The sequence below is a fragment of the Bufo gargarizans genome, unplaced genomic scaffold (genome assembly GCF_014858855.1).
Source record: "Bufo gargarizans isolate SCDJY-AF-19 unplaced genomic scaffold, ASM1485885v1 fragScaff_scaffold_459_pilon:::fragment_2:::debris, whole genome shotgun sequence".
NCBI classification, from domain to species: domain Eukaryota; kingdom Metazoa; phylum Chordata; class Amphibia; order Anura; family Bufonidae; genus Bufo; species Bufo gargarizans.
The window spans coordinates 32,641-609,356 of NW_025334120.1; the positions used below are offsets into that span (position 1 = coordinate 32,641).

At 43.4% G+C, this 576,716-nt stretch overlaps 1 protein-coding gene across 2 annotated transcripts; it reads left to right on the plus strand.

The window, feature by feature from the left end:
* The first annotated feature begins 25,728 nt into the window (after window positions 1-25,728).
* Window positions 25,729-313,274, plus strand: LOC122922544 (aromatic-L-amino-acid decarboxylase-like). Of its 2 annotated transcripts, none has more exons than XM_044273181.1 (15): window positions 25,729-25,759; window positions 86,570-86,807; window positions 92,473-92,586; window positions 92,820-92,939; window positions 107,495-107,629; window positions 111,113-111,256; window positions 127,062-127,128; window positions 149,825-149,919; window positions 155,429-155,496; window positions 170,209-170,285; window positions 236,610-236,629; window positions 250,164-250,262; window positions 267,848-267,949; window positions 305,924-306,134; window positions 313,106-313,274. In XM_044273181.1, the coding sequence occupies exons 2-14, from the start codon at window positions 86,607-86,609 to the stop codon at window positions 306,125-306,127; spliced, it is 1,446 nt and encodes a 481-aa protein (XP_044129116.1). In that variant the 5' UTR covers window positions 25,729-25,759; window positions 86,570-86,606; the 3' UTR covers window positions 306,128-306,134; window positions 313,106-313,274. The 2 variants fall into 2 exon arrangements, with proteins under 2 accessions (XP_044129116.1, XP_044129115.1); XM_044273180.1 differs by lacking the exon at window positions 25,729-25,759 and adding an exon at window positions 57,714-57,802.
* Window positions 313,275-576,716: the final 263,442 nt, after the last annotated feature.

Below are 576,716 nucleotides of genomic sequence, written 5' to 3' on the forward strand. Positions count from 1 at the left end.
GAGCCTCAAGCCTGGTCTGGTGGTGTGTAATAATGGGCGAAATCTCGTAGCAGCTCTGGGGCTAGCCGGTTTGACGCACATCCTTGCCTGGCAGATGTGCTGAATTTTGTGGTGCAGAGGTTCCTGAAAAATTACCCCAATATGTAAGAGCTGCTGCAGAAAGTGCACGCTTTTGGTGTTCTCACCCTTCTGCTGTTTGCTTGTCTGCGCTGCAGCGTAACTTTGGGCTTCCCGCTCACCGCCTCATATGCGACGTACCCACAAGGTGGAACTCCACCTTGCACATGCTGGAGAGACTGTGCAAGCAACAGCAGGCGATAGTCGAGTATCAGCTGCAGCACACATGGGTGAGTCGCTCTGCAGAACAGCACCACTTAACCACCAACGAGTGGGCCTCCATGTGGGACGTGTGTGCCATGTTGCGCTGTTTCGAGTACTTCACCAACATGGCCAGTGCCGATGACGCAGTCCTCAGCGTTACTATCCCACTTCTACGTCTTCTTGAAAAAACACTTCAGGTGATGATGGAAGAGGATGTGGCACAGGAAGAAGAGAAGGAGGAGGAAGTGGCATCATTTCCACAGTTATCAGACCCTTCATTCACAAGTGGCTCGGAAGGTGGGTTCCTGCACCAGTAGAGGCCAGGTACACAACTGTCCAGCCAGTGCACAGTTCTGCAGGAGGAAGATGATGATGATGAGGAGTACCCGTGTTCACAGCAGGGTGGCACCCAAAGCAGCTAATGGGCATCAATGGAGCATGGCTGGGGGGATACAGAGGACACAGATGATACACCTCCCACAAAGGACAGCTTGTCGTTGCTTCTGGTCAGCCTGGCACACATGAGCGACTACATGCTTCAGTGCCTGCGCAACGACCACTGAGTTGCCCACATTCTAACCAGTGCTGATTACTGGGTGGCCACCCTGCTGAATCCCCACTACAAGGACAACGTGCTGTCCTTAATTCACTGGAGCGTGATCGGAAGATGGGCGAGTACAAGCGCACACTGGTAAATGCACTGCTGATGGCATTCACACCTGACAGCGGGGGCTCAGTAGAAGCACAAGGCGAAGGCAGAGGAGGAGGAAGAAGGTGCCAACGCAGCCGAAATGTGGAAAAGCTTTGTCAGACCGCCACAACAACATAGCTAGGGGGTGTTATATGCTAGATTGATGATTTGATCACCAGTATGTTTAGAAATTTAAGTAGACTGAGTAGTAATGGTGATTTGAGTTAAAACTTAACTTTTAATTATTAGAGGTAGAATAAGTCCCTAAATGTGATATTAGATACAGAGAAGGTGTATAATAACACAGGGGATACAAAAAATACTTGGTGCACGACGGCACCTTTAAATTCACAATCGATTAGTGCACGGCGGCACCTTAGATAACCGGTGGTCTTACCGTTTCAGCCACGGTCCTCTGGTTTTTGGTGATGTCCAACGCAAGCGGATGTGCTGTGAAAGAAAGTGTGATTGGGGCCCAGCAGGGGTATTATGGGTTACAAGGTACCTAGACAGCCCTAATTAGTGGGTGCTATCTCGGCCCTAGCGTCCTATTTACGGAGCACCCGTTGTAATAAGAACAACCCCGTCCGGAACCTGACCCTTTCGCTACTTGGCCCTATTGTGCCCTAGTGTAGCTAGTCCCTACACGCATGTTTCGTTTTTGGAACTCATCAGGGGAATTTAGGCACACAAAAGGGGGCAATATGATGTGGCGACATATAGTATTAGTATCTTCTATCGATTAGCAACACATATGTCAATACAGTTTTGATAATGTAATATATGACACAATTTGATACTTTGAAATGGCAGCCTTTAGGTTCGGGCTCCATTCAGGTATCAGGGCTGGGTACTTGCCTGGTGATTTGCAGACAGAGTGGAGGGGGTTGCCTAATGATGGCCCGGTCCCTCATATGGAGCTCAGCGGCGTGTCCAGAGGCTGTGATGAAGCATGAATTTTTGTATCCCCTGTGTTATTATACACCTTCTCTGTATCTAATATCACATTTAGGGACTTATTCTACCTCTAATAATTAAAAGTTAAGTTTTAACTCAAATCACCATTACTACTCAGTCTACTTAAACAGCCCGCCATAACAACCAGCACCAACAGCTGATACGGAATGTCTTACAGGGGGCAGCATTTCAGCAACATGGTTGAACAGTACGTGTGCACATGCCTACATGTACTTACTGATGGGTCTCCCCCATTGAACTTCTGCGTCTCCAAATTGGGTACATGGCCTGAGATTGCCCTTTACGCCTTGGAGGTCCTGGCCTGCCCTGCAGCAAGTGTATTGTCCGAACGTTTAGCAGAGGGGGGAGGGGGGGGAGGTATTCACAGAGAAGCGCAGCCGCCTGTCCACAGCAAACATGGACAAGCTTATGTTCATTAAAATGAACCAGGCATGGTTCCCACAGGACTTGTCCGTTTCTTGTGCTGAGTAGACAAGTATACCGGCCACACCCAGCCATTGTTATACTCCAGCGCACTTTCTCTTTGCATTCTCTTCTCTACTTCCCAATGTTTTGGGGTCTTCCAAAATTTTTAAAATAAATAAATAAACAAAAACAGTGTTGGCTACCTCCTCCTCCTCCACCGCTGCTTCCACCTACACCACCACATCCACCGCCCCGTCAACCCCCTTTTCCACTTTAACCTCCGCCTCCTAGTGTAAGATTTATATATATAATTTTTTCTATTCTATGTTATTTCTCTGTCCTGCTCTCACCCTCATTTTGGTTCCTTTTGCAGCCCTCTAGCCCTTACTAAGACTATTTTACAGCCATTTTAGTGCCCCAAAGATCAGGTCCCTATTGACTTCAACGGGGTTCGGATTCGAGTTCCCAAACCCGAACTTTCCATTTACATATAGTCGTAACAGACTCGATTTTTTTCATTCGCTACTAAGTATAAAACTTAACCTTTAGGCCTCTTGCACGCGAACGTTGTGTTCCCGTGGCTGTATTGCAGCCCGCATACGTGCGGTCCGCAATACATGGGCACCGGCCCATGTGCGGATGCGGACATATTGTAGGGATTTGCTCTGGTAGGCAGGGTTAAGCGGTTGCAGTACAGAGGCAAGAATACGGTAGGTAGTAAAGCAAAATGTTCAGTGTTTATTCACACCAAAAGAAAAAAGTAACACAAGCAATTTGCAGAGTCCTGGTGTAAATTCACACTGCACAAAGTCCACAGAACAAAGATGTCAGGCTGATTTGTCCACGGCAGTCCACAGCAGGCTTTAGGGCGCCTGAGTTCCACTGTCAGATGAAGGATACATTCCAGGAATTTATCTTCTGCTCCCTCATATACCTGGAGCTTGCAGGAAAGGACGTCTGCTTTTAGCTCTATACTGTGGCAGGAATTTGGCTTCTGCACTTTCTATCTTCTGCTGTCTGGGGACTGACTAGCTGAAGAGGAATATGGCTCCTCCTGGGTCTCTGGACTTTACTCACAGTTATCTTCACAGTGTATGATTTCTTCCTGGAACTGGAGTTGTCTGGATGCTTCATCCAGCCAAGGCTGCAGGGCTCAGGCGGGGATGGGGATCAATGTCTCAGCCGAGACAAGATCCTGGCTTGGTTCCCTATGCAGGGGGACTCCTGAAGACTAACACACAGCCTTCCCCAACAGGGGTGGCTGGCACACTGACTGTAACTTCCCCATTCTTCAGGATATGGGCACAGCCCACTCTGCTCACAGAGGGGGGAGCTAAGCTGGAATGAAATATTCCAGCCTAGATGTACTGAACTGAACTTAGGTCCTTGCTAACACATTGCTGACACCTGCTGGCACCTCCGTGATTCACACAATCACAGAGATGCAGAACGGAAGCACAGATCGTAACCCCTCCGTAGTGCTTCCGTGGTGTTTCTGTCCGTGCCTCCACACCGCAAAAAAATAGAACTTGTTCTATTTGTTTGCGGTGCGGACAGATCACGGACCCATTCAAGTTGAATGCGTCTTGATCCATCCCGGCCGCAGCAAATTGCATTCCCCAATGCACGGAACGGATACACAACATTCGTGTGCAAAAGGCCTTATTCTGTTTTATTTCTTAGAATCATCCATTAATTTTTGAGGTAATACTTTTTTTTAATACTTTATTATTTTTCTTAATAAAATACAAAACATTATTTTTTCCCATACAGGTGACAATCAACATTATTATTACTTTACCTCCCCCTTAGGCTACATGCACACGACCGTATGTGTTTTGCGGTCCGCAAATTGCGTATCTGCAAAAAAAAGATGACGTTCCGTATGGCATCCGTTTCTTTTTTGTGGATCCGTAATAATGCCTATCCTTGTCCGCAAACTAGAAAAAAATAGGACATGCACTATTTATTTTTGCGGAGCGACGGAACGGACATACTGATGCGGACAGCACACGGTGTGCTGTCCGTGTTTTTTGCGGACCCATTGAAATGAATGGGTCCGCATCCTATCCGCAAAAAAACGGATCGGACACGGAAACAAAATACGGTCGTGTGCATAAGGCCTAAACAAACTAAATCCCATCCTACCCTCCCTTCCATTGCGATGCGTCTCCATTCCCTCTATCAATCCAATAAAGAAGAAAGAAGGGAAAAAAAGAGAAAAGCAGAAATAAGCAGAAATAGAAAAAAGATTAAACAAAGGACTGGAGGCGAGGAATTTTAAAACCTCCAGGCTTCCCATATCCTGATCCATTTTTCCCTCAATATTTCTTTGCTTATATAAAATATTTCATATTTTTTAACCTTGTTAACCAGATTTACCAATTAATTCACATTTGGAATGTTATGAGAAAATCAGACTCGTGTAATCAGAAGTCTCGCCAGGAACATTATTCTAATCAAGAGAATTTTTTTATATTTATGACAGTTTACCTTGGAAAGGTCACTCAATATTCAACATTCTAATGTGAATGGGACCAACAGTTTGAGTTCATACGTAATAAAGTTATTATCTCACTCCAGTATTCTTTTAGTTCTGTACTTACATATGTACTGTAAGTGATCCCATCTAGGTGACTCACACCATGGGCAATTAGAGCTATCTCTTATTCCACATTTATTAAGCCATATCGGGGTAACATAAACTCTGTGTAAAATATTATATTGTACCAATACAAGATTAAAATTGTGAGATATTAACCCCTTCCCGTCTGCCATACGACTATATGTCCTATCTGCAGCTAGCACGTGTATAGACTTCATGGCAGCTCTTTAATCCAAGCACTGAAAAACGTTTGGATTAAAGCGTCTGCCCCTGGACTGCTGCTTTCACCGACAGCATACAGTTTAGTAATGCCGGCAAGAGACCAATCAGAGTGGTCCCTTGCCGGCAATCGATCCAATTGGTTAGTCTGTGCAGACTAACCAATCGGATCGCGGCAGTGTAAAAATGCCTGTTCCAGGCTCTGATCTGCGCCCTGCAGATCAAAGCCTGAAATCAGGTAATGTGTCCTCGTGTCCCCCGATGTGTGGGCCCCATCTGTGCCCCCTTTGCGTCCCCAAAGCATAAGATGCTTTATATGTGTCATCCACAGATCCCCCCATAACTGTCATACACAGATCCTCATAACAGTGCCATCCAGAGAGGATCCCCCATAAGTGTTACCCACAGATCCCCCATAACAGTGCGTCACTCACAGATCCCCCATAACAGTGCGTCACCCACAGATCCCCCATAACAGTGCGTCACCCACAGATCCCCCAGAACAGTGCGTCACCCACAGATCCCCCATAACAACAGATCCCCCATAACAGTGTGTCATCCACAGATCCTCCATAACAGTGCATCACCCACAGACCACAATTAGTTCAAAAGCGCACCTTTTGGTTCAAAATATTTTTTTTCTTATTTTCCTCCCCAAAAACCTAGGTGCGTCTTATACGCCGGTGCGTCTTATACGGCAAAAAATACGGTAACTTTCTAGCCTTTCTATAGTCCTGTTCCACATTAATTAGATTCCAATAATGAAAATATGTTATTATACTGAGATCGCCTGACCAAACTCGTAGAAAGTACACTTTCCTCCCATTTATAGTATAGCCACAACTGGCCAGCTATGAAGTAGCCCTTGAAATAGGGAAGGTTCAGCCCTCCCTGTTCCACCAGCTTATATAGATATTCTAATTTAAGCCTTACCCGCTTTCTTCCCCACAGCAAATCATTAATTATTCTCTAAATTAGTTTGAAGAACTTATCTTCAATCCATATGGGGGAATTCCTAAGGATAGAAAGGAGCTGGGGTAGAATTAACATCTTCACCAAAGATATTCTGTCAGCTTTAGATAAGGGAAGTTGGAGCCATACCGCGATTTTGGACCTTTAGCTTACATTGAGTTGCAGAAAGTCTTCAATCTTAGGTGATATCATAATGCCCAAATATTCAAAAGAATTAGAGACCTTCAGCATACTCAAAGATCCCTCATTAGAAAGTTCATAACTATTCACTGGCGTGAGAGTCGTTTTTTAGACCAATTTATATCAAGGCCTGACACCACACCAAAAGAATTAACTATTTGAATAACTCTTGGAAGCATTATATTAGTATGGTCAATAAAAAATAAAACATCATCCGCATATAAGGAGATGCGATCCTTGACCCCCAATGTTCCAAACCCTTCTATCTTAGATACTTGCCTAACCACCAGAGCTAAGGGATCAATATATATATATATATCAAATAGTAATGGAGAAAGTGGACAACCTTGAGGGGTACCTCTATTCAAAGTAAAACCCGTTGTCAAGCTCCCACTGATATTTAATATTGCCATGGGAGATCTCATTTTTCCCAAAACTTTCCAGAGGAATCTCCACTCCACCCTTAGAGGCATCAAAGGACAGGATGGAGTGAGAGACCCCCCTGGAAGACTGGATATTCGTAAATAAGCGATGGACATGAGTACCTTTACCTGGAATAAAACCATTCTGATCAGGGTGTATGATTGATGAAATAACCCTAGAGAGCCTTGTAGCCAGAATCCTGGAAAGAAGCTTCACATCCGTGTTCAAACGATATTGGTCTATATGATCCCAGATCTAAGGGGTCTTTGCCCTTTTTCAATATTAAAATTAATATCGTTTCTGTCATTGACTCCGGCAGGCTACCATCTTGCAATGAATCAGCAAATACCCTCAGAAGTCGAGGGAGGATAACCTCCCTATATTTAAGATAGAATTCGTATGGAAAACCATCTGACCCGGGGGAAGAATTTCCAGAACATAATTTAATTGCATCCTCTATCTCCTGTATGGAAAAGTCTACTTCTACTTGGTTATCTGTGAGGACTGGAAAAGAGATGGAATCCAAATAGGAGTCCATCATTTAATTCGTGATAGTATTATCTGTTTTATACAATTCTGAAAAATGCTTCAGAAAAGTTCCCTTTATAAGGTCTTGGTCCTCAATGATTATACCCTCTGTAGAACAGATGTCAAGTATCAGGTTTTTTTTTTTAATCCTGGTTAGAAATCACTCTAAACAACAGTTTCCCTGGGTGACTCGATTCAGTGTATTGTACTATTGCCCCATCAAAGTGAAGCACCGATAGCCAGGAGCGCCATTAGGAATCTGAATAAGCGCTGCCTGAGTATTGTACTTAGCCGACATTGAACATTTAAAGGGCCATACACCTAAAAAAATAGTGGTTGCCCATAGCAACGTTAAGTAAAAAGCATTGAAAACTACAAATAACCTATCTGATTGCAACTAAACTGTCATCAGTATGTCTGTGCAAGAGGATAATGTGCAGGCTGACCTCTGCGGACCTACTGCGGCAGCACCAAGTCTAATGCCTTTAACAATGCCTTATTATTTTGGGGCCCTCTGGTTCCCATGTTATTCTGATGAAATGCATACTTTAAGGGATTTAAAGAAAAAATGCTTGCTGTGTTCAGGTTGTACCCTGTATCCCCAGAACAGCAGATGGAGATTCTTCTTGCACAATTAGAAGGAGCTGCTCTCAGAGAAGTGAAATCCTGGCCAAGCTCAGAAAGAAGGACACTGGAGCAGATATTTGAACGTCTCTACACCACCTTTGAACCTAGGACCATGTCAGAGGTCAAGATGAGGTTCTTCAGTAAGAAATAACAAACGGGTGAGTCACTCAGAGACTTTGCATTATCTTTACAAGAAGCCCTTAGAGCTGTTGTACAAGTAGACAAAACCCTGAAAGAACAGTTTATTGAAGGTGTTAATACAGACAATTTAAAGAGCCAACTAAGAATGTTAGCCGCCCAGCATCCAAGTGCTGCCTTCCTAGATTTTAAAGAACTAGCTATTAGTATACTGGGAAAAAGTTCACCAACAGAATCAGTTGGATCCGCTGTAGTGCCAGTAACACAGCCGGTCACCCCTGTCAAAGCTTTACCTGTCGTCAGTCAGGCAACTCAAGCCCCAATTTCTGACGCAGTTGCTGCCCTTACTGAGCAAGTTCAATTCCTAACTAAAAGTCTAGAGAAAGTTCACAAAAAATTGGAACAATGGGAAAAGCTACTATTGCTTGAGGATGAGAAACCAGTATCCAGAAGGCTCTTCTCCCCTGATTACAAAGGGACTTACTCTAGATATTCAGGCGGACGCCCACCTGACCGCTCTAGTACCCCTAAGCGGCCTATATGTACATACTGTCACAAACCAGGTCATATTGCAGCCACCTGCTGGCAGTTAAACGGGCGACCCTCGAGGTCAGGGACCACCCCTCGGGAGGTAGATCAATAGGTCCAGAAGATCCTTATTGGATGCCAAGATATGTAGGATCCTGTCCAGAAGTGACCCTTCAGATAAATGGAGTTCCTTTTGTTGCCCTAGTTGACACAGGATCCAAAGTTACTACCATACAGCAAACAGCCTTTGAAAAATACTGGGACCAAAATCAACTTACCCAGCCACCAGAATCCTGGCTGAGTCTTATAGCTAGTAACGGCAAACCAGTACCAATACTGGGTTACTGGGAACCCACCATTCAAATAGGAAGAACTATCCTATCCCAACAAGGCATCATTGTAGTGCAAGTAAAAGAAAACAATAACAATCCTCCTATAGTCCTAGGCATGAATGTCCTTAGGAATTGCTATGTTGAAATGTTGGAAGCTTTACACCAATCAGTGCCTACTGCTTCTTTTGCACTCCATCCCTACAGGTTCACACCCACCGATCAAAGAAAGGTATCGGCCTATACCACCTACTATGTACCAATCCGTCAAGCAAATGATTCAAGAGATGAAAGACTCAAACAACATCAAAGACAGCCATAGCCCATGGGCTGCACCACTAGTCCTAGTCTGGAAAAAAGACTGCAACATCAGTTTCTGTGTGTACTACAGAAAAATCAACCAAATTACCCACAAAGATGCTTATCCTTTACTACACATAGAGTAATCCTTGACAGCCTTAGGATCTTCAGCCTACTTCTCTACTCTTGATCTAACCAGTGGATACTGGCAAGTACCAATGGCACCAGAAGATCGTGAGAAGACTGCATTCACCACCCCTATGGGCAGTTGAGTTCAACTGCATGCCTTTTGGACTTTGCAATGCGCCTGGAACTTTTCAGACACTCATGGAGCGTTGTCTGGGCCACATAAATTTTGAAACCGTCCTGCTATACTTAGATGACGTCATCATCTATTCCAAGTCCTATGAAGACCATTTGAAACATCTGGCTGAAGTTTTTTAAGTTCTTATTAAACATGGACTAAAAGTTAAACCATCCAACTGTCATCTATTAAAGCCAGAAGTTAAATACTTAGGACATATCATCAGCTCTGAAGGTGTTAAACTGGATCCAGAGAAGATAGCTGCAGTCCATAATTGGCCTACTCCCACTACGGTGAAGGAGGTAAGAAGTTTCCTTAGCTTCGCAGGATATTACAGACGTTTCATTCCTCATTTCGCCCAAATGGCAGAACCAATCTTGGAACTTTTGAGAGGGCATCCTAAAAGATACCAGAAGACTCCCATACTAGTGGAATGGAACACTGAAAGAGAAATTGCCTTCCAGCTCCTGAAGAAGAAATTAACGGAGCCACCCATCTTAGGTTATAGAAACATACATAGAAACATAGAATGTGTCGGCAGATAAGAACCATTTGCCCTATCTAGTCTGCCCAATATACTAAATACTATGGATAGCCCCTGGCCCTATCTTATATGAAGGATGGCCTTATGCCTATCCCATGCATGCTTAAACTCCTCCACTGTATCTGCAGCTACCACTTCTGCAGGAAGGCTATTCCATGCATCCACTACTCTCTCAGTAAAGTAATACTTCCTGATATTACTTTTAAACCTTTGCCCCTCTAATTTAAAACTATGTCCTCTTGTAGCAGTTTTTCTTCTTTTAAATATTCTCTCTTCTTTTACCTTGTTGATTCCCTTTATGTATTTAAAAGTTTCTATCATATCCCCTCTGTCTCGTCTTTCTTCCAAGCTATACATGTTAAGGTCCTTTAATCTTTCCTGGTAAGTTTTATCCTGCAATCCATGTACCAGTTTAGTAGCTCTTCTCTGAACTCTCTCCAAAGTATCAATATCCTTCTGGAGATATGGTCTCCAGTACTGAGCACAATACTCCAAATGAGGTCTCACTAGTGCTCTGTAGAGTGGCATGAGCACCTCCCTCTTTCTACTGGTAATTCCTCTCCCTATACACCCAAGCATTCTGCTAGCATTTCCTGCTGCTCTATGACATTATCTGCCTACCTTTAAGTCTTCTGAAATAATGACCCCTAAATCCCTTTCCTCAGATACAGAGGTTAGCACTGTATCACTGATTTTATATTCTGCTCTTGGGTTTTTATGTCCCAGGTGCATTATCTTGAACTTATCAACATAAAATTTTAGTTGCCAGATTTTTGACCATTCCTCTAGTTTTCCTAAGTCCTTTTCCATTTGGTGTATCCCTCCAGGAACATCAACCCTGTTACCATTGAGGCCTTCTGCAATTTCGCTGATAAAGATATTAAACAATATGGGTTCCAGAACAGATCCCTGAGGTACCCCACTGGTAACAAGACCTTGGTCTGAATATACTCCATTGACTACAACCCTCTGTTGCCTGTCCCTCAGCCACTGCCTAATCCATTCAACAATATGGGAGTCCAAGCCCAAAGACTGCACTTTATTGATACGTCTTCTATGTGGACAGTATCAAAAGCCTTACTAAAGTCTAGATAAGCGATGTCTACTGCACCTCCTCCATCTATTATTTTAGTCACCCAATCAAAAAAATCAATAAGATTAGTTTGACATGATCTCCCTGAAGTAAACCCATGCTGTTTTTCATCTTTCAATCCATGGATTATCAACAGCCATTTCATTTTTACACAGATGCAAGTAAGAAAGGTCTGCTAGCTGTTTTGTCACAAGTACAAGAAGGTAAAGAGAGAGTCATTTCCTACACTAGTAGATCTCTTAGAGGTAGTGAAAAGAACAACCAAAATTACAGTTTCTTCAAGTTGGAATTGCTCGCACTCGTGTGGGCTGTTACAGAAAAATTTAAAGACTACCTTGCTGCAACACCCTTCGTGGCCTTCACTGATAACAATCCACTAGCACATCTTAACACCGCCAAGTTAGGAGCGTTGGAACAAAGATGGGCCTCACGCCTTGCTAACTACAATTTTACTGTAAAGTACAGAACAGGAAAAGCAAACGAAAATGCAGATGCTTTATCTCGTCTGCCAACCAAGGAAGACCCTACTTCACAAGAAGATATCTGGGAAGAAGTAGAAATGCCATCCTTCTATAACAACTTTGCCCATTAAGACATCATCACTGTTAAAGGAAAAAAAGTCTTCGACTCTCAACTGCAAGTGGATCCAAAATCTCATGTAGACCAAGAAAGATGGATCAAGTTACAAAACGAAAGCAGAGTGTTAGGAGAATTACAAGATTTCTTCACCAGTGGAAGAACCCCAGAAAGAATTCGCAGAAAGAAGACAGATTTAGAATTGTCCAAATTATGGAGACATAGAAAACTCCTCTTTCTACAAAAAGGCCTACTACTAAGAAAAACTCTAGACCCAGTTACATGGGACCGTCTATACCAAAGTCTAATACCATGCCGTGATGCAAGAATCATCCTGGAAATGTATCATGACCAATCAGTACACTTTGGCGCTCAGAAAACAGAAGCCACCATCCGTAGAAGATTTTATTGGATCGGAATGAGAGGAGATATTGAGAAATTGTGTTGAGAATGTTACACCTGTGCTGTTGGAAAAAGTGAGAAGCATGACCAAAGAGCTCCCTTACATTCCATTGTGAACAAAACACCATTAGAAATAGTCGCAATCGACCATGTGAAATTAGAACCAAGTAGCTCAGGTTATACCTATGCTATGACCATCATTGACCACTACACAAAATTTGTTGTAGCTGTGCCTGTAAAAGACTTGACCACAAAAACAACTGCAGATGCTTTGTGGAAACATTTCCTGTTATTGTATGGCTGTCCAGAGAGAATCCTCACAGATCAAGGATCTGCCTTTGAATCTCAACTCTTTAAAGAACTATGCACTTTTCACAACTGTCAAAAAATCAGGACCACAGCGTATCATCCCCAAGGGAATGGACTTTGTGAGAAAATGAACCAAACCCTTATAGAAATGTTGCGAGTAGTCCCACCTGCTACAAGAAATGATTGGCCTACTTTATTGCCTCAGCTGATGTATACCTACAACAACACTGTCCATTGTTCTACTGGGTATACACCCTACTACCTTATGTTTGGCCAACAAAGGTACATTACCTGCTGACCACACTTTGGGCGCACAAGTGCCTGATGTAATCAACCCCCTACCAAAGACTGATTGGGTGGCTGAACACCAAAGGCGTTTGATTAACGCACAAGAGATTGTTCAACAACGTATGGAACATGCCCAAGAAAAACAACAAAAAGATTACAACCAATCTGCCAAGGCAGAACCACTAAAAATTGGTGATCGTGTCTGGTTAAAAAATAACCACAGAACCAGAAAACTTGATAGCAAATGGGAGAGAGAACTTTATACCAGTTCTATTATTTTGAATCCAGAAACGGACACATATGAGATTACCCAAGAGGATAAATCCCGTGTAGTACACAGGAATCGCCTAAAGTTGTGCCTTAAAGAGGTCATCCCAGAAGAAACTTCTCAAGAAGAAGCTGTTCCAGAGGAAATTCTACCTATTGAGCCTGAACCGGAAGAACCAACTGAGCCAGAGGGAAAAATACAGTCCTTGGGAAAAACATTGCTAGCTTCTGATCCGTTACAATGTTTCTTAACCCCATGGCTTAACATTCTAGTGCCTGCTAAAACTAATACCCCAACACTTCAACTTGAAACTGAAGTTACTGCTACTGAGGAAGCCCCAAGTTCCCCGGAAACAAGATCTGAAGAATCACAGCCACTCCGGAGATCTGAAAGGAGTACAAGAGGACAACCACCAGTCCGTTATGGAGATTTCCTGCTCCAGCTGCCGAGAAGTTAATATCCAGTCATGTTAGTTCCGAAAAAGGACTAAGAGACTGTTTATCTCGTTCTATTTGCCTTAAAGGACTTTTTGAGGGACTGTTTGTCTGTTTTGCAACGTTCAAGTCCGCACCCGGAGATAGACTTTCACGAGCCTCCGTGCTATTCTACTTTGATATTTGTTGTGCCCAGGGAATAGACTCATACCCTGTGAGCCTCCTGAGACATTTATTTGTGTTTTCCTCATCATTATGGACTATTTTAGTTGCCGGTATTATAGCAATGTTCAGAGACAATAATGTGTTACCCCATTTGATGCATTTCGTTGTTGCCTGAGATATGCTTGCCTAACCCGTTGTCAGTATGGGATCTGCATCTCCACTGCAGGGTGGCAGATCGCTGTCTACACTTTGCAGCACTATGGGTCCCAGTACTGGCTTACCTTGTAGGAGACGCAGGTGCCCGCCAGCATACCGTCGCATCCGTCCTCTTTGTCAGGTGTCATCTGATGAGCTATAGCACGCGCGCGCGCACCTCTCCCTTTCTTATAGGAGTAGGCAGCTGGTTCCTGATTACCATCCCCACCCGGAGGCGGGACTATTTGTATTTAAGGCAGCTTCACTCATCATGAAGTGCCCAAGCGTGGTTGTTGTACCTCTTGACTCCCACTGAAGCACTCCACTGTGTCTGTTTATTGGATTTCCTGGATTCTGACCTCCGCTTCATTTGACTATACGCATCTCCCTGCTGTCTGTTTATTGGACCTCCTGGATTATAGACCTCTGCACTGCCTGACAACGCATCAGTCCATCTCTTCCTGTAAGTCTGCCTGGATCCAGACCCTGCGCTGCCTCTGAGACTGCTTATATCTGCATGCTATATTGCTCAGAACTTTGTGTTGCCTGTATCTGTCAAGTGACTTTTTGAATACTGTCTGCCAGTAAAGACCATCTGTTACTTTATTCTGCCTTTGTTGGACTCTGTTCACACTACTGCAGGTAGCTGCATTCAAGGTAACAGGTGCAGACACCAGGGTCCTGTCTCTGAGAGTCAGCAGTCTGCGATATTGGACTAATTCCAGTCCTCTATCAGCTGACACAGAGGATCCACATCCTCTGGTCGTAACACCCGTTTTATTCATAGGTACAAGAAGTACAAGAATGTGAGTTATGGCATTATTTCCCTATGCATGCATGCTTCTCCTTTTTATATCTTTCAGGATGATACAACATCGAGTCAAGAATGTGTCGAGGTCGACTACCATTTTACAATGGGGGTATGCAGCGTCCCACTACGTGTGTGTGGGCACTGCTTAAAAGTATTTTTGATCATAACAATTGCATTGTACTATAATGTATAACTTTGCATTTTTGTGGCTGCAAAATCCTTGTTGGCAGGCTTATTAGGTGCAATTTAGACATCCCGCCACTAGATGGGGATAAAGTTCAGGTCCTATATATACTCAGGTCAGGCCTAGTGAGACAGGTGAACAGAGGAGTTTTTAGTTCGGTTCAGGTCAGTGGTTAGAGCAGATCAGTTCAATTGAGACCACAGGTCAGTGTGAAGATCAGAGAATGAAAAGGTGCAGATCCAGCACTTCAGCTCTAAAGTAAAGTTCTAGTCCAGAGAGGGACAAGAGAAAAGAACCAATTTAACTTCATCCAAAGGATGAAAGTCATAACCCAGGCATAAAGGACCTTTGGGATATTGCAGGTAAAGGATACCCTAGCCTTCGGCAACCTCCCCAAGATTCCACTGATAGTGAAGTAACCCACTGCTCCAAAACCAACCAAGCACCTGACAAGCCTTAAACAGTGGATTTGCAGTATCGTCTTTGTACCATCTAAAGACTGCATAATTGTACTACTGCAACTGAAAAACCACTAAAGTAAAAGTTGTGAGTTGCATCTTACCACTGTCCATCTCATTGTTACTACCTATGGTTGTACCACCATTAACGGTGATGGTGTCACGACAAAATACATCAAAGGACTCAGCCGCAACAAGCACCCTAAGCACTCTTAACATCAAGGGCACCTCAACCACCATCTTGGCTGATGCTTCCTACCACAGAGCGTGCCCCGGAGGATTTCGTGCTGTCCACCTCAACACTGTGCTGCCAGCCCAGGGAGGCTATCTGCTAACCGTGAGTAAGCTGATGAACTGTGTGTTATATCATTTGACCCCTCATCAATCTACTGTGAACCTCACGTGTATCCTCTGAGACTGGCTAGCTGAAAATAATATACCTATATAGAAGTTTTATTGTCCTGATGAAGGGGGCCGTTCGCCCCTGAAACGCATTGACAGCACTGAAAGCACTTTGAATAAAAATTACCTTCACTGATACCATCCTGGTCCTGAGTCTTTCTGCATCAGCGCCATTCGGAAAGGTCTGAACTCACTCTCATCCGCATCCTTCTTCATCCCACAAACCATTATCAACGGAAAAAGGGCATAGACCTTGGCAGCAGACGCAGACTTCCCCGCACGCTGGACGGGATTAATCCAGCAAGGCGATTCATAGGCATTGTGACTCATCACAACCCCAACTGGTAAACACAATCAGTGTATTTTTACTATAAGTACCCCTAAGGTTCTACACACGAGGCACTGCCTCCTATCTTTTTTCTTTTTCTTATATAGAAAATTGGAGTATGCCACACTTGCATTCTGCATAAGCTTTCTACTTTCTTCTGTCTTATTGCTAGATAACTCGTTCAAACCTGCTAACGCTGCTTCCTTTAGAGCCCTCTCCTTAACAGCATACTCATTAAATAATACTAACAAAAAATAACTCATAAAGGCTTTAAATGTGTCCCACACCAGTTAGGTTTTTTCTGAGTTGTAGTTAATATCCCAAAAATACTCAATTTCGTGTTTAATCAATTCATGATTGTCTAATATTGACATCCAATAGGGATTTAGTCTAAATGGAGGTCTTGCCCTACATTTATCGTGCACCATACAAAGCTCAAGGGTAATGGGTACATGGTCCGAGAGAGATCTGGCCTCATATTTCATCCATTAAATATAACTCAAGTATTTTTCATTTACTAAGGCCAGGTCTATCCTAGACATAGAGTTTACAGATTTACTTACACAGGAATAATCTCTTTTTCCCCGCCCTAAACAACCCCAGACATTCACAAAACCCACTTACTGACAGAAACAGGCTAAGGGTGACCCTTGGGCAGAGGTATAAATATCTTCCCCCATGGAAATCCTATCCATGGAAGGGTTAATAACACAATTAAAGTCCCCATTTTGACAACTTTGTATAAAAAAATGGAAAAAGATGTCATTTACAGAGATATTTCTCACACACAGGATGGGTATGTGTGAAAAGACACCCCAAAACACACTGCCCTACTTCTCCTGAGTACTGCGATACCACATGTGTGACACTTTTTTGCAGCCTAGGTGCGCAAAGGGGCCCAAATTCCAATGAGTACTTTTAGGAGGGCATTTTTAGACATTTGGATTCCAGACTTCTTCTCAAGCTTTAGGGCCCCTAAAATGCCAGGGCAGTATAAATACCCCACAAGTGACCCCATTTTGGAAAGACGACACCCCAAGGTATTCCGTGAGGGGCATGGCGAGTTCATGTAAAATTTTATTTTTTGTTACAAGTTACTGGAATATGAGACTTTGTAAAAAACAAAACAAAAAAAAAACATTTTCCGCTAACTTGTGCCCAAAAAAATAAACTCCTATGAACTCGCCATGCCCCTCACTGAATACCTTGGGGTGTCTTCTTTCCAAAATGGGGTCACTTGTGGGGTTTTTATACTGCCCTGGCATTTTAGAGGCCCTAAAGCGTGAGAAGTAGTTTGGAATCCAAATGCGTAAAAATGCCCTGTGAAATCCTGAAAGTGCTCATTGGAATTTGGGCCCCTTTGCGCATCTTGGCTGCAAAAAAGTGTCACACATGTTGTATCGCCGTACTCAGGAGAAGTAGGGCAATGTGTTTTGGGGTGTATTTTTACATATACCCATACAGTGTGTGAGAAATATCTCTGTAAATGACAACTTAAAAAAAAAATGTATACAAAGTTGTCAATTTACAGAGATATTTCTCTCACCCAGCATGGGTATATGTAAAAATACCCCCAAAACACATTGCCCTACTTCTTCTGAGTACGGCGATACCACATATGTGACACTTTTTTGCAGCCTAGGTGTGTAAAGGGGCTGAAAGTCCAACAAGTACCTTTAGGCTTTACAGGGTTGCTCACAATTTAGCCCCGCCCAACATGCCAGAACAGTAAACACACCCCACAAATGACCCCATTTCGGAAAGTAAACACCCCAAGGTATTCACTGAGGTGCATAGTGAGTCCGTGAGAGATTTTTATTTTTTTGCCAGAAGTTAGCAGAAATGGAAACTTTAGTTTTAATTTTTTTCTCAGAAAGTGTCATTTTCCGCTAACTTGTGAAAAAAATTAAATCATACATGAACTCACCATGCCCCTCCGCGAATACTTTGGGGTGTCTTCTTTCTAAAATGGGGTCATTTGGGGGGTATTTATACTATCTTGGCATTCTAGCACCTCAAGAAACATGACAGGTGCTCAGAAAGTCAGACCTGCTTCAAAATGCGGAAATTCACATTTTTGTACCATAGTTTGTAAACGCTATAACTTTTGCGCAAACCAATAAATATACACTTATTGGATTTTTATATCAAAGACATGTAGCACAATAAATTAAAGCTGTGAAGTGCCGATTTGCAAAAAAAGGGCCTGGTCACTAGGGGGTATAAACCTGTGGTCCTTAGGTGGTTAAACATGGAGTGATAAGTCTGGGCAGCCCATCCTCTGTCAAGCCACAAGCCAGTCTGCTTGGTGAAATGTCTCCACCCAGCATACAATCACTGGTAAATATCTCCGCACCAGATCAAGAACGGCCTGTCTTTTTACTTTGTCGCCCAGCCACCGAACATTCCAGGTTAGGATTCTGACTGACATCAAATCGGCCAGCAAGCTTCCAGAGTATGGGACTTCTAACAAGTCCCACACCCCATCCCACAAAAAAGATAGAAATCAGAGTCCTAGGAGATGCATCGCAACCCACCCCGTCAACCCCCCAATCCTCTTGAGATATCATGTATTAGTTCTCAATTTTTTTTTACTGCAGCCAATATTTCTTTTAGAGGGGAGGATTCAACATTGGACAAATCACTTTTAGGCACTATCTCCATCCCCTCTCCCTTTGAATAGTCGTCCAATGTTTCTTCCACTGTAAAACCATCATCGTTATTTTTCTTAGAGTTAGTACCAGGGATCCCCTTTTGCCCTGCTCTTGTAATGACCTTTCGCGATTTCAAACACTGTTCAATTTTTGTCAGTTCTGGGACAGAGTAGTCCGCTGATCGCCTGTTTTGTTTAGGACCCATTTCCCCTCTTTTTTTTTTTTTATTTGTTATGACTTATTCCTTTATAGGGAATACAGCAAACAAAGCAGAAAAAACAAACAAACAAAAAAGTCCAAAATAAACAGATCTCACCAGTCTTCTTACAGCAAACCAAAAGACCACAGCAGTGCATCCAGAGCAGCGCAATTAGGGAGCCAACAGTGGAACCAACGACACAGATGGATGGAGGGGGCCACCGAGAAGACCAGAGCAGACGGCACTAGGAGATTAGCAGCTTAATGAACAGGCTTCAAAAAACAGATACAAGAGGAGGGCAGCAACCAGAGGGCTCAACGCAGGAGGCAAGAGGAAGGGGAGCTCACGGGACTCCAAAGCTCCATTCAGACCAAGGGAATCATCAAAAGAGGCCTCACAGACACGAGGAACAACCTCGGAGAGCCGGACGAACGCCCAGGGTTCTCCACGTGGCAGCAGTTCACTAACCCCTCCAAACAATCAGCAAAGTCGGTCGCCACACAGTCAGTCCAGCAGACGGGCAGCGAGAGACGCGGTGATACATGGCAGGAGGGGAGGAACAGGGCGTGATGCAACTAGCTTACGTCATCACGTCCATCCCTGTACCGGCAAAATAAAATATGACGATACATTGATGATATTTAAATTTTTGGGGACAGCACTGGTACACTCTTCTTTTAATTTATTGATAATCTAAATGATAACACGGTAGGTGTCGCGGAAGGTGTACAGAAAACTAGAAGACACAAAATGAAGATCCGACTGACTGGATCCAAAACTAAGGAACCAAAGGGAGAGCCCTGCAACTGACCTAGCTCTCTCCCTAACTGCTCAGCCTATGCAAAAATCTCAATGGTAGATGATCGCATTTAAAGGAATTTAAAGGGATGCAATCAGTGCAACTACATGACAGCTGAGAGAGGCTAACGAGATGAGAAAACGAAAGCAAAACAAAAGGAACCTCAAGCAGGAGGTTCTGAAGAACGTCTGACAGAGCTTCTCAGATGTCTGGTGGTGACAGTAGGTTTATCATTCACAGCTGAGATACAGCAGAAAAGTATATGTTTTTGGGATCTAAAGATAACTATAGAGCCTGATGGCAGTGTCCAAACCTCTATCTATCGAAAGCCTACCTCTACTAATAATTTTCTCCATTGGAAAAGTTTCCATCCATCCATCCCCTCTCAAGAGGAGTATACTGGTGGGACAGTATTTGCAAGCATAGAGCAACTTGTTATACAAAATATTTATAGATAGGGGTTACCCTAAAAAGAGACTGCATCAAGCCTATAATAAGGCCAAAAATATGGACAGAAATCAATCACTGATCAATAAACAAGTTGGTCCGGAAGAGAAAATTGTACGATGTATAGGTACCTATGACGTACAACATGAAAGAATCCGAAAGATATTACGACGCCATTGGCATATCTTAAAGGCAGACAATGATTTAAATGAGGTACTACCAAAAAAGGAGGGAAATCAATTATCTGGTACAAGGATGTGTATAAAGCCCCCCTCCCCAACCTTCAGCCATACAATCTACAGAGAACAAGACACAAGATTATATCTTATATACAACAAGCATCTAGATAGACTAATACTGATATGACACACTATGCAGTGTAATCATCACAGATTATATTCTTACTAAATTAAATATTGTATACACTCTGGCAAATAGAAACATTTATATTAAGCTGATTGCGAGTAATATCGCATCATTAACGCAATGAAAACGCAACTGACTGTATCATATCCTAATATTTTTATCTTTTTTTTGATGATGTATTTTTATATTCTTTATATTTTTTACATGTTTTTATATGTATTTATTAATCTGACCGTGACATAGAAGGGGTTTGTGTCGGGTGAGTGATCCCATCGAGTCCCTGCGCTGCTGTGGCAGGGACACGATGCGACACAAGGCAGCCTGATGCCATGCAGAGGCTGCCTAATGCCTTGCACGGCATCGGGAACTGCCTTCTACGGGTGCCGAGGAGAGCCAGCCTCAGGCTGGGTCTCCTAGGCAACCTGTCAGTGTACACTAACAGGAAATGCATTACAATACAGATGTATTGTAATGCATTGCAGAGGGGATCAGACCCCAAAAAGTAAATGTTATAAAGTAAAGAAAAAAAAGTTAAAAAAGTATTTTTAATAAAATTAATAAAATAATAAAATTAATAAAGTAAAAATGAATAAAAACACCCCTTTCCCCTTATTTTATAATAAAAAACAGAAGAAAAAAATACACATATTAGGTATCGCCGCGTCTGTAATGACCAGCTCTATAAATATATCACATGATCCACCCTGTCCGATAAACACCATAAAAAAAAAAAAGGGTGTAAAGAAAAAAGCAATTTTTGTCACCTTACATCACAAAAAGTGCAACACCAAACGATCAAAAAGGCGTATGTCCCACAAAATGGTATCAATAACACAGTAACCTCAAAAAATTAGCCCCTACCTAAGACAATCGCCAAAAAAAAAAAAAAAAAAATACAGCTTTCAGAGCATGGAGACACTAAAACATCATTTTTTTGTTTCAAAACTGCTATTATCGTGCTAAAGTAAAATACATAAAAAAAAAATATACATATTAGGTATCACCACGTCCATAACAACCAGCTCTATAAAAATATCACACCTAACCCCTCAGATGAACAAAAAAAAAAAAGCAATTTTTGTCACATTACATCACAAACATTGCAACATCAAGTGATCAAAAAGGCGTATGCCCCCCAAAATAGTACCAATCAGACCGTCACATCATTCCTCAAAAAATGAGACCCTACCTAAGAGAATCTGTCAATAAAAATAAAAGCTATGGCTCTCAGACTATGGAGACACTAAAATATCATTTTGGTTTAAAAAATGCTATTATTGTGTAAAAATATAAATAAATAAGACAAAGTAGACATATTAGGCATTGCCACGTGCGTAACGATCTTCTCTATAAAAAAGTCACATGACCCAATCCCTCAGGTAAATGCTGTAAAAATAAAAAATGAAAACAGTGCCAAAACATCCATTTTTTGGTTACCTTGCCTCACAAAAAAACGCAATATAGAGCAATTAAAAATCATATGTACCCCACAATTGTACCAATAAAACTGGCACCTTATCCCGTAATTTCCAAAATGTGGTCGCTTTTTTGAGTTTCTACTGTAGGGGTTCATCAGGGGGGCTTCAAATGGGACATGGCATATAAAAACCAGTTCAGCTAAATTTGCCTTCCAAAAACCATATGGCATTCTTTTCCTACTGCGCCCTTCTGTGTACCCGTACAGCAGTTTACGATCACATGTGGGGTGTTTCTGTAAACCACAGAATCAGGGTAATAAATATTGAGTTTTATTTGGCTGTTAACCCTTACTTTGCTACTGGAAAAAATGGATTAAAATGTAAAATTTGCCCAAAAAGTTTAATTCTGAAATTTAATCTCTATTTTCCATTAATTCTCGTGGAACACCTTGTAAAATCAGTTTTCTATACCTCGAGGGGTGTAGTTTCTTAAATAGGGTCATTTTTGGGTGAACTGGTCTTTAAAAAGTGGGTTTTGGAAAGTTTCCAAAAAATGTCAAGATTTGCTTCTAACTTCTAAGCCTTCTAACGTCCCCAAAAAATAAAATGTCATTTTCAAAATGATCCAAACATGAAGTAGACATATGGGGAATGTAAAGTAATTACTATTTTTGATGTATTACTATCAATTATAAAAGTAGAGAAATAGAAATTTGCAAATTTGCTAATTTTTCCAAATTTGGGGTATTTTATGAATAAAAAATATTTTTTTAACTCATTTTTACCACTGTCATGAAGTACGATATGTGACGAGAAAACAGTCTCAGAATGGCCTGTATAAGTAAAAGTGTTTTAAAGTTATCACCACATAAAGTGACACGTTAGATTTGCAAAAAATGGCCTGGACAGGAAGGTGAAAAGAGGCCTGGGGTTGAAGGAGTTAAGAGACCAAAATGGACAGATACACTCCATATATTACTTATCTCTGAAGCAACCGCAATTAAAGTTCACCTATAAAGAGGACCTAGATCACTTGTACTGTCTACCACTAATGAAGGAGCAAATGTGCCCCAAAACGCATATGATTTAGGTGACAGTATGGAACATTGAATATTATTCATTAATCCCCACTGAATAGGAGCGCTCCGGAGCCGGCAACAAACAGCTGACTCAATCAGCTGATCCAAGGAGCAAATACAGGCGATCCCGAAACACGTGGGACGCCGAACAAGCGTGAGACCCAGACACTGCTAGAGGCTGCTAGATCAACCCAAATAGAGTGCAACAACCTCCGACTGGTAACGTAATATACTAAAGCTATTTGCTTCCACTGCCAGCATTTAACATTAGATATATGGAGAACTTAATGTGGTCAGCCACACAGTGACCCATACACAAGCGTCTATACCTTCTAATCCTGTGGGGAAAACGGACTCCATATACAATTGTTTAATGTGGTTATACACACAGTGACCTATATATAATTGTCTATACCCTCTAATCCTGTGGGGAAATGGACTCCACATCGTATACAGAGGGTTTGTGAGCTGAACAGGCCCCGCACAGAACTATTGATATTTATGGGCTTTGTGGAGTTAAATGGGCCCCAAATGGGTACTTTTACACTAGCGTTTTTCTTCCGTCATAGGGGCTCAATACCGGAAAAGAACTGATCAGTTTTATCGCCATGTATTCTGAGTAGAGAGAAATACATTCAGGATGCATCAGGATATTTTCAGTTCAGTCACTGAACGGTGTTTTGGACGGAGGAAATACTGCAGCATGCTGCGGTATTCTCTCTGTCCAAAATTCCGGATCAATTGCCAGAATGCCGGATCCAGCATTAATTTACATTGAAATGCATTAGTGCCGGATCTGGCATTAAAAATAACGGAATGCCGGATCCGTCCTTCTGGTCTGCGCATGTGCAAACCGGTAAAAATGTGAAAAAATAGAAACAAATCCGTTTGTCTGTATGACAAACGGAGAGAGGGATCCATTCTTGCAATGCATTTGTGAGACGGATCTGCATACGCATCCGTTCACAAATGCTGTCCGTTTGCATGCAGATTGCCTGATCCGGCAGGCAGTTCCAGCGACGGAGCTACTTGCCGGATCACTCTGCCACAAGTGTGAAAGTAGCTTAGGTTGGAGACATATGAAATCTGTGGGTATTTCCATATGCAGAGTGTAATATACATGTACACAGAGACATTGCGAAACTTGCTGGAATAAAAAACTTACCAATACACACTGTGGAAAAAACATTGAGAAAAAAACATCTGTCTACTAACTCCCTTTCTCTAGGACAATTTATAGATACAGCAATTGATCGCGAATATACTCTCTGCTCGACCAGCAGAGCCGACAGGCTGTATGAACTATATTGTACTGCTTAGATTTGCACAATATTTACAGTACAAACAAAAAGCAATAGTACTCTATGTATATTCATATTAATCATTATCATTTTAATATATTTCAGGTTGGTTTATTTTATTTCATTTTTAATTTTCCTTTTTTAAATCTATTTATAGCCGGCTATTACTGTATATGCAGTTGCTTTTTTTTTTTTTTTTTACAAATAAACATTATTAAAAACTCAACAATGGGGCTTGCTTCAGAATGGCACTTTACAAAAACAAGCTGCTTTAAGCGTTTGTCTCACTTCAGAAAATGGCATTTATCATGTAGACAAAGTCAATACAAGGCACTTACTAATGTATTGTGATTGTCCATATTGCCTTCATTTTTCCATCACTTTATACACTTCTCTTTTCCTGGTTATGGTCGCCAGATACGAGGTGGCCAGAACGGGAGCTACTGTGCATGTGTGCCTATGCTCACTCCCATGGTCCCAGAGAGACCAGCACTTTTTCTTATTGTGTGAAAACACGACCACCACTGCTGGGTGGCTGTAACCCCTGGATATGAGCAGTGTATAACGTGATGGAAAAATGAATCAAGCCAGTAAAGGAGGCAATATGGATAATAACAATACATTAGTAAGTGCCTTGTATAAACTTTGGGGGTCATTTACTAACAGATATACGCAATCTGCGACTTTTCCCTGATCATGCCAGGTCTAAAAAAGGAGGCGTGATGTGGGCGTCAAAGGGACCTGTCTCATTTATTATTTTCTACACATGTAGAAAATGGTCTAAATCTGCACCAGCAAGGAAGCTGGCATAGATTTAGATAGGTGGTGGATACGCTGAATTTATGTAGAGGCTGGCACCTCTACATAACTTTGGCGCCTCCACCCCCAGCTAAAGGGGTATAAATGACCCGTTTTGTCTACATGATAAATGCTGTTTGCTGAAGAAAGACAACCCTTTTAATTTGGAACTATTTGTGTGCATCTTAAAACATGCTAAATACAAACCACCTCATGGCTGTTATATATAACACATTTTGTAGGTTGTTAGGCTCCTTTGATGCAACTTGATTGATGAACAAGATTAAAAATGTATTCTATAAATATTGCACTCGTCTGTTTTGCTCTATTCATCCAGAACATTTCATTTGATAGATGTTCAGTCTCAAACGACTCAATCTTTGGTGGTAGGGAACTATAGACTCTTAAGGCATACAGTGAGTGACTGAATCCCAAAGTTTACTTTTCATCCCCATTTCATTTCCTTGGAGTGCTCTCAGCTAATCATCTCTTTGGGATTCTACAGTACAATACGGTATGGTAATACACTGCCCTTAGTTTACAGAGACGCAGCTGATAGTTGAATGACATGCATGTGTCTGTGATTGGCCAGTGGGAGGTGGATATGCTGACTATATAGAGTGAACAGCTTGCCCAGTGTATCATATGTGAGAGTGCAGCTACTGGAGAGCCTGGGGATTTACTCTGCAAACTGTAAGTAACATTCTCCTCTAGCAGCTTTATGTCTATCTAATCCCAAGAAGATAAATAACTGGATTACTGTAGCTCTGAGCCTTATTGCTCATTTGAACCACTACTGTAATTTATATGTGATTCTACAGGTAGAACTCAGTATTTTCTGTATTGCAGCTTATTTACATGGAAATAACATAATAAAACATAGTACATAAATAAATGTATGTATGCTAGTTTGTATATGATTCCTATTGTATATGTGCATAATATTATTTGATAAATATATCTTAATAATAAAAAAGAATTAAGAAAACTTGATTACGTTACATGTTTAACATATATTTAGGTTGACATTTGAACACTGCAAATCTCAAAGTATATGATACATATAACCAAAATGAATAGATTGAGGCACATTGATTGGTTTATTTACAGTTGGATGGAAGAGCAGGTGGGGTGTCAGAATCACAACAAGTCCATGAAGACTTATGAACTGAAATTGTATTCATCCTAGTCTAGAGTCAACAGGATATGCATTCTGATCATGAATCTGCCACACACGGCTAAGGCAGAGGTATTAAGAGTATTAAAACAGTTTTTTCTTTTGGACAAAAGGGAATTGATTACATTTGGTATTAAAATGTGATATCTCAACAGTTATTACACACTAAATCACCATCACATTTTACTAAATCATCATCACATTTTACTAAATCACCATCACATTTAAAAAAAAACTAAATATGATTTTAAAATTATTGGGGGACATATATCATTTGTGGTTGTTTGTGTGTCAGTTTTAAGTTTGTCTTTACGTTGTGTGCCAAATTTATGAAATGGTGCACCTTAACCCCTTCCCGAGCAGTGCCATAATAGTACGGCACAGCGGGACGTGGCTTGCCGCCCAGTGCCATACTATTACGGCCCGCTGATTGGGCAGGTGCAGGAGCTGCGCCTGCCCGATCAGCTGCAGGGGACCGGCTGTTCCTGTTAGCTGGACCCCTGCTATATGTGCCGTCGCATTAACCCCTTCTATGTCGCGGTCAGCTCTGACCGCGACATAGAAGGTGTTTGCTGCGGGTGAGGGAGCCCATTGAGTCCCCGCGCTGCTGTGGCAGGGACCCGATGGGTGAGAAGGCAGCCCGATGCCGTGCAGAGGCTGCCCAATGCCTTTCACTGCATCGGGACCTGCCTTCTATGGATGCCAAGGAGATCTTCAGGCTGCATCTCCTAGGCAACCTGTTAGTGTATTAGGCCTAGTTCACACAATCGTTTTTTGCGAGTGTTCCGTTTCCGTATTTACGTTTTTCTGTTCTTTTGAAAGATAGAACATGTACTAATATTGCCTGCAAATAATGTTCCATGGCTTCGCAAAAAAAAATGAACACATACAGAAATGCATTCGTATGTCTTCCGTTTTTGGAGAACCATCTATTGAAAATGTTATGCCCAGCCCAATTTTTTCTATGTAATTACTGTATACTGTATAAGTCATACTGAAAAATGGAACTCAAAAACGGAACAACGGATCCGTGAAAAACGGACCGCAAAAAACTATAAAAGCCATACGTTCGTGTGAACTAGGCCTTACTCTGTGTAACACACTAACAGGCAATGCATTACAATACAGATGTATTGTAATGCATTGCAGAGGGGATCAGACCCCCAAAAGCTTAAGTCAGAAATAAAGTAAAAAATAAAAAAAGTAAAAAACTTCTTTTAATAAAAAGTTTCAAGTGAGAAAAGAAAAATGCCCCTTTTCCCTGATTTTATAAAAAAAAAAAAAAACACACATATTAGGTATCGCTGCATCCGTAACGACCGGTTCTATAAATATATCACATGATCCACCACGTCCGATAAACACCATAAAAAACATAAAGTAAAAACTATCAATAAACACCTTACATCACAAAAAGTGCAACACCAAGCAATCAAAAAGGCATATGTGCCACAAAATGATACCAATAAAACCTTCACCTCATCCTGCAAAAAATTTAGCCCCTACATAACAAAATTGCTCAAAAAATAATATAGCTCTCAGAACATGAGACACTAAAACATCATTTTTTTAGTTTCAAATATGCTATTATTGTGTTAAAGTGAAATAAATAAATAAAAGTATACATATTAGGTATCGCCGCGTCCGTAACAAACAGCTCTATAAAAATACCAAATGACCTAACCCCTCAGGTGAACACCATAAGAGAATAAAAAATAAAAACAGTACAAAAAACACAATTTTTTGTCACCTTACATCATAAAAATTGCAACACCAAGCAATCAAACAGGCATATGCCCTCCAAAAAAGTACAAATCAAACCGTCACCTCATCCTGCAAAAAATGAGACCCTACCTAAGAAAAATAAGCTGTGGCTCTCAGACTATTGTTACACTAAACACAATTTTATGGGGTTTCAAAAATGCTATTATTGTGTAAAACTTAAATAAATAAGAAAAAGTATACATATTAGGTATTGCCACGTTCGTAATGATCTGCTCTATAAAAATATCACATGACCTAACCCCTAAGGTAAATGCTAAAAAAACTGTGCCAAAATTAACAATTTTTGTCACCTTGCCCCACAAAGTGTAATAATGAATTATCAAAAAATCATATGTACCCAAAAATTTTACTTATAAAAACATCAACTCTTCCTGTAAAAAATGAGCCCCTGCACAAGACAATCGACAGAAAAATAATAAAAATATGTCTTTCAGAAAATGGAGACACAAAAACATACCTTTTTTTTCAAAAATGCTTTATTATATAAAACTGAAACAAACAAAGACAGTAGAAATATTTGATATCATTGCATCCATAACAACCTGCTCTATAAAAATAGCACATGATCTAACCTGTCAGATGAAATACGTAATATAAAGCAATCAAAAATCATATGTACCCCAAAATAGTACCAATAAAACTGGCACTTTAACCCCTAGTTTACAAAATGGGGTCCATTTTTGGGAGTTTCTACTGTAAGGTTGCATCAGTGGGGCTTAAATTGGAACATGGCATCTAAAAACCAGTCCAGCAAAATCTGCCTTCCAAAAACCATATGGCGTTCCTTTTCTTCTGCCCCCTGCAGTGCGCCCTTCAGTTTACGAGCTCATATAGGGTGTTTCTGTAAACCTGCATAATCAGGGTAATAAATATTGAGTTTTGTTTGGCTGTTAATCCTCGATGTGCTAAAGAAAAAAATTGATTAAAATGGAAAATCTGCCCAAAAAGTGTAAATTTTAAAATTTAATCTCCATTTTCCTTTAATTCTTGTGGAACACCTAAAGGGTTAACAATGTTTGTAGTAGCTTGAGGGGGTGCAGTTTCTACAATAGGGGTCATTTATGGGTGGTTTATACTATGTAAGCCCCACAAAGTGACTTCAGACCTGAACTGGTCTTTAAAAAGTAGGTTTTGGAAATTTTCTTAAAAATTTTAAGAATTGCTTCTAAAATTCTAAGCCTTTTAACGTCCTAAAAAAATAAAACGACATTTACAAAATGATGCCAACATAAAGTAGACATATGGGAATTGTTAAGTAATACATATTTTATAAGGTATCATTTTCTGTTTTAAAAGCAGAGAAATCGAAATTTAGAAAATTGCCCATTTTTCCAAATTTTTGGTACATTTTGGATTTTTTCATAAATAAAGGTGAAATATACTGACTCAAATTTATGACTATCATGAAGTACAATGTGTCATGAGAAAACATTCTCAGAGTGGCCTGGATAAATAAAAGTGTTCCAAAGATATTACCACATGAAGTGACGCATGTCAGATTTGCAAAAAATGGCCTGGACAAGTAGGTGAAAACTGGCCCGGGATAGAAAGGGTTAATAATATATTTGGCATGATTGCAATGTGGTTTACATGATCTATATGTGTTAACGTACACCAGGGGGTTGCCTGGCATTCAGATGCTACTTTTGCATAAGGCCTCATGCACACGGCTGTTTTTTTGGTCCGCATCGGAGCTGGGTCCGCATCGGAGCTGGGTCCTATTCTTGTCCGTGATGAGGACAAGAATAGGCAAATTGCAGAAGGCATGCGGGCAGCTTCTGTTTTTTGCGGATCCGCGGTTTGCGGACTGCAAAAAACAGCACGGGCGTGTGCATGAGCCCTAAGTCACATATAGTAAATGTTCCATAATCCAGGTCTACTCTCACTTTTGTCTCTTAAATATAGACCACTTTGAAAAGCGCAGAGGCTCACAAATGTTGCAGAAAATGCCATAATCGACATGATTTGCAAAATTTTTAAGCCAAAAACAAATATCTGATTTGATAAATGTCCCCATTATAGTAAACATGTCTAATTTGCTCCTGAGATCATATTGGAGACACAGTTGTGTGTAGCTGATGAGTGGAGGTTCTGACACTGCACACCTCTTCCGATCAGCTGTAAGGGTGCACTCCGACACTATGGATTTTGCTGCAGAAACTTCAGCGACTGAAAATCTGTTCCATTCATGTGAATGCAACAGCAAGCACATGGATTACTTCAAGTCCCATTCAGATGAATGGAATAGATTTCCAGTCACAGGAATTTGCAGAGTGTGAGTGCACCCTACATGGGAGCAGAGCTGTTGTAACCATCCGTCCACTGCACAACAGATGGAGCTGTGTAGTCCAAATGACGACTTTTGGCACTGGAGTCACTAGTAACTACTAGTAACGCTCGTTAGGTATGATCTGGCGATATAGGCGTGCGTAGTCTATTGCCATAAGCCCCCATTATCAGCCCTTATGCCTCATTATCCCCCATTATGCCTCTCATTAGCCCCCATTATGCCTCTCATTAACCCCCTTTATGCCTATGATTAGCCGCTATTATGCCTCATTAGCCCCATTATGCCTCATTAGCCCCATCATCAGCCCTTATGCCTCATTAGCCCCCATTATCAGCCCTTATGCCTAGTTAGTCCCCATTATGCCTCTCATTAGCCCCATTATGCCTCTTATTAGCACCTATTATGCATAATTAGCCCCCATTATGCCTCATTAGCCCCCATTATGCCTCTCATTAGCCCCATATGCCTCATTAGCCCCCATATGCCTAATTAGCCCCCATTATACCTCTCATTAGCCTCCATTATGCCCCCAGCAGCCTCATTTTTAAAAAAAATAGAAAAACACTTACCTCTCTGATCCTGGACGCCGCCCACGATCCTCATCCTCCTGCTGTCGGCTGTGCTCTGAACCGGCGCGCACAACGTGACATCACAAAGCGCCTCACGCTGTGCACAGCCCTACACAGCTGACAGCCGAGGACCAGGAAGCGGTAAGTACATAGCGTTCACCGCTTCCTGCTCCTCCGGTACTAATGAGCGCTTCCAAAATGGAAGCACTTCATTAGTATTCGCCGGCCAGCAGGCTTGATTAGGGAGTGCCCAGGCACACCGGAACACCTCGTGCACACACCTATGGCAATCAGCAGATGGTCGTCCCATGCAAAGGAACCATTATCGGCAAACTTCGATCACCCCATCCATGAACTGCTACAAGTTTACTACCTACCTCCTTTCACCCACCATCATGAACTACTACAGTTTCATCATGTTCTCCCATGAACTGTATCTGCAATCCTATGAGCCTACATATGAACTGCGCTGCCACTGAAGTCTTATGAGCCAGCCATAGCACCCCTTAGTCTACATGCACATTTGCTGCAGAGATTCCAGAAGGAGCCTTCATTACAGACTCTGGCAAAAATAAAGGGAAAAGAATGCAGCATGCAGCAGTATTTCAGAAGGCAAAATGTCTGCACTCACGCCAGATCCTAAAGGACCCTAATATTGTGAATAGAATCTGGTGGGCGCAGTTGGTGTTCAACATATGACAGATTCAGCGATTCTGCTATTCTGTTCCTATGCTGGAACAGAATACCAGAATCTGGTTGCTGCTAGTGTGCTATACCCCCCATGAACAGTGTGTGCTGCTGTTTCACCCGCTTCCCCTTTCCCGCCGACCAGAGCTGACTTACTGTGTGTGCTGCTATTGCCGACTCTCACTGTGGCAGAGTGCAACCAGGGCCTTGGGCAGATCTGGAATGCAGTCTGGACTGGTGAAGCTGCTGATTCAGGTCAGATCCGGACTGGTAAGTCAGGTCACAATGTGACATGTGCTGTCAGAGCAGGGCCAGGACAATGTACTTTGGTGCCCTAGGAAGATTAGGTAAATGGAGCACCCTTTTTAAAGAATTAAAGGGTTTATCCCACAAAAAATGTTCTACAGTTTTCAAACCAGCACCTGCAGCTGAATACTTTTGTAATTGCGTGTGATTACAAATTTAGCATAGCCAGAGTTATTCAATAAAATGTATCTGTACAGCGCCACCTGCTGTTTGTTTTTTTTCTTATTTCTTTGACCTGCTCACTGAGATGGCCGCACATACTCAGTTTCATCCTTCAACTGGCTCCTGAGCTGGGATAGGGAGACCGTAGACACGCCCCCTGAGCTGCAGCAGAAAAGACACTTCCTTTGAGCTGCCTTCTTGATATCAATCTAGCAGAGCATTGAATGGGGAGATCTCTGGATCCATGTGAGGTACAGGGCTGGTTCTAGCTTTGTTATAGACGGTCATGTGCTATATAATGTCTGATTTTCATTTTTTACATTAGTCATTGGAGAACCCTTTTAATAAAAAGCTACCCTACATTTTTAATAAAATACATTTTAAAACATTTTACAAGGTGCAGACACAGAATAAATTATATAATCCAGTCACTGACAAATTATATTTCTCTAATTGGAGTTGTTCACGTTTTTTCTTCCACATTTGCCGCAGAAAAGTTCTCCCAAAGACTACAGAGTCTCTTTTGCTAATGGCATACATACAGAGGGTAAAGAGGTAGCAGACACATCTGGGCCTGGGGCCTAAAGACCTCTTTGTCATGTAAGACAACACCAGTATGATAAATGACCATAGTATTGCCTGTTACAGATTTTAAATTGGGGCAAAATCAGCAGCTGCAAAACCTCATAATATACACTTCAATACAACCTTACAATACACACAGCTGCTGCAGGACCTCATAATACACACTTCAGCTGCTTCAGAATATAAAAATACACATCTCAGCTGCTGCAGAACCTCATAAGACACACTTCAGCTGCTGCAAAACCTTACAATACACACAGCTGCTGCAGAACCTCATAATACACTCTTCAGCTGCTGCAGAACATGATAATCTGATGCTACAGAACACATAAGGTTTGATCACATCTGTGCTATGGGCCTCCATTACAGATCAGGTCATAAATTCTGCACAAAATTTTGCAGCATGTCAGGGTCCATGATGAAACCCCACCAGATCCCCTTGTCTTTTGAGGGCATTTTTCTTGGAACAGTTTTTCTCCATATTTTTGCATGGCCCATTTATATATTTGTATAATCATTTGTGTAATCATGTCCCCCCTTAGACGTCTCGTCTCAATACTAAATACATTCAATTCTTTTAATCTTTCTTCATATCTAAGACCCTCCATGCCCCTTATTAGTCGCTCTCCTCTGTACTTTTTCCAGCTGCAGTGCATCCTTTCTATGTACTGGTGCCCAGAACTGAACTGCATGTTCCAGATGAGGCCACACCAACACTCTGTAAAGTGGTGATATTACATCCCTGCCCTGCGAGTCCATGTCTCGTTTAATGCATGACAATATCCTGGTGGCCTTAGAAGCAGATGATTGACATTGTATGCTGTTTAATCTATGATCTACAAGGACACCCAAATCCTTCTGTACAAGTGACTCCCCCAGTGTTACATCTCCTAGTACAGCGATGACGAACCTATGGCACGGGTGCCAGAGGTGGCACTCAGAGACCTCTCTGTGGGCACCCGGGCCCTGGAAAAAATCTAAGGTGCCCCAATATACCGTGTTGGCACTTTGCGATAAATAAGTGGGTTTTGAGTTGCAGTTTGGGCACTCAGTCTCTTAAAGGTTCACCATCACTGCCCTAGGACATATGAAGCACAGAGATTATTACTACCAAGATGCATAACTTTACATTTATCCACATTGAACCTCATTTGCCAAGTTGATGCCCAATCACTCAGAGTGTTCAAGTCGGCTTGTATTTTATGGACGTCTTCCATAGACTGCACAGTTCTACATAGCTTAGTATCATCTGCAAAAATACAAATGGTTCTATTAACCCCTTCAAGACACAGCCTTATTTCACCTTAAGGACCAGGTCATTTTTTGCAAATCTGACCAGTGTCACTTTAAGTGCTGATAACTTTAAAACGCTTTGACTTATCCAGGCCGTTCTGAGATTGTTTTTTCGTCACATATTGTACTTCATGACACTGGAAAAATTAAGTCCCAAAATTAATTTTTTTTGCATAAAAAAATACCAAATTTACCCCAAATTTGGAAAAATTAGCAAATTTCAAAGTTTCAGTTTCTCTACTTCTGTAATACATAGTAATACCCCCAAAAATTGTGATGACTTTACATTCCCCATATGTGTACTTCATGTTTGAATTATTTTCGGAATGATATTTTATTTTTTGGGGATGTTACAAGGCTTAGAAGTTTAGAAGCAAATCTAGAAATTTTTCAGAAATCCAATTTTTAGGGACCACTACAGGTCTGAAGTCACTTTGCGAGGCTTACATAATAGAAACCACCCAAAAATGACCCTATTCTATAAACTACACCCCTCAAGGTATTCAAAACTGATTTTACAAACTTTGTTAACCCTTTAGGTGTTGCACAAGAGTTATTGGCAAATGGGGATGAAATTTGAGAATTTCATTTTTTTGCCTAATTTTCCATTTTAACCAATTTTTTCCACTAACAAAGCAAGGGTTAACATCCAAACAAGACTGTATCTTTATTGCCCTGACTCTGCCGTTTACAGAAACACCCCATATGTGGCCGTAAACTACTGTACGGCCACACAGCGGGGCGTAGAGTGAAAGGTACGCCGTATGGTTTTTGGAGGGCTGATTTTTATGGACTGGTTTATTTACACCATGTCCCATTTGAAGCCCCCTGATGCACCCCTAGAGTAGAAACTCCCTAAAAGTGACCCCATCTAAGAAAGTACACCCCTCAAGGTATTCAAAACTGATTTTACAAACTTCATTAACCCTTTAGGTGTTGCACAAGAGTTATTGGCAAATGGGGATGAAATTTGAGAATTTAATTTTTTTGCCTAATTTTCCATTTTAACCCATTTTTTCCACTAACAAAGCAAGGGTTAACAGCCAAACAAGACTGTATCTTTATTGCCCTGACTCTGCCGTTTACAGAAACACCCCATATGTGGCCGTAAACTACTGTACGGCCACACAGCGGGGCGTAGAGTGAAAGGTGCGCCGTATGGTTTTTGGAAGCCAGATTTTGCTGGACAGTTTTTTTGACACCATGTCCCATTTGAAGCCCCCTGATGCACCCCTAGAGTAGAAACTCCCTAAAAGTGACCCCATCTAAGAAACTACACCCCTCAAGGTATTCAAAACTGATTTTACAAACTTCGTTAACCCTTTAGGTGTTGCACAAGAGTTATTGGCAAATGGGGATGAAATTTGAGAATTTCATTTTTTTGCCTAATTTTCAATTTTAACCCATTTTTTCCACTAACAAAGCAAGGGTTAACAGCCAAACAAGACTGTATCTTTATTGCCCTGACTCTGCTGTTTACAGAAACGCCCCATATGTGGCCGTAAACTACTGTACGGCCACACAGCGGGGCGTAGAGTGAAAGGTGCGCCGTTTGGTTTTTGGAAGCCAGATTTTGCTGGACAGTTTTTTGGACACCATGTCCCATTTGAAGCCCCCTGATGCACTCCTAGAGTAGAAACTCCAAAAAAGTGACCCCATTTTAGAAACTACGGGATAGGGTGGCAGTTTTGTTGGTACTAGTTTAGGGTACATATGATTTTTGGTTGCTCTATATTACACTTTTTGTGCGGCAAGGTAACAAGAAATAGCTTTTTTGGCATTGTTTTTTTTTATTGTTATTTACAACATTCATCTGACAGGTAAGATCATGTGGTAATTTTATAGAGCAGGTTGTCACGGACGCGGCGATACCTAATATGTATATATTTTTTTTTATTTATGTAAGTTTTACACAATGATTTCATTTTTAAAAAAACATTTTTTTTAGTTTCTCCATAGTCTAAGAGCCATAGTTTTTACAGTTTTGGGGCGATTATCTTAAGTAGGGTCTCATTTTTTGCGAGATGAGATGACGGTTTGATTGGCACTATGTTGGGGTGCATATGAATTTTTGATCGCTTGCTATTACACTTTTTGTGACGTAAGATGACAAAAAATTGCTTTTTCTACACCGTTTTTATTTTTATTTTTTTACGGTGGTCACCTGAGGGGTTAGGTCATATGATATTTTTATAGAGCCGGTCGATACGGACGCGGCAATACCTAATATGTATACTTTTTTTATTTATATAAGTTTTACACAATGATTTCATTTTTGAAACAAAAAAAATGATGTTTTAGTGTTTCCATAGTCTAAGAGCCATAGTTTTTTTCAGTTTTTGGGCGATTATCTTAAGTAGGGTCTCATTTTTTGCGGGATGAGATTACGGTTTGATTGTTACAATTTTGGAGTACATGCAACTTTTTTTATCACTTTTATTATCTTTTTTGGGGAAGTAAGGTGGGCAAAATTTCAATTTCATCATAGTTTTTTATTTTTTATTTTTATGGCGTTCACCGTTCGGGAAAAGTAACATGACCATTTTATAGATCAGGTCGTTACGGACGCGGCGATACCAAACATGTGTAGGGAATTTTATTTTTCTCATGTTTAATCAGTGATAAATGTGTTTTTTGATTTTTACTTTTTTTTTTACTTTTTTCACTTTTTTTTTTGACCCAGACCCACTAGGTTCTTGAAGATCCAGTGGGTCTGATGTCTGTATAATACAGTACAGAACAATATATATTGCACTGTACTATATTTTACTTACACTGAACAGATCTATGCTTTCAGCACAGATCTGTTCAGCACCATGGACAGCAGGACGCCTGAGAGGCGTCCTGTTGCCATGGGAACCTTCCCCGTCTGCTCAGTTATGGTCAGAACTGCGCAGACGGGGAAGGGTAAGGACGGGGCTCTGGGGGGGCTGTCTGGGGGCTCTCTCCCTCTCCATCGGGGGGCTGCAAAGGTACAGCAGCCCTCCGATGGGACAGGGAGGGAGCTCCCTGAGCTGTTAACCTTTTCCATACCGCGGTCCGTACGGACCGCAGTATGGAAAGGGTTAAACGGCTGACATCGCATCACCGATGTCAGCCGTTTATACCAGGGTGCCAGCAATGTGCTGGCACCCTGGTATAACCCACTAGAAGCCAACGATGATTATAATGGGAGGCGGGCGGGGGATCGCGATCCCGCCTGCCGCACCGCCCGCCTCCCGCAACTGCCGCACCGCCCCCCTGCACCCCGCCACATAAATGAATTCAGGGGTGCAGGGGGGTTAAAAAAATCGATTTGGGGCAATTTTTAGGTTTCTGATCCTTGCGGTCAGGGACCGCAGGGATCAGAAACTACATTGAGCGATCGCCCATAGGGGGGGGTGCCGAAACTGCCCGATCGCCGATACGGGGGGTCACAGGACCCCCCTCGGCATTGAGCCTGAGTGCCTGGCTGTGTGTAACAGCCGGCACTCAGTGCTGTCACCATGTCTGCAGACATGGTGACAGTTAAATGCGATGAGGAGTATACTAGTCATGGAGCGCTAAGTAGCAGTGCTCCATGACTAGTATACATGTCATAGGTACAGTAGATTGTCACACTCTCCTTCTCTGATCGCTTCCCTGACAGGAATGGGGACGATCAGAGAAGGAGAGGCACACAGTCCCTCCCTAACCCCCCTTACCTGCCCCGATGCGCTGCGATTGGTCCCTCTGCAGTATTGGACCAATCACAGTGATCGTGGGCGGGTCAGGGGTCTAATACAACTCCTTCCGGCTTCTCTGGTTGCCTAGCAACCCCAGCACGCCAGCTTCACTGAATCTTCAGCGCTTCAGTCCCTGCGCTGACAATGAAAGCCGATCACGTACATGCACGTGGGGATGCGGTGAGGCACCACATTCCCCCACGTACATGTACGTGATGTTGCGTGAAGGGGTTAATCCCGTCCTCGATATCATTAATAAATAAATAAAATAATAGAGGACCCAGACCCAGCACTGAAACTTGGGGTACATGACTTGTAATCCGGGACCATTCTGAATAGGAATCATTGACCACAACTTTCTGGACACGATCCTTCAGCCAGTTTTCAATCCAATTACAAACTACACTTTCCAAGCCAATAGACCTTAGTTTACCTATTAAACGTCTATGAGGGACAGTATCAAAAGCCTTTGCAAAATCCAGAAACACTACATCCACAGCTGCCCCTCTGTCCAGGCTTCTACTCACCTCCTCATAAACACAAATCAGGTTAGTCTGACTTCTGTCCTTAGTAAACCCATGTTGGTTATCACCGGAGCCTTGTTCACATTTACCTTATTTAACTTATCTTGGACCATATCTACAGTTAGCCAATTGAGTATATTACTGGATGCACTAACAGCCCCAGCACCACATATATCAGCTCCTTTCTCTTCTTTTGTATATACAGAGCTAAAAAAAACATTTAGTAACTCTGCCTTTTCCTTATCTGCAGTGACTAACCCCCCTGTACTATTATTTAGGGGTACCTACCTGCTCAGAGCTTTTTTTTTTTTTTTTAGCATTTATATATTTAAATAATTTTTGGGGATTTGTTTTGCTCTCTTTTGCTACCTGCTGTTCGTTTTATATTTTTGCTATTTTTATCTCCTTTTTACAGATTTTATTAAGCCCTTTGTAAACTTCAAATGCTACAGCTGACCCCTCAGATTTGTATTCTTTAAATGCCCTTTTTTTTGTCATTTATTGCCCTTTTTTCAGTAGCTGTAAGCCATAGGGGGTTTAATTTTAGCCGTTTCTACTTGTTACCTAAAGGAATAATTTTATTAGTGCAATTACTCAATGTGGATTTAAAGCTGTCCCATTTATCCTCAGTATTATTATGTGACAGTAGCTGTTCCCAGTCTATGCCCTGAAAATTGGCTTTTTAAAATTCAGTGTTTTTGCTCTGTCTAACAGAGTTTGCTTCTTACAGTTTAGGGGAAATATAATAATATTGTGGTCACTATTACCTAGTGTTTCTTGAACAGTAACATTTCCAACAAGCTCTGCATCATTAGAAATTACCAGATCCAACAGTGCATTGCCCCTAGTGAGAACTTCTATGAACTGGCCCATAAAATTGGCCTGCAGAAAGTTGAGGAATCTTCTCCCCTTTGCGGTTGAGGCAGAACCATGACCCCAGTCAATGTCTGGAGCTGGTAAAAAAGAGAAAACTACAACTCCTAACATGTCCAGACTATTATTTTGGGACATCTGTGGACATTACAGGGTTGGGGTATAAGAGGAGAGACCTAAAGCTCCCAGCCTGTCTGGACTGTTATTAAAGGAAATCAGTGTACATTATAGGGGGAGAGGTATGAGGAGAAAACTACAACTCTCAGTATGACCAGACTGTTATTAAAGGGAATCAGTGGACATTATAGAGAGAAGGATATAATATGAGAGAACTACAACTCTCAGCATTTCTAGGATGTTATAATGGGTTACCGCAGGACATTACAATAAGAGCTCCACCTCCTCACATTGTGACATCAAAAAGGTAATTCACCACTTCTCCTCTGTACCGCTGAGCTCTTCCGCTTCCTGGTCACTGGTCACATAAGGATGACATCACACAGGTGGTGTATTCTCTGCACAGCAAGCTAGCCAGGTGCAATCAGGTGGCCTTTCGTCCACAGCCAGGCACGTTTCACCCATGGGCCCTATAACAACTGCGTGGTCTGCCTCCATTGGAGGTACACCACTGGCCATCACTTGAGGGGTGGGTTCATTCATAGGTTTTTAGTGGCGTTTTTGTGCACTTTTATTGGCAACACAGGTGTTTTTCTGGTGTTTTGACATTTATTTCTCTATAGGATAAAAATTGCCATAAAAACCAGGGTTAACACAGTTGTTCAGGAAGAAAGGCAGAAAAAAAAAAATTATGAAAACTGCTTGCAGTATGGGGGGGGGGGGGGGGGAACTGATTGCCATCTGTGGCATTTTTAGTGACTTACATTAATTTGCATCTGAAGAAGAGATTGTCTACTCTCAAGACTGTCACGCCCTGCCCTGTGAGTGATCTGAGAAGATCTGTCAGACTTGCTGCACATGCATCTATCTGACAGATTACTTTGATGTGGCTTTGGGGCAGGATCCCACACCTCACAGGTTCTGCTCATTAGGTTGTTAGTAATGCTAGCTATACCTGCCCCTCACTATAGCCCTTGTGGTTTATAGTTTCTCCTGGAGATCTCTGCTGGTGTTTGGTGATTCTCCTGCTCCCAGTCCGTCTTTAGTTAAGTCCTCCTTCCTTCCCTTCTAATGTTTGTACTGGCTAGGCCTTAGGTAGACTTGGGTTCCTTCATCTTGTGCAAGGAACCGGCTGTCTTTTCTAGCTGTGGGTTTGTATCAGTTGCAGCATGGCTTAGGTTCGAGTGCATGAACACTTCTACCATCGAGATTTGTTCATGTTGGTAGAAGTCAGGGAAAGGCTCAGGGATTGTCAGGAATTTTGTTGTGTTTGGTTTGCTTCCCTTCCCTAACCTTCTGTGACATTATAAACTGCCCATACCGTAATTTTTTTCCCCTTGCTCCGTGCAAAATGGAAGCTGTTGATACTCTGGTTGATCGCATACAGGAATTATCTTGGGAGGTAGCAGACCTCCGTAATTCAGTTGCACTGTGTAAGAGAGCTCTGGTGTCTGGCACTGCTGGTGGGAACCAGCCAGCCTTGAACCAAAGGTCGCTCTCCCAGATAGGTTTTCTGGGGGAAGTGATAACTTTGGTTCAGGGAGTCTTGTAAATTATATTTTTGTTTGCGTCCGATTTCATCTGGGGACGAAAAAGTGGGGATTGTCATTTCTCTGCTATAAGGTGATGCTCAGTCCTGGGATTTTTCTCTGCCGATCGGTTCGCAGTCCCTCTGATCGGTGGACAAGTTTTTCAGAGCCCTGGGCCTGATTTATGATGACCCGGACCGGGTCTCTCTAGCCGAATCTAAGCTGCTGCATAGCTTGTGTCAGGGGGAACATAAAGCTGAATCTTATTGTGCTGAATTTAGAAGATGGGTGACTGACTTGGAGTGGAATGACCCTGCACTCTGTGGTCAGTTCTGTCAGGGGCTATCTGAGAAACTAAAAGACGCCCTTGCGTTTCATGAAAATCCTGATTCTTTGGAGGCGGCCATGGCTCTAGCTGTAAGGATTGATAGACGTCTGAGGGAGAGGTGCAAGGTTCCCCTCAGGCAGGAGGCACACTGTCATTTGGGGAATCTGTCCCTCCTTTCCCTCGGGGTACAGTGACACTTGAACCTGGGACTGCAGAGGAACCTATGCAGTTAGGTTTGGTCTCTTCTTGCCTTGGTAATAGGAACTCTAGAGTGCAGAGAAGACTGTGTTATTTCTGTAAAGAAGGACATTTCGTTAATGTGTGTCCTTTTATTAAGCCTTAAAGTGGTAACAAAAAACAAAAGGAGGGTTCTTTCAAAAAGAAAACAAGTTCCCTTACCCTTTGTAACGTAAATGAAGAGTCAGAACAGGTATATTTGTTTTCTACCTGCAGTACCTGATTCCTCCTGCCTGCCATGATGGCGCTAGACTCTGAAAATATTGAATTAGAAGTATTTGTTGACAGTGGCGCAGGGGTTAATCTTGTTGATTATCAATTTGTTTAGAGTCATGGTTTTAGAACTAGCGTATTAAGCAAACAGATATCAGTGGTTGCATATCAGTGTTTGCTATAGATTCCGCTCCTCTCGCGCAAAAAAGTCTAACTCATATTGTGTAGGATATTCATTTGAGGGTGGGTGATTCTCATGTTGAATTTATTTCTTGTTTTGTCCTTAAAGGTTTGCCTGCTCCGCTGGTTCTGGGTTTACCATGGTTGACAAAACATAATCCGACCATTGACTGGCAAACTAGATAAAACAGTAATTGGAGTGATTTTTGTATGGACAACTGTCTCGGCGCATCTATTTCTGGGGTATTCACTAAGGTGTTACCTCCGTTTCTTTCAGATTTTTCGGACGTATTCTCGGAGGGTGGAGATCAGGAGTTGCCCCCCACGAGAGTATGATTGTCCAATCAATCTTATTCCAGGAGCAAAATTGCCAAAATCTCGGTTATATAATCTTTCCCAACTCGAAAGAGTAGCTATGCGGGAGTATATTGCCAACAGTTTGACAAAAGGACATATTAGACCATCTAAATCACCTATGGCAGCGGGCTTCTTTTTTGTAAAAAAAAATAATATGGGTCCCTTAGACCATGCCTAGATTTCCAGGAAATTAATCTCATTACTGTCCGTGACCCTTATCTCCTTCCCTTGATTCTGGATCTATTTGATCATATTGTCGGTGTTTTCTAAATTGGATTTAAGAGGAGCTTATAATCTGATAAGAATCAGGGAAGGGGATGAATGGAAGACGGCCATAGTTGGTTTAACTAATGCCTCGGCAGTCTTCCAGCACTTTATCAATTACATTTTTCATCATTTGGTGTGTAAGTTTATCATTGTTTTCCTCGATGACATACTGATTTACTCACCCTCATATGGAGACTCATCAGGATCATTTAAGACAAGTATGATTGATCCTTCGGGAGATTAAATTGTATGCTAAATTGGAAAAATGTGTGTTTGCTGTTCAAGAACTGCAGTTTCTGGGTTACTTACTTTCTGCCTCAGGTTTTTGCGTGGATCCCGAAAAGGTACATGCAGTACTAGAATGGGACCGGCTGGAGAATCAGAAAGCTCTGATGCAGTTTTTAGGATTTACTAATTACTACAGGGTGGTGGTACTCCGATTTTGGCTGATGGGGTGGTGGTATCCGCTCTTTATCCCGAGCTGGAGGCGTAAGTGCTGGGGGCTCAAGGTGAGGCACCTTATTCCTGTCTTCCAGGGAAGTTGTTTGTTCCTTTAGAACTGCGACACAAGGTGTTCAAGGGACATCATGACACTGTCCTTGCGGGACACCCTGGGAGTATATCCACGGTGGATCTTATTTCCCAGAGATTCTGGTGGCCAGGTTTGTGTAAATGTGTTGAGGGCTATGTAGCAGCTTGTGAGACCTGTGCACGAGCTAAGGTAGCTCACATTTGGCCATCAGGATCTCTTCTTCCGTTGTCCATTTCATCTGGTCCTTGGACGCATTTGTCCATGGAGTTCATCACTGACTTACCAAGTTCCTCTGGGAAAACTATGATTTTGGTGGTGGTGGACCGGTTCAGTAAGATGGCTCACTTTGTATTATCAGGTTTGCCCAATGCTAAAACTCTCACTCAGGTGTTTATTGATAACATTGTGAAATTACAAGGCATCCCCTCTGATGTGGTGTCTGATAGGGGGATGCAATTTGTTTCCAGGTTTTGGAAGGCATTTTGTACTCGTCTGGGTATTCAGTTGTCTTTCTCTTCGGCTTTCCATCCTGAGTCGAATGGACAAACTGAGCGCACTAACCAGAACCTGGATACTTATTTGAGGTGTTTTGGCGCTGATAATCAGAAGGAATGGTCCTCGTTTCTGTCCTTGGCTGAGTTTGCCTTGAATAACCATGGACAGGAGTCAACTGATAAGTCACAATTTTTTGGCTGGGTTCAGACCTGAGCGTTTTACAGCGCGTTCCTACGCCATATGAGGCCATATAGCCATATGAGGGCTTGTTTTTTGCCGGACAAGTTGCAATTTCTAATAGCACCATTTAATATTGCATATGATATAATATAGTAGAAAGCTGGAAAAAAAATTGTGGGAAAAAAAAACACAGTTCCACAGTTTTAGGCCTCATGCACACGACCGTATGTATTTTGAGGTCCACAAAAAATACGGATGACTTCCGTGTGCATTCCGTATTTTGCGGAATGGAACAGCTGGCCCCTAATAGAACAGTACTATCCTTGCCCGTAATGCGGACAATAATAGGTCATGTTCTCTTTTTTTGTGGAACAGAAATACACACATAGGGAAACGGAATGCAAATGAAGCAAAAAAAAAAACGGAACGGACACACAAAGAAAATACGTTCGTGTGTATGAGGCCTCATGGATTTTAATTTTTTTTCCCACCATATTCTGACCCCCATAAGTTTTTTGTAGTGTGGGGACTCGCTCTGGTAGACAGGATTAGCGGACGCAGTATAGAGGCAACAACAAGTTCTTTGGATCGAACAGTTCAGTGCTTTATTCACACTTTAGGCAAGTGACAAAACAAGCAGTCATATTTAAAATCCGGTCTGGTATTTGACCTCATCTGGCTGTAAATCCATGCTGGGAGGAAAATACCTGTTTTCCCAGACACAACCTCTGACTGTGTCACAGTAGCTACGTTGAAAGATCTGTGTGAGGGCTCATTTTTTTAAGACAGTCTGTAGATTTCATTGATACTATTTAGTGGTGTACATGACTTTTTGATCACTTTTTATAAAAAAAATTGGGAGAGGTGAAACAATGAAAAAATTGCGAATTGGCCATTTTAAGTTTTTTTCCGTTACATCATTTGCCATGGTATAAATATTTTTTATATTTTAATATAGTATGGGCCTTCTTGGACTTGGTGATGCCTATGATATTTATTTATTTTGATTATTTTTATTTTTATTCTGGGGAAAGAGGATGCTGATTTGAATTTTTTTATTTTTAAAACTTTTTTATGGCACCTGCTCCACTCTGAAAAGGGTGCAATCATTATAATCCTTATTGCCAGTGAATAAAGTGATGCAATAGTAGGCAAGTGGTTAAAAATTGTGAACATCTTTCCAAAATATTGTCTAATCATTAGATCATATTTTTTTCAAAAACTTTTTTCAAACTTTTTTAAAATGGAATTTTAGGCAAAGGCTCCAAACGAAGCATCCATCACAAATGTGAACCTAGTATGAGGTGTTCAATTTCCCTGCAGTACCACTACAGGATAACTTCTGTGGGGGATATGTGTATAACTTCTGTGTGGAAGATGTGTATAGGCAGATAAGATCACTTCCTTTACTTTCCATCTCTCTGTGACAGGTGCATTGGGATATGGCAGTCTCCCAAAAGTTATTCTAACCTGCATGAACTGAGATATCTGCTATATGCAAGTTCCATCTCAGCTTAGGTGTCTAAAAATGACCCTTGTGGTTATTGATCTGTGCTACACACATAATTGTTTTTCAGTTTCATATTGTACAAAATGGGTCTGTTATACAAGTTTACTATTTTTGGCCTCAGCTACATGGCAGAGACATACACTGTAATAGAAGCCTTATTCCAGTTTTGTACCAAATGGAGTTGTACCATGGCCATGTTCATGTGCCCTTAAAGGGGTTGTCTCACTTTAGCAAATGGCATTTATCATGTACATAAAGTTAATACAAGCCACTTAATAATGTATTGTGATTATCCATATTGCCTGCTTTGCTGGCTTGATTCATTTTTCCATCACAATATACACTGCTCCTATCCATGGTTACGACCACCGCTGCAGTGCAGATACAAGGTGGTCATGATGGGAGCTGCTGTGAATGTGTGCTTATCCGCACTCTCACGGTCTTGGCCACTACAGTGTGCAAGCACGGCCAACGCTACTGGATTTCAGGGTGGTTGTAACCCCTGGATATGAGCAGTGTATAATGTGATAGAAAAATGAATCAAGCCAGTAAAGGAGGCAATATTTGGATCATCACAATAAATTAGTAAGTGCCTTGTATTAACTTTTTCTGCATGATAAATGCCATATGCTGAAGTGACACAACCTCTTTAATCTATTTTCAGCATTTTATGATATTAGCTGATGGATGGAAATTCATTTAAAATCTCATTAACTTAAATATCATCAACTCTCAATAAATCTCCCCTGCCAAAAAACTCCACTGTTTTATTCTTTCTTTTTTTGTTGTGAAATTGAATGGGACACTGGATGGAAAGGATATACAAAATACAAATTATACAAAATACAAATTTTTTTCCCCATCTGTCTTCCCGTTGATTTCAATATAAAACAATGTATGTGAAGATGTACATGTTTTCTTTTAAATCAGTTTGGATTTCCATCCGTTAAACTGAATAGGACAATTGGTGGAAAACCGGCGTAGATAATGACAGCTGTTATCATCAGGCAGATAATTTTTTGTCATCATTAGTCATATGTTCTAGAACAGCACCGATGACAAATAGGTGTGAGCACAGCCTAAATCCACGTTCACTAACATTAGATCTAGCATGTTTCCTTCTAAATCCATAGATGTCATCTAATTCAGTTTTCCTGTGTTTGCTGCTCATTTGTCTTGTCTTTCACCCTTTGTATGTCTCCTGTTTGTTTCGTCCCCTCCTTACAGACAGTGTGTGAAATGCCTCTTTGTTCATTAAACAAGTTGTTGCTCTGGTTACAGTTTAACCCTTTTAATGTTGGAAATGTCAGTGTTAAGGAGGCTGGACATTTGTTTTCGGGGTGTTCAGTTTAGGGATCATTTTTGAAAACTGTTTACGCAAAACCCTTTATATGTAACTGCAGTATGGTCAGTTAGAAAAGTATGTACAATTTACATGTAAAGGATGAAAGCCTCAATGAATACAGCTCAAAAAAATGCTGGTATAAGATGTTATAGTACTTTCACATCGCCTCCTTAGTTCTGTGCTATGTGTGGCACTGGTATGTAGAAACAGTGTAAGAATAGTATTATGTGTTGGAAACAAGTGACAGATTATCAAATTCGGGATTTAACACATTTTAGTGGGAAGTGTTTCATATATCCCTCTCTGAACAGAATTAGAAAGGTACATTAAGACACAAGCCATAACAATAAAAATATACAACTTTTCATCATACTGCTGGCAATTACTTTTTTTCTGAAAAGTAGAAAGTATTGTATGATTTAATCCGCCATCAATAATATTGTGAAAAGAGATGAGCAAATTTCTTGAAATTTGTTTTAAGTCAGGTTTATTCGAGTAGGAATAAGTGTGACCTACTGTAAATCAAGAGTGTTCCAATTCGCCTGAAAATGTGTGTATGACACACTGAGGTCTCTGAGTTTTCTCTCTCTCCTCTTTTCTCATTTCAATCTCCTGCGCCATTCTACTGCCTCATAGGCTTTTGGCCAAGTGGCCTGAGGCCTATCAGGCTGAATGGCGGGAAAGAGAGCAATAGGCTCCTGTACCCCGCCATATACTCTCACCGTCCTCAGAGGCAACCAGGCAGTTCACCTGGCTCTCCAAAGCTCACGGGCCCCATAGCGACTCCCTAGTCTGCCTCTATTGGCCGTAGACCACTGGCTATGGGTAAAAGCATGGTTGACGGTGTTAACAAATAGCCTATTTAAAAAACACACTGTACTGTCAGATTTGTTATTAATAAAAATCCATCAAAAAATTGTTCCTTTATGGGGGGGAAGATGCCTGCCATTGTTTACATGGCTGTATGTAAAGAAGCAATTTCTTGTTCTGAACAAGTGGTCTAAAAATGATGGCAGATTCCTGGCTATGTTTATGCATATATGGTAATATCAGAAATAGCAGTGGCTTGTTCTGAATAAGGGGTCCAAAATTATGCCTTAAAAAGGGCATTTATACACATGGTAATATCAGAAAAAACTTACTGTACACTTCTTAACCCCTTCCTGACACTGTAATTTTCTTATTTTTTTGTTTTCATTTTTTGTTCCTTGCTTTTCCAGAGTCATAACTTTTTTATTTTTCTGTTCACATAGCTATATGAATTTGCAGGACAAGATGTTCTTTCTAATGGCACAATTTAATATTGCTTATAATGTAGTGGGAAGCTGGGAAAAAAACGCAGTTCAGGGTTTTATGGGCTTGTTTTTTTACGGCATTTCCTATGTGGTAAAACTAACCTGTTAACTTCATTCTCTGGGTCAGTACAAATAAAGCAATAATATATTACTACATTTTATAGTTTTCCTTGTCTTTTAATATTACAAAAAATAAAAAATATTAGGAAAAAAGTTTTTTTTTTTGTCTGACCACCATAACTTTTGGGGTGTGTACAACTTTTGATCACTTTTTATTCAATTTTTGGGGAGAGGTAAAACAGAATATTGACCATTTAGATTTTTTTTCCATTGAGTTGTTCACCACACAAGATAAATATTTTTCAATAGCATTTTATTATGGATAAAGGGGAGTTATTTGAATGTTTATGTTTTTAATTACTCTGTGACTCTAGCATTGCTGTTAGACATCCCAATAACTCCAGATACCTACTTTTACAAAGTTTTAGTTCTTCAAAATGGCACTGTTAAGACTTTTACTGGAAACGTAATTAATTTCAGTGTTGACAGGCTCATACATGGCAAAAAAAAAACAATACACACTGCAATCCGCAGTGATTATCCATTAAAATCTCTGGAGAAATTGGGCTTCACAAAATATGTAACACATAGGGGGTCATTTATTAAGTCTGGCATTTTAGACGCCGGTTTTAATAACCACTATAGCTGGTGGTGGATCCGCTGAAGTTATGAAGATGCAATTTTTGTTCTAGTGGGGCTTATTCCAAAATGTGCTAATTTGACTCCAGAAAACTGTTATAGGAGGCTTGGTAAATGTGGGCCTATGTGTGAAGGAAGTGCAGCCAGAAAAAACAAAGAAGTATGTGCAGTACTATAACATCACAATATATTAGATTTTATAAGAATCTGCAAATAGAAGAGAGAAAAAAGGGCGTAGGTGGAAAAAAACAAGCCTTGGCCTATCATAGGAACAGTTACTGTAAAGCACAATGAGGCAAGAAAGTCCCCCTAGTGTAATAATAAACAGAATGTTGGTAAACGAGTATTACAAGGGTTGTCTTACCCCGAAGCTAAACTTAACTAAGGCCTGGAATGCGTTTACAAAAACCTGAAGGTTTACAAACAACATCTCTTAGCAACTATCAGTGAAAAACACAATGCGTTTTTCACTGAAGACCCATTAACTTTTATGGGGCCAGGGCTGCGTGAAAAAACGCAGAATATAGAACGTTTTTCACGCAACGCAGAACTGATGCGTGAAAAAAAAAAACGCTCATGTACACAGACCCATTAAAATGATTGGGTCAGGATTCAGTGCGGGTGCTATGCGTTCACGTCACGCATTGCACCCACGCGGAAAACTCACTCATGTAAAAGGGTCTTTAACTTTACCCTTAAAGTGAATGCCCGCCTTTTAATGCCATTTTGATTTTTAGGTCAAACATTGTGTTATTTATTTGTATATATATTTGTTTAACCCCTTAGTGACCACCCATACGTGTTTTTACGGCGGTCACTAAGGGGCCTTAGGCTGGGTTTTTACGGCGGCCCGGTCTAAGCGCTGCACGGATCCCCCGTGCAGCGGGGAGCACGGACCCGGCTCTCACATGAGAGCCGGGGCCCTGCTCTAACAGCCCGGACCGGCAGAAGTGCCGATCTGGGCTGTTTAACCCTTTACATGCCGGGTGCAATGGCGCCCGCTGCATGTAAAGTGGTGACAGAGGGAGCGGCCTCCCTCTGTCTCCCATCAGCACCTCGAAAATAAGATCGCGGGGTGCTGATGTGTACGGAAGCTTACCTTGCTTCCGATCAGGGCCCCGAGCCTGTCTTCAGTTCTCTCCAGCAGGCTGTGACTCTCTGGCGCAGCCTGCTGGTCAAGGTTTGAATAGCATTGCTATTGAAATGTAATGCCTTATAGCGATAATGCATTACATTTTAAAAGCAATCAAAATACTGTATATTATAGTCCCCTTGTGGGACTTTTAAGTAGTAAAAAAAAATTAAAAATACACATTTATTTAAAAAAATTCCATTAAATAAAAAAATATGCTTTTTTTTCCATAGAAAATACGCTTTTGAATGAAAAAAATTGCAAAAAGAAAATATCCCCCATATGTTTGGTATTGCCGCGTCCGTAACGACCCGGACTACATAAATATTACATAAATTATCCCCTATGGTGAATGCCGTAAAAAATAAAAAAAATAAAAAGACAGAATTTCTAATTTATTCTTAGTTTCCACCAAAAAAAACGTAATAACAAGCGATCAAAAAGTGCCATTTACTCCAAAATGATACCAATGAAAAATACAAGTTGTCCCTCAAAAATCAAGCACTCACACAACTCCATAGAAAAAGAAAAAAAAAAGTTATGGGTCTTGTGAAGTGGCAATGCAAAATCATTTTTTTGGTTAATAAAAGGGGTTTTATTGGAAAAAAAAGTAGTAAAACGTAAAAAAAAAATTATAAGTATTTGGTATCACTATAATCGTACTGACCCAGAGAATAAAGATATTATGTTATTTGTACCGAAAAATGAACGCCAGTAAAATTTATAATGTAAAAACGCAGTGGCAGTATTGCTATTTTCCCCCATCTCCCTCCCAGAAAGAGTTAATAAAAGTTAATCAGAAAGTTATGTGTACCCCAAAATGGTGCCAATAAAAACTACAACTTGTCCCGTAAAAAACAAGCCCTCATAAAGCTATATAGACGAAAAAATAAAAAAGTTATAGCTCTTGGAACGAGACCATGAAAAAAGGAAGAAAAACGCTTGGTCATAAAGGCCCAAACAGGCTTGGTCACTAAGGGGTTAAATATGGCGCACAGTGGGTTAAAAAAAAAAAACATACTAACCCTGACTAATCCTTCCGACGCTGCCATTCTGATGCTGATCCAGTCACCACTGCTCTCCACTTCCAGGTCCCAGATTGACATGGAAGAAATTCCTGCAGATACATGCTCAGCCAATCATTGGTCATCACAGTAACCCAAATCAGCCAGTTTTTGTCTGAGTGGGCCCTTCCTGGCATTTCTTACATGTCCAGCTAGGAATAGTAATGTAAACAGCAGGGACCAGAGAAGTGTCAGAACAGCTGTCGTTGGGGATTGATGAGGACGACTATGGCATTTTTTTAATTTTTATTTAAACCTTAGGTGAGCCTGAAAAAAAAATGTAATACTGCTGGACCACCCCTTTAAATAAATAAGAATCTGCTGGAAGCTCCCAAGCTCCCACTGATGTCATAAGTCTGAATCTTATAATTTAGAAATAAATAGCTCTGGCTGATAATGTACACTGCCTGTCCAAAAAAAAAAAGTCGCCACCAGAAAAAAGCCTTTAGCTTTGATTACGGCACACATTCGCTGTGGCATTGTTTCAATCAGCTTCTGCAATGTCACAACATTTATTCCCATCCAGTGTTGCATTAATTTTTCACTAAGATCTGGCATTGATGATGGTAGAGTCTGACTGCTGCGCAAAGCCTTCTCCAGCACATCCCAAAGACTCTCAATGGGGTTAGGGTCTGGACTCTGTGGTGGCCAATCCATATGTGAAAATGATGTCTCATGCTCCTGAACCATCCTCCACAGTTTGAGCCCGATGAATCCTGGCATTGTCATCTTGGAATATGCCCGTGCTATCAGGGAAGAAAAAATCCATTGATGGAATAACCTGGTAATTCAGTATTTTCAGGTAGTCAGCTGACCTCATTCTTGGAGCACATACTGTTGCTGAACCTAGGCCTGACCAACTGCAGCAACCCCAGATCATAGCACTGCCCCCACAGGCTTGTACAGTAGGAACTAGGCATGATGGGTGCATCACTTCATCTGCCTCTCTTCTTTTTTTTTTTTTATTAAATAATTTTTTATTTGAATTTCACATAAAGAACAAATCCATAAAAATGGAGAAAGCACATTATTCTAACACTAAACATAATAGTTACAATTCTTTTTCCTTTTCTTTTCCCTTCCCCTCCCTCCTCCCCCCCCACCCTCCACGTGGGGACGCGGAAAATAAAAAAAATAAAAAAAATAAATAAAAATTAAACACCTCCAACACTAAAGCAGCCAATTTTTCCATACCTGGTCGAGATTTAATGACCTTTTTTTGTGATTCTTCATCACTCGTTCTTCTTTAATTAAGTTATCTATCATTTTTCTCCACTGTCCCACCGTCGGTAAATCTACTTTTATCCATTTCCTTAGTATAAGTAATCTGGCCTGGAATAATACTTTATTCAGAACCAGTCGTATTTTTTTATTTAGCTTCAAATGTTCAGTTGCCCCTAGGATACAAATTATTGGATCCCTGGGCAGCCGAACCTTCAAAAGCAAAAAAACGGTTTCAATTATTTCTGTCCAATATCTATGGAGCTTGGGACATCTCCAAAAGCAATGTATTAAGTCAGCTCTCTCCTCCCAGCATTTTGGACACTTATCTGTTGCTTTCACTCCCATTCTTTTCAACATCCATGGAGATCGGTGTAGTCTGTGCACTATAAAGAATTGTGAGATTTTATGTGAGCCCCTATCCGAGATTGTCGCATAATTTTTGAGAGCATCTCTCCAATTATCTTCTGTAAGGGAGTCTAGATCCTTCTCCCATTTTCCTACAGCAAGCATTGTGATCGTTTTTCTCTTACCTTCCATCAAAAGCCTATATCTCCTTGCGGTTGTTCCTCCTCCTTCCCCTACTGTAGTAAACTTATCCAACCTGTCTGATTTTTCCCTCCTGTACCTGTCCTCCTGTACCACTATCCGCAATGCATTCCTGAGTTGAAGATATTTATAAGTATCAGTATGGGGGATCCCAAATTCCAGCACCATTGTATTAAAGTCCTTCAGCTTATCTTCCTCGAAGATCTGGTCTAAATATATCATTCCTTTTTTTCCCCAGTCTATATAGTCCCTTATTGTTTCTAATTCTTTTAAATAAAGATTTTTCCATATCGGTGTGTATTTCAAAAACCCTTTAATCTCCAATATCTTTTTAATTTCCCCCCATACGTGTTCTATTAGATTTAGTATCCTATTATCAGAATTTTTTTTGCCCAAAAAACCGGACTCCAACACCTCTAAGTGATTTCCTCCCTCTTTCCAACCCCATCTATTTAATTCTTGCCTACCCACTTGACTATCTAAACTACCCTTTATATTCCCATATTGAGTTATTAAATAGTACAGAAACAAATTGGGGACCGCTAATCCTCCCTCCTGCACTGGAAGCTGAAGGACTTCCTTCTTTATTCGAGGGATCGCACCCTTCCAAATAAAGTCCCCCATTAGTCTATCAAATAGTTTGAAGGTAGTCTGCGGTATTCCCACTGGAGCGTTTTGAAGCACATAAAGTATCTTTGGGAGAAGGACCATTTTTATTAGATTTACCCTACCTTGGATTGACATTGGCAGTCTTTTCCATATGTGTATTTTCGTTCTTAGTTCTTTTACTAAGGGAAGGACATTTAGTTTTTCATATTCTTCTATGTTTCCGGAGATTTGTATGCCGAGATATTTAAAATTTTCATGTTTTTTGAGAACATGCACCCGTGTATCTCCCTGTAATTGTCTATCTCCTAATAATAACATATGTGATTTCCCCCAATTTATCTTTAGACCAGAAAAGAACCCAAACTTATCTATTATCTCTATCACTCTATTAAACTGGTCCCCAGTGTTTTGCAAAAAAAGTAATATATCGTCCGCATACATTAACAATTTTTCTTCTCCACCCGCGTATTGAAAACTTTTAATCTCCTTGTCATTTCTTATTATGGTTGCCAAGGGTTCAATTGCAATGGCAAATAGCAGTGGGGAGAGAGGGCATCCCTGCCTAGTGCCCCGAAATAGGGCAAAAGGCAGGGACAAGCTCCCATCCACCACCACTCTAGCCCTGGGATTTAGATATATTAACTGAATCCACCCTATAAATCCTTCCCCTATACCAATTCTCCTCAATACTACCCATAAATACTCCCATTCAATACAATCAAATGCCTTTTGGGCATCCAGTGAGAGTATCGCTTTCTCCCCTGCATCCAATCTGTTGGCTTCAATATTGAGGAATAGCCTTCTTATATTGGAGTATATTGTTCTACCCGGTATATTGTCTGATCTTTATTTATTATTACTTTAATGACCCTTGAAAGCCTGTCAGCTAGGACTTTTGCGAGAATTTTAACATCCGTGTTCAACAGGGATATTGGCCTGTATGAACCGGGATCTGTTGGTTCTTTTCCTTTTTTTGGGATTAGTGTGATAATTGCTTCCTTCATAGAATTCGGTAGGTCACCCAATTTTTGAGCTTCATCCAATGTTGTCTTTAATTCTTGTACCAAAACCTGGGAAAAGGTTTTATATATTTCAAAGGGGAGCCCGTCCCCGCCCGGTGCTTTCTCGGATTTAACCTTCCCCAGAGCTAGATTTATTTCTGCCACCGTTATTTCTTTTTCCAAATATTCTTTTTGGGATTTAGATATCCTACTAAAGGCAATCTCATCCAAGTAAAAATCTAGCTCTTGTTTTGAGTATTGTACCCTGGACTTATACAGCTCTAAGAAGTGCTCCCAAAACACTTTTTTAATACCTTCGGGTGTGGTGATTAGTTTACCCGTTTTATCTTTGATTGCACCTATCCATGATTTCCCTTTTTGATTTCTCACTATATTTGCTAATATTTTACCAACCTTTTCACCCTCCGAGGCTAGTTGGATGCCTTGAAAGAGCAATTCTTTCCTGCTTTTCTCTAATTGATATATCTTCATCTTTTCCTGTTCTTCCTCCCAGACTCTCTTATTTAATGCAGTAGGATTTCTCATACTTGCCATTCCTGCCTCTTGCAGTTTTTTCTCCAATACCTTCCCATTCTCTCTAGTTCTTTTTTTCCAGTAATTTACCCTTTTAAACAAAACTCCCCTCAAAAAAGCCTTGAAAGTGTCCCAAACCACAAGTCTACCGGCAGAACCGTTATTTTCCATAAAAAAAGTTTTTAATTCCTCAGTTATACTCTCTGTATCTGAAATCAATGGCAGCCAATGAGAGTTGAACTTAAACACCGACAGAGTATTATCCTTGTTCAAATCTAGCTCAACTACCATTGCATTATGGTCTGACAGAGCCATAGGTATATATTTTGTCGTGATCCTATTTTGGGACATTAAATTTTTATTTCCAAAGGTCATATCTATTCTCGACCAAGTTTGGTGTGTTTTTGAATAACAAGAATATCTAATTTCATCCGGGTGTTGAACCCTCCAAACATCTACCCAATTGAATTCATGGGCTACCTTACATATGTCTACATTTTGTACTCCTCCCCCCCTGTTAGATGTCCTATCCCTGAGTGGATCCATAACCGCATTATAATCACCTACCGCAATCAATATACATTCCTGTTTATTTAACATAAATCTATACAATTGATACAGAACATCTGGTTTATATGGTGGTGGAATATATATATTTGCAATTACAGTTTTAATCCCTTCTAAATAACAATATAAAAAGAGATATCTGCCATAGTCGTCGGCCTCACGTGCCAAAAATTCTAACTTAATCTTATTATGTACCAAAATTGAGACCCCTCTGGAGTAGGTGGTATATACAGAATGATATGCCGCCACTACCCATCCCCTCTCTAACCATCTTACTGATTCCTTATCCAAATGTGTCTCCTGGAGGCAGATGATGGCTGGCAGAAACCTCTTCATCCACTCAAGGATAGCATATCTTTTAACCTTCTCACGGAGCCCCCTCACATTCAGCGAAAGGATCCTAACCATCTAACAGAAGGGGAGGGGAAAGAAAAAAAAAAAAAAAAAAAAAAATAAAAATCTCCACGTCCCCACCCCCCCATATGTGCCCTCCCCTCAATATAGTCCCCCCTTCTGCTGGCCAGCAGTCCGGGCGACTCCATAACTTAGCGTGACTCCTATCACCCCCCCCCCCCCACCAGCCTCAAAGACCCTCTCCATCCGCCCATTCACTAACTTCCTCCGGAGTCTGAAAAAAAGAGGTCTTGCCTTTATATTCCACCCTTAATTTCGCCGGAAACAGTAAGCTATACTTTATGCCTGCCTCCCTTAATCTTTTTTTGACCGACATGTATTCTCTTCTTTGCGCATTAGTACTAAATGAGTAATCTGGAAAAGTTTGATCTTTGCCCCCTGTATATAATATTTTTCCGAGGTTCTTGCATCAAATAATATTTCATCTCGATCCTTAGATAATAAAAATTTCACCAGTATGGGTCTGGGATAATCTGCCTCTCTTCTTACCCCGATGCGCCCATCACTCTGGAACAGGGTAAATCTTGACTCAGACCACATGACCTTCTTCCATTGCTCCAGAGTCCAATCTTTATGCTCCCTAGAAAATTGAAGCCCTTTTTTATGGTTTGCCTCACTGATTAGTGGTTTTCTTATGGCTACACAGCTGTTGAGTCCCAATCCCTTGAGTTCCCTTCGCATTGTGCGTGTGGAAATGTTCTTACTTTCACTATTAAACATAGCCCTGGGTTCTACTGTTGTTTTTCTTCGATTTGATTTCACCAAACGTTTAAGTGATCGCCGATCACGATCATTCAGGATTTTTTTCCTGCCACATTTCTTCCTCGAATACGATGGGTCCCCACTATCCTTCCAGTTTTTAATAATGCGTTGGACAGTTCTTAACCTAATTTTTGTAGTTTCTGTAATCTCCTTAGGCCCCTTTCACACAGGCAAGTTTTCCGCACGGATGCAATGCGTGAGTTAAACGCATTGCACCCGCACTGAATCCGAACCCATTCATTTCTATGGGGCTGTGCACATGAGCGTTGATTTTCACGCATCACTTGTGCGCTGCGTGAAAATCACAGCAAGCTCTATTTTGTGCGTTTTTCACGCAACGCAAGCAAGTGCGGATGCAGTGCGATTTTCACACACGGTTGCTAGGAGATGATCGGGATAGAGACACGATCTTTATTATTTTCCCTTATAACATGGTTATAAGGGAAAATAATTGCATTCTGAATACAGAATGCATAGTACAATAGGGCTGGAGGGGTTAAAAAAAATAAAAAATATTTTAACTCACCTTAATCCACTTGTTTGCGCAGTCAGCATCTCTTCTGTCTTGTTCTGTGAGGGATAGGACCTTTGATGACGTCACTACGCTCATCACATGGTCCGTCACATGATCTGTTACCATGGTGATGGATCATGTGACGGACCATGTGGTGAACGTAGTGACGTCATCAAAGGTCCTATTCCTCACAGAACAAGACAGAAGAGATGACGGGCTGCGCGAACAAGTGGATTAAGGTGAGTTAAATTATTATTTATTAATTATTACCCCTCCAGCCCTATTGTACTAAGCATTCTGCATTCAGAATGCTATTATTTTCCCTTATAACCATGTTATAAGGGAAAATAATACAATCTACACAACCTTGAACCCAAATCTGAACTTCTGTGAAGAAGTTCAGGTCTGGGTACCACATTCAGTTTTTTTATCACGTGCGTGCAAAACGCAATGCACCCGCGCGATAAAAACTGAACAACGGAACGCAATCGCTGTCAAAACTGACTGCAATTGGGTACCTACTCACGCGGGTTTGCCGCAACGCATCCAGACCTTATCCGGACACGCTCGTGTGAAAGAGGCCTTAGATGTTTTCTCTGCCTGATGCATGCCAATTATTTGACCCTTCTCAAACAGACTAACATCTTTTTCACGACCACAAGATGTGTCTTCTCGACATAGTTGTTTAAGAAATGAGAAGCACCTCATTGCACCAGTTGGGCTTAAATAACTTATTGCCAGCTGAAAGATAATCGCCCATGCAGTAATTATTGAATAGGAGGCTCAAAACTATTTGCTTAGTTAAATCCAGGTGGCGACTTATTTTTTGAACAGGTAGTGTATATTTAAAAAATAATAAATGTACATAGAATTTTGTTCCCATTACTTGGAGTCACTTTCCATGTCCCTGTTTGTTGTAGTATGCAGTAAACAGAGGGATGAATGTGAACTAAGGAAAATGCCTTCTGGAAATGTGATTCAGTAAATTATGCCAGCCGGAGAGAGAGCAAATTCCATCTAAGAAAACAAAGTTCACTTTAGTTAGAGGTAACACACGCTGGCAAGAAAGCTGAAAGGCGTGAATTTTCATTTTGGTTGCACAGACAGAGCTGCATGTGTTGAAAACCAAGGTATGTGGTCTCCACTTTATAACATGTAGGGAACATGTAAGGAAAATGTGTTGCATCTTTAAGAAATACGACCTCTGGACGCTAACACAATTTTCTAGTGGCACACATTGCAGCATGTGTTGTAAGCAGCAACAATTTGAATCCTGAATGCTGTCTTTTTTGCAACTTTATAGATAGATTGGTTACTATCTTTCCTTATAATGACAAGTAAAGATCCTTAAGGCCCCTTTCACATGGGCGTTGCGGATTGGGGCCGGATGCGTTCAGGGTGCATTCAGTGAAACTCGCACCACTTTGCAAGTAAGTTCAGTTAGTTTTGTCTGCGATTACATTCAGTTGTTCAGTTTTTTCTGCGGGGGTGTAATGCGTTTTGAGGCTTTTTTCACGCGCGTGATAAAAAACTGAACGCATTGCACCTGTATTGAATCCGGACCCATTCATTTCTATGGGGCTGTGCACATGAGCGGTGATTTTCACGCATGACTTGTGCGTTGTGTAAGAATCGCAGCATGTTCTATATTCAGCGTTTTTTAAGGCAATGCAGGCCCCATAGAATTGAATGGGGCTGCCTGAAAATCGCGTGCGGATGCGGTGCGATTTTCACGCATGGTTGCTAGGAGACGATCGGGATGGGGACCCGATCATTATTATTTTCCCTTATAACATGGTGGATTAAGGTGGAGTTAAACAAGTGGATTAAGGTGAGTTAAATTATTATTTATTTATTTTTAACCCCTCCAGCCCTATTGTACTATGCATTCTGTATTAAGAATGCTATTATTTTCGGGAAAATAATACAATCTACACAACACCTAACCCAAACTTCTGTGAAGAAGTCCGGGTTCGGGTTTGGGTACCAAACATGCCGATTTTTCTCACGTGCGTGCAAAACGCAAACATGGAACGCAATCGCAGTGAAAACTGACTTGTTTTAGTGTCAAAATCGCACCATTTTCCCTGAACGCAATGCCTGTGTGAAAGGGGCCTTAGGGAAGATAGTAAACAATCTACCTACAAAGTTGAAAAAAAGACAGCATTCAGGATTCAAATTGTTGCTGCTTAGTGCCACCACTAGAAAATTGTGTTAGCGCTCAGAGGTCCAGCGATGAGTGGGGGGAGCAGCCCTGGCCCCATAGGCCTCTTTCACACGGGTGTCATGTTTTTTGCTCGGATAAGATGCAGGTGCGTTGCGGGAAAAATTTTCAGCGCGAGTGCAAAATATTGTAATGCGTTTTGCACGCGCGTAAGAAAAAATCGGCATGTTTGGAACCCAAACCCAAACTTCTTCACAGAAGTTCGGGTTTGGGTTAGGTGTTCTGTAGATTGTATTATTTTCCCTTATAACATGGTTATAAGGGAAAATAATAGCGTTCTTAATACAGAATGCATAGTACAATAATGCTGGAGAGGTTAAAAAGAATAATTTAACTCACCTTAATCCACTTGATCGCGCAGCCCGGCTTCTCTTCTGTCTTCTTCTTTGCTGTGCACAGGAATAGGACCTTTGATGACGTCACTGTGCTCATCACATGGTCCAACCACATGGTTCATCACCATGGTGAGGGACCATGTGATTGGATCATGTGATGTGACATCACCACAGGTCCTTAGCCGGCAGCTCAAGATTACAGAAGAAGACAGAGATCCGCAACTAGGCGATCAAGTGGACTCGGTGAGTTAATTTATTATTATTTTTAACCCCTCCATCACTATTGTACTATGCATTCTGTATTCAGAATGCTATTAATACATATTGGGTCCCCAGTCCGATCGTCACCTAGCAACCATGCGTAAAAATCGCACCGCATCCGCACTTGCTTGCGATTTTCACGCGGCCCTGATCACTTCTTTGGGGCCTGCGTTGCGTGAAAAACGCTGAATATAGAGAATTCTGCGATTTTCACGCAACGCACAAGTGATGCGTGAAAATCACTGCTTGTGTGCACAGCCCCATAAAAATGAATTGGTCCGGATTCAGTGCGGGTGCAATGCCTTCAACTCATGCATTGCACCTGTGCGGAATACTCGCCCGTGTGAAAAGGGCCATAGAAGTGAATGGCTCTTCAGTGAAAAACGCATTGCATCTGCAAGCAAGTGCGGATGCAATGCGCTTTTCACTGATGGTTGCTAAGAGATGTTGTTTGTAAACCTTCAGTTTTTTATCACGCGCATGAAAACGCATGAAAACGCATTGCACCCGCGCAGAAAAAACTGAACAACTGAACGCAATCACAGCCAAAACTGACTGAACTTGCTTGCAAAATGGTGTGGGTTTCACTGAACGCACCCTGAACGCATCCGGACCTAATCTGTCACACTCGTGTGAAAGCGGCCCAAGGCCTCTTTCACATGGGCGAGTATTCCACGCGGGTGCGATGCGCGAGTTGAGCGCATTCCACCCGCACTGAATCCGGACCCATTAATTTCTATGGGGCTGTTCACATGAGCGGTGATTTTCACGCATCACTTATGCATTGCGTCAAAATCGCAGCATGTTCTATATTCTGCGTTTTTCACGTAACGCAGGCCCCATAGAAATGAATGGGGTTGTGTGAAAATCGCAAACATCCGCAAGCAAGTGTGGATGCGGTGCGATTTTCACGCATGGTTGCTAGGTGACAGTCTATTCACTGTATTATTTCCCCTTATAACATGGTTATAAGGGAAAATAATAGCATTCTGAATACAGAATGCTTAGTAGGTGATCAATTGAAGGTTAAAAAAAATTAAAAAATTAACTCACCTTCTCCTCTTGATCGCGTAGTTCCCGGTCTCTTCTTTACTTCTTTAATGATGAGCTGTGGGCTAAAGGACCTGTGTTGATGTTAGATCACATGCTCCAATCACATGGTCCATCACCACGTCCTAGCCGGTAGTTCATCATTAAAGAAGTAAAGAAGAGACCGGGAACTACGTGATCAAGAGGAGACCCATGTTATAAGGGAAAATAATACAATCTTCAGAACATCAATCCAAAGCCCGAACTTCTGTGAGGAAGTTCGGGTTTGGGTACCAAACATGCGTGATTTTTCTCACAGGCGTACAAAACACATTACAATGTTTTGCACTCGCGCGGAAAAATCGCGCGTGTTCCGCAACGCACCCACCTCTTACCCGGGCCAAAAATATGACGCCCATGTGAAAGAGGCCTAAGGCCCCTATCACACGAGCGAATTTCACTGAATGCATCCTGAACACATCCGGACCTAATCTGTCATGGATTAGGTCCGGATGCGTTCAGGGTGCGTTCAGTGAAACTAGCACTATTTTGCAAGCAAGTTCAGTCAGTTTTGTCTGCGATTCCGTTCACTTCCGCGCAGGTGCAATGCGTTTTGATGTGTTTTTCATGCGCGTGATAAAAAAACTGAAGGTTTACAAATAACATCTCTTAGCACCAATCAGTGAAAAAAGCATCGCACCCGCACTTGCTTGTGTATGTAATGCATTTTTCACACAGCCCTATTCACTTCTATGGGGCCAAGGCTGCGTGAAAAACACAGACTATAGAACATGCTGCGATTTTCACGCATGCGTGAAAAACAACGCTCATGTACACAAACCTGTTGAAATGAATGGGTCAGGATTCAGTGCAGAAAACGCATTGCACCCGCGCGGAAAACTCGCTCGTGTGGAAGGGGCCTGAGTATCTTCCATAGGAAGGGCCCGGGCATTGTGGGGCTGTTTATATGTTGGATAACCCCTTTAAGGACCATCATACTGGGTGTTACGGACCTAGCTATTTTTATTTATTTATTCCAAAAGCCATAACTTTTTATTTCCACATTAATGTAGATGTGTGAGGGTTTACCGCAGCTGCTCTGTAGGATGGTACAAAAATTGCAATTGCAAATAAGTATATGGGCTCATTTAGCAAAAAGTGATGAGCGGCAGGGGCAATATTCAAATTCGCGATATTTCGCGAATATTTTGGACGAATATTCGCCATATATTCGTGAATTCGCGAATTCATGATCTCCAGGCATTATTTTCTTGATTGCAAATTCGCATAAAAATTCGCATGACCTGGTATTTTCACAAAAATCGAATATTCGCAATTACGAATATATTTTGCGATATTCAAAATATTCGCGAATTCTCGAAGTGCCGATATTTGCGATTAAAATTCGCAATTCGAATATTCGTGATCAACACTATTAGCAAACTGGTGTAAGGTAAAACTGGCTTAGTTGCCCATAACAACCAATCAGATTCCACCTTTCCATTTTTGCCAGCTCCTTTGGAAAATGAAAAGTTGGAATTTGATTGGTTGCTATAGGCAACTAAGCCAGTTCTACTTTTCACCAGTTTTATTAAATGACCCCCATAGTTTTCATATTTTAGAACTTTTGCAAAATAAAAACATGATTTACACATAACGGTATGTATGAGGGTTTTTGTGAGCCGGTTTGCATTCTTTAGCGGCACTGTTTTTGGGGTACAGAATACAAATAATTTATTAATATTGAATTTTTTGGTTTGGGAGATGAAAAAAAAAACACCAGCAATTTCTTCTATTGCTTTTTGCATTTTTTCACTGTTTTCTTTATTCTAGGAGTCATTATACTTGCATCAGTCCCCAATTTTTTTCACTGTTTTCTTTATTCTAGGAGTCATTATACTTGCATCAGTCCCAAATATGTATTTTTATAGCTATTAAAAATAATCTTTCCTGTAGAAGGGAATTTAGTTGTTAAAACAGGGAGGAGGGAGGAGTTCATTCTCCCTGGCTAAGAGCGGTGCGCTCTGATTGGATGCACTCACAGCCAGGGAGAAGAGAACCGCCCCCAGCGAAACTGCGAGTCTCTGCCTAGTATAACCGAGTCGGCTCATTATAATATAAGGCGACAAAATCAACGGAGCCAACAGTGCACGAACGGGGGAGTCTTTGGGGGAAAAAAAGTGCCATGGCATCAGTGGGGGCTGCCCTAAAACGTAAGACCATAATTAGACTAGGGCTAAACTGATTAAAGGTCTTCTTTAAAGGGATTTGACAGTTTCCTATATGGATGACCTAACGTCAGGATATGTCATCTATCAGATTGGCGGCACGACTCCTGTCACCTCCACTCATCAGCTGTTTGTTGAGAACAGAGCTCTCCTGCGACTCCGGCTTTCTCTTCAATGTTTACCTGCTAGCTGTCAACATGGCAGCGGCAATAGGTTCTGGAATGTATTGGATAACACTAAACATAATGCTGTCAGTGTTATACAATACATTCCAGAACTGTAAGGGTTACATAGCATCATAAATCAATATAAGTCTATGTGACCTATAGTCAAGCTGCGAGTCTGAAAGGGGCCCTAAGGTATGTAGACAGCATCAATATTGTGCTTGTTTGATCAGCAGTCCAGCTTCATAAAACATTCAAAGCTGAACCCGGACATACCCTTATTTTCACCCAGACAGCCCCCCTGAGGCTAGCATCGGAGCATCTCATGCTCTGATGTGCTCCCTTGCCCTGTGCTAGATCGCGCAGGGCACAGGCTTTTTTGTTTATCATAACACACTGCAGTGTGTTCGGTGACTCACTGGCTATGATGGCCGGGATTTACCGCTGCCCTAGCTGTTTTACTGTCTAGGGCAGCGCTAAAGCCCTCTGATCAGTGCCGCTGACGTCACAGGGCTTCCTGGCAGCCCCATGGAGGGCCCGGTTTGTCATCGGAACTCTTAAAAATGCCTTTGCCCTGCGCGATTTAGCACAGGGCAAAGGAGAGCATCAGGCCATGAACATGATGCTCAAGTCATTGGGGCTGCCTGAGTGAAAATGGGGATATGTCCAGGTTCAGCTCTGAACCCGGACAACCCCTTTAACTTAGTGTGCAGTATAACTATCTTACCTCCTGCCAAGAGAAAACAAAACTGTTTATGGCCACTTTCAAGTATTTTTCTGCAGTAAAAACCAGGAGTGATAATAATAATATTATAACAAATATTCCCATTACATGTTTTGTCTTGGCTCCATTCCTGGTTTTAGATGACAAATACTGATGCAAAATGTTAACGATGTGAAAGTGGCTGACTGCATACTATTACCAAGAATGTAATGGCTTATATTGGTGGTGCTGCACCAATTTAGAGTAGGTACCCACTCATGGAAGCAATCTTGGCATGGTGAGTGGGTATGCATTTTGATCAAAATGTATGCTAATGCATCATGTACAGTATGTAGATTAGGGCTTGGTATTCAATTATTTATGCTGAGAAATTATATGAATTGTGCCAAGAAGCAATAATAGATCGATGCATAGCATGGTGATGTGTGATTAGGGTTGCCACCTGGTATTTTCCTATATGGGCTGTTACTAATGAGCGCTTCCATTGTGGAAGCTCCCACTTGTGTTAGGCCTCTTGCAGGCGAGCATGTCCGGATAAGGTCCGGATGCATTGCGGCAAACCCGCGTGAGTAGGTACCCAATTGCAGTCAGTTTTGACTGCGATTGCGTTCCGTTGTTCAGTTTTTATCGCGTGGGTGCAATGTGTTTTGCACGCGCGTGATAAAAAAAACTGAATGTGGTACCCAGACCCGAACTTCTTCACAGAAGTTCAGGTTTGGGTTCGGTGTAGATTGTATTATTTCCCCTTATAACATGGTTATAAGGGAAAATAATACAATAGGGCTGGAGGGGTTAAAAAAATTAATAAATAATTCAACTCTTCTGTCTTCTTATTTGAGGAATAGGACCTTTGATGACATCACTGCGCTCATCACATGGTCCGTCACATGATCTTTTACCATGGTGATGGATTATGTGACGGACCATGTGATGAACGCAGTGACGTCATCAAAGGTCCTATTCCTCAAAGAAGAAGACAGAAGAGATGCCGGCTGCGCGAACAAGTGGATTAAGGTGAGTAAATTTTTTATTTTTTTTTCTTAACCCTTCCAGCCCTATAGTACTATGAATTCTGCATTAAGAGCGCTATTATTATCTCTTATAACCATGTTATAAGGGAAAATAATAATGATCAGGTCCCCATCTCGATCGTCTCCTAGCAACCGCGCGTGAAAATCGCACCGTATCCGCACTTGATTGCGGATGCTTGAGATTTTCACGCAGCCCCATTCACTTCTATGGGGCATGCGTTGCATGAAAAACACAGAATATAGAACATGCTGCGATTTTCACGCAACGCACAAGTGATGCGTGAAAATCACCGCTCGTGTGCACAGCCCCATATAAATGAATGGGTCCGGATTCAGTGCGGGTGCAATGCGTTCACGTCACGCATTGCACCTGCGCGGAAAATTCACTTGTGTGAAAGGGGCCTTAAGAAGTAAAATTTTTTTAAAAAAAGCACTCTCTTCATCCATTTGATCGCACCGCAGTGAACACTCGCTGCTCACTGGATGTGCAGGACAGGACCTGCGAGACGTAATCACGCTGGGGCGCAGACCCTGTCCTGAGCTTCCAGTGAGCAGCGAGTGTTCACCATGGCCTAATCAAATGGACGAGGTACGTTTGTTTGTTTTTTGCACAGAGGGGGCATTAGTAGATCAGGGGGGCATTACTATTACTGGGGGGCACTTATATTACTGGGTGGCTCTAACGGGGGCACTATTAATTTTGGGGGGCACTATTAGGGGCATTATTAATTCTGGGGGGCACTAATGGGGGCATTACTATTACAGGGGGCACTAATGGGGGCACTATTAATTCTTGAGGGTTCAAATGGGGGCATTATTAATTCTGGTGGCGCTAATGGTAGCATTATTAACTGTGGGGGTACTAATTGGGGCATTATTTTGGGGGGCAATAATGAGGGCATTATTAATTATTGGGGGTAATAATTGGGACATTATTAATTCTGGGGGGAGCAATAATGGGGGCATTATTATTCTGGTGGGCACTAATAGAGGCATTACTATTACCGGGGGCACTAATGCGGGGCATTATCCATTCTGGGGGGCACTAATTATTCTAAGAGCCACATTATGACATAGCGACCCTGTGTTAAACCACACACTCTTTGGGGGGTGGATTAACTTGACTGGTATATTTTTTCTTGGGATAGGTGGCAACCCTATATGCGATCCATGCTTTTTTTCTCTTTTTGTTTTTTAAGTTTTACCAGTGTTTGTCTCTTTCCCATGGTACCAGCACGCCTTCCATTTGCCCCAGGTGATTTTAATTAGTAAGAGACTGCAGAAAGATTTATTAATTCCTATTAGGCCTGAGTTTTAGTTTCTGAGACCACATGAAAAAGTTGTCTCTTGACATCTGTTCACATGGTGCTGTGCAGGGCCTGCTGTAGCTGGCCAGATAAGACCTGTCATAGGTTGCTAGTATAGGCTTATATGTGTATACAGCTAATCCTGCTAGTAACCTTAATACAGTTCCTATGTTTATGTGTTAAAGACAAAAGCAGAGTTATTTACTGTGACATCATGTTTTGGATGTCATATAACTGTTATATTTTGTGTTCAAAAAGATAATATGCCTTTAAGATTCATTTTGTAATGTAAGGTAGGCTCAGTGACACAGCAGAAACAACAGAAAGCATAGTGTTAATCTGTTGTTGCTGGACAGAAGTCTAGACCAATCAGCCAGCCAGCTTCTCATACAGCTCCAAGAGTTTTCACCAATCACAGCCAGCCTCACAGACAGCTCCTGCTGCTAGAATAATTATTTATCAGAGACAGGAGCTGAAGAGACATTCACTCCACAGAGAGATGAGTTTTATGGGAACAAGAGGCCAACATAGGTATTTAAAACAGTTATATAATGTTTCTGTTGTTAGTATATTGATTAGAACTGTATACTGAACCAGTTATATGTGTGTTTACTTACAGTTCCAGCAATTACAAACTACAAATTGCTAGCTACAGTTGCAAACTGTGAACTACTTAACAAACCATACAATTACAACCATACCAGATCATACTCAACCAATCTGCAAATAGTCACTAATAGCTGCATACTAATAACTTAAAGTGAGAGTATAGATACTGAAGAGAGAAATATAGCCAATATAGCCATTTTTGTGATATCTTTCTAACATGTGTTTTGTACATGGACTATCTGCTGCGGAGGCGGCAGTGTTATATATGAAGAAAAGTTGAAGTTAATAAAGAAGTTATTTGAAGCATTTGGTGTGCTCTTTAAACCTACTGTTTCCATAGAACTGCGCTAGAGGAATTACAGAGTAATAGTCAGTTTGGTTAGACTAAAAGTCAGAGATACCAAAATTCTTCTAATGCCACAGCACAAAAGGCACTTCATAGTGCTGCACCTGCCACACCTGCTCCAGGGTCATGTGGGCCCTTGGGCGATAACGTCTCAGTGGGACCCATTGTGGCATTTTGCACGGCGCTTACAGCAATGAAACTGCATGTATTATAGATTAAATACTTTACACAGAGCATGCTACAGAGTGGATATATGTGAGTCAGTCCTTATGTGCCTACTTTTATTTTCTACACAGTGTTTCAGTCCCTCAGGTCTACTCACAGATATTTGCCTCCTCACAGTAGATATGCCAAGATATGTGCCCCCTCACGGTAGATCTGCCAAGATATGTGCCCCTTCACGGTAGATATACCAAGATATGTGCCCCCTCACAGTAGATATGCCAAGATATGTGCCCCCCTCACAGTAGATATGCCAAGATATGAGCCCCCTCACAGTAGATATGCCAAGATATGTGCCCCCTCACAGTAGATATGCCAATATATGAGCCCCCTCACAGTGGATATGCCAATATATGTGCCCCTCTCACAGTAGATATGCCAAGATATGTGCCCCTTCACAGTAGATATCCCAAAATACGTGCCCCCTCAAAGTACATATGCCAAGATATGTGCCCCCTTCACAGTAGATATGCCAAAATATGTGCCCCCTTCACAGTAGATATGCCAAGATATGTGCCCCCTCACAGTACATATGCCAAGATATGTTCCCCCTTCACAGTAGATATCCCAACATATGTGCCTCCTCACAGTTGATATGCCAAGATGTGTGCCCCCTTCACAGAAAATATGCCAAGATATTGTCACGATCATTGTGGGGGGAAAACTCCACACTGAACACAGAAGGAAAGGGGAACCGTAACTGTGCCTGGAAACTAGGGAAGAAACAGGTCACCTCCTAGAGAACCCTAATCCGGGCCCTGACTAACTATCAATATGAATAGAACTTGAAGGTAGGAATATTCATAAGCAGGATACCTAGGCCCTGAAATATGTATAGGACCAGAGACAACCCATTCCTCGCCAGATGGACGAATGGAAGTCTCTGTCTCAGGCTCAGATACAACAACAGGGAATATAACAAATACAAACAAACACAACACTTAACTTCTGTAGAGACGAAAGAACAGGAACACCAGAGAGGATCTCACATCAGCTCAGCCAAACCCAAATTAAGCTATCAACTGTATAGTCAGAAGGGTAGAGTGTGTGGCAGGCGCAACACTATGAAGTGCCTTTTGTTCTGTGGCATTAGAAGAATTCTGATATTGCTGACTTTTTTGTCTAACCAGACTGTCTATTACTCTGTACTTCCTCTAGCGCCGTTCTGTGGAAACAGTAGGTTTAAAGAGCACACCAAATGCTTGAAATGACTTCTTTATTAACGTCAACTTTTCTTCATATATAACATTGCCACCTCCGCAGCAGATAGTCCATGTACATAACACGTGTTGAAAATATATCACAAAATGGCAGTATGCATAAGATGGTGGTTCAACTGTTCAATCTTGTCATTCAACATAAAATGGTGGATATATTTCTCTCTGGAGTATCTGTACTCTCACTTCTGCAACATCTTTTTACCATATAGAGTTGCGGACATGCACGGCTAGATCGCCGCTAGCATGTCCGCAATATACCTGTCCCATATCTCTGGGTGGTTTTATTGAGTGTAAAAATGATTTTATATACAGTGCTGCCCATAATTATTCATACCCCTGGCAAATTTTGACTTAAAGTTACTTTTATTCAACCAGCAAAATTTTTGGACAGGAAATGCCATAGGTGTCTCCCAAAAGATAATAAGACAATGTACAAGAGGCATTATGGTGGAAAAAAAAAAACATTTCTCAGCTTTTATTTACATTTGAGAAAAAAATACAAGATGTTCCGCACTGTGGAAAATGTCAGAGGACGTGGTCGGAAGCCAAAACTGACATCTGTGCTGGCCAGGAGGATCGTTAGAGAGGCTCAAAAGAATCCAAGGATCACCACCAAGACCATCCTGGTGAATCTGGGTGTCACGAGTAGAGTCACGGGAATCAAGATAGAGAGGAGATGCACCCCTTGAGCTGCCACCCGGTCCCCTGTCCCTGCCTACTTGCACCACCCTACTTTCTTGTTTTAACTTTCCACGAATGCCTTTAATGTATAATTTCCACTTCTCATACATTCTGGTGAACTTTTTTCCTTTTAATGCTGCTTCTTGCTCCAAATTTTCCAGCATCTTTGGGGTCAGTTTTCTGGCACGTGATGAATGTTTTAGTTAATCTGTTTGGGCTATATTTGTTTCAGGTAAGACTAATGCTGCATCAGACTCTTCTAACACAGAATAGGTTATTTTTCTCTTCTTCCTCTACTCTATCTATCTTTGCATCCTCTAACAGTGGCATAGTAATATCAGGTTTAGACATTTTACTTTAAATGCTATAACAATCAATACGAATATTAACGAACCTTTCACTTTAAATACAATACTGACAAATGCAGAAATAAATGACTTTCAGTTTAAATGCAATAGCAATAGATGCAAGGAATACATGACTTTCACTTTAAATACTTTAGAGTCCGTGTAATACAAACTGTCCTTTGTTTTACTTTTTTCCTAAACACGAAAATGTCTCTTTATACCAAAGCCTATATGCAATGATAAGTAATAAAGGAAAGTTCTGACCTTATTCTGAAGAGCAGGATACTGTGATCTGTAGGTTGCTGGAACAAATGTCAGTCTTAAAGGAGGCTTGTCTTTTCTTGATGTGATGCGATAATCTGTGCTGACTTGCGATAATCTGTGCTTAGATACGCTGTCTTGCGATGCGCTGGCTTGGATACGCTGACTTGTGATGTGCTGGCTTGGATACGCTGCTGCAAGCTTTGGGTCTAGTGATGGGAACTAGCTGGCTGCAGAACGTGGCCTCTTCGTGGATAGCGGTGCGGACACTGAAGCTCTGGACTTTGGCCTCCCACCATGCGTCTCTTTCTCTCTCTAGGGATCGCAGGAGGGTTGGCGCTCTTTCTCTGACTATTTTGCCTTTGCTATTCTGCCACTTTAAGAGTTGGCTGCAGTTTGACTAATGCACACGTTCTATGGCCTCTATGGTAGCTCCGCTGAGGTGTCTTTCTTTGCTCGCTCAGGGAACAGTTGCTGCGCAGTGGTATATGCTGGTGCTCTGCTGCTCTAAAGCGCTCTCTACTGTGCAAGTTGAGGAGCACTATCCATTCTCCCTCTGAGGGCAGTAGTTTCACTGTGGCAGGTGCAGCACTATGAAGTGCCTTTTGCGCTCTGGCATTAGAAGAATTCTGATATCTCTGACTTTTTAGTCTAACCAAACAGTCTATGAGGCAAAAACGGACACGGATCACGGACACGGATCACGGACGCGGATGACAATCTTGTGTGCATCCGTGTTTTTTCACGGACCCATTGACTTGAATGGGTCCGTGAACCGTTGGCCATGAAAAAAATAGGACAGGTCATATTTTTTTCACGGCCAGGAAAAACGGATCACGGATGCGGCTGCCAAACGATGCATTTTCCGATTTTTCCACGGACCCATTGAAAGTCAATGGGTCAGCGAAAAAAAAAAGGAAAACGGCACAACGGCCACGGATGCACACAACGGTCGTGTGCATGAGGCCTTACTCTGTAATTCCTGTAGCGCCGTTCTGTGGAAACAGTATGTTTAAAGAGCACACCAAATGCTTGAAATAACTTCTTTATTAACTTCAACTTTTCTTCATATATAACACTGCCGCCTACGCAGCAGATAGTCCATTTTCATAACACGTGTTTAAAAGATATCACAAAATGGCAGTATGCATAAGATGGTGGTTCAACTGTTCAATCTCGTCATTCAACAAAAAATGGTGGACATATTTCTTTCTTGAGTATCTGTACTCTCACTTTAAGTTATTTAAGCACTTTATGATGATCTCTCTGAGAGGTATATCTGAGGTCTAACTAATAGTTCACTTGCTGAATTTGGTCGCAATTTGCAATATGTAGTTAGCAGTAACTATTTACAGATTGGTTATGATCTGATATGGTTGTATGCAATTTGGATTGCAATATGGAATTTTAATTTGGATTGTGAACTTTGTAGTTTGCAATTGCTGAGACTGTAAGTAAACACACATATAACTGATTCAGTATACAGTTCTAATCACTATATAAACAGTAGGAATATTATATAACTGTTTAAAATACCTATTTTGGCCTATCTGCTTGCATAAAACACAGCTCTTAGTGGAGTAAATGTATGTTCAGCTTCTCTCTCTGGTGAATAATAATTTCTAGCAGCTCCTGCTAGGGAATTTCCCACACAGGCTGTGTGTGAGGCTGGCTGTGATAGGCAAATACTCCTGCTGTGTGTGAGGGTGGCTGTAATTGGTCTAGACTCCTTTCCAGCAACAACAGTTTAACGCTATACTTTCTGTTGTTTCTGCTGTGTCATTGAACTTACCTCACATCATATAATGAATCTTATCTGCTTCTGTGAACACAATATATCTAACAGTTATATGACATTCAAACAGGTCTCCAATATCTTAGCCTTAAGATCAGGATATAGGGCAGATATGACTACCCCTTCAGACAAAATAGGACTAGGATCTTTAGAATCACCCCCCTCCCAGGAAAGCTGCACGACAAAGTATCCGCCTTGACATTCTTAACTCCAGGGCGGTAGGTGACAATGAAGTTAAATCTGGTGAAAAACAGCGACCATCTAGCCTGCCTTGGATTCAGTCGTTTAGCCGACTCAAGGTAAGCCAGACCTGGTACCCACATTCGGAATCAGCCGCCTGTGGTCTCTGAATCCATAAGACTGTCACGTGGAGGTAAGGCTACCTCCAAATACAGTCCCTACAGCTTTTCGACCAGTACAGGCATATGATCCATAACTGCACTGACCTGAACAAAATGGCGGTTTTTGTGGCAGTTGATAATGTCACGATCAGTGTGGGGGAAAACTCCACACTGAACATAGGAGGGAAGCGGAACAGTAACTGAGCCTGGAAACTAGGGAAGAAACAGATCACCTCCTAGACAACCCTAATCAGGGCCCTGACTACCTATCAATATGAATAGACCTTGAAGGTAGGAATATTCATAAGAAGAATACCTATGCCATCATTTCCCTATAAGGCCCTGGAATAAGTATAGGACCAGAGACAACCCATTCCTCCCCAGATGGATGAATGGAAGTCTCTGTCTCAGGCCCAGATACAACAACAGGGAATATAACAAATATAAACAAACGTGACACTTAACTTCTGTAGAGATGGAAGAACAGGAACACTAGAGAGGATCTCACACCAGCTCAGACAAACCCAAATAAAGCTATCAACCGCATAGTCAGAAGGGTGGGGTTAGACTATAAAGGGTAGAAGTGATGACCACTGAGCAACAGCTGAGAAAAGGGAAGTGGTCATTAACCCTATTACTGAATCAAGAGAAATCAAAGAGGCTGTTAGATTTCTCCACGCTCAGCCAATCTCCTTGATTTCCTGACATCGGTCACCTGAGGGACTGTGACAGATATGTGCCCCCTTCACAGTAGATATGCCAAGATATGTGCCCTCTTACGATGGATATGCCAAGATATGTGCCCAGTGCCCCCTTCACAGTGGTTATGCCCAGATGTGCCCCCATCACAGGAAGTGAAAAAAACAAACAATAACCTAGCTCCTCCCATGATGCGCTCTCCATCAGCAGAATACTTTGACACATTGCGCTGCTGTGTAGGAGGAGCTGGGCTGATTCCCAGCATGCCCCGCTTCTCCTCCTACATAGATCAGCAGGACGATGTGTGAGGACATCATGCTGCTGCTGCTGTGGAACTCTGGGGGCTCAATGGTGGAGCGGGGAGCAAATAGTTCCCTGCTTCATTGGCGTGCCTACCGTGTTTGGCACCCGGGGTGGGTCCTTTCTCTGGCACCCCCCCTTACAGTCGTTTTGCTCTCATTGTACAACCTTCACTGTAGTTTGGTACAACAGTGTGCCCCCTCACAGTAGATATGCCAAGATATGTGCCCCCTCACATAGATATGCAAGGATATGTGTCCCCCTCACAGTAGATATGTCAAGATATGTGCCCCCTCACAGTACATATGCCAAGATATGTGCCCCCTTCACAGTAGATATTCAAAAATATTTGCTCCCTCACAGTTGATATGCCACGATATGTGCCCCCTCACAGTAGATATACCAAGATATGTGCACCCTTACAGTACATATGCCAAGATATGTGCCCCTTCACAGTAGATATCCCAAAATTATGTGCTCCCTCACAGTTGATATGCCAAGATATGTGCCCCCTTCACAGTAGATATTCAAAAATATTTGCTCCCTCACAGTTGATATGCCACGATATGTGCCCCCTCACAGTAAATATGCAAACACAGATAGAAAAATAGGCCAGCACTACTCACTATTATTATAGCGGATCCAGTACGCGGTGGTGCCTGTAGCATTAAATCCTGGTCCTGGGATTTCCGTAATAGACAATGTTGAATAAGCCACGGCACTCCAGAGGGATTCCAATCAATTTCTTTATTACACCTTGTGTAGCAACGTTTCAACCTGATGGTCTTTGTCAAGCTCCCATCAGGTTGAAACGTTGCTACACAAGGTGTAATAAAGAAATTGATTGGAATCCCTCTGGAGTGCCGTGGCTTATTCAACATTGTCGAGTAAATATGCAAAGATATGAGCCCCCTCACAGTAGATATGCCAAGATATGTGCACCCTTACAGTACATATGCCAAGATATGTGCCCCTTCACAGTAGATATCCCAAAATTATGTGCTCCCTCACAGTTGATATGCCAAGATATGTGCCCCCTTCACAGTAGATATGCCAAGTTATGTGCCCTCTTACAGTGGATATGCTAAGATATGTGCCCAGTGCCCCCTTCACAGTGGTTATGCCCAGATGTGCCCCTTCATAGAAAGTGAAAAAAAATAATAAAAAAAATAATAAAAAAAATAACCTGGCTCCCTCCATGACCTGCGCTCCCCATCAGCAGGATACTGTGATACATTGCGCTGCTGTGTAGGAGCAGCAGGGCTGATTTCTAGCCTGCCCCGCTCTTCCTCCTATATAGATCAGCAGGACGATGTGTGAAGACATCATGCTGCTGCTGCTTTGAAGAGCTGGCGGCTCAATGAAATAGAATATAGTGCTATATATATTCGTATTCGCAAATATTCTAGATTTTTTCTTCATCTGAACCCATGATCCCTCACTGCTTCTTGCTTGTGGGACAATGAGAAGGCTGCACTATCTTTGACTTTATAAGAGTAGTGTTGATCGCCAATTTTTATCACAAATTTTTTGATTGCTAATTTTCACAATCAAGAAAATAATGACTATATATCACGAATTCTCAAATTTGCAAATATATAACGAATATTCGCCCAAATATTCATGAAATATTGCGAATTTGCCGCTCATTATTGGCAATGAGCACTTCCATCTGTATTGATGGAAGCGCTCATTGCTTCTGGCCTATGGCAGCTGTGTTGTGGGCCCCCGCAGGAGCTGTGGGCCCCGGCACTTGCCCTGGTATGGCGGTTGCTGACACCGGCCTTTTTGCCGTGCCTGTGGGTTGGTACTACCCAGTGCCAAGAGGGCTGTTGAATGACTGGGTTGCTCCGCCTGCTGATGTGGCATTGAGGGGGTGGGGGCTGCCATGTGGTGCTGCATCAATTTAGATTAAATACCCACTCAGAGGAGCAACCTTGGCGTGGTGAGTGATCAAAACGTGTACTAATGCCTCGTGTACAGTATGTAGATTAGGGCTTGGTATACTATTATTTAGGGTGCATTCACACGAACGTAAGTGTTTTGCGGTCCACAAATTGCAGATCCGCAAAACATGGATACCGGCTGTGTGCATTCCGCAATTTGCGGACCGCACATGGCCAGCGCTATATAGAGAATGCCTAAACTTGTCCTCTCTATCTCTTTTGTGGGGCCACGGAATGGAACAACGGATGCCGACAGCACACGTGTTCTATCCGCATATTTTGCGGCCCCATTGAAATTAATGGGTCTGCATCTGTTCCGCAAAATTGCGGAATGGATGCAGATCCATTTATACTGTCGTGTGAATGCACCTAGAACGTGTGATGCCTGTTGCCGTATTGCTGACCGCATTTGCGGATCCGCAATATACGGGCACTGTTCCGTGGTCATTCCTCATCACAGAGGTGGACCCATTCATTTCAATGGGTCCGCAAATCCAGAGATGCGGAGCGGAAGAACAGAACGGAACACTACGGAGTGCTTTCTGGGTTCCATTCCGTGCTTCCGCACCGCAAAAAGATAGAACTTGCTCTATATTTTTGCGGAACAGAAGGATCGCGGACCCATTCAAGTGAATGGGTCTGCGATCCCCGTGTGCCTACCCCACGGACGGTGCCCGTGCTGTCCGCATCTTTTCCGGCCCCATTGAAGTAAATGGGTCTGCACCCGAGCCACAAAAAATGCGGCTCGGATGCAGACCACAACAGCGGCCGTGTGCATGAGGCAATTACACTGAGAAACAATAATAGATCATTGCATAGCATGGAGATGTGCGATCCATGCTCTTTTTTTTATTTTTATTTTTTATGTAAAACTAGAGTTCTATGGGCCCTGGGGCAAACTTTGGATCAGGGCCCCCCCCTAACTCCCCCCCCCCCCCACTGTGCCTGGTAGCAACCTCTGTGACTGTGATTGTTACACCTCCTGTTCTCTGGTTATAATATCCCTCCCCCACACATACTAATATGCCTATCCTGGGCCCTAGTTGTGTCCTTCCACTGGCCACAGTCTCCATTCACCTGTAATGTGGCTAGGCACTGTCACTGTACATCATGCTGGGCACCGAACAATCATTTCACATTCACTCCAACATCTATCAGGCCCTGGAGCAGCCCTCCTAGAATTTCTTTTCACAAATTAAATGGGTGAAGCCTGACTAACTGGGCTGGAACGCACGTGATGCAGATGAGAAGAGTGCTCTGATGGGACGCAGTCTTACAGTCTGCAACTGTGATCGTTATGCCCCTGGCGATATTAGTAACTCATATGACTCATTGTGGTGTATTAACCCCTTAAGAACTCACTCAGCCCTATTTCACCTTAAGGACTTGGCCATTTTTTTGCAAATCTGACCAGTGTCACTTTAAGTGCTGATAACTTTAAAACGCTTTGACTTACCCAGGCCGTTCTGAGATTGTTTTTTCGTCACATATTGTACTTCATGACACTGCTAAAATTGGGTAAAAAAAGTTTATTTTTTTTCCATAAAAAAATACCATATTTACCAAAATTTTTTAAAAATTTGCAAATTTCAAAGTTTCAGTTTCTCTACTTCTGTAATACATAGTAATACCCCCAAAAATGGTGATGACTTTACATTCCCCATATGTCTACTTCATGTTTGTAGCATTTTGGGAATGATATTTTATTTTTGGGGGATGTTACAAGGCTTAGAAGTTTAGAAGCAAATTTTGAAATTTTTCAGAAATCTTCAAAATCCCACTTTTTATGGACCAGTTCAGGTTTGAAGTCATATTGTGAGGCTTAGATAATAGAAACCTCCCATTCTAGAAACTACACCCCTCAAGGTATTCAAAACAGTTTTTTCAAACTTTATTAACCCTTTAGGTCTTCCACAAGAGTTAATGGCAGATGGAGAAACAATTTCGAAATTTCTATTTTTTTTTTAATTTTCCAATATAATCAATTTTTTCCAGGAATAAACCAAGGGTTAACTGCCAAACAAAACTCAATATGGGTTGCCCTCATTCTGTAGTTTGCAGAAACACCCCATATGTGGTTGTAAACTACTGTTTGGCTGAACGGGAGGACATAGATGGAGGGGAACACCATATGGGTTTTGCAAGGCAGATTTTGCAGGACTGGTTTTGTTTATACCATGTGCCATTTGAAGCCCCCTGTTGCACCCCTAGAATACAAATTTCAAAAAAGTGACTCCATCTAAGAAAGTACACCCCTCAAGGTATTCAAAACTGGGTTTGCAAACGTTTTTTAACCCTTTAGGTGTTCCACAAGAGTTAATAGCAGATGGAGAAACAATTTCAAAATTTCTATTTTTTGGAAAATTTTCCAATATAATACATTTTGTCCAGGAATAAAACAAGGGTTAACTGCCAAACAAAACTCAATATGGGTTGCCCTGATTCTGTAGTTTGCAGAAACACCCCATATGTGGTCGTAAACTACTGTTTGGCCGAACGGGAGGACATAGAAGAAGGGGAACACCATATGGGTTTTGCAAGGCACATTTTGCAGGACTGTTTTGTTTATACCATGTTCCATTTGAAGCCCCCTGTTGCACCCCTAGAATAGAAATTTCAAAAAAGTGACTCCATCTAAGAAAGTACAACCCTCAAGGTATTCAAAACTGGGTTTACAAACTTTGTTAACCCTTTAGGTATTCCACAAGAGTTAATGGCAGATGGAGAAACAATTTAGACATTTCTATTTTTTGGAAAATTTTCCATTTTAACCCTTTATTACTGGAAAAAATGGGTTAACAGCCAAACAAAACTCAAAATGGGTTGCCCTGATTCTGTAGTTTGCAGAAACACCCCATATGTGGTCGTAAACTACTATTTGGCTAAACGGCAGGACATAGAAGAAGGGGAACGCCATATGGTTTTTGGAAGGCAGATTTTGCTGGACTAGTTTATTTACACCATGTACCCTTTCAAGCCCCCTGATGCACCCCTAGAGTAGAAACTCCATAAAAGTGACCCCATCTAGGAAACTACTGGATAAGGTGGTTGTTGTTTTGGGACTATTTTAGGGGTAAATATGATTTTTGGTTGCTCTACATTACTCTTTTTTGAGGCAATGTAACAAAAAATGTAAATTCTAAAATTGTTTCTATATTCGCAATTTAGTTTTGTGGAACACCTAAAGGGTCAACATAGTTTGTAAAGTAACTTTTGAATACCTTGAGGGGTGTAGTTTCTTAGATGGGGTCACTTTTTTGGAGTTTCTAGTCTAGGCTACATCAGGGGGGCTTCTAATGGGACATAGTTTTAAAAAAAACAGTCCATCAAAATCTGCCTTTTAGAAACCATATGAAGTTCCCTTCGTTCTATGCTCTGCCGTGCGGCTATATAGCCATTTACGACCACATATGGGGTGTTTCTGCAAACTACAGAAACAGGGCAATAAATATTTAGCTTTGTTTGGCTGTTAACCCTTGCTTTATTACCGGAAAAAAGGATTCAAATGGAAATTTTGCCCAAAAATGGGTGTTTTGGCACCGTTTTTATTTAATATTTTTAACGCTGTTCATCCGAGGGGTTTGGTCAATTGTTATTTTTATAGCGATGACTTTTACGCACGCGACGATGCCCAATATGTATGGCTCTCAGACTTTGGAGACACTAAGCAGGCATCCTAAAAACTGCGGCCCTCCAGATGTTGTAAAACTACAATTCCCACCATGCCCTGCTGATGGCTGTAGGTTGTCTGGGCATGCTGGGAGTTATAGTTTTACAACATCTGGAGGGTCGCAGTTTGAGGATGCCTGCTCTAAAACTAATATTTTTTTGGGGGGAAAAAAATGTTTATGTGTCTCCAAAGTCTGAGAGCCATAGTTTTTTATGTTCTCTAGTGGACTGTTGGGGATTATAAAAATGTAGTACTCCATGGAAGTGTGATACTCCCTGAAGCAATCGATAACGCAGAGGCCCGGATGATCTGGGCACGTGTCACATTGAGTGGTGGTGTCCTTCCATATGCCCCTCTTGTGACACACTCTGCATCTTTTTTGGGTCCGTCCCTTCTTTCCAGTATGGGGGACCACACCTGGAAAGTGTTGGCCAGGGACGTTCCGGGCGCCTCCAGTTCCCGAGGTACTCCGGCCTGCTCTTTCCCGGTCCGTATCTGGTGGGGGGCTGGTGGTGGGGGGCAAGTGGCAGGGGGGGGGGTCTGGGGTCTGAAAGATGGAACAAAGAAAGTTTAGGGTAAAAGTTTTTTTCCCCCCTAACTTTTCCCTTCTTTCCCTGCCTAACGGTGCCTCTCCCTCACTGACCCTAACCTACCTGGATGGCGATAGGTGCAGGAGGGTGATGGATGGCGATTAGGGGGGACTCAGCCCCTCAGCTGGTGCTGGATGGTGCTGCCGGGTGCTCGTGCAGAACAGGAAGAGGAGGGGAGAGAGGAGCGCAGGAAGTTTGAATCTCACGCCTCTCTCCCCTGCACCAATCAGCACCCTGGACAGCGGCGTTCAGCACCAGGGCCAGCACCGTCTCTCCAAATGCACGGACTGTGATTGGTGGTGTGTAATCACAGTCTTTTTCCGGTCACCGGAGACCCGAATGGATCGGAAACGCAGAAAACCGCAGGTCTGAATTGACCTGCGGTTTTCTGCGATCTATTACAGGATGCCGGCTGAATGATTTCAGCCGGCGTCCCATTCCGATTAACCCCCGCGGCGCCGTAATCGCGAATTAAAGCCATGACGTACCGGTACGTCATGGGTCCTTAAGGACTCGGGAAACATGCCGTACCGGTACGTCATGCGTCCCTGAGAGGTTAAAGTCACAGATATTGTTGCACACCATTTTTTAGGTCAAATCTGTGACTTTTCCCTACTTATGACACTTTTCCAGAGTGATGAGAAAAAGGGGCATGTGTTAGTGGGGAAACAGATGGATCATTAGGCCTGGGTCATCACTTTCTATGCCAGCATGGGAGCGAATGTAGAGTTAAGACTGTTACATGGCCTGCTGGACAAAGTGCCAAACTTGTGTAGAGGCTTGCACCTATGCATAACTTTAGAGCTTCCTCCGGCAGAACAGTGTGAAAAATGATGGTCTAAAAGGGTTTCTGCAGTTTGTTTAAAGATCATTGTTTGGAAAGATCATCAGCATCTGATCGGCGGGGATCTGACACCCGGGACCTCCACTGATCAGCTGTTTGAGAAGGCAGCGGCGCTCCAGGAGCTCCACGGCCTTCTCACTGTTTACCACAGGCCCAGTGACGTCACGACTAGTATCAACTGGCCTGGGCGGGGCTAAGCTCCATTCAAGTGAACAGAGCTTAGCCCCCTCTAGTTGATGCTAGTAATGACGTCACTGGGCCTGCGGTAAACAGTGAGAAGGCTGCGGCGCTCCTGGAGCGCAGCTGCCTTCTCAAACAGCTGATCAGCAGGAGTCCCGGGTGTCGGACCCCTGCTGATCAGATGCTGATGATCTTTCCAGAGGATAGATCATCAGTTTAAACAAACTGCAGAAACCCTTTAATAAATGTCCCCCTTTGTTTATATGAATGAGTTTGATGCTGAGTTGCTGCTTTGAGAGGCAGGTAGTGTATTTAGTACATTTTGTGGGGACATTGATCAAAACCGGCATTTTTATCGCCAGTCTTGTTTCCCCCTGAGCAACTAGAGGTTGCGCCAAATTTATGCTGAGGCACAGGGCTGTCATAAATTTGGCGCATCCTCCCATTGGCTGTGTAACAGACTTGGAGGCTGCCATAGATTTCTGTCTAAATTCATGTCTGAAATATGGTGTGAATGGAGATTAATGTGCCACCTCCTTTTTTCGCCACTTCTGAAAAGTTGCAAATATGGCATGAGCCAAAATTAGCTTTTTTTGTTTGTTTTTATGCCACAATAAGGCCTCGTGCACACGGCACGGACCCCGCATCATGGATGCAGACCCAGTAACTTCTATTTTTTTTACGGTGCGGACGGATCACAGACCTATTCAAGCTGACTGGGTCTCGATCCGTCCCGGCCAGCACGGATGTTGCCCGTCCATGCATGAGGCCTAATGGTGTAAATACTATGAGTGTTGATATCAAGGCTCCCAAGCCACTGGGAGACGGTATTATGTCCACTACCTTATTGTTCCTCATTCATTAACCCCTTAAGGACCTCCACTGTACATGTACGGCGCAGCCAGAAGTGACTTAAGGACCAGCGCCGTACATGTACGACGCAAGGTCCACGGGGCTCTGGGGGAGGATTGGGGGGGGGGGGAATTGCGCCACCATGCCGGCTCTTACCAGCAGGCAGCCATGATGGGTAATGGCAGCATGGTGCTGCACCGCCCCCCTACAGCTCCAAGCGATGCGATTGGCCGATCAATGTGTCGGTCACATCGCAGCGCAGGTAGCTGTCATCAGGGTGGGCTAGGAGGTGGCAGGTGCTGAACTGGTCAGCGCCGGTCTCCTCCTAGGTCAGGCAGGGGACACCAGTGTTTTGGGTCCCCTGGCAAGACTGCGATTAGCTGGAACAATGTTCCAGCCAATGGCAGCGCTATAGCTACACAGGAAGAGGCAGAACTTCTCTGCATGCAGCCATTCTAGCTGGTGACTGCATGCAGAGAGGTTCTGTGCCTTTATGTGCTGCTTGTGGCTAGCTGGGACTTGTACTGCTTGCTGGGACTTGTGCTGCTTGTGGCTTGCTCTGCACCACTTTGAGAGAGAGAGAGAGAAAAACATGCTGCAGAGCACTGATCAGTAGTGTCCTCAGTAGCATCATTTTTGAGTTTTTTATTTATTTTTTGGGTGTGAAAAAAGAACTGTAGTTAGATATATATATAAGTTTCAGTTAGAGTCAGTTTAGGTTTTTGCACGAACGCACCATCTGCGTACAAGCATTTTGCAACCACTGAGCACTGATCAGTAGTGTCTGTTACTGATCTTGTCTGCTCAGTTTGCACTGCAAGGTTTTTTGTGCCGCAAATACTTTTTTTTTTTACAACTTTTCTTCTATATTAAATTTTCTTAACTTCAAATTTATTACAAGCCCCTTCACGTGTGAAAACACTACATACACACCCCTGATAATAAATAAAGGTTTACACATTTCACACGTCACACCCCGATAAAATAAAAATGTCCCATTCATCCCAACGAGTATACTCAGCTGAAGATCCTTGCCTCCAATACTGAGTCTGCCAATGAGGGAGAAGAGGATGACACTTTCCTCTACCCCATAATCATCCTCATCCGCTGATGAGGGACCCTCTAGAAGGAGCCCCAGGGTAGCAGAGGAGGCAGCCCCCCAGAGTTAGCCCACATGGATCCCTCCCCCTGACAATTATCAGCCCAAAATTCCTGAGTATTTTTCAAAATCTTCTCTGAAGATTTAGTAAATTTGATGGTGGCCCAAACCAACTTGTACACCCAACAATTTATTTCCAAGAACCCCACAACGTCATATGCTAGACCTCAAGGTTGGACCCCAGTAAGTGCAGCAGAGATGACGACATTTTGGGGACTTGTGCTGCATATGGGCGTAGTAAAGAAGCCAAACGTTAGACAATATTGGAGTTCGGACATTTTCTACCAGACTCCAATTTACAGTAAGACCATGACCCAGAAACGATTTGAGTCAATTCGGAAATTCCTACACTACAATGACAATGCACAGTGTCCACCCCAAAACGACCCAACATTTGACCGTCTGTTCAAAGTTAAGCCTGTCATTGGCCACTTCAGCACAAAGTATGGTGAAGTGTACAACCCCGATAAAAATGTATGTGTAGATGAGTCTGTATTACTGTTCAAAGGGAGGCAAAGAGAGGATTAGATTCTACCAGTACCTGCCTAGCAAACGGGCAAAGTATGGCATAAAGTTATACAAACTTTGTGAGAGTAACTCCGGGTACACCCACAAGTTCCGCGTTTATGAAGGGAAAGATTCCTTTGTAGAACCCCCAGAATACCACCCCATCCTAGGAGTTAGTGGGAAGATTGTGTGGGACTTACTGTACCCACTGCTGGATAAAGGTTGCCACCTCTATGTGGTATTCAGGTCCCTACAGGGGCGTAACTATAGGGGAAGCAGGGGAAGCGGCTGCTTTGGGGCCCTGACCCAGAAGGGGGCCCATCCAGGAGGAGGAGGACTAAAATATTTTTTCAGGGCCCCCTCAACAGTATTACACAATGAAATGATATACAGTGACAGTATAGACAGTGTAGAACACGGATGGAACAGCTGCCGGGCCTGGTCTGAAAGAGCGATCTTTACTAGCCACAGGAATGGGGGTGGCATGAAAGGAAGGGGTTGTGAAAAAATTACTGGGGGAGCGGGGCCCCATTAAAAAATTTGCTGTGGGTCCCAGTTATTTCTACCTACGCCACTGGGTCCCTAACTGCCAGAGGTACTGTGGCTTGCGGCACAGTACGCAAAAATCCCTAAATCCCTGGTAGGGCAACCACTGAGAATGGGTGAAAGTAGGGCTCTCCTCCCGAATAACATGCTGGTGGTTAAGTACAAGGACAAAAGGGACGTCGTTGTACTGACCAAAATTCACACTAATGCCAGTTTCCCTGCTCCTGTACGAGGTACCACTGCCACTGTCCCTAAACCAGTCTGTTCTTGGACTATAACAGGCACATGGGAGGGATGGATCTTTCAGATCAACTTCTGAATCTCTACAGTGCCACACAAAAAACTAAAGTGTGGTACAAAAAGCTGGCCGTACAGATGGCCATGTGCAATGTGTATATGCGATTTCATTCTGCAGGCCACAGAGGAACTTTCCTTCAGTTCTAAAAGGTGGCTATCAAGACCTAATATTTCAAACCCAAGCCTGGGAGGGTCCCAGTACTTCAGGAAGTTATGGTGCCCGTGTTGTACCAGGGCAACATTTTCCAGGTCAAGTCCCCCAGACAGCAAGGACCCAAAAAAGATGCAGGGTGTGTTCCAAAAGGGGGATAAGGAAAGACTCCATTTACCACTGCGAAACCTGCCCTGAAAAACCTGGCCTGTGCATGCAAGAGTGTTTCAGAATATACCACTCATCCATGAAGTATTGATTTAATTCCATCCTTATGCTCCCTGTAATATTTCAACTTTATCTCTGATTTAGTCTACCTCGCTTGCATATCCACTTTCCAACAACCACTACATATTCTTTTCTGTGAGAAAACTGTTATGTCAAAAGTGCCCTTTCCACCCCTTAAAAGGTTCGTACGGGGGTGCTGTTTCTGAAATAGGGTCAATTCTTGGGGTTTTTAATTTCTGGGGACCTCGGGAATTTATTTAATGCACCATGGCAGCTAAAATCCATGTCTGTTTATTCAGGCCTGCAAAAACCATATTTAGCTGTTTGACTCTAGAGCCCTGCCATGCGTCCATACATAATTTTTTGAGCACATATGGGGTCTTCGCGTATTATGGGGGAAATGGGGAACAAAATGTGGTGGTGCATTTTATCCTGTTTCCCCTTGTGAAAGTGAAAAATGTGAGTGTAAAGCAACTTTTTCTGGAAAATTGTTTTATTTTTCATTTTCACAGCCAAGCTTTTCTTAATTCTGTGAATCACCTGGTGGGTCAAAGTGCTCACTACACACCTTGAAATATTCCTTGAGGGGTTTAGTTTCTGGAATGGGGTCACTTTTTGGGGGTTTCCACTCTATGTGTACCTCAGGGTGTGTTCAATTGCAAGATGGCGCCTGTCAATTATTCCGGTGAAATCTGCCTTCAAGAAGCCATTTGGTGACCTTTCCTTCTGACCCCTGTGGTACGCCCATATAGCAGTATACAAGCACATATGGGGTATTGCTGTAATCAGGAGAAAATAGGCAATAAATTAGGGGGTGCATTTTCTCCAGTTCCCCCTCGTGAAAGTGAAAAATATGGACCTAAAGTAAATTTTTCTGGAAAAAATAAAACATTTTTCATTTTCATATACAATTCCATGAATTACCTTTGAGGTCAAGGTTCTCACTACACATCTTGAAGTATTCCTTGAGGGGTGTACGTTTTGGAATGGGGTCACTTTTTGGGGGTTTCCACTGTAGGACCACCTCAGGGTGTCTTCATATGCGGCAAAGATCCCAATTGCCATTCCAGCTAAATCTGTTCTCCAAAAGCCATATGGTGCTCCTTCCACTCTGAAGCCTGCTGTGCACCCATACATCAGTTTTTGTTTGGCTGTTAACCCTTAATGTGTTGCAGAAAAAATAGATAATTTAAAATCTGCAAAAAAAATGTGAAATGTTGAAATTTCATTCCCATTTTTATTTAATTCTCGTTGGGCACCTAAAGGGTTAACAAAGTTTGTAAAATCAGTTTTTAATAGCTTGAGGCGTGTAGTTTCTAAAATAGGGTGATTTATGGGTGGTTTCTAATATGTAAGCCTCAGAAAGTGACTTCATAACTAAACTGGTCCTGAAAAAATTGGGGTTTGCTTCTAAACTTCTAAGCCTTCTAAATTCCCCAAAAAATAAAATGTAATTTTCAAAATGATCCAAACATGAAGTAGACATATGGGGAATGTAAAGTAATAACAATTTTTTGAGGTATTACTATCCATTATAAGAATTTGCTAATTTTTCAAATGTTTTGGTATATTTGGAATTTTTTTTATAAATAAAAATTTTATTTTGACTCCATTTTACCACTGTCATGAAGTACAATATGTGACGAGAAAACAATCTCAGAATGGCCTGGATAAGTAAGAGCGTTTTAAAGTTATTACCACATAAAGTGACACATTAGATTTTCTAAAAATGGCCTTAAGGTGAAAAATGGCTGGGTCCTTAAAGGGTTAATAACCACTGATCACAAAGGACTTATGCTTTTTACATTCCATGTTTTATGTGATATGTTTTTCTTGTGTGACAAAGCGATGTGCAAATTTTTGTTCTCATATTTAACAATGATGTACAGTATTTTTTCATTAGAATTTTTTTTTGAAATATTATAACATTTTATATCATTATAATAGAGTAACACCATTAGCATTGTTTTAAATGCTGATAGCTTTTAATTTCTCAAAAGGGCCATCAAATAACACATTTTAAGGGGTTGTCTATTGGCAAAACTTGTTTATTGCTTATAAAATGTAAAATCATTAAATTTACTAATATACTTTATGGTTTAAATCTGTGTGGCTTGTCCTATTTCAGACTCCACCTACTCGTAGTTCCAGCAGCTGCACATTTGCATTTGTTCTGACAGCCTGTTGCCTTCTCCTCATGACTGATGTAAATACAAAGAAGTGGCCTGGCTTCGGGCTCATGCTCACAAACTTATATTTTTGTCTGTGTTCATTAAGTTTTTAGTTTTTATTGCCGCCCCTATGTGAAACCATTAATTTCAATGGTGCTGCAAAAAAACATAAATGACTGTGTGCATTCCATATGTCCGCTTCCCAAAAAAATAGATGTCCTATTCTCGTCCAGTTTGCGAACAAGGACAGGCATCGTTACAATGGATCTGCAAAGAAAACAGATGTCATTAGTTTTCTTTTTTTTTTTTGTGCATAATACATATGGTCATATGTCTGAAATAAGCCAGGCAGCCAGCCCCTTCAAGCATAACACCGCCTGTGTCGGAACGAACACAGATATTCAGCTGTCGGGACCATGAGGGGAAGTCTGAAATAGGATGATCCACACAAATTAAAATACTATTAGTAAATTCAATGATTTAACATTAAAAACATAAAAAGTAAAATATGTCTTTCTGCTGCTGGACAACCCCTTTCATTTTAATAGCTTAATTTGTGATTTTTGTAAAAATAATTTCTAAACTGCAATAACTATAGCTACAAATAATATATCGAATGATTAACTTTTCAGGTCCTATACCTACCTCCAAAAAAATATATACGCTAACATGAATTCTGAAGAATTCAGAAACAGAGGAAAGGAGATGGTGGACTACATTACAAATTACCTTGAACAGATAGAATTAAGGCAAGTTTATCCTTCTGTGGAACCTGGATACTTGCGACCCATGATTCCAGATTCAGCCCCGGAAGAAGGAGAGACATATGAAGATATCATGAAAGATGTTGAGAGAGTTATCATGCCTGGGGTAAGAGTTACATGTATAAAGATCACTAATAACAGATATTAAACTTGTAGGGGTCCTCTGGGAATTAATAAAATAAAATTTTACTTTATTAAATTTTATTAATTTTTACTTTATTATTTACATTTATTTTTACAAACATTGTTACACAGTATCAAAAAGGATTAATAACAATGTTTTCAGTGCTGTATAAAATAATTACCAATGGGGTGGGCCATTTATATGGATACACCTAAATAAAATGGGAATGGTTGGTGATATTAACTTCCTGTTTCTGGCACATTAGTATATGTGAGGGGGGAAACTTTTCAAGATGGGTGGTGACCATGGCGGCCATTTTGAAATCGGCCATTTTGAATCCAACTTTTGTTTTTTCAATAGGAAGAGGGTCATGTGACACATCAAATTTATTGGGAATTTCACAAGAAAAACAACGGTGTGCTTGGTTTTAACGTAACTTTATTCTTTCATGAGTTATTTACAAGTTTCTGACCACTTATAAAATGTGTTCAATGTGCTGCCCATTGTGTTGGATTGTCAATGCAACCCTCTTCTCCCACTCTTCACACACTGATAGCAACACCTCAGGAGAAATTCTAGCACAGGCTTATCCATAGTTTCAGGTGCTGCACATCTCGTATCTTCACAGCATAGATAATTGCCTTCAGATGACCCCAAAGATAAAAGTCTAAGGGGGTCAGATCGGGAGACCTTGGGGGCCATTCAACTGGCCCACGACAACCAATCCACTTTCCAGGAAACTGTGCATCTAGGAATGCTCGGACCTGACACCCATAATGTGGTGGTGCACAATCTTGCTGGAAAAACTCAGGGAACGTGCCAGCTTCAGTGCATAAAGAGGGAAACACATCATCAGTGTGTGAAGAGTGGGAGAAGAGGGTTGCATTGACAATCCAACACAATGGGCAGCACATTGAACACATTTTATAAGTGGTCAGAAACTTGTAAATAACTCATGAAAGAATAAAACCAAGCACACCATTGCTTTTCTTGTGAAATTCCCAATAAGTTTGATGTGTCACATTACCCTCTTCCTATTGAAAAAACTAAAGTTGGATTCAAAATGGCCGACTTCAAAATGGCCGCCATGGTCACCACCTATCTTGAAAAGTTTCCCCCCTCACATATACTAATGTGCCACAAACAGGAAGTTAATATCACCAACCATTCCCATTTTATTAAGGTGTATCCATATAAATGGCCCACCCTGTATAATCCCTCTCCCTGTGACACATGAACTGAAGGATAACCCTCTAAGGAAGCTGTAGATTCACCAAAGTATCTCTCAAAGCCTTTTGCAAATACCATCTAGTCAGAGTGAATGGGTGGATCACTTGATCCCACTCTATCATCACAGTAATGTGACATAAACAGTCTCCATTTACCAAAGAATCTCCTAGCCCAGGCATGTCCAAACTGCGGCCCTCCAGCTGTTGTAAAACTACAACTCCCAGCATGCCCTAATAGCTGTAAGCTATCCAATCATGCTGGGAGTTGTAGTTTTGCAACAGCTGGAGGGCCGCAGTTTGGACATGCCTGTCCTAGCCTGTTTCTCCTTGTGTTTGACTTTTTTTTCCCGTGTGAATGCGTGGTGATTACCACTCTGCAATTAGGCATTTTTTGCCTGTCATAATTATGTTATGTATTATTGAAGATAAATGGTTTGTTAAAAAAAATTACTGAAATAAAGTGGCCTAAATGGGAGGAAATGCTCAAAAACCCCAAACACTGTGGCGTGTTTAGAACCGGGGGAGCAATTCCTCTGCATGTGATCCGTTGCTAACAGCAATCCACAGCAAAAATGCATACAATTGAGGATGTTGGCAGCAGACCACATGCACCACAATGGCATCCTACACAAGATGGGATAATATGTGGATGAAAATATAAAAATACATAAATCACTGCGAAAGGTGCACCATAATGATATGCAACTGACAACACTGGCTAATCCCTCAGGCTGATAAGAACTGAGACTTCAGCCAATGTATTCCTGTCAGGAACACATCGGAGCCTAAGGCACCCCGTCAAGGTATCTCAGCATGGCATGGGTTCCTACCACTAGACTACCTACAGTGTGTGAACAGGGTCTGAGAGGTTCTAAGATACAAATTACAGCCAAGCTCCCACATACCTCCATAGTGAGATCACTCAGGTAGTGAGAGAGATAAGGCTGTAAGCACTACCTATAACAGGCCATGTGACACAGGCTACCAGGTCCATTAGGCCACTTTATTTCAGTTATTTTTCTTGATATGTTTAGAATGTGCCATTGCGTACTGCTGGTAGCATTCTGTTGCACCTGGTAGCCTGTGTCACGTGGCCTGTTATAGGTGGGGCTCACAGCCTTATCATCTCTCCCACTGCCTGAGTGATCTCACTATGGAGGTATGTGGCAGCTTGGCTGTAAGTTAGATCTTAGCACCTCTCAGACGGTGTTCTCACATCATAGGTAGTCTACTGTTAGGAACCCATGCCACACTGAGATACCTTGACAGTGGTGCAAAAGGGCTCCGATGTGTTCCTGACAGGAATACATTGGCTAAAGTCTCAGTTCTTAACATCAGCTTGAGGGATTAGCCAGTGTTGTCAGTTGCATATCATTGTGGTGCACCTTTCGCAGTGATTTATAAATGGTTTGTTACCTTTTTTGTTTCCCCATCTGCACTGTATAAAATAGAACCTTCTGCATCCCAGTTTACCATGGAATAAACTGGATCTATTTACAATATTGTTTACTTCAGTCCAATAAGATGACAAACTAGGACACTTCCACAGTCCATGCTAAATGTCAGAAAGGCGTTGCCCACATTTGGTGGAACACCGCATTTTGCGGATTGCCTATTAGATTTATTGGTCATAGGTGCAAGATTACAAGCAAGATTTTTAAAGTAAAAAAGGCAAGATTTGTCTTGGTGTCTCACTCTACCCTATGTCTCCAAAAGTCTGCCAGACCCTTGACTAATGTTAGACCACATTCAGATCATATAATTGATTAGAAATATTACTTTAGTATAAATATATTCCCAAATACCTTTCATTAGTTATAATGGCTCATTTTGTCTAGGGAGCAATCATTAGGAGAAATAAAATGGCCACTGTCCTATTAGTACACAAAAATCCTGTCCCAATCACACAGGAGGCCAAGTTACTTCACAACACTGAGATAAAAAGCTGCCTCGTCCTCCTCTCTGCTCTACCTGTCAGGGATTATGAGCCTGAATACAGTTTAATATGAACTTCAGCTGAATATCTGTAGGAATGGAGTTCATGAGGAGACATAAAGTACAGAGAGGATGGACAGGACAGACTGCAGTAATGGAAAGTGCATTCAAGTGCTGCTGCTCATTAGCCACAAAACAACCACCTGTAACATGAAAAAGAAATGCTTTTTTTTACCAGCAAAGAAACATTAGAACTAATTTGTGTGAAGGACGCCTAAGGCCTCTGTCAGATGAACGACCCGGATTGTGTCAGGATCTGTTCAGGGAAAAACTGATGGATTTGCACACAAGTTCAATCAGTTTGTGTTTTTTTTTTCTGCAATTGTGTTGCATGTGTTTTTTTCCCCCCACACGTGTGAAGAATAACTACTAGTGTTGATCGAGCACCAAAGTGCTCGGGTGCTCTGGCCGAACACATCGGTATGCTCGGGTGCTCTACCGAGCACCCGAGCACAATGGAAGTCAATGGGAGAACCCCAGGCACCCCCTGATCGGAATAACTACTAGTGTTGATAGAGCACCAAAGTGCTCTGGCCAAACACATCGGTATCGTCATGTTCTCTACCGAGCACCCGAGCACAATGGAAGTCAATAGGAGAACCCCAGGCACCTCCTACTCGGAAGAGAAGATGGTGTCTGGTTCACAAAAAAAGTTAGAAATTGATGGAAACCCCATCAAAATGGTTTGGAAAAAGCATTAGGAGGATAGCTGGACACGTTTTGGACTCCTATTATCTATGACATACCATAGACAACCACACAAAGACTATATGCCAAAAGCCAGGTATGTGCAAGCCATCAATCTATCCATGAGCCAGATAACAGGCTTAGTCAGCATACCTTACAACGGCAGCCTTGTGCACTATGAGAAATTCGAAACCAGCTCTCATCTCACTGGGAGCCAGTAAGCCTAAGTTACTTCAGATCTGTTGGATAGCTTGGGTGGACCTGCACACCTAGATCAATATCATTAGGGTGACAAAAAGTTTTCTAATATTCAATAACCTTTCTATACTGTTTTGTCATGTAACGAATTTGCATAAATATGGGAATATGGGAAAGACTATGAAACCAATAGATGGCACTGTTCATGAGTAGTGTAGATCGCAAATTTTCCATGCAAATGGTTTTTCAGCTGAAAAACGAGGCAGATTCTGCTCATTTGCATGTCTTTCCCATATGCCCATGTTTATGCAAATGAGTTTTTACATGACAAAACTGTATAGAAAGGTTATCGAATATTAGGTTAGAACAATTAGAAAACTTTTTGTCACCCTAATGATATTAATATAGGTGCGCAGGTCCACCCAAGCCTTCCAACTTTGAGACTTACTGGCTCTCAGTCAGATGAGAGCTGGTTTGGAATGTCTCATAGTGCACAAGGCTGCCATTGTAAGGTATGCTGACTCACCCTGTCATCTGTCTCATGGATAGATTGGCTGCATATACCTGGCTTTTGGCATATATAGCCTTTGTGTCGTTGTCTATTGTATGTCGTAGATAATACAAGTCCAAGATGCATCCAGTCATCCTCTTAATGCTGTTTCTAAAACATTTTGATGGAGTTTCCATCAATTTCTAACCTTTTTTTTGTGACCCAGACACCCTCTATTCTTCAGAGCAGGGGGTGCCTGGTGTGATGCTTGGGTCTCCCATTGACTTTCATTGTATTAAATTGTACTTGAGCACCCGCAGTATTCGGCTGAGCACTGCGAAGTGCCGAGCATAGCGATGCTCGATCCAAAAAGCAGTTTGGCCGAGCATGCTCACTCAAAATAAATTACTACACATCTCCAAGCAACACTACAACTCCTAGCAACTATCAGTGAGAAATGCATGTTATCTGGTTGCCTTCTGTTTTTCCAGCAAGCCCTATTAACTTGTATGGAGGCAGAGCTGTGCAAAACACATAATATACAACATGCATTATTTTTTTCCCCCTGAACACGGAGATGTGTAAAAAACAATGCCCTTGTATACAGAACTATTGAAACAAATGGGTCAGGATTCAGTCTGGATGCAATGCATTTGCTACATGCATCGCATTCGGACAGAAAACATGCTTGTGTGAAAGGACCCTAAACATCAGATTATTCTGGCATTTTTCAAGTTCTAAAGAAAAGTCTACTAGAAAAGCGGTATTCCTAGAGCATGCTACATTTTGAAAAAACTCCTAAACCACTAACTGCTGCATTAAACACGAAAAACATAAAAAATGCATGAAATCGCCCTTTATAAAGTTAGTTAAAAATTAATAAACTTTAACTTATTTCTAATTAGTAAGTAATAAAATATAGATTATATATAGATGTTCTATTTGTGTGTGTGTGGGGAGTTTAGTTTTTTTCCAGCATGTAATTACATTAGTGTTTTGGGTTTTCTTTGTGCATATTCACCTCGTTTCTCTCAACATTTTATTTCAGGTTACTCACTGGCACAGCCCATATTTTTTTGCGTACTTTCCAACTGCATCATCATACCCAGCAATGCTGGCTGACATGTTGTGCGGGGCATTAGGATGCATTGGCTTTTCTTGGGTGAGTTTGCCGACTGCTATAATTAACAGAAATAAGCTTTGTGTCCATAGCTATTAAAACAAGATGCAGAGGGTATGTGATGTGAGATAAGCATCTAAGCAGATCTCGGTAGAAATTTGGAAGAGTGGGTGTTCCTGGACAAATGATGCTATATTCTTTTTACCCTATTTAAAATTTAAGAGATCTATTCTACTATTTTTCTAATTATTTTGTTTATTTCTAATCATGTCAAGGCTGCAAGTCCAGCATGCACAGAGCTTGAAACGGTAATGTTAGACTGGTTGGGAAAGGCAATTGGTTTGCCGGAACAGTTTCTAGCTGGCACGAATGGTGAAGGAGGAGGAGTAATTCAGGTAAGACCCTACCTTTGTAACAATTGGGACCTTTAGGCCCCCTTCACATCTGGTCTGTGGGTTTCTTATAATGTTGGTTTTATTTTTTTATAGCATTTTTAGTGTTTTTTCCCCCTCTTTATATCTGTATAAATTGTGTTTTAAGGCATTATAGGGGAGTGTATGAAAAATCACCTGTGAAAAAAATGGCACTGCTACATCGGGAATAAAAATAATAATAATCTTCACCTTCAAGGTGTATAAGCTGTAACTGGCCAGTCTGCAATAAATGGGCACTGGCCTTGTGCACTGTATCATGGATGCAGACCCATTGATTTGAATGGGTCCACATCCACCAGATTCGACCGAAGATAGAACTTCACCAATGTTTTTTGTGGTACAGTCGCACAGATCAAGGAGCTTCTGTAGGCTTTCGAGTCTGTGCCTCCACACAACAAAGATAGAACATGTCCTATCTTTGGCCGTATGTTGTGGATTGTGGACCCATTTAAGTTAATGGGCCCACATCCAGAAGCGGAGTGCACACGGCCAGTGCCCATGCATTACGGACTGCAATTTGTAGTCTGCTGCAAGGGCACTGAGCAAGTACGCTTGTGCGGCACACTAACCTACCTAAACCTGATATTTTTGTTTCAGTCTGTGGTACTAGCTTAACTCCTGGGCAGCACATCCACTGCTGGTCTAAATCTACGCCAACTCCCTTGTTGGCAGAGATTTAGATCATTTTCTAGGCCTAAAATAGGCGTAGAAAATGATAAATGAGACGGGCCGTCTTCTTCCCTGCCACCCTTGTTTTTTATTTATTTTTTTGTGTGTGAGCCGGGAAAAATCAGATTTGGCCGCAAATCTAATTTGAGACCGAATCTTCAACAGATATGCAAAAAATTGTGAATATCAGTACTAATAGTCAGATTTTAATGTAATTGAATTTCCAATAAAAACAAACCTTTTATTTGCTAGACCGATTATCAGTAAATGTCTGACACCGGAATAACTGACCTTTAGGAAAACAAGCGTGTCTTCAGCGTGATGTTATGTGTTGTAAACCATTTTATATTATTGATTTTCTATCTCCTCTGAAGTTACAAGAGGGAGAAAATCCCAACCGCTGTGACTGGAAAAGGCTAGAAGCAGATTACTGAGCCGAGCTGTAATTGCTCTGTTGGTAAACTATTGCCTGTGAAAATTGCCATGTAATTGCATTTGAAAACCTGCATCTTTCTGAGGCATCATTATCAGTGCGGTGTCTGAGGCAGCACTTGAAATGAGAGATGAAAGGAAGCACTCTATGGAAGCCAACATTTTACAGCTGCTGTCTTTACCATAGCAACTGCAATTAACTCTTTCATTCCTTTGAAATACTGAAATTTATTGGCAATGCAAAATCTTTTTGAAGTGTCATCAAACGGAGCAGTTCATTTATCCGTAGTTCCATGAGAACAACACCTTAGAAAAGGAAAGAAAACTATACTGGACAATCACAGTATGTCTCCTCATAGCCAACCATGTATTACAAAAAACATGGTGCATATCAATGTCAGTGATTCAGGAATGTCTTGTATTATCTGGAGCCCAAAACGAAATTCATTTTAGCTGCAACCACTGCCCAACACCAGAGATCTGTGTAGCAGTGCAGACATTGAACTGGATGGGGTCCCAGTGTGACTCGCAAGTTGATGAATCCAACACTGCTGGATGTTTGCGATTCCGGGGTTGTAGTCGCTGCAACATGCGAGTTTGGTTATTTCTCCATACTCCTTCTATACATGGGAAAATGGCTGAAAAACACGCTTCACCGGTGTTAAAAGCGCTGTCCCTTTATTATATTGATGACTTAGGGCTCATTCAGGTGGCTGTATGCTGTCCGCAAAAATGCGGATCCGTTTTTTAGCTGACAGTTCAGCATGTCACAAAAAACAGATTGGATTTCGCATTTTCTTCAATGGGGCCACTTCCTGATTTTCACTGACAACGTATAGGAGGTGTTTTATTTTTTCCGCAGCTGTATAAAAGAAGAAAAGGGCCCCGTAGAAAATTAACAGGTCTGAATCTAATCTGCAACATAACGTATCAGCATTTTTACGGACAGCAGACGGCCATCTAAATGAGCTCTTATCCTCAGGACAGGTCATCAATATCATATTGGCAGGAGTGCTGGGAGCTGGGGCACAGATCTGATATTGATTAGCGATCTCGAGGATAGGTCATTAATATAAAAAAGACAACCCCTTTAAGAAAGAAATGCCACAGAAAAAAATAAAACAAATTTGTGGGTAGAAACCTATTTAGTTGTCTCCCTTTCTTTAAGGGCTCATGCACATGAACTTATTTTCTTTCTGCATCCGTTCCGTGTTTTTGTTTTTGCGACCATATGCGGAACCATTCACTTAACCGCCTCCGGACCGCCTAACACAGGATCGCGGTCCGGAGGCGGCAGCTCTGCGCAGAGTCACGCATATATACGCGTAATCTCGCGAGACGCGAGATGACGCGATTAGCCGGCCCGCGATGCGCATGTTAGAGGGGGGTCACGTCACCAGCCTGCCAGCCAATAATCGTGGCTGGCAGGCTGGCGATTTTTAAAATCACAAATCAGAAGCCATTTAACACATTATATTAGTAAATATAAGGTGTTAAATGGCTTCCCTGCAGGCATCACAGTGAGTAGCACCAAACACGACACATAGCCCCAGATCACCCCCCTGCACCCCAATTAACCCCTTGATCACCCCTTCTTGCCCCTGTCAATCACTAGTGAAAGTGAAAAAAGTGATCAGTGTAAACTGTCACTTTTTTTTTTCACTGGTATTGACTGTTATTTTTTAGGGATAGTTTAGGCCCCTTGGTTAGGTAGTTTAGCGATCGTTTAGCACCCAGCCCACCGCACCGCAGTCACTTATTCGCTGATTAGCGTATCGCTTATCAGCTTTTGTACTTTAATAGTATCTATAAGTGATCAAAACTGATCACAGTCAGATCTATAATAGTATTAGTGTCACCTTAGTTCGCCCTCCACCCAAAACGCAGTGTTTGCCTGATCAGGCCTGATCGGTCGCCCACACGTGCGTTAACCCACGCCCACACGTGCGTTAACCCACGCCCGCCCCGCCGCAGAGAGAAAAAAAATATATATTTTTTGATCACTGCACAATCACATTACACGCGCTGCGGCGATAAAAAAAATCTGTTTTGATATTTTTTATCAACCGCAGCGGCCTCTGGTACTTCGCTAGCCTCCCATTTGTAAGACAGGCTTGCTTTTTTTCTTGGGTAGTCTCAGGGAATACCACCTCCCGTCCCAGAGGCCACCCAGCTTTTGACCGGCTACACAAAATTCGGCCCCTCATAGAGTACTTCAACCAGAAATTTGCAGATTTGTATACCCCTGAGAAAAACATCTGCGTAGATGAGTCCCTAATACATTTTACTGGGCGCCTTGGCTTCAAACAATACATCCCAAGCAAGCGCGCCCGGTATGGGCTCAAATTGTATAAGCTCTGTGAAAGGGCCACAGGCTATACCCACAAATTTCGGATCTATGAGGGAAAAGATCAGACCCTGGAGCCGGTCGGTTGCCCTGACTACCTGGGGAGCAGTGGGAAGATAGTCTGGGACATGGTGTCACCCTTATTTGGCAAGGGGTACCATCTTTATGTGGACAATTTCTACACAAGTGTGGCCCTCTTCAGGCATTTGTTTCTAGAACAGATTGGCTGCTGTGGCACCGCGCGAACTAATCGCGCGGGCTTCCCCCAACAGCTCGTTACCACCCGTCTTGCAAGGGAGGAGAGGGCTGCCTTGTGTAACCAAGAACTGCTCGCGGTGAAATGGAGAGACAAGCGTGACGTTTACATGCTCTCCTCCAGTCACGCAGACATGACAATCCAAATTGAGCGAGCAACCCGTGTCATTGAAAAGCCCCTCTCAGTCCACGACTATAACCTTCACATGGGAGGGGTGGACTTCAATGACCAGATGTTGTCTCCGTATTTAGTTTCCCGACGCACCAGACGCTGGTATAAGAAGGTGTCTGTATATTTAATTCAATTGGCTCTATATAATAGTTTTGTTCTCTACAGTAAGGCTGGGAGAACAGGATCCTTCCTCAAATTTCAGGAAGAGATCATCGAGAACCTCCTGTATCCAGGAGGTTGCATGGCCCCATCCACCAGTGTAGTTAGCCGTCTACATGAGCGACATTTCCCCAGTGTCGTTCCTGGTACCTCAACCCAACCGTCACCCCGAAAAAGATGTTGTGTCTGTAGCAGGAGCGGAATAAGGCGTGACACCCGCTATTTCTGTCCTGACTGCCCTGACCACCCTGCCCTATGCTTTGGAGAGTGTTTCCAGAAGTACCACACACAGGTACACCTTGCATAGGGATTGCATCTCACAGGACAGGCACACAGGGCTATTAGGGCCCATTCACACACAGCTGCTGCAAACCTCTCCTTTCACCTGGGACAAAGTGCATAACGCACTTCGCCACATCTTTGGGTGATTTGCGCTTTGCACATTGTCCCATGGGGAAGGAGAGGTTTGTCCTATAAAGGTAAAAAAAAAAAAAAAACACCAGTAAGCAAAAAAGTTAACGTTCAGTTCCAAAAGTTAAATAAAGTTTATATGTTCTGTTCAAAGGTTATTATAAAGTTAATAAAATTATTGCGTTGCGGCCTGTTTTTTTTTTTTTTTTTTTTTACCTTCCAGGTGGACCAACTGATCGACTAGCTGCAGCACTGATGTGCATTCTGACAGAAGCATTGCGCTGCTGTCAGATTGCACACAAGTCGGTGTATGCGGCGCTGCAAGACGAGATTTCTCCTCTGCAGTAAAAGATCCGTTTGCCGAGGCATATGAGCTGAGGAGGTGGCGGTGTTCATATGCTTTGGCAAACACTTTGTATATAAAAAATAAAATAAAAAATCCCTGCAATGATTTATTCATCCACATCGATTGATGTGAATGGAGAAATCGGGTTTGCCAGGGCATACGAGCTAAGTGGGTAAGGATGTTGGGCGGAGCTCCTATGTCCTGGCAGACGCCTAACCCTCCTTTTTTTTTTGGGCAGAGATTTTTTCATCCACATTGATCGATGCGAATGAAGAAATTTATGCCGTTCATTTTTTTCTTTCGGCCCAGAGGCTGAACGGAAAAAAAAAATCTCATTACCTGTATGCTCCATATAAGGAGAATAGCAGAAACTCCTAATGCTGGCCATACATGTAATGATTGCGGAGACCCTCAAATGCCAGGGCAGTACAAACACCCCACAAATGACCCCATTTTGGAAAGAAGACACCCCAAGGTATTCGCTGAGGGGCATATTGAGTCCATGAAAGATTGAAATTTTTGTCCCAAGTTAGCGGAAATTGAGACTTTGTGAGAAAAAAATAAAATAATCAATTTCCAGTAACTTATGCCCAAAAAAAAAAATTCTATGAACTCGCCAGGCCCCTCATTAAATACCTTGGGGTGTCTTCTTTCTAAAATGGGGTCACATGTGGGGTATTTATACTGCCCTGGCTTTTTAGGGGCCCTAAAGCGTGAGAAGAAGTCTGGGATCCAATTGTCTAAAAATGCCCTCCTAAAAGGAATTTGGGCACCTTTGCCCACCTAGGCTGCAAAAAAGTGTCACACATGTGGTATCGCCGTACTCAGGAGAAGTTGGGGAATGTGTTTTGGGGTGTCTTTTTACATATACCCATGCTGGGTGAGAGAAATATTTCAGCAAAAGACAACTTTTCCCATTTTTTTATACAAAGTTGGCATTTGACCAAGATATTTATCTCACCCAGCATGGGTATATGTAAAAAGACACCCCAAAACACATTCCCTAACTTCTCCTGCGTACGGCGATACCAGATGTGTGACACTTTTTTGCAGCCTAGGTGGGCAAAGGGGCCCACATTCCAAAGAGCACCTTTTGGATTTCACAGGCCATTTTTTACAGATTTTGATTTCAAACGACTTCCCACACATTTGGGCCCCTAAAATACCAGGGCAGTATAACTACCCCACAAGTGACCCCATTTTGGAAAGAAGACACCCCAAGGTATTTAATGATGGGCATAGTGAGTTCATGGAAGTTTTTATTTTTTGTCACAAGTTAGTGGAATATGAGACTTTGTAAGGAAAAAAATAAATAAAAAAAATCATCATTTTCATGTTACTTGTGACAAAAAATAAAAAGTTTTATGAACTCACTATGCCCATCAGAGAATACCTTAGGGTGTCTACTTTCCAAAATGGGGTCATTTGTGGGGTTTTTCTACTGTCTGGGCATTGTAGAACCTCAGGAAACATGACAGGTGCTCAGAAAGTCAGAGCTGCTTCAAAAAGCGGAAATTCACATTTTTATACCATAGTTTGTAAATGCTATAACCTTTATCCAAACCATTATTTTTTTACCCAAACATTTTTTTTTATCAAGACATGTAGAACAATAAATTTAGCGAAAAATTTATATATGAATGTCGTTTTTTTTTTTTTGTTTACAACTGAAAGTGAAAAACAGCATTTTTTTGCAAAAATTTCATTAAATTTCGATTAATAACAAAAAAAGTTAAAATGTCAGCAGCAATGAAATACCACCAAGTGAGAAGAAAAGGAGGTAAAATTCACCATTTGGGTGGTAAGTTGCATGACCGAGCAATAAACGGTGAAAGTAGTGTAGTGCAGAAGTGTAAAAAGTGGCCTGGTCATTAAGGGTGTTTCAGCTAGGGGGTATGAAGTGGTTAAATGGGTCCTCTAAAACAACGGAAGGTACTCCGTGTGCATTCTGTTTCCGTATTTCCGTTCAGGCCCCATTCAAGTCAATAGGTCCGCAAAAAATACAGAACGCACACGGAACACATCCGTATGTCATCCGTATTTTGCGGATCCATACTGTAGAAATGCTATGCCCAGCCCATATTGCTCATGTGTTTGGTGATTATTAAGTTACTGTTTCCGATCCGCAAAAAACGGATCGCATACAGAAACCATACGGTTATGTTTTGTGGAATAACTGAACAGAAATGGACTTAAAAAACCTCAGATACGGCACAACGGATCCTTCAAAAACGGACCGCAAAACAGCAACAGTTGTGTGCAAGAGCCCTAAAGAGGCTTTTCAGCGGCTACAGTGCACATTATGCAATTCTGTGTCCAAACAGGCAGAAAATGGTCTAAAGCCACCTTTTCAGCCATCTAAAATCTAAAAGTTGCCAGTTTGGCGTTTTTTTGGATTGTTATACGTTGGCACTCTATATCATTGTACAAAGTTTAGTAGATAATGCATTTCTACACATGGGAAAATAAAGCATGTTTCTTTGTTTGAAATAGGAGCCTACTAACTACATATGCCACCATATGCTTAATCTTCCATGGGGGGCTTACACTGAACCGAGCCTTATCTATCTATATAATAGGCACACAAGATGGCACCTTTCAAATAATTCTCATTCAATTTGTAATGTTGCTATTAACAGGTTATCTTTTAAAGCAGCATAGGCAAAGCAAACATAAACACATGAACATGCAAAGACTATTTAGGCTGTTTCAGGGGTTTATCAATGGTTTGCTTGCAGTAACATTAACAGCTGTTTTGTCCTAGATGTTGTGAGGAGTCATGATAATAGTCTTTCATTAAATATGTCAAATCCTCTCATGCTGTCGTCAGTAGACATTAGATTATCACGGAGATGATGTCAGTGCTTGATAAAGCTAATACTAATATCCGCAGAGACAATGCTCTCCGTTTTCTATTCCCACTGCAGCACAGAATTTATTAGAAAGGTAAATATGTAAAAAGCGGTTTTGTTTCCGTTTTCAGTCTGTGGTTATCGTGCTTAATTTGAAGGATAGCTTTGCTTTTGGGCAATATTTTACACAAATTCCTTCATAACTAGGGATGGAGCCTACAGAGAAGTATAATGGAAAGATTTTCATCTGTTCTATGGACCCACTCTTGGTTTTGGCTTACTTAGGGCACATGCACCAAAAAGTTTTATTTATTTTTTCCAGATCTAACCCGCATTTATTTTATTTTTTTGCATGTCAGCCGCTGACTAGTGTTGGGCAAGCACCAAAGTGCTCGAGTAGAACACTTTGTGATGCTCGGGTGTTCTACTGAGCACAATGAAAGTCAATGGGAGAACCCCAGGCACTCCCAGCTCTGAAGATGGGAGGGTGTCGGGACTCTAGTTCGGCTTAGGAGTACCTGCTTAGGAGTAAATCTAATCTCTGGAAAGTTTCTGCCAGGATTTGAACTCCCAACCTTGTACATTAGAGGCAAGGACCTTATCCACTCAGCTATAAAGCTGAATGCTAAACTGTGTCAGAAAAATCTCATAGTAGTTTCTGATATAGTAAGTATTCCTATTCAGCAGAAGACTTATTTCAGAAATAGAGATTAAAATTTATATATATTTTAGTAATTGTAAAAAAATGTATGGCACAAAATAAATGTACAAAATATATATATATATATATATATATATATATATATAATCATACTTCTGATATATATGAATGAGTAATATGTGGGAAACTACTACTGATGTTGTTAGCCATAATTTATTTACATATTTTATAATATATTATATATTCTGACCTCCACAGTGCCCACCATTTTAATAGTGACCTCCACAGTGCCCGCCATTTTAATAGTGACCTTCACAGTGCCCCCCTTTTAATAGTGACCTCCACAGTGCTTGCCCCTTTAATAGTGCCTGCCCCTTTAACAGTGACCTCCACAGTTCCCGCCCCTTTAACAGTGACCTTCATAGTGGCTGCCTCTTTAACAGTGACCTCCACAGTGCCCGCTCCTTTAACATTGACCACCCCTTTAACTGTGACCTTCATAGTGGCTGCCTCTTTAACAGTGACCTCCACAGTGCCCCCCTTTTAATAGTGACCTCCAGTGCCTGCCCCTTTAACATTGACCTCCACATTGCCTGTCCCTTTAATAGTGCCTGCCCCTTTAACAGTGACTTCCACAGTGCCCGTCCCTTTAACAGTGACCTCCACAGTGCCCCCCTGTCACGGCTGAGGATGGGGAAAACCCTCAGCCGTGCGATGCCAGAAGATGTTAGGCTGCTCGGCCAGGAGGACAAGATTAGGGAGCAGGTCACCTCCTAAAGCGTCCCTAACCTGACCCTAACTCCTAGCTGCATGGGCCAACCTTGAAGGTAGGAGGGCCCTTGCTCAGGAACCTCGGATCCCTAACTCACCCTCCGACCGGTCCCTGAACTAGGAGTCAGGGTAAGACGGCCTGTTCCTTCTGGACACGGAGGAACAGGGGTCTCACTGGCCAAGCTGCAAGGAATGGGGGAACACATACAACATACAGATATGACAGGTGAACTACTAGTTCCACATGTACCTGTCACAGCCACGCTGACTGGAACCCATGCATGCACTACTAATGTCCACAGAACAACTAGAGGACACAGCACACATATCACACAGGTAACCAGGACATCCGTAGTTGCAATAAACAGAGACAAAGGAAAACATCAAGACAAAGGAAAACATCAACTGAACATCAAGACATAAACTTCACAGATAAACCTATATACACAGGAGGCTGCTCCAGCTAACCATGGCTGAAGTACCCCTCAGACACGTGCTGAACACTGAGGCTTTATAGGCCCAAGTAGCCACACCCAACAAACACACCCAGTGTTCACACAGACAGAAGGGAATTAACCCTTCAAACACAGGGCAAGGGAAGACGGCCACTTAAAGGGGAATACACACATAAACCAACACACTTCACCTGTTGCCGCGGGCAACGGCATGTGTGGCAATCATGTCCAACCCAAGAACACACTGTGGCTGTTGCCTCAGGCAATGACATGGGTGGCAACCATGTCCTGGGAGTAAGCCCGAAGGCCGGGACACTGCCACCACATGTACACATCCAACCAAACGTTGCCACGGGCAACCACAGTGAAGGGAAGAGTCCTAGTGCACACGCAACACAAAACGCAGTGCACACCAGACAAACAAACACAACACCCAACATGAAGGTTGTTAGGTGCAACCGCATGCTATACAGCAAGCTGCCCAGCACCACTCAGGCTGCTCTGCTGAAACCAACACATACAACTAGTTGCCCGCGGCAACCACAAGTGAGGCCACAAACCAGCGGCCCTCACCTGTGATTGAACACCAAAACCTGCCCGCAGGCAACCGCATGCGATTGAGGAGTCACGACCATAACCGTGGCCGTGACACCCCCTTTTAATAATGACCTCCACAGTGCCCAACACTTTTAACAGTGAACTCCACAGCGCCCGTCCATTTAATAGTGGCCCCTTCCCCCCATGCATGTAGCAGTGTAGTTGTGCTGTTATATGACTGAATATTTAAGGACCTGTGAACTGCTAAAACCTGTGATCAGTTGTTATGGAAACCGGGAGTAGGACCTGCGAGTTTCTATTGGCTAATAAGGGATAAGGGACCGTGTAAATGGAAGTTCGGATTTAAGTGAAAGGCTTGCTGGCTTCTATTGGCTAATGCAGGTCATTTTTTGGGAATATCTCAGGAATGGTAAGTCCTAGAGAGCTGAGACCCAGTCTAAAACCTTCCCGGACACCTGATGTACCTGTGTGCCAAATTTGGTGAAGATCAGTCCAGTCGTTTGGTCGGGCATAAAGAACGTCCAGACAGATGTCTAGACAGAAAAACTCATTTTTACGTGCAGCAATCGCCTCCACTGTTCGGGGGCTAGAGATCACTGCAGCAGTTGCCTTTCCCTACAGAAAATCATTGTTCCTGGGCAGAAAATCGCTATTTATACAGGCCAATTGGATGCACAGAAACAAAGGTTTTTGGTGCCTGCAGAAAGACACTATCACCTGATGAATGGCCATTTGCTTGTTTTATTGGATGTTTGGAAGCACCTTTCTGGGTATGGACAAATGTTCATTTTTTAATGCAGTTTTTGAAGCCAAAACAAGGAGTAAATTCAAAAAAGAAGTTGTATCTCTTTTATACTTTCTCTCCTCTTATGATCCACTTCAGATTTTTTGCTTCAAAATCAGCATAAAAAAAGAAACCCTGAATGTGTGTCAGCACCCTTATACCTGCCAATTAATGGGAAGAAGTGCTTCTACAGACGCCTATCCCTGATTGGCCAGATTATCGGACAGTGTAAAATAAACATTAGCGTGGATCTAAAGCATTGGATAAAAAAATGAAACATTTTCACCTTTCCAGTGAAAGCACTTGTGAATACTGCCCAGCTGGCTACAATCTTTGTCCACTTTGTAATTGACTTGAACAGTCAGGTAAATCCAATTCATCAGGTTAATTAACATCAAAGTGCACACACAGTATTCATTGTAAACCAAGCAAGATGTTGCTCAGTTCCAGAAAATACATTAAATTGTTAATGCAGACCCAGAATATGACATCTATATACCATTCCAAAAATACAAGAAATGAAACTCATTTCACAGCCCATGAGTTACCTTTAAAGGGAACCTGTCCAGTGGCATCTCTAGCTTTCAAATTTTGGGGGGGGGGGGGGGGGGGGGGGGCACACTGGGGGCCAGGACAAAAATAGGGGGGGCAGCTATAACAATGATACATTTACACAAGTACGCTTAGAAATGCTGCGATACTTTACCCAATACCTAAAACCGCAACAGGGAAGAAAAGTCCAGCTGTCTGTGGATGACACTTTTATAGAGAGGGGGATCTGTGGATGACACTGCTATGGGGGGGGAATCTGTGGATGCCACATACCGTATATAGCATCTTATGCTATATGTGTCATCCACAGATCCACCCCATGACAGTGTCATCCCCATTTCCCCCTCCATAACAGTGTCATCCACAGATCTCCCTCCCTATAACAGTGTCATCCACAGATCTCCCTCCCCGCCTCTCACAGGAGTGTACATATATAACATAAACATATTTCACATGAACACTTACAGTTACTTGGCTTGGCCCTTGGGGATCTCGGACACCACTTCAACACTTGGCCGGGGGCTCGGCGGAGCTGATGTTGTGTTTTATCCTAAAGAGAAAGATTTCATAAGAAGGATTTGCAGAAGGGGCAGAGGGATAGCAGATCAGGGAGAGGCTGGTGCTGCTACTAAGGGGTCATACCATGGGGGAGTAATAGAGCCCACCATAATGACCCCCAGTAGAAATAATTCTCCTTAAAATGTGACAGTGCAAAAAATACCCCCTTATGCCCCCAGTTGAGCTAATGTCCCCCATAATGTGCCAGTATAAAATACCCCTATATAGTGCCCCCAGTGGATACCTCCATAGTGCTCCTTCCTGCTAGTGCCCCCCATAATGTACCAGTATAAAATGCCCCATATATCGTGCCCCAGTAGATGCCCTCAGTGTCCCCCATAATTTGAAATTATAAAATACCCCTTTTTAGTGCCCCCCGTAGATGACTCCATAGTACTCCTCTCCCCCTTCCCCATAGTACCCACCATAATGTGTCCCAGTATAAAATGCTACTGTACAGGGCCCCCATATAAAACACCCCTTCTTTGTGGCCTCAGTAGATGCCCCTATAGTGCCCACCAATAATGTGCCAGTAATAAGTGCCATCAATAACGTGCCACTGCCAGTAACAAGAGCCCCCATCACGTGCCAGTAAAAAGAGCCCCCAATGCGCCAGTAATAAGCCCCCCATCATGTGCCAGTAATAAGCCCCCCATCACGTGCCAGTAATAAGCCCCCCATTACGTGCCAGTAATAAGCCCCCCCATTACATGCCAGTATTAAGTCCCCCCATCATGTGCCAGTATTAAGTCCCCCACCATCATGTGCCAGTATTAAGTCCCCCATCATGTGCCAGTATTAAGTCCCCCCCATCATGTGCCAGTATTAAGTCACCCCATCATGTTCCAGTATTAAGTCCCCCACCATCATGTGCCAGTATTAAGTCCCCCCATCATGTGCCAGTATTAAGTCCCCCCATCATGTGCCAGTATTAAGTCCCAGCCATCATCATGTGCCAGTATTAAGTCCCCCCATCATGTGCCAGTATTAAGTCCCCCCCATCATCATGTGCCAGTATTAAGTCCCCCCATCATGTGCCAGTATTAAGTCCCCCCATCATCATGTGCCAGTATTAAGTCCCCCCATCATCATGTGCCAGTATTAAGTCCCCATCATCATGTGCCAGTATTAAGTCCCCCCCATCATCATGTGCCAGTATTATGTCCCCCCATCATGTGCCAGTATTAAGTCCCCCATCATCATGTGCCAGTATTAACTCCCCCCATGATGTGCCAATATTAAGCCCCCCATGTTCCAGTATTAAGCCCCCACATCATGTGCCAGTATTAAGCCCCCATCATGTGCCAGTATTAAGTCCCCCCATCATCATGTGCCAGTATTAAGTACCCCCATCATCATGTGCCAGTATTAAGTCCCCCCATCATCATGTGCCAGTATTAAGTCCCCCCATCATCATGTGCCAGTATTAAGTCCCCCCATCATCATGTGCCAGTATTAAGTTCCCCCATCATCATGTGCCAGTATTAAGTCCCCCCATCATCATGTGCCAGTATTAAGTCCCCCCATCATCATGTGCCAGTATTAAGTCCCCCCCATCATCATGTGCCAGTATTAACTCCCCCCATCATGTGCCAATATTAAGCCCCCCATGTTCCAGTATTAAGCCCCCACATCATGTGCCAGTATTAAGCCCCCCATCATGTGCCAGTATTAAGTCCCCCCCATCATGTGCCAGTATTAAGTCGTCCCTCATCATCATGTGCCAGTATTAAGTCCCCCCATCATCATGTGCCAGTATTAAGTCCCCCCATCATCATGTGCCAGTATTAAGTCCCCCCCCATCATCATGTGCCAGTATTAAGTCCCCCCATCATCATGTGCCAGTATTAAGTCCCCCCCATCATCATGTGCCAGTATTAAGTCCCCCCCATCATCATGTGCCAGTATTAAGGGCCTGCAGCCTATCAGAGGAAGGGGAAGGGACACACCTCCCCCTCCCCTGCACCACCACAGCACAGGCAGATTACAATGGAGATGAGCGCAATGAAAGCGCTCAGCTCCCTGTGCCCGGCGGCGGCGGCTCACTTGGGGGGGGGGCATTTTAGTTGGGGGGGCACATGGGGGGGCACAGCATGATGTAGGGGGGGCCGTGGCCCCCTCTGACCCCCCCTCCGGCGACGCCACTGAACCTGTCCCCATGAAAATGCAGTGCAATCGGCAAGCAGCATGTTACAGAGCAGGAGGAGCTGAGCAGACTGATATAGTTTTATGGGAAAAGATTCAGGAAAAGCTGTAATTTTTAATCTCTGCTCATTCTGTGCTTAGGAGTAATGTGGGCGGTCCTACGCGGTGATTGATCGCTATCTCTGTATGCCTAGTCATTCATTTCATTAATCTGATAGTTGCTGCACTAGCATCCAAGTAAAAAATTGGTTATTTTCCTCTGGCCTTTTTGCCAATAATGTTGTCGTTTAAGTGATATTTATTTTATAATTTTGTTTTCTTTATTGCGTTATTCTCCACCAAGAGGGGGCACTTTAGGAAAAAAATTATAACTTACGTTTCTTTCTTAGGGCACTGCAAGCGAAGCAACATTAATGGCTCTTCTAGCAGCCAGGACCAAGGTTACAAGGAGACTCCAGGCTGAAAACCCTGACTTAACTGAAGCTGAAATTATTAGTCGTATGGTAGCTTATTCTTCAGACCAGGTATACATTATGGAAGAGAATGCTGTGAGATCATAAGTACATAATATGGTAAAGGACATGAATGTTGCCATGAATCTAAATTGGAGAATCCTGCATTTCTCTTCATACAGAACTGGGTTATTCTTTGCTGTTTTCATCCAGACATGTTTGAGGCATCTATTAGAAGCCACTTTCACCATATCAGTTAATTAGCACTCCCAACACTATGAATGCAATCATTGTAAATTTCATTAAGTGATTGCTGGATAATTGTATCATTAGAAAACCCATTTTCATTGGACGTAATGTCTAGAGGCATATTGTTTAACAGGAGCAAGTGTAGCCAATAGGATTTTTTTTTAAATGTCTTACGGTGACATTCCACATGTGGCTGCGGCGCAGTTACTGCACTTTGCTGGGCCACCTCTGTACTGTTCAGTTGAAAAAGGGAAGGACAAGCAATTGCTCAGATGCACGTGTGTAATGGCACCCTAACCCTGGGTTCACACCTGAGCGTTCTGTATGCGCGATTGTACGGGCGTTTGCAATCGCGCATACAGAGACAAGCGAACGCCCATTGTCGCGCGTTGCAGAAAGTCTATGTACGGGAACGCGCGACAAAACGCCCCAAAGAAGCTCAAGAACTTGTTTATGCGTCCGAACGCGCTGTAAAACGCGAAAATGTGAACCAGTCCCATAGGGAAGCATTGGTTTGCATCGGTTATGCGTTTTACAGCGCGTTCGAACACGCTGTAAAACGCGCAAGTGTGAACTTAGGGTAAGGGTCCATTCACACATCCATTGCTCTGAGTCTGCATTGTTCCGCAATTTTGACCCATTCATTTCAACGTGGCCGCAAAGGATGGGGAGCGCACACCATGTGCTATCCGCAGCCGTAGTTCCGTTCTGCTGCGCCACAAAAAATATGGGCCAGCCATGTGTGATCTGCAAAATACGGAATGCACATGGCCGGTATCCGTGTTTTGCGGATGCGCAATTTTCAGACCCCAAAACACTTAAGTCTATGCAAGACACTGCTCTGTGTAGATTTTTTTTACAAAATGTAAATATTTGCTACCACACCATTTCTAAGGCTTGATTTAAGGTTTAATAGAATTCATAAGTGATCTACAAATATGCACAGCATATTCCAAAGTAACTTAACGTTTCTTGAGAATGCACTTTCTTCTCATATAGATTTCAGTTTCTTTTCTGTAATTATTCAAATTAAAAGAAATGTGCTTCTAAAATGTCAGCAGCTTATTAAAGTCTTATTTCACTGACCCTGGACAAATATAAGAGCTATGATGTTGGGATGAAGGAGAGTACATTAGGTCCTGCAGACTTCCTGTGTAATAACGAGTAGGATTAAGCTGGGTATATTTACACTGCTTTAGGCCATAAAAGGCATGAGTTTTATCTCCTGAAAGGGCAGCTGCCTTGTGCATCCTCCTTCTAGCCGAAGGGCACTTGTTGAGGGAATTGGTCTTTGTACAAATCTGATAAGAGATGGGATATGACAGCTCTTACTGACTGCAGCATGTCAAGGGATACTGACTCATATTAGAAATGAGTTACTCTTTGGGGGTCGAGCACCATTACCTATTCCAGTGAATGAAGATCAAGCAAATATTTTTCAGTGCTTCCAAATATAGGGAAATAAAAGTGCATTAATGTGAAGCTATCTCTAGATTCTAGGGCAGTAAACCACCAGCAAGTAAATGTGCCCCTCTAAATCTCCCTGTTCTAGCATTCTCTCAAATATAAGTTGTAATATAGCATGCTTTGTATGTAAATTACCAAAGAGTCCTGAATCATCTGGAGTATGTGTATTGTGCAGATGAAGCCAAAGGCCAGTCCCCTTCATTTGACTTCACTGCACAACCACGGGCTGCCACCAGACTCATGACTGTTCTCTGGTAATTTACATAAAGAGCAGACTGCATTTGAACTTTTACATACAGCTGTATGATAGAAGGGAGTCGTCTGGTGTCAATGCATTGAGAAATAGGGTGGTCAAAATGAGTGCCATATTTATGAAGTCAGCTAAAGTGGTTGAGGTGGAGGAAGACTTTTTTTTATTACAATAAAAAAAAATACAAAATTCTTCCATGTAATAGAATAGGTAAATCCATCAGAAATCAGGAGCATTGCACTTTGCGTTGTCATGCGTATAGGAAAATGGGTGGGGCAGGAGGGCCCATACTTAGTTTTGCTATGGGGCCCTATGAGATCTGTGTACTCCCCTGATTACGAAGCAATTTTTAGCACCGCATTTATCACTGCACCTGTTAGGCCTCTTTCACATGAGTGATACGGAATATGTCAGTCTGTAAAGTACGTTTTCCATCACAGGATCACTAAACCGCAGCAAAAAGCTTCAGTTTTCTCCCCATTCATTTCCAATGGAGACAAAACTGAACAAACTTGAACGGAATGCATCAGAATGTTTTGTTGTGTCCCTATGACGCACAAAAAAAACCCTAGAAGCAGCGTTTTTGTATGCATAATGGGATAATAAGCAAGACTGATATGGGATGAAACACAATGTTGGGGTCCATTCACACATCCGCAAAATGGCTCCCCATCAGTTCTTCAATTTTGCGGAATAGGTGCGGACCCTTTCATTTTCAATGGGGCCGCAAAAGATGCGGACAGCACACCGTTCCGCGGCCCCGCAATAAAATAGAACATGTGCGGTCTGAAAAATGCGAAACACACATGGCCAGTGTCCATGTTTTTTGCGGACTGCAAAACTGTTGCTGACGTGTGAATGGACCCTAAGTCAATGGTGCCGGATCCATTTTTTAGGCACGAAAAATTAACGTATCCGCACCCATTGACTTGCAATAGTTTTTGTGCTGGATCCGTCTTGTTCATTTTGGAGATAATACAACCAGATCCATTCTGAACGGATGCAGACGGTTGTATTATTGACCAGATGCGTTTTTGCTGATCCCCCTGACGGATCCAGCAGAAAACGCACATGTGAAAGTTTTGTCTGAGATTGAGTTCAGTGCTTTAGCCTTTTCCATTAGGATTGCATCCATTTTACATCAGTTTTTCATGTGCATGAAAAAAAACCTGAAGAATAACAATTCAGTATCTCCTGGCAGCCATTAGTGAAAAATGAATTGCATCTGGATGCCTTCCATCTTCCACGCAGCCCAATTGATTTCTAAAGGGCAAGGGCTGCATGAAAAACTGACAATATAGAAAATCTTGAGATTTTTCTTGAACACAAAGCTGATCGGTGAAACACAGCGCTCATGTACACATGCCTGTAGAAATGAATGGGTCAGGATTCAGTCTGGATGCTGTCCGTTCACAAAATGAAATGCATCCAGATGGAAAACACGCATGTATGATGACTTAAAGGTTCACTTGATACAAGTTCTAGTGATTATGGAGGTCCCGATAAGCAAGGATCAAATCATGTTTTAGTATTGACAGAACCTGTTTCTTTAAACATTTGAAATTTTAAATCCGTCTGTTTCACTGCAGGCTCATTCATCTGTGGAAAGGGCTGGACTAATTAGTGGGGTGAGAATGAAGAAGATTCCATCAGATGAGAACTTCACAGCTCGTGGAGAGGCTCTCAAGAAAGCTTTAGAGGAAGACAAGGCAGAAGGTCGTGTACCAGTGTTTGTAAGTAAATTTCTTATTCCCATCATAAAGTTACATAATAAATTAATAGAACTATGCACAGGTTTATAAAACATTTAGTTCACATATGGATTTGAATTCTGGCTGTCCACATACTTATGGCCAGGTACATAAGCTTTTACTTATTTTTATTTGTATTGGACATGCCATATTTATACAGCTGGCTATATACCGTACTAACTACTAATAAATGTTCACTAAAATAACATTAAACATAGTATACACTAATTTTGATTATATCATTATTATTTCATGCTCACATTTAAAGGGGTTGTCCGGGTTCACAGCCAAACCCAGACGTATCCCCATTTTCACCCCCATTTCGCGCTCTGATGTTCTCCTTTGCCCTGTGCTGAATCGCATATGGAAAGGGATTTTAGGATAACGGAGCACCCCAAGCCCTTTGAATAGCTTTATGTGAACTACTTTCATATATGTATGTCAGAAGATCAATTTCTTCCTTAAATTTAATGTGGCTAATTAAAGAACTTGAAATATCTAAATTCTAAAGATTTTTTATTTTTTATTTTATCTCGAAGGGCCACTCATTGCATAACTAGTCAAATTACGATTGGAAATAAAGCCACACACAGACTAGTAAAAATAGTCACTTAAACAAGGAGATGATTCATAAATTAATGTTAAGACAAAGCAAGGATCTTCAAGACCGTTGTGTTCCCCAAAGTCACATGCATACTGTATGTTATAACTTTCCCATTGTTAAAGATGCCCTCAATCAGGGACAATTACGTTTGCTCTACTGCTCCAAATTAGTAGTAATTAGTGTTGCCTGACCATCGCGATGCGCAGCACATCGCTGTGTTCGGCTGAATGCGCTCGAGCACGATGCTCGAGTCTCCTCCCTGCACGTTAGCTGCTACGCAGCCAATAAATGTGCGGGTAAGTACTGCCACTCACTGTAATGTCGTAGCCATGTTGGTTACTGGCATTACAGTGATTGGCTGGCCAGAACGCGTCATTGGGTGCTATAAGGCACCCGATGACACATGGTTCAGCTCAGTCTTAGTCAAGGAGAGCTGTGCTGTAGAAGGGACAGATAATGTAGGGAATTAATATATATATTTTTTTGTTAGGCAGGTTTGGTGTTAGAGACCCAAAAGTCCTTTTAAAGACTTTTGTTGTATCTGGCAGCGGTATATATATTTTTAGCGCAAAAGCGCAACCTGCACTAAATAGCTTGCAATTGTTTGGCCGCTGCAGACTTCATTATCTGCACTACATCTCCTGTTTAACGCGTGCGCATACTAAAAATAGCTGTGATATCCAGTGTACTTTTTACATAGACTGTCCTCTGCGGACAGTGACATTACCTGCACTACATCTCCTGTATAATGTTTCTGCATCCCAAATATGTGTGACATTCACTGTAATTTTTTTCTTAGCCACTGGTGACAGCAGCGCCATTACCTGTAGTAGCTCTCCTGTATAACGTTAGCTGTTGGTGACAGCAGTGACATTACCTGCGCTACATCTCCTGTATAACATTTGCACATCCTAAATATCGGTGACATTCAGTTTAATTTATTTGCGCATACACTTACAAAACCTGCTATACTGTACGTGTGGCATACTTGCAAGCATATATACCATTTAATATGCAGAAGGCGAGCAGTAAGGGACGGGAAGTGGCTGTGATGCTGATGGTGCACACAAAGGCCATGGCCCTGGGCATGGTGAAACTGTGCCTGCTGCCACAGCCAAAGAAACACACTCATCCATGATACCTAGCTTCATGTCCCACAGTTTGCAGGGGAGCGCAGGACACCACTCTCGAAGTCAGACCAATGCGACCAGTTGGTCGGTTGGATTGCAGCAGATAATGCTTTCAGTCAGTTAAGCACCACCCTGTCTTTCACAAAGTCCAGTCTCAGTAGCCAAGAGTCTGGTCAACAGAATCTTCACCCTGATCCTCCTCCCTCCCTCCATGGAGAGTCTTGCCAAACAAGTGATCCAACACTTGGATATTCCGAGGACCTTTTTTTATCGCCATTCCTTGATTTGGGCCTCTCGCTAAGCCCGCTTGAAGAGGGACATGAGGAGATTGTGTGCACTGATGCCCAAACTTTTGAGCATCCACAGTTACAAGAAAATGACAGTGGGGAACGGAAATTAGTGTTTCACGAGGTTGATGAGGATGAGACACTGTTGTCAATAAGTGAGGTTGTTGTTACGTCAACAAGTCAGGAGGATGACCAGAGTGAGGAAGTGGAAGAGGAGGTGGTGGACGATATCACTGACCCAACCTGGGAAGGTGGCAAGCCGAGCGAGGACAGCAGTACAGAGGGGGAGGGATCTGCAGCATCGGAAGAGGCAGTGGGGTGACAAAAGGGAGAAGGCGGACCACACCAAATGGGCCCGCAACTGTTCCCCGGAGCACCCCCTTGCGGCGATCTCCCTTGCCAAGTGGTAGGTGTTCCGCAGTCTGGCGCTTTTTTGAGGAAAGTGCAGACGATAAAAGAATTGTCATTTGCAACCTGTGGCGTACCAAAATGAGCAGGGGCATGAACACTGGCAACCTCACCAGCATGATCCACCACATGGCATCAAAGCACCCTAATAGGTGGGCCGAACACCTGGGTCCACAATCGGTGTCTGCGGGTCACACCACTGCCTCATCTTCCACTGTGTTGCATGCTGGCCTATCCCCTGTCCAAGATGCAGGCCTGGATGCCTCCCGCCCTGCACCTGGACCTTCACAAGCACCATCAGCTAGAACATCCACTTCTGTGTCCCAGCGCAGCATACATATGTCCATACCCCAGGCCTTTGAAAGAAAACGCAAATACCCAGCCATCTACCCACAGGTCATAGCACAAAATGCGCACCTTTCCAAATTGATGTCCCTGGAAATGTTGCCATTTGTGGACACTGAGGCTTTCCGCTGCTTGATGGCGGCAGCCGTCCCTCGTTACTTAGTCCCCAGCCGTCTTACACCAGCATGTGTCCTGTAACATCACCCATGCCCTGACCAACGCAGTTATTGGGAATGTCCACTTAACGACTGACACATGGCCAAGTGTTTTTGGCAAGGGACGCTACATTTCCTTAACGGTGCACTGGGTGAACGTTGTGGAGGCTGGGAGCGAGTCGTACCCTGGGATGGCACAGGTGCTACCGACACCAAGGATTGCGGGCCCTACTTCCATCAGGATTTCCACCACCACCTACCTTGTGGCTGCAACACCCCCTTCTCCTCCTCCACTTCCACCTATGAATTCTCATCTTGCAGCACCAGTCAGCCATCAGTCAGTAGCCGGAAGCAGTGTAGCACTGCAGTGGGGAAGCGGCAAGCCGGCAACAGGCCGTACTTAAACTAATTTGCTTAGGTGACAAATGGCACACTGCTGCAGAGCTGTGGCAGGGGATAAGAGACAAGACTGAGCTGTGGCTCTCTCCACTCAACCTACAACCAGGCATGGTTATGTCTGATAATGGCCGTAACTTGGTGGCGGCTTCGGAGCTCGGCAAGCTCACACACGTACCATGCCTAGCCCACATGTTCAACTTAGTGGTTCAGCGGTTTCTCGAAACATACCCCAATTTGCCTGAGCTACTTGTGAAGGTGTGTCACGTGTGTGCCCATTTCCGCAAGTCATCGACAACTGCCGCCGGTCTATCAACGCTGCAGCAGCACTTGCAATTGCCAGCTCACCGACTGTTGTGCGATGTGAGCACGCGCTGGAACTCCACTTTCCACATGTTGGCCAGGCTTTGTGAGCAGCAGAGGGCAGTAGTGGAATACCAGCTGCAACATGGTCGTCGCCTTTTCAGTCAGCTTCTGCTCTTCACAAGCGACGAGTGGGCAAGGATGTCTGACCTCTGTGAGGTTTTACGCAACTTTGAGGAATCAACACAGATGGTGAGCGGCGATGCCGCTATTATCAGCGTAACCATTCCACTTCTGTGTCTGCTGAAACGCTCGCTGCTCACAATGAAGGTGGACGTTTGAATGTGCAAGAGGTGGAAATGGGGAAAGACATTACACAGGCTGATAGCCAGACCACCCTCAGTTCGTCTTCTCAGTGCGAATTGGATGAGGAGGAGGAGCAGGAGACGGTTGCCTCTGCTACAGAGGGTAGTACCCACAGCAAGTTTATTCCATCTGTTCAGCGTGGATGGGCCAAAGAGGATGAGAAGATTGAGAGTCATCCTCCTGATGAGGACAGCAAAGTCTTGTCTGTTGGGACTCTGGCACACATGGCTGACTTTGTTATGCTTCCTTTCCCGTGACCCTCGCGTTATACGCATTTTGGCTAACACTGATTTATTGGTTGTTCACCCTTCTCGACCCCCGCTTCAAAGAGAACTTCTCTATCATTCCTGTGGTGGAGAGGACTGGCAAAATGGTACAATACCAGAAGGGCCTTGTGGAAAAATTGCTTCAAAAATTTCCAGGTGACAACGCTGGCAGCAGAGTATGTAGTTCCTTGGGCAACCGAGGAGGGGAGACTAGGGGAACAAACAGCAGTTCCAACAGAGGCAATGCAACACTCTCCAAGGCCTGGGACAGTTTAATGACACCCCGCCAGAAACCTCACCCTGATGTGTGGCCTAGTGTCCATCTAAGAATGTATGGTTGAACTCTATGGATAGGTGACGCTTCACAGATTTACCTAAAGGGTTGATTTTCCTCATGCCCACCCTGATGTTATAAAGGGCATGAACTGCCACCATGGCCGGGAGGCTCTGACCCGGAGATGGTTTGGAGCACACCCAGCAGTTGGATCTATTTGCCGTCTTTGCTAACTGCAAATGTATTCTGAATAACAAATTCGGATGTGACTCCTCATAACATTTTCCAAAGTACATTAGACAGAAAGAATAAAGGAATACGAGGTACCTGATTATTGAGCTTTGTGGTCCAGTAGCTTCTTGCAATGGCTGGCGTGGATCCACCCGTCACGTTCCTTGACTTTGAGGGAGGTTGGTGTTGTAAGTAGAACCTGGTACGGCCCGGTATATGTCGCCTCTAGTCTTGTCCTTGGATGTTTCTTTAGCACGACCCAATCACCTGGCTGACTAGCACTGGTTATTGAGTCTGGGTCCTGGAGAGACTCCCTAACCCGGTGGTGGACATCGGGTGATTACCCATGGGGCTGCCTGGGGGCATCCCTGATGGAATAAATGGTTACAGCGGAATATTGAGGCCATGGATCGGCTGTGATTTTTACCTTCTTTGCAAAAATCTGACCCAAGTACCGTCAAAGAAAAGGCAGTCGTGATGGTTCTCAACGTAATTCCCTACTAGGTTGGAAAATATATATACATTGAGATTCAGTAAAAAGTAAATTTTAACCACTTACCGCTACTCTAACGCCGAAAGGCGTCATCTCTGCGGCGCTCCCAGGCTACGCTAACGCCGATTGGCGTCATCTCGCGTGAGCCGAGATTTCCTGTGAACGCGCGCACACAGGAGCGCGCGTTCACAGGAACGCATAGTGCACAAGTTCATCTGCAGCCTGCCGGCCGCGATCATTGGCTGGCAGGCTGTAGATTTTTGAATCGTCCAATGAAATGGTTATGTCAGACGCTATTTTGAAAATAGCGTCTGATATAACTGCTGCCTGGTCCTCTGGTGGTCCCTTTAGCTTGGATCGACCACCAGAGGACACAGGCAGCTCAGTAAGTAGCACCAAACACCACACTACACATTAGATATTACCCTGTCATTTATTAACCCCTTATTTAGCACCTGATCACCCATATTAGACTCCCTGATCACCCTGATCACCCCCTTGTCCACCCCCCTGTCATTGATCACCCCCCCTGTAAGGGTCCCTCACCCCTGCCAGGTAGTTAGCTACTTGCTAGGTAGTTTAGCGCCCACCGCACCGCACCGCAGTCACCGATTAGTCGCTGATTAGCGTCATCGCTGTCGCTAATCAGCACTAGTACTATATAGTATCTGTAAGTGATCAATACTGATCGCAATCAGATCTATATAAGTACATTAGGGTCACCTTAGGTTCTACAAAAAACGCAGTGTTCGCCCAATCAGGCCTGATCTTGTGCGCACACTTGCGTTCAGTCCGCCCCACCGCAGTGACAGAATTTTTTTTTTCTGATCACTGCAAAAACACCGTAAAATCGCTGCGGCGCTATAAAAGATCACTTTTGAGCTTTTTGGATCTTTATTAGCGATCGCAGCTTTACTTCGCAAGCACTCCCTTTTACTAGGCAGGTTTGCTCTTTTTCCTGGGTAGTCTCAGAGGAATACCCCCTAAATTTAGTGAACCCAAAATGTCAAACAAGGGGTATTCCGCTGAAGAGGCCTACAGGATTCTGGCCGTGATGGATGAAAGCGATGGGGACGCCTCATCCACTGAATCCAGTGGTTCAGAATATGAACCTGTAGACAGCAGTGGCACTCTAACGGCTAGTGAGGATGACGAGGTAGAGGTCCCTGCTACGGCCAGACGTACCCGATCCCATGTAAGAGTTCTGCCTACCCTGCATGATGATCCTCATTTGCAGCAGAGTGGTGCTAGCGCTGATCTTGTTTATGGTGCGGCATACACCAGCAGCGCAGCACAGCCTGGACCTTCTACCAGCACTGCCGTATTCCCTGGTGAAGTGGCGAGCACCAGAAGGGCAGTTCCAGCTGGTACGGTGGCACGTGCAATAACTCCCCCGTCGCAGCCACCGCGTTCACAGGCCCGTAGAACCCTTAGTCTCCCAGAGGTGCTGGCATATCCTAATTGGCAATCCCCTGATTCCGCCGCACCCGTATTGCCCCCTTTCACCGCCCAGTCTGGAGTTCGCGTGGAGACGGCTCATTTAGGATCGGCCCTTCAGTTTTTTGAGCTGTTCTTCACCGCGGATCTCTATGACCTAGTTGTGGCAGAAACCAACCGCTACGCCACACAGTTTATTACCGCCAATCCGGAAAGCTTCTATGCCCAGCCTTTCCGGTGGAAACCAGTCACTGTTTCCGAGTTTAAATTTTTTTTGGGCCTTCTCCTCAGCATGGGTCTAACTAAAAAAAATGTATTGCGGTCATATTGGTCTAAAGACCCAATACATTTCATGCCCATGTTCTCTGCTGCAATGTCTAGGGCACGTTTTGAGGCCATCATGTGCTTTATGCATTTTACGGACAATAGCACCTGTCATCCAAGAGGCCACCCTGCTTATGACCGGCTCCATAAAATTCGGCCCCTCATAGACCATTTGTCATCCAGATTTGCAGATGCGTATACCCCTAATCAAAACATCTGCATAGACGAGTCCCTAGTACATTTTACCGGGCGCCTTGGCATAAAACAGTACATCCCCAGCAAGCGCGCCCGGTATGGGGTCAAACTGTATAAGCTCTGTGAAAGGGCCACAGGCTATACATATCGTTTTAGGGTCTATGAGGGAAAAGACTCAAAACTGGAGCCGGTCGGATGTCCTGACTACCTGGGGAGCAGTGGCAAGATTGTCTGGGACTTGGTGTCACCCTTACTCCACAAGGGGTACCACTTATACGTGGACAATTTTTACTCAAGCGTGGCCCTCTTTCGGCACTTACATCTAGTCGGAATTCAATGCTGTGGCACCGCGCGACCTAGTCGCCGGGGCTTCCCCCAACGGCTCGTTAGTACCCGACTTGCACGGGGGGAGAGGGCTGCCTTGTGTGACCAAGAACTGCTCGCGGTGAAGTGGAGGGACAAGAGGGACGTTTACCTTCTGTCCACCATTCACGCAGACACGACTGTCCAAATTGAACGGGCAACTGGAGTCATTGTGAAACCCCTCTCTGTCCACGACTATAACCTTCACATGGGAGGGGTGGACTTCAATGACCAGATGTTGGCTCCCTATTTAGTTTCCCGCAGAACCAGACGCTGGTATAAGAAGGTGTCTGTTTATTTGATCCAATTGGCGATGTACAATAGTTTTGTTCTCTACAGTAAGGCTGGGAGAACAGGATCCTTCCTAAAATTCCAGGAAGAGATCATTTCGGAAATCCTGTATCCAGGAGGGTCCGTGCCCCAAGGCCCTGATGTAGTGAGCCGGCTACATGGCAGACATTTCCCGTCTGTCTATCCTGGTACCCCAACTCAACGTTCCACAAGAAAAAGATGTCGTGTCTGTAGCAGGGGTGGAATAAGGCGTGACACCACCTTTTTTTGTCCTGACTGTCCTGACCAGCCTGCCCTATGCATAGGGGAGTGTTTCCGCAAGTTCCACACTCAGGTACACTATTAGCATAGGGATTGCGTACACAGGACAGGCACACAGGGGTCTTAGGGCCCTTTCACACAGAGCTGCCACAAACCTCTCCTTTCACCTGGGACAAAGTGCATAATGTACTTCGCCGCATCTCTGGGCGATTTGCGCTTTGCACATTGTCCCATGGGGAAGGAGAGGTTTGTTCAATAAAGGTAAAAAAAAAAAAAAAAAAAAAAAAATCACCGGTAAGCAAAAAAGTTATTGTTCTGTTTCAAAAGTTTATAAAAGTTAATGTTAATAAATTTATTGCGTTGCGGCCTGGTTTTTTTTTTTTTTTTTGTTTTTTTTACCTTCTAGGTGGACCAAGCGATCAAGCAGCTGCAGCACTGATGTGCATTCTGACAGAAGCATTGCGCTGCTGTCAGATTACACAAAAGTCGGTGTATGCGGCGCTGCAAGACGAGATTTCTCCTCTGCAGTAACAGATATGTTTGCCGAGGCATACGAGCTGAGGAGGAGGCGGCATTCCTATGCTTTGGCAAACACTTTGTATATATAAAAAAAATATAAAAAATCCCGGCAATGATTTATTCATCCACATCGATTGATGTGAATGGAGAAATCGGGTTTGCCAGGGCATACGAGCTAAGTGGGTATGGATGTTGGGCGGAGCTCCTATGTCCTGGCAGACGCCTTTCCCCTCCTTTTTTTTTTGGGCAGAGATTTTTTCATCCACATTGATCGATGCGAATGAAGAAATCTGTGCCGTTCATTTTTTTCTTTCAGCCCAGAGGCTGAACGGGAAAAAAAAATCTCATTACCTGTATGCTCAATATAAGGAGAATAGCAGAAACTCCTAATGCTGGCCATACATGTAATGATTGCGGAGACCCTCAAATGCCAGGGCAGTACAAACACCCCACAACTGACCCCATTTTGGAAAGAAGACACCCCAAGGTATTCCGTGAGGGGCATGAAAGTTTTAAATTTTTGACCCAAGTTAGCGGAAATTGAGACTTTGTGAGAAAAAAATAAATAAAATCAATTTCCGCTAACTTATGCCAAAAATGTTTTTTTCTATGAACTCACCATGCCCCTCATTGAATACCTTGGGGTGTCTTCTTTCCAAAATGGGGTCACATGTGGGGTATTTATACTGCCCTGGCTTTTTAGGGGCCCTAAAGCGTGAGAAGAAGTCTGGGACCGAAATGTCTAAAAATGCCCTCCTAAAAGGAATTTGGGCACCTTTGCGCATCTAGGCTGCAAAAAAGTGTCACACAAGTGGTATCGCCGTACTCAGGAGAAGTTGGGCAATGTGTTTTGGGGTGTCATTTTACATATACCCATGCTGGGTGGGATAAATATCTTGGTCAAATGCCAACTTTGTATAAAAAAATGGGAAATGTTGTCTTTTGCCAAGATATTTCTCTCACCCAGCATGGGTATATGTAAAATGACACCCCAAAACACATTCCCCAACTTCTCCTGAGTACGGCGATACCAGATGTGTGACACTTTTTTGCAGCCAAGGTGGGCAAAGGGGCACACATTCCAAAGAGCACCTTTAGGATTTCACCAGCCATTTTTTACACATTTTGATTGCAAGGTACTTCTCACGCATATGGTCCCCTAAATTGCCAGGGCAGTATAACTACCCCACAAGTGACCCCATTTTGGAAAGAAGACACCCCAAGGTATTCCGTGAGGGGCACGGCGAGTTCCTAGAATTTTTTATTTTTTGTCACAAGTTAGCGGAAAATGATGATTTTTTTATTTTTATTTTTTTCCTTACAAAGTCTCATATTCCACTAACTTGCGACAAAAAATAAAAAATTCTAGGAACTCGCCGTGCCCCTCACGGAATACCTTGGGGTGTCTTCTTTCCAAAATGGGGTCACTTGTGGGGTAGTTATACTGCCCTGGCAATTTAGGGGCCCAAATGTGTGAGAAGTAGTTTGCAATCAAAATCTGTAAAAAATGGCTGGTGAAATCCTAAAGGTGCTCTTTGGAATGTGTGCCCCTTTGCCCACCTAGGCTGCCAAAAAGTGTGACACATCTGGTATCGCCGTACTCAGGAGAAGTTGGGGAATGTGTTTTGGGGTGTCATTTTACATATACCCATGCTGGGTGAGAGAAATATCTTGGCAAAAGACAACATTTCCCATTTTTTTATACAAAGTTGGCATTTGACCAAGATATTTATCTCACCCAGCATGGGTATATGTAAAATTACACCCCAAAACACATTCCCCAACTTCTCCCGAGTACGGCGATACCAGATGTGTGACACTTTTTTGCAGCCTAGGTGGGCAAAGGGGCACATATTCCAAAGTGCACCTTTCGGATTTCGCAGGCCATTTTTTACAGATTTTGATTTCACACTACTTCTCACGCATTTGGGCCCCTAAATTGCCAGGGCAGTATAACTACGCCACAAATGACCCCATTTTGGAAAGAAGACATCCCAAGGTATTCCATGAGGGGCACTGCGAGTTCCTAGAATTTTTTATTTTTTGTCACAAGTTAGCGGAAAATGATGATTTTTTTTATTTTTATTTTTTTCCTTACAAATTCTCATATTCCACTAACTTGCGACAAAAAATAAAAAATTCGAGGAACTCGCCATGCCCCTCATGGAATACCTTGGGGTGTCTTCTTTCCAAAATGGGGTCACTTGTGGGGTAGTTATACTGCCCTGGCAATTTAGGGGCCCAAATGTGTGAGAAGTAGTTTGAAATCAAAATCTGTAAAAAATGGCTGGTGAAATCCGAAAGGTGCACTTTGGAATGTGTGCCCCTTTGCCCACCTTGGCAGCAAAAAAGTGTCACACATGTGGTATCGCCGTACTCAGGAGAAGTTGGGGAATGTGTTTTGGGGTGTCATTTTACATATACCCATGCTGGGTGAGAGAAATATCTTGGCAAAAGACAACATTTCCCATTTTTTTATACAAAGTTGGCATTTGACCAAGATATTTTTCTCACCCAGCATGGGTATATGTAAAATGACACCCCAAAACACATTCCTCAACTTCTCCTGAGTACGGCGATACCAGATGTGTGACACTTTTTTTCAGCCAAGGTGGGCAAAAGGGCACATATTCCAAAGTGCACCTTTCGGATTTCGCAGGCCATTTTTTACAGATTTTGATTTCACACTACTTCTCACGCATTTGGGCCCCTAAATTGCCAGGGCAGTATAACTACCCCACAAGTGACCCCATTTTGGAAAGAAGACACCCCAAGGTATTCCATGAGGGGCATGGCGAGTTCCTAGAATTTTTTATTTTTTGTCGCAAGTTAGTGGAATATGAGACTTTGTAAGAAAAAAATAAAATAAAAAATAAATCATCATTTTCCGCTAACTTGTGACAAAAAATAAAAACTTCTATGAGCTCACTATGCCCATCAGCGAATACCTTAGGGTGTCTACTTTCCGAAATGGGGTCATTTGTGGGGTTTTTCTACTGTTTGGGCATTGTAGAACCTCAGGAAACATGACAGGTGCTCAGAAAATCAGAGCTGTTTCAAAAAGCGGAAATTCACATTTTTGTACCATAGTTTGTAAACGCTATAACTTTTACCCAAACCATTTTTTTTTTACCCAAACATTTTTTTTTATCAAAGACATGTAGAACAATAAATTTAGCGAAAAATTTATATATGGATGTGGTTTTTTTTGCAAAATTTTACAACTGAAAGTGAAAAATGTCATTTTTTTGCAAAAAAATCGTTAAATTTCAATTAATAACAAAAAAAGTAAAAATGTCAGCAGCAATGAAATACCACCAAATGAAAGCTCTATTAGTGAGAAGAAAAGGAGGTAAAATTCATTTGGGTGGTAAGTTGCATGACCGAGCGATAAACTGCTAAAGTTGTGGAGTGCCGATTTGTAAAAAAAGGGCCTGGTCACTAGGGGGGTATAAACCTGTGGTCCTTAAGTGGTTAAAACCGAAACTCAAATACAAAAAAAACAAAAACCTTTGGAACACATACAATTGTATAGGACTGAATTAACACATCAATGTCTTGGAGGGTTCACCTGAAACTGTAAAAACTGGAAGGAGAATTTGTACCCACCCAGTCATTGAAATGCTAATTTGCCCACCCCCAAACCAACTCCAGATTAATTTTACCAAAGATGCAGAATTTAACATTACAAGGTCCCAAATTAAATTAGGTCTTTCTCAATTTTCTTTAAATACAAACAGTAAAATGGTTTACAAAGACCTTAATTTACCCTTCTCTGGCACACAAAATTAGAAACTCTACTGAATTACAGGAACCGATCTCTTTCCTCTCTGAGCTTCACATTTTCATATTTTAACCGTTCATATTGGGATTTAAAATCTGCTTCCTTGATCCATAACCTCGGCTGTCCCTGGTTTTATTGGACTCCATAGTTTTAGTTGGACGGGAGTACCTGACAGTGTTAGTTCGCACTGTCTGGGACTTTTTAATGCCCTGTTGCTGGATGGATTCATGCAGCCACAGTTCTGCCTTCTGGAGGGAACTGTGGCTTTGGAGTCCAGTGGGGCATTCACAGACAAACTTTTCCCAAATCCAGACCTCAAAGGTCCCTTCTTTGGGGATGGTCCACTCTGAACCTACAGTCCATTGGTGCCAATCTTTGAGGGACTTAGCAACTCCTCCTCCATAGATGGATTTCATGTGCTGCTTGGCTGTCCTATACTCAGAAGTGGTACCCTTCTGTTCCCTAGATTTCCCTACACCCATGCTTGAGCCTTCTAAAAGTAGGTGCGTCCACCTACAGTGTCCTGCGACACACGCCTGGACAGCTGCTACTCCTTCTTCGTTCGCCTCTGAGTTGCCCTAGGATTTCTGGCACTGACACACGGACTCTTTTCACCCTAGTTAGACCTCAGGAAAAGGAGTTGCAGCGTGAGGAAAAGGGCTCTCGCCGACACACAGGGGCCCTCAGAGTCTCCTAATGAGATATACCAGCCTCGGTTTTGGCTCTGAATAGTGACCTGACCACAGGATAGGGCTTCCAATTGACATGGAGTGGAATGTGCACACAGGAAACACACAGTGCTTCTGTGGAAAAAGGGGCACACAGAGAACACACAGTACCTTCTGTGGGGATGGGGTACACACAGAGAACACACAGTACCTTTTGTGGGGACGAGAGGCACACAGGAAGCACACAGTACTGCCGTGGGGGAAGGATCAACAGAGAACACACAGTACTAGCTGTTGAAAAAGGGGGTCATCACAGAGAACACACAGTACCTCTGTGGGGACGAGGGGTGCACAGGAAACACACAGTACTCCTGTGGGGAAAGGGGTTACTCACACAACTATTGTATGCCCGGATTATATATACCACCATGTCTCAAAAAAAAATCATCAACTCACTTTCCTTCGCCAATATGATTCTATATAGTCAAGCTGAACAGCACACAAAGCCCTTTTTGCAGTGACTGATCCAAAACCTCTCGCTCAGCAGCAACCCTTGAATTCAGACAGTAGTTCCCACACAATATCACCAGACCCCCAGTAACTAAAGAAAGGTCTCCCAACCAAATCTACAGAGAAGAGAAAGAGAGGGAAAAAGAGCGGGAAAGAGAAAGAGAGAGAGAGAGTGAGAGAGAAAAATATGTTCCGGAACAGTTTTAACAATACAACAGTTAGGGCACAACCAAACTAATCACAGACATAAAAAAAAAATTGTTTAGATACTGATGGCAATATCTGCCTGCTGTGGTGTTAAACTATAACCACCTGACCTTACACACAATGCCCTGTGTTGGATCTCTCACCATAGATCCTGTGTCCCAGCAGGGCACTGAACAGCCCTTTACGGTTGAGAAACCCCGACAGCAGTTATGCAAATATGCAAAAACAAGTATCTGGGCAGCTATTATTGGAAAAACATAAACCACATACACCAAAAGGTTCTTTCAGTAGATTTTTTTTCCTGATATCAGCAGATTGAAGTACACAGATTTCAATTCACAAAGAGCAAAACTTTCGCAAAAATGAGAGTAAGGAAAAGCATTTTCTTACCTTATTCTGGCCTTTTTAGCTTTTTGATAAGGAAGCTGTGTCTACTTTATGTTCTGCTGATAGCGGGGGAAAAATTTGCTCCCTAACTGTGCTCGCCAACTGATATCGCCGTTTGCTCCTTTGTCTCGTTCTCACAACCGAAAACGACCGCCAGAAGTACAATCGGGAAATCCTTGGTGTAGTGTGCGTCGATGTGTGCGCAATTCCTCCAAAATAACGTCACAGAGACGTTCTCAAGTAGGATCCAATAATGTGCCTGCTTCCAACAGCTAGGCAAGGTTTATTTATACCAGAAGATGGAAGGCGGTCTTACAATCATGACCAATGGGAAGACAGGTGATTGGCTGGAAGGCGGTCTTACAATCATGACCAATGGGGAGACAGGTGATTGGCTGGAAGGCGGTCTTACAATTATGACCAATGGGGAGACAGGCTATGGTATGAAGTGATTGGCTGGCGAAGATGTGAATGATCGCGCGAACATTGCGCGATTATTGCACAAATCAGCTACAGGTCGGATTGACCAGACCATCGTGCGAAAGTTTCTGCGCGATGCAAACACGAAAGAATCTGCGCATCTCCATAGGATAGATGGCGACCATACGGCGAACATAAAATTTTCAACAACAAGTACATAGCAGACCGTGTCAGCGTCCTCAGTGATCCTTCTGTGCCTTACAACTATTGGGTGTCCAAGCTGGACACGTGGCACGAACTGGCGCTCTATGCCTTGGAGGTGCTGGCCTGCCCTGCCACTAGCGTTTTGTCAGAGCGGGTATTTAGTGCTGCTGGGGGCAATAATAACTGATAAGCGCATCCGCCTATCAAGTGAAAATGCTGACCGGACAATTTCTGACCTTTTTCCTGTGAACCAGACACCCTCCCCTCTTCAGAGCAGGGGGTGACTGGTTTAATGCTCGGGTTCTCCCATTGACTTCCATTGTGCTTGGTATAGCACCCGAGCATCCCGAGGTGTTCTACCCGAGCACTTTGGTGCTCAATCAATACTAGTAGTAATACTAGGATTTTACATGCATGGAAGAAATAACACTGACACCAGGCAAGGGTCAAAGCATTTCTCATTTCAGGAAGTTAAGCAGTTTTTATATCGGGGAGGGTGTTCCTCTACTGAGGCTCATGTCATTGTTTCATTGGCTAGAATACAAAAATAAGAAAAGAGATAACACTTGGCATCTGTGCATTGTACATTATTTTACTAACTTTGGTATACAAACTATGTAAACATCTAAGTGCAAGTGCCATCTTGTAACGGCTTCAGCCTAACAGCAGCACAGCATACCTCATATGACACATCAGGGAGGAGGGTCCTCTTGGATTAGGTGAAGTCTTTGTGCTTTCAGTCCCAACTTGAGAGAATAAGGCATTGTCTGAGAGCTGGTCGGTATAGGGCCATCTTAGTTAATCAAGAATGATATCCACATCTCAATCACCGTGCATCTTAAACATTCAAATAAAAACCTCAAAACAGACTGGATAAAAATCAATGTACTCTATTATGTTCCGTGCATCTTATACCCAATAGATGTTACATTATTAAAATCTCACTTGGTGTTTTGCAGTTATGTGCCACCTTGGGAACAACAACATCATGTGCTTTTGACAACCTAATGGAACTAGGGCCTATTTGTAAGTATCAACACAAATGTATTACTACATTTTGGTGGGAACTTATCAAGCACTGCAGAATTCTGTCTCTAAAACATTGTAAAATTTTGCTAAACGTTGTGCTTTTGTAATCTGTTATGCTTATTTGTGGAAAAATATGCAACTTTTTTTATTTTACATTAATCTTGCCACTTTTAAAAAACAGGCCTGGTTAGCTATGTTAATTGGGTGTATGCCAGATTTAGGCAATTAAAAAGTTGTACAAATGTTGCAGTCTTATTCCAGTAAAGGGTGGCATAAAATCTGGAGTAATATCTCTAGACCTATGTAAAGAGGTGCCAAATGTATGAAACAGTGAGGGACACTTATCCAAACTGATGTACCCATTTTCTTTTTTTTTTTTTTAACCACCATTTCAAGGAAAAATGAATTTGTTACCACGAGGAAATTCAGCTTCATGGCAAATTTAATTTTCCCTGAAATTCAGATTGAACTGCGCTTCGGATACTTTGATTCGCTCATTCCTACACTGACCAATAATATAAACGCAACACTTTAGTTTTTTCTCCCATTTTGTATGAGCTGAACTCATAGATCTGAAACATTTTCTACATACACAAAAGACCCATTACTCTCAAGTATTGTTCACAAATCTGTCTAAGGCCGAATGCACACGGCCGTGTTTCACGGCCGTGAGCGGTCCGTGAAACCACGGGCTGGATTCCTGCTGAGAGCAGGAGCGCACGGCGTCATTGGTTGCTATGATGCCGTGCGCTCCCTGCTGCCGCCACAGTACAGTAATACACTGGTATAGATCATACCAGTGTATTACTGTATTGCGGTGGCAGCAGGGAGTGCACGGCGTCATAGCAACCAATGACGCCGTGCGCTCCTGCTCTCAGCAGGAATCCAGCCCGTGGTTTCACGGACCGCTCAGGGCCGTGAAACACGGCCGTGTGCATTCGGCCTTAGACAGATTTGTGAACAATATTTGAGAGTAATGGGTCTTGTGTATGTAGAAAATGTTTCAGATCTTTGAGTTCAGCTCATGCATAATGGGAGAAAAACCGAAAGTGTTGTTTTATAGTTTTGGTCAGTGTAGTTATAATAAATCCAGGGGGTGTTGGAAAGCCTTGTCCCATTTTCTTGACACTTTGGAAAAGCACAGAGAAGCATATAAAGGTAACAAATTATGATGCACATATGGCGTACACCATTTCTTTTTTTTTTTTTTTACGAGGGTAGAAATAGGTGGTAGATTTATCATCCACCATTAGTCACGTTGATAAATCTGGTGGAGTCTAACCGTTTCCTGACATCAGCCATATATGTAAAATGTTGTGTCCTTAAAGATGGTGTCCTCTCAGGAGTAGTGATGGACGAACATCTGCCAGGACTGTTCGTGAACACAATCAAATGTTCGCGAACCACAAGTTCGCTGCAGGTCCCATTCATTTTAATGGCAGGCAAACCTGAAAAACCTTCAGCTCATATTTGCAGCCAAGAAATAATTACTAGACGGGCACAAATAGTCCCACAACATGGACAGTGACATGCCAGATGTATTATTTGAATTTGAGATCTCCATTCATTATTTTTTTCAATGCGAAATATCGGCAATATAACTTTCGCGTATGCGCATGCGCACACCTTTTATAATTATTTTTTCCAATACCGTTTGTCACTGTGTAGCAGAGGGACCGCAGCAAAACAGCAAACAAATGCTAGAGTACCCAAATGCACTATGTAAAAAGTATATTATTGGTATACCCCCCACTTCTATCAGTTTTTTGGGGGGGCAACTGGTATACAGGGAGTGCAGAATTATTAGGCAAATGAGTATTTTGACCACATCATCCTCTTTATGCATGTTGTCTTACTCCAAGCTGTATAGGCTCGAAAGCCTACTACCAATTAAGCATTTTAGGTGATGTGCATCTCTGTAATGAGAAGGGGTGTGGTCTAATGACATCAACACCCTATATCAGGTGTGCATAATTATTAGGCAACTTCCTTTCCTTTGGCAAAATGGGTCAAAAGAAGGACTTGACAGGCTCAGAAAAGTCAAAAATAGTGAGATATCTTGCAGAGGGATGCAGCACTCTTAAAATTGCAAAGCTTCTGAAGCGTGATCATCGAACAATCAAGCGTTTCATTCAAAATAGTCAACAGGGTCGCAAGAAGCGTGTGGAAAAACCAAGGCACAAAATAACTGCCCATGAACTGAGAAAAGTCAAGCGTGCAGCTGCCAAGATGCCACTTGCCACCAGTTTGGCCATATTTCAGAGCTGCAACATCACTGGAGTGCCCAAAAGCACAAGGTGTGCAATACTCAGAGACATGGCCAAGGTAAGAAAGGCTGAAAGACGACCACCACTGAACAAGACACACAAGCTGAAACGTCAAGACTGGGCCAAGAAATATCTCAAGACTGATTTTTCTAAGGTTTTATGGACTGATGAAATGAGAGTGAGTCTTGATGGGCCAGATGGATGGGCCCGTGGCTGGATTGGTAAAGGGCAGAGAGCTCCAGTCCGACTCAGACGCCAGCAAGGTGGAGGTGGAGTACTGGTTTGGGCTGGTATTATCAAAGATGAGCTTGTGGGGCCTTTTCGGGTTGAGGATGGAGTCAAGCTCAACTCCCAGTCCTACTGCCAGTTTCTGGAAGACACCTTCTTCAAGCAGTGGTACAGGAAGAAGTCTGCATCCTTCAAGAAAAACATGATTTTCATGCAGGACAATGCTCCATCACACGCATCCAAGTACTCCACAGTGTGGCTGGCAAGAAAGGGCATAAAAGAAGAAAATCTAATGACATGGCCTCCTTGTTCACCTGATCTGAACCCCATTGAGAACCTGTGGTTCATCATCAAATGTGAGATTTACAAGGAGGGAAAACAGTACACCTCTCTGAACAGTGTTTGGGGGGCTGTGGTTGCTGCTGCACGCAATGTTAATGGTGAACAGATCAAAACACTGACAGAATCCATGGATGGCAGGCTTTTGAGTGTCCTTGCAAAGAAAGGTGGCTATATTGGTCACTGATTTGTTTTTGTTTTGTTTTTGAATGTCAGAAATGTATATTTGTGAATGTTGAGGTGTTATATTGGTTTCACTGGTAAAAATAAATAATTGAAATGGGTATATATTTGTTTTTTGTTAAGTTGCCTAATAATTATGCACAGTAATAGTCACCTGCACACACAGATATCCCCAGGGGTGGGATTCAAATTTTTAACAACAGGTTCCCTACTCAGCGGTGGATACGCAGCGCGTCACGAGTCACGACACATATTTACATACACCATATATATGCAACACAGTCACGACATATTTACATACATCTCACATTGCTTCTCCCCACATGGCCCCCTCCATGTTCTCACATTGCTTCTCCCCACAGATTCATGGCCCCCTCCATGTTCTCACATTGCTTCTCCCCACATGGCCCCCTCCATATTCTCACATAGCTTCTCCCCACAGATTCATGGCTCCCTCCATGTTCTCAAACTTCTCATATAGCTTCTCCCCACAGATTCATGGCCCCCTCCATTTTTGTTATGTTGTCACATTTCAATTTCAGCCCCTGGTCGGTGGTCCCCTCCTTAATGCCAACTTGTCAGTGTCACACAAATCACACTCAACCAACCAGGCTGTCCCGAGTCCTGACCTGTCCAGACTCCTTTCTGTTAGGCTAGGGGCCGGCTCTTCAATCTTTCATGGCTGTGTGTGGGGTGTGGACTGTCAGCAACTAGGGCACTCTGCAGACAGTGAGAGGACTCCTCTCTCCTTCTCTGTTCTGGGCTGGCAGCTTCGCGGCGCTGCTCACTCTCAAGACACTCCCCTTTGTTGCCATGACTGCGAGGCTGGGGGCAGGGCGGCAGCACTGTGGAAGACTGGCTGACACACACACAGCCACGCTCACGCTGACTGACTGTAAGTAACAGCCGCAGGCTGAAAAATACAGGGGTGCAGGCCAGGGGCGTAGCTAAAGGCTCATGGGCCCCGGTGCAAGAGTTCAGCTTGGGCCCCCCTTCCCTCAGTGCTTTGTGGCCAGGGGCCGGGAAGCACATAGCCTTTATGCTGCTTGAGGCAAAAATTTAAACGGCACCTTCCTCCCCACCATGCCAAATTCCTGACCTAACCCCTTTTATCCGGCCGGCAACTTGACCAGTATCAGTGGCGTAGCGTGGGTTGCCTGCACCCGGGGCAAGCCAAAAATGGTGCCCCCCCCTACCCCGGGCACGCCTCTTTTAACAAATACTGTAGTAGATCAGTAGCAGTCCTATGTAACACAGTGATAACTCTCTGAGTACAGATAATGTTGTAGATGGGTGTGAGGCCCCAGAATTCAGAACACGGACAGTGTGACCTGAAGTCTGGGGCCGGGCTGAGGCAGTATGGGCCAAATTCTATATACCCCTTACCCTACCAAGAAACAGATATGTGCATGGATAATATTATTACAGGAGAATGCCGCACCATACCTGTTACATCCAGTGACGTCTCCTGTGATGTAGACTTTTCTCAACATCTTCATCCAGAGATAAGACCGCCATGATACCTTCTTTCAACCGCTTCTCGTCTCTGCAGAGTTTCACAGAAAAAAATTTTGGTTCCTCATTTTACTCTCATCCTCTCCTTCCTGGTGTCTCAACAACTCATCCTGCTGCCCCCCAATACTGGGCTAGAGCCAGACAGATAGTCCCCCATAATATTATTCCCCCTGTATATTATAATGGCCCCCATTTTATTATTAATATAATGGCCCCCTCTTTGTTATTAATTTAATGGCCCCCACTTTATTATTAGTATAATGGTCCCCTCTTTATTATTAATATAATGGCCCCTCTTTATTATTAATATAATGGCCCCCTCTTTATTATTAATATAATGGCCCCCTCTTTATTATTATTATAATGGCCCACTCTTTATTTTTAATGTAATGGCCCCCACTTTATTATTAATATAATGACCCCCCTCTTTTTTATTAATATAATGGCCCCCTCTTTGTTATTACTGTAACGGCCCCCTCTTTATTATTATTATAATGGCCCACTCTTTATTTTTAATGTAATGGCCCCCACTTTATTATTAATATAATGGCCCCCACTTTATTATTAATATAATGGCCCCCTCTTTATTATTAATATAATGGCCCCCTCTTTATTATTAATATAATGGCCCCCACTTTAATAACAAAGAGGGGGCCATTACATTAATAACAAAGAGGGAGCCATTAAATTAATAATAAAGAGGGGGCCATTATATTAATAATAAAGAGGGGGCCATTACATAGTGGAGTACCGCTTAAAAAAGCTGCTCTTACTCTGTGGGCAAAATAGATGTGTTTCCCTGTGTGTGGCCACCTTAAATATTGTCATCAACCCCATCCATAACTCTTGTTTGGCTAAAAGAATCTAAACATTGGGTCAGGATGAGGGGAAGGTGGAGTAGGCACCTGCTTAGGAGAAATAATTAATACTTACCTCTCTCTCCTTCACAGCTTGTGGCATCCTGGTACAGGCGGTCACCAATGCCTCGCTCACTGTGCCTTCCCGCGCCGCGTCATCGCGTCATCTCGCGAGATCCGCCGCAGGAGGTCACAGTGAGGTACGTGACTAAGTCCTGCGTCGCACCTCAACTGAAGCCGCTCCCCCGGCCCCTCCTCACTTCGCCTGCCCAGCTGCCCTGCACAGTGCGCGTCACACAGGGCCTCTCCTCTCGGCTTCCGCTCCGCCCCCACCCCTATAGCTACGCCACTGGTGCAGGCGCAGCTGCAGGACCGGGTCGGGATCCCTGCTTCTCACCGGTACTGCGAACCGCCTGTAATTTTAACAAACGGTTCGGCAGAACCGGAGAGAACCGGCTGGATCCCATGCCTGGATATCCCCCTAAAATAGCTAAAACTAAAAACAAACTAAAAACTACTTCCAAAAATATTCAGCTTTGATATTAATGAGTTTTTTGGGTTCATTGAGAACATGGTTGTTGTTCAATAATAAAATTAATCCTCAAAAATACAACTTGCCTAATAATTCTGCACTCCCTGTAGCACACCAGTTCTAATTATTTTTTCCAATACCGTTTGTCACTCTGTGTAGCTGCAGTATTGCTGCAGAACAGCTCACCACTGCTGCACAATACAAATCCACTATAATATGCTTTCTATGTTATTTACCCCTCTGTACTGCACACCTATCAATAGTACACCTATACCAGCCCTTAAAAGGACTTTTGTGGATCTATTTGATAGCGTTTTGGTCCCTAAGAGCCTGTCCCTGCTCCACACAGCAACCTTTCGTTACACTGACAAAAGATTAAATGTAAAATGGTGGCCAGATCGGGTCTATTTATAAGGTAGGGGGTATGTCCATGTGCTGAAACTTTTCAATTGGCTGTCCTGTACCACCTGATGGATGTGTCATGGGTCAAAGTTCTTCACAATGTAAAAGAATATAGCAGGCGCGAATATCGCCATATGATTGCATGTTCGGCGAATCACGAACGAGCAAAGTTCGCCGCGAACCGCAAGGCCATCACTACTCAGGAGCTGATTGAATGTCCTATATGGAGGCTGCCTTAGGTTTTTATAGCAGACACCTACAGGGAGAATCTATAATTGTAGATAGTTTTTACCCTACAGATGCTGTGTTCAATTGCGACCATGGCATCTGAGTGCTCATTTACAGATCACAGGGGCCCTTTGGTTGCCATGGTTCCTAGGCCTGTCACCGTTAAGTACCTAATATGCCCTGTCTGAGGCAGTGCTTAATAGAAACACAGCAATTTTTTATTTTTATTTTTTTCATATACTTCAATAGGAACTCAGCTATTTTCTAAAACTGCAATGATAAGCTATTGCAGTCTATGGTATAGTATTATCCAGTTATCGACAACCCCCAGCACTCCCAGAAATAAATAAAAAAATTAAATCGCCCACTTTCTCTATTTTACAGATAAAAATAAATTAAAATATTTATCCCATATGGTGAACAGAGTAAGGCTTCATTCACACATAAGTGGATTTTCAAGGACCACGGTCTGCAGTCCTTCTGAATGCACGAAGTCATTGGTTTCTATGACGCTGTGAGCGGGTGCCACCAGCGCTGTACACCAATACTCGTATAGATCATACAAGTGTATTACTGTACGATGGTGGCATGAATCACACGGCGTCATAGCAACCAATGACGCCATGTGCTCGTGCGCTCAGCAGGACGGCGGGCTGAGTTTTCACGGACCATGGTCCATGAAAATCCACGTGTGTGAATAAGGCCTAACATAAAAAAAATTAAATGTCTGAATCACCATTTTTACCTTCCCCCACAACAGCACCACAGAGAGAGAGGCTCCGCCCCCAGGACAGGAAACCTACAGAATAAAAAGGTGGAGCCTCTCTACCCCTTCAGTGGTTTCCTGTCCCTGGAGTAGGAGACCTACAGTTTTTCTTCCAGGTATTTACTGGTCTGCGTTATCCTAGGGGGTCCCTAGAGGGCTGATGATATCCTGCTGGGGTCCATCGCACTGCGATTGCAGGCTGACTGGACTCTAGGATCCAGGGGGGCTCCAGGGGCTCCTCCGGGTCTTGCGGTAGGCACGTGGGTATCCTTCTGTGAAAGCTTTGCCACGCTGCCTCAGGATGGACGAAGAGCTACGGAATAGCACGGCTACTTCCGGTAGCGAGCGCAGTGGGTGACGCACTTCCGGAAGAGCCTGGGATGCGATATTTAAAAAGGGATATCCCTTACCGCCGAGGTCTGACAGGCGGCTTATGGAGATCAAGGAACAGCTCCAGCGTCCCTCAGCTAGTGTGGCTGACTCAAGTAATCTGGCTTAAGAATTTCTGTATAAAGCAGCTCATACAGGCTTCCAGGTCATGGAGGCAGTATGTTTGTGTGTGTGTCTCTCTCTCCATTCTCTCCCTTTCTTCCTGGCCAGTGACAGTGGAAGCAGGGAGTGACTTGAAGGATATTTGTCTGAGTAATATTCTTGTTTTTGACCTTAAAGCAGACTTCCTTTGTTGTTACCAGCTAAGATGGAAAAAGAAAAGACTTAAGAATCTGCAGAGAGAGAGAGATGGTAGCACCTGTACCGGTACTTGGACAGAGTTCTTTCTTTTTTTTTTTTTTTTTGGGGTGAGTGAGATGGCGACGGTCTTTTCTTTCTAATTATGGTTTGTATTTTATTTTTGTCAAAACCTAAGAAAATGCTGGCTAAAAGGAAAAACAAAGAATGTGCTATATGTAAAACAGCTCTTTCATCATCTTATGACAAAAAGCTGTGTCAACGCTATATTGACAAGACTGTTTCGGATGAATCCCCATCCCTCTTAGAGAATATTTAAACACTAATTAAGATGGAAGTGAAAAATATGCTAAAACCCAGTAAGAAGCTTAATGTGACAGAAAGGGTTAACCTATCCCAAGACAATTCTTCTGGCGACAGTGACTTCCCCCTGGATACCCTTTCCTCAGATTCTTCCTCAGAGGATGAAATTATAGGGAGATCCTTTCTTCCTTCTGAAGATACTGACAGACTGTTAAGTTATAAGATCAACTATGAATATTGAAGATGTTAAGGAGGATAAGTCGGTAGCGGACTTTGTTTGAAGGATTGTAGGAAAAAAGGGTAGATGCCCCCCCATGCATAATAGCATTATTTCTCTGATTCAAAGGGAATGAAAAAAAACATGTAGAAGGGTTTTTAGTTCAAAAACCTTTAAATGTAAATACCCTTTTGAGGATAAGCCTTCTTCTTGTGGCAAGGTTCCCAAAATAGACGTTGCCATTTCCAAGGTTTCTAGAAGGTGTTCTCTTCCCTTTTGATGATACGAGTGTTCTTAGGGACCCTTTGGATAAGAAGGCCGAGTCCTTCCTGAAGGGTGCTTGGGAGGAATCCACTTCCATTTTTTGCCCTAACATAGCGGCCACAGTAACAGCTAGAACCTTAGCCTTTTGGCTACAGCAATTAGAAATCCAGTAAAGAGGTGTCTTATGGAGCAGATGTTATCCTCCCTGCCCACATTACAGAAGGCAGCTGACTTTTTGGCAGTAGCCTCTGTAGATGCGTTAGACTTGGCGCTCAGACTGCATCTCTTGCTAACTCTGCTCGTAGAGCACTTTGGCTTAAGAACTGGAGTGGGGGAGATGTAGCTTCCAAACATAAGTTATTTGGTATCCCCTGTCAGGGTGAATTTCTCTTTGGCCCTGATTTAGATGATTTGTTAGAAAAGGCGGCGGATAAGAAGAAAAGATTTCCCCCTCCCAATCCTTCAGGATTTTCTTCTATCAGGCCCAGTAGTTCCTTTTGGTCCTCAGGGGGGTAATTCAGGGAGACAGTTTAGGGTTAAAGACTAGAAAATTAGGTCCTGAAATCTGGCAGGGAAAGGGTTCCTCTTTGGAAACTCTTCCTCGTCAAATAAAAAACTGTCGCAAGAATGACACTAATCCAAAGGTGGGAGGAAGACTAAGATTTTTTTCCTCTCCGCATGGGAAAAGGTAGCTGGCCATTGGGTTTTGCAGAACCATCATCAATCTGAGGGACTTAAACAAGTTTCTAGTATTCAAAAAATTCAAGATGAAAACAATGAAAACTGCAGTGCAGCTCCTGTTTCCACATTGTTTCATGGCAGTAATGGATTTGAAAGATGCCTATTTCCACATCCAAATGCACCCGGAGTTACAGAAGTTTCTCAGAGTTGCAGTCTTTATGGAAGGTCAGCTACAGCAGTTCCAATTTAAGGCTTTGCCCTTTGGCCTGTCTATGGCACCAAGGATCTTTAGAAAAGTGGTAGTGGAGAAGGTATTCTTCATAAAACTAAAGGATGTGATGTTAGTACTAGTGATGAGCGAGCATGCTCTGCCGAATATCTGTTCGGCTCAAGCATCGCTATGCTCGGTACATGGCGGCACTCAACCAAGTACCGCATGTGCTCGAGCCTCCTCCCTGCACGTTTTACGGGTTTTAAGCAGCCAATAAAGGTGCAGGTATATACTGCCCTTGCTGTAATGCCAGTAGCCATGTTGGCTGCTGGCATTACAGTGATTGGCTGGCTGGAAGGCGTCATCGAGTGCTATATAATGCCAGTTGCCATGTTGGCTGCTGGCATTACAGTGATTAGCTGGCCGGAAGGCGTCATCAGGTCCTATATAGCACCCGATGACGCATGTTCGGCTCAGACGTAGATATGGAAAGCAGAGCATAGGAAGGGAAAGACAGAGTAGGGAGCGAATTTCAGTTTTTATTCTGAGAAAGCTTTTCCAAGACCCAAAAGTCCTTTTAAGAACTACTGTGTGTGTGTGTTTTAGAGCAGCAATCTATTTTCCTGGACATTTTCTCAGGGACAGTGCTGAGGAAGGGACAGATGCAGGGAGAGAAATTTGCTGTTTTTACTACCAAAAGCTTTTTAAAATACCTCAAAGTCCTTTGTGTATTTGACAGCAGCAAGATATTATTATTTTATACCTATTAGTGACCTATACTGTACATCATCCGCAGACTGTGTCTTTAATAAACGGGGCCACATCTAGTGTCCATAGTGTGTGGCTTTCTGTAAAAAATACTGAACTACATTTGCAAACAGTGTCTGTATTACAAATTCCAATTATCTGGGCCTAATATAGTGTCTATAATCTGTGGTGTTCTGTGACATATACTGTCCTGCATCCAAAAACTGTCTTTAGCGGATAGTAAAACAATCTGTGCCACATCTAGTGACAAAACCATTAATATGAAGAAGGCGAGCACAAAGGGACGGGGAAGTGGGGGTGATGCTGATGGTGCACACAGAGGCCGCGGCCCTGGGCGCAATGAATCTGTGCCTGCTGCCAGTGCACCAGAAAAAAAAAAACATCCACCGTACCCAGCTTCATGTCCAACTTAGCTGGGCGGCGCAGGACAACACTGTCCAAGTTGGACCAGTGCGAACAGTTGGTCAGTTAGATTGCTGAAGATAATGCTTCCAGTCGGTTAAGCACCATCCTCTTTTCCACCAAGTCCAGTCTCTGTAGCCAAGAGTCTGGTCAACCGAATCCTCTCTGATCATCCTTCCTCCCACCATGGAGAGGCTTACCAAATGAGTAATCGCACACTCGGATATTCCGAGGAGCTCTTTCCATCACCACTTTTACATTTGTCCCTTGCACCCAGCACACTTAAAGAGGGACCTGAGATATTATGCCCTGGTTCCCAAACTCTTGAGCCTTCACAGTCTCAAAAAGATGACGGTGGTGAATGGCAATCGTTCGTTCATGAGGTGGATGATGATGACACAGTTGTCAATCACTGAGGTTGTGGTTAGGTCAAGTCAGGAGGAAGAGCAGAGTGAGGAAGTGGAAGAGGAGGTGGTGGACGATGAGGTCACTGACCCAACATGGGAAGGTGAAAAGCCTAGTGAGGACAGCAGTAGAAAAGGGGAGGGATCCGCAGCACCGCAACAGGCTGTAAGAGGCAGTGGGGTTGCAAAAGGGAGAAGTCGGCCCACACCAAACAGGCCCACAACCGTTACACCGAGCACCCCCATGCGTAAATCTACCTTGTCAAGGGGTAGGTGTTCTGCAGTATGGCCCTTTTTTGAGGAAAGTGCAGACGACAAAAGAGTGGTAGTTTGCAACCTGTGCCTTCCCAAAATGATCCGGGGCGCTCAGAAGCAACCTCACCACCACCAGCATGATCCGCCACATGGCATCCAAGCACCCTACTAAGTGGGCTGAATGTCTGGGTCTGCGGGTCACACCACTGCCTCCTCTTCCCCTGTGTTACGCACTGCTGGCCAATCCCATGTCAAAGGTGCAGGCCCGGTTGCGTCTCGCCCTGCACCGGGACCTTCGCATGAACCATCAGCAACAACATCCACTTCCCTGTCCCAGCGCAGCGTCCAAATGTCCATAACACAGTAATTTGAATACAAGCGCAAATACCCACCCACCCACAGGCCATAGCACTAAATGCGCAACTTTTGAAATGACTGGCCCTTGAAATTTGCCATTTAGGCTTGTGGACACTGCAGCCTTCCGCAGCATGAAGTCGGCGGCTGTCCCTCAGTACGAAGTCCCCAGCTGCCACTATTTTTCACGGTGTGCCGTGCCCGCCTTACACCAGCATGTGTTCCAGACCATCACCTGTGCCCTGACCAACGCACTTACTGAGAAGGTCCACTTCACCACAGACACATGGCCAAGTGATGGTGGCCAGGGATGCTACATTTCCCTGACCGCACACTGGATGAATGTTGTGGAGGCCGGGAGTGAGTCATACCCTGGGATGGCACAGGTGCTACCAACGCCCAGGAATTCGGACCCTACGTCCATCAGGGTCTCCGCCAGCAGCTATGTTACTGGCTCAAACCCCCACTTCTCCTCTTCCCGCCGCCTCCTTCTCCTCCACTTCCATCTCCAGCAGCAGTCATCCACCAGTCGCTAGCTGGAGGCAGTGTAGCACTGTTGTGGGTAAGCGTCATCAGGCCGTGCTAAAGCTGATCTGCTTAGGGGACAAACAGCACACTGCCGCAGAGCTGTAGCAGGGTATAAGGGACCATACCGAGCTGTGGCTCTCGCCACTCAACCTACAACCAGGCATGGTTGTGTCTGACAATGGCCTGAACTTCGTGGTGGCTTTGGAGCTTGGCAACCTGACACACATTCCATGCCTAGCCCATGTCTTAAACTCAGTGGTTCAGTGGTTTATCAAAACCTACCCCAATTTGCCATAACTACTAGTGAAGGCGCACACATGTGTGCCCATTTCTGCAAGTCATCCACAGCTTCAGCTGGTCTGTCAACGCTGCAGCAGCGCTTGCGGCTTCCAGCTCACTGACTGTTGTGCAACGTGAGCATGCGCTGGAACTCTATGTTCTACATGTTGGCCAGGCTTTGTGAGCAGCAGAGGGCAGTTGTGGAATTCCAGCTGCAACACGGTCGTCGCCTTTCGAGTCAACTGCCACTATTCACAAGCGAGGAGTGGGCATTGATGTCAGACCTCTGTGAGGTTCTAAAAAACTTTGAATCCACACAGATGGTTAGTGGCAATAACTCTATTATCAGCATAACCATCAGACTGCTGTGTCTACTCAAAGGATCGCTGCTCACAATTAAGGACGACACTCTGAATGTGGCAGATGAGGAAATGGGGGAGGCCATTACACAGGGTGACAGCCAGACCACCCACAGTTTGTCTTCTCAGCGTGAACTATAAAAGGAGGAGGAGGGTCTGGAGACAGTTGCCCCTGCTACACAGGGTAGTACCCATGGAACTTTAATTCCATCTGTTCAGTGTGGATGGGCAGAGGAGGATGAGGAGATGGAGAGTCATCCTGATGTAGACATCAACGTCTTGCCTGTTGGTACTCTGGCACACATGGCTGATTTCATGTTACACTTCCTTTCCCGTGACCCTCGCGTTATACGCATTTTAGATAAAACGGATTACTGGGTGTTCACCCTTCTCGACCCCCGCTACAAAGAGAACTTCTCATCTTTCATTCCTGTGGTGGAGAGGATGAGTAAAATGGTGCAATACCAGAAGGTATTTGTTGAGAGATTGCTGCAAAATTTTCCATCTGACAATACGGCCGGCAGAGTCCGTACTTCCTTAGGCAACCGAGGAAGGGAGACAAGGGGGACACACAGCATTTCCAACAAAGGCAGGGCAACACTCTCCAAGGCATGGGATACTTTCATGACACCCCGCCAGAAACCTCACCCTGAAGCGAGGCCTAGTGGTACAAGGAGGGAAAAGTTTTGGAAGATGGTGAAGGAATATATAGCAGACTGTGTCAGCGTCATGAATGATCCCTCAGTGCCTTACAACTACTGGGTGTCCAAGCTGGACATGTGGCATGAACTTGCGCTCTACGCCTTGGAGGTGCTGGCCTGCCCTGCCTCCAGCGTTTTGTCTAAACATGTATTTAGTGCTGCTGGTGGCATTATAACAGATAAGCGTATCCGCTTGTCCACTGGCAATGCTGACAGGTTGACTCAGATAATATTTAACAAGGCCTGGATTGCCCCTGACTTCTCAACTCCACTAGAGGAGAGCTGAGCTGATGATGATTAACATAAAGGCAATTTCAATCTATCATTTATAATGTACTCAATCTACTGTAGTGTATTCCCATGCACCTATTCCACCACAATAAAAAGTATATGGTTGAATCTTGTTTCTTCCTCTTCCTATTCCTCTTTTGAGGGTCACCAGCAGGCCACCAATCAGAATTTTTCAAGGGTGTGTATGATGCCCTCCTTTATGTGTAATAAAGGGTGTATTGTAGTGCCGGTTCTTTGTAATTTTTGGCAGCCCTTTCACTTAGTGCATAGGCTTTATGAGTCCCACTACCTGAACAATTGTACCACAATGTGAAGGAGGCACTCCTTTATGTGATATACAGGCTGTTTCGGAGTGCCTCTTGTTTGTAATTTTTGTTAGCACATGCACTTTATATAAAATTGAGTATACAGGAAAGAATGTTTCCTAACAATTTTTCCTGGGGGGGGGGGGGGGTTGTGTGTATTATTGTCTGTCTGTAAAAGTGGCGTACAACTCGGACAACATGGTTCCCAGCAGCGACCTGGGAGTCCAAGATGCATCCCACCATCGTCCTCATGCTGTTCCCGATCCATTTCGGTGGTGTTTCTGTCACTTTCTGACCTTTTCCAATGCACCAGGCACCCTCCCCTCTTCAGATCAGGGGGTGCCTGGTTGTCTCCCATTGACTTCCATTATACTCAGGTGCTCAGCCGAGCACACGAATATAGCAATGTATTCGGGCCAATTACTTGGTTGCTCGATCATTATTAGTTAGTGCCATATCTGGATGATTTTTTAATACATGCAAAATCTTATCACCATTGCAGGGAAGCAGTTCAGATGGTGGTAAAGACCTTTCAGAATTGGGCTGGATAATCAACGACAAAAAATCCAAACCAAAGCCAGAACAAGTGTCAGATTTCTAGGCCTAATTTTAGACTCGGTATCCCTGAAGGTATATCTACCGGAGGAAAAGATAACCAGGATTTTCAGTCAAGTAAAATCCCTCACATCTCCCACCCTGACAATTTGGAAGCAATGTCAGTTTTGGGGTCCCTGGTGTCCTGTATTCTAGCGATCGAATGGGCTCAGTTACACTCTCGGCAATTGCAAATGGAAATATTGGCGGCATTCAAAAAGAGCAAAGGTGTTCTAGATGTCAGGATGAAAATCTCAAAACCAACAATGAAAAGTCTAGCCTGGTGGGGGGACAGGCAAAATCTGATACAGGGGATCCCATGGTCCTATCCGCATCCGATAATCATAACTACGGTTGCAAGCCCCTGGGGGTGGGGAGCTCATGTCCAGGGTTTCAGTTTTCAGGGTCAGTGGTCTGAGTCAAAGGCGTTTTTCCTCCAACAGGAAGGAGCTTGTAGCGGTGAGATTGGCAATAGAAGCGTCTCAGTTCCTAATAGGTTCTGGTCATGTCAGAGTCCTATCCGACAATCAGACTACAGTAGCCTATATAAATCACCAAGGGAGGACAAGGTCGGTCACCCTTAGATGGGAGGTGAGTCGGATGTTGAAGAAATTAGAGGGGTAGGTCAGTCATGTTTCAGCCCTTCACATAAAAGGAAAAAAAAAATATTCAAGCGGACTTCCTGAGCAGGCATCCCTTAACCTCTTAAGGACACATGACGTACCGATACGTCATGATGTCCTGGTACTTAAGGACACATGACACAGTACGTCATGTATGGTTCCGATCACCGCCGCCCGGCGGGCGGTGATCGGAACCTGGTGCCTGCTCAAATCAAATGCGCCGGGGGGTCCTGTGATCCCCCCATGTCGGCGATCGCAGAAAACCGCAGGTCAATTCAGACCTGCGGTTTTCTGCGTTTCCGGGTTATTCGGGTCTCTGAAGACCCGGAACAGGATGGTGATGGTGGTGTGATTTTACCCCACCAATCACCATCTTGCGATCCTGAGAGGTGATGGTGACATCACCTCTCAGGATCGCCTCTGATTGGTTGGTGGGCGGGACGGCGGGAGATTCAAAAGTTGCAAGCGCTCCTCTCCTCCTCCTTTTGTGTTCCGGAGCCGGAGGAGAGAGGAGCTGCCTGCACGTCGTGTCCATCGGTGCCATCATCACCCCATATGTGCCCCCCAGGACCCGATCTGTGCCCCAGCACCCCCCATCTGAACTTCAGGTACATAGGGAAAGCATAGGGAAAGTTTGGGTTAGGCAGGGAAAATAAAGGGAAAGTTAGTTGGAAAAACTTTCATTGCGTCACCCTAAATTAGGGTGTCTGGGGTCCACAGCACAACTTTTTTGGGGTGCAGGATTTTATTATTATATATTATTTATTTATTTATTTTGTGTACGCTGACTGTGGCCGGCACTCTTAGCGTCCGGCCACTGTTAGCGAATCGCACACCCCACCGCTGATCAACTTCGGACGGTTGATCAGTGGTTTAGATTTTTTCTTCACATTTTTTGCCCTTTTTTTTTTTTCTTTCTGTTAGTTTTACGGTGAGTTCGCGAACACCCATGCCCCCACACACATGCACACCAAATAAAGATTTACATGCATGCACATACACACACAGACACATACTCCCCTATGGCCCGCCGGATGTTCTCGGGAGAGGAGGCATACGCCCAGATTGCCTCTGACTCTGAGAGTCCCAGTGAGGACGAGGATGACCCCACATTCCTGTTGTCATCCGCGTCCTCCTCATCATCTAGCGATGATGATGACCCCCAATTTTTTTTGTCACCTTACATAACAAAAAGTTGAATAGCAAGTGATCAAAAAGTCATATAGCCCCCAAAATAGTGCCAATAAAACCGTCCAGTCATCCCACAAAAAATGAGCCCCCCCTAAGATAATAGGATAAAAAGAAGAAAAAAATGACACAAACTTTAGAGATACAAAATATGTTTTTGTATCAAAAAGGATAATATAGTCAAAAACCTAAATAATTGTAAAAAAAAGTAGACTTATTAGGTATTTCCGCCTCCGTAAGAATCTCCTCTATAAAAATATACCATGACCTAACCCCCCCAGATTAATACGGTCAAAAAATAAATAAATAAATAAACGGTGCCAAAACCGCTATTTTTGGCACTTTTCCATTTCAATCCGTTTTTTCCGGTAACAAAACAAGGGTTAACAACCAAACAAAAGTTAATATTTATTACCCCGATACTGCAGTTTACAGAAATGCCACATTTGTGGTCGTAAACTGCTGTATCAGTAAAAGGGAGGCCGCAAAAGGAAAGGACCGACATGGTTTCTGGAAGGCTGATTTTGATGGCCATTTTTATTGACACCATGTCCCTTTTGAAGCCCCCCTGATGCCCGCCTAGAGTAAAAACTCCCTAAAAGTGACCCCATCTAAGAAACTACACCCCTCAAGGTATTCAAAACTTATTATACAAACTTTATTAACCCTTTAGGGGTTCCTCAACAGTTAATGGCAAATGGAGATGCAGTTTCAGAATTTCAATTTTTGGTAACCTTGCCTCACAAGAATGTAATATAGAGCAACCAAAAATAATATGTACCCTCAAAATAGTCCCCAAAAAATGCCACCTTATCCCGTAGTTTTCAAAATGGGGTCACTTTTAGGGAGTTTCTACTCCAGGGGTGCATCAGGGGGGTTGAAACAGGACACGGTGTAAATAAACCGGTCCATAAAAATCAGCCCTCCAAAAACCAAACGGCGCACCTTTCCCTTTACACCCCGCTGTGTGGCCATACAGTAGTGTATGGCCACATATTGGGTGTTTCTGTAAACGGAAGAGTCAGGGCAATAAAGATACAGTCCTTGCTTTGTTAGTGGAAAAAATGGGTTAAAATGGAAAATGAGGCAAAAAAAGAAATTTTCACATTTCATCCCTGTTTGCCAATAACTCTTGTGCAACACCTAAAGGGTTAACGACGAATGTAAAATCAGTTTTGAATACCTTGAAGGGTGTAGTTTCTTAGATGGGGTCACTTTTAGGGGGTTTCTATTCCAGGAGTGCATCAGGACGGTTGAAACAGGACACGGTGTAAATAAACCGGTCCATAAAAATCAGCCCTCCAAAAACCAAACGGCGCACCTTTCCCTCTACGCCCCGCTGTGTGGCCCTACAGTAGTGTACGGCTACATATTGGGTGTTTCTGTAAACGGCAGAGTCAGGTCAATAAAGATACAGTCTTGTTTGGCTGTTAACCCTTGCTTTGTTAGTGGAAAAAATGGGTTAAAATGGAAAATGAGGCAAAAAAATGAAATGTTCAAATTTCATCCCCAATTGCCAATAACTCTTGTGCAACACCTAAAGGGTTAACAAAGTATGTAAAATCAGTTTTGAATACCTTGAGGGGTATAGTTTCTTAGATGGGGTCATTTTTGGGTGGTTTCTTTATTATGTAAGCCTCGCAAAGTGACTTCAGACCTGTAGTGGTCCCTAAAAATTGGGTTTTTGTAAATTTCGGAAACATTTCAAGATTTGCTTCTAAACTTCTAAGCCTTGTAACATCCCCAAAAAAATAAAATATCATTCCCAAAATAATTCAAACATGAATTAGACATATGGGGAATGTAAAGTCATCACAATTTTTGGGGGTATTACTATGTATTACAGAAGTAGAGAAACTGAAACTTTGAATTTTGATAATTTTTCAAAATTTTTGGTAAATTAGGTATTTTTTATGCAAAAAAAATATATTTTTTACTTTACTTTACCAGTGTCATGAAGTACAATATGTGACGAAAAAACTATCTCAGAATGGCCTGGATAAGTCAAAGCGTTTTAAAGGGACACTGACAGGCCCGATAAACATATTTAGTTTTCCTATGCAGTCATAGGTCTATTAAAGTGTATTCCAATCACATAAGAGTACCCCCTGTCTGCATTTTAAACCATGTAAAAACAACTTTATAATCATCTGTCAATCACCTTCCTTTATGCCCAAGGGGCGTTTTTTCACATTTCTTTATGCACAAGGGGCGTTTTTACTCCTACCTTCCTGCCCAGCCGCGCCCTAACTGTCGCTTCCTAGCGCCGCCCAGCTCATTATTATTCACTGCCCAGGGACGGCTTTTACAGTCCCCGATCCTCCAGAGCCGCCGCAGGAGGAGACGCTGGCATTGAATAAGGGACGCAGGCGCACTGCGAGTGAGGGTGCCGGGCAAGTTATCCAGCACACGCACAGAAGGTACAAGTGAGTTCAATGCAGCAGGAGACCCATGCATTGAACTCACATGATAACTTGCCCGGCACCCTCACTCGCAGTGCGTCTGCGTCCCTTATTCAATGCCAGCATCTCCTGCTGCGCCTGCGCCGGCTCAGGAGGATCGGGGACTGTAAAAGCCGCCCAGCGCAGTGAATAATAATGAGCTGGGCGGCGCTAGGAAGCGACAGTTGGAGCGCGGCTGGGCACAAAGGTAGGAGTAAAAACGCCCCTTGGGCATAAAGAAATGTGAAAAAACGCCCCTTGGGCATAAAGGAAGGTGATTGACAGATGATTATAAAGTTGTTTTTACATGGTTTAAAATGCGGACAGGGGGTACTCTTATGTGATTGGAATATACTTTAATAGACCTATGACTGCATAGGAATAACTAAATATGTTTATCGGGCCTGTCAGTGTCCCTTTAAAGTTATCAGCACTTAAAGTGACACTGGTCAGATTTGCAAAAAATGGCCTGGTCCTTAAAGTGAAATAAGGCTGTGTCCCTATGGGGTTAAAACAGGGGGAATGGTCCTTGAACAGTTCAGTCTTGTCTAGAATCACAAAATTATGGGGCATGCCCGTGATAGACCTGTTTGCCTCCAGTCAGAACAAGAAAGTAGATCTGTTTTGTTCCCTAAATCCGAGGAAATCCCCTTATGGGGTGGATGCCCTTCTCCTAAAATGGGACCTCACACTAGCATATGACTTTCCACCTTTCCAGTTACTCCCATTAGTCCTGAAAAAGATCAGAAATGACAGGGCGAGATTAATTCTGATTGCTCCATTCTGGCTGAAGTGGGCATTGTTTACTCTTCTCAGAATGTCAGTGTCAGACCCTTGGATACTTTCGGAGATTCCAGATCTACTATCCCAGGGTCCGGTTTTCCATCCAGCAGTAAATGGTCTGCTTTTAACTGCATGGAATTTGAAAGGGGCCTATTCATTTAAAAAGGTTTTTCACAGGAACTGATTGCTACACTTCTTAAGAGTAGAAAGCCGGTGACAATTTCGATTTATTCCAGAACATGGAAAAAGTTTATAGATTTCTATAAAATTTAATCCTGATAATCTGCCTGTCTCTGTTCCTATTTCATACATTCTGGAATTTATTCATAGAGGGCTAGGCTTTGGGGTTAGCTAAAAATACTTTAAAGGTACAGGTTTCTGCCCTTTCGGTGCTTTTTGAATTTTTTTTTGCCTCCAATCCTTGGGTAGTTAGGTTTTTTAGAGCAATGGATAGGATGGCTCCTGTTTCTAAACCAAAAACTCCCTCGTGGGATCTCAATCTGGTCCTAAGATCTCTGACGCAGCCACCTTTTGAGTCCATTAAATAATCCAATATCAAGTATCTTACCTACAAAATTGTTTTACTGGTAGCACTCACCACGGCCAGGAGGGTAAGCGAGTTGCATACCGTTTCCAAAAATCCTCCTTTTACTTCTATTCTTACCTAAAGTTCCTTCCCAGTTTCATAGATCCCAGGCCAATCCCAAAAACCCGAAAGAAAAGGTTTTTCATACATTAAATGTAAGACGGTGCTTATTACATTATCTCAAATCTACGGAGGAGTGGCGAAAGTCTTCAGCCTTATTTGTCTTCTCGGGGCCAAATAGGGGTATGAAGGCTACCAAAAGTACCTTGTCTAGATGGATCAGACTTGGTATATCTCAAGCTTACTTGGAGGCTGGTCTTTCTCCTCCAATCTCGGTGAAGGCTCAGTCCACTCGTTTTGTCTACACTTCTTGGGCTGAAAGATCTGGTGCAACTATTGATCAAATCTGTAGAGCGGCCACGTGGTCTTCTCCGTTTACTTTTTTCGGACACTAATAGTTTGAACCTAAACTCTTCCTCTGATTTATCTTTTGGTAGAAAGGTCTTACAAGCGGTGGTCCCTCCCTAAGGAAAGATGATTTCTCTGTAATGCTTTGTGTTGCTGTCGTGGGGGAAGGGAAAAAATTATGATTACACTTACCGGTAATTGGATTTTCTAGAGCCCACGACAGCACCCTTCCTTATTCCCTCCCTGTTTTCTTACCTCTTTTCTATCATAGATACTGTGAAAAAAAAAAATATCGAAATATAATTGGTTTATTATAAATGTGATTAACTAAGGTAGGAGTCCCTCTCTTGCTCTAAAATCCACTAAAGGGGTAGAGAGGCTCCACCTTTTTATTCTGTAAGTTTCCTGTCCCTGGGGGCGGAACCTCTCTCTCTCTCTCTCTGTGGTGCTGTTGTGGGGTCTGGAAAATCTGATTACCGATAAGTGTAATCATCATTATTTGGTTGTCTCACTTTCCAAAAAATGGGTTGAATACATACAGTATACATACATATCAAAATGGTATCAATAAATACTACAGAGTGCCCCACAAAAGAATAAGCCCTTTAACAGATCTGTAGACACAAATACAACAAAAGGTAAGGTTGTCAGAATATGATTATGCACAAAAAGTGTTTTTCAAAGTATTCATTTTTCTTTTTATGGTAAATGTATTAAAATATAATTAAATTAAAGTTTGTTATCCCTGCAATCCTGCTGACCCACCAACAAATTTAAAGAGGTACCCATGATTAATGTAAAAATGAAAATCAGACATCATATAGTACATGACAGTATATTTTTAACAAAGTTAGAACTAGCCCTGTCTCCCCATTTATTGCTCCTTTTGCCCTCCTATATTTAGCATATATCAAGCTGACAGCTTTCTTCTGCAGCTGAGAAGGTGTATCCTTTCTGCTGTAGTTCTCACCCTGTAACTGCCACAACTTCAACAGCTTGTGACAGTTGAAGGATGGAACTGAGTATATGCGTCCACCTCAGCAAGGTGGAAAGAGAAAGGAAAAGAACATACAGGTGTTCAGGTGGTGCTATGCAGATACATTTTATTAAATAGGCTATATATTGTTGGCTATACTAGATTTTAAAAATTACATGTAATTACAAAATTCAGATCCAGAGGTTGGTTTGAAAACTGTTTTTTTTTTATTTCCCCATGGAACAACCCCGTTAACATCTAATCTTTACCACATAATGAATGCAAACTAAAGCCATTTACAAAAATGTTTTCCAGTTTCTCACTACACGGTATGCAATATTAAATGGTGCGATTAGAAAGTAAAACTATGTTTAAAATATATTTTAAAGTTCTGGCCTTGGAAAGCAGGGAGTAAAAAGAAGGAAAATGGCTGCGTCTGGAAGGGATTAAGACTGTCTAGTCTAAAACAGCATTAGTCAATCTGTCCCATTGTGTATCCATCATTATAATTTTACCAGTTGGTTATTTTAGGACCATACATAATAATTACATAGTACAGTTGAAAAATGACATATGTCCATCGAGTTTAACCAAGGGATGAGGGAAGTGGATCAAGGAAAGAGGTAGTGGGGAATATTAGAACTTTGTTTTCCCTCTGCTGATCCAAAGTAAGGTAATAGGCTCATGCCTTATGAGGTTTATCTGCTATAATGTTACCCAACTGGATTGATCAATACCTATTATGCATCAACAATTTTTCCCCTACAGGTAATGCAGAAGACATGTGGCTCCATATTGATGCTGCATATGCAGGAAGTGCCTTTATTTGTCCAGAAAATAGATATCTTATGAAAGGTGTAGAGGTAAGTACAGCAACAACCAAACATTTGCTTATTTTGTACAATTATGCCTCAGTCTATGGTATAGTATAATCCAGTTATCAACAACCCCCAGCACTCCCAGAAATAAAAATAAATTAAAAAAAACAGGTGCAGATCTTTCCATTATACCTTATCTCTTTGGAGATCCAATCCTGTTTTTTGTTCACAATCGCTGATGGAAATCACTGACCAAAATACTGACATGTGAATGAGGCTATAGGCTGGAATTGCACAGACAGATTTTGATGCAGATTTTGAGCCAAATGTAGAAGTAGATGCAAATAGATGTATAAAATATGGGTTCTTGATGTATTCGGTGCAAAAATTCCAGCTCCAGGTAAGTCTCTGGGAAATATGAAATAAAAGATACACAAGCATTTTTTGCCCATTGTTGTTTTTACCCATTCTTTTTGCATCTCTAGGGTTCTTCGACCCAGGTTATTTGTCTGCAGAGCTGTATGAGAGCTTTAAGTGTAAATTTTTGTTTTTACAGGTGGTACATATGACTTTTTGATCACTTTTAATTAAATTTTCTGGGGAACAAGGTAATTGGGAATTATCGTCCCCCAGTCCCCCCCCCCCCTCCCTTATTATGGTGTTCATTATGCAGAAAAAATATTTTTGGACACATCGTGTTGAGCGAACTTTGTGTTTCAAGTTTGGTGTACAAGGTTCGGGTTATCTAAGAATTCTGTTATGGATTCCGCTACCATGGACCATAACTTATATGGTCTGTGGTAGTGGAAGCCATAACTAAATTCTTAGATAACCTGAACCTTGTATGCCAAACTTGAACACTAAGTTCACACATCGATACCTATTTTTTTTTTTTTTGTGTGTGTGTGTTTATTTTTAGATGTAAAATTGGGAAAGGGGAGAATTTTAGCTCTCTAATGGAACTTGAACATTCAATCTTCTGATCACTTGTCCCATAGACTTCAATAGAATACTAAGCAGACTATAGGATTCTGAAAGCTGCTCTTAGGCAGCCTTGTATATGGCTTTTCAGGCAGTTAGCCATGAAAGTTCTAGGAGGCTTCTCAAGGCCCTAGGCTTTCATGGGAACTGATCTGAGCTTGTGGGGGCTCAGATCAAAGGACAGAAGGAGCACCCTCCACCAATCAGCTGTTTGGAGTGTATGAGCACTGCCTTCTCTTCACTGTTGCTCACCATTGCAATTGATAAATACAATTTACTGAAGTGAGACAACCCCTTAATGCAGGTATTAACAGTTTTGATATGATAATACCTTTTCTGGAGCCATCTTTTAAGGCGATGTGCACCTTTGGAGGCAATTTGTTTGATTGCACTTTACAAATTTTTGTCTAAAAATCATATTTTCAATTAACCATTATTTAAAATATTGAGCCTTTCTGTCACAAAAGGTTAATGGTCTTTCGAATTGTGTGACTGGTACTTTCACTTTCACTTTGTGCTGGTCATCTAATAAACCTTATCTCTAAACTACTAAGAGGTCATAAACACTTATTTAAGCCACATTCTATCAGTACATAAGAACTGAGCTATAGTGAGTGTTTATAATGTCATAGAGCAGAGATAAGGTCCCGTCAGCCCCTCAAATGATGGAAAAGACAAAAAATCCAGAGGCTGCTACTAGAGCATGTCACCTGCGTACACAAAAAAAGATTCCATAGTTTTAATAAAGAACAGTTGAAAAAACTATTTTACCTCAAAAGTATAATGCAATAATAAAACTAAAAAAATTGCCACACAGACTTTAACATTTGTACAACCATATCAAACCCTTGGTACTTTAGACACCATGACACAGTATTACATTAAGGTAATAGTGCAGATCCTTTCATTTAACCATAAAAAAAGTCTTATTGCTGCATTGTACAAAGAGGGGGATAGGAAACTAAAGGCTGCATATTTATACAGTGCCTTGCAAAAGTATTTACCCTCCTTGACTTTTTACTTATTGTTACATTACAGCCTTAAGTTCAGTGTTTTGTTAATCTGAATTGTATGTGATAGATTAGAACACAATAGTTCAATTTAGTGAAGTAAACTGAGAAAAATATATAAATAAATCTATTGTTTAGAAATAGAAAACAGAAAATTGGCATGTGCGTACGTATTCACCCCCATTGTTAGGAAGCCCATAAAAAGCTCTGGTGCAACCAATTACCTTCAGAAGTCACATAATTAGTGAAATGAAGTCCACCTGTATGCAATCTAAGTGTCACATGATCTGTCATTACATATACACACCTTTTTTGAAAGGCCCCAGAGGCTGCAACACCTAAGCAAGAGGCATCACTAACCAAACACTGCCATACAGACCAAGGAACTCTCCAAACAAGTAAGGGACAATGTTGTTGAGAAGTACAAGTCAGGGTTAGTTTATAAAAAAAATATACAAATCTTTGATGATCCCCATCAAATCTATCATAACCAAATGCAAAGAACATGGCACAACAGAAAACCTGCCAAGAGACGGCTGCCCACCAAAACTCACGGACCGGGCAAGGAGGGCATTAATCAGAGAGGCAGCACAGAGACCTAAGGTAACCCTGGAGGAGCTGCAGAGTTCCACAGCAGAGACTGGAGTATCTGTACATAGGATGACAATAAGCCGTAAGCTCCATAGAGTTGGGCTTTATGGCAGAGTGGCCAGGAGAAAGCCATTACTTTCAGACAAAAAAAAAGGAGCATTGTGAGTTTGCGAAAAAGGCATGTAGGAGACTCCCAAAATGTATGGAGGAAGGTGCTCTGGTCTGATAAGAATAAAATTGAACTTTTCGGCCATAAAAAAAAAACGCTATGTCTGGCACAAACCCAACACATCACCAAAGAATACCATCGTTACAGTGAAACATGGTTGGGGCAGCATCATGCTGTGGGGATGTTTTTTTAGCAGCCGGAAGTGGGAAACTGGTCAGAGTTGAGGGAAAGATGGATGGTGCTAAATACTGGGATATTCTTGAGCAAAACCTGTACCACTCTGTGCGTGATTTGAGGCTAGGACGGAGGTTCACATTCCAGCAGGACAATAACCCCAAATACACTGCTATAGCAACACATGAATGGTTTAAGGGGAGACATGTAAATGTGTTGGAATGGCCTAGTCAAAACCCAGATCTCAATCCAATAGAAAATCTGTGGTCAGACTTAAAGATTGCTGTTCACAAGTGCAAACAATCCAACTTGAAGGAGCTGGAGCAGTTTTGCAAGGAGGAATGAGCAAAAATCCCAGTGGTAAGATGTGGCAAGCTCATAGAGACTTATCCAAAGCGACTTGGAGCTGTGATTGCCGCAAAAGGTGGCTCTCCAAAGTATTGACTTTAGGGGGGTGAATAGTTATGCACATTGACTTTTTTTGTTTTTATTTGCGTCACAATAAATAAAAAACATCTTCAAAGTTGTGGGCATGTTCTGTAAATTAAATGATGCCAATCCTCAAACAATCCATGTTAATTCCAGCTTGTGAGGCACTAAAATACGAAAAAAGAAGTCAAGGGGGTGAATACTTTTGCAAGGCACTGGATACACAGGCAGAATAAACTGGCATTCATAACATTTTAATAAAAAAAGTATTGAGTGTAACATTAAAGTACCTTTACAGGACCCAAAAATACTAAAAAAGAAAATGACAACTAAGGGGTAACTGGTGTAAAGTAGAACTGGCTTAGTTGCCTATAGAAACCAATCAGATTCCAACTTTCATTTTTGACAACTCCTTTGTAAAATGAAAGGTGGAATCTGATTGGTTGCTATGGGCAACTAAACCAGTTCTACTTTACACCTTTAGTTTTTTTTATTCATATGTTTTTTTATAAAACATGTACAGTAACATGACCCTGTAATTAGGATACCAATATCTGTCACAACAAGTCTTTAAATATGCAGTATATGACCATGCATTACAGACATCTGATGGTACACCTGGAAGTGGAGGTGGCACTGAAGAAGCTGCTTGCCCTTCTGGGTATACCAAGTCATCAGCGAGACACGCATAGTGGGTATCTATCTGCTCTGCTCAGATGGCAGCAGTAAATCTTCTGCACTAGAATTGACACTCAAATTAATGGTGCTGTCATGAGATTAACAGGGTGAGATGACAAGTATGGCCCTGTCAAATAAGGTGGAGGGGGGTAGCTTTGAGCACCGGGGCCAACCCCTCGGTGCTCCAGGATGCTGATTTTTAATTCATTTGATTAGTTAGAATCCATTCTCTCATCTCTAATTAGAACCTTTACAACCATTTTAAACTGGCCATACACAATAGATGTTTATCAGCCAAACCCTCCTATTTGAGACCCACTGACCACCTGATGGCAAATGTCAGGGACATAAAGATCGGTCAGTTGGATTTCAACTGTTCAAGTTTTTTTTCCTCAGCGAATTTCTATCTCATCCCTCTCAAGCCGAGCATGCAGTGTATTGGATGGTCAGGCATTCAGCCAACAGCAATCTAATGTCCATGGCTAGCCTTATGGTGGTCATGGAAGTTGAAATTGACGACTTCAGTCAAAAATATTGTACATCTGGTTTAATTTAACGATAGTTTTAGCCAACTAATGCAGTAGGCAATCTCCTGAAAAGAAGATGGCTGTTTGAAATTTCTGGCCAATAGTTGAACAAAAGATGTTTCATTCATGGACTAAAATGTGTATGACTTTGTTTATGAAATGATCGTTCAACCAGATCATAGTTTTTTCAAATGCTGTTCAACTATAAACCTATTCCTTTATAATGTGAATGGCAAAGCCCCCAACCTTTGGCTCTCCAGCTGTTGCAAAACCCCAACTCACATCATGTTCTGACAGAATGCAGCTATCAGGGGTTGATGGGAGTTGTAGTTTTGCAATAGTTGGAGAACCGCAGGTTGGACATCACTGGTGTATGGCCACCTTTACAGAGCCCAGACCCTCATGCTTGCCCCTTCATCTCCTTTTGACAATGTTGGTTTTGTCCATGCTGCAGTAGTTGGCACTGATGACTCAAACTTCAAAGCCATCCATATGAATCCTTCCCTCTTAATTTATGCTGCATGACCACAGTATACAGTATGAGTTTGGCGATATGAAACTTTAATATCCTGAGTAAGCTTTAGTTTGTCTGATAAGCATAGACGTGTCCCTAGGTTATGAAACCCCTGTGGTGACAACATATAAAAAAAACAATATAATCTGATGGCCCATGTGATTTTCACCAGCTTCAATTTCCTGGTCATTCTTCCATTTAATTAAGTGTATTGGATACTGAAGGAAATGAATGCACCTAGAAATCCAGAGTAGCATGTGTCAACAGTGTAAAATTTCAATAGCTTCCCAATCATCTCCAACCTTTATAGTGCTTCTTGGTAAGTCTCCTCCTTTGTAAAGATCTCTAGTAACAAAACGGGTATGTAGTCAATGGTCTATTCCCATCTAGTTTTTGTTATAAATATAATGTATATATAATGTTAATGTTGCGCGATTCTTTTCAATATAGTTAACAAATGTTCTCCTTTTTGTCGATTCAGTTTGCAGATTCTTTTAACTTTAATGCTCACAAGTGGCTTCTGGTCAACTTTGACTGCTCTGCATTTTGGTAAGTTACAATAAGGATTCATCATGCACACGACCATTGTGTGCATCCACGTCCGTTCCGTCATTTTTCACAGTTTAGCGGAGGTCCCATTCATTTCTATGGAGCTGTGAAAAAAAACTGATAGTCCTCCATTTTTATTTCGCATCCGTGATCTGTGATTCCAGTCCATCAAAAAAATATAACCTGTCCTATTCTTGTCAGTGGAAACGGGAGGACGGACCCCTTCAAGTCAATGGGTCCGTCAAAAAAAACTGATGCACAACTGGTATGTAATCCGTGTCCACGTCCGTTTTTTTTCTACAAGACCATGGTGCAATAAAATTACACTTTTCATTAACCTTCCTTTTTTTTCCCCTGTCAGACAAAAAGGAAACACAACTGAAGCAAAATCACTAACAGTGTCGTGTGCATGAGGCCTTAGGATAAGGCTACTTTCACACCAGTGTTTTTGCCGGATTCGTCATGGATCAGCAAAAACTCTTCCATCACGATAATACAACCGTCTGCATCTGTTATGAACGGATCCGGTTGTATGATCTTTAACATGGCAAAGACTGATCTGTCATGAACTCCACTTGAAAGTCAATGGGGGGGGGACGGATCCGTTTTCTATTGTGTCAGAGAAAACGGATTTGTCCCCATTGACTTAGGGCTCGTTCACACAAACGTATTTTGTGTTCCTTATAAGGGCCGTTTTCTGCGTTCCGCATACGGTTTGTATACGGAGCCATTCTCTGTCCCATGCCATGCTCTGTCCCGTGACCTGCAAAAATTTAAAAATTATGAGTCCTGTCCTATTCTTGTTCATTTTGCAGACAAGAATAGGCATTTCTATAATGGGCCTCCTGTTCCGTTCTGCAAATTGCAGAAGGCAAAAAACAGTACGGTTGTGTGAACAAGCCCTTACATTGTGTGTCATGATGGATCCATCTTACCCCATTCCACATCGTGGACAGAATAACTCTGCTTCCAGTGTTATTCTGTCCACAATGGGGACGCAACCAAACGGAACGGAATGCATTCTGGTAAATTCCGTTTCGTTCAGTTCAGTCCCCATTAACAATGAATAGGGACAAAACTGAAGCGTTTTCCCCGCTATTAAGATTCTATGACGGATCTCAATAGCGGAAAGGGAAAACGCAGATGTGAAAGTAGCCTAATATGTATAAATGTAATATTTCGCTCACAAATATAGTTAAAGGATAGTCAAGGATGGTCCGTACACTTACCTTTATAAAACATACCGTGGAGGAAGTTTGCCAAAACTGGTGTAAAGTAGAACTGGCTTAGTTGCCCATAGCAACCAATCAGATTCCACCTTTCATTTTTGACAGCTCTTTTGGAAGATAAAAGGTGGAATTTGATTGGTTGCTATGGGCAACTAAGCCAGTTCTACTTTACACCTGTATGATAAATGACCCCATAAGTAGTGTACTTTGATTTTATTTATTTTTTATAACATTTACTGCTGACAGTTTTGTCTAGCAGCGCTTTAAGTAGTTCAAGACCTGGCTATAGGTGTGGCTTATCAGGTGCGTCTTATAAAGCGAAAAATACAGTATGTACAGCCAGTATAAGTTATACATCTTGTATATAGTGATATAGAGCAGGCAGGTATAACTCAGTACATAATTATATATGTATAGCTGGTATAAGTTATACAGTATAACTAATACCAGGTGTGTGTGTGTGTATATACAGGTGAAACTCAAAAAATATGAATATCGTGCAAAAGTCCATTTGTTTCAGCAATGCAAATTAAAGGAATTGCATTAATGCACCTAAACATTAGAATTTAGTGAAAAAGTTCAATATTCTAGCCTCAAAATGTCACACTCTAGTCAGCTAATTAATCAATATCCCCTGAGCAAAGGGTACCTCAAAATTGAGACTTTGGAGTTTCATAAGCTGTAAGCCATAATCATCCAAATTATAACAAATAAAGGCTTGAAATATCTTGCTTTGCATGTAATGAGTCTCTCATACTATATATTAGTTTCACATTTTAAGTTCTATTAATGAAATTTTTCGAGTTTCATGTGTGTGCATGTGTGTGTGTGTATATACAGTACAGACCAAAAGTTTGGACACACCTTCTCATTCAAAGAGTTTTCTTTATTTTCGTGACTATGAAAATTGTAGATTCACACTTAAGGCATCAAAACTATGAATTAACACATGTGGAATTATATACATAACAAGAAAGTGTGAAACAACTGAAAATATGTCATATTCTAGGTTCTTCAAAGTAGCCACCTTTCGTTTTGATTACTGCTTTGCACACTCTTGGCATTTTCTTGATGAGCTTCAAGAGGTAGTGACCTGAAATGGAATTGACTTCACAGGTGTGCCCTGTCAGGTTTAATAAGTGGGATTTCTTGCCTTATAAATTGGGTTGGGACCATCAGTTGCGTTGTGGAGAAGTCAGGTGGATATACAGCTGATAGTCCTACTGAATAGACTGTTAGAATTTGTATTATCACAAGAAAAAAGCAGCTAAGTAAAGTGGCCATCATTACTTTAAGAAATGAAGGTCAGTCAGTCTGAAAAATTGGGAAAACTTTGAAAGTGTCCCCAAGTGCAGTCACAAAAACCATCAAGCGCTACAAAGAAACTGGCTCACATGCGGACTGCCCCAGGAAAGGAAGACCAAGAGTCACCTCTGCTGCGGAGGATAAGTTCATCCGAGTCACCAGCCTCAGAAATCGCAGGTTAATGGCAGCTCAGATTAGAAACCAGGTCAATGCCACACAGAGTTCTAGCAGCAGACACATCTCTAGAACAACTGTTAAGAGGAGACTGTGTGAATCAGGCCTTCATGGTAGAATATCTGCTAGGAAACCACTGCTAAGGACAGGCAACAAGCAGAAGAGACTTGTTTGGGCTAAAGAACACAAGGAATGGACATTAGACCAGTGGAAATCTGTGCTTTGGTCTGATGAGTCCAAATTTGAAATGTTTGGTTCCAACCACTGTGTCTTTGTGCGACACAGAAAAGGTGAATGGATGGACTCTACATGCCTGGTTCCCACCGTGAAGCATGGAGGAGGAGGTGTGATGGTGTGGGGTTGCTTTGCTGGTGACACTGTTGGGGATTTATTCAAAATTGAAGGCATACTGAACCAGCATGGCTACCGGTTTGCGTTTAGTTGGACCATCATTTATTTTTCAACGACCCCAAACACACCTCCAGGCTGTGTAAGGGCTATTTGACAATGAAGGAGAGTGATGGGGTGCTGCACCAGATAACCTGGCCTCCACAGTCACCGGACCTGAACCCAATCGAGATGGTTTGGGGTGAGCTGGACTGCAGAGTGAAGGCAAAAGGGCCAACAAGTGCTAAGCATCTCTGGGAACTCATTCAAGACTGTAGGGAAACCATTTCAGGTGACTACCTCTTGAAGCTCATCAAGAGAATGCCAAGAGTGTGCAAAGCAGTAATCAAAGCAAAAGGTGGCTACTTTGAAGAACCTAGAATATTACATATTTTCAGTTGTTTCACACTTTTTTGTTATGTATATAATTCCACATGTGTTAATTAATAGTTTTGATGCCTTCAGTGTGAATCTACAATTTTCATAGTCATGAAAATAAAGAAAACTCTTTGAATGAGAAGGTATGTCCAAACTTTTGGTCTGTACTGTATGTATATATATATATATATATATATATATAGTACATATATTATGTACATGTATAACTGTATAATCAGCTATACATATAATTATGACATATGTCCCAAACTGCCAACTGTGCTAGCATTCTGCAGGCCACCTACTGTAAGCAGCCTGCAGCAGACTAGTGTCGGCGTTCTTTATGAATGGTTCATATTGATAAATTAGGGCAGTGTAGCTGGCAGCTAAGACCTGTCCTAGGTTGCTAGTATAGCCTATGTGTATACAGCTAAACCTGCCAATAGCCTTAATACGGTTCCTATGTTTATGTGTTAAAGACAAAAGCAGAGTTATTTAAAGTGAAATCATGTTTTGGATGTCATATTACTGTTATATTTTGTGTTCACAGAAGCAGAAAAAGATAATATATGCCTTTTAAGATTCATTTTGTAATGTAAGATAAGCTCAGTGACACAGCAGAAACAGAAAGCATAGTGTTAATCTGTTGTTGCTGGGCAGAAGTCTAGACCAATCACAGCCAGCTTCTCACACAGCAAGAGTTTTCACCAATCACACCTAGCCTCACACACAGCCTGTCTGGAAATTCCCCCCCAGCAGGAGATGCTAAAATCATTATTCACCAGAGACAGGAGCTGAAGAGACATTCACTCCACTGAGAGATGAGTTTTATGGGAACAAGAGGCCAATATAGGTATTTAAAACAAGTTATATAATGTTCATATTGTTAGTATTGTGTTTTGAACTGTATACTGAACTATATATATATATATATATATATATATATATATATTTACTTACAGTTCCACCAATTGCAACCATACAGATTAAATTGCAAAGTACAAATACAAATTGCAAGATACAGTTGCAAACTGTGAACTACTACAAATACAGTACCATACAAACATATTGCAATCCAAATTGCATACAACCCTACCAGATCATACTCAATCTGCAAATAGTCACTGCTAACTGCATACTGCAAGTGAACTAGTAGTCAGACCTCAGATATACCTTTCAGAGAGATCATAAAGTGCTTAAATAACTTAGTGAGAGTACAGATACTCAAGAGATTAATATATCCACCATTTTATGTTGAATGACAAGATTGAACAGTTGAACCACCATCTTATGCATACTGCCATTTTGTGATATATTTTCAACACGTGTTTTGTACATGTAATATCTGCTATGGAGGCGGCAGTGTTATATATGAAGAAAAGTTGAATTTAATAAATACGTTATTTGAAGCATTTGGTGTGCTCTTTAAACCTACTGTTTCCATAGAACGGCGCTAGAGGAATTACAGAGTAATAGACAGTCTGGTTAGACTAAAAAGTTAGAGATATCAAAATTCTTCTTATGCCACAGTGCAAAAGGCACTTCATAGCCTTAGAGCCTCTACTGCAGAGGCCCTGAACCGTGGACGCCGGCACCCACACTCCGCTCCCCCCTGCTGCAGGTAACAGTTTTGTTGGCCGAATCGCTGGATCATGACATTGTGATGTCACGTCCTGCAGAGGACAGCACACTGTGCGGATGTGCTGCATGGCCCCTGCCATGGGGATACTTAAAGGGACCTTGTAGCCACTTAAAAAGAGGATTTCTGGCCGTCCATCCTGGCCTTGCGCCGGACGGAGGACCAGATTTTGAAAACCGGACTGTCTGGCCTAAAACCGGATGTCTGGCCACCCGCCATCCCTTCTAATTGTTGGAGTTATGTAACTCTCGCCCGGCTCTAGAAACGCCTGTGAAAATGGATACCATAGTGCTATTCAATAGTGGAAACACTGTGGCGGTGTGTGAGTGACTATTTTCTAAGCACGGAGGAAGAACAGCAGTGTCTAGGCCACTTGGTCAGATGGGGGAGCAGGCTAGCAAGAACTGACAGCAGTACATTTCTGGGAGATTCATGCTTTATGGACAGGGACCAGTGGCGTAGCTATAGGGGTCGCAGTTGCGACTGGGCCCCCCTTGCCAGTGGTACTGTACTTTTCCCTTTATAAGATGCAGTGCATAATGGAAGCGCTTACTAGTATGCAGGAGGAGGAGGCGGGGTGAAGCACTGTACTTACCCCTCCTCCTGCTAACTCTTCTCAGGTCCCGCGCTGCTGTGTCCTGGCTGCCTGCAGCGTTGGGATGTACAGAGCGCACTGTGATCTGACGCTGCAGGAGGTCAGGTGACTGCAGCGTGGGACCTGAGAAGAGAACCATAACAGGGAGAGTGGCGACAGAAGAGGTAAGTTATTTTATTTTACAATCTGATCTAAAGTCTGATATGGAGGTCTTACAGGGGGTTTGGAGAGGTCTAATGGGTGTCTGGAGTAGTCTGACTGGGGGTCTGGAGGTCTGACTGGGGGTCTGGAGAGGTATAATGGGGGTATACACATCTGATTGGGGGTCTGGAGAGGTCTAATGGGGTCTAGAGGTCTAATGGGGGTCTTATCTGAGGTCTGATATTGGGTTGGGGTCTTACATTGAGGTCTAATGGGGGGGGGGTCTGATCTGAGGTCTAAAACTGTGGTCTGACATAGGTCTAAAGGGGGTTTGGTCTGATATGGGGGGTCTCATTTAGGGTTTTATATGGGGTCTGATCTGAAAGGGGTATTTTTTTGTACTGGCGCACAATATAAAGGGATATTTTTGTACTGACGCTCTGTATGGTACCAGTATTTTCAGGGGGACTGTTTCTGCAGGATAACATTGGGGGCACAGTGGACACAGTATTGGAGGTGGCAGGATGGGGTGTTGAGAAGGTGAGCAGGATGATGGAAAAGTAGGAAAGTAAGATGTCTGTTTGTTAAGTTCTGCAGAGATGAGGCGAGGCTGAAAGTCACTATGGCAGTCTGAGAGGAGAAGAAGAGAAAAGAGAATGTCTGTCTACAGAGAAAATAAGTGACTGGATGGAAGAGGTACATGTGGGTCTGTATTATCCTGTATGTTCTGTAGCGCTGTATGTAATGTTTTCCAAGTAGGTCTTTAAAGGGGTTGTCCGATTTTTTTTGTAAGAGCGCTGCCTTCTCTCCTCTGTTTACCTGCTCATCACTGCAAATGCTATGGCGATCAGGTGAACAGAGCAGAGAAAGCAGCTGAGGTGCTAGGTGCACCTGCGCTGAGTGAAGGGACCGAAGCGGAACTCTTGCACCAGCGGCTCATGAGTCTTTAGCTACGCCCCTGACAGGGACACCATTGGGGGGGAAAGGGGGAGGCAAACTGGGAATATGCCCAGAGTCTCCATCCATAAAGGGGTCCTGCCACAGAGCTACCTCCATTGTCAACTGCCATTCAGCTGCCTAAACCTGGCCAACAGTTTTGGAAGAGTACAGAACAAGCAGGCCAGGCCTACAGCTGTGAAGCAGAAAGGCAGCTGAACAGAGCATTGGAGCAGAAAGGAGAATGCGGCATCAACTTGTCATATGCTGTCAGGAGCCAGAGGAGCAGAAGCAGAACTCGAGAGCTGCATGCCCATATCACTGGCTCCATCTTGTATTTTCTACTAATGTGACATTAGTACAATAGGTGGAACCAGCCAGCGATGTGTGCAATACACTACTCACAAGAAGATAAGGATATTTGGCTTGTGGGTGAAATTTCAGGATGAACCTTTACAGGTGAATTTGCTGTTCTCTAATAAGGAGCTTAATGGAAAAATTCACAACAGTTGTTTGATTCATGAATCTCCCAATAAATTTCCTGGTTTAATTAGAATTAGTATTTAAACAGTCCTCCTCATCACGTTGTTCACATTTTGCCATCATGAGAACAAGATAACGCCCAACAATCAATCAACAGTACCTCACCTTTGCAAGGCTTCAAGCAGGATGTTCTCACATGGAAGTGGCCACTGAGTTTAGTGTCAGTCATCAGCAGGTTGCAACAGAGATACAGAAATACTGGAAGAGTCACAGAAAGGCATAGAAGTGGATGTCTTTTGGTCACATCCCACACTGATGAGCGCTTCATCGTGAACAATGCCTTGCGGAACTGGTTGCTGAATGCCACACAACTCCAGGCAGACGTGAGAGGCACCGAAGTGTCACATCAGACCGTTTGAAACGGTTTACATCAGCGTATTCTGTGTGCTAGAGCATCTATGCTGGACAAAGGACCAGTGGGCCTTAATGCTGTTCACTGATGAAAGTTGATTCACGCTGAGCAGAAATGATAGCCACCAACGATGTTGGAGACCAAGGAAAGTACTATACTTCAGCCACTGTTGTCACCAGACGAGCCTTTGATTGTGGTGGTGTTACTGTGGGCAGGTGAGTCTAGTCAATGCAGAACTGCCCTGTGAATGGCACAGTGACAAGTACTACTAACCCATACTAATAACATCACTAATACAGTCATTGTGCCTCTGCATGAACAACACGGGCCTAATTTAATCTTCATGGATGACAATGTGCCAGCTCATTGAGGTTGCATCATTAGGGAATATCTGCTAGAGACTGGGGTACCTCAAATGGAGAGGCCTGTACCTTCTCCAGACCTGAATCCCATTGAAAACCTATGGGATCAGCTGAGTCGCCGGGCAGAGGCTCGAAACCCAGAACCTCAATGACCTGAGGGCTGCCATTCAAGAAGAGTGAGATGTCCTGCCTTAGCAGACAATAAGTTGACTGTGAACAGCATGAGCCGTTGTTGTTGAGCTGTAATTGATGCTCAAGGCCACATGACAAGTTTTGAGACATTGACACTGTTGGCTTTTGTTTCAATAAATTGAGATGAGGAAATCACCATTGCATGCCTCTATTTAAATGCCCTACTTTCTTTATATTATCACTGTAGCGTAACTTTTTACACTTTCCATAAAGAGCATCTCGATGTTTGGAGCATGGCGGTATTTTAGCCGAATATCGCATGTGCTCGAGCACAATGCTTGAGTCTCCGCCCCGCATGTTTGTTGGCTGCTATACAGCCAATAAACGTGCAGGTAAGTACTGCCCTTACTGTAATGCCGTAGCCATGTTGGCTGCTGGCATTAGTGATTGGCTGGCTGGAAAGCGTCATCGGGTGCTATATAGCATCCGATGACGCATGTTCGGCTCATTCTTAGTCAGGGAGAACTGTGCTGAGGAAGGGACAGATAGTGTAGGAAGTGATTTAAGAATATTTTTACCACCAAAACTTTTCAGAGACCCAAAAGTCATTTTAAGGACTATTGTGTGTGGCAGCAGCAATCTATATTTTTAGCACAACCTGCGCTAAATTGCTAAAACTTTACAGACCCAAAAGTCCTAAGGACTATTGTGTGTGTGGCAGCAATACCTATTTTTAGCGCATCCTGCGCTCAATAGCGTGCAATATTTAGGTCGCTGCAGACAGCGATATTAGTAATTAGGCAGGCATTCTATATCTGGTTTCAATAGAATATTTATTGGTAATTGATAAATAAATTTGATAAAAGTTAGGTTGTATATTTGCTGGTATTTTAAATATTAAATTAAAATATCAATTAAAATAGGGGTTAAAAGGTTGTCAGAATTAGGGAGTTAGGGATGGGTTATGGTGGTTCCTCTATCATTTGTTCTTATGTCTTCTATCTATTTGATGTTTTGGGTATAAGTTCGTATTACGATCTAATTAATTGCAGGTAGATGTCCCAGGAAGTGAGAAAAAAAAGTGGGTGGTGATGAATATACAGCGAAAAATTGGACCACAGGGTGAGTACTAGCTAATTGCCGTGTGGGATGCCACTGACAATAGCGGACATTGAGCCAAACATCAGATACAATACAGTTTTTTCGGAATAAACAATACTCACTCTGCTGGCATACACCATCTGTATTTGCAAATAGCGGCGTATATTACCTAACATCAACAAGTGACATTGGATTAACCCAACTACAAACTATTCTCACTATTTTTCGTATCACTATTTTCTGTATCTTTATATTTATTTTTAAAATTTTTACCTATTTTTTACCTTTATCGTTACTTATTACCTTTTAATTTTTCACTTTATTTTTGAATTACCATCCCAAGTGTATTTTTCATCACCACTCACTTCCACTTTTTTTCTCACTTCCTTGGACATCTACCTGCAATTAATTAGATCGTAATACGAACTTATACCCAAAACATCAATTAGATAGAAGACATAAGAACAAATGATAGATGAACCACCATAACCCATACCTAACTCCTTAATTCTGACAACCTTTTAACCCCTATTTTAATCGATATTTTAATAAAATACCAGCAAATATACAACCTACCTTTTATCAAATTTATTTATCAATTACCAATAAATATTCAAATTCTAATTTTTTACTTACTCCATTTCTTCACTTACAAGTGGTTGGGTGAGCCGCTATAGACAGAGCACCATTCCAGGGTGGGAAATGGGAGAGACACTATTATTCTCTTGTTTCAGACAGCGATATTAGTTGCGCCACATCTCCAGTGTGCGCATCCAAAAAACTGTGATATCCAGTGTACCTTTTCCGTAGACCGTGTCCGCTGCGGACAGTGACATTAGTTGCGCCATATCACCAGTGTAAAGTGTGCGCATCCCAAAAATATCTGATGTTTAGTGTACTTTGTCAATAGACTGTGTCCGCTTCTGACAGTGACATAACCAGTGCCACACCTGCAGTGTAACATGTGCACTTCAAAAATTTATCTGTGACATACATTGTACTTTTTTGTGTAGACGCCGTGGACAGTGACATTACCGGTGGTACCTCTCCTGTATAACGTTTCCTCATCCCAAAATACTTGTGACATTCCCTGTAATTTTTCATTAGCCACTGGTGATAGCATTGACATTTTCTGCGGTATATCTTCTGTGTGATGTTTCCACATCCCAAATAGCTTTTTAAATTTGTTCGTGCATACACTTCTAAATCCTACGCTACTGTACGTGTGACAGAGTTTCAATCATGTATAACATTTAATATGAAGAAAGCAAGCAGTAAGGGACGGGGAAGTGGCCGTGATGCTGATGGTGCATGCAGAGGCCGTTGCCCTGGGCGCGGTGAAACCGCGCCTACTGCCAGAGCACAAGAAAGACAGTCATCCACGATACCTAGCTTCATGTCCCAGTTTGCAGGGTGGTGCAGGACACCACTCTTGAAGTCAGACCAGTGCAACCAGGTGGTCGGTTGGATTGCAGCAGATAATGCTTCCAGTCGGTTAAGCACCACCCTGTCTTCTACCAAGTCCAGTCTCAGTATTCAAAAGTCTTCTCAACCCAATCCTCACCCTGATCCTCCTCCCTCTCACCATGGAAAGTCTGGGCAAACAAGTAATCCCACACTCGCATATTCCGAGGAGCTCTTTTCTGCGCCATTCCTTTATTTGGCCCTCTCACTAAGCACACTTGAAGAGGGACAGATCTTGTGCCCTGATTCCCAAACTCTTGAGCATCCACAATCACAAGAAGATGACTGTGGGGAATGGCAATTACTGTTTAATGAGGTGGATGATGATGAGACACAGTTGCCAATAACACAATGGCAATTACTATCTCAAGAGGTTGCTGAAGAGGATGAGACACTGAGGTAGTGGTTAGGTCAACAAGTCAGGAGGATGATCAGAGTGAGAAGTGGAAGAGGAGATTGTGGGCGATGAAGTCACTGACCTAACCTGGGAAGGTGGAAAGCCGAGTGAGGACAGCAGTACAAAGGGGAGGGATCCGCAGCACTGCAACAGGCTGGAAGAGTCAGTGGGCTGGCAAAAGGGAGAAGGCGGGCCACACCAAACAGGCCTGCAACTGTTCTACTGAGAACTTTCTTGCGGAAATCTCCCTTGCTAAGGGGTAGGTGTTCCGCAGTATGGTGCTTTTTTGAGGAAAGTGCTGACGACAAAAGAATAGTAAAAAACAATTTTATACAGGATATGAAACATAACAGTTTTTCAATAAATTAAATGGAAAACCAACAACAAAACTGCAAGAGAAATGCATGGGTCCAGATTTACTAATGTCTCTGTGTCAAGCTGTCTAAAAATTGCTGAAAATTGCTGCAATTTGGCATATCTATGGTTTCTACACTTTTTCAGAACTACTTGACTAGATGGTGGAGCTTAACAGGAAAGGGGTGGAACCTATGATGTACCAAAATTGTGCTACAATTCTGGTGCAAAAATTTGTCCCAAAGTAAGCCAACCAATAGTTAATATAGAGTCACAGAAAAGTGTCTATCCTGGTACCATATTTATCATCCACCCTGAGCTGCTGTGATAAATCTCGTTCAGGTCTAGACAGCCTGTCTAAGCTTTAATAGTTTTCCATGATTTTTCTACTGCTGACTTATCCTCTGGATCGGTCATCAGTATCTGATCGGTTGGGGTTCGACACCCGGAATCCCTGCCGATCAGCTGTTTTGAGAAGGCAGTGGCGCTCCAGCTCACCAAGCACAGTGCTGTACATTGTATTGTAGCTGTGCTTAGTGTCGCAGCTCACTCCTATTCACTTGAATGGGGCTGAGCTGGCAAATGTAAGCACCCTAAAAGCCGTTCTATACTCCTCGTACGGATCCGTCCAGACTTTCAATGTAAAGTCAATGGGGGACGGATCCGCCTGAAGATTGAGCCAAATTGTGGCATCTTCAAACGGATCCGTCCCCATTGACTTACATTGTAAGTCTGGACGGATCCGCACGCCTCCGCACGGCCAGGCGGACACCCGAACGCTGCAAGCAGCGTTCAGCTGTCCGCCTGTCCGTGCGGAGGCGAGCGGAGCGGAGGCTGAACGCCGCCAGACTGATGCAGTCTGAGCGGATCCGCTCCATTCAGACTGCATCAGGGCTGGACGGCTGCGTTCGGGTCCGCTCGTGAGCCCCTTCAAACGGAGCTCACGAGCGGACCGACGAACGCTAGTGTGAAAGTAGCCTTAAAGACCTCAGTATTTATGTGCAGTGATCTCCTTCACAGTATAGCGAGGAGCAATAACTAGTGTTGTTGCTCATCCCTATAATCGGCAGCAGCTTCACACTGGCAGTTCCTACAAATGTTTCTTAGCGATTATTTGTCTGATGCATGGTCAGTGTAAAGGGGCCATTAGGATAAATTCATTTTCGGCAATTAACTTAAACGGGTTTGTACTTATGGCAAGGACATGGACTTATACAAGCTCCAGGGGCGTAACGATCGGGGCCCAGTGGGGGGAGGGGCCCAATGCACTCACATGTAACATGGACCAGCATTTTCATTGTACTTAATTCCAGGCCCCGTCAGAGCGCTCCTCTCACCTGCATGATATACACTTCTCCAGTATCTTGGCCTCCAGCATCAGGCCCCTGTGCTGCCACACTAAAACTAGTCACACATAAAGCAGTTGGGTGGAGCATAACCTATGTTCGTCAAGCTCCGCCCACATGCTTAATGTGTGACTAGTTTTAGTGTGGCAGCTCGGGGCCTGATGCTGGCAGTCTAGAGACTGGAGAAGTGCATATCATGCAGTTGAGATGAGCGCTCTGACGGGGCCCGGCATTAAGTACAGTGAAAATGCTGGGCCCCGTTACATGTAGACTGTGGGCAGTCGGGGACATTACAAGGGGCTGTAGGAAGCACTACTGGGGACATTACAAGGGCAGTGGGGGACACTACTGGGGACATTACTGGGTCAGTGCGGGACACTACTAGGGGCTGTGGGGGCACTAATGGGGGCAGTGGGTGACACTACTGGGGACATTACTGGGGGTTGTGGGGTGCACTACTGGGGGCTGTGGGGTGCACTACTGGGGGCTGTGGGGGGCACTACTGGGGACACTATTGGGGGCAGTGGTGAACACTACTAGGGGTTGTGGGGGCACTACTGGGGACATTACTGAGGGCAGTGGGGGCAGTGAGAGACATTACTTGGGAAATTACTGGGCGATGAGGGACCAGGGGTGTGACAATTGCGGACACAGAGGGTGGGGGAGGGGCCCCGATCCAAAGTTTGCCATGGGACCGATAGCACTCTAGTTATGCCACTGACAAGCTCCAATATCTTTATAGCAGCCAAAGCTTCAGTTGTTCTGGTAAAGAGCCCAAATTTCCTGCTTAGACCTAAAATTTGAGGGATAACATGCTGCCGAGCTTTAGCCACAAAAAAATGGAACTTGGAAGCTATGAGGAAGATTTATCATGAGGTAAATTTTTAAAGTCCGTCTGCAGGAGTCTGCATCGCCGTAATGTGCAGCAAATTTATCAAATGTTGCACAAAGTCTGACACCCTGCACCCCCACCAATGAGCGGTTTCAGACAGATCCTGGAAGTTGGGGCCTACACCGCACAGTTCTGTTCATTGTGTAGTGGACTGAGCTGGTAACTGTAGTGCTGCACTCATTTTAATGGGACCACTGACTACAGTAATCAGCTCTGTCCAATACACATTTTGCGCCAAGAGGAAAGTTAACGAAGGGTACATATGAACGCATCCAATTACATACACATCTGTGTAAATATGTATACTCGCTAACAATACCAACACAGGCATAATGACGCAGAAGGTGTGCCCTCGCTCATTCCTCTGAGGGCTGGGAATTATCTCTGAGCTGGGAGCTGTTTTCCTCATCTGTCTCTTTGGAGGAACAGGCGAAGCTTCACTGCAAAATCTTTGCCCACCTACCACGTTATAATCATGGGTTATCATCAATTTAACAAAAATCGTAGAAAAATTGCAATTCTTAGGCTGGGTTCACATTGTTTGTCTTACGTTTAACGTATACAAAAAACATACATGTGACATAGATGCCTCTGACAGATGCCATACAGTGGCATCTGTCACCATAGTTTCAATGTAAAAAAAAATGAACAAAAAAACCCATATACAGTAATGTGTACATTTTTTCTGGACGCTGCAGGATGGAAAAGTCATCCCCCCCTTCCTCCCCAATGTATATGTATAGCTTCACATTGCACAGGGTTCCGGAGCACTGCTCTAGTGCAGGCAGTCCTCATAGTATGTCCGCTATAAAGATTGTTATATAAATTGTTTTAAACTATTTTAAATAAAAATTTAAAAAAAGTAAGTGGTATTAAGAGGCATCCTTATATATTCACAATCCACTTTTATTTCATTGTATGTCTGTAGAAATGCACTTTAGTAAAAGTGGGATTCTCTACTAACTGATCTCATTGTATAAAACAGGGTAAAAAAGAGATCAGACCTAATCTGTGCCTTCAAAATTGATCCCGTTTACCTTCAACATGATCATCAAGAATCTGGTGAGTAAATCTATCAATATCAAAAAATTGTTAAGCACTTTCTAATGTAGCAGCCTAAGTTAAACATGTAAAGTGTGGTCTGGCATGGGCCTCTTTCACACGGACATCCGGATTTGCTTCGGATGTGTCGCGCGTGCTTTGCAGGAAACCTGCGTGACTGCGCACGCAATTTCAGTCAGTTTTGACTGCGATTGCGTTCAGTTTTTATCGCACGGGAGCAATGCGTTTTGCACGCGCGTGATAAAAAACTGAATGTGGTACCCAGACCCGTACCCGGACTTCACAGAAGTTTCGGTTAGGTGTTCTGTAGATTTTATTTTCCCTTATAACGTGGTTATAAGGGAATAGCATTCTTAGTACAGAATGCTTACTAAAATGTCAATTTGATGTGTTAAAAAAATAAATAACAATTAACTCACCTCATCCACTTGTTTGCGCAGCCGGCATCGTCTTTCTTCTTCTTTCAGGACCTGCCAAAGGACCTTTGATGTAAACGCGCTGACTGGTGATGTCAGCGCAGGTCCTGCTGAATGAAGATTTTCACACACCCCCATTCATTTCTATGGGGCCTGCGTTGCGTGAAAAATGCTGCGTTTTCATGCAACGCACAAGTGATGCGTGAAAATCACCACTCAACTGCACAGCCCCATTGAAGTGAATGGGTCCGGATTCAGTGCGGGTGCAAAGCGTTCGCCTCACGCATTGCACCCGCGCGGAAAACTCGCCTGCGTGAAAGGGGCCTTAGGGTTTACTCACACATAGCAGTTAAAATGCGGTTAAAGCTGCATCAAAATGACATCAGAAAAACTGCATATGGTTTTACCGCACTTTGTCGTAGTTTTGCAAAACATTACGTTTACACATGGATTATAGCGGAGACACCTAAATGTTTATTAAAATACAGTATATTGCCATAAATGCCAAATATACAATACAATGACTAAATAATGCCATCCAGTGTCAGCCTAAGGCCTCATGCACACAACCGTTGTTTTGGTCCGCATCCGAGCTGCAGTTTTTGCAGCTTGGATGCGGACCCATTCACTTCAATAGGGCCGCAAAAGATGTGGACAGCACTTTGTGGTTCACAAAAAATATATAACCTGTCCTATTGTCCGTTTTGCGGACAAGAATAGGCAGTTATATTAATGGCTGTCCGTGCCGTTCCGCAAATTGCGGACACCATCCGTGTTTTGCGGATCCGCAATTTGCAGACCGTAAAACATACAACAGCGCATGTAGCCTAACACTGCATACATAGTCCACATACGACTGCCACATAACCTATAATGTGTGGCACACATACTGTAGCTCAGGCATGCATCCCTCCAGCTGTTGTAAAACCAACTCCCACAATGCCCTGCTGATGGCTGTAGTCTGTTCGGGCATGCTGGGAGTTATAGTTTTGCAACAGCTGGAGGGCCACAGGTTGAGCATGCATGTGATTGACTCAGTCAGGACCCTCTTGTAAAGTGAAGAAATAACATCCCCTTACGGTGCACTTAGACATCATTGACAAAAACAATATTGTTATGCAAATAACGCAACCATACATCCATATGATGACACTGTATGTGAGCATTAGAGCATGCATTAATACTGCCATCGATTTGAGCACTGGAAAGTGGTATAAGTGTGATGATGATAAAGACATTTGGATCAGCTCACCTCCATGCAGGTATGGTGCACGTGATCTGGGCTGGCAACCCGGAACAATGCAGGAAAAAGTGGATAGATCTGGCACCCAAATAAAAATTTATTTTTTTATTAACTCAGAACATATTAGAAAAATATTAAAACCACTGTCACTTGCGCATACAAGCCCTTCCTCATAGCATACAAGACATAGTATATAAATTATCATTTTCTAACAGGCATGGTAAAAAAGCAGAACACAAAATCTTGCATGGATGGAATAGGAGCTGGACTGAAAATATCTTAAGGGCTCGTGTGCACGACCTTTTGCTGCCCATGGCCCTATTGCGGCCTGCATACGGCAGGTCCGCAATACACGGGCACTGGCCGTGTGCATCCCGCATCACAGATCGCGGACCCATTCACTGTGGAGATGCGGAACAGAAGCACTACGGAGTGCTTCCGTGGGTTTTCTGTCCGTGCCTCCGCACTGCAAAAAAGTAGGTAGTAGTATGCACTACTTTTTTGCGGTGCGGACAGATCACAGGGTTGAATCGGTCTAGATCTGACTGCAGCCACCGCTTGGATGTTGCGTGCATTGGGGACCGCAAACTGCATGAGCCCTTAAAGAGTAATATAATATATTAAGCCCAGTACAGACACATATTGCAAAATATGCATTTAACAAGAAGGCAAAATGCAGTGTGAATATGGTTATCAATATAGGTATGACAAATCGGTCTTAAGGTTCATTCCATTAGGAGACCTGCTTCCCATTGTGAGGATCCAGTATGCCTCACGCCTCAGCAGGGCTCGTCTCCAATTGCCTTTTCTTTTGTGCTGATTAACCCTTCAAATGGCTTGATCGTGAAAGGTTTGTGTGTTGCCTTGGTGGTTGTTCACATAATGTGCAGCTGCATCGGACAGGTTTTTCAGTTGAGGATTTTTGATACTATTGAGGTGTTCAGCAATGCGTTTAAGGCTACGGGTGGTGCACCCAGCATACTGGATCCTGCATTCAATACATTCAGTAACATAAATATAGTTGGTGTTGCAGTTAACATTATTGATATTATGACAATAGTTACTTGCTGTGGAGGTCAAAGACTTACAAGGTTTTTGCACTTTTTTTTTTACAAGTATTTGCATATACTACATCTGTTACGACCACATTTATACAGGCCTTTGCATATGAGTCAGTGTTGTGCATTTTTGCCAATGTGACTGTTTGGAGACATACATGGAAGGAGCTAAAGTATACCTAGTTTGATACCCCATTTGGCTACAAATGCAGCATCCCACATCAGTGTGTAAATGGGACACTTAAAAACATCTGCTTATTTATGTGTTTTATTTCCATTGTATGGTATTTCCTATTATCAGGCTGGCAATGTCATTTCACCCATTCACCCCTAGGTGGTGCTGGCAACACATAATATATATAGCTGGGGTGTGTCTACAGTCGTGGCCGAAAGTTTTGAGAATGACACAAATATTAGTTTTCACAAAGTTTGCTGCTAAACTGCTTTTAGATCTTTGTTTCAGTTGTTTCTGTGATGTAGTGAAATATAATTACACACACTTCATACGTTTCAAAGGCTTTTATCGACAATTAAATGACATTTATGCAAAGAGTCGGTATTTGCAGTGTTGGCCCTTCTTTTTCAGGACCTCTGCAATTCGACTGGGCATGCTCTCAATCAACTTCTGGACCAATTCCTGACTGATAGCAACCCATTCTTTCATAATCACTTCTTGGAGTTTGTCAGAATTAGTGGGTTTTTGTTTGTCCACCCACCTCTTGAGGATTGACCACAAGTTCTCAATGGGATTAAGATCTGGGGAGTTTCCAGGCCATGGACCCAAAATGTCAACGTTTTGGTCCCCGAGCCACTTAGTTATCACTTTTGCCTTATGGCACGGTGCTCCATCATGCTGGAAAATGCATTGTTCTTCACCAAACTGTTGTTGGATTGTTGGAAGAAGTTTCTGTTGGAGGGTGTTTTGGTACCATTCTTTATTCATGGCTGTGTTTTTGGGCAAAATTGTGAGTGAGCCCACTCTCTTGGATGAGAAGCAACCCCACACATGAATGGTCTCAGGATGCTTTACTGTTGGCATGACACAGGACTGATGGCAGCGCTCACCTTTTCGTCTCCGGACAAGCCTTTTTCCTGATGCCCCAAACAATCGGAAAGAGGCTTCATCGGAGAATATGACCTTTCCCCAGTCCCCAGCAGTCCATTTACCATATTTTCTGCAGAAAATCAATCTGTCCCTGATGTTTTTTTTGGAGAGAAGTGGCTTCTTTGCTGCCCTTCTTGACACCAGGCCATCTTCCAAAAGTCTTCGCCTCACTGTGCGTGCAGATGCGCTCACACCTGCCTGCTGCCATTCCTGAGCAAGCTCTGCACTAGTGGCACTCCGATCCCGCAGCTGAATCCTCTTTAGGAGACGATCCTGGCGCTTGCTGGACTTTCTTGGACGCCCTGAAGCCTTCTTAACAAGAATTGAACCTCTTTCCTTGAAGTTCTTGATGATCCTATAAATTGTTGATTGAGGTGCAATCTTAGTAGCCACAATATCCTTGCCTGTGAAGCCATTTTTATGCAACGCAATGATGGCTGCACGCGTTTCTTTGCAGGTCACCATGGTTAATAATGGAAGAACAATGATTTCAAGCATCACCCTCCTTTTAACAGGTCAAGTCTGCCATTTTAACCCAATCAGCCTGACATAATGATCTCCAGCCTTGTGCTGGTCAACATTCTCACCTGAGTTAACAAGACGATTACTGAAATGATCTCAGCAGGTCCTTTAATGACAGCAATGAAATGCAGTGGAAAGTTTTTTGGGGGATTAAGTTAATTTTCGTGGCAAAGAAGGACTATGCAATTCATCTGATCACTCTTCATAACATTCTGGAGTATATGCGAATTGCTATTATAAAAACTTAAGCAGCAACTTTTCCAATTTCCAATATTTATGTCATTCTCAAAACTTTTGGCCACGACTGTAGTTTAGAGAAGAGTGGAGAGGAATTGAAGTTAGTTCAAGGAGTTAGAGGAGAAGTAAGTTCATGAAGGAGAGAAACAGGCCTAAATCAAAATGTAGCTGTTTTCCTTTCCTCTGAGCCCTAATCAAGCCTGGAGAAGTCCAATACAGCAAGCAAGCACCAGATAGTGAGTCTGTCAAAATATGAAGTCTAGTGAGGGTTATACCTCAATCTAGCTTATGGACCTCATCAGCACAAGAGCAACTTTCTGTGTGCCGGGACACGAAAGGATAATTGGTGCACAGAATTGTCCTTATCCACTACACAAGCCTTCCAGGACATAATGGAAAACCTAAACCTTTTTATGAGAGCATCCTGCAAATAATGAAGCAGAGAGTTTGCCTGCCACAAGGGAGATCACCCTAATAGGATAGTTCAAAGTAAACAGAAACCAGCATATTTACCAGAGTGCTAGAGATTGAACTTAGAATAATTACAAGAAGTCTTGCCTGTACAGTGTCAACCCTAAAGAGACCTCTTCAACTGACAATTGCCTAAACCTGATAAGTGGAATACAATTTACAATTTAATTTGAGTCATCAATTATGCCATATGAATGCACTTTATTGATGGACTGTAACATCTGCCTTGAGACTATTGATTCAAGGAAATGTTTGAATTGTTTTACAACAACTGACTCCTTATTACTATTACTACTACTACTACACTCAACATTTCAACATTTGCACCTTACAGTGCTGGTATCACGAACACAGGGGCCCATTCACCAAAGCACCTTTAACACCTATACCCTCAAGGGCACCTCGACTTCTGCTGGCTGGTGTTCCCTGCAATAGAGTGCCCCAGAGGATTTAGTGCTGTCTTCTTATCCACTGAACTTCCAGCCCAGGGAGGCTCTGCTAACCCATCGGCCCACTGTGAGCCTCACGTGTTTTCCTCTGCGGTCTGGCACGTTGCACAAATCTGCAGTCATTTTTAAGAATATTTTTAATTTGGGGGTTATCATCCAAAATAGGTAAATATTTTTTTAGGAGATGAACAATCTGATCATATTCTAAAGAATAATTGGTAGAAAAAGTAACCAAATCAGTATTATGATCAGTAGTGTTAAGTTTTTTAGGAAAATTGACGTTATCAGATTTTTATTATCTAGTAATTATTTTTCTTTTGATAATTTTTTCTTACAGGTTAAAGGCTGCCCAATGGGGGCAAGGATCTGGTACAGACATTATATTGATATGCTCCTCGTTTGGAGGGGCCCTGTGGCGTCCTTGCCAGCTTTTATTGAATATCTAAATAACAATAGTTTTTTGCTTATTTTCACTTACAATAGCCACCCATATGAAATGTATTTTCTGGATTTAACTTTGATTGGAGATTCCTGTCATAAGCAGGTTATTACCAAGTTGTATAAAAAACCTACAGCACGTAACATTATTTTGGACGCAAGCAGCTGCCATCCCAAGCACACAATTCGCAGCATCCAGGCAAGGGAGTACTTCAGGGCGTTACGTGCTGGTTCAGACATCAAGGATTTTTATGGTTTCAGACATACAAGGAATGTGTCATCATTAATAACCGCCTCAAAGAAAGAGGCTATCCTATTTGATCTCTCAATCGTGCCAAAAATATTGCGATAACTAAATAGAGAATCTTTACTCAGTGATGGCACTGTCAAAAAAAAATCCCCAAAAAACTAATCTGAATACTAATTTGGTTACTTTTTCTACCAATTATTTTTTAGAATATGATCAGATTGTTCATCTCCTCAAAAAATATTGACCTATTTTGGATAACCCCCAAATTAAAAATATTCTCAAGAATGGTTGCAGATTTGTAGCCAAATGGGGTATCAAACTTGGTTATACTTTAGCTTCTTTCATGTATGTGTCTCCAAACAGTCACTTTGACAAAAACACTGGCTCACATGCAAAGGCCTGTATACAGTTACAAGAAAAAGTATGTGAACCCTTTGGAATGATATGGATTTCTGCACAAATTGGTCATAAAATGTGATCTGATCTTCATCTAAGTCACAACAATAGACAATCGCAGTCTGCTTAAACTATTAACACACAAAGAATTAAATGTTTCCATGTTTTTATTGAATACACCATGTAAACATTCACAGTGCAGGTGGAAGAAGTGTGGGAACCCCTAGACTAATGACATCTCCAAGAGCTAACTGGAGTGAGGTGTCAGCCAACTGGAGTCCAATCAATTAGATGAGATTGGAGGTGTTGATTACAGTTGCCCTGCCAACACACACCAGTTCTGGGTTTGCTTTTCACAAGAAGCATTGCCTGATGGGAATGATGCCTCGCACAAAAGAGCTCTCAGAAGACCTACAATTAAGGATTGTCGACTTGCATAAAGCTGGAAAAGATTATAAAAGTATCTCCAAAAGCCTTTCTGTTCATCAGTCCACAGTAAGACAAATTGTCTATAAATGGAGAAAGTTCAGCACTGCTGCTACTCTCCCTAGGAGTGGCCGTCCTGTAAAGATGACTGCAAGAGCACAGCGCAGACTGCTCAATGAGGTGAAGAAGAATCCTAGAGTGTCAGCTAAAGACTTACAAAATTCTCTGGCATATGCTAACATCCATGTTAGCGAATCTACTATACGTAAAACACTAAACAAGAATGGATTTCATGGGAGGATACAACTGTGCTCTGTGCTTTTTGTTATTACATTAGAGAGTTAAATTATAGATATATAATTCAGATAGTTAGGGGGAGATAGTCAGTGTAGGTTAGATTGATCTATAGTGTAGCAGATATTGCCAAAAATTCGCAAGCGCGAACATATTGGCGCACTCTATCTGCATATAAAGCTAGTCTCAGGAAACTTATAGCAGCTTGAAAAATGACGCGAATAAGACTACTTTCACACTTGCGTTCGGGGTTCCGCTTGTGAGTTCCGTTTGAAGGCTCTCACAAGTGGCCCCGAACGGATCCGTACAGCCCCAATACATTCTGAGTGGATGCGGATACGCTCAGAATGCATCAGTATGGCTCCGCTTGGCCTCTGTTCCGCTTAGCAGGCGGACACCCGAACGCTGCTTGCAGCGTTTTCGTGTCCGCCTGGCTGTGCGGAGCCAAACGGATCCGTCCAGACTTACAATGTAAGTCAATGGGGACGGATCCGTTTGACGTTGACACAATATGGCTCAATTTCAAACTGACCTGTCCCCCATTGACTTTCAATGTAAAGTCTGGACGGATCCGTCTGACTACAAATTGGACTTAGACTTTTTTCTGAAATATAATGCAGATGGATCCGTTCTGAATGGATACCATCGTTTGCATTATAGGAGCGGATCCGTCTGTGCAGATACCAGATGGATCCGCTCCGAACACAAGTGTGAAAGTAGCCTTATACATTGCCGATTTTTACAATCAAGAATATAATCTCGAAATTCGCAAATATTCGCGAAATAGCACAAATTTGAATATTGCCCCTGCCGCTCATCACTAGATAACGTCTGTTCAGGTGATAAATCCATTTAGTGTCTTCTTGTAGTAATTTGTTATCTAGGTTCCCACATCGCCTCGAGATTGTGCACATATCTGATATGTCTGGATATGGGCTCATGCACACGACCGTTGTTTTGCAGTCCGTTTTTCACTGATCCATTGTTCAGTGTCTGAATTATTTTTTTCTCTGATATAAGTCCTCTTCCATTCCGTTATTGCACAAAACATATCCATAAGCTTTTCATATTTGATCAGTTTTTTGCGGATCGTGTACAGAAACAGTAACTAACTTATTAATCGCCAAACACATGAGCAATATGGGCTGGGCATAGCATTTCTACAGCATGGATCCGTGAAATACGGATGACATACGGATGTCTTCCTTGTGCGTTCCGTATTTTTTGCGGACCCATTGACTTGAATGGGGCCTCGGACCGTGATTTGCGGACATTAATAGGACATGCACTACTTTTTTGCGGAACGGCCATGCGGACAAGCGGAAACGGAATGCACACAGAGTAACTTCTGCATTTTCTACAGCTCCATTGAAGTGACTGGTTCTGCATACAGTTCGAAAAAAAAAAAACGGAACAGAAGCAGAAAGAAAATACGTTCGTGTGCATGAGCCCAAACAGCGTATCTGATTTGGTGTTAATGCTACATACAGTTGTGTTCAAAATTATTCAACCCCCACTGAAAATAAGTGTTTTGACCAGTTTGCATTTATTTTGATCATTTCAGTCATCTTGTTTACAAGTAAATCAAAGAGGCACTTGTAAGTCAGACAAATATAACATGACATTTATAATGAAATAACCACAAATGTATTTTCTGTGCTCACATCATTATCAGTTTTATTCAACCCCTAAGTGACATTCAATCTTAGTACTTAGTACAACATCCTTTTCCAGTTATAACAGCTATTAAACATGAAGCATAGCTTGACACAAGTCTTGTCTTGCAGCGATCTACGGGTATCTTCGCCCATTCTTCATGGGCAAAAGCCTCCAGTTCAGTGGCGTACATACCAGGGTCGCAGGGGTCGCAGTTGCGACCGGGCCCGGCACTCCAGGGGGCTCGGCCGCCTGTGGACCCCCCCCCCCCCAGGCCGCTGGCAGGGCTCCCGCTGTACTCACATGTAATGGAGCGCTCTGGTGGGGCCCGGCATGAAGTACAGTGGCAATTTCGGGCCCCATCAGAGCGCTCCATGCCACCATTACATGTATAATATGGGGGGTGGGGGGGCCGGAGGGTCAAGTAAGGGAGGGGGGGAAGCACGCACTCACACACACACGGCCGGCAGTTCCGTTTCTATAGTGAAGCAGGGAAACCTCTCTGCTCCCTGCTTCACTGATCTTCAGAGCTCAGGAGCTCCCCCTGCTGGCCCCAGATCGCGCTGCTGCCTGTCACTGTCGGAGGAGACCTAAAAACCCGGCAAGCTGCCTACTCTCATCAGGGAAGAAGGTAAGTATGTAAGAATTTTTTTTTCTAATGCTGCAGACTGGGGGCAGGGGGGCAGAGGGGCAGGGGGCAGAGGTTGGGGGGGGGCGCGACGGGGAGGGGGCCCCATAGATCAGTTTCACACCGGGGCCCCATGGATTGTGTGTACGCCACTGCTCCAGTTCAGTCACATTCTTAGGCTTGCGTGCTGCAACTGCTTTCTTTAAGTCCCACCAGAGGTTCTCAATCAGATTTATGTCTGGTGACTGCGATGGCCACTTCAAAATGTTCCAGCCTTTAATCTGCAACCATGCTCTAGTGGACTTGGAGGTATGCTTGGGATCATTGTCCTGTTGAAAGGTCCAACGTCTCCCAAGACTCAGGTTTGTGACGGACTGCATCACATTTTCATCCAATATCTCCTGGTACTGAAGAGAATTCATGGTACCTTGCACATGCTGAAGCTTCCCTGTACCTGTAGAAGCAAAACAGCCCCAAAGCATGATTGACCCCCCGCCATGCTTCACAGTAGGCAAGGTGTTCTTTTCTTCATAGGCCTTGTTCTTCCTCCTCCAAATATAGCATTGATCCATGGGCCCAAACAGTTCTAATTTTGTTTCATCAGTCCACAGAACACTATCCCAAAACTTTTGTGGTTTGTCCACATGACTTTTGGCATACTGCAGTCGACTCTTCTTATTCTTTGGAGACAACAAGGGGGTGCGCCTGGGAGTTCTGGCATGAAGGCCTTCATTACGCAGTGTGCGCCTTATTGTCTGAGCTGAAACTCCACATCTGACAAATCTTTTTTCAGTTCCTCAGCAGTCACACAGGGACTTTTCTCCACTTTGCGCTTCAGGTAGCGCACAGCAGTCGAAGTCAGCATCTTCTTTCTGCCACGACCAGGTAGCGTTTCAACAGTGCCCTTTGCCTTGAATTTGCGAATGATGCTTCCTATGGTGTCTCTTGGTATGTTTAACATCTTTGCAATCTTCTTATAGCCATTGCCCTTCCTGTGAAGAGAAATCACCTCTTCTCTTGTCTTCCTGGACCATTCTCTTGACTTCACCATGTTTGTAAATACACCAGTAAATGTCTAGAAGGAGCTGAGTATCACAGTCCTTTTAAATCTGCCTAATTGGTGCTTATTATGCTTGATTGCTGATCCTTGACATCCACAGGTGTTTTGAATACCTGATCGAAAACACTTGAATGAACCTCTGTTCTTAAGAGTGGTAGTCTTTAAGGGGTTGAATAATTGTGTCAATGAAGAAATCACAAAAAAAACATTTACTACTGTATTACAAAAACAATTGATGTCATTTTAGTTGCATTTGGTTCTTTAAAAAGTCCTTGCATGATTTCATTCTGAACACAATTACAAATGTACACTAAATTCCCTAAAACCCTTTACAGCATTGGGGGTTGAATAATTTTGAACACAACTGTACATATTTAGACACTCGTTGTCTTAATTCCTGTATTGTTTTCCGGGGGGGGGGGGGGACTTAGGGGTGAGAGGTTTTCTTTGCCTAGTGTTGACAGCAGCGCTCGCCAAAAGTTGCACTGCATGTAACTTCCAGTATTTGGAATCTTACAGAAGTGACAAGGGAATCACAACTTCTGGTCTAGGCCACATAGTAACGCCAGCAAGGACCAGTATTAGGGTTTAAAAAAGCCCAGACCAGGTAAGTGTGCTACAAAGAAGGAGCCCAGCCAGTCTGTGATTACATTATGGAGAGCTCCCTCTCCCTGTCTGGCACTATGAAGGAGGAAGGCAGTCAGCGCGCTTATGTCCCGGAGAGCCATGATGGCAGACTGGCAGTCCTGGTGGGGTAAAGGGGTTTGTACCCCACTCTTTTTTTCCTTCTCTTTGAGTCTCTGATGGGCCTTATTATTTTATTATAGAATACCAAAGAGGGCCCCAGAAAAGCCACAGCTAAGACTAAAGGGAGGGAATGTGGAGTATGCAAGAAAAAACTTGCCTCTTCCTGGTCTAAGATATTATGTCAGCATTGTGTCAACAAGGTGGTTAACGAATAATTGTTATTCTGAAGTCTCTGATTCCATTAAAGCCTTTAAGAAATTCCTACCTTCCATGGCTATGGGCAAGGCAGGTCACTGTGATTTATGCTTCTGAATCCTCAGACAAGAATGAACAGGGAGAAATCTTGGCTGATTCAAGCTCATCCTCTGATTAAGAATCCACGGGTAGACCACTTTTTTTGCCCTGAGGATTCAGATTCCCTGCTCAAAGCTGTAAGAGCTAGAGGGACTAGAGAGCAAAAACCCATTGAAAGCATGACTTAGGACAAGAAGTCAAGAGTTTCTCCTCTGAACAAAAATATTTAATAATACAAAAGGAATGGAAAAAACCTCACCATTTTTTTTTTTTATCCCAAGGAGTGTTAAAAGGAAATATCCCTTTAAGGGTGAGTCATCCTGCTGTGATAGACCACCTAAACTAGACACCTCAGTTGCCAAAATTTCAAAGAAAATTGCCCTTACCTTTTGAAGATTTAGGCACCTTAAAAGATCCCATGGATAGGCGGGCAGAGGTCTACCATAAAGTATGGGAAGCGTCCACCCAAGCTTTCAAACCAAATATAGCCACAACTATTACCGCTAGATCTTGAACTATGGTAACAGAAATTGGAAACACATATCCAGAATATCTTGTAGGGATCAACTATTGGCAGTTTTTCCCACTATCTTTTTTTTTCCCAAATTTTTTTTAAAAGAAAGAAAATAAAGGACAAGTAGTTATTGCCATACAAAAGTTCATTATTAACATTATTTTTTTCTTTTCCCCCATTTAACCCTTATCCCCCAACTTTCCCTCCCTCACCATTGCGATTGAAAAAGAAAGTGATGACGTAGCGAGGAGCTGAGTCACGCCTCCCCCTTCTCCTCCTACCCCGCCACACTGGGCTCCGGCTTCCTTGTGTGATGGAGCTGCTCTGAAGCACCGGAGGTGCTGCCCGCAGGCTAGACGTGTTATGTTGAGGGTCGGCTCTCTGGGTCGGCTCTCCCTGTACTTTTTATGTGCCGGGTTTCTTCTGGTCCTTCCTGCTCCTCCTTAATCTGCTCTCTGCAAGCCCCGAAGGTTTGGTCTGGTATCTCTCCTGCCTATCTCTGCCTCCTTGTTTAATCCACCTCTCCTATGATCTCTGCGCCCACCTCCGTCATTTCTCTGCTGGCTATGAGGCATATGTATGTTCCTATCTCCTTACAGTCCGTTCTGGTTGTGGTGCTTTTGATTCTGTCATCGGATCTGTGTTGGGGTTGATTTGGATTAACTGCTGCTGATTTTTTGCCTAGTATAAGAAGATTGCTGAGTATCAAAAGTAGAAACAAAGTCCAGCTTCCAAAAAACATGACAGCTTTTATTCAAAAAAGTGCAGTGAAAACAGACATACAGTCCATGTCTACACATTTTGGATCACATAGTACTGCTGAGAATTGTTTATATTAGGACAAATTTTATTTTTTGTTCAGTTTTTTTCCCCCCTCTTTCTTCTTAATTCCATACGAAGGAGCGGGATATAACTGAAGTACAGGGGAGAAATTCCCTTGATCAAGAAAGAGGAAAAAAGCAAGCATAATAGGCATTCAGCGGACCATTCTTCGTAAAAAATGGGGCAAAAACCATTAGATTCTGCAAAAATGTATCACTTTTTAAACTCCCCAAATGTAATCACAAGGGCAGGACAAAAAGGGATGTCTGATTTAAATGTCAAAAAAAAAAATGCGGGATCTAGAGTGAAAGAAGCATTAGATGATTATCCTCAGGATGAGGGGGCAGAGAAAGAAGATTTAAATGACTTGGCTATTGTGGAATCTTCCCCATTAAGTCTTGGCTGCGGTTAAAAATAATGGAGAATTCATACAGCACATCTCAACGCAGCGTGGGGCAATTCAGATAGTCGTAGCCCTGATAAGAGACGATCTTACAAAGATACGGGACAGAGTTACAATTATAGAAAAATCTGTGAAGACGGATATAAACACTTAAAAAAAAAATAACTAAAAAAAGGTCGAGGAGATGTAGTGTGAGAATTTTGGGCTTGTCTGAAGGCACTGAGGAAATAAATCCCACTGAAATGATACATCTAATTCTGGAGACGTTTTGGAAGGAATATTTTTCTCCATTTATTTTTGGTGGATAGGGCGCAATGGGTTCTGGGGGGGCAAACCAATTCCTGGAAGGCAGCCACGGATACTTCTGGTGAAGATACTTGCTTCACGAGACAAAGGCCTGATTTTCAGAAGAGCTAGGGAGTTTGCACCTATTCTATATAATGGCAGTAAATTGTCATTTATTTTTTATTTTTAAGGCTTTCTCGAAATTTTGTCTACCCAGAGAAATTGCCGATAATATTCAATGGTGGGTGGAACCAATTTTTTGGACACTCAGGACTCTGTGACAGACTGGCTTGAACAGAATAATATCTGAGCAGGGGGAGGGGTGGTCTTAGAGATCTGTTGTAGGAATGTGGCGGATCAGGAAGTTTGGGGGATGGGTTGCGATGTGTCTCCTAGGATGGGAGGTGGGGGCGCGGGACTGAGTATCTTTCTATCATAGGAATTTGTTGGGGATTTGACAGAATTTTTACTTGGAATGTTCGGGGACTTGGTGATAAGATAGATAGGCGGTCTTTGACTTGGTTCAGAGACATTTTACCAGCGATTGTCTGCTTGGTGGAGACTCCCTTCACCAAGGAGTCGGCCCTGCGGTTTAGTAGGGGATGGGCTACGCAGACTTATCATTCTACCTTTAGTAGTTATTCCAGAGGAGTTGGTCTTAATTCATAGAGGGATTGATTTTGTCTGTGAGGCATCCTCTATTGGTAAGCAGGGAAGATTTTCTTTTCTTTATGGAAAGCTCTTTGGAAGACTGTGTTTTGGCTTTTATTTATATTCCTCCCCCTTTTCTTTACATGTACTCAATTCTTGATTAACCTTCATGGATCAGTGGCCTGAATGCCCCTCCCTAGTTAATGGGGATTTTAATAGTGTTATTAATGCAGAGACGGATAGGATTTCTATGGGGGGGAGATATACATATCCCCGCCCAAGGGTACCCTTTAGCACATTTTAGTCAGGAATCGGGCTTTGTGGATATATGGGAATTTTTGGGAAAGGGGAAAAGAGCTTATTCCTGTATAAGTCCAGTAATTCCATGTCTAGTATAGATTTGGCCCTGATAAATAGGGATTATTTGAAATGTAGAAGACAGATGAAATACGTGGCTGGGTCTCTATCGGACCATGTACCTTTCTCTCTAGAATACATTTTGAGGGACAATAATCATAGGGTAAGCTCTCCATTTAGATTAAACCCCCATTGGATCTCTATAATGGACAATCATGAATTGGTGAAACAGGAGATGGTGCGCTTCTGGGATAATAATTACAACTTAATGATTTAATGAATATCCAACTGGTATGGGATGCATTCAAGGCCTTTATGAGGGGAGTATTCTTTAGTAACATCTCTAATTTAAGAAAGGGGTATGGTAGGAAAGAGATAAACCTAAAAGAAGCAGCTTTAGTTGGTATGAATGAATTTTCTAGGACTAAAAACAGCAAATTATGCAGAATGCAAGTCAGGTGTATTCTGACTTTCTCTTGGAAAAGGACCAGCAGAGACTTTTTTTTTTTTTAAGGGACAAAAAATATTTATCTGAATCGGGTAGACCAGGGAAACTTCTGGCAAGGGTGATTTCTAATCAGGAGCAAAAAGAGAGCCAGTATTCGTTCACCCGAGGGTATAATTATTGAAGACCAAGGCCGTATAAAGGGTACTTTAAGCATTTTTTGGAATTATATAATTCTGACAAGGTTATCTCATATTTGGACTTTATCCCTCTCCCAGTTCTTACAGATACTGAGAGAATCTCTCGATGTAGATCTCTCTAGAGGAGTTAGGCCTCTTTCACACGGGCGTCATGTTTTTTGCCCGGATAAGAGCCGGGTGCGTTGCGGGAAAATGCGCAATTTTTCCGCGCGAGTGCAAAACATTGTAATGCATTTTGCACTTGCGTGAGAAAAATCGCGCATGTTTGGTACCCAAACCCGAACTTCTTCACAGAAGTTTGGGCTTGGGATTGATGTTCTGAAGATTGTATTATTTTCCCTTCTAACATGGTTATAAGGGAAAATAATAGCATTCTGACTACAGAATGCATAGTATAATAGTGCTGGAAGGGTTAAAAAAATAGAAAAAGTTAACTCACCTTATCCTCTTGTTCGCGTAGTTCGTTCCCGGTCTGTAGTTTGCTAGCTGTGGGCTTGGGCTAAAGGACCTTTGATGACGTCAGATCACATGCTCCAATCACATGGTCCATCACCGTGGTGATGGAGCATGTGATCTGACGTCATCAAAGGTCCTTTAGCCCAAGCCCACAGCTAGCAAACTACAGACCGGGAACGAACTACGCGAACAAGAGGATAAGGTGAGTTAACTTTTTTATTTTTTTAACCCTTCAAGCACTATTATACTATGCATTCTGTAGTCAGAATGCTATTATTTTCCCTTATAACCATGTTATAAGGGAAAATAATAAAGTGAATAGACTGTCACCTAGCAACCATGCGTGAAAATCGCACCGCATCCGCACTTGCTTGCGGATGCTTGCGATTTTCACGCAACCCCATTCACTTCTATGGGGCCTGCGTTGCGTGGATTATCGCACCGCAACGCACAAAGAGGAGCATGCTGCGATTTTCACGCAACGCATAAGTGATGCGTGAAAATCACCGCTCATGTGAACAGCCCCATAGAAATGAATGGGTCAGGATTCAGTGCGGGTGCAATGCGTTCAACTCGCGCATCGCACCCGCGCGGAATACTCGCTCGTGTGAAAGGGGCCTTAGACTGCATTGAAGCTATGTTCCATAAACTCATCCCCTGGGTCCACTGGATTCCCATATGAATTCTATTGCAAATATAGGGAGGTTATTCTTCCTCGTTTTTTTTAAAGTGTTCATTGGATCATTAGAGGAGGGTACTTTTCCAGAATCAATGACAGAGGCTGTAATAACATTAATATTGAAAAAGGGTAAAGACCCCTTAGATATGGGGTCATATAGGCCAATTTCCCTATTGAATACCGATATGAAGCTTCTCTCAAGGATTTTGACTACAAGGTTATCCAAGGTTATTCCATCAATTATACACCCTGATCAAAATGGGTTTATTCCCAATAAAGGTACTCATTATAATTTGCATTGGTTGTATGCGAATATACAGTCTTCCTGTCTCTTGCTCCATTTTGTCTTTAGACGCCTCTAAGGTGTTTGATAGGGTGGAGTGGGGATTCCTCTGGAAGGTTTTAGGGAAAATGGGATTTGGTACCAGATTCAGAAATATGATTAAGCTTTTGTATAAGTCCCCTACTGAAAGGTTGAATATTAATGGGAGTTTGACAAGGAGTTTTTCCTTGAATAGAGGTACCTGTCAAAGATGTCCACTTTCTCCATTATTATTTGATATTTATATTGAGCTTCTTGCTGCTAGGATTAGGCAAGATTCTTGGATTGAAGGGTTTGGGATATTAGGAATAGAGGACCGTATTTCTCTATATGCAGATGTCCTGTTTTTTATTAATTATACTAATACTGTACTACCAGAGCTCATTTGAATAGTTAACTCCTTTGGTGCAGTATCTGGCCTTGATATTAACTGGTCAAAGACAACTATTATGCCTGTAGATAAACCTGAATATTCTATTGATGGGCCCTTGAGTATGTTAAAGATCGCTGACTCATTTGAATACTTGGGTGTGATGATTTCTCCCAAGATTGAAGATCTTTTTTACAGCTTAACTTGATCCCATTGTTCAGCAAATTGAGGTAAAAAATTATGGTATGCCTTTGACATCCCTTATCTAGAGCTGACAGAATATCCCTAGTGAAGATGGTGATACTACCCCAACTCCTCTATATCCTTAGGAATTCTCCAATATGGATTGAGGATACATTTTTCAAATTGAGAGGATTATTAATGATTTAATTTGGGAAAGAAAGCGGGTAAGGTTAAAGTTGGAATATCTTTATAAGCCGATAGAACAGGGAGGGTTAAACCTTCCCTACTTTAAGGGCTATTTCATAGCTGCACAGCTATGGCTCTATTGTCAATTGGAGAAAAGTTTACTTTGTCGGACCTTGGTGAGGAGTTCCTTACATATGTTTACGCTACTGTGGCCTTTCAAAGGTATCTAAGAGTGGCAGTGTGTTTTTAGAGAAATAAATTCTTCATCTACAATACCAGGCCCTTCCCTTTGGAATCTCTCAAACCCCCAGGCTATTCACAACATTTGATGGCAGAGGTGATGGCACACATTAGAGAAAGACATATTCTAATAATTCTTTATTTAGACAATTTATTGGTGGTAGCGGAATTTCCAGAACTTCTTTTATCTCATCTAGCAGAAGTTGTGAAGATTACACAAAATTGCAATATCTGGGATGGCAAATAAATAGGAAGAAATCGGTCCTAGTTCCTTCTCAAAGATGTATTTTCCTGTGCCTCAACCTGGACTCAATAATTTAGCAATGCATTCTTTCACAAAACAAGGCTTCTCATCTGAGGGAAGAAGTAGGGAGTCTCATTGTTTCAAAAAAGAGGACTATCAGACAAAGAATGTCAATCTTAGGCAGAATGACCTCTACAATTCCAGCTGTAGGTTGAGCTCTCTTCCATTCCAGAAAACTACAGAAGGTCCTGACTCAGGGGTTACAATTAATGCTGCAGGAGTAAATGGTGATTACCACAGATGCCAATGCATCGGGGTGGGAAATGCATTGCCAGTGGGGTGTTTAACAGAAAGTCAAGACTCCCAAAATGACAGAATTGAGAGCAGTTCTTCTAGCATTAAAGGGTTTCCTGCCCAGCTTACAAGGAAAATGGATAAAGTCAGACAACGCTACAGTAATAGCATATCTAAACAGGCAATGGGGAACAAGATTGTAGGCATTAATGTCCTTAGCATCCCAAAAAAAATCTGTAATTATGTCTCTAGTCTCTTTTATCAAGACTGTGCATTTAAGGGGTACAGAAAACAAAGTGGCAGATTTTTTACTTTAGATCAGGGAAAATGGTGTTTAAACCAGGAAGTTTTTTTTTTCAAATAGTCCGTCTTTGGGGTAATCCTTATATAGACCTTTTCTTCTATCTAAACCCCAAGGATCAACCTTTAGGGGGTAGATACTTTTTTAATTTCTGGGCCTGATCAGCTTCTGTGTGCATTCCCTTTCCCTCTCTATGGCTTCTTACAAAGGTTCTGCAGAAGTTAAGGCAGGAACAGACAAGGGTCATATTGATTGTACCCTTTTGGCCAAGCAGAACTTGGTTCACTTGAATGAGGAGTAAAACTTACATAAATAAATAAAAAAGTATACATATTAGGTATCGCCGATCCGTATCGACCAGCTCTATAAAAATATAACATGACCTAACCCCTCAGATAAACACAGTGAAAAAAAAAAGCTGTGTAAAAAAGCAATTTTTTGTCACCTTACATCACAAAAAGTGCAATAGCAAGCGATCAATAAGTCACATGCACCCCTAAATAGTGCCAATAAAACCATCATCTCATCCCGCAAAAATCATACCCTACCCAAGGTAATTGCCCAAAAACTGAAAAAATTATGGCTCTCAGACTATGGAAACACTAAAACATGATTTTTGTTTTGTTTCAAAAAAGAAATCATTGTGTAAAACTCACATAAATAAATAAAAAGTATACATATTAGGTATCGCCGCATCCGTGACAACCTGGTCTATAAAAATATCACATGATCTAACCTGTTAGATGAATGTTGTAAATAACAAAAAATTAAAACGGTGCCAAAACAGCTATTTCTTGTTACCCCGTCTCGCAAAAATTGTAATATAGAGCAACCAAAAATGATATGTACCCTAAACTAGTACCAACAAAACTGCCACCCTATCCCGTAGTTTCTAAAATGGGGTCACTTTTTTGGAGTTTCTACTCTAGGGTTGCATCAGGGGGGCTTCAAATGGGACATGGTGTCAAAAAAAGCAGTCCAGCAAAACCTACCTTCCAGAAACCGTATGGCATTCCTTTCCTTCTGCACCCTGCCTTGTGCCCATACAGCGGTTTACGACCACATATGGGGCATTTCTGTAAACTACAGAATCAGGGCCATAAATATTGAGTTTGGTTTGGCTGTTAACCCTTGCTTTGTAACTGGAAAAAAATTATTAAAATGGAAAATCTGCCAAAAAAGTGAAATTTTGAAATTGTATCTCTAGTTTCCATTAATTCTTGTGGAACACCTAAAGGGTTAACAGAGTTTGTAAAATCAGTTTTAAAAACCTTGAGGGGTGTAGTTTCTATAATGGGGTCATTTTTGGGTGGTTTCTATTATGTAAGCCTTGCAAAGTAACTTCAGACCTGAACTGGTCCCTAAACCCTAAAAATTGGGTTTTTGAAAATTTCTGAAAAATTTCAAGACTTGCTTCTAAACTTCTAAGCCTTGTAACATCCCCAAAAAATAAAATATCATTCCCAAAATGATCCAAACATGAAGTAGACATATGGGGAATGTAAAGTAATAACTATTATGGAGGTATTACTATGTATTATAAAAATAGAGAAATTGAAACTTGGAAAATTGCCATCTTTTACAAATTTTTTGTAAATTTTGTATTTTTTTCATTTTACCAGTGTCATAAACTACAATATGTGACGAAAAAACAATCTAATAATGGCCTGGATAAGTCAAAGCATTTTAAAGTTATCAGCACTTAAAGTGACACTGGTCAGATTTGCAAAAAATTACCAAGTCCTTAAGGTGAAATAGGGCTGAGTCCTTAAAGGTGTTATCCAAGTTATTTTTTGTTCTTTCTCTGTTCCTAACTAGGCAAATGTAACAGCTTTCCAATTAACTCACTTTATCTCCAGTGGCTGGTTTCTCAGATTTCACTGAGGGTCACATGACCTGTGATGTCTGCTTCTCTCCCTTTCACTGCCATCTACTCTCTGCTAGGATTCTTAACCCCTTCAGCTGCACAGCTCTGCAGGCAGTGAGGAGACGATGCTGGGCACTGGAGCTGACATACTAGAGAGAGCATTGCACAAGAAGGTAGGGGGAAGATCCTGTGTGTATTAACAGTGTCATTATACAGGTGGGACATGTAGTTCTACACTTACAAGTTGCTGTTGATTCTCCCAGCACTCAGGGCAGCCCTTGTATCCACTCCCTTAGCAGTGTCATTATACAGCTTGGACTTGTAGTCATACTCATACAACATGCTGAAGAGTCTCCCAGCAGTCAGACATGTCACTCAGGGCAGCTCTTTTATTCACTCCCTTGGCAGTGCAGGGGGAGGGGCAGAGATTGTTTTTATTGCATGTAAACAAAGGGCCAGAAAAGAACCAGGTAAATGAGGAAATATATATATATATTTGTGTTAGGTGCTTACGGTAGTACAGAGAAGAGCCCTGGAATGCAGGGAAAGAAATGCAGTCGGTTGTGGTGTGCCGAAACCGAGGATGAGGTAGGCCTAAGAAAGAAGAGGGCCCACCCAAGGAAAAGACATAAGAGAAATGAGTTGTAAATGAGTGGAGTGGTGGGAGGGACAAAGCTCAGACCTCAGACGGTGCAGGAGCCAGGTAAGGGGGGTGCCCTAAATAGGCTGGAGGCGGACCTCAGCCCCTCCCACAAATCCAGGCAAATGCCTTAATACATACAGTACAGACCAAAAGTTTGGACACACCTTCTCATTCAAAGAGTTTTGTTTATTTTCATGACTATGAAAATTGTAGATTCACACTGAAGGCATCAAAACTATGAATTAACACATGTGGAATTATATACATAACAAAAAAGTGTGAAACAACTGAAAATATGTCATATTCTAGGTTCTTCAAAGTAGCCACCTTTTGCTTTGATTACTGCTTTGCACACTTTTGGCATTATCTTGATGAGCTTCAAGAGGTAGTCATCTGAAATGGTTTTCACTTCACAGGTGTGCCCTGTCAGGTTTAATAAGTGGGATTTCTTGCCTTATAAATGGGGTTGGGACCATCAGTTGCGTTGTGGAGAAGTCAGGTGGATACACAACTGATAGTCCTACTGAATAGACTGTTAGAATTTGTATTATGGCAAGAAAAAAGCAGCTAAGTAAAGAAAAACCAGTGGCCATCATTACTGGTCAGTCAGTCTGAAAAATTGGGAAACCTTTTGAAGTGTCCCCAAGTGCAGTCACAAAAACCATTAAGCGCTACAAAGAAATTGTCTCACATGCGGACCGCCCCAGGAAAGGAAGACCAAGAGTCACCTCTGCTGCGGAGGATAAGTTCATCCAAGTCACCGGCCTCAGAAATCGCAGGTTAACAGCAGCTCAGATTAGAGACCAGGTCAATGCCACACACAGTTCTAGCAGCAGACATATCTCTAGAACAACTGTTAAGAGGAAACTGTGTGAATCAGGCCTTCATGGTAGAATATCTGCTGGGAAACCACTGCTAAGGACAGGCAACAAGCAGAAGAGACTTGTTTGGGCTAAAGAACACAAGGAATGGACATTAGACCAGTGGAAATCTGTGCTTTGGTCTGATGAGTCCAAATTTGAGATCTTTGGTTCCAACCACCGTGTCTTTGTGCGACACAGAAAAGGTAAACGGATGGACTCTACATGCCTGGTTCCCACCGTGAAGCATGGAGGAGGAGGTGTAATGGTGTGAGGGTGCTTTGCTGGTGACACTGTTGGGGATTTATTCAAAATTGAAGGCATACTGAACCAGCATGACTACCACAGCATCTTGCAGCGGTATGCTATTCTATCCGGTTTGCGTTTAGTTGGACCATCATTTATTTTTCAACAGGACAATGACCCCAAACACACCTCCAGGCTGTGTAAGGGCTATTTGACCATGAAGGAGGTCTGTACTGTATATATATTTTTTTGCATAAAACTTGCTTAGCTCAGTTATACACTCACCTAAAGAATTATTAGGAACACCATACTAATACGGTGTTGGACCCCGTTTTGCCTTCAGAACTGCCTTAATTCTACGTGGCATTGATTCAACAAGGTGCTGATAGCATTCTTTAGAAATGTTGGCCCATATTGATAGGATAGCATCTTGCAGTTGATGGAGATTTGAGGGATGCACATCCAGGGCACGAAGCTCCCGTTCCACCACATCCCAAAGATGCTCTATTGAGTTGAGATCTGGTGACTGTGGGGGCCATTTTAGTACAGTGAACTCATTGTCATGTTCAAGAAACCAATTTGAAAAGATTCGAGCTTTGTGACATGGTGCATTATCCTGCTGGATGGGTACATGGTGGTCATGAAGGGATGGACATTGTCAGAAACAATGCTCAGGTAGCCCGTGGCATTTAAACGATGGCCAATTGGCACTAAGGGGTCTAAAGTGTGCCCAGAAAACATCCCTCACACCATTACACCACCACCACCAGCCTGCACAGTGGTAACAAGGCATGATGGATACATGTTCTCATTCTGTTTAGGCCAAATTCGGACTCTACCATTTGAATGTCTCAACAGAAATCGAGACTCATCAGACCAGGCAACATTTTTCCAGTCTTCAACAGTCAAATTTTGGTGAGCTCATGCAAATTGTAGCCTCCTTTTCCTATTTGTAGTGGAGATGAGTGGTACCCGGTGGGGTCTTCTGCTGTTGTAGCCCATCCGCCTCAAGGTTGTGCGTGTTGTGGCTTCACAAATGCTTTGCTGCATACCTCGGTTGTAATGAGTGGGTATTTCAGTCAGCGTTGCTCTTCTATCAGCTTGAATCAGTCGGTCCATTCTCCTCTGACCTCTAGCATCAACAAGGCATTTTCGCCCACAGGACTGCCACATACTGGATGTTTTTCCCTTTTCACACCATTCTTTGTAAACCCTAGAAATGGTTGTGCGTGAAAATCCCAGTAACTGAGCAGATTGTGAAATACTCAGACCGGCCCGTCTGGCACCATCAACCATGCCACGCTCAAAATTGCTTAAATCACCTTTCTTTCCCATTCTGACATAAAGTTTGGAGTTCAGGAGATTGTCTTGACCAGGACCACAACCCTACATGCATTGAAGCAACTGCCATGTGATTGGTTGATTAGATAATCACATTAATAAGAAATAGAACAGGTGTTCCTAATAATTCATTAGGTGAGTGTATATCAGATTTTCAGCACTATATTATTTAAGGGGTTAAGGTACAGGTTTCTGCCCTTGGTACCTTTTTGTCTCCCCTATTGCTAACCATCCCTGGGTTAAACTCTTCTTTATGGCAGTAAGCAGGATAAAACCCCATAATAGGATATCGGTCCACCCATGGGATTTAAATTTAGTGAAAAGTAAAATGATGGAACCTCCATTTGAGCCTTTGCAGGACTTAACTGTTAACATTCTGTCCTTTAAAACAGCATTCCTTGTTGCTCTCACCTTGACCAGGAGGGTTGGTGGAATCACTGCATTTTCTGCTTCTCCCCCTTGCCCAGCAGTCTTTGTCAAGAGCCTAAAAATGACAAGGAGGAAATGCTCCATTTTCTGGATGTTAATAGATGCCTTTCTGAGTATTTAGAAGTTACTAGTTAGTTGAGAAAGTCTTTGTGCAGTATGGGGGCAGAAATATAGGTGCCTAAACATCAGCAAGTAAATACCCTCCTTTGAGTTTTGGTGCTCACTTCACTAGATCCTCCTCTACCTTCTGGGTGGAAAAAGTTGACTTCTCAATAGAACAGATCTGTAGGGCTGTAACTTGGAAGTCTCCTAGTACCTTTTTCCAGCTATAGACTAGATTTGGGCTCCAATGATCTTTTATCAGAAGAAATGTGTTTCAGGAAGTCATCCCTCCCTAGGCTAGTTACTATTCTAGTCTTTCTCTCAAGGGTTCTGTCATGGGTGTAAAGGAAATTCAAAGTTACACTTACTAGTACGGTAATCATTTTCCATGAGCCCATGACAACACCTGGGATTTATTCCTGCCCTTTGCTTTAATCTCTCATTATGTTTATATGTGTGTATATATATCAAGTATAATGAAGGAATAATAAAAACATGTTTTAAAAAACAAACAGGATAGATTAAATAGATATTAGAACAAGTTCTCACAATTAACTGATGTTATAGGGGCAGTATCCATCTTAAAGCTCTCCATGGAAGTTCCTGTTTCCTGTCCTGGAATGGAGGCGGTCTCTCAAGGGTGCTGTCATGGGCTCATGGAAAAACAATTACCGCTAAGTGTAATCCTGAATTTTCCATTTACTGGATTGGCAAAATCTTTTTGTAGTTGGCATAAATAAACAAAAAGTACATCTACTGCAGGATAAGTGACCATCATTTTTTAGCCATGTTTATTCCTTTGCTGCAATTGACTATAAACCAAGATTTCCTGTGGATTTTTTCCTCTTCTATACGTAATTTCTGGCTTTGGTGTTACAACTTCTTTCAGGTCCTCACTGCTTGTAAAATGTGCCAGTGCCATCTTAATATTTGATTAACTGCTCTATGCTGTATGTATATCAAAGGTGCCAAAAGTTGTCCTTCCCAGCAATCGATTGCTCGTTAGTGAAGATCGCTGCATTTACAGTGTTCGTTGTCCCCAAACAGTTATATTTTTTTTAACCTTTTTGGGGACATACAGGGCCGTCTTTAATATTGATTGGACACTGGGCAAGAATTTACTTGGGCCCCCTGGATCCCGCCTTCACATTCAATCACGCCCTCCACCACAACACATGCAGTCTCATAAGTGGTCCACACCACACCCCTGCCTTGCAGCCTCACGAGTACAGGACCAGTATCTGTACACGTATGTATGGCATAATTGGGATGCACATCACACATGACATGACACAGGTAGAGTTGAGCGAACACCTGGATGTTCGGGTTCGAGAAGTTCGGCCGAACTTCCCGGAAAAGTTCGGGTTTGGGATCTGAACCCGACCCGAACTTCATCCCGAGCGCGAACCCCATTTAAGTCAATGGGGACCCGAACTTTTTGGCACTAAAAAGGCTGTAAAACAGCCCAGGAAAGGGCTAGAGGGCTGCAAAAGGCAGCAACATGTAGGTAAATCCCCTGCAAACAAATGTGGATAGGGAAATGAATAAAAATAAAAATAAAATAAATAAAAACTAACCAATATCAATTGGAGAGAGGTCCCATAGCAGAGAATCTGGCTTCACGTCACCCACCACTGTAACAGTCCATTGTCAGATATTTAGGCCCCGGCACCCAGGCAGAGGAGAGAGGTCCCATAACAGAGAATCTGGCTTCATGTCAGCAGAGAATCAGTCTTCATGTCATAGCAGAGAATCAGGCTTCACGTCAGCCAAAACTGGAACAGTCCATTGTCATATATTTAGGCCCCGGCACCCAGGCAGAGGAGAGAGGTCCCATAACAGAGAATCTTGCTTCATGTCAGCAGAGAATCAGTCTTCATGCCATAGCAGAGAATAATGCTTCGTGTCACCCAACACTGGAACAGTCCATTGTCAGATATTTAGGCCCAGGCACCCAGGCAGAGGAGAGAGGTCCCGTAACAGAGAATCTGGCTTCATGTCAGCAGAGAATCAGTCTTCATGCCATAGCAGAGAATCAGGCTTCACGTCAGCCAAAACTGCAACAGTAGATTGTCATATATTTAGGCCCCGGCACCCAGGCAGAGGAGAGAGGTCCCGTAACAGAGAATCTGGCTTCATGTCAGCAGAGAATCAGTCTTCATGCCATAGCAGAGAATCAGGCTTCACGTCAGCCAAAACTGCAACAGTAGATTGTCAGATATTTAGGCCCAGGCACCCAGGCAGAGGAGAGAGGTCCCGTAACAGAGAATCTGGCTTCATGTCAGCAGAGAATCAGTCTTCATGTCGTAGCAGAGAATCAGGCTTCACGTCACCCACCACTGTAACAGTCCATTGTCATATATATAGGCCCCGACACCCAGGCAGAGGAGAGAGGTCCCATAACAGAGAATCTGGCTTCATGTCAGCAGAGAATCAGTCTTCATGTCATAGCAGAGAATCATGCTTTACGTCACCCAACACTGGAACAGTCCATTGTCAGATATTTAGGCCCAGGCACCCAGGCAGAGGAGAGAGGTCCCGTAACAGAGAATCTGGCTTCATGTCAGCAGAGAATCAGTCTTCATGTCATAGCAGAGAATCATGCTTTACGTCACCCAACACTGGAACAGTCCATTGTCAGATATTTAGGCCCAGGCACCCAGGCAGAGGAGAGAGGTCCCGTAACAGAGAATCTGGCTTCATGTCAGCAGAGAATCAGTCTTCATGTCGTAGCAGAGAATCAGGCTTCACGTCACCCACCACTGTAACAGTCCATTGTCATATATATAGGCCCCGACACCCAGGCAGAGGAGAGAGGTCCCATAACAGAGAATCTGGCTTCATGTCAGCAGAGAATCAGTCTTCATGTCATAGCAGAGAATCATGCTTTACGTCACCCAACACTGGAACAGTCCATTGTCAGATATTTAGGCCCAGGCACCCAGGCAGAGGAGAGAGGTCCCGTAACAGAGAATCTGGCTTCATGTCAGCAGAGAATCAGTCTTCATGTCATAGCAGAGAATCATGCTTTACGTCACCCAACACTGGAACAGTCCATTGTAATATATTTAGGCCCCGTCACCCAGGCAGAGGAGAGAGGTCCCATAACAGAGAATCTGGCTTCATGTCAGCAGAGAATCAGTCTTCATGTCGTAGCAGAGAATCAGGCTTCACGTCACCCACCACTGTAACAGTCCATTGTCATATATATAGGCCCCGACACCCAGGCAGAGGAGAGAGGTCCCATAACAGAGAATCTGGCTTCATGTCAGCAGAGAATCAGTCTTCATGTCATAGCAGAGAATCATGCTTTACGTCACCCAACACTGGAACAGTCCATTGTCAGATATTTAGGCCCAGGCACCCAGGCAGAGGAGAGAGGTCCCATAACAGAGAATCTGGCTTCATGTCAGCAGAGAATCAGTCTTCATGTCATAGCAGAGAATCATGCTTTACGTCACCCAACACTGGAACAGTCCATTGTCAGATATTTAGGCCCAGGCACCCAGGCAGAGGAGAGAGGTCCCGTAACAGAGAATCTGGCTTCATGTCAGCAGAGAATCAGTCTTCATGTCATAGCAGAGAATCAGGCTTCACGTCACCCACCACTGTAACAGTCCATTGTAATATATTTAGGCCCCGTCACCCAGGCAGAGGAGAGAGGTCCCATAACAGAGAATCTGGCTTCATGTCAGCAGAGAATCAGTCTTCATGCCATAGCAGAGAATCAGGCTTCACGTCAGCCAAAACTGGAACAGTCCATTGTCATATATTTAGGCCCCGGCACCCAGGCAGAGGAGAGAGGTCCCATAACAGAGAATCTGGCTTCATGTCAGCAGAGAATCAGTCTTCATGTCATAGCAGAGAATCATGCTTTACGTCACCCAACACTGGAACAGTCCATTGTCAGATATTTAGGCCCAGGCACCCAGGCAGAGGAGAGAGGTCCCATAACAGAGAATCTGGCTTCATGTCAGCAGAGAATCAGTCTTCATGTCATAGCAGAGAATCAGGCTTCACGTCACCCACCACTGTAACAGTCCATTGTCAGATTTTTAGGCCCAGGCACCCAGGCAGAGGAGAGAGGTCCCGTAACAGAGAATCTGGCTTCATGTCAGCAGAGAATCAGTCTTCACTGGAACAGTCCATTAGCATATTTTGTTGCAAAACTCTATAAAAATAATAATAATAATAATAAAGAAATGATAAAAAAAAATATAACATATTAATAAAATATTACAAATAAAAGGAAAAAATAAAAAGGAAAAAGTGCAAAATTAAAAGTGTCATTGTCCCCCAAAAGTCTTTTTATGACTTCATGGGGTACACTTTATGTAGCAGAAATATTAAAAATTAAGTAAAAAAAATAATAAAAAAGTATAAAATAAAAAACACCCACACCAAAAAAAACAATCAACATTATCGCCCCGCCCCATTCACGTGAAACTATACATATCTTAACAACTGACAAAAAATAGGGAACTAATTGTGATAATTTTATTTTGGTGTCAGTTTGCATATTTAAAGAATATAGCCTGAATTTTTTTTTTATGTTTTGTAGTTTCCCTAAAATAAAGCTAAAAACTAAATTATAAAGCCCCACGTGTCACATAAAAAATTGATAAAATTATTTTGGTAGTCCAACAAATAAAAGTTACAACCGTTTGAACCACCATGTACACTAAATCACCAAAAAATGTCTGGTCAGTTAGACTTTTCAGGCCTGGTCATTAAAGTGTTAATGAGCGCTTTCCCCACTACTAAACTAGCGGGGAAAGTGCTTACTGGTTAATGCAAGGCACCAGTCACACGGATATAACCTGAGGGACATGAGGTGTTAATAACCAGTGAGCTCCATCCTCTACAGTAAAGGAAAGCACTGATTTATTAATAGGAGCCAGTATGGAATGAAATGTCTCCACTTTTCCAGGTTTTTCTGGTAAAAATGATTTTTTTTAAACAAGTTCCTGCAGCTTTGCCCCTGAAATAGAAGATTCATACTCAACTGCTCCATATTGCACCAGTCTTCTGCGCTGCCCCCACTGTCTCCATCTATCGATCCCTGCGCTGTTTACACCTGGCAGTGCATGGGCATGGTCACATACACCGCTCTAGTCAATGATTGAAAGCAGCAGTGACATGCTGCTTGTGGCCGCATTATCAATCGTCATTTGTTAAAATTTGCAGGCCCTTGAAACAGAGCTATGTGACAATGCGGGCCTCAGACCAAAAAGATTTGTGCACCCCTGCTCTAGATGTAACAGCAATGCCCCCATAGCTACTAGAGGTTTATTTGCATATATTAAAACTTCATTTTTCGCAGGGCACATATGAACATTAGTGTTGATCGCGAATATTGGCACTTCGAGAATTTGCAAATATCTAGAATATAGTGCTACTGTACATCTTCGTAATCGCGAATATTCTAGATTTTTTTTTCATCAGTACCCAATATGAAGGCTGCAATATCTTTAACTTTAGGAGTAGTGTTGATCGCGAATTTTCCGATTGCCGATTTTCAAAATCAAGAAAATGACTGGATATCATGAATTCTCGAATTTGCGAATATATGACAAAGATTCGCCCAAATATTCGTGAAATATTGCAAATTCGAATATTGCCCCTGCCGCTCATCACTGAACATGGGACTAACCTACATGCCTTCACCTGCCAAGCACATATGCAATAGGTCAGCCACTTTCCTAGGTACAAATCTGCTGAGATGCCCATTAAATTGGGATTACTATATCCCTGTATACCAGAAACTGGTGTAAAAAAAACCCAACACAAATGCAAGTCAGACTAAATGTATTTTGTCATAAATTTAGCACATCCTCTGTCTGCACACAGGATATTAAAGACTGGTATAAAAGGCTGGTCTTTGATAAATGACCCCCATAATTTCTAGTCCCCCTGTATACGTTTCCTTTTTAGTACAATTCCTGAAGCAGCCATAGAACTCTTTGATGAATGCACATGTCAATTTACATTCAATAAAACAAGTCATCAGTATGGTAATATTTTACTGTTCTCCCTCTAAGGCAGCAAAGTCAAATAAAATATGGTATAAATAGATATGGTACAACAGGCAGTTAGATGCTTCAGGAGAACAAATACACAATTATTTGCTTCATGGGACAGAAAGAGACCTAAGGCTAAAATCTAAACGTTAAAAATAAATATATTGTACACCATCACATGTATATTTCGTGTGTATGTATATGTGTGTGTGTGTGCATATATATGTGTGTGTATATATACTGTGTATATATATATATATATATATGTATATCTATATATATATATATATATATATACACACATACACAGGTGAAACTCGAAAAATTTGAATATCGTGCAAAAGTCCATTTATTTCAGTAATGCAACTTAAAAAGAATTGCATTAATGCAGCTTAAAATTTGAATTTTGTAAAAGGTTCAATATTCTAGGCTCGAAGTGTCACACTCTAGTCAGCTAATTAATCCATACACCCTGAGTAAAGGGTACCTGGGTTTGTTAAGCTGTAAGCAGTGGCGACTCTAGAAACAATATATAGGGGGGGGGGGGGGGTACAAAGATACCACATTCAAAAATGGGAGGGGGCAAAAACAAAATAAGTATATATAAATAAGATTACAAAATACGAGAGAATTGCGGTATGCAGGGATACATTTATAATAAAACAATTTACTTACAAAAGAAGCTATTCAGTCCTGCTGTGCCGTCCTCTGCTTGCTTCCGCGGATTCTTTCCCCTTCTTTCTGTCTCTCGTCAGTGCGCAGGTGCACTGTTATGGTGGATCTGTGGAAGACACACTGTTATGGGGGCATCTGTGGATGACACTGTTATTATGCCTCTCATTAGCCCTCATTATGCCTCTCATCACTCCCATATCACTCCCATATCAGCCCCCATGCCTCTCAGTAGCCCCCATATCAGCCCTTATGCCTCATTAGCCTCCATTATAAGCCCTTATGCCTCATTAGCCCCCATTATTCCTCTTATTAGCCCCATTATGCCTCTTATCACCCCTATATCAGCCCCCATGCCTTTCATTAGGCCCCATATCAGCCCTTATGCCTCATTAGCCCCCATTACAAGCCCTTATGCCTCATTAGCCCCCATTATTCCTCTTATTAGCCCCCATTATGCCTCTTATCACCCCCATATCAGCCCCATGCCTCTCATTAGCCCCACATATCAGCCATTATGCCTCATTAGCCCCCATTATAAGCCATTATGCCTCATTAGCCCCCATTATGCCTCTTATTAGCCCCCTTTATGCCCCTTATTAACTGCCATATGCCTCTAATAGTCTAATTATCCCCCATATGCCTCTAATTAGCCCCCATATGCCTCATTAGCCCCCATATGCCTCTAATTAACCCCCATATGTTTCTAATTAGCCCATATGCCTCTAATTAGCCCCCATATGCCTCATTAGCCCCCATATGCCTCTAATTAACCCCCATATGTTTCTAATTAGCCCATATGCCTCTAATTAGCCCCCATATGCCTCTAATTAGCCCCTATTATGCCTCTCATGATTAGCCCCTATTATGCCCCCAGCAGCCACATTTTTTATAAAATAAAAAAACACTTACCTCTCCTGCTCCTGGAACACCGCCTGCAATTTTCTCTCTCCTCAGTCAACTGTGCTCTGAACTGGCGCGCACAGCGTGAGGTCACAGAGCGCCCTCACGCTGTGCGCAGCCCTGAACAGCCGACAGCCGAGGACCAGGAAGTGGTAAGTACAGAGCGTTTACCGCTTCCTGGTCCTTCGGTACTAATGAGCGCTTCCATAATAGAAGCGCTCATTAGTATTCACCGGCCTGCTTTGGGGGGAATCAGCAGGTGGGCACCTGGGGGGGGGGGCAAAGAATAACATAGGGGGTGGCAATTGCCTCCTCTCGCCCCCCTGTAGTGACGCCACTAGCTGTAAGCCATAATCATCCAATTTATAACAAATAAAGGCTTGAAATATCTCGCTTTGCATGTAATGAGTATATCTCATATATTAATTTCACCTTTTAAGTTGCATTACTGAAATAAATGAACTTTGCACGATATTAAAATTTTTCGAGTTTCACCTGTATATATATATATATATATATATATACACACACACACACACATTTTATTTATTAACACTATGCAACATTGGTGACTTGTTTATCCTGGTGCTACCGATCCTACGTTCTGGTAGTTTCATTCAGGTATTGGCGAACATCCAGCTGGAAATGAGTAGGGGCATCATCCCGCTGATAGACTACATTTGGCAGATTTTTCTCTACCTTAACATTATCAGATAGAAGTGGCCAGTGATAGTATACATGGCAAAAAAGAAGGGAGCATACATAGATTTTGTGCCTGAACACATTTATTTTGAGCCCCTCATGTGCTTAAAAAGGACACATGGGTTTTCTGAACCCCAGATCCTAATGCTGTAGCTATTGACCTTACGAATTAGGTGAAAAGTTGTCTCGTTGATGAAGACCAGCCTGTCAGCGAATTTGTCCTCTTCCAATCAACCCTGCAATCAATGCACAAGTCTGTGTTTTGGTTTGACGTCCGGTTTCAGCTCTTGAAGAATTTGTAATCTGTGTGGATTACAAACCGGATGTTTTCACATGATACTACCAGTTCCATAGTCAGCCTGGTAGCAGAATTTGTTTACTTTAAAGGGATTGTCTGGTTTCATATATTAATGACCTACCCTCAGGATAGGCTATTAATACCAGATCGGCGGGTGTCTGACTTCTGGCACCCCCACCGATCAGCTGTTTGAAGAGAATGCAGCTCTTGTGCATTCTCTTTATTGTTTACCTCTTCCATGAACTGCTTGATTCAGGTCTTTCTACAACATTTCTATTGTATTAAGATCAGGACTTTGACTTGGCCATAGCAAAACTTTAACTTTATTCTTTTTTAAAGAGTAACTAAACGCTTTATATAAACCTTTAATATGTTGTCCCTAATAAAACTAACTCTAATATACTTTATTAATCAAGTTCTATTTTTACTACAGTTTTCCCTGCCTAAAGTGCACCATTCACGGTTCGCTTAAAACTCTGTAAACCGTTGACAGCTCAGTGGTGTATGGATTACGGAGTACACATTTTATCAATGAGGCAGGAGCAGCAGTATGCCTGAGTATATCCCTGTACTTTAAATAAAGCAGGTTCCCTACTTATTCCATTAATTGAAAACACCTGACTCTAATTTCATAGTTTCACCTTATCTGTTAATACCAAAGGTTCGCATACTTTTGGCACTCAGACCTGTGATATTGGATAAATAAATGATAACGTCCAATACTTTTCACTCATTTCTTTGATTTAGCTATCTCTATCTACTTTTAGAAACTGTGTGAAATTCTGATGTAGGGGTGTAAAGAGCGAGAGTTAACTCAAATAAGAAGCAGTCCCCTAGACAGCTTCAATAAAGATGTTTAAAAGTGGTTCTGACACTGTCAGCTTCTCTTTAACTGTGCCCAAAGTTAAATAGGATTGCTTACCAGATTCTGCAGCAGTTGTTCTGTCTTAATTTCATGTTTTCTGTACTGAGATATTTGCTTTTTTTTACCTGAACTCCATGAGTGACACCAAATCCCATAACTTTCGGGTAATGCCTGGCCCTGTCACCCAATTCACAAGCAAAGTTTCAGTCCCAAGTCTTAAATGGTTCCTTGAAGGGACTGCAGTGTCACTTGTGCATTGAGTAAATAAAATAATTTTTTGATTAAAGCTCTCATGAGTGCTGCTTTTTTGTTATACAGTGGCAAGGTTTGAAGTCCAACCTTCTTTGAGGCTAGCACCCTCTTCCCTTTCAGGATTTTTGGCTTTAGCTGTGCTGCTCCACCCTTGAAACATTTTATATGTTTAGAACAAGTATCCGGTGTATGTTATGTGTAATTTTTTTTAAAGCTACAGTTTTCTTTACTAACATACTGTGAGCAGGACTCCCCAAGAAGGCACCCCAGGAGAATAGTTGAGGTAACCATGAAACAGAGTGAGTCCATGTGTGATTCCATGTGGACCCAAACCTCTGAGAATTATCAGTCTTGCTGATTTCATGAGCAGCTCAGCAATCCAGTTTGAAAGTGGAGGACTCACAGAAGTCAACTTTTTTTAAAGTATCTTTCTGTGCGGATTTTAAAATATTTAATAGTGGTCCACATTAATTTATATGCCCCGCTATTTGTAGGCCAAACCCTACCCATAATATGCTTGGTGAACCCCCATAGCACAGAGATTACATCAGCAGAAATGTTTTGGAGCCTTTTGACACATATGGGCCTAAGAAAGCCAAACATTAGTTAGCATTGGAGTGTTGATTCTTTTTGTACAACCCACCAATTTACAACATGGACATGCTTTGAAGGTTTTCCATGTTCAGGGGCCATTCAGGCAGACCTCCCTAGTGTGTCCTGAACTGCAGAGGGAAGCATAGTAATCTGCTTCCTGTTGCTCTCTGGTCCCTACACATCAACATCTGGCAGCAGCCGTTATGTCCCCCTCTGCTTCAGCCAGAGATTGGCTGCAGTGACCATCAAACCAGATGTTGACATGGGGCTTGGAGGTCTGGCCATTTGGGGAGGGGTCCGCATGAAGGGCCCTGAAGATGAAAAACCCCCTTTAAAGATTTAGCATTATAAAATTAATGCACAGTGTGTCTTGAGATGACCAGATATTTGACTCTGATTCAAAATCAGGCCATTAACCATTTTAACACCAAATTGGCCCAATCATATCTCCCCTAAAAATATTGATGTAGATGAATGCCTTTACATTTACAAACCGGATTCCAAAAAAGTTGGGACACTATACAAATCGTGAATAAAAACTGAATGCAATGATGTGGAGGTGCCAACTTCTAATATTTTATTCAGAATAGAACATAAATCATGGAACAAAAGTTTAAACTGAGAAAATGTATCATTTTAAGGGAAAATATGTTGAATCAGAATTTCACCACTGTGTGGCATCTCCTCTTCTTCTTACAACACTCAACAGATGTCTGGGGACCGAGGAGACCAGTTTCTCAAGTTTAGAAATAGGAATGCTCTCCCATTCTTGTCGAATACAGGCCTCTAACTGTTCAATCGTCTTGGGCCTTCTTTGTTGCACCTTCCTCTTTATGATGCGCCAAATGTTCTCTATAGGTGAAAGATCTGGACTTCAGACTGGCCATTTCAGTACCCGGATCCTTCTCCTACGCAGCCATGATGTTGTGATTGATGCAGAATGTGGTCTGGCATTTTCTTGTTGAAAAATGCAGGGTCTTCCCTGAAAGAGATGATGTCTGGATGGGAGCATATGTTGTTCTAGAACCTGAATATATTTTTCTGCATTAATGGTGCCTTTCCAGACATGCAAGCTGCCCATGCCACACGCACTCATGCAACCCCATACCATCAGAGATGCAGGCTTCTGAACTGAGCGTTGATAACAACTTGGGTTGTCCTTGTCCTCTTTGGTCCGGATGACATGGTGTCCCAGATTTCCTAAAAGAACTTCGAATCGTGACTCGTCTGACCACAGAACAGTCTTCCATTTTGCCACACTCCATTTTAAATGATCCCTGGCCCAGTGAAAACACCTGAGCTTGTGGATCTTGCTTAGAAATGGCTTCTTCTTTGCACTGTAGAGTTTCAGCTGGGAACGGAGGATGGCACTGTGGATTGTGTTCACTGACAATGGTTTCTGGAAGTATTCCTGAGCCCATTCTGTGATTTCCTTTACAGTAGAATTCCTGTTTGTGGTGCAGTGTCGTTTAAGGGCCCGGAGATCACGGGCATCCAGTATGGTTTTTACGGCCTTGACCCTTACGCACAGAGATTGTTCCAGATTCTCTGAATCTTTGGATGATGTTATGCACAGTTGATGATGATAGATGCAAAGTTTTTGCAATTTTTCGCTGGGTAACACCTTTCTGATATTGCTCCACTATCTTTCTGCGCAACATTGTGGGAATTGGTGATCCTCTACCCATCTTGGCTTCTGAGAGACACTGCCACTCTGAGAAGCTCTTTTTATACCCAATCATGTTGCCAATTGACCTAATTAGTGTTAATTGGTCTTCCAGCTTTTCGCTATGCTCAAATTTACTTTTTCCAGCCTCTTATTGCTACTTGTCCCAACTTTTTGGGGATTTGTTGACACCGTGAAAATTTGAATCAACGTATTTTTCCTTTAAAATGATACATTTACTTGGATTAAACGTTTGATCTGTCATCTACGTTCTATTACAAATAAAATATTGACATTTGCCATCTCCACATCATTGCATTCAGTTTTTATTCACAATTTGTTTAGTGTCCCAACTTTTTTGGAATCCGGTTTGTACATAGTAAAGGACAGCAGGATTGAACCACCAGAATTTCCTTTCCTTAGTGGGAAAATAGTGTTGGATTTGGTTCCCCGATTGACAAGATGGGTAGCTTCTATACCAGCATTCCATTCTTTGGGAGCCTCAGATCTAGAGGAACTCAGGAACACAGCTTGCACACCCATTCAGAAAGGTGAAAGCATGGCACTAAGTTGTGAGAACATTTGTTGGTCTAGTAAAAGTACAAGAGTGATGGCCTTTTACTGACCACGTTGTATGGTAACAGCAGCATCTTATTATGATGTGCAGGTCAAACAGGGTCATTCCTTTACTTTCAATAGCTGGTCATCAAGGCCTTAATATTTGAACACCAGGAAGGCTGGGCCAAGTTCTTATGATAAGTGCCCGTATTGTACCAGGTCAACATTGCCCTATAGAAGTCCCCCACTCTGGGAAGCAGGGGAGAACAAAGAAAAGGTCCAAAGTGTGCTGCAAAATGGAGATACAAAAATAAATCATTTATCAGTGTGACAAAAAACCTGGACTGTATATAAAGCAGTGCTACATACTATACATGTATAAATGATTCATTTTACCATTTATGTAACCCGTTATGCCACCTTATTATTTCCTCACCTACTCCGCACAGCTTAGATATGCCACGCCCACAATAGCGTCTGTTCTTGTTATTTTTTTTGTTTTTCTTCTGAAACTTCTGCAATTGTCAGCTAGTGCTGGTTAAATCGCTGTATGAGAACTTGAATGCACATGGTGCACTTTTAATCCTTCACTTCTGAGCCCTGTCATTTTCTGTACGGCCAAATAACAGGGATCAAAATTATTTGTGCCTATGGCCCACGGCAAGGTCACCTCACCTCTTACTGGATGGGAACCTACTCTATGATGCATCTCTACCAACTGGCCTTGGAATTTGGGAAAGCAGGCTTCAAATATATATTGTCTGCTTCATTTGTTAGCTCTCTAGCAGGCCTCCAATAAATTCAAGGACAGCAGGCTACAGATAAATATGCTGCATATGTTAGGAGGAGTGCATGACCAAGATGGAGGTAGCCACACCTCCAAGTGCATACTGCTAAAACAAAAGAAAGTTATTCACCACATTCTGTAAAATGAAATAAATGTGTAGGTGCATGTTGCCAATATCCCATATGGGGTACTGGCTTACTCGGGAGAAATTGCATAACAAATTGTGGGATGCATTTTCTCATCACTTGTAGTGATGAGCGGGAGGTGCCATATTCGATTTCGCGATATTTCGCGAATATTCGATTGAATATTCGTCGAAATCGAATATCCGTCGTTATGCTATTTATCGTGAATAATATGCAATTTAATTAATCGCATATTGCGATTTTGTGTATTTTACGAATATTCGTCATATATTCTTGTTTTAGAATATGACGAATATTCTAAAAAAACTAAGTTATAGCAATATAGCAAATATTCGTAAAATACACATATAGACTGCAATTTCACTAATGTAGTGCTATAATCTTTTTTTTGTCAAATTTTTTTTGTCTCTTTCTGAATCAGAAAGAGACAAAAAAATTGACAAAAAAAAGATTATAGCACTACATTAGTGAAATTTCAGTCTATATGTGTAATTTACGAATATTCGCTATGTTGCTAAATATTCGTATTACAATATGACGAATATTCTAAAAAACAAATATATAGCACTATATCGCATATATTCGTTTTTTAGAATATTTATTTTTTTCCTCCCAATTAGTACAGCTATTGCCCTTCTGCATACTCCTCCCCGACAAGCGTCCCCGTCACCATGGGAATGCCTGGTGGTTAGAATATACCATCGGGTCTGAGTTTTCACAATCTAACTCAGATCCGATGGTATATTCTAACCGCTAGGCGTTCCCATGGTGATGGGGAGGCTTGAAGTTAGACTATACCGCCAGGTGTGGGTTAATTGCGCTGATCACAGTGTCCTGTGCCCCCTCCCCCCAGTATTAAAATAATTAGTGGCCAGTGCGCCCCTCCGTCCCCAGTATTAAAATAATTGGTGGCCAGTGCACTGGCCACCAATTATTTTAATACTGGGGAGGTGGGGGGGACGGGCTCACAGGGCGCTGTGATCCACACAAATTAACCCGCACCTGAGGGGTTAATTGCGTGGATCACAGCGCCCTGGCGGTATATATTCTAACTTCAAGCGTCCCCATCACCATGGGAATGCCTGGTGGTTAGAATATACCATCGGATCTGAGTTAGATTGTGAAAACTCAGATCCAATGGTATATTCTAACCACCAGGCGTTCCCATGGTGACAGGGACGCTTGTCGGGGAGGAGTATGCAGAAGGGCAATAACTGTACTAATTGGGGTAAAAAAAAGAATATTCTATAAAACGAATATATTAGTGCTATATTTTAGTTTTTTAGAATATTCGTCATTTTTTACCATCTAAACTCTTGATTCCTCCCTGCTTCTTGCTTGTGGCCAATGAGTCATTGTCCCACAAGCATTTTAAGCAGGAAGGAATCATGTGTTCAGATGGAGAAAATGACGAATATTCGATATAACGAATATATAGCACTATATTCGCAAATATTCGCAAATTATCAAAGTTGCGATATTCGCGATTAATATCCGTTATGCGAATATTTGCGCTCAACACTAATCACTTGTAAAAATAAAAAAATTGCAGCCAAAACTACATATTGGATATTTTTTTTTTTTTTTTCATTTTCATTGCACAATTCTGATAAATTCTATGAAATTCTGTGGGGGTCAGAATGTTTGTAATACCCCTAGATGAATTCCTTGAGGAATAGTGTTTCAAAAATTGGGTCTTATGTGGGTTATTACCGTATTTTTCACCCTATAAGACGCACTGGCCCATAAGACGCACCTAGGTTTTAGAGGAGGACAATAAGAAAAATATATTTTTCATTAGACCTCAGATCAGCAATCAGAACCCCAATATTAATCAGATCTCAGCTCACAGCCCCAATCATACCCCAATGTTAAGACCCTCAATCAGACCTCAGATCAGACGCCAACGTTAATAAGACCCCAATCAGAGCTCAGATCAGAATATAAAGAACCCCCCCATTCAGACTTCAGATGAGACCCCATGGCTCCATATCAGCCCCCTGCTATATCTCATAACCCCAGCCATATTTATTTGCCCCGGCCATGTTTAATCAGCCCCTGACCATGTGTCAGAAGCCCCCAGCCTCAGATCACAAAATAAATAAACCACTTACCTTTCCTGCTCCTGTACGCTGCTGCGCCTCACTGCCTGCGCTCTGTCTTTCTTCTCCGTCGGCTGTGCTGTGAACCGGCGCACACAGCGCAAGGTCACAGAGCGCCCTCATGCTGTGCGCAGCCACTGCACAGCGGACAGCCGAGGACCAGGAAGTGGTGAGTACAGAGCCTTCACTGCTTCCTGGTTCTCCGGTACTAATGAGCATTTCCATAATGGAAGTGCTCATTAGTATTCACCCCATAAGACACAGAGACATTTTCCCCCACTTTTGGGGAAAAAAGTGCGTCTTATGGGGGCGAAAAATACGGTATGTATATATTTTTACACCTTAAAGATGTTATGACATGATTGATGTAAAAAATGAAAATCAGACATCATATAGTACATAACAATCTTTCTAAAAAAAAATAGAACCAGTCCTGTACCTCACATGGATCCAGAGCTCTCCCCATTCACTACTCCAATTGTTCTACTAGATTTATTTCAGACTGGCAGCACAGGTGTCACACCGGTGACAGGTTTTAGAAGGTATGAAAGATTATCTGCACATTAGTGATCTGACAGCCTTTTTTCATTTTGGTTTCATTTTGTCTGTGCGTTGCTTGTATGCCCACACCTCCTGTTCAGGTGTGGATCATGTGACCTTTACCTCCCCCTATTTAGTCTGACTTTACCCATCACTCCTTGCTCTTGGTAGCTTCATTTGGTTTTTGGAAGAACTGGAGTGTGGTTCTAGTTGAAGTCCTGTTCATCCATCATCCATCAGCCTCAGAAGTTAAGTGTTCCGTTGGTTGTATTTGGTATTCCCCCCCACCTTTGTTGTTTACTAGGCCTCAGCGAGACGCTGGTTCCTTCACCAGGGAAGGAGCGGGTAGTCTCTGCCCTGTCATTACCATTAGGGCATCCGAGGGCCACCAGGGTTTTCTAGGTTCCTGTGTATGGGCATCTCTACCATTGAGAGGTGCCCATACGGATAGGAGTTAGGGCCAGGAGCAGGGTTTTATAGGTGGTGACCCTTTTCCTTCCTTAGCAGTGAGGCCTAGTGTCTTTTCACTTACTTCTGGTTGTCTTTTGGTGTTCTCCCCTACTACTTCCGTGACAACAGGTGTGTGGTTTTTCTGCTGCAGCTCCATCCCTGCAAAACCCACAGCTTCTAACATTAGATAGGGCCGGTGGAAGTTGAAGATTTAAATAAAAAACATGTGTGACAGCCTCAGTGAGATGGACAGAATAAAAAATAATAAACAGCAGGTGATACTATACAGATACATTTTATTGAATAGCTAATAAATGCACGTGACAGTAAAAGGAAAAGCAGATTAGGCAATGTCATTGATCAGCGGGTGTGAACCCACTGTGCCACTGACTGGCTATACTCTGGAGCAGTGTGTCTAAGCAACTACCTGGTTTTCACTAGAGCCTCTGATGGTGAGGATGGACATTAGGGTAGTTGCCATGGGCTACTCCAGAGCAATCCCCGAGTTAGTGGCAGCTGGTCCGGATGGACCATGAGATACCGGAGTAGGTACCCGAAGTATAAGCGTAGTCAGGCGAGCAGAGATGTAACCAGGAGCAATGATGCAGGACCGAAGGATGCGGCAGAGACTTAGTCAGACAGGCAATAGGTCAGGGCAGGTGGCACAGGTCAGGCAATCTGGGAAGTCAACAGGTCAAAGCAAGAAGGCAGGGATCAGACGATAAGCAGAATCCAGGAACTAAGTATAAGGAGCACACGTGAGTATCAGTAACTAACAACCGCAGGGACCTTGACACTGAGGCATTTGGGAAGAGGGCTGAGCCACTTTAGTACCTACAGGAGAGCCAGGGTTGGTCAGCGAGGTCACCTGACCTAACCCACACAGCCCAGGGAGTGATGCGCTCCACCCTTAGCAGTGTAACATGAAACCAGACGAACACAGGCTGTGACCAGGGCTGAGTGGAAGCTGTGGAGCGGAATCCTCAGAAGCAATAGCAAAAACAGAGCCCAGGACCGCAGCAGTGAAATTGGAAGCAGCAGCCACAGGTGACCGCTGGGTGCGGTGCCCGGAACCGTGGCGTACAGCAGCCACTGTTACAGGCAACAGTGGTAGCATTACCACTGAACCAAGTGCACTGGCAAGGCAGGAGGTCAAACCCGGAGGGCAGAGAACCAGCAAGCCCCATTCTTCAGAGCTGATGGTAGGGATGAACTTGGCTGAGGACTCACTGGTCGCCCCTCCAGGATAGTCCCCCTACACTTGGCTGCTACCTGCAGAGAACCATGCTGGTGCAAGCACCAGCGGAACAGACAACAGGAGGACTGGAACCCAAACAAACTCAGGACATGGAGCAGAGAACAGGAACCAGCAGGATATAACAACAACGCTTTACCTGGCGACACCACACAGAAGGACTGATGGCAAAAGCCCCTGGGTCAGCAGCAAGGGGCTACACCCAGCAAGGCACAATACAAACTGACCCCCTGGGTGAGCAGTAGGGGCTACACCCAGCAAGGCACAATACAAACTGACCCCCTGGGTGAGCAGTAAGGGGCTACACCCAGCAAGGCACATAAGAGAACTGACCCCAAGCCCCATAGCTCACAGGTAGAAATAGCTGCAATAAGGAGGGCACCTGATAAGCCCACCCTGGAACAGACCAGGAGTAATCAGAAGCATAATACATGAAATCACAAGTGTTAGTTCACACCAGTCACAGAAAGCTTTTTAGGCTTTGTTCACATAAGGTTGGTGCATTTTTTTTATACTAAAGTCTGTAACTCGTCTTGTTCATGATTAGTACAATTGTCTGTTATGTATGTGCACCGCTTATCATATGTACAGCGCTATGGAATGAATGGCGCTTAAATAATAAATAATAATAATAATAATATAAACTGCATTTTTTCCCATACAGTATGCATTTTTAAAGGTTTTTTAATGGCCTTTTTTTTTTTTCCAAAACCAAAGTGTGGATCGCACCTTTTTACGTTTTTTTTTTTTTTGTTTTCACTTTAGAGAAGGAGAGAGAAAAAGTCCTTTAAAAAAGCCATAGTTTCAACATGCCTTTAAAATGCCACATAAAACTCCACCAAATTGAAAAAAATAGGCAGTAGTGAAAAAAGTGCTTGTATGTCCCGTATTTAATTTCCATTTCATCCTCCATGACAGCATTACCATGAGAGAGATGGCCCTCCTCCAACCAGGTGGGGAGAGGTTATTCCTCATGTCAGTGCTATGAGGTCTTCTCTGGTTTAGGCAGACTAGACTGAGGATTATTAATTTGCCTATTTGCCTTTCTATAGGCTTCACATGAAGGCAGCAGCAGCAGCACTACCGATATTTGGGTACCTGTGGTCTGGTTGATCCGACAGTGTCCTCACTAGAGTTGAGCGGACACCTGGATGTTCGGGTTCGAAAGGGTTCGGCCGAACTTCACAAAAAAGTTTGAGTTCTGGACCCGAACTTGAACCCGAACAGCATTGAAGTCAATGGGGACCTGAACTTTTGAGCACTAAAATGGCTCTAAAAATGTCATGGAAAGGGCTAGAGGGCTTCAAATTGTATCAAAATGTGGTTAAGAGCATGGCAAGTGCTCTGCAACCAAATGTGGATAGGGAAATGACTTTAAATAACATAAAATACGTAAAAATAAAAAAATATAATCTTGATCTAAGAAGACGAGGTCTATAAGGAGTAGGAGGTTGATGAGGCAGTGGAAGTGGCGGTGTAGGTGGAAGCGGCGGTGGAGGTAGCCTCCACTGCTTTTTGGTTTTAAATTTATTTTTATTTTTGTAAATTAGGGTACACCCCAAAACATTGGGAAATATAACCTGTGATAACCCCCTCCAGTTGTGCTAAACACACGTTCAGACAATACATTGGCAGCAGGGCAAGCCAGCACCTCCAAGGCGTAAAGGGCAAGCTCAGGACATGTGCGCAATTTGGAGACCCAGAAGTTGTAGGGGGCAAACCCAGTCAGTCAGTTCGTGTAGGCGTGTGCACACATACTGCCCCACCATGTCGCACGTCCCCATGATGTTCACGATCCAATTGGATATCTGCTCTATCAACTTTCGATGTTCTTTTCTGCTCCTACCATGTTGATCACAGTTAGCGGCGAATCAGGGTTCCACGCCGGAGAGGGAGCGTGAGAAAGAGAGACCTCATCCAAGGGAGATCAATGGATGAAATTTAATTGTGATCAAGCGGAAATGTGGGAGAAGCTATTAAAACGGAAGAATTGAAGGAAAGGAGGGGGTGCGCGGCAATTACCCACTCCCGACTCGGGGAGGTAGTGACGATACGGAAAATAATAATACAGGACTCTTAAGATGCCCTGTTATTGGAATGATTAATAAAAAAATATGGGGAATGTCACTGGGGGATTTTGGATTTGGAAACGTTAGACAGGAGAGGCCTTGCTGCCGCTTTGTTGACTCTAGATAACGTCTGCCTGATCGCACGTTCCCGTGACATCCACGATCCATTTGGATATCTTCTCTATCAACTTTCGATGTTCTTGTCTGAGCCTACCATGTTAATCATGGTCATCGGCTAATCAGGGTTCTACGCCGGAGAGGGAGCATGAGAAAGGAATACCACATCCAAGGGAGGTCAATAGCTGCAATGTGATCAAGCTGAAATGTGGGACAAGTTATAAAAGCGGAAGGATCGAATGAAAGGGCCAATTAAAGACGAATTTTACAAATGTAATTCCCTGTCACCTATGTAGAGCAGGGGTTTTTGTCATGCCCCACTCTGACGATGTGCGGAGGTCGGCCAGGATAGCAGCACGAAGTTAGTGTTTGTTTTGGTGCCCTGCTGGATCTGCCTCTCATCAAATGCACTGGGTGGAATCATTAGTTTAAATGGCACTCCAGCCAAGTGATCTGAGCGGATTATACTAATCATTGTGGTCTGGGAAGCTAGGAGGGAAGGTTGGCTGTCTGTTCCTGCTCTGGAAGATAAGTGTCATTTCTAGTTTGGTTGTTTTGTGTCATCTTTCCCATCCAGGTTCTGTGCAAGCAGGCTGCTCCTATTTCCCCACTTCACCATCTCAGGAAATTCAGGGTTTTGTCATCCCAGGCTGGAGGACACATCACACCTACCTTCAAGGTCTGTATGTGGGCTGAGCAGTGCAGGGAAAGAGGTCAGGGATTAGCTAGGAGGTGACCCTTCCCCTGTCTCTCGTCCAGAGCCTGGTTGGTGCGTTATCTGTTATTCGGAGTGCACGCCCGCCGTGAAAGTTTTTCATCGCCAGAAATGGGTTAATGTCACCCACCAATGGAACAGATGATTTTTTTAAAATTTAGGTCCCTGTCACCTATGCAGAACAGGGGTTTATTCATGGCAAGAATGTAACAGAAAAATTAGTGACATTTATTAACCTGTATACTAGGTAGAGCAGGGGTATATCACAGCCAAAAATTTGTGAATTTCACCAGAAAATGTAACAGACAAATTAGTGAAATGACATAAAATAAAATACGTACAAATTAAAGAAAATAAACTTGATTTATGAGGTAGAGGTCCATATGAAGTTAGAGTTTGAGGAGGCGGTGGACGTAGCGTTGTAGGTGGAATCGGTGGTGGAGGAGGACGAGATAGCCAACACTTTTTTTGGTTTTAATTTATTTTTATTTTTTCATTAGGGTACACTCCAAAAGAGAAATATCCAAAATACAACAATGAGCAATTTCGCTGTAGTATAACAATGGCTGGTTAAGGCCGGTATACATGTCTATTCTGCACAAGGTATGGACAAGTCCTGTGGGATCCATGCCTGGTTCATTTTAATGAACGTGAGCTTGTCCACATTGGCTGTGGACAGGCGGCTGCGCTTGTCTGTGATAACGCCCCCTGCCGTGCTAAACACATGTTCAGACAATACACTGGCTGCAGGGCAGGCCAGCACCTCCAAGGAGTGAAGGGCAAGCTCAGGCCATGTGCCCAATTTGGAGACCCAGAAGTTGAAGGGGGCAGACCCGTTAATCAGTACGTGTAGGTGTGTGCACACATACTGATCCACCATGTTGCTGAAATGCTGCCTCCTGCTAAGACATTCCATGTTAGCTGGTGGTGCTGGTTATTGTGGCGTGCTGACAAAGCTTTTCCACATTTCGGACATGCTAACCCTGCCTTCTGAGGTGCTGGTGGTGCCACAGCTGCTTTGGCGACCTCTTCCTCCTCCTCTGCCTTCGCCTTGTGCTTCCACTTTGCACCCGCTGTCAGGTGGGAATGCCACCAGCAGCGCGTCTACCAGCGTGCGCTTATACTCGTGCATCTTACGATCACGTTCCAGTGACGGAATTCAGGACGGTACGTTGTCCTTGTAACGGGGATCCAGCAGCGTGGCCACCCAGTAATCAGCACAAGTTAGAATGTCAGCAACTCGGCGGTCATTGCGGAGACACTGCAGCATGTAATTGCTCATGTGTGCCAGGCTACAAAGAGGCTATGAAAAACTGTCCTCTGTGGGAGGTGTATCGTCTGTGTCCTCTGTATCCCCCCCAGCCACGCACCAGTGATGGCCATGAGCTGTTTTGAGTGCCACCCTGCTGTGAACACGGTTCCTCCTCCTCCATATCCTCCACCTCGTCATCCTCCAGAACTGTGCCCTGGCTGACCAATTGTGTACCTGGAGTTTTTGGGTGCAGGAACCCACCCTCGGAGCCACTTGTGAATGGCTGGCCGGAAACCCTATGAAATGATCCCTCTTCCTCCTCCTCCTCCTGTGCCACATCCTCTTCCATCATCGCCAGGAGTGTTTTTTCAAGGAGGCATAGAAGTGCGATAGTAATGCTGAGAACGGTGTTATCGGCACTGGCCATGTTGGTGGAGTACTCAAAACAGCGCAACAAGGAACACAGGTCTCGCATGAAGGCTCAGTCATTATTGGTTTAAGTGGTGCTGTTCTGCAGAGCGACTCACCCGTGCATGCTGCAGCTGAAACTCCACTATCACCTTGTGGGCTCACCGCATATGAGGCAGTGAGCGGGAAGGCCAAAGTTACGCTGCAGCGCTGACAGACGAGCAGCAGCAGGGTGAGAACGCCGAAAGCACACACAGACGGCCCGCACTTTATGCAGCAGCTATGACATATCGGAGTAATTTTTAAGGAACCTCTGCACCACCAAATTCAGCACATACGCCAGGCAAGGGATGTGCGTCAAACCGGCTAGTCCCAAAGCTGCTACGAGATTTCACCTATTTGTGCACACCACCAGGCCGGGCTTGAGGCTCACTGGCACCAACCACTCACCTGTTGTTCAAGGCCCGTCCACAGCTCCTACGCTGTGTGGGGTTTGTCCCCCAAACAGATAAGTTTTAAAACTGCCTGCTGTCCTTTACCCCTGGCTGTGCTGAAGTTGGTGGTGAAGGTGTTACGCTGACCGGATGAGGAGCCGGTAGAGGATGAGGAAGCGAAGTAGGAGGAGGAAGGAACAGGAGGCAAACTGAAGCGCCCCTCAATACTCGGTGGTGGAAGGACATGCACCAAACTGCTATCTGCCTCAGGCCCAGCCACCACTGCATTTACACCCAGTGTGCTGTTATGGAGATATAACGCCCCTGACAGTGCTTACTGGTCCACATATCCGTAGTTAGGTGGATCTTGCCACAGATGGCGTTGCGCAGTGCACACCTGATTTTGTACCCACTTGGTTGTGCAGGGAAGGCATGGCACGCCTGGAAAAGTAGTGGCGGCTGGGCACGGCATACTGTGGGACAGCCACAGCCATAAGGCTTTTAAAACTCTCCGTCTCCACCAGACGGAATGACAACATTTCAAAGTACAGTCATTTTGAAATGCTGGCATTTGGGGCCAGGGATTGTGGGTGGGTAGGGGGGTACTTCTTTTTCCACTCAGTGTTTGGTAGATGGAGAGCTGAACGCTTCTGTGGGACATTGTGGAGATGCTTGGTGACCCAGGTGGTGGTGTTGCTGGCAGATCCTCTTTTTGCCATGTGGCAGGTGGCGCTGTCACTCCAGAGGTGGATGAAGAGGCCGAGACTGCAGCAGAAGAGGAAGCAGGAGGAGCCAGAGACCTTTCTTGGTTTTTGAGGTGTCTACTCCACTGCAGCTCGTGCTTTGCACTTGGATGCCTGGTCATGCAGGTTGTGCTCAGGTTGAGAACGTTTTTGCCTCGCTTCAGGCTCTGATTGCACAGCGTGAAAACCACTCGTGTCTTGTCATCAGCACATTGTCTGAAGAACTGCCACGCCAGGGAGCTCCTTGGAGCTGGCTTTGGTGTGCTCGGTCCCTTGCTGCGGTGGGCAGTAGCAGGCGGACTGTCTAGGGGATGGCTGCTCCGCTTTCGCACCCTGCTCCCTCTTCTGCTGTGCTGGTGGCTCTGTGCGACCACCGCCTCTTCCTACATAGGTCACTCGCAAGACCTTGATTCCATGTGGGGTTGAGGACCTCATCGTCCTCCAAATCATCTTCCACCCAGTCTTCACCCCTGCCCTCCTTGTCGGTCTGCACACTTTCGAAAGCCACAGCAGTTGGCACCTGTGTTTCATCATCATCCGAGACGTGCTGCGGTGGTCCTCCCATGTACTCATCTTGAAACATAAGTGGTTGGGCATCTCTTCCACTTCTGGGTCAGGTCTAGGTGGATGGCCCTGGGAAACCCTGCTAGCAGAGTCATCAAAAAGCAGAAGGGACCGCTGCATGACTTGGGGCTCAGACTGTTTGGCTGATTTGCAAGGGCGTGAGGTGAAAGACTGATGGATATCGTCTGCAGGTGCCAACTCTGATCTTTCAGCAGGAGACTGGGTGGGAGACAATGTAAAGGAACTGGAGGTACTGTCAGCATCCCAATCTACTATCGCCTGTACTTGTTCTGGCCTCACCATTCGTAGAGCCGCATTAGGCCCGACCAAATACCAGTGCAGGTTCTGTCGCCTACTCGCACCTGAGGAAGGTGTTTCACTTCTGCGTGCAGCTGGCACAGATTGACCACTTTCTCTCCCTGCAACAGGAGCTTCACCAGCAGCACCACGACCAGGGCCACGTCCCTTATTTGACGCTTTCCTCAAATTTAGGATCTTGCCCAAAATGTCTGTTTTTTTAAATAGCAGAATAGAACAACAGTATATAAAGGGTGTATCTCACAATGACAGATGCAGCAAAGGCTGAAAATTAAGTATTTTGCCCAAAAAGGGTGTTTTTATAATAACAGAATATGACAGCTGTATATAACGCTTGAATTTCACACGTACAGATGCAGCAAGGGCTGTAAAATTGAGTATTTTGCCCAAAAAGGGTGTTTTTAAAACCCAGAAAATTATTGAATTATTTCAAGCTTGTTTTTAACAATCACAGATGCAGCAAAGGCTGCAATATTAACTATTTTGCCCAAAAAGGGTGGTTTTTTTTTAATAACAGACTATGATAGCAGTATATAACGCTTGAATTTCACACTTACAGATGCAGTAAGGGTTGTAAAATTTCGTATTTTGCCCAAAAAGGGTGTTTTTTAAAAACCCAGATTATTATTGCAGTATTTCAAGCTTGGATTTGAATTTCACAAAAGAACATATGCTGTGCTGGTGCACTGAGCTTGCATAAAAGTTATTTTTCTGTGCACTGCACCCATAAAACTAAATCTAGTTAGAGCGCTGAGTTAACGAGCACTTCTGATTAAAGATTCTTTCTTATTCTCTCCCTCACAACAGCAGCAGCATCCTCTCCCTACACCAGTAACAGCAGAGTGACGTGCAGCGCTACATGACTCCAGCTTATATAGAGGCTTGTTCGCATTCTGCACTGGCCAATCACAGCCATGCCATTAGTAGGCATGGCTGTGATGGTTTCTAAGGGCCATCAAAAAGAGCCATAAAATAGCTGAACACTGAACCTAAACTTTTACTGAAAAGTTTGGGTTCGGATCTGGGATCCAAAAATCCTAAAGTTCGGTACCCTAGTCCTCACCCATCGCAAAGCTGTTTCAGTATTCCCCTGTAGGTGCGCACCAGCAGGGGGAATCCATGACCCTGAACAGACACTCATGGAGTCCCTCTGGTCACATGTCACGTCCCTCCGCTATTCAATAGGTTTGGTTCTAGCAGATGACATCAGAGGGGGTCCTCAGGAGACTGGCCACACATCTGCCAGCGGCGCATCTTTTGACTTGTGTCCATGCCGAGTGAGTGAAGGGACGGAGCTACAATCGGTGCGCGGATCAAGGTGGAAGTCGCACGCTGATTTGGGGACTGTAAGTACAATATAAATTGCGATACTATCTATTTTCATAACTGCCAAAAAATGACTGACTTGGGAACAGAGACCATGGAGACACCTATGGGCCCTACATTTGACAATGGGAGATGTAATGTCTTTTTTTTTTTTTTTTTTTATTTCAGTTCATTCACTATCTCTCCCCTGTATGTGTGTTGACTGATAGACAGCTCACATACAGTCATGTGAAAAAATTAGGACACCCTTTGAAAGCATGTGGTTTTTTGTAACATTTTTAATAAAAGGTTATTTCATCTCCGTTTCAACAATACAGAGAGATTAAAGTAATCCAACTAAACAAAGAAAACTGAAGAAAAGTCTTTTCAAGATCTTCTGTAAATGTCATTCTACAAAAATGCCTATTCTAACTGAGGAAAAAGATAGGACACCCTCACATGTATTCCCTCTTAAATTGGCTCAGATCTCACACAGGTATATCACACCAGGTGCACATAATTAGTAGATCGTTACTCTGCATGTTGAATGAGGCTTGCCCTATTTAAACCTCAGACATTTAGTTTGGTGTGCTCCTGACTGTTGAAGTGAGAGTGAGCACCATGGTGAGAGCAAAAGAGCTGTCAGAGGACTTCAGAAAAAAGATTGTAGCAGCCTATGAGTCTGGGAAGGGATTTAAAAAGATCTCAAAAGATTTTGAAATCAGCCATTCCACTGTCCGGAAGATAGTCTACAAGTGGAGGGCTTTCAAAACAACTGCCAACATGCCCAGGACTGGTCGCCCCAGCAAGTTCACCCCAAGAGCAGACCGCAAGATGCTAAAAGAGGTCTCCAAAAACCCTAAAGTGTCATCTCGAGAACTACAGCAGGCTCTGGCTACTGTTGATGTAGAAGTACATGCCTCTACAATCAGAAAGAGACTGTACAAGTTTAACTTGCATGGGAGGTGTGCAAGGAGGAAACCTTTGCTTTCCAAGAGAAACATCGAGGCCAGACTGACATTTGCCAGAGATAAAGTTGACAAAGACCAGGACTTCTGGAATAATGTTCTTTGGACAGATGAGTCCAAAATTGAATTATTTGGACACAACAGCAGAGGACATGTTTGGCGTAAACCAAACACAGCATTCCAAGAAAAGAACCTCATACCAACTGTGAAGCATGGAGGTGGAAGTGTCATGGTTTGGGGCTGCTTTGCTGCAGCAGGACCTGGTCAGCTCACCATCATAGAATCCACGATGAATTCTACTGTGTATCAGAAGGTGCTTGAAGAACATGTGAGACCATCAGTTAGAAAATTAAAGCTGAAGCGGAACTGGACCATGCAACATGACAATGACCCAAAACATACTAGTAAATCAACCAAAGATTGGCTGAAAAAGAAGAAATGGAGAGTCCTGGAATGGCCAAGTCAAAGTCCAGATTTGAATCCCATTGAGATGCTGTGGGGTGACTTGAAAAGGGCTGTACGTGCAAGAAACCCCTCAAACATCTCACAGCTGAAAAAGTTCTGCATTGAGGAGTGGGGTAAAATTTCCTCAGACCGATGTCGAAGACTGGTAGATGGCTACAAGAACCGTCTCACTGCAGTTATTTCAGCCAAAGGAGGTAACACTCGCTATTAGGGGCAAGGGTGTCCTATCTTTTTCCTCAGTTAGAATAGGCATTTTTGTAGAATGACATTTACAGAAGATCTTGAAAAGACTTTTCTTCAGTTTTCTTTGTTTAGTTGGATTACTTTAATCTCTCTGTATTGTTGAAACGGAGATGAAATAACCTTTTATTAAAAATGTTACAAAAAACCACATGCTTTCAAAGGGTGTCCTAATTTTTTCACATGACTGTAAGTTAAAAGCACCACATAGGGTTAGGAAGTGTGCAATTTGTTCTTCAAAGTTATCTGGCTCTTCTATGAGTAAGATTTGCCAGAAATGTTCTGGTAAAGATATTGTCCCTGTTCTGAAAGACGAATTGAGGGATGTTTTTAAGCAATAAATGTGTTGTGCTTTATCTGGTAGTGTTATTTCTGAACCAGGTCTTTCTTCTGTCAGTAAACAAAGAGAAAACAAAAATATTTGTTCTGATCTGTCTTCTTCTGATCTGGATTCAGAGAGATTCTGCTGTTTTAGATGCATCCTCTGAATTGGATTCTGAATTTAAAAAGTACATTTTTCTTCTGATGATACAAAGGAGTTAAAGTTAGTTAAGACTTATCTGATGAAAAAATGCAAAGGTTCATGATAAGATGTTCAGCAATTTGGAACTGAAAAGGAAGAGTTTTTCCAGTTCATAAAAAATGTACATGCTTTAGTTAAGAGGAAATGGAAGGTGCCAGATAGAAAGCTTTTCATCCCTAGAACTATAAAGCGTAAAATCCCGTTTAATGAGGAAGATGAGACGTTACTCACCCAATGTCTCAAATTCGATGTATCCTTGACCAAATTGGAAAGAACACTAATGCTCTGCCTTTTGAGGACATGAGTACCCTAAAGGATCCCATGGACAAGAAGGTTGACGCATACTTTAAGAGGTGCTGGGAGGCGGCTGCACCACTGTTTAAGCCTAATCTGGCAGCAACCTTTGTTGCAAAATCCCTTAAGATATGTCTGGGTCAGTTAGAGTCTCTCTAGAGAAAGATTACTCCTTATGACACTCTAAAAGACCCTTTTCCCTTCTGCTAAAATCTCTGGATTTTCTTTTAGATGATATGGCTGAGTCAGTAAGAATGCACTCTAAGTCTACTGCCTTGTCCATCATAGCTGGGAGGGTTTTATGGTTGAAGTCTATGGGCAGGAGATAAGTCTTCCAAGATAAAATTATCTAGCCTTCCCTTACATGGGGAAATGTTGTTTGGACAGGACTTGAAAAAATATTAGCGAAGTCGTCTGACAAAAAAAAATAGTTTCCCAGGCAGTGGAGGGAAAAGTTCCTCTTCTGAAATACAAGAAGGGAAATTTTTTTCAGACAAAAAAGGGTAGAGATAATATAACAGGCAGAAACACAGGATTTGTTTTTCCCCCAAAACACAGAACCCTCCAAATAATGATGCTGAAAGTATGATGGGTAGCAGATTAAGGTATTTTCTGGACGACTGGGCAGACATCACCACAAGTCTCTGGGTTTTAAATATTATAAAGGAAGGGTACAGCATCTCCTTTTGTCCCCCACCCTTAAAATGTGTTTAGTCGTGCCAGCCCAGAAATCAGTGTTGCTTTAACAAGAACTAGAAAAGGGCATTTCAGATGTTTTGTCCCTAAAAGCAATGGTAAGACCAATGGCAAACAGAATATTATTCCACAGTTTTTTTTTTGGGAAAAATTAGTGGGAAGTACCACTTAATAATAAACTTAAAAGACCTCCTCAAGTTTATCAATTACCAGAAATTCAAGATGGAGACAATAAAGTCCACCATAAGTCTGTTTAAAAGGGGATTTAATTGCCTCTCTGGATCTCAAGGATGTCTACAGGGGTGCACTGGCCATAAATCAGTGGGCAGATGCCCAGAGGGCTAACTAAACCCTCCTTTGGCCAAAAGCCAGGTATATAAAGACCTGATGCTCTCAGCATTAATTAATTTAAGCTGTATTTTGTTCTGCACTGTGGTATCTGGGACCACTTTTAGGTTTTTTCCAAGGCCACTTTATGTTCCCAGTCTGCCCCTGGATGCCTATTACCATATTCCAGTCCGGCAGATCAAACATTTCTAAAGCTTGCGGTTTATCTAAAAGAAGTCCTTCACCATTTTCAATTTCAGTTCCTTCCATTTGGAATCACTTCGGCTCCAAGAATTTTTACAAAGGTCGCGGAAGTGGTAGCTCACTTACAGAGACAAAATGTAATAGAGACTATTAATAGTGAGGCGTTCTGCCGGGTGTCTAGAAAAAAAAAAGACTGACATGCCAACTACTTTATCATTTGGGGTGGATTATAAATTGGGAGAAGTCCAGTCCCTTACCTAAAATAATCTTCTTGGGGTCCTACTTGACTCTACCTATCTGAAGACCCTGTTACCACCTCAGAAGAAGAAAAGGTGTCAGACTTTGTAGTTCTGCCATTCTGCATGGTCAGAGGCTATGACTGGTTCTCTGACTGCCTGTATTCCTGCAGTGTCATTCGCGGGGGTAGCTCAATGGTGACTACTAGAGAATTGGAACAGAGAACAGAGTTCCTTAGAGATAAAAAATAATAATAATAAAAAAATATATATATATATATATACCACAGTCAGTTGAAAAAAAAAATCACTACTTCGGTGGATCACCTTCAAAAAGGAGTTCCCTTGGGGTTCAACGACCTAACAATAATTACGGATGTAAATCTTTAGGGCTGGGGATCGCATTGTTCGCTGCTGTATTTCCAGGGACAAAGGTTTACAAACATTACAGACCAAACTCTTTTCAAGTTAAAGAGAGCTCTTAGCCGTATGGGAGGCACTCAGAATGTTGTCTGTGAACTTAGTGGGGAAAGATGTGCAAATAAGAACAGACAACACAACGGTTGTAGCGTATCTGAATTGACTCCTAGTCAACAAGAAGTCCGGCATTAAGCAGTGTGACTAAGGAAATTTTCTCATTGGCAAAAAAACATGAGTTTGCTATCTGCAGTGCATCTTAGGGGTCACCTAAATATTACAGCTGACTAACTAAGCAAGGTCCAACTTAAGTCAGGAGATTGGAGCCTAAATAGCAAAGTATTCACCCAGATCTCTGCAAGATGGGGGAGATCCCCTGATTTGTTTGCCTCTGCTCAAAATACAAAGCTTCCAAAATACTTTTCTCTAAATCCCAAAGATGGTAATGTAGGGTTGGATGCACTGGTTTAGAAGAGGGATTTCCCCCTAGCATATGCATTTCCTCCCTTGCCGTTAATACCGAGGGTTTTACAAAAGAGAAGAGAGGGTACATGTGATTCTAGTAGCCCCTCTATGGCTGAAAAAGACTGGTTTTCCCTATTCCGCGGGTTCTTCTCTAGCAGGCAGATCTCCTAAAGCAGGGGCCAGTTTTTCATCCCCAAGTAGAAAATCTACATTTAACAGCTTGGAGTCCTAAAGGCTGACTTTAAAATCCAAGGGCCTTTCAGATTCTGTGATTAATACAATGGTAGCCAGTAGAAAAGAATCTACATCCAAGATTTATTCTAAAATATGGAATAATTTCCATTCATGGTGTCAAGATTCACATAATTTTCTATTCAGTCTGTATTAGGGTCCCTTCAGACAGGATTCGAAAAACGTCTGCAGCCTAATACCCTAAGAGTTCATATTTCCACCTTGAGCTCAGTTTTTGACACAAAAATTGTGGATCATCCTTGGATTGTTAGACAAGAGGAGGTCAATGTTCCTTCATTCTGTGAAAATCCGAAGGAGAGAGAAAATATTATACCTTAGATGTAAGGCTACTTTCACACTCACGTTTTGGGCAGATTCGTCATGGATCTTCAAAACGGATCCGTTACAATAAAACAACCGCATGCATCTGTCATGAACAGATCCGTTTGTATTATCTGTAACATAGCCAAGACGGATCAGTCATGAACTCCATTGAAAGTCAATGGGAGACGGATCAGTTTTCTATTGTGCCAGATTGTGTCAGAGTAAACTGATCCGTCCCCATTAACTTACATTGTCGGCCAGGATGGATCCGTTTGGCTCGCTTTCGTCAAGCGGACAGCATTTTTGTGTCCGCCTCCAGAGCGGAATGGAGACGGAACGGAGGCAAACTGATGCATTGTGAGCAGATCATTTTCCATTCAGAATGCATTAGAGCAAAACAAAAAAGGGGGTCAGTCAGCACATCCCAATGTGCAGGGGCACGTTGCTATGGCTAAAAACAACACTGTAAAACAAAACATGCAATGCTACAGCTCTCTGCAAACCAAATAAAGTACAAAAATGCATAATAATTGCTAGTGCTACACTTATAAACTAGAGATGCTTGGCAAATACATTTTGTACAAAATTAGTTTAGCCCGTCTGCCGCACGTCAAGGCGATCTCTGTAAGACGGGTTCCTAACACTAAATTCTACCTGTTATGTGCCATGGCAGCTACCATACAATTCAGGGAGTGTAGGTTCCACATGCATGCTGGGCCTGCTTTAATTTCTGTCATCTTTGGTGCCAAAATGGCCTCCATTATGGATCTCACAAACGTAAAAAGCCAAAACGTGAGTGTGATAGTAGCCTAAGACGTATTATTCTACAATATCTAGAATCCACCTGTTATTTTAGAAAATCTGACTATTTGTTCATTCAATCTCAGGGGCCAAATAAGAGTCTAAAGGCAACAAAAAACTTGAATGCAAGATGGATCAAAATGTTGATAGCTGAACCATATAAAAGTGTCAGATAAAGAACTTCCTAGTTTTCTCAAAGAGCAATCCACTAGATCAGTCGCGACATCCTGGGCGGAAAAAGCGGAAGCATCCATTGAACAAATCTGCAGAGCCGCCCGTTGGGCTAGCCCTCATACCCTTATAAGACATTGAAGGTTTTTTTAGCAAAAAAAAAAAAGGGGGAACCTAAAACTAAATGTGCAAAAAAAGTGCTGAAAACTGCCACTAAAATCTGTGATATTAAAACTAGTTTGCATGTCTTGACTGTCTTACAAGCAGAACAATTCTAAGTTTGAAAATTATGAATTTTTCTGTACATTTTAGATTTTTTATAAATGAGCACAAAATATGCTGACTAAATTTTACAACTTGCATGTCCTGAATAAATAAGCTCAGAATCACTTGGATAAGTAAAAGCATTCCAAAGTTATTACCAGATATATTGACATGTCAAATTGGAAAAATGAGGCTGTGTAAAATAGTGCAATCGTGTCTATGTAAATAAGGATAAATGCCTCATGGGCTACTCCGTGTACTTTGAACAACTTTTCAGTAGTTATCAGGAACATATAACAATGATAACATTATTTTATAGCTCTACCACCACCAGAAACGCAGTAGTGTGGAGCTAATTTGACTGACCGTTTCTTCATAACCCATGTTAATTGAAACCTACATAACTAGCAACATCCTTATAAGAAGGTTGAATTTTATAGTGCCAAGTACAGAATTTAGTTTGCATGACTGAAAATGACACCAAATTTCCATTGGTCAAACACAGCTGCAAACACCAAGGTTATAATCACGGCCACACAAACACTCACCAAGCCTACATTATGCCTCACTGCTAGAACACAAGGGTCATTAGTGGCTGATTACTCACTGCAGTGTTCAATTAAGCTCATTGAAAGCTTCCACCTGAATTTACTCTGATTTCAGGCTAATGGATGATATTTAATGTTCTCTCCAATAAAACCTGGTTATTTATGATTAGGGATGAGCGAACTCGAACTGTATAGTTCGGGTTCGTACCGAATTTTGGGGTGTCCGTGACACGGACCCGAACCCGGACATTTTCGTAAAAGTCCGGGTTCGGGTTCGGTGTTCGTCGCTTTCTTCGCGCTTTTGTGACGCTTTCTTGGCGCTTTTTGAAAGGCTGCAAAGCAGCCAATCAACAAGCGTCATACTACTTGCCCCAAGAGGCCATCACAGCCATGCCTACTATTGGCATGGCTGTGATTGGCCAGAGCACCATGTGACCCAGCCTCTATTTAAGCTGGAGTCACATAGCGCCGCCCGTCACTCTGCTCTGATTAGCGTAGGGAGAGGTTGCGGCTGCGACAGTAGGGCGAGATTAGGCAGATTAACTCCTCCAAAGGACTTGATTAACTGATCGATCTGCAGCTGTGGATCATTGAGCTGCTGATCCTCAATTGCTCACTGTTTTTAGGCTGCACAGACCGTTTGTCAGTCTCATTTTTCTGGGGTGATCGGCGGCCATTTTGTGTCTTGTGGTGCGCCAGCACAAGCTGCGACCAAGTGCATTTAACCCTCAATGGTGTGGTTGTTTTTTGGCTAAAGCCTACATCAGGGTGAAGCTGTCACACCAAGTGCATTTAACCAGCAATAGTCTGTTCATTTTTTGGCCATATACAAAATCAGGGGCAAGCTGCGCCTGTCACCAAGTGCATTTAACCCTCAATGGTGTGGTTGTTTTTTGGCTAAAGCCTACATCAGGGTGAAGCTGTCACACCAAGTGCATTTAACCAGCAATAGTCTGTTCATTTTTTGGCCATATACAAAATCAGGGGCAAGCTGCGCCTGTCACCAAGTGCATTTAACCCTCAATGGTGTGGTTGTTTTTTGGCTAAAGCCTACATCAGGGTGAAGCTGTCACACCAAGTGCATTTAACCAGCAATAGTCTGTTCATTTTTTGGCCATATACAAAATCAGGGGCAAGCTGCGCCTGTCACCAAGTGCATTTAACCCTCAATGGTGTGGTTGTTTTTTGGCTAAAGCCTACATCAGGGTGAAGCTGTCACACCAAGTGCATTTAACCAGCAATAGTCTGTTCATTTTTTGGCCATATCCCAGTCTAATTCTGTCACTAAATCCATACCGGTCACCCAGCGCCTAAATACTAGGCCTCAAATTTATATCCAGCTAAATCTGTCCCTAGTGCTGTAGCTGGGCGAGTTATTTAGTGTCCGTTCAAGCACATTTCTTGTTCTGGGTTGAAATACAATTCCCAATTTAGCAATTTCATAATTTAGTGGTTCCTGCTATATCAGAGCTCTTTGAAATCTATCCCAAAAAGGGTATATAATATTGAAGGTGCACATAGGGTCATTCAGAGTAACTTCACACACACCCGCTACTGTGTATTTCCAAGTCTAATTCTGTCACTAAATCCATACCGGTGACCCAGCGCCTAAATACTAGGCCTCAAATTTAATTCCCTCTAAATCTCTCGTTACCCACCGCTGTACTGTTGTTGCTGGGCAAGATATTTAGTGTCCGTCAAAGCACATTTTTTGTTCTGGGTTGAAGTACAATTCCCAATTTAGCAATTTCATAATTTAGTGGTTTCTGCTATATCAGAGCTATTTGAAATCTATCCCAAAAAGGGTATATAATATTGAAGGTGCACATAGGGTCATTCAGAATAACTTCACACACACCCGCTACTGTGTATTTCCAAGTCTAATTCTGTCACTAAACCCATACCTGTCACCCAGCGCCTAAATACTAGGCCTCAAATTTAAATCCCTCTAAATCTCTCGTTACCGTTGTCCTGTTGTAGCTGGGAAAGTTATTTAGTGCCCGTCAAAGCACATTTTTTGTTCTGGGTTGAAGTACAATTCCCAATTTAGCAATTTCATAATTTAGTGGTTCCTGCTATATCAGAGCTATTTGAAATCTATCCCAAAAAGGGTATATAATATTGAAGGTGCACATAGGGTCATTCAGAATAACTTCACACACACGCTTCTGTGCATTTCCAAGTCTAATTCTGTCACTAAATCCATACCGGTGACCCAGCGCCTAAATACTAGGCCTCAAATTTAATTCCCTCTAAATCTCTCGTTACCCACCGCTGTACTGTTGTTGCTGGGCAAGATATTTAGTGTCCGTCAAAGCACATTTTTTGTTCTGGGTTGAAGTACAATTCCCAATTTAGCAATTTCATAATTTAGTGGTTTCTGCTATATCAGAGCTATTTGAAATCTATCCCTAAAAGGGTATATAATATTGAAGGTGCACATAGGGTCATTCAGAATAACTTCACACACACCCGCTACTGTGTATTTCCAAGTCTAATTCTGTCACTAAATCCATACCGGTGACCCAGCGCCTAAATACTAGGCCTCAAATTTAATTCCCTCTAAATCTCTCGTTACCCACCGGTGTACTGTTGTTGCTGGGCAAGATATTTAGTGTCCGTCAAAGCACATTTTTTGTTCTGGGTTGAAGTACAATTCCCAATTTAGCAATTTCATAATTTAGTGGTTTCTGCTATATCAGAGCTATTTGAAATCTATCCCTAAAAGGGTATATAATATTGAAGGTGCACATAGGGTCATTCAGAATAACTTCACACACACCCGCTACTGTGTATTTCCAAGTCTAATTCTGTCACTAAACCCATACCTGTCACCCAGCGCCTAAATACTAGGCCTCAAATTTAAATCCCTCTAAATCTCTCGTTACCGTTGTCCTGTTGTAGCTGGGAAAGTTATTTAGTGCCCGTCAAAGCACATTTTTTGTTCTGGGTTGAAGTACAATTCCCAATTTAGCAATTTCATAATTTAGTGGTTCCTGCTATATCAGAGCTATTTGAAATCTATCCCAAAAAGGGTATATAATATTGAAGGTGCACATTGGGTCATTCAGAATAACTTCACACACACGCTTCTGTGCATTTCCAAGTCTAATTCTGTCACTAAATCCATACCGGTGACCCAGCGCCTAAATACTAGGCCTCAAATTTAATTCCCTCTAAATCTCTCGTTACCCACCGCTGTACTGTTGTTGCTGGGCAAGATATTTAGTGTCCGTCAAAGCACATTTTTTGTTCTGGGTTGAAGTACAATTCCCAATTTAGCAATTTCATAATTTAGTGGTTTCTGCTATATCAGAGCTATTTGAAATCTATCCCTAAAAGGGTATATAATATTGAAGGTGCACATAGGGTCATTCAGAATAACTTCACACACACCCGCTACTGTGTATTTCCAAGTCTAATTCTGTCACTAAATCCATACCGGTGACCCAGCGCCTAAATACTAGGCCTCAAATTTAATTCCCTCTAAATCTCTCGTTACCCACCGCTGTACTGTTGTTGCTGGGCAAGATATTTAGTGTCCGTCAAAGCACATTTTTTGTTCTGGGTTGAAGTACAATTCCCAATTTAGCAATTTCATAATTTAGTGGTTTCTGCTATATCAGAGCTATTTGAAATCTATCCCTAAAAGGGTATATAATATTCAAGGTGCACATTGGGTCATTCAGAATAACTTCACACACACACGCTTCTGTGCATTTCCAAGTCTAATTCTGTCACTAAATCCATACCGGTCACCCAGCGCCTAAATACTAGGCCTCAAACGCAGCCGCCTGTCTACAGCCAATGTGGACAAGCTGACGTTCATAAAAATGAACCAGGCATGGATCCCACAGGATCTGTCCGTCCCTTGTCCAGATTAGACATTAACTACCTCCCCTTAACCATATATTATTGGACTCCAGGGCACTTCCTCATTCAATCCTATTTTTATTTTCATTTTACCATTATATTGCGAGGCTACCCAAAGTTGAATGAACCTCTCCTCTGTCTGGGTGCCGGGGCCTAAATATATGCCAATGGACTGTTCCAATGTTGGGTGATGTGAAGCCTGATTCTCTGCTATGACATGCAGACTGATTCTCTGCTGACATGAAGCCAGATCCTCTGTTACGGGACCTCTCTCCTCTGCCTGTGTGCTGGGCCTAAATTTATGAAAATGGACTCTTACAGTGGTGGGTGACGTGAAGCCTGATTCTCTGCTATGATATGAAGACTGATTCTCTGCTGACATGAAGCCAGATTGTCTGTTACGGGACCTCTCTCCTCTGCCTGGGTGCTGGGCCTAAATATATGCCAATGGACTGTTGCAGTGGTGGCTGACGTGAAGCCTCATTCTCTGCTATGACATGCAGACTGATTCTCTGCTGACATGAAGCCAGATTGTCTGTTACGGGACCTCTCTCCTCTGCCTGGGTGCTGGGTAGTGTTGAGCGCGAATATTCGAAAAGCAAATTTTTTTCGCGAATATCGCAACTTCGCGATTTCGCGAATATTTCGAATATAGTGCTATATATTCGTAAAAACGAATATTCGTTTTTTGTTTTTCCCCCCCCCCACAAAATTACAGTACACATATAATTGATTGTTTCCCAAAGGTCCAACAGCTCAGATCTTACTCACATTGCCTAGAAAGTGATTGAGGCGCGAATCTTCGTAAGGCGATTTTATTAGCGCACATGCGAATATCGGCACGTCCCAGAACAGAGGCAAAGGGCTTTGCATTCATACATTAGTGAATTGAGTTGCGAATCTTCGTAAGGCGATTTTATTAGCGCACATGCGAATATCGGCACGTCCCAGAACAGAGGCAAAGGGCTTTGCATTCATACATTAGTGAATTGAGTTGCGAATCTTCGTAAGGCGATTTTATTAGCGCACATGCGAATATCGGCACGTCCCAGAACAGAGGCAAAGGGCTTTGCATTCATACATTAGTGAATTGAGTTGCGAATCTTCGTAAGGCGATTTTATTAGCGCACATGCGAATATCTACACTTGTCCCAGAACAGAGGCAAAGGGCTTTGCATTCATACATTAGTGATTGAATTGAGCTGCGAATCTTCGTAAGGCGATTTTATTAACGCAAATGCAAATATCTACACTTGTCCCCAGAACAGAGAGGCAAAGGCCTGTGCATTCATATAGTATAGCACCATATTCGCGAATACGTAGAACTTCGTAAAATTCGATTTACGAATATTCGTATTTTTTATTTTACTTTCCACCTTACAGATTACATTGATCTGTACTCTGTCAACTACTGTCATCACCCCCCACTGTATCTCGATTGATTCCCAAAAGTCTCACATTCCCTAGAAAGTGATTGAGTTGCGAATCTTCGTAAGGCGATTTTATTAGCGCACATGCGAATATCTACACTTGTCCCAGAACAGAGGCAAAGGGCTTTGCATTCATACATTAGTGATTGAATTGAGCTGCGAATCTTCGTAAGGCGATTTTATTAACGCAAATGCAAATATCTACACTTGTCCCCAGAACAGAGAGGCAAAGGCCTGTGCATTCATATAGTATAGCACCATATTCGCGAATACGTAGAACTTCGTAAAATTTGATTAACGAAAATTCGTATTTTTTATTTTACTTTCCACCTTACAGATTACATTGATCTGTACTCTGTCAACTACTGTCATCACCCCCCACTGTATCTCGATTGATTCCCAAAAGTCTCACATTCCCTAGAAAGTGATTGAGGTGCGAATCTTCGTAAGGCGATTTTATTAGCGCACATGCGAATATCTACACTTGTCCCAGAACAGAGGCAAAGGGCATTGCATTCATACATTAGTGATTGAATTGAGTTGCGAATCTTCGTAAGGCGATTTCATTAGCGCACATGTGAATTTTGCATAGCATATGTATTATGCGATGCGAAAATTCGAATTATCGCATATGCGAAATAATAACGAATTTGAATAATCGCGAATATTTTACGAATATTCTTTCGAATATTCACAAAATTTCGCGAATTCGAATATGGGACATGCCGCTCAACACTAGTGCTGGGCCTAAATTTATGACAATGGACTGTTGCAGTGGTGGGTGACGTGAAGCCTGATTCTCTGCTATGACATGCAGACTGATTCTCTGCTGACATGAAGCCAGATTGTCTGTTACGGGACCTCTCTCCTCTGCCTGGGTGCTGGGCCTAAATATATGCCAATGGACTGTTGCAGTGGTGGCTGACGTGAAGCCTCATTCTCTGCTATGACATGCAGACTAATTCTCTGCTGACATGAAGACAGATTCTCTGTTACGGGACCTCTCTCCTCTGCCTGGGTGCCGGGGCCTAAATATCTGAGAATGGACTGTTCCAGTGGTGGGTGACGGGAAGCCAGATTCTCTGCTATGGAACCTCTCTCCAATTGATTTTGGTTAATTTTTATTTATTTAATTTTTATTTTAATTCATTTCCCTATCCACATTTGTTTGCAGGGGATTTACCTACATGTTGCTGCCTTTTGCAGCCCTCTAGCTCTTTCCTGGGCTGTTTTACAGCCTTTTTAGTGCCGAAAAGTTCGGGTCCCCATTGACTTCAATGGGGTTCGGGTTCGGGACGAAGTTCGGATCGGGTTCGGATCCCGAACCCGAACATTTCCGGGATGTTCGGCCGAACTTCTCGAACCCGAACATCCAGGTGTTCGCTCAACTCTATTTATGATCTAGATCAGGGATCAGCAACTTTGGGCACTCCAGCTGTTTTCAAACTACATTTCCCAGAATGCTTCATTCACTTCTATGGGAGTTACAAGAATAGTTGAGCAAGTGTGCATGCTGGGAGTTGTAGTTTCATAGCAGCTGGAGTGCCAAAGGTTGCTGACCCCTGATCTAGATGAACACTGTACCACACTTATAAATTCTTCAGGTTCTTGTGAGATATACCACTTCAGTTTTCAGATTGAAGGGTACAAAAGAATAAACCCGCTATGTTCTTGGATCAAACTTTTTAAAAGTTATTTATGACATCTATATAAAAAATATAATAAGCAAGTTAATATATTTAGACTGTGTCTAGATGAAAGAAGGTTTGTACACCAACACAGAAGAGGATTCTTTACTATAAAAGCAGTTAGACTATGAAACTCTCTGCCTGAGGAGGTGGTGATTAGTGATGAGCTGCAGGAGCTATATTCGAATTCACGATATTTCACAAATATTTTGTAGAATATTTGTCATATATTCGTGAATTCGAGATTATTTTATTGAATGTGAAAAATCGGCAATGAAAAAATCACGTAATGCAAATTCGTAACGCGAAATACAGGCGTGGGTCACTTTGGCTAAATTTTTTCAAGCTGCCAGAAGTTTCATGAGTTTCTCCTGACACTGGAGAAAATGGTTGGCATGGCAGAACATTACAATAGCTTTTATATGCAGATAGTCAAGTGCTCGCGATTGCGCTAATCGGCAGTGATTAGAATATTATTTTCGCACTACGTGCAACTTCTAATTTTAGCAGGTCTGACTACAGATTACTGATTGGTGCACTAAGTATTGTTGTGAAATTGACATTGCTTCCTTCTCATTGGCCCACAAGCAAGAAACAGATAGGAATTGTGTACTGATGGAAAAAATGCTGAATATTCGATATAACGAATATATAGCACTATATAAATATTTGCAAATTCTCAGTGGCGATATTTGCAATAAAAATTTGCTATTCGAATATTCGTGCTCAACACTAGTGGTGATTCACTAAAAGAGTTCAAGAGGGGCCTGGATGCATTTCTTGAATACAAAGTTACTAGAATTCTAGAGAACGGACATTTTGTCTTCCCCTACATCAACTTTGCAGGATAACAGGCTGAACTGGATGTATGTCTTTTTTTCAGCCTTACAAATTATGCTATTATGATAAACTGTACAGTCCTATAACTCCCCGTATACAATTTTCCCCTTTACAATCCTAACCCACTAGGAATATTGGTTTTAACAACTGCAAAACTGACAACAAGTCAACATGCATTGAACAAGAAGCACTTGCATTACTATAGTGACACAAACCTGACATAAGATGAAAACATTTAAAATCCCCACAGAAGAATCTTTGAGGTGTGAGGTGGAGCCATGTTTTCAGCCTGGTGTTGGATCTCACTTGTGGTTCAGTACATCCGGTATCTTTGTCCACTTGGACTGTGTATCAGTACTCTATCAGTTAATTGGCTCATTTGTTCTATTAACTGTATCAATGTGATTTTATTTTGTTTATTTTTGTAACTGTTTTCCTGGAATCTGTAATATCGGATATCCGCCTCCCTCCTCCGTCAGCTATTTTTAAATGCTTTTCACTTATGTCTTCTATAAAAGGGGTTACACCAAGGTATTAACTTGTCCCCTACACACAGGACAAAGGTTAAGCATCTGCTCAGTGAAGGTACGACTGCTGGGACTCGTCAATCATTAGAACGGGCGTCCTGTGTGTAGATATGAATGGAGCGGCAGGTCGACCATGCACACTGCCAGTCCATTCATTCTCTATGGGACTTATGGAGATACGTTTATATATTGTGAAACATGAATAGTAAAAAATAATTTAAAGATCATTTCTCTGTATTTCCATATTCTTTATTGTTTCTATGTTAAAAGGGTTATCCATCTTTGTTACAAAAAGTTATGGCTCTTGAAATGCAAAGAGGCAAACATGGGAAAAAAATTTTTTAATTGAAGCTGGTCATTAAGATCCTTAGGCCCCTTTCACACGAGCGAGCATTCCGCGTGGGTGTGATGTGAACGCATTGCACCCGCACTGAATCTGGACCCTTTCATTGGGTCTGTGTACATGAGCGTTGGTTTTCACGCATCACAAATAGCATGTTCTATATTCTGCGTTTTTCACGCAACGCTGGCCCCTTGGAAGTGAATGGGGAAGCATGAAAATCGCATCCGCAAGCAAGTGCGGATGCGATGCGTTTTTCACGGATGTTTGCAAAGAGATATTTGTATAACTTCAGTTTTTTATCACACGCGTGTAAAACGCATTAAATCTCATTGCACCTGCACGATAAAAACTGAACAACTGAACACTATTGCATACAAAACTGATTCAACTTGCTTGCAAAATTGTGCATTTTTCACTGAACGCATTCGCAGTGTATCCAGACCTGATCCGCTCATGATAGTCTGCAAGGGGCCTTACAGGCTTGGTCATTAGGGTTTAAACTTAGATTACAATGTTATTTTGACACACAAATACAAATTTACGAATTTCTCATTTTTATTAATCCTATTTGATTTCTCTTTCAGGATTAGTGACAGACTACAGGGTAAGCAATTTACTAGACTTTCCTCCTAAAGTTTTACTTACCTGAACAGAATCACTTTGCTTTCTTTACAATGGTTCATTCATAGTTAAGCAAAATCGTTATATACCTCATATCTACACATCTACACGCATCCATGGTGCAGGCCCTGAGTGGAAGGTGCGTAATACGAGGATTCTGTCGTTCACGTGAATCCCTGTCATGTCATCTACAGTCCATTACTGTATTTCGCCTGCAGGAAATTTATACAATTCAATAGCTAATATTTACAGTAAAATGAAACCTCACAATAGAATATGTAAATGCATGGGTTCTCAATTTATTTGTGAAATATCTATGCACATATAAATTCAGTGACTTTTTCTATTCCATGTAGATATACGATCAGATAGCTATTATAATAGGATGCAGGGTCAGAATCTCAACACTAGGGGCATACACTATTAGTATCCTGTTCCTGTTCTGACTGGACTGCCAGTCTAATTGGTTCAGTAGAGCGGTTCCCCCAAATAAACAACCCTTTCTCAAAAGGAATCATTCTTGGTGATCAGCGGACTGCTGTTTATCTGGATGATGAATCCTTAACCCCTTTGGTACCAGTGCCGTACATGTACAGCGCTGGAGCGATGTGTAAACATGGCGCCCGCTCGCATGTGCAGCGGGCGTCATTGCCGGCAGATCTCTGCTGTTTCATACAGCAGAGACCTGTGGCTAATTACCGTGACCGGCAATAATGCAGATCGCAGTAATTAAAGGCTTTAGATGCTGTGATCAAGCGAGACATTATGCAGATGTGTGAATGGACCCTTAGTTATGGTCCATGGTAGCAGAATCCCTAACTGAATTCTTGCATAACCCGAAACTGAACATTGTACGCTAAACTTGAAACACAAGTTTGCTCATCCCTAGTTGCGACCACAGGGGTGAATAAAGTGTCTTTCTTTTCACTCATTTTTGTGAAAGTGCTGCCATTTTTTAAAATTCTTATATTGTCCTGGATTTGTTGCTGGATCCACATTAATATTTTTATATATTTGGCCTGATGCCATTGTTATATATTAGGATTATTCCTGCAGTATATAAATCTTTTGCTGGAGGTAGCTGTGCAGTGTGTATGTATGTAAATTGCTCTTTTTGTAAGGCAAGGTAACCAAAGAAATGGCTGTTTAGGCAGTTTTTATTTAGTTTTTTACAATGTTCACCTGACAGAGTAGATAATGTGATATTTTTATAGAGTAGGTCGCAACGACTTGGCGATACCTAATATGTTTATTTTTTAAATTTTATTTTGGATTTACACATTTTTTGAAAAAACATGTTTTTGTGTTTCCATTTTCTGAAATCCATATTTTTTTTTGGGGGGGGCGACTCTTAAGTAGGATCTAATTTTTTGCTGGAAGAGATGATGGTTTGATTGGTACCATTTTGGGGCACATATGACTTTTTGATCCCTTGGCATTACACTTTCTGTGTTGTAAGGTGCTGAAAAAATTTGGCACTTTTTTTTTTTTTTTACGGCGTTCACCAGATGTGATATATTTTTATAGAGCAGGCTGTTACTGATGTGGCGATACCTAATATGTCCTTTTTTTTAAAATATATTTTGGTTTTACACAATGAGAGCAGTTTTGAAACAAAAATCATGTTTTAGTGTCTCCATTTTCTGAAAACCATATCTTTTTATTTTTTGGGCGATTTTCTTAGGTAGGGCCTCATTTTTTTGCAAGATGAGATGATTGTTCGATTTTTACTATTTTTGTGCACATATGACTTTTAATCACCTTTTTTTACATCATTTTGTGGGAAGTGCAGTGGGCAAAATTGCAATTCCATTATTTATTTTTTATGGCGTTCACCATGCAGTAAAAGTGTGTGATCCTTTTATAAATCAGGTCATTACGAACGTGGCATTACCAAACATGTTTAGTGTTGTTTATTTTTACATTTTTAACCAAATATATGTGTGGATATAGGAAGAAGTTAGCTTTTTTCACTTTTTTTCCCCTTTTTTTACTTTTTTGACTCAGACCCACTTGGTTCTTGAAGATCCAGTGGGTCTGATGCCTCTACAAACTACTGTAGTATTGTCATTCACAATAGGCCTGATCAGGCTCAGCTATACCATGGCAATCCAGATGCCTGTGAAGGTGTCCGGTTGCCATGGTAACCATCAGGACGCTGCCACAGCAGCGCAGCAGCCTGATGGGAGAGGGAGCTCCCTCTCTGTTTACCCTTCAAGCATTGGGCCGCTGCCACAGCAGAGCAGCGGCCCGAGGGTTATCCAGCACAGATGTCAGCAGTTTCAAGCACAGTGTCAGCTGTATGCACAGCTAACACTCTACCCCGTTGCCGCTCTGCAAACCTTGTCTTGAGGGGCTGGGGGGGGGGGCGAGGGAGGCTTGTTGCTTCACTGGCTATCCTGAATGGCGGGGGGCTAGTTGCGTAGCCGGATATCCTGAAGGGAGGGGTGGGGGGGCTTGTTGCCTCGCCGGCCATCTTGAAGGAAGGGGGGCTTGTTGCCGCGCCAGCCATCCTGAAGGGGAGGGGGTGACTGCTTGTATGGAGGCGGGGGAAGGGGGGGAGGGACGGCATCGGGTCTTTGCCACAACAGAGTAGCGGCCCGATGGTTAGCCCCTTCCATACAGCGGTCCCTAAGGAATGGAAGGGGTTATGTCTGCAGTTTGAAGCAGACTGTCAGCTGTATGTTACAGCTGACAGCAGAGGTCGCACTACATTTTTTCCAGAAGAGTAAAAATACTCCAACAATTATGTTGGAGTATTTTGAGCTGAGGAGTACAAATTTTGTACTTCACATATGTAATGCATAGACCCACAACGTTACGAGGCTGATATTTTCCGTTTCACCACCATGACGGCAAGATAGATTGATCCCTGACCTCTGTAGGGGCAGGAAAACAGAGAAAAGTAAATTGTCCCCGCCACCAACCTCTTCAAGATTTTCCTGCCCCTATAGTGGCCAGGACAAAGAAAGGCCTCTGATCGTTAGGGAGGTGAAGCTGGATTTCTGTTACCTTCGTGCACAGTGTGGCCTCACTGGGGGCTGGAGCCTCCCTTGACCCAGTAATTGCTGTGAGGACTCCCCTGCTCGCTGGCGGTATGGGACGAAAGCTGGGCAGGGAAGAAATGTGGACCTCGCATCCGTACATCAGAGGCCTGTGTGCCGCACTGGTTTGCGCGTGCGCGTCTTCCTTTCCTCTGGTGGGATAAAGTGGCGTGATGACACTGTGGGTGTCCCAGAAGTGAGATTCAACGGCGGCAAGTATGAAAATGCAGGAAGCCATGGTGGATTCTGATCTGAGGATCACATCCACACACAAGTCGGCCCCTGAACACCCTAGAGAGCTGGACACTCCTGCATCTGTGACAGTAAGTCCCCATGTGGGAACCCTACCTGCATAATATTTACAGAACTGGGGTTTGGACAAGAAATATATATATTCTTCGGGGTATACATTCTGTCAAGGGAGGGGGGCATATAGGCTGATTGTTCCTTTCTGCTCAATAGGGTTCTAAAGAGGCGCAAAAAAGGACCAAAAAGAGTATTAAATGTATCTTGTGCTTCAAAAAGCTTCCTGAACATTATACAAAAAAATTGTGCAAAGAATGCATTTCAGACGTTGTGAGAGGAAACACCATCTATAATGGAGGAACTTAAAACACTAATTCATGACTAAGTTAGATCCTCCCTGAGTTCACTTAACTCCTTAAGGACACAGCCTTATTTCACCTTATGGACCAGGCCATTTTTTGCAAATCTGACCAGTGTCACTTTAAGTGGTGATAACTTTAAAACGCTTTGACTTATCCAGGCCATTCTGAGATTGTTTTTTCGTCACATATTGTACTTCATGACACTGGGAAAATGAAGTAAAAAAATTTCATTTTTATTTATAAAAAATACCAAATTTACCAAAAATTTGAAAACAATTGCTAATTTCCAAGTTTAAATTTCTCTACTTCTATAATACATAGTAATGCCTACAAAACTAGTTATTACTTTACATTCCCCATATGTCTACTTCATGTTTGTATCATTTTGGGAATGATATTTTATATTTTGGGGATGTTACAAGGCTTAGAAGTTTGGAAGCAAATCTTGAAATTTTTCAGAAATTTTCAAAAACCCCATTTTTAGGGACCAGTTCAGGTCTGAAGTTGCTTTGTGAGGCTTATATAATAGAAACTACCCAAAAATGACCCCATTCTAGAAACTAAACCCCTCAAGGTATTCAAAACTTATTTTACAAACTTTGTTAACCCTTTAGGTGTTGCACAAGAGTTATTGGCAAATGGCGATGAAATTTGAAAATTTCATTTTTTTGCCACATTTTCCATTGTAACCCATTTTTTCCACTAACAAAGCAAGCTTTATTGCCCTGACTCTGCTGTTTACAGAAACACCCCATATGTGGCCGTAAACTACTGTACGGGCACACGGTAGGGCATAGAGGGAAAGGTGCACCATATGGTTTTTGGATGGCAGATTTTGCTGGACTTGTTTATTTACACCATGACCCATTTGAAGCCCCCCTGATGCACCCCTAGAGTAGAAACTCCATAAAAGTGACCCCATCTAAGAAACTACAATCCTCAAGGTATTCAAAACTGATTTTACAAACGTTGTTAACCTTTCAGGTGTTGCACAAGAGTTATTGGCAAATGGGGATGAAATTTTGAAATTTCATTTTTTTGCCAAATTTTCCATTTTAACCCATTTTTTCCACTAACAAAGCAAGGGTTAACAGACAAACAAGACTGTATCTTTATTGCCCTGACTCTGCCGTTTACAGAAACATCCCATATGTGGCCGTACACTACTGTACGGCCACACAGCGGGGCGTAGAGGGAAAGGAGCGCAGTTTGGTTTTTGGAGGGCTGATTTTTATGGACCAGTTTATTTACACCGTGTCCTGTTTCAACCCCCCAGATGCACCCTAAAACTCCCTAAAAGTGACCCCATTTTGGAAACTACGGGATAAGTTGGCGGTTTTGTTGGGATTATTTTTAGGGTACATATGATTTTTGGTTGCTCTATATTACATTTTTGTGAGGTAAGGTTACCAAAAATTGAAATTCTGAAATTTCATCTCCATTTGCCATTATCTGTTGAGGAACACCTAAAATTTGTAAAATCAGTTTTGAATACCTTGAGGGGTGTAGTTTCTTAGACTCTCGGAGTAGGAAGCAAGCTGGGCGTATGCCTCCTCGGCTGAGAACATCCGGCGGGCCATAGGGGAGTGTGTGTCTGCGTGTGTATGTGCGTGTGTGTAAATATTTATTTGGTGTGTGTGTGTGGGGGCACGGGTGTTTGCGTACTTTATCCCTAAAACTAAAAGAAGAAAAAAAAAGTCTAACTAAAAAAAAGGGTGAAATATGTGAAAAAAAAATTCCCAAAAAAAAATTGCAAAACCGCTGATCAACCGTCCAAAGTTGATCAGCGGTGGGGTGTGCAATGCGCTAACAGTGGCCGGACACTAAGAGTGCAGGCCACAGTCAGCGTATGCACAAAAATAAAATAAAAATGCCTGCGCCCCCCAAAAAATTTCACCATCACCACTCAGGATCGCAGGATGGTGATTGGTGGGGTAAAATCACACCACCGATCACCATTCTGTTCCGGGTTATCGGGTCCTCAGAGACCCGAATAACCCGGAAACGCAGCAAACCGCAGGTCTGAATTGACCTGCGGTTTGCTGCGATCGCCTACACGGGGGAGGGGGGGGGTCACAGGACCCCCCGGCGCATTTGCCCCAGGTGCCTCCTCAATGATTTGAGCAGGCACCGGGTTCCGATCACCGCCCGCCGCACGGCGGTGATCGAAAATACACAGGGCGAACAGGTACGCCCTGTGTCCTTAAGTACCAGGACATAAGGGCGTACCTGTACGGATGAGGTTAAAGACTTCAGTCCGGGTCCTCTTCCTCCAAAGAGACAAAAAATGGTGGTCCCTTCTTGCTCTGAATTCGAGAACAAATTGGATGAATCCGAGCTTTCTAGGAAGGACGAATATCCCCTTTCAGAGGGGGAAGTTGTGGAGGACGTGAAAAGAAAATTATATTTCTCCTCTGAAGATATGGCACACCTACTAAAAGCAGTTAGGGCCACAATGGGCATGGAAGAGGTCCAGAAACCAGATTCTATACAGGAAGAGATGTTTGGGGGGGTTAAGAACCAAAAGTTCAAAGGTGTTCCCCATAAACGAAAATATAAGAGATTATTCTGGACGAATGGTCTGAACTAGAAAAACGCCTGGGCATTTCAAGGAAATTTTTAGAAACTGGCTCTTGTTTGATCCCTCCGAATCAAAACTATTCAATGATATTCCTAAGATAGATGTACAGGTAGTGAAAGTAAACAAAAATACCTCCCTACCATTTGAAGATTCTTCCCAACTGTGGGACCCGATGGAAAGGAAAGCAGAGTCTCCTTCGTAAAGCTTGGGAAGCGGCTATGTACAGTATTAAAACTAACATTACTGCAAAGTCGGTGGTGAGATCAATGTACTTGTGGTTAAATGAGCTAGAAAGTCACTTAAAAAACAAAACCCCAAGGGAGGAAATAATATATTCCTTACCCCTACTCAGATGTGCCACAGCTTTCCTAGCAGATGCGTCGGCTGAGACAGATTCTCTGCCAAGGACGCAGCACTTCTAATTTCGATAGAAGGGCTTTATGGATGAAGTCGTGGTCAGGTGACAAGGCCTAAAAAAAAAAAAAAGCTCTGTTCCATTGCTTTTTCCAGAGAGTATGTCTTTGGGCCAGTTTTGGACAAAATCCTGGAAAAGGCGATGGATAAGAAAAACGTTTCCTGAAGAGAAACCTCAGAGGATTTTTTTTTTCCTTTCGTACCTATGGGGCTAGAGACAGACCCTGTAGGGGAAAAGGAAAAACGGGGAGGTGGAGCTACCCAAAGGGTGGTCGAGGTAGGGGGTTCCTCCTTAATCCCCAAAATAAGACCAGTGATAAACTAGGACGCCAGGATTGGGGGAAGACTAAGAGGGTTCCTCTCTCAGTGGGAAAAAATTACCTCAAATCCCTGGGTATTAGATATAGTGGTAAAGGGATACAAGATAGTTTTCCTCTTCCCCCAAACAAATATGTGATCACATCCCCATCGTCCATACTACTGAGAGAGAGAGACTCTGGATGGGCGCCCTGGAAATGTTAAATCTGGGGGCAATTACACAATCCCCCCCCCCCCCCCCCCCTCAAGAGAAGGAGGTTTTCTGTTCTTAGTAGATGGACCGCTCAGGACAATAATAAATCAAAAGGAACTAAACAAGAACATCCTATACAGAAAATTCAAGATGGAGTCTTTGGAGTCCACAATTCTGTTAATAAGACAGAATGCGTTAAAGTGCACAGCAGATCTGAATATTACCATGTACCAATCAAGACAGAAGTCTCAAAAATTCTTAAGATTTGTGCTAAAAGACACTACAGGGAAGGTTCATCATTTCCAGTTCTCGGCCCTCCCTTTCGGTATTTCCGCGCCCCCGGGGTTTTCACCAAAATCGTAGTAGAGATGGTAGCTCATCTAAGGAACCAAGGTCTAATGATACCCTACTTGGACAACTTCCTATAACTAGCGAACTCCAAAAAACTGATGGAAAGAGAGCTAAAATCCTTAACCTTATTGGAGAATTTGGGATGGATCGTAAATTTTATAAAATCATGCCTTCTTCCCCAAGCAAAAATACTTTTTGGGGAAATTATCCAGGATTCACAAAAACAATCCTCATTCCTTCCAGAAGAAAAGACAGTGGGCCTAAGAGAAAAGGTCCAAGGGTTCCGGAAAGAAATGTATGCTCCATCAGAGAGGTGATGAGCCTATTAGGGGCTTTAACTTCTTGCATAGCATCAGTCCCCTGGGCTCAGTTCCACTTCAGGGGCCTTCAGCTATGGTTACTGAGATGTTGGGACAAGAGACAGACTTACTTAGACAGGAAGGTACTGATCCCACAAAATGTAAAGTAGTCACTCACATGGTGGACCCAGTCAAAAAATCTAGCAAAGGGACTGGCTTGGCAGAAGACTCAAGGGACATCACGTAAAAATCTTATCCGATAACATAACAACTGTATCCTACTTAAGGCAACAAGGGGGAACAAGATAAAAAAACGAATGAAATTGTCAGTGAAAATATTTTCATGGACCGAAGAAAAATCTGTATCGGCGGTGTGTCTAAAAGGTTCTCAGAATCAGGTGGCTTTTTTTTTTTTTATCCGAAAAACCCTAGAACAGGGCGAATGGTCACTAAATCCAGGAAAATTCTGCCTGATAGAGATGGGGCTCTCCAGTAATAGACATATTTTCCTCAGGGTTAAATGCAAAAGGGAAAAAATTCTGCTCCCTAAACTCAAGACAACCCATGGGCAGTAGATGCTTTGTCCCTGACTTGGGATTGGACTCTGGTTTATGGAATTTCCCCCGTTTCAGCCGATTCCAAAAGTAATCCAGGAGATTATCCACGACAGATCAAACCTTATTTTAATAACTAAATTTTGGCCAAAACAAAATTGGTTCTCGATCCTCAAAAATATAGCTGTGTCGGATCTGTGGGTACTTCCTCCCAGAAGAGAGATCATGACTCAGGGTCCAGTAATGCACCCACGTCCAGAGTTTTTCAGGTTGACAGCCTGGATCCTGGGTCAGAAATCTTAAAGAGCCAGGGGTTGTCAGAGGGTCATTTCCACTCTCAAAGCCAATAGAAAAAAGTGACTTCTGAGATTTATTAAAAAATCTGGAAGAGGTTCTGCTCCTGGTGGACAGGGAGAGCAAAATGTATCTGCTCCAAACATACAGAAATGTCTAGATTCTCTGTAACGTGGGTTAGATTTAGGCCTGCGTCCTTCGACCCTGAAGGTGCAGGTTTCAGCCTTAAGTGTCTTCTTTCACTCAGGTTTAGCTGAGCACAGGTGGATTAGGAGATTTTTCAGGGCAGCTTGCCGGCTAAGACCCTTCGTTAGACCTAGAATCCCAATATGAGATCTAAACATAGTACGTCCACATATCTGGAAGTATTTAAAGAATTTAGAAGGGTTGACAATCTGTCCAGTTTGGAGGAAATAATAAGGGGAAAGCAACCTCTAGGGCCTCTATCGCCAGGTGAATTAAACAGACGATCCACGATTGTTACAGTCTTCAAAATCTTCCTTGCCCTGTGAACGTTAGGGCCCATTCCACCAGGGCAGTCTCTTCTTCCTACCCAGAAAAAGCAGGTGCTTGGTTTGACCAGATATCTAAGGCCGCGATTTGGTCCAACATTCATACCTTCATAAAGCACTACAGACTTGACTTGTCAGGATCTTCAGAACTATCCTTTGGTAGGATAGTCCTCCAAGCCATAGCCCCCTCTTAATTAGGTAATCTGGTAGGTATCCTAGCTTGCCGTCATGTTGGTGAAATGGGAAAAATTATATGCAGTCATGGTAGATTAATGGAAAAGGAATTACCGGTAAGTCTAATTCAGTTTTTCTGCAGGGAAACCATTGCTAGTCTCTCATGCAGAAATAAATGTAGACAATTTTACATTTATCTAACATCCTACACCAAACATAAGACCACTGCTGCCATACACAGCGCCCGCCTGACGCTGCCATACACAGCGCCCCCCTGACGCTGCCATACACAGCGCCCCCCTGACGCTGTCATACACAGCGCCCCCCTAACGCTGCCATACACAGCGGCCCCACTGACGCTGCCATACACAGCGCCCCCCTGACGCTGCCATACACAGCACCCCCTACACAGAGAGAAATACTGTGTGCACATTACATACAGAAAACTGCACAATAGACTGTTTAGTCTACTTTCACACTAGTGTTTTTGGCAGATCCGTCATGGATCTGCAAAAACGCTTCTGTTACAATAATACAACCGCATGCATCCATCATGAACAGATCTGGCTGTATTATGTCTTTTTTATAGCCATGATGGATCCGTCATGAACACCATTGAAAGTCAAAGGTGGACGGATCAGTTTTCTATTGTGTCAGAGAAAACTGATCTGTCCCCATTGACTTACATCAGTCTTGCTCCGCACCACATCCCAAACAGAAAAAACGCTGCTTGCAGCGTTATTTTGTCCATGATGGGAGCACAACCAAATGAAATGGAATGCATTTTTGTGACTGAAATAAATCTGCAGATCTTATGTGCATTCACCCACTTCCGCGAGCAGGTAGCAGATCTAGATGCAGAAAATCTATATGAAATCTAAACCAAAAATATAAAGTACATAAATCTGCATATTTATTGTGGTTTGGTGCTTTTTTTTTTCTTTTGTGTGTATTTTTTGAAGTCTATGGGGAAAACCACTTACATAATGTGCAGAACCGCACAAACAATTGACATACTGCAGATTTTAAAATATGCAGAACAGGTACATTTCTGCACCTAAGGAAAAAAGCAAAGTGTACATGAGATTTGTCAGATCTTATTCACTTTGCCGGTACTGTATTACGCTGCACACAAATCTTATGTACATTTTGCAGATTTTTTTCTGTGCTGAATTTTACCTGCCATGCGGATTTCCTAATCCGCAGCATGTCGATTTTATTGTGGTTTTAAGCTGCAGATTTCACTCTTTTCCATGAAGCGTGAGTGGCAAAATCGCATCTAATCTGCTCCAAAATTCGCAATTAGAAATTGCACATTTTGGTGCAGCTACGTTGCTATGTAACCGCACATAAATCCACACTGAAATTAGTGTGGCTATGGGGTTCACCCGCACTTGTTTGCACTTGGGTTATAGGTAACTGCACACGAGGCAAATTGCTTGCGGTTTTTCAACACAGGTTTTCTTTCAGAAAAACAAGTGTAATACAGTACCAGCAAAGTGAATGAGATCTCCCAAATCTGGTGTACACTTTGCATATTTTATATGCATGGGAAGTGACCTACCATGCGGATGTTAAAACTGACAGAGCCATGCGGATTTTAAAATTGTGCAATTCCGCACCTTAGGGCTTGTGCACACAACTGTATGTATTTTCCGGTCCGGCAAAAAATTGTATAAGAATAAGACATTATTTTTTATTTTTTTTGCGGAATGACTTGCAGACATACAGACACGGTATGCACACAGTCATCTACGTTTTTTTTGTGGCCCCATTGAAATGAATAGTTCCGCATACGGGCTACAAAAAAAACTGAACGGACACAGAAAAAAAATGCGTTCATGTGCATGAGCCCTTAGGTGTAGGGGTTTTTCACATAGATTTTAATGGGTTTTTAACATAAACACGTTCTGCATAAAAAAGTACAAAAACCACACCAATAACACCTCAAAACCGCAATCAATAGTGCAGACTTATGTGCATTTTTTTAATGTGGTTTTGGTACAGATATTCTTACATTCTTATGCAGCTTGGAGATGTATGGAAGATCAATATCTTACAGCTAAAAGCCAATGGGTGTTGGGTCTCGAGAATATTTAACATGTCAAGATCTTTGCAAATCCAGGGATTAAGGCTAGGTCTACACATCAACATTGTGCGAGCCATAGGGCACAACTACACTGCAACATGTGTCACACGACAAATTTTATAATGGTAGTCTATGGTGTCGCACTACGACATAAAGCGACGCAACAGTCGCAGAAAAATCTATTTTGAATGTTTTTTTTGTGACAGTCGCAGCATGGTCGCAGTGCGACACCATAGACTACCATTATGAAAATTGTCGCGCGACAAATGTCGTCATGTAGACCTAGCCTAAAGGGGTTGTCTGATCTTCTAAATATCTCAAAAACTACACATAAAGACCATAGAATAACACCTGGGATAACCATAAAAACGAGAGGGGAGGGTATAAAAACCACTTTCCTTGGAGAGTTACGGGACGCACAACAACCCAATGTGCCAAATAGGGGTACTTGAAGATGCTGTCTCAACAGACAAAATCCGGTTGAAGAGTATCAAGAGAAATGAAGAAAAGGAGATTTCTCGCAGGCGCTGCTTGCCGAAGAAATCTTATCAACTGCATAGTCCTCAGGGGCAGACTTGGAACTAAAAGTGGTCCTGGGGGAAAAAAAAATGACCCAATGTTGTAGATGAGTCCAAATTGACAGAAGACTGGGGCTACACAAGTAGGCCGGCCAACACAAGCTATAAGTAGGCAGGTACAACAGAAGTAGACTGGGCCTGCAATACCGGAGTGCAGCACAAATACTGGTCCAGAAAAAACAAATACCACAATGCAGAACAAAATACTGCCCTATCACCTTACTGAGGACAGTGATACAGTTGACTTCAGGAGGCCACCTGTGGCTTCTACCCAGATGCATAAGTACCTGATGCTCCAGGATCTGATCATTATGTACCTGGACTGCAGACATGAGGAGGGCCAAGTGCATTGGCCCCACTGTGAAATTTCCCTGTGGAGTATATGGCCAGTCTACCATTAGTAGTCTTGGTATATCCATTTATTTGTGTAAAATAGCAACACTGTGTGATAACTGAGAAAGGGGCTGGTCCAGCCGTGAAACACATTCCTATTTTACACAAACGGATATACCAAGACTACTCAGTTGAAATTTTTCTTTGACAAGCAGTACCCACAAGAACTCTCCTTTTCTTCATTTCCCTTGATATCTTCAAGAAAGGTCATCAATATCAGACCAGTGGGGGTCCAACTTCCAGCCCTGCCAGTCAGCTGTTTGAAGCTTATACAAATGAAATGGAGCAGCTGTATTTACATTGATCCGCTGCTGCAATGGCGAGCTGGTTAAGGCCTCTTTCACACTACCGTTTTTTTTTCCGTTTTGCGGTCCGTTTTTTTGCGTTCCGTATACGGAACCATTCATTTCAATGGTTCCGCAAAAAAACGGAATGTGTTCCATATGCATTCCGTTTCTGTATTTCCGTTTTTCCGTTCCGTTGAAAGATAGAACATGTCCTATTATTGCCCGCAAATCACGGTCCGTGGCTCCATTCAAGTCAATGGGTCCGCAAAAAAAACGGAACACATACGGAAATGCATCCGTATGTCTTCCGTTTCCGTTCCGTTTTTTCTGAACCATCTATTGAAAATGTTATGCCCAGCCCAATTTTTTCTATGTAATTACTGTATACTGTATATGCCATACGGAAAAACGGAACGGAACAACGGAACGGAAACGGAACCACAACGGAAGCAAAAAAACGGAACAACGGATCCGTGAAAAACGGACCGCAAAACACTGAAATGGACATACTGTAGTGTGAAAGAGGCCTAATAGTGAGGAGAACACATGAGAGCTCGTATGAGCTCTTCGTTTTCTTCAAACAGCTGATTGGAATGGGTGCTGGGAGTCGATCTAATATTGATGACTTATCCTGATAGATCATCAATATGAGAAAACCAGACAACCTCTTTAATTTCAGGCACTTTTATGTGGAAACTCATTTGAATATTAAAGTTAAAGAAGAAACGTAAAATCTGTTTGCATTCTAACTGCTGACAGCACAGTTCTAAACATGTGAATATGTCTGCCTTGGTTAAAGTTTTATATTTTTATTTTTATTTTGGAAAGCATTGGCAGATCCCACTGGGAAGAAGGTTTCGATCTCTAAAATTGTGGTTTGTCTTAAGAATGTATGGCGTGACAGGACTTCAGGATTATATACGAAAGGTAAATAGATTTAAGATCGCAAATAACAACGTAACACAATTTTTCTTTCATGTGGTCACGTTACCATTAGCAGAAAATAAATGTAGGGCTCATGCACACTGCTGTAGCTGTTTTTGTGTTCTGCAAAACATGGATACTGGCTGTGTGAGGTCATCATTTTAGCCCCTTGCCCATAATAGACCAGTCCTATCCTTGTGTTTAGTCAAGACAAGAATAGGACATGTTCTATATTTTTGTAGGTGCCATGGAATGGACAAACAGATGTGGACAGAATACGTGTTCTAGCTGCCTCTTTCGCGGCCCCATTGAAGTGAATGGGTTGACATCTGACCCGTGAAAGAGTGCGGATCGGATGCAGATAAAAGCAACGGTTGTGTGCATGAGCCCTTACACAGTTATTGTTGCTTGAAAGTTATACTGTTCTGGCACCCCTCCTCATGCTGGCATTTATTTAGATCGCTGGAGCAAGTGCTGCAGTGAATCACTAGCTTCAGCAGCATGTGCAGTATGTCAGCACCTAAGTATCCGCGTAGGAACGTCTAGGAATTTAAAAACTAATGGGGTCATTTATCAAACTGGTGTAAAGTAAAACTGGCTTAGTTGCACATAACAACCAATAAGATTCCACCTTTCATTTTCCGAAGCAGCTGTCAAAAATGGAAGGTGGAATCTGGTTGCTATGGGCAACTAATCCAGTTCTACTTTACACCTTTTTGATAAATGACCCCATAAGTTCTGTACTGTGAGATTTATGTTTAATAACATTTACTGCTGACAGTTTTGTTCAGCAGCGCTTTAAGTAGTTCAAGACCTGGCTTTCTGACTTTTTCCATCTTTTTTACATGTATATTTTAAGTAAATTATTAAAAAAATGTTTTTAGTGATACATGGGGCTTTATTTTTATCATTTTTATTTTGGCATTTTTGTGTTTTTTTATTTGGGGTTTTTAATTTTAAAATGTTAAGGGGGAAAAATAGTCTTTTTTTTTTCTAAAATCTTTCAGTTAATTTTGTCCTATTTCTGTAATGGCCATTTTGATATATGGGATGTCGCCTGGGGCAGGGCTAGAAGCTGCACCGATGGCTTTAAAAAAAAATAAAAAATAAAATATATATATATATATATATATATATATATATTATATCTTTATTTCATAATTTATTTTACTTTTAAACTTCGGGGCCATTTAATATTGCATTTAAAAAAATGTTATCGCTGATTCCACCTGTAACTAGGCTGACATGTTAGCCCCAATTACAGGGAGAATACAGCCTCCAAATAAGACATACAGCCTCACTACAGAGCTAATCTAGGACTGCTAAGACCCTGAAACTAGCACAGACACCTGGCCCCATTTGATCATATGATCGCTAGGACTATTGCCACCTCCAGATCTGTGTAAAAAGTGGTTATTGAACATTGTGTATGCAGCGATGGAAAAGGAGGAGACAGTAAAAAAAAGTCCCTGCGTTCTCTATGGGGAGCCCTGTTGCCAGTGATAATGGGCTCCTGCAGCTGCGCAGTTAGCTGTGATCTCTGCAAAAGGATTTAGAAACGTGCTTGCATTGTGTATGACCACTATAGTAGCTTCATGGAACGATGTTGGCAGGGCCCCACCCTCCAGAGCATACATAAATAACTTGCTGAGCCTCTGACTCACTTCCTCAATCTGGAAATTGTACCACTCCACAGGGAAGCCATCCGGACCAGGAGTTTTTCCTTTTGCCATAGATCAGGCATGGCCAACCTGTGGCTCTCCAGCTGTTGTAAAACTACAACTCCCACCATGCCATGCTGTAGGCTAATAGCTGTAGGCAGTCTGTGCATGCTGGGAGTTGCAGATTTACAACAGCTGGAGAGCCTCAGGTTGGCCAGCCCTGCCATTGATGATATGGCATGTTGGATTTCCTGCAGGACTATGGGGCCATCTAATAACTGCCTTTCTGAATGCACTAGCTCCCTTACTAGGATAGTATCCAGAAAAAGTACTACCTCCTCTGTGGTTTTAGTAGTTTTAGAGGAATATAATGAGGCGTAGTAACTAGCAAATTGGTCACATATTTCCTCTGGTGCAGTAAAAAGAGCTGGTACTACTGTTAGTGGGACTTCTGTTTTGGCCAGGTACGCCAAAGCTCTCCCACTCCTATCCCCTTCAGAAAAAATGTTCAGTTTCTGAACCATAAGGCGCTTCTGGGTAAATTCAGTTAAGTATAAGTTGTATTGTCTTTGAGCTAGTAACCAAAGTGAATGATGCTCTGGCGTGGGGTCATCTACATATGCTTTTTCTGCAACATCTAATTTCCCCTCTGTATTCAGAATGCTATTATTTTCCCTTATAACCATGTTATAAGGGAAAATAATACAATCTACACAACCTTGAACCCAAACCTGAACTTCTGTGAAGAAGTTCGGGTCTGGGTACAACATTCAGTTTTTTTATCACGCGCGTGCCAAACGCATTGCACCTGCGCAATAAAAACTGAACAACGGAACGCAATCGCAGTCAAAACTGACTGCAATTGCGTACCTACTCGCGCGGGTTTGCCGCAAAGCATCCGGACACGCTCGTGTGAAAGAGGCCTTATGGTTGTGTCCAAACAGTTCAATTTTAGTCTCATCACTCCAAATGACTTTGTACCAGAATGTTTGAGGCTAGTCTCTGCTCCGTTTGGCATACTGTAAGCATGATAAGGTTATGGGGAATTTCCTCAGGTCCTCCACACCCACCTTACACATCACTTTTTCCTCCACTACCTTACCCCCCACCTCCCAACCCACCAAAAATGACACAACACCGTATCTTGGAATTAAATGGCCACAGCAGCCTTTTATTAATACAAACATAACATGTAAAGATCCATATAATTATATATATAACAATATACATAACAATATTATACATAAACCTTGACGAAGGAGGTCCTAGAAGCCCCGATTCGATTCCAGCTGATGCCCCAAACACCCGGTTAAGCCACCCTGCCTCCAGCCGTATCACTCCAGCTCGGAGACACCGAGTGATGGTCACCCACTGAAACCAACCAACTATCCACACCTGGGAGTCCAGCCCCACCGTTTGAGGCCCTCCCATCCACAAACACCAAGCCCTACCACCGTCTTCCAGGACCTCCTACCGCCACAGACGCGCAACTTGATCCTTAACCTCAAGCTTGCGCGGCCCTCCATGAACCCAGGGCTCGCTCAATCCCACCCTGCAAATCCAATGACCACAAATCAATGCCCACCGCATTGAGGTGGACACCATCCACCCTCCAAAACTCACCAATACCGGACTCCAACTCCAAATGCCGCACCACCACTGCCCCATTCCGCGCCACAAACTTCCCAACCGCCCTGTTCACTTTTATCCGGGCCTTATTTATCCTCTCCACCGAAAGCGTCTTGCGCCAACGCCGTCTGGGAACTATATCCGACCACACCACTACCATCCCGGGAAACAACGCCCACAACCGTAACAGGTCGAACTTAACATCCCTGATCAGCTCCCTAACCGGTTTCATACCCAAGTCGTTCCCTCCCGCATGTAGCACCAAGACATCCGGAGGCTGGTCTAGCTGAACAAACCTGTGAACCTCCCTCAAAATCCCCCCCCACAACATACCTCTGTAACCCAGCCACCGGATGGCCGCCACCTCCCTATCAAAGCCCAACTGACGACCATTAGGCCTCACATCCGCCCTCAACGCCCCCCAAAACACAAACGAATGGCCGATAATCCACACCAGAGCCGGAGAACCACCTGCAACGAAATAAGCAGACAAAACGAACTCATTACTGCCAGGGCCCAAAACCACCGCCCCTACAGACCTCCTAAGCGAACATACGAACGAAATCGTCCCGATTCCCACCTACCAATCCTCTTAATAACCTCCTCGCTCATACCTAGGCGGGCCTCCTCCGTCGCCACCTCAATTCGAAACGAGTGGCCCGTATAACGCTTCGGATCCACTCCCAACTCCCTTAAGCACCGCTTCAATACCGCTATGAACTGGAATCTGGACAAAAAGGACCCATCAGCATGCCGCAAAAGAGGGAACTCTCCCTTCCCCCTACCAACCCGATACCGACCCAAACAAAAAACTGGGCACATCGAGCAACCCGGCACTGCAAACAGGCAAATACTACACCCCTTCCCCGCCGCCAACCCTTCAGCACCTGCCGCACTACAAAAGCCTTTGTACAGTCAACCAACCCCCGCAACTTGAAGCCAAATGCCAATCGCACTTGTTCACTCGTGCCACCGACCACCCCTCCTCCTTTTTCTCCCCCAAGAACAACAACAAGGGGACCTCACCCGCTCCCACCCCCACACCCAGCATGTCACACCAACCAACCCAACACTCCCAAGCACCCTCATATGCTGCCCACGTACCGGTCGACAAGGAAGCCCTGAACAACCCGCTCACAGTACCTCCAAGACCTCCCACAACAGCACCGGACACTCCAACCCGACGACCTCCGCTTCTGGTGCTAGCTGCCGAAAGCGCTCCCACTGCGAACGAGAAAGAGCATCCGCAATACCGTTAGAAACACCCGGAACATGGACTGCAACCACCCACACATTCAGCTCCAAACAACGCAACACCATATGCTGTAATAACCTAACCACCGGGGGAGATGAAGCCGACAAACTATTAATCACCTGCACCACCCCCATGTTATCACAATGAAACCTCACCTTTTGGTTGCGAAACATATCCCCCCACAACTCCAATGCCAACACAATAGGAAAAAGCTCCAGCAAGGCCACATTCCTAGTCCATCCCTTCCCCTCCCACGACCCAGGCCAGCGATCTGCGCACCACTGCCCGTTACAATAAACCCCAAAACCAACCCCCCCTGCCGCATCTGAAAACAAATCAAAATCCACGCTGTCCACCGCATCCCCCAACACCAACGCCCTCCCGTTAAATTCTGCTAAAAACCGAGCCCAGACCTCCAGATCACGCCGCAGTTCCCGTCCAAATCTAATAAAATTATGCACTGCCGTCACCCCCGCGGTGGCCGCCGCCAACCGCCTGCAAAAAATCTGACCCATCGGCATAATCCGACATGCAAAATTCAACTTCCCCAACAATGATAAATCCCTCAAACGAATCTTAACCGACCTCCTCGCCCTGTCCACCTCCCCCCGCAAGTCGCACAACTTATCCTCCGGTAACCTACACTCCATAGCTACCGTGTCCACAACAATCCTCCAAAAACTCAGCTCAGTCGTGGGCCCTACCGTCTTCCCGTCCGCCAGCGGCACACCAATGGATGAAAAAACCGACTGTAACGTGGAAACAACAACTGACACACCTGTGAATCCGCCGGTCCCAAACACAGAAAATCATCCAGGTAATGGATGACAGACCGACAACCTGAAACATCCAGACAACCTGAAACGTCCACTTGCCCCAGTATTAAGGCCCCCCCATCATGTGCCAGTATTAAGGGCCCCCCCATCATGTGCCAGTATTAAGGCCCCCCCCCATCATGTGCCAGTATTAAGGCCCCCCCATCATGTGCCAGTATTAAGGCCCCCCATCATGTGCCAGTATTAAGGCCCCCCATCATGTGCCAGTATTAAGTAAGTCCCCCCCATCATGAGCCAGTATTAAGTGAGTCCCCACCCATCATGTGCCATTATTAAGTAAGTCCCCCCCATCATGTGCCATTATTAAGTAAGTCCCCCCCATCATGTGCCATTATTAAGTAAGTCCCCCCCCATCATGTGCCATTATTAAGTAAGTCCCCCCCCCAATGTGCCATTATTAAGTAAGTCCCCCCCATCATGTGCCATTATTAATTAAGTCCCCCCATCATGTGCCATTATTAAGTAAGTCCCCCCCATCATGTGCCATTATTAAGTAAGTCCCCCATGTGCCATTATAAAGTAAGCCCCCCCCCCATCATGTGCCATTATTAAGTAAGTCCCCCCATCATGTGCCATTATTGAGTAAGTCCCCCCCATCATGTGCCATTATTAAGTAAGTCCCCCCCCATGTGCCATTATTAAGTAAGTCCCCCCCATCATGTGCCATTATTAAGTAAGTCCCCCATCATGTGCCATTATTAAGTAAGTCCCCCCCATCATGTGCCATTATTAAGTAAGTCCCCCCCATCATGTGCCATTATTAAGTAAGTCCCCCCATTATGTGCCATTATTAAGTAAGTCCCTCCCCCCATCATGTGCCATTATTAAGTAAGTCCCCCCCCAATGTGCCATTATTAAGTAAGTCCCCCCCCATTATGTGCCATTATTAAGTAAGTCGTCCCCCCCCCCCAATGTGCCATTATTAAGTAAGTCGTCCCCCCATCATGTGCCACTTGCGGGGGGGGGCGCATTTTAGTTGGGGGGGCACATGGGGGGGCACAGCATGATGTAGGGGGGGCCGTGGCCCCCTCTGGCCCCCCCCTGGCGACGCCACTGAGACCAGCACCTCCAAGGCGTAAATGGCAAGCTCAGGCCATGTGCCCAATTTGGAGACCCAGAAGTTGCAGGGGCTGACCCCTGTCAGTTAGTTCGTGTAGGCGTGTGCATATTTACTAACCCACTATGTTGCACGTCCCCGTGATGTTCATGATCCAATTTGATATCTGCTCTATCAACTTTCAATGTTCTTTTATGTGCCTACCATGGTGATCACGGGTGGCGGGGAATCAGAGTTCCAGGCCGGAGAGGGAGCATGATAAAAAGAGACCAAATTTAAGGGAGATAAATTTATAAAAAAAATTGGGTATCGAGCTGAAATGTGGGAAAAGCTATTGAGGCGCAAATGTGGGACAAATTACAGAAGCCCAAATGTGGGCCAAAAGAGTCAAGCGGAAATGTGGGAAAAGCTATTGAGGCGCAAATGTTGGCCAACAGAGTATAGCGGAAATGTGGGACAAATTATTGAAGTGCAAATGTGGTACAACTTGTTTAAGTTTAAGCATTGAATCAAAGAAGGTGGTGCGCATCAATTAACCCCTTAAGGACTTAGGGCGTACCGGTACGTCCTAAGTTTAAATCGCGATTGCGGCGCCGCGGGGGTTGATCTGAACAGGATGCCGGCTGAAATCATTCAAAAAAAGTGAATGATTTTATGCCGGCGGGTGGTGCAGGTGGGGGGTTGTGAGTGGTGCGGGAGGCAGGCGGTGCAGCAGGCGGGATCGCGATCCTCCGCCCGCCTCCTCTTGAAAATTCATTGGTGTTCAGTGGTTATACCAGAGTATCAGCACATTGCTGACACTCTGTTATAAACGGCTGACAGCTGTGCAGATGTCAGCCGTTTAACCCTTTCCATACCACCATCCGTATGGACCGCTGTATGGAAAAGGTTAACAGTCAGGGTCAGGGAGCTCCCTCCCTCTCCCATCGGGGGGCTGCTGTGCCTTTGCAGCCCCCAGACAGGATGGGGTCACAGAGAGAGGGCGCCCCCCTCCTTACCCTTCCCCGTCTGCTCAGTTGTGGCCATAACCGAGCAGATGGGGAAGGTTCCCATGGCAACAGGACACCTTCTCAGGCATCCTGCTGTCCATGGTGCTGAACAGATCTGTGCTAAAGGCATAGATCTGTTCAGACAAAGTGTAAGTAAAATACAGTACAATACACTATATAGTGTATTGTATTGTATTATACAGACATCAGACCCACTGGATCTTCAAGAACCAAATGGGTCTGGGTAAAAAAAAAAAATGTAAGAGAAAGTGAAAAAAGTAAAAGATAAAAAAAAACACAGTGTCATGAAGTACTATATGTGAAAAAAAAAAAATCTCAGAATGGCCTGGATAAGTCAAAGCGTTTTAAAGTTATCAGCCCTTAAGGTGAAATAGTCCTTAAGAAGCATTTCAGAAATTTTATTCCCTGTCACCTATGCAGAGGAGGTTTATTCACGTCTAAAATTGGATAATGTCAACCCAAGAATGTAACAGAAAAATTACAGAAATGTATTAACCTGTCTACTTGGTAGAGAAGGGGTCTATGACAGAAAACAATTGTTTATTGTCACCCAAAAATAAAAAATAAAAATTATTGAAATTTATTAAGCTGTCAACTAGGTAGAGGAAAGGTATATTACACCCAAAAATTGGTGAATTTGACCCTAAAATGTAATTGACAAATGTTTTTTTTTACTGGTTTAATAGGTATAGCAGTCGTACTTCACACCCAAAAATTGTTGCATTTCAACTGAAAATGTAACTGACAATTATTATTTTTTTGAACCGGCCTACTAGGTATATCAGTGGTACATCACACCCAAAAATTGGTGAATTTCACCATAAAATGTAACAGACAATTTTTTTTATTGTTTAATCTGTCTACCAGGTATAGCAGTGGCACTATACACCAAAAAAAAAAAAAATTTGATTTATGAGGTGGAGTTCCATATGGAGTAGGAGTTTGAGGAGGCGGTGCACGTAGTGGTGTAGGTGGAAGCGGCGGTGTAGGAGGACGAGGTAGCCAACACAGGTTTTTGATCTGAATAAAAAAAAATTAAATTAGGGTACACTCTAAAAGAGTGTGAACTATCCAAAATACAAGAATGAGCAATTGCGCTGCAATATAACAATGGCTGGTTAGTGCCGGTATACATGTCTATTCTGCACAAGGTACGGACAAGTCCTGAGGGATCCATGCCTGGTTCATTTTAATGAATGTGAGCTTGTCCAGCACCTCCAAGGCGTAAAGGGCAAGTTCAGGCCATGTGCCCAATTTGGAGATCCAGAAGTTGAAGGGGGCAGACCCGTCATTCAGTAGGTGTAGGCGTGTGCACACATACTGCTCCACCATGTTGGTGAAATGCTGCCTCCTGCTAAGACGTTCCATATCAGCTGGTGGTGCTGGTTGCTGTGGTGTGCTGACAAAGCTTTTCCACATTTCGGCCATGCTAACCCTGCCTTCTGAGGTGCTGGCAGTGCCCCAGCTGCGTTGGCGACCTCTTCCTCCTCCTCTGCCTTCACCTTGTGCTTCCACTGTGCCCCGGCTGTCAGGTGGGAATGCCACCAGCAGCGCGTCTACCAGCGTGCGCTTGTACTCGCGCATCTTACAATCACGCTCCAGTGAGGGAATTAAGGACGGTACATTATCCTTGTAACGGGGATCCAGCAGCGTGGCCACCCAGTAATCAGTCCTTATCACTACAAACTCCAACACGAATTGGGTCTACTGACGGGTACTGGCATACCATCGTGTACGCACGCACGGGGATATATATATCCGTACAACGTTCATTCATACAATCGGGGCTAAGAGTATGGCGTGTAGAGATGCCCCTCTTCCTCTATAGACTCTCTATATATATTATAACACCCATACAACACATTTATATACCTACCTAGCCATCTATAAACTATTGACAGTCACTATGTACCCTCCATTATCACTACTAGTAATATTCTCTCTTCTACTGGCTATTACCTTATCACTCTACATATTGGCTTCTATATTATAATGTATACACCGCTTTTTAGAATATTCTAATATATTTGTATCTCAAGAAAAATCCCGCCATACAACCCTGTAGTATATCCATCAGGTCCATATTAGAAATAAGGGTCTAATCAATTTTAATTACTGTAAATTATTGATAGCCATATAGTTATAACACTAGTTATTAGTGTAATATTAATAGATGCTTCTTATTCCATCCCATATATGGAAGTTCTATATATATATATATATATATATATGTGTGTTTTATAAATCATAACATATTGGCATAACACCAAAATTGGCCATAAGGATTTTTAACCAGTATTAATCTCACCATTCTATACTCTATATAAGTGGCCGACATATGGTGACAATTAGATATCATAGTATATATATATATATATTAAAATCAGACGACCTCCTCTGGGAATAATAATCCAGAACCCCCTAACAATTAGCGCATAAATCACTATTTAGAACATAGCAGTTACAAAACAGCAGCGCTATACTAGACCGACCTGTGGTTTGTAAGGATCCCGGTCTGAGAGATCGGGCAGCGCTGAGTATTATAGCACGCAGGAGAGCCGGCAAACCCTGCAGGAATAACAGACAGGCGAACCGCTGCATGGTGAAAGCGGGGAGCCAGAGCCGCACACAGCTCTATGTGAAGGTCCGCTGCGGTCTCACAGTGAACAGCAGCGCCGCAACATTCAACCTATCACTATCAGTACTATGAAATGTTCGATTCAAACTAATTAATGTAACATGAAATGTATCACTATGGATATTATGAATGAAACAATGTATTTATTTAACTACATCATGGATCGCTTGACTCCACGCTATCTAGCCTGCACACCACAGAAGTGTCAGATACAGAACATCATCTGCTACTAATTGCCAAGGGATACTAGCAATTAGCCTCATTTTACTAAGCACGCCCACCCCAACCCTGAACCGCCCCTTGTTTAACCCGCCAAAACAGCATTTTAAATATCCCTAACACAAGTGTATTTTTATTCTGTATATTGTCCTGACGAAGGGGGCATTTCGCCCTTGAAACGCGTTGACTCTAATAATAAAAAGAATCCTATTCATCTCAAGGACTGATCTTTATGCCTGCAGCGCCGGATAGTGGTCTGAAACCTTTTTAAATTTTCTGCACCCAGTAATCAGCACAAGTTAGAATGTAGGCAACTCGGCGGTCGTTGCAGAGACACTGCAGCATGTAATCGCTCTGCCCAGAGGCAACGAAAAGCTGTCCTCTGTGGGAGGTGTATCGTCTGTGTCCTCTGTATTCCCACATCCTTGCACCAGTGATGGCCATGAGCTGGTCTGGGTGCCACCCTGCTGTGAACATGGTTTCTCCTCCTCCTCCTCCTCCTCCACCTAGTCATCCTCCAGAACTGTGCCCTGGCTGGACAATTGTGTACCTTGGGTTTGTGGGTGCAGGAAGCCACCCTCGGAGCCACTTGGGAATGACTGGCCGAAAACCCTACGAAATGATCCCTCCTCCTCCTCCTGTGCCACATCCTCTTCCATCATCGCCAGGAGCATTTTTTCAAGGAGGCATAGAAGTGGGATAGTAACGCTGAGAACGGCGTTATCGGCACTGGCCATGTTGGATGAGTACTCGAAACAGTGCAACAAGGAACACAAGTCTCACATGGAGGCCCAGTCATTGGTGGTTGAAGTGGAGCTGTTCCGCCAAGCGACTCACCCGTGCGTGCTGCAGCTGAAACTCCACTATCGCCTGCTGCTGCTCGTACAGTCTAGCCAGCATGTGCAAGGTGGAGTTCCACCTTGTGGGCACATCGCATATGAAGCGGTGAGCGGGAAGGCCGAAGTTACGCTGCAGTGCTGACAGGCGAGCAGCAGCAGGGTGAGAACGCCGAAAGCGCTCACAGACGGCCCGCACTTTATGCAGCAGCTCTGACACAGCAGGGTAATTTTTAAGGAATCTCTGCACCAACAAATTCAGCACATGCTGGTAGAGGATGAGGAAGCAGAGTAGGAAGCAACAGGAGGCAAACTGAAGCGCCCTGCAATCCTCGGTGATGAAAGGACATGCTCCAAACTGCTATCCGCCTCAGGCCCAGCCGCCACTGCATTTACCCAGTGTGCTATTATGGAGCTATAATGTCCCTGACCGTGCCTACTGGTCTACGTATCCGTAGTCAGGTGCACCTTGCCACAGATTGCGTTGCACAGTGCACACCTGATTTTGTCCCCTACTTGGTTGTGCAGGGAAGGGATGGCTCTCCTGGAAAAGCAGTGGCGGCTGGGCACGACGTAATGTGGGACAGCCACCACCATAAGACCTTTAAAACTATCCGTCTCAACCAGACAAAATGACAGCATTTCAAAGGCCAGTAATTTAGAAATGCTGGCATTCAGGGCTAGGGATCGCTGGTGGGTGGGGGAGGGGGGTATTTCCTCTTCCTCTCCAGTGTTTGGGAGATGGGGAGCTGAACACTTCCTTGGGACATTGTGGAGATGCCTGGTGACCGAGGTGTTGGTGGCCGATCCTCTGTTTGCTGGGTGGCAGGTGGCACTGTCACTCCAGAGATGGATGAAGAGGCCGAGACTGCAGCAGAAGAGGAAGCAGGAGGACCCAGAGACCTTTCTTGGTTTGTGAGGTGTCTACTCCACTGCAGCTTGTGCTTTGCACTTAAATGCCTGGTCATGCAGGTTGAAAACGTTTATGCCTCGCTTCAGGCTCTGATAGCACAGCGTGCAAACCACTTGTGTCTTGTCGTCAGCACATTGTCTGAAGAACTGCCACGCCAGGGAACTCCTTGGAGCTGGCTTTGGTGTGCTCGGTCCCTTGCTATGGTGGGCAGTAGCAGGCTTACTGTCTAGAGGACGGCCGCTCCGCTTTTGCACCCTGCTCCCTCTTCTGCTGTGCTGGTGGCTTTGTGCGACCACCGCCTCTTCCTCCGAACTACATAGGTCACTCGCATGACCTTGATTCCATGTAGGGTCGAGGACCTCATCGTCCTCCACATCATCTTCCACCCAGTCTTCACCCCTGCCTTTCTTGTCGGTCTGCACACTTTCGAAAGCCCCAGCAATTGGCACCTGTGTTTCGTCATCATCCGAGACGTGCTGCGATGGTCCTCCCATGTACTCATCCTGAAACATAAGTGGTTGGGCATCGGTTGGGCATCTCTTCCACTTCTGGGGCAGGGCTAGGTGGATGGCCCTGCTAACAGAGTCATCAAAAAGCAGAAGAGACTGCTGCATGACTTGGGGCTCAGACTGCTTGGCTGATTTGCAAAGGGGCGTGGTAAAAGACTGATGGACATCGGCTGCAGGTGCCAACTGTGGTCTTTCAGCAGGAGAGAGGTGGGAGACAATGTGAATGAACTGGATCCACTGTCAGTAACCCAATCTACTATCGCCTGTACTTGATCTGGCCTCACCATTCGTAAAGCTGCATTAGGCCTGACGAAATACCGCTGCAGGTTCTGTCACCTACTCGCACCTGAGGAAGGGTTTTCACTTGTGCGTGTTTATTTGACACTCTCCTCATATTTCTCAAATTTAGGATCTTGCCCTAAATCGGTGTTTAATTAATAGTAGAATAGAACGACAGTATGTAAAGGGTGTATCTCACACGGCCTGACCCACTGTAGGCCTCAATTAAAGATTTTTTTGCTCAAATGGCTGTATTTCAAATACGTGAATCAAACCCCTGTATATACAGGGTGCATCTCACATGGCCTGACCCACAGTAGGCCTCAATTAAAGATTTGTGCACCAAATTGTGGTTTTTCAAATATCTGAATCTAACCTAAATGTATAGGGTGGGCCATTTATATGGATACACCTTAATAAAATGGGAATGGCTGGTGATATTAACTTCCTGTTTGTGGCACATTAGTATATGTGAGGGGGGAAACTTTTCAAGATGGGTGGTGACCATGGCGGCCATTTTGAAGTCGGCCATTTTGAATCCAACTTTAGTTTTTGCAATAGGAAGAGGGTCATGTGACACGTTAAACTTATTGGGAATTTGACAAGAAAAACAATGGTGTGGTTTGTTTTAACGTAACTTTATTCTTTCATGAGTTATTTACAAGTTTATGACCACTTATAAAATGTGTTCAATGTGCTGCCCATTGTGCTGGATTGTCAATGCAACCCTCTTCTCCCACTCTTCACACACTGATGATGTGTTTACCTTTTTATGCACTGAAGCTGGCACGTTCCCTGAGTTTTTCCAGCAAGATGGTGCACCACCACATTATGGGTGTCAGGTCCGAGCATTCCTAGATGAACAGTTTCCCTGAAAGTGGATTGGTCATCGTGGGCCAGTTGAATGGCCCCCAAGGTCTCCCGATCTGACCCCCTTAGACTTTTATCTTTGGGGTCATCTGAAGGCAATTATCTATGCTGTGAAGATACGAGATGTGCAGCACCTGAAACTATGGATACTGGAAGCCTGTGCTAGCATTTCTCCTGAGGTGTTGCTATCAGTGTGTGAAGAGTGGGAGAAGAGGGTTGCATTGACAATCCAACACAATGGGCAGCACATTAAACACATTTTATAAGTGGTCAGAAACTTGTAAATAACTCATGAAAGAATAAAGTTACGTTAAAACCAAGCACACCATTGTTTTTCTTGTCAAATTCCCAATAAGTTTGATGTGTCACATGACCCTCTTCCTATTGAAAAAACAAAAGTTGGATTCAAAATGGCCAACTTCAAAATGGCCGCCATGGTCACCACCCATCTTGAAAAGTTTCCCCCCTCACATATACTAATGTGCCACAAACAGGAAGTTAATATCACCAACCATTCCCATTTTATTAAGGTGTATCCATATAAATGGCCCACCCTGTATTAAGGGTGTATCTCACAATGACATATGCAGCATAGGCTGCCAAATAAACTTTTTTTGCCCAAACGGGTGTTTGTTTAATAACTCAATATGGCAGCAGTATATAACCCAGGAATTTCAAACATCAAGGTGCTGCAAGGCCTGAAATATTGTGTATTTTGCCCCAAAAGGGGTGTTTTATTAATGAAATAATATAAGCCCTGTATATACAGGGTGCATCTCACACGGCCTGACACACAGTAGGCCTCAATTAAAGATTTGTGCACCAAATGGCGGTATTTCAAATATCAGAATCTAACCCAAATGTATAAAGGGTGTATCTCACAATGACATCTGCATCAAAGGCTGCCAACTAAAAATGTATTGGCCAAACAAGTGTTTGTTTAATAACTGAATTTGACAGCAGTACATAAGCCTGTAATTTCACACGTGCTGATGCTGCAAGGCCTTCAAATAGTGTTTTTGGGCAAAAAAGTGTGTTTTTAAAACCCCAGAAAATGATGGCTGTATTTATAGCTTAAATTGCACACTGACAAATCCAGATGTTGTATATTGGCAAAAAAATTGGTATTTTCAATGTCCCAAAAGCTCAGATGCAGTGCTGGTGCACTGAGCTTGCATAAAATATCCGCCGCCACCGCCCACCTAACTGACTTATTAAAGTATTTATTTTTTTCGGTCAATGGGCTCAGGGCAGGAAAAGAAATTGTGCCCTGCACCCTCAAAACACGATGTATGTAGATCACTGAGTTAGATTTAGATTTTGAGCAAAGACTCTCTCCTATTTTCTCCCTGAAATCACCAGCAGCATCCTCTCCCTACACTAAGCACAGCAGAGTGACGTGCAGTGCTACGTGACTCCAGCTTATATAGAGGTTGGGTCACATGCTACACTGGCCTATCACAACCATGCCATTAGTAGGCATGGCTGTGATGGCTTCTAAGGTCAGACAGTTAACCGCTTGTTTATTGGCTGCTCTACAGCCTTTCAAAAAGCACCAAGAAAGCGCTGAACACCGAACCCGAACTTTTACTAAAATGTCCGGGTCCGGGGTCCAAAAATCCTAAAGTTCGGTACGAACCCGAACTTTACAGTTCGGGTTCGCTCAACCCTATCCCTAACACTAGTATACTACCTCTCTTTGGACTTACCTAAGCCTACAATATTCAGGGCAGTGTAGAGACCAGCTACATACGTACTCTGCTCAGAGTCTCAGGTAGATGGGCATGTTCAGTCTAAAAGAGGCACTACCCTCAATATATTGCAAGAAATTTAGACTAAAACCTTCAGAATCACAGGTGCATATCAATGAAGCAAACATAATTACAAAAAACAAGATGCTGCACACTGTTGTATATACAAACAATAGAGATAAGAAATGGGGGTCATTCTAGATAAAAGTGGTACAATACCGACTATAAATGAGTAATGGGACTTCTGAGCAGAGTACGTTTGTAGCTGGCCTGAATACTGTAGGCTTAAGTAAGTCTAAAGTGAGGCAGTATATTTAGTGTTAGGGAGTAGGGACCCATCTGCGGAAGCCACCTTGACAACTGGTAGATGGGCCCGACACGTATGTGCGTTAAGAGCTTCCATTACTCATTTATAGTCGGTATTGTACCACTTTTATCTAGAATGACCCCCATTTCTTATGTCTATTGTTTGTATATATAAAGGTGTGCAGCCATCTAGTTTTTTGTTATGATGTTTTTAACTGGACTGTGAAACACTATACACTGCTTCCTCCAGTTTGGGGAGTGTTTCCGAGGTGACGGATTCCTTTTAAGAATGGTGCTGCCCTGCAGCGCAGTTGTGATGTATTTGAAAACTACAAGCTGTTGACTGCATGCAATTACTAATAATAGAATTTAGCCAGTTAAGCAGCCTAACTAAACATTAATGTCCTGTAGAGAAAAAGTAAGCGACAAGACCACTACATGTGGTGTTACCCTTATTTATCCAACAGTGTTTTCTCATTCCCCATAAACCTGTACACTGCATATAGCTTTCATTGTGAAGAAAGAAAGAAATTGCTGAAAGAAAGGATTGAAAAATATAGAGAAATCCACAGCACTCTTCAATTCAGGTGAAAAAAACTGTTACTTTATTAGTAACAGCAGCATACAGATAGCAACGTTTGAAAAGTTGATATCTGTATGCTGCTGTTACTAATAAAGTAACCGTTTTTTTCACCTGAATTGAAGAGTGCTGTGGATTTCTCAATATTTTTTTACCTGACAGGACCCCCAGCCAGGATCCCCATCCGCGGGCACCATCTCACCATATTTTTTATCGTCGTTAGTCCCCAAATTGGGACCTGGAGTGCTGCTTACCCCATTTTTTTTCTCTGAAAGAAAGGATTGGACATGTTAAAATTCTCCTGACATCTGCCACTGGTGTAGACTTGTGTGGCGCCATGCACATTAGGTAACTATCTGATATGGCTAAGCTCTGTCAAACGGCTGTATTGGACCAACAGATTATCTGTCCAATCAGACTAAGGGCTCACGCACAAAACCGTATATTTTGCAGTCCGCAAAACACGGATCATAAAAAAAAAAAAAAAAGAAGGATGAAATCTGTATTGCATCCTTTTTTTTGTGGATCCATTGTAATGATGCCTGTTCTTGTCCTCAAAATGCAAAGGAATGGGACATGATCTTTTATTTTAGGGAACGGATATGCAGACATAGGGAAACGGAATGAACATGGAGTCATTTAAGGTTTTTTTGCGGACCAATTGAAATGAATGGTTCCACATACGAACCTGTACTATAAAAAGGGAACGGAAAAGGAAGAAAAATACGTTTGTGTGCATGAGCCTTAATAGTTGGTGTGTATAACTAAAGGTGTGTGTAAACAGCTATCTGACTAATGATTGGTCAGAAATTTTGTCAGATAACCTGTTGGTGTAATACAGCCCTAATGTGTAAGGGTACAGTATGACTGTACAACGTCACTCAGGTTATCAGCTGAAACCTTCCCTAGCACTGTGCTGATAGCAGAGGAAGAAATGAAGTCATGCTAGATCTCCTCTCAGGCTGTGCAAAGTAAATTTAGTTAGTCTGCAATTTCCACCTCTGCCGACCATGACTTCTGGTATTTGTATGGAAATACATACAGTGAAACCCCTCTGAGATGACCAGCCAAATCGCATTGAACAGTGGTCTTCCAGTACGAATATATGAGGGAATTGAAAATCTGTTGCAGGAAGTCTGATCCGGATTAGGTGTGGTCTTGTCAAAGAGGTGATCTTCTGGGTCTTTTGTAGAAGTTTCACTGTATTCTAATGTATCATTGTATTTTTTTATTTCACAGCATATGCGATTAGCACAGGAATTTCATGAGTTTGTGAAAAATGATGATCGGTTTGAAATATGTGCTCCGGTTATTTTGGGTCTTGTATGCTTCCGTTTAAAGGTAAGAATTTTTGCTTTGTATTTTTAGAGCTATTTGTAGAGCTGTGACTTGTCTGTGAATGGCTTTTCTCTATAGATAGCAGAGTGAACATGGTGCCTGCATGCAGTTTTTTCACACAGATTTACACAGCGAGATTAGACAAATCTCATGTACACTTTGCTCTTTTCTGTGCGGAAATTGACCTGCCGTGCAGATTTAGGGTGGCTGCACACTGGTGCGGGTGAAAGTGCAGAAGATCTGAACGCATTTCAGTGTACATTTCTGCACCAAAGACTACAATTGATAATTGCAGTTTTGGAAGATTTTATCCTTCCTTTGAAAAGGGTAAAATCAGCACCTAGAATTGCAAACCTAATTTACATGCTGCGGATTTATAAATCTGCACGAAACAAAGAAGCAAAGTGAGATTTGTCTCATACACTTTTTTGGTAATGTTTTGCTCTGCATGTGAAAAAAGCACAAAATCGATGTGTGCAGTTGTCCTTAAATACGCAGCATGTCAGTCCTCTGTGCTTTTTTTATTTATTTATTTTTTCTGTGGATTTCACAGAAAATACTCAAAATCTTCACCAAATACCGCAAGTAACACATGTGGTGGTTTTTGGTGCGGGAATGGTACCCTGATTACACAGACACCTCAAACCAATCTCTCGGAACAAGCAAATAACCTCTGGTGGCAAAAACACAACAGATTTATTCCATTATCTAGAAAAAAGGTAACTAACGTGTGCTGCCCGGACATGGAATTGCGGATCCGCACTTCTGTTCCGCCAAAAAATAGAACATGTCCAATTGCAGACAAGAACAGGCATATTCTATTAGTGGCGGCAATGTGCGATCCGCAAAATGCGGAATGCACATTGCCGCTGTCTGTGTTTTGCGGATCCGTGGATCTGCAAAACACATTGTGGACGTGTGAATGGAGCCTAACCATGAGCACTTATCAGAGCGATGGTGACAGCCAGGCCCTGTTGGAATAAAAAGGAGGAGGATATTAGGGGTGAGAGTCATTTCGAAGACTAAGGCCTCATGCACATGAACGTATTTTCTTTCCGTGTCCGCTGCATTTTTTTGTGGACCGCAAAAATACATACGGTTGTGTGCACGAGGCCTAAGGTTAGCTGCAGATTTGCTGTCACAGATTTTTGTACACCAAATCAGCAGCATTGTACTGTACTAGCAAATTGCACGGGGTCATTTACAAACATTTAATGGAAGTTTTTGGTGTAGAAATAGTGGCAAGACCCCATTTTATGATTTTTTTTTAAATGCCTGTGCGACACTATTTTGGCAGGGGCCGGGAGTTTGGCTCCAGCAAATTTACTATCATTTCATTTTAGAAAACTGGTGTAAAAGATGAGAAAAACGACTACAGTTAGGCGCTGGAGTGTTTACTTCAGGCTCACGGACTGCCGGAGGTGTGCCTAATTTATCACTAGGCGCAGTCATAAATCAGCCGAATCCTCCGGCAGTGCAAGGCAGAAATAAAGACCACCGCAAAAATGAGTTTTTAGCAATTCTCATTCACGCGGCAGAAAAAATCTGCAGCAAATACTCACCTGTGCTGTGGATTTTTAATCTGCAGCATGCCAATTTATACTGCAGATTTCATCACGGAATTCACCCTTTCTAAGGCCTCATGCACACGTTGTTTTGGTCCGCATCCGAGCCGCATTTTTTAGACCCATTCACTTCAATGGGGCCGCAAAAAAAAAAAAAAAGGGGGCAAGCGGAGTGCTGTCCACATCCGTTGTTCCGTTCCGTGGCCCCGCAAAAAAAAAAATTGAAAATGTCCTATTCTTCCACAATGCGTTCCACAATTCTTTCCAGCAAATTGTGGAACGCACATAGCCAGCATCCGTGTTTTGCAGATGCGCAATTTGCAGACTGGGACGAACTGCGACCGCCACGGCCACAATACGTCACGAAACCGTCACAGCGCTCCTAGTGGTCAATCCACAAACAGGCCTCCCAGCCACTTTCAGCACACCGACAGTCTAACTTGAGTCCGTACAGTCGATAGGCTGAAAGCGCAGGGAGTGGACCGCCGACCGACCGCAAGTAAGCGTGTGAGCGACAAGACCAGAACCACACACAGGGTAGTTTAACTGCCACCTTGCAATTTATGGGAGCAAGGAACCCACTATCTAGATAACAGAACCGAGTAGCTTTCTCTTCGGAGAGGCTAGGGTAAGTTTTTGCAGTGTTTGAAAACAGGCATATGGCTAGAGAAATGACTTGGACGTCATTTATTATATATCTATATACAATACAAATTATCAAGATGCACAGAAATTATAACACAATAATAAAGGAAAATATAGTCCAATAAACAAAAATAGAGAAAAGAAAGAAAATACTTAGTTTCCGCAGAAAAGATGTCCGTTGGTGAAATAGTCAGTTGCAGGGATAAAGTCCAAGAAGCCTTTGTCCAGTGTAATATGCCTTCAGCCCACAGGTTCTCTGGCTGAGGCCCTCTTTAGGTGTTGTTAAAAGTGGAGAACTCCTTTAGCAGATTCTAGGTCTTTGTTATAAAGGGTCCCAGAATCAAGGTGGGGAATTGAGAGTCCGCCTGCTGGGCAGGCTGTATTTCTGAGGTGAATGTCAGTTCTGAAATATGGCATGTGCCATATCGCGGGATGTCTCCGCTGTACACAAGTAACAAGCACATATTCACATTCCCCACAAAATATGGAGTTCAGGGATACCAAATATTACTATTATAACTGGTTCTATGATGGGGTAACACCATAACTTTACCTGGGCACCTCTTAGAGTTATATTTGTCATATGTACATGTCCAGTGAATTCTGAGTGACACGATGATGTAATTTTTACGTCCGTAAGATGCATGGTCTCTCTTAAAAAGGTAAAAATCATATCTCAGATTCATGTTGCAATCTGGGAAACCTTGGTGCCGGCCTGTCTGCAGCAAGCTAGATTACAGACCCTTATGGCAGCAACACCAAATGGCTCCCCCCAGGTGTAGTCTTCACACCTAGCTGTGATATCTCTGCAGAAAGGGGAGCTCTTTTGTCAACCTAAGGAAGCCAGCTGTAATTGCGTTATCTGCTGGGCATCTATTGACTGACTTGAACAAAAGGACTATGTTGTTTCCTGGGTACACAGAAGAAGACGCTCTGAGTAATCAAATTGTAGATTCTGGGGCCTAGGGAAATAATTACTGTTTAATAGACCTACTGCTCAATAAGGGAGACTAATATTGATAATATTGGGAGGACAGTTCAATATTCTCGCGGATCATCCGTGACACCTCCCCCCGCGTCTGTGGCTAGACATCCGTCCGCAAGACGGGTGGCGTCGCCGCTAACCTGCGCTGATGGGTCTGGATCGCCGTTGCACCGGGATAAGCCATCCGCATTTTGATGTCTGCTGCCTGCCCTGTGCTGGATGGTAAAATCGGACTGCTGCAGCGACAAGCTCCAACGTAGGAGCTTCCCGTTGGACCCTGCAGTACGGTTCAGCCAACTGAGAGGATTATGGTCCGTAATGATTGTGAAGGAGCGGTCGTACAGATAGGATTGAAGCTTCTGCAGGGCCCACACAATCGCCAGACACTCCTTTTCTGTAGTTGAGTAGGAGACTTCTCGGGGAAGAAGTTTCCGGCTCAGGTACAGAAGAGGATGCTCGTCCCCTTTTCCATCCACCTGGCTTAAGACAGCGCCGAGACCGTAATCTGATGCGTCGGTTTGCACTATGAACCGACGGCTGAAATCTGGGGCTTGAAGCACAGGGGCGCTAGCTAAGGCTAGTTTCACACTAGCGTTCGGCTGTCCGCTCGTGAGCTCCGTTTGAAGGGTCTCACGAGCGGACCCGAACACTTCCGTCCAGCCCTGATGCAGTCTGAATGGATGCGGATCCGCTCATAATGCATCAGTCTGGCGGCGTTCAGCCTCCGCTCCGCTCAGCAGGCGGACACCTGAACGCTGCTTGCAGCGTTCGGGTGTCCGCCTGGCCGTGCGGATCCGTCCAGACTTACAATGTAAGTCAATGGGGACGGATCCGTTTGAAGATGCCACAATATGGCTCAATCTTCAAGCGGATCCGTCCCCCATTGACTTTCAATGTAAAAGTCTGGACGGATCCGCTCAGGCTAATTTCACACTTAGCTTTTTTTTGCCAATATAATGCAGACGGATCCGTTCTGAACGGAGCCTCCGTCTGCATTATTATGATCGGATCCGTTCAGAACGGATCCGATCGAACGCTAGTGTGAAAGTAGCCTAACGCCTGCTTCAAGGCCCGGAAGGCGTTCTCACACTCAGGGGTCCACGTAACCACTTTCGGGTGCTTCTTACCAGTGGCATCCGTCAGGGGCTTCGCGATGGCACTATAGGCTGGTACAAACTTCCTATAGTAGCCCGCGGTCCCCAGGAATGCCTGAACCTGTCGCTCAAATTGGCTGCAGCCAGCCGTTGCAGTACCTGGGACAGATGTTTGAGGTGTTCTTCCCAGGTGGGGCTAAACACTGCAATATCGTCCAAATATGCTGCAGCGAATGGTTGCATTTCCTCCAGCAGGTCGTTCATAGCCCGCTGGAACATGGCAGGCGCATTTTTCATTCCAACGGGCATCGTCGTAAATTCGAAGAGCCCGAAGGGAGTGATAAAGGCCGACTTCTGCCGCGCGTCCAGGGCAAGAGGGATCTGCCAGTACCCCCGGCTCAGATCCATGATTGATAGCTAGCTGGCAGCCGCCAGCTTATCTAGCATCTCATCGATGCGAGGCATGGGGTAGGCGTCCGTAGTGGTTACAGCGTTCAACTTCCGGTAGTCCACGCAGAACCGCGTTGTCTTGTCTTTCTTGGGTACCAAGACGACGGGTGCCACCCATGGACTACAGGACCGCTGAACGACCCCCAGTTCTAGCATTTCCCCCACCTCACGCTGCATGTCCACCTGCACCTCCGGAGAGACACGATAGGCGGATTGCTTGATGGGGGGATGTGCTCCGGTATCTAACCGGTGAGTGACCAGATTGGTCCGTCCCGGGATACCTGAGAAGGTCCGGTGGTACCGACCTAACACCTCCTGTAACTGCTCTCTCTGGGACGGGAAGAGCTGCAGGTTGACATTTATGTCCCCGTCCGTCTCCCGGGTGTCAGCCAGCAGATCTACCAGAGGGTCTGTCTCGCCCTGTTCTAACCGGCTGCACACTGGGAGTACATACTGGGTTTTATCGTGGTGAGCCTTCAGCATGTTAATGTGAAAGGCCTTCTGTTTTCTACCCCCCCATGTTCACCAAGTATGTCAGGGGGTTCAAACGCTTCTCTATGGTGTATGGCCCCTCCCATGCCGCCTGTAACTTATTGTGCCTTATGGGAAGAAGGGCATAGACCTTGTCTCCTGTTTCAAATGCCCGGTCTCCTGCGGTGCGGTCGTACCATAGTTTCTGTTTGGCCTGGGCCTGGGCCAGATTCTCCGTTACCATGGCAGAGAGTGACTCCATTTTGTCTCTGAACTTCAGGACGTAATCCACTACAGAGACATCCGTGGGGTCACCTTTGCCTTCCCACGTCTCTCGCATCAGCTGTAGTGGCCCTCGGACGTTCCTGCCATACAGGAGTTCAAACGGGGAGAACCCGGTGGACTCTTGCGGTACTTCCCTGTAGGCAAACAGCAGATGAGGCAGGTACCGTTCCCAGTCCCCACCCTGCGACTCAACGAATGTGGCCAGCATCTGCTTTAATGACGCGTTAAAGCGCTCGCAGAGGCCGTTGGTTTGCGGGTGGTATGGACTGGAGACGAGGTGCGTCATCTGGATCTTTGCCGCCAGGGCGTCCATCAGTTCAGACATAAACTGTGGTCCCTGATCTGTGAGCATCTCCGCAGGGAACCCTACACGTGAAAATATGGTAATTAGCGCGTCTGCTACCTTGTCTGCCCTCAGGGAGGAGAGGGCGACCGCATCTGGGTAGTGAGTCGCGTAATCCACCAGCATCAAGATGTACCTCTTGCCGCTGCGGCTGGGAATGGGCAGCGGTCCAATTATGTTGACTGCCACTCGGTGAAATGGCTCACTTATGATTGGCAGTGGACACAGGGGAGCCCTGCGCGGATTCCCAGCTCGTTTAACCTTCTGACAAACCGTACAGGAGCGACAATAATTGATGACATCTATACTCATTCTAGGCCAGTAGAAATGCCCCTGAATACGGTCAAGTGTCCTGCGAATTCCTAGGTGCCCTGCCAAGGGGGTGTCATGTGCGGATTTCAGCACATGCCCCCGGAAGGCACTAGGTACCACAAGAGACTTGGTACTCACGGTCATTTCGCCTTTGGTGGGTTGTATGGCCTCACTATACAACTTCCCACCTTCCCAGTACACTTTGAACCCGGCCCCATCCGCGAGGGGCTCAGCAGCCTGTCTTCTGAGACCCTCGAGGCTAGGATCGGTTTGAAGTGCGTGCTCAAAGGCCGCCTGATCCCTTTCAGCCAGCTGGCCCGTGGCATACGAGGCCTGCGGCTGACAGTCACCCTCCCTGGGGTCAGAGGAGTGGGAGGAGACCGGAGCCTTGTCCCCCTGTTCTGAGTTCAAGTTTTGGGTGGCCCGACTCCGAGTCACAGCTAGGACAGGTATGACTTCGGAGCAAGGCAGATTAGCATTTTCAATATCACATGTAGAAATCACATTAGCAGGTACGTCATGCATATCATCAACATTAACACTGGATACATTCAACCCCCCTCCCCCAGACTTTTGCCTCCGGGTGCCAGGCACCTGGGTGGGGGCAGAGGGCGGACCCCCTTCCTGGGATCCCGAGGGGTTCGTGGCGGGTTCATAATAGGATACCAGCTTGCCTAGATCGGACCCCAACAAAACAGGAACTAGTAGCTGGTCTAGGATACCAACTACCTTTTCTTGAACACCCACCCCCCAGTCGATGGAAACCCGGGCTTGGGGAATGTGAGAAAGAGTGCCCCCCACCCCAGTGACGGTGAGATACTTGTCTGGGATGATGTCCTTTGTGGGCACAAGGTGCGGACGCACCAGGGTGACATCGGCTCCCGTGTCCCGGAAACCGGTGACTAGCTGGTCATTCACTGTAACAAGCTGGTGATTGCTGGTGATGGGGTGAATCTCCTCCCCACCGGCGAACAAAACAGTTGAAGATGATGGTTCACGCTGGGATGCGCTGGCTGGCTGTGTCTGCCGTAGGCGAGGTACAGGTGGTTCAGATGCTGGCTGTGGCTGTCTCCGCTCAGGACAGTTGAATTTCATATGTCCAGGCTTGCGGCAGTAGTGACAGGTGATTCCATTAGGTGCCCCAGGTCTGGAAGCAGTAGCTGCACTTGGTGGTCTCTGTGGTGGACGGCCCACAGAGGCAGGGGGGTCTGCCCTGACATTGGGCAGACCTCCTCTCCAGTGAGATGGTTCAGATTTACGCAGATCGGGCACTCGGGTTGTGACAAAAGTCTCAGCTAAGTCTGCAGCAGTGGTTGCTGACGCAGGCTTCCGTTCTAGCACGAATTGTCTCACATCCGCAGGGCAAATACAAAGAAGCTGGTCTAGCACCATCAAGTCCTCTAGGATGTCATAAGACTCTTTTGTTAGGCCTAAAGTCCACTGGCAGAATGTAGTGCGTAAGCTGCTGACCACATCCGTATAAGAGTCCATACGATCCTTTTGTAAGGACCTAAACCTTTTCCGATAGACTTCAGGGGTCAGCTGGTATTTAGCAATGATAGCGTCTTTTATGGCGGAATAATCTTCATCCTGCTCCATGGATAACTCCGCAAACGCGTCAAGCGCTTTGTAGCGCAACAGGGGGGTCAGGTGTCTGGCCCACTGCTCTTGGGGCAGACGATACTGACGGCAGGCTTTCTCAAAGGATCGCAAAAACAAGTCTATGTCAGTGTCCTTTTCAATGGGAGCAAATTTCCCGCAGGAAAGTTGGGTGATGAGCTTCGGCTGGGTTGATGTATTCTGGCCATGCTCAGTTCATGCCGACGTTGGCTTTCTTCGCGCTCAGCCATGTACTGTAGGTACTTTACCGGGTCAGTGTCCATTAGTTTTTGGAGGGCCTGCTGCATCATAGGGTCTGTACAAATAGATAGTCTGGTACTGGCCGGTTCCGGGTGAGTACTTAAAGAAAAATTAGGATCCGTACTGAAATACTGCGCTGGGGGGCCAACAGGGCTCGCAGGATGTTCCCCCTCCGAGAAGTCAGGATTCTCAGTCTCCGGTTCCTCAGGACTTGAGTCAGATGGGCCGGTGTCTCCCGCAGTAGACACATCCAACAGCCGCAGTTGTTGGTTATCCCATCGGAACAAGTCTTTTATCAGGTCGGTCTTCGTCTTGCGACCGACTTCAATGCCCCGTTCTTGGCACAGATTTTCCAGATCTGCCAAAGCCATTTTCTTGTATTCCCCGGACATTTTCACGCCAAATAAAAGATAGATAAAGAAAACAAGATTTCGGGGAGGGTACTGGACTACACAGTCTCTCTGTACACACAGATAAATGTATTGCACTCAGCCACACCACCACCAAATTGGTTTGGTTCTGACAGAGGTAAATTAGTTAATCTCTGTTCAGATGTTCTAAACACATGCAAAAAGGAATCCCACTGCTGCCAACCAATATGTGACGAACTGCGACCGCCGCGGCCACAATACGTCACAAAACCGTTACAGCGCCCCTAGTGGTCAATCCGCAAACAGGCCTCCCAGCCACTTTCAGCACACCGACAGTCTAACTTGAGTCCGTACAGTCGATAGGCTGAAAGTGCAGGGAGTGGACCGCCGACCGACCGCAAGTAAGCGCGTGAGCGACAAGACCAGAACCACACACAGGGTAGTTTAACTGCCACCACCTTGCAATTTATGGGAGCAAGGAACCCACTATCTAGATGACAGAACCGAGTAGCTTTCTCTTCGGAGAGGCTAGGGTAAGTTTTAGCAGTGTTTGAAAACAGGCATATGGCTAGAGAAATGACTTGGAGGTCATTTATTATATATCTATATACAACACAAATTATCAAGATGCACAGAAATTATAACACAATAATAAAGGAAAATATAGTCCAATAAACAAAAATAGAGAAAAGAAAGAAAATACTTAGTTTCCGCAGAAAAGATGTCCGTTGGTGAAATAGTCCGTTGCAGGGATAAAGTCCAAGAAGCCTTTGTCCAGTGTAATATGCCTTCAGCCCACAGGTTCTCTGGCTGAGGCCCTCTTTAGGTGTTGTTAAAAGTGGAGAACTCATTTAGCAGATTCTAGGTCTTTGTTATAAAGGGTCCCAGAATCAAGGTGGGGAATTGAGAGTCCGCCTGCTGGGCAGGCTGTATTCCTGAGGTTTTTTAAAAGCCCTCCCCCTTTCGTCTGCTGTGGCCCCTCCGATTTGGCGCGCTGTGTTATAATGAACAGTATACTCGCAATGGGGAAGAGACGCAGTCTTCTGCTGTGGGTGTCTCCTTCTCCCTGGCTGTGTAAATAAAAAAATTATGGCTGCACACACATATAAGCAGTAAAGCTGAGAAATGGGGATCATTCCAAATTCAAGTGGTACTATACCTACTATTTGGATCAATGGAAGCTCTTAGCGCACATTTTGATCAAACTTGTATCGATCCCATACACCAGGCGTCAAGGTGGCTTCCGCGGACGGGTCCCTTTCACTAATATACCGCCTCTCTTAGACTTATCCAAGTCCACATTATCAGGGCAGTGAAGGAACCAGCTACATTTGTATTTTGCTCAGAAGCCCCAGGCAGATGGGCGTGTGCTCAGTCTAAAAGAGGAGCCACCCTCAGATAAATATTACAAGAAAATTTAGACTGGCATATTCTTATTCATAATCATAGTCATGGGTGCACATCCATAAGGCAAACATAATAAATAAAAAAATAATGGCTGCACACACAAGCAGTAAAGCTGAGAAATGGAGAGCATTCTAAATTCAAGTGGTACTATACCTACTATTTGGATCAATGGTAGCTCTTAGCGCACATTTTGATCAAACTTGTGTCGGGCCCATCTACCAGGCGTCAAGGTGGCTTCTCAGAGTGGACCGCTCACAACCAGGGAAAAGGAGCTCAAGTTCTTGCGAGATTCCTTCTCCCTGGCTGTGAGCGGTCTGTACTTATTTATCTCCTGTTTTTAGAACAGAGGGTTCATTCTTTAAAAAAAAAAAAAAAAAGGCTATTGGGGTAACTTATCAAACTGGTGTAAGGTAAAACTTGCACGTGATCCTGTTTATTTATTTTCATGCAATGTGTTTTTTTTATGGTCCGCAAAAACGGGGTCCGTAGGTCCGTGATTCGTGACCGTTTTTTCGTCCGTGGGCCTTCCTTGATTTTTGGAGGATCCACGGACATGAAAAATGAAAAAAATATCTAAGTCAAGTTTGCCATTGAAATGATAGGAAAAAACGGACACGGATCACGGACGCGGATGACAATCTTGTGTGCATCCGTGATTTTTCACGGACCCATTGACTTGAATGGGTCCGTGAACCGTTGGCCGTGAAAAAAATAGGACAGGTCATATTTTTTTCACGCCCAGTAAACACGGATCACGGATGCGGCTGCCAAACGGTGCATTTTACGATTTTTCCACGGACCCATTGAAAGTCAATGGGTCCGCGAAATAAAACGGAAAACGGCACAACGGCCACGGATGCACACAACGGTCGTGTGCATGAGGCCTTAGTGAATTTGATGTCCCAGTTTTCTTACTTGTGATGCTGCCAGTTGCTGGATATTGTGAAGTCCTCATGCAAAAGATTGCACGAGATGTTTCTGAAACCAGACAGCATGCTCTTCTTTTTTGTGTTGATGCCACATTTCAGATGGACCCCTTATTCTGACTCAGATTGTTGTAATAGCGATTTATCCCTAGTGAGACCTCTATGCCTGGCCTGTATGAGCAGATATAATCACTGCGGACAATCCTTATCGGATAGCTAGATCTCACCAACACCGAGTTTATCCAAGTACAGTAAGTTGCTTTATTCTATAGCCAGATAATAGAGTACAGCAGAAACAGATGGATTTGGAGTTGTGCGGTGTTCTATGTGGTCAAAAGATGATGCTTTTACAAGCTAGCATGAAATACAAGTGTACCTGTTGATTCCCAGGAGCAGACTGAAGAAGACAGGAAGTGAGGTACACAGAAGAAGGGGGTGGAGCAAGAAATGAATGACAGATTTAAGCAGAAAACAAAGTGAATTACCAAAAACGGCCACTAGATGGGAGCATATGACAAATATGAATATAAGAATAGTTCAACAAAATAACTATATAAATTTAACTGCGTAGCAGCACACTCACCATCTGGCATTAAAAATGTCACTATATAAAAGATAACGGTAGTTACATGATTGCAAATAAAGAACAGTAATTTGCTTGATGTCCGAGGACCTGAAAAACATAAGAGAACAGGCATATAATGCAACATCCAAAATGCAAGACTTCAAATGTAACAAGTTCAAACACTTCTTGCTTGAAGTTTTAGGTAGGATCCAGCAGCATAGGCAATAAGTTTATTCTCCAAAGGGCAAGAGCAGAACAAGATCCGTGATAGGCCTGATGAAAGTCTTTACAGTCCCTTGCAGTCCCTTGTCTTGCAACTTTCACCTTCACCTTGCCTTCCATGCCTACCTTGCCATCATCGCTAGGAACGCTCTTCACAATAAGTACCATAGGCCACTCGATTCTTTCAGCTTGCTGGTCTTTGAGCAGAACGAGAGCTCCAACCTTTATATTAGGGTACTGTTGTTGCCATTTCCTGCGTCCTTGCAGAGTGGAAAGATAGTCCATCTTCCAATGATTCCAGAAGCGGTTGGCAAGGTTCTGTACTCTCTTCCATTGATCAAAGCACAGATTTCCGTCTTTAAAGTTTCCAGGTGGAACAAGAACGGACCCCCAAGCTTCTGGGTAAGCAGGGTAGCTGGGGTAAGGACAGTTGGGTTCTCTGGATCTGAAGACACTGGAACAAGTGGTCTTGAGTTGATTATGGCAGATGTTTCTGCCAAGAAGGTCGTTAGAATATTGTGGGAAAGTCTTGAGGAGTTTAAGTCCATAAATATAAAGTCCAGTATTTCCGTGTGATGCCCATCATTCTCTCCCATGAGCCGCCCATGTGGGAAGAATGAGGAGGATTGAAAATCCATGTACAGCCCTTTTCAGCTAAAAGTTCTTAGATTGGTTTAGAGTTGAGTTGTAACTCTATAGGCTACAACAAAATTTGTTCCACAGTCAGACCTCAGTGTTTTCACTGGTCCTCTGATAGCAAGAAATCGTCTTAGAGCATTGATGAAGCTTGAGGCATCCATAGATTCTATCACTTCAATATGTACTGCACGCACACTCATGCAAGTGAACAGCACTGCCCATCGTTTACTCTTTGCTTGCCACTTCGAATTCTGCGGGATGTTATCATCCATGGCCCAAAGACTTCCAATCCAACATGAGAGAAAGGTGGGTCAGTACTTAATCTGTCAGCTGGCAAATCTGACATTAGCTGTTGCTGATGTTTACCTCTTAATTTACGGCACTGAACACAGCCGTGCAGCATAGCTGTAATTTGTCTTTTTGCTCCTATAATCCAAAGGCCAGCAGCCGGCAGCCCTTCAGTGAAGTGTCTACCTTGGTGCTTAACCATTTCATGGTAGTGCCGTATGAGCAGAGTTGTGATACGGTGGCGAGCAGGTATTATGAGAGGATGTTGTTCTTGTTCTCCCAATTTAGCCTTGTTTAAACGTCCACCAATCCTTAACATATCATCATTGTCAATGAATGGTTTCAGGTTAGCAATTGGACTGTTTTTTGCAATGTCCCTCTTGTCACGGATACATTTAATTTCAGAGCCAAAGACATCCTGTTGTACACTGCGTATTATGATCATTTCACCTTTAGCAATGTCCTTTGCAGAAAGAGGCTTTTGACACATGTGCCAACCTTGACATTGAACATCCGTGGGCTTTGTGTGAAAGCAGTGTGCGATATGGACTAACCTTGCGTTGGTGCGTACAAGCTTTATCCACTTGGAAAAACTTCAAAGCGTTGACAGCCTAAGACGAGTCTTTGTTCAGTTCTGGTGACGAGGATTGTAACTTCAGGACAAATCTCTGGATCCTTGTCAGGTTCTAGAAGACCGAAGACGTCAGCTGTGGTCTCTTATGTGTGATCCAGCAGGAATTGAGGACCTGTTAACCAGGAAGAATTGGCAAATACACTTGAAGACACTGGCCTAGTAGCATGATCTGCAGGATTAATTTCAGATGGGACATAATGCCATTATTCAGGTTTAGATGATTTCCTGATTCTTTCTACATGGCTGCTGACGTAGACATAGAAACGTTTAGTCTGGTTGTATATGTAGCCCAGAACAACTGTCTGTGTAGAATTTGGTGTCATCTATCTGAATGTCTAGCTCGCGTAATATGAAATCTGTGATTTCTACAGCTAACACAGTCCCACAAAGTTCAAGCCTAGGAACTGTGTGCTCAGGCTTAGGTGCTAATTTAGCTTTCCCAAACAGAAACCCTATGTGGGTTTGATTAGAAGAGTCTCTCACCTTGAGGTAGGCAAAAGCCGCAATGGCCTCAGTAGATGCGTCTGAGAAGATGTGAAGCTCTTTTCTCCGGCTCGTAGCAAGGGAAGCTGAGGTGTAGCAGCGTGGTATATGGATGCCACCTAAGGCGTGTAGAGATTGCTTCCAGGACTCCAATTTTAAAAGCTTGTCAGATGGCAGTGGAGCATTCAAATCTTTAATAGACTCTGAGAGCTGTCTAAGTAAGGCTTTACCTTGTATGGTGATAGGAGCCACAAATCCCTTTGGATCGTATAGGCTGTTTACCACTGACAGAACACCACGCTTGGTAAATGGCTTGTCTGTAGAGCTGACTTGAAAGCTGAAAGTGTCCTTTATTAGTGCAATGAGCAGGACACTGGTACGATGGCCAATGATGCAGTGGGTCAGGATATGTGTATATAAGTTTATGGTTTGTTCGTGACGCCAATTGCAGCTTGCACAGGTACTGTAGCAGGGCCCTTTAAGATGTTATAACTCACGTACCAAGTGAGGAATGCCAGAGGGGCATAATGTCTCTGTGTAGTAGGTATGGTAGTGTCAATGGTGTCTCCTACCTTGGTACGGCTGGACTCCTGGATCCCGGCTCACTTGCAATAAATTGAGTGTTGTTAATAGGTGTAACTGAGGAACTTTGGTAGCAGTAAATGAGATCCAGACTGGTAATATAATCCAACTTGTCTTTACTTAATAGCAGCAGTAATCCATATAAGTTACAGCATAAGTCTTTAGGTCCCAGCAGGTATAGGCAATGTATGGCAGGGATCACTATCTCTTCTGCTTCTATACTATGTGCCTGGAGAATCTGTCAGGTATCTATCTTCTGCTCTGTCTGTCTTCTGCTTGTAATTGGCCTGACTAACTGAGGAGGAATTTGGCTTCTCCTGGACTCTGGATATGTACTCACAGCTTGGCTCACAGGGAATGCTTCTTCCTGGAGGCTGGAGGTGGCTGCTTTTCTTGTCAACCAGCTGAGGCTGGTGGCTCAGGCTGGAAAGAGTGATCTTTGGCCTCAACCGAGGCAAGATCCTGTCTTGGCATCCCTGTTTTCTGGGAGCTCCTACTAACACAGCCTACCCCAAGCGGGGGTAGCTGGTACACTCACTTAACTTCCTTCTCCTCCCCATGAGACAGGACATGGGACCAGCCCACTTCTGCTCACAGAGGAGGGGGCTAAAACTGGAATGAACTATTCCAGTCTAGCAATACTAAACTAGCTATGGACCTGATCACATATTGCTGCCACCTGCTGGTGTACAGGAAAATTACAGCATAATATAAAACAGGCCTAGAAATACATTAAATTACATTAATGACAATATAATTTACATAGACGGACAATAAAATTACACTTAACCTGTTGTGGCAGGGAAAGAGAGTTTGGTAACATACTTCGGGATGTTACAATAGGTCCCACCATAGGCCCAGACTTCTCTGTATAGGTGGCATGTCCATTCCCAAATTTAAGTCCTGAAACCCTGTGGCATGATCGCCAGGTTGAAGGCTTTCATAACAGCAACACTATTTGAGGCAATTTTGTGTAGTCTGAGGTTGGCCTCAGAAATCATACCTTGTGTTCTTTGGAGCAGGTCTATGGCTTCTTTTTCTGTAGGTAAAGACTTAAGTCCATCGTCAAAATAAAAGTCTCTCTCAACGAAATTTCAAGCATCTGCACATACTCCTTTTCTCCATCAATGGCAGTCCTTGGTAAACCATATGTTACAACAGCGGGTGAGGGACTATTTCCGAAAAATGTGCCTTCATGCGGTATTTCATAATCTCATTGTCTATGTTGTTGTCACGGTGCCACAGAAACCTTAGGAAGTTCCTATGGTCTTCACATACAATGAAGCAATAAAACATCTGTTCAATATCAGCAGTTATGGCAACTGGTTCTCTTCTAAATCTCAGAAGTACGCCCACAAGGTTGTTGGTTAGATTCGGGCCAGTGAGAAGAACATAATTTAGGGATACACCTAGATGCTTGGCACTGGAGTCAAATACTATCCTGATTTGTTTTGGCTTACGTGGATGATACACTCCGAAGAAAGGCAGATACTAGCACTCATCGTGTCTTTGAAGTGGTGGCGCTGGTTCCGCGTGATCATTGTCAAAGATCCTTTTCATAAAGGCAATGAAATGGTCCTTCATTTTGGGCCCGTTCCTTAGTGTTCATTGAAGTGAGTTGTATCTGGATAAAGCCTGTTCAGGATTGGTTGGGAGTTTGGCCCTTGTAGCACGAAGAGGTAATGGTGCAACCCAACTGTTAGACTCATCCTGAAAGAATTCCTTATCCATTATTTTGATGAATTCTCTGTCTTCAACTGACAAGGCTATTTTGTTGTCCTCATTTGTAGTACAAAACACTGTAGTACCTAGGTTGTCATCACAAAGGACAGGAGTAACATCAGGTATTTAGATGATGTCAAGAAGCTTCTCCTTTACTTCATAATGGTGAGGGCACTGTTTGAAGTGAGATGCACGTCCGTTTACCAACACATAAGTCTTGAAGGAGTGGATCTCAGATGGTGTACACTTCCTGTTCAAGCATACATCACCCACTATTACCCAGCCTAGGTCAAGTCTGTGCATAAGGGGCGTCGTCAGGCCCATCGCACTGATCACGTACTTTATGTACTCTGAGAATGTCCCTTCCTATCAGTACTAAGATTTCAGCATTCTTGTCCATTGCAGGAATCTCATCTACAAGGTGCCTTAAATGAGAATGTTGATACACAGCTTCTGGAGTGGGAATCTCTTCCCTTTCGTCTGGTATCTGTTCGCATTCGACTAACGTTGGTAGGGGTATGCCCTCTTCCTCGTTGATATGAGAGACCATGAATCCATCAACCCTTCTGCCGAAGGTCTCTACACGGCCAGAACAGGTTCTGAGAGTGTATGGTGTAATTTAGGCTTAACCAGGGATCTGTTGCTCTGCTCATCTATTATGACATACATCCTAGCAGCTTTCTCAGAATGATCCCTTGGGTATATCTTGACTAGGCATATCTTGGCACAGCATTTGTGGTCCTTGCCTTCTCCACAGACTTCTGTACTTGAAGAAGAGACATTATCTTTGGTTGGAGCATGACCTTGTTGCTCCCCGCCATGGTTTGAGATGAGAGTGGAGGTAGGAAGCTGTTGTGGGTTGTCTGGAAGTGGAGTAGGGTGCATGACTGTAACATGTCTGTCGCTACCGCATTCGGTGCACTTGATGACAACTTTACAGTCTTTAGCAAAATGGCTATAAGAAGCACAGCACTTGTAGCATTTGCCAAGTTTCTGGAGAATCTCCCTGCGCTCTTGTAAAGTTTTTGCCCTAAGCCCACAACATTTCTTAAGAGGGTGAGACTTCTTGTGAATAGGACACTGACGATTAGGGTCTTTTTCTCTGTCATCCACAACACCCCGATCAGTAGGTGAGGTTGTGGAGGGTGAGATGTCTGTCCTTTTAACAGATATAGCTCTATTTAAGTCTTTACGTTTAGCTGCTGTATTATCATACCTTCATGATGGTGAGGATGAAGCAGGCAGGTTGGGTTCACTGAAGCTGAAGCTGGGATCGTTTCTCATCCAGGCTTGATTACTGATTAACCTGCAAAAGTATGAGAATGGAGGAAAGGATACATTGTCTATTTTGTATCTTGAGCCCTATTGTGCCCGTTTCTCTTGTAGGCCGTATGGCAGTTTAGACACCACTGGGTTGACACCATGAGCGGTGTCCAGGAAGCTTAGTCCAGGTAGAAGTGGGTCATTCTTTGCTAACTCTAGCTCCATTAGGAGGTCACTTAGATCTTGGAGCTTGCGGTAGTCTTTGTTCCCTATTTTTAGAAAGTTTTGCAGTCTCTTAAATAGAGCGCTTTCTATGGCTTCGGAGCTACCATAGGCTTGCTCAAGTCTTGCCCATGCAGCAACAAGACCTGCATCTGGGTGGTCAACATATACTGTTCTGAGTCTTTTAACACGTCCTGCAGATTCTGGTCCCAGCCACTTTATGAGCAAATCAAGTTCTTCCTTAGCAGTAAGGTTGAGATCGGCAATAGTAGCCTTGAAGTTTGATCTCCAGGCCCTGTAGCTCTCTGGACAGTCGTCAAACCTTGAGAGGCTGGTGTTAATGAGCTCACGGTGTACCATGTATCTGGCAAAGTCATTCATGTCTGGTCTCTCACTCCTTGGTGTCAAAGTAACTTGTGGAGCCCCTTGGGTGGGAAAGTTCTCTGGTGATGTAGGGTGAGGGTTACCAGGGTAAAATGATGTTGCATGAGCGTTTAACTGTGGTGTAGGCTCTGAGGCTTGTGCTGGCTTTGGTTTGAGCTGCGGTTTATCACTGGAAGTCACCTTGTTGTTGACATGAGTTGATCCGGTTTGCTGCATAGATGTACTTGCGTTGTAGACTTGAAGAGGCTCGGGCAAATAGAACTGAGAGGTCTCTGCGTTGGGAGTCAGAACAGTATTGTTAGTAGGAGATACAGGAGATAACTCTATCTTTGCAGATGTAATGCTTTAGAACATATTCACTGGTGCGTTCAGCTGGATCTTCCAGTTCTACTGGGATAAGGCAGTCTGAATTAGTACTTTGTCCCATTGCTTGTTCAAGGACTTTCAGCCTTGCTAGGGAAGCTGCTTCCTCCCCTTCCATTTGCAGAATCTTTATTTGTGAATCTGCCTCTGCTTGGATAGCTTTACTTTGAGCCTCCATTTTGGCTTGATGAGCTGCCCTTTGAACTTCTATCTCCGCTTGCTGAGCTGCCATTTGAGCTTCCATCTCTGCTTGCTTTCTGGTAAAGGAGCTTTGCGCCTTTTTTGATTCAGCATCAGCACGGGCCTCCATTAACTTGTAGCTTAATGTTGATCTTCTGGAACGAGAGGATCTGAAAGAAAGTGTAGTGCGCTTGGTTGTGGTGGATCTGTAAGATCTGGTCTCCTGCAGTTGAGTAATGCAGAGTTCTGCCTTAAGCTTAGCATTTTGCACTGCGAGATCCCTTTGTTTGTTCAGTGCATCAGTCCTGGTCAGTTCTGCTGAAGAATCCTCTATATTAGAGTCCTGCAAGAAGGCTATGTATTTTGTAGACAGCCACTGGTAGCGTACATATGCAGCAAATACATGATTTATAGAGTCTCTTATTTCAGCTGGTTGATCATTATAATGTGCCAAAACTGACATGCAGTGTGAGGTTCTGTCCCAGAGGTCTGATAGATTACTGGAGAACTCATCTCTAGTGGCTTTATAGTTTTCTCTTAGTTTCTGTGTTGGTTTTATTGTACGTTTGGGTCTTACACTCTGTTCGGTAATATCTGCAGAATCTGCTCCCTGTACGTCTGCCGGTTTAGAGGCATGATGTGTCTGCGTTGGTTCAGCCATAAAAGAGTGTTCAGAGCCTTGTCTAAACATTTTTTATGGTTTTGCCAAAAAATGGTACTGTCTCTTTAAGAAGACGACCAGCAAAAAATGGTACTGTCTCTTTAAGAAGATTAACAGCAGCTTTGACAGGTGAGGTAACACAGTGCAATGTAGAGAAACAGTTTTAAACATTCATTTGAAGTGCAGTAAGCTTGTGCGACCAAGATGGCACTGAGCTTGATTGCAGACTAGGCACACACATATACACAGCAGGCTGTAGGAATTCTGTGCATCTTTTGACTATTCTGACTCAGATTGTTGTAATAGCGATTTATCCCTAGTGAGACCTTTATGCCTGGCCTGCATGAGCAGATATAATCACTGCGGAAAATCCTTATCAGATAGCTTGAACTCACCAAAACCGATTTTATCCAAGTAAGTTGTTTTATTCTGTAGCCAGATAACAGAGTACAGCAGAAACAGATGGATTGTGGAGTTGTGCGGTGTTGTGTGGTCAAAAGATGATGCTTTTACAAGCTTGCATGAGAATACAAGTGTACCTGTTGATTCCCAGGAGCAGAATGAAGAAAACAGGAAGTGAGGTACACAGAAGAAGGGGGTGGAGCAAGAAATGAATGACAGATGAAGCAGAAAACAAAGTGAATTACCCAAAAATGGCCACTAGATTGGAGCATATGACAACATATGAATATATGAATAGTTGAATGAAATAACTATATAAACTTAACTGCGTAGCAGCACCCCCCTGCTGGGGTGTAACGCAGATGTGAGCATTGCTGAAGGTCTGACCCATTGATCAGTGTGCTAGACTTGTGAGAATGATAATGATCCAGACAAATATCAATGGTGGAACTTTTTTTCCTAAGCATTTAAAAAACAAAAATGCCTGTGTACAATGCTGAGTGTTTTTGCCCCAAATGATCACAATTTATAGATTTGTTTTTCCTTTGTTAGATTTATTAACCCCTTCAGGACCCTGCCATTTTTCACCTTAAGGCCTCTTTCACACGAACGTAAGGGCTCCATGCCCGTGCTGCGGACCGCAAATTGCGGTCCGCAATGCACGGGCACTGACCGTGGGGCAGTCGCACTTTTAATGGGGTCGGCTGCCCCGAACAAGTTCGATCTTTTTGCGGAACGGAAGCACGGAACGGAACACCACAGAAGCACTCCATAGTACTTTCATGGGGTTCCATTCCGTGCTTCCATTCCGTTCTGGATTTGCGGAACCATTCAAGTGAATGGGTCCGCATCCATGATGCAGAATGCACGCGGCTGGTGACCAGTGTATTGTGGAACCGCCGTGTGCGGCCCGCAGAATGGGCACAGAGCCCTTATGTTCGTGTGAAAGAGGCCTAAGGACCAGGCCATTTTTAGCAAATCTGAAATGTTATTTTATGTGGGAATAACTTTAAAACGCTTTTACTTATCCAGGCCATTCTGAGATTTTCTCATCACATATTGTACTTCCTGACAGTGGTAAAATGGAGTCAAAATATTTAATTTTTATTTATAAAAAAAAAACAAATTTACCAAAAAATTTGAAAAATTTGCAAATTTACAAACTTTACAATTCTTCTTGATTCTTCTTCTACTTTTATAATAGATAGTAATAACTCAAAAAAATAGTTATTACTTTACATTCCCTATATGTCTACTTCATGTTTGGATCATTTTCAAAATGACATTTAATTTTTTGGGGACGTTAGAACGCTTAGAAGTTTAGAAGCAAATCTTAAAATGTTTAAGAATTTCCAAAACCCAATTTTTTAGGGAACAGTTCAATTATGAAGTCACTTTCTGGGGCTTACATATTAGACTTTTTTTTGCATATTTTTTATTTTTATCAATTTTTTTCCTGCAACACATCAAGGGTTAACAGACAAACAAAACTCAAAAACTATTACCCTGAATTTGTAGTTTACAGAAACACCCCATACGTGCTCAAAAACTGATGTATGGGCGCACAGCAGGCTTCAGAGTAGAAGGAGGACCATATGGCTTTAGGAGAGCAGATTTAACTGGAATGGTAATTGGGAGCTATGTTGCATATGAAGAGGGGGCCCTACAGTGGAAATCCCCAAAAAGTGACCCCATTTTGGAAACTACCCCCCCCCCCCACAAGGAATCTTTCAAGGTGTGCACTTTGACCTCAAAGGTGTTTCCTAGAATTAGGGAACGTTTGGCAGTGAAAATTAAAAATTGCATTTTTTTTTCGCAAAGAAGTTGCTTTACACCCACATTTTTCACTTTCTCAAAGGGTAACGGCACAAAATGCGCCCCACATTTTGTTCCCCATTTTCCCCCAAATACGGCAACACCCCATACATGCTCAAAAAATGATGTATGGGCGCACAGCAGGGCTCTAGAGTCAAACAGCAAAATATGGATTTTGCTGACCTGACTTGGCAGACATTTATTTTAGGTACCATGTCGCATTTAAGATTCCTGAGGTCCCCAGAAATTAAAAACCCCAAGAAGTGACCCCATTTTGGAAAGGGCACCCCCGTGCAAACATTTTAAGTGGTGGAAAGGGTACTTTTATGCAAACAGGTGTCTCACAGAAGGCAGAAACACTTGCTAAAGGATTTCAAAGCACACATTTGTGAAAATGAAAAATTACTAGCGGACCCCAAGTTTTCACTTTTACAAGGGGTTAAAGAAGAAAATGCACCCAGTATATGTTCCCTATTTAATTCTGATTCAGGAAGGATCCATATGTGCTTGTAGCCTGCTGTGTGGGAGAACAGCAGGGAAACAGCTAAATATGAATTTGGCTGGCCTGAATTGGTAGACATGCATTTTAGGTGCCATGTCGCATTTAAAAAATTCCTGAGGTCCCCAGAAATTAAAAACCCCAATATATTTTGGAAAGAACACTCCTTTACGAACATTTTAAGGGGTGGAAAGGGTACTTTTGACCTAACAGGTGTTTCACAGAAATGAATATGTAGTGGTTGGTGAAAAGTGGATCTGTAAGCTATGCGGACTAAATCATAGATATGGGGTGGTAAAACTACAGGGTTCATCATGGATGAAATTAAATTAATACTCCATGGATGAGTTGTAGATTTTAAATACTCCTGCATGCACAGGCGAGGTATTTCAGGGCAGGTTTCGCAGTGGTAAATGGTGTCTTTCCTTATCCCCCTTTTGGAACACACCCTGCATCTTTTTTGGGTCATTCCTTTCCTTGCTGTCTGGAGACTTGACCTGGAAAATGTTGCTCTGGTACAACACAGGCACCATGACTTCCAGAAGTACTGGGGCCCTCTCCGGCCTGGGCCACCATTAAATTTTCAAAATCTTCAAAGAAGAATTTGAAAAAAATCTAGTTCAGTGAAGCCCACACTATATCTGTATTCCGGACCTACCGTTAAAATCTGGAATTTGGGGCTGATAATCGTCAGGGGGTGGGTTCCATAAGGGTTCACTCTGGGGGGCTGCCTCCGCTGCTATTCTGGGGCACCTTCTAGAGGGTTCCTCATCAGCGGATGATGATGATGAGCGGGTAGAGGAAAGTGGTATCCTCTTCTTCCTAACTGGCAGACTCAGTATCGGAGGCAAGCATGGCGTATGCCTCTTCAGCTGAGTATACTCGTTGGAATGGACGGGCCATTTTTATTTTATTGGGGTGTGACGTGTGAAATGTGAAAACCTTTATTTCGTGTGAGGGGTGTGTATGTTGTATTTTCACACGTTAAGGGGCTTGTAATAAATTAGAAATTTAATTTTAGAAGAAAAAAAGGTGGAAAAGTTGTTTTTTTCTGTAAAAAAAAATATATCTTCTGCACAAAAAAACAACTTGCAGTGCAAACTGAGCAGACGCGATCAGTAATGGTAGTGGCTGCAAAATGCACGTACGCAGATGGTGCGTTCGTGCAATATTCTAAACTAACACTAACTGAAATATATATTCTAACTAAACACCACTAACTGCAGGTCTTTTTTTCACACACAAAAATGTAAAAAAATTAAAATAAAAAATGTGCAGATGTAAATGAGCACACTACTGATCGGTGCTCTGCAGTACGCACGTACACAGATCGTGCCTGCTTGCAAAAACTGTAGTATAGAAATTCACTACAGTGTTAAAAAGTGAACACTGGCTAAAAAATTTACTATATATATATATATATATATATATATATATATATACTGAGCAAAAATATAAACGCAGCACTTTCAGTTTTGCTCCCATTTTGCATGAGCCGAACTCAAAGATCTGAAACATTTTCGACATACACAAAAGACCCATTACTCTCAAGTATTGTTCACAAATATGTCTAAATCTGTGTTAGTGAGCACTTCTCCTTTGCCGAGATAATCCATCCCACCTCATAGGTGTGGCATATCAACATATCAAAGTACTGGTTAGACAGCATGAACATTGCACAGGTGTGCCTTAGACTTTCCACAATAAAAGGTCACTCTTAAATGTGCAGTTTGATCACACAGCACAATGCCACAGATGTCGCAACATTTGAGGGAGCGTGCAATTGGCATGCTGACTGCAGGAATGTCTACCAGAGCTGTTGCCCATGCAATGAATGTTCATTTCTCTACCATAAGCCGTCTCCAAAGGCTTTTCAGAGAATTTGGCAGTACATCCAACCGGCCTCACAACCGCAGACCACGTGTAATCACACCAGCCCAGGACCTCCACATCCAGCATGTTCACCTCCATGATCATCTGAGACCAGCCACCTGGACAGCTGCAGCAACAATCTGTTTGCATAACCAAAGAATTTCTGCACAAACTGTCAGAAACCGTCTCAGGGAAGCTCATCTGCATGCTCGTCGTCCTCATCGGGGTCTGGACCTGATGGCAGTATGTCATCGTAACCGACTTCAGTGTGAAAATGCTCACATTTGATGGCGTCTGGCACGTTAGAGAGGCATTCTCTTCACGGATGAGTCCCGGTTTTCACTGATTAGGGCAGATGGCAGACAGCGTGTGTGGCGTTGTGTGGGTGAGCTTCTTTCAGCTTCCAGTGCTGCAATGTGCCCTCATTGACCGGCCTTTTGCAGTGCTTGGAGCTGCAGGGGGGCGGTACTGAACCATGCTGCCCTTACCCGGCATGGCTGCCTGCCGGTAAAAGCAGCCATGGTGCCCCGATTCCCTCTCAATCCTCCCCCAGCACCTGGTGGACCATGCACCGTACATGTACTAAACTGGTCCTTAAAGGGATTCTGTCACCTGGATTTTAGTGACAGAGCTTTTAACATCATCACATCAGTCTGCTTGTTTTGTATTAAAATATACTAGTATTACTACCCTAAGTGTTGTCCTTTGTCTAGAAAATCACTTTTATTAATATGGTAACTACCTGAGTAAGGTGCCCAAGGGGCTGTTCCTCCGGCAGTTGGAGCCCAGACAAGCCCCTTTCTCCTGGAGCCCAGCACCGCCCCACTGCTAATTTATTCACTCCTCATTGCCAGCTGGAGCATGTGCAGTGCGTCCTGTGAGGCCGATTCTAGGCGCTGACATGTGTATCCACGGAATGCGTTCGCTGAGCCATCAGCTCGCGCATGCGCCGTAGATACACATGTCAGCGCCTGGAATCGGCCTCACAGGAAGCACTGCACATGCGCCAGCCGGCAATGAGGAGTGAATAAATTAGCAGTGGGGCGGTGCTGGGCTCCAGGAGAAGGGGCTCGTCTGGGCTCCAACTGCTGGAGGAACAGCCCCTTGGGCACCTTACTCAGGTAATTACCATATTAATAAAAGTGATTTTCTAGACAAAGGACAACACTTAGGGTAGTAATACTAGTATATTTTTAATACAAAACGAGCAGACTAATGTGATGATGTTAAAAGCTCTGTCACTAAAATCAAGGTGACAGAACCCCTTTAAGTCACGTCCAGCTGTGCCATACATGTAAGGTGCAGGTCCTTAAGGGGTTAAGGGCAATGTGTACAAGAAGTATAACATGTACAAGTTTAATGTATACAAAAATACAAATATATATCACAAAACCTAAACGGAGCAGGAGAACGGAAAAGCTGAACGGTGATGTGAACGAAGCCTTACTGATAATACAACCGCCTTCATCCGTTATGAACGGATCCGGTTGTATTATCTTTAACATACCCAAGATGGATCAGTCATGAACTCCATTGAAAGTCAATGGAGGACGGATCCGTTTTCTATTGAGTTAGATCGTGTCAAAAAAATGATCTGTCCCCATTGACTTGCATTGTGCGTCATGACGGATCCGTTTTGCTCCGCATCCCAGGATGGAAAGCAAACCGCAACATGCTCCAGTTTGCTCTCCGGTATAAGAACGGAATGGAATGCATTTTGGAGCATTCCATTCTGTTTAGTTATGTCTTGTCCCCATTGACAATGAATGAGGACAAAACAGAAGCGCTTTTTTTCCGGTATTGAGACCCTATGACTGATCTCAACACCAGAAAATATAAATGCTAGTGGGAAAGAACCCTTACCAGCTCCAACCCAGGATTAAATCATATGTCAGTGGATGCAACGTGTCACGGTGAGTGAAGACTCCTAAAATGGAAAATGAGGATTCAGCACTGTCTTTCTCCGAACTGTAGACTTTATTGAAGCGTAGCAATTAAAAAAGACTGAGTTTGCTTGACGCGTTTCGGGCAACACTAGCCCTTCGTCAAAAGAATACAATTTCCCACAAAGCAACAGGTAAGATACACGTTTGGAAAAACAGGCAACCAATAGTAAATCAACACATACATGATCAGGTGAATATCGTTAGGTCTCCACAGGTTCATGACTAATTATTCAAGGAGAGGGGGAGGAGAAGATGACTAGTGATGGACGAACATCGGCCGAAACGATTTGCGAACACGTGTTTCCGATCAAATATTCGCGAACCACGCCTTCGCGGTGGACCCCATTGACTTTAATGGCAGGCGAACCTGAAAAACCTTCAGGTTATATTTGCAGCCACCAAATATTTACTAGAAGTGCACAAATAGTCTCACACCATGGACAGTGACATACCAGAGGAGGATCATTGGCAAATATTCCCACAAAAAAATATGTATTTTAATCAGGGGCCGTTTTTATGCATCTTAAAGAGAAAATCTCAAAAATGTGCCCTGCTGGAGCCTAGAGGGATTTTATTTTAGGCCACAGGAGTACAGACCCCAAAAATTAGGCATTCACCTAACAGAAAAGAACAAGTGATTATGTGGCTGGAGGTACATTAGGTGGTCACGTAATAACAATTTTACTGTAGGCCAGTACAGGCCCTAAAAATGAGTGACTCACCTGACAGAAAAGAACAAGAGATTATGTGGCTGGAGGTATATTAGGCGGTCACTGGATAACAATTTTACTGTAGGCCAGTACAGGCCCCAAAAATTAGGCCTTTACCTGACAGAAAAGAACTTGTGATTATGTGGCTGGAGGTACATTAGGCAGTCACTGGATAAAAACTTTACTGTAGGCCACTGGAGTAGAGGCCCCAAAAATTAGGCATTCATCTGACAGAAAAGGCCTTTTTGGCCGCTGTGTATACATAAGACAAGAACCATTCTTTGTTCTGGGTGGTGGCGGATATGTGTGGGCTGGCATGAGGAAATTCAATTACACGTGGTCATCACAGGTGTTAAATTCCTCCGAGATCCATGCCTCATTCATTTATAGAAATGTGAGGTAGTCCACATTGTCGTGACCTAGGCGAGTGCGCTTATCGGTCACGATCCCCCCTGCTGCGCTGAACGTCCCTTTCGGACAGGACACTCGACGAGGGAAAAGCCAAGAGTTCCATGGCAAACTGTGCCAGCACTGGCCACAGGTCAAGCCTGCATGCCCAGTAGTCTACCAAGGGTTCCTCGCTTCTCCGAACGTCCACATCGGCCGTTAACCCGATGTAGTCGGACACCTGTCGGTCTAGGCGTTCCATGAGGTTGGATCAGGGGGTCGGTGTCACGACAGGTAGGTAAGCGGGGAAACAAGGGAAACAACCAAACACGGGAAAACAAACTGAACAAACGACTAGACCCAAAAGCTAGGGAGAAAAGGGTCACCTCCTAGCGATCCCTAAAAGAGTTCCCTAAACTGCTGTGCCCATGTGCATACCCTTAAACCGGAACACCCTGGGCAAACACTAAGCAGCAGGGAAAAAGGAAGAGGCAACCTGCTTCTTCAAATCAGGAAGAAGCAAGCATCTCCCTAGAGGCCTAGATAAAACACACAAAAGGAAATGAAGGAGAGGACTTATCTTGAGCAGAGCAGGAGCAGATGATCCACCACAAATCAAGAGCTCCCAGGAAAGAACTATAACCTGCATGGGCCACTGGGGAAAAGAAGGGATAAATAGCCTCACTAACAATGAAACCCAGTACATCTGAGGGAAGGTGGATCCAGCTCAAATCCAAATCAAAACAAACCAAGAAGTCATACATGTGCAGCCAGTCTTACAGATCTCCGCACATTCACAGGGCAAGGCATGACAGTACCCTCTCTTCTACAGGTGACCTCCGGACACCCCAGACCAACTTTTTCCGGGTGTGCCCTGTGAAAGGCCCTCCCCAGGCGGCTAGCACTGACATCAGGAACCGGAAACCACATTCTTTCCTCGGGACCGTATCCCTTCCAGTGCACCAGGTACTGGAGGGAACCCCAAAGAACACGTTGAGAATCTTAGAGATTTCAAACTCCAAATTGCCATCCATCAGGACAGGGGGAGGTGGCAATGGAGATGGTTCCAAATATTTATTTAATAAAGACCAGTGAAACACATTATGGATCTTCCAGGTCTGCGGAAGATCCAGATGAAACACCACTGGGTTGACAATCACAGAGATTTTGTAAGGGCCAATAAATCTTGGACCCAATTTCCAAGATGGTACCTTCAGCTTAATGTTTCTAGTGGACAACCACACCGAATCACACACAGGTCCGGACCAGTCATATGTCTCCTGTCAGCCATCCGTTTATATCTTTCACCCATCTTTTCCAAATTAACTTGGATCTTCCGCCAGATAGATGACAAGGTGGAAGAGAATCTCTCCTCTTCTGGCATCTCATGAGATCCAATCCCAGAAAAAGTACCAAACTGTGGGTGAAAACCATATGCACCAAAAAATGGCGACTTATCAGTGGACTCCTGTCTACGGTTATTCAAGTAAAATTCGACTAGAGACAAGATATAGGTCTCCAGGTTTTGGTTAGTGCGCTCTGTCTGACCATTCGACTGGGGATGAAAAGCCAAAGAAAAAGACAGTTGAATTCCCAGAAGAGAGCAAAACGCCTTCCAAAACTTGGAAACAAATTGTGTCCCCCTATCAGACACCACATCAGAGGGAATGCCATGTAGTTTCACAATGTTATCGATAAAAACCTGAGCGAGAGTTTTGGCATTGGGCAAGCTAGGCAACTGTACAAAGTGGGCCATCTTACTAAAGTGGTCCACTACCACCAAAATTACAGTTTTCCCAGAGGAACACGGTAAATCGGTAATAAAGTCCATGGACAAATGCATCCAAGGACGAGACGGGGTGGATAAAGGAAGAAGGGATCCTGAAGGCCGAGTGTGAGCCACCTTCGCGCGTGCATAGGTCTCACAAGCTGTCACAAAATCCTCCACACCCTTGCGCAACCCTAGCCACCAGAATCTCTGGGAAATAAGATCTATGGTGGATTTGCTTCCAGGATGTCCCGCAAGGACCGCATCATGATGTTCCTTGAACACCTTGTATCGCAGTTCAGCAGTAACAAACAACTTGTCTGGAGGACAAGAATCAGGAGCCTCCTCCTGGGCCCCCAACACCTCCATCTCCAACTCGGGGTAGAGAGCGGAAACCACTACCCCATCAGCCAAAATCAGAGCAGGATCCTCCGGATCACTCCCCCCAGGAAAACTACATGACAACGCATCTGCCTTGACGTTTTTAACCCCAGGGCGAAAGGTGACCACAAAATTGAACCTAGTAAAAAACAGTGACCATCTAGCCTGTCTATGATTCAGGCGCTTAGCAGACTGCAAGTAAGCCAAATTCTTGTGGTCAGTATATACCATAATAGGATGAGTAGCCCCCTCCAACCAATGACGCCATTCCTCAAAGGCCAATTTAATGGCCAGCAACTCTCTATCTCCTACATCATAATTTCTTTCAGCGGAAGAGAGTTTTTTGGAGAAAAAAGCACATGGACGCCATTTGCTAGGGGATGGACCCTGCGACAGAACTGCTCCGACCCCCACTTCTGAGGCATCAACCTCCACGATGAACGGTTGAGAAACATCAGGTTGCATCAGAATGGGAGCAGACGCAAAACATTTCTTAATAGCAGAAAAGGCCTGTAATGCCTCATTCGACCAGACAGACAAGTTGGCGCCTTTTTTTTTTTGCCTTTTTTAGTCATATCTGTCAAAGGTTTTACAATGGTGGAATAGTTTAAGATACATTTTCTGTAGTAATTGGTAAAACCCAAAAATCGCATCAGAGCTTTCTGATTCTCAGGCTGTTCCCATTCCAGTACCACCCGGACCTTTTCGGGGTCCATCTGAAAACCAGAGTCAGAAAGCAGGTATCCTAAAAACGGTAGCTCCTGGACAGCAAATACACATTTTTCCAATTTTGCATACAATTTATTCTCCCGAAGGATCGACAACACCTGTCTCACGTGATCCTGATGGGTCTCCAAATCGGGTGAGTAAATTAGTATATCATCAAGGCAAATAACAATGAACCTTCCCACTAAATGATGGAAAATATAATTCACAAATCGCTGAAAGACCGCTGGCGCATTAGTTAGACCAAAGGGCATGACAAGATTCTCGAAATGACCTTCGGGTGTATTGAAGGCCGTTTTCACCTCATCTCCTTCTTAATTCTGATCAGATTATAAGCTCCTCTTTAATCCAATTTGGAGAACACCTTGGCTCCGACAACTTGATCAAATAGATCAGAAATCAAAGGAAGGGGATACGGATCTTGGACCGTAATGAGATTCAATTCCCGGAAATCTAAACACGGTCTAAGTGATCCATCTTTCTTTTTTACGGACATATACGGCCACAGGGGATTTAGATGGCCTAATATGTCCCTTTGCCAAACTCTCTGCAATATACTTCCACATAGCTTCTCTTTCGGGTTGGGAAAGGTTGTATAGTCGAGATTTTGGCAGTTTAGCTCCAGGGATGAGATTGACCGGACAATCATATTCTTGATGTGGAGGCAGCTCCTGGGCCCCACCCTCCGAGAATACGTCTGCAAAATCAGAGAGAAACTGAAGTTGGACTGTAGTTGACACCCCTGAGATAGAAGCACCAAGACAAAATTCACTCCAGCTACTGATTTGTCTTGTTTGCCAGTCAATAGTAGGGTTATGCTTTATCAACCACGGTAAACCCAGAACCATCAGAGCAGGCAAGCCCTTCATAACAAAACAAGAAATGGACTCAACATGTGTATCACCCACCCTTAACTTAATGTCATGAACGATATCAGTCAGGCTTTTGTGAAAGAGGGGAGGAATCAATAGCAAACACTGGCATCTTATTATCTAAAGTGCTAGTTCTAAAACCAAGATTTTTGAGAAACTGAAAATCAATAAGGTTTACCCCCGCACCACTGTCAACAAATACCTCAAAATCAAAATTTCCTGAGTCTAGCGCCACCATGGCAGGCAGGCAGGAGGAAACAGGTATTGCAGGGAGAATACATATTTGCTTGCTCAGACTCCCCATTCACACTACCAAGAGTCAGGGAAGTCTTTTCTTTCTCTTTATGTGAATACCTCCGTAGTTTTTCATTACCGCTTTGAGGTTTAACAAAAGGACATGCACAAACAAAAGACCTTCTTTTCCACAGAAGTAACATAGCTTATTCAGCTTCCTAAAATCCCTGGCCCAACTGCATAAGCTCCTCTCCTGCCCCAGATTCAAAAGTCATATTACCCCGGGGACTAGGTGGGATGGATAAACTTACAGACAGGACCCCCCGCTCGAGAGGAATCTTATACTTTTCTCTAAGACGTCTATCAAGCCGCACTGCCAAAGACATAGCCGTCTCCAATGAATCAGGATACTCATGAAAAGCAAGGACATCTTTCAACCTCTCAGACAGCCCCTGACAAAACTGATTCCGGAGTGCAGAAACATTCCACCCCGAGTCAGTTGCATATCTTCAAAATTCTGCATAATACTACTCTGCAGTACGTTCTCCCTTTAACAAACTGTGCAGCTTAGATTCAGCCATAGAGACGCGGTCTGGGTCATCATCAAACCGCCCTCTTCTTGCAGGCACTGTAGGATTGGTACTCGCACCTGTTTAATTGTGGGTGGAAATTCCTCTGCCAGCACCCGCAACAGCAGAATGCAGCATCTCTCACAGCAAGGCCTGGAAATGCTTCATTCTGACAGCCCTCTATGATACTGGTAACATGTCTGCCATTTTGTGTTTGTACCGGGGGTCTAAGTATGTTGCTACCCAGTACTGGTCCTTGCCCTTTATGCTTTTTATACAGGGGTCCCTCTTCAAACAATGGAGCATGAAGGCCCCCATTTGCACTAATTTGGAAGCGGTGGAGCGCCCTGGCCCCTGCTCATCGCCCAGGAGAACGTCGTCCTCGGTCTCCTCCCCCAACCACGGACAATACCAGGGATCCCTGAAAAGTTTAAAGCCTGCTCTTCTTGCTCCTCCTCCTTCCCCCAGCCACCATCCTCCTCTGACTCCTCTTCAGAATCCTGCTGACTTGTCTCAGATGGAGTAGCCCCCTCTGGGAATTCATTCAGCATTGCGACTTCCTCATCTTCAAGCTCCTGCTCCTCGACAGCTTGATCAACGACGCAACGCAATGCACGCTCCAGTAAGAAAGTGTAAGGTACGATGTCACTGATGGCGCCCTGGCATGCGACTGACCAGTTTGGTGATCTCATGAAATGGCCGCAGAAGTCTGCATGCATTGCGCATAAGCAGCCACTGGCACGGTGAAAAGAAAGTACGTACAGGTAGTTGTTAACAGCAGGTTGCTGTTGGAGAAGCCTATCAAGCATATACAAGGTGGAGTTCCAGCATGTCGGGCAGTCACAAATCAGACGTCTGACGGGCAAGTGGTGTCGCTACTGTACGTCAGCAAGGCGAGCCATGGCCGTGTAAGATATTCTAAAATGGCCAGAGATTTTGCTGGCCTGCTGCAAGACGTCCTGGACCCCAGGGTATTTGGATACAAATCGCTGCATGACTAAGTTCAGGACGTGTGAGTCTGAGAGACTGCAGGACGCATTGGCTTTTCATGAAAATCCTGAGTCATTGGAAGCAGCTATGTCTCTTTCTGTACGTCTTGATAGACGCCTGAGGGAGAGATCTAGGGGTCCTCACCTTCAGGACGTACTGTCCAATAAGGGTACTGCTTCCTTTGACACTTAATGGTGGAGAGACACCAGTTAGCGGAAAATGATGATTTTTATTTTTTATTTTTTTTCCTTACAAAGTCTCATATTCCACTAATTTACAAAAAATAAAAACTTCCATGAACTCACTATGCCCATCATGAAATACCTTGGGGTGTCTTCTTTCCAAAATAGGGTCACTTGTGGGGTAGTTATACTGCCCTGGCATTTTAGGGGCCCAAATGCGTGCAAAGTAGTTTGAAATCAAAATCTGTAAAAAATGGCCTGTGAAATCCGAAAGGTGCTCTTTGGAATGTGGGCCCCTTTGTCCACCTAGGCTGCAAAAAAGTGCCACACATGTGGTATCACCGTACTCAGGAGAAGTTGGGGAATGTGTTTTGGGGTGTCATTTTACATATACCCATGCTGGGTGAGATAAATATCTTGGTCAAATGGCAACTTTGTATAAAAAAAATGGGAAAAGTTGTCTTTTGCCGAGATATTTCTCTCACCCAGCATGGCTATATGTAAAATGACACCCCAAAACACATTCCCCAACTTCTCCCGAGTATGGCGATACCACATGTGTTAAACTTTTTTGCAGCCTAGGTGGGCAAAGGGGCCCACATTCCAAACCGCACCTTTCGGATTTCACAGGCCATTTTTTACAGATTTTAAATTCAAACTACTTCTCATGCATTTGGGCCCCTAAAATGCCAGGGCAGTATAACTTCTTATACCAGCGTCTGGTGCGTCGGGAAACGAAATAGGGAGCCAACATCTGGTCATTAAGGTCCACCCCTCCCATGAGCGAATTATAGTCGTGGACACAGAGGGGCTTTTCAATGACACTGGTTGCTCGTTCAATTTGTATTGTCGTGTTTGCGTGAATGGAGGAGAGCATGTAAACATCATGCTTGTCTCTCCATTTCACCGCGAGCAGTTCTTCATTACACAAGGCAGCCCTCTCCCCCCCTTGCAAGACGGGTGGTAACGAGCTGTTGGGGGAAGCCCCGGCGACTAAGTCGCGCGGTGCCACAGCAGCCAATCTGTTCTAGGAACAAATGCCTGAAGAGGGGCACACTTGTGTAGAAATTGTCCACATAAAGATGGTACCCCTTGCCAAATAAGGGTGACACCAAGTCCCAGACTGTCTTCCCACTGCTCCCCAGGTAGTCAGGGCAACCGACTGGCTCCAGGGTCTGATCTTTACCCTCATAGATCCGAAATTTGTGGGTATAGCCTGTGGCCCTTTCACAGAGCTTATACAATTTGACCCCATACCGGGCACGCTTGCTTGGGATGTATTGTTTGAAGCTAAGGCGTCCAGTAAAATGTATAAGGGACTCGGTCTACACAGATGTTTTGCTCAGGGGTATACAAATCTGCAAATTTGTTGTTGAAGTGGTCTATGAGGGGCCAAATTTTGTGGAGCCGGTCAAAGCTGGGTGGCCTCTGGGACGGGAGGTGGTGTTATTGCTAAAGTGCAGAAAACGCAGGATGGCCTCAAATTGTGCCCTGGACATGGCAGCAGAGAACATGGGCATGTGATGAATTGGGTTTGTGGACCAATATGACCGCAATTCATGCTTTTTGGTTACACCCATGTTGAGGAGAAGGCCCAGAAATTTTTTTAATTTGGAAACTTGGACGGGTTTCCACTGGAAAGGCTGGGTATAATAGCTTCCCAGGTTGGCGGCTATAAATTGAGTGGCATACCGATTTGTTTCTGCCACGACTATGTCCAAGAGCTCCGCAGTCAAGAACAGCTAAAAAAATCCCAGAGCCGAACCGATCTGAGCTGTCTCAACCCGAACTCCAGACTGGGCGGTGAAAGGGGGAACTAATGGTGCGGCTGAAGTTGGGGACTGCCAATCAGGGTTTACCAGCACCTCAGGGACTCTAGGGGGTCTACGGGCCTGTCTGTGCGGTGGCTGGGTAACTATTGCACGTGCCACCGTACCAGCTTCAACTGCCCTTCTGGTGCTCACCACTTCACCATGTTGTACGGCAGTGCTGGTACTAGGTCTAGGGTGGGCTGCGCTGCTGGTGTATGCCTCACCACGTAATCCGACAGCACCAACCCCACTCTGCTGCCCTTGAAGCGGATCCTGCGCAACCTGTGGTCTAGCAACACAGGGCCGGGTACGCCTGGTGCTATCAGGGACCTCAACCTCCTCGTCCGAACTTTGGGTCAGACTGCCACTGCTTTCTACAGGTTCATATTCTGACCCGCTGGATTCGTCAGATGAGGGTTCCCTTTCCTCATCCAACTGGGTCAGAATCCTGTAGGCCTCTTCAGAAGAATACCCCTTGTTTGACATTTGGACTACTAAATTTAGGGGGTATTCCCTGAGACTACCCAAGAAAAAAAGCAAGCCTGTCTTACAAATAGGAGGCTAGCGAAGTACCGGAGGCCGCTGCGATTGATAAAAAATATTAAAACTGATTTTTTTATCGCCTTAGCGCTTGTAAAGTGATTGTGCAGTGATAAAAATAAAAAAATTGTCACTGCGGCGGGGCGGGCGTGGGTGAACGCACGTGTGGGGGCGACCAATCAGGCCTGATTGGGCAAACACTGCGTTTTGGGTGGAGGACGAGCTAAGGTGACACTAATACTATTATAGATCTGACTGTGATCAGTTTTGATCACTTACAGATACTATAAAAGTACAAATGCTGATTAGCGATACGCTAATCAGCGAATCAGTGACTGCAGTGCGGTGGGCTGGGCGCTAAACGATCGCTAACTACCTAACCAAGGGGCCTAAACTATCCTAAAACCTAACAGTCAATACCAGTGGAAAAAAAAGTGACAGTTTACACTGATCACTTTTTTCCCTTTCACTAGGTGATTGATAGGGGAAATTAAGGGGTTAATTGGGGTGATGGGGGGTGATCTGGGGGCTAAGTGTGGGGTTTGGTGTACTCACTGTGAACTGTGCTCCTCTGCTGAGACCAACCGACGAAAAGAATCAGCAGAGGAGCACAGCAGCCATTTAACACCTTATATTTATAAATATAAGGTGTTAAATGGCCTGTGATTCGTTTTTAAAAAAATCATCAGCCTGCCAATGATGATCATTGGCTGGCAGGCTGATGATGTAACCACCCCTCGAACTTTTGCCGGCCCACGATGCGCATGAGCGGGCCGGCTGTGCGCGTCATCTCGCGTCTCGCGAGATGACGCATCCCTGCGTGACTCTGCCTGAGACTGCCGCCTCCGGACCGCGATCCTACGTTAGGCGGTCCGGAGGCGGTTAAAGGAAACCGGAAATGGACATGTGCACGACAAACAAGTGTTGGGTTGCGCGCGACCAGGAGAAACGTGCACTCTCTTGCTTTTTGAAAAAGTACAGTGGCTTGCATATAGTGCTGGCCATGTCCAGGAGACTGTTATCTAATTTCAGCCATTCTTATGTGGTAAGGAACACCCTCCTGGGACAGAATGGTCTGCTATTGCACCACTTGATCACTGACATCCCAACCTGCTGGAATTCCACCTTGCACTATCTAGAGCATCTGTACGAACAGGGTAAAATAGCTCATGATTTTGTCATACACCAGACCACCACCTGTGGGACCCACATTGAGAAAGTCCCGTGGAGGAGGTACCACTGGAGGAGGAGGAGGATATGCTTCTGCAGGAGGACAAGGCTGCTGCTAATGATGACGACACGGGCCATGATGACCAGTCATCTCAGCCAGGGGCATAGCCCAGAAAAAACTACTTCCCCTGGCACACTGGTGAGAATGGCAAGCTGTATGCTTGCTTGCGTAATGACAGGCGCATCCTTCACATCAAGCAATCTGATGATTACTTTTAGACCCTCACGATCAAAGCAAAATGGGGGATTTTTCTTCTGTCACCAAAAGGGAGGCCAAATTACTTCATTACCAGGATACACTATGTAAGCAGCATACTGCAGCTTTAGATGAGAAGACTTCTTCTGCACACATGTCTGATCAGGAGGCCCCTCTCCTCACCCCACCGAGTTACCTAAGCACCCCGCTGCTTTCGCAACCACAAGCAGCAGAAGCCGTAGCAGTAGCCAGTTCAGTGTCATCGACATGATGGAGAACTTTTTCCATCTGCTGTGGCAGGCTGATGCAAATTATCAAACAGACGTACCACCTGAACACCCATGTCCAGTCCTACCTGGACTCTGACCTTTCTCCAGTGCACACCGCTTTATGTGACCCATGGACTTCTGGGCAGGCAGATTAGAACAGTGGCCGGAAATAGTCTCGGTACTATCTTGGCCACCCAGCCCCCCCACCCTCGTGTCATCACAGAGAGGGATTTCAGCACCGCAGGTGGTGGCATGATACCCAAACAGACAACGTTGTCCTCCTCCGGTGTCCAAAACACCATCAATAAGTCTAGGAGATAGTATTTCTGTAATACTAAGTTATCCTTATAGCATTAATAATAAACATTTATATTATGAGATTGTTGAGTCATTGTATTGGGATCTTTGGGCTAGGGCTTCACAGTTCTTGCAGGTCACAATAAAATCACTGAATTATCTCAAGAATAGAGCAGCCTGTATGTATGGGGCATAAAGAGGATTTTGTCACAGTGAAAGACTCATTTATATTAAGGCATATGTTAGATTTCTCTTATTAAAGGAGTATTCCACTTAGGACAAGATATCCTCATCCATGGGATAATATAATATACAAATAAAATATTTCTTATAAACACAGATTGCATACAAATGAATGAATAGTAACGGCGCGGCTCACTCTCTATAAGCACGGAAGGGTGCCAATGTCCAAAATGAATCACCCCTTCAAAAGCAGTAAAATTGTATTTAATTGGACCGGCACTCGAACATAAGGGTTCCGCAGAAGACCAATATAAAGTCAAATAGTGCAATTTATTAAAACATAAAAAACATAAAAACATGCACATTAGTATTAGTGGGATGGATGAGACAGTAGATGGACTATCTCATGTAATAGGTCCGTAAGGTATAGGTATATCTGTTAAGTTGGATCAAGCCTAGCTGGATGGAAAATGGATAAAGTCCCATTCTTATGCTGATAATTCCTATTGGGCAAAATCCATAGCAAACAGTCTCATAGCATAATAAGCGGAGTACTCACTATTTGATGCGCAACTCTGTGGCGTCCCATATGTAAGAGCGCTTACCTCGATGTCGATTCAATCAAATGCAAACGGCAGAGTGTAATTGCTTGCTGACGTCATAAAATCGGAACTCCGTAAGATCGCTTCAATTATCGCGAGATGAGCATTTACCTGTTCTTTCGTATGATACAGACTCTTTAATCGCGGCTTAAAAATCGCAGTGAAGCTTCGATCTTTTGATCATAGATTGCTATCAGTAGCTAGCCGTTGGTAAAGTCGACCACCAGTCAGTTTTCTTTAGTTTTTTCAGAAAGTAGTTTCGTAGATATCTTTCAATGTTGCATGGCCATGCTTAAAAGTTTGGACTCTTTATGAATGTCCCATCGATCCCAGACGGGTTTCGAAATAGATCCCTATTTCTTCTTCTGAGGAAGAAATAGGGATCTATTTCGAAACGCGTCTGTAATCGATGGGGACTAGGTATTGCAGATGTGCTAGCGGCCATCTAGCTCCCCATTTCCTCAGCTCTATACATCAAATCCCGATGACAGGTTCCCTTTAATCAGATTAGGTTGATTGAATTAAATATATAACAAACCTTGAGCTTTTTCAACCATTTTTTTTCTTTATTTAGGGATCGAACACATTGAACAAATCACTTCTTCAAAAGATAAATACTTTAAAGAAAATACATTTAGTCCCATCCTGTTTAGGAGAGAAGTTTATTCTACGGTTTGCTGTATGTGTCCGAACTCTTGAATCTAATCACGTTGCATTTGCCTGGAAGCACATTGAAGAACTGGCCACTGAAGTCCTAAAGGAAGGGGAAAAACAATAACTTTATGGTAAGAGTTTGGTCTTTTATGATGATCTTCTATGTGTTCTTTAAATCGGGTCATCTGAAATATTTAATTCTCCCTAGAGACACGTTATGTAGCCAAAAGTAGCGAACACTTGACCATCAAATTCATATAAGCTTACTGGGCATCCCATTCCAGAAGCATATGTCTAAACATGGAATTCATTGCCTTCTGTCACTGTAACAGCCGACACTCTTCTGGGAAAAGTGTGTGTGTGTGTGTGTGTGTGTGTGTGTGTGGTGGTGGGGGTGGGGGGGGGGCGCATTTGTGCCCATCTAGCCAAAAAATAATTTGCAAGGTCAGACACTGATGTTGGGCAAAAAGGTCTGGCTTACATTAGAGGTTGCAATTCATCCCAAAGGCATTTAATGTGGTTGATTAGATCTCTGTGCAGTTCACTTGAGTTTCTCATACTGGAACAGGAAAGTGCTTTCCCCAAACTATTGCCACAAGGGTGGGTTCACATCACGTTTTATGCCTCCATTTGACATATACGTTACAAAAAAATATATACAAAAACTCAGCACACCACGTTCTTGTATCCTGCAGAGTCCGGTAAAAAAGTGTGTGTGTATATATATATATATATATATATATACGAAAAATGGCGGCACTGACTGCAAATAGAAAAAATGGGTGCACGCTCCAGGGGAATCGACTTCTTACCCCAAGTAATCAACCATACGGTGCAACGTTTCGGCTCCAATACTGAGCCTTTCTCAACCTGCTTGAGAAAGGCTCAGTATTGGAGCCGAAACGTTGCACCATATGGTTGATTAAAGAATAACTTCACCTTCACAAGACCGGAGTGCCGTCCTTTTTCTGGATATATATATTTCTTTTTTTTTTCTTTTTACAATGGAACTCTATGGTGTAGTCTGAGTCATTCATTTAAAGAGTAACTAAATACTTTCATAATAATTTTTAATATGTTGTCCCTAATCCCCTAAATAACATTTTTCTAATATACTTTATTATTTTCTATTTTTACTATACTCTTACATCCCTAAAGAGCACCATTCAGTATACATAGTGTACCCATGTACTATGCCAAGATTAGCTGAGCAGACCAGGCTCCTGCTTCTGACTGCTTCACTAAGCTAAGAGCTGGCATACAGTTCTCTTAGCTTAGCGGAGCAGGCAGAAGCAGGAGCCCGCTCGACTCAGCTAATCCAGGCATAGTACATGGGTACAGGTACAGTGCTATGCCAGGAGTTAGTAATTGTCCAGGGAACACGGGCAGGAGCAACAATGAATTGCACTTTAGGGATGTAAAAGTATAGTAAAAATAGAAAATTAATAAAGTATATTCAAATTTTTTTCTAGGGGATTAAATTTTTTAGAAAAGTTGAGTTACTCTTTAACATGTGTGTTTTTTGTATACGTTAAATGGATGGGAAAAACTTTATGTGAATTCACCCTAAAATTGTCTAAAATCCTGTTGTATGCTATAGCAATAACATTGCTCTTCATTGAAAATAAGGGGCCTAGTCAAAACCCTGAAAAACCACTTAATGAAATTGTCACTCCTTCAGCTTCAAGCCTGTATTACAAAGGCCAATTGAGCAAGTGATTGTCGGGAGGAAAGCATTCCCTCCCGGCATTCGCTTGGTAGCTAGTAGTTGAGACTGCTGCTATTACATGCAGCGATCTCCGCAGCATGGGATGAAAAATCTGCGCTTGCCGGTGGCAGATCGTGCTGTCTAATAGCGATCTGCCGCTGGCAAACCACTAGACGGTATGGGGACAAGCTCTATTAGACAGCACGATCTGCCATCGGCAAGCGCTGATTTTTAAAAACGCTTAAAAATCTGAATTGCCTGATGAACAAGCATTTGCTCGTTCATCGGGCAATCAGCAGCAGTATTACACTGGAAGATGATTGCTAATAAGCGTTCATGTTAGTGAAAATTGGCCAGTGTAATAGTGCCTACACATTCTGAGGGGTTATTCCCAGAGGACATTACCCAAGTCCAGATAAATCAATTAGACAGCCAGATAGTGAAACATGACCCATCACTCCAGAGCACCCATTTCCAGCTGTTCCTTCCTGACAATCACCTGCTTGTTTGTGAAAGAGACCACCACATTTAAATGCAATGATCTCTTATACAGAATGGGGAGGAATGATCGCTAATGCCATTACTCGTTCCTATACAGAATCATTGTTTACTGGCAGCAGATCGTGCCATCTAAACGCGCTCTGCTGTCAGCAATTGATTCTGGTGACCGCACAAATGATCATATTACCCGATAAACAAATGTTTTGCTCATTCATTGGGTAATAGGCGGCATCTCTACACCAGCAGATTATTGCTAATAATAATAATAAATCCTACAAATGCTTGTCACTGATTATCTGGCAGATTCTCTGCCAGTGTAAAGGGTCTGCAAGTCCCTTTATCAACCCCTTACTTTCTAACCTAATAATACTTAAGGGGGTTGTCTGTGTTCAGAGCTGAACCCAGAGATATCCCCTTTTCCCCCCACTCAGCCCCTTTGACATGTGCACCGCAGCATTTCATGCTCTGAAGCTCTTGCCCTGCGCTAAATCGCTCAGCTAGGGCAGTAATAAAGCCCGTCCATCAGTGCCGGTAACGTCACCGGGAACACTGCTAGGCGGAGCGGCACAGTCATTGTGTGTAACCTGGCAAGTGTTCTTCTACAAAATAATGTTATGATGTACATGTTATATTGCAACCTAAGTGAATGCATGTGTGGTAGAGTCGGTGCCCTCCGTTGTATGTAATTGAACTAGATCTGTGACTGTCTTGCTGGGCCTGGGATTGTTCCCTCGTTTGCAGCATATACATCATGCAACAAGTATGTTGCACTTTTATGGCCATGGAAGGTCGAGATCCATGAAAGGTAGTGGTAAAGCAGGACCCAAATTGGAAGTGCAGAGTAGTGATTGGTGGTCTACTGCAAGAGTGTATAAGCAGGGTAAGCTTTGGCAGAGGATAGCCTCTCAAACATAGGATAGGCTGCATAACCTATAGTCACTTTGGTTAAATACAATGTAGTGGGAACTCCTGCAAAGCTTGAGACGCTTAACCCTGGTTAAGGACTATACGGTCATGCTCTGTGTTTCTAATAAGTCTGTTGTCCTGCAACATACCGTATTCCTTACTCAAGAATGCATTTTTTACAAGCAAGCAGATGAAATAATGCTCCTTTTTGTGAGAGAAAAAAGTGCTGGTATCTTTCTGCTGTTTAGCTCTATGTGAAATCTCCTTTGTGCAGTACATCTGGCATTTCATAGAACTATGCATGTTTGGTTGTTCCTAAAGTAAAAGCAGTTATGTTTCCTTTTTTCATTATTATAATCAGTGTACTGTCAACAAGATGGAGAATCAAATCTTGACTTTACTCTAGGACAGGGGTGGGGAACCTTTTTGCTGCCGAGGGCCATTTGGATATTTATAACATTGTTCGGGGCCATACAAAATTCTCAACTTAAAAATTTGTTGGCTATATTTGGTAAAACATATAAGTGAATTAAGGGTAAGTTACAGAAATTGCGCTTCAATTAAAAAATCTAGAGCACTTTATTTTTGCAGCACAAAATGGTGCCTGTACTATGTATTAAAATTAGTACAGGTGCCATTTTGACCACACACAGCAGTCTAATATTTAAGTTGAGAATGTTATGTTTAGTTCTTTATTTGGCATTAATGGCAGCCATGCTCATCCCAGAGGGGTCTGTCCCTGCCTCTTTCTTTGCAACTGTCTCTACCTTTGTCCCTTTCTCAGCCTCAGATCTGCCCCCACCTCCATCAGCCTCCTATCAGACCTCCCAGTCTACATCAGACCCTCCCCAGCCTTAGAATCAGACCCCCAGCCTCAGATCAGACTGCCCAGCCTCAGATCACACCCCCATCAGACCCCCCAGACTCAGCTCACACCTCCATCAGACCTCCCAACCTCAGAACAGACCCCTATCAGACCCTCCCTAGCCTCAGATAATCCCCCATCAGACCTCCCAAATTCAGATCAGACCCTCTTCAGACCTTCCCTAGCCTAAGATCAGACAATCATCAGACCCCCCCAGCCTCAGATCAGACCCTCTTTAGACCCCCAGCCTCAAATCAGACCCCAATCAGACCTTCCCTAGCCTCAGATCAGCCCCCATCAGACCCCCTACCCTCAGATCAAACCCTTATCAGACCCCTCAGCCTCAGATCAGACCCCACAGCCTCAGATCAGACCTCCAATAGCCCCCCCCAGCCTCAGATCAGACCCTCATCAAATCCTCCAGCCTCAGATCAGACCCTCATCAGACCCCCCCAGCCTAAGTTCAGACCCCCCCCCCCCCCCCCAATAGACCCCCAGCCTCAGATCAGCCCCAATCAGACCTCAGATCAGACATTTAAAATAAAAATAAACTTACCTCTCCAACTCTGGGTGGCGCTGCCACTTGGCTGATTCACTTACCCTCCCTGGTCTTCTCCCCGCCTTGCTGTACTTTGACCTGACAGTGCACAGGGTCAGGTCATAGTGCAGGGATCAGGGAAGGTGAGTACAGCCAGTGCAGCGCTATTCACACCCTCATGTGCCTCCCGCATGCTAATGACCAGTCATTAGCATTTTTTGGCAGGGGGCAGGGTTCCCCACCCCTGCTCTAGAGCCTAATGTATTTTAGTTACAACCCTGTTCAGCCTAGTTACGCAATTGCCAGTAGTAGGGATGTGCTGGGTGGCCAAGCAATTACAGTATTTCCTGAACCAGCATCACAGCAATTAATATTATTATTTATGACAGCATCATTTATTCTATGGAACTATAAATATGATAAGGGGTATGCATACAAAATACAAACAATAGGCAAGAACAAGACCAGTTACAAACTAATACAACAGGAGAGAGGGCCCTGCCCACAAGGGCTTACAATGTACAAATTGTTACCATTCAGATAATCAAAGGGACCAATAAGTCTGACAGTACAGACTTCTAATCCTTTCACTGGATTAGAATAATTAGATTAGGATAATCCCTTAACTGTACTTTTTCCTATAGTGTCATCAACAATTATTGTTATCTGTTTGGCCATTTGGTTTTGGTACTTTCTGCTCTGCTTCTTGTATGTATACTGTACTTCCAGTTATAAAATTATTTTTACATTTGTGCATTGTTTAAGTGATTTTCAAATGTATTTCATTAGAAGTTGGATCTTTGGTAAACTCCAGTGTCCTATTCCTCTTCACACAATCAAAATAATGTTATCTTGCAGACATAACTAGATGGACCGATTCCTATTCAAGTTCCTCTACACATCAACAGGTGGCTCATATGGAGCTCCTATGAATTTAATACAAACCGGATTCCAAAAAAGTTGGGACACTATACAAATCGTGAATAAATACTGAATGCAATGATGTGGAGGTGCCAACTTCTAATATTTTATTCAGAATAGAACATAAATCACGGAACAAAAGTTTAAACTGACAAAATGTACCATTTTAAGGGAAAAATATGTTGAATCAGAATTTCATGGTGTCAACAAATCCCCAAAAAGTTGGGACAAGGCCATTTTCACCACTGGGTGGCATCTCCCCTTCTTATTACAACACTCAACGGACGTCTGGGGACCGAGGAGACCAGTTTCTCAAGTTTAGAAATAGGAATGCTCTCCCATTCTTGTCTAATACAGGCCTCTAACGGTTCAATCGTCTTGGGCCTTCTTTATTGCACCTTCCTCTTTATGATGCGCCAAATGTTCTCTATAGGTGAAAGATCTGGACTGCAGACTGGCCATTTCAGTACCCGGATCCTTCTCCTACGCAGCCATGATGTTGTGATTGATGCAGAATGTGGTCTGGCATTATCTTGTTGAAAAATACAGGGTCTTCCCTGAAAGAGATGACGTCTGGATGGGAGCATATGTTGTTCTAGAACCTGAATATATTTTTCTGCATTGATGGTGCCTTTCCAGACATGCAAGCTGCCCATGCCACACGCACTCATGCAACCCCGTACCATCAGAGATGCAGGCTTCTGAACTGAGCGTTGATAACAACTTGGGTTGTCCTTGTCCTCTTTGGTCTGGATGACATGGCGTCCCAGATTTCCAAAAAGAACTTCGAATTGTGACTCGTCTGACCACAGAACAGTCTTCCATTTTGCCACACTCCATTTTAAATGATCCCTGGCCCAGTGAAAACGCCTGAGCTTGTGGATCTTGCTTAGAAATGACTTCTTCTTTGCACTGTAGAGTTTCAGCTGGCAACGGCTGATGGCACGGTGGATTGTGTTCACTGACAATGGTTTCTGGAAGTATTCCTGAGCCCATTCTGTGATTTCCTTTACAGTAGCATTCCTGTTTGTGGTGCAGTGTCGTTTAAGGGCCCGGAGACCACGGGCATCCAGTATGGTTTTACGGCCTTGACCCTTACGCACAGAGATTGTTCCAGATTCTCTGAATCTTCGGATGATGTTATGCACAGTTGATGATGATAGATGCAATTTTTCGCTGGGTAACACCTTTCAGATATTGCTCCACTATCTTTCTGCGCAACATTGTGGGAATTGGTGATCCTCTACCCATCTTGGCTTCTGAGAGACACTGCCACTCTGAGAAGCTCTTTTTATACCCAATCATGTTGTCAATTGACCTAATTAGTGTTAATTGGTCTTCCAGCTCTTCGTTATGCTCAAATTTACTTTTTCCAGCCTTTATTGCTACTTGTCCCAACTTTTTGGGGATTTGTTGACACCGTGAAATTTTGAATCAACGTATTTTTCCTTTAAAATGATACATTTACTCGGATTAAACGTTTGATCTGTCATCTACGTTCTATTACAAATAAAATATTGACATTTGCCTTCTCCACATCATTGCATTCAGTTTTTATTCACGATTTGTATAGTGTCCCAACTTTTTTGGAATCCGGTTTGTATTTTAGCATGTGCAAATGTATGTGATTACTTTATTAACGAATAAATGTTTCTGCTTTCAGGCCAAGATGCTACTTATCAAGGAATAAGAAAAATATATTATGCTTACAAACCCTGTATTTTTCCTAAAATTATGTATTTTCTTGTTGACAATACTGTCAGAAGAATGTGAATCAATAACATTAAATAAATGTATGTATTATTGAATCAGACATTAAAAAGATCCCGCAGAGAAAATACGTTTATGTAAAGCAGTTTTTTTATTCCTTTACTTTTCAATGGTTTTCCATCAACCGTTTATAAACAGTTACATGTGAATGGCCAACCAAGCAGCAGAAATCCCACAACCAATGAGAATAAAGCAAGGGCTACACGACTGCACTGGTTGAGCGACACCTGTCGCGGCCAGGATCGCTGAGCAGCAGTGATCCCATAAAAATTAATGGTATTGCCACGACAGTCACAAAAAAATCCAGCCGTGTTGGATTTCTTGCGACTGCCACGGAGATCCATTCATTTCTAAGGGATCACCGCTACTCAGCGATCCTGGCCGTGACAGGTGTCGCGCGACCAATGTCGTTGTGTAGCCCTTGCCTAACTGTGGTCTCATGATGGCGTCCCTTAATATAAGGCCTCACTCACACGACCGTCGTTTAGGGTCCGCATCCGAGCCACAATTTCTGCGGCTCGGATACAGACCCATTCACTTCAGTGGTGTTGCAAAAAGATGCAGACAGCACACAATGTGCTATCTACATCAGTTGCTCAGTCCGTGGCACTAGAAAAAATATAGAACATGTTCTATTCTTGTCTGTTTTGTGGACAAGAATAGGCTATTTAATTATGGGCAATCTATTCCGCAAATTGCAGAACGCACATGGCCGGCATCCGTGTTTTTTGCGGATCCGCAATTTGCATGTAGACTAAATCTGTTAACATCTACACTACCACAGCTGACTGTTCATATTATAGGCAGGGCAGCAGAAAGGCAAAATGCGTGATTACTGCAAACTCCCTTGTGCCAGCTAAACAAAGGAGACTGATAAGAGACTGGTTTTGAGTGATTGCAGAGCAAATATAAGGATTTTTACATACTCAGGGGGAAGTTCTGAATATACTGAACTGCAATGAAATCTGCTGATTAGGTGACTCATACATTTACACTGCAAGAAAATTTAGACTAGCACATCTAAAGTCACATGTGCACAACCATAAAGCTATCATGCAAACTAAATATGGCCGCACACTGTTATACATGCAAACAGAACTAGGGATTAGAGATTATTCTGGATTACAATGGTCAATGATCAAATGTGTGTCAGGCCCATTTACCAACGTCAAGGTGGCTTCTGCAGATGGGTACCGAACACTAACATAACTGCCTCTCTTGGGCCTAACCTAAGCCTACAATGTTCAGAGCAGTCTAGGAACCAGCTATATTTATACTCTGCTTAGAAACCCTACGCAGATGGGCCAGGAGTGATTAATCTAAAAGGAGGAAGCTACCCTCCAAACACACTGCATCAAAATTTAGACTAGCACATCTAAAGTTACAAGTGCACAGCCACAAAGCTAATATGCAGACAGCAAACAAAATACGTATGGCAGTTTACCAACGTCAGATGGGTACCGAACACTAACATAACTGCCTCTCTTGGGCCTAACCTAAGCCTACAATGTTCAGAGCGGTCTAGGAACCAGCTATATTTATACTCTGCTTAGAAACCCTAGGCAGATGGGCCAGGAGTGATTAATCTAAAAGGAGGAAGCTACCCTCCAAACACACTGCATCAAAATTTAGACTAGCACATCTAAAGTTACAGGTGCGCAGCCACAAAGCTAATATGCAGACAGCAAACAAAATACGTATGGAAGCACACTTTTATACATGCAAAGAAAAGAACCAGGGATTAGGGATTATTTTAGATTACAGTGGTGCTATACATACTAGACTTGGGAAATGGGTAGGTTTAACTCTTCACGTACATTTTTAATCAAACGGCCAATTTACCAACACCAAGGTGGCTTCTGCAGATGGGTACCTAACATGAACATAACTGCCACTCCTGGGCCTAACTTAAGCCTACAATGGATGTACAGTAGTAATATTGGCCAGAACTGAATAGCCTTAATTGCTGAAAAAAGCTTAATATATTCAGGCTTTCTATTGTCATCATACATGGTGCAGTATGCAAGTGCAGCTACAAGGTGGCATTTGTTACATGGCAATCTTATAGGTAGATTTACCAAAGGACCAAATGGGTAGGTTTGTATCCATAGTCCAATATGAACTAATTGGACTTAAAGGGGTTTTGGTAAGGCTCTGCGATTCCAACGAACACCAGTGAGAACCATTTTTTTCCACAAATAGGGAAAACTTGGAACACTTGCAAACCTTCCCAGGAGTGGCTAGTCTACCAACATTTCACTAACAGCACATTGATGATTCATCCAGGAGGTCGGAAAAGGATTAGATTAACCTCTAAAGAACTGTAGACCTCACTTATCAATTAAAGGGGTTATTCAATATTGCAAAAACATAGCTGCCTACTTCCAGTGCCACCACTGTACACAGTTTGTGTGTTGTGTTGCATCTCTGCCCCATTGACTCGAATTTAGCTGAGCTGCAATACCAGACACAACTCATGGACAGGGCTGGTGCTGTTCTTGGAAGGAAGCAGCCTAGAGGTCAATGTACATGATTCCACAATAATAAAAAAAAACACTGGGCACAAATGACATTCCTGGGAGAGCTGCAAGGCACTACTAATCAAAAAGAACAAAAAAGTTCATCTCATATCTGCCCAAAAACATATGGATGATCCCAAGGTTTTTTGGATAACATCAGGGCTCGAGTCCTGCAGGAAAGTGTGGGAACGGCGTTTCTGCACTTTTTTCATAGTAGGAACGCCGTTCCCTTTCAGGGCCGTCTTTAACACCGGGCAAAAGGACTAGGAAGCGGTGAAGGCTTTATACTCACCGCTTCCTGGTCCTCGGCTGTCGCTGTGCAGGGCTGCGCACAGGAATGAGGGCTGAGGTGCTCTGTGACGTCACGCAGCCTTCACAGCACAGCCGACAGCAGGATGCAGATCACGTAGGAGGAGAGGAGCGGCGGCGTCCAGGAGCAGGATAGGCTAAGTGTTTATTTTATTTTATATTTGTGAGGTTGATGGTGAGGTGCTGACTGGGGGCTGATGGAGAGGCACTGGGGGGCTGCTGGTGACAGGCACTGGAACTAGTGAGAGGCTACTGGGGGCTGGTGAGAGGCTACTGGGGGCTGCTATGAGGCTTCTGGGGGCTGCTATGAGGCATGGGGATCTTATCTGAGGTCTGATTGGGGGTCATTCATATTGGGTTCTGAGCTGAGGTGTGATCTGAGGTCTTAATAACATTGGAGATCTTATTAGGGCTGTTAGCTGAGGTCTGATTAACATTGGGAGTCTGATTGGGGGTCTGACCTGAGGTGTAATGATTTTTTTTTTCCAGAGCAGCTTGGAGAAAAAAGGTGTCACAGTCTCCCACACTCCTTGTGCCCAACCAAGCCAGCCAGCACCCCTGAGGCTAAGCCAGCCAGCACCCCTGCGTCTTCAGAACTGTCAGTAAATTATATATAAGGCGAGCTTATAATATGATAGAGACGAATTGCGCCTGAACAGACATATAGCGCAAATTCCAGTTTCTGTTTACGTTTTTGTTTTGATCACAACGTGTACATTAGGCTCAGTCCTTAAGGGATTAAAAACAGTCAGTATAGATAATACGAGTGTATTACTGTAGTGCAGCGGCGGCATGAAGCACACGGCGTCATAGCAACCAATGACGCCGTGCGCTCCTGCTCTCAGCAGGATGCCAGGCCGGGATACTACGGACCGCTCACAGCCGTGGAACACGGACTTAAGGACACAACTTCCTTCTGGAATAAAAGGGAATAATGACAGAATATTTTTTTTTTTTTGGGGGGGGGGGGTCGGGGTGGCAGTGGATCTTGGGTGAGTTCCCACACTTTTTTTTCCCAGGACTTGACCCCTGGATAATATCCTGTGGACTGATGTATCAAAGTTGGAACTTTTTCAAGAACACGGGTCCCATTACATCTGGAATAAACCTCACACAGCTTTTCACAAAAAAAAAAAAAAAAAAACATCATACCAACAGTCAAACATGCTGGTGGTAGTGTGATTGTCTGTGGCTGCTTCTGCAAGACCTGATGACTTGTCATAATTGATGGAATTGTCAGTTCATGACTTAAAGCTCAAGTGCTGCTGGGTTAAGCAGCAGGACAAAGTTTTGAAGCACACAAGCAAGTCTTCCTCTGAACGGTTCAATATTAACCCTTTCATGACCAAAGTTTATTGATGCCCCAGTGTCCAGGTCAAAATTTACAAATCTGACATGTGTCACTTTAAGTAGTAATAGCTTTGGAACACTTTTACTTATCCACGCCATTCTGAGATTGTTTTCTCGTGACACATTGTACTTCATGACAGTCATAAATTTGAGTCAAAATATATCTCCTTTTTTAAAAAAATCCAAAATTTACCCAAAAATTTTAAAAATTTGCAATTTTCTAAGTTTCAATTTCTCTGCTTCTAAAACAGAAAGTGATACCTCATAAAAAATGTATTACATAACATTCCTCACATGTCTACTTTATGTTGGCATCATTTTGGAAATGTTATTTTAATTTTTTAGGACATTACAAGGCTTAGAAGTTTAGAAGCAATTCTTAAAATTTTTAAGAAAATTTCCAAAACCCACTTTTTAAGGACCAGTGCAGGTCTGAAGTCACTTTGTGGGGCTTACATAGTGGAAACCCCCCATAAATGACCCCATTGTGGAAACTACACCCCTCAAGTTACTTAAAACCAATTTTACAAACGTTATTAACCCTTTAGGTGTTCCGCAAGAATTAAAGGAAAATGGAGATGAAATTTCTAAATTTCACTTTTTTAGCAGATTTTCTATTTTATTACATTTTTTCTTTAACACATTAAGGGTTAACAGCCAAACAAAACTCAATATTTATTACTCTGATTCTGCGGTTTACAGACACACCCCACATGTGGTCGTAAACTGATGTACGGGCGCACGGCAGGGCGCAGAAGGAAAGGAACACCGTATTGTTTTTGGAAGGCAGATTTTGCTGGATTGGTTTTCTGAACGCCATATGTTTTTTATTTTTCTACCGATCGTCTTGTGCAGGGGCTCATTTTTTGCAGAAAGAGTTGAGGCTTTTATTGGTACCATTTTTGGGTACATAGGATTTTTTGATCATTCATTATAACACTTTATGGGACAAGGTGGCCAAAAAATTGTCACGGCTGAGGATGGGGGAAATCCTCAGCCGTGCGATGACGGAAGATGTCCAGTCGCTACTCGCCAGGAACACAGAATTAGGGAGCAGGTCACCTCCTGTTGCGTCCCTAACGCTGACCCTGTCTCCTACCTGCATGGGCCGACCTTGATGGTAGGAGGACCCATGCGCAGGAACCTTGGAGCCCTGACTTACCCTCCGTCCGGTCCCTGGGCTAAGGAGCAGGGTAAGACAACCTACTCCTCCTAGGAACGGAGGAGCAGGAGTCTCACTGGCCAAGCAGCATGAAGATGGGGGTACATAAACAGGACTACGGATAAGACAGGTGAACCCTAACAGTTCCACACATACCTGTCTCAGCCTAGCTGACTGGAACCCGTGCAAACGCTGTCCACACAAACAAAGGTAAACAGCACACACATGAAGACACACAGGGACCAGGGCATCCATAGCTGCACAAAAACCAAAGACACAGGACATCAACAACAAATCACGCAATAATAACATATGACCGGAAGGGTGGCCCTTACAAGGAGATAGAAATCACAGGAGGCTGCTACAGCAAAGCATCACTGAAGCAACCTCCTGAGCCATGCCAAAGACAGAAGCTATATAGGCCTAAGTGGCCACACTCACCGGTCAGACACACCCAGTGACATCACACACACTAGGAAGAGAGTTAACCCTTCCAGCACCACAGGAAAGGGAAAACACCAACTTAAAGGAACCGTGTCCAAACACAACAAACACACTGTGGTTGTTACCGCTGGCAACGACATGGGTGGCAACCGTGTCCTGGGAGTCAGCCCAAAGGCCGGGACACTGCCACCACATGTACACATCACCAAATGTTGCCACGGGCAACCACAGTGCAGGAAAGGTGTCAGTGCACACCACACAATACACAGAGTGCACACATCGGTGCATCCATACACGCACACAGACTCCAAAGGGACCGCACACACACCTGTTGTCCGCGGCAACCGCACCCGAGACAAGTAACATCATGCCTCAAGCTGCGGTTGAAACAACAACCCAAACCGCGGGCAACAGTATGCGGCTCCCAAGGAGTCACGGCCAAAACCGTGGCCGTGACAAAAGTTTTGGAACATTTTTTTCTTTTTTTTTACAGCGTTTATCTGAGGGGTTAGGTCATGTGACAGTTTTATAGAGCAGATCGTTACGGACATGGCAATACCCAATATGTATACTTTTTCTTATTTATTCAGGTTTTACACAATAATAGCATTTCTGAAACCAAAAAAATGAGGTTTTAGTGTCTCCATAGTCTGAGAGCCATAGCTTTTTTATTTTTTGGGCGATTGTCTTAAATATGGGCTCATTTTTTGCGGGATGAGGTAACGGTTTGATTGGTACTATTTTGGGGTATAGTCGCCTTTTTTGATCGCTTGGTGTTGCACTTTTTGTGATGTAAGGTGACAAAAATGGCTTATTTTTTACACCGTTTCTATTTGTTATTTTTTAAACCTCAAAGTTACCTGTTGCCGCAGTTTTTTTCTTTGTTAAGAAAAAAGATGGTTCTTTAAGACCATGTCTGGATTTCAGGGAGCTGAACAGTATCACAATTTGCGACCCTTATCCGCTTCCTCTGATCCCGGACCTGTTTAACCAGATTGTTGGGGCTAAAGTTTTTTCCAAGTTGGATCTAAGAGGGGCATACAACCTGGTCAGGGTCACAGAAGGAGACGAATGGAAGACGGCCTTCAATACCCCTGAGGGCCATTTTGAGAATTTGGTTATGCCTTTTGGTTTGATGAATGCTCCAGCCGTCTTTCAGCATTTTGTGAACAGCATTTTTTATCATTTAATGGGGAGATTTGTATTAGTGTATCTAGATGACATTTTGATTTTTTCTCCTGATTTCAAAACTCATAAGGAACACTTACGTCAGGTCTTGCTCATCCTGCGGGAGAATAATTGTACGCTAAACTGGAAAAATGTGTGTTTGCAGTTCCAGAAATTCAATTTCTGGGGTTTCTTCTCTCTGCTTCTGGTTTTCGCATGGACCCCGAGAAGGTCCGCGCTGTGCTTGAGTGGGAGCTTCCTGAGAATCAGAAGGCGCTGATGCGTTTTTTGGGCTTTGCCAATTATTACAGGAAGTTTATTTTGAATTATTCCTCTGTTGTTAAACCACTCACTGATATGACTAGAAAGGGGGTAGATTTTTCCTCCTGGTCGGTAGAGGCGCGTAAGGCCTTTTCTAATATCAAGGAGAGTTTTGCTTCCGCTCCCATCTTGGTACAACCTGATATTTCTCTACCCTTCATAGTTGAGGTTGATGCTTCTGAGGTGGGTGTGGGTGCGGTCTTGTCTCAGGGTCCCTCTCCTGCCAAATGGCGACCATGTGCCTTTTTCTCGAAGAAACTCTCCTCCGCAGAGAGAAATTACGATGTGGGAGATAGGGAGTTGTTGGCCATCAAGTTGGCTTTTGAGGAATGGCGCCATTGGCTAGAGGGAGCTAGACACCCTATTACCGTGTTTACTGACCATAAGAATCTGGCCTACTTGGAGTCAGCCAAGCGTCTGAACCCGAGACAGGCCAGATGGTCTTTGTTCTTTTCAAGGTTTAATTTTGTTGTCACGTTCCGCCCTGGGGTTAAGAATGTGAAGGCGGATGCCCTGTCACGTTGTTTTCCGGGAGGTGGGAATTTTGAAGACCCGGGTCCCATTTTGGCTGAAGGTGTGGTGGTCTCTGCTCTTTATCCTGAATTGGAGGCAGAGGTTCAGGTAGCCCAGTCAGAGGCTCCTGATCTTTGTCCTCCTGGGAGGTTGTTTGTGCCTCTCGCTTTAAGACACAAGATTTTTAAGGAACACCACGATACTGTCCTTGCTGGGCATGCGGGGGCAAGAGCCACAGTGGATCTCATCGTTCCGAGATTCTGGTGGCCGACTCTTCGTAAGTCGGTTGAGGGTTTTGTGGCAGCCTGCGAGACCTGTGCTCGTGCCAAAGTTCCTCATTCACGGCCATCAGGTCCTCTCCTTCCCTTACCCATTCCTTCCCGTCCATGGACACATCTGTCCATGGACTTCATTACGGACCTGCCTCGTTCCTCGGGGAAGACTGTGATTCTGGTGGTGGTGGACCGTTTTAGCAAAATGGTGCATTTCATCCCTTTTCCTGGCTTGCCCAATGCTAAGACGCTGGCGCAGGCATTTATTGATCACATTGTCAAATTGCATGGTATTCCTTCAGACATAGTCTCTGATAGGGGCACGCAGTTTGTTTGCAGATTCTGGAAGGCTTTCTGTTCTCGCTTTGGGGTTCGGTTGTCATTCTCTTCTGCTTTCCACCCGCAGTCGAATGGCCAGACAGAGCGCGTCAATCAGAATCTGGAGACATATCTGCGCTGTTTTGTGGCGGAGAATCAGGAGGAATGGTGTTCTATTTTGTCCCTTGCTGAGTTTGCTTTAAATAACCGTCGTCAGGAGTCCTCTGATAAGTCACCATTTTTTGGTGCATATGGGTTTTATCCGCAGTTTTGGACATTCTCTGGAGAGGGGTCTTCTGGTTTACCTGATGAGGACAGATTCTCCTCGTCGTTGTCATCTATTTGGCAAAAGATTCAGGATAATCTAAAGAGCATGAGTGAGAGATATAAGCGTGTGGCGGGTCAGAGATGTGTGTCTGGTCCGGACCTGAATGTTGGTGATCTGGTGTGGTTGTCTACTAAGAATATCAAATTGAAGGTTCCCTCCTGGAAGTTGGGTCCTAAGTTTATTGGCCTTACAAAATCTTGTCCGTCATCAATCCTGTTGCCTACCGTCTTGATCTTCCTCAGACTTGGAAGATCCATAATGTTTTTCATAAGTCCTTATTAAAACCTTATGTCCAACCCATTGTACCCTCGTCTTTGCCTCCTCCTCCGATTGTGGTTGATGGTAATCTTGAATTTCAGGTCTCTAGGATTGTGGATTCTCGTGTTGTCCGCGGTTCTCTCCAGTACCTCGTTCATTGGGAGGGTTATGGTCCTGAGGAGAGGATGTGGGTCCCAGTGACGGACATTAAGGCCACTCGTCTCATCAGGGCTTTCCATAGGTCCCATCCTGAGAAGGTGGGCTCTGAGTGTCCGGAGTCCACTCGTAGAAGGAGGGGTACTGTCACCACCAGACATCTGAGAAGCTCTGACAGATGTCTTGAACTTCCTTTTGTTTTGCTTTCATTATCTCATCTCGTTAGCCTCTCTCAGCTGTCATGTAGTTGCACTGATTGCATCCCTTTAAATCCCTTCCCAGACTGCTTCACTTTGCGGTTTATATTCCTTCCTGTAGTGTGTGCATGCTGATCCTACTTCTGAGTCTTCTACAGATAAGTTTTGTTCATTCACTTGTGTTTTTCTGTTTGCTGGATCCCAGGTGACCCTGACTCCCTTCGTATCAAGTGTAGGGAGCCGGTGTCCGTGTCCCCTCACTATTATAGGGTGTTCAGGTGTTATACAGTTGAGGTACGAGGATATGCGATCATCTACCATTGGGATTTTCGCATAGGCTGAGCAGTCAGGGAGAGAGCCAAGTGCAGGGCTCTGATGCAGGGCTCTCCCTTTTGTTCCTTAGTTTTGGATCCAGTGAGTCGGATATTCATTTTGTGTCTTCTAGTTTCCTGTACACCTTCCGTGACATTTACTATTCAGTTAAGATGGCCGCCGCCTGCCCTCATTACCCAAAATGCATTGAGCTCCTCAGATGCACTAGCTAGTAACCATAGCCCCCCAAAAGTGTCAGCAACCAGAGCCCTCCCCCCTAAAGGGTTAATCTCCTGCAGCACAAAGGGGTCCTCTTACCACATGTTGCTCCTATTTATACACTGAGCAGATGGCAGATATCCCTTCCCTGTTGTGCGCTGCTCCAACTCTGCATTCTCCAGCTCTACTGAGTAAGGGAGCGTCCGCCAATCCCAGGGACGGGGAGAAGTGCACACAGCCCAGGCACTGTTATCAGCTGCTGGGGAGGACCTGGCTTTAATCATTTACTTACAGTCCCTGGCTGTCAGTAATGTGAGCCTGCACGCTGCGTGTTCTGTCTATCAACAGATAGAGAGACCATGCCTAGCAACCCTATTTTAAGCACAGGTAAAAGTAGGCAGTACAGGGAACAAAAATGTGGAATTAAGGGGTAATTAAATACACAGTGAAAAGTTTAAATAGGGCCACTAAGTTGATATTAATCACCACAATCTAATACTCCAAAAAAAAACAAAAAATAACAGTTAGCCTTTAAGCCCTAGATAAGAGGCAAATTAAAATGATGTGTGATGCTGATATCTGAATTACTTCACTCGTCACAAAGACTTTTAGGTTTACTGAGTTTTTGTGTTTACATCACATAGATGATGAAAATAACCATCTTTGGCATCTGAACTAAATCTCAGTGGTAAGACACTTGCTTTGCATGTAGTGTTTATTAGTTCAAAACCCCTTTCAGGCTTTTACTAAAATTAATATTTTGTATTTTATAGAGCTCTATATCAGAGACAAATTCAAGTTTTGTGTGGTGTAAGTAGTCCTTTTTTATTTATTAAGAGTACATGGGCAGCACTATAGTAAAAGGGGCACTAATTTAATGTATCTTCATCTTTTTCCAGGTGACTGAGGGTTTTATCATTTTTTTGTTGTCTTGAAAGAGTCACTGTACAATATAATAATGTATTCTTAATTCTTAGGAAGTAGTCTAATTATCAGATCTGTAAATCACTTTATTGAAATTATTTGTTGGCATCCACCCAAACATAAGCTGCTAAGATATGACCACTAGGAGTCTCAATAGATTCACTTGCAGGATTCATTACCTCCTCACAGATCTGCAAACCAACGTATCTTCTAAATGTGCTCTCCCTCCGCTATCTTAGGCCTCTTTCACACTTGCGTTGTCCGGATCCGGCGTGTACTCCACTTGCCGGAATTACACGCCGGATCCGGAAAAACACAAGTGAACTGAAAGCATTAAGTGTTACTATGGCAGCCAGGATGCTATTAAAGTCCTGATTGCCATAGTAGTAGTGGGGAGCGGGGGAGCAGTATACTTACAGTCCGTGCGGCTCCCGGGGCACTCCAGAATGACGTCAGAGCGCCCCATGCGCATGGATGACGTGCCATGCAATCACGTCATCCATGAGCGTGGGGCGCCCTGACGTCACTCTGAAGCAGCCCGGGAGCCGCACAGATGGTAAGTATACTGCTCCCCCGCTCCGCACTACACTGGTTACCATGGTAACCATTCAGAAAAAGCTAAACGTCGGATCCGGCAATGCGCCGAAACGACGTTTAGCTTAAGGCCGGATCCAGATCAATGCCTTTCAATGGGCATTAATTCCGGATCCAGCCTTGCGGCAAGTGTTCAGGATTTTTGGCCGGAGCAAAAAGCGCAGCATGCTGCAGTATTTTCTCCGGCCAAAAAACGTTCCGGTCCTGAACTGAAGACATCCTGATGCATCCTGAACGGATTTCTCGCCATTCAGAATGCATTAGGATAAAACTGATCAGGATTCTTCCGGCATAGAGCCCCGACGACGGAACTCTATGCCGGAACAAAAGAACGCAAGTGTGAAAGAGCCCTTACATGGCTCATACATTGATTCACCTCTCTCATGTGTGTATGCAGTAATTAGCAAGAATCACTATTTTTCTGGGACTCCTGAAAAAATTGAGTAGTCACTATATGCAGAGTTGTGTCCTGGCTTATACATATCTACTGTATATATTTGTGTATTTTACACACAGTGTGCTATAGCTTCACCACACTGAGATCTGCTCAAAAAGCTAATATTCATATTACTGCTTTATTCACAGACACAATATATGCTGATGCAGACACCAGTAATGTGTGATAGCTTATAAGCATAGAGAAACAAAGCATCTTTATGTGCTGATGCTATAGTTTAGAGGTTAAGCTAATAGTTTTGCATGTAGACATCCCTGGTTCAAGTCCCCAGAAAAATCTGTCTACTTTCTAGTTTTTTATTTAAAACCATATTAATAGGATATACTATAATAAACAGAACATCAATAATAATAATAATAATAATAATAATAATAAGGCCTTGCTATATTAGGAATATTTTTTTATAATTTTTTTGCTAAGACTTATTACTGGTTTATTCATAATACAGGTCCTTCTAAAAAAGTTCATTATTTTCTGTAATGTACTGATAAACATTAGACTTTCATATATTTTAGATTCATTACACACCAACTGAAGTAGTTCAAGCCTTTTATTGTTTTAATATTGATGATTTTGGCATACAGATCATGAAAACCCAAATTTCCTATTTCAAAAAATTAGCACATTTCATCCGACCAATAAAAGAAAAGTGTTTTTAATACACAAAAAGTCAACCTTCAAATAATTATGTTCAGTTATGCACTCAATACTTGGTCGGGAATCCTTTTGCAGAAATGACTGCTTCAATGCGGCGTGGCATGGAGGCAATCAGCCTGTGGCACTGCTGAGGTGTTATGGAGGCCCAGGATAGCGGCCTTAAGCTCATCCAGAGTGTTGGGTCTTGCGTCTCTCAACTTTCTCTTCGCAATATCCCACAGATTCTCTATGGGGTTCAGGTCAGGAGAGTTGGCAGGCCAATTGAGCACAGTAATACCATGGTCAGTAAACCATTTACCAGTGGTTTTGGCACTGTGAGCAGGTGCCAGGTCGTGCTGAAAAATGAAATCTTCATCTCCATAAAGCTTTTCAGCAGATGGAAGCATGAAGTGCTCCAAAATCTCCTGATAGCTAGCTGCATTGACCCTGCCCTTGATAAAACACAGTGGACCAACACCAGCAGCTGACATGGCACCCTAGACCATCACTGACTGTGGGTACTTGACACTGGACTTCAGGCATTTTGGCATTTCCCTCTCCCCAGTCTTCCTCCAGACTCTGGCACCTTTATTTCGGAATGACATGCAAAATTTGCTTTCATCCGAAAAAAGTACTTTGGACCACTGAGCAACAGTCCAGTGCTGCTTCTCTGTAGCCCAGGTCAGGCGCTTCTGCCGCTGTTTCTGGTTCAAAAGTGGCTTGACCTGGGGAATGCGGCACCTGTAGCCCATTTCCTGCACACGCCTGTACATGGTGGCTCTGGATGTTTCTACTCCAGACTCAGTCCACTGCTTCCGCAGGTCCCCCAAGGTCTGGAATCGGTCCTTCTCCACAATCTTCCTCAGGGTCCGGTCACCTTTTCTCGCTGTGCAGCGTTTTCTGCCACACTTTTTCCTTCCCACAGACTTCCCACTGAGGTGCCTTGATACAGCACTCTGGGAACAGCCTATTCGTTCAGAAATTTATTTCTGTGTCTTACCCTCTTGCTTGAGGGTGTCAATGATGGCCTTCTGGACAGCAGTCAGGTCAGCAGTCTTACCCATGATTGCGGTTTTGAGTAATGAACCAGGCTGGGAGTTTTTAAAAGCCTCAGGAATCTTTTGCAGGTGTTTAGAGTTAATTAGTTGATTCAGATGATTAGTTTAATAGCTCGTTTAGAGAACCTTTTCATGATATGCTAATTTTTTTAGATAGGAATTTGGGGTTTTCATGAGCTGTATGCCAAAATCATCAATATTAAAACAATAAAAGGCTTGAACTACTTCAGTTGGTGTGTAATGAATCTAAAATATATGAAAGTCTAATGTTTATCAGTACATTACAGAAAATAATGAACTTTATCACAATATGCTAATTTTTTTAGAAGGACCTGTATATACACTATATATTTATAAAGAAACCAGTAATATTTATTAGCTTTCTAAAAAACATTATTCTTAATATGACAAGGACATAGAATTGTTTTATGGGATAAATGTGGAAAAAAACAAAAAAAGAAGAAAAAAAAAGGCAAAGTCTCTTCTGAGATTCAAACCTAGCATCTCCAATTTTAAAACCAAGAGCTTAAAGGGGTTGTCCGGGTTCAGTGCTGAACCCAGACATACCCCAATTTTCAGTCCCCCTGACTTGAGCATTGGAGCATTTCAAGGGCTCTTTTGTTTACAATAACACACTGCCAGGCTGAAACTTCCGCCCAGAAGTGTGTTTGGTGACGTCAGGGTGGACTTTAGCGCTGTCGTACCTGTTTCACAGACTAGAGCAGAGCTAAAGCCCGCCGATCAGTGCAGGGGACGTCACCAGGCTTCCTGGCAGCCCCATGCAGAGCCCGTTTCATCACCAGAACTCCAGAAAATGCCTTTGCCCTGCGTGATTTAGCGCAGTGCTAAGGAGAGCATCGATGCTCAAGTCAGGGGGGCTGTCTGGGTGAAAATGGGGGTATGTCTGGTTTCAGCTCTGAACCCTGACAACCCCTTTATTTTTTAAGCTATAGCATTACCTGAAGATTTTAAATTAAAATAATTTCCTCTCCATCTGTCAGACGGATGAAGAAGTGTTATTAATAAATAAAAAAAATTCAAGATTTTCACAAACACTCCAAAAAAGAATTTCCTTTCCCACAAAAAGTTGGATGAAGGGGTGTTCTTAATTATTTTTTTTTTATTCATGACTTTCATGCATACTTCACAGAGGAATTTCCTCTCCCACATTAGTTGGATGGATAAGTTTTCAAAATAGGTTGTCTTATTACAACTCTTAATTTATTTTTGTATTTTTTATTTTTTTGGAGGGGGGAGGGTTGATAACTGTCGACCACCAAACATTGGGAGATGGCAAAGAGAATGCACAAACTGTGCTGGAGTACAAGAATGGCTAGGTGCGCTCGGTATACTTCTCTACTCTGCCAAAATAAGACATAATATTCTTGAGCCTGGAGGCGGAGGTCCCAGTGGAGGAGGAGGTAGATGTGGCAATGCAGACAGAGGAGGTCCCCAACCTAATTCCATATTTTTTATTTTTTTCATATTTTTTGGTTTGTGGAGGCCCAAAAACATTGGGGAATAGTGAAGAGAACACACAAACTGTGCTGGAGTACAACAATGACTGGGTGCGGCCAATATACCTCTCTACTCTAGCCAAGGTACGGACAAGTCCTGTGGATCCATGCCTGGTTCATTTTAAGGAATGGGAGCTTGTCCATGTTGGCTGTGGACAGGCAGATGCGCCTGTCCGTGATCACCCCCCCAATCGTGCTAAACACAAATACGGACAATACACTTGCCACAGGGCAGACCAGCACTTCCAAGGTGTAAAGGGCAATCCCAGGCCATGTGCCTAATTTGGAGACCCAGAAGTTAAATGGGGCAGACCCATCAGTCAGTATGTGCAGACGTATTCACATGCTATGTTTCACCTTGTTGCTACAACGCTGCCTCCTGCTAAGATGTTCAGTATCAAAGAGTGGTGCTGTATATTGTGGCTTGCTTTTCCGCTGGCCATATTGGTGGAGTACTTGAAGCAGCACAACATAGCACACAAGTTCCACATGGAGGCCCACTTGTTGGTGGTGAAATGGTGCTGTTCCACAGTGTGACTGACCTGTGCATGCTGCATCTGATACTCCACTATTGCCTACTGCTGCTCACACAATCTCTCCAGCTTATACAAGGTGGAACTCCACCTTGCGCGTACATCACATATGAGGCGTGAGCAGGAAGGCCAAAGTTATGTTGCAGCACAGACAGGCGAGCTGCAGCAGGGTGAGAATGCCGAAACCGTGCACAGACGGTCTTCACTTTCTAGAGTAGCTCAGACATATAGGGTTAATTCCTCAGAAATCTCTGCACCACCAAGTTCAAGGGCAAGGGATGTGCGTCAAACCAGCTAGTTCCAGAGCTGCTATGAGTTTTCGCCCATTGTTGCACACCACAAGCCCGGGCTTGAGGCTCAGCAGCACCAACCACTCATCGGTCTGTTCTTCATTGCCCGCTAAAAGCTCCTGGGCAGTGTGGGGTCTCTCCCCCAAACATATGAGTTCAAGAACAGCCTGCTGTTGTTTCTCCCTTGCTGTGCTGAAGTTGGTGGTGCAGGTGTTTGTGGGATGGACAGCTGAACGCTTCCATGGGACAGTGTGGAGATGCTCGGTGATGGTGGTGGTGGTGTGGCTGCCACATCCTCTGTTGCTCCAGAGAGCGAGAAGGAGGCCAAGACCCCAGCAGAAGAGGGAGCAGTAGTGTTGAGAGCTAATATTCTAATCGCCAATTTCTATCGCGAATATCGGCACTTCAAGAATTCACTAAGATCTAGAATATAGTGCTATATCTTTGTAATCATTAATATTCTAGATTTTTCAGTATCCATGATCCCTCCATGCTTCTTGCTTGTGGGCCAATGAGAAGGCTGTAATGTCTTTGTCTGAGCTTAGCAACATCCCGCGACCAATAGGTAAGTTGCCTACCCTTTACTATATAGGAAACTCCCCAGCAGCCATTTTCTGCCGTTTTTTGCAGTTCTGAGAAAGAGAGAGCAGTGACATTGAGAGCAGTGCATATGAGAGATATTTATCTGCTGTCCATACATACATACTACAGATATAGTGCTGTGATGTCACAACAATACTTAGTGCACCAATTAGTAATATCTACTCAGACCTGATAAAATATGAAGTTGTATGAATTGCGCAAAAATATTGCTAATTTTCGCAATCTCAAATATTTTGGAACACTCTATCTGCATAAAAAGCTATTATTCTACCGTGCCAACCATTTTAGTCTCAGGAAACTTCTAGCAGCTTGAAAAATGTAGCAAAAGTGAGCCACGCCTGTATTGTGCACGCAATACGTGCATATTACATTGCCGATTTTCGCAATCAAGAAAATAATAACTGGAGATCATGAATTCTAGAATTTGCTAATTTATGGTGAATATTAGGCCAAAAATGTGTGAAAATATTGTAAATTCCAATATTGCCTATGCCGCTCATCACTAGGGAGCAGGAGGAGCCCCTGATCTTTTGTGGTTCTTCAGTTGTGTACTCCACTTCAGCTCGTGATTTACGGTTAGATGCCGGATCATGCAGGTGGTGCTCAGGTTTAAAACATTTATGACTCGCTTCAGGCTCTGACTGCACAGCATGCAAACCACCCGTGTCCTGTCGTCAGCACAGTGCGATAAATCGTGCAGGGCAAAGGCATTTTCAGCAGATTCGGTGACGTACTGGGCATTAAAAAATGGCTATTTCCGGGCTGCTGAGAGTCTTTATAGTGGTGTAGAACACTGGGCCTTGCATTAATACGCATAGGGAGTCTGCTATGGTAGTGAAATATTACTGTGAGTCAGTATGACATGCAGATGACAAACGTCGCTCTTGGAATCACTGCACACTTCACTTATTTGGGCAGTCATGGGGCCAAAACTGACCAAATAACTCAACTATGAACTCAGCCTTAAAAGGTCAATGTTAGCGTCCAGAAGAAGCGCACTCCTTTTACACCGTCGGCAGCTGATTCCACATAGATGTCTACAGAACCTATTCTATACAACCAAATCGCAAAGCGAGTGAACGCCCGGTATTGTTGCTGTCCAAACTAATTACAAGTATTTACCCCAAAACTAGACTCAGAACAGCATGGATTATAGAAATACAAAATCTTTTATTGGACATACACTTATATAAAACATAGAAATCCATATACATAAGCAGCATTAAATCACACAGGATGATCTCCACAGGTCTGTCACATTATAGTACATATAGCTTTGCAATAAAAAATCCTAAGCTGTGAGAAAAGGGGAAGGGTAATCAGTCACAGCCCTCAGTCAATATATATATAAAGTGCATAGTGCCTCAGCTAAAACAATGACATAGGGAAAAAGAAATATGCAGTAAAGATAAATACAGACCAAAACAGTCCTGAATCCCAACACATGTTTCACGGTCGCTTTCTCAAAGGATACTGGTGGTGTGTCTGAACTGATCATATATAGTCTGCAGATTAGGTAAATTAGAATCACATGGGCTACAAATTAACATCTAAAGGCGAAAACCGGAAGTGCGATGCGTTCCACGCTGGAACACATCACATCACTTCCTGTTCCGTCAGTGTCCGGACACTCATCTTTATTCCTCATAGCTAAAAGCGATGATGGGGGTTAAAAAGAACACACCCACATTCAAAACAGGAGGGGGTCACTTGTGGTGATAGAGATGTGCGGGGATTCCGCAGCGACTGACGGAGGCGGACCACTCCACGAGGGAACGCACCGAAAATCCGGATATCCAGCATGCGTTCCACCGTGGAACGCATTGGCCCCAACACCAGCCGGCCGTCTCCTCTCACATCCGATCATGAGACAGCCGCAAATACCGCGAGACCAGTGAAATGGAATACATGATGCGTTCCACGCCGGATCGCGAGCAGTGCTCTGCTTATAGATTTGATCAGACGTTCCTCATTCATCATGGATATACACATCAAAACAACGCCCACCTATATACATGTCTCTCTCATGTAGAGTACGCAATATATATATATATATATCCTAATAGACCACCAGGTATATCCATTCATACCCACAAAAAGTTCTATATCATAAAACACCACATATAATTAGATGATAACACCATATATGATTATACAGTACAGATTTAAATGCTTAATACTCATCCGTACATTCTAATATTGTAAAGATAAAAAATGAAAAAGTATCTAAAAAGTGATGCATGCAAAAATAAATAAAAAGAGAAAAAATAAACAAAGTGATAGGGTGAAAAGTGAAGTGAATGACTGTGCTATGCATTATACAAATATATTCAATAATTATAATGACCCTTGTTCATAATATACAATGTATATACATGTGCATATTCTATCATAATATATCAGTGAATATGTCTGTTCAGTACAGATAGGACCTTTGCCCTTTTCATAATTTTTCCATTATTTTAAGGAACACTCTATGTACTCTCCATTTGTGCACCCTCCTTCCTGGTGCTCTCCATCATATACAATTTATCTCATTCATCATCGGATACCATCACTCCATGTGTACTCGTATAATGTTAGATGTGGCCGTCAGAAACATTGTAACCCACAAAAACCTAATGATGCAGAAAAAATATTATTAATAAGTTAAAAACACAAAACTGTGCATTAAAAAGGTCAAAGAGATCAACATCACTTAGGGCTGTTTCCCATGAGCGGATGCCTTGCATGACATCCGCTCCGTGAATGACAGCCAAGACCCGATGTGGACTGCAGAAGCACGGAGCATTAACATGACTGATAATGCTCCGTGCCTCTCTGTGACCTCTTTACTACGAAATCACAGTGACAACTTTATCTCACTGTGATTTTGTAGTAAAGAGGCACGGAGCATTATCAGTCATGTTAATGCTCCGTGCTTCTGCAGTCCACATCGGGTCTTGGCTGTCATTCACGGAGCGGATGTCACGCACGGCATCCGCTCGTGTGAAACAGCTCTTAGACCTACAGAGGAATTAGTTCACATAGGGCAAAACTTAGAGATATTATTAGACTACCCCAAAAATGGCGAGAAGCTTAAAGCCTCATTCAAGCTAAATGGTATTAACCGTGTTCAGCTCAAAGATCTATTTCACTTCTTTCTGAGCAAGTACCTTTTTCCAATTGCCTCCCCTCTCGCCTATCAAGACCCTATCAATCCATTTTACCTTGAGGAGAGAGGCGTCACAGTTGTGATGGATCTTGAAGTGCCGTGGGATCGTTTTTAGATTCTGAGGGTCTTCTTCGTCTCTTGTTCGTCGTGTTCTCTTGTTCGTCGTCTCAATTGTCTCGAAGTCATCCCTACAAAGGTTAGATTGCAGGGACAGGTAGCGACATAAATCACCCCCACTGTTGTACATGAGATTGTGTGCGTGATCTCATAGTTCTTCCACCTGGTACAGTCTGTAAAGGTATTTGTTCGTATGATATTAAGGCATGCAACGCATTTTCCACAAGGACGACATCGCCATTTCGGACCCTTGAACCCAAATAGATTGTCCGTGGTCTTGCCTTCATAATGACTATGGACTAGCATATCTTTTAAGTTCCTTTCCCATCTGAAGGTGAGAGAGGGATGATATGGTAAATAACCCCGCAGGGTATGATCCATCCATAATATGTTCCAATGTTTCTCAAGTATAGAGGCAAGCTCCTCATGGCCAGAATTGTATGATGTAATGAATCTCACTGGGATCCAACACTGTTTTGGTCTGTATTTATCTTTACTGCATATTTCTTTTTCCCTATGTTATTGTTTTAGCTGAGGCGCTATGCACTTTATATATATTAAAAGACAGAAACATGCAATGCGACAATAAACTGCAATATAGAGTACAAAATTGCATAATAATAACAAGTGCTACATTATAAGTGCAAGATACTTGGCAAATCGTTTTGTACAAAATTATTTGAGCCCGTCTGCCGAGCGTCAAGGCGATCTCTGTTAGACGGGTTCCTACACTAAATTCTACCTATTAGGTGCCATGACGGCTACCATACACTTCAGGGAGTGCAGGTTACACAGCAGGCCCACTCCACAACACCACCGGCGCCAAACGGCTACCAAGGATTGCAGTGAGATTCCACAAACTATCTCACTCCTGGTGCCATGGCTTCAGTGAGTGAGGGAGAACAGGCCTGACTATGTACTAACACTAATAGGGCAGGCAGGATGGTCAGGAGTGCATGACTGAGGAGGCCGCCACATCTCCAGTACAAACTACAAAGAAAAGCCAAAAAAGGGGGTCAGTCAGCACATACCAAACCGCAGTAGCACATTGCTATGGCAGGGAACAACATTAAAAGACAGAAACATGCAATGCGACAATAAACTGCAATATAGAGTACAAAATTGCATAATAATTACAAGTGCTACACTATAAGCGCAAGATATTTTGCAAATCGTTTTGTACAAAATTATTTGAACCTGTCTGCCGAGCGTCAAGGCGATCTCTGTTAGACGGGTTCCTACACTAAATTCTACCTGTTAGGTGCCATGACTGCTACCATACACTTCAGGGAGTGTAGGTTCCATGTTCCTGCATTGAATACGACCTGTTAGGTGCCATGACAGCTACCATACACTTCAGGGAGTGCAGGTTATATATATTGACTGAGGGCTGTGACTGATTACATTTCCTCACAGCTTAGGAATTTTTATTGCAAAGCTATATGTACTATAATGTGACAGACTTGTGGAGATCATCCTGTGTGATTTAATGCTGCTTATGTATATGGATTTCTATGTTTTATACAAGTGTATGTCCAATAAAAGATTTTGTATTTCTATAATTCATGCTGTTCTGAGTCTAGTTTTGGGGTAAATACTTGTAGTTAGTTTGGACAGCAACAATACCGGGCGTTCATCCGCTTTGCGATTTGGTTGAGTACAGTATTGGAAACAAAACTTCACAGATTAGGCCTAGCTTATTGGAATCTGCAATACACACACTGTTTTCTGATTTAGTACACTATTGGCTACTGAACACCACAGTTTATAGACACTATATAATGCCCAGAGCATTGGAATCTGCAATACAATGTTTTCTGATGTAATACAGCATTGTATACAGAACACCACAGATTATAGACACTATATTAGGCCCAGATTACTGGAATCTGCAATACAGACATTGTTTTTTGATGTATTACACTATTAGCTACAGAACACCACAGATTATAGACACTATATAAGGCCCAGAGCTTTGGAATCTGTAATATAGACACAGTTTTCTGTTGCAGTACAGTATTGGTAACAGGGCTCCACAGATTAGGCCTAGTTTATTGGAATCTGCAATACACACACTGTTTTATAATGTAGTACACTATTGGCTACAGAACACCACAGATTATAGACACTATATAAGGTCCAGAACATTGGAATCTGCAATACAATGTTTTCTGATGTAGTACAGCATTGTATACAGAACACCACATATTATAGACACTATATTAGGCCCAGATTACTGGAATCTGCAATACGGAGATTGTTTTCTGATGTATTACACTATTAACTACAGAACACCACAGATTCTAGACACTATATAAGGCCCAGAGCTTTAGAATCTGTAATATAGACACAGTTTTCTGTTGCAGTACAGTATTGGTAACAGAACACCACAGATTAGGCCCAGTTTATTGGAATCTGAAATACACACACTGTTTTATAATGTAGTACACTATTGGCTACAGAACACCACAGATTATAGACACCATATAAGGCCCAGAGCATTGGAATCTGCAATACAATGTTTTCTAATGTAGTACAGCATTGCATACAGAACACCACAGATTATAGACACTATATTAGGCCCAGATTACTGGAATCTGCAATACAGACATTGTTTTCTGATGTAATACACTATTAACTACAGAACACCACAGATTATAGACACTATATAAGGCTCAGCGCTTTGGAATCTGTAATATAGACACAGTTTTCTGTTGCAGTACAGTATTGGCAACAGAACACCACAGATTAGGCCCAGTTTATTGGAATCTGCAATACACACAGTTTTCTGATTTAGTACACTATTGGCTACAGAACACCACAGATTATAGACACTATATAAGGTCCAGAGCATTGGAATCTGCAATACAATGTTTTCTGATGTAGTACAGCATTGTATACAGAACACCACAGATTATAGACACTATATTAGGCCCAGATTATTGGAATCTGCAATACAGACATTGTTTTCTGATGTAGTGCACTATTAACTACAGAACACCACAGATTATAGACACCATATAAGGCCCAGAGCTTTGGAATCTGTAATATAGACACAGTTTTCTGTTGCAGTACAGTATTGGAAACAGAACACCACAGATTAGGCCTAGTTTATTGGAATCTGCAATGCATACACTGTTTTATAATGTAGTACGCTATTGGCTACAGAACACCACAGATTATAGACACTATATAAGGCCCAGAGCATTGGAATGTCACAGTCATTACCTCTGGCTGTGACTTTCTGTCTAAGCTCTTGCTGCAGCTCCGTTCCTGTGTGTTTGTGGTTCTTTATGGGTTAACTCCCCTGTGTGCCTATTAGGAGTTAATCCTCTGTCTGCTCCATGGGTGTGGCCTCTCTGCTGCACCCATGGAACCTGTATATAAGGTTGAGGTTTCCTCAGTTCTGTGTCAGCTCTCCTGGTGTGTGTTGTCTTGTCCTGCTCCTTGTTTGTACTCACTCTCCCATGCTGCTGACGCATGGGATCCATGTCTGTCTGTGCTCTGTAGGTTTCCTACTTGTTCATTCCCATCCTCTTTCCTGTGTTTTGTTATCTGTTCTGCCAGTTATGTTTTAGTCACCTAGTTTGTATTCATATGCCTCTGTTCAGCAAGCCCTTGCTGCACCTTTCTTTGCAGCAGAGTGCCATGGGCAAGGCCATGCAGTTTACTACTGGTGGAGCAAGTCCTTCTCTGCTCATTGTCACTCCTGTTTCCTTGCTATGAACTCCTGCTTGTGTTTTTAGTTGCCTGCTTGTATTTGCCTGTTTGTTATGTTTGCCTATGTACCGTCGGTACCTTCTTGTACCTGTTGTCCGTTTGCTCCTGTTGTCACTGTCTAGTTCACGCTCCAGAGTGGACCCTGGCAACTCCCTGTGGCAAAGCCTAACCCTACCATCTGGGGCCCTAGTGAATACCAGGCATTGCTTAGTCACGCCCCTCTGGAGTATTACTAGACAGTGGCGCAGTGGGGGTTTTCCTCCCACTTTGCGGACGGTACATAGAGCTCTCTATTTCCCTGTGTTTCCCTCCTTGGATTCTGTTTTTACAATAAACTCTTGTGTGTCTGTACCGTATTGCTGTTTGTTTATTGCTTGACGACATGGAGGTCTCTCCTGGGACCTCCAACTTGTGACAGAATGAACAAGTAAACTTTCACAGAGTGTTTTTGTTCTGTTTTCTGCTTATCTGTGGTGTGTGCTTTCTGTTTTTGTTTCCCTCTTTATGTTGCCTTGGTGTACTGGCTGCAGTGTTTTCGGTGTATGCTGGGTGCCAGGGGCGACGTCCAGTGTAGCCTTTTTAGCTTGCAGTTCTGCCTACGGCCATGTTTTGTTATCGGTGTAGGTATCTGCTTCTGTACTCATCCCTCCGGAAGGGGGTGTCAGCATGTTTGACCAATCAGTTCTTGGCAGACATGCCATTCTCCGGAGGGAGAGTGGAGGGGGAGGTGTTAGCACACTGCAGTTCACCGTGACTTTTGTGGCCGTGTAGGCTGGCGGCATTCCCCTTGGCGTGCTATGGGCAAGGCCACGCAGTATACCACTGGTGGAGCTAGTCCTTCTCTGCTCATTGCCACTCCTGTTGCATTTTTACTTTAGGCTGCGTGCTGGCTGCGGTCGTCTTAAGTGTTCTGCTTGTGTACCTCTGTACCCCTTTGATTCCGATTTTCTTTGTATTCCAGTCTGGTCCCCGTTCCTGTCCCACTCCTCCGGAAGGGGGTGTCTGCATGTCTGGCCAATCAGTTCTTGGCAGACATGTTATTCTCCGGAGGGAGAGTGGAGGGGGAGGTACTGCATGGTGCGGTTCACTCGACGTGTTTTCTGTGTTGACTGGTTATCTTCCCCTGGCGTACTGGCTGCGGACCCTCTGTGCAGGCTGGTTTTCAGGGGCTTGTGCTAGCTGCGGTCGTCTTTTGTGTTCCGGCCCATGTACCTCGTTACCCCTTTGATTTCTGTCCCCTTGCCTGGTTCTGTTTGGTTTGTTGCCCCACTTCCTCCCCTTTTCTGTTTGGGGGGAGAGGGGGGGCTTTGAGGGGTGGGAGTGTCACAGTCATTACCTCTGGCTGTGACCTTCTGTCTAAGCTCTCGCTGCAGCTCCGTTCCTGTGTGTTTGTGGGTCTTTATGGGTTAACTCCCCTGTGTGCCTATTAGAAGTTAATCCTCTGTCTGCTCCATGGATGTGGCCTCTCTGCTGCACCCATGGAACCTGTATATAAGGCTGAGGTTTCCTCAGTTCTGTGTCTTGTCCTGCTCCTTGTTTGTACTCACTCTCCCATGCTGCTGACCCATGGGATCCGTGTCTGTCTGTGCTCTGTGGGTTTCCTACTTGTTCATTCCCTTCCTCTTTCCTGTGTTTTGTTATCTGTTCTGCCAGTTATGTTTTAGTCACCTAGTTTGTATTCATATGTCTCCGTTCAGCAAGCCCTTGCTGCACCTTTCTTTGCAGCAGAGTGCCATGGGCAAGGCCATGCAGTTTACTACTGGTGGAGCAAGTCCTTCTCTGCTCATTGTCACTCCTGTTTCCTTGCTATGAACTCCTGCTTGTGTTTTTAGTTGCCTGCTTGTATTTGCCTGTTTGTTATGTTTGCCTATGTACCGTCGGTACCTTCTGGTACCTGTTGTCTGTTTGCTCCTGTTGTCACTGTCTAGTTCACGCTCCAGAGTGGACCCTGGCAACTCCCTGTGGCAAAGCCTAACCCTACCATCTGGGGCCCTAGTGAATACCAGGAGTTGCTTAGTCACGCCCCTCTGGAGTATTACTAGACAGTGGCGCATGGGGGTTTTCCTCCCACTGTGCGGACGGTACATAGAGCTCTCTATTTCCCTGTGTTTCCCTCCTTGGATTCTGTTTGTACAATAAACTCTTGTGTGTCTGTACCGTATTGCTGTTTGTTTATTGCATGACGACGCGGAGGTCTCTCTTGGGACCTCCAACTCGTGACATGGAATCTGCAATACAATGTTTTCTGATGTAGTACAGCATTGTATACAGAACACCACAGATTATAGACCACTTTGCTAAATATTTCAAACAAAAAATAGTCCACATCAGAGAAAGCTTTACTACACAGTCCCCACAGACCCTCTACACAACTGCTCGGTCCTCTCCCCCTAAAACCCGCTTCTCCACCATTACAGAAGAAAAACTCTCCACTCTACTCTCCAAATCACATCTCACCACCTGTGCACTTGACCCGATCCCATCCCACCTCATCCCTAACCTCACTCCAGTGTTTATCCCAGTCCTAACTCATCTCTTCAATCTATCACTAAACTCTGGTGTCTTCCCCTCTGCTTTTAAACATGCTACCATTACACCCATCCTCAAAAAGCCTTCACTTGACCCATCTTCCTTGTCCAGTTATCGCCCCATATCACTTTTTCCGTATGCCTCAAAGCTACTTGAACAACATGTCCATTCTGAACTGTCCTCCCACCTCTCCTCTTGCTCCCTCTTTGACCGCCTACAATCCGGCTTCCGAACCCATCACTCGACCGAGACTGCCCTTACCAAAGTCACCAATGACCTACTGACAGCCAAAACCAAGAAACACTACTCTGTCCTCCTTCTCCTTGACCTGTCCTCTGCCTTCGACACTGTTGACCACACCCTTCTGTTGCAAACTCTCTCATCTCTTGGCATCACTGACCTGGCTCTCTCCTGGATCACATCATACCTCACAGACCGGACGTTTAGCGTCTCCCACTCCCGCACCACCTCCTCGTCTCATGCCCTCTCTGTTGGTGTCCCGCAAGGCTCTGTCCTAGGACCCCTGCTCTTCTCAATCTATACTTTTGGCCTGGGACAGCTCATAGAGTCCCATGGCTTTCAGTATCACGCCTATGCTGATGACACACAAATCTACCTTTCTGGTCCAGACATCACCACCTTACTATCAAGAATCCCACAATGTCTATCTTCTATATCATCCTTCTTCGCCTCTCACTTTCTTAAACTTAACATGGATAAGACAGAATTCATAATCTTTCCCCCATCTTGTTCAACCCCCCCAACAGACCTATCTATCACGATCAATGGCTGCACATTATCCCTAGTCAAAAAAGCCCGCTGCCTTGGAGTGACCTTAGATTCTGCCCTTTCCTTCCGACCGCACATCCAAGCCCTTTCCACCACCTGCCACCTCCAACTCAAAAACATCTCCCGCATCCGTGCTTTCCTTAACTTTGAATCTGCGAAAATGCTCGTACATGCCCTCATTATCTCCCGCCTAGACTACTGCAACATTCTCCTCTGTGGCCTTCCATCTAGCACCCTCGCACCCCTCCAATCTATCCTCAACTCCGCTGCCCGACTAATCCACCTCTCACCTTTTTACTCCTCTGCCTCTCCCCTCTGCCAATCCCTTCACTGGCTCCCCATTGCCCAACGAATCCACTTCAAAGTACTGACAAACACATACAAGGCCGTCCATAACCTGTCCCCTCCCTACATCTCTGAGCTACTTTCCCGATACATCCCCACACGCACTCTCCGATCCTCACAAGACCTCCTTCTCTCCTCTCCTCTCCTCTTAACGCCTCTTCCCACAATCGACTCCAAGATTTCTCCCGTGCATCCCCCATACTCTGGAACTCGCTACCCCAACATATCAGACTCTCACCTACAGTGGAATCCTTCAAAAGAAACCTGAAAACCCACCTCTTCAGACAAGCCTACAACCAATGACCCTGCTGCCTCTATACCGCCATGACCAACTCAACCCGCATCTACTGTGTCCTTCTCCCATACCATGTAGATTGTAAGCCCTCACGGGCAGGGCCCTCTCTCCTTCTGTACCAGTTTGTAACTCATCTTGTTTATGATTAGTACAATTGTCTGTTATGTATGTGCACCGCTTATCATATGTACAGCGCTATGGAATGAATGGTGCTTAAATAATAAATAATAATAATAATAGACACTATATTAGGCCCAGAGCATTGGAATCTGCAATACAATGTTTTCTGATGTAGTACAGCATTGTCTACAGAACACCACAGATTATAGACACTATATTAGGCCCAGATTATTGGAATCTGCAATACAGACATCGTTTTCTGATGTAGTACACTATTAACTACAGAACACCACTGATTATAGACACTATATAAGGCCCAGAGCTTTGGAATCTGTAATATAGACACAGTTTTCTGTTGCAGTAAAGTATTGGTAACAGAACACCACAGATTAGGCCCAGTTTATTGGAATCTGCAATACACACACTGTTTTCTGATTTAGCACACTATTGGCTACAGAACACCACAGATTATAGACACTATATAAGGCCCAGAGCATTGGAATCTGCAATACAATGTTTTCTGATGTAGTACAGCATTGTATACAGAACACCACAGATTATAGACACTATATTAGGCCCAGATTTTGGAATCTGCAATACAGACATTGTTTTCTGATGTATTAACTGCAGAACACCACAGATTATAGACACTTTGTTTTGAATGTGGATGTGTGTTCTTTTTGCCCCCCATCATCGGTTTTAGCCATGAGGAATTAAGATGAGTGTCCGGACACTGGCGGAACCGGAAGTGATGTGATGCATTCCAGCGTCGAACGCATTGCACTTCCGGTTGTCGCCTTTAGATGTTAATTTGTAGCCCATGTGATTCTAATTTACCTAATCTGCAGACTATATATGATCAGTTCAGACACACCACCAGTTTCCCTTGAGAAAGCGATCGTGAAACACGTGTTGGGATTCAGGACTGTTTTGGTCTGTTTTTCTCTTTACTGCATATTTCTTTTTCCCTATGTCATTGTTTTAGCTGAGGCACTATGCACTTAATATATATATTGACTGAGGGCTGTGACTGATTACCTTTCCTCACAGCTTGGGAATTTTTATTGCAAAGCTATATGTACTATAATGTGACAGACCTGTGGAGATCATCCTGTGTGATTTAATGTTGCTTATGTATATGGATTTCTATGTTTTATACAAGTGTATGTCCAATAAAAGATTTTGTATTTCTATAATTCATGCTGTTCTGAGTCTAGTTTTGGAGTTAAAAAAAATAACCTGTTCTATTAAACCCTTATACAAGTAGAGCCCCTTGACAGAGTGGAGAGGGTATCAACAGTAAGTTTGTGTTGACGTCACTGATTATTTTGCCCTTTCTTTGATCCGTCAGAACAATAACCCACAAAAAATAGATCCTGTCTGTTGAGCATACGCCTTCACTCTGTCAGCATTTGCGCAATAATCTATCAGTATTACTAATGTGAAAAAAAACAGGAGTGGATCTAAAACAGAGATGACACGTGAATAGAATATTTGCACGTTCTCTGTGTTTTGTACCCACTCCTGCTTTTGGCTACCAAATTATAAGACAATTCTTATGGGACCATACAGGCCTTACAGCTGCTACACAGACAGGATCCATTGTGCGTCTCATTTTTCCTTCCTTCCGAGAGATCAGAAGAAGGGTCAAATAAATGATGATGTTAGCCAGGTCAAAAGGCGAAATAGTGGCCGAGTCGTGGAGAGAGGGTAGGAACAGCATGAGAAGTCCACAGAGTGGCACTATGACATAGTGAGTGGTGAGGTGGAAGCAGCATGAGGAGACCACAGAGTGGCACGATGACAGTTTGGAGGTGGCGGCAGCAACAGCATCAGGATACCACAAAGTCGCAAGGTGACATAGTGTGGGGATGGCAGCAGCAGCATCAGGATACCACAGAGTGGCAAGGTGACTGTCACGGATGATATTGCAGATAGCTAGAAGTTATGGATAAACATCCGACTGGCTTGATCCCAAACTAAGGAGCATAAAGGTGACCCCTGTAAAACCCTAAGAGCTCACCCTGACTGCTAAGCACATACAAGGGTCTCAGAGGTAGACAATTGCATGCCCTCGTACCTAGACTGTGTAACACCTTAAAACCCTATAATAGTGAGGGGACACGACCACCGGCTCCCTGCACTTAATACGGAGAGAGTCAGGGTCACCTAGAAAAAGAAAACACAAATACAAGAAACACAATACAAGAAAGGACTTATCCGAACAAGCAGTAACCGAAGTCTCCAGCAGTGATCACTTCAATCCAGGAAGTAGTATAAACCGCAAAGTGAGGCAGTATGGGAGGGAATATAAAGGGAGGCAATTAGTGTGAATAGGTGACAGCTGGGAGAAGGAAAGGAGATGACAAAGTGAAACCAAAACAAAGGTACATGCAAGAGGTACAGGAGAACGTCTGCCAGACCTTCTCAGAGAGCTGGCAGTGACAGTGACATAGTGTGGAGATAGCAGCAGCATCAGGAAACCTGTCAGGCTCTGACACATGAGCCTGAAAAAGAGAACAGCAAGGAGGGAACCCACTGGTTAGTAGCAGCCAGTAAACAAGGCACCAAGGACACTTCAATAAAAAAATTCAGCTAATACCAGGTCAAGGCAGGAAGCCAGAAGGAAACAACAAGGAAGGTACCTAGGGAGCATAGTATGTCTCATCAAGAGGTGGAATAACTCAGCACTGAGCCAGGGCTCGGATCAGGTTTTTATAGCCAGAGTGTGTGTGTCCACCCCTGGTGTCACGGTGGGGAGTGGGGGAAACCCCCCACCGTGCAGTGTCAAAGGGTAAAAGGGAATCGGCCTGGCCAAAAGGAGTAATAAGGGAGCAGGTCACCTCCTAAAGTGTCCCTAATCCTCTCCCTGACTCCTCACCGTATGAGCAGACATCGATGGTAGGACGACTTATACTCAGGATTCCTAAAGACCCTAAGTCGCCCTGGTAATCCCTCACCAAGGAGCAGGGAAGAGACGACCTGTTCATCCCAGTAATGGTGGAACAGGAGTCTCTATCTGAGGCCAGGCTGCAAGGAAAGGGGAACACATACAGCATAAGGAGATGGCAAGTAAGCGAAACCAATAACACACTTACCTGCCACAGACACACTGACTGGAACCCACACTAGTACTGCTGTCCACACCAACATTAAAGGACACAGCACACACCACAAAACCACACAGGAACCCAGGACAACCATAGCTACAATAAACATGAGACAGGGGAAAGTCTAGTAAACATACTGGACACCAAACTAGACACACAAACACCCTGAACATAACCCACTCCATACAAACAGGGACAGGAAGGGAAGGAGACACCGGGATAACACTGATGACCACAAGGGTGGCCCTTACTGAACAGATGGAACACCCTGGACTGGAGCAGAGCTCCAGCACCAACAACAGCTGAAGTACAACTGACTCCAGCCAGGAAGCCACAGAAGATATAAGGAAAGTGACCACACCCAGTCAGGGAGTTAACCCTTACAGCACCAGACAGAGGGAGGCTACAACTTAAAGGGGAAGTGCACACACAAGCATACCAAACACATAACCACCGGCAACAGCATGCGTGGCAACCATGTCACAGCAATCACCCAGAAGGCCGAGACACTGCCACCGCATGCTCTCACAGCAACACATTGCCGCTGGCAACCGCAAGTGTGTCACAGCGTACACCAAAGGCCGTGACACCTGGTCTCCAAGGTGACCAGGAAGCTTCCTCTCCTGAGGCCCAATAGCAGGTGAAGGCATGTGTGTGTGGGCTGGGAAACCTCCTCCAGCAAGGTCCACAGCTGAGGACTAAATGAGCGCATTAGCGGCTGGGACGCCTGTGGATCTGCTAGGATGATGGAAGGTTCGTACCCTACGCCGTACCCTCCGACCCTGGGGAAAGATGATGTCCCCGTCTTCCTAACAAGACCACAGAGTGGCAAGGTGATATAGTGTGGAGATGACAGCAGCAGCATCAGGCGACCACAAAGTGATCCGGTGACAGAGTGGGGAGGTGGGTGGCAATACCAGTACCCGCTGATGAAGGTGGGTGAAAGAAGGAGCACTTGGCAGCAGATGTGTGGCATCAGGCAGGTGGCATCCTCAGAACAGTAGCTGAGGCAGGTAGCCAGAAAAAAAACATTCTCTTTTGTCAAGGTTTGGGTGAGGTGGCATGTATGATCTGATCAGATGCTTCAGGCATTGGTTGGTGGAAATCCTGGTTGATCCACGCCTGATTCATCTTGACAAAGGTCAGTCTCTCCACATTTTAGGTGGAGAGGTGAGTTATTCTTGGCCAGTTTCAGCCACAAATCCAGTTTGGCTGTCCAGTAGTCCAGCGGATCTTCAATGACAGCTGGCAGGGTGCTGTTCAAGTATGCCACCACCTGCTGGTTCAAGTCCTGCTTCAGGTCTACCTGCTGCTGCTGGTAAGTAGTTTCTTCACTATTCGGTTGAAGAAAGCTGCTCATCAGCAACTCTAAACTCAGGCTGCTGCTGATGGAGCTGGTACTGCTCCTGCCACCCTCCCCCTCCCCAGCAACCATGGCAATGTAATATGAGCGCAGAGGGCCCCTCCCAGTCAGACCTGCAAGAAGATGGATGATGGCGCACATAGGCAGCGGCCAACTGACTACATAGGATATCTCTATAGTAGTTCAGTTTATCCTCCATCTCAGTGGGTGTAAAACAGGACCCCATTTTGGAGCGGTAGCGAGGGTCCAACAAGGTGGAGAGACAGAAGTCATCCCTTTGCCGAATGCTGACAATTCGGCTGTCACTATGCAAGCAAGTGAGCATGCAGCGGCCCATTTGTGCAAGTGACTCGAAGGGACTTCCTGCCTCCATCTCCTTTGCATACTGCCATGGTATGTCTGTGTCCTCTGCCTCGTCTTCCTCATCGCCCTGTAGCTCCTCTGGCTGCTCCTGCTCCTCCCCTACTGTCACCTGGGTAGAAAAACCACCCATTTCACTACATATTGCCTGTGCTCCAATGTCCTCCTTTCCCCTCCTACTCCTCTTCCAGTTCAGCCCCTGCAGGGTTTATGTGGCCTTGAGATATTGTCGTCACGTCTCCAGTCCCCTGACCAGACATATTTACCAGCATCTGTTCCAGGATATGAAGCAGTGGAATAACGTAGTTCATTCCGTAGTCCTGGTGACTGACAAATAACGTGGCCTCCTCAAAGGGCCTGAGCAAACAGCAGGTGTCACGCATGAGCTGCCACTGGCTGACATCAAAGTTACACAGGGGAGTACTCCTATCCGCTTGGATCATCAAGAAATCGTTGATGGCCTTTCTCTGTTCGTATAGTTGGTCCAACATATGGAGGGTGGAATTCCAACTGGTCGAAACATCGCATATCCGCCGATGTTGGGGGATGCCATTCACATGTGTGTGCAGGGCTGGTACTGACTTTTTAGCAAAGAAATGACGGCTTGGGACTCTCCACCTCGTCTCGGCACAAGCCATCACTTCTCTGAAAGGTGCACTTGGAAAGGGAGGGACTGCAGCACCAGCAACTTAGACAGGAGCACGTTCAGCTTCTGCGCCACTGGATGCATGCATGCATACTGTTGTCTCTTGGCAATCGCTTCAGTGATTGATTGCAGATGGAATGACTGAGGAGGAGTAGGAGGAGCAGGAGCACGGGACAAGCAGACCATGGAAAAGACAGCTCCCTTTGGCTGAGGTACTGGAGCCTTGACTGCCTGAAATGGGGTGTGGGGCGCCACTGGGTGATGCAGTGGTTGCTGCAGCAGGCTGGACCACCACATAGGAGCCACGGTTCTCCCAGGCCACTTTATGGTGACGCTACATATTGACGCAGGGCCGTGGTGCCAATATTGGCACTCTGGCCACACTTCACCTTCTGCCCACAGATTCTACATATGGCCATGTTCACCTCCTCCAGTGGCTTAACAAAAAACTGCCACACCGCCAAGTAGGTTATTATATCCCCAACACCACGCACTAATTGACTGCTACTGCCGCTGCTTCCGGAAACCCCTGCACCATTACTTTAAAGGAAGGTAGGCTACTGCGAAGCCGGTGGTCTATCCCCGGGCCCGTTTGGTCCCGACCTCCCACTGCTGCCACCCTGCTGACTCCCGGCCACGTTGCCACCTTATTGGCTCAGCCGCTGCCTTACGGGCAAGCTGCCACCCTCTTCTCCCGATGATGATGAAACCCCTTCTTCACCTGCCTCCCAAGTGCAATCAGCATCAACATCAAGTACTGTCTGCATGTCACTGATGTCCTCCTCAACGGTCTCTGGGTCAGGAGCCTGACCGCTCACAACTCCAGCTTCCACGCCACTCGCCTCATCACTACTTGCCCGCCTAGCGGAGGAAGTGGCAGATGTCTCCATATCTTGGCTGGCCAGACTGTCCTCTAGTAGCTCGCTGTATAGTGGAGCTGAGCCCACAGCGTATAATACTTCTCTGGCTGAGGGAACAGAAAAGAACAGAGGCAGGTTGAGGACAGGTGAGGGAACAGGGCTTGCTCCCGGGCCATGCCAACTAAGGATTGTGTCTGACGAACCCACCGACTCTTGGCTGGGGGTGTCTGATATCACTTGGAATGAAGTGGATGACTGAGTTAACCAATCAAGAACCGCTGGATTGCTGGTCAAGACACAACCGCTAGATGACACCGGGAGCTCAGGCCTCTCGCTGCGACTCCTGCTGCCACAGCCCCTTACTCTGCTGCGACCTGTGCCTGCGCCAGAAACATTTAGGCCTCTGCCCCTCCCCTGTGCATTGCCTGGCACTTCTCTATCTGACATACTGTTAGCTGAAATAAATAAATAATAAGGAAATTAAAACACCCCTAAAAGCGGCGAATATATTTTTCTACTGATATACGCAACTAAAGGCTTTTAAACATGTAACTGCAGCACTAAATGGTGAATATATTGTTCTTTTTCTACTGAAATACGCCTCTAAATGCTTTAACACATATAACTGCGGCACTGAATATATTTAACTTTTTCCACCCTAATAACAAGAACAGTTTGCTGGAATTACAGAGCTGTATAATGGCAATTTGGATCCCTAGTCAGTGCAGCAAGGTGTAATAGGATTGTTCCTATTAGTCAGGCTGTAACCTCCCCTACTGAACCCTGTTCTACATAAATGATTTGAAATGATTCCTCCCTATCCTTTCCCTACACCTTAAATAATCTTTCCTTGCACTAGTAAATTGCTTTTTTAGCACAATGAAGTCTTTCCTAGCACTGACCCTAGCGCCTGCTAACATGTCTCCCTGCACTAAGTACGCTGAAAAATGTCAGAATCCTAGATAGATGAGGCTATTTATAGGGCTGTGACATCACAAGGCTGGCTGCATGCATGGCATTATGGGTGATCCCGCCTTCCCAAAGTTCCTTGCCCCATGTTCTCACACGTTTAGCAGCCTTTTTAGGAAAAATGTGATTTGCTACCAGGAAGCGCAAGGAAATTCACATTCGGTGTTCTAGTTCGTCAGCTTCTATTTGCTTATCTGTACTTATTAGCATAGAAAAGACATACATTACTTGGTTTTAAATTTAGAGATCCTAGGTTTGAATCTCAGAAGAGACTTTGAATTTTATTTTCTTCAGATATTTTTTTTCTTCCACATTTAGCCCATAAAAAATTCTATGTCCTTGTCATATTGAGAATAATGTTTTTTTTTTAGAAAGCTAATAAATATTACCGGTTTATTTATAAATATATAGTGTCTATGAATAAACCAGTAATACGTCTTAGCAAAAAAATAAATAAACAATATTCCTAATATAGTAAGGCCTTATTATTATTAATAATGATGTTTTGTTTATTATAGTATATCCTATTAATATGGTTTAAAATAAAAAAATAAAATAAAAAAAAGTAGACGGTTCAAGTCTCCAGGGATGTCTACATGCAAAACCATTAACTTAACCTCTAAGCTATAGCTTCAGCACATAAAGATGCTTTCTTTCTCTATGCTTATAAGCTATCATGCATTACTGGTGTCTGCATCAGCATATATTGTGTCTGTGAATAAAGCAGTAATATAAATATTAGCTTTTTGAGAAGATCTCAGTGTGGTGAAGCTATAGCACACTGTGTGTATAATACACATATATATACAGTAGATATGTATAAGCCAGGACACAACTCTGCATATAGTGACTAAAAATAGTGATTCTTGCTAATTACTGCATACACACATGAGAGAAGTGAATCAATGTATGAGCCATGTAAGATAGGGGAGGGAGAGCACATTTAGAAGATACGTTGGTTTGCAGATCTGTGAGGAGGTAATGAATCCTGCAAGTGAATCTATTGAGACTCCTAGTGGTCATATCTTTGCAGCTTATGTTTGGGTGGATGCCAACAAATAATTTCAATAAAGTGATTTACAGATCTGATAATTAGACTACTTCCTAAGAAATAAGAATACATTATTATATTGTACAGTGACTCTTTCAAGACAACAAAAAAATTAAAAAACCCTCAGTCACCTGGAAAAAGATGAAGATACAGTAAATTAGTGCCCCCTTTACTATAGTGCTGCCCATGTACTCTTAATAAAATAAAATAAAGGACTACTTACATCACACACCACTTGAATTTGTCTCTGATAAAGAGCTCTATAAAATATTAATTTTAGTAAAAGCCTGAAAGGGGTTTTGAACCAATGAACACTACATGCAAAGCAAGTGTCTAACCACTGAGCTATAGTTCAGATGCCAAAGATAGTTATTTTCATCATGTATGTGATGTAAATACAAAAACTCAGTAAATCTAAAAGTCTTTGTGACCCTGACAAGTGAAGGAAGTCAGATATCAGCGTCACACATCATTTGAATTTGCAACACTGTAATGTGTTAGCTTATAGCATTTCAGACACAGAGCTAATTGCAGCATGTCTTGTAACAGCAACAATTTGAATCCTGAATGCTGTCTTTTTTGCAACTTTATAGATAGATTTGTTACTATCTTTCCTTACAATGACAAATAAAGATCCTTAAAGGGGTTTGTCTCATGTCAGCAAATGACATTTATCCTGTAGGGAAAGTTAATACAAGGCACTTAGTAATGTTTTGTGATTGTCTACACTCACCTAAAGAATTATTAGGAACACCATACTAATACGGTGTTGGACCCCCTTTTGCCTTCAGACCTGCCTTAATTCTACGTGGCATTGATTCAACAAGGTGCTGATAGCATTCTTTAGAAATGTTGGCCCATATTGATAGGATAGCATCTTGCAGTTGATGGAGATTTGAGGGATGCACATCCAGGGCACAAAGCTCCCGTTCCACCACATCCCAAAGATGCTCTATTGGGTTGAGATCTGGTGACTGTGGGGGCCATTTTAGTACAGTGAACTCATTGTCATGTTCAAGAAACCAATTTGAAATGATTCGAGCTTTGTGACATGGTGCATTATCCTGCTGGAAGTAGCCATAAGAGGAATGGTACAGGGTGGTCATGAAAGGATGGACATGGTCAGAAACAATGCTCAGGTAGCCCGTGGCATTTAAACGATGGCCAATTGGCACTAAGGGGCCTAAAGTGTGCCCAGAAAACATTCCCCACACCATTACACCACCACCATCAGCCTGCACAGTGGTAACAAGACATGATGGATACATGTTCTCATTCTGTTTACGCCAAATTTGGACTCTACCATTTGAATGTCTCAACAGAAATCGAGACTCATCAGACCAGGTAACATTTTTCCAGTCTTCAACAGTCCAATTTTGGTGAGCTCGTGCAAATTGTAGCCTCTTTTTCCTAATTGTAGTGGAGATGAGTGGTACCCGGTGGGGTCTTCTGCTGTTGTAGCCCACCTTTCTTTCCCATTCTGACATTCAGTTAGGAGTTCAGGAGATTGTCTTGACCAGGACCACAACCCTACATGCATTGAAGCAACTGCCATGTGATTGGTTGACTAGATAATCGCATTAATGAGAAATAGAACAGGTGTTCCTAATAATTCTTTAGGTGAGTGTATATTGCTTCATTTGCTGGCCTGATTAATTGTTCCATCACATTATACACTTCTCGCTTCCATGGTTATGACCACCCTGTAATCAAGCAGTGGTGGTTGTGCTTGCACACTATAGGAAAAATGTGATGAAAAAATAAATCAAGCCAACAAAGGAAGCAATAAGGATAATAACAATACATTAGTAAGTGCCTTGTATTAACTTTCTCTACATGATAAATGCCATTTGCTGAAGTGAGACAACCCCTTTAAGGATCTTTACTTGTCATTGTTAGGGAAGATAGTAAACAATCTATCTATAAAGTTGAAAAAAAGACAGCATTCAGGATTCAAATTGTTGCTGCTTAGAGCGCATGTGTGCCACTAGAAAATTGTGTTAGCGCTCAGAGGTCTAAAGGGGTTATCCAACAGTATAAAAAAAAACTATAATGCCTGGGCCCTTTCTATGGAAGACACTTACCTGGTCTAAGACACTGCATCCCTCCGAATCCCTGCACGGCCACCGCTGCATCTTCCCATCAAAATATCCGGTGATGGGTGGTGGGGTGCAGCCAATAACAGGCCACGACGGTGCTTCTCTAGCATTACAGGGACGACCTGCTTCTCTAGCATTACAGGGACACCGGTTCCAGGGAGCGGGTAAGGCCCCTATCACACGAGCGAATTTCACTGAATGCACCCTGAACGCATCCAGACCTAATCCATCATGGCTTAGGTCCAGATGCGTTCAGGGTGCGTTCAATGAAACTAGCACCATTTTGCAAGCAAGTTCAGTCAGTCTTCTCTGTGATTGCGTTCAGTTGTTCAGTTTTTTCGCGCTGGTGCAATGCATTTTGATGCATTTTGATGCGTTTCTCACGCACGTGATAAAAACCTGAAGGTTTACAAACAACATCTCTTAGCACCAATCAGTGAAAAACGCATCGCACCCACACTTGCTTGCGGATGCAATGCATTTTTCACACAGCCCCATTCACTTCTATGGGGCCAGGGCTGCGTGAAAAAGTATATAGAACAGTATATATATACAGTATATAGAACATGCTGCGATTTTCACGCATGCGTGAAAAACAACACTCATGTACACAAACCTATTGAAATGAATGGGTCAGGATTCATTGCGGATGCAAAGCGTTCATGTCACACATTGCACCCACACGGAAAACTCGCTCGTGTGAAAGGGGCCGGGCATTGTGGGGCTGTTTATACTGTTGGATAACCCCTTTAACCAGCTCAGGACCGCCGCACGCAGGATTGCGTCCTGGCGGCGGCCCGGTTGTTACTCCTAGACGCGCCAATGCATCTTTTCGCGAGATGCGAGATTTCAGGCAGAGCCGGCCCGCACATGCGCAGTGCGGGCCGGGAATCGTTACATCACAAGTTCGTCATCAGCCTGCCAGCCAATGATCAGCGCTGGCAGGTTGGTGACTTTTAAAAAATCGAATCAGAAGCCATTTAACACCTTATATTTATAAATATAAGGTGTTAAATGGCTTCTGTGCTTCTCTGCTGGTCCTTTTCGTCGGTTGGTCCCAGCAGAGGAGCACACATCACAGTGAGTACACCAAACACTACACTTAGCCCCCAGATCACCCCCCATCACCCCAATTAACCCCTTGATCTCCCCTGTCAATCACTAGTGAAAGGGAAAAAAGTGATCAGTGTAAACTGTCACTTTTCTTTTCACTAGTATTGACGGTTAGGTTTTAGGATAGTTTAGGCCCCTTTATTAGGTAGTTAGCGTCGGTTAGCGCCCAGCCCACCGCACCGCAGTCACTGATTCGCTGATTAGCGTATCGCTAATCAGCATTGGTACATTTATAGTATCTGTAAGTGATCAGAACTGATCACAGTCAGATCTATAATAGTATTAGTGTCACCTTAGTTCGCCCTCCACCCAAAACGCAGTGTTTGCCCGATCAGGCCTGATCGGTCGCCCACACGTGCGTTCACCCATGCCTGCCCTGCCGCAGTGACAATTTTTTATTTTTTTTTATCACTGCACAATCACTTTACAAGCACTGTGGCTATAATAAAATCTGTTTTGATATTTTTTATCAATCGCAGCGGCTTCCGGTACTTCGCTATCCTCCCATTTGTAAGATAGGCTTGCTTTTTTCTTGGGTAGTCTCAGGGAATACCCCCTAAATTTAGTTGACCAAATGGCAAGTAAGGGGTATTCTTCTGAAGAGGCCTACAGGCTTCTGACCCAGTCGGATGAGGAATGGGAACCCTCATCTGACGAATCCAGCGGGTCAGAATACGAACCTGTAGAAAGCAGTGGCAGTCTGACCCAAAGTTCGGACGATGAGGTTGAGGTCCCTGATACCACCAGGCGTACCTGGCCCCGTGTTGCTAGACGACAGGTTGCACAAAATCCGCTTCAAGGGCAGCAGAGTGGGGCTGGCGCTGTCGGATTACGTGGTGAGGCATACACCAGCAGCGCATCCTGGACCTAGTACCAGCACTGCCATAGAACATGGTGAAGTGGCAAGCACCAGAAGGGCAGTTGAAGCTGGTATGGTGGCACGTGCATTAGTTCCCCCATCGCAGCCACCGCACAGACAGGCCCGTAGAGCCCCTAGAGTCCCTGAGGTGCTGGCAAACCCTGATTGGCAGCACCCAACTTCAGCCACACCAGTAGTTCCCCCTTTCACCGCCCAGTCTGGAGTTCGGGTTGAGACAGCTCAGATCGGATCGGCACTGGGGTTTTTTGAGCTGTTCTTGACTGCGGAGCTCTTATACTTAGTCGTGCCACTCAATTTATAGCCGCCAACCCAGGAAGCTTTTATGCTCAGTCTTTCCGGTGGAAACCCGTCCAAGTTTCCGAATTTAAAACTTTTCTGGGCCTTCTCCTCAACATGGGCCTGACAAAAAAGCATGAATTGCGGTCATAATGGTCAACGAACCCAAGTCATCACATGCCCATGTTCTCTGCTGCCATGTCCAGGACACGATTTGAGACCATCCTGCGTTTCCTGCACTTTAGTGACAACAGCACCTCCCGTCCCAGAGGCCACCCAGCTTTTGACCGGCTCCACAAAATTCGGCCCCTCATAGACCACTTTAACACCAAATTTGCAGATTTGTATACCCCTGAGCAAAACATCTGCATAGACGAGTCCCTTATACATTTTACCGGGCGCCTTGGCTTCAAACAATACATCCTAAGCAAGCGCGCCCGGTATGGGGTCAAATTGTATAAGCTCTGTGAAAGGGCCACAGGCTATATGCACAAATTTCGAGTCTATGAGGGTAAAGATCAGACCCTGGACCCGCTCGGTTGCCCTGACTAACTGGGGAGCAGTGGGAAGACAGTCTGGGACTTGGTGTCACTCTTATTTGGCAAGGGGTACCATCTTTATGTGGACAATTTTTACACAAGTGTGCCCCTCTTCAGGCATTTGTTTTTAGAACAGATTGGCTGCTGCTTCCCCCAACGGCTCGTTACCACCCATCTTGCAAGGAGGGAGAGGGCTGCCTTGTGTATTGAAGAACTGCTCACTGTGAAATGGAGAGACAAGCTTGACGTTTACATGCTCTCCTCCATTCACGCAGACACGACAATCGAAATTGATCGAGCAACTGGAGTCATTGAAAAGCCCCTCTGTGTCCACAACTATAATTCGTTCAATGACCAGATGTTGGCTCCTTATTTACTTTCCCGCAGGACCAGACGCTGGTATAAGAAGGTGTCTGTATATTTAATTCAATTGGCACTGTATAATACAGGGAGTGCAGAATTATTAGGCAAATTAGTATTTTGACCACATCATCCTCTTTATGCATGTTGTCTTACTCCAAGCTGTATAGGCTCGAAAGCCTACTACCAATTAAGCATATTAGGTGATGTGCATCTCTGTAATGAGAAGGGGTGTGGTCTAATTACATCAACACCCTATATCAGGTGTGCATAATTATTAGGCAACTTCCTTTCCTTTGGCAAAATGGGTCAAAAGAAAGACTTGACAGGCTCAGAAAAGTCAAAAATGGTGAGATATCTTGCAGAGGGATGCAGCACTCTTAAAATTGCAAAGCTTCTGAAGCGTGATCATCGAACAATCAAGCGTTTCATTCAAAATAGTCAACAGGGTCGCAAGAAGCGTGTGGAAAAACCAAGGCGCAAAATAACTGCCCATGAACTGAGAAAAGTCAAGCGTGCAACTGCCAAGATGCCACTTGCCACCAGTTTGGCCATATTTCAGAGCTGCAACATCACTGGAGTGCCCAAAAGCACAAGGTGTGCCTAATAATTCTGCACTCCCTGTAGTTTTGTTCTGTACAGTAAGGCTGGGAGAACAAGATCCTTCCTCAAATTTCAGGAAGAGATCATCGAGAACCTCCTGTATCCAAGAGGTTCCGTGGCCCCAACCACCAGTGTAGTGAGCAGTCTACACGAGCGACATTTACCCAATGTCGTTGCTGGTGCCTCAAACCAACCGCCACCCCGAAAAAAATGTGTCTGTAGCAGGAGTGAAATAAGGCGTGACACCCGCTGTTTCTGTCCTGACTGCCCTGACCACCCTGCCCTATGCTTGGGGAAGTGATTCCAGAAGTACCACACACAGGTACACTATTTGTATAGGGATTGCGTCACACAGGACAAGCACACAGGGCTCTTAGGGCCCTTTCACTCACAGCTGCTGCAAACCTCTCCTTTCACCTGGGACAAAGTGCATAATGTACTTACCCACATCTCTGGGCGATTTGCTCTTTGCACATTGTCCCATGGGGAAGGAGAGGTTTGTCCTATAAAGGTAAAAAATAAATAAAAAATCACAGGTAAGCAAAAAAGTTAATGTTCCAAAAGTTCAATAAAGTTTTTCAAAGTTAATGTTCCGTTTCAAATGTTATCAAAAGTTAATGCTATTAAATTTATTGCAATGCGGCCTGTTTTTTTTGTTTTGTTTTGTTTTTTTTACCTTCTAGGTGGACCAACGATCGACCAGCTGCAGCACTGATGTGCATTCTGACAGAAGCATTGCACTGCTGTCAGATTACACAAAAGTCGGTGTATGCGGCGCTGCAAGACGAGATTTCTCCTCTGCAGTAAAAAAGATACGTTTGCCGAGGCTTATGAGCTGAGGGGCAGTGTTCATATGCTTTGGCAAACACTTTGCATATAAAAAAATAAATAAAAAAATTCCGGCAATGATTTATTCATCTACATAAATTCATGTGAATGGAGAAATCGGGTTTGCCAGGGCATACGAGCTGAGTTGGTTTGGATGTTGGGCAGACGCCTTTCCCCTCCTTTTTTTTTTGCACATTTTTTTGGCAGAGATTTTTTTATCCACATTGATCGATGCGAATGAAGAAATCTGTGCCATTCATTTTTTCTTTCAGCCCGGAGGCTGAACGAATAAAAAAATCTCATTACCCATATGCTCAATATAAGGAGAATAGCAGAAATTACTAATGCTGGCCATACATGTAATGATTGTGGAGACTCTCAAATGCCAGGGCAGTACAAACACCCCACAAATGACCCCATTTTGGAAAGAAGACACCCCAAGGTATTCGCTGAGGGGCATATTGAGTCCATGAAAGATTGAACTTTTTGTCCCAAGTTAGCGGAAAGGGAAACTTTATGAGAAAAAAAAAAAAAAAAAATCAATTTCCACTAACTTGTGCCAAAAAAAAAAAATCTTCTATGAACTCGCCATGCCCCGCACGGAATATCTTGGGGTGTCTTCTTTCCAAAATGGGGTCACATGTGGGGTATTTATACTGCCCTGGCATTTTAGGGGCCCTAAAGCGTGAGAAGTCTGGAATCCAAATGTCTAAAAATGCCCTCCTAAAAGGTACTCATTGGAATTTGGGCTCCTTTGCGCACCTAGGCTGCAAAAAAGTGTCACACATGTGGTATCGCCGTACTCAGGAGAAGTAGGGCAATGTGTTTTGGGGTGTCTTTTTACATATACCCATGCTGGGTGAGAGAAATATCTCCGTAAAATGACAACTTTGTATAAAAAAATGGGAAAAGTTGACTTTTACAGAGATATTTCTCTCACCCAGTATGGGTATATGTAAAAATACAGCCCAAAACACATTGCCCTACTTCTTCTGAGTACGGCGATACCACATGTGTGACACTTTTTGGCAGCCTAGGTGCGCAAAGGGGCCCAAATTCTAAAGAGCACCTTTAGGTTTTCACCTGACATTTTTTACGCATTTGGATTTCAAACTACTTCTCACGCTTTAGGTCCCCTAAAATACCAGGGCAGTATAAATACCCCACATGTGACCCGATTTTGGAAAGAAGACATCCCAAGGTATTTCGTGAGGGATATGGTTAGTTCATGTAAAATTTAATTTTTTGTCACAAGTTAGTGGAATATGAGACTTTGTAAGAAAAGAAAAAATCATTTTCCGCTAACTTGTGCCCAAAAAAATAAATTCTAGGAACTCGCCATGCCCCTCACGAAATACCTTGGGATGTCTTCTTTCCAAAATCGGGTCACATGTGGGGTATTTATACTGCCCTGGTATTTTAGGGGACCTAAAGCGTGAGAAGTAGTTTGAAATCCAAATGCGTAAAAAATGTCAGGTGAAAACCTAAAGGTGCTCTTTAGAATTTGGGCCCCTTTGCGCACCTAGGCTGCCAAAAAGTGTCACATATGTGGTATCGCCGAACTCAGAAGAAGTAGGGCAATGTGTTTTGGGGTGTATTTTTACATATACCCATGCTATACCCATGCTGGGTGAGAGAAATATCTCTGTCAAATGACAACTTTGTATAAAAAAATTGGAAAAGTTGTCTTTTAGAGAGATATTTCTCTCACCCAGCATGGGTATATGTAAAATGACACCCCAAAACACATTGCCCTACTTCTTCTGAGTACGGCAATACCACATGTGTGGCACTTTTTTGCAGCCAAGACGCGCAAAGGGGCCCAATTTCCAATGAGCACTTTCAGGATTTCACAGGGAATTTTTACGCATTTGGATTCCAAACTACTTCTCACGCTTTAGGGCCCATAAAATGCCAGGGCAGTATATCCTTGTGTTTTTCCCTCCCTCCTGTTACAGGCATGACGTCACTCAAATTGGCATCGTTCTATGTGAAGGGCTTCAACTCCCCAGAAAAGAGATCCCAGGTGCTCTACCATTTCCACCGACAAAGAGCCCAGATTGTCTGTTTCCAAGAAACTCACTTCAAACACGGTAAGGCTCCTGCCATTCGTAACAAAAATTACACCGTCTGGCACTTTGCGAATAATCCAGATACTAAGTCAAAAGGTGTTGCCATAGCGATACATAAATCTCTCCCCCACGAGGTGCTGGGCTGTGTAATTGACCGCGGGGCTCGTTACATTATTCTCACACTTCTGATAGGAGGCCAGGAATTTACTATTATTAATGCCTATGCTCCGAACCAGAACCAGGTTTCTTTCATGATTGATTTAGTTGACAAGGCCTTGCCTCTAATCCGCGGAACGGCTATCTTTAGCGGGGATTTTAATCTTACTTTTGACCCCACGCTCGATAACTCCTCGGGACGGACAACCCTTTCCTATATAGCCATCAAAAAAGTGAAAAGAGCACTGTTGCAGCTACAATTACTTGACCCGTGGCGCTTGCAACATCCTTCGGATAAAGACTACACATTTTTCTCGGCCCCGCACTCTTCCTATAGTAGGATAGATTACATTTTAGTCCAGCAATCCACCCTGTCATGGTTAGACTCCACTTCTATTGGCAGCATTTTGTGGTCTGACCATGCCCCGGTGTATTGCTCCCTCACGCTCCCGTTCTTAAAGGGGTTATCCGAGTTAATAAAAAAAAAAACACTTAAAATCCATCAGGATATACATATAATTTGGTTAGGCTAGATCTCATCAAGTTAAAACCCATACTTACACCTTTTCATGGTTGTGTTATTGCTGTGTTTACATGCTGAAGTACATGCTGAGGGGGCGTGTACCAACAAAGCCTGAGCTCTGCCTCATGAATATTTCTGGGCGTGAACAACCTGACCTTTCCTTCACCCTGCTCTGCACCCTGCTCTGCACTTAAAAATACACACTTGTCATGCGGATGGACGGATCCCTCTGTCAGTCTTTTTCACAGTATTCCCGGTTTGTGCATGTGCAGACCGGAAGGACGGATCCGCAAGGCAGCTCCATCGTCGGAGCTGCGTGCCTGCTGGATCCGCCGATCAGTGTGACAACTGACAGCATTTGTAGACGGATCCAGTTGCGGATCCATCTAGAAATGCATTGCAATAACGGATCCGTCTATCCGCTTGTCATGCGGATGGATGGATCCCTCTGTCAGTCTTTTTCACAGTATTCCCGGTTTGTGCATGCGCAGATCGGAAGGACGGATCCGTCCTTCAGTTGTTTTGTAATGCCGGATCCGCAAGGCAGCTCCGTTGTCGGAGCTGCGTGCCTGCTGGATCCGCCGATCAGGCTACTACCACACTTGCCTTCGGGGTTCCGCTTGTGGGTTCCGTTTGAAGGATATCACAAGCGGCCCCGAACGGATCTGTAGAGCCCCAATGCATTCTGAGTGGATGCGGATCCGCTCAGAATGTATCAGGATGGCTGGCCTCCGTTCCGCTCAGTAGGCGGACATCCAAACGCAGCTTGAAGCGTTCGGGTGTCCACCTGGCCGCGCGGAGCCAAACGGATCCGTCCAGACTTACAATGTAAGTCAATGGGGACGGATCCGTTTGAAGTTGACACAATGGTGCAATTTCAAACAGATCCGTCCCCCATTGACTTTCAATGTAAAGTCTGGACGGATCCGTCCAGACTTTCTTTCTGAACTATAATGCAAACGGATCCGTTCTGCAGACATCAGACGGATCCGCTCCGAACGCAAGTGTGAATGTAGCCTCAGTGTGACAACTGACAGCATTTGTAGACGGATCCAGATGCGGATCCGTCTAGAAATGCATTGCAATAACGGATCCGCCTATCCGCTTGCCATGTGGATGGACGGATCCCTCTGGCAGTCTTTTTCACAGTATTCCCGGTTTGTGCATGCACAGACCCGAAGGATGGATCCGTCTATCTGCTTGCCATGTGGATGGACGGATCCCTCTGGCAGTCTTTTCCACAGTTTTCATGGTCTGCTCATGCGCAGACCGGAAGGACGGATCCGTCCTTCAGTTGTTTTGCAACGCCGGATCCGCAAGGCAGCTCCGTCGTCAGAGCTGCGTGCCTGCTGGATCCGCCGATCAGTGTGACAACGGACAGCATTTGTAGACGGATCCAGGTGCGGATCCGTCTAAAAATGAATTGCAATAACAGATCCGTCCAGCGGCACGGGCAAATAGCGGCAGGGCGGATCCGACAGGGTGAACAGCCTGGCGGATCCGACAGGGTGAACAGCCTGGCGGATACGTCCTGCCGCTGGTGTGAAAATATCATTAGCATTATCTGTATCTAAGCAATATCTATATTATTCAAATATATATTCAATATGGATATTGCTTAGATAAATACATATATTGGTGGCAGATAAGGATTTTATATAGATGAATAATGATGATGAATATGATGGCCAATTATTTATTTATATTTCACAGGGGGTGTTCAATGTGTACTAGTAAGGGAGGGGGGGACAGGGCTGTAATAATGATCCCCAGATGCAGAGGGGAACGTTTACAAAATGCCACCTCTAGCCCCAGTGACTGCAGGAGGGAATGACATACCCTGCTGCTGGAGAAGAGATCACCTCGGCTCTGGTATGTACTGAGCATGAGAGATCGCATACCAGAGCCGAGGCAGTGAGGAGAGCTGGAGGGGGAGGGCACCAGAGGCTCTGACGTTTCGTTTACACAGCCTGGACACTCCCTCAAGCAGGGAGACGGCTGTAAACGAAATGTCATCAGCAGAGCCGAGGCAGTGAGAAGAGCTGGAGAGGGGAGGGCACCAGAGGCTCTGACGTTTCGTTTACAGAGCCTGGACACTCCCTCAAGCAGGGAGACGGCTGTAAACGAGAAGTCAGAGCCAGAGCAGGCTTGCTGACATCAGGGGTCACATGACCCAGAACTGAATTGGACAAATGGTGATAGATAGCTTATATAAGTGACTTTAATAAACTTTCAATGGACAACAATAAAAGCAATTAGAATAGATTTATTTAAGTCGGATAACCCCTTTAACTAAAAGTGAATGGACTTGGCGTTTGAACGAGTCCCTCCTCCTTGACACTGTATGAGCACAGGACCTTACTGGCACTGTCGCTAATTTCGTGTCTGATCACGCCTTGAATCCCACGCCCCTTCCTACGCAATGGGAAGCCCTCAAATGTGTTCTCAGGGGGATCTTCATTAAACATGGCTCTCGCCTTAAAAAATAAAAAGCTGCCTCTCTCAGGGCTGCTTTGCAGAAAGTGGCCTCCATGGAACTGGCCCACAAGCGAGCCCTCTCTTTGCCGGTGCTACGAGATCTCTATAATGCAAGAAAGGACGCGCTCCTGCTATTGGATTCTTCCTATAAACTGATAGTTCAAACATGTCGCAGCAAGTTCTACGAATACGGCAATAAGTGTGTCCGCTTGTTGGCTAGGGCACTCAGGGGTCATATTGCTGCTTCTCATATCCCAGCGGTCAAAAACTCCAGAGGTCAACTCCTACACACGACAGAGGATATTACCTCGTCCTTTCAGTCCTTTTATGCTGATTTGTACAATCTTCCCGACCTTTCTAGCAGAGAAACCGACGAGTCTCCCTTCCCGCTGAGCGACTGCCCTAAGTTGTCTACCGAACAAGCTGCCAGCTTGGAGTCGCCTTTTTCGGAAGGGGAGCTAAAGGAAGTGATCAAATCCCTCCCGGGTGGTAAGAGCCCGGGCCCTGATGGGTTCACCGCTGGCTTCTTTAAATCTTTTTCCACCATCCTTGCTCCCTTTCTGGTGAAGGTCTTCAACGCGGTATCTCCTCAATACCCCTTTCCCTCCCAATCCACTATGGCCCACATCGCGGTTATTCCAAAGCCCGACAAAGATTCCCATTTGTGTGCCAGCTACCGCCCCATTTCCTTGTTAAACGTAGATTTAAAAATATACGCCAAAATACTAGCCAATAGACTGAACGCTTCCCTGCCTTCCCTAATACACAACGACCAGGTGGGTTTTGTCCCGAGGAGGGAGGCTCGTGACAATACTCTCCGGACCTTGCATATTATTCATCATGCAAAAGTCTCCAATACCCCTCTTAGGATTTTGTCCCTGGACGCGGAGAAAACCTTCGATCGCATTTCTTGGCACTCTCTCCGCTCTGTTCTTTCTAAATTGGGTCTGGGCCAAATCTTTCTTGGGAAAATACTTAGTCTTTACCACCAGCCTTCGGCCAGAATTAAAATTAATAGTACCCTCTCTCCGCCCTTTTTCATCCGCAATGGCACGCGCCAGGGATGTCCCTTATCTCCTCTTTTGTATGTTTTGGTAATGGAGCATCTCCTCTCTGCGATCCGTGCCAACCCGGACATATCTGGGGTCACGATTGGCTCTGTGGAACATAAATGCGCGGCCTTTGCGGATGACCTTTTGCTATATATCACTAACCCCCATGTCGCCCTCCCGTCCCTATTACGCGAGATCGCACTCTTCGGTAAATGGACGAACTTTAAAATTACCATGACCAAATCTGAGGCATTGAATGTATCCCTACCTCAAACATTAGTCTTGTCGCTTAAATCTACGTTCCCATTCAAGTGGCCATCGGCGGGGATTAAATACCTGGGTGTTAAAATCTCGGCGGAGTTACCCGCCCTTTTTAAGTTGAATTTTGCCGCACTTTTGCGAGGATTCCAGAAAGACTTGGACACTTGGCACCGGCGAGACTTTTCTTGGTTCGGCAGGGTCAGTATTTTGAAAATGAATCTACCACCTAAGCTGCTTTACCTCCTGCAAACCATACCCAATCGACTACCGCTCACTTTTTGGCCACAAATCAGACGCTGTTTCACGCGCTTTGTATGGGCCCCGGGCAAGCCGCAGATAAAATGGGAGGTTCTGACTCGGTCTAAAGAGCTTGGGGGTGTTGGTTTGCCAGACTGTAAGTTATATTACTATTCTGCGGTATACGCCAGGCTTCTGGATTCTAGCAAATTATGGGTCTATATTGCACGCAACTCCTCTTCACACGCGCTCGCGGTCCTTCCTTAGCTATCCAGCAAGCCAGGCTTTAAAACTCCCCCACTGTCCTTTACGGCTAATCACAGGTTTGCGACGATTGCGTCCATTAATCGCCGTACACTCCTCATTGACACTACTGGCCCTCTAACGCTCTCGCTCCTTAACCACTTAAGGACCACAGGTTTATACCCCCCTAGTGACCAGGCCCTTTTTTACAAATCGGCACTCCACAACTTTAGCGGTTTATTGCTCGGTCATGCAACTTACCACCCAAATGAATTTTACTTCCTTTTCTTCTCACTAATAGAGCTTTCATTTGGTGGTATTTCGTTGCTGCTGACATTTTTACTTTTTTTGTTATTAATCGAAATTTAATGATTTTTTTGCAAAAAAATTACATTTTTCACTTTCAGTTGTAAAATTTAGCAAAACAAACGACATCCATATATACATTTTTCGCTAAATTTATTGTTCTACATGTCTTTGATAAAAAAAAAAATGTTTGGGTAAAAAAAAATGGTTTGGGTAAAAGTTATAGCGTTTACAAACTATGGTACAAAAATGTGAATTTCCGCTTTTTGAAGCAGCTCTGACTTTCTGAGCACCTGTCATGTTTCCTGAGGTTCTACAATGCCCAGACAGTACAAACACCCCACAAATGACCCCATTTCGGAAAGTAGACACCCTAAGGTATTCACTGATGGGCATAGTGAGTTCATAGAACTTTGGGCCCCTAGAATGCCAGGGCAGTATAACTACCCCACAAGTGACCCCATTTTGGAAAGAAGACACCCTAAGGTATTTCGTGAGGGGTATGGTGAGTTTATGGAATTTTTTATTTTTTTTCACAAGTTAGTGGAATATGAGACTTTGTAATAAAAAAAAATAAAAAAATAAAATCATCAGTTTCCGCTAACTTGGGACAAAAAATAAAAAATTCTAGGAACTCACCATACCCCTCACGGAATACCTTGGGGTGTCTTCTTTCCAAAATGGGGTCACTTGTGGGGTAGTTATACTGCCCTGGCATTCTAGGGGCCCAAATGTGTGGTAAGTAGTTTGAAATCAAAATCTGTAAAAAATGACCTCTGAAATCCTAAAGGTGCTCTTTGGAATGTGAGCCCATTTGGCCACCTAGGCTACAAAAAAGTGTCACACATCTGGTATCGCCATACTCAGGAGAAGTTGGGAAATGTGTTTTGGGGTGTCATTTAACATATACCCATGCTGGGTGAGAGAAATATCTCTACAAAAGACAACTTTGTAGTTGATCACCCCCCTGAAAGGCTCCATTCAGACGTCCATATTTTTTTTACGGATCCACGGATACATGGATCGGATCTGCAAAACACATACAGACGTCTGAATGGAGCCTTACAGGGGGGTGATCAATGACAGGGGGTGATCAGGGAGTGTATATGGGGTGATCACCCCCCTGTCACTGATCACCCCCCTGTAAGGCTCCATTCAGACATCCGTATGTGTTTTGCGGATCCGATCTATAGATGCGTGGATCCGTAAAACACATACGGGCGTCTGAATGGAGCCTTACAGGGGGGTGATCAATGACACGGAAGTGATCAGGGAGTCTATATGGGCTGATAACCCCCCCTGTCACTGATCACCCCCCTGTAAGGCTCCATTCAGATGTCCGTATGTGTTTTGCGGATCCACGCATCTATGGATCGGATCCGCAAAACACATACGGACATCTGAATGGAGCCTTAAAGGGGGGTGATCAGTGACAGGGGGTGATCAGGGAGTGTATATGGGGTGATCACCCCCCTGTCATTGATCACCCCCCTGTAAGGCTCCATTTAGACGTCCGTATGTGTTTTGCGGATCCGATCCATGGATGCGTGGATCTGTAAAACACATACGGACGTCTGAATGGAGCCTTACAGGGGGGTGATCAATGACTGTGGGGTGATCAATGACAGGGGGGTGATCAGGGAGTATATATGGGGTGATCAGGGGTTCATAAGGGGTTAATAAGTGACAGGGGGGGTGTAGTGTAGTGTAGTGGTGGTTAGTGCTACTTTACACAGCTACCTGTGTCCTCTGGTGGTCGATCCAAACAAAAGGGACCACCAGAGGACCAGGTAGCAGGTATATTAGACGCTGTTATCAAAACAGCGTCTAATATACCTGTTAGGGGTTAAAAAAATCACATCTCCAGCCTGCCAGCGAACGATCGCCGCTGGCAGGCTGGAGATCAACTCGCTTACCTTCCGTTCCTGTGAACGCGCGCGAGATTACGCCAATCGGCGTTAGTGTGACCTGAGAAAGCCTCCGCAATGACGCCTTTCGGCGTTAGCGTGGCGGCAGGTGGTTAAGTATATGTTACAGGCTGCAAAAACGGTCATCCCTCGCCACTGGAAATCACCTACGCCTCCCTCCCTGGAGGAATGGTTTGAAAAAATTGCTCTACATCAGCGGATGGAAGATCTCATCTGCGTCTCCCCTCAGGACACCTCTCGATTCGTTCAAACCTGGGGCCCTTGGGAGACTTTCCGGGGGTCAGATGAGTTTCGTAGTGCCCGTCTTTAATCCCGTTCTCCCCCACTCTCCGCTTCCCCTGTACCTCCCTTTCTTGTCCTTGGTCTATCGTTCAGTGTTCCCCTTTCCTGTTGTGTATTGTCCTACTAGGGTTAGACCCCTATAGCCTTCTCTGTCTCGCTTGAACAATGTACTCCTCTTACTCATATATTGGCACATGTTCTTGGTGCCCTTCCGTATAGGAAATTACACCTTACTTCCTCCTACTTTTGGAGGCTGCTCTATGCTGTACATGGCATTGTATGACATTGTAATATGTTGTCTTTTATGTGTTACATCTACTTATTTGAAAAACTCAATAAAAATCTTGAATGAGAAAAAAGTGGTCTGGTCATTAAGGGGGTTTAAGCTAGGGGAGCTGAGGTGGTTAAGGACCTTCATACTGGGTGTTACGGACCTAGCTATTTTTTATTTATTTATTCCAAAAGCCATAACTTTTTATTTCCACATTAATGTAGATGTGTGAGGGTTTACCGCAGTTGCTCTGTGGGATGGTACAAAAATTGCAGTTGCAAATAAGTATATGGGCTCATTTAGCAAACTGGTGTAAGGTAAAACTGGCTTAGTTGCCCATAACAACCAATCAGATTCCACCTTTCCATTTTTGCCAGCTCCTTTGGAAAATGAAAAGGTGGAATTTGATTGGTTGCTGTAGGCAACTAAGCCAGTTCTACTTTTCACCAGTTTGATAAATGACCCCCATAGTTTTTATGTTTTAGAACTTTTGCAAAATAAAAACATGATTTACACATAACGGTATAGCTGTTTGAGGGCTTGTTTTTGTTTTTGTGAGCCGGTTTGCATTGTTTAGAGGCATCGTTTTTGGGGTACAGAATACAGATCATTTATACATTTTGAATTTTTTGGGTTGGCGGGAGATGCTTTTTGAATTTTTTTCACAGTTTTCTTTATTCTAGGAGTCATTATACTTGCATCAGTCCCCAATTTTTTTCACTGTTTTCTTTATTCTAGGAGTCATTATACTTGCATCAGTCCCAAATATGTATTTTTATAGCTATTAAAAATAATCTTTCCTGTAGAAGGGAATTTAGTTGTTAAAACAGGGAGGAGGGAGGAGTTCATTCTCCCTGGCTAAGAGCGGTGCGCTCTGATTGGATGCACTCACAGCCAGGGAGAAGAGAACCGCCCCCAGCGAAACTGCGAGACTCTGCCTAGTATAACCGAGTCGGCTCATTATAATATAAGGCGACAAAATCAACGGAGCCAACAGCGCACGAACGGGGGAGTCTTTGGGGGAAAAAAGTGCCATGGCATCAGTGGGGGCTGCCCTAAAACGTAAGACCATAATTAGACTAGGGCTAAACTGATTAAAGGTCCTCTTTAAAGGGATTTGACAGTTTCCTATATGGATGACCTAACGTCAGGATATGTCATCTATCAGATTGGCGGCACGACTCCTGTCACCTCCACTCATCAGCTGTTTGTTGAGAACAGAGCTCTCCTGCGACTCCGGCTTTCTCTTCAATGTTTACCTGCTAGCTGTCAACATGGCAGCGGCAATGAGTTCTGGAATGTATTGGAGAGCATCAGGCCATGAACATGATGCTCAAGTCAGGGGGGCTGACTGAGTGAAAATGGGGATATGTCCAGGTTCAGCTCTGAACCCGGACAACACCTTTAACTTAGTGTGCAGTATAACTATCTTACCTCCTGCCAAGAGAAAAAAAAAAACTCTTTATGGCCACTTTAAAGTATTTTTCTGCAGTATTTGCCAAAATCAGGAGTGATGATAATAATAATATTATAACAAATATTCCCATTATATGTTTTGTCTTGGCTCCATTCCTGGTTTTAGATTACAAATACTGATGCAAAGTACTAACCATGTGAAAGTGCCTTTAGCATAGACATATTTGCTGACTGCATACTATTACCAATAAGGTAATGGCTTGTATTGGTGCTGCACCAATTTAGAGTAGGTACCCACTCATGGAGGCAATCTTGGCATGCTGAGTGGGTATGCATTTTGATCAAAATGCATACAAATGCCTCATGTACAGTATTTAGATTAGGACTTGGTATACAATTATTTATGCTGAGAAATGATATAAATTGTGCCGAGAAGCAATAATAGATCAATGCATAGCATGGTGATGTGTGATTAGGGTTGCCACCTGGTATTTTCCTATATGGGCTGTTACTAATGAGCGCTTCCATTGTGGAACACAACTGTTTAAATTGCCACTTGTGTTAAGAAGTATAAAAAAAAAAAAAAAAAGCACTCGCTTCATCCATTTGATCACACCGCAGTGAACACTCACTGCTCACTGGATGTACAGGACAGGACCTGCGAGACGTCCTCACACTGGGGCGCAGACCCTGTCCTGAGCTTCCAGTGAGCAGCGAGTGTTTACCGTGGCTTAATCAAATGGATGAGGTAAGTTGTTTTTTGGGGGTTTTTTGGAACAGAGGGGGCATTAGTAGATCAGGGGTCATTACTATTATTGGGGGGGCACTAATGGGGGCACTTATATTACTGGGTGGCTCTAATGGGGGCACTATTAATTCTGAGGGGCGTTAATGGGACATTATTAATTCTGGGGGGCACTAATGGGGGCATTACTATTACGGGGGACACTAATGGGGGCACTATTAATTCTTGAGGGTTCTTATGGGGACATTATTAATTCTGGTGGTGCTAATAGTAGCATTATTAACTGTGGGGGGTACTAATTGGGGCATTATTAATTCTGAGGGGCACTAATGGGGGCATTATTAATTCATGGGGGTAATAATTGGGACATTATTAATTCTAGGGGGGCAATAATGGGGGCAATAATGGGGGCATGATTAATTCTGGCGGGAACTAATAGAGGCAATACTATTAGCGGGGGCACTAATGCGGGGCATTATCCATTCTAGGGGCACTAATTATACTGGGAGCCACAGTATGAAATAGCGACCCTGTGTTAAACCATGCACCCTTTGGGATGTAGATTAACTTGGATGGTATATTTTGTCTTGGGAAGGGTGGCAACCCTATGTGCGATCCATGCTTTTTTTCTCTTTTTTTTTTTTTTTTAACCAGTGTCTGTCTCTTTCCCATGGTACCAGAACTCCTTTCATTTGCCCCAGGTAATTTTAATTAGTAGGAGACTGCCGAAAGATTTATAAATTCCTACTAGGCCTGAGTTTTTAGTTTCTGAGACCACATAAAAAGTTGTTTTTTGACATCTGTTCACATGGTGCCGTGCAGGGTCTCCTGTAGCTGGCCAGCTAAGACCTGTCCTAGGTTACTAGTATAGGCTTATATGTGCATACAGCTAATCCTGCTAATACCCTTAATACAGTTCCTATGTTTATGTGCTAAAGACAAAAGCAGAGTTATTTACTGTGACATCATGTTTTGGATGTCATATAGCTGTTAGATTTTGTGTTCACAGAAGCAGAAAAAGATAATATGCCTTTAAGATTCATTTTGTAATATAAGGTAGGCTCAGTGACACAGCAAAAACAACATAAAGCATAGTGTTAATCTGTTGTTGCTGGGCAGAAGTCTAGACCAATCAGCCAGCCAGCTTCTCATATAGCAAGAGTTTTCACCAATCACAGCCAGCCTCACAGACAGCCTGTCTGGGAATTCCCCCAGCTCCTGCTGCTAGAATCATTATTTACCAGAGACAGGAGCTGAAGAGACATTCACTCCACTGAGAGCTGAGTTTTATGGGAACAATATAGGTATTTAAAACAGTTATATAATGTTCCTGTTGTTAGTATAGTGATTAGAACTGTATACTGAACCAGTTATATGTATGTTTACTTACAGTTCCAGCAATTGCAAACTAGAAATTGCAAGCTACAGTTGCAAACTGTAAACTACTTAACAAACCATACAATTACAACCACTGATAACTAGAGATGGCCTTGCGGTTCGCCCAGCGGTCGTTTCGCGGCGAACTTTGCGCGTTCGCGATTCGCCGAACATATGGAGAAATTTGCGTCCGCCATATTCTTTTACATTATGAAGAGCTTTGACCCATGACACATCCATCAGGTGGTACAGGACAGCCAATTGAGATGTTTCAGCACATGGACATACCCCCCTAACTTATAAATAAACCTGATCTGGCCGCCATTTTACATTCAGTGTTTTGCCAGTGTAGGGAGAGGTTGCTATGTGGAGCAAACACAGGCTGTTAGGGACACCAAAGGCTAGCTAATAGGGCCACAAAAGTCATTTTAAGCACTAGTATAGGTGTGCTATTGATATGTGTGATATACTTATAATATACTTTTATAATGAGTCAAAAACACATAGATCTATATAGTGATCACCTGGAAGTCACTAGGTGCTAGGGGCTTACTAGGGCCAATTTTATATAGGGTAAGGTTCCGGACGGGTCGCTCTTATCAGGGCGGGTGGTCTGTGGTTAGGCTATCAGGGCCAGAATATCAGGGACAGTTCTTTGCCCAGCCTGTCCTTCAATTCCACATCATCATCTAGCCCAGGGATAGATGTTTTTTGCTTTCCCTCTGGGATATATGGATGTGCACTGGAACCCCCTGGATTGTGGTAGGACATATGGTTTCTGATTTTGTGCTGCCGAGCACCAGATTTAGTGCCGCCGAGCACTTGTTATTGCCTACCACATCTATGCTTTTTGATTAACTTTAATAATTTAATTTATTTTCATTTTGAGTGATATCGTTTCCATTCACACGTCCGCAAAATGGGTCCGCATCCGTTCCGCAATTTTGCGCAATGGGTGCAGACTAGGGATGAGCGAACTCGAACTGTATAGTTCGGGTTCGTACCGAATTTTGGGGTGTCCGTGACACGGACCCGAACCCGGACATTTTCGTAAAAGTCCAGGTTCGGGTTCGGTGTTCGTCGCTTTCTTGGCGCTTTTGTGACGCTTTCTTGGCGCTTTTTGAAAGGCTGCAAAGCAGCCAATCAACAAGCGTCATACTACTTGCCCCAAGAGGCCGTCACAGCCATGCCTACTATTGGCATGGCTGTGATTGGCCAGAGCACCATGTGACCCAGCCTCTATTTAAGCTGGAGTCACATAGCGCCGCCCGTCACTCTGCTCTGATTAGCGTAGGGAGAGGTTGCGGCTGCGACAGTAGGGCGAGATTAGGCAGATTAACTCCTCCAAAGGACTTGATTAATCGATCGATCTGCAGCTGTGCATCATTGAGCTGCTGAAATTCAATTGCTCACTGTTTTTAGGCTGCCAGGCCCTTTGTCAGTCACTTTTTTCTGGGGTGATCGGCGGCCATTTTGTGTCTTGTGGTGCGCCAGCACAAGCTGCGACCAAGTGCATTTAACCCTCAATGGTGTGGTTGTTTTTTGGCTAAAGCCTACATCAGGGTGAAGCTGTCACACCAAGTGCATTTAACCAGCAATAGTCTGTTTATTTTTTGGCCATATACTACATCAGGGGCAAGCTGCGCCCGTCACCAAGTGCATTTAACCCTCAGTAGTGTGGTTGGTCAAGCTGTCACACCAAGTGCATTTAACCAGCAATAGTCTGTTCATTTTTTGGCCATATACTACATCAGGGGCAAGCTGCGCCCGTCACCAAGTGCATTTAACCCTCAGTAGTGTGGTTGGTCAAGCTGTCACACCAAGTAGATTTAACCAGCAATAGTCTGTTAATTTTTTGGCCATATAATACATCAGGGGCAAGCTGCGCCCGTCACCAAGTGCATTTAACCCTCAGTAGTGTGGTTGGTCAAGCTGTGACACCAAGTGCATTTAACCAGCAATAGTCTGTTCATTTTTTGGCCATATACTACATCAGGGGCAAGCTGCGCCTGTCACCAAGTGCATTTAACCCTCAATGGTGTGGTTGTTTTTTGGCTAAAGCCTACATCAGGGTGAAGCTGTCACACCAAGTGCATTTAACCAGCAATAGTCTGTTAATTTTTTGGCCATATACTACATCAGGGGCAAGCTGCGCCCGTCACCAAGTGCATTTAACCCTCAGTAGTGTGGTTGGTCAAGCTGTCACACCAAGTGCATTTAACCAGCAATAGTCTGTTAATTTTTTGGCCATATACTACATCAGGGGCAAGCTGCGCCCGTCACCAAGTGCATTTAACCCTCAGTAGTGTGGTTGGTCAAGCTGTCACACCAAGTGCATTTAACCAGCAATAGTCTGTTCATTTTTTGGCCATATACTACATCAGGGGCAAGCTGCGCCCGTCACCAAGTGCATTTAACCCTCAGTAGTATGGTTGGTCAAGCTGTCACACCAAGTGCATTTAACCAGCAATAGTGTGGTTATTTTTTGGCCATATCCCAGTCTAATTCTGTCACTAAATCCATACCGGTCACCCAGCGCCTAAATACTAGGCCTCAAATTTATATCCCGCTAAATCTGTCGTTACCGCTGTACTGTTGTGGCTGGGCAAGTTATTTAGTGTCCGTCAAAGCACATTTTTTGTTCTGGGTTGAAATACAATTCCCAATTTAGCAATTTCATAATTTAGTGGTTTCTGCTATATCAGAGCTATTTGAAATCTATCCCTAAAAGGGTATATAATATTCAAGGTGCACATAGGGTCATTCAGAATAACTTCACACACACGCTACTGTGCATTTCCAAGTCTAATTCTGTCAGTAAATCCATACCGGTCACCCAGCGCCTAAATACTAGGCCTCAAATTTATATCCCGCTAAATCTGTCGTTACCGCTGTACTGTTGTGGCTGGGCAAGTTATTTAGTGTCCGTCAAAGCACATTTTTTGTTCAGGGTTGAAATACAATTCCCGAATTTAGCAATTTCATAATTTAGTGGTTTCTGCTATATCAGAGCTATTTGAAATCTATCCCTAAAAGGGTATATAATATTCAAGGTGCACATAGGGTCATTCAGAATAACTTCACACACACGCTACTGTGCATTTCCAAGTCTAATTCTGTTAGTAAATCCATACCGGTCACCCAGCGCCTAAATACTAGGCCTCAAATTTATATCCCGCTAAATCTGTCGTTACCGCTGTACTGTTGTGGCTGGGCAAGTTATTTAGTGTCCGTCAAAGCACATTTTTTGTTCTGGGTTGAAATACAATTCCCAATTTAGCAATTTCATAATTTAGTGGTTTCTGCTATATCAGAGCTATTTGAAATCTATCCCTAAAAGGGTATATAATATTCAAGGTGCACATAGGGTCATTCAGAATAACTTCACACACACGCTACTGTGCATTTCCAAGTCTAATTCTGTCAGTAAATCCATACCGGTCACCCAGCGCCTAAATACTAGGCCTCAAATTTATATCCCGCTAAATCTGTCGTTACCGCTGTACTGTTGTGGCTGGGCAAGTTATTTAGTGTCCGTCAAAGCACATTTTTTGTTCTGGGTTGAAATACAATTCCCAATTTAGCAATTTCATAATTTAGTGGTTTCTGCTATATCAGAGCTATTTGAAATCTATCCCTAAAAGGGTATATAATATTCAAGGTGCACATAGGGTCATTCAGAATAACTTCACACACACGCTACTGTGCATTTCCAAGTCTAATTCTGTTAGTAAATCCATACCGGTCACCCAGCGCCTAAATACTAGGCCTCAAATTTATATCCCGCTAAATCTGTCGTTACCGCTGTACTGTTGTGGCTGGGCAAGTTATTTAGTGTCCGTCAAAGCACATTTTTTGTTCTGGGTTGAAATACAATTCCCAATTTAGCAATTTCATAATTTAGTGGTTTCTGCTATATCAGAGCTATTTGAAATCTATCCCTAAAAGGGTATATAATATTCAAGGTGCACATAGGGTCATTCAGAATAACTTCACACACACGCTACTGTGCATTTCCAAGTCTAATTCTGTCAGTAAATCCATACCGGTCACCCAGCGCCTAAATACTAGGCCTCAAATTTATATCCCGCTAAATCTGTCGTTACCGCTGTACTGTTGTGGCTGGGCAAGTTATTTAGTGTCCGTCAAAGCACATTTTTTGTTCTGGGTTGAAATACAATTCCCAATTTAGCAATTTCATAATTTAGTGGTTTCTGCTATATCAGAGCTATTTGAAATCTATCCCTAAAAGGGTATATAATATTCAAGGTGCACATAGGGTCATTCAGAATAACTTCACACACACGCTACTGTGCATTTCCAAGTCTAATTCTGTCAGTAAATCCATACCGGTCACCCAGCGCCTAAATACTAGGCCTCAAATTTATATCCCGCTAAATCTGTCGTTACCGCTGTACTGTTGTGGCTGGGCAAGTTATTTAGTGTCCGTCAAAGCACATTTTTTGTTCTGGGTTGAAATACAATTCCCAATTTAGCAATTTCATAATTTAGTGGTTTCTGCTATATCAGAGCTATTTGAAATCTATCCCTAAAAGGGTATATAATATTCAAGGTGCACATAGGGTCATTCAGAATAACTTCACACACACGCTACTGTGCATTTCCAAGTCTAATTCTGTTAGTAAATCCATACCGGTCACCCAGCGCCTAAATACTAGGCCTCAAATTTATATCCCGCTAAATCTGTCGTTACCGCTGTACTGTTGTGGATGGGCAAGTTATTTAGTGTCCGTCAAAGCACATTTTTTGTTCTGGGTTGAAATACAATTCCCAATTTAGCAATTTCATAATTTAGTGGTTTCTGCTATATCAGAGCTATTTGAAATCTATCCCTAAAAGGGTATATAATATTCAAGGTGCACATAGGGTCATTCAGAATAACTTCACACACACGCTACTGTGCATTTCCAAGTCTAATTCTGTCAGTAAATCCATACCGGTCACCCAGCGCCTAAATACTAGGCCTCAAATTTATATCCCGCTAAATCTGTCGTTACCGCTGTACTGTTGTGGCTGGGCAAGTTATTTAGTGTCCGTCAAAGCACATTTTTTGTTCTGGGTTGAAATACAATTCCCAATTTAGCAATTTCATAATTTAGTGGTTTCTGCTATATCAGAGCTATTTGAAATCTATCCCTAAAAGGGTATATAATATTCAAGGTGCACATAGGGTCATTCAGAATAACTTCACACACACGCTACTGTGCATTTCCAAGTCTAATTCTGTCACTAAATCCATACCGGTCACCCAGCGCCTAAATACTAGGCCTCAAATTTATATCCCGCTAAATCTGTCGTTACCGCTGTACTGTTGTGGCTGGGCAAGTTATTTAGTGTCCGTCAAAGCACATTTTTTGTTCTGGGTTGAAATACAATTCCCAATTTAGCAATTTCATAATTTAGTGGTTTCTGCTATATCAGAGCTATTTGAAATCTATCCCTAAAAGGGTATATAATATTCAAGGTGCACATAGGGTCATTCAGAATAACTTCACACACACGCTACTGTGCATTTCCAAGTCTAATTCTGTCACTAAATCCATACCGGTCACCCAGCGCCTAAATACTAGGCCTCAAATTTATATCCCGCTAAATCTGTCGTTACCGCTGTACTGTTGTGGATGGGCAAGTTATTTAGTGTCCGTCAAAGCACATTTTTTGTTCTGGGTTGAAATACAATTCCCAATTTAGCAATTTCATAATTTAGTGGTTTCTGCTATATCAGAGCTATTTGAAATCTATCCCTAAAAGGGTATATAATATTCAAGGTGCACATAGGGTCATTCAGAATAACTTCACACACACGCTACTGTGCATTTCCAAGTCTAATTCTGTCAGTAAATCCATACCGGTCACCCAGCGCCTAAATACTAGGCCTCAAATTTATATCCCGCTAAATCTGTCGTTACCGCTGTACTGTTGTGGATGGGCAAGTTATTTAGTGTCCGTCAAAGCACATTTTTTGTTCTGGGTTGAAATACAATTCCCAATTTAGCAATTTCATAATTTAGTGGTTTCTGCTATATCAGAGCTATTTGAAATCTATCCCTAAAAGGGTATATAATATTCAAGGTGCACATAGGGTCATTCAGAATAACTTCACACACACGCTACTGTGCATTTCCAAGTCTAATTCTGTCACTAAATCCATACCGGTCACCCAGCGCCTAAATACTAGGCCTCAAATTTATATCCCGCTAAATCTGTCGTTACCGCTGTACTGTTGTGGATGGGCAAGTTATTTAGTGTCCGTCAAAGCACATTTTTTGTTCTGGGTTGAAATACAATTCCCAATTTAGCAATTTCATAATTTAGTGGTTTCTGCTATATCAGAGCTATTTGAAATCTATCCCTAAAAGGGTATATAATATTCAAGGTGCACATAGGGTCATTCAGAATAACTTCACACACACGCTACTGTGCATTTCCAAGTCTAATTCTGTCAGTAAATCCATACCGGTCACCCAGCGCCTAAATACTAGGCCTCAAATTTATATCCCGCTAAATCTGTCGTTACCGCTGTACTGTTGTGGATGGGCAAGTTATTTAGTGTCCGTCAAAGCACATTTTTTGTTCTGGGTTGAAATACAATTCCCAATTTAGCAATTTCATAATTTAGTGGTTTCTGCTATATCAGAGCTATTTGAAATCTATCCCTAAAAGGGTATATAATATTCAAGGTGCACATAGGGTCATTCAGAATAACTTCACACACACGCTACTGTGCATTTCCAAGTCTAATTCTGTCACTAAATCCATACCGGTCACCCAGCGCCTAAATACTAGGCCTCAAATTTATATCCCGCTAAATCTGTCGTTACCGCTGTACTGTTGTGGATGGGCAAGTTATTTAGTGTCCGTCAAAGCACATTTTTTGTTCTGGGTTGAAATACAATTCCCAATTTAGCAATTTCATAATTTAGTGGTTTCTGCTATATCAGAGCTATTTGAAATCTATCCCTAAAAGGGTATATAATATTCAAGGTGCACATAGGGTCATTCAGAATAACTTCACACACACGCTACTGTGCATTTCCAAGTCTAATTCTGTCAGCTAAATCCATACCGGTCACCCAGCGCCTAAATACTAGGCCTCAAATTTATATCCCGCTAAATCTGTCGTTACCGCTGTACTGTTGTGGATGGGCAAGTTATTTAGTGTCCGTCAAAGCACATTTTTTGTTCTGGGTTGAAATACAATTCCCAATTTAGCAATTTCATAATTTAGTGGTTTCTGCTATATCAGAGCTATTTGAAATCTATCCCTAAAAGGGTATATAATATTCAAGGTGCACATAGGGTCATTCAGAATAACTTCACACACACGCTACTGTGCATTTCCAAGTCTAATTCTGTCACTAAATCCATACCGGTCACCCAGCGCCTAAATACTAGGCCTCAAATTTATATCCCGCTAAATCTGTCGTTACCGCTGTACTGTTGTGGATGGGCAAGTTATTTAGTGTCCGTCAAAGCACATTTTTTGTTCTGGGTTGAAATACAATTCCCAATTTAGCAATTTCATAATTTAGTGGTTTCTGCTATATCAGAGCTATTTGAAATCTATCCCTAAAAGGGTATATAATATTCAAGGTGCACATAGGGTCATTCAGAATAACTTCACACACACGCTACTGTGCATTTCCAAGTCTAATTCTGTCACTAAATCCATACCGGTCACCCAGCGCCTAAATACTAGGCCTCAAATTTATATCCCGCTAAATCTGTCGTTACCGCTGTACTGTTGTGGATGGGCAAGTTATTTAGTGTCCGTCAAAGCACATTTTTTGTTCTGGGTTGAAATACAATTCCCAATTTAGCAATTTCATAATTTAGTGGTTTCTGCTATATCAGAGCTATTTGAAATCTATCCCTAAAAGGGTATATAATATTCAAGGTGCACATAGGGTCATTCAGAATAACTTCACACACACGCTACTGTGCATTTCCAAGTCTAATTCTGTCAGTAAATCCATACCGGTCACCCAGCGCCTAAATACTAGGCCTCAAATTTATATCCCGCTAAATCTGTCGTTACCGCTGTACTGTTGTGGATGGGCAAGTTATTTAGTGTCCGTCAAAGCACATTTTTTGTTCTGGGTTGAAATACAATTCCCAATTTAGCAATTTCATAATTTAGTGGTTTCTGCTATATCAGAGCTATTTGAAATCTATCCCTAAAAGGGTATATAATATTCAAGGTGCACATAGGGTCATTCAGAATAACTTCACACACACGCTACTGTGCATTTCCAAGTCTAATTCTGTCAGTAAATCCATACCGGTCACCCAGCGCCTAAATACTAGGCCTCAAATTTATATCCCGCTAAATCTGTCGTTACCGCTGTACTGTTGTGGATGGGCAAGTTATTTAGTGTCCGTCAAAGCACATTTTTTGTTCTGGGTTGAAATACAATTCCCAATTTAGCAATTTCATAATTTAGTGGTTTCTGCTATATCAGAGCTATTTGAAATCTATCCCTAAAAGGGTATATAATATTCAAGGTGCACATAGGGTCATTCAGAATAACTTCACACACACGCTACTGTGCATTTCCAAGTCTAATTCTGTCAGCTAAATCCATACCGGTCACCCAGCGCCTAAATACTAGGCCTCAAATTTATATCCCGCTAAATCTGTCGTTACCGCTGTACTGTTGTGGCTGGGCAAGTTATTTAGTGTCCGTCAAAGCACATTTTTTGTTCTGGGTTGAAATACAATTCCCAATTTAGCAATTTCATAATTTAGTGGTTTCTGCTATATCAGAGCTATTTGAAATCTATCCCTAAAAGGGTATATAATATTCAAGGTGCACATAGGGTCATTCAGAATAACTTCACACACACGCTACTGTGCATTTCCAAGTCTAATTCTGTCAGCTAAATCCATACCGGTCACCCAGCGCCTAAATACTAGGCCTCAAATTTATATCCCGCTAAATCTGTCGTTACCGCTGTACTGTTGTGGATGGGCAAGTTATTTAGTGTCCGTCAAAGCACATTTTTTGTTCTGGGTTGAAATACAATTCCCAATTTAGCAATTTCATAATTTAGTGGTTTCTGCTATATCAGAGCTATTTGAAATCTATCCCTAAAAGGGTATATAATATTCAAGGTGCACATAGGGTCATTCAGAATAACTTCACACACACGCTACTGTGCATTTCCAAGTCTAATTCTGTCACTAAATCCATACCGGTCACCCAGCGCCTAAATACTAGGCCTCAAATTTATATCCCGCTAAATCTGTCGTTACCGCTGTACTGTTGTGGATGGGCAAGTTATTTAGTGTCCGTCAAAGCACATTTTTTGTTCTGGGTTGAAATACAATTCCCAATTTAGCAATTTCATAATTTAGTGGTTTCTGCTATATCAGAGCTATTTGAAATCTATCCCTAAAAGGGTATATAATATTCAAGGTGCACATAGGGTCATTCAGAATAACTTCACACACACGCTACTGTGCATTTCCAAGTCTAATTCTGTCACTAAATCCATACCGGTCACCCAGCGCCTAAATACTAGGCCTCAAATTTATATCCCGCTAAATCTGTCGTTACCGCTGTACTGTTGTGGATGGGCAAGTTATTTAGTGTCCGTCAAAGCACATTTTTTGTTCTGGGTTGAAATACAATTCCCAATTTAGCAATTTCATAATTTAGTGGTTTCTGCTATATCAGAGCTATTTGAAATCTATCCCTAAAAGGGTATATAATATTCAAGGTGCACATAGGGTCATTCAGAATAACTTCACACACACGCTACTGTGCATTTCCAAGTCTAATTCTGTCACTAAATCCATACCGGTCACCCAGCGCCTAAATACTAGGCCTCAAATTTATATCCCGCTAAATCTGTCGTTACCGCTGTACTGTTGTGGATGGGCAAGTTATTTAGTGTCCGTCAAAGCACATTTTTTGTTCTGGGTTGAAATACAATTCCCAATTTAGCAATTTCATAATTTAGTGGTTTCTGCTATATCAGAGCTATTTGAAATCTATCCCTAAAAGGGTATATAATATTCAAGGTGCACATAGGGTCATTCAGAATAACTTCACACACACGCTACTGTGCATTTCCAAGTCTAATTCTGTTCAGTAAATCCATACCGGTCACCCAGCGCCTAAATACTAGGCCTCAAATTTATATCCCGCTAAATCTGTCGTTACCGCTGTACTGTTGTGGATGGGCAAGTTATTTAGTGTCCGTCAAAGCACATTTTTTGTTCTGGGTTGAAATACAATTCCCAATTTAGCAATTTCATAATTTAGTGGTTTCTGCTATATCAGAGCTATTTGAAATCTATCCCTAAAAGGGTATATAATATTCAAGGTGCACATAGGGTCATTCAGAATAACTTCACACACACGCTACTGTGCATTTCCAAGTCTAATTCTGTCACTAAATCCATACCGGTCACCCAGCGCCTAAATACTAGGCCTCAAATTTATATCCCGCTAAATCTGTCGTTACCGCTGTACTGTTGTGGATGGGCAAGTTATTTAGTGTCCGTCAAAGCACATTTTTTGTTCTGGGTTGAAATACAATTCCCAATTTAGCAATTTCATAATTTAGTGGTTTCTGCTATATCAGAGCTATTTGAAATCTATCCCTAAAAGGGTATATAATATTCAAGGTGCACATAGGGTCATTCAGAATAACTTCACACACACGCTACTGTGCATTTCCAAGTCTAATTCTGTCACTAAATCCATACCGGTCACCCAGCGCCTAAATACTAGGCCTCAAATTTATATCCCGCTAAATCTGTCGTTACCGCTGTACTGTTGTGGATGGGCAAGTTATTTAGTGTCCGTCAAAGCACATTTTTTGTTCTGGGTTGAAATACAATTCCCAATTTAGCAATTTCATAATTTAGTGGTTTCTGCTATATCAGAGCTATTTGAAATCTATCCCTAAAAGGGTATATAATATTCAAGGTGCACATAGGGTCATTCAGAATAACTTCACACACACGCTACTGTGCATTTCCAAGTCTAATTCTGTCACTAAATCCATACCGGTCACCCAGCGCCTAAATACTAGGCCTCAAATTTATATCCCGCTAAATCTGTCGTTACCGCTGTACTGTTGTGGATGGGCAAGTTATTTAGTGTCCGTCAAAGCACATTTTTTGTTCTGGGTTGAAATACAATTCCCAATTTAGCAATTTCATAATTTAGTGGTTTCTGCTATATCAGAGCTATTTGAAATCTATCCCTAAAAGGGTATATAATATTCAAGGTGCACATAGGGTCATTCAGAATAACTTCACACACACGCTACTGTGCATTTCCAAGTCTAATTCTGTCACTAAATCCATACCGGTCACCCAGCGCCTAAATACTAGGCCTCAAATTTATATCCCGCTAAATCTGTCGTTACCGCTGTACTGTTGTGGATGGGCAAGTTATTTAGTGTCCGTCAAAGCACATTTTTTGTTCTGGGTTGAAATACAATTCCCAATTTAGCAATTTCATAATTTAGTGGTTTCTGCTATATCAGAGCTATTTGAAATCTATCCCTAAAAGGGTATATAATATTCAAGGTGCACATAGGGTCATTCAGAATAACTTCACACACACGCTACTGTGCATTTCCAAGTCTAATTCTGTCACTAAATCCATACCGGTCACCCAGCGCCTAAATACTAGGCCTCAAATTTATATCCCGCTAAATCTGTCGTTACCGCTGTACTGTTGTGGATGGGCAAGTTATTTAGTGTCCGTCAAAGCACATTTTTTGTTCTGGGTTGAAATACAATTCCCAATTTAGCAATTTCATAATTTAGTGGTTTCTGCTATATCAGAGCTATTTGAAATCTATCCCTAAAAGGGTATATAATATTCAAGGTGCACATAGGGTCATTCAGAATAACTTCACACACACGCTACTGTGCATTTCCAAGTCTAATTCTGTCACTAAATCCATACCGGTCACCCAGCGCCTAAATACTAGGCCTCAAATTTATATCCCGCTAAATCTGTCGTTACCGCTGTACTGTTGTGGATGGGCAAGTTATTTAGTGTCCGTCAAAGCACATTTTTTGTTCTGGGTTGAAATACAATTCCCAATTTAGCAATTTCATAATTTAGTGGTTTCTGCTATATCAGAGCTATTTGAAATCTATCCCTAAAAGGGTATATAATATTCAAGGTGCACATAGGGTCATTCAGAATAACTTCACACACACGCTACTGTGCATTTCCAAGTCTAATTCTGTCACTAAATCCATACCGGTCACCCAGCGCCTAAATACTAGGCCTCAAATTTATATCCCGCTAAATCTGTCGTTACCGCTGTACTGTTGTGGATGGGCAAGTTATTTAGTGTCCGTCAAAGCACATTTTTTGTTCTGGGTTGAAATACAATTCCCAATTTAGCAATTTCATAATTTAGTGGTTTCTGCTATATCAGAGCTATTTGAAATCTATCCCTAAAAGGGTATATAATATTCAAGGTGCACATAGGGTCATTCAGAATAACTTCACACACACGCTACTGTGCATTTCCAAGTCTAATTCTGTCACTAAATCCATACCGGTCACCCAGCGCCTAAATACTAGGCCTCAAATTTATATCCCGCTAAATCTGTCGTTACCGCTGTCCTGTTGTGGATGGGCAAGTTATTTAGTGTCCGTCAAAGCACATTTTTTGTTCTGGGTTGAAATACAATTCCCAATTTAGCAATTTCATAATTTAGTGGTTTCTGCTATATCAGAGCTATTTGAAATCTATCCCTAAAAGGGTATATAATATTCAAGGTGCACATAGGGTCATTCAGAATAACTTCACACACACGCTACTGTGCATTTCCAAGTCTAATTCTGTCACTAAATCCATACCGGTCACCCAGCGCCTAAATACTAGGCCTCAAATTTATATCCCGCTAAATCTGTCGTTACCGCTGTCCTGTTGTGGATGGGCAAGTTATTTAGTGTCCGTCAAAGCACATTTTTTGTTCTGGGTTGAAATACAATTCCCAATTTAGCAATTTCATAATTTAGTGGTTTCTGCTATATCAGAGCTATTTGAAATCTATCCCTAAAAGGGTATATAATATTCAAGGTGCACATAGGGTCATTCAGAATAACTTCACACACACGCTACTGTGCATTTCCAAGTCTAATTCTGTCAGTAAATCCATACCGGTCACCCAGCGCCTAAATACTAGGCCTCAAATTTATATCCCGCTAAATCTGTCGTTACCGCTGTACTGTTGTGGATGGGCAAGTTATTTAGTGTCCGTCAAAGCACATTTTTTGTTCTGGGTTGAAATACAATTCCCAATTTAGCAATTTCATAATTTAGTGGTTTCTGCTATATCAGAGCTATTTGAAATCTATCCCTAAAAGGGTATATAATATTCAAGGTGCACATAGGGTCATTCAGAATAACTTCACACACACGCTACTGTGCATTTCCAAGTCTAATTCTGTCACTAAATCCATACCGGTCACCCAGCGCCTAAATACTAGGCCTCAAATTTATATCCCGCTAAATCTGTCGTTACCGCTGTACTGTTGTGGATGGGCAAGTTATTTAGTGTCCGTCAAAGCACATTTTTTGTTCTGGGTTGAAATACAATTCCCAATTTAGCAATTTCATAATTTAGTGGTTTCTGCTATATCAGAGCTATTTGAAATCTATCCCTAAAAGGGTATATAATATTCAAGGTGCACATAGGGTCATTCAGAATAACTTCACACACACGCTACTGTGCATTTCCAAGTCTAATTCTGTCAGTAAATCCATACCGGTCACCCAGCGCCTAAATACTAGGCCTCAAATTTATATCCCGCTAAATCTGTCGTTACCGCTGTACTGTTGTGGATGGGCAAGTTATTTAGTGTCCGTCAAAGCACATTTTTTGTTCTGGGTTGAAATACAATTCCCAATTTAGCAATTTCATAATTTAGTGGTTTCTGCTATATCAGAGCTATTTGAAATCTATCCCTAAAAGGGTATATAATATTCAAGGTGCACATAGGGTCATTCAGAATAACTTCACACACACGCTACTGTGCATTTCCAAGTCTAATTCTGTCAGTAAATCCATACCGGTCACCCAGCGCCTAAATACTAGGCCTCAAATTTATATCCCGCTAAATCTGTCGTTACCGCTGTCCTGTTGTGGATGGGCAAGTTATTTAGTGTCCGTCAAAGCACATTTTTTGTTCTGGGTTGAAATACAATTCCCAATTTAGCAATTTCATAATTTAGTGGTTTCTGCTATATCAGAGCTATTTGAAATCTATCCCTAAAAGGGTATATAATATTCAAGGTGCACATAGGGTCATTCAGAATAACTTCACACACACGCTACTGTGCATTTCCAAGTCTAATTCTGTCACTAAATCCATACCGGTCACCCAGCGCCTAAATACTAGGCCTCAAATTTATATCCCGCTAAATCTGTCGTTACCGCTGTACTGTTGTGGATGGGCAAGTTATTTAGTGTCCGTCAAAGCACATTTTTTGTTCTGGGTTGAAATACAATTCCCAATTTAGCAATTTCATAATTTAGTGGTTTCTGCTATATCAGAGCTATTTGAAATCTATCCCTAAAAGGGTATATAATATTCAAGGTGCACATAGGGTCATTCAGAATAACTTCACACACACGCTACTGTGCATTTCCAAGTCTAATTCTGTCACTAAATCCATACCGGTCACCCAGCGCCTAAATACTAGGCCTCAAATTTATATCCCGCTAAATCTGTCGTTACCGCTGTCCTGTTGTGGATGGGCAAGTTATTTAGTGTCCGTCAAAGCACATTTTTTGTTCTGGGTTGAAATACAATTCCCAATTTAGCAATTTCATAATTTAGTGGTTTCTGCTATATCAGAGCTATTTGAAATCTATCCCTAAAAGGGTATATAATATTCAAGGTGCACATAGGGTCATTCAGAATAACTTCACACACACGCTACTGTGCATTTCCAAGTCTAATTCTGTCACTAAATCCATACCGGTCACCCAGCGCCTAAATACTAGGCCTCAAATTTATATCCCGCTAAATCTGTCGTTACCGCTGTCCTGTTGTGGATGGGCAAGTTATTTAGTGTCCGTCAAAGCACATTTTTTGTTCTGGGTTGAAATACAATTCCCAATTTAGCAATTTCATAATTTAGTGGTTTCTGCTATATCAGAGCTATTTGAAATCTATCCCTAAAAGGGTATATAATATTCAAGGTGCACATAGGGTCATTCAGAATAACTTCACACACACGCTACTGTGCATTTCCAAGTCTAATTCTGTTAGTAAATCCATACCGGTCACCCAGCGCCTAAATACTAGGCCTCAAATTTATATCCCGCTAAATCTGTCGTTACCGCTGTCCTGTTGTGGATGGGCAAGTTATTTAGTGTCCGTCAAAGCACATTTTTTGTTCTGGGTTGAAATACAATTCCCAATTTAGCAATTTCATAATTTAGTGGTTTCTGCTATATCAGAGCTATTTGAAATCTATCCCTAAAAGGGTATATAATATTCAAGGTGCACATAGGGTCATTCAGAATAACTTCACACACACGCTACTGTGCATTTCCAAGTCTAATTCTGTCACTAAATCCATACCGGTCACCCAGCGCCTAAATACTAGGCCTCAAATTTATATCCCGCTAAATCTGTCGTTACCGCTGTACTGTTGTGGATGGGCAAGTTATTTAGTGTCCGTCAAAGCACATTTTTTGTTCATGGGTTGAAATACAATTCCCAATTTAGCAATTTCATAATTTAGTGGTTTCTGCTATATCAGAGCTATTTGAAATCTATCCCTAAAAGGGTATATAATATTCAAGGTGCACATAGGGTCATTCAGAATAACTTCACACACACGCTACTGTGCATTTCCAAGTCTAATTCTGTCAGTAAATCCATACCGGTCACCCAGCGCCTAAATACTAGGCCTCAAATTTATATCCCGCTAAATCTGTCGTTACCGCTGTCCTGTTGTGGATGGGCAAGTTATTTAGTGTCCGTCAAAGCACATTTTTTGTTCTGGGTTGAAATACAATTCCCAATTTAGCAATTTCATAATTTAGTGGTTTCTGCTATATCAGAGCTATTTGAAATCTATCCCTAAAAGGGTATATAATATTCAAGGTGCACATAGGGTCATTCAGAATAACTTCACACACACGCTACTGTGCATTTCCAAGTCTAATTCTGTCACTAAATCCATACCGGTCACCCAGCGCCTAAATACTAGGCCTCAAATTTATATCCCGCTAAATCTGTCGTTACCGCTGTACTGTTGTGGATGGGCAAGTTATTTAGTGTCCGTCAAAGCACATTTTTTGTTCTGGGTTGAAATACAATTCCCAATTTAGCAATTTCATAATTTAGTGGTTTCTGCTATATCAGAGCTATTTGAAATCTATCCCTAAAAGGGTATATAATATTCAAGGTGCACATAGGGTCATTCAGAATAACTTCACACACACGCTACTGTGCATTTCCAAGTCTAATTCTGTCAGTAAATCCATACCGGTCACCCAGCGCCTAAATACTAGGCCTCAAATTTATATCCCGCTAAATCTGTCGTTACCGCTGTACTGTTGTGGCTGGGCAAGTTATTTAGTGTCCGTCAAAGCACATTTTTTGTTCAGGGTTGAAATACAATTCCCAATTTAGCAATTTCATAATTTAGTGGTTTCTGCTATATCAGAGCTATTTGAAATCTATCCCTAAAAGGGTATATAATATTCAAGGTGCACATAGGGTCATTCAGAATAACTTCACACACACGCTACTGTGCATTTCCAAGTCTAATTCTGTTAGTAAATCCATACCGGTCACCCAGCGCCTAAATACTAGGCCTCAAATTTATATCCCGCTAAATCTGTCGTTACCGCTGTCCTGTTGTGGCTGGGCAAGTTATTTAGTGTCCGTCAAAGCACATTTTTTGTTCTGGGTTGAAATACAATTCCCAATTTAGCAATTTCATAATTTAGTGGTTTCTGCTATATCAGAGCTATTTGAAATCTATCCCTAAAAGGGTATATAATATTCAAGGTGCACATAGGGTCATTCAGAATAACTTCACACACACGCTACTGTGCATTTCCAAGTCTAATTCTGTCAGTAAATCCATACCGGTCACCCAGCGCCTAAATACTAGGCCTCAAATTTATATCCCGCTAAATCTGTCGTTACCGCTGTCCTGTTGTGGATGGGCAAGTTATTTAGTGTCCGTCAAAGCACATTTTTTGTTCTGGGTTGAAATACAATTCCCAATTTAGCAATTTCATAATTTAGTGGTTTCTGCTATATCAGAGCTATTTGAAATCTATCCCTAAAAGGGTATATAATATTCAAGGTGCACATAGGGTCATTCAGAATAACTTCACACACACGCTACTGTGCATTTCCAAGTCTAATTCTGTTACTAAATCCATACCGGTCACCCAGCGCCTAAATACTAGGCCTCAAATTTATATACCGCTAAATCTGTCGTTACCGCTGTACTGTTGTGGATGGGCAAGTTATTTAGTGTCCGTCAAAGCACATTTTTTGTTCAGGGTTGAAATACAATTCCCAATTTAGCAATTTCATAATTTAGTGGTTTCTGCTATATCAGAGCTATTTGAAATCTATCCCTAAAAGGGTATATAATATTCAAGGTGCACATAGGGTCATTCAGAATAACTTCACACACACGCTACTGTGCATTTCCAAGTCTAATTCTGTCAGTAAATCCATACCGGTCACCCAGCGCCTAAATACTAGGCCTCAAATTTATATCCCGCTAAATCTGTCGTTACCGCTGTACTGTTGTGGCTGGGCAAGTTATTTAGTGTCCGTCAAAGCACATTTTTTGTTCTGGGTTGAAATACAATTCCCAATTTAGCAATTTCATAATTTAGTGGTTTCTGCTATATCAGAGCTATTTGAAATCTATCCCTAAAAGGGTATATAATATTCAAGGTGCACATAGGGTCATTCAGAATAACTTCACACACACGCTACTGTGCATTTCCAAGTCTAATTCTGTTAGTAAATCCATACCGGTCACCCAGCGCCTAAATACTAGGCCTCAAATTTATATCCCGCTAAATCTGTCGTTACCGCTGTCCTGTTGTGGATGGGCAAGTTATTTAGTGTCCGTCAAAGCACATTTTTTGTTCAGGGTTGAAATACAATTCCCAATTTAGCAATTTCATAATTTAGTGGTTTCTGCTATATCAGAGCTATTTGAAATCTATCCCTAAAAGGGTATATAATATTCAAGGTGCACATAGGGTCATTCAGAATAACTTCACACACACGCTACTGTGCATTTCCAAGTCTAATTCTGTCACTAAATCCATACCGGTCACCCAGCGCCTAAATACTAGGCCTCAAATTTATATCCCGCTAAATCTGTCGTTACCGCTGTCCTGTTGTGGCTGGGCAAGTTATTTAGTGTCCGTCAAAGCACATTTTTTGTTCTGGGTTGAAATACAATTCCCAATTTAGCAATTTCATAATTTAGTGGTTTCTGCTATATCAGAGCTATTTGAAATCTATCCCTAAAAGGGTATATAATATTCAAGGTGCACATAGGGTCATTCAGAATAACTTCACACACACGCTACTGTGCATTTCCAAGTCTAATTCTGTTAGTAAATCCATACCGGTCACCCAGCGCCTAAATACTAGGCCTCAAATTTATATCCTGCTAAATCTGTCGTTACCGCTGTCCTGTTGTGGATGGGCAAGTTATTTAGTGTCCGTCAAAGCACATTTTTTGTTCTGGGTTGAAATACAATTCCCAATTTAGCAATTTCATAATTTAGTGGTTTCTGCTATATCAGAGCTATTTGAAATCTATCCCTAAAAGGGTATATAATATTCAAGGTGCACATAGGGTCATTCAGAATAACTTCACACACACGCTACTGTGCATTTCCAAGTCTAATTCTGTTAGTAAATCCATACCGGTCACCCAGCGCCTAAATACTAGGCCTCAAATTTATATCCCGCTAAATCTGTCGTTACCGCTGTCCTGTTGTGGCTGGGCAAGTTATTTAGTGTCCGTCAAAGCACATTTTTTGTTCAGGGTTGAAATACAATTCCCAATTTAGCAATTTCATAATTTAGTGGTTTCTGCTATATCAGAGCTATTTGAAATCTATCCCTAAAAGGGTATATAATATTCAAGGTGCACATAGGGTCATTCAGAATAACTTCACACACACGCTACTGTGCATTTCCAAGTCTAATTCTGTTAGTAAATCCATACCGGTCACATAGCGCCTAAATACTAGGCCTCAAATTTATATCCCGCTAAATCTGTCGTTACCGCTGTCCTGTTGTGGATGGGCAAGTTATTTAGTGTCCGTCAAAGCACATTTTTTGTTCTGGGTTGAAATACAATTCCCAATTTAGAAATTTCATAATTTAGTGGTTTCTGCTATATCAGAGCTATTTGAAATCTATCCCTAAAAGGGTATATAATATTCAAGGTGCACATAGGGTCATTCAGAATAACTTCACACACACGCTACTGTGCATTTCCAAGTCTAATTCTGTCACTAAATCCATACCGGTCACCCAGCGCCTAAATACTAGGCCTCAAATTTATATTCAGCTGAATTTGAATACAATACATTGGGCCAAATAATATTTTTGTTGTTGTGGTGAACCATAACAATGAGGAAAACATCTAGTAAGGGACGCGGACGTGGACATGGTCGTGGTGGTGTTAGTGGACCCTCTGGTGCTGGGAGAGGACGTGGCCGTTCTGCCACATCCACACGTCCTAGTGTACCAACTACCTCAGGTCCCAGTAGCCGCCAGAATTTACAGCGATATATGGTGGGGCCCAATGCCGTTCTAAGGATGGTAAGGCCTGAGCAGGTACAGGCATTAGTCAATTGGTTGGCCGACAGTGGATCCAGCACGTTCACATTATCTCCCACCCAGTCTTCTGCAGAAAGCGCACAGATGGCGCCAGAAAACCAAGCCCATCAGTCTGTCACATCACCCCCATGCATATCAGGGAAACTGGCTGAGCCTCAAGTTATGCAGCAGTCTCTTATGCTGTTTGAAGACTCTGCTAGCAGGGTTTCCCAAGGGCATCCACCTAGCCATTCCCCAGCGGTGGAAGACATAGACTGCACTGACGCACAACCACTTATGTTTCCTGATGATGAGGACATGGGAATAGCACCTCAGCATGTCTCTGATGATGACGAAACACAGGTGCCAACTGCTGCGTCTTTCTGCAGTGTGCAGACTGAACAGGAGGTCAGGGATCAAGACTGGGTGGAAGACGATGCAGGGGACGATGAGGTCCTAGACCCCACATGGAATGAAGGTCGTGCCACTGACTTTCACAGTTCGGAGGAAGAGGCAGTGGTGAGACTGAGCCAACAGCGTAGCAAAAGAGGGAGCAGTGGGCAAAAGCAGAACACCCGCCGCCAAGAGACTCCGCCTGCTACTGACCGCCGCCATCTGGGACCGAGCACCCCAAAGGCAGCTTCAAGGAGTTCCCTGGCATGGCACTTCTTCAAACAATGTGCTGACGACAAGACCCGAGTGATTTGCACGCTGTGCCATCAGAGCCTGAAGCGAGGCATTAACGTTCTGAACCTGAGCACAACCTGCATGACCAGGCACCTGCATGCAAAGCATGAACTGCAGTGGAGTAAACACCTTAAAACCAAGGAAGTCACTCAGGCTCCCCCTGCTACCTCTTCTGCTGCTGCCGCCTCGGCCTCTTCCTCTGCCTCTGGAGGAACGTTGGCACCTGCCGCCCAGCAAACAGGGGATGTACCACCAACATCACCACCACCACCTCCGTCACCAAGCATCTCAACCATGTCACACGCCAGCGTTCAGCTCTCCATCTCACAAACATTTGAGAGAAAGCGTAAATTCCCACCTAGCCACCCTCGATCCCTGGCCCTGAATGCCAGCATTTCTAAACTACTGGCCTATGAAATGCTGTCATTTAGGCTGGTGGACACAGACAGCTTCAAACAGCTTATGTCGCTTGCTGTCCCACAGTAAGTTGTTCCCAGCCGCCACTACTTCTCCAAGAGAGCCGTGCCTTCCCTGCACAACCAAGTATCCGATAAAATCAAGTGTGCACTGCGCAACGCCATCTGTAGCAAGGTCCACCTAACCACAGATACGTGGACCAGTAAGCACGGCCAGGGACGCTATATCTCCCTAACTGCACACTGGGTAAATGTAGTGGCAGCTGGGCCCCAGACGGAGAGCTGTTTGGCGCACGTCCTTCCGCCGCCAAGGATCGCAGGGCAACATTCTTTGCCTCCTGTTGCCACCTCCTCCTTCTCGGCTTCCTCCTCCTCTTCTTCCACCTGCTCATCCAGTCAGCCACACACCTTCACCACCAACGTCAGCAGGCCATTCTGAAACTCATATGTTTGGGGGACAGGCCCCACACCGCACAGGAGTTGTGGCGGGGTATAGAACAACAGACCGACGAGTGGTTGCTGCCGGTGAGCCTCAAGCCCGGCCTGGTGGTGTGTGATAATGGGCGAAATCTCGTTGCAGCTCTGGGACTAGCCAATTTGACGCACATCCCTTTCTTGGCGCATGTGCTGAATTTGGTGGTGCAGAAGTTCATTCACAACTACCCCGACATGTCAGAGCTGCTGCATAAAGTGCGGGCCGTCTGTTTGCGCTTCCGGCGTTCACATCCTGCTGCTGCTCGCCTGTCTGCGCTACAGCGTAACTTCAGCCTTCCCGCTCACCGCGTCATATGCGACGTGCCCACCAGGTGAAAATCCACCTTGCACATGCTGGACAGACTGTGCGAGCAGCAGCAGGCCATAGTGGAGTTTTAGCTGCAGCACGCACGGGTCAGTCGCACTACAGAACAGCACCACTTCACCACCAATGACTGGGCCTCCATGCAAGACCTGTGTGCCCTGTTGCGCTGTTTCGAGTACTCCACCAACATGGCCAGTGGCGATGACGCCGTTATCAGCGTTACAATACCACTTCTATGTCTCCTTCAGAAAACACTTAGGGCGATGATGGAAGAGGAGGTGGCCCAGGAGGAGGAGGAGGAAGAGGGGTCATTTTTAGCACTTTCAGGCCAGTCTCTTCGAAGTGACTCAGAGGGAGGTTTTTGGCAACAGCAGAGGCCAGGTACAAATGTGGCCAGCCAGGGCCCACTACTGGAGGACGAGGAGGACGAGGATGAGGAGGAGGTGGAGGAGGATGAGGATGAAGCATGGTCACAGCGGGGTGGCACCCAACGCAGCTCGGTTCCATCACTGGTGCGTGGCTGGGGGGAAAGGCAGGACCATGACGATACGCCTCCCACAGAGGACAGCTTGTCTTTACCCCTGGGCAGCCTGGCACACATGAGCGACTACATGCTGCAGTGCCTGCGCAACGACAGCAGAGTTGCCCACATTTTAACGTGTGCGGACTACTGGGTTGCCACCCTGCTGGATCCACGGTACAAAGACAATGTGCCCACCTTACTTCCTGCACTGGAGCGTGATAGGAAGATGCGCGAGTACAAGCGGACGTTGGTAGACGCGCTACTGAGAGCATTCCCAAATGTCACAGGGGAACAAGTGGAAGCCCAAGGCCAAGGCAGAGGAGGAGCAAGAGGTCGCCAAGGCAGCTGTGTCACGGCCAGCTCCTCTGAGGGCAGGGTTAGCATGGCAGAGATGTGGAAAAGTTTTGTCAACACGCCACAGCTAACTGCACCACCACCTGATATGCAACGTGTTAGCAGGAGGCAACATTTCACTAACATGGTGGAACAGTACGTGTGCACACCCCTCCACGTACTGACTGATGGTTCGGCCCCATTCAACTTCTGGGTCTCTAAATTGTCCACGTGGCCAGAGCTAGCCTTTTATGCCTTGGAGGTGCTGGCCTGCCCGGCGGCCAGCGTTTTGTCTGAACGTGTATTCAGCACGGCAGGGGGCGTCATTACAGACAAACGCAGCCACCTGTCTACAGCCAATGTGGACAAGCTGACGTTCATAAAAATGAACCAGGCATGGATCCCACAGGACCTGTCCGTCCCTTGTCCAGATTAGACATTAACTACCTCCCCTTAACCATATATTATTGGACTCCAGGGCACTTCCTCATTCAATCCTATTTTTATTTTCATTTTACCATTATATTGCTAGGCTACCCAAAGTTGAATGAACCTCTCCTCTGTCTGGGTGCGAGGGCCTAAATATATGCCAATGGACTGTTCCAATGTTGGGTGACGTGAAGCCTGATTCTCTGCTATGACATGCAGACTGATTCTCTGCTGACATGAAGCCAGATTGTCTGTTACGGGACCTCTCTCCTCTGCCTGGGTGCTGGGCCTAAATTTATGAAAATGGACTGTTGCAGTGGTGGGTGACGTGAAGCCTGATTCTCTGCTATGACATGAAGACTGATTCTCTGCTGACATGAAGCCAGATTGTCTGTTACGGGACCTCTCTCCTCTGCCTGGGTGCTGGGCCTAAATTTATGAAAATGGACTCTTACAGTGGTGGGTGACGTGAAGCCTGATTCTCTGCTATGACATGAAGACTGATTCTCTGCTGACATGAAGCCAGATTCTCTGTTACGGGACCTCTCTCCTCTGCCTGGGTGCTGGGCCTAAATTTATGAAAATGGACTGTTGCAGTGGTGGGTGACGTGAAGCCTGATTCTCTGCTATGATATGAAGACTGATTCTCTGCTGACATGAAGCCAGATCCTCTGTTACGGGACCTCTCTCCTCTGCCTGGGTGCTGGGCCTAAATATCTGACAATGGACTGTTGCATTGGTGGGTGACGGGAAGGGGGATTCTCTGCTATGGGACCTCTCTCCAATTGATTTTGGTTAATTTTTATTTATTTAATTTTTATTTTAATTAATTTCCCTATCCACATTTGTTTGCAGGGGATTTACCTACATGTTGCTGCCTTTTGCAGCCCTCTAGCCCTTTCCTGGGCTGTTTTACAGCCGTTTTAGTGCCGAAAAGTTCGGGTCCCCATTGACTTCAATGGGGTTCGGGTTCGGGACGAAGTTCGGATCGGGTTCGGATCCCGAACCCGAACATTTTCGGGAAGTTCGGCCGAACTTCTCGAACCCGAACATCCAGGTGTTTGCTCAACTCTACTACTGGGGCTTTGGGTGCAACCTTAGAAAAGTACATATTTTTCTTGTTCATACCCTTGCCTAGGAGCACACACAGTAGGAAATAAGAGATACTTTGAGAGGAATACATTATTGCCATTGAAACATGCTTTGCTGCAGGGGGTGTGGTGGGTTGTACCTTCACAAATAATATTCCTTAAAGGGCTTCTGTCACCCCCCAAAACTAATTTTTCATTTTTGGGCATATTAAAATCTTTATTGGACGACTTTTCCCCATATAGGGCTCTTACCTTGTTCTGTGGCTTGGTTTCACTAAAAATCGATCTTTTAAAATATGCAAATGACTTCACTACCAGCAAGTAGGGCGTCTATTTGCTGGTAGCTGCCGCATCCTCCTTTCAAAAAAAGTCCCCTCCTCCTGCTGATTGACAGGGCCAGGGAGCGCTCTCCTCCTCCGGCTGGCCCTGTCTGCAATTCAAATCCCGCGCCTGCACCTCATTCGGCGCAGCCGCTCTGAGAGAAGGACGCTCACTTCCTCAGTGCGCCTGCGCCGATGACGACTTCTCTTTCGGGTTTAGAGGTGACGTCATCGGCGCAGGCGCACTGAGGGAGTGCTGAGGAAGAGAGCGTCCTTCTCTCAGAGCGCCTGTGCCGAATGAGGTCAGGCGCGGGATTTGAATTGCAGACAGGGCCTGTCAATCAGCAGGAGGCGGGGGCTTTTTTTTAAAGGAGGATGCAGCGGCTACCAGCAAGTAGACACCCTACTTGCTGGTAGTGAAGTCATTTGCATATTTTAAAAGATCGATTTTTTTGTGAAACCAAGCCACAGAACAAGGTAAGAGCCCTATATAGGGAATAGTCGCCCAATAAGGATTTAAATATGCCCAAAAATGAAAAATGAGTTTTGGTGGTGACAGAAGCCCTTTAAGGTACATACTTAACTTACTGCAAATCATCACTGAAATGACAAATTAATTTCTTAAATATGAAGCATTGTATAGTCTGTTATAATAGTCTGAGTGCCTGTGTAGAACTGGTAAAGGACTATTACATGATCATTATATGGTAATATGATTAGTCAAAGTCTAAAAAGAAATGAAGGTAACATTCAGCAGAACTGAATTTATTAAAACAACATTAAAATGACAAGAGGGTGAAGGTACAGTGTCTTTTGTAGTTGAACCCTAACTTCTTCAAGCAGGTCTCCAATGAGCATGTGGCATGTTCACTCCTTGAATTTTAAATTCTGTGGTGTTATGATAGTTTAAGTCTGAGAGACTGGATAGAATTGGCATATTACCATTTTATGTGCCTGAAGAAGTTTGCGAGTCACCAACAAAAAGAACTGCACAATAACTCATTTTAATGTTATCTGTTTAGTTTAATGTTGTCTGTTGACTCTGTCTGTTAGAACCTCTGTACCAACATTTTGTAATCCATTAGGCACTATAACGGGAACTTTGGAACCCTGTAGCAGAGGAAAGCAGCTGTAGTACACCATCGGTTTATCTGATACATGTGCCTAAGGAGCACAACTCCATTTGAAAAGCAGCCATAACCCTCTGCTTGCCCTTATTATCTCTAGGAATCTGCACATGAAGCATGGTCTTTCAATTTTTCTCTCAGCATAGTGATATTATTGTTTATATTGGTGCTTCTATAGTGTTAACATACACTTTTCCCTGACCTAAAACATGGGTGTACCTACACTCACCTAAAAAATTATTAGGAACACCTGTTCTATTTCTCATTAATGCGATTATCTAGTCAACCAATCATATGGCAGTTGCTTCAATGCATGTAGGGTTGTGGTCCTGGTCAAGACAATCTCCTGAACTCCAAACTGAATGTCAGAATGGGAAAGAAAGGTAATTTAAGCAATTTTGAGCGTGGCATGGTAGTTGGTGCCAGACGGGCCGGTCTGAGTATTTCACAATCTGCTCAGTTACTGGGATTTTCACGCACAACCATTTCTAGGGTTTACAAAGAATGGTGTGAAAAGGGAAAAACATCCAGTATGCGGCAGTCCTGTGGGCGAAAATGCCTTGTTGATGCTAGAGGTCAGAGGAGAATGGGCCGACTGATTCAAGCTGATAGAAGAGCAACGTTGACTGAAATAACCACTCATTACAACCGAGGTATGCAGCAAAGCATTTGTGAAGCCACAACATGCACAACCTTGAGGCAGATGGGCTACAACAGCAGAAGACCCCACTGGGTACCACTCATCTCCACTACAAATAGGAAAAAGAGGCTACAATTTGCACAAGCTTACCAAAATTGGACTGTTGAAGACTGGAAAAATGTTGCCTGGTCGGATGAGTCTCGATTTCTGTTGAGACATTCAAATGGTAGAGTCCGAATTTGGCGTAAACAGAATGAGAACATGTATCCATCATGCATTGTTACCACTGTGCAGGCTGGTGGTGGTGGTGTAATGGTGTGGGGGATGTTTTCTGGGCACACTTTAGGCCCCTTAGTGCCAATTGGCCATCGTTTAAATGCCACGGGCTACTTGAGCATTGTTTCTGACCATGTCCATCCCTTCATGACCACCATGTACCCATCCTCTTATGGCTACTTCCAGCAGGATAATGCACCATGTCACAAAGCTCAAATCATTTCAAATTGGTTTCTTGAACATGACAATGAGTTTACTGTACGAAAATGGCCCCCACAGTCACCAGATCTCAACCCAATAGAGAATCTTTGGGATGTGGTGGAACGGGAGCTTCGTGCCCTGGATGTGCATCCCTCAAATCTCCATCAACTGCAAGATGCTATCCTATCAATATGGGCCAACACTTCTAAAGAATGCTATCAGCACCTTGTTGAATCAATGCCACATAGAATTAAGGCAGTTCTAAAAGGTGAAAGGGGGTCCAACACCATATTAGTATGGTGTTCCTAATAATTCTTTAGGTGAGTGTATGTGATTAGGTGGTTTCTATGGTCCACTATTTTCCCTGTTGTGTTGATGGTGTGATGTACATATTAAAGAGAGCAATGAGGAGCATGGCTAAATAAAGCACAATCTGCTGTAACACACATTTTTTGTGATTTGGAGGAAGAAAGGAAGAAAGCAATATTTTATATGGTCTGGTGGGGTTTGTCTACAATGGCTACTATTTATCCCCAGTCTGCCCCTGGTTGTATGGTCCAAATGAGACTGTCAGAAAGCACTTTGAGAAAATAACTTCCTGTGTCTCAAAAATTCAGAGTACATCAAAGAAAGCAAACTTCACACAGTGTTCCATATAAGAGTCAAATGCATTCTCAAATTTCAAAGTGGCATATATAACAACTCCCACTTAAAAGGGTTCTCCGCTTTAATAGAATCTACTTGACAACTCACCTAAGTTCCTTGACAATGGGCTGATCAGAATGTGTCCCCGGCTGGGACCTTTAAATGTCAGCTGTAATTTGTGAGGAAACCTGGTAGTAAGCATTTAATTTTCCTACAGTGCCACCACAAGGGAAATTAAGTATCACACAATGACCATTTACTTTCTGCGTAATACAGGACAAGACAGGTCCTCCAGAATGAGAGACTTTCTTTGCAGTTGCTATTTGCTTTGGTCAAGGACACTACTTGGATACATGGAATCGGGTTTTCTAAACTAGACATCCCCTTTAATAATATGCAAAAGAAATGCTTATAGCAGTATTATAGACTGCTTTCTATGAACATAAAACTATACTTAATCCTAATTCAGATCTTTTTGAACAATATATAGACTACAGTAATACATGTAAGGCTGGTATCCTGGCATAGAATGCAATAATTTCATTTAGCTGCTATACAGCATCATACAAACAAATGCATTCTAGAACTTCATATTATTTCAAGTTCAACTGCTTCTAAGGTCAATTATTCTGAATGGTTGATTCACTGAACAGTATTCCATTTTATATGTCTTTATGAATGTACTCTTTCAATTAACCAGTTAAAATGTCAAATATATGTATCTATGTGCAATTTACGGAGCTACTTTAAAAAATATTGCAAACACAGTAGCTGTGTGGATACATATAGTGGCTCTGTAAGCTGTAATGTATAAAAATTTGAAGCATCAATTGAAAAAAGTTTGTATGGAAAAATTTAAGTTGTATTTAACTTACTCTCTCTATATAGTCATTGGCCTCCATGGGCTAGTTACCCATGTGGTGTGTAGTGTTCTCCAATAGAGATCACTGCTCGACAAGTCTGGTTGGTTGCCCCTAACTCAGCCTCTATTTGGAACTGCAGGGCTGTAAACACAGATGTTGATATACACTACACAAGGAGGGCATGCAGCTCAATGGAGGACAGTAGTGCTAATGCACTTATTACTGTATAGTAGTAAGTTGAACATATTGCAGTTTCCTGCACATTTGTGAAAGACTGCATAAAAAGGTCAACCTAGAAACAAGCAAATTGATTCATTATGAATTTCACAAAAATTAGGATGCAAAATAAATACAATGTTTTAGCAATTCATTTTGAACTAATCACACAAAACTGCGCGAGGGACATTTTACTGTGAAATTTGGTGAGGAAAACAGCAGGGAAATCACATGACCCTGGGATGTAAGTGGCTTGCTCTGATTGGCAGCAAAATAAGCTGTGAGCCACTTAGGGAGCAGGATTTTGACAGGTCCTTTAGTATTTGGTCTAGAACACAAGCCAGAATGCCATTGATCTTACCAGGTATCTGAGAACATGTGTCTTAAATAGAGTTGAGCGGACACCTGGATGTTTGTGTTCGACGGGTTGGGTCAAACTTCACAAAAAAGTTTGAGTTTGGGACCCGAACTTGACCCCAAACCCGAACCCCATTGAAGTCAATGGGGACCCAAACTTTTGAGCACTAAAATGGCTGTAAAAATGTCATGGAAAGGGCAAGAGGGCTGCAAATGGCATCGAAATGTGGTTAAGAGCATGGCAAGTGCTCTGCAAACAAATGTGGATAGAGTAATTACTTTAAATAACATAAAATACATGAACATAAGAACTAATAATCTTGATCTAGTAGGACAAGATCCATATGGTGTAGGAGGTTGAGGAGGAGGTGGATATGGCGATGTAGCTGGAAGCGGAGGTGGAGGAGGAGGTAGCCTATTTTTAAATTAGGGTACACCCCAAAACATTGGGAAATATAACCTGTGATAACACCCTCCAGTTGTGCTAAACAGAAGTTCAGACAATACACTGGCTGCAGGGCAGGCCAGCACCTCCAGAGTGTAAAGTGCAAGCTCAGGCCATGTGCCCAATTTTGAGACCGAGAAGTTGAAGGGGGCAGACCCGTTATTCAGTACGTGTAGGCGTATACACACACAATGCTGCACCATGTTGCTGAAATGCTGCCTCCTGCTAAGACGTTCCATATCAGCTGGTGGTGCTGGTTGTTGTGGCGTGCTGACAAAGCTTTTTGCATTTCGGCCATGCTAACCCTGCCTTCTGAGGTGCTGGCGGTGCCCCAGCTGCGTTGACGACCTCTTCCTCCTCCTCTGTCTTCGCCTTGTGCTTCCACTGTGCCCCCACTGTCAGGTGGGAATGCCATCAGCAGCGCGTCTACCAGCACGCGCTTGTACTCGCGCATCTTACCAACACACTCCAGTGATGGAATTAAGGACGGTATGTTGTCCTTGTAAGGGGATCCAGCAGCGGGGCCACCCAGTGATCAGCACAAGGTAGAATGTGGGCAACTCAGCGGTCGTAACGGAGACACTGCAGCATGTAATCGCTCATGTATGCCAGGCTGCCCAGAGGCAACTAAAAGCTGTCCTCTGTGGGAGGTATATCGTCTGTGTCCTCTGTATCCCCCCAGCCACAGACCAGTGATGGCCATGAGCTGGTCTGGGTGCCACCCTGCTGTGAACATGGTTCCTCCTCCTCCATCTCCTCATCCTCCAGAACTGTGCCCTGGCTGCAAAATTGTGTACCTGGTGTTTGTGGGTGCAGGAACCCACCCTCGGAGCCACTTGTGAATGACTGGCCAGAAACTCTATGAAATGATCACTCTTCCTCCTCCTCCTACTGTGCCACATCCTCTTCCATCATCGTCAGCAGCGTTTTTTCAAGGAGGCATAGTAGTGGGATAGTAACGCTGAAAACGGCATTATCAGCATTGGCAATGTTGTTGGAGTACTCGAAACAGCGCAACAAATAAATCAGGTCTCGCATGGAGGCCCAGTCATTGGTGGTTAAGTGGTGCTGTTCTGCAGAGTGACTCACCCGTGTGTGCTACAGCTGAAACTCCACTATCGCCTACTGCTGCTCGCACAGTCTGCCCAGAATGTGGCAAGTTGGAGTTCCACCTTGTGTGCACGTCGCATATGAGGCGGTGAGCAGGAAGGCCGAAGTTACACTGCAGCGCTAACAGGCGAGCAGCAACAGGGTGAGAACCCCGAAAGTGTGCACAGATGGCCAGCACTTTATGCAGCAGCTCTGACATATCGGGTTAATTTTTAAGGAATCTCTGCACCACCAGATTCAGCACATGCGCCAGTAAAGGAATGTTAGTCAAAACAGCTAGTCCAAGAGCTTCTACGAGATTTTGCCCATTATCGCACACCACCAGGCCGGGCTTGAGGCTCACTGGCACTAACCACTCATCGGTCTGTTGTTCAAGGCCCGTCCACAGCTCCTGCGCGGTGTGAGGTTTGTCCCCTAAACAGATACGTTTTAAAACTTCCTGCTGTCGTTTACCCCTGGCTGTGCTGAAGTTGGTGGTGAAGGCGTTACACTGACCAGATGAGGAGCCGGTAGAGGATTTGGAAGCGGAGTAGGAGGAGGAAGCCAAAGGAGGCAAACTGAAGCACCCTGCAATCCTCGGTGGTGGAAGGACATGCGCCAAACTGCTATCCGCCTCCAGCCCAGTCACCACTGCATTTACCCAGTGTGCTGTATGGAGACATAACGTCCCTGACTGTGTTTACTGGTCCACGTATGCGTAGTGAGGTGCACCTTGCCACAGATTGCATTGCGCAGTGCACACCTGATTTTGTCCCCCACTTGGTTGTGCAGGGAAGGGATGGCATGCCTGGAAAAGTAGTGGCGGCTGGGCATGATGTACTGTGGGACAGCCACCACTTTTAAAACTCTCCGTCTCCACCAGACGGAATGACAGCATGTCAAAGGCCAATCATTTTGAAATGCTGGCATTCAGGGCCAGGGATCGCGGGTGGGTAGGGGGGTACTTCCTCTTCCGCTCCAGTATTTGGGAGATGGAGAGCTCAATGCTTCCGTGGGACATTGTGGAGATGCTTGGTGACCCAGATGGTGGTGCTGCTGCTGGCAGATCCTCTGTGTGCGGGGTGGCAGATGGCACTGTCACTCCAGAGATGGATGAATAGGCAGTTCTGCAGCAGAAGAGGAAGCAGGAGGAGCCAGAGACTTTTCTTAGTTTTTGAGGTGTCTACTCCACTGCAGCTCGTGCTTTGCACTTAGTTGCCTGGTCATGCAGGTTGTGCTAAAGTTGAAAATGTTTATGCCTCGCTTCAGGCTCTGATTGCACAGCGTGCAAACCACATTGTCTAAAGAACTGCCATGCCAGGGAACTCCATGGAGCTGGCTTTGGTGTGCTCGGTCCCTTACTGCGGTGGGCAGTAGGAGGCGTACTGTTCAGGGGACGGCCGCTCCACTATTGCACCCTGCTCCCTCTTCTGCTGTGCTGGTGGCTCTGTGAAACCACCGCCTCTTCCTCCGAACTACACAGGTCCCTCCTTGTCGGTCTGCACACTTTCGAAAGCCCCAGCAGTTGGCACCTGTATTTCGTCATCATTCGAGACGTGCTGCGATGGTCCTCCCAAGTACTCATCATAAGTGGCTGGGCATCGGTGCACTCAATCTTTTCCACTTCTGGGGCAGGGCTAGGTGGATGGCCCTGGGAAACCCTGCTAACAGAGTCATCAAAAAGCAGAAGAGACTGCTGCATGACTTGGGGCTCAAACTCCTTGGCTGATTTGCAAGGGGGTGAGGTGAAAGACTATCAGCAACCCAATCAACTATTGCCTGTACTTGTTCTGGCCTCACCATTCGTAGAGCCGCATTAGGCCCGACCAAGTACCGCAGAAGGTTCTGTTGCCTACTCGCACCTAAGGAAGGTGTTTCACTTGTGCGTTTAGTTGGCATAGGTTGACCACGTCCTCTCCCTGCAACAGGAGCACCACAAGCAGCACCACGACTGGAGCCACGTCCCTAATTTGACGCTCTACTCTAGAGTTGAGCGGACACCTGGATGTTCGGGTTCGAGTAGTTCGGCCGAACTTCCCTGAAATCTTCGGGTTCGGAATCCGAACCCGATCCGAACTTCGTCCCGAACACCATTGAAGTCAATGGGGACCCAAACTTTTCGGCACTAAAAAGGCTGTAAAACAGCCCAGGAAAGGGCTAGAGGGCTGCAAAAGGCAGCAACATGTAGGTAAATCCACTGCAAACAAATGTGGATAGGGAAATGAATAAAAAAAATAAAAAATTAACCAATATCAATTGGAGAGAGGTCCCATAGCAGAGAATCTGGCTTCACGTCACCCACCACTGGAACAGTCCATTCTCAGATATTTAGGCCCCGGCACCCAGGCAGAGGAGAGAGGTCCAGTAACAGAGAATATGTTTTCATGTCAGCAGAGAATCAGTCTGCATGTAATAGCAGAGAATCAGGCTTCACGTCAGCCACCACTGCAACAGTCCATTGTCATATATTTAGGCCCAGCACCCAGGCAGAGGAGAGAGGTCCCGTAACAGAGAATCTGGCTTCATGTCAGCAGAGAATCAGTCTGCATGTCATAGCAGAGAATCAGGCTTCACGTCACCCAACATTGGAACAGTCCATTGGCATATATTTAGGCCCAGGCACCCAGGCAGAGGAGAGAGGTCCCGTAACAGAGAATCTGTCTTCATGACAGCAGAGAATCAGTCTGCATGTCATTGCAGAGAATCAGGCTTCACGTCAGCCACCACTGCAAAAGTCCATTGTCATATATTTAGGCCCAGCACCCAGGCAGAGGAGAGAGGTCCCGTAACAGAGAATCTGTCTTCATGTCAGCAGAGAATCAGTCTGCATGTCATAGCAGAGAATCAGGCTTCACGTCAGCCACCACTGCAACAGTCCATTGTCATATATTTAGGCCCAGCACCCAGGCAGAGGAGAGAGGTCCCGTAACAGAGAATCTGTCTTCATGTCAGCAGAGAATCCGTCTGCATGTCATAGCAGAGAATCAGGCTTCACGTCAGCCACCACTGCAACAGTCCATTGTCATATATTTAGGCCCAGCACCCAGGCAGAGGAGAGAGGTCCCGTAACAGAGAATCTGGCTTCATGTCAGCAGAGAATCAGTCTGCATGTCATAGCAGAGAAACAGGCTTCACGTCAGCCACCATGCAACAGTCCATTGTCATATATTTAGGTCCAGCACCCAGGCAGAGGAGAGAGGTCCCGTAACAGAGAATCTGGCTTCATGTCAGCAGAGAATCAGTCTGCATGTCATAGCAGAGAATCAGGCTTCACGTCAGCCACCACTGCAACAGTCCATTGTCATATATTTAGGCCCAGCACCCAGGCAGAGGAGAGAGGTCCCGTAACAGTGAATCTGGCTTCATGTCAGCAGAGAATCAGTCTGCATGTCATAGCAGAGAATCAGGCTTCACGTCACCCAACATTGGAACAGTCCATTGGCATATTTTTAGGCCCAGGCACCCAGGCAGAGGAGAGAGGTCCCGTAACAGAGAATCTGTCTTCATGTCAGCAGAGAATCAGTCTGCATGTCATAGCAGAGAATCAGGCTTCACGTCAGCCACCACTGCAAAAGTCCATTGTCATATATTTAGGCCCAGCACCCAGGCAGAGGAGAGAGGTCCCGTAACAGAGAATCTGTCTTCATGTCAGCAGAGAATCAGTCTGCATGTCATAGCAGAGAATCAGGCTTCACGTCAGCCACCACTGCAACAGTCCATTGTCATATATTTAGGCCCAGCACCCAGGCAGAGGAGAGAGGTCCCTTAACAGAGAATCTGTCTTCATGTCAGCAGAGAATCAGTCTGCATGTCATAGCAGAGAATCAGGCTTCACGTCAGCCACCACTGCAACAGTCCATTGTCATATATTTAGGCCCAGCACCCAGGCAGAGGAGAGAGGTCCCGTAACAGAGAATCTGTCTTCATGTCAGCAGAGAATCAGTCTGCATGTCATAGCAGAGAATCAGGCTTCACGTCAGCCACCACTGCAACAGTCCATTGTCATATATTTAGGCCCAGCACCCAGGCAGAGGAGAGAGGTCCCGTAACAGAGAATCTGGCTTCATGTCAGCAGAGAATCAGTCTGCATGTCATAGCAGAGAATCAGGCTTCACGTCAGCCACCATGCAACAGTCCATTGTCATATATTTAGGTCCAGCACCCAGGCAGAGGAGAGAGGTCCCGTAACAGAGAATCTGGCTTCATGTCAGCAGAGAATCAGTCTGCATGTCATAGCAGAGAATCAGGCTTCACGTCACCCAACATTGGAACAGTCCATTGGCATATATTTAGGCCCCAGCACCCAGACAGAGGAGAGGTTCATTCAACTTTGGGTAGCCTCGCAATATAATGGTAAAATGAAAATAAAAATAGGATTGAATGAGGAAGTGCCCTGGAGTCCAATAATATATGGTTAAGGGGAGGTAGTTAATGTCTAATCTGCACAAGGGATGGACAGGTCCTGTGGGATCCATGCCTGGTTCATTTTTATGAACGTCATCTTGTCCACATTGGCTGTAGACAGGCGGCTGCGTTTGTCTGTAATGACGCCCCCTGCCGTGCTGAATACACGTTCAGACAAAACGCTGGCCGCCGGGCAGGCCAGCACCTCCAAGGCATAAAAGGCTAGCTCTGGCCACGTGGACAATTTAGAGACCCAGAAGTTGAATGGGGCCGAACCATCAGTCAGTACGTGGAGGGGTGTGCACACGTACTGTTCCACCATGTTAGTGAAATGTTGCCTCCTGCTAACACGTTGCGTATCAGGTGGTGGTGGAGTTAGCTGTGGCGTGTTGACAAAACTTTTCCACATCTCTGCCATGCTAACCCTGCCCTCAGAGGAGCTGGCCGTGACACAGCTGCCTTGGCGACCTCTTGCTCCTCCTCTGCCTTGGGCTTCCACTTGTTCCCCTGTGACATTTGGGAATGCTCTCAGTAGCGCGTCTACCAACGTGCGCTTGTACTTGCGCATATTCCTATCACGCTCCAGTGCAGGAAGTAAGGTGGGCACATTGTCTTTGTACCGTGGATCCAGCAGGGTGGCAACCCAGTAGTCCGCACACGTTAAAATGTGGGCAACTCTGATGTTGTTGCGCAGGCACTGCAGCATGTAGTCGCTCATGTGTGCCAGGCTGCCCAGGGGTAAGGACAAGCTGTCCTCTGTGGGAGGCGTATCGTCATCGTCCTGCCTTTCCCCCCAGCCACGCACCAGTGATGGGCCCGAGCTGCGTTGGGTGCCACCCCGCTGTGACCATGCTTCATTCTCATCCTCCTCCACCTCCTCCTCATCCTCGTCCTCCTCGTCCTCCAGTAGTGGGCCCTGGCTGGCCACATTTGTACCTAGCCTCTGCTGTTGCAAAAAAACTCCCTCTGAGTCACTTCAAAGAGACTGGCCTGAAAGTGCTAAAAATGACCCCTCTTCATCCTCCTCCTCCTCCTCCTCCTGGGCCACCTCCTCTTCCATCATCGCCCTGAGTGTTTTCTCAAGGAGACATAGAAGTGGTATTGTAACACTGATAACGGCATCATCGCCACTGGTCATGTTGGTGGAGTACTCGAAATAGCGCAACAGGGCACACAGGTCTCGCATGGAGGCCCAGTCATTGATGGTGAAGTGGTGCTGTTCCGCAGTGCGACTGACCCGTGCGTGCTGCAGCTAAAACTCCACTATGGCCTGCTGCTGCTCGCACAGTCTGTCCAGCATGTGCAAGGTGGAGTTCCACCTGGTGGGCACGTCACGCATATGAGGCGGTGAGCAGGAAGGCCGAAGTTACGCTGTAGCGCAGACAGGCGAGCAGCGGCAGGATGTGAACGCCGGAAGCGCAAACAGACGGCCCGCACTTTATGCAGCAGCTCTGACATGTCGGGGTAGTTGTGAATGAACTTCTGCACCACCAAATTCAGCAAATGCGCCAAGCAAGGGATGTGCGTCAAACCAGCTAGTCCCAGAGCTGCAATGAGATTTCGCCTATTATCGCACACCACCAGGCCAGGCTTGAGGCTCACCGGCAGCAACCACTCGTCGGTCTGTTGTTCTATACCCCGCCACAACTCCTGTGCGGTGTGGGGCCTGTCCCCCAAACATATGAGTTTCAGAATGGCCTGCTGACGTTTACCCCGGGCTGTGCTGAAGTTGGTGGTGAAGGTGTGTGGCTGACTGGATGAGCAGGTGGAAGAAGAGGAGGAGGAAGCTGAGTAGGAGGAGGTGGCAACAGGAGGCAAAGAATGTTGCCCTGCGATCCTTGGCGGCGGAAGGACGTGCGCCAAACAGCTCTCCGCCTGGGGCCCAGCTGCCACCACATTTACCCAGTGTGCAGTTAGGGAGATATTTGTGGTTAGGTGGAACTTGCTACAGATGGCGTTGCGCAGTGCACACTTGATTTTATCGGATACTTGGTTGTGCAGGGAAGGCACGGCTATCTTGGAGAAGTAGTGCCGGCTGGGAACAACATACTGTGGGACAGCAAGCGACATGAGCTGTTTGAAGCTGTCTGTGTCCACCAGCCTAAATGACAGCATTTCATAGGCCAGTAGTTTAGAAATGCTGGCATTCAGGGCCAGGGATCGAGGGTGGCTAGGTGGGAATTTACGCTTTCTCTCAAATATTTGTGAGATGGAGAGCTGAACGCTGCCGTGTGACATGGTTGAGATGCTTGGTGACGGAGGTGGTGGTGTTGGTGGTACATCCCCTGTTTACTGGGCGGCAGGTGCCAACGTTCCTCCAGAGGCGATGGAAGAGGCCGAGGCGGCAGCAGCAGAAGAGGCCGAGGCGGCAGCAGCAGAAGAGGCCGAGGCGGCAGCAACAGAAGAGGCCGAGGCGGCAGCAGCAGAAGAGGTAGCAGGGGGAGCCTGAGTCACTTCCTTGTTTTTAAGGTGTTTACTCCACTGCAGTTCATGCTTTGCATGCAGGTGCCTGGTCATGCAGGTTGTGCTAAGGTTCAGAACGTTAATGCCTCGCTTCAGGCTCTGATGGTACAGCATGCAAACCACTCGGGTCTTGTCGTCAGCACATTGTTTGAAGAAGTGCCATGCCAGGGAACTCCTTGAAGCTGCCTTTGGGGTGCTCGGTCCCAGATGGCGACGGTCAGTAGCAGGCGGAGTCTCTTGGCGGCGGGTGTTCTGCTTTTGCCCACTGCTCCCTCTTTTGCTACGCTGTTGGCTCGGTCTCACCACTGCCTCTTCCTCCGAATTGTGAAAGTCAGTGGCACGACCTTCATTCCATGTGGGGTCTAGGACCTCATCGTCCCCTGCATCGTCTTCCACCCAGTCTTCCTCCCTGACCTCCTGTTCAGTCTGCATACTGCAAAAAGACGCAGCAGTTGGCACCTGTGTTTCGTCATCATCAGAGACGTGCTGACGTGGTATACCCATGTCCTCATCATCAGGAAACATAAGTGGTTGTGCATCAGTGCATTCTATGTCTTCCACCGCTGGGGAAGGGCTAGGTGGATGCCCTTGGGAAACCCTGCCAGCGGACTCTGCAAACAGCATAAGAGACTGCTGCATAACTTGAGGCTCAGACAGTTTCCCTGGTATGCATGGGGGTGATGTGACAGACTGATGGGCTTGGTTTTCTGGCGCCATCTGTGCGCTTTCTGCAGAAGACTTGGTGGGAGATAATGTGAACGTGCTGGATCCACTGTCGGCCACCCAATTGACTAATGCCTGTACCTGCTCAGGCCTTACCATCCTTAGAATGGCATTGGGCCTCACCATATATCGCTGTAAATTCTGGCGGCTACTGGGACCTGAGGTAGTTGGTACACTAGGACGTGTGGATGTGGCAGAACGGCCACGTCCTCTCCCAGCACCAGAGGGTCCACTAACACCACCACGACCATGTCCACGTCCGCGTCCCTTACTAGATGTTTTCCTCATTGTTATCGTTCACCACAACAACAAAAATATTATTTGGCCCAATGTATTGAATTCAAATTCAGTCCTTTTTTTTCTATTTAGGTACCGTATTACACTAATACAGGCATAGCAGTAACCACAGATTTAGCTGAATATAAATTTGAGGCCTAGTATTTAGGCGCTGGGTGACAGGTATACGTTTACGGACAGAATTCGATTTAGAAATGCACAGTAGCGTGTGTGTGTGTGAAGTTATTCAGAATGACCCTATGTGCACCTTGAATCTTATATACCCTTTTAGGGATAGATTTAAAATGGCTCTGATACAGCAGAAACCACTAAATTAGGAAATTGTTAAATTGGGAATTGTATTTCAACCCAGAAAAAAAACTGTGCTTTGACGGACACTAAATAACTTGCCCAGCCACAGAAATAACCACAGATTTAGCTGACTATAAATTTGAGGCCTAGTATTTAGGCGCTGGGTGACAGGTATAGGTTTACTGACAGAATTAAACTTGGAAATGCACAGTAGCGTGTGTGTGTGAAGTTATTCAGAATGACCCTATGTGCACCTTGAATCTTATATACCCTTTTAGGGATAGATTTAAAATAGCTCTGATACAGCAGCAACCACTAAATTAGGAAATTGCTAAATTGGGAATTGTATTTCAACCCAGAACAAAAACTGTGCTTTGACGGACACTAAATAACTTGCCCAGCCACAGAAATAACCACAGATTTAGCTGACTATAAATTTGAGGCCTAGTATTTAGGCGCTGAGTGACAGGTATAGGTTTACTGACAGAATTAGACTTGGAAATGCACAGTAGCGTGTGTGTGTGAAGTTATTCAGAATGACCCTATGTGCACCTTGAATCTTATATACCCTTTTAGGGACAGATTTAAAATAGCTCTGATACAGCAGAAACCACTAAATTAGAAAATTGCTAAATTGGGAATTGTATTTCAACCCAGAACAAAAACTGTGCTTTGACGGACACTAAATAACTTGACCAGCCACAACAGTACAGCAGTAACGACAGATTTAGCTGGATATAAATTTGCGGCCTAGTATTTAGGCGCTGGGTGACAGGTATAGGTTTACTGACAGAATTAGACTGGGATATGGCCAAAAAATAACCACACTATTGATGGTTAAATGCACTTGGTGTGACAGCTTGACCAACCACACTATTGAGGGTTAAATGCACTTGGTGACAGGCTCAGCTTGCCCCTGATGTAGTATATGGCTAAAAAATAACCAGACTATTGTTGGTTAAATGCACTTGGTGTGACAGCTTCACCCTGATGTAGGATTTAGCCAAAAAACAACCACACCATTGAGGGTTAAATGCACTTGGTGACAGGCTCAGCTTGCCCCTGATGTAGTATATGGCCAAAAAATAACCAGACTATTGCTGGTTAAATGCACTTGGTGTGACAGCTTCACCCTGATGTAGGATTTAGCCAAAAAACAACCACACCATTGAGGGTTAAATGCACTTGGTGGCAGCCTTTGCTGGCACATCACAAGACACAAAATGGCCGCCAATCACCCCAGAAAAAAGTGACTGAAAACGCTCTGGGCAGCCTAAAAACAGTGAGCAATTCAATAGCAGCAGTTCAATCATCCACAGCTGCAGATCGATCTCTGAATGAAGTCCTTTGGAGGAGTTAATCACTGCCTAATCTCGCCCTACTGTCGCAGCCGCAACCTCTCCCTATGCTGATCAGAGCAGAGTGACGGGCGGCGCTATGTGACTCCAGCTTAAATAGAGGCTGGGTCACATGGTGCTCTGACCAATCACAGCCATGCCAATAGTAGGCATGGCTGTGACGGCCTCTTGGGGCAAGTAGTATGACGCTTGTTGATTGGCTGCTTTGCAGCCTTTCAAAAAGCACCAAGAAAGCGATGAACACCGAACCCGAACCCGGACTTTTACGAAAATGTCCGGGTTCGAGTCCGTGTCACGGACACCCCAAAATTCAGTACGAACCTGAACTATACAGTTCGGGTTCGCTCATCCCTACTCTCCTCATATTTCTCAAATTTAGGAAAATGGGTGTTTTTTTAACAGAATTGTACAACATTATCTAACGCGTGTATCTCACAATGACAGATGCAGCAAAGGCTGCAATTTTTTTTTTCCCTAAATAGGTGGGGTGTTTTTAAATAGCAGAATAGAACAACAGTACCTAAAAGGTGTATCTCACAATGACATATGAAGCAAAGGCTGCAAAATTAAGATTTTTGCCCTAAATGGGTGTTTTTTAAATACCAGAATAGCACAACAGTATCTAAAACGTGTATCTCACACGTACAGATGCAAACAAGGCCGCAAATTAAGATTTTTGCCCAAAATGTTGTGTTTTTTTATCACCAGAATAGCACAGCAGTATCTAAAGCGTATATCTTACATATACAGATGTAGACAGGGCCTCAAATTAAAATTGGGTGTTTACTTAATACCAGAATAGCACAGCAGTATGTACAGGTTGTATTTTACAATGACAGATGCACCAAAGGCTGCAAAATTAAGATTTTTGTACTAAATTGGTGTTTTTTTAATAGTAGAATAGAACAACAGTATCTAAAGGGTGTATCTCACACGTACAGATGCAGAAAAGGCTGCAAAATTAAGATTTTCGCCCTAAATGTGTGTTTTCTTAATACAAGAATATGACAGCACTATATAACGCTTGAATTTCACACGTACAGCAAAGGCTGCAAATTAAGTTTTTTGCCCAAAATGGGTGGGTTTATAATACCAGAATAGCACAGCAGTATCTAAAGCATGTATCTCACATTGACAGATGCAGTTAAGGCCGCAAATTAAGTTTTTTGCCCAAAAAGGTTGTCTTTTAAATCCCAGAAAATTATAGCTGTATTTCTAGCTTAAATTGCATGCTGACTAATGTGACAGAGGCCCAAGATAATGGTTATTGCCAAAAATGGGTGTTTTTTAAAACCCAGAAAATAATTTAAGTATTTAAAGCTTGTTTAAACAATAACAGATGTAGCAAAGGCTGCAATATTAATTACTTTGCCCAAAAAGGGAGTTTTTTTTAATAACAGAATTTGACAGCGGTATATAAGGCTTGAATTCCACACTGACAGATGCAGCAAAGGCTTCAATATTAAGTACTTTGCCCAAAAAGGGAGTTTTTTTAATAACAGAATATGACAGCAGTATATAACGCTTGAATTTCACACCTACAGATGCAGCAAGGGCTGTAAAATTTAGCATTTTGCCCAAAATGGGTATGTTTTAAAACCCAGAAAAGTATAGCTGTATTTATAGCTTAAATTGCACACTGACTAATGCGGCAGAGGTCCAAGATGGAGATTATTGCCAAAAATTTGTGTTTTTTAGAAGCCACAAAATTATTGAAGTATTTCAATGTTGTTTTAAAAATAACAGATGCAGCAAAGGCTGCAATATTTGGTACTTTGCCCAAAAAGGGAATTTTTTTTATAACTGACTATAATATGACTGCAGTATATAACGCTTGAATTTCACACATACAGATGCAGCAAGGGCTGTAAAATTGTGTATTTTGCCCAAAAAGGGTGTTTTTTTAGAACCCAGAAAATTAAAGCTGTATTTCTAGCTTAACTTGCACAGTAAATAATGCAGCAGAAGCCCCAGATGGAGGGTATTGCAAACAATGTGTGTTTTTTAAAACCCAGAAAATTATTGAAGTATTTAAAGCTTGTTTTAACAATAACAGATGCAGCAAAGCTGCAATATTAAGTACTTTGCCCAAAAAGAGATTTTTTTTTTATAACAGAATATGACAGCAGTATATAACGCTTGAATTTCACACCTACAGATACAGCAAGGGCTGTAAAAATTAGTATTTTGCCCAAAAATTTTGTTTTTTAAATCCCCAAAAATTATAGCTGTATTTCTAGCTTAAATTGCACACTGACTAATGCGACAGAGGCCCGAGATGGAGATTATTGCAAAAAATTGGTGTTTTTTAAAAGCCAGAAAATTATTGAAGTATTTCAATGTTGTTTTAAAAATAACAGATGCAGCAAAGGCTGCAATATTTGGTGCTTTGCCCAAAAAGGGAGTTTTTTTTAAATAACAGAATATGACAGCAGTATATAACGCTTGAATTTCACACTGACAGATGCAGCCAAGTTTGCAATATTAAGTATTTTGCCCAAAATGGGTGTTTTTTTAATAACTGAAAATGATAGCAGTATATAACGCTTGAATTTCACAGGTACAGATGCATTACAGGCTGTAAAATTGAGTATTTTGCCCAAAAAGGGTGTTTTTTAAAACCCTGAAATTTATAGCTGTATCTCTAGCTTAAATTCCACACTGACTAATGCAGCAGAGGCCCAAGATGGAGGTTATTGCCAAAAATTGGTGTTTTTTAAAAGACACAAAATTAATGAAGTATTTCAAGCTTGTTTTTAACAATCACAGATGCAGCAAAGGCTGCAATATAAAGTTTTTTTTGCCCAAAATGAGTGTTTTTTTTATAACCAAATATAACAGCAGTATATTACACTTGAATATTACACGTACAGATGCAGCAAGGGTTGTAAAATTTTGTATTTTGCCCAAAAAAGGTGTTTTTTTTAAAACCCAGAATATTTTAGTTGTATTTCTAGCTTAAATTGCACACTGACTAATGTGACAGAGGCCCCATATGGAGGGTATTGCAAAAAATTGTTGTTTTTTAAAACCTAGAAAATGATTTAAGTATTTAAAGCTTGTTGTAACAATAACAGATGCAACAAAGGCTGCAATAATAAGTACTTTACCCAAAAAGGGAGTTTTTTAATAACAGAATATGACAGCAGTATATAACACTTGAATTTCACACTGACAGATACAGACAAGGCCGTAAACTAAGTATTTTGCCCAAAATGTGTGTTTTTTTAATGACAGAATATGACAGCAGTATATAATGCTTAAATTTCACACGTACAGATGCAGCAAGGGCTGTAAAATTAGTTTTTTTTCCCCAAAAAGGGTGTTTTTTTTAAAACCCTCAAAATCATAGCTGTATTTCTAGCTTAAATTGCACACTGACTTTTGCAGCAGAGGCCCAAGATGAAGGCTATTGTCAAAAATGGGTGTTTTTTGAAAGCCAGTAAACTATTGAAGTGTTTCAATATTGTTTTTGATAATCACAGATGCAGGAAAGGCTGTAATATGTAGTATTTTGCCCAAAATGTTTTTTTTTTTAAATAACAGAATATGACAGCAGTGTATAACGCTTGAATTTCACACGAACAGATGCAGCAAGGGCTGTAAAATGGAGTGTTTTGCCCAAAAAGGGTGTTTTTAAAACCCTGAAAATTATAGCTGTATTTCTAGCTTAAATTGCACACTGACTAATGCTGCAAAGACATCAGATGTAGGATATTCCCAAAAATGGGTGTTTTTTTAAAAAAATATTGCAGTATTTCAAGCTTGGATTTGAAGGTCACAAAAGCACATATGCAGTGCCGGTGCACTGAGCTTGCATAAAATGGCTGCCGCCACCCACCTAACAGACAGATAAAAGTTATTTTCCTCTGTCACTGGCCACAGGGCAGAGTAAAAAGATTGTGCACTTCACCCACACAACAAAATTGATCTCTGAGTTCAATTGCAGTTCTGATTAAAGTTTCTTTCCTATTCTCTCCCTCACAGCAGCAGCATCCTATCCCTACAGTAAGCACAGCAGAGTGACGTGCAGTGCTACGGATTTCAGCTTATAGAGGCTGGGTCACATGTTTTCACATGGTCACAGCCATGCCATTAGTAGGCATGGCTGTGATGGCTTCTAAGGGCACAGAGTTAAACACTTGTTGATTGGCTGCTCTGCAGCCTTTCAAAAAGCCCTAATAAATTGCCAAACACCGAACCCGAACCCAAACTTTTACTGAAATGTTCGGGTTTGGGTCTGGGGTCCAAAAATCCTAAAGTTCGGTACGAACTCAAACTTTTTAGGATTGGATGGAACTCTTAGGCCATGTTTGAACTTCTGTGAGCTTAATTGCATTACTATCCATGATCCTTATCCCCTTCCTTTGATCCCAGATTTATTCAATCAGATTGTCGGCGCCAAGGTGTTCTCTAAGTTGGATTTGAGGGGGACATATAATCTGATAAGATTCAAGGAACGGGACGAAAGGAAAATGGCCTTTATTACTTCTGAGAGTCATTTTGAGAATATTGTCATGCCTTTTGGTTTGACCAATGCTCCAGCTGTTTTTCAACTCTTCATAAATTACATCTTTCAACATCTGGTGGGCAGGTTTATAGTGGTGTATCTGGATGATATTTTAATTTATTCCCCTGATATGGAGACGCATGACAATCACGTGAGACAGGTCTTACAGATCTTAAGAGAGAGAATAAATTGTATGCTAAAATGGAGAAGTGTGTATTTGCTGTTCCAGAACTGCAATTCTCTCATCTTCGGGTTTTCGTATGGATGCGGAAAAAGTCTGAGCTGTGTTGGACTGGGATTGACCCGAAGATCTGAAGGCACTCATGCGATTTTTGGGGTTCACCAACTACTACCGTAAATTTATCTTGAATTACTCAACTGCTGTTAAACCTTTAACTGATATGACTAAGAAAGGATTTCTCAGTCTGGTCTGAAGAAGCATGTAATGCTTTTTCAGGGATAAAATCATGTTTTGCTTCTGCAGTCTTTGGAGGGGTTGGAGCAGTCTTGTTGCAGGGTCCTTCTCCTAGCAAATGGCGCCATTGTGCTTTTTTCTCTAAAAAACTCTCTTCTGCCGAAATAAATTATGATGCAAGTAATAGAGAGTTGCTGGCCATTAAATTAGCTTTTGAGGAATCGCGTCATTGGTTGGAAGGCGTGATTCCTCCCATTACGGTAATTACTGATCACAAAAATCTGGCTTACCTGGAGTCGGCTAAATGTCTGAACCCAAGGAAGACCAGATGGTCATTGTTTTTTTACTAGATTTAATTTCATTGTCACTTATCGCCTTGGGATTAAAAACGTCAAACAGATGCCTTGTTGCATAACTTTCCTGGGGTGGGGTGGGGGGTTATTCGGAGGATCCTGCTCTGATATTGGCTGATGGGGTGGTTGTATTCGCCCTTTATCCTGAACTTGAGGCCGAGGTGTTGGAGGCCCAGGGAGAGGCCCCTGATTAACCACTTCAGCCCCGCTAGGTGAAACCCCCTTCATGACCAGGCCACTTTTTACACTTCGGCACTACACTCCTTTCACTGTTTATCGCTCGGTCATGCAACTTACCACCCAAATGAATTTTACCTCCTTTTCTTCTCACTAATAGAGCTTTCATTTGGTGGTATTTTATTGCTGCTGACATTTTTACTTTTTTTGTTATTAATCAAAATGTAACGATTTTTTTGCAAAAAAATGACATTTTTCACTTTCAGCTGTGAAATTTTGCAAAAAAAACGACATCCATATATAAATTTTTCGCTAAATTTATAGTTCTACATGTCTTTGATAAAAAAAAAATGTTTGGGCAAAAAAAAAAAATGGTTTGGGTAAAAGTTATAGCATTTACAAACTATGGTACAAAAATTTGAATTTCCGCTTTTTGAAACGGCTCTGATTTTCTGAGCACCTGTCATGTTTCCTGAGGTTCTACAATGCCCAAACAGTAGAAAAACCCCACAAATGACCCCATTTCGGAAAGTAGACACCCTAAGGTATTCGCTGATGGGCATAGTGAGTTCATAGAACTTTTTATTTTTTGTCACAAGTTAGCGGAAAATGATGATGATTTTTTATTTTATTTTTTTCTTACAAAGTCTCATATTCCACTAACTTGCGACAAAAAATAAAAAATTCTAGGAACTCACCATGCCCCTCACAGAATACCTTGGGGTGTCTTCTTTCCAAAATGGGGTCACTTGTGGGGTAGTTATACTGCCCTGGCAATTTAGGGGCCCAAATGTGTGAGAAGAACTTTGCAATCAAAATGTGTAAGAAATGACCGGTGAAATCCGAAAGGTGCACTTTGGAATATGCGCCCCTTTGCCCACCTTGGCAGCAAAAAAGTGTCACACATGTGGTATCGCCGTACTCAGGAGAAGTTGGGGAATGTGTTTTGGGGTGTCATTTTACATATACCCATGCTGGGTGAGAGAAATATCTTGGCAAAAGACAACTTTTCCCATTTTTTTATACAAAGTTGGCATTTGACCAAGATATTTTTCTCACCCAGCATGGGTATATGTAAAATGACACCCCAAAACACATTCCCCAACTTCTCCTGAGTACGGCGATACCAGATGTGTCACACTTTTTTGCTGTCAAGGTGGGCAAAGGGGCACATATTCCAAAGTGCACCTTTCGGATTTTGCAGGCCATTTTTTACACATTTTGATTGCAAAGTACTTCTCACACATATGGGCCCCTAAATTGCCAGGGCAGTATAACTACGCCACAAGTGACCCCATTTTAGAAAGAAGACACCCCAAGGTATTCCGTGAGGGGCACTGCGAGTTCCTAGAATTTTTTTTTTTTTTGTCACAAGTTAGCGGAAAATGATGATGTTTTTTTTTTTTTTTCTTTTCTTACAAAGTCTCATATTCCACTAACTTGCGACAAAAAATAAAAAATTCTAGGAACTCACCATGCCCCTCACAGAATACCTTGGGGTGTCTTCTTTCCAAAATGGGGTCACTTGTGGGGTAGTTATACTGCCCTGGCAATTTAGGGGCCCATATGTGTGAGAAGTACTTTGCAATCAAAATGTGTAAAAAATGGCCTGCAAAATCCGAAAGGTGCACTTTGGAATATGTGCCCCTTTGCCCACCTTGGCATCAAAAAAGTGTCACACATCTGGTATCGCCGTACTCAGGAGAAGTTGGGGAATGTGTTTTGGGGTGCCATTTTACATATACCCATGCTGGGTGAGAGAAATATGTTGGCAAAAGACAACTTTTCCCATTTTTTTATACAAAGTTGGCATTTGACCAAGATATTTATCTCACCCAGTATGGGTATATGTAAAATGACACCCCAAAACACATTCCCCAACTTCTTCTGAGTACGGCGATACCAGATGTGTCACACTTTTTTGCAGCCTAGATGCGCAAAGGTGCCCAAATTCCTTTTAGGAGGGCATTTTTAGACATTTGGATCCCAGACTTCTTCTCACGCTTTAGGGCCCCTAAAAAGCCAGGGCAGTATAAATACCCCACATGTGACCCCACTTTGGAAAGAAGACACCCCAAGGTATCCAATGAGGGGCCTGGCAAGTTCATAGAATTTTTTTTTTTTCGCATAAGTTAGCGGAAATTGATTTTTTTTTTGTTTTTTCTCACAAAGTCTCACTTTCCGCTAACTTAGGACAAAAATTTCAATCTTTCATGGACTCAATATGCCCCTCAGCAAATACCTTGGGGTGTCTTCTTTCCAAAATGGGGTCAGTTGTGGGGTGTTTGTACTGCCCTGGCATTTGAGGGTCTCCGCAATCATTACATGTATGGCCAGCATTAGTAGTTTCTGCTATTCTCCTTATATTGAGCATACAGGTAATGAGATTTTTTTTTCCGTTCAGCCTCTGGGCTGAAAGAAAAAAATGAACGGCACAGATTTCTTCATTCGCATCGATCAATGTGGATGAAAAAATCTCTGCCAAAAAAAAAAAATGGAGGGGAAAGGCGTCTGCCAGGACATAGGAGCTCCGCCCTACATCCATACCCACTTAGCTCGTATGCCCTGGCAAACCAGATTTCTCCATTCGCATCAATCGATGTGGATGAATAAATCATTGCCGGGATTTTTTTTTTTATATATATATATATATATATACATACAAAGTGTTTGCCAAAGCATAGGAACGCCGCCTCCTCCTCAGCTCGTATGCCTCGGCAAACGTATCTGTCACTGCAGAGGAGAAAATCCCGTCTTGCAGCGCCGCATACACCGACTTGCGTGTAATCTGACAGCAGCGCAATGCTTCTGTCAGAATGCACATCGGTGCTGCAGCTAGTAGATCGGTTGGTCCACCTGGAAGGTAAAAAGACAAAAAAAATAAATAAATGAAAAAACCAGGCCACAACGCAATAATTTTATTAACTTTGGAACAGAACATGTAACTTTAACTTTTGGAACTAAACATTAACCTGTTTGCTTACCTGTTTTTTTTTTTTTGTTTTTTTTTTGTTTTTTTACCTTTATAGAACAAACCTCTCCTTCCCCATGGGTCAATGTGCAAAGCGCAAATCGCCCAAAGATGTGGCGAAGTGCGTTATGCACTTTGTCCCATGTGAAAGGAGACGTTTGCAGCAGCTGTGAGTGAATGGGCCCTAATAGCCCTGTGTGCCTATCCTGGTGAGATGATCCCTATGCTAATAGTGTACCTGTGAGTGGTACTTCCGGAAACACTCTCCAAAGCATAGGGCAGGGTGGTCGGGACAGTCAGGACAGAAATAGCGGGTGTCACGCCTTATTCCACTCCTGCTACAGACACGACATTTTTTTCGGGGTGGCGGTCGGTTTGAGGTACCAGCAACGACACTGGGGAAGTGTCGCTCGTGTAGACGGCTAACTACACTGGTGGATGGGGCCACGGAACCTCCTGGATACAGGAGGTTCGCGATGATCTCTTCCTGAAATTTGAGGAAGGATCCAGTTCTCCCAGCCTTACTGTAGAGAACAAAACTATTGTACAGAGCCAATTGAATTAAATATACAGACACCTTCTTATACCAGCGTCTGGTGCGTCGGGAAACTAAATACGGAGCCAACATCTGGTCATTGAAGTCGACCCCTCCCATGTGGAGGTTATAGTCGTGGACTGAGAGGGGCTTTTCAATGACACGGGTTGCTCGCTCAATTTGGATTGTCGTGTCTGCGTGAATGGAGGAGAGCATGTAAACGTCACGCTTGTCTCTCCATTTCACCGCGAGCAGTTCTTCGTTACACAGTGCGGCCCTCTGCCCCCTTGCAAGACGGGTGGTAACGAGCCGTTGGGGGAAGCCCGCGCGACTAGTTCGCGCGGTACCACAGGCGCCAATCCGTTCTAGAAACAAATGCCTAAAGAGGGCCACACTTGTGTAAAAATTGTCCACATAAAGATGGTACCCCTTGCCGAATAAGGGTGACACCAAGTCCCAAACTGTCTTCCCACTGCTCCCCAGGTAGTCAGGGCAACCGACCGGCTCCAGGGTCTGATCTTTTCCCTCATAGACCCGAAATTTGTGGGTATAGCCTGTGGCCCTTTCACAGAGCTTATACAATTTGACCCCATACCGGGCGCGCTTGCTTGGGATGTATTGTTTGAAGCCAAGGCGCCCGGTAAAATGTATTAGGGACTCGTCTATGCAGATGTTTTGCTCTGGGGTATAAATATCTGCAAATTTCAGGTTGAAATGGTCTATGAGGGGCCGAATTTTGTGGAGCCGGTCAAAAGCAGGGTGGCCTCTGGGACGGGAGGTGCTGTTATCACTAAAGTGCAGGAAACGCAGGATGGTCTCAAATCGTGTCCTGGACATAGCAGCAGAGAACATGGGCATGTGATGAATTGGGTTCGTGGACCAATATGACCGCAATTCATGTTTTTTTGTCAGGCCCATGTTGAGGAGGAGGCCCAGAAAAGTTTTAATTTCGGAAACTTGGACTGGTTTCCACCGGAAAGACTGGGCATAAGAGCTTCCCGGATTAGCGGTTATAAATTGTGTGGCATATCTGTTTGTTTCGGCCACAACTAAGTCTAAAAGCTCCGCAGTCAAGAACAGCTCAAAAAACCCCAGGGCCGAACCGATCTGAGCTGTCTCAACCCGAACTCCAGACTGGGCAGTGAAAGGGAAAACTACGGGTGCGGCGGAAGTTGGGGACTGCCAATCAGGGTTTGCCAGCACCTCTGGGATTCTAGGGGCTCTACGGGCACGTCTTTGCGGTGGCTGCGACGGGGTCACTACTGCACGTGCCACCGTACCAGCTTCAACTGCCCTTCTGGTGCTCGCTACTTCACCAGGTTGTACGGCAGTGCTGGTACTAGGTCCAGGAAGGGCTGGGCTGCTGGTGTATGCCTCACCACGTAATCCGACAGCACCAGCCCCACTCTGCTGCTCTTGAAGCGGATCCTGCGCAACCTGCGGTCTAGTGACACGGGGCCGGGTACGCCTGCTGCTATCAGGGACCTCAGCCTCCTCGTCCGAACTTTGGGTCAGAGAGCCACTGCTTTCTACAGGTTCGTATTCTGACCCGCTGGATTCATCAGATGAGGGTTCCCACTCCTCATCCGACTGGGTCAGAAGCCTGTAGGCCTCTTCAGAAGAATACCCCCTGTTAGACATGTGGGCAACTAAATTTCGGGGTATTCCCTGAGACTACCCAAGAAAAAAAAAGCAAGCCTGTCTTACAAAGGGGAGCCTAGCGAAGTACCGGAGGCCGCTGCGGTTGATAAAAAATATCAAAACTGATTTTTTTATCGCCGCAGTGCGTGTAAAGTGAATGTGCAGTGATCAAAAAAAAAAAATTTTTTTGTCACTGCGGTGGGGCGGGCGTGGGCAAACGCACGTGTGGGCGACCGATCAGGCCTGATCGGGCAAACACTGCGTTTTGGGTGGAGGGCGAACTAAAGTGACACTAGTACTATTATAGATCTGACCGTGATCAGTTTTGATCACTTTCAGATACTATAAAAGTACAAATGCTGATTAGCGATACGCTAATCAGCGAATAACGGACTGCGGTGCGGTGGGCTGGGCGCTAACTGATCGCTAACTACCTAACCAAGGGACCTAAACTATACCTAAAACCTAACGGTCAATAACAGTGAAAAAAAAAAAAGTGACAGTTTGCACTGATCACTTTTTTTCCTTTTCACTAGTGATTGACAGGGTGATCAAAGGGTTAATTGGGTGCTGGGAGGTGATCTGGGGGCTAAGTGTACTGTAGTGGGTACTCACAGTAATGATGTGCTCCTCTGCTCCTCTCCTGGAACCAACCGACCAAAAGAAGGAGCAGAGGAGCACAGCAGCCATATAACCCCATCATATTTACTAATATGATGGGTTATCTGGCTGCTGATTCGTTTTTTTGAAAATCATCAACCTGCCAGCCAATGATCGTGGCCGGCAGGTTGATGACGAAGTTCTTCTTTGAATTTTGCCGGCCCGCGATGCGCATGCGCGGGCCGGCATACCCGGAAATCTCGCGTCTCGCGAGAGGACGCACCGGCGCGTCCACCCAGAACAGCACGACCGCCGCGAAGACGCAATCCTGCGTACGGCGGTCATGAGGAGGTTAATTTCCTCCAGGGAAGTAGTGATGAGCGGCAGGGGCAATATTTGAATTTGCAATATTTCGCAAATATTTTGTAGAATATTTGTCATATATTCATGAATTTGAGAATTCAAGATTACATTCATGATTGCGAAAATCGCCAATGTATTATTCGCGTAATTCGAGCGAAGTACCCGCGTGGGTCACTTATGCAACATTTTTCAAGCTGGTATAAGTTTCCTGAGACTGGAGAAAATGGTTGACATAGCAGAACATTAGAATAGCTTTATATGCAGATAGAGTGCTCCAATATATTTGTGCTTGCTAATTTTAGACAATTAATGATGCACATTTTTTTGCAATACGTGCAACTTGTATAGTAAGGGGCAAGCAACTTTTCTATTGGTTGCTAGGGATGTTACTAAGCTGTGACAAAGCCTTCTAATTGGCCCACGAGCTAGAAGAAAGGAGGGATGATCACCTGATGTGTACTGTGTTAAAAAAAAAAGAAAAAAATATATATTTGTCATTATGAATATATAGCACTATATTCTAAATATTCGCAAATTCTCGAAGTGCCGATATTCACGATACAAATTTGCTTTTGAATATTCATGCTCAACACTACAGGGAAGTTGTTTGTCTCTTCGGGACTACCACACAAGGTGATTAAGGAACATCCTGGGAGCAGATCCACTGTGGATCTCATTTCCTGAAAATTATGATGGCCAGGGTTACGTAAATGTGTTGAGGGCTATGTGGCAACTTGTGAGACTTGTGCATGTGCTAAGGTGACTCATACTCGGCCTTCAGGATCTCTACTTCCCTTGTCTATCCCATCCCGACCCTGGAATCATTTGTCCATGGACTTTATCACATATTTTCCTAATTCCTTTGTGATTCTGGTGGTTGTTGACCGCTTTAGTAAGATGACGCACTTTATACCATTATCAGGTTTACCTAATGCCAAAACACTCGCTCAATTGTTTGTCGATAACATCGCAAAACTACACGGCATTCCCTCTGATGTGGTGTCTGATAGAGGGTCTCAATTTGTTTCCAAATTCTGGAAGGAGTTCTGTACTTGTCTGGGGGTCCAATTCTCCTTCTCTTCTGCCGTTCATCCTCAGTCGAACAGACAGACTGAGCACACTAACCAGAATATGGAGACTTATTTGAGATGTTTTGTCTCTGAGAATCAAGAAGAGTGGTCTTCATTCTTGTCGTTGGCCGAGTTTGCCATGAATAACCGTAGACAGGCGTTCACTGATAAGTCGCCATTTTTTGGTACATATGGGTTCCATCCGAAGTTTGGCACATTTTCTGGTACTGAGACTTCTGGTACACCTGAAGAGGAAAGATTTTCCTCTTCGTTGTCATCTACTTGGTAGAGAGATTCAAAACAATCGAAATAAAATGGGCAAAAAGTATAAATGTATGGCTGACAAGAGATGTATGAGTGGTCCGGACCTGAGAGTGGGTGATTCTGTGTGGCTGTCCACAAGAAACATTTAGTTGAAGGTACCCTCTTGGAAGTTAGGACAAAGGTTTATTGGGCCATACAAGATATTTGCCATTATTACGCAAGTGGCTTTTTGTCTTGAACTTCCACAGGCTTTGAAAATTCATAATGTGTTTCACAAGTCATTGCTTAAAAGATTTGTTGATTGAACCATCCTCCCTGCCACCCCCTCCTGTCATGGTGGATGGTAATCTTGAGTTTCAGATTGCCAGAATAGTGAACTCATGTATTCTTTGTGGAGCTCTTAAATATCTCGTACACTGGAAGGGTTATGGTCCAGAGAAAAGAATGTGGGTTCTGGCAACCAACGTGAATGCCAGTCGCCTTGTGATGGCCTTTCACAGGGCGCATCCTGATAAGGTCGGTCCTGGGTGTCTGGAGGTCACCCGTAGAAGGGGGGGTACTGTCACGGTCCCTTCCGTGACAGAGGTGAGAAGATGGGATAGACTTGATGCGTCTTTTTCCAGTCTCCCTGATTTCCTTTTGGAGTTGCTAGAGCGTGTTTGTCTTGGATCTCCTGCTTCTCCATTCATCTCAAAGTACAAGTTACCTGTTCTGTTTGTTGTTCTCTTGTGTGTTTTGGTTCTAGGCCTCAGGGAGACGCGGGTCTCTTCATCTGGGAAGGAACCAGCTGTCTCATCTCCTGCTACCTATACTAGGTCTCGTCAGTTTTAGCAGGCCATAGGTATCCACCATGAGCATTTCCACCATCAGGATCTGCTCATACTGGCAGGAGTTAGGGAAAGGCCTAGGGATTACTAGGAGGTCACCATCCCTCTTCCTTAGCTTTTGAGGCCTAGATTGTTGTCTATTTATTTTTTTGGTGTGTATCTGGTGTTTTCTCCTTCCCCATTACCCGTGACATATATATATTTCATACATTTTATAGCATATGTAATAAATGGCCCCCATAACAATGTAGAAAGCAACTATATAAATTAGACTTTAGAGATACAAGGCTGTTTAAAAAAATACATGGTAGAAATTAATATTGTGGGTGTTGGCGGGATGACGTGAGTGCGTCGCGTCTCGATTCCCCCCGCGCTGGCCTCTCCTCCTCCAGGTTGATGCCGAACAGCTGACGCTGAGTAGCTGCGGCCGAAACAAGCTGATGCCGCGAGCGTGATCCGCGAGTCTCCATCAAACCTGGTCTGCTTTGTGGGTGTGCTCCACTCCTGGACTGCCCTGGATTTGGCTTCTTCGCTGCCTGGTTGCCTCGCTCCTCTGTCTGCGGTCTGACGTCTTCTACTCCGTTGTTGTCTTCTGATCGTTGGGCTTTTTTGGGTGCCTGCCCTGCCTGCTGTCCTCCTGGTCTCCTCGTCGTTGGGTCGCTTGCTTCGCCTGGTTCCACTCTTCTGCCTCTTCCTGCTGCTGGACTGCCGCTCTGTTGCCACCTGCTGGATGCCCTGTTGCCACTTCGTGGATACTTTTGTCCCCTTTCCCCTTGGTTTGGACTCATTGTTACAGCTTCAAGGTTCCTGATCCGAGACTTTGGACACGTGAGAACATAGACCCTATTTGCATCTATTTTTTTTCTTTTTTTTTTTTACCCACTGCATTGTTGTCTTTTATGCTATACCGTTGTAAAAGAAGGGCTAGCGGTGTATATAGCTGCAGTGAGGGCATAGTTCCTGTTTCTTTTTCTCTTTTGCTGAAATTTTGTGTTACAGGAGAAAAGAGGGAAAAAGAAAGGGCAGGAAAAGGGTTAAAAGGGGGGAAAATAGGAGGGGAGATAAGAAAGAAAAGAAAAGAAAACATAAAGGATAGTATAAAAGTACAAAAAAAAAAAAAAAAGGGGATAAAGACGGGGGTGTTATTAAAAAAAAAAGTGGTGGGGAAAACTTAGCAGAAATCTAAGCAGGGAAAAAAAAAAGGGAAAAAAAAAAGAAAAAAGAAAAAAAGGAAGGAAATAGAGAGGAAAAAAAAAAAAAAAGAAAAGGGAAAAGGATAAGAAGAAAAAAGATAAGGAAAAAGCGGGGAGGAAAAATAAATAAATATATATATACAAATAATAATCTCCAAGGGAGAATGGCCCCAAAGCGACGCTCAGTTGACTCTTCCGGAATCAAGCCTGGGGCTAAGACCCCAGAGAATAAAATCGATAAGTTTTTGAAATCGCCCTTTTTTAATGAAAAGAACACAGGTAAAACTAAACCTCCTGCCAAAATGAAAAAATTTGCTAAAATTTCCCAAAACGAGGAACTTTCAGAGGATGGAATGGAGGAGGCAGACCAGGAGGTAGGCGAGGAATGTCTCTCCGCACAAATACGTACCGAATATGACCCATTAGTTTTGGACAAAATCTTATGCGCTGTGGAAAATAACGGCACTTTGGTGCAAGGAATGTCCACTCAATTGGGGTCAGTGCAGAGTGATGTTTCACTAATAAGAGACGATCTAGTAAAGATTCGGGATCGAGTGTTGAATGTGGAGAAAATTGTTGACTCTTTGCAAACTGAAATGGGCATGTTAAAATCAAAAACTCTGCTTCTTGCCTCAGAAAACCTAACACTTCAAAATAAATTAGAGGATTTAGAAAATAGGTCAAGGCGTAATAACGTTCGGATAATTGGTTTTCCAGAAGGAGCTGAAGGCCGACAACTAGAGGAACAACTTAAAGATGTGATCTTGAAAAATCTTGGCAGTGACAATTTCTCTTCCATGTTTCATATAGAAAGAGCCCATCGAATTCCAGGGGGGGAACCTACCCCAGGGAGACCCCCGCGTGCAATCTTGATTAAATTATTATTATCCGCGGATAGAGATATGATCTTGAGAAGAGCAAGAGAGTGTACACCTATTGAACATCAGGGCACAAGACTGCTCTTCTTTCCTGACTTTGCGCGGCAGACCCAGGAAAGAAGAAGAAATTTTGTAGAGATAAAGAAACGTCTGGCGGTCAAGGAGATTAAATACTCTCTACAGTATCCAGCGAAATTAAGAGTAATTCATAACGGGACTTCTCTTTTTTTTTGAGACATCACAACAAGCATCAGATTGGATGGATCAAATGGGCATCTGAAATTGTGCATCATTATGACCATAGAGATGAGGGGGGGGGGGGCAGGCTGGGGGGAGAACGGCCGGAGGTTAGAGGTTCGCTGACTAGTTCGGGCGGATCAAGAGGGGGGGGGGGGGAGGGAACCCACCTTTTTTTTTTTCTTTGAGGGATGTCCACTAGAATTGTAACTTTGAATGTCAGAGGACTTGGGGAAAGAGTTAAAAGACAAGCAATCATGGACGCATTAAAAAGATACCTTCCAGCGATTATCTGTATAGTAGAAACTCACTTAACCAGAGAAACCGTGTTCCGCTTGACAATGAGATGGCAATCCCAAGCGTATCATTCTACCTTTAGTGGCTCCTCTAGGGGTGTCTCGGTTCTTATTCATAATTCTATAGATTTTACCCTCATAAAATCACACATAGATACTCAGGGTAGATTTATTTTTTTGCACGGTATGCTGTATGGTGATAGTTATATTCTAGCTTTTTTTTAATATACCCCCGCCATTCTCAATGTATCCATTGCTTCAGTTAATGCTCTTTTATGAAAAGAGACCAGAATGTCGCTTAATCCTGATGGGGGATTTTAATGCGGTCATTGACCCTAAAAAAGATAGATTCTCACTGGATGCGGAAAGGGGGAGGAATCCTTGTAATTCCCCGCTGCTTCAATTTTGTACAGAGCTTGGAGTGGTGGATATATGGGAATATTTTGGCAGAGGAAAGAGAGTATACTCCTGTGTGAGCAGGGGGGGGTAGAGCAATGTCAAGGATCGATCTAGCACTTACCAATGAGAGCAACTTGAATAATATCTGTAAGATGCGATATGGAGTAAGAACAGTCTCTGATCACTCACCCGTACTGGTTGAGGTCCGCAGCGGGAAGAGTAAGGATACCAGGGGGCTAGGATTCAAGTTGAATCCATATTGGCTCACTATCATGGATAATCTACAGTCAATGAAATTAGTGATGTCCTCCTTTTGGGAGGTGAATCTTCCCTCTGCCAATCTCAACACAGTGTAGGATGCTTTTAAAGCATATCTGAGGGGGGCCTTTATAAGTGAGATTGCCGCAGTAAAAAGAACATTTAGGAAGAAAGAGGAGGAGTTGGTTAAGACAGCCGCACTTAGAGCAGAGCGATATGCTAGCCACCCCACTGAGTATAATAGGGAAGGAATGCAGACGGCTAGCTGTTCTTTGGAGAAATATGTAACAGAGAAAGCAAACCATAGGGTATTCTTTAAGGGGCTCAATTATTTTATCGAATCTGGACGCCCGGGTAAGCTTTTAGCCAGAATAATTACACAACAAGATAAAAAACAACAACCCATTACTTCCATCCGTAATGCAGAGGGTGAAATCATAACAGATTTAGATGGAATTGGTAATACTTTTTTGCAATATTTTGCTCAGATATATAGATCTTCTCCTGGTTTGTCATCTGGGCTGGCGATGCGGTTCTTAGAGAGAATTCCACTCTCAACGTTAAATGAGGCTCAGAGGGGATATCTGGAGGAGGAGCTGTCTCTTACGGAGTTGCAGGAGGCCCTTGGGTCTGTCTCCGGGAACTCATCGCCAGGGGCAGATGGCCTCCCATATGAGGTCTATCGCAAGTATAGCGACGTGATTCTCCCCTACCTGTCGGAGGTTTTCTTCCAAGCGGCTCAGGGAGGGAAACTCCCACATTCTATGATGGAGGCTCTTATTGTTTTAATTTTAAAAAAGGATAAAGATCCGGTAGAACTGAGCTCCTACAGACCAATATCCTTATTAAATACTGACCCTAAGCTATTATCAAAAGTTCTGGCTAGGAGGCTCTCGCGGGTTATGCCCACGATTATTCACCCAGATCAAAATGGCTTTATGCCAAATAGGGGCACCCATCACAATTTGCATAGGTTATTCACTAATATTCAATCCCCGGAGTGTGGTGCCCGCTCCATCCTGTCGCTGGATGCCACGAAAGCCTTCGACAGGGTGGAGTGGACTTTTCTCTGGGAGATAATGAAAAAAATGGGCTTTGGCCCAAGATTTATTGCGATGGTCCAGTTACTTTACAATTCCCCAGTTGCCAGGATCAGGATCAATGATTCAACGACAGAGAGCTTCACTTTGGGAAGAGGTACTCGCCAAGGTTGTCCCCTTTCCCCCCTTTTATTCAATATTTATATTGAACCTCTAGCGGCTATGATAAGACAAGATCCGGAGGTGGCCGGTTTTGGCATAATGGGGAAGCATGACCGAGTATCCCTCTATGCAGATGATATTCTGGTTTTTATTCATCAAACAGATACTACTCTCCCTCGTATAATGGACCTGGTTGATCACTTCTCCGATTTATCCGGACTTGAGATCAACTGGGATAAGACCGTCCTCCTCCCTATAGACGAAATGCGAGGCGAATTTAATAATCGATTAATGATCTCTGATTCAATAAAGTACCTGGGGATAACAGTCTCCGCTAAACCTCAGGAATATTTACAACTTAATTTGATTCCCTTGTTGATTAAGTTAAGAGCGAAAATTAAGATATGGCAAAAAATTCTGCTAGCAAGAGCAGACAGAATCTCATTGATAAAAATGGTAGTGCTTCCCCAGGTTCTTTATGTCCTAAGCAAGTCGCCTATATGGATTCCAGACAAGTACTTTAGACTGATAGAGCGTATACTCAATGATTTATTATGGGGGAGGAAGCGTGTGAGACTGAAGGCAATTTACTTCTCTATGCCCTATAGTCAGGGAGGTCTTAACCTCCCTTACTTTAGGGGCTATTTTGTGCCCTCCCAACTATGCCTTTTTAATGACTGGCAAAATAGTCCTTTCTGCAGTAAAGTGGTAAAAGATGCAGGTTTCTCCGATTTCTTCACCGTACTGGAATCAGATTATTTACTAAATACACTGAGCGGATACACGTTTTTCTGCAGAATGGCTATGAAGACTTGGTCTCTCATAAGGAGTTGGTGTGGAGTTAAGGCTTCGCTTATTTGCACTCCATTATGGCATAATCCAAAACTTCTTAAATTAAACGACTTAAGCTGCCGCCAGTATTGGAGGACCAAAAATGTGCAGTACTTACATCAAGTAGTCAGTGGTGGACAAATTTTGTCCCTGATGGAACTAAGGGCAAATTTAGGTGAGGTGGCTTGGTTTGCATATTTTCAATTGAGGTTAGCACTCTCTAGCACCTTGAACAGTAATTCTTTTATTATAGATACTCCTGTTTTTTTACAGGATTTAATTCGTAAGAAAATTGTCACGAGAATTAAACTATCGCACTGTTATAGACATTTAATAAACAATTTATTTTTTGGAGTTCTTTCTCCAGGACAGAGAGCCTGGTCCTCTCTTCCTTTAGAGGGGGGCTCTCCAAACTGGGAGAATATAGGGGGAAGTTTAAAATTAGTTTCACATAATTTTAACCACATCGTGGTACAATTTAATATTTTGCACAAAATGTATGTGACACCTTTATGGTTATATAGAAGAGGATTCCGGGCTTCCTCTGACTGCCCACGCTGTGGCGATCCCGAGGCAGATCATTTACATCTGTTCTGGGACTGCCCAATGGTGAGCAGGTACTGGAGTTTGGTCCAAAAGAATTTGGCGCTCAAACTTAAAATTGTTGTTCCCCTGTCCCCCAGGATCTGGGTCCTGGGAGACTTATCTGAGGTTAATCATCAACCTATAAAAAGTCACTTGTTGGTTAAGGTGATGTTCTTGGCTAGGCTCCTGATTTCAAGATCGTGGTTTTGCTCTCCCGCCCCAGACTGTAATAATTGGCTGAGCCTGGTGGAAAAAGTGAAAAGTTATGAGAGGATCCTATACAGACAAAGAGGATCTTACTCAAAGTGGAATAGCTTATGGAAAGATTGGGACATGGCTAACTAATTAGGACTTTTTCCCTTTTTTTTTTTTTTTGTTTCGTTGTTTCCTGCAAGGTGGGGGATGGGTGGGAGGGGTGAGTTGGGGAAAATTCAATCTGTCCGGTGTTTCCTTATGTACTTTATTGAGGAAGAATGTGAAGGTATATCCGAGCACGGGCGGGTCTCCAGGATGGTGGAGGGGGGACTTCCCGGCATTATATGATGTTGGGAGCTCTCAGCTATTTAAAATACCGAGCGATATGTGAGTGGGGGGGTCGCGGATTGGAGTCCGGGGGTCCCCGGGTGCCGGGCGCGGCTCGGGGTACGGCTCTTCCCGTTGGATACGGAGTTCGAGCGCAGGCAGGGATGGATCATACGTGACGAGCACGCTATTGTGTGCTCTTTTAAGGAGACAGAGCTGATTTTAGGCTCTGTTTTCTGTCTATATTTCCTTTTTCAGCTACCAGTATCTGACATTTGAGTTGAGTTCCCTGCTGCATGAAAAATCTATGCTAATGTACGCAAGGTATGGCGAACTATGGCTCTGATATGATCAATCATACGGGGATGAGGCAGTGAAATATGTGAGTGGGTTTCCGACCACTGTGGTGAGACTGCTGGACCCCCTCTATTTGGTTTCTGCTTTATTAAAGGCCTGCGATCAAAGATCGTTGCAAGTTCGCCTACAGATAGTATGGGAATATCAAGCGATTGGTCATACTGGTGCCAACCTCTTGGCTTGTATTTTTCTGTGTCTGGGTGAGGGCGTGAGCGAGCGGCGCTCGATGCTTGGTGGATGTCTGGACTTCGGACCTCTACCCCTATAGCCACATAGAACTTGGGCTGAGAGTTTATTTATTCTATTAAGCCATGGATGCTGGGTGGTCCTTGTACCCTCCCCTCTAGGAGACCTCCCTTTGTTTTTTGTTTTCCCTTTTAATGTTAACACTGTTAGGGATAATTGTATGAAATTATTGTTAATTATGCTTACAGATTGGAAATGGTGGACTCATGGAGTATGTAATAAGGATTTAAAATTTTGTATTGAAATAATAAAAATATTTATAAAAAAAAAAAAAAAAAAAAGAAATTAATATTGTGGATATTTTGCAAAGTCAATGGGGGCTGAAATATTGGCGTGTGAATCCATATTTCTACCTCCATTATCATATATATGAAAAATACTGCTCCATAAAAAAAAGTACCAATTGGGAAAATGTCAGCAAATCATCTCTACAGATCACCATTAGAACTAATTAATGACATGCATATTTTAAATAATGCTTTATTTTATTTTTCTATTAGCACAGATGCTTCTGCTTTCCTCATTATTACTCTCTCTTCAGATGATAGAGGGTCATGCATTTTCTACATTACAATATTTATTTTATTAGCCAGTAAATTAATTATATTTTAGATGTAAAGTAAAACATGTCATGATTCATAATGCTTATCTTTAACTTTAAAGTAGGAAGATTAGGTTATGTGCTAAAGTACACGGTCACAGAGTACATAAGAACGTGATCAGCAATAGCAGCGGGATGTAAAGACAGTGAAATAATTTATTTAAAAGAAAGAACCTAATAAAAGTAATTTAGTAAAGTGTATGGTTTTGTCGTGAGCAAGGAAAATGGCAGACTAATTTAGCAAAATGGTTCTTCCCTGCCAATTTGTATGTTTCTATACGACAATAAATCAATAGCTTCTTTTTCACATTTTATTTTGACAGGTAAATACAATAAACAGTACTCAAAAAGCAATAGCATGCAACATTATTTGGAGAGGCAAATTGGCTGAAAAAAATTGTGTAAGACAAAAGAGAATAAAATTCTAAATGTAACATAAATCTCTAGTGGTTACGTTTTAAATAACAAAGCAATGTCTTTCTTTTAAGGAGATCGCAATGGTAATATCCAATGTGCTCATTTTTTTTATAACTGTGTAATTGCTTTAATGGACATTTTTTCTTGTGTTTTATATTTTTGCATTTACATTACATTTGGCTATTCTGTTTACTCACGATTATTATAGTAGCTTTAGATTGTCTAAAAATGTTATGTTTTTACAATTGATTCCAAACAAAATGTCCATTTACTGTTTTTTCTCAAAGACTAGTAAATAGACAGGTTTTCACAGTGTGTGGTCATGTAAAGATATTTATATTTCACCCCCAGTGATCATACCAGGCTCTGTTTGTTCAAGCCCTGTAAGAACTTGAATTCATCCTGCAAAATTCAAGGTCATATAAATTATAATAAAAAAAAAACACAGAGGGTAAAAAAATGGTATTGGTCCTTAAGGCTAAAATTAGTTAAGTCACTAAGGACTTAAGTAAAAATAAAGGGGTACGTTTATTTAGACCAGCATTTTAGATGGCGGTTAAATAGCCCGTATACCTGGCAGTGGATCTGCCTCAGTTATGATGAGGTGTCAGCCTCTACATAATTTTGGTGGATCCTCCGTCACTTCTAAATGCAAGACAGCTTCCTAGCTGTCCGACATTTAGACCATTTTCTACACCTAAAATAGGTGTAGAAAATGATAAATGAGATGGAGAAAATAATAAATGAGATGGACCTGCCAGCCCATCCCCTTTCCCACCCACACCAATATATGTTAGACTGCTTGCAAACTGGTCCTAGTTATTTGCAGGGAATATGTCAATCATTGCAGCCTTAGCAGCTAGCCTAACATAACAAAAAGGGGACGGCAGGAAGCAACTAAATACTGAGTTAGGGTGTCAGCAGTACAGTAGATTGCAGACACTAGAGACACAGTGCGCAAATCAGTGCTATAAAAGTGTATATCTAAGCATTGTTCCTCAATTTTCACTCACAGCTACATACACAACACACCGCAATGGGATCAGAGAACTTTATGGATCATGCAAGGATTTAGGTTTTAGGAGTCATAGATTGGAACTGAGATTATTCAGCGGCGTTATGATGGAGAGCACTACAGTTATATGGTCAGTAAATATTTGCACTATGAGGACATGAAAAGAAGATGCATGGATGAACATATGACCAAAGTACAAAACATCATTTCTGGAAATAAACAGCCTGTGTACCACCTAATAGTACTTCAATACACAGTTCCTAGGCATCTTTGTCAATCTGCCATAATACAGTAATTGAAAACATTTTTAAAGTGTTGGAACCCCTCTCCTTCACCCAAAGAGATTAATAAATACCAATGATCTAATACCAATTATGGTTTTTGGCCTTCATCTCCATAGACAGTTTGGAGTGCTTTGTCAAACCATCTGTAGGCAATTTTGAAAATGTATCAGGGCACAATACCCTGTGTTTATAATAAAAAATAAAAAAAATAGGGGAATTGCTGTTATTTTGCACTCCAGAAAGAGTTAGGAAAAGTTAATATGTTATATGTGCTTTAAAAGAGTGCTATAAAAAAATACAACCTACAAAATCAAGCTCTCAAACAGATACAAGGAAAAAAGAAAGAACAAAACATCCAAATACATTTAAAAAAAATCGTCCACTGCTAAAATGATTTCTATGTCATTAGAAAATGAACTATTGTTTAAATCATGTTTTTTCTTTTAACATATTTTTATAGAATTTTCTATGACATTTTTAATTTTCCATGTTAATATTTATATTTAAACAAAACCCATAAAATCCTGGATTTTACGCAGTGGCCACTAAGCCTAATAATAGGCACCACTTCTTGGTCTATACAGATCATTTTACTGCAGATACCTGCTTATCTGTCATTCTAATCCTGTATATATTGATATAAATTATTTGCATAGATAAGACAGGATCCCACATTTGCTATTGGTGATTGTCAAAGCTTATCTATTATTTCCTTGAACAATGACCTCTGCACAGGTCACAGATAATACCTAGAGTACTCTTCCCTAAAAGTCAATGAGGTCCCCTACTGGATAACATGTTACCAAATATTTTTATTTTAGCCATATTCAGTACAGACTATATTACCCATGGTGCATTTTGTATGATGCTCGATAAAAAAAAAAAAATCTATTTGATGGTGCAGTTGCCTTTCTAGCTTCATTTCCCCCGTGCAAAAGTTGCAAAAATGGTTCAATAAATTGTGTTAATAAAAACTACAAATCAACCTGCAAAAAACAAGCCCACTTACAATTACAATTACTTCATAAGGAAAATAAAAAGTTATGGCTCTTTAAAAAACTGACTTTTTTCCCCCATAAAACATATTAGTTATTTCCACATTCTTATTGACCTAAACCAGGCATGCTCAACCTGCGGCCCTCCAGCTGTTGTAAAACTACAACTCCCACAATGCCCTGCGGTAGGCTGATAGCTGAAGACTGTTCGGGCATTCTGGGAGTTGTAGTTTTGCAACTATGCAGTTAAATGTAGTTAAATGTTCCAGTAATTGTTGTTTAGTTCTGCACATCAGCTTGGAGGAATTGTAGCCCATTCCTCCATACAAAATACCTTCAACCCTGTTATGTTGGCGGGTTTCCTTCCATGAACTGCTCACCTCATTTTCTTCCATAACATATCTATTGGATTAAGGTCAGGACTAGTGATGAGTGGGAGGTGCCATATTCGATTTTGCGATATTTTGCGAATATTCAATTGAATATTCGTGTTATATTCGTCGAAATTTAATGTTCGTAATTATTCCAATTATCGCGAATATTATGCGATTTAATTAATCGCGTATTGCGATTTTTTCATTTTTTTTCCTTTTGATAGTATAAGGCAACGTTCCTATGACTAATTGACTATGGCTAGGCTAATATGTGTATTTTACGAATATTCTTAATATTGCTCTAACTTCGTCTTTTAGAATATTCGTAATATTCTAAAAGACGAAGTTAGAGCAATATTACGAATTTTCGTAAAATTCACATATAGATTGTAATTTAGCTAATATAGTGCTATAATCCTTTTTTTTTCCTCAAATTTTTTTTGCCTCTTATGAACTTAAGTTTTGTAAAATATGTACACTATTAAAAAAAATTACTATAGCAGCATATTAGCTAAATTACAATCTATATGTGTATTTTACGAATATTCTTAATATTGCTTTAACTTCGTCTTTTAGACTATTTGTAATATTGCTCTAACTTCGTCTTTTAGAATATTCGTTATATTGCTCTAGCTTCGTCTTTTAGAATATTACGAATATTCTAGTAACAATAGCTACCTCATCCTAGCTATTAACGTACTCAACTGTAAACCATCTGAAAGACTTCATTCATAGTTTCATCTAACACCAAATCATGTGAAATCAAACATAGGGGTAATCATTATCTCATCCAGATCCCACCATAGATTAATTTGTGTACCGTTAGCTTTTTTTTTTTGATTTGCTTGTTTATCTTGCTATTTTTTTAAAAATGTATTCATTACAGGGGTGCCTCTTCCAAAGTAAGAGCTAAGCGCTCTAATAAGAAGAAGGTGGTGGAAGAGGAGATGATGGAGGATGAGGAGGATGATAAGCAGGAAGAGGAGTAGCCAGGACCATCAGGCCCATAGCCCACCTGAGGCAGTTCAGGTCCAGGAGGATGAGGAGGAGGAAGAAGACGAGGTGGGGACCACCCCCCGCCAGGAGGGTAAATATATTCTGTTGATGTTTTAATTTAGAAAATGTCCCCACACACATACAGGTGTCAGTTTTGTCTTCAACACAGGCAGATTTTATTCAAGAAAACAATTATAAACAAGTTCAAGTTCAACCTCTAATTGTTATTCAGACTTCAGATATTGCATAACCTAAAGTCCCACACTTTGCGTTCACTCCAAGCAGTGTAACAAAAATATTAGTATATCACCAGTCTTTAGGGTCTGTCAGAGACCATGCTCTTTTCTCTGCAGGTTCAGTTTTCACATCTCCTGTCCACACTTGAAAAGAACAGCATTTTTAATCCAAACTTTATTAAAAAGGCTTGATGGAGCACGGGAGTGACCTGTGCCATTATATCTGTCTGGGCACTCAGTCCAAAAACACGAACCCTAATTAATTCCACGTAAAGTTTTTTTTACAGCTAGCTGATGTTACTGGTGTACTGATTTCCGTAAAGTATCTAAATGAGGCATACTGTTTAATATTGGATGTAACGAGCATCCAAAATATAAAATTTTTCTTAGACTAAAAAATAAAGTGCACAAAACAATATTAATATTTATCTAAAAAATTGTGTAAAAACTATGAAACTGTCAACAAAGAACGTACAACACACAACAGTAATATAAAACATGAACACTATAAAGTAATGCATCTACATCAAAAGCATTAACTTAACTACTAAGTCCATAACCCTAAAGTCTAAAGAACTATTATTAATCCTAACTAAACCAATATATAATGGATTAACATAGTAACATAGTATAAAAGGCCGAAAAAAGACATTTGTCCATCCAGTTCGGCCTGTCAACCTGCAAGTTAATCCAGAGGAAGGCAAAAAAAAAAACTGTGAGGTAGAAGCCAATTTTCCTCACTTTAGGGGAATAAAAAATTTGTTCCCGACTCCAATCAGGCAATCAGAATAACTCCCTGGATCAACGACCACTCTCTAGTAGCTATAGCCTGTAATATTATTACGCTCCAGAAATACATCCAGGCCCCTCTTGAATTCCCTTATTGTACTCACCATCACCACCTCCTCAGGCAGAGAGTTCCATAGTCTCACTGCTCTTACCATAAAGAATCCTCTTCTATGTTTGTGTACAAACGTTCTTTGCTCCAGACGCAGAGGTTGTCCCCTCGTCACAGTCCTGGGGATAAATAGATGATGGGATAGATCTCTGTACTGACCCCTGCTATATTTATACATAGTTATTAGATCTCCCCTATGTCATCTTTTTTCTAAAGTGAATAACCCTAATTTTGATAATCTTTCAGGGTACTATAGTCCCCCTATTCCAGGTATTACTTTAGTTGCCCTCCTCTGAACCCTCTCCAGCTCTGCTATGTCTGCCTTATTCACTGGAGACCAGAACTGTACACAGTACTCCATGTGTGGTCTGACTAGTGATTTGTAAAGTGGTAGGACTATGTTCTTATCACGGGCATCTATGCCCCTTTTGATGCAACCCATAATCTTATTGGCCTTGGCAGCAGCTGCCTGACACTGGTTTTTGCAGCTTAGTTTGCTGTTTACCAAAATTACTAGGTCCTTTTCCATGTCAGTATTACCCAGTGTTTTACCATTTTGTATGTACGGGTGACTTGCATTATTCCTTCCCATGTGCATAACTTTACATTTGTCAGTGTTAAACCTCATCTGCCACTTATCTGCCCAAGCCTCCAATCTATCCAGATCGCTCTGTAGTAGTATACTGTCCTCTGTAGTATATATATATATTCAGTATACTGTCCTCTGTGGTATATATACAGTATACGGTCCTCTGTAGTATATATACAGTATACTGTCCTCTGTAGTATATATACAGTATACTGTCCTCTGTGGTATATATACAGTATACGGTCCTCTGTAGTACATATACAGTATACTGACCTCTTCAGTGTAAATTACTTTACACAGTTTAGTGTCATCTGCGAAAATTGATACTTTACTATGCAAGCCTTCTACAAGATCATTAATAAATATATTGAAGAGAATAGGGCCCAATACTGACCCCTGAGGTACTCCACTAGTGACAGTGACCCAATCTGAGTGTGTACCATTAATAACCACCCTCTGTTTTCTATCATTGAGCCAGTTACTTACCCACATACAGACGTTTTCTCCCAATCCGAGCATTCTCATTTTATATACTAACCTTTTATGTGGTACAGTGTCAAATGCTTTGGAGAAGTCCAGATATACGATATCCATTGGTTTGCCGCTGAAAGCTGCTGAAAAGGGTGAGGGATGAGCTGACCCTAGCAGAGGAGGCCAACAAAAAGGCCATGGCTGGACTGCTCCAAAAGCTCCAAGAAATTAAAAAATTGCCTTAATTTTTTTTTTTTTCATTTGTTTTTTGGGGCTTCTGTTATTTATATTCTTAATATTTTTTATTTAAAGATTGTTTTATAAAACTTTATTGTTCTATTAAAATTTGTTGTGTTTTGTTTTATTGTAACCAATGGGGTTACAGTACGGACAATTTAGTCTGGGCCAAAGTAATAATTCATTATCATTAAATACAGCAGCTGCAGTTACATGGAAACAGGGTAATAGACATGGCGCCGCTTATGGTCGGAGCTCCGAACGCTAGTGTGAAAGTAGCCTTACCGTGTACCTAATACTGTCTGTTCTGCTGTCTGTCCTACTGACCGTGGAATAAAGGGGCCTTACAACAAATGTCTAAAATTACACCGTAACATTACATAAAAATAAAAAACAACACACGTTATCAAACTGTAAAAAATGTATTTATTAAAACAAAAATAATAAAGCAAGCCTCTATGGCAACTTTTTCAGCTCCGAAACTATTTTGTCCAGTTTTCGGAGCTGGTGGAGGTTTATTTCCTCCATTTGCCGCAACTTTCGATTAAAGCGGTGTTGAATTTTTTTTAGCTACGCTACATTTTTTCTAAATTCTTGTTTGGTGGCCTCCAGCTCTCTTATGGCCATGTTCACAACTGGAAAAAAAAAATTATAATTAAAATGAGGGTTACTTATAAGACAAATAGTGAATTTTTTTAAATTTTAATATAACACTAGTTTCTGTTGTCCCCTTATTGTTACCACTTTTAACCACTTCACGACCGGCCATTAAGCGTAGGCCTCAGCGAAACATGACTTGATGCAGAGGGACAATCTATTACGGATACGGACCAACAAACACCCAGCCCCCAGGCATAATCGTTTGTGAACCGGGGTGCAAATGCAACTCAGCTAAACAGGCAGCCATGTTAACTAAGGGCTGCTATTTGTCAGATTCATTACACATGTGCATTACAGCTCCGGAGTTGCAGGGTGTTGTGGGGATCTTGGGATGATTGTGAATATATTATGTATATCAAATTATAGTAATGTGTGCACATATTTGCCCTCCCGGTGGGGGATGTAGACCACCTCTTCCTCCTCTTCTGGAGCTGGGGGGGCGGAATCAGGTGGCTGGGAAGGTCCGGCCTCCTCCTCAGTGGCCTTTGTCTCGGCAACATCTTGGGGGGAAGTGGCCTCTATTGTGGAAGCTTGGCTGTGCGCTGGATTTCATCACCTTCAGACCGTGTTCACACCATAGTTAGCGTAGTGGTAGGACCCTTGCCATGCTGAGAGACCGTGACGTGGTGCATAATGGGCTCCGATATGTTCCTGACAGGAATATATTGGCAAAAGTATCAGCTTTTAATATCTGCTTGTATGACTAGCTAGTATATTCAGTGACATATCAGTTTGGTGCATTTTCTTCTGTGATTTATATAATTATATTTTCATCTGCACAATGCTCCGGTTTGTGTAGGATGCCTTTGTGGTGCATGTGGACCACGCCGGCATCCTCCATTTTACGCATTTTTTGCTGGGGATGGTCGTTTGCTGCGGTCCACATGCGGTGGGATTGCTCCCCCAATGAGAAACACGCTACAGTGTTTGGGGTTTGAGCAGTTCCCCCATATTTGCCACTATATTTCTGTGATTTTAAAGCGTACATTCATCCGGATGAACAAATCATTTCGCACATCCCTGTGTGCAGTTATGTAGAATATAATAGCAGTCTAGCAGAAAAGATAATATATGGGAAGAAATTCATGACTAGGTGTAGCCAAGTAATATGGGTAACCAACAGTCATGATATGCATGCTGCTAATAGGGTGCAATTAACTCATTTAATGAAAGGGGAGTTCAAATTAATAGCAGTGTGGAGTTCATTTAGCAAGGCCATGCGTTCTGTGAAGAAACAGGTGTCAATTGCGGCCCTTATTTAAAGAAGAGGGGAGCAAATGTTGAACCTGTTGGTTTTAGCCCTTGCTCAGTGAGTAAGAGGGGCTGTTCCAGACACCATGCCAAAGAGGTAAGAACTTTGATCAAGAAGTTGATTGGAGAGGAGAAAACATATAAAGTGCAGAAAATAATTGTCTATGCAGCTAAAATGATCACTAATGCTTTAAAAAGGAAACCAAAACACAAAACATGTGGTAGAAAAAGAAATACTACCATCCATGTAGATTATAGAATAACAAGAATTGCAAAGAAGCATTCAATGATCAGCTCCAGGGAAATCAAAGAAGCTAAATCTGGAAACAAATCTATAGGGCAAATATTCGAATTTGCAACTGAAAATGCTAACTGCTATTTTTTTTAACAGCCTAGTACTACTTTTTCTTCATTTTCTGTTTAAATGTTTTTATTTTGTTCATGTTTTTATTTGAAATTAAATGTGCACTGCTCCCAGAGAAGTCACTGTGCATCGTTCAACCATTCGGCGCACTTTACACAAGGAGATGCTGTATGCGAGAAAGATGCAGAGGAAGCCTTTTCTCCGCCCACAGCACAAAAAGTGCCGCTTGAGGTGGGCTAAAGCAAATTTGGACAAGCCAGCTTCATTTTGGAATAAGGTGCTGTGGACTGATTAAACTAAAATTGAGTTATTTGGCCATAACAAGGGGTGTTATGCATGGAGGAAAAAGAACACAGCATTTCAAGAAAAACACCTGCTACCTAAAGTAAAATATTGTGGTGGTTCTATCATGCTGTGGGGCTGTGTGGCCAGTGCAGGGACTGGGAATCTTGTCAAAGTTGAGGGATGCATGGATTCCACTCAGTATCAGCAGATTCTGGAGACCAATGTCCAGGAATCAGTGACAAAGCTGAATCTGCGCCGGGGGTGGATCTTTCAACAAGACAACGACCCTAAACACTGCTCAAAATCCACTAGGCATTTATGCAGAGGAACAAGTACAACATTCTGGAATGGCCATCTCAGTCCCCAGACCTGAATATAATTGAAAATCTGTGGTGTGACTTAAAGAGAGCTGTCCATCAAACCTGAATGAACTAAAGATGTTTTGTAAGACTCTCATTGCAACCTACAGGAAGCGTTTAGAGGCTGTAATTTCTGCAAAAGGAGGATCTACTAAATATTGATTTAATTTCTTTTTTGTGGTGCCCAAATTTATGCACCTGCCTAATTTTGTTTAAACAATTATAGCACACTTTCTGTAAATCCAATAAACTTCATTTCACATCTCAAATATCACTGTGTTTGTCTCCTATATGATATATTTAACTGACATTTTTTATCGTAACAACCAATGATTTATACAGGAAAATCATGACGATTAACAAGGTTGCCCAAACTTTCACATCCCAATGTAACATTCAGCTCTCTTCCTGGTCTTCCCAGTGCCCTGTGCTGTGAACTGATGTTGCACAGCGTGAAGTCACAGAGCTGTCAGATGTCACAGCAGTGTGTAGAGTCCTACAGGAGAAGACAAGGAAGTACAGAGCCCGAGGTGCACTGCATTCACTGCTTCATTGTCCTCCTGTACTTATTAACGCTTACATTACTATTATTAGTATTCGCCCCATACAATGCGCTGACATTCCCCCTCACTTTGGGGGGAAAAAATGCATCTGATAGGGTGAAAAATTCCAAAACTACTTTGCAATACACACATGAAAAATGCACTGCCAGCATTGAAATCTATCAAAACAGAATATTTCACCATATTGATGAACTTTTCAATTCTTTCTCAAACTGGTTCTTGCACACAAAGGAAATTGATAATTGAGGTTAACTGGAAGGAAGAGCGGAAGCATGATGAGACAAAATATTAAATTATAGCAAAATTACACTTGATTATCAAATAACATAGGCATATGGATGAATTCCACATCTTATATTGAAGGATGAAAGCTTGCAGCAAAATAATGTCATGGAAAGATTTAATTTTCTAAACAATAACAACAGTTTACATTAATAAAGCAATATGTATCATATTTGGATTGATTAATACAATTTATCTTTAAGAGTGACCTTATAAGAAACTTAAATAAATAAATTTCTCATGAATGATTTCTGAAGACACTGAGGAATTAATCACAAAAATAGCTGGATACTGTAACAATTTCCTAGTGGCCGCTCACATGGCAGATTTTGATCATATACTGCGGTGCCACAGTTGTTCAAGACTAGAGATGGGACGGGGGATTTGTCGAATCCACAAATGCCTCAAATCTTGCTGGATTTGTGGGATTCGTGGACTCGAATCCTGACATAATTTACCAGATACAAATCCGACGAATCGTGGTGGGGATGCGACAGGGGAGGGAGAGGCGTTTCCTTTCCCTGTTCCTCTGATAGGCTGCCGGCACAAGGCCCGCAGCCTATCAGAGGCCGATGCAGGCGGCGCGATGACGTCATCGCACCGCCTGAGCCGTACAGACCGGGACACAGGCCAGAAAAGGCCTGCATAGCAGCGGAGGTAAGTAAAAGTTTTTGTTTTTTTTAAATCTGTTACTGGCACATTGGTGAGGGGGAGAGGTGAGAGGCACTATGATACTACTGGCACATTGGGGGGGGGCACTATGATACTGGCACATTATGGGGGGAGATGGCAACATGATACTGGCACATTATGAGGGGAGATGGCACTATAATACTGGCAAATTGGGGGAGATGGCACTATAATACTGGCACATTATGAGGGGAGATGGCACTATGATACTGGCACATTGGGGGAGATGGCACTATGATACTGGCACATTGGGGGATAGCACTATAATACTGGCACATTGGGGGAGATGGCACTATGATACTGGCACATTATGGGGGAGATGGCACTATGATACTGGCACATTATGGGGGGAGGTGGCACTATAATACTGGCACATTATTGGGGAGATGGCACTATGATACTGGCACTTGAGGGGGAGATGGCACTATGAGACTGGAACATTATGGGGGGAGATGGCACTATGATACTGGCACATTATGGGGGGAGGTGGCACTATGATACTGGCACATTATAGAGGGAGATGGCACTATGATACTGGCACATTGGGGGGAGATGGCACTATGATACTGGCACATTGGGGGAGATGGCACTATGATACTGGCACATTGGGGGGAGATGGCACTATGATACTGGCACATTAGGGGAGATGGCACTATGATACCGGCACATTGGGGGGAGATGGCACTATGATACTGGCACATTGGGGGGGAGATGGCACTATGATACCGGCACATTGGGGGGGAGATGGCACTATGATACCGGCACATGGGGGGGAGAAGAGAGGCACTCCGCACTTGATACTGGCACATGGGAGGGTGGAGAGAGGCACTTGATACTGGCACATGATTAGGGGGGGCATCTATGGGGACACTTACTGACACATTATTGGGTGGCACTGTGGGGCCACTTCTTATTGGCACATTATTGGGGAGCACTATGGGGGCATCTACTGAGGCCACAAAGAAGGGGTATTTTATATGGGGGGGCTCTGTGTGGTACTAGTATTATCAGGGGTATTATCTGTTTCTGCAGTATAGTATTGGGGAGCACAGCGGCACAGTATTGGGGGTGGTAGGATGATTTGTCCAGAAGATGCGAGGATCATGGAAAAGTAGTAAACTAAGATTTTTTTTGTCAAACTGCAGAGACAAAAAATGGCTGAAAAATGGTGGTAGGGTCTGAAGGTCTGAAAGGAAAAGATGAGGAAAGAGAACATCTACATCAAAAGAGACATCACTGGATGTAAGAGGTATGTGGCGCTGTATTACCCTGTATTTCTGTAGTGATAGGAGCAGGAGCGTAACGATCACAGTCATAGAGGGTGCGACCGTGACTGGGGGGTGGAGGCGGAGGTTCAGACAAACTGACGTGGTCTGACTTTGTTTCTTACACCGCTCACACAATTATGTACAGGATTTGTAGGTTTCGAGATTCAAAAGATTCAAAAGATTCGAGAACCTTTTCGGATTCGTATTTGATAAAAAAATGTATTCATCCCACCTCTATTCAAGACTATGTACACCTGCAGGGGCAATTTTTTTTTATGATAGCATTTTACTCATTTTGGGCTAAAAAAATAAATAAAAAATTGTCCTTTATTAAAAATTTTAGCCATTCTGTCACTGTTTTTCTAGCTGATTGAATAGAACTTTACTTGAATTTTGTGCATGTCATCTACTAACTCTTATCTCTAAATTACTAAAAGGTTATATACATGTATTCATTTTTATCAGTAAGATAAGAATTGAGCTATCATGAGTGTTTATAAGGTAAAAGAGCAGAGACGGGAAGCTGGCTGACAGAACAGAGAGAAAATTCATATCCTAATACTAGATAAACTTAGGTCTGCACACACACAGTTGTTACAAATTTTTAATAAATAGCATTTGAAAAAATAATTTTTTGCTGAAAATGAGTATTATGCAATAATAAATAAAAAAAATTGCCCTTAAAGGTGTGCATAGCCTTTAACTTTGCACCATAAATCCAATGCCATGAGAATGGCTCCTTAGAATTATCATCATCAGTTATAAATGTACACTTACTGAAGCTTATAAAACACGATTTAAATGCTTACAAACATTTATAATGAAAGGTCCACTAGACTGTTAGACCAAATGGCACAAAAAATATAATTTTGTTTGAAATTATCTAAAAAAAACAACAATAATAATTATAACTAGAGATAAACGAATCAAAGTGGACGAACTGGAATTCGAGCCGAATTTCAGAAAAATTTGATTTGCACCGAAGCCGAATTTCCTTAACGCTTTGTGGTAACATACATAGTAACATAGTATATAAGGCTGAAAAAAGACATTTGTCCATCTAGTTCAGCCTGTTATCCTGCAAGTTGATCCAGAGGAAGGCAAACAAAACAAACTGTGAGGTACAAGCCAATTTTCCCCACTAAAAGGGGAAATGTAATTGAACCCAGACATATGTTTTTTTTTCACCCAGACAGCCCCCCTGAGGCTAAATCGAGCAGTGCACAGGCTTTTTTGTTTTCAATAACACTGCCGGGCGGTAACTTCTGCCCGGCAGTGTGTTCGGTGACGTCACCGGCTCTGAGGGTTGGGCTTTAGCTCTGCCCTAGCCGTTTTACTGGCTAGGGCAGAGCTAAATCCCGTCCATCAGTGCAGGTGACATCACCGGGGTTCCTGTCAGCCTCATGAAGAGCCCCGGTACGTCACCGGAACTCCTAAAATGCCTTTGCCCTGCGCGATTTAGCATTTTTTCCCCCTTTTGGTATATTTTATTTTTTCCATCCTCATAGTATGATCAACTGCCCTCCTCCACTAAGTCTTTTTTTTATCAGATTTTTTACAATTTGGAGTCTAGCTTGAAAAAGTTATTTGATGAGTATTTGTTTATCCTTTCTTGAAATCCGCTAGTGCAACTTACCTCCTATATATACACACCAAAGGGTTTCCCTGTGTACATATTCCAAAAATGTTGTTACTAATTAACGCTATCTCAGTCCAATACCGAAACAATTTAGGGCATCTCCATATCAAATGGAAAAGGCCTGCTTGATCGATATAACCTATTAATAAGAAAAAAATTGTAAAGCCTTCATTAAGACCAAAGATCTATTTTTCAAAACCTCATTCCATTGTTATTCCGATAACCCTTCAATATCTTTTTTTCCATTTTTATTTAGCCACTATATTAATCTTAGTTTGCTTAGTTTTCAGCAATATCCTAATCACCGCTCACAACTGTAAATATCTGAAAATTTCTTTTTTAAGCGATTCAAAATCTTTAAATGTGTCTCCCTCAAACAATTGAGACAATAAATAAATACCCCAATTCTCCCAATTCACATACTGTTTAATTTTCTGTATTTCTCGCTAATTAATATTATTCCATATAGGGGTGAAATCCAAATAACCTTTAATATCCATAATTGTTTTAATCACCATTCACACCACCCAAAATTACCGATTTCAACACCTCCATCATCTTAAACTGATTATCCTTCCAACCCCGATGTCTTAATTGCAGTTCAGCGGTGAAGTTATGTTGTACTACAGACCTTTTTGGGGGTTTTATTTTATTTATACAGTATGTCAGACAGACAGGTGACAGGCCCTTCAAAGGGAACGGGCAGTGGCCAAAATGTTTCTGTCGTATTCAGCAGAAGAAAGGGGGTGGCAGCAGGAGTCACAGCGAGAGGTCTGAACTCCCGGTGTCATTTAGTTGTTGTGTCTTGACCAGCAACCCAGCGGTGCTTGAATGGTTGACCCGGTCTTCGACTTTGTCGCAAGTGACATCAGACACCCCTAGCTAAGAGTTCCTCTGACAAGGCTCTTAATAGCCATGGCCCAGGAGCAGGCCCTGTGCCCCCACCTGTCCTCAACCTTCCTCTGTCATTTTCTCTCAGTGTGAGAAGTATTATATGCCATAGGCTTGGTTCCACTTTTCAGCGAGAACGAGCTACAAGAGGACAGTCAGCAGCTACTGCACAGCCAAGATCTGGAGGAGACAGCCTCCGCTTCCTCTGCTAGGTGGGCAAGTAGTGATGATGAGAGTTGCGTTGGGAAAGGTGTTGCGAGCAGTCAGGCTCCTGGCCCTTAGACTCTTGAGGGGGACATTAGTGACCTGCAGACAGTAGTGGATGATGATGATGAAGCTGATCGCACTTAGGAGCCGGGTGAGGAAGGGGCTTCATCATCATCATTAGTAGAAGAGAGTGGCAGCTTTTGCATGAGGCAACGGCTGAGCCAGCGGGTGGTAGCGTGGCTGTGAGTCAGCAGGATGGCAGCAGTGGAAGGTCAAAAGCCAAACGCGCCCGGGGTAGACCACCATCTTTGTAGGAGCCTAAGGGCCCAAAAAGTAGCGGTGCAGGGGTTCACGGAGGCAGCAGCAGCAGACAAGTTTCTCTACTTCTGTAATACATAGTAATACCCCAAAAAATTGTGATGACTTTACATTCCCCATATGTCTACTTCATGTTTGTATCATTTTGGGGATGACATTTTATTTTTTGGGGATGTTACATACCTTAGAAGTTCAGAAGCAAATTTTGAAATTTTTCTGACATTTTCCAAATCCCACTTTTTATGGACCAGTCCAGGTCTAAAGTCACTTTGTGAGGCTTACGTAATAGAAACCAATAAAAACCACATTTTAGAAACTACACCCCTCAAGGTATTCAAAACTGATTTTACAAACTTTGGTAACCCTTTAGTTCTTCCACAAGAGTTCATGGCAAATGGACATAAAATTTAAGAATTTAGATTTTTGGGAAAATTTCCAATATAATCAATTATTCCCCCTCTTGTGACCCACTCTGCATCTTTTTGGGGTTCGTCCCTTCTTTCCAGTATGGGGGACCACACCTGGAAAATGTTGGCCAGGGACGCCTGGACGATCCGGGCGCCTCCAATTCCCGAGGCGCCCGGATCGGAGGAATGTCCCTGTGCTGCCAGCGCTTCGGGATAGTACAAAAGCGTTGTACAAGGCAACCTGTACCAAGTAGACCGCAACTTTTTTGTACCCTGCCCGGGTTTTGCGCATGGCATTATATGGCTTGAGGACTTGATCAGAGAGATCAACTCCTCCCATATACCGATTGTAGTCGACGATACAATCGGGCTTGAGGACCGTTGCTGTCGCACAGAGACGGGGGTGGTGCTGTTACCGTGGATTGTGGACAGTATAAGGACATCCCTCTTTGTACATTTTCACGCCATACCTCGCCTGCTCAGTGGGAATGTATTGGCGGAAACGGAGTCTCCCCTTGAAAGCAACAAGAGACTCATCAACTGCGACCTCCCTTCCAGGTAGGTAGGCCTGAGCAAATTTGGCCCCGAAGTGATCAATGACCGGCCGTATCTTATACAGATGGTCATAGGCAGGATCACCTTGGGGGGGACATGCTGCATTATTTGCATAATGCAGGATTTTCCGGAAGGCCTCAAACCAGGGGCGTGTCATGGCCATACTGTAGAGTGGGGTCTGGTAGAGGATGTCCCCGCTCCAGTATTGCCTGACACTCGGTTTTTGCACTAGACCCATGTGCAGCACGAGGCCGCAAAACGTCCTCATCTCGACTGCACTGACCGGCGTCCAGCCACCGGGTCTAGCCAAAAAGTGGTAACACTCCTGGGTGGGTCTAGGTTCTCACAGCTAAGTGCTGTGGACCCCAACCACCAGAAACACTGAATCAGTTAAAGTGTTTTTTGTTTTTTTCCCCTCTAACTAACTCTCCCTTTTATCCCTGCCTAATCGTGCCTCTCCCTCACTGACCCTAACCTACCTGGAGGGTGATGGGTGCAGGAGGGTGATGGGTGCCGACGAAAGGGGTCACAGGAGCTGATGCAGAACAGTCCTCACAGTGCAGGAGCAGCAGCACGAAGAGTAGGGGAGAGAGGAGCGCCGGGAGTTTGAATCTCCCGCCTCTCTCCCCGCACTAATCAGCACCGATGACAGCACCGCCACCCCCAAATGCTCGGACTGTGATTGGTGGTGTGTAATCACACCACAGATCACCGTCCTTTTCCGGTTCATCAGGTCACCGGAGACCCGAATAGACCGGAAACGCAGCAAACCGCAGGTCTGAATTGACCTGCGGTTTTCTGCGATCGCCGATACGGGGGGGTCACATGACCCCCCCGGCGTTGTGACAGGGTGCCCGCTGAATGATTTCAGCGAACATCCTGTTCCTATTAATCCCCGCTGCGCCGCAATCTAGTTTTAAAGTTATTACATACCGGTACATCATGGGTCCTTAAGGACTCGGGAAACATGCCGTACCAGTACGTCATAAGTCCTTAAGGGGTTAAACTTGAGTTATTTGGTCAGTTTTGGTCCCATAACTGCCAAAAAAGGTGAAGGGTGCAGTGATTCTAAGAGCAACGCCTGTCATATGCGTGTCATACTGACTCACAGTATTATTTCACTACCACAGCAGACTCCCTATGTGTGTTACTGCAAGGCACAGTGTTCTACACCACTATACATGCTCTCTACAGAAAGGAAATAGCTGTTTTAACGCAATTTGCCACAAATAAATTTGGATCAAATCAAATCTTTTCAGAAAATGTTGCAAACCGACCGAATGGAAATTTGCTCATCTCTAATTATAACCCAACACCAACACCCAATTACTCCTCACCTCCCCACAAATGATTGATGGCTGCTATGTAGGGTGTTGTGAAGATTACTGTTGTCATGAATACAACAGACCTCAGTCTACTGTATTCTGTTTTAGTTACTATTAACCAAATAGAAGAATATTATTTAGTGTTGTTTGATCTAATAGTCCAGATTATAATATGCTTCTATCAAATAGAGCAGCATGTTATGGTATATATCAGCTTTAAAGAGGTTTTCTGGGACTCCAAATATTGATGACCTAGGTCATTAATATCAGAACAGTGTGGGGTGGGGGTTAAACATCCACTCCTACCCCTAAAATCAGCTGTTCTTTGCAGCTTCTGGAATTGGAACTAGATTTTTGATTGGACACAGAAGGTCCATTCAAATGGTAATAGTTCAGCTCTCATTCACTTATCAGATATAGATGACCCATCCTGAGGATAGGTGATCAATTTTTGGAGCTCAGTAGCCCCCATTAATTAATTTAAAACAGATAATTTGTGTAGGGTTTGAATGTATAGTTAAAGTAAGATATAATCATATCAAGGTTTAAAAAGATCTAATAGCATTGTACAAACCGGATTCCAAAAAAGTTGGGACACTAAACAAATTGTGAATAAAAACTGAATGCAATGATGTGGAGATGGCAAATGTCAATATTGTATTTGTAATAGAACGTAGATGACAGATCAAACGTTTAATCCGAGTAAATGTATCATTTTAAAGCAAAAATACGTTGATTCAAATTTTCACGGTGTCAACAAATCACCAAAAAGTTGGGACAAGTAGCAATAAGAGGCTGGAAAAAGTAAATTTGAGCATAACCAATTAACACTAATTAGGTCAATTGGCAACATGATTGGGTATAAAAAGAGCTTCTCAGAGTGGCAGTGTCTCTCAGAAGCCAAGATGGGTAGAGGATCACCAATTCCCACAATGTTGCGCAGAAAGATAGTGGAGCAATATCAGAAAGGTGTTACCCAGCGAAAAATTGCAAAGACTTTGTATCTATCATCATCAACTGTGCATAACATCATCCGAAGATTCAGAGAATCTGGAACAATCTGTGCGTAAGGGTCAAGGCCGTAAAACCATACTGGATGCCCGTGATCTCCGGGCCCTTAAACGACACTGCACCACAAACAGGAATGCTACTGTAAAGGAAATCACAGAATGGGCTCAGAAATACTTCCAGAAACCATTGTCAGTGAACACAATCCACCGTGCCATCCGCCGTTGCCAGCTGAAACTCTACAGTGCAAAGAAGAAGCCATTTCTAAGCAAGATCCACAAGCTCAGGCGTTTTCACTGGGCCAGGGATCATTTAAAATGGAGTGTGGCAAAATGGAAGACTGTTCTGTGGTCAGACGAGTCACGATTCTTTTTTGAAATCTGGGACGCCATGTCATCCGGACCAAAGAGGACAAGGACAACCCAAGTTGTTATCAACGCTCAGTTCAGAAGCCTGCATCTCTGATGGTATGGGGTTGCATGAGTGCGTGTGGCATGGGCAGCTTGAATGTCTGGAAAGGCACCATCAATGCAGAAAAATATATTCAGGTTGTAGAACAACATATGCTCCCATCCAGACGTCATCTCTTTCAGGGAAGACCCTGCATTTTTCAACAAGATAATGCCAGACCACATTCTGCATCAATCACAACATCATGGCTGCGTAGGAGAAGGATCCGGGTACTGAAATGGCCAGTCTGCAGTCCAGATCTTTCACCTATAGAGAACATTTGGCGCATAATAAAGAGGAAGGTGCAACAAAGAAGGCCCAAGACGATTGAACAGTTAGAGGCCTGTATTAGACAAGAATGGGAGAGCATTCCTATTTCTAAACTTGAGAAACTGGTCTCCTCGGTCCCCAGACGTCTGTTGAGTGTTGTAAGAAGAAGGGGAGATGCCACACAGTTGTGAAAATGACCATGAAATTCTGATTCAACATATTTTTTCCTTAAAATGGTACATTTTCTCAGTTTAAACTTTTGTTCCGTGATTTATGTTCTATTCTGAATAAAATATTAGAAGTTGGCACCTCCACATCATTGCATTCAGTTTTTATTCACGATTTGTATAGTGTTCCAACTTTTTTGGAATCCGGTTTGTAATTGTTTTTGTCAAATTATATATTGAAGTCTGTATAGTTAGGGCTCTTGCATATGCTGTATTTTTCGCCCTATGAGACTCACCGGCCCATAAGAAGCACATAGGTTTTTGGGGAGGAAAATAAGTAAAAAATATATTTTTAACCAAAAGGTGTGCTTTTGGTGGGTTTGGAACTAATGGTGGTCTCCGGATGGCACTATTACTGGGGATCTGTGAATGGCACTAGTATGGGGGATCTGTGAAGGACACTGTTTTGGGGGATCTGTGAAGGACACTGTTATGGGGGATCTGGGGATGGCACTGTTATGGGGGATCTGTGGATGATGCACTGTTATGGGGGGATCTGTGGATGACGCATTGTTATGGGGGATCTGTGGATGATGCACTGTTATGGGGATCTGTGGATGGCAACGTTATGGGGGATCTGTGGATGGCACTGTTATGGGGGATCTGTGGATGGCACTGTTATGGGGATCTGTGGATGTCACTGTTATGGGGGATCTGTGGATGGCACTGTTATGGGGGATCTGTGGATGGCACTGTTATGGGGGATCTGTGGATGTTATATATGTGCCATCCACAGACCCCCCACCCCATAACAGTGCCATCCACAGACCCCCACCCCTTAACAGTGCCATCCACAGACCCCCACCCCTTAACAGTGCCATCCACAGAAGTCCCCCCATAAAACTGTCATCCATAGATTCCCCCCCCACTGCTCCAGTGCTGCAGTATACAAATATAAAATGTATCATTCAATTAAAAGTGATTAAAGATGCCCCCTCACTCCTAATAATACCGTACACCCTAACAGCTTCTGTACAATGTAGGCACCGCAGGTTACGCTGCCGCCCGCCCGCCCGGCCTGCCTGCCTGCATTCTACAGAAGCTGTTACGGTGTACGGTAATATATATATAAAAGTGGGGGGGGGGCATGTTTAATCACTTTAATTGAATGAGACATTTTATATTTGCATACTACAGCACTAGAGCGGCGGGGCCGGAGTACAGTGACTGCACCGCCCCGCCAAAATTGCCGGCCTCAGCTCCTCCTCCCAGTCCCTCCCCGCTCACTCATACATCGCAGCCTGCGATGTAAAAACATCAGCAGTCGCCCCATAAGAGGGAAAAAAGTGCGTCTTATGGGGCGAAAAATACGGTATGCATTGAGCCTGCACAGCATCAAACATAGTTTATAGGAACATTGTGCATTGCCATATGGTGCATTCGACTCCACTGCATTAGACAATACTACTAGGGGCAAGTAACAAGGTATCTGATGGCTCATATTAGTGTCCTTTATCGAATTCTGTATAACTCATATGGAAACAACCCAACATATAGCTAATATAGCCCATAAATTTGCTGCTTACACATAGATTTAGACCTTGTTGGGAATTGTAATAGCAGGGTGTGAATGAGGCATTAAACTGAGCCGTGCAGATGGTTTCCACAAACATCTCTGCCTAAATTGCTGTTTTATAACATGTGCTTACTTATATATGTTCAACTTTTGCAAAGTGTGAAAAGCACCAATCGGTAATCAATAGGGGCTCTCCCTTACTATAGAGGAACTCACTTGTTAAAGGGGTTTTCCCAAGAAAAATATTCTACAGTTTTAAAACAAGCACCTGGATCTCAATATTTTTGTAATTTAATTGAATTAAATATTTTGTATAGCTGCTGAGTTATTAAAAAATGTATCTGTATAATGTCACTTGCTCTTAGTTCTTTTTCTTATTTCTTTGACCTGCTCACTGAGAAGGTCGCACATGCTCAGTTTCATCCTTCAGCTGCCTCCTGAGTTGTGCTAGGGAGAGAGCTGCAGCAGAATGGACACTCCCCTTATGCTGTGTCGGCTTGTTATAAACATAGCAGTGCAATTAATGGGGAGATCTCTGGATCCATGTGATGTATCGAGCTGGTTCTAGCTTTGTTAGAAAGAGATTTTTATGTACTATATAATGTCAGATTTTTATTTTTTGGAATAATTATGGGATAACCCCTTTTATGTATACTTTAGTCTTGAAGACGTAGCATGTCACTATGTGTAACAGCCAATGAGAGTGCATCTATGCAATGAAGAATATTGCTCATGGTTTACTGAGCACCACGCCAGTGCTCTACCTTAACAATCATCATATCGAAATATAGCTGATTGCACAAGCAGGGGATCTGCTGTGTTTCTGTCTAGTATGGCGGCAGCAGCAGCAATACATTTAATGCTAAGACAAAACTTATGCTTTTGATTATATTTATTCTGTTTATTTAATTTTAAAATAAAATGTTTCTTGGAGATTTTAATATTTCTGGCATTTTCTCATCCTCACTGTCTCCTATTTGCAGATGTTTGTTTATCACTATGAAAAACTGTTCAACTAAAATTTAAATGTCACAGCTTTGCAGGGAACAGATGATAACATAATAACAGGAGTGAAAGCAGTTTGAAGCAGCACTTTTATGTTACCAGGTGATTAGATACATCATTAAAAGATCCATAGCTCTGATGTTTTCTGCTTCAACTAAAATAAAAAGATGTAGTTTTTTTTTTATCAACAATAGTTTATTCTTTACATTGCTCAAGTGTTATTTAAGTGCTTATATTGAATGATAAGTATTATTTTATATTTTCTTGTCCAATGCTTCATTATTTCAACTAGTGTTGAGGGAATTGAGCTTCAGATCCAAGATCCGAGGTCGATTCGTTCAAAACTTTGTTTAAATGCTGTACGAAGAATTATCTCCGTACAGCATTCAAATATATGGGGAAAAACTTGTATCCAAAGTCGGCTTTGGTACCAAGGTGATGAAGTTTTAAAATGGTTTTTAAGTTTAAAAATCGATGGCAAAAGTTATTCACCAAAGTCTCGCCTCTCCCATACAATTTAATACTGTACAAAGACAGATCTCAATCCAGCATTAAAACAAAGTTTTGAATGAATCGACTTTAGATCTTGGATCCCATGCTAAATTTGCTCAACACTAATTTACAATAGTAAAATAAATTAGGGAGAGTTCATACCAGCCTTTCGCTTTCCATTATAGCATTCTGTTCAAATGCAATCAAAATGGAAAATAATGGAATTGCTGTATCAGAAAGCCAAGCTGGCCTACATTCTGTTTTTATCTGTCCTAATGTTGAATAGAGAAAAACAAAACGGAAAGAAGCAATGCGTCTTGTTTCCGTTATTTTAGACGGAAAAAAAAGTCCTGCAGATGAAATGTGTTTTTTATTTTTTATTCAATTCTATTAGGATGGATTAAAACAGACTAACCCCTAACTAAAAAAAAATTAAGATTGGGTCCATTAATGTAATACTGCAGCAATTATCCATAACACATTAGCTATTTTGTACTTAAAGGTAATGTGTCATCAGAAAATTACCTACTATTTAAATCCCTTTTTTATGTTTAACATATTTTTAAAGAATTTTTGATGATGTTACTTTTTATTTCCCAGGTCAATATCTACAGTTAAACAATAAACAAACCCGTGCAGTTTTCATACTGGCTACTAAGCTTAATAATAGGTGTCACTTCTTGGTCTATACAGATCGCATTACTGCAGTTACCTGCTTATCTGTCATTCTTATCCTGCATGTAAAAACATTCCCTCTGTGCATAGATAAGAAAGGATCCACCATTCACAATAGGTGATTGCCAGAGATGATCTAGTCTTTCCTTGTACAATGACCTCTGCACAGGTCACAGAGCATGCCTAGAAAACTCTCCCAGATAAGTCAATGAGGTCCCCTCCAGACCACTGTGTGTATGACCCATGTGGCTGCTGTAAAACAGTTTTTATAATGCTTTCTAAATGCTGTTAAGAACAACTCAGGAAAGATGGCTGCCCCATATTCATGTTCAGGAAACAGAACAAATAAATCTGTATTCAGAAAATAAAAATATATATGAAAAAAGAATTTGTGTTGCTATCTTGTTTTAACTGGCATATACAATTTATGATCACACACGGTCTTGCACTCTTTTCAGCTCTGCGGTCACAGACCGATCAGTGGCTAATAGGGATGAGCGAACTCGAACTGTATAGTTCGGGTTCGTACCGAATTTTGGGGTGTCCGTGACACGGACCCGAACCCGGACATTTTCGTAAAAGTCCGGGTTCGGGTTCGGTGTTCGTCGCTTTCTTGGCGCTTTTGTGACGCTTTCTTGGCGCTTTTTGAAAGGCTGCAAAGCAGCCAATCAACAAGCGTCATACTACTTGCCCCAAGAGGCCATCACAGCCATGCCTACTATTGGCATGGCTGTGATTGGCCAGAGCACCATGTGACCCAGCCTCTATTTAAGCTGGAGTCACATAGCGCCGCCCGTCACTCTGCTCTGATTAGCGTAGGGAGAGGTTGCGGCTGCGACAGTAGGGCGAGATTAGGCAGATTAACTCCTCCAAAGGACTTGATTAACTGATCGATCTGCAGCTGTGGATCATTGAGCTGCTGATCCTCAATTGCTCACTGTTTTTAGGCTGCACAGACCGTTTGTCAGTCTCATTTTTCTGGGGTGATCGGCGGCCATTTTGTGTCTTGTGGTGCGCCAGCACAAGCTGCGACCAAGTGCATTTAACCCTCAATGGTGTGGTTGTTTTTTGGCTAAAGCCTACATCAGGGTGAAGCTGTCACACCAAGTGCATTTAACCAGCAATAGTCTGTTCATTTTTTGGCCATATACAAAATCAGGGGCAAGCTGCGCCTGTCACCAAGTGCATTTAACCCTCAATGGTGTGGTTGTTTTTTGGCTAAAGCCTACATCAGGGTGAAGCTGTCACACCAAGTGCATTTAACCAGCAATAGTCTGTTCATTTTTTGGCCATATACAAAATCAGGGGCAAGCTGCGCCTGTCACCAAGTGCATTTAACCCTCAATGGTGTGGTTTTTTTTTGGCTAAAGCCTACATCAGGGTGAAGCTGTCACACCAAGTGCATTTAACCAGCAATAGTCTGTTCATTTTTTGGCCATATACAAAATCAGGGGCAAGCTGCGCCTGTCACCAAGTGCATTTAACCCTCAATGGTGTGGTTGTTTTTTGGCTAAAGCCTACATCAGGGTGAAGCTGTCACACCAAGTGCATTTAACCAGCAATAGTCTGTTCATTTTTTGGCCATATCCCAGTCTAATTCTGTCACTAAATCCATACCGGTCACCCAGCGCCTAAATACTAGGCCTCAAATTTATATCCAGCTAAATCTGTCCCTAGTGCTGTAGCTGGGCGAGTTATTTAGTGTCCGTTCAAGCACATTTCTTGTTCTGGGTTGAAATACAATTCCCAATTTAGCAATTTCATAATTTAGTGGTTCCTGCTATATCAGAGCTCTTTGAAATCTATCCCAAAAAGGGTATATAATATTGAAGGTGCACATAGGGTCATTCAGAGTAACTTCACACACACCCGCTACTGTGTATTTCCAAGTCTAATTCTGTCACTAAATCCATACCGGTGACCCAGCGCCTAAATACTAGGCCTCAAATTTAATTCCCTCTAAATCTCTCGTTACCCACCGCTGTACTGTTGTTGCTGGGCAAGATATTTAGTGTCCGTCAAAGCACATTTTTTGTTCTGGGTTGAAGTACAATTCCCAATTTAGCAATTTCATAATTTAGTGGTTTCTGCTATATCAGAGCTATTTGAAATCTATCCCAAAAAGGGTATATAATATTGAAGGTGCACATAGGGTCATTCAGAATAACTTCACACACACCCGCTACTGTGTATTTCCAAGTCTAATTCTGTCACTAAACCCATACCTGTCACCCAGCGCCTAAATACTAGGCCTCAAATTTAAATCCCTCTAAATCTCTCGTTACCGTTGTCCTGTTGTAGCTGGGAAAGTTATTTAGTGCCCGTCAAAGCACATTTTTTGTTCTGGGTTGAAGTACAATTCCCAATTTAGCAATTTCATAATTTAGTGGTTCCTGCTATATCAGAGCTATTTGAAATCTATCCCAAAAAGGGTATATAATATTGAAGGTGCACATAGGGTCATTCAGAATAACTTCACACACACCCGCTACTGTGTATTTCCAAGTCTAATTCTGTCACTAAATCCATACCGGTGACCCAGCGCCTAAATACTAGGCCTCAAATTTAATTCCCTCTAAATCTCTCGTTACCCACCGCTGTACTGTTGTTGCTGGGCAAGATATTTAGTGTCCGTCAAAGCACATTTTTTGTTCTGGGTTGAAGTACAATTCCCAATTTAGCAATTTCATAATTTAGTGGTTTCTGCTATATCAGAGCTATTTGAAATCTATCCCTAAAAGGGTATATAATATTGAAGGTGCACATAGGGTCATTCAGAATAACTTCACACACACCCGCTACTGTGTATTTCCAAGTCTAATTCTGTCACTAAATCCATACCGGTGACCCAGCGCCTAAATACTAGGCCTCAAATTTAAATCCCTCTAAATCTCTCGTTACCCACCGCTGTACTGTTGTTGCTGGGCAAGATATTTAGTGTCCGTCAAAGCACATTTTTTGTTCTGGGTTGAAGTACAATTCGCAATTTAGCAATTTCATAATTTAGTGGTTTCTGCTATATCAGAGCTATTTGAAATCTATCCCTAAAAGGGTATATAATATTGAAGGTGCACATAGGGTCATTCAGAATAACTTCACACACACGCTTCTGTGCATTTCCAAGTCTAATTCTGTCACTAAATCCATACCGGTGACCCAGCGCCTAAATACTAGGCCTCAAATTTAATTCCCTCTAAATCTCTCGTTACCCACCGGTGTACTGTTGTTGCTGGGCAAGATATTTAGTGTCCGTCAAAGCACATTTTTTGTTCTGGGTTGAAGTACAATTCCCAATTTAGCAATTTCATAATTTAGTGGTTTCTGCTATATCAGAGCTATTTGAAATCTATCCCTAAAAGGGTATATAATATTGAAGGTGCACATAGGGTCATTCAGAATAACTTCACACACACGCTTCTGTGCATTTCCAAGTCTAATTCTGTCACTAAATCCATACCGGTGACCCAGCGCCTAAATACTAGGCCTCAAATTTAAATCCCTCTAAATCTCTCGTTACCCACCGCTGTACTGTTGTTGCTGGGCAAGATATTTAGTGTCCGTCAAAGCACATTTTTTGTTCTGGGTTGAAGTACAATTCCCAATTTAGCAATTTCATAATTTAGTGGTTTCTGCTATATCAGAGCTATTTGAAATCTATCCCTAAAAGGGTATATAATATTGAAGGTGCACATAGGGTCATTCAGAATAACTTCACACACACGCTTCTGTGCATTTCCAAGTCTAATTCTGTCACTAAATCCATACCGGTGACCCAGCGCCTAAATACTAGGCCTCAAATTTAAATACCTCTAAATCTCTCGTTACCCACCACTGTACTGTTGTTGCTGGGCAAGATATTTAGTGTCCGTCAAAGCACATTTTTTGTTCTGGGTTGAAGTACAATTCCCAATTTAGCAATTTCATAATTTAGTGGTTTCTGCTATATCAGAGCTATTTGAAATCTATCCCTAAAAGGGTATATAATATTGAAGGTGCACATAGGGTCATTCAGAATAACTTCACACACACGCTTCTGTGCATTTCCAAGTCTAATTCTGTCACTAAATCCATACCGGTGACCCAGCGCCTAAATACTAGGCCTCAAATTTAAATACCTCTAAATCTCTCGTTACCCACCGCTGTACTGTTGTTGCTGGGCAAGATATTTAGTGTCCGTCAAAGCACATTTTTTGTTCCGGGTTGAAGTACAATTCCCAATTTAGCAATTTCATAATTTAGTGGTTTCTGCTATATCAGAGCTATTTGAAATCTATCCCTAAAAGGGTATATAATATTGAAGGTGCACATAGGGTCATTCAGAATAACTTCACACACACGCTTCTGTGCATTTCCAAGTCTAATTCTGTCACTAAATCCATACCGGTGACCCAGCGCCTAAATACTAGGCCTCAAATTTAATTCCCTCTAAATCTCTCGTTACCCACCGGTGTACTGTTGTTGCTGGGCAAGATATTTAGTGTCCGTCAAAGCACATTTTTTGTTCTGGGTTGAAGTACAATTCCCAATTTAGCAATTTCATAATTTAGTGGTTTCTGCTATATCAGAGCTATTTGAAATCTATCCCTAAAAGGGTATATAATATTGAAGGTGCACATAGGGTCATTCAGAATAACTTCACACACACGCTTCTGTGCATTTCCAAGTCTAATTCTGTCACTAAATCCATACCGGTGACCCAGCGCCTAAATACTAGGCCTCAAATTTAATTCCCTCTAAATCTCTCGTTACCCACCGGTGTACTGTTGTTGCTGGGCAAGATATTTAGTGTCCGTCAAAGCACATTTTTTGTTCTGGGTTGAAGTACAATTCCCAATTTAGCAATTTCATAATTTAGTGGTTTCTGCTATATCAGAGCTATTTGAAATCTATCCCTAAAAGGGTATATAATATTGAAGGTGCACATAGGGTCATTCAGAATAACTTCACACACACGCTTCTGTGCATTTCCAAGTCTAATTCTGTCACTAAATCCATACCGGTGACCCAGCGCCTAAATACTAGGCCTCAAATTTAATTCCCTCTAAATCTCTCGTTACCCACCGGTGTACTGTTGTTGCTGGGCAAGATATTTAGTGTCCGTCAAAGCACATTTTTTGTTCTGGGTTGAAGTACAATTCCCAATTTAGCAATTTCATAATTTAGTGGTTTCTGCTATATCAGAGCTATTTGAAATCTATCCCTAAAAGGGTATATAATATTGAAGGTGCACATAGGGTCATTCAGAATAACTTCACACACACGCTTCTGTGCATTTCCAAGTCTAATTCTGTCACTAAATCCATACCGGTGACCCAGCGCCTAAATACTAGGCCTCAAATTTAAATCCCTCTAAATCTCTCGTTACCCACCGCTGTACTGTTGTTGCTGGGCAAGATATTTAGTGTCCGTCAAAGCACATTTTTTGTTCTGGGTTGAAGTACAATTCCCAATTTAGCAATTTCATAATTTAGTGGTTTCTGCTATATCAGAGCTATTTGAAATCTATCCCTAAAAGGGTATATAATATTGAAGGTGCACATAGGGTCATTCAGAATAACTTCACACACACGCTTCTGTGCATTTCCAAGTCTAATTCTGTCACTAAATCCATACCGGTCACCCAGCGCCTAAATACTAGGCCTCAAATTTATATCCCGCTGAATTTGAATACAATACATTGGGCCAAATAATATATTTGTTGTTGTGGTGAACCATAACAATGAGAAAAACATCTAGTAAGGGACGCGGACGTGGACATGGTCGTGGTGGTGTTAGTGGACCCTCTGGTGCTGGGAGAGGACGTGGCCGTTCTGCCACATCCACACGTCCTAGTGTACCAACTACCTCAGGTCCCAGTAGCCGCCAGAATTTACAGCGATATATGGTGGGGCCCAATGCCGTTCTAAGGATGGTAAGGCCTGAGCAGGTACAGGCATTAGTCAATTGGGTGGCCGACAGTGGATCCAGCACGTTCACATTATCTCCCACCCAGTCTTCTGCAGAAAGCGCACAGATGGCGCCTGAAAACCAACCCCATCAGTCTGTCACATCACCCCCATGCATACCAGGGAAACTGTCTCAGCCTCAAGTTATGCAGCAGTCTCTTATGCTGTTTGAAGACTCCGCTGGCAGGGTTTCCCAAGGGCATCCACCTAGCCCTTCCCCAGCGGTGAAAGACATAGAATGCACTGACGCACAACCACTTATGTTTCCTGATGATGAGGACATGGGAATACCACCTCAGCATGTCTCTGATGATGACGAAACACAGGTGCCAACTGCTGCGTCTTTCTGCAGTGTGCAGACTGAACAGGAGGTCAGGGATCAAGACTGGGTGGAAGACGATGCAGGGGACGATGAGGTCCTAGACCCCACATGGAATGAAGGTCGTGCCACTGACTTTCACAGTTCGGAGGAAGAGGCAGTGGTGAGACCGAGCCAACAGCGTAGCAAAAGAGGGAGCAGTGGGCAAAAGCAGAACACCCGCCGCCAAGAGACTCCGCCTGCTACTGACCGCCGCCATCTGGGACCGAGCACCCCAAAGGCAGCTTCAAGGAGTTCCCTGGCATGGCACTTCTTCAAACAATGTGCTGACGACAAGACCCGAGTGGTTTGCACGCTGTGCCATCAGAGCCTGAAGCGAGGCATTAACGTTCTGAACCTGAGCACAACCTGCATGACCAGGCACCTGCATGCAAAGCATGAACTGCAGTGGAGTAAACACCTTAAAACCAAGGAAGTCACTCAGGCTCCCCCTGCTACCTCTTCTGCTGCTGCCGCCTCGGCCTATTCTGCTGCTGCCGCCTCGGCCTCTTCCTCCGCCTCTGGAGGAACGTTGGCACCTGCCGCCCAGCAAACAGGGGATGTACCACCAACACCACCACCACCACCTCCGTCACCAAGCGTCTCAACCATGTCACACGCCAGCGTTCAGCTCTCCATCTCACAAACATTTGATAGAAAGCGTAAATTCCCACCTAGCCACCCTCGATCCCTGGCCCTGAATGCCAGCATTTCTAAACTACTGGCCTATGAAATGCTGTCATTTAGGCTGGTGGACACAGACAGCTTCAAACAGCTCATGTCGCTTGCTGTCCCACAGTATGTTGTTCCCAGCCGGCACTACTTCTCCAAGAGAGCCGTGCCTTCCCTGCACAACCAAGTATCCGATAAAATCAAGTGTGCACTGCGCAACGCCATCTGTAGCAAGGTCCACCTAACCACAGATACGTGGACCAGTAAGCACGGCCAGGGACGCTATATCTCCCTAACTGCACACTGGGTAAATGTAGTGGCAGCTGGGCCCCAGGCGGAGAGCTGTTTGGCGCACGTCCTGCCGCCGCCAAGGATCGCAGGGCAACATTCTTTGCCTCCTGTTGCCACCTCCTCCTTCTCGGCTTCCTCCTCCTCTTCTTCCACCTGCTCATCCAGTCAGCCACACACCTTCACCACCAACTTCAGCACAGCCCGGGGTAAACGTCAGCAGGCCATTCTGAAACTCATATGTTTGGGGGACAGGCCCCACACCGCACAGGAGTTGTGGCGGGGTATTGAACAACAGACCGACGAGTGGTTGCTGCCGGTGAGCCTCAAGCCCGGCCTGGTGGTGTGTGATAATGGGCGAAATCTCGTTGCAGCTCTGGGACTAGCCAATTTGACGCACATCCCTTGCTTGGCGCATGTGCTGAATTTGGTGGTGCAGAAGTTCATTCACAACTACCCCGACATGTCAGAGCTGCTGCATAAAGTGCGGGCCGTCTGTTCGCGCTTCCGGCGTTCACATCCTGCCGCTGCTCGCCTGTCTGCGCTACAGCGTAACTTCGGCCTTCCCGCTCACCGCCTCATATGCGACGTGCCCACCAGGTGGAACTCCACCTTGCACATGCTGGACAGACTGTGCGAGCAGCAGCAGGCCATAGTGGAGTTTCAGCTGCAGCACGCACGGGTCAGTCGCACTACAGAACAGCACCACTTCACCACCAATGACTGGGCCTCCATGCGAGACCTGTGTGCCCTGTTGCGCTGTTTCGAGTACTCCACCAACATGGCCAGTGGCGATGACACCGTTATCAGCGTTACAATACCACTTCTATGTCTCCTTGAGAAAACACTTAGGGCGATGATGGAACAGGAGGTGGCCCAGGAGGAGGAGGAGGAGGATGAGGAAGAGGGGTCATTTTTAGCACTTTCAGGCCAGTCTCTTCGAAGTGACTCAGAGGGAGGTTTTTTGCAACAGCAGAGGCCAGGTACAAATGTGGCCAGCCAGGGCCCACTACTGGAGGACGAGGAGGACGAGGATGAGGAGGAGGTGGAGGAGGATGAGGATGAAGCATGGTCACAGCGGGGTGGCACCCAACGCAGCTCGGGTCCATCACTGGTGCGTGGCTGGGGGGAAAGGCAGGACGATGACGATACGCCTCCCACAGAGGACAGCTTGTCCTTACCCCTGGGCAGCCTGGCACACATGAGCGACTACATGCTGCAGTGCCTGCGCAACGACAGCAGAGTTGCCCACATTTTAACCTGTGCGGACTACTGGGTTGCCACCCTGCTGGATCCACGCTACAAAGACAATGTGCCCACCTTACTTCCTGCACTGGAGCGTGATAGGAAGATGCGCGAGTACAAGCGCACGTTGGTAGACGCGCTACTGAGAGCATTCCCAAATGTCACAGGGGAACAAGTGGAAGCCCAAGGCCAAGGCAGAGGAGGAGCAAGAGGTCGCCAAGGCAGCTGTGTCACGGCCAGCTCCTCTGAGGGCAGGGTTAGCATGGCAGAGATGTGGAAAACTTTTGTCAACACGCCACAGCTAACTGCACCACCACCTGATACGCAACGTGTTAGCAGGAGGCAACATTTCACTAACATGGTGGAACAGTACGTGTGCACACCCCTCCACGTACTGACTGATGGTTCGGCCCCATTCAACTTCTGGGTCTCTAAATTGTCCACGTGGCCAGAGCTAGCCTTTTATGCCTTGGAGGTGCTGGCCTGCCCGGCAGCCAGCGTTTTGTCTGAACGTGTATTCAGCACGGCAGGGGGCGTCATTACAGACAAACGCAGCCGCCTGTCTACAGCCAATGTGGACAAGCTGACGTTCATAAAAATGAACCAGGCATGGATCCCACAGGACCTGTCCGTCCCTTGTCCAGATTAGACATTAACTACCTCCCCATAACCATATATTATTGGACTCCAGGGCACTTCCTCATTCAATCCTATTTTTATTTTCATTTTACCATTATATTGCGAGGCTACCCAAAGTTGAATGAACCTCTCCTCTGCCTGTGTGCTAGGCCTAAATATATGCCAATGGACTGTTGCAGTGGTGGGTGACGTGAAGCCTCATTCTCTGCTATGACATGCAGACTGATTCTCTGCTGACATGAAGCCAGATCCTCTGTTACGGGAGCTCTCTCCTCTGCCTGGGTGCTGGGCCTAAATTTATGACAATTGACTGTTGCAGTGGTGGGTGACGTGAAGCCTGATTCTCTGCTATGACATGCAGACTGATTCTCTGCTGACATGAAGCCAGATCCTCTGTTACGGGACCTCTCTCCTCTGCCTGGGTGCTGGGCCTAAATTTATGAAAATTGACTGTTGCAGTGGTGGGTGACGTGAAGCCTGATTCTCTGCTATGATATGAAGACTGATTCTCTGCTGACATGAAGCCAGATTGTCTGTTACGGGACCTTTCTCCTCTGCCTGGGTTCTGGGCCTAAATTTATGAAAATTGACTGTTGCAGTGGTGGGTGACGTGAAGCCTGATTCTCTGCTATGATATGAAGACTGATTCTCTGCTGACATGAAGCCAGATTGTCTGTTACGGGACCTTTCTCCTCTGCCTGGGTTCTGGGCCTAAATTTATGAAAATTGACTGTTGCAGTGGTGGGTGACGTGAAGCCTGATTCTCTGCTATGATATGAAGACTGATTCTCTGCTGACATGAAGCCAGATTGTCTGTTACGGGACCTTTCTCCTCTGCCTGGGTTCTGGGCCTAAATTTATGAAAATTGACTCTTACAGTGGTGGGTGACGTGAAGCCTGATTCTCTGCTATGATATGAAGACTGATTCTCTGCTGACATGAAGCCAGATTCTCTGTTACGGGACCTCTCTCCTCTGCCTGGGTGCTGGGCCTAAATTTATGACAATGGACTGTTGCAGTGGTGGCTGACGTGAAGCCTGATTCTCTGCTATGACATGCAGACTGATTCTCTGCTGTCATGAAGCCAGATTGTCTGTTACGGGACCTCTCTGCTCTGCCTGTGTGCTAGGCCTAAATATATGCCAATGGACTGTTGCAGTGGTGGCTGACGTGAAGCCTCATTCTCTGCTATGACATGCAGACTAATTCTCTGCTGACATGAAGCCAGATTGTCTGTTACGGGACCTCTCTCCTCTGCCTGGGTGCTGGGCCTAAATTTATGACAATGGACTGTTGCAGTGGTGGCTGACGTGAAGCCTGATTCTCTGCTATAACATGCAGACTGATTCTCTGCTGTCATGAAGCCAGATTGTCTGTTACGGGACCTCTCTGCTCTGCCTGTGTGCTAGGCCTAAATATATGCCAATGGACTGTTGCAGTGGTGGCTGACGTGAAGCCTCATTCTCTGCTATGACATGCAGACTAATTCTCTGCTGACATGAAGCCAGATTGTCTGTTACGGGACCTCTCTCCTCTGCCTGGGTGCTGGGCCTAAATTTATGACAATGGACTGTTGCAGTGGTGGCTGACGTGAAGCCTGATTCTCTGCTATGACATGCAGACTAATTCTCTGCTGACATGAAGCCAGATTGTCTGTTACGGGACCTCTCTCCTCTGCCTGGGTGCTGGGCCTAAATATATGCCAATGGACTGTTGCAGTGGTGGCTGACGTGAAGCCTCATTCTCTGCTATGACATGCAGACTAATTCTCTGCTGTCATGAAGCCAGATTGTCTGTTACGGGACCTCTCTGCTCTGCCTGTGTGCTAGGCCTAAATATATGCCAATGGACTGTTGCAGTGGTGGGTGACGTGAAGCCTCATTCTCTGCTATGACATGCAGACTGATTCTCTGCTGACATGAAGCCAGATTGTCTGTTACGGGACCTCTCTGCTCTGCCTGTGTGCTAGGCCTAAATATATGCCAATGGACTGTTGCAGTGGTGGGTGACGTGAAGCCTCATTCTCTGCTATGACATGCAGACTGATTCTCTGCTGACATGAAGCCAGATTGTCTGTTACGGGACCTCTCTGCTCTGCCTGTGTGCTAGGCCTAAATATATGCCAATGGACTGTTGCAGTGGTGGGTGACGTGAAGCCTCATTCTCTGCTATGACATGCAGACTGATTCTCTGCTGACATGAAGCCAGATTGTCTGTTACGGGACCTCTCTGCTCTGCCTGTGTGCTAGGCCTAAATATATGCCAATGGACTGTTGCAGTGGTGGGTGACGTGAAGCCTCATTCTCTGCTATGACATGCAGACTAATTCTCTGCTGACATGAAGCCAGATTGTCTGTTACGGGACCTCTCTGCTCTGCCTGTGTGCTAGGCCTAAATATATGCCAATGGACTGTTGCAGTGGTGGGTGACGTGAAGCCTCATTCTCTGCTATGACATGCAGACTGATTCTCTGCTGACATGAAGCCAGATCCTCTGTTACGGGAGCTCTCTCCTCTGCCTGGGTGCTGGGCCTAAATTTATGACAATTGACTGTTGCAGTGGTGGGTGACGTGAAGCCTCATTCTCTGCTATGACATGCAGACTGATTCTCTGCTGACATGAAGCCAGATCCTCTGTTACGGGAGCTCTCTCCTCTGCCTGGGTGCTGGGCCTAAATTTATGACAATTGACTGTTGCAGTGGTGGGTGACGTGAAGCCTGATTCTCTGCTATGATATGAAGACTGATTCTCTGCTGACATGAAGCCAGATTGTCTGTTACGGGACCTTTCTCCTCTGCCTGGGTTCTGGGCCTAAATTTATGAAAATTGACTCTTACAGTGGTGGGTGACGTGAAGCCTGATTCTCTGCTATGATATGAAGACTGATTCTCTGCTGACATGAAGCCAGATTCTCTGTTACGGGACCTCTCTCCTCTGCCTGGGTGCTGGGTAGTGTTGAGCGCGAATATTCGAAAAGCAAATTTTTTTCGCGAATATCGCAACTTCGCGATTTCGCGAATATTTCGAATATAGTGCTATATATTCGTAAAAACGAATATTCGTTTTTTGTTTCCCCCCCCCCCCCCCACAAAATTACAGTACACATATAATTGATTGTTTCCCAAAGGTCCAACAGCTCAGATCTTACTCACATTGCCTAGAAAGTGATTGAGGCGCGAATCTTCGTAAGGCGATTTTATTAGCGCACATGCGAATATCGGCACGTCCCAGAACAGAGGCAAAGGGCTTTGCATTCATACATTAGTGAATTGAGTTGCGAATCTTCGTAAGGCGATTTTATTAGCGCACATGCGAATATCTACACTTGTCCCAGAACAGAGGCAAAGGGCATTGCATTCATACATTAGTGATTGAATTGAGTTGCGAATCTTCGTAAGGCGATTTCATTAGCGCACATGTGAATTTTGCATAGCATATGTATTATGCGATAATTCGAATTATCGCATATGCGAAATAATAACGAATTTGAATAATCGCGAATATTTTACGAATATTCTTTCGAATATTCACAAAATTTCGCGAATTCGAATATGGGACATGCCGCTCAACACTAGTGCTGGGCCTAAATTTATGACAATGGACTGTTGCAGTGGTGGGTGACGTGAAGCCTGATTCTCTGCTATGACATGCAGACTGATTCTCTGCTGACATGAAGCCAGATTGTCTGTTACGGGACCTCTCTCCTCTGCCTGGGTGCCGGGGCCTAAATATCTGAGAATGGACTGTTCCAGTGGTGGGTGACGGGAAGCCAGATTCTCTGCTATGGAACCTCTCTCCAATTGATTTTGGTTAATTTTTATTTATTTAATTTTTATTTTAATTCATTTCCCTATCCACATTTGTTTGCAGGGGATTTACCTACATGTTGCTGCCTTTTGCAGCCCTCTAGCTCTTTCCTGGGCTGTTTTACAGCCTTTTTAGTGCCGAAAAGTTCGGGTCCCCATTGACTTCAATGGGGTTCGGGTTCGGGACGAAGTTCGGATCGGGTTCGGATCCCGAACCCGAACATTTCCGGGATGTTCGGCCGAACTTCTCGAACCCGAACATCCAGGTGTTCGCTCAACTCTAGTGGCTAACCCCGCTCAATTTGACAGTTAGTAAAGTGGTGTGTGACAACAGTGCCAATCTGCTGAGCACACTAAAACAGGGTAAAATGACACATGTGCCATGCAAGGCACATGTCCTGAACTTAGTCGTGCAGCGATTTGTTGCCAAATACCCCGGGGTTCAGGACGTCTTGCTACAGGCCAGGAAAATGGCCATTTTAGAAGATCTTACACGGCCATGGCTCGCCTTGCTGACGTTTAGCGGCGACACCACTTGCCCATAGGATGTCTGATTTATGACTGCCTGACACGCTGGAACTCCATCAGAAACGTGCCGTTAACGACTACCTGTACGAACTCTGTGGCAGGACAGGTTCTAGGGAGCCTATTTTTTTTCACCGCATGCAGACTTCTGCGGCCATTTGATGATATCACCAAACTGGTCAGTCGCAGCCAGGGCACCATCAGTGACATTGTACCTTACACTTACTTTATGGAGCGTACATTGCGTAGTGTCATTGATCAAGCCATCGAGGAGCAGGAGCAGGAAGATGAGGAAGTCGAAATGCTGAATTTCGACTTCCTACAGGCCTAATGCATAATTTTTGAGGCCTGTATTCTAACTGGCCAACTGTAAAATTGTTATACGGTGACCGTTTAATGTACCTCCAGCCACATTATCAATTGTTCTTTTCTGTACGGTGAATGAATAATTTTTGGGGCCTATAGTCCACTGGTCTGCAGTAAAATTGATATCCATTGACCGTCTAATATACCTCCAGCCACATAATCACTTGATCCTTTCTGTACGGTGAATGCCTAATTGTTGGGGCCTCGGAGGAATTCAACACCTGTGACGACCACGTGTTATCGAATGCAACCTATGATAATTTGTGGTTTATTCAAGAGGGGGGATTTTGTTAGCCATGTTTAGCCAGTAAAATTGATATCCAATGACCGTCTAATATACCAGCCACGTAATTACTTGATGTTTTCTCTCCGCTAATTGCCTAATGTTTGGGGCCTGTACTGTACTAAAATAAAAAATTTCTAGGCTCCAGTATGGCACATTTTTGAAAGTTTCCCTTTAAGATGCATAAAAATGGCCTCTGATTAGATCCCCCTGTGGTATATCACTGTCCATGTTGTGGGACGATTTGTGCACTTCTTGTAAGTATTTGGTGGCTGCAAATATGACCTAAATGTTTTACAGGTTCGCCTGCCATTAAAGTGAATGGGGCCCGCCGCAAACTTGCGGTTTGCGAACATTTAATCGCGTTTACGCAATCGCATTCGAGAATCGTCCCGGCTGATATTCGTCTATCACTAGTTGGTAGTATTACTGGCACTTAAAAAAATTGGGATGCTGGGGGGGCGGAGCCTGCGCTGAATGTGGATGGCTGTGTGAAGCGCTGCTCTGTGACCAGATATCCCTTCTAGCACCTTATTAACAGCTCGCCAGAACAACAAAATGGTCAAAATCTGTGGACAGAAGCCCACTGACTCCGCCGGACCTAACAGATCGACAATACAGGCAGGAGATATGGAGAAATTCATCAAAAAAGCTGCTGCTGCATATGTGGCTAAAGAACCTAAGATGGCGCCCGGAACGCCGAGATCCTCCGGCCATAAACAACAAGTCCCTTCTGGTGCTGATGGTGGTAGGGATGACTCCCCTGACCCTGATACCCTGCCAATATCTCGAAACTTTCTAAAGGAAACACTGGCTGAAGCCCTTGAACCCCTGAGTTCAGAAAAGGCAGTGATCAGAAGTGACATACGACACATAGGCACAAGAGTAGAATCGCTTGAAGAAAATCAATCCAAACTCACTACTCACCAGAAGGAAATGTCCTCGAATATGGCGGATCTTCATGCGCATATAAATATGCTGCACACGGCCATAAAAGATCAAGAGAATAGGTGGCGAAGAAATAACCTCCGATTTAGAGGAATACCCGAATATGTTGCCCCAAGCGACATACCGGAGACGGTGATGCAGATTTGTCTACAACTCCTGGGCCCGGACTCACGATGGTTACCATCGAAAGGGCGCACAGAGCCCTCAGGCCTAAACCGCAACTTAATGAACCTCCTCGTGACATCGTTTGTAAATTTCTATATTTCCCTGTCAAGGAAGCAATCTTCTTAAGTGCCAGGAACAATCCGTCCCTGAATTGGGAAGGCAATGATATCGCCATCTTTCAGGACTTGGCACAATCGACACTGAAAAAACGCAAAGCTTTAAAACCCGCTTACCGACTGGCTGCGAGCTCACAAGACCCTGTATAGATGGTCGTTTCCTTTTGGCCTCTCCTTTTTCCATGAGGGACGTCACCTCTTTGTTTCCTCATTCAAAGACCTGGAGAAGATTTACCAACAATTAGATATCCAACCACTACCGATTGAAAATTGGGATGCGTTTCAAGGGATGACAGCCCTCCCTGAGCTTCCGAATATATTGCCCTGGGAGATTCCTCGTACCCCGAAGCCGCAAAGAGCAAGGAGAGGGAACATTTCTACCCCAAGAAGACTTCCACTTTCAGAAGACTGATCGGCTGGAACTTCGGCATAGCAGATAAATATGATTTCTCATATCTGACTTTATCTCTTATAAGTTACACTTTTTCTCGATATATAGAAGCTTAACTTACGATTGTCTTTCCACCCTTTCTCGCTGCTCCTTATCTGAACAGATATATTGCATAATTGCAAAGGACAGGGGCACATCTCTGTTTGCGAAAGGGGAAACTGGCTAATGTCATATACCTTTTATATTAGCAGAAGGAATTATGATTATTTTGTTATCAGCGCTTAGGATCTCTGTGAAACGAAAGATTCGCAAGACTTGCGGCTGTTTCCCTTTGCGCAAATGAAGAGATTTATCTCAGGTTGTTGATAATATTACAGTACTCGACCCCCTTGCCCTCCGCAGAGAAGGGAGATTTGTTTATTCGCCATAAAATAAACTCGGTCCGCAGCATCTGTGCGGGAGATCCTCATACCATGTTCGCACAGCCTTGCGATTGTAATATAAAATAGGCTAATTTACACTTTCGAATGCGTTCTTTTTGAGATGTCGGGGGCTGGGGGCCTCCCGCACAGATTGATGGGTCATGTCCCAGGATATGTATCCTAGAATTTGTTATTACAATATTCGATCTCCTTGCCCCTTGCAGAGGAAGGAGATTCGCTTATTCGCTATACAATAGTCCCGATCTGCAGCGTCTGTGCGGGAGGTTCTCATACCATGCTCGTACAACCATGAAACTGTAATATAATATAGGCTAATTTGCACTTTCGAGTGCGATCTTCTTGAGATGACCGGGGCTGGGGGCCTTCCGCACAGATCGATGTGTCATGCCCCAGAATATGTATCTCTGAATATGTTATATGTTTTACACCAGGGATGTCAAACTCATGGCCCTCCAGCTGTTGCAAAACTACAACTCCCATCATGCCTGGGCATACTACAGCTATCAGGGAATGATGGGAGTTGTAGTTTTGCAACATCTGGAGGGCCATGAGTTTGACATCCATGTTTTACACTGTTCGTTCTCATACCTTTATTACGACTTGAATCTCCTATGTGCGTAACTTTATAAGCGACACATACTCTATCGGATTTGGTCATAGGGATGTGGGAGCAGCTAATAATGGCTTGTGACCAAATTAATGTCTGGTACAAGATGAACCCTAGAGGGATAGGTCTAGGAATTGTATATTTTTTCCCCCTTAACTAGTTTGTGGAGCTTTAATGCTCTACCTCACTAAAGAACACTCTGTTCTTATTTCTGTTGTGTTTTATTTAATGTTTTCACTTTCTTTACTCGTTGATGTCATACTCTCAGGTACTTTGACATATAATCATGATGTACAACTCAATTATGGACCTAAGGGATGCCCTGATGCTTCGCCCGGGGAGGCCGAGTGCTTAACGGTACTTCGTTATATTATTTTATTCTGCGCACTGTCAGCATTATATTCTTTAACCTTACCCCTTGCATTGAGGTATGTCTAGCATTCGCATGGCCTCCTTCAATGTGAAGTGTTTCAACTTCCCATCTAAACGTAGCCAGATCTTTTCTTATTTGAGAAAGGAAAAATGTTCGATCATCTTTCTTCAAGAAACCCACTTTAAATTCAATAAGTACCCTAATCTTTCACACTCTCTATTCTCTAACTGGTTCCATTGCGGAGCGGGATCCTCAGCCTCCAAGGGCGTAAGCATAGGTATACGAAAAGATCTCCCCTTTTCTTACATAAACCATATTGAGGACACTGATGGAAGATATATTATGCTTAAAGGTTCCATTGCTAATCAGGTATATACTTTTGTTAACCTAAATGCCCCCAATACTGGCCAGGTTGCTTGGATTACAGAATCCCTTGCTAGGTTAGAGTCACATAGAGAGGGTATAGTGATTCTGGGGGGAGATTTCAATATGGCGCTTGAACCAGAAATAGACTCCACCTCTGAAAGATCAGCTATTTCAAACAAGGCTCGCAGACATCTCAAGAAATACCTACAAAGTTGGTCTGTTTGTGATGTCTGGAGACTCTTTAATCCAAACATTAGGGATTACTCCTTTTTTTCACCAGTACATGGATCTTCTAACACAGAATCGACTATTTGTTCTTATCAAAAGAATACCTTCAATTTTGCAACCTGGCTAGTATTGGCTTGATGCATCTGTCAGATCATGCCCCTGTGTTTTTCACTCTTGAATTGCCCACCTCTGAACCTCGCCACTTTAGATGGCGACTAAATGAACAACTGGTCTCACCCGGAGATCATTTATCACTTACTCAAAAAACATTGGAAGAATTTTTTTTTTCTGAACAGTGGCTCAGTATCCTCTCATCAAGTGCTTTGGGATAAAGCATACATGAGAGGTCACTTTATTGCCATGGGTGCTAGGATTAAAAAAGCTAGAAAAATCCAGATAGATAATTTACTATCAAAGATTCAACATTTAGAATCCCTACACAAACAATCCCTGGTAAAACCCCATTATAAAGATCTAACTGATGCACGTGAAGCCCTAAAAAACTTACTAAACTCGGCCTCAGCTAAATACTATCTACAAGCCCAATTTAGATACTATGCTCATGGTGATAGAGCGTCAAAATTCATGATGCAACGTATCAAAAAGAGGCAATCACTTAACTATATTAATAAAATTAAATCAGCATATGGAAATATAGCCTTTTCCACTTCGTCTATAGCTACAAAATTCAGAGAGTTCTACCACGCATTATACAATCTGAAAAAATCTGAGCCTATCATACAAGTGGGAATTCCTTCACCTGAAAATCTGTCTGCTTTCTTAGATTCACTATCTCTTCCTGCACTTTCTGAAGAACAAGCCTTAACACTAAAAACTCCTTTCACCCTGAAAGAGCTAGAAGATACCATTAAACAACTTCCTAGGGGCAAATGCCCAGGCCCAGATGGTTTTCCAGCCTTATATTATAGATCATTATCAAACATATTAGGCCCTCACCTACTAAATGTTTGCAATATCTCAATACTGGGTACCCCAATGTCTGTAGACATGACCAGAGCTCATATATCTTTGATCCCTAAAGAGGGAAAAGACAGCTCAAACTGTGCAAATTATCGCCCAATTTCTCTGCTTAACTTGGATCTTAAAATTCTAGCAAAAATGATGGCGACACGTCTCTCAGTGTTACTTCCTACATTGATCCAAAAAGATCAGGTAGGCTTCGTGAAGGGCAGAGAGGGTAAACAAAACACATCTAGAGTCCTTAATTGCATATATTTCGCAAAAAGGAATAATCGTCCAATGATCCTTCTCAGCACAGATGCTGAGAAGGCATTTGACAGAGTCATTTGGGAATATATGAAGAAGGTACTATGCACCTTTGGAATCCCAGACCCATTCATTAAGGCAGTATTCTTCCTTTATTCCAACGCATCAGCGTCTGTTATTGTGAACAACTCTATCTCCAGCCCCCTTGCAATCAGTAATGGGACGAGGCAGGGTTGCCCCCTCTCTCCGTTACTATTAGTCTTAGTTATGGAAACTCTGTTGCAGGCTATTAGGAGAGAGAGGGGGATCCATGGTGTATGACTGGGCGAGTTCGAACACAAAACTGCAGCCTTCGCCGATGACCTACTCATTATGGTCACCAACCCTAAAGTAGCCCTACCACATATATACTGCATAATAGAACAATTTGGCCTATTTTCTAACTTTAAAATCAATATGAGTAAGTCCCATATATTAAATGTAGGTTTCCCTAGCTCACTTATCCAGGAACTTAAGCTCAAATCCCCCTTTAACTGGGATACCCCACACATTACTTACTTAGGTGTCAAAATAAGCTCAGACCCAGGTGCACTATTCAATCTAAATTACACCCCATTACTGAATTCAATAAAAGAACAGCTGGCCTCCCTTGACAAACATATATTATCCTGGTTTGGCAGAAAAAACATGGTAACTTCCCTAATAATTCCCAAGTTAACATATTTTCAACAGGTATTACCAATCCCGGTACCTAACACATTCTACATCAAGCTGAACCAAATGATCAGATCATTTATTTGGGCCGGGAAAAGAGCCAGGATAGCTCTACAGACTCTTAGTAAGCCAAAAGTCTATGGTGGAATAGGAATGCTCAATCCAGAACTATATAATAAAGCAGTTCTACTTGCTAGATTGGTAGGATGGTTTAAAGGACCAACAAAGGAGCTATGGGTCAATCTAGAACAATCGCAAATTGAGCTCATGTTTAGGGGTCTTTTGGTAGGAAACGTTATACCCAAATACGCGAACAAAAACCCTAACCCAATAATCAAATCTACACTAAAAGCTTGGGAATAGTTCCAAACCACGGAACACGCTTTACCTCTACCATCCCCATTGCTTCAAACTAGGGATATCCTAACATTCGCTCCCAAAGCGCTTACCAACAGCCTTCCAACTTCGGTGAAGAATTCAACATGCCCAATTGTATCCCTATTCGATGATAGTGGGACCCTAATGGAATCTAAACTCTTATCTCACGTCTTTCCGGAATGTAAATTCTCACCTCCCTTATTATCCTTCTTACGTTCATTTATATCTAAAAACATTACATTGAGCTCTTTGACTCGACCGTTAAAATGGTTGGAAGACTTATTAATAAGCCCGAACACGCGGCCAAAATTGATATCACTGATTTATATTTATAAAAAACTTTCTACCCCTACCATTATGCCTTAACCTGCATTCATTAGACAATGGGAAAAATATTTAGATTCCGTATTCCCTCAAGAAACAATGTCCAAAATTCTATTAAGACCCCATAAAGCGTCAAGATGCATAAGGATACAGGAAAACGCTTACAAAATCCTCACAAGATGGTATAAAACACCGGATGTGACCAAAAGATATAAGACAGATAACAATGATGTATGCTGGAGATGTTGTAAAGATAAAGGCTCCTTTTTCCACATTTGGTGGACTTGCCCTCTAATCAAAGAGTGGTGGTCAAAAATATTTGAAGAAAGTAACAAGTAGAGTTGAGCGAACACCTGGATGTTCGGGTTTGAGAAGTTCGGCCGAACTTCCCGGAAATGTTCAGGTTTGGGATCCGAATCCGATCCGAACTTTGTCCCGAACCCGAACCCCATTGAAGTCAATGGGGACCCGAACTTTTCGGTACTAAAAAGGCTGTAAAACATGTAGGTAAATCCCCTGCAAACAAATGTGGATAGGGAAATGAATTAAAATTAAAATTAAATAAATAAAAATTAACCAAAATCAATTGGAGAGAGGTCCCATAGCAGAGAATCTGGCTTCACGTCACCCACCACTGGAACAGTCCATTCTCAGATATTTAGGCCCCGGCACCCAGGCAGAGGAGAGAGGTCCTGTAACAGACAATCTGGCTTCATGTCAGCAGAGAATCAGTCTTCATGTCATAGCAGAGAATCAGGCTTCACGTCACCCACCACTGTAACAGTCCATTGTCATAAATTTAGGCCAAGCACCCAGGCAGAGGAGAGAGGTCCCGTAACAGACAATCTGGCTTCATGTCAGCAGAGAATCAGTCTTCATATCATAGCAGAGAATCAGGCTTCACGTCACCCACCACTGTAAGAGTCCATTTTCATAAATTTAGGCCCAGCACCCAGGCAGAGGAGAGAGGTCCCGTAACAGACAATCTGGCTTCATGTCAGCAGAGAATCAGTCTTCATGAAATAGCAGAGAATCAGGCTTCACGTCACCCACCACTGTAAGAGTTCATTTTCATAAATTTAGGCCCAGCACCCAGGCAGAGGAGAGAGGTCCCGTAACAGACAATCTGGCTTCATGTCAGCAGAGAATCAGTCTTCATGTCATAGCAGAGAATCAGGCTTCACGTCACCCACCACTGTAACAGTCCATTTTCATAAATTTAGGCCAAGCACCCAGGCAGAGGAGAGAGGTCCCGTAACAGACAATCTGGCTTCATGTCAGCAGAGAATCAGTCTTCATATCATAGCAGAGAATCAGGTTTAACGTCACCCACCACTGTAAGAGTCCATTTTCATAAATTTAGGCCCAGCACCCAGGCAGAGGAGAGAGGTCCCGTAACAGACAATCTGGCTTCATGTCAGCAGAGAATCAGTCTTCATGTCATAGCAGAGAATCAGGCTTCACGTCAGCCACCACTGCAACAGTCCATTGTCATAAATTTAGGCCCAGCACCCAGGCAGAGGAGAGAGGTCCCGTAACAGACAATCTGGCTTCATGTCAGCAGAGAATCAGTCTTCATGTCATAGCAGAGAATCAGGCTTCACGTCAGCCACCACTGCAACAGTCCATTGTCATAAATTTAGGCCCAGCACCCAGACAGAGGAGAGAGGTCCCGTAACAGACAATCAGGCTTCACGTCAGCCACCAGTGCAACAGTCCATTGGCATATATTTAGGCCCAGCACCCAGGCAGAGGAGAGAGGTCCCTTAACAGAGAATCTGGCTTCATGTCAGCAGAGAATCAGTCTGCATGTCATAGCAGAGAATCAGGCTTCACGTCACCCACCACTGTAAGAGTCCATTTTCATAAATTTAGGCCCAGCACCCAGGCAGAGAAGAGAGGTCCCGTAACAGACAATCTGGCTTCATGTCAACAGAAAATTAGTCTGCATGTCATAGCAGAGAATCAGGCTTCACGTCACCCAACATTGGAACAGTCCATTGGCATATTTAGGCTCCGGCACCCAGACAGAGGAGAGGTTCATTCAAATTTGGGTAGCCTCGCAATATAATGGTAAAATGAAAATAAAAATAGGATTGAATGAGGAATTGCCCTGGAGTACAATAATATATGGTTAAGGGGAGGTAGTTAATGTCTAATCTGGACAAGGGAAGGACAGGTCCTGTGGGATCCATGCCTGGTTCATTTTTATGAACGTCAGCTTGTCCACATTGGCTGTAGACAGGCGGCTACGTTTGTCTGTAATGACACCCCCTGCCGTGCTGAATACACGTTCAGACAAAACGCTGGCCGCCGGGCAGGCCAGCACCTCCAAGGCATAAAAGGCTAGCTCTGGCCACGTGGACAATTTAGAGACCCAGTAGTTGAATGGGGCCGAACCATCAGTCAGTACGTGGAGGGGTGTGCACACGTACTGTTCCACCATGTTAGTGAAATGTTGCCTCCTGCTAACACGTTGCGTATCAGGTGGTGGTGCAGTTAGCTGTGGCCTGTTGACAAAACTTTTCCACATCTCTGCCATGCTAACCCTGCCCTCAGAGGAGCTGGCCGTGACACAGCTGCCTTGGCAACCTCTTGCTCCTCCTCTGCCTTGGCCTTGGGCTTCCACTTGTTAACCTGTGACATTTGGGAATTCTCTCAGTAGCACGTCTACCAACGTGCGCTTGTACTCGCGCATCTTCCTATCACGCTCCAGTGCAGGAAGTAAGGTGGGCACATTGTCTTTGTAGCGTGGATCCAGCAGGGTGGCAACCCAGTAGTCTGCACACGTTAAAATGTGGGCAACTCTGCTGTCGTTGCGCAGGCACTGCATGCTCATGTGTGCCAGGCTGCCCAGGGGTAAGGACAAGGTGTCCTCTGTGGGAGGCGTATCGTCATCGTCCTGCCTTTCCCCCCAGCCACGCACCAGTGATGGACCCGAGCTGCGTTGGGTGCAACCCCGCTGTGACCATGCTTCATCCTCATCCTCCTCCACCTCCTCCTCATCCTCGTCCTCCTCGTCCTCCAGTAGTGGGCCCTGGCTGGCCACATTTGTACCTGGCCTCTGCTGTTGCCAAAAACCTCCCTCTGAGTCACTTCAAAGAGACTGGCCTGAAAGTGCTAAAAATGACCCCTCTTCCTCCTCCTCCTCCTCCTCCTGGGCCACCTCCTCTTCCATCATCGCCCTAAGTGTTTTCTCAAGGAGACATAGAAGTGGTATTGTAACGCTGATAACGGCGTCATCGCCACTGGCCATGTTGGTGGAGTATTTGAAACAGCGCAACAGGGCACACAGGTCTTGCATGGAGGCCCATTCATTGGTGGTGAAGTGGTGCTGTTCTGTAGTGCGACTGACCCGTGCATGCTGCAGCTGAAACTCCACTATGGCCTGCTGCTGCTCGCACAGTCTGTCCAGCATGTGCAAGGTGGAGTTCCACCTGGTGGGCACGTCGCATATGAGGCAGTGAGCGGGAAGGCCAAAGTTACGCTGTAGCGCAGACAGGCGAGCAGCAGCAGGATGTGAACGCCGGAAGCGCGAACAGACGGTCCGCACTTTATGCAGCAGCTCTGACATGTCGGGGTAGTTGTGAATGAACTTCTGCACCACCAAATTCAGCACATGCGCCAAGCAAGGGATGTGCGTCAAACTGGCTAGTCCCAGAGCTGCAACGAGATTTCGCCCATTATCACACACCACCAGGCCGGGCTTGAGGCTCACCGGCAGCAACCACTCGTCGGTCTGTTGTTCTATACCCTGCCACAACTCCTTGACGGTGTGGGGCCTGTCCCCCAAACATATGAGTTTCAGAATGGCCTGCTGACGTTTACCCCGGGCTGTGCTGAAGTTGGTGGTGAAGGTGTGTGGCTGACTAGATGAGCAGGTGGAAGAAGAGGAGGAGGAAGTCGAGTAGGAGGAGGTGGCAACAGGAGGCAAAGAATGTTGCCCTGCGATCCTTGGCGGCGGAAGGACGTGCGCCAAACAGCTCTCCGTCTGGGGCCCAGCTGCCACTACATTTACCCAGTGTGCAGTTAGGGAGATATAGCGTCCCTGGCCGTGCTTACTGGTCCACGTATCTGTGGTTAGGTGGACCTTGCCACAGATGGCGTTGCGCAGAGCACACTTGATTTTATCAGATACTTGGTTGTGCAGGGAAGGCACGGCTCTCTTGGAGAAGTAGTGCCGGCTGGGAACAACATACTGTGGGACAGCAAGCGACATGAGCTGTTTGAAGCTGTCTGTGTCCACCAGCCTAAATGACAGCATTTCATAGGCCAGTAGTTTAGAAATGCTGGCATTCAGGGCCAGGGATCGAGGGTCGCTAGGTGGGAATTTACGCTTTCTCTCAAATGTTTGTGAGATGGAGAGCTGAACGCTGCCGTATGACATGGTTGAGACGCTTGGTGACGGAGGTGGTGGTGGTGTTGGTGGTACATCCCCTGTTTGCTGGGCGGCAGGTGCCAATGTTCCATCAGAGGCGGAGGAAGAGGCCGAGGCGGCAGCAGCAGAAGAGGCCGAGGCGGCAGCAGCAGAAGAGGTAGCAGGGGGAGCCTGAGTGACTTCCATGGTTTTAAGGTGTTTACTCCACTGCAGTTCATGCTTTGCATGCAGGTGCCTGGTCATGCAGGTTGTGCTCAGGTTCAGAACGTTAATGCCTCGCTTCAGGCTCTGATGGCACAGCGTGCAAACCACTCGGGTCTTGTCGTCAGCACATTGTTTGAAGAAGTGCCATGCCAGGGAACTCCTTGAAGCTGCCTTTGGGGTGCTCGGTCCCAGATGGCGGCGGTCAGTAGCAGGCAGAGTCTCTTGGCGGCGGGTGTTCTGCTTTTGCCCACTGCTCCCTCTTTTGCTACGCTGTTGGCTCGGTCTCACCACTGCCTCTTCCTCCGAACTGTGAAAGTCAGTGGCACGACCTTCATTCCATGTGGGGTCTAGGACCTCATCGTCCCCTGCATCGTCTTCCACCCAGTCTTGATCCCTGACCTCCTGTTCAGTCTGCACACTGCAGAAAGACGCAGCAGTTGGCACCTGTGTTTCGTCATCATCAGAGACATGCTGAGGTGGTATTCCCATGTCCTCATCATCAGGAAACATAAGTGGTTGTGCGTCAGTGCATTCTATGTCTTTCACTGCTGGGGAAGGGCTAGGTGGATGCCCTTGGGAAACCCTGCCAGCGGAGTCTTCAAACAGCATAAGAGACTGCTGCATAACTTGAGGCTCAGACAGTTTCCCTGGTATGCATGGGGGTGATGTGACAGACTGATGGGGTTGGTTTTCAGGCGCCATCTGTGCGATTTCTGCAGAAGACTGGGTGGGAGATAATGTGAACGTGCTGGATCCACTGTCGGCCACCCAATTGACTAATGCCTGTACCTGCTCAGGCCTTACCATCCTTAGAACGGCATTGGGCCCCACCATATATCGCTGTAAATTCTGGCGGCTACTGGGACCTGAGGTAGTTGGTACACTAGGACGTGTGGATGTGGCAGAACGGCCACGTCCTCTCCCAGCACCAGAGGGTCCACTAACACCACCACGACCATGTCCACATCCGCGTCCCTTACTAGATGTTTTCCTCATTGTTATCGTTCACCACAACAACAAAAATATTATTTGGCCCCATGTATTGTATTCAAATTTAGCTGAATATAAATTTGAGGCCTAGTATTTAGGCGCTGGGTGACCGGTATGGATTTACTGACAGAATTAGACTTGGAAATGCACAGTAGCGTGTGTGTGAAGTTATTCTGAATGACCCTATGTGCACCTTGAATATTATATACCCTTTTAGGGATAGATTTCAAATAGCTCTGATACAGCAGAAACCACTAAATTAGGAAATTGCTAAATTGGGAATTGTTGTTCAACCCAGAACAAAAAATGTGCTTTGACGGACACTAAATAACTTGCCCAGCCAGAACAGTACAGCGGTAACGACAGATTTAGCGGGATATAAATTTGAGGCCTAGTATTTAGGCGCTGGGTGACCGGTATGGATTTACTGACAGAATTAGACTTGGAAATGCACAGTAGCGTGTGTGTGAAGTTATTCTGAATGACCCTATGTGCACCTTGAATATTATATACCCTTTTAGGGATAGATTTCAAATAGCTCTGATACAGCAGAAACCGCTAAATTAGGAAATTGCTAAATTGGGAATTGTTTTTCAACCCAGAACAAAAAATTTGTTTTGACGGACACTAAATAACTTGCCCAGCCAGAACAGGACAGCGGTAACGACAGATTTAGCGGGATATAAATTTGAGGCCTAGTATTTAGGCGCTGGGTGACCGGTATGGATTTACTGACAGAATTAGACTTGGAAATGCACAGTAGCGTGTGTGTGAAGTTATTCTGAATGACCCTATGTGCACCTTGAATATTATATACCCTTTTAGGGATAGATTTCAAATAGCTCTGATATAGCAGAAACCACTAAATTATGAAATTGCTAAATTGGGAATTGTATTTCAACCCAGAACAAAAAATGTGCTTTGACGGACACTAAATAACTTGCCCAGCCAGATCAGTACAGCCGTAACGACAGATTTAGCGGGATATAAATTTGAGGCCTAGTATTTAGGCGCTGTGTGACCGGTATGGATTTACTGACAGAATTAGACTTGAAAATGCACAGTAACGTGTGTGTGAAGTTATTCTGAATGACCCTATGTGCACCTTGAATATTATATACCCTTTTAGGGATAGATTTTAAATAGCTCTGATACAGCAGAAACCACTAAATTAGGAAATTGCTAAATTGGGAATTGTTTTTCAACCCAGAACAAAAAATGTGCTTTGACGGACACTAAATAACTTGCCCAGCCAGAACAGTACAGCGGTAACGACAGATTTTGCGGGATCTAAATTTGAGGCCTAGTATTTAGGCGCTGGGTGACCGGTATGGATTTACTGACAGAATTAGACTTGGAAATGCACAGTAGCGTGTGTGTGAAGTTATTCTGAATGACCCTATGTGCACCTTGAATATTATATACCCTTTTAGGGATAGATTTCAAATAGCTCTGATATAGCAGAAACCACTAAATTATGAAATTGCTAAATTGGGAATTGTATTTCAACCCAGAACAAAAAATGTGCTTTGACGGACACTAAATAACTTGCCCAGCCAGAACAGTACAGCGGTAACGACAGATTTAGCGGGATATAAATTTGAGGCCTAGTATTTAGGCGCTGTGTGACCGGTATGGATTTACTGACAGAATTAGACTTGGAAATGCACAGTAGCGTGTGTGTGAAGTTATTCTGAATGACCCTATGTGCACCTTGAATATTATATACCCTTTTAGGGATAGATTTCAAATAGCTCTGATATAGCAGAAACCACTAAATTAGGAAATTGCTAAATTGGGAATTGTATTTCAACCCAGAACAAAAAATGTGCTTTGACGGACACTAAATAACTTGCCCAGCCAGAACAGTACAGCGGTAACGACAGATTTAGCGGGATCTAAATTTGAGGCCTAGTATTTAGGCGCTGGGTGACCGGTATGGATTTACTGACAGAATTAGACTTGGAAATGCACAGTAGCGTGTGTGTGAAGTTATTCTGAATGACCCTATGTGCACCTTGAATATTATATACCCTTTTAGGGATAGATTTCAAATAGCTCTGATATAGCAGAAACCACTAAATTATGAAAGTGCTAAATTGGGAATTGTATTTCAACCCAGAATAAAAAATGTGCTTTGACGGACACTAAATAACTTGCCCAGCCAGAACAGTACAGCGGTAACGACAGATTTAGCGGGATATAAATTTGAGGCCTAGTATTTAGGCGCTGGGTGACCGGTATGGATTTACTGACAGAATTAGACTTGGAAATGCACAGTAGCGTGTGTGTGAAGTTATTCTGAATGACCCTATGTGCACCTTGAATATTATATACCCTTTTAGGGATAGATTTCAAATAGCTCTGATATAGCAGAAACCACTAAATTATGAAATTGCTAAATTGGGAATTGTATTTCAACCCAGAACAAAAAATGTGCTTTGACGGACACTAAATAACTTGCCCAGCCAGAACAGTACAGCCGTAACGACAGATTTAGCGGGATATAAATTTGAGGCCTAGTATTTAGGCGCTGGGTGACCGGTATGGATTTACTGACAGAATTAGACTTGGAAATGCACAGTAGCGTGTGTGTGAAGTTATTCTGAATGACCCTATGTGCACCTTGAATATTATATACCCTTTTAGGGATAGATTTCAAATAGCTCTGATATAGCAGAAACCACTAAATTATGAAATTGCTAAATTGGGAATTGTATTTCAACCCAGAACAAAAAATGTGCTTTGACGGACACTAAATAACTTGCCCAGCCAGAACAGTACAGCGGTAACGACAGATTTAGCGGGATATAAATTTGAGGCCTAGTATTTAGGCGCTGGGTGACCGGTATGGATTTACTGACAGAATTAGACTTGGAAATGCACAGTAGCGTGTGTGTGAAGTTATTCTGAATGACCCTATGTGCACCTTGAATATTATATACCCTTTTAGGGATAGATTTCAAATAGCTCTGATATAGCAGAAACCACTAAATTATGAAATTGCTAAATTGGGAATTGTATTTCAACCCAGAACAAAAAATGTGCTTTGACGGACACTAAATAACTTGCCCAGCCAGAACAGTACAGCCGTAACGACAGATTTAGCGGGATATAAATTTGAGGCCTAGTATTTAGGCGCTGTGTGACCGGTATGGATTTACTGACAGAATTAGACTTGAAAATGCACAGTAGCGTGTGTGTGAAGTTATTCTGAATGACCCTATGTGCACCTTGAATATTATATACCCTTTTAGGGATAGATTTCAAATAGCTCTGATACAGCAGAAACCACTAAATTAGGAAATTGCTAAATTGGGAATTGTTTTTCAACCCAGAACAAAAAATGTGCTTTGACGGACACTAAATAACTTGCCCAGCCAGAACAGTACAGCGGTAACGACAGATTTAGCGGGATCTAAATTTGAGGCCTAGTATTTAGGCGCTGGGTGACCGGTATGGATTTACTGACAGAATTAGACTTGGAAATGCACAGTAGCGTGTGTGTGAAGTTATTCTGAATGACCCTATGTGCACCTTGAATATTATATACCCTTTTAGGGATAGATTTCAAATAGCTCTGATATAGCAGAAACCACTAAATTATGAAATTGCTAAATTGGGAATTGTATTTCAACCCAAAACAAAAAATGTGCTTTGACGGACACTAAATAACTTGCCCAGCCAGAACAGTACAGCGGTAACGACAGATTTAGCGGGATATAAATTTGAGGCCTAGTATTTAGGCGCTGGGTGACTGGTATGGATTTACTGACAGAATTAGACTGGGATATGGCCAAAAAATAACCACACTATTGCTGGTTAAATGCACTTGGTGTGACAGCTTGACCAACCACACTACTGAGGGTTAAATGCACTTGGTGACGGGCGCAGCTTGCCCCTGATGTAGTATATGGCCAAAAAATGAACAGACTATTGCTGGTTAAATGCACCTGGAGTGACAGCTTGACCAACCACACTACTGAGGGTTAAATGCACTTGGTGACAGGCGCAGCTTGCCCCTGATGTAGTATATGGCCAAAAAATAAACAGACTATTGCTGGTTAAATGCACTTGGTGTGACAGCTTCACCCTGATGTAGGTTTTAGCCAAAAAACAACCACACCATTGAGGGTTAAATGCACTTGGTGACAGGCGCAGCTTGCCCCTGATGTAGTATATGGCCAAAAAATGAACAGACTATTGCTGGTTAAATGCACTTGGTGTGACAGCTTGACCAACCACACTACTGAGGGTTAAATGCACTTGGTGACGGGCGCAGCTTGCCCCTGATGTAGTATATGGCCAAAAAATGAACAGTCTATTGCTGGTTAAATGCACTTGGTGTGACAGCTTGACCAACCACACTACTGAGGGTTAAATGCACTTGGTGACGGGCGCAGCTTGCCCCTGATGTAGTATATGGCCAAAAAATAAACAGACTATTGCTGGTTAAATGCACTTGGTGTGACAGCTTCACCCTGATGTAGGCTTTAGCCAAAAAACAACCACACCATTGAGGGTTAAATGCGCTTGGTCGCAGCTTGTGCTCGCGCACCACAAGACACAAAATGGCCGCCGATCACTCCAGAAAAAAGTGACTGACAAACGGTCTGGGCAGCCTAAAAACAGTGAGCAATTGAGTATCAGCAGCTCATTGATCCACAGCTGCAGATCGATCAATTAATCAAGTCCTTTGGAGGAGTTAATCTGCCTAATCTCGCCCTACTGTCGCAGCCGCAACCTCTCCCTATGCTGATCAGAGCAGAGTGACGGGCGGCGCTATGTGACTCCAGCTTAAATAGAGGCTGGGTCACATGGTGCTCTGGCCAATCACAGCCATGCCAATAGTAGGCATGGCTGTGACGGCCTCTTGGGGCAAGTAGTATGACGCTTGTTGATTGGCTGCTTTGCAGCCTTTCAAAAAGCGGCAAGAAAGCATCACAAAAGCGCCAAGAAAGCGACGAACACCGAACCCGAACCCGGACTTTTACGAAAATGTCCGGGTTCGGGTCCGTGTCACGGACACCCCAAAATTCGGTACGAACCCGAACTATACAGTTCGAGTTCGCTCATCCCTAGTAACAAGATATGCCACTCTAAAGTTCTCATAACACCACAATTGGCCCTGTTAGGTATGCACACCTCTAACACTAAGGAAAGACTTCCCTCTTTATTCAACCATCTCCTTGACGCAGCGCATCTACTAATTCCCAAATTTTGGCTATTGGAAGACACTCCCTCCTTATCCCAGTGGATAGCCAAGATTGACCAATTATACAGATTTGAGGAGTTAGCCTCATGGGAAAACGACAGAAATAAAGATTTCAAAAATAACTGGTCACTCTGGTCAATTTTTAGAAACTACTAATTTTGTGAATGCCTCATGTCTCCTACAAAAAGCTGCAGCTAGGATAGAGAACTGAGACATTTTTCTTATTTTTCTTATAAGTTCAGTCCTTATGGGAATGCCATGTATTAAACATCATAAAAGTATTGCTCTAGATCAATGATTGTATCGTCATACCAGTATTGTACCTGTGAAGAAAGTAACTTTTCTGTAACTTGTTATTTACTTTACCATGTAATGTCAGCACATTCTTCAATAAACTGGTAATGCTGCTAATAGTATTGGCGCAGGATCAAAACGCATCAGACCTAGGCTTAACTTGGCTGCTGGTAGCTCTGTGCAGGTATCTCCTGTAAGACAATAATACTCTAGATCACCCAGAGAAACCAATGCTATGTGCAAGGTCTGCAGGAAAACCACTGCTATTTGCAATATCTGCATGAAAATAATAAGTGGAAGTGAAAACACAAACATAGGCACCATGGCTCTATTTTGTCCATATGAGGTGGCATCACAAGGCCAAGTAGAAAAATAGAACTGGCCAGCAATCAGATCAAGGCTATCCTTCTCCCAAGGCTTCTTTGATGTAGCCAGGCAACATCCACAGCTGAAATTAGGCATACTTCAGGTACATATAGCAGCGCAATGGTTAGTTGTGCTGCTATCTGCGACTTCGCCCTGCTCATGCCAGGTATACAATTGTGAGCGGAGTGTTGTGCGCGGGGAAGAGAACGGGCTGGAAGAACCATCTCATTCACCATTTTGTACATCTGTTTAAGTCGTAGAAAATGGTCTAAATGTAAGACCATTCAGAAGCGGTCTTAAATTTAGAACTGGCACTGGATGCACAGAAGTTATGGAGAGGTCTGCACCTCTTTATAACTTCAGCAGATCCACCGAGAGTTTATAACTTTGTCAAGATAGGCATCTAAAATGCTGATCTTAATTAATGTGCCCCACAGTGTTTGTGTCATCATCAGACTTAGACTCTCTGCTCTGCTGTTAGTAATCTATAATGCAATGTGTGTCAGGGAACAATTATACTTGCCCACAGGCTTGGACTGGCCAACAGGGGTACAGTGGAATCCCCCGGTGGGCCCCTGAGCAAAGTGGGCCCCTAGTCTCCCACCCCCTGCAAAAGTGGCACATAACACATTAAACTTACTGCACTACATACATACATACATACATACATGTACAGCACCTCAACTAGCCTATGTTCATATAAAAAAACTTGTTAGATGATTTATTATATTTGAATGTATCTGTATGGTGGGCCCCAAAAATAAATTTTACTGTTGGGCCCTAGGTACCCCAGTCCAACACTGCATGCTCAGCAATCCACTTATAAGCTTAAAGGTGTTATCCAGTAATTAACATTGATGACCTATCCTCTGGTCATCAATATCAGATCGATGGGGTCCGACACCATGTGACATCACCATACATCGATTACATGGCCTAGTTGCAGCTTAGCCCCATAAGGTGAATGAGCTTAGCTGCAATACCAATCAAAGCTGTTGTACTATGTATGGAGCTGTGTTTGGAGAGCTGCCATGAGCCGACTGCTCTCACCAGAGCTCTGGTAGGCATGGCGGATCCCTGAAACAGCTGATTGGTAGTGATGGACAAACATCGGCCGGGACGATTCGAAAACACGCAAACGCAATTAAATGTTCGCGAAAAGCAAGTTTTTCCGGCGGGACCCATTCACTTTATTGACAGGCGAACCTGAAATACCTTCAGGTCATATTTCCAGCCACCAAATACTTACTAGAAGTGCACAAATAGTCCCACAACATGGAGAGTGTCATACTAGAAGGGGATCAATGACAAAAATTCCCACAAAAAACATGTATTTTAATCATGGGCCATTTTTATGCGTCTTAAAGGGAAATTCTCAAAAATGTGCCCTGCTGGAGCCTAGAACAATTTTATTTTAGGCCACAGGAGTACGGGCCCTAAAAATTAGGCATTCACCGTACAGAAAATATCAAGTAATTATGTGGCTGGTGGTATATTAGACAGTCATTAGATATCAATTTTAATGCAGGCCAGAGGAGTACAGGCCCCAAACATTAGGCATTCACCGGACAGAAAATATCAAGTAATTATGTGGCTGGAGGTATATTAGACAGTCATTGGTTATACATTTTACTGCAGGCCAGTGGAGTACAGGCCCCAAACATTAGGCATTCACCGGACAGAAAAGATCAAGGGATTATGTAGCTGGAGGTATATTAGATGGTCATTGGATAACAATTTTACTGTAGACCAGTACAAATACATGTCAAATACATATGTTTAAAATAACTAAAAATATTAAAAACATTAGGCATTCACCAGATAGAAAAGGCCTTTTATGCCGCTGTATTTACATAAGACAGGGACCAAGCTTTGTTCTGGCTGGTGGCGGATATATGTGGGTTGGCATTAGGAAATTCAATTAAACGTGGTCATCACAGGTGTTGAATTCCTCCGAGATCCATGCCTCATTCATTTTTAAAAATGTGTGGTCCGCATTTTTGTGAGCTAGGCGAGTGCGCTTATCGGTCACGATCCCCCCTGCTGCGTGAACGTCCTTTCAGACAGGACAATCGATGAGGGGCAAGCCAAGAGTTTCATTGCAAATTGTGCCAGCTCTGGCCACAGGTCAATTCTGCACACCCAGTAGTCCAGGGGTTCCTTGTTTATCAGAGCGTCCAGATAGGCCGTTAACCCGATGAAGTCGGACTCCTGTCGGTCTAGGCATTCCCTGAGCCTGGATTTGGAGGTCGGCTGTCGATGGGTTGGCTGCAAGAATGATCTCATATCTGAAGTGACCAACACATCTTCAAACCGCCCTATTTTTGGAGGTGCGGTAGGATTGGTACCCGCACCTGTTTCGCTGTGAGTGGAAATTCCTCTGCCAGTGCCCGCAACAGAAGAATGCAGCATCTGTCACAGCAAGGCCTGGAAATGATGCATTCTGACAGCCCTCTGTGATGTTGGTAACATGTATGCCATTTTGTGTTTGTACCGGGGGTCTAAGTACGTTGCCACCCAGTACAGGTCCTTGACCTTTATGCTTTTTATACGGGTGTCCCTCTTCAAACACTTGAGCATGAAGGCCTGCATTTGTACTAAATTGGAAGCGGTGGAGTGCCCTGACTCCTGATTATTGCCCAGGAGAATGTCATACTTGATTTCATCCCCTCAGGCACGGAACACACCAGGGATCCCCGAAAAGTTCAAAGCCTGCTCTTCTTGCTCTTCCTCCCCCTAGCAACCATCTTCCTCTGACTCCTCTTCAGACTCCTGCTGACTTGTCTCAGCTGGAGTAGCCCCCCCTGGGAATTCATTCAGCATAGCGACTTCCTCATCTTCCAGCTCCTGCTCCTCGACGGCTTGATCAATGACACTACGAAGCAGTGCACGTTCTAGAAAGAAGGCTTAAGGTGCAATGTCACTGATGGCGCCCTGGCTGCGACTGACCAGTTTGGTGATCTCATCAAATGGCCGCAGAAGTCTGCATCTTGCGTCACGCATGAGCAGCCACTGATACGGTGAAAAAAAAACAAGCTCCTGTCCTGCTGCAGAGTTCGTACAGGTAGTCGTTACCGGCACATTGCTGCTTGAGCAGTCTATCAAGCATATACAAGGTGGAGTTTCAGCATGTCGGGCTGTCACAAATCAGACGTCTGATGGGCAAGTGGTGTCACCGCTAAACGTCAGCAAGGCAAGCCATGGCCGTGTAAGATATTTTAAAATGGCCAGAGATTTTCCTGAACTGCCGCAAGATGTCCTGGACCGTGTGGTATTTGGCAATGAATCGCTGCACGACTAAGTTCAGGAAGTGTGCCATGCACGGCACGTATGTCATTTTGCCCTGTTTCAGCGAGCTCAGCATATTGGCACTGTTGTCGCACAACACTTTACCAACTGTCAAATTGAGCGGGGTTAGCCACTGATCGGCCTGTGACCTCAGAGCTCAAAACAGAAGAAGAGAAGAAGAGGAAGGCAATCCGTGGCGGTAACACCACATCAACACGGGTGCCACGGGTTGCAGGCTTGACAGACGTCAGAAGGTTCACCCAGTAAAAGATATGTACCTTCCCTGCCTGTGTTTGCTAGACAACGTGTCTGTGGTCATATTTATCAAATTGCCGCTAAACATTGCCATATAGCACTGGGAGGCCTTTCTGGGAGAAATATTTCCTTACGGTTACTTTCCATTGCGGTGTTCCAATGGCCACAAATTTTCTAAAGGCCTCCAAGTCCACCAGTTTATATGCAGTAGTTGGCGAGCTAGCAGTTCCGACAAGATAGTGGTCAGTTGTTGAGCAAGTGGGTTATGACAATGGCACGGTGGAAGGTGTAGTGGAGGACAAATAGGAGGAGAGAGAAGAAGGAGAAGAGGCAGGACGTGGAGCACTGGCAGTGTAGCTTTGTGGGTTCTTATGGTGTTGCTCCCACTGAACTCGGGGATGGGAGGCTAGGTGCCTTTTTAAGGCGGTCATCCCTAGGTGAGTGTTGGGCTTACCGCGACTTATGCGTTGACAGCACAGGCTGCAGATGTCAATCAATATTTGGTGGAAAGCGGTATATGGCAGGTCTAAATCAATATTTGGTGGAAGCTGGTATATCAATCCCCTCTATCAGTATTTAGTATTTTGTGGAAACAGGTATATAGAACCCCTTAATGAGTATTTGCTGGAAGCTGGTAAATCAAACCCCTAATCAATATTTGGTGAAAGCTGGTGTATCGCAGGCCTCATTCAATATTTGGTGGAAGCTGGGGTATCACATCCCTCAATCAGTATTTTGTGGAAGCTGGTATATCAAACCTTTTAATAATTTTTTTGTGGAAGCAGGTATATCGCACCCCTTAATCATTATTTTTTGGGGGAAACAGGTATACCACACCAGTTGCAATTGGTTATTCCAATAGCGTTTGTTCCTCTATCTAGCTGCTGTATCTCAGCAGAACCACACACAACTGCTGCACAATAAAAATGCACTATCATATACAAACCGGATTCCCAAAAAGTTGGGACACTATACAAATCGTGAATAAAAACTGAATGCAATGATGTGGAGGTGCCAACTTCTAATATTTTATTCAGAATAGAACATAAATCACGGAACAAAAGCACTCAACAGATGTCTGTGGACCGAGGAGACCAGTTTCTCAAGTTTAGAAATAGGAATGCTCTCCCATGCGCCACACGCACTCATGCAACCCTATACCATCAGAAATGCAGGCTTCTGAACTGAGCGATGATAACAACTTGGGTTGTCCTTGTCCTCTTTGATCCGGATGACATGGCGTCCCAGATTTCCAAAAATAACTTCAAATCGTGACTCGTTTGACCACAGAACAGTCTTCCATTTTGCCACACTCCATTTTTAATGATCCTTGGCCCAGTGAAAACGCCTGAGCTTGTGGATTTTGCTTAGAAATGGCTTCTTCTTTGCACTGTAGAGTTTCAGCTGGCAACGGCGGATAGCACGGTGGATTGTGTTCACTGACAATGGTTTCTGGAAGTATTCCTGAGCCCATTCTGTGATTTCCTTTACAGTAGCATTCCTGTTTGTGGTGCAGTGTCGTTTGAGGGCCCGGAGATCACGGGCATCCAGTATGGTTTTACGGCCTTGACCCTTACGCACAGAGATTGTTCCAGATTCTCTGAATCTTCGGATGATGTTATGCACAGTTGATGATGATAGATACAAAGTCTTTTCAATTTTTCGCTGGATAACACCTTTCTGATATTGCTCCACTATCTTTCTGCGCAACATTGTGGGAATTGGTGATCCTCTACCCATCTTGGCTTCTGAGAGACACTGCCACTCTGAGAAGCTCTTTTTATACCCAATCATGTTGCCAATTGACCTAATTAGTGTTAATTGGTCTTCCAGCTCTTCGTTATGCTCAAATTTACTTTTTCCAGCCTCTTATTGCTACTTGTCCCAACTTTTTTGGGATTTGTTGACACCGTGAAAATTTGAATCAACGTATTTTTCCTTTAAAATGATACATTTACTCGGATTAAACGTTTGCTCTGTCATCTACGTTCTATTACAAATAAAATATTGACATTTGCCATCTCCACATCATTGCATTCAGTTTTTATTCACTATTTGTTTAGTGTCCCAACTTTTTAGGAATCCGGTTTGTACTTTCTATGTTTCTTTCTATTGGCAGGCGTGCCAGGACTTGAAGCCCCACCGGTGTGAGATAATGATAACCTATCCTCAGGATAGATCATCATTATCCATTCTTGGATAACCCCTTTAACTTCCACCAGGTCAGTTCAATGGTTACAGTACAACTTAGTGGATTACACTGCTTTAAGGCTACTTTCACACTTGCATTTTTCTTTTCCGGCATAGAGTTCCGTCAAAATGGCTCAATGCCGGAAAATAACTGATCAGGCATATCCCCATGCATTCTGAATGGAGAGTAACCCGTTCAGGATGCATCAGGATTAGGGATGAGCGAACTCGAACTGTATAGTTCGGGTTCGTACCGAATTTTGGGGTGTCCGTGACACGGACCCGAACCCGGACATTTTCGTAAAAGTCCGGGTTCGGGTTCGGTGTTCGTCGCTTTCTTCGCGCTTTTGTGACGCTTTCTTGGCGCTTTTTGAAAGGCTGCAAAGCAGCCAATCAACAAGCGTCATACTACTTGCCCCAAGAGGCCATCACAGCCATGCCTACTATTGGCATGGCTGTGATTGGCCAGAGCACCATGTGACCCAGCCTCTATTTAAGCTGGAGTCACATAGCGCCGCCCGTCACTCTGCTCTGATTAGCGTAGGGAGAGGTTGCGGCTGCGACAGTAGGGCGAGATTAGGCAGATTAACTCCTCCAAAGGACTTGATTAACTGATCGATCTGCAGCTGTGGATCATTGAGCTGCTGATCCTCAATTGCTCACTGTTTTTAGGCTGCCCAGACCGTTTGTCAGTCACATTTTTCTGGGGTGATCGGCGGCCATTTTGTGTCTTGTGGTGCGCCAGCACAAGCTGCGACCAAGTGCATTTAACCCTCAATGGTGTGGTTGTTTTTTGGCTAAAGCCTACATCAGGGTGAAGCTGTCACACCAAGTGCATTTAACCAGCAATAGTCTGTTCATTTTTTGGCCATATACAAAATCAGGGGCAAGCTGCGCCTGTCACCAAGTGCATTTAACCCTCAATGGTGTGGTTGTTTTTTGGCTAAAGCCTACATCAGGGTGAAGCTGTCACACCAAGTGCATTTAACCAGCAATAGTCTGTTCATTTTTTGGCCATATACTAAATCAGGGGCAAGCTGCGCCTGTCACCAAGTGCATTTAACCCTCAATGGTGTGGTTGTTTTTTGGCTAAAGCCTACATCAGGGTGAAGCTGTCACACCAAGTGCATTTAACCAGCAATAGTCTGTTTATTTTTTGGCCATATCCCAGTCTAATTCTGTCACTAAATCCATACCGGTCACCCAGCGCCTAAATACTAGGCCTCAAATTTATATCCCGCTAAATCTGTCCTTAGTGCTGTAGCTGGGCGAGTTATTTAGTGTCCGTTCAAGCACATTTCTTGTTCTGGGTTGAAATACAATTCCCAATTTAGCAATTTCATAATTTAGTGGTTTCTGCTATATCAGAGCTATTTGAAATCTATCCCTAAAAGGGTATATAATATTCAAGGTGCACATTGGGTCATTCAGAATAACTTCACACACACCTGCTACTGTGTATTTCCAAGTCTAATTCTGGCACTAAACCCATACCTGTCACCCAGCGCCTAAATACTAGGCCTCAAATTTATATCCCGCTAAATCTGTCCTTAGTGCTGTAGCTGGGCGAGTTATTTAGTGTCCGTTCAAGCACATTTCTTGTTCTGGGTTGAAATACAATTCCCAATTTAGCAATTTCATAATTTAGTGGTTTCTGCTATATCAGAGCTATTTGAAATCTATCCCTAAAAGGGTATATAATATTCAAGGTGCACATTGGGTCATTCAGAATAACTTCACACACACCCGCTACTGTGTATTTCCAAGTCTAATTCTGGCACTAAACCCATACCTGTCACCCAGCGCCTAAATACTAGGCCTCAAATTTATATCCCGCTAAATCTGTCCTTAGTGCTGTAGCTGGGCGAGTTATTTAGTGTCCGTTCAAGCACATTTCTTGTTCTGGGTTGAAATACAATTCCCAATTTAGCAATTTCATAATTTAGTGGTTTCTGCTATATCAGAGCTATTTGAAATCTATCCCTAAAAGGGTATATAATATTCAAGGTGCACATTGGGTCATTCAGAATAACTTCACACACACCCGCTACTGTGTATTTCCAAGTCTAATTCTGGCACTAAACCCATACCTGTCACCCAGCGCCTAAATACTAGGCCTCAAATTTATATCCCGCTAAATCTGTCCTTAGTGCTGTAGCTGGGCGAGTTATTTAGTGTCCGTTCAAGCACATTTCTTGTTCTGGGTTGAAATACAATTCCCAATTTAGCAATTTCATAATTTAGTGGTTTCTGCTATATCAGAGCTATTTGAAATCTATCCCTAAAAGGGTATATAATATTCAAGGTGCACATTGGGTCATTCAGAATAACTTCACACACACCCGCTACTGTGTATTTCCAAGTCTAATTCTGGCACTAAACCCATACCTGTCACCCAGCGCCTAAATACTAGGCCTCAAATTTATATCCCGCTAAATCTGTCCCTAGTGCTGTAGCTGGGCGAGTTATTTAGTGTCCGTTCAAGCACATTTCTTGTTCTGGGTTGAAATACAATTCCCAATTTAGCAATTTCATAATTTAGTGGTTTCTGCTATATCAGAGCTATTTGAAATCTATCCCTAAAAGGGTATATAATATTCAAGGTGCACATTGGGTCATTCAGAATAACTTCACACACACCCGCTACTGTGTATTTCCAAGTCTAATTCTGGCACTAAACCCATACCTGTCACCCAGCGCCTAAATACTAGGCCTCAAATTTATATCCCGCTAAATCTGTCCCTAGTGCTGTAGCTGGGCGAGTTATTTAGTGTCCGTTCAAGCACATTTCTTGTTCTGGGTTGAAATACAATTCCCAATTTAGCAATTTCATAATTTAGTGGTTTCTGCTATATCAGAGCTATTTGAAATCTATCCCTAAAAGGGTATATAATATTCAAGGTGCACATAGGGTCATTCAGAATAACTTCACACACCCGCTACTGTGCATTTCCAAATCTAATTCTGTCACTAAACCCATACCTGTCACCCAGCGCCTAAATACTAGGCCTCAAATTTATATCCCGCTAAATCTCTCGTTACCGCTGTCCTGTTGTGGCTGGGAAAGTTATTTAGTGTCCGTCAAAGCACATTTTTTGTTCTGGGTTGAAATACAATTCCCAATTTAGCAATTTCATAATTTAGTCGTTTCTGCTATATCAGAGCTATTTGAAATCTATCCCTAAAAGGGTAGATCATATTGAAGGTGCACATAGGGTCATTCAGAATAACTTCACACACACGCTTCTGTGCATTTCCAAGTCTAATTCTGTCACTAAATCCATACCGGTCACCCAGCGCCTAAATACTAGGCCTCAAATTTATATCCCGCTGAATTTGAATACAATACATTGGGCCAAATAATATATTTGTTGTTGTGGTGAACCATAACAATGAGAAAAACATCTAGTAAGGGACGCGGACGTGGACATGGTCGTGGTGGTGTTAGTGGACCCTCTGGTGCTGGGAGAGGACGTGGCCGTTCTGCCACATCCACACGTCCTAGTGTACCAACTACCTCAGGTCCCAGTAGCCGCCAGAATTTACAGCGATATATGGTGGGGCCCAATGCCGTTCTAAGGATGGTAAGGCCTGAGCAGGTACAGGCATTAGTCAATTGGGTGGCCGACAGTGGATCCAGCACGTTCACATTATCTCCCACCCAGTCTTCTGCAGAAAGCGCACAGATGGCGCCTGAAAACCAACCCCATCAGTCTGTCACATCACCCCCATGCATACCAGGGAAACTGTCTGAGCCTCAAGTTATGCAGCAGTCTCTTATGCTGTTTGAAGACTCCGCTGGCAGGGTTTCCCAAGGGCATCCACCTAGCCCTTCCCCAGCAGTGAAAGACATAGAATGCACTGACGCACAACCACTTATGTTTCCTGATGATGAGGACATGGGAATACCACCTCAGCATGTCTCTGATGATGACGAAACACAGGTGCCAACTGCTGCGTCTTTCTGCAGTGTGCAGACTGAACAGGAGGTCAGGGATCAAGACTGGGTGGAAGACGATGCAGGGGACGATGAGGTCCTAGACCCCACATGGAATGAAGGTCGTGCCACTGACTTTCACAGTTCGGAGGAAGAGGCAGTGGTGAGACCGAGCCAACAGCGTAGCAAAAGAGGGAGCAGTGGGCAAAAGCAGAACACCCGCCGCCAAGAGACTCCGCCTGCTACTGACCGCCGCCATCTGGGACCGAGCACCCCAAAGGCAGCTTCAAGGAGTTCCCTGGCATGGCACTTCTTCAAACAATGTGCTGACGACAAGACCCGAGTGGTTTGCACGCTGTGCCATCAGAGCCTGAAGCGAGGCATTAACGTTCTGAACCTGAGCACAACCTGCATGACCAGGCACCTGCATGCAAAGCATGAACTGCAGTGGAGTAAACACCTTAAAACCAAGGAAGTCACTCAGGCTCCCCCTGCTACCTCTTCTGCTGCTGCCGCCTCGGCCTATTCTGCTGCTGCCGCCTCGGCCTCTTCCTCCGCCTCTGGAGGAACGTTGGCACCTGCCGCCCAGCAAACAGGGGATGTACCACCAACACCACCACCACCACCTCCGTCACCAAGCGTCTCAACCATGTCACACACCAGCGTTCAGCTCTCCATCTCACAAACATTTGATAGAAAGCGTAAATTCCCACCTAGCCACCCTCGATCCCTGGCCCTGAATGCCAGCATTTCTAAACTACTGGCCTATGAAATGCTGTCACTTAGGCTGGTGGACACAGACAGCTTCAAACAGCTCATGTCGCTTGCTGTCCCACAGTATGTTGTTCCCAGCCGGCACTACTTCTCCAAGAGAGCCGTGCCTTCCCTGCACAACCAAGTATCCGATAAAATCAAGTGTGCACTGCGCAACGCCATCTGTGGCAAGGTCCACCTAACCACAGATACGTGGACCAGTAAGCACGGCCAGGGACGCTATATCTCCCTAACTGCACACTGGGTAAATGTAGTGGCAGCTGGGCCCCAGGCGGAGAGCTGTTTGGCGCACGTCCTTCCGCCGCCAAGGATCGCAGGGCAACATTCTTTGCCTCCTGTTGCCACCTCCTCCTTCTCGGCTTCCTCCTCCTCTTCTTCCACCTGCTCATCCAGTCAGCCACACACCTTCACCACCAACTTCAGCACAGCCCGGGGTAAACGTCAGCAGGCCATTCTGAAACTCATATGTTTGGGGGACAGGCCCCACACCGCACAGGAGTTGTGGCGGGGTATAGAACAACAGACCGACGAGTGGTTGCTGCCGGTGAGCCTCAAGCCCGGCCTGGTGGTGTGTGATAATGGGCGAAATCTCGTTGCAGCTCTGGGACTAGCCAATTTGACGCACATCCCTTGCTTGGCGCATGTGCTGAATTTGGTGGTGCAGAAGTTCATTCACAACTACCCCGACATGTCAGAGCTGCTGCATAAAGTGCGGGCCGTCTGTTCGCGCTTCCGGCGTTCACATCCTGCTGCTGCTCGCCTGTCTGCGCTACAGCGTAACTTCGGCCTTCCCGCTCACCGCCTCATATGCGACGTGCCCACCAGGTGGAACTCCACCTTGCACATGCTGGACAGACTGTGCGAGCAGCAGCAGGCCATAGTGGAATTTCAGCTGCAGCACGCACGGGTCAGTCGCACTACAGAACAGCACCACTTCACCACCAATGACTGGGCCTCCATGCGAGACCTGTGTGCCCTGTTGCGCTGTTTCGAGTACTCCACCAACATGGCCAGTGGCGATGACACCGTTATCAGCGTTACAATACCACTTCTATGTCTCCTTGAGAAAACACTTAGGGCGATGATGGAAGAGGAGGTGGCCCAGGAGGAGGAGGAGGAGGAGGAAGAGGGGTCATTTTTAGCACTTTCAGGCCAGTCTCTTCGAAGTGACTCAGAGGGAGGTTTTTGGCAACAGCAGAGGCCAGGTACAAATGTGGCCAGCCAGGGCCCACTACTGGAGGACGAGGAGGACGAGGATGAGGAGGAGGTGGAGGAGGATGAGGATGAAGCATGGTCACAGCGGGGTGGCACCCAACGCAGCTCGGGTCCATCACTGGTGCGTGGCTGGGGGGAAAGGCAGGACGATGACGATACGCCTCCCACAGAGGACAGCTTGTCCTTACCCCTGGGCAGCCTGGCACACATGAGCGACTACATGCTGCAGTGCCTGCGCAACGACAGCAGAGTTGCCCACATTTTAACCTGTGCGGACTACTGGGTTGCCACCCTGCTGGATCCACGCTACAAAGACAATGTGCCCACCTTACTTCCTGCACTGGAGCGTGATAGGAAGATGCGCGAGTACAAGCGCACGTTGGTAGACGCGCTACTGAGAGCATTCCCAAATGTCACAGGGGAACAAGTGGAAGCCCAAGGCCAAGGCAGAGGAGGAGCAAGAGGTCGCCAAGGCAGCTGTGTCACGGCCAGCTCCTCTGAGGGCAGGGTTAGCATGGCAGAGATGTGGAAAACTTTTGTCAACACGCCACAGCTAACTGCACCACCACCTGATACGCAACGTGTTAGCAGGAGGCAACATTTCACTAACATGGTGGAACAGTACGTGTGCACACCCCTCCACGTACTGACTGATGGTTCGGCCCCATTCAACTTCTGGGTCTCTAAATTGTCCACGTGGCCAGAGCTAGCCTTTTATGCCTTGGAGGTGCTGGCCTGCCCGGCAGCCAGCGTTTTGTCTGAACGTGTATTCAGCACGGCAGGGGGCGTCATTACAGACAAACGCAGCCGCCTGTCTACAGCCAATGTGGACAAGCTGACGTTCATAAAAATGAACCAGGCATGGATCCCACAGGACCTGTCCGTCCCTTGTCCAGATTAGACATTAACTACCTCCCCATAACCATATATTATTGGACTCCAGGGCACTTCCTCATTCAATCCTATTTTTATTTTCATTTTACCATTATATTGCGAGGCTACCCAAAGTTGAATGAACCTCTCCTCTGCCTGTGTGCTAGGCCTAAATATATGCCAATGGACTGTTGCAGTGGTGGGTGACGTGAAGCCTCATTCTCTGCTATGACATGCAGACTAATTCTCTGCTGACATGAAGACAGATTCTCTGTTACGGGACCTCCCTCCTCTGCCTGGGTGCTGGGCCTAAATATATGCCAATGGACTGTTGCAGTGGTGGGTGACGTGAAGCCTGATTCTCTGCTATGACATGCAGACTAATTCTCTGCTGACATGAAGACAGATTCTCTGTTACGGGACCTCTCTCCTCTGCCTGTGTGTGTGCTGGGCCTAAATATATGCCAATGGACTGTTGCAGTGGTGGCTGACGTGAAGCCTCATTCTCTGCTATGACATGCAGACTAATTCTCTGCTGACATGAAGACAGATTCTCTGTTACGGGACCTCTCTCCTCTGCCTGTGTGTGTGCTGGGCCTAAATATATGCCAATGGACTGTTGCAGTGGTGGCTGACGTGAAGCCTCATTCTCTGCTATGACATGCAGACTAATTCTCTGCTGACATGAAGCCAGATTGTCTGTTACGGGACCTCTCTCCTCTGCCTGTGTGTGTGCTGGGCCTAAATATATGCCAATGGACTGTTGCAGTGGTGGCTGACGTGAAGCCTCATTCTCTGCTATGACATGCAGACTAATTCTCTGCTGACATGAAGCCAGATTGTCTGTTACGGGACCTCTCTCCTCTGCCTGTGTGTGTGCTGGGCCTAAATATATGCCAATGGACTGTTGCAGTGGTGGCTGACGTGAAGCCTCATTCTCTGCTATGACATGCAGACTAATTCTCTGCTGACATGAAGACAGATTCTCTGTTACGGGACCTCCCTCCTCTGCCTGGGTGCTGGGCCTAAATATATGCCAATGGACTGTTGCAGTGGTGGCTGACGTGAAGCCTCATTCTCTGCTATGACATGCAGACTAATTCTCTGCTGACATGAAGACAGATTCTCTGTTACGGGACCTCTCTCCTCTGCCTGGGTGCCGGGGCCTAAATATCTGAGAATGGACTGTTCCAGTGGTGGGTGACGGGAAGCCAGATTCTCTGCTATGGAACCTCTCTCCAATTGATTTTGGTTAATTTTTATTTATTTAATTTTTATTTTAATTCATTTCCCTATCCACATTTGTTTGCAGGGGATTTACCTACATGTTGCTGCCTTTTGCAGCCCTCTAGCTCTTTCCTGGGCTGTTTTACAGCCTTTTTAGTGCCGAAAAGTTCGGGTCCCCATTGACTTCAATGGGGTTCGGGTTCGGGACGAAGTTCGGATCGGGTTCGGATCCCGAACCCGAACATTTCCGGGATGTTCGGCCGAACTTCTCGAACCCGAACATCCAGGTGTTCGCTCAACTCTAATCAGGATGTCTTCAGTTCAGTCATTTTGAGTGATCAGACAAAAAAGAAAACCGTAGCATGCTACGGTTTTATCTCCGGTGAAAAAAACTGAAGACTTGCTGGAATGACGTCCATTTTTCTCTATAGGAATGTATTGGTGCCGGGTCCGTCGAAAAGATTTCCATTGTTTGCCGGATCGACGGATCCGGCTTTTCATTCTGCGCCTACGCAATCAAATAGGAGGAGCTGTGGGCGCAGTCTACTTCCTGTACTCTCTTTGTTCATGCCTGAGAGGGAGAAGGGAGGACGCCATTATAGGTGAGTATAATGTCATTTTTTTAATTTTTTTATGTTGCTCAACAATAAAGAAATATAAGCAGAAGTATATAGGAGCTGTAGTACATAGGTCATGCTAGGAATAGTAGTCCAGTGGAATACTACTCCTAGCATCCACTATGTACTTGTACCACCTGTGGGCCCTATGTACTTTTGCATAGGGACTGCAGGTGGTGCAATTAGATAGTGGATGCTAGGGGTAGTAGTCCTGTTGACTACCACTTCTAGCATCCACTATGTAAATGTACCACCTGTGGGCCCTATGCACTTTTGCATAGGGACTGCAGTTGGTTCAAGTACATAGTGGATGCTAGGGGTAGCAGTATTACAACATGAATAACACTCCTATAATTTTTTTCTAATGTAGGACAAAAAATATACAAAAGAAAAATAAAAGTTGTGACAAAGAAAAAGCCACACATTAGCCCTGCCCGCAAGCCCGTCTGACTGTCTGATGTTGCGACTAAAAGCTTGTCAGAGAAATCGGCCAGCCAGAACATTAGTTTTTTAAGGGACTACAAAAATAATGTCCAGTAAGTAATATTTTTGTGGGTTTGTTGTATTAGGAATAGTTCAAATCTAATTTATTTAAATTTCTTTCTACAGGTACATCATCTTCAATTGAGGCTGGGAGCTCTCCTCCAAGACGACGTCGTCGACATGATACAGTATATACATTTTTTAAGCATACCCCATTGTAATATTATGACAGTTTTGTAAGGCTTCCCAGACAAGGGACGGCAGGAGAGGAGGAAGTCTGGGGTGGAGGACAAAAAGCGGTAGGTTTTTTATTAAAATTTTTATGTTTATCTCAGAATTATGATTTGTATGTTTGTAAATTTGTCTTTTTTTTTATTTTATTACAGTCAGCTTGTCCCGTTGACTCCGAGAGAGGTCGTCGAGCCTCAGCCAGAGGAAGTCGGGGAGCATGCAGCGGTCGTGGTCGTGTGAGTATTTAAAAAAAAAAGTATTTTTAATTCGAAATCTTTCAAACATTATGTTAAAAAAAAATATATATATATATATATATTTTTAAGGTTCCCAAGGCTCCACCAAAACGGATGAGGAGGACGTCTGTGGTTTTTTGATTGACAATGACCTCCTCATCCAGATAGTGGAGGACCGACCACCATTGTTGGACCACACAGACTGCCGCCACGCTGACCATCATGCAACCGGGCTCCTGTGGCTCGAGATCTGTTAGGCGATAGTGCCGAATTGGGACAACCTCAGTGAAAGTCAACGAGATGAGTGCCGTACGTATATAGTATTTAATTTGAATACTGCTTACGTCTGCTTTTTAGTCAAAATTGGTTTTCTGTCTGGTTGAAGTTGGTCACTGCTACTGATACTTAACATCAATATTTTTTTTATTGTTGTTGTGGCAGGTTCAAACAAATAATAAACCATTTTTAATGTCCTAAACAAAAAATGAACTTTAAGACTTATTTTATTTTTTGTTTTCTTTATCTTGTTGACAGGGACGACAATCATAATGCGGTGGTGGTCAATGAGGGACCGCTACAAGAAGGACTGCAACAAGGAGTACAAGTGCCTGAGTAGGTCTCTTTGATCACGCAAGTGGTCGTACCGTTATGCGGCTGCATTAGGTTTCCTTAGAATAACCCTACAGCTGCGAAGGTAAGATATAATGTTTATACTAATTTAGAATTTTGATCTCCAATCTATGTGTGTGGCCCAGGCAGACTGTCATTTGACACACTGTCCAGGACATCCACATATGGTTCTCTATTTTTCCATTAATTTGTTTTTGTTTCCTTTACAGCACATCAAGCAGTACTCGGGCGCCCACACCTCCTTATGAAGTCCTTCCGGAGTCTGTCGCACCAGAAGCGGTCCCTGAAGAGACACCCACCGCGGGTCCCTCTCGTCCTACTCCAACAGCTGGTCGGGACCTCAATGTTCCCCTACCTGCGCCCTCTGGCGACTCACTGATGGCCACAATGGCACCTCTGTTTGAGGCCCTCATGCGTCACCAGGGGACCGGTAGGAGCCATCAGGCAGACTCCGAGGATCCCCCAAGGCTCGTTTACGAGTCCTTGATGGAATTCACTAATAGAGCTGCCGTTTTGGAGAACACTGTGCAACGTCTGCAGGAGGGGGAGGGCTGTTGACGTTGCAGTTGGGTCCGGTGCATCACTATTGGTTATCATTGCTCCCTGTGATGGAACGGTTTACACCCGACCAGCTGTTTGAGGCCCGAAGACAGGTGGACAGTGTCTTGTGGCAAGTACAGGACCGCCCCACATCCTATCCCCCGTCCATGCCCTATCCCCCATCCATGCCCTATACCCCATCCATGCCCTATACCCCATCCCAACCTCAGCAACCCCCTTCCCAAACTACCTACCCCCCTTCCCAAACTCCTCATCCGCCTTCCCAACCTCCTCAGCCCCCATCCCAGCCCCCATCCCAGCCTCCCCATCCCCATTCCCAAACCAACGAGCTCTTTAATCAACACTTTTCTCCTTCTCATCCTCATTACTTTCCTCCCACCAGTTTCAACACTCCCTCTACTCTTGCTCGGTCAGCTCCTTCTCCTGCCCCTCCCTCAAGATTGCACACTCCCTCTTTCGTACTTCCCACAACACACACTTATATTTCCACAGGGGCACAAGAACAGGACCGAGGCGGACCAAACCCTGTTCTGCCCTCTACCACCCAACATTCTACTTCAACTGGGCCTACATATAGACATTTTTAGTTTTGTAGAGGAGATTGAACAATAGTGTCTATAACAGACCTGACCAAATCTCACAGCGCCAGTGAAGTGACACAAGTATGTGTCGCTTCTCAAGCGTGGGGAGATTGAACATTAGTGTCTATAGCAAGCCGGGCCTAATCTCCCAGCGCCAGTGGAGCGACGCAAGTATGTTTCGCTCCTCAAGCGTGGGGACATAAATATACCTTTTTTTTTTTTAATGTACGGTGATAAACAATATTTAATGAACAAAAAATCCAATATACAACATTACTCCCCACTGTAACCACCAACAAACTGGTGAACAAACAGAACTTAATGGTTAGTTGAAAATTAATCACAAACTGTTTAAACAAATTGGTCCTGCCAGTCTACCCTTTCTGCATCAGAGCAGAAATAATCTGCAAAACAGTCTCTCATCTGTGCAACCGCTACACTTGACCGCGGTCCAAAACTTTGAATGCTGGCCATCTCGCTATCCTCCGGTATCTGTTCCAAATTTAGTAGTTCTTTTTTAAGAAGGTACAGCAGACTTTACCCCCTCGTCGACCATTTCTACTTTCATATGAATGGGTTTAGTGAAAATCCTCCATTTTGCAACCAAAATCCCAAATGTGCTTCCCACCATCCTTTGAGCCCTGGTCAAGCGGTAGTTGAATGTAAGTTTTTTTAAAATCTATATCAGCGGCTGGAATACGTTTCTGGAAGATTTCCACACATTTGGAAGGCCTTATCACTAACTTATACAAACAGCATGGGTGGGCCATCTGTACCTGCCAGTGGTTGAGGGAGAGGAAATACAAATTGTCTGTTATATAGACTACAGCCCATATAAGAATTTTTTAAAACCATGGAATCGTTTGTGCGGCCATAGGCCCCTATGTCGACGGCAACAAAATATTAGGCATCTGCGATGGCCATTAGGATGATAGAGAAATATTTCTTATAGTTGAAAAACTCTGATCCGGTTCCTTGGGGCTTGATAATCCTATAATGTTTCCTGTCTACCGAACCGATGCAGTTGGGAAACTGACAAAAAAAGATTCTGCTGTCGAGTTGGATGTAAGATAAATTCATCATGCAGTTGTTCCCACAAAACACGGCATGTCTCCTTCACAATTATGGTGACAGTTGATATCCCAAGGTGAAATTGAAAATGGAGTGAGCTGAAACTTTCTCCACTTGCCATAAACCTAAATATATATATATATATATATATATATATATATATATACAGTACAGACAAAAAGTTTGGACACACCTTCTCAGTCAAAGAGTTTTCTTTATTTTCATGACTATGAAAATTGTAGATGCACACTGAAGGCATCAAAACTATGAATTAACACATGTTGAATTATATACATAACAAAATAGTGTGAAACAACAGAAAATATGTAATATTCTAGGTTCTTCAAAGTAGCCACCTTTTGCTTTTATTACTGCTTTGCACACTTGGCATTCTCTTGATGATCTTCAAGAGGTAGTCACCTGAAATGGCCTTCCAATAGTCTTGAAGGAGTTCCCAGAGATTCTTAGCACTTTTTGGTCCTTTTACACTCTGCGGTCCAGCTCACCCCAAACCATCTCGATTGGGTTCAGGTCCGGTGACTGTGGAGGCCAGGTCATCTGGCGCAGCACCCCATCACTCTCCTTCATGGTCAAATAGACCTTACACAGCCTGGAGGTGTGTTTGGGGTCATTGTCCTGTTGAAAAATAAATGATAGTCCAGCTAAACGCAAACCGGATGGAATAGCATGCCGCTGCAAGACGCTGTGGTAGCCATGCTGGTTCACTATGCCTTCAATTTTGAATAAATCCCCAACAGTGTCACCAGCAAAGCACCCCCACACCATCACACATCCTGCTCCATGCTTCACGGTGGGAACCAGGCATGTAGACTCCATTCGTTCACCTTTTCTGCATCGCACAAAGACACGGTGGTTGGAACCAAAGATCTCAAATTTGGACTCATCAGACCAAAGCACAGATTTCCACTGGTCTAATGTCCATTCCTTGTGTTCTTTAGCCCAAACAAGTCTCTTCTGCTGGTTGACTGTCCTTAGCAGTGGTTTCCTAGCAGATATTATGTCACGAAGGCCTGATTCACACAGTCTCCTCTTAACAGTTGTTCTAGAGATGTGTCTGCTGCTAGAACTCTGTGTGGCATTGACCTGGTCTCTAATCTGAGCTGCTGTTAACCTGCGATTTCTGAGGCTGGTTACTCGGATGAACTTATCCTCCGCAGCAGATGTGACTCTTGGTCTTCCTTTCCTGGGGCGGTCTGCATGTGAGACAGTTTCTTTGTAGCGCTTGATGGTTTTTGTGACTGCACTTGGGGTCACTTTCAAAGTTTTCCCAATTTTTCGGACTGACTGACCTTCATTTCTTAAGGTAATGATGGCCACTTGTTTTTCTTTACTTAGCTGCTTTTTTCTTGCCATAATACAAATTCTAGCAGTCTATTCAGTAGGACTATCAGCTGTGTATCCACCTGACTTCTCCACAACGCAACTGATGGTCCCAACCCCATTTATAAGGCAAGAAATTTCAGTTCTCAAAGATTTATGGTGTCACTTTAAAACCACAAATGCCAACCGTAAAAACATTATACTAAAAATAAAGTTAGCAATATATAGTAATTATTACAATTTTCTTTCAGCAATAGGCGTTCTGCTGGGGAAACACAGCGGCGGAAAGTGGTGTCTTGTCTTTGGATGTGAGGTAACACAAGTTTTAAAAGATCATAAAAACGTACTACTGTCATCCGTAAGTAATTTAAAAACTTTTCTGGATAATCCCTCAATTCAGGAAACAGAGTTTCAAAAGCTCCCCTTCATATTCTTGCAGAGGTTATTGGATGCACCCAATAGTGACGCTTACGATGCTGTCTGGCTCTAAGACGTCTTCTCCAACAGGAAACCAGGATTAAAGCCTGAAATCCAAAACGAATATGGTCTGGCATCATCTATGCAATCTTCAGAAGGAGCATCTGAGGGGTAAGTTACCTTCGGTTATCTTTTATAGCCACTGTAGTATTTGCATAACTGATTGAATCTCTTTCATCTCTCAAAATTTGAATACCGGATCCGTCTTTCCGTTTGAAAACAGAAGAAAATGGAATAGACCGATCCGTTATTTCGACAGATCCAGAAGACGGATCGGGCAAAAACAGTCTACGTTGTCATATGGTTTGATGGATCCGGCATGAATTTCCGGCGACGGAACGTCGGATCCGTTGCATGTAAAAATGTCTGGTAATGTGCGTTTTGCCTGATCCGGCAGGCAGTTCCCGGCGACTGAACTGCTTTCTGGATCACTCTGCCGCAAGTGTGAAAGTAGCCTAAGGGAGCCTATGGCATGCACCAAGGCTTAATAGCATATACCTATCTTCCATTATTTCTCCAAAAAGGCCATCCCTACTTTGTACTCTCACATGTTGGAAAATGTGAGCTGCTCATTGGAAATGTCACTGTGCGGCAAGGTACAGTACATACCAGTGTGGACACCTGGAGCATCAGTTCTGGCCAGGGACAGTATATCTCTTTTATGACTGACTGGGTCAATGTTTGGAGCAACAGAAGTGACACAGCACCATAGCAAGGAGGTTAAGTCCTTTTTGCACCTCCACATTTGCGCCGCTCTGGTTCGCACACCAGGTACTTATCTACCTCTTCCACATTCCCCTCAATTAACATCTTCCTGTTCCCAACAGAAAGAGGGCAGATCATTGCTTCCATCCCACCTCCCTCCTTTCATATGTGTAATATGAAGCATTGCCATGTTGTTCTAGATCTGATGAACTTGGATGAGAGAAGCCAAACAGCAGATCAGTTGCTGTGATCAGGGGGGTTAAAAATGAAAATTTGTCAAGACTGCAGGGATCACAAACTTCCGACAGTGCTCCAAAACGCAGGTCTGAATTGACCTGCGGTTTGCAGCGATCGCTGATACGGGGGGTAACAGGACCCCCCTCGGCATTGTCCCAGGGTGCCTGCTGATTGATTTCAGCAGGCACCCAGTTCCGATCACCGCCTGCTGCACGGCAGTGATCAAAAATACCAATGGCATACCGGTACATCATGTGTCCTTAAGAACCGGGACATCATGACGTACCGGTACGTCATGTGTCCCCAAGAGGTTAAAAAACTCAGAGTTCTTAAACATTTGGCTGAATATGAGCAGATAATATTGCCTGAAACACTTGTAGCTGAACTAAACAAAGGAAATGGAAATTAAAGCACCCCTAAAAGCAGCACATTTCTTTATTTTTTTTGTACTGAAATAGGCCACTAAACGCTTTCACCACAATTAACTGCTGAAATGCAGTTAGAATATATTTTTATTGTTGTACTAAAATACAACCCTATATGCTGTGACCATGATAAAAACTTAAAGAGTAAACTGCGTACATATATATATTTCTTGAAGTACTGGCCACTATACGCTTTCAACAGAAATAACTGCAACAGTGCAGTACGTATATATTTTTCTTTTTTTACTCAAATACGCTGCACCAGAATAGCTGCAGTAGTGAACTGAGAATATACAGTGGATATAAAAAGTCTACACACCCCTGTTAAAATGTCAGGATTTTGTGATGTAAAAATCATTTCAGAACTTTTTCCACCTTTAATGTGACCTATAAACTGTACCACTCAATTGAAAAACAAACTGAAATCTTTTAGGTGGAGGGAAGAAAACAATAAAAACAAAAAAAATGTGGTTGCATAAGTGTGCACACCCTCTTATAACTGGGGATGTAGCTGTGTTCAGAATTAAGCAATCACATTCAAAATCATGCTAAATAGGAGTCAGCTGCCATAATTTAAAGTGCCTCTGATTAACCCCTAATAAAGGTCAGCTGCTCTAGTTGGTCTTTCCTGAAATTTTCTTAGTCGCATCCCACAGCAAAAGCTATGGTCCTCAGAGAGCATCCAAAGGATCAGAGGGATCTCATTGTTAAAAGGTATCAGTCAGGAGAAGTATACAAAAGAATTTCCAAGGCATTAGATATACCATGGAACACAGTGAAGACAGTGATCATCAAGTGGAGAAAATATGGCACAACAGTGACATTACCAAGAACTGGACGTCCCTCAAAAATTGATGAAAAGACGAGAAGAAAACTGGTCTGGGAGGCTACCAAGAGGCCTACAGCAACATTAAAGGAGCTGCAAGTACTGGCTGTGTGGTACATGTGAAAACAATCTCCTGTATTCTTCATATGTCTGTGCTATTGGGTAGAGTGGCAAGACGAAAGCCTTTTCTTACGAAGAAAAATGTTCAAGCCAGGCTACATTTTGCAAAAACACATCTGAAGTCTCCCAAAAGCATGTGGGAAAATGTGTTATGGTCTGATAAAACCAAGGTTGAACTTTTTGGCCATAATTCCCAAAAATATGTTTGGCGCAAAAACAACACAGCACATCACCAAAAGAACACCATACCCACAGTGAAGCATGGTGGTAGCAGCATCATGCTTTGGGGCTGTTTTTCTTCAGCTGGAACTGGGGCCTTAGTTAAGCTAGAGGGAATTATGAACAGTTCCAAATACCAGTCAATATTGGCACAGAACCTTCAGGCTTCTGCTAGAAAGCTGAACATGAAGATGAACTTAATTTTTCAGCATGACAACGACCCAAAGCATACATCCAAATCAACAAAGGAATGGCATCAGCAGAAGAAGATTAAAGTTTTGGAATGGCCCAGCCAGAGCCCAGACCTGAATCCGATTGAAAATCTGTGGGGTGATCTGAAGAGGGCTGTGCACAGGAGATGCCCTCGCAATCTGACAGATTTGGAGTGTTTTTGCAAAAAAAAGTGGGCAAATCTTGCCAAGTCAAAATGTGCCATGCTGATAAACTCATACCCCAAAAGACTGAGTGCTGTAATAAAATCAAAAGGTGCTTCAACAAATATTATTTTATAGGTGTGCACACTTATGCAACCATATTATTTAATTTTTATATTTTTTATTCCCTCTACCTAAAAGATTTCAGTTTGTTTTTCAATTGAGTTGTACAGTTTATAGGTCATTAAAGGTGGAAAAAGTTCTGAAATGATTTATCTTTATCAGGGGTGTGTAGACTTTTTATATCCACTGTATATAATGTTTGCATCTATTGTGTGCATTATTTTCTGTGATTTTTCATTTACACATAAGTTCCCAAATTAAAAAGGTTTAAAATGTATTGTTGCAAGTTAGGGTGCAGCAAATTGCATAGCTAAAATATTGGTGGTTAGTTAGCAGTATATGTAATATTTATATATATATATATATATATATATATATATATATATAATATATATATATATATATATATATATATATATATATATATATACAGTACAGACCAAAAGTTTGGACACACCTCATTCAAAGAGTTTTCTTTATTTTCATGACTATGAAAATTGTAGATTCACACTGAAGGCATCAAAACTATGAATTAACACATGTGGAATTATATACATAACAAAAAAGTGTGAAACAACTAAATATATATCATATTCTAGGTTCTTCAAAGTAGCCACCCTTTGCTTTAATTACTGCTTTGCACACTCTTGGCATTCTCCTGATGAGCTTCAAAAGGTAGTCACCTGAAATGGTCTTCCAACAGTCTTGAAGGAGTTCCCAGAGATGCTTAGCACTTGTTGGCCCTTTTGCCTTCACTCTGCGGTCCAGCTCACCCCAAACCATCTCCATTGGGTTCAGGTCTGGTGACTGTGGAGGCCAGGTCATCTGGCACAGCACCCCATCACTCTCCCTTATGGTCAAATAGCCCTTACACAGCCTGGAGGTGTGTTTGGGGTCATTGTCCTGTTGAAAAATAAATGATGGTCCAACTAAACGCAAACCGGACGGAATAGCATGCCGCTGCAAGAGGCTGTGGTAGCCATGCTGGTTCAGTATGCCTTCAATTTTGAATACATCTCCAACAGTGTCACCAGCAAAGCACCCCCACACCAGACACAGTGGTTGGAACCAAAGATCTCAAATTTGGACTCATCAGACCAAAGCACAGATTTCCACTGGTCTAATGTCCATTCCTTGTGTTCTTTAGCCCAAACAAGTCTCTTCTGCTTGTTGCCTGTCCTTAGCAGTGGTTTCCTAGCAGATATTCTACCATGAAGGCCTGATTCACACAGTCTCCTCTTAACAGTTGTTCTAGAGATGTGTCTGCTTCTAGAACTCTGTGTGGCATTGACCTGGTCTCTAATCTGAGCTGCTGTTAACCTGCGATTTCTGAGGCTGGTGACTCGGATGAAATTATCCTCCGCAGCAGATGTGACTCTTGGTCTTCCTTTCCTGGGGCGGTCCGCATGTGAGCCAGTTTCTTTGTAGTGCTTGATGGTTTTTGTGACTGCACTTGGGGACACTTTCAAAGTTTTCCCAATTTTTCGGACTGACTGACCTTCATTTCTTAAAGTAATGATGGCCACTCGTTTTTCTTTACTTAGCTGCTTTTTTCTTGCCATAATACAAATTCTAACAGTCTATTCAGTAGGACTATCAGCTGTGTATCCACCTGACTTCTCCACAACGCAACTGATGGTCCCAACCCCATTTATAAGGCAAGAAATCCCACTTATTAAACCTGACAGGGCACACCTGTGAAGCGAAAACCATTTCAGGTGACTACCTCTTGAAGCTCATCGAGAGAATGCCAAGAGTGTGCAAAGCAGTAATCAAAGAAAAAGGTGGCTACTTTGAAGAACCTAGAACAGGGCTGGCCAACCTGTGGCTCTCCAGCTGTTGTAAAACTACAACTCCCACTATTCCCTGCTGCAGGCTGATAGCTGTAGGCAGACTGGGCATGCTGGAAGTTGTAGTTTTGCAACAGCTGGAGAGCCGCAGGTTGGCCAGCCCTGACCTAGAATATGACATATTTTCAGTTGTTTCACTCTTTTTTGTTATGTATATAATTCCACATGTGTTAATTCATCGTTTTGATGCCTTCCGTGTGAATCTACAATTTTCATAGTCATGAAAATAAAGAAAACTCTTTGAATGAGAAGGTGTGTCCAAACTTTTGGTCTGTACTGTATATATATAACTTTTTTTTTTTTTTTTTAAAGATAACACTAAAAGTGCTTCTTTAATATTAGCTAAATACGGAACTGTTTCAGTTGCACTTCAGAAACAAACATTGGAGGACAACATTTACCAGAACTGCCCAGCAATACATAGGTAATTAAAGCAGAATGAAACCCACTTTGGCCCGCTCTTAGGGCTCATGCACACAACAGTATTTAGCGTTCAATATACTGGCCGTTTTTTTAGTTCAGTATGCGGTACATATACTGAACCATTCATTTCAATGAATCAGCAAAAAAAAATGAAGTGTCTCCGCGTGCTTTCCGTTTCAGTATTTCCGTACCGTGAAAAGATAGAACATGTCCTATTCTTGTCCGCAAATCACGGTGCTTGGCTCCATTCAAGTCAATGGGTCTGCTAAAAGAAGGAACACATATTAAAATGCATCCGTATGTCTTCCGTATCCATTTCGTTTTTGCTGAACCATCTATTGAAAATGTTATGCCCAGCCCAATTTTTTTCTATATAACTACTGTATACTGTATATGGCATACGGAAAAACAGAACGGAAAAACGGAGCGGGAAAGGGAAACCCAACGGAAACAAAAAACGGAACAACAGATCCGTAAAAAACGGACCGCAAAACACTGAAAAAGCCATACTTTCGTGTCCATGAGCCCTTACTGTCAGACGTCACAGTGCTAGAATAGTGGAAAGATGTCAAACAGAATATAATACCAGTAGAGGGGTTAGGAGTTACAAAACCCATCCCCCCCCCCCCCTCAATAACTACTTTGCTCACTTTTACTGACAGTGGCAATAACTGAAAGTGTGCAACATATAGCAGCTGAAGATTAACAAAACTTCAATAACAAAAATATGAGAAAATATTGCCTAAACGTAAAGGCAAAACACAACGGATATGACAGGTACTCTCATCTGCCTATAGTTTGTGCCAGACCTCATAGCACTGGCATATTGGTTTAAAAACAGCTCATATTTAAAAGGCTTTTAAGCAAATTGTCTCCATGTAAAAAGCCTATTATTTTCTATTGTCCCATTTTCATTGTCTACATTCATCGTGTCATAGTGGCTTATTTCCTGTATACCACATTGCTAAACAATGCACTTCCATCTTCTGCTGAGCACCTGCAGTCAATGCTAGGGATGAGCGAACTCGAACTGTATAGTTCGGGTTCGTACCGAATTTTGGGGTGTCCGTGACACGGACCCGAACCCGGACATTTTCGTAAAAGTCCGGGTTCGGGTTCGGTGTTCGTCGCTTTCTTGGCGCTTTTGTGACGCTTTCTTGGCGCTTTTTGAAAGGCTGCAAAGCAGCCAATCAACAAGCGTCATACTACTTGCCCCAAGAGGCCATCACAGCCATGCCTACTATTGGCATGGCTGTGATTGGCCAGAGCACCATGTGACCCAGCCTCTATTTAAGCTGGAGTCACATAGCGCCGCCCGTCACTCTGCTCTGATTAGCGTAGGGAGAGGTTGCGGCTGCGACAGTAGGGCGAGATTAGGCAGATTAACTCCTCCAAAGGACTTGATTAACTGATCGATCTGCAGCTGTGGATCATTGAGCTGCTGATCCTCAATTGCTCACTGTTTTTAGGCTGCCCAGACCGTTTGTCAGTCACATTTTTCTGGGGTGATCGGCGGCCATTTTGTGTCTTGTGGTGCGCCAGCACAAGCTGCGACCAAGTGCATTTAACCCTCAATGGTGTGGTTGTTTTTTGGCTAAAGCCTACATCAGGGTGAAGCTGTCACACCAAGTGCATTTAACCAGCAATAGTCTGTTCATTTTTTGGCCATATACAAAATCAGGGGCAAGCTGCGCCTGTCACCAAGTGCATTTAACCCTCAATGGTGTGGTTGTTTTTTGGCTAAAGCCTACATCAGGGTGAAGCTGTCACACCAAGTGCATTTAACCAGCAATAGTCTGTTCATTTTTTGGCCATATACAAAATCAGGGGCAAGCTGCGCCTGTCACCAAGTGCATTTAACCCTCAATGGTGTGGTTGTTTTTTGGCTAAAGCCTACATCAGGGTGAAGCTGTCACACCAAGTGCATTTAACCAGCAATAGTCTGTTCATTTTTTGGCCATATACAAAATCAGGGGCAAGCTGCGCCTGTCACCAAGTGCATTTAACCCTCAATGGTGTGGTTGTTTTTTGGCTAAAGCCTACATCAGGGTGAAGCTGTCACACCAAGTGCATTTAACCAGCAATAGTCTGTTCATTTTTTGGCCATATACAAAATCAGGGGCAAGCTGCGCCTGTCACCAAGTGCATTTAACCCTCAATGGTGTGGTTGTTTTCTGGCTAAAGCCTACATCAGGGTGAAGCTGTCACACCAAGTGCATTTAACCAGCAATAGTCTGTTTATTTTTTGGCCATATACTACATCAGGGGCAAGCTGCGCCCGTCACCAAGTGCATTTAACCCTCAGTAGTGTGGTTGGTCAAGCTGTGACACCAAGTGCATTTAACCAGCAATAGTCTGTTCATTTTTTGGCCATATACTACATCAGGGGCAAGCTGCGCCCGTCACCAAGTGCATTTAACCAGCAATAGTGTGGTTATTTTTTGGCCATATCCCAGTCTAATTCTGTCACTAAATCCATACCGGTCACCCAGCGCCTAAATACTAGGCCTCAAATTTATATCCCGCTAAATCTCTCGTTACCGCTGTCCTGTTGTAGCTGGGAAAGTTATTTAGTGTCCGTCAAAGCACATTTTTTGTTCTGGGTTGAAGTACAATTCCCAATTTAGCAATTTCATAATTTAGTGGTTTCTGCTATATCAGAGCTATTTGAAATCTATCCCTAAAAGGGTATATAATATTCAAGGTGCACATTGGGTCATTCAGAATAACTTCACACACACCCGCTACTGTGTATTTTCAAGTCTAATTCTGTCACTAAACCTATACCTGTCACCCAGCGCCTAAATACTAGGCCTCAAATTTATATCCTGCTAAATCTCTCGTTACCGCTGTCCTGTTGTAGCTGGGAAAGTTATTTAGTGTCCGTCAAAGCACATTTTTTGTTCTGGGTTGAAGTACAATTCCCAATTTAGCAATTTCATAATTTAGTGGTTTCTGCTATATCAGAGCTATTTGAAATCTATCCCTAAAAGGGTATATAATATTCAAGGTGCACATTGGGTCATTCAGAATAACTTCACACACACCCGCTACTGTGTATTTTCAAGTCTAATTCTGTCACTAAACCCATACCTGTCACCCAGCGCCTAAATACTAGGCCTCAAATTTATATCCTGCTAAATCTCTCGTTACCGCTGTCCTGTTGTAGCTGGGAAAGTTATTTATTGTCCGTCAAAGCACATTTTTTCTTCTGGGTTGAAATACAATTCCCAATTTAGCAATTTCATAATTTAGTGGTTTCTGCTATATCAGAGCTATTTGAAATCTATCCCTAAAAGGGTAGATCATATTAAAGGTGCACATAGGGTCATTCAGAATAACTTCACACACACCCGCTACTGTGTATTTCCAAGTCTAATTCTGTCACTAAACCCATACCTGTCACCCAGCGCCTAAATACTAGGCCTCAAATTTATATCCCGCTAAATCTCTCGTTACCGCTGTCCTGTTGTAGCTGGGAAAGTTATTTAGTGTCCGTCAAAGCACATTTTTTGTTCTGGGTTGAAGTACAATTCCCAATTTAGCAATTTCATAATTTAGTGGTTTCTGCTATATCAGAGCTATTTGAAATCTATCCCTAAAAGGGTATATAATATTCAAGGTGCACATTGGGTCATTCAGAATAACTTCACACACACCCGCTACTGTGTATTTCCAAGTCTAATTCTGTCACTAAACCCATACCTGTCACCCAGCGCCTAAATACTAGGCCTCAAATTTATATCCTGCTAAATCTCTCGTTACCGCTGTACTGTTGTTGCTTGGAAAGATATTTAGTGTCCGTCAAAGCACATTTTTTGTTCTGGGTTGAAGTACAATTCCCAATTTAGCAATTTCATAATTTAGTGGTTTCTGCTATATCAGAGCTATTTGAAATCTATCCCTAAAAGGGTATATAATATTCAAGGTGCACATTGGGTCATTCAGAATAACTTCACACACACCCGCTACTGTGTATTTTCAAGTCTAATTCTGTCACTAAACCCATACCTGTCACCCAGCGCCTAAATACTAGGCCTCAAATTTATATCCTGCTAAATCTCTCGTTACCGCTGTACTGTTGTTGCTGGGCAAGATATTTAGTGTCCGTCAAAGCACATTTTTTGTTCTGGGTTGAAATACAATTCCCAATTTAGCAATTTCATAATTTAGTGGTTTCTGCTATATCAGAGCTATTTGAAATCTATCCCTAAAAGGGTATATAATATTCAAGGTGCACATTGGGTCATTCAGAATAACTTCACACACACCCGCTACTGTGTATTTCCAAGTCTAATTCTGTCACTAAACCCATACCTGTCACCCAGCGCCTAAATACTAGGCCTCAAATTTATATCCTGCTAAATCTCTCGTTACCGCTGTACTGTTGTTGCTGGGCAAGATATTTAGTGTCCGTCAAAGCACATTTTTTGTTCTGGGTTGAAATACAATTCCCAATTTAGCAATTTCATAATTTAGTGGTTTCTGCTATATCAGAGCTATTTGAAATCTATCCCTAAAAGGGTATATAATATTCAAGGTGCACATTGGGTCATTCAGAATAACTTCACACACACCCGCTACTGTGTATTTCCAAGTCTAATTCTGTCACTAAACCCATACCTGTCACCCAGCGCCTAAATACTAGGCCTCAAATTTATATCCTGCTAAATCTCTCGTTACCGCTGTACTGTTGTTGCTTGGAAAGATATTTAGTGTCCGTCAAAGCACATTTTTTGTTCTGGGTTGAAGTACAATTCCCAATTTAGCAATTTCATAATTTAGTGGTTTCTGCTATATCAGAGCTATTTGAAATCTATCCCTAAAAGGGTATATAATATTCAAGGTGCACATTGGGTCATTCAGAATAACTTCACACACACCCGCTACTGTGTATTTCCAAGTCTAATTCTGTCACTAAACCCATACCTGTCACCCAGCGCCTAAATACTAGGCCTCAAATTTATATCCTGCTAAATCTCTCGTTACCGCTGTACTGTTGTTGCTGGGCAAGATATTTAGTGTCCGTCAAAGCACATTTTTTGTTCTGGGTTGAAATACAATTCCCAATTTAGCAATTTCATAATTTAGTGGTTTCTGCTATATCAGAGCTATTTGAAATCTATCCCTAAAAGGGTATATAATATTCAAGGTGCACATTGGGTCATTCAGAATAACTTCACACACACCCGCTACTGTGTATTTCCAAGTCTAATTCTGTCACTAAACCCATACCTGTCACCCAGCGCCTAAATACTAGGCCTCAAATTTATATCCTGCTAAATCTCTCGTTACCGCTGTACTGTTGTTGCTGGGCAAGATATTTAGTGTCCGTCAAAGCACATTTTTTGTTCTGGGTTGAAATACAATTCCCAATTTAGCAATTTCATAATTTAGTGGTTCCTGCTATATCAGAGCTATTTGAAATCTATCCCAAAAAGGGTATATAATATTGAAGGTGCACATTGGGTCATTCAGAATAACTTCACACACACCCGCTACTGTGTATTTCCAAGTCTAATTCTGTCACTAAACCCATACCTGTCACCCAGCGCCTAAATACTAGGCCTCAAATTTAAATCCCTCTAAATCTCTCGTTACCCACCGCTGTACTGTTGTTGCTGGGCAAGATATTTAGTGTCCGTCAAAGCACATTTTTTGTTCTGGGTTGAAGTACAATTCCCAATTTAGCAATTTCATAATTTAGTGGTTTCTGCTATATCAGAGCTATTTGAAATCTATCCCTAAAAGGGTATATAATATTGAAGGTGCACATAGGGTCATTCAGAATAACTTCACACACACGCTTCTGTGCATTTCCAAGTCTAATTCTGTCACTAAATCCATACCGGTGACCCAGCGCCTAAATACTAGGCCTCAAATTTAAATCCCTCTAAATCTCTCGTTACCCACCGCTGTACTGTTGTTGCTGGGCAAGATATTTAGTGTCCGTCAAAGCACATTTTTTGTTCTGGGTTGAAGTACAATTCCCAATTTAGCAATTTCATAATTTAGTGGTTTCTGCTATATCAGAGCTATTTGAAATCTATCCCTAAAAGGGTATATAATATTGAAGGTGCACATAGGGTCATTCAGAATAACTTCACACACACGCTTCTGTGCATTTCCAAGTCTAATTCTGTCACTAAATCCATACCGGTGACCCAGCGCCTAAATACTAGGCCTCAAATTTAAATCCCTCTAAATCTCTCGTTACCCACCACTGTACTGTTGTTGCTGGGCAAGATATTTAGTGTCCGTCAAAGCACATTTTTTGTTCTGGGTTGAAGTACAATTCCCAATTTAGCAATTTCATAATTTAGTGGTTCCTGCTATATCAGAGCTATTTGAAATCTATCCCAAAAAGGGTATATAATATTGAAGGTGCACATTGGTTCATTCAGAATAACTTCACACACACCCGCTACTGTGTATTTCCAAGTCTAATTCTGTCACTAAACCCATACCTGTCACCCAGCGCCTAAATACTAGGCCTCAAATTTAAATCCCTCTAAATCTCTCGTTACCCACCGCTGTACTGTTGTTGCTGGGCAAGATATTTAGTGTCCGTCAAAGCACATTTTTTGTTCTGGGTTGAAGTACAATTCCCAATTTAGCAATTTCATAATTTAGTGGTTTCTGCTATATCAGAGCTATTTGAAATCTATCCCTAAAAGGGTATATAATATTGAAGGTGCACATAGGGTCATTCAGAATAACTTCACACACACGCTTCTGTGCATTTCCAAGTCTAATTCTGTCACTAAATCCATACCGGTGACCCAGCGCCTAAATACTAGGCCTCAAATTTAAATCCCTCTAAATCTCTCGTTACCCACCACTGTACTGTTGTTGCTGGGCAAGATATTTAGTGTCCGTCAAAGCACATTTTTTGTTCTGGGTTGAAGTACAATTCCCAATTTAGCAATTTCATAATTTAGTGGTTCCTGCTATATCAGAGCTATTTGAAATCTATCCCAAAAAGGGTATATAATATTGAAGGTGCACATTGGGTCATTCAGAATAACTTCACACACACCCGCTACTGTGTATTTCCAAGTCTAATTCTGTCACTAAACCCATACCTGTCACCCAGCGCCTAAATACTAGGCCTCAAATTTAAATCCCTCTAAATCTCTCGTTACCCACCGCTGTACTGTTGTTGCTGGGCAAGATATTTAGTGTCCGTCAAAGCACATTTTTTGTTCTGGGTTGAAGTACAATTCCCAATTTAGCAATTTCATAATTTAGTGGTTTCTGCTATATCAGAGCTATTTGAAATCTATCCCTAAAAGGGTATATAATATTGAAGGTGCACATAGGGTCATTCAGAATAACTTCACACACACGCTTCTGTGCATTTCCAAGTCTAATTCTGTCACTAAATCCATACCGGTGACCCAGCGCCTAAATACTAGGCCTCAAATTTAAATCCCTCTAAATCTCTCGTTACCCACCGCTGTACTGTTGTTGCTGGGCAAGATATTTAGTGTCCGTCAAAGCACATTTTTTGTTCTGGGTTGAAGTACAATTCCCAATTTAGCAATTTCATAATTTAGTGGTTCCTGCTATATCAGAGCTATTTGAAATCTATCCCAAAAAGGGTATATAATATTCAAGGTGCACATAGGGTCATTCAGAATAACTTCACACACACGCTTCTGTGCATTTCCAAGTCTAATTCTGTCACTAAATCCATACCGGTCACCCAGCGCCTAAATACTAGGCCTCAAATTTATATCCCGCTGAATTTGAATACAATACATTGGGCCAAATAATATATTTGTTGTTGTGGTGAACCATAACAATGAGAAAAACATCTAGTAAGGGACGCGGACGTGGACATGGTCGTGGTGGTGTTAGTGGACCCTCTGGTGCTGGGAGAGGACGTGGCCGTTCTGCCACATCCACACTTCCTAGTGTACCAACTACCTCAGGTCCCAGTAGCCGCCAGAATTTACAGCGATATATGGTGGGGCCCAATGCCGTTCTAAGGATGGTAAGGCCTGAGCAGGTACAGGCATTAGTCAATTGGGTGGCCGACAGTGGATCCAGCACGTTCACATTATCTCCCACCCAGTCTTCTGCAGAAAGCGCACAGATGGCGCCTGAAAACCAACCCCATCAGTCTGTCACATCACCCCCATGCATACCAGGGAAACTGTCTCAGCCTCAAGTTATGCAGCAGTCTCTTATGCTGTTTGAAGACTCCGCTGGCAGGGTTTCCCAAGGGCATCCACCTAGCCCTTCCCCAGCGGTGAAAGACATAGAATGCACTGACGCACAACCACTTATGTTTCCTGATGATGAGGACATGGGAATACCACCTCAGCATGTCTCTGATGATGACGAAACACAGGTGCCAACTGCTGCGTCTTTCTGCAGTGTGCAGACTGAACAGGAGGTCAGGGATCAAGACTGGGTGGAAGACGATGCAGGGGACGATGAGGTCCTAGACCCCACATGGAATGAAGGTCGTGCCACTGACTTTCACAGTTCGGAGGAAGAGGCAGTGGTGAGACCGAGCCAACAGCGTAGCAAAAGAGGGAGCAGTGGGCAAAAGCAGAACACCCGCCGCCAAGAGACTCCGCCTGCTACTGACCGCCGCCATCTGGGACCGAGCACCCCAAAGGCAGCTTCAAGGAGTTCCCTGGCATGGCACTTCTTCAAACAATGTGCTGACGACAAGACCCGAGTGGTTTGCACGCTGTGCCATCAGAGCCTGAAGCGAGGCATTAACGTTCTGAACCTGAGCACAACCTGCATGACCAGGCACCTGCATGCAAAGCATGAACTGCAGTGGAGTAAACACCTTAAAACCAAGGAAGTCACTCAGGCTCCCCCTGCTACCTCTTCTGCTGCTGCCGCCTCGGCCTATTCTGCTGCTGCCGCCTCGGCCTCTTCCTCCGCCTCTGGAGGAACGTTGGCACCTGCCGCCCAGCAAACAGGGGATGTACCACCAACACCACCACCACCACCTCCGTCACCAAGCGTCTCAACCATGTCACACGCCAGCGTTCAGCTCTCCATCTCACAAACATTTGATAGAAAGCGTAAATTCCCACCTAGCCACCCTCGATCCCTGGCCCTGAATGCCAGCATTTCTAAACTACTGGCCTATGAAATGCTGTCATTTAGGCTGGTGGACACAGACAGCTTCAAACAGCTCATGTCGCTTGCTGTCCCACAGTATGTTGTTCCCAGCCGGCACTACTTCTCCAAGAGAGCCGTGCCTTCCCTGCACAACCAAGTATCCGATAAAATCAAGTGTGCACTGCGCAACGCCATCTGTAGCAAGGTCCACCTAACCACAGATACGTGGACCAGTAAGCACGGCCAGGGACGCTATATCTCCCTAACTGCACACTGGGTAAATGTAGTGGCAGCTGGGCCCCAGGCGGAGAGCTGTTTGGCGCACGTCCTTCCGCCGCCAAGGATCGCAGGGCAACATTCTTTGCCTCCTGTTGCCACCTCCTCCTTCTCGGCTTCCTCCTCCTCTTCTTCCACCTGCTCATCCAGTCAGCCACACACCTTCACCACCAACTTCAGCACAGCCCGGGGTAAACGTCAGCAGGCCATTCTGAAACTCATATGTTTGGGGGACAGGCCCCACACCGCACAGGAGTTGTGGCGGGGTATTGAACAACAGACCGACGAGTGGTTGCTGCCGGTGAGCCTCAAGCCCGGCCTGGTGGTGTGTGATAATGGGCGAAATCTCGTTGCAGCTCTGGGACTAGCCAATTTGACGCACATCCCTTGCTTGGCGCATGTGCTGAATTTGGTGGTGCAGAAGTTCATTCACAACTACCCCGACATGTCAGAGCTGCTGCATAAAGTGCGGGCCGTCTGTTCGCGCTTCCGGCGTTCACATCCTGCCGCTGCTCGCCTGTCTGCGCTACAGCGTAACTTCGGCCTTCCCGCTCACCGCCTCATATGCGACGTGCCCACCAGGTGGAACTCCACCTTGCACATGCTGGACAGACTGTGCGAGCAGCAGCAGGCCATAGTGGAGTTTCAGCTGCAGCACGCACGGGTCAGTCGCACTACAGAACAGCACCACTTCACCACCAATGACTGGGCCTCCATGCGAGACCTGTGTGCCCTGTTGCGCTGTTTCGAGTACTCCACCAACATGGCCAGTGGCGATGACACCGTTATCAGCGTTACAATACCACTTCTATGTCTCCTTGAGAAAACACTTAGGGCGATGATGGAAGAGGAGGTGGCCCAGGAGGAGGAGGAGGAGGAGGAGGAAGAGGGGTCATTTTTAGCACTTTCAGGCCAGTCTCTTCGAAGTGACTCAGAGGGAGGTTTTTGGCAACAGCAGAGGCCAGGTACAAATGTGGCCAGCCAGGGCCCACTACTGGAGGACGAGGAGGACGAGGATGAGGAGGAGGTGGAGGAGGATGAGGATGAAGCATGGTCACAGCGGGGTGGCACCCAACGCAGCTCGGGTCCATCACTGGTGCGTGGCTGGGGGGAAAGGCAGGACGATGACGATACGCCTCCCACAGAGGACAGCTTGTCCTTACCCCTGGGCAGCCTGGCACACATGAGCGACTACATGCTGCAGTGCCTGCGCAACGACAGCAGAGTTGCCCACATTTTAACCTGTGCGGACTACTGGGTTGCCACCCTGCTGGATCCACGCTACAAAGACAATGTGCCCACCTTACTTCCTGCACTGGAGCGTGATAGGAAGATGCGCGAGTACAAGCGCACGTTGGTAGACGCGCTACTGAGAGCATTCCCAAATGTCACAGGGGAACAAGTGGAAGCCCAAGGCCAAGGCAGAGGAGGAGCAAGAGGTCGCCAAGGCAGCTGTGTCACGGCCAGCTCCTCTGAGGGCAGGGTTAGCATGGCAGAGATGTGGAAAACTTTTGTCAACACGCCACAGCTAACTGCACCACCACCTGATACGCAACGTGTTAGCAGGAGGCAACATTTCACTAACATGGTGGAACAGTACGTGTGCACACCCCTCCACGTACTGACTGATGGTTCGGCCCCATTCAACTTCTGGGTCTCTAAATTGTCCACGTGGCCAGAGCTAGCCTTTTATGCCTTGGAGGTGCTGGCCTGCCCGGCAGCCAGCGTTTTGTCTGAACGTGTATTCAGCACGGCAGGGGGCGTCATTACAGACAAACGCAGCCGCCTGTCTACAGCCAATGTGGACAAGCTGACGTTCATAAAAATGAACCAGGCATGGATCCCACAGGACCTGTCCGTCCCTTGTCCAGATTAGACATTAACTACCTCCCCATAACCATATATTATTGGACTCCAGGGCACTTCCTCATTCAATCCTATTTTTATTTTCATTTTACCATTATATTGCGAGGCTACCCAAAGTTGAATGAACCTCTCCTCTGCCTGTGTGCTAGGCCTAAATATATGCCAATGGATTGTTGCAGTGGTGGCTGACGTGAAGCCTCATTCTCTGCTATGACATGCAGACTGATTCTCTGGTGACATGAAGCCAGATTGTCTGTTACGGGACCTCTCTCCTCTGCCTGGGTGCTGGGCCTGAATTTATGACAATGGACTGTTGCAGTGGTGGCTGACGTGAAGCCTGATTCTCTGCTATGACATGCAGACTGATTCTCTGCTGACATGAAGCCAGATCCTCTGTTGCGGGACCTCTCTCCTCTGCCTGGGTGCTGGGCCTAAATTTATGAAAATGGACTGTTGCAGTGGTGGGTGACGTGAAGCCTCATTCTCTGCTATGACATGCAGACTGATTCTCTGCTGACATGAAGCCAGATCGTCTGTTACGGGACCTCTCTCCTCTGCCTGGGTGCTGGGCCTAAATTTATGAAAATGGACTCTTACAGTGGTGGGTGACGTGAAGCCTGATTCTCTGCTATGACATGAAGACTGATTCTCTGCTGACATGAAGCCAGATCCTCTGTTACGGGACCTCTCTCCTCTGCCTGGGTGCTGGGCCTAAATATCTGACAATGGACTGTTGCATTGGTGGCTGACGTGAAGCCTGATTCTCTGCTATGATATGAAGACTGATTCTCTGCTGACATGAAGCCAGATTGTCTGTTACGGGACCTCTCTCCTCTGCCTGTGTGCTAGGCCTAAATATATGCCAATGGATTGTTGCAGTGGTGGCTGACGTGAAGCCTGATTCTCTGCTATGACATGCAGACTGATTCTCTGGTGACATGAAGCCAGATCCTCTGTTACGGGACCTCTCTCCTCTGCCTGGGTGCTGGGCCTAAATTTATGAAAATGGACTGTTGCAGTGGTGGGTGACGTGAAGCCTGATTCTCTGCTATGACATGCAGACTGATTCTCTGGTGACATGAAGCCAGATCCTCTGTTACGGGACCTCTCTCCTCTGCCTGGGTGCTGGGCCTAAATTTATGAAAATGGACTGTTGCAGTGGTGGGTGACGTGAAGCCTCATTCTCTGCTATGACATGCAGACTGATTCTCTGCTGACATGAAGCCAGATTGTCTGTTACGGGACCTCTCTCCTCTGCCTGGGTGCTGGGCCTGAATTTATGACAATGGACTGTTGCAGTGGTGGCTGACGTGAAGCCTGATTCTCTGCTATGATATGAAGACTGATTCTCTGCTGACATGAAGCCAGATTGTCTGTTACGGGACCTCTCTCCTCTGCCTGGGTGCCGGGGCCTAAATATCTGAGAATGGACTGTTCCAGTGGTGGGTGACGGGAAGCCAGATTCTCTGCTATGGAACCTCTCTCCAATTGATTTTGGTTAATTTTTATTTATTTAATTTTTATTTTAATTAATTTCCCTATCCACATTTGTTTGCAGGGGATTTACCTACATGTTGCTGCCTTTTGCAGCCCTCTAGCCCTTTCCTGGGCTGTTTTACAGCCGTTTTAGTGCCGAAAAGTTCGGGTCCCCATTGACTTCAATGGGGTTCGGGTTCGGGACGAAGTTCGGATCGGGTTCGGATCCCGAACCCGAACATTTCCGGGATGTTCGGCCGAACTTCTCGAACCCGAACATCCAGGTGTTCGCTCAACTCTAGTCAATGCCTAAAATTTGAATGAAGCATTTTATACAGAAATTATGTCCAAACAAAATTTCTGCACAAACATCTCAGTGGTCCTGTTTTACTGTACAGAAGAGTTCAATCTTGACACTGAATCTTAGGCCTCATGCACACGACCGTTTTGTGTTTTGTGGTCCGCAAACCGCGGATCCGCTAAACACGTATGGTATCCGTGTGCATTCCGCAATTTGCATAACGGCATGGACAGCCTTTAATATAACTGCCTATTCTTGTCTTCAAAGTGCGGACAAGAATAGGACATGTTAATTTTTTTTTGCAGACCACAGAACAGAGCAACGGATGCGGACAACACACAGAGTGCTGTCCGCATCTTTTGCGGCCCCATTAAAGTGTGGTTCGGATGTGGACCAAAACAACGGCAGTATGCATGAGGCTTAAATCAGATCTCAAATTATTTTCAAAACAGGTTGCTTTGTTTGAACATCTCCAGATGAGCTTTAAGTGCAATCAAAAATGGTAAGTTAGAATTTATTACATGATTTATGAATTACTTTATTAGGCTACTTTCACACTGGATGTCTTGGATCTTGGATCTTGACTCACATTGAAAGTCAATGGGGGACGGATCAGTTTTCAATTGCACCATATTGTGTTAGTGAAAACGGATCCGTCCCCATTGACTTAGATTGTAAGTCAGGACGGATCCGTTTGGCTCCGCATCATCAGGTGGACACCAAAACCCTGCAAGCTGCGTTTTAGTGTCTGCCTCAAAAGCGCAGCCAAATTGATGCATTCTGAATGGATCCTTATCCATTCAGAATGCATTCTGGCTGAACTCATCTGTTTTGGGCGGCTTGTGTGAGCCCTGAAACGGATCTCACAGGCAGACCCAGAAACGCCAGTGTGAAAGTAGCCTTAGGCCTCTTTCACACAGGCGAGATTTCCGCGCGGGTGCAATGCGTGAAGTGAACGCATTGCATCCGCACTGAATCCAGACACATTAATTTCTATGGGGCTGTTCACATGAGCGGTGATTTTCACGCATCACTTGTGCATTGCATGAAAATCGCAGCATGCTCTATATTGTGCGTTTTCCACGCAACGCAGGCTCCATAGAAGTGAAAATCGCAAGCATCCGCAAGCAAGTGTGGATGCGGTGCGATTTTCACGCACGGTTGCTAGGAGCCGATCGGGATGTAGACCCGATTATTATTATTTTCCCTTATAACATGGTTATAAGGTAAAATAATAGCAATCTGAATACAGCATGCATAGTACAATAGCGTTGGAGGGGTTACAAAAATAAAAGATAATTTAACTCACCTTAATCCACTTGCTTGCTCAGCCCAGCATCTCTTCTGTCTGTCTTCTGTGCTGTGTGCAGGAAAAGGACCTGTGGTGACATCACTCTGGTCATCACATGATCCATCACCATGGTAAAAGATCATGTGATGGACCATGTGATGACCGGAGTGACGTCACCACAGGTCCTTTTCCTGCACACAGCACAGAAGACAGACAGAAGAGATGCCGGGCTGCGCGAGCAAGTGGATTAAGGTGAGTTAAATTATTTTTTATTTTTTTAACCCCTCCAGCGCTATTGTACTATGCATTCTGTATTCAGAATGCTATTATTATCCCTTATAACCATGTTATAAGGGAAAATAATACAATCTACAGAACACCGATCCCAAGCCCGAACTTCTGTAAAGAAGTTTGGGTTTGGGTACCAAACATGCCGATTTTTCTCACGCGATCTTTCTCTTTGCACTCGTGCTGAAAAATCGCGCATGTTCCTGCAATGCACCTGCACCTTTTCCTGCAACGCCTGTCTGAAAGACGCCTTACACGGAAAGCAAGAGCAAAAAAATGACAAGGCATTATGTAAGACTATGACATGTAGAGCAATCCAAATTTACACAAAAACATGTAATTTACAAATTCATTTATTACAGCAGCTGTTCTTGCTGTAAGTTACACTCCTCAACATTTAAACTGCAACACCAAGAAGGAAAAGTCTGGCTTTAGTGCCTCAATGTCTCCAAACAACAGTAAAATAAGTAGGATAGAGAAAGCTAATAATGCGGTGGCATTAAATCTTGCACGGCCCGAGATGACGTCAACGAACACAGGATTTCGTACAAGATCTTCAAGCAAGATGACTGTGGCCGGCCCATAGTGAGCAAGTAGATCAGGTAAGTATGATTTTTTTGGTTTTTCATACTATTTCAGGTTAAATCGATTCACTACCACAAAGCATGAGGAAATTCGGCTTTGCAGTGAATCAAATTTATCCTGAAATTCGGATAGAAGATTTGTTCACCACTAATCATCAGTAATTGGTCCTAAGAGCTGACACCTTAGAGTACTTTCACACTAGCATTTTTCTTTTCCGGCATAGAGTTCCGTCACAGGGGCTCTATACCGGAAAAGAGCTGATCAGGCATATCCCCATGCATTCTGAATGGAGAGTAATCCGTTCAGGTTGCATCGGGATGTCTTCAGTCATTTTGACTGATCAGGCAAAAGAGAAAACTGCAGCATGCTACAGTTTTTTCTCCGGCAAAAAAAACTGAAGACTTGCCTGAATGCCTGAGGCATTTTTCCCCATAGGAATGCCGGATACGTCCTTCCGGTCTGCGCATACAAGACAGATCCGTCTGTCTGCATGACAAGCGGAAAGACAGATCCGTTGTTGCAATGCATTTGTGAGACGGCAGAACTGCTTGCCGGATCACACTGCCGCAAGTGTGAAAGTAGCCTTAGCAAAGTTCAATAAAAGACCTCAATTATTATGCCAGGTTTTGCTTTTCAGTATAGAAGGGTTTTAAAAGCCCAACAGCAGGGCCAGGAGTTATCTGTATAATATGTATTTTTTGGCTATTAAGTAGTGATGAGCGGCAGGGGTCATATTCGAATTCCCGATATTTTGTGAATATTTTTTAGATTTTTACTCGAAAAATTGGCAAGGTAATGATTGTGGAATATGCAAATTTTTCAACTTACAACTAGTAGACAAAGAAGATTATAGCACTATGTTTGCTAAATTGCTCTATATTCGATTTTTTCGAATATTTGCTATATTGCTATAACTTTGTTTTTCGAATATTCGTAATATTCTAAAACAAGAATATATAGCAATATAGTGAATATTCGAAAAAAACGAATATAGAGCAATTTAGCTAATATAGTGCTATAATCTTTTTTTTTATAGTTGTAATTTTTTTCCAATCTGAACTTCAGATGAAAAAAAATAATGCAATTGTTAGACAAAGAAGATTATAGCACTATATTAGCTAAATTGCTCTATATTAGTTTTTTTTCGAATATTCGATTTATTGCTATAACTTTGTTTTTTCGAATATTCGCAATATTCTAAAACAAGAATATATAGCAATATAGTGAATATTCGAAAAAACGAATATAGAGCAAAATTCGCAAACACTACTACTCCTAAAGTCAAGTATATTGCAGCCTTCTTATTGGCCCACAAGCTAGAAGCAGGGAGGGATCATGTGTACTGATAAAAACAAAAAATCAAATAAAAAAAAAATGAAAAAAAAATTGGAATATTAGAAATTACGAATATATATAACTATATTCGAAATATTCACAAATTTTCGAAGTACCTATATTCGCGATAAAAATTTAAAATTTGAATATTCGTGATCAACACTACTATTAAGTACCACATTAAAAACATAGAAATGTTTCTGTGAAAATGAAATATGTATTTCATCAACACCAAATTGCAACACCAAGATGGATAAGCCCAAAGGTGATGCAAATCGGGGAAGTAGCAAGTGTCGCTAAGATCTGCACATGATCACATTTTCAAACACCTAGCGGCATGTAGGAGCGGCATAAAGGAAGATTGAAAGCAATGTTTTTTACCCACATGAAACCTCAAACTTTGGATCAAGTCATGTGGGATGATTGTGTGATGACTCCTGTTATTTAGTTATCACCGATTGTCACAAACTGTAAGGGACAGGATGAGTAAAGGTTCCAGACAAATAAGACCAAGTCCATACTAAATAACTTTTATAAATTGAATTAGAAATACATGTGGATGTAAAGGCCGCAATGCTAATTATTTAAACAAATAAACCGTTTAATTTTAAATAATAATAATGACCAAGCATGTCCACACAAATACTGAGCGACTTCACCCAATTAATCTAACATTGCAACAATATATGAGGGAGGCAGGAGTTGTTTGTTATCCTGTGCCGTGAATGCGCACTAACCGTTGTCTCCTTCTATTATAGGTACCTGGAATGTCTGTTGGAAAGGAGGACCACTCACCATCCCAGGAGGGCACATGCAACTTTTCCCAGAAGTCAATTGCCGATGACTTCTCCATTCAAACTTTGATGCCAGGTAAGAATTTAATAACATTATTATACACACCACAACATCTATACAATGTATAGAACCATGCCATCATGTGTTTATTGTATACCCAATGTCAGGCTCTTGCAGAATTCTTGTACTTAGGGACCTTGGTTTACCACAACAGCACATCACTACATGCCTAGGCTGAGATGTCAATGTTGTATGTGCCAATTGTTAGGAGAACAACAACAAACTTGAATAACAGCAAGATAAGAATCTCTGCATTGATGGATCATCTGATTAGAAGAATGATGTGTAGTGTATTGTACTGCATGTATAATTGGACATCATATCCCAAACCTAGGGTGGCAAATAGTTTCTACACTTACATTACCTTCAAAGAACATTTTACACAATATTAGGTGTGTTTGCAAGGTGGGACAAACTGTTGAGATAGGAAAGTCATAAAATTTAGAAAAGGGCTTTGTGCAGGAATAAATTTTCACGGACAAAAATGTAATGTTTAATTATAACAAATGTATCATTCTGTTGCTATACATCTTTGATTGGTCGCTAGTGATGGACGAACATCGGCCCCGGGACGTTTTGCGTCATATTTGCAGACAGCAAACCTTACTAGAAGTACACAAATAGTCCCACAACATGGACAGTGATATACCAGTGATATACATTGGCAACAATTTCCACAAAAAATATGTATTTTAATCAGGGGCCATTTTTATGCGTCTTAAAGGGAAACTCTCAAAAATGTGCCCTACTGAAGCCTAGAAATTTTTTATTTCCTATAAGTTTGATGGATACAAAGGTGCAGCACTCCATGTTAACATAATTTTTTTTCTACCATGGAACTGTATGGTGAACGGACGCCACTGTACGGCATTAGTCTGAGGCATCTGTTAACACTTTCAGGACCTTGGACGAGAATGCTCGTCCTAACTTGCTGGTACTTAACACACTAGGATGAACAATTTTGTCCTGCAGTAAAACTGTCACTATGAGTAAACACACAGTTGATAAGAACTGAGCTACTTGTAATTCTCCTTCTCTAGTGCTGAGGAGATCAAAGCTGTGGATTAGCCTGCCCTTCCTCCTCAGCTGCAGAGTTAATCCCTTCAGCTCTCCTCACACATCCATAGCCCTTCCTTAGTGCTATGTTTGGGGAGCTGTGTAACCAGTGAATGTCATTTACAAAAAAGGTCTGGGAATGGATGGAAAAATAATTCCTCTGACTCTAGTGGAGGGGTTATGGTGTTGGTGGTGGTTGTGTTGTTGGGGTTGCACATAGCAGAGAGTGAGGAGGGTGCAGATACAGAGGATGTGAGGAAGGTGCAGAAGCGGAAGTCTGAGTGAGCCACTCAACCAACTCTAGTGTGCCCTTTGAAGTTATTGCATGTGCCTTCTCCAACTTACCACTTAGGCTCCGGCCTGGTGGACTTCCTGACCCCTACCATCCCTGCAGAACGGTCTGCCTCTTCCACTGCCTGTCATTTTCTAAATGACCCTCTGTCTAAGTCCGTAGAGAAGAGCAGTATTTGTGGAAAAAGTTATATTGCAACCCTCAATCAGTATTTTGTGGAAAAAGGTATATAGCAATAGCACCCCTCAATCAGTATTTTGTGGAAGAAGGTATATGGCACCCATCAATCAGTATTTGGCGGAAACAGGAATATAGCACCCCTCCATCAGTATTTGGCGGAAACAGGTATATGGCACCCCTCAATCAGTATTTTGCTCAAGCAGGTGTATTGCAGCCCTCAATCAGTATTTGGTGGAAGAAGGTAAATAGCAATAGTACCCCTCAATCAGTATTTAGTGGAAGAGGGTATATGGCACCCCTCAATCAGAATTTTGTGGAAACAAGTATATAGCACCCTCCATCAGTATTTGGCGGAAACAGGTATATGGCACCCCTCAATAAGTTTTTTGTGGAAGCAGGTTTATTGCAGCCCTCAATCAGTTTTTGGTGGAAGAAGGTATTAAGCAATAGCATCCTGCAATCAGTATTTTGTGGAAGAAGGAATATAGCAATAGCACCCCTTAATAAGTATTTTGTGGAAGAAGGTATATGGCACCCCTTAATCAGTATTTGGCAGAACAGGTATATAGCACCCCTCAATCAGTACTTGACGGAAACAGGTTTATGGCGCCCCTCAATCAGTTTTTGTGGAAGCAGGTTTATTGCAGCCCTCAATCAGTTTTTGGTGGAAGACGGTATTAAGCAATGGCACCCCTCAATCAGTATTTTGTGGAAGAAGGTACATACAGTAGCACCCCTTAATCAATATTTAGCGGAAATTGGCATATAGCACCACTTATTTAGTATTTTGAAGGAACAGGTATATAGCACCCCTCAATCAGTATTTGTCGGAAACAGGTATATGGCACCCCTCCATCAGTATTTTGTGGAAGCAGGTGTATAGCAGCCCTCAATCAGTATTTGGTGGAAGAAGGTATATAGCAATAGCACCCTGCAATCAGTATTTTGTGGAAAAGGGAATATGGCATCCCTCAATCAGTATTTGGCAGAAACAGGTATAAAGCACCCCTCAATCAGTATTTTGGAGAAACAGGTATATGGCACCCCTCAAATAGTACTTGGTGGAAGCTGGTGTATTGCAGCCCTCAATCAGTATTTGGTGGAAGAAGGTATTAAACAATGGCACCCCTCAATCAGTATTTAGTGGAAGAAAGTATATGGCACACCTTAATCAGTATTTGGCAGGAACAGGTATACAGAACCCCTCAATCATTCTTTTTTGGAAGCAGGTGTATTACAGCACTCAATCAGTATTTGGTGGAGGAAGGTATATAGCAATGGCAACCCTCAATCAGTATTTAGTGGAAGAATGTATATGGCACCCCTCAATCAGTATTTGGTGGAAACAAGTATATAGCACCCCTCAATCAGTATTTGGCGGAATTAGGTATATGGCACCCCTCAGTCAGTATTTTGTGGAAGCAGGTGTATCGTAGCCCTCAATCAGTATTTGGTGGAAGAAAGTATATAGCGATAGCACACGTTAATCAGTATTTTGTGGAAAAGGGTATATGGCACTACTCAATCAGTATTTGGCAGAAACAGGTATATAGCACCCCTCAATCAGTATTTGGCGGAAACAGGTAAATGGCACCCCTCAATCAGCATTTTGTGAAAGCAGGTGTTTCGTAGCCCTCATTGAGTATTTGGTGGAAAATGGCATATAGCAATAGAACACCTCAATCATTATTTTGTGGAAGAAGGTATATGGCACCCCTAAATCAGTATTTGGTGGAAGAAGGTATATGGCACCCCTCAATCAGTATTTGGCGGAAACAGTTGTATGGCACCCCTCAATCAGTATTTTGTGGAAGCAGGTATATTCTAGCCCTCAATGGTATTTGGTGGAAGAAGGTATATAGCAATAGCACCCCTCAATCAGTATTTAGTGGAAGAAGGTATATGGAACCCCTTCAATCAGTATTAGGCGAAAACAGGTATATAGCGCCCCTCGATTAGTATTTGGCAAAAACATGTATATTTCACACCTCAATCATTATTTTGATGAAGCATGTGTATTGCAGTCCTCAATCAGTATTTGGTGGAAGAAGGTATATAGTAATAGCCCCCCTCAATCAGTATTTGGCAGAAACAGATATATAGCACCCCTCAATCAGGATTTTGTGTAAGAAGGTATATCGCAGCCCTCAAACAGTTTTCTTTGGGGCAACAGGTATATCCCACCTTTTGCAATTAGTTACTCCAATAGCATTTGCCCCTCTATCTAGCTGTGGTATCGCAGCAGAACGCACACAACTGCTGCACAATACAAATACACTATAATATAATTTCTATGTTAAAAAGTATAAGTATATAACACCCCTCAGTATATCACACCTATCAATTGCACACCTATACCAGTCCGTAAAAGGACTTTTGTGGCCCTATTAGCTAATGTTTGTTGTCCCTAACTGTCCCTGCTCCAAAATGCAACCTCTCTCTACACATAATGTAAAATAGCTTCCAGATCGGGTTCTGTTATAGTGTTGGAGGTGTGTCCATGTGCTGAAACGTCTCAATTGGCTGGACAAAGCTGGACAAATCTGAATCTACCAATACTAGTATATTCCCATTTGTGATGACCATTGTTCAGATACTGGTATTGTTCTTTTTGTTCTTGATCATGGTGCACAGCAAGACAGCAATAGAGTCTGCAATGAAGGCCAGTCTATTTTAGCAATGAGTCACACTTTTGTCTCAGATGAAATGATGGCCAGACATTGGTAGACCATGTGAGCAAGGGAGTGTAAAGGCCTTCACAAAATATTTGGTCAATGGTATATCCATTTCTCCAAAGTGCCCCAGGAGGCATTTTTCAACATGACAACACCAGGCCACATGTTGCTTGTGCTACTGTGAGTATTGTGCATGGCCTAAATGTGATGCCATGGCCCGTAATGTCTCTGGACCTCTCTTACATTGAGCTCATTTGGGAAGTCATTGGTCAGCAATTGCAAATAGAGGTATGTGGCACTCATACTCAATACTGAATAAATCCAATTTTTTTGCATTTGCATATCATTAACAGGTCTATCGACCCTGTAATTTTTGTAGTTCCACAACTATCTCTTCTTGGTGTTGCAATTTCAATGTTGAGCGGTGTATATGTAATTTTAACCCTCATTCTTAGTATTATAATCTAACAATCTTCTATTGCCAGTATGTCCACAGGTAAATATCAAACAGTACAACCACACAAGTGCATTGTCCATATCATTCAGCTATGTAGATGTGCTGTAGTATATCTTGGCAATCTGCACATTACCATTACACAGAAATTGTGTAAAATGGACAACTTTGACTTGTAGCCCTATTTTAAACATAAGGCTGTGAGTTTTGTACATGGATTACTGGGGAGCAACATCACTGCTTTTTATATTAGATTTAGTTTCTCGTCATTAAATCATTATTGGTCATTGCAATAATAATTCTTCAATAAAAATCCATTCAACTATATTAGAAAGGATTATTATAGCACTTTAAGATATACTTTGAGATCTATGAGAGAATTCATTATTTTATATTGTTCCATTCATCTACGTATGACTCAGAATTATACTATTTTTCTTGAATCATGAATGTTAGTGGAGAATACTGTGGTAGCCTTTCAGCATCACATTCTGTTACTGTATCTTTGACAAGAGCTTTACAGTTTGTAATGACCTAGATTAGAATTTGTCTTCACTATGCTGTAATCTCCAAAATGGTTTAAGAAACATAGTGATCACTTCACTTCCAGCAAAGCTGCATTTTTGTAAAACTCTACTGAGAATCCTTCAACACTAAATACATAATCTTCCTGACAAAAAAGAGAAGATAAGTCTAAGAAATCCCTTTTCATCTTTTTTGTTCTGCATTCCAGATGGATTTGTAAAGCATATCACTAATACTAGCAGGAAAAACTAAGTTTATGCTACCTAGGTTTATAAATTGCACTATATTAGTAGTTGCAGCAAATAAAAAGGACCATAAATCAGAATTTAGTTCAAATTTGTAGGCTTTATTGCTATTGTACAAATTATACTATGCATGGACTAATATATCCTTGATTATTAGAGTGATCATCTTGCCTGAGCTTCTCTTATTTAGTATTTTGAAGTATGCTTTACAACATGCACAGCACAAAGGACAGGAGATGCATCATTGACTTGGAAAGATCTGTTCACATGTTTTGTGGACAGTGGAGAGCTCATTGTGCAGGGAGGGGATGATCATCACCTTTTAAGAATGGTGCATCCTGTGTTCTATCTATCCTACCATGAAATTCCGCCTGTGATGATAATGAGATGACTGCTGAAAAATGATCTCTACAGAACAGAATATTAGCTCAATAGGGTTAGTGGCCAAGGCGAAGACGGAATGATTTTAGGATTTTTTTATATATTGACTTGGAAATGTATAAATAACATCACCAAAACATTTTTAAAAATATGTTTAACAAGAAAACAACCTTGATTTAAGTTGTAAAAATTGGTAGGGTTAGAATACATGATATCTAAACAATTTTGTTCACACTATTGAATAGTTTAATATTGAATTGTATTGCTTTTTTAATGTTTCAATTAATATTAGCAATTTCATTTTCTGTTTCTTTTTTTGCCTTTTGCATACAATTCAATTCTTAAAATAGTGATTCCAAGCTTTAGTCTAAAAGCACATTATAAGAATTAATTGTATGTTGCTGCTACTCTTACCCTAGGCAGCCATCAATGATGATTTTACATTTTGTGTTAGATAATGTATTTATTATTATTTAAAATAAAATATATGTGATGTTTGCTCATATCAATGGTCAATAGAGATGAATAAATCAAAGTTGAATTTTATCCGCATTTCAGGAAAAATTTAAGCTGCTTAAAATAAGCTGTTCTGCGGTGAATTTATATTGTTAAATTTTTTTTTAAGGGGGTGTATTAATAGGAAAAAGAATACGTCTTAAATGCTGTTCTGCGGTGAAGTTACATTGTACTACAGCCATTTACAGGATGCATTATAGGAAATATATGTACATCCTATTAGCCGTTCTGCTGTGAATTTAGATTGTTATACATTTTTTGGGGATGTATTAATAGGAAAAAGAATACGTCTTAATTGCTATTCTGCGGTTAAGTTACATTGTACTACAACCATTTATGGGGTGCATTAATAGGAATTATACGTACGTCCTATTAGGCGTTCTGCGGTGAATTTTGATTGTTATACTTTTTTTGGGGGTGTATTAATAGGTAATAGAATGTGTCTTAATTGCCATTCTGCGGTAAAGTTACATTGTACTACAGCCATTTACGGAGTGTATTAATAGGAAATACACGCACATCCCATTAGCCGTTCTGCCATGAACTTAGATTGTTATCCATTTTTTTGGGTGTGTATTAATAGGAAAAAGAATATGTCTTAATTGATGTTCTGCAGTGAAGTTACATTGTATTACAGCCATTTACGGGGTGTATTAATAAGAAATATACGTACGTCCTATTAGGCATTCTGCGGTGAATTTTGATTGTTATACTTTTTTTGGGGTGTAATAATAGGGAAACAAATACGTCTTAACTGCCGTTCTGCAGTTGAGTTACATTGTACTACAGCCATTTGTGGGGTGTATTAACCACCTCCGGACCGCCTAACGCACGGATGCGTCCGGAAGGTGGTTGATATACTCCTCCTGGATGCATCCGTGCGTCATCTCGCTAGACGGCCCGCGCATGCGCATCGCGGGCCGGCAAAAGTTAAAGCAGTATTTCGTCAGCAACCTGCCAGCTAATGATCGCGGCTGGCAGGTTGCTGATTTTTAAAAAATCCAATCAGAGGCCATATAGCAGATCATATTAGTAAATATGATCTGTTATATGGCTGCCCTGCTCCTTTGCTGGTCCTTTTCGTCGGTTGGATCCAGCATATGGCTTCACAGTGAGTACACCAAACACCACACACTAGCCCCAGATCACCCCCCTGCACCCCAATTAACCCTTTGATCACCCCTTTGATCGCCCCTGTCAATCACTAGTGAAAGGAAAAAAGTGATCAGTGTAAACTGTCACTTTTTTTTTTCACTGGTATTGACTGTTAGGTTTTAGGATAGTTTAGGCCCCTTGGTTAGGTAGTTTAGGGATCAGTTAGCGCCCAGCCCACCGCACCACAGTCCCTTATTCGCTGATTAGCGTATCGCTAATCAGCATTTGTACTTTTATAGTATCTGGAAATGATCAAAACTGATCACGGTCAGATCTATAATAGTATTAGTGTCACTTTAGTTCACCCTCCACCCAAAACGCAGTGTTTGCCCGATCAGGCCTGATCGGTCGCCCACACGTGCGTTCGCCCCACCGCAGTGACCCCCAATTTTTTTTTTTATCACTGCACATTCACTTTACACGCGCTGCGGCGATAAAAAAATCTGTTTTGATATTTTTTATCAACCGCAGCGGCCTCCGGTACTTCGCTAGCATCCCATTTGCAAGACAGGCTTGCTTTTTTTCTTGGGTAGTCTCAGGGAATACCCCTAAATTTAGTTGCCCAAATGTCAAACAGGGGGTATTCTTCTGAAGAAGCCTACAGGCTTCTGACCCAGTCGGATGAGGAATGGGAACCCTCATCTGATGAATCTAGCGGGTCAGAATACGAACCTGTAGAAAGCAGTGGCTCTCTGACCCAAAGTTCGGACGAGGAGGCTGAGGTCCCTGATAGCACCAGGCGTACCCGGCCCCGTGTCGCTAGACCACAGGTTGCGCAGGATCCGCTTCAAGTGGGGCTGGTGCTGTCGGATTACGTGGTGAGGCATACACCAGTAGCGCAGCCCTTCCTGGACCTAGTACCAGCACTGCCGTACAACCTGGTGAAGTGGCGAGCACCAGAAGGGCAGTTGAAGCTGGTACGGTGGCACGAGCAGTAGTGACCCCGTCGCAGCCACCGTAAAGACAGGCCCGTAGAGCCCCTAGAATCCCTGAGGTGCTGGCAAACCCTGATTGGCAGTCCCCAACTTCAGCCGCACCTGTAGTTCCCCCTTTCACCGCCCAGTCTGGAGTTCGGGTTGAGACAGCTCAGATCAGTTCGGCCCTGGGATTCTTTGAGCTGTTCTTGACTGCGGAGCTCTTGGACTTAGTCGTGGCCGAAACAAATCGGTATGCCACACAACTTATAACCGCCAACCCGGGAAGCTTTTATGCCCAGCCTTTCCGGTGGAAACCAGTCCAAGTTTCCGAAATTAAAACTTTTTTGGGCCTTCTCCTCAACATGGGTCTAACTAAAAAGCATGAATTGCGGTCATATTGGTCCACGAACCCAATTCATCACATGCCCATGTTCTCTGCTGCTATGTCCAGGACACGATTTGAGACGATCCTGCGTTTCCTGCACTTTAGCGACAACACCACCTCCCGTCCCAGAGGCCACCCAGCTTTTGAACGGCTCCACAAAATTCGGCCCCTCATAGACCATTTCAACCAGAAATTTGCAGATTTGTATACCCCAGAGCAAAACATCTGCATAGACGAGTCCCTAATACATTTTACCGGGCGCCTTGGCTTCAAACAATACATCCCAAGCAAGCGCGCCCGGTATGGGGTCAAATTGTATAAGCTCTGTGAAAGGGCCACAGGCTATACCCACAAATTTCGTGTCTATGAGGGAAAAGATCAGACCCTGGAGCCGGTCGGTTGCCCTGACTACCTGGGGAGCAGTGGGAAGACAGTCTGGGACTTGGTGTCACCCTTATTCGGCAAGGGGTACCATCTTTATGTGGATAATTTCTACACAAGTGTGGCCCTCTTTAGGCATTTGTTTCTAGAACAGATTGGCGCCTGTAGCACCGCGCAAACTAGTCGCGCGGGCTTCCCCCAACGGCTCGTTACCACCCGTCTTGCAAAGGGGCAAAGGGCTGCATTGTGTAACAAAGAACTGCTCGCTGAGAAATGGAGAGAAAAGCGTGACATTTACATGCTCTCCTCCATTCACGCAGACACGACAATACAAATTGAGCGAGCAACCCGTGTCATTGAAAAGCCCCTCTCAGTCCACGACTATAACCTTCACATGGGAGGGGTGGACTTCAATGACCAGATGTTGTCTCCGTATTTAGTTTCCCGCAGAACCAGACGCTGGTATAAGAAGGTGTCTGTATATTTGATTCAATTGGCTCTGTATAATAGTTTTGTTCTCTACAGTAAGGCTGGGAGAACTGGATCCTTCCTCAAATTTCAGGAAGAGATCATCGAGAACCTCCTGTACCCAGGAGGTTCCGTGGCCGCATACACTAGTGTAGTTAGCCGTCTACATGAGCGACATTTCCCCAATGTCGTTGCCGGTACCTTAACCCAACCGTCACCCCGAAAAAGATGTCGTGTCTGTAGCAGGAGTGGAATAAGGCGTGACACCCGCTATTTCTGTCCTGACTGTCCTGACCACCCTGCCCTATGCTTAGGGGAGTGTTTCCGGAAGTACCACACACAGGTACACCTAGCATAGGGATCACATCTCACCAGGACAGGCAAACCTCTCCTTTCACCTGGGACAAAGTGCATAACGCACTTCGCCACATCTTTGGGCGATTTGCGCTTTGCACATTGACCCATGGGGAAGGAGAGGTTTGCTCTATAAAGGTAAAAAAAAAACAGTAAGCAAAAAGGTTAATGTTTAGTTCAAAAAGTTTAAGTTTATATGTTCTGTTCCAACGTTAATAAAATTATTACGGGGGAGGCGGCGTTCCTATGCTTTGGCAAACACTTTGTATATAAAAAAATAAAATAAATAAATCCCGGCAATGATTTATTCATCCACATCGATTGATGTGAATGGAGAAATCTGGTTTGCCAGGGCATACGAGCTAAGTGGGTATGGATGTTGGGCGGAGCTCCTATGTCCTGGCAGACGCCTTTCCCCTCCTTTTTATTTTTTGGCAGAGATTTTTTCATCCACATTGATCGATGCGAATGAAGAAATCTGTGCCGTTCATGTTTTTCTTTCAGCCCAGAGGCTGAACGGAAAAAAAAATCTCATTACCTGTATGCTCAATATAAGGAGAATAGCAGAAACTCCTAATGCTGCCCATACATGTAATGATTGCGGAGACCAGGGCAGTACAAATACCCCACAAATGACCCCATTTTGGAAAGAAGACACCCCCAAGGTATTCGCTGAGGGGCATATTGAGTCCATGAAAGATTAAAATTTTTGTCCCAAGTTAGCGGAAAGTGAGACTTTGTGAGAAAAAACACAAAAAAAATTATTTCCGCTAACTTATGCCAAAAAAAAAAAATTCGATGAACTCGCCAGGCCCCTCATTGAATACCTTGGGGTGTCTTCTTTCCAAAGTGGGTTCACATGTGGGGTATTTATACTGCCCTGGCTTTTTAGGGGCCCTAAAGCGTGAGAAGAAGTCTGGGCTCCAAATGTCTAAAAATGGCCTCCTAAAAGGAATTTGGGCATCTAAAATAAAAAACATCATTTTCCGCTAACTTGTGACAAAAAATAAAAAATTCTAGGAACTCGCCATGCCCCTCACGGAATACCTTGGGGTGTCTTCTTTCCAAAATGGGGTCACTTGTGGCGTAGTTATACTGCCCTGGTAATTTAGGGGCCCAAATGTGTGAGAAGTACTTTGCAATCAAAATGTGTAAAAAATGGCCTGCAAAATCCGAAGGGTGCACTTTGGAATATGTGCCCCTTTGCCCACCTTGGCTGCAAAAAAGTGTCACACATGTGGTATCGCCATACTCAGGAGAAGTTGGGGAATGTGTTTTGGGGTGTCATTTTACATATACCCATGCTGGGTGAGATAAATATCTTGGTCAAATGCCAACTTTGTATAAAAAAAATGGGAAAAGTTGTCTTTTGCCAAGATATTTCTCTCACCCAGCATGGGTATATGTAAAATGACACCCCAAAACACATTCCCCAACTTCTCCTGAGTACAGCGATACCAGATGTGTGACACTTTTTTGCAGCCTAGGTGGGCAAAGGGACCCACATTCCAAAGTGCACCTTTCGGATTTCACCGGTCATTTTTTACAGATTTTGATTGCAAACTTCTTCTCACACATCTGGGCCCCTAGAATGCCAGGGCAGTATAACTACGCCACAAGTGACCCCATTTTGGAAAGAAGACACCCCAAGGTATTTTGTGATGGGCATAGTGAGTTCATGGAAGTTTTTATTTTTTGTCACAAGTTAGTGGAATATGAGACTTTGTAAGAAAAAAAAAATCAAAAACTTTCCGAAATGGGGTCATTTGTGTGGGTTTTCTACTGTCTGGGCATTGTAGAACCTCAGGAAACATGACAGGTGCTCAGAAAGTCAGAGCTGCTTCAAAAAGCGGAAATTCACATTTTTGTACCATAGTTTGTAAACGCTATAACTTTTACCCAAACCATTTTTTTTTTGCCCAAACATTTTTTTTTTATCAAAGACATGTAGAACAATAAATTTAGCGAAAAATGTATATATGGATGTCGTTTTTTTTGCAAAATTTTACAGCTGAAATTGAAAAATGTCATTTTTTTGCAAAAAATCATAAAATTTTGATTAATAACAAAAAAAGTAAAAATGTCAGCAGCAATGAAATACCACTAAATGAAAGCTCTATTAGTGAGAAGAAAAGGAGGCAAAATTCATTTGAGTGGTAAGTTGCATGACCGAGCAATAAACAGTGAAAGTAGTGTAGTGCAGAGGGGGTTTCAGCTAGCGGGGTTGAAGTGGTTAATAAGAAATACACATACGTCCTATTAGCCATTCTGCAGTGAATTTAGATTGTTATACTTTTGGGGGGGGGGGGTGTATTTATAGGTAAATACAGAATTTGAATTTGTCTTAATTGCCATTCTGTGGTAAAGTTACATTGTGCTACAGCCATTTATGGGGTGAATTAATAGGAAATACACGTACATCCCATTAGCCGTTCTGCCGTGAACTTAGATTGTTATCCATTGTTTTGGGTGTGTATTAATAGGAAAAAGAATATGTCTTAATTGATTTTCTGCAGTGAAGTTACATTGTACTATAGCCATTTACTCGGTGTATTAATAAGAAATATACATACATCTAATTAGCCATTCTGCAGTGAATTTAGATTGTTATAAATTTTTTGGGGGGTGTATTAATATGAAAATAAATATGTCTAATTGCTGTTCTGCGGTGAAGTTACATTTTACTACAGCTATTTACGAGTTGTATTAAAAGGAAATATACGCATATCCTATTAGCCGTTATGGTTTGAATTTAGATTGTTATACATTTTTTGGGGGGGTGTATTAATAGGTAATAGAATTCGCCTTAATTGCCATTCTGCGGTGAAGTTACATTGTACTACAGAAATATACGGGGTGCATTAATAGGAAATATTCTTATATCCTATTAGCTGTTCTGAAGTGAATTTAGATTGTTATACATTTTTTGGGCATGTATTAATCGGAAAAATAATTTGTCTTAATTACTGTTCTGCAGTAAAGTTACATTGTACTATAGCCATTTACGGGGTGTATTAATAAAAAATATACATACGTTCCATTAGCTGTTCTGCCGTGAATTCAGATTGATATGCTTTTTTTCAGGGGGTGTATTAATAGGAAAAATAATACGTCTTAATTGCCGTTCTGCGGTGAAGTTATATTGCACTACAGCCATTTACGTGGTGTATTAATATGAAATATACATACGTCCTTTAAGTCGTTCTGCAGTGAATTCTGATTGTTATACTTTTTTGGGGGTGTTTTTACTGGTGGACTTGGAGGCCTTTACAAAATGTGTGGCCATAGGCACATAGCAATGGAAGGTCCCTGGAAGGAAATATTTCACCCAGAAGGGCATCCCTGAGCTATATGGCCATGTTCAGCGGCAAGTTAATATATTTCTGGCCCACAGTGTCGGTGCCAAGATACATCTGACTACAGACACGTGGTCTCGCAAACACGGGCAGTGAACCTTCTGACGGCTGTAAAGCATATAACCTGTGGCACCCATGTGGATTTGGTGTTACCGCCAAGAATTGCATGCAAGCCTGCCTCGTCTCCTCCTCCTCCTACTCCATCCTCTGTCTCCTCCTCGGCTGACTCCTCCTTTTCCACTGCTACTGCCTCTTCCTCTGCACTAGTGATGAGCGGGAGGTGCCATATTCGATTTTGCGATATTTCGCGAATATTCGAATGAATATTCGTGTTATATTCGTCAAAATCGAATATTCGTAATTATTCCAATTATCGCGAATAATATACGAAATTTCGTAAAATGCACATATAGATTGTAATTTAGCTAATATAGTGCTATAATCCCTTTTTTTGCCTCTAAATTTTTTTTGCCTCTTCTGAACTTAAGTTTTGTAAAATATGTACACTATTAAAAAATATTACTATAGCAGTATATTAGCTTAAATACAATCTATGTGTATTTTACGAAATTTCGTAATATTGCTCTAACTTCGTCTTTTAGAATATTCGTAATATTCTAAAAGACGAAGTTAGAGCAATATTAAGAACATTTGCAAAAGCCGAAATTGCGATGCGAGTAATATAATACGAAATAATCGCATGAAGATTTCAACTTAGCACTGCTATATTCCATATTCTAGCCTAATATGGAATATAGCTGTGCTAAGTTCGCACTGCTATATTCCATACTAGGCTAGAATATGGAATATAGCAGTGCTAAGTTGAAATCTTCATGCAATTATTTCGTATTATATTACTCGCATCGCAATTTCGGCTTTTGCAAATGTTCTTAATATTGCTCTAACTTCGTCTTTTAGAATATTACGAATATTCTAAAAGACGAAGTTAGAGCAATATTACGAAATTTCTAGAAGACGAAGTTAGAGCAATATTACAAAATTTCGTAAAATACACATAGATTGTATTTAAGCTAATATACTGCTATAGTAATATTTTTTAATAGTGTACATATTTTACAAAACTTAAGTTCAGAAGAGGCAAAAAAAATTAGAGGAAAAAAAAAGGGATTATAGCACTATATAAGCTAAATTACAATCTATATGTGTATTTTACGAAATTTCGTAATATTGCTCTAACTTCGTTAGCACTGCTATATTCCTAGTATGGAATATAGCAGTGCTAACTTAGCACAGCTATATTCCATATTAGGCTAGAATATGGAATATAGCAGTGCTAAATTGAAATCTTCATGCGATTATTTCGTGTTATATTATTCGCATCGCAATTTACGAAATTTCGTAAAATACACATATAGATTAGATTGTAATTTAGCTAATATGGAATATAGCAGTAAGTTGAAAACGCCACTGACTGGAGCAGCCAGGAAGCCAGGAATCCAAAGGACAGGTAAGAACAACTTTAGAGAAGTGGGAAAGAAAAAAATATAATAATAATAAAAAAAACGAATATTCGAATTCGCGAATATATAGAACGATATTCTAAATATTCGCGAAATCTCGAAATTGCGATATTCGAGAAAAAAATTCGCAATTCGAATATTCGCGCTCAACACTACTCTGCACCCCTCAAGCTCCCCAGAACCTATTCAACGTGTCAGGTGAGATGTTACCATGCTGTGCTGCAGGATAGGTTCTGGGGAGCTTGTTTTTATTCACCGCGCCAGTGGCTACTCATGTTCGACACATGCAGACTTCTGCGGCCATTTTATGAGATAACTAAACTGGTTCATTGCAGCCAAGGCACCATCAGTGACATAGTACCTTACGCCTTCTTTCTGGAGCATGTATTGCGTTGTGTCATTTATCAAGCAGGAAGATGAGACAAGTCAGCGGGAGTCTGAAGAGGAGTCAGAGGAGGATGGTTTCCGGGGGGAGGAGGAAGAGGAGAAGGAGCAAGAAGAGCAGGCTTTAAACTTTTCTGAGATCCCTGGTGTTGTCTGTGGATGCGGGGAAGAAACCGGGGAGGACAATCTCCTGGGCGATGAGCAGGAGACAGGGCGCTCCACCGCTTTTAATTTAGTGCAAATGGGGACCTTCATGCTCCAGTGATTGAAGAGGGACCCTGTATAAAAAGCATACAGGGCAAGGATCAGTACTGGGTGGCAACGTACTTAGACCTCCGGTACAAATACAAAATAGCGGACATGTTACCAGCATCACAGAGGGCTGTCAGAATTCAGCATTTTCAAATGAGAGATGCTGCATTCTGCTGTTGCGAGAGCTGGAAGAGGAATTTCCACCCACAGAGAAACAGTTGTGGGTACCAATCCTACAGCGCCTCCAAAAAGAGGGCAGTTTGAAGATATGTTGGTCATTTCAGATATGAGATCATTCTTGCAGCCAACCCATCGACAGCCGTCCTAAGGATCCAGTCTTAAGGAATGCCTAGACAAATGTGGACACTCTGAGAAGTGTGGAATACCTTCACTACTGGGTGTGCAGGCTTGACCTGTGGTCAGAGCTGGCACAATTTGCCATGGAACTCTTGGCTTGCTCCTCGTCGAGTGTCCTGTCCGAAAGGACGTTCAGCGCAGTAGGGGATATCATGATCGATAAATGCTTTTGCCTAGTGTGCGACAGTGGACTACCTCACATTTCTAAAAATGAATGAGGCATGGATCTCTTAGGAATTTAACACCTGTGACAACCATGTTTAATTGAATTTCCTCATGACAGACCACAAATATCTGCCACCACCCAGAACAAATAATGGTCCCTGTCTTAGGTAATACAGCGGCATAAAAGGCATTTTCTGTACGGTGAATGCCTCATGTTTGAGACCTCGGAAGAATTCAACACTTGTAACGGCCACGTTATGTCTTTTAAACATACAGTACAGACCAAAAGTTTGGACACACCTTCTCATTCAAAGAGTTTTCTTTATTTTCATGACTATAAACAATTGTAGATTCACACTGAAGGCATCGAAACTATGAATTAACACATGTGGAATTATATACATAACAAAAAAGTGTGAAACAACTGAAAATATGTCATATTCTAGGTTCTTCAAAGTAGCCACCTTTTGCTTTGATTACTGCTTTGCACACTCTTTGCATTCTCTTGATGAGCTTCAAGAGGTAGTCCCCTGAAATGGTTTTCACTTCACAGGTGTGCCCTGTCAGGTTTAATAAGTGGGTTTTCTTGCCTTATAAATGGGGTTGGGACCATCAGTTGCGCTGTGGAGAAGTCAGGTGGATACACAGCTGATAGTCCTACTGAATAGACTGTTAGAATTTGTATTATGGCAAGAAAAAAGCAGCCAAGTAAAGAAAAACGAGTGGCCATCATTACTTTAAGAAATGAAGGTCAGTCAGTCCGAAAAATTGGGAAAACTTTGAAAGTGTCCCCAAGTGAAGTCACAAAAACCATCAAGCGCTACAAAGAAACTGGCTCACATGCGGACCGCCCCAGGAAAGGAAGACCAAGAGTCACCTCTGCTGCGGAGGATAAGTTCATCCGAGTCACCAGCCTCAGAAATCGCAGGTTAACAGCAGCTCAGATTAGAGACCAGGTCAATGCCACACAGAGTTCTAGCAGCAGACACATCTCTAGAACAACTGTTAAGAGGAGACTGTGTGAATCAGGCCTTCATGGTAGAATATCTGCTAGGAAACCACTGCTAAGGACAGGCAACAAGCAGAAGAGACTTGTTTGGGCTAAAGAACACAAGGAATGGACATTAGACCAGTGGAAATCTGTGCTTTGGTCTGATGAGTCCAAATTTGAGATCTTTGGTTCCAACCACCGTGTCTTTGTGCAACGCAGAAAAGGTGAACGGATGGACTCTACATGCCTGGTTCCCACGGTGAAGCATGGAGGAGGAGGTGTGATGGTGTGGGGGTGCTTTGCTGGTGACACTGTTGGGGATTTATTCAAAATTGAAGGCATACTGAACCAGCATGGCTACCACAGCATCTTGCAACGCATGCTATTCCTTCCGGTATGCGTTTAGTTGGACCATCATATATTTTTCAACAGGACAATGACCCCAAACAAACCTCCAGGCTGTGTAAGGGCTATTTGACCGTTAAGGAGAATGATGGGGTGCTGCGCCAGATGACCTGGCCTCCAGTCACCGGACCTTAACCCAATGGAGATGGTTTGGGGTGAGCTGGACCGCAGAGTGAAGGCAAAAGGGCCAACAAGTGCTAATCATCTCTGGGAACTCCTTCAAGACTGTTGGAAGACCATTTCAGGTGACTACCTCTTGAAGCTCATCAAGAGAATGCCAAGAGTGTGCAAAGCAGTAATCAAAGCAAAAGGTGGCTACTTTGAAGAACCTAGAATATGACATATTTTCTGTTGTTTCACACTTTTTTGTTATGTATATAATTCCACATGTGTTAATTCATAGTTTTGATGCCTTCAGTGTGAATCTACAATTTTCATAGTCATGAAAATAAAGAAAACTCTTTGAATGAGAAGGTGTGTCCAAACTTTTGGTATGTACTGTATATATTTGACATCTATTTGTACTGGCCTGCATTAAAATTTATATCTAATGACCGTCTAATATACAGTACTTCCAGGCACATAATTACTTGTTCTTTTCTGTGCGGTGAATGCCTAATTTTTGGGGTCTATACTACACTGGCCGCAGTAAAATTTATATTGAGTGGCTGTCTAATATACCTCCAGCCACATAATCACTATATCATTTATGTAGGTTGAATGCATAATTTTTGGGGCCTGTAATCTAACTGGCCAACAGTAAAATTGTTATACAGTGACCGCCTAATGTACGGTACCTCCAGCCACATTATCAATTGTTCTTTTCTGTACGGTGAATGAATCATTTTTGGGGCCTGTAGTCCACTGGCCTGCAGCAAAATTCATATCCAATGACCATCAAATATACCTCCAGCCACATAATTACTTGATCATTTATGTAAGGTAAATGCATAATTTTTGGGGCTGTAATCTAACTGGCCAATAGTAAAATTGTTATACGGTGACCACCTATTATACGTACCTCCAGCCACATTATCAATAGTTATTTTCTGTATGGTGAATGAATAATTTTTGGGGCCTGTAATCCACTGGCCTGCAGCAAAATTGATATCCAATGACCATCAAACATACATCCAGCCACATAATTACTTGTTCTTTTCTGTCTGTTGATTGCCTAATGTTTGGGGTCTGTACTTCACTAGCCTGCAGTAAAATTAGTATCTATTGACTGTCTAATATACTTTCAGCCACATATTCACTTGATCATTTATGTACGGTGAATACATAATTTTTGGGGCTATAATCTAACTGCCAACAGTAAAATTGTTATACGGTGACCGCCTATTATACGTACCTCCAGCCACATTATCAATAGTTATTTTCTGTATGGGGAATAAATAATTTTTGGGGCCTGTAATCCACAGGCCTGCAGTAAAATTTATATCCATTGATCGTTTAATATACCTCCGGCCGCATAATCTCTCCATCTTTTATGTATGGTGAATGCATAATTTTTGGGGCCTGTAATCTAACTGGCCAACAGTAAAATTGTTATATGGTGACCGCCTAATGTACCTCCATCCACATTATTGATTGTTCTCTTCTGTCCGGTGAATGCCTAATGTTTGGGGCCTGTACTACACTGACCTGCAGTAAAATGTATATTGAATGACCTTCTAATATACCTCCAGCCAAATAATTACTTGTTCTTTTCTGTCTGGGGAATGCCTAATGTTTGGGACCCTGGAGGAATTCAACACCTGTGAATGAACACGCGTTATCGAATTTCAACTATTATAATTTATTTTTTTCCAAGAGGGGGGATTTTGTTAGCCATGTTTTTAATCCAATTTTAGATTTTTTTTGTTCTTTCAAACGTATGTTCTTGACATCTATTTGTACTAGTCTGCAGTAAAATTTATATCCAATGACCGTCTAATATACCTCCAGCCACATAATCACTTGATCATTTATGTATGGTGAATTCATAATTTTTGGGGCTGTAATCTAACTGGCCAACAGTAAAATTTTTATACGGTGACCGCCTAATGTACGGTATCTGCAGCCACATTATCAAGTGTTCTTTTCTGTAATGTGAATGAATAATTTTTGGGGCCTGTAGTCCACTGGCCTGCAGCAAAATTGATATCCAATGACCATCAAATATACATCCAGCCACATAATTACTTGTTCTTTTCTGTCTGGTGATTGCCTTATGTTTGGGGTCTGTAGTTCACTAGCCTGCAGTAAAATTGGTATCCATTGACTGTCTAATATACTTTCAGCCACATATTCACTTGATCATTTATGTATGGTGAATGCATAATTTTTGGGGCTGTAATCTAACTGGCCAACAGTAAAATTGTTATACGGTGACCGCCTATTATACGTACCTCCAGCCACATTATCAATAGCTATTTTCTGTACGGTGAATGAATACTTTTTGGGGCCTGTAGTCCACTGGCCTGCAGTGAAATTGATATCCAATGACCATCTAATATACCTCCATCCACAACATAATTACTTGTTCTTTTCTGTCCAGTGAATGCCTAATTTTTGAAGCCTGTAGTCCACTGGTCTGCTGTAAAATTGATATCCAATGACCGTCTAATATACCTCCTTCCACAACATAATTACTTGTTCTTTTCTGTCCGGTGAATGCCTAATGTTTGGGGCCTGTACTCCAGTGGCCTACAATAAAAAAAATTGCCACTGAACACATAATGTACCTTGAGCCACATAATCACAATTTTGTTTTATGTCAGGTAAATGCCCAAATTTTTTAATTACATTTTTTTAGGCTCCAGCAGGGCACATTTCAGAGAATTTCCCTTTAAAACACAAAAATGGCCCCTGATTAAAATACATATTTTTTGTGTAACGCAGGCACATCGCTCCACAGTGTGGGCTTTTTTTAACGTGTCAGCTGCTGAGAATAGTGTTGTCATCTGCAGCCTGTGCTGTCAACGCATAAGTCGCGGTAAGCCCAACACTCCACTAGGGACGACTGCCTTAAGAAGGCACCTAGCCTCCTATCACTGAGCCCAGTGGGATCAACACCTTCAGAACCCACAAAGCCACACTCCCGGCGCTCCATGTCCTGCCTCTTCTCCTTCTCCTCTCTCCTCCCATTTGACCACCACTCCACCTTCCACCGTGCCATCGTCACATTCATTTGGCAAAAGGCAGGCTTCTGTGACCCAAATGTTCGAACGTAAAAAGTTGATCACACAGGATAACCCTCTTGCCCAATGGCTGACCACTGGCTTGTCGGAACTGCTAGCCCGCCAACTACTGCCATATAAACTGGTGGACTCGGAGGCCTTTTGAAAATTTGTGACCATTAGCACACCGCAGTGGAAGGTCCCCGCAAGGAGGAAATATTTCTCCCAGAAGGGCATCCCAGAGCTATATGGCCATGGTTAGCGGCAAGCGAATGTTTCTCTGGCACACAGTGTCAGTGCCAAGATACATTTGACCACAGACACGTGGTCTTGCAAACACGGGCAGGTAAGGTACATAACTTTACAGCCCAAAGGGTGACCCTTCTGTTACCGCCATGGATTGCATGCAGGCCTGCCTTTTCTTCTCCTCCTCCTACTCCATCCTCCGTCTCCTCCTCGGCTGACTCCTCCTTTTCCACTGCTATTGCATCTGCCGCTGCACCCCTCCAGCTCCCCAGAACCTATTCGACGTGCCAGGTGAGATGTTATTATGCTGTGCTGTGGCTGTTGTGCCTGGAAGCCAAGAGCTGATCAGTGGCTAACCCCACTCAATTTGACAGTTGGCAAAGTGGTGTGCGACAATGATGCAAATCTGCTGAAACAGGGCTAAATGACACACGTGCCGAGCATGGCACACATCCTGAACTTAGTTGTGCAGCTATTTGTTGCCAAATACCCCGGGGTCCAGGACGTCTTGTGGCAGGCCAGAAAAATCTCTGGCCATTTTTTTAAGATCTTACACGGCCATGGCTCGCCTTGATGACGTTCATCGGCGACACCACTTGCCCGTCAGACATTTTATTTGTGACTGCCCGACTAGAACTCCACCTTGTATATGCTTGATAGGCTTCTCCATCAGAAACTTGCCATTAACGACTACCTGTACTAACTCTGCGGCAGGATAGGTATTGGGGAGATGTTTTTTTTTTTTCACCCAGTGACTGCTCATACATGATGCATGCAGACTTCTGCGGCCATTTGATGAGATCATCAAACTGGTCAGTCGCAGCCAGGGCACCATAAGTGACATTGTACCTTACGCCTTCTTTCTGGAGCGTGCATTGCATCATGTCATTGATCAAGCCATTGAGGAGCAGGAGCAGGAAGAAGAGTAAGTTACAATGCTGAATGAATTCCCGCGGGGGGGGCTACTCCATCTGAGACAAGTCAGCAGGAGTCTGAAGAGGAGTCAGAGAAGGATGGTGCCTGGGGGGAGAAGGAGAATCAAAAAGAGCAGGCTTTAAACTTTTCTGGGATCCCTGGTTTTGTCCGTGGATGGGGGGACGAGACTGAAGACAATATTCTCCTGGGCGATAAGAAGGAGTTTAAGCATGCATGGGATAGACATAAGGCCATCCTTCATATAAGATAGGGCCAAGGGCTATGCATAGAATTCAGTATATTGGGCAGACTAGATGGGCCAAATGGTTCTTATCTGCCGACACATTCTATGTTTCTATAAGCAGGGGTCAGGCCGCTACACTGCTTCCAACTTAGTGCAAATGGGGGCCTTCATGCTCCAGTGTTTGAAGAGAGACCCCCATATAAAAAGCATAAAGAGCAAGGACCATTACCGGGTAGCAATGTACGTAGACCCCCGGTACAAACACGAAATGGCGGACATGCCATTTAGAAAGGACGAAAGGACATTCAATGCAGAAGGGGGTTCATGACTGATAACACACTCACCTAGCTCACAACAGTGTGGACTACTCCACATTTTGAAAAATAAATGAGGCATGAATCTCAGAGGAATTCAACACCTGTGATGACTATGTTATATTGAAGTTCCTCATGTCAGCCGACACATATCCGCCACCACCCAGAACAAAGAATGGTTCCTGTCCTATGTAAATACAGCGGCATAAAAGATATTTCTGTCCAGTGAATGCCTAATGTTTGGGGCCACGGAGAATTGCAATAGCTGTGATGATTCCGTGTTTATTTGAACAATTTTCATTTGAGGTTTTTTCAAGAGGGGGGATTTTGTTAGCCATGTTTTTAATCCAATTTTATATTTTTTGTTCTTTTAAACATATGTTTTTGACATGTATTTGTACTGGCCTGCAGTAAAATTGATAACCAATGACCGTCTAATATGCCTCCAGCCACATAATCACTTGAACTTTTCTCTACGTTGAATGAGTAATTTTTGAGGCCTGTACTACACTGGCCTGCCTTTAAATTGTTATCCAATGACCGTCTAATATACCTCCAGCCACATAATCACTTGATGTTTTCTGTCCGGTGAATTAATAATTTTTTGGGCCTGTATTCCACTGGCCTGCAGTAAAATTGATATCCCTCGAACGTCTAATATACCTCCAGCCACATAATCACTTTTCTGTAGAATTGAATGGTTAATTTTTGTGACCTGTAATCTAACTGCCACAATAGAATTGTTATACGGTGAACGCCCAATGTACCTCTAGCTACTGTGACGCAGTGACAGGCCTCATAGCAGTCAAGGGAGATTTATGGCACGAGTTTCCCTGTCTACCCCGTCAGTCATCAGGTCTGAGCCAGCACTAGTTGCCACAATCAGACTGGGCTAAAAGCCCAGCCCAGACTGTCAGTCAAGGGGAGAGATTCTTTCTGCAACAGACTCCTGTTGGAGGCTCTGAGTGGTCTCAGCCGGGCTGGCTGAAGGGCCACGAGGCTAGGTGCTAACCTGGACTTATGAGGATGTAGTGATGCCAGTGGTACTAGGGTCACTAGGTCAGAGTCGGGAGGACTGCTGGATCCCAATTCTGCAAAGGGACTCGTACTTGTACAGCCTGGAAGCTCTATCACGTGAAGTAGGAGGAGGGGCTGGAGTCCGGCAACTGCTGTTCCATTTGTGGCGGGGGCCCGGTGCAGTAACCTGTAGTTAAGTCAGGGACTATGTTATATGAGCCCAGACAGGCAGGCTTTTTTTAAATATTGTTTTGTTGTTGCTATGAAAATAAATCTCACGTTTGAACCTGCAATCCGGCTGTGGTAAAGCTAATTGTGAGAATGACCCCCGGAAAAGAGCTAATCCATCACACTACATAATCACTTGATGTTTTCTGTCTAGTGAATGAATAATTTTTTGGGTCTCTAGTCCACTGGCCTGCAGTAAAATTGATATCCAATCACTGTCTAATATACCGCCAGCCACATAATCACTTGATGTTTTCTGTCCGGTGAATGCATAATGTTTGGGGCCTGTATTCCATGGGATTTTCTGTTACATTGTCGGGTGACATTCACCAATTTTTGGCTGTGATATACCCCTGCTCTACATAGCGGACAGAGAAATAAATTTCACAAATTTGTCTGTTACATTGCTGTGAATTTGTGAATTTAAAGAGCAACTACACAATAGTGACCCTAGTTATTATTCCCTCACTGGTGGTTAAGAGGAGGGGGGCTAATACATTAGCTGCATAGCAGACACAGAGCACCCTCCCCGATAGAGGCGACCCAATATGGAACCTTTGCCTAATTAGGGGCCTATTCCCTATGCTTGCCTTCACTATATCCCTACATGCGACGGTTCGTCCTTGCTACGGGACTCATCAGGGGAATATTTTTAGTGAAGTTCTTATTTTTTTTTATAAATCTTTTTATTTCAGTTTCATCAACTTTAACAATAAAAAAAATCCAGAGTAACAATTAATAATTGAAATTACAAGTTTTTCTATTTCCATTTTTTCCCCCCCTTTACCAATCCCCTTTATTTAATACCCATCCACCACCCTTGAGGAAGAGGAAGGGGGGGAAGGGGGCGGAGAGAAAAAATAAAAATAAAACAAAATGCTTCCCTTCCATTTACTCAACCAAACCTGCTCAACCAGGGTGGGGGCCCAAGACAAGAAACTGGAGATTTGCCTCATCAGTACATATGATGAGGCCTCGACCAGTATTAGGGAAGTTATCTGCAAATACTGGCATGACTGAGATTGGATCCCGATATCTGTGATGTGATTAAGGAATACCCAATCTGTATCATATACAGAAGGGGATCAAGTGTGCGGGACCAACTGGTCAAAAGCCATTTCTTGGCAGCTCTAACGCCGAGAACAATCCGAGGCTATGTGAATTTATTATCTTAAAACTTTATATCCCAATTGATTAACTGAGTAGCAGAACTTCAGCTGCTTTATTTAAAGTGGTAGTTATGTGTCACTTTCCATGAGATAATAAGAATGTCCTGTATCGCTCCTAGAAGGTGATTTTCTATCCACCACAATTTTTTTGTCTGCTCTGACTATGTATGAGGACTACACATAATGGAAATGTATGGTTTAGTTGTGTTATACACTAAATATATTTTTTATGATTATTCACTTTAATTATGATGACCCCAAAACACCTTTGTAATATACTCTTGGTCTAGACCACCCCTAATCTTGGTCTAGACCACCCCTAATCTGGTCTAGCTGTACCACCACCAAGTTTACCTGATTGAGTTTGTGCTACTGGCTAGCCTATGTAAATCTGTTAAGGAGTCCTTCTCTTGACTCCATGTTTTTGCAGAATTGCTGGCCATTATCTGTGTCAGCAGGCAGGCAGGACTTAGCACCCTTTGGCTGACTTAGCAACAGGGGACGTCAAGTCCAGGCAGCGCTACGCGACGAGCGGCCCCGGTATCACGTGATCCCTTGCTTCCAGTCTGTGGAACACACACCGAGCGTTCCACAGGCACCCCACTATGTGTCAACAGGAAGTAAGGGAGTGGCAAAAAAGCAAGGCAAATTTGATAAAGGGGAGGAGACGCAGGCTTTCTCTCTCCCTACTCGGTTAGGCGGCAAGATGTATGGGACACTTCCCCACATCTAAACACAGCTGGACCACTGTCGGACTTTGTCCATCCCTGTATGGGAGTAGATGTGATACTCTAATAGTATTAGTAAATAGGAGGTGATTGGTGTGCACTATCTGCATGGTGTATATATGACTGAATCTTAACAATAATGTAGCACTTGTAGTTACTATGTTTGTTTGCTTTCTTTTGTGTTTTTCAGTCGAACTTCACTAAATACATTTCCCTGATGAGTCCAGTAGCAAGGACGAACCGTCGCATGTAGGGATATAGTGAGGGCAAGCATAGGGAATAGGCCCCTAACTAGGGACAGGTTCCGTATGGGGTCACCCTTATCGGTGCGGGTGCTCTGTGTCTGCTAGGCAGCTAATGTATTAGCCCCCCTCCTCTTAACCACCTGTGTGGGAATAATAACCAGTGTCACTATTGTGTAGCTGCTGTTTACATTTACAACTAGAGCACCTGACTTTAATATCCTTGGCCACTGCATTTTAAGGATACTCTTTTAACACACACCTGATGCCTACTTGCAATTTACACATCTGGAGGCGGTAAGACTGTATCTTACTAATTTTGTGACTTGTCCTAGATGGTAAGATTGGATCTCATGTTAGGAAGAGACAACAGTAGTGTGTGTTGATACTGATTCAGTCTTTTTGATTTGCTCACAGTTTTTGGTGTTATGGTCAATTTTATGGATTCATTGTTTTATGGCATACCTAGTAAAAGTTACATTTTAGTACACTAAGGATACCCTGTCCACAAAGTAATTGTTGACTCTCCATAACCTCGGCGCATCCAGCACCAATTCTAAATGTAAGACAGCTTCTGGCATTTAGACCATTTTTTACACCTACCGTAAAACAGGCGTAGAAAATAGTAAATTAGATTGGCCTGCCGATCCATCCCGTTCCCCACCCACACCCACAATTTTAGACCTGGCGTGAGCAGGGTAAAGTCGCATATAGCAGCACAACTAACCGGAATATTTCAATACAATAAATGAACCCCTTCTTTTTTTATTGGTAAATCATACGTAAAGAGGTATCTCCAAGGAAAAGTAAACAATCTAGCTAGCAGCACCTTCTGGATGTGGCTCCCTATGAGTCACAGTCTGACTTTTTAACAAGCATTGGAACATGACAAGGGAAAATAGCCAACCCAAATATTCATCTGTAGACAGCTGTTTCAGGGTGCTTGCCCCTCATCAGTGTGGAGTAGGATTCTGTCTGGCTGAGATTAATGGCTTGAATACAGCTAAGGCAGGGTGCTGCCCTCTACTTCAAGACACCAGCTATGTATGGAGATATTTTGGCAGTGCTTTGTAGGAAAAAAAATTTGCAGTGGTATCAACCAGGAAAAGAGAACCATATCGCTAGTGCCACCTTCTGGAAGTCCAACTTGCAATATGCCAAGACAAATATGCTGTACATCTATAAGCAGCCTTTTAGGGGTGCTTTTACGTCTCTATACACAGTTGGTCACTTTAAGGAGATCCAGAACCCTGCTTTATTTGCATTTGAGGCATCATAGTCAGCCAGCCAGAATCCTATTCCACATTTATGAGGAGCAAGCAACCCAAAACAATTGGATATTTATATTTGGCTATTTTCCCTTGTCACAAGGTGGAGCTAGCAAGATGATTATCTTTCCCTAGGAGATACCTCTTTGCATATTTTTTTCCCATGGAGCACTTTAAAGGGTGCACCAAATTAGTTAATATAAGTTCTCAATATCACTGTTGTTCTTGATATCACTGCTGTTCTTGGCTCTCCAAGAATTCCAAGAGTCTGCCTTTGCCATTAGTCAGCATCTGTGCAGTGAGGTCCATCGTCTGCTGCTCTGTCTGGTTCTCCAGAGTCAGGGGCTCTGGGAAGTGGAGTATTCACAGTATAGATCCAAAAGCTGGCTGTACCATTTAGTTCCATATGGATTCAATGAAAAATGCTCAATATGTAAAGGTATTGCTATCCGATAACTAAATCTTGTGCATTAGTTATTTAAGTATCTGCTAGGTATCGATGGATGATACAGTTAATAGATAACAGTTTTATGTCATTAAATCCAACATAGTCTCAACAAATGCAGCAATAGACAGTACAAATGGCAATATATGTTTTAGGGCTCCTATCCCCTTCCTCAGTAGACAAAAAAATTACTTATCTACTGGAACACAGAACATATATGTTTATTTATTTGCTTTTTTGCAGTATATTGGTAATATTGCTGTGGGGCCTGTAGCTCATATAATACCTGTGGACTGGACTATGTAGGGACAGTTGAATTGCAGTTATTGAATTTTATTGTGTACAGTTTTATTATACTTTTATTAGTAAACTAATACTGTTGCCATTACTATTACCGATGTGTGCCTTGTTAGCAAATTTTTGTCTGAAGGTATGTGAACTCACAAATATGCACTCAGCATACTTGTTCTATTTGTGACAGGGTGAGCCATCTGATATTATTAATACTATTTGATTTATTTTTGTATTGTCAATTACTAGGGATGAGCGAATTGTCGATTCGCATAAAATTTAATTTCAATACTGTACGGAGCTCTGTACAGTATTTGAATGTATTGGCTCTGATGAGCCGAAGTTATTACTTATTACTCTCACTAGACTTCGCATAATAACTTCACAAATTGATTTAGACTGTAAAAAATGATTTCCAGAACTCGGGTTCAGTTCCACCTTGGAACCCGACCTGAGTTTGGGAAATATTTTTTTTACAGTATAAATCAATTTCTGAAGTTATTATGCGAAGTCTCGCGAGTATTGAAATGAAGTTTTATGCAGTGTTGAAATGCAGTTTTATGTGAAACGACTCCGAAGTTGATTGGCTCATTTCTAACAATTACCTTTTGTCAGGATTCTACACAGAATTTTGCAACTATACCATTGAAACACATCATCTACTGACTAACAGTGAATTTGCACTCTGTAGGGAACTTACAGAAATTCATTAGAGAGAAAGTGATAAAAAAATATGTATAGAAACCTAATTAAAAAAGATCAATCAACTCTAATGATACTAAAGTAAAAGAAACATGTACACTAATTATTTCTAAATAATTACTTTAAATCAGTGTACAACAAACCAAAGCAAAGTTAACATATTTTGAAAAACACAATCAAATAATTTAAGACAGGATGACAAAAAGAAAAAAAATGGAAATGGATATTCTAAAACAATATTCATAAGTTGATGCCACGTCGATGTTATGAATTATATAGCATACCTGGCCATAAGAAAACACCAAAAAGTAAATTTAGTGTTGATTGATTTACAGCCTAATGTTCTAGCAATTGTATATACTTTTACTATTACTCATGATATATTGGAAAATATACACGCATGCAGTAAATAACAAGGATTTTCGAACTCACTGTTGGAGATCTGTGACCATAGAAAGTCGCTAACCCGAAAATGTATAATTTTTGAACTGGTAAAGTCATGTATTGATTTAAAGCAGGGTATATTGTGTCTGTAATAGTCAAATTTTGGATTTTGATATTACACTTAACATTTATTAAGGACTTTAAAACTCTCTGTATTAATTTGCACAATTTCCTATATATATTGGTATTTCTTCTGCATTCCTCAATTGCAATAGCAATTCTGGATCACATTTTCATATATGGTAATTCTTGTTGTACATTCCTATTGTTCCTGCTAGAGGTTTATGACTGCATTGCCAATTGTATGATTCAGGGTAAGTTCAACAGGGTCTTGCCAGTTGGACACGTGTCTCTGACAACACTGATTGAATAGTGTTAGAAGGTCCTGGGGCATATAACCCCCCCCCCCCCCTCCCCTGCAGTGAACCTTTTGCATTCAAAAACTTTTAGAAGGAAAAATTTAGGAATGGCACACCATAAGGTCATATAAAAAGATGTTCTAGAATTGTTCTTGCATTGGCAATACAAGTAATTGCTAAAAAATCAAAACTCAAATCCTCCTACTATTTGAAAGTAACTTATCGGTACAAATAAACTTCTTTTTGCAATAGGTTTCAGCTAAATGCTTGTTTTCTCAACATACCATGCTTACATAGCATCATAAATCAATATAATGCTATATAACCCCGGCAGTGCCCCGGCCTGTTGTTCAGGACGGGAGCGCTCCCTAACACACGCTGCAAGTCCAGAGCATGACACTCACTCGTGTGAAACCAGCCTAAGGCCTTATGCACACGGCCGTTGTTTTGGTCCGCATCCAAGCCCCAGTTTTAGCGGCTTGGATGCGGACCCGTGTGCTGTCCGCATTCGTTGCTCAGTTCTGTGGCCCCGCAAAAAAAAATATAACCTGTCCTATTCTTGTCCGTGCTTTGTGGACAAGAATAGGCAGTTGTATAAAAGGTTGTCCGTGCCGTTCCACAAATTGCGGAACGCACACGGACACCGTCCTTGTTTTGTGGATCCGCCATTTGCGGACTGCAAAACACAAAACGGTCATGTGCATGAGGCCTTATTCACATGCAGCAGATTTCAGACACTGTAGAGTGACCTTATATTCAATGCATAGCAAAAAGGGAAATTTGTCAACTCGCCTCTATAATTTTGAAGTTGGATTTTATTAAAATTAACATACACTGTGCTTAAAGAGGACCTTTCATCTGTTTTACTTATAAAAGCTAAATATCTGTACTTGCGGGATACCCTCTGCTGATGCTGCCACCCATTTTTTTTTAAACATCGCCCCTATGGCCCGCTGTGCCCTCCTCAAGTTTTTACGTTCAGTATGCTAATACCGAGCATCGGTACAGGGAGGATGAGATGCCAAGGTTTCTCAATGGGCATCTCCTTCTCCCTGGCTGTGCTGCAATCCAATCAAATCAGAGGTCTGAAAAAATGGATCCGCAAAAAATACGGATGACGTCTGTGCGCATTCTGAACGGTACAGCTGGCTCATGATAGAACATTACTATCCTTGTCCATTATGTAGACAATAATAGGACATGTTCTATCTTTGAAAGGAAGAGAAATATGGAAATACGGAAATGGAAAGCAGACGGAGTACCTTCAGTACCGGAGGACCGTTCAGTTTACTTTATCTTTTATTGGAAAAGTGAAATGGAAAAAAATAGATATTTTTTGTGGTGATACCTGTTATGTTTTTTCAATTTTTTATTTTTATGCATAAAATTAGTAAAGGGGTGATTAGAATTTTTTATATTTTTTTATTTTTTATCCGTTTTGCATAATGACTTTTAGCTCCTTATGGAAGGCTAAATCCTGGGATCTTCTTATTGCTGTCATGGTACCTGATCAGAGCCCTGCGATTTGACTATGGGGCTCCAATCAGAAGGCAGAGGGAGCACCCTCCCTCTGACTAATTCCGCAGATGTAGAGATTGCTATTGACCACAGCATCTAAGGGTTTAAATGACCAGGTTCGACATAATTTCCGATCCCGGTCACTACGGCCAGGGGCTTCCTGTATTATACTGTGTAATCTGTAGTGATGTGAGGAACTGCACTCAATCAAAGTGTCCTTGGTGCTAATTAAGGGCTGTTAAGCCACCATCCAAATGATAAAGTATTGAGGCACTCAGGTTAAGGTTTTGCAATTAAAGTATAGCTTTATTTCACATTATCTGCATCATCCATTTGCCCAGTGGTACATATCAATAGCAGAATATTTCTGACCGGACTTTTTGGTCACGATGGACCTTCATCAGCGGTCACATTATCTGAAATAGTATAAAACAATTGTTTGGAGTGGGTCGTCATCAGATAGATGTATGAAGGTAAGTATCAAAATTATAATGTAACAATATATAATCTATAAGCAAAATAGCATAATTTAACCACTTCAGCCCCCCTAGCTTAAACACCCTTAATGACCAGACCACTTTTTACAATTCTGCACTAATTTTACCGTTTATTGCTCGGTCATGCAACCTACCACCCAAATGAATTTTACCTCCTTTTCTTCTCACTAATAGAGCTTTCATTTGGTGGTATTTCATTGCTTCTGACATTTTTACTTTTTTAGTTTTTAATCGAAATGTAATGAAATATTTGCAAAAAAATGACATTTTTCACTTTAGTTGTAAAATTTTTCTAAAAAAAATATATCTATATATACATTTTCTCTAAATTTATTGTTCTACATGTCTTTGATAAAAAAAAATGTTTAGGTAAAAAAAAAATGGTTTGGGTAAAAGTTATAGCGTTTACAAACTATGGTACAAAAATGTGAATTTCCACTTTTTGAAGCAGCTCTGACTTTCTGAGCACCTGTCATGTTTCCTGAGGTTCTACAATGCCCAGACAGTAGAAAAACCCCACAAATGACATTTTGGAAAGAAGACACCCTAAGGTACTCGCTGATGAGCATAGTGAGTTCCTAGAACTTTTTATTTTTTGTCACAAGTTAGCGGAAAATGATGAATTTTTTTTATTTATTTTTTCCTTACAAAGTCTCATATTCCACTAACTTGTGACAAAAAATAAAAACTTCCATAGACTCACTATGCCCATCATGAAATACCTTGGGGTGTCTTCTTTCCAAAATTGGGTCACTTGTGGGGTAGTTATACTGCCCTGGCATTTTAGGGGCCCAAATGCGTGCAAAGTAGTTTGAAATCAAAATCTGTAAAAAATGGCCGGTGAAATCCGAAAGGTGCTCTTTGGAATGTGGGCCCCTTTGCCCACCTAGGCTGCAAAAAAGTGTCACAAATGTGGTATTGCCGTACTCAGGAGAAGTAGGGCAATGTGTTTTGGGGTGTCATTTTACATATACCCATGCTGGGTGAAATAAATATCTTGGTCAAATGCCAACTTTGTATAAAAAAATGGGAAAAGTTGTCTTTTGCCGAGATATTTCTCTCATCCAGCATGGGTATATGTAAAATGACACCCCAAAACATATTCCCCAACTTCTCCTGAGTACGGTGATACCACATGTGTGACACTTTTTGCAGCTTAGGTGGGCAAAGGGGCCCACATTCCAAAGAGCACCTTTCGGATTTCACAGGCCATTTTTTACAGATTTTGATTCCAAACTACTTTGCACGCATTTGGGCTCCTAAAATGCCAGGGCAGAATAACTACCCCACAAGTGACCCCATTTTAGAAAGAAGACACCCCAAGGTATTTCGTGATGGGCATACTAAGTTCATGGAAGTTTTTATTTTTTGTCACAAGTTAGTGGAATATGAGACTTTGTAAGAAAAAAATAAATTATAATTTTCCGCTAACTTGTGACAAAAAATAAAAAATTCTAGGAACTCGCCATGCCCCTCACGGAATACCTTGGGGTGTCTTCTTTCCAAAATGGGGTCACTTGTTGGGTAGTTATACTGCCCTGGCATTTTAGGGGCCCAAATACGTGAGAAGTAGTTTGAAATCAAAATCTGTAAAAAATGCCCTGTGAAATCCGAAAGGTGCTCTTTGGAATGTGGGCCCATTTGCCCACCTAGGCTGCAAAAAAGTGTTACACATGTGGTATCGCCGTACTCAGGAGAAGTTGGGGAATGTGTTTTGGGGTATCTTTTTACATATACCCATGTCATCCATTGATACTGACAATAGAATCCCCCCAACCAACAGACTTGGGCCTTGGGGAGAGTTCCACCCTAAGGACATCGCAGACAGGCCTGTCCCAAAACCCACCCCTAGTTCACTGCCAATACAAGAGCCCAACCCCTTGTTACCAGGGAAACTAGCTAGACCCTTCTTTACTGTAGAGGAGACATTGGCAGTGGAAACAGGATTTTCTGACCGTAATTTTTGGTTGCAATGGATGAAGTACACAACATCACAGGTAAACTGATTTGGGTGTATCACCTGTACCACAACCAGACCACACTTAGGAACTGTGCCCCTTTCACCTAAGTCCCAGCCAATAGTCATATTTTACAAGCATGCATGTGAATCAGACTGCCGACATGACTGAATGCAAGGCTTGGGAAGAGAAGTTCCAGATCTTAAGAGAAACCCCTGAACCTGGGGGAGGGATAACCATATACAAAGGGAATTACACCAGTTTCGAGATAGAGGGCAAAAAAGGGAAAAATATAGGCAGGTTTCTTGAAGGATATTGTGGAACTGTGGTGAATACCACCGGTGAACCCTATCAAAGTCATTTGATGAACCAGACTCAAGCCGGGAGCCGGTCTGAAATCAAATGCGGTCGCCGGAAGCAGGAAGTTCAGAGAACAGCCGCCGGGGGCCTTTATCGGGCTGTTCTCGGAACTGCCTGCTCCCGGTGACCCCATTTGATTTTACACCGCCTCCCGGCACAGGCACAGGTAAGGGCTTACCTGTGCATCGCTGGGCGGGTGAGCCAAGATGGCAGCCACTGGTGAACACTGCGAACTGACCATCACTGAGAATGAGGTCCAAGGGGGTACTGATAGAGATGTGGACTACATTCTTTGATACAGCTAAGACAACTCCCACATACTTTAGCTCTCACACAACACCTTATCTTCTCCAGAGCACAAAGGTTCCATCCTACCTGAAAGAGCACGCCTCCTTGCTAAGTCATATATGCTTTTTATGCTGTTAGATAACTTCATTACAAGATGGCGCCTATAGCTAGTAGAAGTAGAAGTACAAACCGGATTCCAAAAAAGTTGGGACACTATACAAATCGTGAATAAAAACTGAATGCAATGATGTGGAGGTGCCAACTTCTAATATTTTATTCAGTATAGAACATAAATCACGGAACAAAAGTTTAAACTGAGAAAATGTACCATTTTAAGGGAAAAATATGTTGAATCAGAATTTCATGGTGTCAACAGATCCCCAAAAAGTTGGGACAAGGCCATTTTCACCACTGTGTGGCATCTCCCCTTCTTCTTACAACACTCAACAGACGTCTGGGGACCGAGGAGACCAGTTTCTCAAGTTTAGAAATAGGAATGCTCTCCCATTCTTGTCTAATACAGGCCTCTAACTGTTCAATCGTCTTGGGCCTTCTTTGTTGCACCTTCCGCTTTATGATGCGCCAAGTGTTCTCTATAGCTGAAAGATCTGGACTGCAGACTGGCCATTTCAGTACCCGGATCCTTCTCCTACGCAGCCATGATGTTGTGATGCAGAATGTGGTCTGGCATTATCTTGTTGAAAAATACAGGGTCTTCCCTGAAAGAGATGACGTCTGGATGGGAGCATATGTTGTTCTAGAACCTGAATATATTTTTCTGTATTGATGGTGCCTTTCCAGACATGCAAGCTGCCCATGCCACACGCACTCATGCAACCCGATACCACTAGACATGCAGGCTTCTGAACTGAGCGTTGATAACAACTTGGATTGTCCTTGTCCTCTTTGGTCCGGATGACATGGCGTCCCAGATTTCCAAAAAGAATTTTGAATCGTGACTCGTCTGACCACAGAACAGTCTTCCATTTTGCCACACTACATTTTAAATGATCCCTGGCCCTGTGAAAACGCCTGAGCTTGTGGATCTTGCTTAGAAATGGCTTCTTCTTTGCACTGTAGAGTTTCAGCTGGCAACGGCGGTTTCTGGAAGTATTCCTGAGCCCATTCTGTGATTTCCTTTACAGTAGCATTCCTGTTTGTGGTGCAGTGTCGTTTAAGGGCCCGGAGATCACGGGCATCCAGTATAGTTTTACGGCCTTGACCCGTACGCACAGAGATTGTTCTAGATTCTCGGAATCTTCGGATGATGTTATGCACAGTTGATGATGATAGATGCAAAGTCTTTGCATTTTTTTGCTGGGTAACACCTTTCTGATATTGCTCCACTATCTTTCTGCGCAACATTGTGGGAATTGGTGATCCTCTACCCATCTTGGCTTCTGAGAGACACTGCCACTCTGAGAAGCTCTTTTTATACCCAATCATGTTGCCAAGCGACCTAATTAGTGTTAATTGGTCTTCCAGCTCTTCATTATGCTCAAATTTACTTTTTCCAGCCTCTTATTGCTACTTGTCCCAACTTTTTTGGGATTTGTTGACACCGTGAAAATTTGAATCAACATATTTTTCCTTTAAAATGATACATTTAGTCGGATTAAATGTTTGATCTGTCATCTATGTTCTATTACAAATAAAATATTGACATTTGCCATCTCCACATCATTATATTCAGTTTTTATTCACAATTTGTTTAGTGTCCCAACTTTTTTGGAATCCGGTTTGTATTATCTCTTTTATTATTTTGATATGTTAGCCAATGTAACAATGCCACATGCCTCAGGGGAATGCCCCTCTGATGACTTTATAAACTGCTGTACTTCCTGTAATAAATGAGAATTTGCTTTGACTCCAGTGTGTCATAGTTATTTTCTTCCGTGCACGTAAAACCCTTGGGTTACTATTAATTTTGAGCAGTAGAGCAAACCTGATCGGCCCTGAGTTAGGGGCATCTTTATCAACAGGGACCTAAATTTTGTAAAATCGTCTGTTACATTGGTGGGTGACATGCTCCCAGTTTTGCAGTGAATAAACCCCTGCTCTGCATAGTTGACAGGGATCTAAATTTTGTAAAATCATCTGTTCCATTGGTGGGTGACCTGAACCCAGTTTGTGAATAAACCTCTACTCTGCATAGGTGACAGGGACCTAAATTTCTAAAAATCATCTGTTACATTCTCGGGTTACATTTTACTAGTTTTGCCATATGCAAACCCCTGCTCTGCATAGGTGAAAGGGGCCACATTTTCAAAAAATTGTCTGTTACATTCTTGGGTGACATTTTACAATTTTTGCCATATACAAACCCCTGCTCTGCATAGGTGACAGGGACCTAAATGTCTAAAATTTGTCTGTTACATTGATGGTTGATATTAACACAATTTTTGCAGGTGAAAAACCCGTTCTGCATTGCTGACAGGGAACAAAATTTTGTAAAAACATCTGTTTCTGATCGGAAAATGCGCGACTATAAGCACACGCTGGTAGACGCGCTGCTGATGGTATTCCCACCTGACAGCGGGGGCTCAGTGGAAGCACAAGGCGAAGGCTGAGGAGGAGGAAAAGGTAGCCAACACAGCTGGGGCACCGCCAGGACCTCAGAAGGCAGGGTTAGCATGGCCGAAATGTGGAAAAGTTTTGTCAGCAGCACCACCAGCTGATATGGAATGTCTTAGCAGGAGGCAGCATTTCGGCAACATGGTGGAGCAGTATGTGTGCACACGCCTACATGTACTGACTAATGGGTCTGCCCCCTTCAAGTTCTGGGTCTCCAAATTGGGCACATGGCCTGAGGTTGCCCTTTACGCCCTGGAGGTGCTGGGCTGCCCTGTATTGTCTGAACGTGTGTTTAGCACGGCTGGAGAGGGTTATCACAGACAAGCGCAGCCGCCTGTCCACAGCCAATGTGGACAAGCTCACGTTTATTAAAATGAACCAGGCAGGGATCCCACAGGACTTGTTCGTACCTTGTGCAGAATAGATATGTATACTGGCCTTACCCAGCCATTGTTGTACTCCAGCACACTTTCTGTTTTGTTTTATTTTTTATATTTCCTAATGTTTTGGGGTCTACCCAAATTTAAACAAAAAAATTATAATAAAATTAAAACCAAAACCAAAAACCAGTATTGGCTACCTCCTCCTCCTTTACCGCCGCTTCCACCTACACCGCCACATCCACCGCCTCCTTAACCTCCTATTCCATATGGATCTCCTCCTCCTAGATCAATTATATTATTTTTATTTTTACGTATTTTATGTTATTTTAAGTCATTTCCCTCTCCACGTTTGTTTGCAGAGCGCTTGCCATGCTCTTAACCACATTTTGCTGCCTTTTGCAGCCATCTAGCCCTTTCCATGACTTTGTTTAGTCGAAACCAAACTACCTGTTCGCTCAACTCTAATTGTGAACTTTGTAGTTTGCAATTGATGGAACTGTAAGTAAACACACATATAACTGTGTAACGTATCTCCTAGCACCCTGACCGGGTACCTCCATTGATGGATGCTCCTAGTGCTTTCCGAGGACTCTGTGCACTCCGCTCTACACCAAAACCACCAGAGGAACAGGAACAGCTCTTACAAGAGCTAATAGTATAGCCAGGGGAGTATATCAAATCTTCAGCCTATAGCAATCCCCAGTCGATCAGTTACCCAAACACCAGCCTCAACATGATGAAGGGTAAAACAGGAACTCTTTATTGAACACACAGCATTGACTTATATACACATGACATAGTGAGGACATGACATAGCAGCCAATGCTATACAGTTTAAACACAAAACTAACCCTATTCAACAAACACAATGGCATTGTCTGTGATGCAATTAACAAACACACTGGCATTGTCTTTGATGCAATCAACAATGAACATGCAAACAGATATCTTCACCCCCTCCATAATGAATGAATGGGAAGAGGAGACACATGTGATGGGATTATCTCCTGAGTGTATCATAGGAGTCGGCTGCTATTATAATAAACTATCTTAATCACAACACAATCAGTAGGAGTCTCAGTGCAGAGTTAACCCTTTTTGTGTTGCTGAATCCACACCATGCCTTTTTAATGGGCAATAGGAAATATGTGGCATATAAATTACACACATAAATGAGGGTTCATAGTTCCTTGTAACCCCAAAAGGCCCGAGGGGGTCTCTATAGTTCTCGGTCCATAGTCTGTAGGAAGGAGGCTGGTTCTCAGGCTTTTCCAGCAGCCTCAGCGACGGTTCAGTCCGTCACAAACTGGTTCAGTATACAGTTCTAATCACTATTTTAACAGTAGGAACATTATATAACTGTTTTAAATATCTATTTTGGCCTCTCTGCTTCCATAAAACACAGCTCTTAGTGGAGTGAATGTCTGTTCAGCTTCTCTCCTCTGGTGCAATGATTCTAGCAGCTCCTGCTAGGGGAATTTCCCACACAGGCTGTATGTGAGGGTGACTGTGATTGGTTAAAACTCTTGCTGTGTGTGAGGCTGGCTGTCATTGGTCAAAACTCTTGCCCAGCAACAACAGTTTAACTCTATGCTTTTTGTTGTTTCTGCTGTGTCATTTAGCTTACCTTACAATATATAATGAATCTTAAAGGCATATTATCTTTTCTGCTTCTGAGAACACAAAATATAACTATTATGACATCCAAACATGAAGTCACTGTAAATAACTCTGCTTTTGTCTTTAACACACAAACATAGGAACTGTATTAAGGTTATTGGCAGGTCTAGCTGTATAAACATATAAGCTATGTTAGCAACCTAGGACAGGTCTTAGCTGTCCAGCTACAGGAAGGCTCCTGCAAAGCAGGTGTTCTACCCCGGGCACGTTTGATTCTCGACCTCCCACTGCTGCCTCCCTGCTGCCACACTACCGACTCGCTGGCTCTGCAGCTGACTCACGGGCAAGCTGCCACTCTCTTCTCCCGATGATGATGAAGCCCCTAATTTACCCCCGCTCCTAAGTGTGATCAGCTACATCATCATCATCTAGTGCTGTCTGCACATCATTGATGTCCTCCTCAACGGTCTCTGTGGCAGGAGCCTGACCGCTCTCAACACCAGCTCCCACACCACTCTCCTCATCACTACTTGCCCACCTACCGTAGGAAGTTGCGGATGTCTGCTCCACATCTTGGCTGTCCAGTAGCTGCTGACTGTCTTCTAGTAGCTCGTCCTCGCTGTTTAGTGAAGCTGAGCCCACAGCATATAATATTTGCTGGCTGAGGGAACAGAAAAGGACAAAAGCAGGTTGAAGACAGGTGAGAGCACAGGGCCTGCTCACGACTGTTGGCTAGGGGTGTCTTATGTCACTTGGGATGAAGTGGATGACCGAGTCAACCATTCAAGAACCGCTGGGTTGCTGGTTAAGACACGACTGCTAGATGAAACCGGGAGCTCAGGCCTCTTACTGCAAGTCCTGCTGCCACGCCCCCCTTACTCTGCTGCTACCTTTGCTTGTGCCAGAAACATTTAGACCTCTGCCATTCTCCTTTGCAGGGTCTGGCACTACTCTGTCTGACATACTGTTATAAATAAATAAATAAAAAGGAAATTAAAACACCCCAAAAAAGTCAGTAATTTTCTAAATTCACCACACAACAGCTAATAAGCCCTTTTTGTTCCCACTAATACACACCAAAAAGGGCTTTAGAACATATAACCGCACCACTAAATGGTAAATAGGCCCTTATTTATTTTCCACTTATACGCAGCACAAAATGCTTCAGAACATATAACTGCACTGTTTAGCAACAAATAATTTTTTTTTTTGCCACTGATACACGCAAAAATGGGCTTTAGAACATGTAACTGCACCGCTGAAGGGCAAATATATGGTTTTGCCACTAATAGAAGCCAAAAAGGGCTATCATTTTCTCACTACACCACACAATGGCAAATACTTTTTTTGTGCCACTAATAGATGCAAAAAAAAGGGCTTAAGAGCATATAACAGGACCGCTGAATGGCAAATATATATTTTTAGATCCCTAACACACGCCAAAAAAGGCTGTCATTTTCTCACTTCACCACACAACGGCAAATACTTTTTTTGTGCCACTAATACACGCAAAAAAGGGCTTTAGAACATATAACTGCACCGCTGAACGACAAATATATACTGTATTTCATTGCCACTAATACACGACAAAAAGACTGTAATTTTCTCACTTCAGCACACAACGGTATATAATTTTTTTTGTGCCACTAATACATGCCAAAAAGGGCTTTAGACCATATGCCAAAAAGGGCTATAGATAGAGTTGAGCGAACACCTGGATGTTCGGGTTCGAGAAGTTCGGCCGAACTTCCCGGAAATGTTCGGGTTCGGGATCCGAACCCGATCCGAACTTCGTCCCGAACCCGAACCCCATTGAAGTCAATGGGGACCCGAACTTTTCGGCACTAAAACGGCTGTAAAACAGCCCAGGAAAGGGCTAGAGGGCTGCAAAAGGCAGCAACATGTAGGTAAATCCCCTGCAAACAAATGTGGATAGGGAAATGAATAAAAATAAAAATTTTATAAATAAAAATTAACCAAAATCAATTGGAGAGAGGTCCCATAGCAGAGAATCTGGCTTCCCGTCACCCACCACTGGAACAGTCCATTCTCAGATATTTAGGCCCCGGCACCCAGGCAGAGGAGAGAGGTCCCGTAACAGACAATCTGGCTTCATGTCAGCAGAGAATTAGTCTGCATGTCATAGCAGAGAATGAGGCTTCACGTCAGCCACCACTGCAACAGTCCATTGGCATATATTTAGGCCCAGCACCCAGGCAGAGGAGAGAGGTCCCGTAACAGACAATCTGGCTTCATGTCAGCAGAGAGTTAGTCTGCATGTCATAGCAGAGAATGAGGCTTCACGTCAGCCACCACTGCAACAGTCCATTGGCATATATTTAGGCCCAGCAACCAGGCAGAGGAGAGAGGTCCCGTAACAGACAATCTGGCTTCATGTCAGCAGAGAATTAGTCTGCATGTCATAGCAGAGAATGAGGCTTCACGTCAGCCACCACTGCAACAGTCCATTGGCATATATTTAGGCCCAGCACACAGGCAGAGGAGAGAGGTCCCGTAACAGAGGATCTGGCTTCATGTCAGCAGAGAATCAGTCTGCATGTCATAGCAGAAAATCTGGCTTCACGTCAGCCACCACTGCAACAGTCCATTGTCAGATATTTAGGCCCAGCACCCAGGCAGAGGAGAGAGGTCCCGTAACAGAGAATCTGTCTTCATGTCAGCAGAGAATTAGTCTGCATGTCATAGCAGAGAATCAGGCTTCACGTCACCCAACATTGGAACAGTCCAATGGCATATATTTAGGCCCACGCACCCAGACAGAGGAGAGGTTCATTCAACTTTGGGTAGCCTCGCAATATAATGGTAAAATGAAAATAAAAATAGGATTGAATGAGGAAGTGCCCTGGAGTACAATAATATATGGTTAAGGGGAGGTAGTTAATGTCTAATCTGGACAAGGGACGGACAGGTCCTGTGGGATCCATGCCTGGTTCATTTTTATGAACGTCAGCTTGTCCACATTGGCTGTAGACAGGCGGCTGCGTTTGTCTGTAATGACGCCCCCTGCCGTGCTGAATACACGTTCAGACAAAACGCTGGCCGTCGGGCAGGCCAGCACCTCCAAGGCATAAAAGGCTAGCTCTGGCCACGTGGACAATTTAGAGACCCAGAAGTTGAATGGGGCCGAACCATCAGTCAGTACGTGGAGGGGTGTGCACACGTACTGTTCCACCATGTTAGTGAAATGTTGCCTCCTGCTAACACGTTGCGTATCAGGTGGTGGTGCAGTTAGCTGTGGCGTGTTGACAAAAGTTTTCCACATCTCTGCCATGCTAACCCTGCCCTCAGAGGAGCTGGCCGTGACACAGCTGCCTTGGCGACCTCTTGCTCCTCCTCTGCCTTGGCCTTGGGCTTCCACTTGTTCCCCTGTGACATTTGGGAATGCTCTCAGTAGCGCGTCTACCAACGTGCGCTTGTACTCGCGCATCTTCCTATCACGCTCCAGTGCAGGAAGTAAGGTGGGCACATTGTCTTTGTAGCGTGGATCCAGCAGGGTGGCAACCCAGTAGTCCGCACAGGTTAAAATGTGGGCAACTCTGCTGTCGTTGCGCAGGCACTGCAGCATGTAGTCGCTCATGTGTGCCAGGCTGTCCAGGGGTAAGGACAAGCTGTCCTCTGTGGGAGGCGTATCGTCATTGTCCTGCCTTTCCCTCCAGCCACGCACCAGTGATGGACCCGAGCTGCGTTGGGTGCCACCCCGCTGTGACCATGCTTCATCCTCATCCTCCTCCACCTCCTCCTCATCCTCGTCCTCCAGTAGTGGGCCCTGGCTGGCCACATTTGTACCTGGCCTCTGCTGTTGCAAAAAACCTCCCTCTGAGTCACTTCGAAGAGACTGGCCTGAAAGTGCTAAAAATGACCCCTCTTCCTCCTCCTCCTCCTCCTGGGCCACCTCCTCTTCCATCATCGCCCTAAGTGTTTTCTCAAGGAGACATAGAAGTGGTATTGTAACGCTGATAACGGCGTCATCGCCACTGGCCATGTTGGTGGAGTACTCGAAACAGCGCAACAGGGCACACAGGTCTCGCATGGAGGCCCAGTCATTGGTGGTGAAGTGGTGCTGTTCTGTAGTGCGACTGACCCGTGCGTGCTGCAGCTGAAACTCCACTATGGCCTGCTGCTGCTCGCACAGTCTGTCCAGCATGTGCAAGGTGGAGTTCCACCTGGTGGGCACGTCGCATATGAGGCGGTGAGCGGGAAGGCCGAAGTTACGCTGTAGCGCAGACAGGCGAGCAGCAGCAGGATGTGAATGCCGGAAGCGCGAACAGACGGCCCGCACTTTATGCAGCAGCTCTGACATGTCGGGGTAGTTGTGAATGAACTTCTGCACCACCAAATTCAGCACATGCGCCAAGCAAGGGATGTGCGTCAAATTGGCTAGTCCCAGAGCTGCAACGAGATTTCGCCCATTATCACACACCACGAGGCCGGGCTTGAGGCTCACCGGCAGCAACCACTCGTCGGTCTGTTGTTCTATACCCCGCCACAACTCCTGTGCGGTGTGGGGCCTGTCCCCCATACATATGAGTTTCAGAATGGCCTGCTGACGTTTACCCCGGGCTGTGCTGAAGTTGGTGGTGAAGGTGTGTGGCTGACTGGATGAGCAGGTGGAAGAAGAGGAGGAGGAAGCCGAGAAGGTGGAGGTGGCAACAGGAGGCAAAGAATGTTGCCCTGCGATCCTTGGCGGCGGAAGGACGTGCGCTAAACAGCTCTCCGCCTGGGGCCCAGCTGCCACTACATTTACCCAGTGTGCAGTTAGGGAGATATAGCGTCCCTGGCCGTGCTTACTGGTCCACGTATCTGTGGTTAGGTGGACCTTGCTACAGATGGCGTTGCGCAGTGCACACTTGATTTTATCGGATACTTGGTTGTGCAGGGAAGGCACGGCTCTCTTGGAGAAGTAGTGGCGGCTGGGAACAACATACTGTGGGACAGCAAGCGACATGAGCTGTTTGAAGCTGTCTGTGTCCACCAGCCTAAATGACAGCATTTCATAGGCCAGTAGTTTAGAAATGCTGGCATTCAGGGCTAGGGATCGAGGGTGGCTAGGTGGGAATTTACGCTTTCTCTCAAATGTTTGTGAGATGGAGAGCTGAACGCTGCCGTGTGACATGGTTGAGACGCTTGGTGACGGAGGTGGTGGTGGTGTTGGTGGTACATCCCCTGTTTGCTGGGCGGCAGGTGCCAACGTTCCTCCAGAGGCAGAGGAAGAGGCCGAGGCGGCAGCAGCAGAAGAGGTAGCAGGGGGAGCCTGAGTGACTTCCTTGGTTTTAAGGTAATTACTCCACTGCAGTTCATGCTTTGCATGCAGGTGCCTGGTCATGCAGGTTGTGCTCAGGTTCAGAACGTTAATGCCTCGCTTCAGGCTCTGATGGCACAGCGTGCAAACCACTCGGGTCTTGTCGTCAGCACATTGTTTGAAGAAGTGCCATGCCAGGGAACTCCTTGAAGCTGCCTTTGGGGTGCTCGGTCCCAGATGGCGGCGGTCAGTAGCAGGCGGAGTCTCTTGGCGGCGGGTGTTCTGCTTTTGCCCACTGCTCCCTCTTTTGCTACGCTGTTGGCTCGGTCTCACCACTGCCTCTTCCTCCGAACTGTGAAAGTCAGTGGCACGACCTTCATTCCATGTGGGGTCTAGGACCTCATCGTCCCCTGCATCATCTTCCACCCAGTCTTGATCCCTGACCTCCTGTTCAGTCTGCACACTGCAGAAAGACGCAGCAGTTGGCACCAGTGTTTCGTCATCATCAGAGACATGCTGAGGTGGTATTCCCATGTCCTCATCATCAGGAAACATAAGTGGTTGTGCGTCAGTGCAGTCTATGTCTTCCACCGCTGGGGAAGGGCTAGGTGGATGCCCTTGGGAAACCCTGCCAGCGGAGTCTTCAAACAGCATAAGAGACTGCTGCATAACTTGAGGCTGAGACAGTTTCCCTGGTATGCATGGGGGTGATGTGACAGACTGATGGGGTTGGTTTTCAGGCGCCATCTGTGCGCTTTCTGCAGAAGACTGGGTGGGAGATAATGTGAACGTGCTGGATCCACTGTCGGCCACCCAATTGACTAATGCCTGTACCTGCTCAGGCCTTACCATCCTTAGAACGGCATTGGGCCCCACCATATATCGCTGTAAATTCTGGCGGCTACTGGGACCTGAGGTAGTTGGTACACTAGGACGTGTGGATGTGGCAGAACGGCCACGTCCTCTCCCAGCACCAGAGGGTCCACTAACACCACCACGACCATGTCCACGTCCGCGTCCCTTACTAGATGTTTTCCTCATTGTTATGGTTCACCACAACAACAAAAATATTATTTGGCCCAATGTATTGTATTCAAATTCAGCGGGATATAAATTTGAGGCCTAGTATTTAGGCGCTGGGTGACCGGTATGGATTTACTAACAGAATTACACTTGGAAATGCACAGTAGCGTGTGTGTGAAGTTATTCTGAATGACCCTATGTGCACCTTGAATATTATATACCCTTTTAGGGATAGATTTCAAATAGCTCTGATATAGCAGGGACCACTAAATTATGAAATTGCTAAATTGGGAATTGTATTTCAACCCAGAACAAAAAATGTGCTTTGACGGACACTAAATAACTTTCCCAGCCACAACAGGACAGCGGTAACGAGAGATTTAGCGGGATATAAATTTGAGGCCTAGTATTTAGGCGCTGGGTGACCGGTATGGATTTAGTGACAGAATTAGACTTGGAAATGCACAGTAGCGTGTGTGTGAAGTTATTCTGAATGACCCTATGTGCACCTTGAATATTATATACCCTTTTAGGGATAGATTTCAAATAGCTCTGATATAGCAGGAACCACTAAATTATGAAATTGCTAAATTGGGAATTGTATTTCAACCCAGAACAAAAAATGTGCTTTGACGGACACTAAATAACTTTCCCAGCCACAACAGGACAGCGGTAACGAGAGATTTAGCGGGATATAAATTTGAGGCCTAGTATTTAGGCGCTGGGTGACCGGTATGGATTTACTAACAGAATTAGACTTGGAAATGCACAGTAGCGTGTGTGTGAAGTTATTCTGAATGACCCTATGTGCATCTTGAATATTATATACCCTTTTAGGGATAGATTTCAAATAGCCCTGATATAGCAGGAACCACTAAATTATTAAATTGCTAAATTGGGAATTGTATTTCAACCCAGAACAAAAAATGTGCTTTGACGGACACTAAATAACTTTCCCAGCCACAACAGTACAGCTGTAACGAGAGATTTAGCGGGATATAAATTTGAGGCCTAGTATTTAGGCGCTGGGTGACCGGTATGGATTTAGTGACAGAATTAGACTTGGAAATGCACAGTAGCGTGTGTGTGAAGTTATTCTGAATGACCCTATGTGCACCTTGAATATTATATACCCTTTTAGGGATAGATTTCAAATAGCTCTGATATAGCAGGAACCACTAAATTATGAAATTGCTAAATTTGGAATTGTATTTCAACCCAGAACAAAAAATGTGCTTTGACGGACACTAAATAACTTTCCCAGCCACAACAGGACAGCGGTAACGAGAGATTTAGCGGGATATAAATTTGAGGCCTAGTATTTAGGCGCTGGGTGACCGGTATGGATTTAGTGACAGAATTAGACTTGGAAATGCACAGTAGCGTGTGTGTGAAGTTATTCTGAATGACCCTATGTGCACCTTGAATATTATATACCCTTTTAGGGATAGATTTCAAATAGCTCTGATATAGCAGAAACCACTAAATTATGAAATTGCTAAATTTGGAATTGTATTTCAACCCAGAACAAAAAATGTGCTTTGACAGACACTAAATAACATTCCCAGCCACAACAGGACAGCGGTAACGAGAGATTTAGCGGGATATAAATTTGAGGCCTAGTATTTAGGCGCTGGGTGACCGGTATGGATTTACTAACAGAATTAGACTTGGAAATGCACAGTAGCATGTGTGTGAAGTTATTCTGAATGACCCTATGTGCACCTTGAATATTATATACCCTTTTAGGGATAGATTTCAAATAGCTCTGATATAGCAGAAACCACTAAATTATGAAATTGCTAAATTGGGAATTGTATTTCAACCCTGAACAAAAAATGTGCTTTGACGGACACTAAATAACTTGCCCAGCCACAACAGTACAGCGGTAATGACAGATTTAGCGGGATATAAATTTGAGGTCTAGTATTTAGGCGCTGGGTGACCGGTATGGATTTAGTGACAGAATTAGACTGGGATATGGCCAAAAAATAACCACACTATTGCTGGTTAAATGCACTTGGTGACGGGCGCAGCTTGCCCCTGATGTAGTATATGGCCAAAAAATGAACAGACTATTGCTGGTTAAATGCACTTGGTGTCACAGCTTGACCAACCACACTACTGAGGGTTAAATGCACTTGGTGCCGGGCGCAGCTTGCCCCTGATGTAGTATATGGCCAAAAAATGAACAGACTATTGCTGGTTAAATGCACTTGGTGACGGGCGAAGCTTGCCCCTGATTTAGTATATGGCCAAAAAATGAACAGACTATTGCTGGTTAAATGCACTTGGTGTGATAGCTTGACCAACCACACTACTGAGGGTTAAATGCACTTGGTGACGGGCGCAGCTTGCCCCTGATGTAGTATATGGCCAAAAAATAAACAGACTATTGCTGGTTAAATGCACTTGGTGTGACAGCTTCACCCTGATGTAGGCTTTAGCCAAAAAACAACCACACCATTGAGGGTTAAATGCACTTGGTGACAGGCGCAGCTTGCCCCTGATGTAGTATATGGCCAAAAAATAAACAGACTATTGCTGGTTAAATGCACTTGGTGTGACAGCTTCACCCTGATGTAGGCTTTAGCCAAAAAACAACCACACCATTGAGGGTTAAATGCACTTGGTCGCAGCTTGTGCTGGCGCACCACAAGACACAAAATGGCCGCCGATCACCCCAGAAAAATGTGACTGACAAACGGTCTGGGCAGCCTAAAAACAGTGAGCAATTGAGTATCAGCAGCTCAATGACCCACAGCTGCAGATCGATCAATAATCAAGTCCTTTGGAGGAGTTAATCTGCCTAATCTCGCCCTACTGTCGCAGCCGCAACCTCTCCCTACGCTAATCAGAGCAGAGTGACGGGCGGCGCTATGTGACTCCAGCTTAAATAGAGGCTGGGTCACATGGTGCTCTGGCCAATCACAGCCATGCCAATAGTAGGCATAGCTGTGATGGCCTCTTGGGGCAAGTAGTATGACGCTTGTTGATTGGCTGCTTTGCAGCCTTTCAAAAAGCGCCAAGAAAGCGTCACAAAAGCGCCAAGAAAGCGACGAACACCGAACCCGAACCCGGACTTTTACGAAAATGTCCGGGTTCGGGTCCGTGTCACGGACACCCCAAAATTCGGTACGAACCCGAACTATACAGTTCGAGTTCGCTCATCCCTAGCTATAGACCATATAACTGCAACACTGAATAGAAAATAATATAATTTTTTTTGCCACTAATACACGCCAAAAGGGTCTTTACAACATATAACTGCTCTGCTGAATGCCAAATATATATATTTTTTGCCACTAATACATGCCAAAAAGAGCTGTAATTTTCTCAATGCACCACACAACGGCAAATACTTTTTTTGTGCCGCTAATACACGCAAAAAAGGGCTTTAGAACATTTAACTTCACCACTGAACTGCAAATATATACTGTATTTTTTTGCCACTAATGCATGCCAAAAAGGCTGTAATTTTCTCACTTCAACACACAACAGCATATATTTTTTTTTGGTGCCACTAATACACGCAAAAGAAGGGGCTTTTTAACATATAATAGGCCCTTACTTTTTTCAACTTGCACACTCCACAAAAGGCTTTAGGACATATAACTGCACCGCTGAACAGCAAATAATATAAATTTTTTTGCCACTAATACACTCCAAAAAGGGCTTTACAACATATAATTGCAGCGCTGAACGGCAAATAATATATATTTTTTTGCCACTTATACAAGCTAAAAAGGGCTTTAGAACATAGAACTGCACCGTTGAACAGCAAATATGTATTTTTTTGCTATTAATACACGCCAAAAAGGGATGTAATTTTCTCACTTCACCACACAACGGCTAATAAGCCCTTTTTTTTTAGCACTAATACAAGACCAAAAAATGCTTTATAACATATAATTGCACCGCACAAGGGCAAATAAGACATAGAAATATTTCCTTGTAATAAACCCTGTTAATGGCATTACAGAGCTGTATAATGGCAATTTGGATCCGCAGACTGGATCTGCAGAAAGGTATAACAGGAT

Bases quoted from the DNA above. Each gene is read 5' to 3' on its own strand.
- LOC122922544 (XM_044273181.1), top strand. From the start codon at position 86,607: ATGAATTCTGAAGAATTCAGAAACAGAGGAAAGGAGATGGTGGACTAC. The intron at 86,808-92,472 runs GTAAGAGTTACA...ATTTTATTTCAG, and splicing joins AGAGAGTTATCATGCCTGGG to GTTACTCACTGGCACAGCCC. The intron at 155,497-170,208 runs GTAAGTTACAAT...TGTATAAAACAG, and splicing joins TTTGACTGCTCTGCATTTTG to GGTAAAAAAGAGATCAGACC.